General features: G+C 39.7%; 3 protein-coding genes, 1 non-coding gene and 1 pseudogene across 6 annotated transcripts; 2 read left to right on the top strand and 3 right to left on the bottom strand.

The window, feature by feature from the left end:
- The first annotated feature begins 42,325 nt into the window (after nucleotides 1-42,325).
- On the top strand, nucleotides 42,326-42,550 carry LOC122751258 (annotated as a pseudogene).
- Nucleotides 42,551-89,972: 47,422 nt separating this feature from the next.
- Nucleotides 89,973-362,597, top strand: USP22 (ubiquitin specific peptidase 22). Of its 2 annotated transcripts, XM_043966431.1 has the most exons (14): nucleotides 89,973-90,175; nucleotides 197,186-197,317; nucleotides 258,192-258,305; nucleotides 258,848-258,892; nucleotides 264,160-264,261; nucleotides 300,647-300,816; nucleotides 321,706-321,853; nucleotides 336,744-336,849; nucleotides 343,662-343,820; nucleotides 351,570-351,696; nucleotides 352,656-352,747; nucleotides 354,086-354,148; nucleotides 354,932-355,081; nucleotides 360,367-362,597. In XM_043966431.1, exons 1-14 carry the CDS (start codon nucleotides 90,055-90,057, stop codon nucleotides 360,407-360,409), a joined length of 1,572 nt encoding a protein of 523 aa, XP_043822366.1. In that variant the 5' UTR covers nucleotides 89,973-90,054; the 3' UTR covers nucleotides 360,410-362,597. The 2 variants fall into 2 exon arrangements, with proteins under 2 accessions (XP_043822366.1, XP_043822374.1); XM_043966439.1 differs by lacking the exon at nucleotides 258,848-258,892 and having other exon boundaries at nucleotides 89,974-90,174; nucleotides 197,185-197,317.
- Nucleotides 238,936-239,042, bottom strand: LOC122737475. The gene has a single exon (XR_006354308.1). It is a non-coding gene; the product is annotated as a U6 spliceosomal RNA (small nuclear RNA).
- Nucleotides 362,598-379,187: 16,590 nt separating the features above from the next.
- TNFRSF13B (TNF receptor superfamily member 13B) lies at nucleotides 379,188-416,833 on the bottom strand. Of its 2 annotated transcripts, XM_043979069.1 has the most exons (5): nucleotides 416,752-416,833; nucleotides 403,174-403,314; nucleotides 398,524-398,640; nucleotides 385,331-385,519; nucleotides 379,188-379,696 (listed from the first exon to the last, which is right to left on the bottom strand). In XM_043979069.1, the coding sequence occupies exons 2-5, from the start codon at nucleotides 403,280-403,282 to the stop codon at nucleotides 379,404-379,406; spliced, it is 708 nt and encodes a 235-aa protein (XP_043835004.1). In that variant the 5' UTR covers nucleotides 403,283-403,314; nucleotides 416,752-416,833; the 3' UTR covers nucleotides 379,188-379,403. The 2 variants fall into 2 exon arrangements, with proteins under 2 accessions (XP_043835004.1, XP_043835005.1); XM_043979070.1 differs by lacking the exon at nucleotides 403,174-403,314 and having other exon boundaries at nucleotides 416,752-416,806.
- Nucleotides 416,834-482,762: 65,929 nt separating this feature from the next.
- Nucleotides 482,763-511,054, bottom strand: LOC122751249 (zinc finger protein OZF-like). The gene is made up of 5 exons (XM_043998234.1): nucleotides 510,901-511,054; nucleotides 495,787-495,927; nucleotides 494,443-494,525; nucleotides 493,227-493,353; nucleotides 482,763-484,175 (listed from the first exon to the last, which is right to left on the bottom strand). Exons 1-5 carry the CDS (start codon nucleotides 511,052-511,054, stop codon nucleotides 482,947-482,949), a joined length of 1,734 nt encoding a protein of 577 aa, XP_043854169.1. The 3' UTR covers nucleotides 482,763-482,946.
- Between the last annotated feature and the right edge of the window lie 22,247 nt (nucleotides 511,055-533,301).

Raw genomic sequence — 533,301 nt, 5'->3', positions numbered from 1 at the left:
GCTGGGAAATTCTCCATCAAAGAAATGTTTGGGGACTGTGGAACTACTGTATGTCAACAATATGGGTGATATCATACGGGACATGAATGTACATTTTGGAGTTTCCCAACCTCTAAATTAGAGGTGGCTAACTATTCTGTGAAGGTGCTGATTTCTGGCATTAGAAGCTGGAGGTCAGTAGCCAAATCAGGAGTCAGTAACCAAAGAAGCTGAATGCAGAAAGGAGATCAAAGAAGCCTATGAGAGAAGCTTCTAATAGAAGCTGAGACCTCCAAAGCCTCTGGAGCTTTGTGGCTGACACAAGTTGAGATTAGCTAATGAGAGAGAAGCTGTGATGTTGATTCAGGGAGTTGATTGGAATGGAGGAAGGCTCTACCGTTTGAAAGAATTGTTTGGAGAAAAGGAAAAACCTCTGCTATGGGAGAAGAATTAGTTGGAGGAAAGGTCGTCTTATTCTCTAGCACCATATACAATTCATAAGAAGGAACCCCCTAAAAGACTTGCTGATGTTGTCTTTTACTTCCCTCTATCAATCAATAATTAATAAACATTTATTAAGTGCCTACTATGTTCCAGGCACTATGCTAAGCTCAAGAGGGGAAACCCTTTAAATCCTAGAAAGAAACAGATCCCCAAAACTTTGCAGAACCCAAGTTTTTTGTTTGTTTTGTGGGGCAATGAGGGTTAAGTGACTTGCCCAGGGTCACACAGCTAGTAAGTGTCAAGTGTCTGAGGCCAAATTTGAACTCAGGTCCTCCTGAATCCAGGGCTGGTGCCTTATCCACTGCACCACCTAGCTGCCCCCAGAACCCAAGATTAAAGGGGATTGCTGTTCACTGAAAGAATGTCATGCTACCTTAGCACCTAACCAAAAAAGCTAAGATGGGAAGGTCTGCAGACCCCAGTCTTAAAGCTGCTATTAGCTAACAGAGCTTAATACTATAGCATCAGTAGCCTAAGAGTAACCCCTCCCCCCCCTGCCCCAAATGGCTTTATCCAGCAGGATGTATTTAAAAGAAGCTTTTGAAGAAGAGCAAATGACTCTTGGTCCAGATTGTTCCTTAAGGAGACCACAGACATCTAATCCTGCAGTCCAGAGGTAAGAGTTACTTCAGGCATATGGCTTTTCTCTATTCATGTGCTTCACTGCCAGCTTTCTCTAAGTATATTCCAACTCTCCTCCTAGCTATGTGAAGTGGTGAGAGAGTGTGATCAAGATTTATAGGTAAACTGCTATTATGTTTTATTATTTCTACTTTTGCTTTCTATTGAGTAAATGTTATATTGTCATTATTCTTGCTTTTCCTTTCTTGGTTAGTAGTTGTTTCATATTTAATATTTAATGGTATTCAAAGGAAGAGGGGGAAGAGGAGAAAAAGAGAGGGAAGGGAAGAAAAACATTTTAAAAAGAGTTAATGGTATTGGGGGGCAGCTAGGAGGCACAGTGGATAAAGCACCAGCCCTGGAGTCAGGAGAGCCTGAGTTCAAATCCAGCCTCAGACACTTAACAATTACTAGCTGTGTGACCCTGGGCAAGTCACTTAACCCTCACTGCCCCGCCAAAAAAAAAGTTAATGGTATCATTATGACTTATTTACATAATTGGGAAACATACTTGTGGGGGTCCAGGAACCAGAATAATGAGTAAATTTATCCTACATTAGGTTTACTCCTAGGACCTGGAGAATAAATTATAAGTCTATGATTGCCTACGGTTCAACTACCCTCTGGGGAAATCCTCCAGACCTGCTATCTGTGTGCAGATTTTGGTGAATGGACCAGACCAGAGAGAAAGAGGAGGGGACCCATGTGACCATGCCTTCCAGACCTGATAGCTCCATCACCCCCCCTTTTTTTTTTTTTTTTTTTTTTTTTAGTGAGGCAATTGGGGTTAAGTGACTTGCCTAGGGTCACACAGCTATCAAGTATTAAGTGTCTGAGGCCGGATTTGAACTCAGGTACTCCTGACTCCAGGGCCGGTGCTCTATCCACTGTGCCATCTAGCTGCCCCCATCACCCCCTTTTGACTTGTGAAGTTTTTCAGTCAAACTTGATGAAATTAGAGGTTTCTAGCCACTGGCTGCCTGACGGATAGTTCCTACCCCCAGCAGACTTTTAAAAAGCAAGATATACTTTCTAGTGAGTGATTCAAGGTATGAAATAGCTCTGAGGAGTGTGATCTCTTGCAGTTGAGAGAAAAAACTAGCTATGAAAAAGGAACCTATTCTTGAGAAAGCCTTTTTCCTCCATCTTCCCCCCATCAACTATGATATCTTGAAAGGGAGTTGCTTGCCCAGTCAAACTTCCAACAGTGCCAATCAATCAAGACATGTGACTGAGTTAAGTAAGAATTTAAGTCAGGTGGGGGAGAAAGAAGATTCAGTTTCATTGATTTCATCATCATTATCACCATTACACTTCCATAAAGACAAACATGAAGTTAAAAATATCTTTGAAGTTAATAAATTTGTGTATAAAGCTTCAAATGCCAAGTTGTTTATATTTTCCACTGTCAGTGTGATTGCACTGTCAAGAAATGCAAGAAGTAAGTACCTTTTGGTGGAATTTCCCCTGTGATTTTTAACTGATATTAATAAATGAAGAATCGGAGCTAATAATATATTGCTAGGACTATTTGGAAAGTCTTCCAATGTTACTAGGTACTTATCTTCTCCACTATGATCTGCCCTCTACTCTCTCTCCCTCTGTACCTCTTTTCCTTATTTTGTTGACATATTTTCTTTTTTCTATTACCTTCATTTCTGATTATATCCCCCTCCTCTTTCTAGCAAGTCATCCCTTATAACAGAATAAAAATGAAAGGGGAGAAAAGCCAACATATCAACTGTGTCAAATAGTATAAACAATGCTCCACACCCATGGGCTCTTCTCACCTATGCAAAGAAGAAAGAGTTGTGTTTTCTTAAGTTTTCTCCAACGCCAGGTTTGGTCATTATAACTACACAATATTTAGTTTTGTTGTAGTGGGTTTTTTGTTTACATGGTGTAGTTATTTTGTAGATTGTTTTCCCTGGTTCTGCTTACTTCACTCTGCATTAATTTGTGTAAGTCTTTCAATGCATCTCTGAATTCTTCATATTCATTATTTTTTACAGTACAATAATATTCTGTTGCACTTTTGTAGAGGAGTGTGCTAGAGCTGGTTCAGATCTGAACCAGCTGATTGTGAATTTTTCAGTGTGAGTATTTACACCTTAGAAATTGGCAAATGCTACAGATCAAGACCTGATTTATTGCCTTGTTGACTGTCTAGACTTAAGAAAGTGATGACAGCTAGGTGACAGAGAGAGGTCTGAAGTCAGGAAGAACTAAGTTAAAATCTGGCCTTAGACACTAGCTGTATGACTTTGGGCAAGTCACTTAACCCAGTTTTCCTCAGTTTCCTCATCTGCAAAATGAGAAGGAAATAGAAAATCACTCTGATATCTTTGCCAAGAAAACCCCAAACAGGGTCATGAAGAATCAGATACAAATGAAACAACTTAATAGTTGTTTAGAATTGGCAGGGACTTTAGAGTCATCTAGTCCATACCCCTGGTGACACCTACTTTACATTCTTAATTACTGCACGTGATGTTAAATGTAGCCACTTAATGAATATTGGTTTTTAATAATAGTTATGAAGCCAAAGACGGTGTCTCATAACTATTTAGTCCAACCTTTGACTGGAAAAAAACCCTTTCTACATCATATGCAACAAGAAGATACCCATACTTCCAGTGAAAAGAAACTACTGTACCTCCAAAGAAAATACATTCATCTTTTAAACAGCCCTAATTATTGAGAAGTATTTTGCTACATCAAGGTCCTATACATTTAGGATGAAGTTCAATGAGAAAAAAAATCCATGTTGGTACTATTGAACACAAAAAGTCAATGGGACAAATGTAATGGGTACAAATAGAATGTAAGTTCCCTGAGGACGGAGACTAGCCACGTTGTTTTTTGTCTCTATTTTCAGAAGACATTTAGCCAATATTATTTTTTGACATTTTTATTGACAGATAAAAAACGTTGCTGCCATTTCCTGCTCCCCACCCCACACACAATTGAATCCTCTCTTGTAAGAAAGTACAGTCAAGCAAAACAAATTGACACACTGATAATATTTTAAAAACACAAGTATTATTCTATATCAGCACTATATAGCTTTTCTATCAAGAGACTGATCATTGTTATTGAAAAACTATATGAATTGAGAGAAGTAGAATAGAAGGTGGTAGTAAGCATCTAGGTGGTAGGGCGGATAGAGCTCTGGGCCTGAAGTCAGAGACAGCCTCAGACACTTACTAGCTGTGCAACTCAGGGCAAGTTACTTAACCTCTGTCTGCCTCAGTTTCTCCATGTGTGAAATGGGGATATTAATGGAACCTACCTTCCAGAGTTGTTGTGAGGATCAAATTCGATAATAATTATAAAGCACTTAGCCCAGTGCCTGGCATATAGTAAGCACTGTGTAAGTGTTAGCTATTATTGTTAGTAGTAATAGTAATATGGTACATAGAACTAGCCACAAAGCCAAGAAGACCTGGGTTCGGGCCTCACCTCTGACATATGCTGACCATAGGACTTTAGACAAGTATTTTTGCCTCTCAGTGTTCTAGGCCAGGGCTTCTTTTGGGGGGTTGGGGTGGGGTGGGGGCGGGGTGGGGCAATGAGGGTCGAGTGACTTGCCCAGTCACACAGCTAGTAAGTGTCAAGTGTCTGAGTCCGGATTTGAACTCAGGTCCTCCTGAATCCATGTCTGGTGCTTTATCCATTGTACCACACCTAGCTGCCCCCTGGGCCAGGGCTTCTTAAACTTTTTCTACTCATAACCCCTTTTTGTCCTAGAAATTTTACTTTAACCTGGGTAAACAGGCATATAAAATAGGCATACATAAATTTTTACTGCTGCCAATTTTTCCACAACCCCCTCATTCAGTTATATAACCCCATATGGGGTCATAAGCCACAGTTTAAGAATTTTTTTTTGGTAGGGCATCGAGGATTAAGTGACTTGCTCAGGGTCACACAGCTAGTAAGTATCAAGTGTCTGAGGTCACATTTGAACTCAGGTCCTCCTGAATCTAGGGCTGGTGCTCTATCCACTGCACCACCTAGATACCCCCTTAAGAATTTTTAAGCTATAATACTATAACTTGTGGAAAAGTTGTAAAAGCGCCAACCTGCAATGGAGTTTCCTCACCTGAGAGTTTCCAATAGCAATGGAATCAGATGTGCAGTCCCCATCTGTTGGTTAAGAAGTGGCCTCATAGATAACAACCAGGAAATAACCAGGTGACTTAGACATGTAATGAGAGGGAGGGCAGACAGATATACAGCCCAAGTCCTACACTTGTATCCAGGAAAAATATTAAACGGCCTAGAGGCAGGCCTCCAGCATCTTGGGCAGTTTCTCTACCCAGGATTTGTGGGAGAATATTGGCAAGGATTGCACAATAAGAAATAGATGGGCTGGGCAGGCACTTGGAGGGAGGGTGTTATTTTGATGAACTCACAATAGATCCTTTGAAGTATAGTCATGGGTATTTCTCAGATCTTCCTCTTCCACAAAGCCTTTCTTAATCCTACCTTCTCTCTTACTCTGCCAGCCAGAAATGATGGCATTTAAAGTTATAGAATGTGAGTGCTGGAAGGGACCTTAGAGATTCATCAAATCCAACTTCCTTGTTTGATAAATGAGGAAACTTAAGACCCAGAGAATTCAAGAGACTTGACACATGAATGGATGTCAGAGTGGGCAACCAAACCTGATCTTGGGGCACTCCCAAGTCCATCACTGTACTTCTTTCTATGTCATGCTTCTTCTTATCTCTCTCTTCTGTGGTCCCCTTGTATTTCATGGCATTTGTCATTTTTATTCATTTATTACCATTAATTATCTACCTAGAGAGGCATCCTGGTAGAGCAGACCAGTGCTGGGTTTCCAAGATGCCACATTCAGATCTGTTCAAGCTTTTTTTTTTTCTCTGTTTAGAATTTTATTTTCCAAATTACACGTAAAAACAAATTTTGACAACAATTTTTAAAAACTTTGTGTTCCAACTTCTCTTCCTCCCTCCCTCCCACCCCCCTACCCCCAAGAACTCAAGCAATTCAATATAAGTTGTACATGAGTAGTTATGGAAAACATCTCCACATTAGCTAGGTTGTGAGAGAAAACAGATAAAAACAAAACCTCAGATTAAGGAACTGTCAAAAAAATGCTTCAATCTGTTTTCAGATACCATCAGTTCTTTCTCTGTAGATGGATTGCAATTTTCACAAGTCCTTCAGAGTTATATTGTATCATTGCCTTGCTGAAAATAACTATGTGCTTCCCAGCAGATCATCTTACACTATTGCTGTTATTTTGTATACAGTACATCTCACTCTGCTTCAGTTCATGTAGGTCTTTCCAGGTTTTTCTGATAGCATCTTGTTCATCATAACTTTTATATAGTACCTTAAACTTGACATAGAATTTTCTTCACAATAGCCCAGCAAAGTAGGTACCATATGTTTTGCCATTATAATCAGTCATCATAACTATTTTCCTCCATCCTATTCTCTTCCCATGATATTTACAGAAGATCTATTTTTTTGTTTTTGTTTTTTTGCAGGTCAACGAGGGTTAAGTGAATTGCCCAGGGTCACACAGCTAGGAAGTATCAAGTGTCTGAGGCCAGATTTGAACTCAGGTCCTCCTGAATCCAGGGCCAGTGCTTTATCCACTGCTCCACCTAACTGGCCCCTCTGGTCAAGCTTCTTGACCATGCGCAAGTCAGTCACTCAACCTCTCTGATAGACTACTCTCTAAATGATATGATAAATTTGGGTGGGTAGAGAGAACCCTCACTTCAATGAAACCACAGGTCCTTGCTGTGTTGAGGTATGTGTGGATTTATCTTGCCACTTCTAGGCTATAGCTTACTGATTTTTATATTGTATATACCAGCTAGCACACAGTACATAGTAGGCAGTGAGTTAGTTAAATGAATAGAATTAGGCTTTTAAAAATTATAATATACAATTTTCCATCTATATGTGTTTACTTTCCCCTTATTATTTAGGTAGGGGTCAGAGAGGCATTGGGGGCACGTGGAGGCCCATATTTTACCTCTATAAAGAATTGTGACAGATAACATGACAAGCATCTGGGTTTTGATGATAATTCTGTCTCCAAAAAATCTTCATTTCTATTGTCCTGAGAATAATTAGCTCAAGAGCCAAATGTTACATTTCAAACATGGCAAGTCACTTGCTGCATTACATGCCTCCCACAAAAAAAAATTTAAAAATTGGAGGGGCCCATCCTGACCCTACAGAGAAATTGCCCAATGGGATCACAGTGTCACAGATTTAGAGGAAAAAGGGCAGTGGTTTGCTCGTAAATGTTTAACAATGATCTCATTTGAGAGAAAGTACCCATAACATACTCATAAGTTTAATTTGCATTATTAACATTTTCTCCATCAAATCTAGATGATCAATAAATCAAGTCCTGATTTAGAGCTTTTGATGATCGAGGTATAAATGCTCCCTTTAAAATTTAACAATTGACTTGCTTGAGCCAGAGGTCGAGCTGCCTGCAGCAAATGTCTGAGAAGGGACTTCAGAGTGCTTTAGTCCAACACCTCATTGTGCAGATAGGAAAGCAAAGGCCCAGGAATTAAAGTGGTTTTCCCTAAATCATACAGTTAGCAATTGGCAGACCCAGAACTCAAACTTGTCTCAGATGTTCTAGAGCTTCTGTGTGAAGTATGAGTCTAAAGTGGAACCTTGGGGGCAGCTAGGTGGTGCAGTGGATAAAGCACTGGCCCTGGATTCAGAAGGACCTGAGTTCAAATCCAGCCTCATTCACTTGACACTTCCTAGCTGTGTGACCCTGGGCAAGTCACTTAACCCTCATTGCCCCACCCCCCCAAAACCCCACAAACCAAACAAACAAATAAAGTGGAACCTTAAAGGCCATTGCATTTATCCCCTACATTTGACAAATGAGAACTGAGGCCCACGGAGATTGTGACTTGCCCAAGTAAGTGAAGTTGGGATTTGAGTCTGGTTCCTCCAACCCCAAATACAGCATTCACTCCACCAGCATGATGCTGCCTCAGTCAACTCTGACGTCTGTTTAGAGGGATGACTATGCGCCTAGTGGTTTTGGGGAGCATGTTCTGAGATTCTGTACAGAAAGATAGTATGGGACAGGGGTAAGAGCAGTGGGTTTAGAGATAGAAGAGCTTAGCTGCACAAATCACAAGGCATATTTGGAACTATGCCCAAAAGGCTATAAAACTGCATACCCTTTGATCCAGCAGTACTACTAGTAGGTCTACATCCCAAAGACACCCCCAAAATGGGAAAATGACCTATTTATACAAAAATGTTTATGGTAGTTCTTTTTGTGGTAACGAAGAATTTTAAACTGAGGGGATGCTCATCAGTTGGGGCATAGCTGAACAAGCTGTGGTATATGATTGTATTGGAATATTATTGAGCTATAAAAAATGACAAGCTGCAGTGGATAAAGCACCAGCCCTGGATTCAGGAGGACCTGAATTCAAATGTGGCCTCAGACACTTGATACTTACTAGCTGTGTGACCCTGGGCAAGTCACTTAACCCTCATTGCCCAGCAAAAAAAAAAAAATTAAAAAAAATATATATGGGGCAGCTAGGTGGCGCCGTGGATAAAGCATCGGCCCTGGATTCAGGAGGACCTGAGTTCAAATCCAGCCTCAGACTTGACATTTACCAGCTGTGTGACCCTGGGCAAGTCACTTAACCCTCATTTCCCCGCGCTCCCCCCCCCCAAAAAAAAATGACAAGCTGGATAATTTCAGAAAGGCCTGGAAAGACTTATATGAACTGATATATAGTGAAGTAAGCAAAACCAGAGGAACTTTGTGCTTAGTGACAGTAAAATTGTTCAATGAGGAACTGTGAATGACTTAGCTCTTCTCAGCAATACAAGGATCCAAGACAATCCCAAAGGAATAATGATGAAACATACTATCCAACTCCAGAGAAAGAACTGATATTGATTGAATGCAGACTGAAGCATGCTATTTTTCACTTTCTTTCATTTTTTCTTTTATTTGAGTCTTCTTGTACAAAATGATGAATATGCAAATGTTTTACATAATTACACATATATAACATATCTAATTGCTTACTGACTCAAGGGTGGGGGAAGGAAGAGAAGGAGGGAAGGATAGAATCTGGAACTCAAAACTTTAAATTAAAAATGTTTAAAAATTTTAAATTTAAAAAGAGATAGAAGCAATTCTAAAAATATAATATAAAAATATAAATAAAATAAAACATAAAAAATAATTTTGATTATTTGAAATGAAAAAAAAAACACTACAAGGCATTTTACATCATTGGGCTTCTGTTTCTTCATTAGTAAAACAAATGGGATTGGGCTAGATGACTTTGAGTCCCCTTCCATTTTCAAATCTATGATATCATGACCTGAGAACTATTACCATTTCAAACATTATTCACCTATTTTTATATCAATTTTTTTTTAGTGAGGCAATTGGGGTTAAGTGACTTGCCCAGGGTCACACAGCTAGTAAGTGTTTAGTGTCTGAGGCCGGATTTGAACTCAGGTATTCCTGACTCCAGGTCCAGTGCTCTATCCACTGTACCACTTAGCTGCCCCTTTTATATCAATTATTATTGATTCTTTTACTAGTAAATAACTAAGAAGAAATCAATAGGCAACTGCTATGTGTAGTAGATGGAAAGCTGGCCTAGGAACCAGAAAGACACAGATTCAAGACCTTCCTTTGGGTCACCATGGACAAGTCACTTAATCTCTCAGGACAACTCTCTGAAATCATATGTGGCAGAAAAAGTGTCGACCTGCTTTGGTATAGGGAATTTCATCATCTAGAAGTTACCTTTATCAAAGAAGTCACACGTCTAGGCCCTATCCTATATGACTGCTACTCAATCCTACTACATTGCCTTGAGCATTAATATTTCAAGGCCTCTCACTGACAGAAAGAGTGAAAGTTTAGGGCTAAGATGGGATGTGACCACAATTGACTCTCACGGCCAAACATGAGATGTTGAGATGGAATGGGGTGGTGGTGGGGAGGGTCCTGGACTATGAACTAGGAGACCTGAATTCTAACCCAACTCTGCCCCTAACTCAATATGTGATCTTGGGCAAATTGCTTGACCTCCCTGGGCCTCTTTATCCTCCTTTTAAAAATGATACTTATAGCTAGGATTTATATAGCATGTGCCATGTACCTGGTACTGTGCTAAGTGCTTTACAAATATCTCATTTGATCCTCACAACAACCCCAAGGAGGTAGGAGCTGATAAGATTCCCATTTTACAGTTGAGGAAACAGAGGCAGACAAAGGTTGCCAAAAGTCTCAAAGCTAGTTAAGAGTCTGAGGCTGGATTTTAACTCAGATCTTCCTGCCTCCAGACCCAGCACTCTATCCACTCCACCACAGAATAAGGGGGTTAGAATTAGATGATCTCTAAATTTGCTTCTAGCATTCTGTGTTTGCTATTGCTCTGACATGGAGAAACTTCTGGGAACTGATGGAGCTATTGCTCATAGGACTCACCACATTGAGAAGAAATTCTTTGCTCAAGCTCAAGCCTACTTGAACAACTTCCTTCCTTCCTTCCTTCCTTCCTTCCTTCCTTCCTTCCTTCCTTCCTTCCTTCCTTCCTTCCTTCCTTCCTTCCTTCCTTCCTTCCTTCCTTCCTTCCTTCCTTCCTTTCTTTTTTGCATATTTTTGCAGGGCAATGAGAGTTAAGTGACCTGCCCAGGGTCACACAGCTAGTAAGTGTCATATTTGAACTCAGGTCCTCCTGACTCCAGGGCAGGTGCTCTATCCACTGAGCCACCTAGCTGCCCATCAATTTCTTTTAAATCAAGCCCCATTTCACACTGTTTTCTGATTAGATCTCATCACCATTGTATTGCCAGTATAATCTTCTGGTCCTTTGTACCTCATGTCTCTTTTCTTTTATTTCATGCTCCCTATTCTAGTTAATTAACTCTTCTGCTCTATGTAGGAAGCAGTGCGGTATAATGGAAAGAATGCCTGCTTTGGACTCAAGTGACCTAGGTTCACATTCCACCTCTCATATTTACTGTGTCATCTTGGACAAGTCACAACCTATCTGTTAAAGTTGGACGAGGTTCCCCTTTCCCCTGGCTCCTGATCTCATACGATCCACTTCTACTTTCTGGTCCCTCATTATCCTACCATTTCAGATTTTCCCTGGCTTTTTTGCAATTGGAACTATACCAGTCCTTTCTCGCTAGGCTGAAGTCCAGAATTCACCATGCACCAGAAACCTCTTCCTCTTGGAAGATCACTTCAGCTTTGGAATATACCTCAGAAGTAAGTACCCTTTGCTCCTGTGGCCCTTCCCTCTGATTGGATGCCTCTTTCCAGAACCTCTATTTAAGGAGGGTGCCCAGGTCAGCCACCTCTTCATTTCTCACCAGGCTACACTCTGGACTTTTCTCTCATGCCCCTTTTCCTTCTCCCTCCCTATTCAGTTTTCTTTTATGTGTTGTCTTTCCCTTTTAGAATTTAAGCTTCTTGGGGCAGGAGTGGGGGCGTGGTGTACTGCCTTTTTGCTTCTCTTTTTAGTGCTTATCATAGTGCCTGGAACATAGTAAGTACTTAAAAATGCTTGTTGAAGAGGGGCAGCTAGGTGGCGCAGTGGATAAAGCACCAGCCCTGGATTCAGGAGGACCTGAGTTCAAATCCGGCCTCAGACACTTGACACTAGCTGTGTGACCCTGGGCAAGTCACTTAACCCTCATTGCCTGCAAAAGGAAAAAGAAAAGAAAAAAAATGCTTGTTGAATAACTGACCTGTGAGAAGGACACAGATGATTCCTGATCACATGCTCTGCTGATCTTGCCCCTGGCTCCAACTACAGGGCCTCCTATTGACTATGTGAATATTTTTCCTAAAAGTATAAAGCATCATCCAATTGTAAGTGATGTATGCGAGTCAGTGTAATGTAGTATAAGTCGCCTAGATTTATTTGACCATTCTTAGTCTACGTGACCTTGGCCACCTTGACCTGTTGCCTCTCTGACCCTTGGCTTCCTCTTCTGTACAGTGAGGCTGACCTGGATAACCTTTAAGGTGCCTTCCCTCATTAAACATATGGACCCATGTACTATATATCAGGGGCACTGAAAATACCCAAGAGAAGGGGTTCAGAAGTAATTTTCTTTTCTTTCTTCATCAGAAGAAGTGGGTTTTATTCTCAGATGATCTTTGTCACAAATTTTTCTTCAGTTACTGATCTGTACAATGAGAGGATTTCAAACTAGGTGACTGCTAAGGTGCCCAGAAGTCATTTTCAAGGAGTGGCTGTTGTTGTCCCTGTAATACAGATTCATGACACTTTTGGTGTTCTCTCTACCAAAGACGTGGAGCATTTCATGACCTGGAACATGAGATTTCCCCAGGGACATCAAACACAGGGGAATACTGAAGGACAGAAGGAAATCTGCTAGAGATCTCCCCCCCTCCCCCCTCCCTCCCCTTCCCCCCAACACACACACACACACACACACACACACACACACACACACACACATACTTGTTGCAACCCTTTTTCTAGATGTAACTACTGAAAAGTCCTGCTTGATTCTATTTCTTCCTCCTTCCAAGACAATGAGTCCAGCATTAGAAGTATAATGAATGCTAGCCCAGAGATTCGGGGCTTCTCTTGGTTTTATCTGCTGCCTCCAGGCAGGTTCAAAATGGGTCCGGTGCTAGTGAACTCCTCAGGGTTATTCAATTACTGTTTTCTACCTCCATAGTTCCCAGTCTTGGTTTCCTCAATGTGATCACTTAATTAATCCTACATACGTATATCTGATTACTACTGTTGGTATTCTACCAATAATACCAGGCATCAGTCATGTCAGTCATGTCAGCTGAAAGTGACTCGGTCTCCATGGTCTAGATCTGGAGAGGTTAAGCCTGTCAAGCTCCAAGGTGATAGAGACCAGGGCAGTTGGTTAGTGTACCAGGTCAAAGTCATGGGTTCAAATCCCAGTGGTGTCCATTATAAGCTTTGGTTTTGTCATATGGCGGGATTTTGTCCTGTGACTGGTTTTTGACCCACCACAACTTCACAGTCATAAGGAAAACTGGTGAGAATATGTATGGATCAATTCAAGCCCATGCTGACTACTAGTAAGCAACTCAGGATGCATGCCCAATTTATGGTGGATTGGCAATATCCTCTTTGGTTATTATGAACATTATGCAATGGAGAAACACTCACATATGTATTTATAAGATAATCCGTTATCTCGAGATGTTTTGCTAAAATTTGAGCTTATCTCCCCTCAAGGACCAGTTCAGGTACTACCTCCTCTGTGAAGCCTTCTCTGATTCTCCCCATCAACTACTATTTAGTGTTCTCTCCCTCCTCAATTTACCTTGTACTTGCTTAACAGTGGTATGTGTGTTATATCCTTCCAGCAGCATGTATCTCCTTGAAGGAAAGGATTGGTTTATTTTTGTCTTTATGTGCTGAGTAGCTGGCACAGTGCCTGGCACATAGTATACATTTAGCAAGTGTTTGTTGAATTTAATTGAATTATATGATGGACATAATGTTTTCTCTTTCAGCGATCCCCAAAGACCATTTTCTTTAATACCATTATTCACCCAGGGATTTTACATGACTGAATCTGGGATCATCAGTATGAACCAATCACCCAAGGGGCATTTTTATTAATTATCTACTATCATAGGAATATGTACTATACATGTAAACGCACATCTACATATAGTATATAGTGTGATATAGACAGGCAGTCCTCAATAGTCATGTGTTTAACTTTCATGACTTCAACATTCATGTGTTTTTATTAGTAACTTCATTTTCATTTTTGTATTGGTTACCACACACATTCCAAGCTATATGAAGCAGAGAAAATGAGAGGTGCAATGCACACAAGTTTGTGGAGCAACTAGTATTCTGCACTTCACTTCACTGGTCTTGTTCACTCTTCCTTTAGAGTAAAGAGCTCCCTGTGCATTTGCTGTATATTTTCTTTTTCTTTCTTTCTTTTTTGCTGTATATTTTCTTTTTATTTATTTATTTATTTGTTTGTTTGTTTGTTTGTTTATTGCTGGGCAATGAGGGTTAAGTGACTTGCCCGAGGTCACACAGCTAATAATTGTCAAGTGTCTGAGACCACATTTGAACTCAGGTCCTCCTGAATCCAGGGCTGGTGCTCTATCCACTGCACCACCTAGCTGCCCCCTTACTGTATTTTTTCATTGTTTGCCTTTAAAATTCAAGTTTTATGTTGTGATTATGCCTGCAAAGAGCAAGTCTATTGGGCTCTAAGCCCAAGCATCCAAAGTCAGTGATGTGGCTTAGTGAGAAGTTATTTCATGGTTACTGTGTTAGGAAAAGTGCATATTATCAGAATTAATGTTTTATTATAAAGAATTACATGCAGAAAGTGTATTTCATCAATTTCTGTGAAAGATTACAGGTTTGGGTGGCCATGGGAACTTAGCCATTTATTTATTTCCCATGGGTTTAATGTATTTGACATTTGCATTTTTGGCTTTCATGCCATTTTTTAAAAATCTTAAAAGTATTTTATTATTTTCCAGTTACATGTAAAGATAGTTTTCAATGTTTGTTTTCACAGGATTTTTAGTTCCAAATTTTTCTCCCTCCCTCCCTTCCTTCCCCCTCTCCAATACAGAAAACAGTCTGATATAGGTTATATATGTATAATCACATTAAACATATTTCTGCATTAGTCATTTCATGCCATTTTCTAGGAATGTTACCCCCATGAAAGTTGAGGATTGACTATATTCTATAGCGTAGCAGGTCACTGAGATATAATCTAGCAACATCTTTGGTCAGGAGTCAGAAAGAACTAGTCAAGTTCTCTCTCTGATACCTATTGCTGTGGGATCCTGGGCTAGTTACTTAACCCTCTTAGTGTTCTCAGGTAATTCTCTAAGACTAAATACAAGTGGCAGAGCAGGTGCTCTATTGTTAGAGGGAGTTCTTCATAGTGAGCCTACTAAGCCAATGAAATTATAGGTCTGGGACAAAACCTAGTATAGGGACTGTTCTAGGTGGGGATATGAACACAAAAATGAGATTATGCCTTCCCTTAAAGAGCTTTTATTCTATTGAGGAATGCAACATGTTCATAGATAAGTAAATACAAAATAAACACACAGGATTGGGGATACTGAGTGGGTATAGTGGCTGGGGAGATCAGGAAAGGCCTCTTGAGGAAGATGGCACTTGAGCTTGGCCTTGAAGAAAGCTGAAGGTTCTAAGAGATGGAACTGAGGATCAAGAGAATTCCAGGTCTGGGGGACTGTTTATGCAAAGAAACATAGGTCAGAGATGCAATGGCAGGGACTGGGGACAAGTACATCAGTTTGGCAAGAATGTGTATGTAGAGAGTGGGAGACGGAATAATGCTTAATCATCCTGGAAATATAGGCTGGAGCTAGATTGCAAAGGGTGTCAGAAGAATTAAGATGATAAATAATCCCAAAGACTATGGGATGGAGACATGTGGTAGGCATAAGAAGGCTCTCGCATGTTACCAACATTTTACAAGAAATAGGATGATGGGATATATATGATGGGAAAAGGAGATGGGCCAGTCATGAACTGAGAATGAGACAAGAGATGGATAGCCCAAATGGTACTAAAATTACAAGCCCACAAGAAGAAGGCTAGCACATCAGGTAGATTCTTTGCTGTGGAGAATTTGTGAGAAAATGAGAATAATAATTATGTAGGATGGGAAGGCAGAGAAAGTACATAGTCCCTCATATCTATGAAATCATTGCTCCTTTATAGTATCAAAGGGTATGTAGCTTCTCTATTCGAGCTAGGAATGACCCAAACTAATTACTCTTCAAGTCAACTCCTGAACCAAGTCCTGTACTCATTCTCAAGTGCTTATAATCCAATGGAGGCCAAGAAATATTTTGGAGGTTTGCATGGTGTACTGACTTATCTTCCTGAGTTCCAATTCAGTCATCCTGAATTCAGGGCATGTGCTCTATCCGCTGCACCACCTGGCTGCCTAAGGCAGGTGCTATTATTATTCCTATTTTACAGATGAGTCAACTGCTATAGACAGGTAAAGTGACTTGCTCAGGGTCACAAAACTAGTGCCTAAAGCAAGATTTGAATTCAGGTCGTCCAGATTCTAAGTCCTGTGCTCTGTCCACTAAGCCACCTAGCTGCTTCCCTCATTTTAAAAGTAACTATTAAGTACAGTAAAGCTTCATTTGTTTTAACTCTGGTAATTATAATTATTCAACCTGGGCTAGACTGAAATTTACTTTTGTCTAATGGATAATTTATAAGGATTCAGTCCTTTTGTTGGAATACTAATAGTGTTGCTAATCACAAAGGCCTTATCTATTAGTTAAAAGGAACTTTAGTGGGAACTCTAAGTTCTAGAAAACAATCAAAGAAAATTCTGTTTTTCCAAATTTTTATCAACCTTGATTGGTCTTTCCCCAAATTGAGGAGCTTTGTCTACATTATATTTCAGTGTTTTTTAGACAGAGCCAGATAAAATGAAACCAAATTAAAAACTATCACACACACACACACACACACACACACAACCCAACCAACTATCTCCCCAAGTTTCCAAGTAGGCTCATCAGTTGTCAACGAGGGCCTAAACTTGTAGATCTATCATGACTTGACTCTGCCTCCACAAGTCTATAGGGTCTGCCCTGCCAAAAAGGCCTTTTTGGTCAGTGAAAAGAGCCTATGGAAGGATGGAACTTGCCACAACTGGAATATTGACCAAAATGCTTTCATTCTGGTGATCTTAAAGCGTTTTGACCTATGGTAAGACAGGTATCAGTCAGTGGCTAGTCATGTTATTAGCATTTTTCAGGGGAAGAGGCAAAGGATTCAAAGACCTGATTTGTCTCAAGTCATGTAACAAAGCCATTTGAAGTCCAGGTAAGATCATTCTTGGCCTACTTCCTAAATTGAATCCTTTTGGTCCTATTCATATTACTCTCACCTCCAGACTTCACTTTTATTTTTCTAAAGGACTTGGGGCACCTGGAAACAGATGGGGACATGCCAAAGAGAAGTTTTATCAAAACATAAAGTCCACAAATAGTATATGAATGTAATGGAATATTGTTGCCCGAGTAAGAAACAACAAATTTGAGGAATCAGAGAAACATGGAAAGACTTATATGACTTGATGCAAAGTAAACAGAACAAAGAGAACTATATATTACAAAGAGGATGATGACTACAATAATGTAAACAAAAATAATTCTAATTGGCAGCCATTTTAATTATCATTGGTCATTGTAATGACCAACACCTATGCCCGATGAAAGGGAACTTCCCTCTTCTTGGCAGAGATGAGGGGGAACTAAGGGTACAGAATGTTGCATAAGCTATTAGGCTCACTTGGGTTTGCTTAATTGCTTTTCTTTGTTACAAGGAAGGGTTCAATATGGTAGGGGCATATTGGGAAATGATTGTGGCATAAAAACAAAGGACATCAATAAAACTTTACAAAATACAAATAAATAAGGGGCATGGAAACCTTTACAAAATGAAAATTAAATAAAATGAGTAAAATCACAGGGGACCTCCAGAGACTAATTTTTCTCCTTTCAAAATTTTCACTGAAAATTAAAAGTAAAGATTCATATTACCTCATCTAATGTCCATCCTCCATTCGGAAATCATTTTCAGAAAACAATGGCAGTCCATTGAGGGGAAGGGAGAGAAGCTAAACCAGCGTCTGTGATGTTTCCTAAGGGATCCCTTAGGCACCTCTCCCTGCTTTGCTGGTTTTTATATTGTTCCTAATAATGAGCTGTAATGAAAAATAGCTGACTGTTACTTCAAAAAGTAATTAATCTACATCAAATATAATTTTGGAGTCAGCTTTTTCTCTTTCCTAAAAAATGTCAACTCTTTTAACCCTTTTGGAAATGCTACTTTTTTCTGCTTTCCTTTCTCTTTCTTTGTGGTATATTCTCACATCCTTTGGGGCAGCTAGGTGACACAATAAATAAGAGTGCTGGGACTAGAGTCAGGAAGACCTGAGTTTAAATCTAGCCTCAGATACTTACTAGGTGTGTGACCCTGGGCAAGTCACTTAACCCTGTTTGCCTCAGTTTCCTCATCTGTAAAATGAGCAGGAAGAGAAAATGAGAAATCACTCCAGTATCTTTACCAAGAAAACCCCAAATGGGGTCATGAGGAGTTGGACACAACTCAACAATAACAACTAACTTCCTTTTGGGAGTTGGGAAGGGAAGTTTAGTTCTATGATTTCACCTTTGCAAGGAATTTCCAGTATGGGAAATCTGTAACTCCTCTGTAATCTATAGTTTTAGAGAGTTGCCTGGAGCACTGGTCAAATACAAGGTCTTCTTGACTCAAGATCAGCCCTCTAACCATTAGGCTAACCCACTTTTCTGTACTAACACTCCTAGCAGAGGTGTACCTGACACATTATATAGGAATAGGGATAGTGATGGGGATTAGAGCTGTGATTTCATTGGGAACTCCCATGTGAGGAAACTCCCTCTACCAATGTAAGTCAGCACCTTCTCTGAAACTAACAGTCTTAGAGAGTTGCCTAGAGCAGTGAGGGGACTGATTTGCCTCAGGTCGCACAGCCTGCATGTGTTAAAGATGAAACTTGAACCCAGGTTTTCCTGGTTTTGAGGAGCTTAATAAATGGTTGTTGATTGATTTTTCCTGGTAGAACATAAACTCCACAAGGCCAAGGACTGTCTCATTTTGGTATTTTTTTGAGCTCCAGTAGCTAGCATATAGAAGATGCTTAATCAATGCTAATTGGTTGATAGATTTCCGCACTGTATTTATTCCTTCATTTTGTTCAATTTCATTCTCTCTCTTCTTTGCAGTTTCCAGTGTAGAGCTCTGACTATTTAGGCCTCACTTAAAACCATGTATTCATAGAATTTTAATGCTGTTGGGACTTTAGAGAACTCGCTGCTGTCCATTTAAGATCACTATCGCCTCCAGAGGAGCGGGGTATGACTGGCAGTAAGAAAAGGTTTCACAACTGATGCAGAGATCACCAAGGAGATTCCCATGGTGCCTTAATTGGGTCAAACCAAAGTACAAAAACTTTAGCATAGGAAAAGTGAAACAAATTTTTTTAGCAATGGGCAGACCTGGTTGATAATATGATTTTTCATATAGGGCTAAAAGCACCTTGGGAAGTAATTTTTTTTCAATTCTCTTGCATCTAACCAAGACTCTAACTATCATTCCAGACAAAATGGACACAGTGCTAATTAAAGGCCTCTATTAAAAAACAACAATAGGGGCAGCTAGGTGGTACAGTGGATAGAGCACCGGCCCTGGAGTCAGGAGGACCTGAGTTCAAATCCAGCCTTAGACACTTGACACTTACCAGCTGTGTAACCCTGGGCAAGTCACTTAACCCCAACTGTCTCACCAAAACAAACAACCCCCCCCCCAAAAAACCACAATAACAACAATAACAAATCAAAACCAACAACAATAACTTCATTGTGCATTAAAGGTTCCTAGTAAATTTGTTTTTTGTTTTGTTTTGTTTTTGCAGGGCAGTGAGGGTTAAGTGACTTGCCCAGGGTCACACAGCTAGTAAGTGTCAAGTGTCTGAGGCCAGATTTGAACTCAGGTCCTCCTGAATCCAGGGCCAGTGCTTTATCCACTGTACCACCTAGCTGCCCCTCACTAGTAAATTTGTACCTCAAGGAGGTCAATGACAGCAAGAAAAGACCCATATATACAAATATATTCATAGTTGTACCTTTTGTAATAGCAAAAAGCCAGAGATGTTATGTCCAGAATGATCAGGGAATGACTGAACAAATTATGGTATGTGAATGTAATAGATTATCACTGCATAATAAAGGTTCTAAGCATATGAATATTTCAGAAAAATATGGGAAAATGTGTATGAAGTGATAATCAATCAGTCAACTATGTGCAGGGCACTGTGCTGAGCACTTGGGATGTAAAGCAAGATTAACAACAGTTTCACCAGTCCCTCTCTCTCGCCAATCCCTATTTCCTTATTTATGGTATTATGTTCAATTTATAATAGATTATCTTATATATACATGGTTATTTATATGTTGTCTCCTCTATTATAATATAAACTCCTTGAAAGTGGGTACCACATTTTTTGGGGGGGTGGGGCAATGAGGGTTAAGTGACTTGCCCAGGGTCACACAGCTAGTAAATGATAAGTGTCTGAGGCTGGATTTGAACTCAGGTCCTCCTGAATCCAGGGCCGGTGCTCTATCCACTGTGCCACCAAGCTGCCCCCATGGGTACCACAGTTTTTGTCTTTGTAACTCCAGTGCTTTGCATGTTGTCATATCTGACATATACTAAGTGCTTAATAAATGCTCGTTCACTGACTGACTGACTGACTTGATAGTCTGCTAAGAAAGAGCTCACATGCTAATTGTTACATTAAAAGGAGTGTGACTCCATTTTGTTTTTACTTTTACTTAGAAAATTTTTTTTGCAGGGCAATGAGGATTAAGTGACTTGCTCAGGGTCACACAGCTAGTAAGGGACAAGTGTCTGAGGTTGGATTTGAACTCAGGTCCTCCTGAATCCAGGGTCGGTGATTTATCCACTGTGCCACCTAGCCGCCCCCCATTTTGTTTTTTAACCAACATATTGTGAAGTTAAATTTCAACTCCGTGTAAGTCACCTGATTTTGGAGATTGTACAAGTTTACTTCCCCTCTCCTCTGTCACCCCACAACAAGAATACCCTTGTGCCCCTCACCTGGATATCTCTTATCCCCTGCACCAATAAGTAACCAGATGACTTAATCCTTACATCCTGTTTAAAACTTCCTCCAAATTGTATATTAACCATTAAGAAACTAGGGTTCTGGGCCTCCTGTGCCACTGAGATCTCAGGAACTGATTTGTTTTGTTTTGCACCAGCATGTCCTGTTGAATAAATTTGTTGTCTGGGTAAAATTCAGTTTCTTTATTTCATTGTAACAAATTGGGGAAACCACATGAAAATAACTAGATACATAAAAGATAGATAAAGAAGGGGCAGCTAGGTGGGGCAGTGGATAAAGCACTGGCCCTGATTTCAGGAGGACCTGAGTTCAAATCTGTCCTCAGACACTTGACACTTTCTAGCTGTGTAACCCTGGGCAAGTCACTTAACCCTCATTGCCCCACAAAAAGAAACAAAAACAGAAACAGAAAAAAAAAAACCCAAGATAAAGAGTAAATGGGAGGTAATCTCAGAGGGGAAGGCACCAGAAGTGTAAGATGGGGGTTAGAGGGAGTGGAAAAGAGACTGGCAAAGACTTCCTGCTGAAGGTGGGATTTGAGATATCCTGAAAGAAGCCTTGGGAAATGAAGAAGTGGAATTTGGGAGGGAGAGAATTCCAGGTTTGGTGGCCAGCCGTACAAAGGTAGGTAGAGTGAAGTTGGAGTCTCTAATGTGTTGACTGGGTTGAAAGGAGTAAAATGAAGAAGGTAGGAAGGACTTTCAATATCAAACATTATGTTTGATTCTGGGGATAATAGGGAGCCACAGGAGTTTATTAAGTGGGGCAGTGGAGGTGATATGGTCAGAACTGTGTTTTAGGAAAATCACTTAGGCGACTAAGTGAAGTATGGATTGGTATAGAAGAAAAACGAGGCAGGGAAGAGGAGCCAGAGAAATGTATACAATGGTAACAAAAACATAATTGAAGATAACATTAAATGCAACAAAATTTGAATGATATAGGATTGATAATAGTACCAAAAATATTAAATTAAATAAATTAAAATAAAAAAGTTAAAGTGACTACTTTCCATGCTGGGGGAGATTACTGGGGATGGGGAGTGGTTATAGTTCTCATGATGTGGAAACTCCCTCCATGGATGTAGATTGGTGAATCATTGATAATTTATGGTTATGTTGCCTGGGATACTGAGACTGACTTGACCATAGCCACTCAACTATTATGTGTTGGAGTCAGGATTTGAACCCAGGTTTTCCTAATTCTAAGGGCATTCCACTATGCCACATTTAACAAAATAATAATAATAATAAGGTAAGCTACCAAAAAATGGAAAATGACACATACAGCAGCTAGGTGTTGAAGTGGAAAGCATGCCAGGCCTGGAATCAGGAAGACCTGAGTTTCAAAACTGGCCTCAGACACTGTGTGACCCTGGGCAAGTCACTGAGCTCTGTTTGCCTCAGTTTCTTCATCTGTAAAATGAGCTGGAGAAGGAAATGCCAAACCACCTTGGTATCTTTGTTAAGAAACCCCCAAATGAGGTCACTAAAAGTCATACAAGACTGAACAATCACTCTTTTGCCTATTTTCAGGGGTTTTTCATGAGTTTGGGGCAGGGTTAATTAGGGTGAAGGGGAGTTGTGTATTTGTTGGAATATCCCTGCTGTGTGAAAACAAAATATTTAGATTTAAAAATATTTTAAATCTCATTCCAAAATTAAACTATTCTCCCTGCCAAAAAGTTGTAATGTTTCCTTATAGCTAATCGCTTTTTTTCAGGTGCCAATTTAAGATTGTTTCTTATTATCTGTCCCCAGAGTAATTATAGGACAGCTGTTCACCAGCCTCCAAATAGTAACTCTTTATTTCCCAAAGACTATTATTGTTGACCTCTCTCCCAGTGAATCAAAAGGTAGAACAAAGAAGACTTTAGCTCGAAGTGATATCTTCTTTTTAAGAAAATTATTTCTCTTCTGAACTGAACAAACAACAAATAAAATGGGCATTTCCAGATACATAGTGAAACAGAGAGGCTTGTACATGCAACTCTGAATCTCTATTATGTATCTTTGTTTTTCTTTAAAAATATATAATTAATAGTATAACTTTCAAAGCTTTTCTGCTTGCCTGTGATTCTTTCTGGCCTTCTTTTTTTTTTTTTTGCGGGGCAATGGGGGTTAAGTGACTTGCCCAGGGTCACACAGCTGGTAAGTGTCAAGTGTCTGAGGCCGGATTTGAACTCAGGTACTCCTGAATCCAGGGCTGGTGCTTTATCCACTGCGCCATCTAGCCGCCCCCTCTGGCCTTCTTTTGTCTTCTGTAAACTTTTTTTTTTTAAAGTGAGGCAATTGGGGTTAAGTGACTTGCCCAGGGTCACACAGCTAGTAAGTGTTGTGTCTGAGGCCGGATTTGAACTCAGGTACTCCTGACTCCAGGGCCGGTGCTCTATCCACTTCGCCACCTAGCTGCCCCTTCTGTAAACTTTTAAAAAGAGTGTTTCAGAAAAATGAAATATAATTTTAAAAAATTTAATGCTTCAGTGACCCTTTTCTGGCTTTTATTTTTTGGCTAACTCAACCCTAGCTCCCCTTCTTCCTCCTCCTCCACCCTCAAACTGAAAACAACAAGAAAGAAAGAAAAAGAAAACCTTTGTAACAAAATTCTCACATTGGCCATGTCTGAAGACATATCTCATGTTCTGCATCTTGAATCCATCACCTTCCTTTGAGGAGGTGGATACCATTTTTCATCATGAGTCCTCTGGAATTATGGTTTGTCATTATGTTGATGAGGGTTCTTTATTCTTTCAAAGTTCTTTTTTTCATGGTTGGTCACTGTTATTAATTAGAATTCTCAAGTCTTTCAAAGTTTTTTTCTTCTTTACAATGTTATTGTTATTATATAAATTGTATAAATTTCTGCTATTTTCACTTTGAATCAGTTCATCTAAATTTCCCCTGGATTCTCTAAAATTTTCCCTTTTATATTTCTTACAGCACAGTAGTATTCCATTACATTCATATGCCACAATTGTTTAGTCATTTCCCAATTGATAAGTAGACCTTTAATTTCCACTTCTTTATTATACAAAAAAGGTACTATAAATATTTCTGTAAATATGTATCCTTTTCTTCTTTCTTTAATCTCTTTGAGGTATAGGCCTGATAGTGGTATCAGTGATTGAAAAGGTTTGCATAATTTAGTAACTTTTGGGGTCATGCTTCTAAATTGCTTTCTAGAATGGCTGGACCACTTCACAGCTCAACCAACAATGTATTGGTGTTCCTGTTTTCCCAGAGCCTCTTCAAAAATTGTTATTTTCCTTTTTTATCAGTTTTGACAATCATTAGATAGAACTTCAGAGTTGCTTTTATTTTCATTTCTCTAATTAGTGACTTGGAGCATTTTTTCACATGGTATTTGATAGCTTAGATTTCTTCCTTTGAACACTGCCTGTTCATATCCTTTGATCATATATTTACTGGGGAATAGCTGTTGTTCTCATAAATTTGAATATATATATATGTATATGTATATGTATATGCGCACACACACAACTCTGTGTGTGTGTGTTTGGGATGTGAAATCTTCATTAGAGAAACTCACTGCAAAGATTTTCCCCCAGTGATCTATTCTATTTTTCTTCCAATTTTAACCGAACTGGTTTTGTTTGTGCAAAAACTCTTGAATATTTTATTTTATTTTTTAAAATTTATTTATTTACATTTTCAACCTTTGTTTAGATAAGATTTCAAATTTCAAATTTTTTTCTCCCTCCTTCCCCTCCCTGCCCCTTCCCCTAGACAGCAGGTAATCTGATATATAACATTAAACATATTTCTGCATTAGTCATGTTATACAAGAAGAATCAGAGCAAGAAGGAAAAACCTCAAAAAAGAAAAACAACAGCACCAAAAACAAAAGAGATAGTATGGTCCAATCAGCATCCATATTCCACAGTTTCTTTTTTTTTTCTGGATTTGGAGAGCCTTTTTCATCATGAGTCCTTTGGAACTTTCTTGTACCATTGGATTGGTGAGAAGAATCTAGTCTATCACAGTTGATCAACACACAATGTTGATGATACTGTGCACAATGTTACCCTGGTTCTGCTCATCTCACTCATCATCAGCCCATGCAAGACTCTCCAGGTTTCTCTGAACTCCTTCTGCTCAATGTTTCTTATAGCACAATAGTATTCCATTACATTCATATACCACAACTTGTCCAGCCATTCCCCAATTGATGGGCATCCCCTCAACTTCCAATTTTTGAATATTTTATAATAAAAATTGCCCATTTTCTCTTGTGTGAACTTCTCTCTATCTCTTGTTTGGTCATGAACTCTTTTATCCATAAGTAACAGGGATTTGGAGCATGGCAAGCAATCTAATATAATACACCCATACAGGAGATGCCAGGAACCTGTGACTATGAGACCAGAGAACTGGTACAAGGTGAACATTCTACATTATCCTGTCCCATGGATGGGAGCAGCTTAGTCAGAACTGTCTGTTATCTTTACCTGACCAAGGTATTTTCACTTCTCTTTCTGCAGCATCCAGGGGTAAAGAACTCATTTGCTCACAGCAGATACTCCACGGATACAATGTGGTAAGGGGAAAGGGATGTTCTCTCTTAGACCCTATGACCCTGAGGAACAGGCTTAGTGTTTTGACCTGTTTTCATTTGTCCTTTTAGTTCTAGGTGCAAGGAATGGAGTCCCCAAACTGGAACCTAGAGCCTTAGAGACCTTGGAGCTGTGGATTCCAGGCCAAATGTTGCAACCAGACTAATAGGGAAGCCCTGAGAAGCCAGGGTCCCAGAACAAAATGGGGAGGGGAGGGAACCTTTGGAATTTGGTGAGACCAATGCGATGTAGGAACTGAACAAAACTGTGAATCTAATCCCCCTCCTTTCCCCAGAGACAGAGATGGGTCTCTGTAGAAAGTCTTGGGGGCTGAAGAGAATATTTTACATTTGTCCTGGTTATATCTTTGAAGTAAACATTCCTTTGTAAAAATCACCATTTGATGTATAGTGAAGAGAGCAGAACCAAGAGAACATTGTGCACAGAGATAGCAAGAACTGTGAAAGACTTAACTATTTTCAACAATACAACTATCCAAGACAATCCCAAAAGACTATCAATGAAACATACTATACTATCCACCTCCAAAGAAAGAACTGATATTGATGGAACGCAGACTGAAGCATGTTATTTTTCACTTTCTTTCATTTTTTCTTTTGTTCAAGTTTTCATATACAAATGACTAATATGGTAATGTTTTACATAATTGTACATGTATAACATATCTGATTGCTCACCACCTCAGGGAGGGGGAGGGGAGGGAGGGAAGGAGGCATCCCAAATTATAAATAAAAATATTTATTACTTAAAAAAAACCAAAAAAAATTAAAATCACCGTTAAGTGGTTAAATAGAACTGGGATGTTTATTCCCATAAAAATAAAGAAACACAATTAATTAGTGGTGGTTTGAACCAATTGCAAGGATGAGAGATTCCTCTCCATGATCCCAGTTCTCTAAGGATATACAAGAGAACCCTGGGTGAAAAGTGAAATGCAACACACTTGGCTTTTAGGCAGTGGGGACCAGAGAATCACTTGCTGCATAGTTTCAAAAGATATTTTCTTCCTAGTTCCTCTAACTTGTTTATTGTATGGTATTTTATGTATAATTCTTATCCATTTGGATCTTATTTTGGTGTATCTTATGAGATGATGGTCTCTATATATTTTCTGCCAGTCTGCTTCCTAGTGTTTCTAGCAGTTTTTATTGAATAGAGAGTTCTTAACCTAATAGTATGTGTGTGTGTGGAGGGGGCGGGTCTTCAGGTTTATTGAACATTATGCTACTATGTTCATTTTCTTGTGTAAGTTTGTATACCTGATTCTTTCACTGATCAATCTCTGATTTTTTTTTTTAGCCAGTACCAAGTAAGTTTAGATGATTACTATTTTGTAATATGGTTTGAGAACTGGAACAGTGTCTTCTTAATTCTTTCCTAATTTAGCATACTGTTCAAGTGTAAACTGTATGAAATATCCACTTCTGGAAATGTGTGATGGTATGTGATGGAGGGCTCTTCCCTCTACTTCAGAGCATGCACAGATATTCCATCTCTGTTTCTTATGTGCTTACTATATAATGATAAAAAAAACTTTTAACTGGACAAAAAACTGGAACCATGAATGAATTTAAGTTCATTTTCACTGCAAAATTACAGAAATTCTATAAAATAGTGGCCTCCAATTTTTTCTTTTTACCATAACTCTCCCTGACCTCCCCCCCACCCCCTACATCAGTGAAAATTTTATGATCCTAAGACCTAACCAGGAAATAAATGATTGACCCAGACCATTCAGTCTTTCTTTGTTCCCACTGCCCACTTTTCCTGTGAAGTTCAGCCTGGAACCAAAGATGGCCATGGCTGACTCCTTTACAAAACTGGTGACTAGTTACATCTTTAAAGTATTATTCCTGATAAGAAGAGGTGTACTGCTGCTGATAGTGTTGATGCTGCTTATGTCTCAGGGAAGATCTTTCATACTGGCTATCTTTTTCCCTTCTAAAGAGTCCCTATTTCACCTGCATTGATTTCTGTTTGGCCTAGAGATTGGGAGAGCAAGTCTTTGACTGAGGATCTTTCACAATCTTGCTGTGATAGCTAGTACCTGTGTGTTCTGGGTTTGCAAGCTCCAGGTTTAATCAGTAATCATATTGTTTTTGGCTCGTATCCCCACATAAGGTTTCCATTGGAAATATCAAAATCTAACTCATTTTGAGGCCTCCAGGAAAAAATGAAAAAGGAATCTCAGTTGCAATGCTAGTACTCAGGATAACAATATGTTGAACAAGATATTTTTGTTTAATCCTACCAAAACCCCCCACCAAACCCCACAGAAGACTAGAACTCAAGTTTTTAGCTTTTTTCTTTAGCTCCCCAAGGAACATTATACTCCTTTAGGCATATAGTACTACCCTGGTTGGTCCCACCTTCAAGAAGAAATACTTAGGAGCTCCTAGAGAATCAAGCAACCCTGCCCTCTGGTGAGCCCCCTTTTCCTTTGGGATATCTAAAGTCTTCCTGTCTTATTCTGGATGAAATTCCCATGAAAGGGGCAAGAACTTAGGGCCTCAATCAAGTTGAACCCTTTCCTCCTGACTTGCACAGTCCAGATCAGTCACAGTATCAATAATGCACAAGGAATGGTATTGTCAGTACCAATAAAGGGTAAATTGTATGTGCGCGTGCCTTGTAGTTCCTGGGTTCTAGCTTTGGCAGCTTCTGGGTCAACCTGGATCCAGACGCTCCTTTGTTTCAGGAAATCCTACATTGTTCCTTCTGCCTCTCCTCTTCTGCAAGCTCACATTCTTACACAGCTTGACCCTACACCATTCTGTAAAGCCTCCCAGTAACTCTAATTTGGGTCACAAAGGGAAGTTGGGAGCCAATAATTTAAGACACCCTGGTAAGTCAGTGCTTATGTCATTCTTAGGCCTTTGCATTGAAGGTATAATGGGGAACTGGCCAATAGGAGCCCAGGCTTTTGAGTATGAATAATGAGCTTGTCCAGGCAGCAACCCATGTGGATGACTGGAATGCCTGCTTCTGGAAGTGTGTGATGGTGTGTAATAGAGGGCTCTTCCCTCCACCTCCCAGCAAGCACAGACATTCCTTCAGTCTCTGTTTCTTACTATGTAATGATGAAAAGAAAAGGCCTTTTAACTGACTAAAATCAAGCACTCATATGAAAGTCTCCAAGGGAGGAGCTTGAGTTCTGTTTTCCTCATTGGCTTTTTAATGAAGAACTGCTGTAACCCTCCAGGTGTGGGAATAGGCAGCAGCAGCAGCTGCCTTATTCCCCCATGCAGGCTGATACATGGCTATGAACACATGACACCCTTGACTTTATGTTTCTTCTGTCTCTTCTTTCCTGATCTTAGGTGCCTGAGTATCCAGAGATGGAACAGACTAGGTGCAACCTTGGAAGCTTTGTAAAATCAGAATCACCATCAGCAGTCCATCAATGGAGTCCATCACAAAAACTGTCCTTGCCCCAGCAGCCAGCGAGGGCAAGGAGCTAGCACAGGGGTGACCTAAGACCTGTGTGACCCAGCCGGTAGCGAATCATCTGAGCCCATGCAAGAAAGGGGATGACTCATCTATCATCTATGACACACTTGGAAATGACCTTGGTGTTATGGTCCCAGGCCACTCCAGATGTTCTCTGGAACCTTCTCCTTGAGAAACTAAACCAAAGGACAGACACACCTAAAGAGATAAGTGAAACCCGATCAGGACTGAGCTAGCTCCAGGACCACCACCCTTCATTCCAGTCTCCCTCACCCCTGGGGAGATAAGATTGGGTGTGGCTGCTGCCTTGGTGCTGGGAGGAAGAGAGAGAGATGGCTTGAGAGATCTGAAGCCACCCCTCGCCCAATTTCCCCAGCCACCACCAGTGGGGGATGGTCCTCCCGCAATAGTGGAACTTTCCACAGTCAGATGGATCACTTCATTGGACCACCATCGGACCTCTATAAAAGTGTCTGCCTATCTCCTGCTTGAGGAGATTGGTATCTCAGAGCCATGCTCTGTGCCATGCCTTTCTCCCCATGAGAAGTTCAAGGATTTCTCTCTTGGTTTCCCTTCCCCAGACCCTAAATAAACTATTATCTTATTCTATTGGTTTTGTGTGCAAGAGGTTGTAATTTTTTAAAGAGGAATTCCTAAGAACCCTGAACCCCAGTCTCCTATCCCAAACCCCCAACCCTATTTTCCCCATAACATTAGTAAGAGGAATGTTTATTCAAGCCATTTCAAGTGTGAGCCCATTTCCTCCGTGGACCTAGGTGGTAGAGGGGGAGAGGGTTCTCACTGTATCTTCTTGGATAAAAGTTTTTGTAAAAGTTAAGTGATGTTACCTAGTTGTGATATTGTTGAAGTCCTACTGGTTATTATACTTGTTAGTCCTACTGGTATTAAGGCAGTATCTTACCAAGTGATTGATACTGTGGAAAACATGCTGGATGGGAGCTTGGAACAATAGTATCAGTAGAAGAGTCTCCTCAACCCCTCAGGGTTACCCATAGAACCCATGTAGCTTACCTGAATTGAGATTCTGAGTGGAAGTGGGATAAGGACCACCACCATTACTACTCCACTTCACCCGCTGAGACTACATATGCTCTGCATTTCATAATGTTCTCTATCTCATCTTCATTCATAAATTCTTCCCCTCCCCATAGATCTGAGAAACTATTCCTTCCTTTTCTAATTTGCCTGTCATATCACCCTTTATGTCTAGATCATGTACCCATTTTGACTTTACTTTGGTGTATGGTGTAAGATGTTGGTGGCCCTTAGACTTTTGCTACAGAGCTGGCTGTCTTGCTGGGAGAAAGAGCAAGAGAGTCAGGTGGGATCTCTTCACAGCAAAGCTTCACAGAGCATAGTTCCTGAGCAGATTTCCCTGTTTGTTTTTGTGTCTCCTTGTGAGGGGTGTATTTCTGGGAAAAACTTGTGCATTGGGCTGTGCTGTAAGTTGCCCAAAGTCTTCAACACAAAGAGAATACCAAAAAGCTACTATAAATTACTACTGGCTTAATTGGTAGCTGACTGTGGAGGGTAGAAAAAGGCAAACGATGAAAAACTATAGACCTACTATAGGGACAGGAATGACTGGAAACAGTTTTGCATGAACTATCTTATTTCCTGCAACCACCACCCCAACCCCTGGAGGGCAATGAGGCATCTGTCTAGCAGCCCTGGGAGATCCTTTTATTTTCAGCCCTTTCCAGTAGATTGAGAAGCAGTAGTGATTTACTGTCCATTGGAGACACTGCCCAGTGACCCAGCAAAATGAGAATTTGTCCACCATGCTTTGTGAGTTTATTTAGACCTGTGTAAAATTTGAAGGGGGCAGCTAGGTGGTGCAGTGTATAGAGCACTGGCCTTGGAATCAAGAAGACATCTGCATGGGTTCAAATCCAGTCTCAGACTGTGTGACCCTAGGCAAGTCACTTAATTAATTTTCCTCTTTGTAAAATGAGCTGGAGAAGGAAATGGCAAACCAGTCCAGTCTCTTTGCAAAGAAAACCCCAAATGAGATTACAAAGAATTGGATATGACAAAAACAACTCAAAAACAACAAAAAATAATTTGGCATGGCCTAATCAGGTGATATAGAATATTTCAGAAAATATCATCCACTTCTTTTGAAACAGGAGAGTTTGGGGGAAAGTTTCATTTACACTATTCAAAGCCTTCCATGAGGTGACCTCAACCCACCTCTTCAGATACTTCTCTCAGTATTCTCCTTCCTGTACCCTTTACTCCAGTCTTGTTCCTCATACATACTCTGTAGCTTCCTACAGTGGAGTATTGGCAGGGATTTTTTCACTCTACTGACAATACCCTTTCCCTCTAGTTCTGTCTATATAAATTCTACCAGTTTTTCAAGGTCCAGTTAAAATAGCATCTCATCCCAAAGGACTTTCCTGATTCTTTCCTTCATGAAATAATCTCTTCCTTCTCAGGAAACCTAAAACATTTTGTACCTTTCTAATTGTACTTTTATATTATACCTTATGTAATAGTAATTACAATAGTTATTTGAGTACTAAACTTTCTCCTTTTAGACTATGAGCCCCATGAGGGCAAGGATTGTGCCTTTTTTTTTTATCTTTCCCTTTAGTGCCTAGCAAAGTCACCTGTCCATGTTAGGCACTCATAATTATCAACAACAACAATAATAATTTCTGCCATTTATGTAGCAACTTAAAGATTTCAAAAATGCATTAATCACAATTAATCTTCATGAAAGCCCTGTGAGGTAAGTAATACAGGTATTATTTTCCCTGCTTTATAGATCAGAAAAATGAGCCTGAGAGAGATTCAATGAGTTGCCCAGAAGCAGCTAGCTGTTGGAGTGTGAGGTGAAATGTGAGCCCTGATCTTCCTGGTTCAAATCTCATCACGTTATCCGCTAAGCCAAGCTGTAATCAAATAAACACGTAAGAAAGGGAGGCTATAGTACGTGGTGCCACTCAGATTGAATTTTGTATGTGCATGACACAGACTGTATCACAGATTCTCAAGTAAGAGCTTTGCTCACCATTTCCCAATCCTGCTTATTAGCATCAATAATCCTTCTTTTGGTTCCAGAGATGAATGATAAGATTTAGTTACTGATAATCTATAAGGGCAATGGGGAGAAGATGGTAGACCATGGATAGATAGGTAACTTCCAGTGTGGTAGAACAGGAGCTAGTCAGAAAGTGAATTTTCCTTCCCTGCTGTTAATGCAAAGAACAGCAATATATTTTGGGCAATTTCTGTCTTATTAGGAGGAGAGACAGAATGTTGGAACTAAAAATTTTCAACTCTTTCCACAGCACCTGGAATTAGACAATTAGAAGGGATCATGGGGAGGGAAGAGATCAGGAAATTTGGGAATGAAGAATGTCATTTAGGAAGAGCTGCTGAAAATGGAGTAACAGCTGGGAGGGAACTTTTGGAAGGACAAAATGGAAATGGAAATGGAAAATCCCAGTTGAATCAGAAGTTGATTAAAGCAAAGGGTACGAAGATGCTGCAATGCCAGAGTGGGACTTCCTAAAGGGGAAGGGACCTAAGAGGATGAGAAGGGATAAGAGGAAGAGGAATAAGATGCACTGGTGACAAAAGTCCATTCACATTTCATTTTCATCCCTTGAACTCTGTCTTGGCAGTAGTAGTGACTTACATCTACAGTGGTTGGTACCTGTGCCAAAATCCTGGGGCAAATGATACAACAGTATCCTCTAGGGCAAGAATATCCAAACTTTTTTTTTTTTAATAATCACACTCTCTTATAAGTAAAAAAAAGTGCAAATGTCTTCCAAATGTCTGTGTATCTACTTATTTATAAATTATATACATGTATTATGAGGCAACTAGGTGTACAGTGGATAGAGTCCTGGTCTTAGAGTCAGTGAGAACTCAGGTTAAATCTTGATTCAGACACTTACTAGCTGTGTGACCCCAGGCAAGTCACTTAGTTTCTGCCTCAGTTTCCTCATCTGTAAAATGAGGATAATAATAATATGTACATCTTTGGGTTTTTGTGAGAATCAAATGAAATAATATTTGTAAAGTGCTTTGTAAGCCTTGAAGCACTGAAAATTCTAGCTATTGGCTGTCATGTCCTACTGTGTTAATAATTATGTATATTATAAAATAAACAAAAATGGAAATTTTAAAAGGATGAGATACAGATGAACTAAAATATGATCTAGGGCCAACAAGGAACCATTTGAGCTTCCTGAGTTGGGAAGTGACGAGGTCAGAGATGCACTTTGGGAAAATCACTTTGGCAGTTGAGTGGAGAATGGATTGGATAGGGGAAAGGCTTGATGCAGGATGAGTCTAGGTAAGAGGTTAGAGGCAGGTAGGTAGTACAGGGTGACAGAGTAGTCAGGAAGACCTGAGTTCAAATCCAGTCTCAGATACTTACTAGCTGTGTGACCTTGGGCAAGTCACTTAACCTGTTTGCCTCAGTTTCCTCATATATAAAATGAACTGGAGAAGGAAATGGCAAACCTCACATTGTGGTGCTGGAGAAGACTTTTGAGAATTCCTTAGACAGTAAGGAGATCAAAAGAGTCAATACTTAAAGAAATTCATTCAGGCTACTCATGGAAGGTCAAATATTGAAGCAGAAGCTTTAATACTTTGGTCACATAATGGCCAACAATTTGTAAACAAGAATCTGTGGGATCTTCTTACCAAGTCTCTAATGTGACATATATATACATACACACATACACATATATGGGTAAACAATGGATTAAGGCAAACAGAGGTTAAGTGACTTGCTCAGGGTCCCACAGGTAGTAAGTGTCTGAGGCTATATTTGAACTTAGGTTTTCCTGACTCCAGGCCCAGTGCACTATCCACTGCACCACACAGCTGTCTCCAAGTAGGCTGATATTCTGGCCTCACATCCCACATTGTATAGTGGAGAAAAGTCCTGGATTGGGAGTCAGGTGATCCAGCTCTACCATTAGCTACCTATTTGACCCTGGGCAAATCACTTTACTTCTGGGCAGTTTTTCATCTGTAAGAACAAGGGCAACATTTACATTAGCATTTTTCATATTTCCAAAATACTTTATATGCACGATCTCATTGGACCCTTGAAACAATCCTATGAGACAAAAGATTTGTTGCAATTGCTGCTGCTGTTGTTTTTCCTGACTTGTTCATTTCATTGGTAAGGAACTTCCTCTTCCAATAGAGACTGGTAATTTTTTCTGCCATTTATAGTCTTATATAATTTAGAGAGTTGCCTGGGGGCCTGAGAGGTTAGTGACTTGACCAAGGTCACACAGTCAATATATGTCAGAGGTGGGCCTTGAGCCCAGGCCTTTCTGATTCTGAGGCTGGCAATCTATCCCTTATACCAGGAAGCCCTTTCTATGGTAGGCACTTCAGGTATTATTATTTTCAGAGGAGGGAAGTTAAAGGATTTGTTCAAGGTGACACAGTAAGTGCCAGAGGCTAGATTTGAACTCATGTCTTCCTGGTTCTAAATCCAACCTATCTACTATTCCACTTTGTTTCTCTGGATATACAATGAAGGAGATATGGTGGGTGCTCTCCAAAGTATCTTCCAACTCTGATATTCTATGATTTCTTCCTAAGCACAAAACTTTTTTTTTTTGCTGGGCAATTGGGGTTAAGTGACTTGCCCAGGGTCACACAGCTAGTAAGTGTTAAGTTTCTGAGGCCAGATTTGAACTCAGGTACTCTGAATCCAGGGCTGGTGCTCTATCCGCTGCGCCATTTAGCTGCCCCAGCACAAAACTTTTGCATCACTAACATTTTGGTTCTTAAGTCCAGGCAAAGGCTACAGGTCTAAGGTATGTTTTTTACAAGTGTCATGTTATTCCTTTCTTTTGCAGAGAGAGGGCTTTCGTGTTTTCCTTTGGTTAACAAACATTGATAAAATAGCACATTACCAACCAATCCCTTTGCTCCTTTTAAGTCACAAGACACTCCCAGCACTTGTATAACCCAAACAGGTCGTGGAATGTAACCACAGAGCCCTGGGTAGGCAAAGATTGGCCCCCTATGTCTCCCTCCCTAGCCCTCAGGGCTACACTCTTTGAATTTATGTTCTCCCTGGAGCCCACATTGCTCAGTGCTCAGTAGGAGGCAATGAACTCATTGCATTAGCTGTCCCTTAATAGGCTCACTCTGTGGAACCCAACATCCTTCATTAATCCAGAAAATGAGGGTTGTTTTCAGAGATTTGGAAAGCTAATTATTTCAATGATGGGAATTAAGACTCATCTGGTACCAGACACAGATTTTGTTTGGGCTCCCCAGGGAGGATGAGAACCTGGGCCTTGCACAGGTGTGCAACACAACACCCAGCCACTGTTCTTTTTACCGAGGGAAGCAGCTGTTACCCCTAGCAACTGGGGATAAACTTTCCCTGTTGCCTAATGTATATTGTCTCCCTCCTTGCCTATCAATGGGCAGAAATGTAGTATTCGAATTCTCCATTTAGAGCGGCCTTCTTGCTTTTTCCATGTTCATAGGAGAATAGCTTTAGAATTAGAAAGGAACCCAGAGCTCCTCTACTCTAACCCCCTCCTTTTACAAAGGAGGAAACTGAGGCCCAAGATTAAGTGACTTGTCCATTGTCATGTCAGTAGTAAATATTGGAGGTAGGATTTGAACCCAGGCCCACTGACTCTGTACTCTTTCCAATGGACCACGTGCTTATTTACTTTAAGCATCCCTAGCAATCTGTATAAGAAAATTCTCCCTTCACCTCACTGTTGGTTTTGAAGGTGATCACATAGTAAATAAATGGCAGAATAGCTACTTACATGCATTCATAGATATAGATATAATATAAATACATATACATATACACATACATATTATATATATATGTATATATATATATATATATATACACACACACACATATATGTGTATAGATAGTTGTTCAGTCCTTTCAGTCATGACAGACTCTTTATGAGGCAAAGATAACAGAAAATTAAGGTAATAGAAGTTAAGTGACTTGCCCAGGATCACACAGCTAGTGAGTGTCTGAGGCTAGATTTGAACTTAGGTCTTCCTCTCTCTAGGCCCATCACTCTATTCATTGAGCCACCTAGCATGTGCACATATTTTGGGGGTCTGGACCTGTTGAAGAAACCGCCTCTACCAATACAGATCAGTAACTGCTCTGAAACCTAGATTCTTACATTATGGATTCTTAACCTTTTTTGTATCATGGACCCTTTTGTTAGTCTCATGTGGTCCCCTTCTCAGAATGAGGGTTAAGTGATTTTCTCAGGGTCACATAGCTAGTAAATGTCAAGAGTCTGAGGCCAGATTTGAACTCAGGTCCTCCTGAATCCAGGACCAGTGCTTTATCCACTGTGCCACCTAGCTGCCCCTCAGAATGATTTTTAAAAATGTAATAATCATTTTTATTTATAGTTTGGGGTTCCAATTTTTATCCCTCCTTCCCTCCCTCCCCTCATGCCTCCCTGAGGTGGCAAGCAAATATGGGTTGTACGTATATGATTATGTAAAACATTACCATATTTGTCATTTTGCACAAGAAAACTTGATTAAAAGAAAAAACAATGAAAGAAGGTGAAAAATAGCATGCTTTAGTCTGTTCTATCAATATCAGTTCTTTCTTTGGAGGTGGATCATATGTTTCATCAATAGGCCTTTGGGATTATCTTGGATGATTGTATTGTTGAGAATAGTCATGTCATTCACAGTCAGAATGATGTTTTTAAATAAATAACATAAAACACATGAGGTTACAAAGGACACCAATTATATTGAAATAATTATCAAAACATTTTAAAAAGTAAATAAATTCACAGATTCCAGATTAAACATCCCTGTTAGAGCACTGAGGGGTTAAATGATTTGTCCCAAACCAAACAATCATATGTGTCAGAGGCTGAACTTGAACCCAGGACATCGGTGTCATCAGTCTATCCACTATGTCAGGCTCCCTTTCCAACAGGCTTTATGCTCTCTTGCCCATACTTAATCCCACCCAGCACTTTTATCTCACTCTGGCCTGAGGAGCCCAGAATTCAGACATAAGGGGGTTTAAAGGAAGACCAATGGAGCTTAGGATTTCGAATGGGCTTGACTGTTCCTAAATAAGGATAAGGAAATCCCATCAAGGCATTTCCTACTAATGCAGCAGCTAGATGGTGGGTATCTCTAGCTAGCTAGCATCTCTGCATAGCTTTGGCTTCCCCAAATAAACATTTTACGTGAGGTGAATCGGCCCCTCCTCTGTCACTTTCTGATGCAGGGAATGTAGTTTATCTTTCTTTTGTGCGCTCTGAACGCTAGCTCCTGCAATGCTGTCAGCCTATTCCAAGATCCCTGATAAGGGTCTCTCCATACCTTTTCTCTGCTAACCACAGACACAAACTAAAGATGCTGCCTGAGATTTCTGAGGCTATTTAAGTAGCTAAAATAAGGAGTTTGAAACCTGAACCCTGAGCAATTAAAATGACCAAATGTGACCTCAGAATTGAGATAAGAAAAGGCACCTCTGCCTCTTCTGCAGAGGTGGAAGACCATGGATGTGGAGTGTTGCATATACTCGCAGATCTGGCTTATGTATTGTTTAGTTTTGCTGAACTGCTTTCCCCCTCTTTTGCTTTTTCAGTGGTATCCAATTCTTTGTGACCCCCACCCCTGGACCACACTATCTTGACAGATACTGGAATAGTATGCTTTCCTTCTCCAGTGGATTAAGGAAAAGGTTAAGTGACTGCTCAGGGTCACACAGCTAATAAGTGTCTCAGGCCAGATTTAAACCTAGGTCTTCCTGACTCTAGACACCATGCTATATCCATGGAGCCATTTTGCTGTCTCTTTTTTCTTTTTTCTTTTTATTACAAGGGATAGCTCTCTGGGGAGAGGAGGAGGAAAGACTATATTCAGAAATGAAGGTGATATAAAATCAAAATATATGGGGTTTTTTATTTGTTTTGCTGGGCAATGAGGGTTAAGTGACTTGCCCAGGGTCACACAGCTAGTAAGTGTCAAGTATCTGAGGCTGTATTTGAACTCAGGTTCTCCTGAATCCAGGGCAGGTGCTTTATCCACTTTGACACCTAGCTGCCCTATATGTTTTGTTTTGTTTTGTTTTTATTTTTGTTTTTTTTGCAGGGCAATGGGGGTTAAGTGACTTGCCCAGGGTCACATAACTAGTAAGTGTCAAGTGTCTGAGGCTGGATTTGAACTCAGGTCCTCCTGAATCCAGGGCAGCTGCTTTATCCACTGTGCCACCTGACTGCCCCCTATGTTTGTTTTTAAATCAATAAACAGTTATTGAGTGTCTATTATGTGCCAGGCACAGAGTAGTAAGAAAAAGGATTTTGAAAGCGTAATGGCATATGAATGCTGGTTCCTCTGCTAGACTGAGCTGCATTCTTTCATGGGCTCCTCTTCTCCTTCCTTTGGCTTCAAGAAAATTGCAGTGTTTAAGTCACTGAACCTGGATTAAACCTCAGTCATTACAGGTAGATGAGGCATCCCTTTGTGCTGCTTCTGTGCCACATATAAACCTTTTCTGTGGTGGTAAACCCATCCCTGGTGGTCATCAGATGTTTCCACTAATAGACCTCAGTGCAAACAACAATAAAAAATTAATTAAGAGAAGAGGTTGCAGCTGGGATTAGAAGTGGAGGCTCATTTAACTCAATGGCAGGTGAGAATTGTGGTAAGCAGCTGTAAGTAACTCAAGGCAGCTGAGGTTGTTATAGATAGGACCCAGCTTCTAGCTCTGGAGGGGAAAACCCAAACCCAAACCTCAGTGGGCTCCCTGTACACAACTGTTTCCTTGGAGGTGATGAGCCTGCAACTATTTCCCAGGCTGAATCAATGAAGTCTATTTATTCTTGGCCATGTCTCAACTCAGAAAGGTGAAGTCCTTGAATGACAAGAAGAAAGAGCCATACCTGTAGTCAAAATAGCCTAGTGGCTTTGCCTGCAGAGATAGGAAGTTTTGTTTGCTCAGGGTAAGAAGTATGAACATTTTGTAATTGAATAGATAATGTTCTTTCTGGGAAACATTTTGGAATTGGGGAAGAAAAGTCACAAATTGTACCTCCCCTTTGACCCAGAACTGGCCCCAAGAAGGTAAACAACTGATAGAAAGGTAGGTGCCTTAAATACCAATACGTTCAAAGCAATAGTTTGATGGTAGCAAAAAAAAAATACTGGAAACAATGGTGCCCAATTGGGTAATGGATGAATACATTATGAATATAATGGAATATTATTGTGCCATAAGAAATGACGATGATGAGGAAGCCAGATGCAACACTCCTTTATCCAAGTTCAGTTGGAGATGGATGCTTTCAGGACAGGACAAAAATCCTCAGTGTAGCCTAATCAGAGAATTATAGATTCTGTAGCTGAGTAAGAAAAGACAGTGTCTTTCTTCTGTCACCCTAAAGGGGAGAGACAGAGACAGAGACAGAGACAGAGAGACACAGAGAGAGAGAGAGAGGCAGAGAGAGAGAGACAGAGAGAGAGAGAGAGAGAGAAAGAGGCAGAGAGAGACAGAGAGAGAGAAAGAGGCAGAGAGAGAGAGAGAGAGAGAGAGAGAGAGAGAGAGATAGAGGCAGAGAGAGACAGAGAGAGAGAGAGAGACAGAGAGAAAAGGCTGAAATCTTGCAAGAAGTGAGCAAGTGCTCTGAGGGAGGTCATAGGAGGACCGCCTCAGCAAATCCAAGAGAGGAGGAAAGGCCAGTTTTTATGGAAGGTTACCCAGGGCCTCGCTTCCATTGTTGCTACTACCCTAGGTGGCAGCTAGGTGCCAAGAAAAAAAACTATAGATGAACTATTTGGAAACCACACAGAACAGGTTCAGAAGGACCGGAGTTGGTGTTTAATCAAGGAAACAGGTGACTTTCTTATTTTCCTGTTTCATATCATTCTGGTTCTCATTCTGGGCCCATATCCCTAATTTCCATTTCTTTAAGAGTTTGTTCACATTTCATATTTTCCATGTGTTTCTAAGACATTGTTGATTGTTTGCATCCCTGGGGGCTTTTAAATGTAGATGAGGAGGGGCAGCTAGGTGGCACAGTGGATAAAGTACCAGTCCTGGATTCAGGAGGACCTGAGTTCAAATCCACCCTCAGACACTTGACATTTACTAGCTGTGTGACCCTGGGCAAGTCACTTAACCCTCATTGCCCTGCAAAAAAAAATAAAATAAAATGTAGATAAGGAGACCTGGTTAGGTGCTAGGAAAGAAATCTGGGTGCTTGAGCTGAATAAAAGGGATTTTATTGATACTTATTATTGCAACCTCCCCAAAGGAGAGAATAAGTTCGAACGCAGTTCTGTATACAGAAATTTTCTTGTGGGAAGAGGCTTGTAAGTGAATATGAGTCAGTCCTGAGACAGTGGTCACAGGCAATTTCTTTCCCAGGTTTAAATTAATCTTATCCCTCACTGAGGGGCAAAGGGAATGTGCCTTAGGAGTGGGAAAGTCAGAGGCACAGGGAATGGAGGCAGTGATGCTTGGGAAAGAGTGGCCCCATCTACCTGAGGGTAGGGGCCAGAGACAGGGAAGTAGCTACTTTTCCTCAGCTGAACTTTGTCTAGCCTCATCCACTGCTAGACAGAGAAACATGGGAAGATGTGTATGAACTGATTCAAAGAGATGTAAGCAGAACCAGGAAAACAATATGCACAATGACTACAATAATGTACATGAAAAGAACACATAGGTGTCCTATGGGGTTCTCTCCTTTTCTCTTTCTATACTATTTCACTTGGTAATCTTAGCAGCTCCCATGGATTCAGTTCTCATCTGATATCACTGATGATTCTCAAACCTTCTTATCCAGTCCTAACCACTCTGCTGACCTCCAGTCTTGAAGCTCTGACTGTCTATTGAACATTTCAAAATGGAGGTCTCATAGACATCCTAAACTCAGCGTGGTCAAAGCTGAATTTATTATCTTTCCTCCTGAACCTTTCCCTTGTCTTAACTTCCTATTTCTGTTTGAGGGCACCACCATTCTCCTAGTTACTCACGTGTAACCTAGGTGTTATCCTTGACTTTTCACTCTCTTTCCTATCCCCCAACCCCCACCACATTCAATCTGTTGCCATGATTTTACCTTTATGACATCTCTCCCATGCACCTCCTTCTCTCCTATGATACTGCCACCATTCTGGTGCAATCTATCAAGATGCTATCTCTCTGCTCTAGGTATTTTCTCTGGTTGCTCCCAGCCCCATACCCGGACTATTCTCCCCCCTCCTCTCCACCTCCTGGCTACCCTGGCTTCCTATAAGTCTCAGCTAAAATCCTACTGTCAACAGGAAGCTCTTCCCAATGCCCCTTAATTCCAGTGGCTTTCTTCTGTTATTCTGAATCTATCATGTTTTTAGCTTTTTTGTACATATTTGTATGTTGTCTCCCCAATTAGATTTCGAGGTCCTTGAGTACAAAGACCATTTTTTGCATTTCTTTGCATCCCAAGCTCTTAGCACTTCAGTTCTGGGCCATAGGCATGTAATAAATGTTTATTGACTGACTGACAAAGACTTGTGTCATTGTAATAGTTGATCTTGTTTGTGGAAGAGACAAAGGAATGCTTAGAAGGGTTTGCCTATACTCTAAAATGGAGGGCTTATGTAAGCTGTTTTTGCTTAATTGTTTTTCTTTATTATGAAGGAAGTCTCACTGTGATGGGTGAAGTAGGGTGAGGGCCTTAGGCAGGAAGTATATATAGAAAAGACTTTGACCCAGCATTAACACTACTAGGTCTATTTCCAAATATGATTAGGGGAAAAGGAAAAGAACCTAGATGTTTTAAAATATTGATAGTAGCTCTCTTTGCAGTGACAAAGAACTGGAAATTGCAGGGATGCCCATCAGTTGGGGAATGGCTGGACAAGTTGTGGCATATGATTGTGATGGAATACTACTGTGCTATAAAAAAAATGGTGAACTCAATGAAAAAACATGGATAGACTTACAGGAAAAAAATGAAGAGTGAAATGAGCAGAACCAAGAGAACATTGTATATAGTAACAGCAATATTGGTGGGGTTTTTTGGGGGAGAACAATGAGGGTTAAGTGACTTGCCCAGGGTCACACAGCTAGTAAGTGTCAAGTGTCTGAGGCCTGATTTGAGTAATATTGTTTTGTTGTTGTTGTTGTTGTTTTGGTTTTTTTTTTTTTTGTACAGGGTAATGAGGGTTAAGTGACTTGCCCAGGGTCACACAGCTAGTAAATGTCAAATGTCTGAAGCCGGATTTGAACTCAGGTCCTCCTGAATCCAGGGCCAGTGCTTTATCCACTGTGCCACCTAGCTGCCCTTAGCAAGCAATATTGTTTTAAGAACAACTTTGAGCTCTCCTCTCTCTCCTTCCTCTGTTGCTGCCTCCATCATGGACACAGGCTGTGTGTAGTCCATCAAGCTGGCTTGGGTCACCAAGGTTCTGGGCAGCACCAGTTCTCAGGGCTAGTGCACCCTGGTGCTCGGAGAGTTCATGGATGACACGAGCTGCTCCATCATCTGCAACGTGAAAGGCCCAGTGCAGGAGAGAGACGTGCTCACCCTGCTGGGGTCAGAAAGCAAGGTCCAGAGACTGCTGTCATGGAAGGACTGCTAAAGGATGTGTAAAATGAAGTTTTATCCAGAAAAAAAAAAAAAGAGGAAACAGCTAGGTGGTGCAGTGGATAAAGCACCAGCCCAGGATTCAGGAGGACCTGAGTTCAAATCCAGTCTCAGACACTTGACACTTACTAGCTATGTGACTCTGGGCAAGTCACTCAACCCCCATTGCCCCACAAAAAAAACCACACAAAAAACCCAAAAAAACAACTTTGATTGACTGAGACATTTTGACTATTATAAATACCCAAATTAACTACAAAGGACATATGAAGATACCATCTGCATCCAGAGAAAGAAATGATAAATAGGAGTATGTACAGAATGATTTTACATATATACATATTTGTGTCTAATGATAGACATCTTTCGGGCAGGAGAGGGACCAGAGAAGGAAGAAAAAAAATTACGTGGTAACATTTTTTGTTTTTGGTGGGGCAATGGGGGTTAAATGACTTGCCCAAGGTCACACAGCTAGTAAGTGTCAAGTGTCTGAGGCCGGATTTGAACTCAGGAACTCCTGAATTCAGGGCTGGTGCTTTATCCACTGCACCACCTAGCTGCCCCCACGTGGTAACTTTTTTATATATTTCAGAGCAATAGCAAGCTGTACACAATAGATGTGCAGGTTCATGTACAGTCATCATTTTTTTTTTTTTAAGTGAAGCAATTGGGGTTAAGTGACTTGCCCAGGGTCCCACAGCCAGTAAGTGTCAAGTGTCTGAGGCCAGACCTGAACTCAGGTACTCCTGACTTCAGGGCCGGTGCTCCATCCACTGTGCCACCTAGCTGCCCCACAGTCATCATTTTTTAAAATTCTGGGTTTTTTTTTTATTTGATGTCAAAATTTGCTTTTACATGTAATTTGGAAAATAAAAGTCTAAAATAAAAAGAAAAAATTATTTAAAAATAAATAAATAAAATTGAAAAGGAAGAACAGAAAAATTCTTAAATGCTTATTTTATTCTGTAAATTAACAATTAAATAAAATTTGAAAAAATACTATCATGTAGAAACAAAAGACACCAATAAAGTTTTTTTTAAAAAGCACTTTCTGATCTATAAGCAACCTCTCCCCATAGCCAAAGCACCTATCACAATCATCATCTCTGATGGAGTCATCTTTGCCCTTCCTGAGGGTTAGGTATTAATTCAGTGCTTAAGATGAAAATTCCCCTATAGTCAAAATTATCTTTGTAAGTCCCTTAAAGTGCCCCCCAAGTATAGTAATTATCCTTAAATAGCTACCGCCTAGAGGTGCTAGGGTCTCTTTAAAAGGAGACAGTGTGTCTCAGAGAGTGGATGGATCTGATAAAATTGAATATAAATTTTATTTTCCCAATACCTAGCTAAGCTGTTATCAGGAGAGAGGCAGGAAAGACCCTTTATTTTTACTTAAATAGAAGAAAAGAAAAACCAGTAAAGACTTGGCTGGCTACAAACCTGGTGATTAAGGGGAAGGGAGGGAGAACTGCTCTTGAAAGTGCTTCATCTAAGTGTAATGGTGATATCAGAGAATGATCACACCACCATGTAATCATTTCTTTGTCTTGCTTTCACCATGAGGCAAGAGAGGACACAAGGAAGTCAAAGGGAACATGACAGAGAGGCCTTCTGGCTGACCAAAAAGGTTAAGAAGGCCAAGTAAGGCTATCCCTTTCATTATCTCTATCAGCCTAAGCAGAATGAATAGACTGTGAGTATGATGAAGAGATTTTTGGAATCATACAAACATGAAGACGAGGCACAGAAGAACTGAGACTAACTAAGGGAATGACAGATTTACATATTTCTTGACCTGTTCATTGAGGTGAATAGCTGACAGGATTTTTTTTGGGGGGGTGGGGGGGTGGGGGTGGGGGTGGTAAGGGTGGGACCATGTAGACTTGAATTTGGGTTAGTGAGAATGCCCGTGTGACGTAATTTCATTACACCCCTTATTCTGTCCCTATAACCCACCAACACTCCAACTGAATTAATCAGAGTCCTTAAGTGAGTGATGTGTTCTTTTATTTCTTGTAGCTGTTTTATAAAGTATTTTGGTTCTGCTAAGTTTTTCTGCTAAAGTTCATGAGTCTTCCCCCATCTTCAGATTTCCCCAGGAACTCTGTTGAAGCTTCTCCTCTGTACTTATCACACTCTCTCCTGTCATTGTAGCTTTTGTCTATGCTTATATAGCTCTCAATTCACATATAATAAACTTCTTGAGAAGAGTCTGTGGAATATTGATCTTTTGATCCCATCACTGAAGACAGGCTTTGCATGGAGTAGGTGATGAATACACTTTCGCTGACTTGAAATAGTGAAATATCATATAAGCTTCTTTGGGGATTTAAATAAAAATATTGGGGGAAATTATGGTATGGTATCATGAAAAGAACACTGGTCTAGAAGTCAGAAATCTGAATTTTAATCCCAGTTGGGCTGCTGACTTGTTTTATCATCCTGAACAAGTTTTTCTTTTTCTCTAGGCTTCAGACTCTTCCTCATTAAAATGAGAAGTTGGAGGCAGCTAGGTGGTACAGTGGGTAGAGCACCAGTCCTGGATTCAGGAGGACCTTAGTTCAAATCTGGCCTCAGACACTTGACACTTACTAGCTAGGTGACCCTGGGCAAGTCACTTAACCCCAATTGCCTCACCAAAATAAAATAAAATAAAGAGTTGGACTAGATTGATGATTCTTCAACTTACTGGTTTCAGGACCCCTCAACACTTAAAAAAATATATTTTTATTTATTTTGTTAAATATTTCCCAATTACATTTAAAAAGATTTTTAACAGTTACCCCTTAACACTTAAGTGACTTGCTCAGGGTCACTCAGCTAGTAAGTGTCAAGTGTCTAAGGCCAGATTTGAACTCAGGTCTGCCTGAATCCAGGGCTGGTGCTTTTATCCACCTAGCTGCCCCCACCCCTTAACACTATTAAAAATGAAGGAGGACCTCAAAGAGCTTTTGCTTATTAGGGTCCTGTCTACTGATACTTACTGTATTAGAAAATAAAATTACTACATTTACAATATTTTATTTATTATTATTGTTATTTATTTATTTTGTTAATTCATTTTAAGATTACAGTGCATTAAGTTAAGATACAACAACACATTAAGATAACAATACCCATTACATGTTAACAATAAAAACATTTTTTATGACAAGCAACTATATTTTCTGACATGCAAAAAATTTAGTGAGAAGAGTGACATTGTTTTACATATATTTGCAAATCACTTGCTTTTTTGCAAATGTCTGGCTTAATAGAAGACAGATTCTTATATCTGCTTCTGCATTCAATCTGTTGTGATACACTGTTTTGGTTGAAGTGTATGAAGAAAATCTGGCTTCTCATAGATATGTAGCTGGAAAAGGAAGAGTATTGTGATAGGTAAATAAAGTTTTAATATTATTACCAAAAGATCCCTTCATATATCCCTTGAAAGGGCTTCGGGGATCCCCAGAGGGCCACAGACCACACTTTGAGAACCACTGAATTAGATAATTGCTCTAACATTTAGGATTTTGTGGCAGCATTGGCTATTTTCCCTTCTAATTTGATCAATCAGTCAAGTAGCTGATGAAAGATATACAAAGCTGTGAAAATTTAAATAAATTATTGTAAAATAGTAAATACATGTTGTGGGTATCGAATTTCAAACTCATTCATCAGACTGGGCATGAGATGACTCAAAGTTGAGGAACTCTCAATTTTGAAGAATAAGATTTTAAGTAGTTTGATCCCAGCATAGAATAGCATTGAAGAAATGCTCCTATTTCCTTCTTTCTCTTTTTCTCTGGGGAGTATCTTCATCCTGGTCACCCACATTGGCAACTTTGAAGTCATCCTCCACTCTTCACTCTTCCTCAACTCTTGTATCTAATCAACTGGCAAGTTCTGTCAATTCTTTGTTTTCAACATTTCTCACATCCATACCCTCCTCTCTTCTCAATGACCACAACTCTGCTTGTCCAAGCTCCTCATCACCTTTCACCATTGCCATAGCCTCCTAATTGGTTTCTTTCCATTCAGTCTCTCTACTTTCCCATCTATTCTTCACTGAACTGACCTTTCATCCTGGAACTTCCCTCAGAGCTTGAGGCCTTCTTCTCACCTTGCAGTATTGCTTCACTGTACCATGCTCCTTCTCACATTGATGAGTTCTTTTCGAGGCCTCTGTTTTGAGGAGGGGCCCAGGTTGGTCATGCTTCATTCCTTTCCCAGTTGTACTTCTGATTTACAGACTTTGACACCAAACATCCCCCTGCCCCCTCCCAGCTCTCTTTTAGAGTCTTCTCCTATAAGATTGTAAGGTCCCTGAGGGAAGGGACTGTGTTTTTTTGGAGGAGGGGGGAAGCTTATATTTATATCTCTAATACTTAGCACAGAGTAAGCCCATAATAAATGCTTATTGCCTTGCCTTTTTGTTTGCCACATTAATTTTCCTAAAGCACATGTCACAATGAGGGTAATTAGGGGAACCCCCTGATCTTTTGGCCTAAGGTACTTCCTGTGGAGCTGAGCATGCCCTGGAACATGGAACATGCATGGAGCTGAGCCTCTGCCCTGGGCCCTTCCACTGGATCCCATGATTCAGTTATTAAAGTGCTTTGACCTCTTGCTAAAGGGTGTGTGTGTGTGTGTGTGTGTGTGTGTGTGTGTGTGTGTGTGTGTGACCAGAGATTCCTAGTTGGTTCCTTGAAGCCTGTGAATGAGAATGGGAGTGATGTGCCAGAAAAATATTGGTTACTGAACCAAGAAGACCACACCATTCAGAAGGCTTAAAAGGAAAAACAGTTTCCACTCTCATCTTCTCTTCCCCTTTCATGCATGTAAGGACTCAGATATTCTATCTTTCCTTCCATCTGGGAGAAGAGAGTATTGCAGCCAATAAAATGTTGGGTCTGGTATTAGGAAGATCCATGTTCAATTCTGGTCTCAGACACATACTAGCTGAGTAAACCTGGGAAAGTCACTTAACCTCTGTCTGCCTCAGTTTCCTAAACTGTAAAACAGCACTACCTCCCAGCGTTATTATGAAGCTCAAATGAGATGATATTTATAAAGCACTTAGCACAATGCCTGGCAAGTACTAGGTACATAAGTCTTTCCCTTTTCCTTACCATCCTTTCCCTCCCTCCCTCCCTCCCTCCCTCCCTCCCTTCCTTCCTTCCTTCCTTCCTTCCTTCCTTCCTTCCTTCCTTCCTTCCTTCCTTCCTTCCTTCCTTCCTTCCTTCCTTCCTTCCTTCCTTCCTTCCTGTCTGCCTGCCTGCCTGCCTGCCTTCCTTTCCTTCCTTCCTCTCTCCCACTGGGAGCAATAGCATATTCTTGTCTTGACTTCGTCTCTAGCTGCTGCTTCTGTTTTGTGTTTCTTTCCCTAAACTGAACAGCAATCTTGAGATGGACGTTTCCAGTCTTGGCTTCCACCTTATGTGCCTGGGAGTCCTAGACACATTGAGAAGCCTGGGTGGTGTCTGGAGAAGGTACTTTCCACAACAGCACCTCTTCTTAGAGGAGAAGTAAACTACTACCAGGAGAATAAGCTATGATCCTGCGGATATTGATCCCCAGTAGCAATGAGCCTCACTGACCAGAGGGAGTTGCTACCCAAATTGTCTAGACCAAGATTAAAATGAAATACCTGGGGGCAGCTAGGTGGTGCAGTGGATAAAGCATTGGCCCTGGATTCAGGAGAACCTGAGTTCAAATCCAGCCTCAGACACTTGACACTTAATAGCTGTGTGACCCTGGGCAAGTCACTTAACCCCCATTGCCCTGCAAAAAAAAATGAAATACCTGTTCATCAGTCCAATAAAGTATTTTATGTTTTAAGTATCAAATTCTTGGGAGAGTATAATGGAGGCAACAAGCTTCTATGAATCCTTTGAGTGCCACATATGCTTTCTGTATCTGTATCTGTTTATGGGTTCCTAATCCACCTCCTCTAGTTGCTAGTGTTTTACTTCCCAAATCTCCTTGTATCTAGGGGACAATGTGTCTCCTTGCTGGTTCCTTCTTTGAAGGAAGGAACAATTTTTTTTGGTCTTTTAATTTCCAGTGCCCACCTGGGATAATGTCAGGCCCATAGTAGGTACTTGATAAATGTTTGTTTATTAATAGTTACTATTTCATAATTTAAGTACTTATTAATGGGCACTTGTTAGTCTTTTGAGTTATAAGCATTTCTCTGTGGTGGAGAAAATAAATAGCTGACCTTTATCTGCTAGCTGTTATTTTATACGTTGAGTAACTTTCTAAAAGGGCCCTGATTAATCTCCTTTGAGGAGACCCTAGGCACGAATCATTCCTAAGCTTTCTTTTAGAGATTTTTCTTGGAGTTATACAGTCTTTGTTTGGGGAGTGGGGTATAATGAAGCAGACAGTTCAAGAAAGATCAGACTCCCCTCTCTTTGAAGTTTCTTTGGAGAGGGTGTCTCCCTCTGGGTTGCACCGGTCTGATCTTGTCATTCCCAAGCTTAAGAAGTTTCCTCATTACCTCTAAGATAAAACACAAACTTCTCTTTCTGGCATTTAAAGCCCTTGACAATCTGGCTCCAGCCTACCTTTCTAAGCTAATTACATTTTATTTCCCCTCATGTGTTCTTTGGTGGTGTCAAACTGTTCTCTTTGCTGTTGTTCCCTGTACACAGTATCCCATCTTCTGACCTGCTACCTCTTGGGACCCCAAACATCCTGGCCTCAGATGTCACCTCTTTTAAAGGGCTTGTCTTCATTCTCCAAGCTGTTATTCTAGAAATGGGACTTTCTGGCTCATTCCAATGTGCATCTGCTGCTCTGCCTGGTTTCAATTCCAGAGAACAAGATGCCTTTGTGCTAGGTTGCCCCTGGTCTCCCCTCCCCTTTCCTGCCTCCTTTTTGAGTGTTGTTTCTCTTATTAGATTGTAAGCTCCTTCAGGGCAGGAACTATCCCTTTTATTAACTGTGGCCCCAGTGTTTATCACAGTGCCAGGCACATAGCAAGCACTTAATAAATTGGATTGTTTCAGAGAAACCTGGAAGGACTTACATGAACTGATGCTGAGTGAGATGAGCAGAACCAGGAGAACATTGTACACGGTAACAGCAACATTGTGTGTTGATCAACTGTGATAGACTTGGTTCTTCTCAGCAATACAATGGTCCAAGATAGTTCCAAAGGACTCATGATGGAAAATGCTCTCCAAATCCAGAAAAAAGAACTATGGAATCTAGATGCAGATTGAACCATACTATTTCTATTTTTTTGTTTGTTTTTCTTTTTTGAGGTTTTTCCCTTGTGCTCTGATTCTTCTTACACAGCATGACTAATGCAGAAATATGTTTATTGTGATTGTACATATATAACCTATAATAGATTGCTTGCTGTCTTGGGGAGGGGAGAGGGAGAGGAGGGAGAGAGAAAAATTTGAAACTAGAAATCTTATAAAAACAAATGTTGATGGGGGCAGCTAGGTAGCACGGCGGATAAAGCACCAGTCCTGGATTCAGGAGGACCTGAGTTCAAATCTGACCTCAGACACTTGACACTTACTAGCTGTGTGACCCTGGGCAAGTCACTTAACCCCCAATGCCCCACAAAAAAACAAAAACAAAAAACCAAAAACAAATGTTGAAAACTATCTCTACATGTAAGTGGAAAATAATAAAATCTTTTTATGAAAAAAAATTAGATTGAATTGAAGGTCAGGACTATCTCACTTTTGTTTGTATTCCCAGGGTTTAACATGGTCGTTGGCATGCAGAAGATCCTTAATAAATGCTTACTGATTGATTTATTGATTCTCAAGGTCATAGATTTAGAGCTAGAAGGAACCTTAACAATCACTTGGCCAATCCCTGCCCCCCTCATTTTTACATGGGGGAAATGGAGGCACAGAAACCTTAAATGATTTGCCCAGGGTTTCATAAGAAGTAGGTGTCAGAGTGGTGATTTGAACTTGGTTCCACTGACTCCAAAATCTGCAGTCTTTCTGTTGCATGACATTATTTGGCATGAAAGAGAAATTTCTCCAAAACTGGATAAATTTGTTAAATTACACAGAAAAATATTAAACTGGAGTGTCTGTGATGCTTGTTAACTATGCCTGAACTAGGAATTTTATCTTACCTAATTAGGGCCTAAGTACAACATGATTTACAATGAGGAAGAGTATTAAGGGAAGAGAGAATGACAGCAGAGATAACTCCAAGCATGAATAACCCAAAAGTCATTGGGATCTAGCTTCAGAAGGCACTATGACTTTTCTTAAAATTTTAAATGTGAAGGCAGCTAGGTAGTACAGTGGATAAAGTACTGGCCCTGGATTTGGGGGACCTGAGTTCAGATTTGACCTCAGACACTTGACACTTACTAGCTGTGTGACCCTGGGCAAGGCACTTAACCCTCATTGCCCACCAAAAAAAATTAAATTAAAAAAATAAAATATGCTTTCTTACTCATTAAAAATATAATTAACATTCTCTGAATCTATAGAATTTGGACTGTTAGGGGAGGTTTCCTGTAAATGCAAGTGGAGAAAAGAGAAAAGGAGGGGGAGTTAGCCAGCCTGAGGTTATAAGATTGCTTCACATGATCTACTTGTCAGTAATGGAAAATCAAAGTTTCAGGGAATGTTAGAAGTGACAGAGATCACCAATGTCCTCATTTTACTTGGCTATACTTAAAATAACTTAAATTTTTTTATCAATTACTTTTGTTTTTACATAATAATTATTTCTAGAAATCCCCTTTCCTCTTCTCCTCACACCCCCTTCCCCAATGAATTCTCTCTTATCTTCTTACATCTTACTCCCTAACACATACTCTTTGATCCAGTGAAACTAGCCTTCTGGCTGTTCCATGAACAAGATACTTCATGTCTTGGCTCCAGTTATTTTCTCTGGTTGTCCCCTATACCTGGAATGTTCTCTCTCCTTTTCTTTGACTACTGACATCCTTTAATTCCAAACTAAAATCTCACCTTCTATAGGCAGGTAGGTGGCCCAGTGGATAGAGTGCTAGACCTGGAGTCAGGAAAACCTGGCCTCAGATACTACCTAGCTGTATGACCCTGGGCAAGTCACTGTTTGCCTCAGTTTCCTCATCTATAAAATGAACTAGAAAAGGAAATGGCAAAGCGCTCCAGTATCTTTGCCAAGAAAACCCCAAATGGGGTCATGAAGAATCAGACACGACTGAACAACAACATGAAGCTTTCCCCAACTTTTCTTAATTCTAGTGCTTTCCTGGGGTCAGCTAGGTGATATAGTGGTAAAGCATGAGTCCTGGATTCAGGAGGACCTGAGTTCAAATCTGGACTCAGATACTTGACATTCACTAGCTGTGTGACCGTGGGCAAGTCACTTAACCCTCATTGCCCACCAAAAAAAAAAAGCCATACAATTCTAGTGCTTTCCTTCTGCTAATTATTTCCTGTCTATCCTGTATTTAGCTTACATTGTATATATTTGATTGTATGTTGTTTCTTTTTTTCTTTTTTGGTGAGGCATTTGGGGTTAAGTGACTTGCCCAGGGTCACACAGCTAGTAAGTGTCAAGTGTCTGAGGTCAGATTTGAACTCAGGTCCTCCTGAATCCAGGGCCAGTGTGCCACCTAGCTGCCTTGCATATTGTTTCCCTCATTAGACTGTAAGCTTCTGGAGGTACTGTCTTTTGCCTCTTTTTGTATCCCCAGTGCTTAGCACAGTGCCTGGAACATTGTAGGGGCTTAATAAATGTTGATTGATTGATTGATTGATCTTGTAACAAAGAAAAACAATAAGGCAAAACAACAACTGTTGTGAAACCCTCACCTGGGTGCCACATTCTGCTCCCATAATGCTCCACTTTAATGCTGGGAGGAGGGACCAGGTATGTTTTATTATCTGTTCACCAGGACCACTATTGGTAAAAAAAAAATTTTCAAAACCATTACAGGCAAATAGACTTATGACGTCGCTATAACTAGCCCAGTGAAAATCCCTTAGCAGAGCTATGAAGAGAAAGAATTCTACTAGATTAAAGGTTCCCAACTTTTTTGAGTGTTGACCCTTTTGAAAGTTAATCATAATAACTTATATTTCTCTAATATTCTAAGGTTTATGCTTTCCTCACAACCACCCTGTGAAGTAGATATGGTATTTTTTCCTTCATTTTAACCAGGAGGAAGCTGAAACTTAGAGGGGAAGATTATATGACATGACCATGATCATTCATCAAGGATTCAAACCTAAATCTTCTGACTTCTGGCCCAGCACTCATTCTGCTATGCTGTGTTGCCTCTCATCAAAATATTTCACAGAACCTTCCTGCTCCCACCCCTTATAAACCATTTGTACTGTTAGTAGCCTTTAGCTGAGAAAATACATAATGCTTATATCATGTCAACCTGAGACACACTGCCACATGTTGAAAAATAGTAATACATATATGTGAGACAGTTATTTAGTCTATGTGGATTCTTTGACTACTTGCAATAACTTGGCAGACCACTGAGTTCTGGGGCCCACATGTTGGAAACTACCATATTAGACCACTGAATATGTTGGAAAGTACCATACTAGACCACTGAATTCTGAATCATAGAAAGAATTAATGGTGTAAGAGAATGATTTTTTACTAGTTTCATATTTATTTTTTAAAAATTAATTTTAGGTGGGGCAGTTAGGTGGCACAGTGGATAAAGCACTGGCCCTGGATTCAGGAGGACCTGAGTTCAAATCCAGCCTCAGACACTTGACACTTACTAGCTGTATGACCCTGGGCAAGTCACTTAACCCTCATTGCCCTGCAAAAAAAAAATTAAAAGAAAATTTAAAAAAAATTAATTTTATGGATTATCTTCATTTTTATATTTCCTTCATTTCCCTTTCTCCCTCCTGGAGAGCTATGTCTTAGAACAAAGAATAAAAAAGGGGAAAAATTCAGCAAAACTCATATATCAAGAAAGTAGGGCATTATGTGTCGTGTTTTACAACTACAGTCCCTCGCCTGTGTAAAGACATGGTGTGGAGAAAGTGGTGTTTTCTTATCTCCTGTTCAGGGTCCAGCTTGGTTGTTATATTTTGAAGCCTTCAGTTGGTTTGTTGTTCTTTCTTTTTACATTATTGTAGTCATTGTGTATATTGTTTTCTTGCTTCTACTTAATTCATCTTGCATGAGCTCATATAACTCTTCTTATGTGCTTCTTTATTCATCATGTAGCAGTCCATCTGGAGTGCTCTGACAACTTGTAATTGTACAAGTGGTTGGGTGCCCAGATGATGGATACTACTCCCAAGTTCTAAGGCATAGCTGTGGGCTGTGCTTCTAACACTGCACCTCATAAGCCTCCACCTATGTGCTTCTCCCTAACAATCAGACAGTAAATATGAATTAGCAAAGGCATTTACTTTTTTTTGGCCATTTTTTATTTTTAAATTAAAAAAATTTTAATTATTTTTCCAATTATATGTAAAGATATTTTTTTGAGTTCCATATGTTTCTCCCACCCTCCTTTCTCTCCCCCTCCCAAGGACAGCAAGCAATTTGATATAGGTTACAATCATGTTAAATGTATTTCCATATTAGTCATGTTGTAAGAGAATCAGAACAAAATGTAAAAAAAAACCCAAAACACAAAAAAGAATAAACAAGAACAATAACAAAAAAGCAACAATAAAAATGAAAATAGTATGCTTCAATCTGCATTCAGACTCCATAGTTCTTTTGCTGAGTGTGGAGAGAATTTTCCACCATAAGTCTTTTGGCATTATCTTGGATCATTGTATGACTGAGAAGAGTTAAGTCTATCACAGTTGATCATCATACAATGTTATTGATGCTGTGTACAATGTTCTCTTGGTTCTGCTCATTTCACTCAGCATCAATTCATGTAAGTCTTTCCAGGTTTCCCTGAAATCCATCTGTTTATAATTTCTTTTTTTTCTTTTCTTTCCTTTCCTTTTCTTTTCTTTTTTCTTTTTTTTTTTGCAGGGCAATGAGGGTTAAGTGACTTGCCCAGGGTCACACAGCTTGTAAAGTGTCAAGTGTCTGAGACCGGATTTAAACTCAGGTCCTCCTAAATCCAAGGCCAGTACTTTATCCACTGTGCCACCTAGCTGCCCCCTGCTTATCATTTCTTACAGCACAATAGTATTCTATTACATTCATATACTACAACTTGTTTAGCCATTTCCCAATTGAGGGCATCCTCAATTTCCAATTCTTTGCCACCACAAAAAGAGCAGCTATAAATATTTTGTACATGTGATTCCTTTTCCCTTTTTTATGATCTAGCAAAAGCATTTACTGAGATGGCAGAATAAAAATATCAGCTACAAATTGTTTCCCCCATAAGCCTTTATTGCACTCATACAAATATACATAGTTGCATCCTTGGGAAGGGCAGGCTCATACTTTCAATACAATTGTACCAAATATGTAGGATACAAGTGTGGTCAAGTAACACTCCTAGAACTGCAGGACTCTTTTCATGTGGTAGTCCTCAAGCTGGGTTCATAGGTTCTGTTCCTCTCCCTAACCAGCTCTCTTTTCTGCATTCAGGAGTCCCATTTCTTCAAGATGCTTCTTCCCGGGGTGGCTAGGTGGTGCAGTGGATAAAGCACCGGCCCTGGATTCAGGAGTTCCTGAGTTCAAATCTGGCCTCAGATACTTGACACTTACTAGCTGTGTGACCTTGGGCAAGTCACTTAAGCCCCATTGCCTTGCCAAAAAAAAAAAAAAGATACTTCTTCCCAAGTGTCTGTCGGTCTGTCTGTCTCTACCTCTTCTCTCTCCTCCCTCCCTCCTTCTCTCTCTCTGTTTCTGTCTCTGTCTCTGTCTGTTTCTCGAGATTATGTCTTGGCTCCCTCAATTGTACCTCCAACTCTTTTAAACCTACAAATTTCAGAACTTCTGGATGGGAAGTCTCCCCTCTGAGTAAGTTGTAACTAGATGCTGTGACCTGTGGAGAAAAGGAAAAAAGAGAAATCCTTTTTTTCTCCTTTGTGGCGATCTCTTCCTCAAAGTGTTCCTGAGTCTTAATTCTCTCAGAACTCTTAAGAGCATAACTATTTAAAGGAGGTTAAAGCTCCTTTAACCATTTAAAGTAAACTTGTTTGCTCAGCCAATTGCAGTTTCCATTCGGGCTGAGAGAGGTGTTTATACTTTGTAAAATGGTTGTAAGAAAATTCCTTAACATATCCTTCACACCTTGTTGTGGGGTTGTAGGAAAATTCTAACATCTCATCCATACTCCCTCCCCACCCCCAGTTAAATATTTGCTGAGCTCAGCAAATCAACCAGAGGTGCTTTTTGACAAAGTCCATATTCCCAATTTCTAAATAGCTCTTTAGTGACTTAGGAAGTCCAGTGCTTCATCCTTTTGGTTACTTTCCCTAGTGCCTTATACTAAAAGAATCTCAGAAAAGTCCATGTGAAATGATTCCTTTTTTAAAAATCATAGTTTATTTATTTTAACATTCATTTTAAACTTTTTGAGTTCCAGATTTTCTCCTTCCCTCCAGCCCCCTCCCCATCCATTGAGAAGGCAAGCAATACATCAATTATACATGTGAAGTCGTGCAAAACATATTTCCATATTAGCCATGTTGAAAAAAAAAGGCAAGAAAAATAAAGTAAGATTAATAAACCATGCTTTAACCTGTATTCAGAGTTTATCAGCTTTCTCTCTAGAGGTAAATAGCATTTTTTCATCTTGAGTCCTTTAAAATTATCTTGAATCATTGTATTGGTGAGAATAGCTAAGTGATTCAGTTGATCATCATACAATATTGCTGTTATTGTGTACAATGGTTTTCTGCTTAATTCACTTTTCATCAGTTCATATAAGTCTTTCTAGGTTTTTCTGAAACTCTCTTCCATCAAAATTACATACCACAACTTGTTCAGCCATTTCTCAATTTATGGGCATTGTAGCAATTTTCAATTCTTTGCCATCACAAAAAGAGCTTCCATGTGTATGTGGGTATGTGTATATATGCATATACACATGTGTATATGTATATATGTGTATGTTTATATATATGCATATGTATACACACATATAAATATATAAATACATCTAGATCCTTTTCCTTTTATCTCTTGGGGATATAGATTTAATAGTGATGTTACTTGGTCTAAATGTATACACAGTTTTATAGCCCTTTGAGCATAGTTTCAAACTATTCTCCAGAATGGTTGTATCACTTCCATATGGCATGGTTCTTTTTTTTTTTTTTTTAGTAAGGCAATTGGGGTTAAGTGACACAGCTGGTAAGTGTTAAGTGTCTGAGGCCAGATTTGAACTCAGGTACTCCTGACTCCAGGGCCGGTGCTCTATCCACTGCGCCACCTAGCTGCCCCTGGCATGATTCTTAAACAATCTGGAAATAAGGGCAAGGACACAAGCCTGCCATAGGTGGTAGGCTTCAATATTACATTCATCACCAAAGTCATGTTAATAAGCAGACATTATTTTCTAAATTTTTATAAGTCGCCACATGTCTTGGTGCTTGCAAAGGACTCTCCCAATTCAAAAACAATAAAGAAAAGGGGAAAATAATTAACTATTTCCTCTCAGAGGGAAAACCTCATCCGTATAGAACTCTGAGAACACGTGGGACTCTCCACATAGGGATTAGGGATCTGGAGTTGACTGGAAGTCATACCCTCATTTTTTTTTGTCTTTTTTTTTTTATTTTGAAGGACAATGAGGGTTAAGTGACTTGCCCAGGGTCACACAGCTAGTATCAAGTGGCTGAGACCTGATTTGAACTCAGGTCCTCCTGAATCTAGGGCCGGTGCTTTATCCACTGTGCCACCTAGCTTCCCAACTGGAAGTCACCCTCATTTTCAAGTTAGAGACTAGTTTTCTTTGTCTTGTTGCATACATTCCACCATGTTCCTTTGAGTAGGGAGATGGATGGAGGCACTCTCCCCCTTCTGTCCTTTTCTCAGTAAAGAGCCTCCCTGCTCTGGGGTCAGTTGAACACAAAGTTCTATACCAAACTGATGCTAGCCTGAAAGAAAGGAAGATCATTTACCCTCTTTCTGCTCTTTCTCCTATGGGACCCCCTCTGCCACACATATAGCCTGGATTCAAACCTGGGGTTGTGTGCAAAAATTCCTTTGGGATCATGAAATACATAGGGTACCCATCATTTCACCAGGGAGTCATGCAAATGAAGAATTTAGGACAAATAGTCTAATTTAAAAAGAAAAACAAATGCAAAAAAGCTGCAAGGAGGTATGGGCCCCCCAAATGTATTTGGGTTTTATTGCTTAGGATTTCTAGGCTACTAGGCAAACCTTCTCTCATGTGCCTTAGACAATCTATCTCCTGGCAGAGGGGATAGAGCATGGGATTTAGTGTTAGGAAGATCTAAATTAAACTTTTTTTTTAGGCGGGGCAATGAGGATTAAGTGACTTGCCCAGGGTCACACAGTTATTAAATGTCAAGTGTCTGAGGCAGGATTTGAACTCATGTCCTCCTGAATCCAGGGCTGGTGCTTTATCCACTGTGCCACCTAGCTGCCCCTAAGTTAAACTCTTCCCTCAGATATCACTTGCTATATGACCCTGGGCAAGTCATTTAACTGCTCTGTCTCAGTTTTCTCATTTACAAAATGGGGATAATAGTTCCAGCTACTTCACAGGGTTATTATAGGGATTACACGAGTTAACATATATAAAGCAGCTATATAAAGGCTTGTTATTATTATTATGTCAAGGTAAAGCAAGCAAGCAAACAAGACACATTCAAAAGTGGAGAAATCCATGGATAAGCACATATAGTGCTGTCTCAAAGAAATGTTAGGCACAAGGATTCTAGGGATAAAAAATCCACTCTCATCATATTAGCTTCCATTCATGACTTGCGTTAGACATTTCCTAGCTGTGAGAACCTGGGCAAGTCATGAAACTTCTCTCTCTCTCTCTCTCTCTTTCTCTCCATTGGTATCCTGGACTGAAAAATGGAAATAATAAAAATAGCACATATCTCACAGGATTGTTGTAAGGATCAAATGAAATAACATATGAAACATGCTTTGTAAGCCTCAAGATGCTATTTAAATGTGATTATTAACTATTATTTTAAATACAGTAATATAATAGATATTACTATATAAATATCTATCCGTGTAGAAGTTATCTCCAAAAAAAACTAGTCTGAATTGTAGAGGAACATGCTGGAAAACTGATTGTCCAATTACAATAGAAAATAATAGAAAAAATGTTAATTTTTCTCTCATGGAATCCTACATAACTAGAGCATCCAAGATGGATAGTTCTGCATGGAGAATCTCTCTAGTAGATTTCTTCAAATGAGTAAAAGACTGACATATGTTTCAGAGAAAGCTCCAACTTGACACGGTTTTGAAGTTTGGGTCCTTGGGGTTCTCATTTTTTATAGCACAGTTATATTCCGTAAAATTAATACACACAGTTTATTTAGCCAATTGCCAATTTATGGTCAGTATCATAGAATGTTAGAGATAGAAGAAGTTTCAGGCCACACATTGTTCTAGCCTCGGCATGTTATAGATGTGGAACTGGAAGTCTAGAGAGGTAAATGATTTTTCCCAAGGCCACACAACAATTAAAGGCAGAGGCAAGACCTACTTAGGTCTCTTGATGCTCAGTCCCTATGGTCTCTCTATTGCATGGTGCTCTTCGCTTCATTTAAAAGGTTTAACATTTGAGGTTTATGTGAACTGTGGTGGAGGGCATGCTGGAGCCAGCTGAAACCAACTCCAAGAGCCAATTGTTAAATTTTCAGTTTGAGCATTTACCCCTTGAAAAATCAGCATATAATACAGATCAGGGCTTGACTTATTGTTTTTTTGATTGTCTAGACTTAAGAAAGTGATGAAAAAATGTTAATAATGCAGATTAAACTTTTTTTTTTGTTTTTTGTTTTGCGGGGCAATGAGGGTTAAGTGACTTGCCCAGGGTCACACAGCTAGTAGGTGTCAAGTGTCTGAGACCAGATTTGAACTCAGGTCCTCCTGAATCCAGGGCTGGTGTTTTATCTACTGTGCCACCTAGCTGCCCCCCAGATTAAACTTTAAAGTTTGTTCTTCAGAAAATGTTTTTTCCTGAAGAGTAGGTTATTAAACATTTACCAGCATACCTCTGGCTATGGTAGACTAAAATGACTTCTTGGTTGGAGTTTATGACTATATAGTCTCTGTGCTTCAGTTCTTTATCTGTAAAAGGATGTGGATAACCACTCCTAAATAAATGTAGAAAAGCTTTAATAAGATGAAAAAGTCACTGCCACTAGTTTTACTGGAGTGATAGATAGGGAATGCATCTTATTTCACCTTTCTATTACTCACATCTAATACTTTGTCTTGCAAACAGTAGCCATTTACTTAGGCCAAGATTTTTTTTTAGAGGGGGGGCGGTGTTAGTCAAGGACACTTATTTGGTTATTCACCTCTGGTGTCATAGGCTGATAGGTACCAAAAATGGAGGTTTCATGGGACATGGAAGCTTAGGAAGATTCCATAAAAGAGAGGAGGAACCAGGCAAAAAGGGAATTATAGGAGCATAGATAGAAGTGGAAGATTCCTTAGAGGCTATCTATTCTGACCCACCTTCTTTTACAGTTGAGGAAACAGATCGCAAAAATAGGCAATAAATGCCAGGGTTGGGATTTGAACCCAGGATGTTCCTGACTCCAAATCTAGCAGTCTACTATGCTATGCTGCTTCTCCCAAGGGGCAGGTCTAGAGCAGTCTGTCCCCAAGAAAAACTAGTCCCCCCAAAAAACCCAGAAGGTTTTTCAGATGATCACAACTAGCTAATCTGTGAGGTCTGGTTCAGTCATGAGATGACTAAGGCCTGAGTTATGGGAGTGGCAAAAGAAATGGAGAGGAAACACCTTTCACTTCCATGTTTCAGCAGATGTGTTAGCATCCATTGAGAGGGCTTCTTCTTAGTGTTATGAAAGGGTACTAGAGACTAGAAGTGAAAACAGGGTCTATGATGCTTAGTATCATGAGTCTTTATTTTAAAATAAGTTGTAGGCTAGACTCAAAAGATCATTAGTAAATAATGAGCTTAGACTTTCTATAGCACCAGTCTTCATACCTCACTCATGTTTGTACCTCTCCTGGGTCCTTATCACTCATTTTGCATTTAGTTATTTGCTAATAGTTATGAGTTATATCAGCTTTTATCGTTTTTCAGTCATTTTCAGTGATGCCTGACTCTTGGCGATCCCATTTGGGTTTTTTTTTTTTTTGGCAGAGATACTGGAGTGATTTGCCATTTCCTTCTGTAGCTCATTTTACAGATGAGAAAACTGAGGCAAACAGGGTTAAGTGACTTGCACAGGGTCACATAGCTAGTAAGTATCTGAGACCAGATTTGAACTCAAGAAGATGAGTCTTCTTGACTCTAAGTACAGCACTCTATCCACTGTCCCACCTAGCTGCAACTATATCAGCCAACTAGACTCTAGGTTCTTAGAGGGTAGAGATGGTGATTTATCTAGCTTTGCCCCTCTCCCATAGTGCTCTGGCTACAAGTAGAGCTTATGTCTGTTGAACTGAACTGAATTGAAGATAACATTCAGAATCACACAAAGTGTCTTCCATGGCCAGAGGTCAAAACTGAATAAAGGGATAAAGTACACCTTGACTTTACCCTCATCCCTTTGTCTCTCTCCCCTTCCCTCTTCAAACATTGTCAATGTAAAATATATTTAACAAAAACAATCAACCTTATTTTGGGGGGTCACTGCTGTTAAGCCTAATCTATTTTATGCATTTTCATAAAATATAGTATTTTGGCCATTTTTTCCCTTTGATATGTTATCCTGGCTTGTACCCATTTAGTTTCATTTAGTTTCATTTACAAATGAGTTTTCTAAAGGTGCCATAGAACCATCAGCAATGTAGATAGCACTTTGGAGGCAGATTTTGCAACTTCAATCTTAATTAGAAGATATTCCAATAGAATATAAACTCCCTGAGGGCAGGAACTAGGGTTTTTTTTTTTTTTTGGTTTGTTCCTTTTTTTTGGTTTGTTTTTGTATCCCCAGTGCCTAGCACAGCATCTCACACAGAGTAGATGTTTAATATTCTTTTTGTAGAATCAAATTGACTTGAATCATCTCCGCTTTAGAATATTCTTTCTCCCTCTTCACAACTTCTTTCTAGTCCTGCTTCAGCTGCTATTTCCTCTGTAAGGGCTTCTATGACCACCCAAACCTAGGCCTAGCACAGTACCCAGTTCATAGGAGGTGCTTAATCAATGTTTGTTGATTGATAGTCCATAAATCCTAGAGAGTTGCCTGGGGAACATAGTAGTTGAGTGATTTCCCCCTTAACAGGTGGAAAGCTTTTGATCCATTTCCCCACATTGCCTTCTACAGGTTCATAATGTATAGATTTCCACATATGTGGGTAAAGAGAGACCCATGCTAAAAGAGACAAGCAGCTGTCTTCCAAAAGAGACTGTGGTGTTTGTTCCCAAACATTTTTCTCTCCCTCCCTTTTGTTATGTTGAGGGTCTGTGTATAGATGAGGTTTAATAGAAACCTGAGCCACTGACAGATAGACTTTCTGTCTGGAATACTTTCCTTGGGGAGGCAGAAGAGTAGAAGCAACCCCTTTCTCACATTAAGACCAGGCTTTCCCAGACAGCCTTGCCAAAGCTTTTGTTCTCTGTCATGTAGATGCAGGCTTTGAGCATTCAAAGCCTTTTAATCTGTTGGAATACGGTTTGAATGGAAGAAAAAAAGGCTTAAATTTTCAATTGTGAAAAAAAGGAAAACAAGACTTTTAAAAAAAATATCAATGGGGAGAAAAAAGTGAAAACTATGAACTGGAAAAACACATTGGCTGGACTGAAATGAGATCTGGTCACGCCAGCCTCAGGTTAAGTACTCCTGGCCCATTTGGGGTGTCATGGCTTGGGGCCACAGGTCTTTCCCTTGAGTTGGAGGGATTGAACGACTTCCCAGCTGCTTTCTTAGCTGAGTTAACCAGGTAGCTCTCTGGGGGCCAATCTCATTGCACATGTTTGCAGTGTGTTCAGCTATTATCAGCACTTACACCAGAGTAATTCAGAGGCCAGAGCCAATTTACATCAATTTTAGGACTTTAACATTTACCATTCCTATGCAGAAGAGAATAGGATTGCTGTATTTCCATATTCTCATTGTCACGTCCTTTGTTTCACCATTTCAAAATTTAAATCACAGGCTATTAGAGTTGGAAGGAAACCACAGAAATTATCTAGTTCAAATCTCTCATTTAAAAAAAACGAAACCAAGGGCCCAAACAGGTTAAGTGATGTGTGTGTGTGTGTGTGTGTGTGTGTGTGTGTGTGTGTGTGTGTGTGTGAGAGAGAGAGAGAGAGAGAGAGAGAGAGAGAGAGAGAGAGAGAGAGAGAGAGAGAGAGATCACATGGCTGAGTAAGTGGAGGACTTGGCACTAAAATACAGGCTTTCTGACTTGAAATCCAATATTTTCTCCATTATCCCAGGTAAGTTGGATAATGTGCAGGCTTCATATTCAGAATCCCAGGGCTCAAATCCTGCCTTTGATGCTTACTAACTCTATGATATTGAACTATTCCTTTCCTCTCCATGTGCCTCAGGTGCCTCCTCTGTAAAATGAGGGAAATTCAAATTAGATGCCCCCTGAGGTACATCCCAGTCCCAAAGTTATGATTCTAGGATTTCCACCGTCTGGGAGGATACCTCTGATTTTTACACAAAAGTATAGATTTGTGGCCCAAATTCTTCCCTTCTCTGTTTCTGTTGAGTTTAAATGTTGTGGCCCATGGCCTTTAAGAGCATCATAATATTGGAAAAGGGAGCATTGAAGCACCCCAGCTTCCAAGGGCAGGCAATAACAAAGCAGAACATAGGTTTAACTAATTCCTATAGTCTAAGTCTAATCTAAACAACTCTTTTATTTGAATTCAGATGATAGGATCATAGATTTTAAGCTGGAAGGGATCTTGGAGATCATCTAAACCAGTCTCTTTATTTTATAGGACAGGAAACTGAAACTCAGAGACATTAAATGATTTGTCCAAGGTCACATTTCTTTTTTTTTTCAGGGCAATGAGGGTTAAGTGACTTGCCCAGGGTCATACAGCTAGTAAGTGTCAAGTGTCTGAGGTCAGATTTGAACTCAGTTCCTCCTGAATCCAGGGCTGGTGCTTTATCCACTGCACCACCTAGCTGCCCTGAGGTCAAAATTTTTTTTTGATTGTTAGAAAGTTTTTATTTTATTTATTTTTAATAAAAGTATTTTATTGTGTTCCAGTTACATGTAGAAATAGTTTTCAACATTTGTTTATATAAGATTTCCAATTTCATTTTTTTCTCCCTCCCTCCCTCCCCTCCCTCCCCCTCTCCCCTAGACAGCAGGCAATCTGATATAGGTTGTATATACATAATAACATTAAACATATTTCTGCATTAGTCATGTTATATGAGAAGGATCAGAGCACCAAGGAAAAACCTCAAATCAGAAAACCAGCAGCATCAAAAACAAAAGAAATAGTATGGTCCAATCAGCATCCATATTCCACAGTTCCTTTTTTTTTTTCCTGGATTTGGAGAGCCTTTTCCATCATGAGTCCTTTGGAACATTCTTGTTCTGTTGGATTGGTGAGAAGAATCTAGTCTATCACAGTTGATCAACACATAATGTTGATGATACTGTGTATAATGTTCTTCTGGTTCTGCTCATCTCACTCATCATCAGTTCATGCAAGTCCTTCCAGGTTTCTCTGAACTCCACCTGCTCATCGTTTCTTATAGCACAATAGAATTACATTACATTCATATACCACAACTTGTTCAGCCATTCCCTAATTGATGGACATCCCCTCAATTTCCAATTCCTTGCCACCACAAAAAGAGCAGCTATAAATATTTTTGTACATGTGGGTCCTTTTCCCTTTTTTTTATCTCTTTGGGAAAAAGACCCCAAAGTGGTATTGCTAGGCCAAAAGGTATGCACACCTTTATAGCCCTTTGGGCATAATTACAAATTTCTCTCCAGAATGGTTGGATCAGTTCACAGCTCCACCAACAATGCATTAGTATTCCAATTTCTCCGGAGCTTCTCCAACATTTATTATTTCCCTTTTTTGGTCATGTTAGCTAATTTGATAGGTGTCAGGTGGTACCTTAGAGTTGTTTTAATTTGCATCTCTCTAATCAATAGCGATTTAGAGCATTTTTTCATATGGGAATAGATATCTTTGGTTTCTTCATCAGAAAACTGCCTGTTCATATCCTTTGGCCATTTCTCAATTGGGGAATGACTTGGATTCATATAAATTTGATTTAGTTCCCTACATATTTCCTATGTGTTCTATGAACATGATTACCAAACACTTTTCACACAAATCAAATCAGATCTAAAAAATTGGAAAGATATCAATTGCTCATAGATAGGCTGAGCTAATATAATAAAAATGACAATTCTACCTAAATTAATGTTCTTATTCAGTGCCATACCAATCAGACTACCTAAAAATTATTTTATAGATCTAGAAAAAATAATAACAAAATTCACCTGAAAAAACAAAAAGTCAAGAATATCAAGGGAAATGATGAAAAAAAATACACAGGAAGGTGGGTTAGCTGTACCAAATCTGGAGCTCTACTCTAAAGCAGCAGTCATCAAAACTATCTGGTACTGGCTAAGAAATAGAGTGGTGGACCAATGGAATAGGCTAGGCACAGGAGACATAGTAGTAAATGGCATTAGTAATGTACTGTTTGATAAACCCAAAGACCCCAGCTTCTGGGATAGGAATTCAGTATTTGACAAAAATTGCTGGGAAAACTGGAAGATAGTATGGCAGAAATTAGGCATAGACCAACATCTGACACCTTATACTAAAATAAGGTCAAAATGGGTACATGATTTTGACATAAGAGGGGATACCATAGGTAAATTAGGAGAAAAAGGAATAGTCTACCTTTCAGATCTTTGGAAAGGAGAGCAGTTTATGACCAAACAAGAGATAGAGAATATTATGAAATGCAAAATGGATGACTGATTACATTAAATTAAAAAGGTTTTGTACAAACAGAAGCAATGCATCCAAAATTAGAAGGGATGCAGAAAACTGGGAAACAATTTTTATGGCCAGTACCTCTGATAAAGGCCTCATTTCTAAAATATAGAGGTCACAATTCTTGATGGCAAATCATTTTCTATAGAAAGTCATCAAGTTTTCACCCAAATATTATAAGGGGGCAATTTTGTTTTGGCGTAGAGAAATTTTCGGCAGTCTAGAATAGTGGTTAGAATGCTGAGCTTAGAGACAGGGAGTTCAAATCCTGGTTATGACACTTACTAGCCCTGTGACCTTAGACAAGTTACTCAACCTTTCTGTGCCTTAGACAACCAACGCACTAGGATTTACCTATTGGAAAAATAAGATTGAAACCACCCCATTCCATTTTAGCTTTGATACCTTAACTAGATAAGAATATGTCCCGGTAAATCATAGGCCTAAGACTAAGTACTTAGAGGCTTTCATACTGGAATTGATGTGCAAGAATCAGGTTTGGATAGGAAATTTGGTCACGGCCAAGGGATCATGAATAAATTATCAAGCCAATAGAGAAGGGATTGATTTACAGAAATTGGAGAGAACATTGCATTTCTAGCTGAATTGCCTGGAGAGGAAGGGGAGATCTTGGTTTTTCCTTGGCCAGATCTTATTCTCCTTCCCTCTTTGGCCTGTGAAGAATCTTGTGAGTTTCAAAAGGTCAGGGATATTTTTTGATTCCTATCTTCCTATTGGTGTCCAGCATGTGTCCCCAGATCTACAGGTAATATTGTCTGCATTTGAGGCCAAGGAAAGATGGATCCAGATCTACCACACTCAAGGAGAACTTTTTGAGCAACTCACAAATGGGGAGGAAAAGACTTCCAGCCACCAGATGCTATGAGTCACCTCTGTGTCACATGTCCTTTCTAAGCTGGAACCCACTTTCTCCTGGACTTTATATGTTGGTGAAAGAGTATATCTTCTTTTTTGCCAACTTAGTAATCACCCCTTTCTAAAAGCTGCTTTTAGGCTGGTTTGCCACATTGATTCACAATTGACAATTTTAAGTGGGGAAGCATACTGGTGGGCACTCAAACTGATGGCATTAGAGAATTGCTCTGATCCTTGAGAGAGAAATGTAACCAAGTTTTGGGGAGAAGGAATTGGGGTAAGGATTCTCCGAGTTTAAATGAGCTATACTGATAAATCATAGACAGGCTGGTGAAAGGAATTCCCACATTTGTAGTTCTCTAATCTGAGAATATCACTGGTTCTCTGGGGATCCCAATAAAGAAATGTGTCACTTTTTGACTGAGTTCAGCATCAAGCTTTTGTAAAATATTGGAATAAGGAAGATTATCTTAAAGAGTGCTAAATTCATGTGCATAGAAAAACAGGTAATAGATCAGGAGGGCTGAAGAATACATTAGAGACTCTCTGGTCCAACCCCTTTATTTTATACAAGAGGAAACTAAGGCCTAGATGACTTAAGTGACTCATCACCATTCAGCTAGTTGGTAGAAGATATGGAATGAGAAAACTTATTTCCTGTATCCTGGTCCAGTGGTTTTTTTTTTTTCCCCATTACATAGGTTTCAGTGACCCAATTGTCTATATTTAGTCTTGTTTAGACTGAAGCATTCAGCCCCAAAAACTCCCGGCAGGGGCAGCCACCTGGTTTCAGGAAAAGGAAGGTGGGAAAGTTTGTTTCCTCAGCACCTCCTTTTTTCAGCACCTCCTTTTTGCCCCAAGTGGGAAGCCAGGATCACAGATTTAGAAATAAATTTTAGAAGGCTATTGACTTCAACACTTCATTTCACAGATAAGGAAACTGAGGCCTAGAGAGGTGAAGTGACTTATAGTCATAAGATCATACAGGGAGTAGGTGGCAGAGCCAGCATGTGAAGAGAAGCCAATGTCTTCATCCTCTCAAAGACCAAGGTTCTGTTTAATTGATCCATCCTAAGGTATTAGTGTCTTTTTTTAAAGGTATTAGTGTCTTAATGTGATCTTTTTCCTCTCAGGAATATTTTCATTTTCAAAGAGGGTATGATATTTTCACCCTGAAGAATGTACACAGTTAAATATCTTTTATTTTTACATCACCTTCATTTCTAGGGAAGAATATATTCTTTCCTTCTCCCTGATCCATGGATTCATCCCTGTAACAACAACAACAAAACATAAACAAAAAATAAAGGGAAGGGATGAAAATGAGTCAGCAAAACTAACATATCAACTGAATGTCCGTATATATGGTGGTTCTCAATCTAGATTTCAAGCATTCATAATATTGGAATGGGGAAAAAATACATCTTCATATTCACTAACCTTTAAATTGAAATTTAGCGTTTCCTTTAATTTTTTTTTTTTGTGAGGCAGTTGGCATTAAGTGACTTGCCCAGGGTCACACAGCTAGTAAATGTTAAGTGTCTGAGGCCGGATTTGAACTCAGGTCCTCCTGAATCCAGGGTTGGTGCTCTATCCACTGCGCCACCTAGCTTCCCCCTTTAATTCTTTAAAAAATATTATACTGAGAAAGGGTCTTCACTGGATTTCCAAAAGGGTTAGAAAGCCCTGTTTCACAATCATAGTCTCTTACATCTCTAATGAAGTTGGGGGTGAAGGGGTATGTATTTTCTTCTTTTTTATTTAATATATTTTATTTCCCCCAATTATGTTAAAACAATTTTTACCAAGTTTTGACTTCTAAATTCTATCCCTCTTTCTCCCCCTCCCCTAACCCCTCCCTGAGATGCTAAGCAATCAGATATAAGTTATACATGTGCAATCATGTAAAATTAAAATATATTCTTAATAGTATTTTATTTTCCTTTTTCTAATTACACAAAAAGATAGTTTTCAACATTCATTTTATGTAAGATTTGAGTTCCTCAGTTTTCTCCCTTTTCTCTCCTCAAGAGAGCATGCAATATGATATAGGTTATACAGTACAATCATGTTAAACATATTTCCACATTAGTCATGTTGTAAAAGAATCAGAACAAAAGGGAAAAGCCACAAGAAAGAAGAAACAAACAAAAAACCCAACAACAAAAGTGAAAATAGTATGCTTTTATCTGCATTCTGATTCCATAGTTCTTTTTTTGGATATGGAGAACATTTTCCCTCATGAGCCTTTTGGAATTGTTTTGAATCATTGTATTGCTGAGAAGAGTTAATTCTATCACAGTTGATAGAACTCGGGCAATGTTGCTGTTACTGTGCACAATGTTCTCCTGGTTTTGCTCACTTCACTCAGCATCAATTTATGTAAGTCTTTCCAGGTTTCTCTGAAATTCATCTACTTATCATTTCTTATAGCACAATAGTATTCCATTACATTCATACACCACAACTTGTTAAGCCATTCCCCAACTGATGGGTATCCCCTCAATTTCCAATTCTTTACCACCACAAAAAGAATTGCTATAAATATTTTTGTTTATAAAGACCTATAGGTCAAAGGGTATGCATAATTTTATAGCCCTTTGGGCATAGTTCTGTAACAACTGGAGTGATGCCACCTGTTGGAGAGTTACTGTAGGAAAGCTCCTCCATGAGGAGAAGATGTCTGAGGGCAAGCCATGTGGCTTGGGAGGTCAGTTCCTTGGCATCAGGAAGTGATGTTTGCTCGTGGGTACTGTCTGTCAAAGCTATCAGCCAGTTAGCTTGGAGCTGTGTGTGTGGGGACAGGACGTTTCCAATTTTCACAGGAGGCTTGTGGGATGAAGAAGGGGTGGTTCTCTCTTTTTCATGAGGACTCTCCTGAAGCAGGGAGCTAGAAATGCTGGCTCCCTGAGATAGATTGATGTAGGCATCTAGGCTTCTTTTTCTCTCTTCACCAAATTCTTATTCTCCTTAATAAATGCTTAAAAGTCTAAACTCTTGCTAAAGCTTATAATTTATTGGTGACCACTCATTAGATATTTTAGACAGTATAGCTAGATAGCAACTTTATAGTTCCAAATTGATCTCCAGAATGGTTGGATCAGTTCACAACTTCAACAACAATTCATTTTTAAAAAAAGTTTTGAGTTCCAAATTCTATTTCTCCTCCCCTGCCCCAGATGGCAAACAATCAGACATAGGTCATATAAATGCAATCGTGTAAAATGAAAATATATTATTTTTTTGATAATAAACATTTTTATTTATCATTTTGGATTCAAATTTTTATCTCTCTTTCCCTCCCTCCCATCTTCCCTCCTTGAGGCGTCAAACAATCAGATATGGGTTATACATGTATGGTTATGTAAAACATTACCATATGTATAATTTTGTACAAGAAAACTTGATTAAAAGAAAAAAATGAAAGAAAGTGAAAAAATAGCATGCTTTAGTCTGTTCCATCAATATCAGTTCTTTCTTTGGAGGTGGATAATATGTTTCATCAATAGTCCTTTGGGATTGTCTTGGATCAGTATATTGTTGAGAATAGTCAAGTCATTTACAGTTAAAATGTATTCTTAATAAATTAGGATTATAGATTTATAGCTGGAATGGGCTATAGAGATAATTTAGTTGGACCTCTTCATTTCTTTTTTTTTTTTAAGTGTATTGCCTTTAATAAGGTAGTCACAAAATTATCTCAATCCTCTTCTGGATTTCTTTTTGTTTTCTTCTGTGTGTTTTTTTTATGTTTTATTGATACTTAAATTTTTTTTTTAATGTAACATTATCCCTGCCCACTTATTCCTTCTTTCTATCCATCTCTCCTCCCACCAAGCCCTTCCTTATAACAAATAAAAGTAGTCAAGCAAAACAAATCAGCATTTTGACTGTGTCTGAAAATACACTCTCATTCTGCAGAAGAGTTCCCAAACTTCCTTCTTTGGGGACAAGCTTCTACAACCGTCCCTTTATCCTGACATATACACAGCCTTCTTTCCTGGCAGGGTGAAAAGCAGGGTTTCTATTTCCTAGTCCTGTGCCCTGTTTTCCATATGCCATCCCTGTACGCTGCCTTTTTCCTGACTCTGGAATCTCAGAGCTGTAAGGACCCAGGTAAGGCTGTGTAGTCCAAGGGTGTATCCGAGCAGAATTCTACAACACACAGTGCACATTCATAAACTTCAAAACGGTTGGACCTTGTGTACTGACCAGCTATTCCAGGGACCCCAGTGATGGGACAGTGGGCCCCTAGAGGGGGAAAAAAAGACTGCACGGCCTTAGGAGGAGAGGATGGCTCTTCTATTTCTGGCTCACTGGAGATGGGTTGGGTTTTCAGTGCTTCCAAAACTCTAGAAAGAAAATTTCCAGCTCAAATCATTGCATTCTTCTATTTCAAATGCTTCTGACCTAAATGTGGCTGACTTGTATTTACTTCTCTGGGCAAGTTGTTCATAGCCCGCAGGAGCTGTCGCAGCTTGAGAAGCTGTGTGAGTTAGTCACCAGCTGCTGGGAAGCAGCAAGAGAATTTTTGCACATGTTTTCAAAGCCCCGTAGTAAGTTGGTAGGTGCTGGTTTGTGGCAGAAGAAAGCTGTCGTGCTTCCTTCCTCCTGATGAGATGTGGGGTACTACAGGGAAAGAATGTTGCATATGCTGTCAGTGGGGAAATAGTGCCTTTTAGATTTGCTTAAAATTTTTTTGGAGGGGGCATGTAAGGGAGGGACTAACCAATGAGGGCCCTATCCTTAAAGTATATGCAAATGACCTCTGTGACATTTAAAATCTGAATGTGTGGTCACCTTAAATTAGAAGGTTTAGCACCAGTCTTTGGGTATTAAGCATTTATTAAAGCATACCAGGTATTCACATGGAGTTCAGAAAGTTAAGAAAAGGCCTATCTAGCCTAGAGTTCCAGCCTGGTCAGGTTCTTCCTCAAATCCTCCACAGGAGCCTGCTTCGACCACAAACTGCTCTCAAACTGAGTGCAGAAGCTTTTTATAGGTCTGGAGCAGAGGCGGTCCTTATACACTGCTTCAAGCTAATTGGTAGACCTCATCCAAATCCATTGGTTCACTGGACTTGAAGGTGGTCTCGAGTTGAGTTCAAAGTCCTTAGCTTCTGAGAACAATAGTGCCTTAAGGGCCAGCCAGGTGTGGTTACAATCTAATTAACCTGAAGCGGGCTAATCGAGCGAAGTCAATCACTCTCACTTAATTCAATCAGTTTAGATTAATCTCCAGGTGGGCCTTTGAGTATCTGCCAAATCCCATTATTTTCTCATACCTCCATGTCTCCAGTCCACATGTGGAACATATATAATGGAGGTGTCCTTCTCCATTCAGAGCATGAGCAGATATTCTCTGTCTGTTTCCTCTCATCTTAATGCACGGTGATGAAAAGCCTTTTAACTGGCTCCCAAGTAGGTTTGAGCAGATGATAACTCCATCTCTTCCCTGGAAATAACTACCATAAACCCCACTTGGGGTGGGGAGAGGAGCAGCAGCTTTGGCCGCCTTATCGCTCCATATGTCATATGTGTGTGTGTATGTATGTATGTATGTATGTATGTATGTATGTATGTATGTATGTATGTATGTGCAAGTATATGTATATAGAGATAGATATAGATATAAATAAAATGCTTGGCTCCTGGGTTCATGTTGTGTTTCTTCTTTCCTTATCTTAAATTAATGAGTCTCTGGACTCCACTAGTGAAGTGGAAATATCCATCAAAGTCATCCAAGGTTCCCTGGTGATAACCCAAACTAGTGGTGGCATCGATAACTGAGGAAATTAGGCAGCAATCTTGAGGAATGATTTGCTTGATCTTTCTCAGCAAGGATCTGGACTAGTTGAGCAAGGGAGTGATTTCACGACTGGTTATGCTACACACAGAAATCAGTGAATTAGTTAATAAGGATTTGCTGAGGGGCAGTTGGTGGTGCAGTGGATAAAGCATGGGCCCTGGATTCAGGAGGACCTGAGTTCAAATCCAGCCTCAAACACTTGACACTTACTAGCTGTATAACCTTGGGCAAGTCACTTAACCCTCATTGCCCCACAAAAAATAAAAAATAAAATAAGGATTTGCTGTTTTTCAATCATTTTTTCAGCTGTGTCCAACTCTTGGTGACCCCATTTGGGGTTTTCTTGGCAAAGATACTGGAGTGGTTTCCCATTTCCTTCTCTAATTCATTCTACAGAAGAGGAAACTAAAGCAAACAAGCTCAGTGACTTGCCCAAGTTCACACAGCTAGTGAGTGTTTGAGGCTAGATATGAACTTGGGAAGATGCATTTCCTGACTTCAGGCCCAAGTACTCCATCCACTGTGTCACCTAGCTACCCAGGAAAGATAGGAGGGGGTCAGGTTTTAAAGGGCATTGCATGCCAAACAAAGGATTTCATATTTGATGCTGGAAGTAGTAGGGAGCCGCTGGAGTTTATTGAGTGGGGTAGGGTGGTGGTGACATGGTCAGATCTGCACTTTAGGAATATAAATTTGACAACTGAATGGAAGCCATACTGTAGTGGGAAGAGAGCTCAAGTAGGGAGATCAATCGGCAGGCTATCACAATAGTCCAGGTATGAAGTTATAAGAGCCTGCACCAGGGTAGTGACAGTGTCAGAGGAGAGAAGCCAAGAACAGGAAGTGCCCTCCCTTCATGGAGTTCCTACAGAGTTTACTTCTATGTGTAGCATGGCCAATGAATGATGTCACTGGGTTCCTTGCTCACCTTCACTAGCTCTTTGGTGAGCTGGATCAAGCACATCATTCCTCAGTGTTACTGTGGGATATCTTCACTAGATTTACCTGTCCAGATTGGGGGTTAAGGGAATGCTTTTATAGCTACCACATTAAGTTTGAATTTTCTCTTCCTAGGGACCAGGTGGATGGGTAGAGGAAAGGGTGCACCCCTGATTTTGGTGGGGAGTATGTTGTATTTCTGTCTTCATATATCTGAGAAAATGGACTTTTGTAAAAAAGCTATTGTTCAGTCTTGTCCAACTCTTTATGACACCATGGACCATAGAATGCCAATCAAAGCTATCTATAATCATATTGTCCATGTTTTTTGTTTGTTTGTTTTTTGGCAAAGATACTGGAGTGGTTTGCCATTTCCTTTTCCAGTGTGGCTCCATTTTACAGATGAAGAACTAAGGCAAATAGGAGTTAGGTGACTTGCCCAGAGTCACACTACTAGTAATGAAGCTGGATTTGAACTCAGATCTTCCAGACTCTAGGTCCAGTGTTCTACCCACTGCACTACCTACCTGCCTCATAAAGTGGCAAACAGAGCTCAAGTGACTTGCTTTTTTTCCTTTTCTTTGGGGAAGTGGGGGTTAAGTGACTTGCCCAGGGTCACACAGCTAGTAAGTATCAAGTGTCTGAGGCTGGATTTGAATTCAGGTCTTCCTGAATCCAGGTTTGGTGCTCTATCCATTGCACCACCTAGCTGCCCCCAAGTGACTTGCTCAGGGTAACATAGCTAGTAACTGTCTGAAACCTCCTTGGTAAAAACTAATTGATATTAATTTGTTAATTGAAAATGAGATGTTAATTTGTTAAGTAACCATGGGAGAAATACCCATTAATAGAAAAGGGTGGTAAAAGAGATATGGGGGAACCTCCACTTCAGCATTTTGGATAACTCTTTTTAGAATAAATCACCTTGTGGAACTAATGAAAAAAAAAACACACAGGAAGGTAGTCTGGCTGTACCAAATCTGGAGCTTTACTATAAAGTGGCTGTCATCAAAACTATCTGGTACTGGCTGAGAAATAGAGTGGTGGATCAATGGAATAGGTTAGGCACAGGAGATACAGGAGTAAATGACATTAGTAATGTAGTGTTTGATAAACCCAAAGACTCCAGCTTCTGGGATAGGAACTCAGTATTTGACAAAAACAGCTGGGAAAACTGGAAGATAGCATGGCAGAAACTAGGCATAGACCAATTATCTTATACCTAATACTAAAATAAGATCAAAATGGGTACATGATTTAGACATAAAAGGTGATACCATAGGTAAATTAGGAGAGGAAGGAATAGTTTACCTCTCAGATTTATGGAAAGGAGAATAGTTTATGACCAAACAAGAGATAGAGAATATTATGAAATGCAAAATGGATGATTTTGATTACATTAAATTAAAAAGTTTTGGGGCAGCTAGGTGGTGTAGTGGAGAAAGCACCAGCCTTGGATTCAGGAGGACCTGAGTTCAAATCCGACCTCAGACACTTGACCCTTACTAGCTGTGTGACCCCGGGCAAGTCACTTAACCCTCATTGCCTCACAAAAAATAAAAATTAAAAAAAAAGTTTTTGTACAAACAGAAGCAATGCATCCAAAATTAGAAGGGAGACAGAAAGCTGGGAAACAATTTTTATAGCCAATATTTCTGATGAAGGTCTCATTTATAAAATAGATTGGGAATGGGGCAGGGTTGGGGGGCAGCTAGGTGGTGCAGTGGATAAAGCATTGGCCCTGGAGTCAGGAGGACCTGAGTTCAAATCTGACCTCAGACACTTGACACTTACTAGCTTTGTGACCCTCGGCAAGTCACTTAACCCCCATTGCCCCACAAAAATAAAATAAAATATATTGGTAACTAAATCAAATTTATAAGAATCCAAGTCATTCCCCAATTGAGAAATGGTCAAAGGATATGAACAGGCAGTTTTCTGATGAAGAAATCAAAGCTATTTATTGCCACATAAAAAAATGCTCTAAATCACTATTGATTAGAGAAATGCAAATTAAAACAACTCTGAGGTACTACCTCACACCAATCAGATTGGCTAATATGACAAAAAGGGAAAATAATAAATGTTGGAGAAGCTGTCGAAAAATTGGAACACTAATAGATTGTTGGTGAGCTGTGAACTGATCCAACTATTCGGGAGAGCAATTGGGAACTATGCCCAAAGGGCTATAAAGCTGTGTGTACCCTCTGACCCAGCAATACCACTATTAGGCCTTTTTCCCCAAAAAGATCATAAAAAAGGGAAAAGGACGCACATGTCCAAAAATATTTATAGCTGCTCTTTTTGTGGTGGCAAGGAATTGGAAATTGAGGGGATGCCCATCAATTGGGGAATGGATGAACAAGTTGTGGTATGTGAATGTAATGGAATACTATTGTGCTGTAGAAATGATGAGCAGGCAGATTTCAGAGAAACCTGGAAGGACTTACATGAACTGATGCTGAGTGAGATGAGCAGAACCAGGAGAACATTGTACACAGTATCAACAACATTGTGTGTTGATCAACTGTGATAGACTTGACTCTTCTCAACAATACAATGGTCCAAGATACTTCCAAAGGACTCATGATGGAAAATGCTCTCCAAACCCAGAAAAAAAGAACTGTGGAATCTATATGCAGATTGAACCATACTAATTCTACTTTTTTTGTTTTTCTTTTTTAAGGTTTTTCTCTTTTGCTCTGATTCTTCTTTCACAGCATGACTAATGCAGAAATATATTTAATGTGATTGTGCATATATAACCTATATCAGATTGCTTACTGTCTTGGGGAAGGGGGAGGGAGAGGAGGGAGGGAGAAAAATTTGAAACTAGAAATATTAAAAAAATGTTGAAAACTATCTCTACGTGTAACTAGGAAATAATAAAATACTTTTATGATAGAGTAAATCACCTTGGGTGCCTTTGGGTCATTGTTGTTACTTAGCATCGTGGCCAAAACAAACACATTGAGCACCATTTCATTTGGTTTCCTAATTAACACTATAAGAAGTATATTTGATATTATATTGTCTTCTAGAAGCTTATGGTACTTGCAGCCCGTGAAAATTTTTTTAAGTCAATAGTTAACAGTTAAACATGTTTTAACTATTTAATCTGCTTAACTACTATTTAACTATTTAACCTACAATGTTCTAGGCACTGTTAAATCCCGGTGATACAAACAAAGGCATAAAACCTGCTCTCTTTGAGGATGGATGGGGTAAAAGAAAAGAGAGTAGGATAAATGGAGGAAATAGACAGTCAACATAACTGTGAAAAAAAAACGGTAGCAAGTGTCTCTGATAAAGACTCCACTTCTCAAATATATAGAGAAATGCCAATAAAATAATAACAACTAGCATTTCTATAGCTTTTTTTTTTTTTAGTGAGGCAATTGGGGTTAAGTGACTTGCCCAGGGTCACACAGCTAGTAAGTGTTAAGTGTCTGAGGCCGGATTTGAACTCAGGTGCTCTTGACTCTAGGGCCGGTGCTCTATCTACTGTGCCATCTAGCTGCCCATTTCTATGGCTTCTTAAGGTTTGCAAAGCACTTTGCAAATATAGTATCTCACAAAAAACAACCTGGAGGGGAAGAGGAGGTGCAATTATCATCCCTGTATTACAGATGAGGAAACTGACTCATACAGAAGTTGTATGATTTTCTCAGGGTCACACAGCTATCACGTGCCCAAGGCAGAATTTGAACTCAGGTCATCTTGACTCAAAGTCCCATGCTGTACCCACTGCACCACCTAGGTGCCTCTAAAATCAGAGAGCTTTCTCTTCAACAGTGATTAGTCAACTGGAATCAATTACAGAATGTTCATACATGTTCCACAGTGTTTCCAAGTAATTTCCCTTCCACATCATTATTACAATTCTCTCAAAATCCACCTCCTTAACAATCTTCCCATGGAGAGGTTATATCAGTTGAGTAATCTGATAATGTCTGCATGTACACAACACCCCCATTACGTTTCACTTTCTCTTTGACCCATCTTCCTGAGGGACTTTCAAAGCCCAAGTTTTCCATCTGGCCAACTAAGACATAGCTTAGTTTTCTTATTCTTTCTGACTGTAGTGCCCTTGTGGTCATATTCACCTTCTCCTCTGAGAAGTAAGCTGTAGAGAGTGCTTCCTGCTGAATTATAGGCACTAAGGGACAGTCATATATCCCTTAGCAAGGAGCTGGAACTCATACCCACATCTAAGCAATAACAGACCAGCTTCTTAGGAAGCCAAACTCCTATATTTACAATGCATGACAGTGAAAATACAGATCATAGATTTAGAGTTGGAAGGGAACTCAGAGGTCATCAAGCCCAGGCCCCTCATGTTGTGGGTGTGGAGACCAAGGCTTAGAAAATGGCGCTGGCTTGCCCAAGGCTATATGGATGGTATTAGCAGAGCTGAGATTTGAACCAATGCCTTATGATTCCAGATCGAGTCCTCTTTCCACTCCCCCACTCCATAGAGATTCTCAGAATGTAGAGAAATTAAGATGATTTCTTTGAAAAATTATAAACAAAGGATTGCACATTTGTTTCTTCTGATGTAAATAGTATGAAAATATTATCCCTTACATCCTCCCTCTTCCAGGACCTGACTTCCTCAGTTATTCTTCCTTTTTCATTCCTTTACTTTCTTACTTTTTGACTATAAGTATGTTTAAGGCTTACCTTAAAAAAAAAATCACTGGGGCAGCTAGGTGGTGCAGTGGATAAAGCACCGGCCTTGGATTCAGGAGTACCTCAGTTCAAATCTGGCCTCAGACACTTGACACTTACTAGCTGTGTGACCCTGGACAAGTCACTTCACCCTCACTGCTCTGCAAAAAAAAAAATCACTTGCCCTTTGATCAATCATCTTTTTTTTCTTCCACTTTTTTCTGGAACAAGCACTCTGCACTAACCACACCTTCTTCTATATCTCTTTGCAATTTGTCTTTTGCCCTCATCATTCTATCAAAACTGCTGAATGATCATCAAAGAATTTTGATTTGCCAGATCCAATAGATTTTTCTAAGTCCTTATTCTCTGTGCCCTTTGACAAATATTGATAACCTTCTCCTTGAAACTTTCTCCTTCTCAACTCTATTACTTTATCTTTTAGGTTTCCAAATATTAGGAAGGCTTTTAAAAAAATTCCATTATCAATTTAGGAAATAATATTTTATGCTTCCTGATTATATGTAAAGATAGTTTTCAGCATTATATTTTTTTCAGGTCAATGAAGGTTAAGTGACTTGCTCAGGGTCACACAGCTAGTAAGTGTCAAGTGTCTGAGGCCGGATTTGAATTCAGGTCCTCCTGAATCCAGAGTCGGTGCTTTATCCACTGCGCCACCTAGCTGCCCCCTGGCATTCATTTTTGGGGGCAGCTAGGTGGCGCAGTGGATAAAGCACCGACTCTGGATTCAGGAGGACCTGAGTTCAAATCCGGCCTCAGACACTTGACACTTACTAGCTGTGTGACTCTGGGCAAGTCACTTAACCCCAACTGCCTCACTAAAACAAAACAAAACAAAACATTCATTTTTAAATAATATTTTGAGTTCCAAATTTTTTTCCTTCCCTCCCTTCCTCCCTCCCCTCTCTCCCCCCCAAGATGACAAACAATGTGATAAAGACTATACATGTACAATCATATACATGTACAATACACTTCCCTCACTTCTTTGCAGAAGTAGGGAACATAGATATACTGTCAGATTCAGTTGATGTGTTGGCTAGTTTTGCCAGGGTTTTTCTTCTTCTTCTCTTTTTATGCTTTGTTACAAGTTATGGTTTGGTGGCCAAGGGAAGGAAAGGTATATTCAGAAATTAAAGTGATGTAAAAACAAAAGGTATCAATAAAAATAAAAACTAAAAACTAACAGTAAACATTTGTTGAAAACTTGCCAAGTGTCTGGTAATGACAGACTCAGAGATACTTTATTCTTGAGATATTTGTTATCTATTTGGGAAGTAGAGTGAAAACAAAGGTTGTGTGATGGGGCTGTGCTCCTAGGCACAGAAATTTAAGGGTGCACTGACAATAATTACACTCCAGCAGTATAAAAACATGTGAATTTAGTACCTGATTTGAAACAATAATTAGTTAAAATAAGAAGATACTCTTCTACTCCATCCCCTTATATCCCACGGGTGCAAATTTATATCATCCTGGCTCCTTTTGCTCTCCATCTGTCCACCCAACCCCCAAACTGTAGTCATCTTTTTTTTTCTTTCTTTTTAAAAAATTTTTTTTAAGTGAGGCAATTGGGGTTAAGTGACTTGCCCAGGGTCACACAGCTAGTAAGTGTTAAGTGTCTAAGGCCGGATTTGAACTCAGGTACCCCTGACTCCAGGGCCAGTGCTCTATCCCTGCACCACCTAGCTGCCTCTGTAGTCATCTTTAAAAAATTGATTCAAGGATTTGTTCCATATTACTTCTCTACTCTGCCATTTTGGCTCCACCTCCCTATAGAAAATTGCTTTAGATTAATTAATAATAGGACTTGCTTTACACATATTATCTCGTTGATCTTCACAACAACCATAGGAGGTAGGTGCTATCATTAGCCACATTTTATAGATGGGAATGCTGAAGCACAGGGAAATTAACTGACTTACCCGCAGTTACACAACTAGTAAGTGTCAGAGGCCAGATTTGAATTAAGATCTTCTTAACTCCAGGTCAGGAGTTCTTACACACTGGACCATCTATTTTCTCCTTTCAAACAACCCAACAATCCTAGGTAGGTAGGCGCTACAGGTATTAATATAATTATTTTACAGATGAGGAAACTGAGGCTCAGTTAAGTGACTTGCCTATGGTTATGCAATTAGCAAGAGTAGAAGAAAGGATTCAAACCCAAGTCTTCCTTTTATTACCACAACACACTCCTTTCCTGGAGAGACTACTCCAGCATTACTTTTGAAATAGTTGTGATGTTAAAACTGCAATTGAACTTTTAAAAGTCTTTGTCAGTTAGGGCATCTGAATTTAAAAGACTGAAGAGGGTTAGGTTTGATCATTTATAGCCTTCACTAAACAGATGGCATCTGAACATCACTGCCAATTTACTTAAATGAAATTTGGAGACTATATAATAAGTGGCCCCATGGCCAATTAATAAACTCATTTATGAGATCTTTATTTTCTGACAGGTTTTTTTTTTTTGATTCCCAGAAATCTGGTAAATTGAAAGATCAAAGCCAGACGATAACAGCTTTGATAGCTTATGATCGCTCTAAGATAGATTTTTATAAATGAGTGTATTCTGGATCTGCTATTTGTGAAGGTTGCTATGGATATATTGTGGATATGTTATAGCTACAGGGGCTGCTTGTTCAAGTAGCAAGGATGAAACAATCACCAAATTCATGGGAGCTCTCTTCAGAGTTCCTATGGTGATTGATAATCAAATACTAAGAACTTCATAAATGTATATTGAATGAAGATGAAAGAATGAATGAATGTGATGTTTTAAGTAAGATTCTGTGCTTTGATGATACCAGTATATAAGAATATTGACTGAACTTGGGTTCCTATTAGAATGTACAAGGTGTGTGAAATTCAGACATCTTTACAGAATTCCAATCAGTACTACTATTAATAATCAGGATGAAGGTAGAGTTTTTCCAAACAAACAAATGGCTATGGTTGTTAATAGAAATAAAAACAGGACTCTCTTTAATGAATCAAGTTGTTCTTTTTCAGGCAGGGGTTCTTAACCTTTTTTGAGTCACGGACCCTTTGGGTAGTCTGGCAAAGCCTATGGACCTCTTCTTGGAAGAATTTTTTTAAGTGAATAAAATAAAATATTTAGATAACAAAAGGTACTAATTACATATTAGAATATAGTTATTGAAACTTTACTCAGCTGTCATATCAGTTGTTCTAAAAGTCCAGGTATGATCATGTCATGCTCCTAGCCAATAAACTCTAGTGGTTTCTTATTACCTCCAGGATCAAACATAAAACCATCTATTTGGTTTTTAAAGTCTCTCATAATCTGGCCCCTCCCTATCTTTCCAGTCTTCTTAAACCTTATTCTCCTTCATGGACAGTATTTTGCAATCCAGTGACACTGAACTCCTTGCTATTCCTCTTTTTTCTTTTTCTTTCTTTCTTTCTTTCTTTCTTTCTTTCTTTCTTTCTTTCTTTCTTTCTTTCTTTCTTTCTTTCTTTCTTTCTTTCTTTCTTTCTTTCTTTCTTTCAGTGAGGCAATTGGGGTTAAGTGACTTGCCCAGGGTCACACAGCTAGTAATTGTCAAGTGTCTGACGCCAGATTTGAACTCAGGTACTCCTGCCTCCTGGGCCAGTGCTCTATACACCGTGCCACCTAGCTGCCCCTGGTATTCCTCTTGCAAGACATTCTGTTACCCACCTGATGCGTTTTCACTTCCTAGTGAAAATTCCCCATACCTAGAATTTTCTCCCTCATCTGTTTTTCCTCTCCTCCTTTGCTTCCTTGAAATCTCAGCAAAAGTTGCACCTTCAGCAAGAAGCCTTTCCCAGATCTCCTTAATCTTAGTGCTTTTCTGCTGAGACTACCCCCTCTCTTATTCCATATATGTCTTGTTTGTACATAGTTGTCTGCATTTTGTCTTTCCCAATAGATTATCAGCTACTTGTGAATAGGGTCTGTTCTTTGCTGTTCTTTGCATCCTCAGTAAATAGTGTTTGCTATTGAGTCAGAGCTTAATAAATACTAGTTGGTTGACAACAGGAAGTTCAAAGTAATGATGAGTATAAATGACATTTTAATATATCTGCGACAATTATGTTATATGAAACTATGATTTCTAATGGTGACAATGTCACAGGTATTGCTAATACTCCTGTGGTTTGTTGTTTATATTCATAATTGAAGGAAATGCTAAGTAACTCTTGTTGTCTAGTCATTTCAGTCATGTCCAACTCTTCATGACCCCATTTGGGGTTTTCTTGGCAAAGATAATGAAGTAGTTTGCCATTTCCTTCTCCAGATCATTTTATAGGTGAGGAAACTGATGCAAACAAGGTGAAGTGACTTGCCTAAGTTCACCCAGCTACTAAGTGTCTGAGACTGAATTTGAACTCAGGAAGTTACAGTTGGAGGTTAGTTAAAATAAAGTTGTAATTTTTTTCTCATCCAAGTTTGAAGACCCCCTGAAATCCATCCTAGGACCCCCTTGGGTACCCCTGTTGGCTTCAAGTTAAGAACTTCTGCTTTAATAGGAAGTTGTTGATAAGTAGCAATAAGTAGTTGTTAGTAGCAATTGTTTCTGTTCTAGCCAGATACTCTGAGGTTTTTCCCCTTCCAGACTGGTTCTTTTGTGAAGGCAAACTAGGGCATTTTTGCCTCAGTTATTACCTAGCCTTAAGATTTCTACACTTATGTTTAGTGATAAGAAAAATGTGGTGGTTTTGTAACTTTCTTTCCTTCTTTATTGCTCCATTTGGTAACCTCTTATATTTTCTTTACAGATAAAGGAGATAAAAACTTGGGCTAATTTGCACCAGGCTATCAAGGACCTGTTTTGATGCCTTTTCATGTGCTACAGATGATTTTGCTTTACTATAGGATGTGCTAGTGAAATGAAAGCTCTGGTGTGTCCAACCAAGCTGGAAAGTCTTGGAGTAAGGAACTGATGATGGACTCCATGTTTATCATCTTGGGGTGAGGGGGCATTATCAGTTGTCTTGATCTATGTCTTGACTCTGGATTCTGACGTCTCTGGAGGAGAGAGTGAGGCTGGTGACTCAGCCTCACTTAAATCTAATTCACTTGCAAATTAAGACATCACCCTGCTTATATCATTGGTCCTATTCTAGAAGAAAGGATGAACAATGTGTGAGTAGTAGTAGCTGCCCCCTGGGGACCCAACAAGCCAGTTCCCAGCTGGGCAATGCTACTATCTCCCCCTCCTCTTCTCCCTCTGTCCATGTGGTGAATCATACTCTTATAAGTGGGTGCTGGGGCAGCTAGGTGGTGCAGTGGATAGAGCGCTGGCTCTGGAGTCAGGAGGACCTGAGTTCAAATCTGGCCTCAGACACAACACTCACTAGCTGTGTGACTCTGGGCTAGTCACTTAACCCCAATTGCCTCACCAAAAAACAAACAAACAAAAAAACAAAAATAAGTGGGTGCTGTGTCCAAAGTAATATACATTTTGATTACTTATACTTTGCTAGGGATCTTGGGAGTCTGGGGGCTAGATTTTTTCTCCCCTATTTATTTATTCTATCATTTTTAAAAATTGGGACAATTAACTCCTCTGTCTTGTAGTTTTCATGTATTATTTCTTGAAATATAAATCTGAAAAACCAGGCTTTGATAAAAACCCATTATGATTCAAATAGACTTACTTGACTATTCCTTTAAATCCAACTCATTCTTTCATTGATTGTTCAATAATAAGTCTCAGTCCAAACCTCAGTTGTTTATTCTTTGGGTTTTTTTGTTTGTTTGTTTGTTTTTGGGGGGGGGGTGTGAGGCAATTGGGGTTAAATGACTTGCCCAGGATCACACAGCTAGTGTTAAGTGTCTGAGGCCGGATTTGAACACAGGTACTCCTGAATTCAGGGCTGGTGCTTTATCCACTGTGCCATCTAGCTGCCCCTATTCTTTGGGTTTTGATGATTCAGATTGAGTGTGAGTAGCAATTGTTTCTGTTCTAGCCAGATACTCTGAGGTTTTTCCCCTTCTAGATTGGTTCTTTTGTGAAGGCAAACTAGGGCATTTTTGCCTCAGTTATTACCTATCCTTTAATTACTGAATGTGCATTGCCTCAATGAGACCTGGGAAAGATCTTAGTTTAAAAAGGCCAAGGTCTGTCACTGTATCCATGGCCATTGATAGTTGTCTTGATCCATGTCCTGCCACTGAATTCTGATGACTCTGGAAGAATGAGTGAGGCTGATGACTTTATGCAGCTCTGCCTCACTAAATTCAATACATTCCCAAGGCAAGATATCACCCTGCTGATGTGGTTGGTCCTCTTTGAGAAGGAAGGATGAACAACAACAATAATAACCACCTGAGGACTTCCTGGCTAAGTTCCAAGGGGCTCATCACCATGTTTGTGGCAGGATGATGAATTTTTCAGTCAAGGCAGCTTCTGAAGAACACCTCCCAAATTATAAAGAAGCTGTGATATGCATTGCTTGAGGGAGTGACCATACTGAAGAAATTTCTCATCTTTGAAGAAATGAAGTATTAGAAAAAATGTTAATATATAAACAATTTATTGGTACCTTTTGTTCATCTTGACTTTTATGTGCAATCTTTTTTTGAAGACTGATTTGGAAAAAAATGTTTAGAAGTCTTACAATTATATCCTTCCTTTTTCTTAACTGTGCACCAATTGAAAAAAAGAATATACATCACAGTCTGTATCTCAATGGTTTCTTGTTATAAAATGAATATTGGCAATGCTCTGATTTGGTTCATGTATGTTAGGATGGTAGAGCTGAATGGGAGTTTTGGGGTCATCCAGTCCTATTCTTTACTTTACAGCTGAGGAAAGTGAGGCCCAGAGAGGTTATATTATTTACCCAAAGTTATACAAGTAGTAAGAATCAGAAATAGGACTTGAATCCTGGTTTCCTGAACCCAGATTTAGCACTTTTTCCTGAAGAAGAGGTAATTTGCAAAAGAAAATTAAGATTTCTTTTGGTCACTAGCATGGGACAGGATCAAAGGCATTCAGCTAGAAAGGACCTTTAGAGGTCAGCTTATCTCCTCCCCTCCACCCATTTTATAAATTAAATAACTTTTAGGGAAGTCAAGTGACTTGTCCAAAGTCACACAGGCAATGAGACAGAAGTGAGATTTGAACCTATATATTGTGTATTTTAAAATTCTAAATGCGGGTTCTAATCTGTCCCCCCAGTTTTGGGGGGAAACTGGCTAACATCACTGATAAATTCACTAAGAGTTTAGGCTTTTAAGGGGTTATTAAAAGATATAAGATAGTAGAGAGAAAGATTGAGATCAGATTCCTTATAGCATGGAAATCCTAGCCTTCTTAATCACCTACTTGAAGTCTTGCTACCAAGCCAGATGTCTGGAACCCAAGAGTAAGAAGTCCTCTGCCAGTGGCAACTTCCTCCTTCATGTCCTCCTCCCAGAAATGGGAGGTTCTTCAAGCTGATTGGCTAGCGTCATTCAAATCCATTGGTTCACTGGACTTGAAGGTGGTCTCAGGTTAAATTCAAAGTTTTTAGCTTCTAGTTAACTTGAAGTAGGCTAATCAGCAGTCAACCACTCTCACTTAATTCAATAAATTTAGATTAATCTCCAGGTGGGCCTTTGAGTATCTGCTAAATCCCCTTATCTACCACATTCCATTATCTTGAAACAATATTCTGATGCCAAATCCAGCAAAATTTACACCACATCATATTGACTTTTCAATTCTTAAATTTTATAATTAGAAATTTCATTTTTTATTCAGTCAATAAATTTGTATAGATTGCATACTATTTTGTTTTTGTTTTTTTGCAGGGCAATGAGGGTTAAGTGACTTGCCCAAGCGTCACACAGCTAGTGTCAAGTGTCTGAGACCAGATTTGAACTCAGGTCCTCCTGAATCCAGGGCCAGTGCTTTATCCACTGAGCCACCTAGCTGCCCCCTGATTGCATACTATTTGCAAGGTGTTTATAGAAAATATTATAGTAAAATGGTTTCTTTTTGGGGGGGGGAAGGATGGTGACCAAATTAAGGAAGAAATGCTCAGGTGCTTTAGGTTATCCAATTATTCTCATCCATTCTCATCTCCATCATCATCTTAATTTGGCATGACACTATGGAGACATAGCAGAGATTCAACATTAATCCCCCAAACCCAAGGTTACCTTGTTGGTGCTATATTCTACCTCTGAAATTTTTCATTGTCTTGCATTTTATTATTTCTAGGTTCCTCGGGAGTCTAGAAGTCTGATAAATTAATCTATCCTTTGTTGTTGTTGTTGTTGTTTGGGGCAATGAGGGTTAAGTGACTTGCCCAGGGTCACACAGCTAGTAAGTGTCAAGTGCCTGAGGCTGGATTTGAACTCAGGTCCTCCTGAATCCAGGACTGCTGCTTTTATCCACTGTACCACCTAGCTGCCCCCTAAATTAATCTATGCTAATGGCATAATCAGGGAGGATTAAAAGGCTACTCTCAGGTAACTTTTTTTTTTTTCGGGGCAATGGGGGTTAAGTGACTTGCCCAGGGTCACATTAGTAAGTGTCAAGTGTCGGAGGCTGGATTTGAACTCAGGAACTCCTGAATCCAGGGCCGGTGCTCTATCCACTGTTCCACCTAGCTGCCCTCAGGTAACTTTTCTGAAAACTTTTCTTGGTCACTTCATGGGCCAAGGTAACACAACAGATCTCTTTTGATTCTTAACATTTAATGAATAGTCAGAGTCACAGAATTCCAGAGTCAAAAGTGATCTCAGAGACTATCTAGTTCAACCCATATCTGAACAAGTGCCCTCTCTACAACATCTGAGAATTCAAAAATTTTTTTTCATTCATTCAATAAACATTTCATTTGCGTACTATGGGTAAGGTGTAATCAATTATTGTTTTTTTTTGGGGGGGGCAGGGCAATGAGGATTAAGTGATTTGCCCAGGGTCACACAGCCAATAAATGTCAAGTGTCTGAGGTTGGATTTGAACTCAGGTCCTCCTGAATCCAGGGCTGGTGCTTTATCCACTGCGCCACTTAGCTACTCCCAGGTGTAATCAGTTATTGATTGCTATAGTGGAGATTTTAAGTCATGAAAGATTTGTAGGGGCAATCTGTTGGGGCAAGGTGTCCTTTCTGTGTTTCATAAAGAACACTGTCATTTCACCCCTCTAAGCCTCAGTTTTCTCAGTTGTAAAAGAAGTATAATACTGGTTCTATTTATCTCATGGCATTTGTTATAAAGAAAATCCTCTCTAAGCCTTCAAGCACTATATATAAATTGTGAGATATTCCTACCTTGTAATCATGACAAATTATATTACACAACTCACAACCAGAACTTATCTTTTTCATAATGGAGTGATAATAATCATTCACCTATGTTTTTAAGGTTTGCAAAATGCTTTGCATATGTGATGTCATTTTCTGTGGAGGAATAGGAAATATAAATATTAGAACCAGACGTGACCTTAGAGATCCTCTAGAGCAACCCCTTCATTTTACAGACAAGGAAATGATAGGCCACACAGAAGGAAAGTGACTTGACCCTGGTGAGATATTTCACAAGTGCCAGTCAGGATTAGAACCCAGTTCTTCCTGATTACAAGGGCACTGTGTGTTTCCCCTGCACCACAAATGAATCATTTAGAAATATAGTATTATGTTAGAGGGTATGAGTGCTAAATTCTAAATGAATAAATTTTAACACTTTGGAAACTAAATCAGATACTTGTCACTAACAATACATATGTTTTCTACTTATAGTATATGATGCATATGGTAACCTCTCCCACTTTAAATGAAACTCCCAAGTTGAATTTTCTTTATTTCACTTCTTAGGAAACTGACTTTCATGTACCTGATTTAAATTTTGTAAGATCAGAGAGATCAGTTGTTTATGTTAGCCAGGGTTATCTTCATAGATAGATGTACTGAGACTCAAATAATTAGAGCTGGGTGTTATAGGGTATCTAATCCAACTCCCTTATTTTACGACTGAAGGAAACTTGGACCCAGGAATGTTGTGACTTGTCCAAGGTTATACAGTTAATAAGTTCCAGAGATGAGATTTGAACACAGATCCTAAAAACCCCAAAACCAAACAAAACCCTTCAGTCACCTTGACATTAATACATTAATTCAGGGCATGATACCTAGATAAAATTTCTAGGCCTTAGCCTTTCAGAAATAAAGAATTCAGACCACCAAAGCCATGCAACTTCATATTCCATGAGATTTCTTTAAAATTAAATTTTCTATTTCATATTGTGAAGACAGGTCCAAAGCTGAATACTAAATGTCTTCCGATCAATGTACTAAGCAGTCAAATCTTCAAGATACTGAAATAAACTTTTCACCAGATGCCTAGCTAACCAGCTAACGTGGTGCTACTTGCCCTGGTAAAGATCTACCTTGTGATTAAGACTAAAATCCCCTGGAGATGAGTGAGTACATTTCCCTTCCATAATTCTTCTACCAACAGTTGAAAGGGAAGTGGGGGACACTACTGAGTGTAATTCTCATTTTAGGGTGTAGCCCGGGAAATCTGGGATGCGGAAGGTACGGCCCAGTAAACGCAGCTCTACGTCCTCATGCATGTGTTTTTAAGGCAGGTCACAGGGCTGGGGAAAATTTCAGAATGGTAGGACATCGCCAGCACACGTTCATGCATTTATTCTCGCCTCCCACATGGTTTTCATCCAGGAAACCTAAAGGACTGTGCTGCTACGGGACAGGTGCGTGGTCCCAGGTAGACCTGGACTAGACCAAAATGGGTTCTACTGGGAGCAGGAGCAGGTTTCTAGCACTGAGAGAGACGGCAGTGATTTTAGCCTGAGACAAGCTGCACCTCCTCCGGCCCGAGCTTCCCCCAGCCCGTCCCTCTCTTGCAGGAAATCACTGGGGTAACTGAGAGAAGCTGAAGGCAGAAGCGGATATGACAGCAGCGCTGCTCCTACAACCCAGCCTGCAGCGGGCGGGCTCAGCTCCCAGATGGAAAGTCACTCCCAGCCAATCCCCAACCCGCACACGCCTCCTGCGGTGGGCGGGTGGGAGAGAGAGACTGGCGACTGCGCCCTGAGTTTGAAATGAAAAGAGGGAGGGACCCTAGCCAGACTGACGGCGGCACTCACCAATGGGTAGAGTGAGTGGCGCCCCCGGTGGGAGTGACGAGGGAAGCAGGCCCGTCGCAGCGTCACGGGGGCGGGACGCAGGGTGCCCCTTTTCCCTCCTTCTCTCCGTTCACTCCCTCCCTCCCCCCTCGGGCGTCTGGCGAGCTAGGTTGGTCGGGCTTGAGGGAGCGAGAAGGAGGAGGAGGAGGAGAAGAGAAGGGGGGGTGGGGAGTGGGGGGTGGTTGGGGGGGCGGCGGCGATCGGGAGCGGAGAGCGCGGCGGAGCGATTTAAAGAGACAGCGCGGGCGGGGGGGAGGACAAATAAACACCGGCCGCCCCCGACCCTCCCCATCCCCCTCCCCTCCCCTCCCCTCCCCCAGCCTCCCCTCCCGCCGGCCTCAATGAATTAGAGGAAGCGGGACCCGGGTGGCAGCAGCGGCAGTAGAAGCAGCAGCAGCAGCAGCAGCAGCCGCCGCAGCAGCAGCCCCAGCCGCAGCCGCCGCCGCCGCCGCAGCAGCGCCGCCGCCTCAGCCAGGCTCAGCCTCGGTGGCCGCCGCACCAGCCCGCGCCGGGGCAGCGAGCGAGGGAGCCGGGGAGGGAGCGAGCGGCCGGAGGAATCCCGGGGGCGTCGCCGCCGCCGCTTCGCCTGCTCCTCGGTTAAAGCCCCATCTTTGTCTGCCCCCTCCTCCTCCTCCGCCTCCTCCTCCGCCTCCTCCTCCTCCGCAGCCGCGGCCGCCGCGCTTTGTTCCGAGCCGCTTTCGCCTCAGGCCGGGAGGGAGCGGGGGACCCTCCCCCGGGTCTATGTGCCCCCCGCGCCGCCCCGCGCAGCAGCAGCCTGAGCCCCGGGAGGAGGCGCCGCCGGACCAGGAGGCGGCGGCGGCGGCGGCGGAGGCAGGGTCTGGGCCGCGGAGCTGAGCCCGAGCCTGAGGAGGAGGACCCGGCGCGGAGGAGCGGCGGCGGCGGCGGCGGCGTCCCACCCCCCGGCCCCGGCCCGAGCCGCCGGAGCCGTGCCCTCCCTGCTGCCGCCGCCGCCGCCCCTGGCCCCGGCCCCGGCCCCGGCGCGGCCCCGGCGGCGGGTGCCTGGATGTGGAGTTTGTCATGAGTCCGGCCGGCTGCTCGCATGTGAACAGCTTTAAGGTGGAGAACTGGCGGCAGAACCTGCGGGTCATCTACCAGTGCTTCGTGTGGAGTGGGACCCCCGAGACCAGGAAGCGCAAGGTGGGACCCCCGGGCTGCAGGGGAGCTGCCTTCCCACCCCGGGGCGGGGGGCGATGGCTGCACGGGCTTGCATCCCCTTCCTGGGCGGGGAAGGGGAAGAGGGTGTGGGGCGGTGGGGTGGGACGGACGGACGGACGGACTGACGGAGGGAGGGGAGAGGGGGGAAAGCACCTTAATCCCTTGCCACCCCCCCACTTCCCCGGGGCCCGGCCGGCCCAGAACTGGGTGGGGGGGTGTGGAGAGATGAAACGGATGGGGGTAAAGGAGGAGGGGGCGGTGGCTCCCCGCAATTCTCCTCCACCCCCCACCCCGGTCCTCCCTGGCTGCTTGGAGCTGGGAGTGGGAGGCCTGTGCGGGGGTGAGGAAGGAGTGTGTGAGTGTGTGTGTTTCAGTGGGCGTATCAGATCTGGGGAAGAGAACTGTTTTTCTTATTTTGGGGGGAGGTCCCCCCACTTCTCATGGTTTGTGATCCACTTGGATACAGGCAGCAGGGTAGAAAGGATCGCCCCTAGGCTGAGTTTTGGGTTGCTGCTGGAGAGATTCAGGATTTCCCAGCATAAGACAACTGCAAGAAAGCAGGGGAGGAGGAAGAGGAAGGAGGGGGGTGGGGTATTTAAAAAAGAAAAAAAAAAGAAAGAGGAAGGAGATTCTAGGACATGTCTGGTTGGGGGTCTGCAGTGGATCCAGCCCAGGGAGCCGGCCACCTTCCGGACTCAATAGGTAGCCCGTCAGGGTCCACTGTCATCAGTGATGGACTGTGGGGAGGTCACCTGGGACAAGGAAACTGAAAGAGAGAACTGGATCTGTAATTCACTGTGTCAACGACTGGTGAATTATTAAGATGTAGTTACAACTGAGGCACTTAAGCAAACCGTCTCCTAGTCCAGGGTTTTGGATAGGTTCAATTGCTGGGAGACTGCATCTGCCCTTCCTCTCCCACTTTTCCCCCTATCTTCCCCCCCCCCCATTTCATATATAAAACCAGGAGCAGAGTGTAAAGGGTGGGGTGTCTGCTAGAACAGTAGCAGATCATGCCTAAATAAAAAGTGTCTTAGAAAGGGCAGGAAGACACTGTGATTAGAAATTGCTCAGTTTATGCCTGACAAAGAGAAATAACATTTAATATCATCTTAGTAATAAAGTAGTCAGATTTTTTGGGGGGAGCCTATTTATAAACTCATATTCACAGATTAAATTCTTGTAAATACATCCCATTTGTTAATTTGAATTTTATTAACTGTTTTACAGCAAGATCAGAAAATATATGTTGATCGTTACCTGCCTCTGAATAAACTGTTCTTTTTTTATTTTACTCTTAAGTGATTTTGCAGATTTCAGTCTGACGTTGGTGACTGAGGTGAAGAATGCATCAGCAGTGCAGGTAGCAACATTGGCTATTCAGGACAGCAAGGGAGGAAATCTAATATTTTACTAATTGTGGAATTTTCATCTAGTCATTTATCAGTGTGACTTTTCAAATCTACTTAAAATGGTGGCTATAACAATGTGAAATGGAATATATTAAGTTGTTGCTTAAGTATATTCTGAATATAACTTTTAAGTAGGTTTTATCTTTTTAAAGTTTGTTTAAATAGCTGTAAGAATGGATGGGACATAAAAAAAGGTAACCAGGAAACTTTCTTTACCCCAGTCCTCCAAGTGAGGTCAATACAAACATATTAAATATAAATTGACAAGTTTAACTTAGAAAACCCCAAACTAACAAGTTTTCAGAGGCTTGAGGTTGGGAAAACACTCATTTTGGTATGTAAAAACCATTATAAGCCAAATCACATTTTAAAACTATGAAGTCCCTTGAAAGTTCAGGTAACATTTGCCACTACAATTCTTTATTAAAACATTCTAAGTTAATGTAAGGGGGGGGGAGGTCTGGTAACATTTTATTACCAGTTCTTTGCAACAGTTATCTGCCTTGATGGGTTGGGCTTGGGAAAAGGGTGGGGGTGGGGAGCAGGAACAATAGACAGCACACAAACCTGAATGGAAGGGAATATTGTAGTTTGGGGCAGGGTTTAAATGTTTGTTTATAGCAAAACAATAATGTAAGGAAGCTCCAAAGCAGAGTTCTTCACGGGATCCACTGAGGTGAAATAAACTTTGAGGGGTGGGCATGGTGGTGTAATTTCAGGAGACTGTTTAAAAATGACTCTTTAATGGATTGTGTGTACTTTTCTTAAAACATGTTTCACTGTGTGAAATGAGGCATGATGGAGACTGGTTTTCTTTAACCAGCTGAAAACTGACTGACCCTTTTAATTTGTCTTGTCTGCAAATGTTTCTCCATGTAATTGTTTGCCTGATTAGAGGTCTAAAGACTTATTTGCTATGTTGTAGGATATCATATTTTTCCTTTCTGTTTGAATCACCAGGGATTCCCTTCTCTTCCTGATCTCCATTGTGAGTTTTTATCAAAGTGAAAAAAAGAGGAAACTACTGGTAACGTCTAAAAATCTAAAGGAAAACAATTAATGTGATTTTTAAAAAATGAGACTGAAAATAGTGCTTCAGTGTTGATTCCAGTTGCTCATTCGATATATTAGGTCTCACATGGATTTAAATTACCAATAAGATTTTGGGTTATATCCATGAGAAAAGAGTAGGTAATAAATGTATCTTCTGGGAGTATGGCGCAAAACTGCTTTCTTGTAAGATGTTAACTATGATGCTTAATGTTCTTTTCTGATTTAATTTTCTTGGAATTTTGGATTTTCTTATCCATTTCCCTCCACTCTCTAAGGGTTGATTTTTTTCCGGCATTATCTTGTGGCTCAGACTATGAAAGACTTGATTTTTGGAAATATTTCTGGTAGAGGTTGAAAAGAAGACTTTAGTTTGACTGTGATGCTGATCAGTCCCATAGGCCTTATATATTTTTGAAACTAAAGATGTGAAGTTGCCCATCAAAATACATTTAAGTAAAATTACAGTCTTTGTAAACAGTCAAAGAACACAGTACTTTTGTGGTTGCTGACATCTCATGGTATGGAAGCATTATTTGACTGTGGAAACGACTTGCTGGATGAGCATGAGTTACGATTTTCGTTTTTTTTGGTCTTATGTAGAGGTGGATAAAAATAAATGAGTCTTAAGTTATTTGAGGATGTTGTAATTCTTGAACATAATGACAGCATTGGGACTTTGAATTTTTTATTGGTAGGTTATAAGAAGAATGCCATGAAATCCTGTAACTTTTACTGTCTTAAGAAATTTCCAATTATACAATAATTGGAGTGGTGCTTGAGTGTGTGTGTGTGTGTGTGTGTGTGTGTAGGATTGGTGAAAGTATAGATCCCCTAATTTGAATAGAGATTTCAACATTAGAAACTGATCACAATAGATTGTTCACCTCTTTTTCTCTCTCTGTTTCTCTGTGTGTGTGTGTCTCTCTCTCTCTCTCTCTCACACACACACACACACACAACCTCTTTTTTAGGGTTTATATTTAAAGATAATGTTGGGCAGTTGAAACTTCAGGGAACACAAACTGTAAGCTCTACCTCTGTTCATTTTTATTTGGTGTTGCATTGTATTTTGAAAGATGATTTTAATACAGTGTGTGTGTGTGTGTGTGTGTGTGTGTGTGTGTGTGTGTGTGTGTGTGTGTGTGTGTGTGTTTAAATTACTCATTCCCAGTCTCTTGGTATTGTATCTGTGGTTTTCAGATCTTACCCTAGTTCAACCTCCTAGGATTATAGTTGTTCTCTGTAGAAGTACCAGACACAGAGTGCTTTCACAAATATTTGAATACTTTTAAATAATTACACTTTCTTAGAAGTGAACATGACTCATAAAGCATACAAATATTCTGGTTTAATTCATGGGGTAATTTGGAGAATGAGAAGGTCTGCTCTGCTCTGAAGCATTCTAAAGTAGCTGCATTTTTAAGCCCCAAGTGTCCATTTGGTTAGAAGGTAGCTGAGAGAAGAGGATATCTTTGGAAACAATAGATTTGGGTACAAAGAGGTTTAAGACGCAGGCTTTATTATTCTAGTATTTTTACCATCTCCATTCACATGGTCATAATGTCTCCTCTCTTTAAGCAGATTGTAGAAGGGACACCCTGTTGGAAGAAAGTGGGATGATTCCATCCAACCTCCGAGGAGAGAATGGCAACCCTGAAAAACTGGGTGTGGAGGTTTGCAGTAACAGCCATTGATAAGGTTTTGCAAATTTGTCTTGCTTGAGGCCTCACTAGTCATCTTCTGAGTTCTTTTCAATAAATTTGTAAATGGAAGTGTCATGTAGTCACCAGATAGTAGGTTTTAGAGAAAGTGAGAATAAATAGTTCTCATATTTAGAGCCAGCATGTTTAAGGGGGTATACCTGGTAAAATTGGTTAGCTGATTCTATTTCACACTTTGAATAATGGACATGCTGCTATTTTTATACTTTAGGGTTTTCATAAGTCTTGAGAAAACCTTAAATAAATTTTTTATGGAGGCTTTTAAAAAAATTTGTGGGACCCAGATAAACCCTTGTTTGAGCTTAGAACTAGTAGGCAAGAAGGTGGTACACCCTGTATTGAAAAAATTTCAAGTGACTTGTATGTCTGTTTGCTTGGAGTTTTGACTATTTTTCATCATTAGCTGGAATGGTTATGCTCTTATTTAAAAAAAAATACTAGAGAGCTGTATACTAACCATTGAAGACCATCCCTGGATATTAACTCATAGTCAGTGGGTGACAGAACTGAGGTGACTCTGCCACTAGGCTGTGCAAAAGGGCTATTCATTATTGTTAAAATTGTATTTTGAAAAATACTTATTTGTCTCCAAATACAGAAAATAAAACTGCCCAGAAAACAAATGAGACAAAAGATTCTCTCATTCTCCAAACTGAGGGCAATGTCCTAAATCTACAATTAAGTGTAAAAACATTAAAGTTTACTTTTATAGAATTGGCTTACAGAACAAGAGAATTGAGTGAGTACTGACTTTTAGTTGAATCCCTACAAAGTGGCCACTTGCATATTTTAGTGATTTCACCTTGGTTTCAGATCTTTTGGTTTTATTGTGGAAGGTGAGCTCATGGAAGGGAAGGTGTACCTGCATGGTTGATTTGGAGTCTAAGGTATTCTTGAAGCAAGAAATAGTTGATGCCAGATTTCATGCCTGTGATTGACTATGTTCCTAATATTTTTGCAGTTCTGGAGCTTGAGTTGGTTGACACTCCCCCCCTTTCAAAGAGTTGATTATTATACTTTTCTTACATCCTCAGATCTTTTTGGAAGATCAAGCAGTTTGGAATATGTGAATCTTTCACCCAGTAGGAATCAGTAATGCTCTAGTTACGGTGGCACGCTGATATAGATGGAATGCCCAGAGAAACTTGAACACTATAGAGCCTGTTGGATGGAATGCCATGCCAAGGATCAGGAAGTCTGAGATTGACTGGTTCTCCACCATTGGTTGGGTAGTGAAACAGAATATGGAGAAGAGAACTTCTCTTTTTGTTAAGTATGCCATCCAGGTAAGGACTCAAACAAAGAGGCAAGACACAGGGAAGGATAACTAGTAAGAGTCCTTCGTTCTGAAGGACTGATGATTATCTACTTTGTGGGTTATCATATCACATCTTTTTCTCTCACTGCTTTTTGACCATTTTGTTCAGCTACCAGGAGGCAGGCATTAAAGAAGACTTTGAAGTCGGTCAGTTTTACTCCTTAGTGATTCTGGTAAAAGGTCTCATTGGGAGACAAGATTAAAATTGTAAATTAAATTAAGATGTGTAGATTACCTAGTTGTCCTGTTACCATGTTTAATTGAAAGTTGACTAAATGTTCTGAGAAGGGTGTGTGATGAGTCCTGCAGCCTAGATGTACGAGGGAAGGTTTACTTGAGTTCTGTGGCTTAGTTTACCAACCTTTGCCTCAGTTTTCCCATATAGAAAATGGAATGTTAGTTGCTACCTTCTCATTTTCCTCAGCTCTAATATCAAACAGTCAAGCATTTATTAAGTTCCTACTATGTACCAGGCATTCAAAATAATAGTATATGTAAATTGTTGTAGGTCCTTGGGAGAAATATGTGTTCATTGCCTATGATAATTTATAAATATTTTGAATCATAAATTATCATAACAACTTAAACATATCCACGTTGTACTGATTGTAGATATTAAGGTTTTTAATAGACTAGTAGCTAGTTAGTTCTTCAATGTTGTATGAAACACACATTAGCCAACAGGAGATGGTTATAAAGTTAGTTCAATAGATAGTTATGAAATGCTTACTATGTATGAAGCACGGTGTTAGGACCTGCAGATACAGTGACAAAAATGAAGCAGTCTCTGATCTTTAGTCTGGGTCTTAAGCTTACAGCGTGAACATCAAATTCGGTATTAGTTCTGTTAGCCCTTAAAATGGCTGGACTGATGTTGCTCCAGTTTTTTTTGTTTGGTTGAATACCAAAGGGTGTGGCTTCTTTTTTCTAGGGGGAAAGGAGATTAGGACACAAAAGGAGAAAATGTTTTTATACTGAAAGCAAATAAAATCATTGGGTGATTATGAAATTATTCTTGATAGCTAGCTAAAGTTCAGTGCTCTGTGTATTACATAGCATGTGTGCCTACAGAGCCTAGTTTTTAGAAATGTTGTGGCTTTCAACTCTATTATGCAGAATTTTAGAGAAAATTGTGCCAGAAATCAATAATGATTTTAGAAGGGTAATTTCACACCTGTTCCCTTTGTGAGTACTTAAAAATTCTTTTTCAACTAGATTCCTAGAGCCTCACAGTGTTGGGTGTTTTATTTCATTTCTGTAAGATATATTAGTTGATAATCTATTTACCCAAGTTGAATGTCATTTGAGATGTGGCTACTGTATAATTTGATTGTGAACTTTTGTACTGGTGTCTTCCTGTCCCCAATCCAACAAGCATTAATTAAACACTTCTTATAGGCAAGGCCCTGTTAGTTGCTGGGAGAAACAAAAAGAATGAAAAATAGTCTCTGCTCTCAAGGATCTTATATTCCATATTGCAATTTAAAAAAATCTATAGATGTTAAGATTGTTTTATCTTTGTTACCTAAGGTTAATGAGCATGGAAAGCAGGCTTGGGAGAGCAGTATGACATAGACAAAAAGAGCACTAGACTTTGAATTGGAAGACCTGGCTTCGAGACTCAAGTCTGTAGTTAACTAGCTGTTTAACCTTGGGCCAGTCCCCTAACCTTCTGGCCTTTTCTGTAAAATACTTGTTCGAGGTACCTCATAGAGTTGTTGTGAAGGAGACATAAACTATTGAGTTCTGTTCAGATGTTGGGTATTATTTACTAGCTCAAAAAAATGTTGTAATTTAGTGGTTTGTTCCCTTTAGAATTTTTTTCATTTTTTTAGAAGACTGGGTTTATCTTGCCCAAGCTATTCCCAGGCCTGATTCAACTATTAATTGGCACAGGAGCTTTGACCTGCACCATTTTGGATTGAGGCTGGTTTGCCCCTTAAGGCACCCTGCTTCTGGAAGTTCCCAATATTAATGCTGGATTTGCTGTGGATGCCCAATTGGCATAGCCCAGTTCTGCAGCTCAGAACTCTCATGCTCAAGAGATCTGTCAGTTTCAGCCTCCCTGGTAGCTGGGATTACCGGCATACACTATCATGCCTGACACCTTTTAGAATTTAGAAATGAATATCCACCATGGACAAGGCAAAACAAATGTGTACTGAATTTAGAGCACCTCCCAGTAAAGGAAGAATCCTGTTCCTCCAGACAGTTTTGTCCTGGTGCACAATCGGTTGGCGGCATAGATTATTTTAATGGACATATCACTCTAGTCTGAGCCTCCACCATCTGTTCAGCCCTCTCTAATTACAAATGCAAAAAGAACATAATTCACGATTGCATCATAAAAAAATAAGATAAGTGATTTAAATGTGTGTGTGTATATGCTCCCTTATTTGATGCAATGTGCTCATCTGTGAGGTTTCCTTATGTTTTATTCCCAAATTGAAAATGGTGAACTGAATTCTCCTGACATAATCAATTCACTGGAGAAAGAGTTCATGTTAGAAATGTATGGTTCATAGTAATGCCTCAAGACATTAGGATTTTATTTCAGAAAAGTTACCAAGCCAGCTTTTGAAATTCTGTGTCTTTCACCAGTGTTTTAAGGAAGACCTAATATGGTTAGAAATAGAAGGCTGTCATTGAGTATGTGGCCTTCTTGCTTCACTAGGATCTTGAGATTTATGGGAAATATTGAGGGAAGGCAAGGGCATGTATTTTTAAATCAAGGGGCATTGATTCTGTGACACTTTATTACAACTTCTCTTGTGATTGATGAAGATTATCTGAATTTTGGTGCAGCTGAGATGGTGGTTCATTTTACCACTGAGAGATTTATTTTATACATTTATTATGTGCTTTAAATAACAGTTAATGTTGCCATAATTTTTAATCGTGTATTTTTAAAAAATAAACTGGTTTTTGAAAGTTTAGTCAGCTTTTCAGGAACTGACTCATCATTGAACAGTTTTACCTGAGTTGGTTTGTTGCTACCTAATTCAGTGAAAAAGTAAAGGTAGTCAGAAACAAGAATAAAAGACTTTTCAGCCCATTTTGGTAAGTTTTTTTTTCCCCTTTAATTTTTATTTGCCATTATGTTGTCTCTGTGTGTGTGTGTGTGTTTTGGTGAGGCTATTGGGGTTAAGTGACTTGCCCAGGGTCACAGCTAGTAAGTGTTAAGTGTCTGAGGCCACATTTGAACTCAGGTCCTCCTGAATCCAGGGCCAGTGCTCTATCCACTGCGCCACCTAGCTGCCCCTTTACCATTATGTTTTAAGATAAAACTTCTTTGCCTACACAATTAAATTTCTTTTTTTAGGGGCAGATACAGGAGTAGGAAGAGAAAGGTAATCTTTTCTCTCTCTCCCTTCCCTTTTGAAGGTTAAGAATTCCTTAATCCCTACTAGCACTTAGTGGAGCCCCAAATTAAATATGATGGCTCATATTTACCTTTATTGTAGCATTTCTGATGGTGTTCTGTGATGATATTCTATGTATCTTCTTTTGAAGGTGGCTATATATGGTTCTAAACCTTTTGTATATTTCTGAACATATTTTACCTTTGACTGCTTTAGGGACTATTTGTGGGCCAGAATTCTCCTGTAAGTATGCTATCTTTTGGAATCCTCAAGAACTGATGTGTATTCCTTTGTTTAGGTTTTTTCCCTTTTTCTCCAAATTCTAATCATTTAATTAGTCAGCAAAAATGCAAGTTGTACTTTGTGTTCTCATCATGTCAAGTAGAAGAATACAGAAGTTTGACACTTGGCTCTAAACATAAGGAACTGTTAGGGGAGTTGGGGAGACCTTACGGATGCACAAAAAATGATAGTGAAATTCCATAGGAAGTCATTGGAAGTTCTTTAACTGGGAGTGCCACTTTCACTATGTATGGCACATTGGCATAAAGAGGAAATCAAAGAGGGCCTGAGTAAGGAAGGCCTATAAGAAGGAGGTGTTGGGTCTTAAAGGGTAGGTAACATTTGTTTAGAGGGAAGAGGTAATGAGAGGGGACGTTTCTGGTGAGAGGCTGAAATAAGTGACATGCCAGGATAGGGAAAAACACCATTCTGACTAGAATGGAGTGTGCTTGTTGGGGAGTAGTAGGGAACATAGATAGGTAGAAGGCAAGTGATGGGCTGCTTTAGAAACCAAGTAAAGGAAGTTAGATTCGATGTACTTGGAAAAAGATATAATAAAGTTTTTTCAATTAGAGTAGGAACATGAGGGAGGAGTTAAAGGCAAGTGATTCATATGGTATACAAGATGGATTGGAAAATCAAGACTGAAGTTAGGGAAGCCACACTTGGAAAATGGTTGTAGTAATTTCTGTATGAGTAATCGGGACCTAGACTATGATTGGGGGGGGGGGGTAACAACACACAGAACTAGCTACTTTTTAGTTTTTTGTGGATGTCCAGAGGTGGGGTTTTTTTTCTATAAAGATCTAAGTACTTATGAATGAAAAAACAAATAAGTCCTATTGATATTACAAAATGGATAACTGAGGAAGGTCAAAGATTGTCCTTCTTAATTATTAGCAAAGCTTATAAGTAGAAATGTTAGCTGTGCCTTTTAAAAACTTATAATGTGTGCTTTGATTTGGGTAGACACAACTATACACTAATCAGTTGTTACTGCATTGAATAAAGCAGCTAGGTGGCATACTAGAGCACAGGATTGGAGTTAAAAAGACCTGAGTTCAAATCCCATGTCATTAGCTGCATGACCCTCTGCAGTTTTCCTCATCTGTAAAATGAAGGGGTTGGACTAGATGTTGACATTTTTTTCTAGCTCCTCTGTGTTTGATCTTATGACTTTTAATCTATTTGAAATTTTGTAAACATTGGAAAAAAATGTTTCAGGGCTGAAGTACCTGTTTTCCATAGTTTTAATTTCTTTTCTATTGGTTAACCTCTTCTTTTGTTTCCTGTTTATTTCCTTGAGACATGGAAGCTCTTTTTGACTTAGCCAGTTAAATATACTGGTAGTCAGATTTTTAAAATGCTGTAAGGAAAGTCTTAACACCAAAGAGTTTAAGTTTAGATGGCTATAGGAAAACTCTGATATCCAGGGAACTCTTTCCTGCACTCAGCAGCTAGGAGAACTCTTGATAGACCAGAAATACTTGTTTTATTACAAACTCTTATACATAAATTCATTTATCTAGAAAACTTAAAAGCTTTTGCATTGTTTTGCTGGGGGTGGGGTGGAGAGGGGTGGCTTGGGATTTATGGAAGTAATTCTTTTTAAGCTCTTAGTTAGTACTTTATGCCACCAAAAATATTTATGATGCTTTCGGAGATCTTTAGCATTTCTATATGCCTTAAAAGCCCAAATTTCCATGAGGGCTCCTACTGTTTCTTCAATTAACCTGGAATTCTAAAGGGATAAATGGACATCTGGCATCTTTTTTGACTCTCCCTCCTTCCTAATGTTCAGTTTGCTAGTTTGTGGAGTTGAACAATGGAAGTGGAATGAGGATACAGAGAGGAGAGTGATGAAAAGCTGGTTTTAATAGGAGATTTGAAAATGGGTCTTGGATTCTGGAGGCATTCCCAGCACTTAGTATAGAGAAGCACTTTTATAAATATGAAAAGCTTCTCCCTCCAGCTAAGCAGGATATGCTTTCATAAAGATATCCAGGAGATTTCTGGCCTCTTTGGACTTAATGAGGAATATTTACAGTGAATATTGTCCTTGTAGCCTTTTAGGAAATAAATTACATAGAGTTCATTAGGACTTGTCCTCAGATGGTAGGAGTTTCTGACCTTTTGTGGCAAAGGAGCTACTTATTTTTTGGAGGTCTCAAGGCTGATAGAGTCAGTAAAATAGCAAGGTAGGCAAGTGTTGAGCTGTTTTCAAAGTGTAGAGGGAGGAGGGGAGGAGGGTGGATGGGGGCAACATCTTCATCAATTTCTATATTTATCTTATATGAATTAAATTCTATGATGTTGTTTGGTTGTCTTTGACCCAAAACCCACATATACAATTTAGATAGGTAGGAAGTAAAATCACTGAGCCAAAACAAGAACTCTGTCTGGGCAATTGAGTTTATGTTGCCAGTAGCTGCCTCCCTATTCTCTATGCCCTTCTTTTTTGCCCCCTACTTCCTGGCCACTTCTTAATTATGTCATCTCACAACAACAAACCTAAACTCATTTGTATACAAGACTGTGTGTGTGTGTGTGTGTGTGTGTGTGTGTGTGTGTGTGTGTGTGTGTGTGTATGTATGTGTGTGTGTGCTCAGACAAGAGGAGGGGGAGGTGGTGTTGGTACTCAGGATGCAAATGGTAACCTACCTGAACATTCTTATTCTCTCTAGAGCTAGTGTGTTGATTTGGGGTTTTTAATAGGTCCTTTCTCAAGAGGCCCTCCCAGCAGATTGTGTTTTTCCTAGGAGACGGTTCTGTGGCATCATTCAGGTGAGGTCCAAGTGCATGTAGTTGCATTGAATTGTGGATTATCAGTTTTCAGCATCGAGTCTTTATCCTAATAGTTCACAGTATTTCCTGTTTTTGTTAGTAAATGAAATTGATGAGACTGATGGAGGTGGGGTGGAGAGTGACATGGAAAATCATTGAATTTGAGCAACAAAGAACCTTCAGGATCTTCTTCAGGGCTTGGAAAATGCTGAGTGGTCACTGTGGGGGCTAGCACTTTGTGTTTCCCCTGCTTACGAGTTTGTGCTTTCCTCTGTGAGGCAGCACTCTTTTGGGGGAGCACTGGGAACCTGCCTGCAGCTCAGTGGGATGACCATCTAGCTGCTTTCCGTGGTGTGTCATGGTGTCAAACTCAGATAGAAATGGGGACCACTAACATACACAAGGATCCTTGCAGGCCTCATATTGGCTTAGAAAAAAATCTGTTAACATTATTTCTGTTATGTTCTATTTTTATTTATTTTAGTAAATATTTTCCAGTGATGTTTTGATTTGGTTCAGCCACACTTGAGAGTGTAACGGCCAGCCAGTCACTTGTTTGGCAGCTTGGTGTAGTGGATAGAGTAGTACTGGGCATGGAGATAGACCTTTGTTCAAATGATTATGGGCTTGTCACTTGCCCATTCTACTGATGAGGAAAATGGTGATTATTCTTGTACTACCAACAGAAACATACTTTGCAACCCTTTAAGTGCTATATAAATGTAAGTTATTATTCACTCATTTGATTTTTGTGTGTGTAGCTTGTTAGTTCTATCTCTTTTGGAATTAGATGTAATCACCACCATACCATCTGCAAACAGGCCTGTTGAGAACTTTATCAATAATTGGGAATTTGCATTGTGCAGTATGACCTCGATGATGGTGGTAGACTGTTTTCTTTTCTGTAAAGCAGTGCAATTTGGCTGGCTCCCACATTTTTGAACTGGCTTTTAGATAGAAAGCAAACTTATCTATTTATCCAATCTACTGCCTCCATTTTACAGTTGAGAAAGCTGAATTGGTCTTAAATGGGAATCTTTAGTTTATTGATTCTGATAAAAGGCATTCTGCTAAGTTTTTTAAATGAGAAGATGAGTGGGTGGGTGGATTAGGCATATTTTTAGTTTTGAACTGTAAAATATATTTTTGGAACACCCTTTTCTCATTTCTAAGATGCTACTGAATCACTGTGTGACCTTGGGCAGGTCCCTTCCCTTGTTTAGGCATTATTTAGAGAGGTCACTTGGAATGACTTGAGTCCAGATGTCCCATATGGTACAGTGGAAACTGCACTGGATTTGGAGTCAGAGGATCTATGTTTTAATTCCAGCTCTGCCCCTTATTACTTATGTGACCTTGGACAAGTCACTTAAACTCTGGACTTTGCCTTACTCGTCTATAAAATGAGGCTGTTGGATGGGATAATCTTTAAAGTCCCTTCTAGTTTTAAACTTAGGATTATTATTATTGCTATTAGACAACTTTATAGGAAAAGAATCGTAGGATCAAGGTGCTTGAAAGACATCCTATAGAAGACAGGAGAGATGTTGCAAAAATTATTTAAGTGAAGGTAATGATTAATTATATTTATATGAAATCTTGAGTACTAGGAATTAAATTTTTTTCTTACATAGCAAATACTAATGATGTGCATAGATTAAAAGGCAGATAGGACACAAGCAGTTGGAATATATCCATTTCAGTTTTTTTTTTTCCTTTTTTTTTTTTTTTTTTTTGCGGGGCAATGGGGGTTAAGTGACTTGCCCGGGGTCACACAGCTAGTTCCATTTCAGTTTTAAAGAAGGTTTCCTTAGGAAACTGCTCAGTGTTTTTATTCTCCTTATTCCAACATTCCCCCCCCCCAAAACCCCAAAACTATTTAGAGTAAATATCTGTTCTGGTTTAAAGTTCAAACATTGGTGGCATAGTAAACTGCATTAACTGCAGTTGCAATTCCTTCTTCCCCAAATACTAATCTTATAACATTTTTTCTGAAATCTTATTTTCAACCTCTAGAAAGTCAAGAGTTTGTATTCGAAGGGCACTGCTATTATCTTCATCAGTTGGGGGAGTATTAGGTTTCAGATGAAAATGGTATTAGAATCTTAGAATGTTCCATAGACTTAGAGCTTATTTAATTCATAGTACACGTTAAAACTGGAAAGTATCTTAGTTTCCTCTTGTTTTTTTTTGTTTGTTTGCTTTTTAGTGAGGCAATTGGGGTTAAGTGACTTGCCCAGGGTCACACAGCTAGTAAGTGTCAAGTGTCTGAGGCCAGATTTGAACTCAGGTCCTCCTGACTCCAGGGCCGGTGCTCTATCCACTGCGCCACCTAGCTGCCCCTTAGTTTCCTCTTAATGGAAAAGGAAACTGAGTCCCAGAAGGTCTAGGAAACTTAAACCAGATCAACATAGCAAACTAGTGGCAGAATTCAGTTCATTAGTGTAATATCTTAATAGGCTCACAAAGATATGTGTTTCAAAACAGTCTCTGATACTGGTAGAATCTTTCAAATATTTTGGAATGTGACTGCTTTCATAGTTTAATTTTATTAATATTAGCTATGCTAAGAAAAATTGTTACCATTTTTAGTAACCTTGCAAAGTATGACAGCCATTGATGGATTAGTTTTTAAAGCAACTAATGTGATTAAACTGTCACTGATGGATTTGTTAGGAAGAAAAAAGCTATAAAAGTGCTATTGTTTCACTTTTTTAAAAAGTGATAATGGAGCAATAGAGACTACTAGTTGGATTGCTTTATTAAACCATACCTTCTGTTACCTTTATAGCAATTAAAGCATTTTTGTTATTAAAAAAAAAAAGCTTGTCAAGTTATTGTCTGAGATTTATTCTTTGGATTAAGGTATACATCATGCCTTTGGGACCAAAGCAAAATTATTTGTCTTGACTCAGGGAGAAAGAGGGACTAGATACTATCTGCATTGCCAATTGAAAAAAGGCAATTGGGGTTAAGTGACTTGCCCAGGGTCACACAGCTAGTAAGTGTCAAGTGTCTGAGAATGGATTTGAACTCCAGGACTGGTGCTCTATCCACTGTGCCACCTAGCTGCCCCTGCAGTGACATTTTTTAAGAAGTAATTTACTTAAAAGCAGTGTAGTACCAATTTTCCTTTCTGACAAAGCAGAGTCTACATTATAAATATGAAAATGATGTTATATTTATTCATTTCCCTTCCCTGTATTCTTGTGGGGTTTTTTTTGTTTGTTTTTAGTGAGGCAATTGGGGTTAAGTGATTTGCCCAGGGCCACACAGCTAGTAAGTGTTAAGTGTCTGAGGCCGGATTTGAACTCAGGTACTCCTGACTCCAGGGCTGGTGCTCTATCCACTGCGCCACCTAGCCGGGGGCCGCCCCCCCCTATTCTTTTAATCATAGCTTCATGAGTTTCTTTCCTTAATGCCCAAGATGGCATTAGAAGGGACCCAAAAGAGAAGGCATCTTTTTCTCTTGAGCTTTCATAAGTATTGTCTAAATGTGTGAATTGTTTGTCTATACAAGTCTTAAAATATGCCATGGAAGGTACATGGTGAATCATAAAATCGTTGTTTGCTGTCCAGATAATTGTGAATTATTAAATGCAGCAGCATCACCCTCAAGCACATCTTTAAAACTTAAAGAATTGTGGTCTAGTTGTACATTCAAGGACTGAGTTCCTAGAGCAACAGTAACTATTTCATTTTATATAAGAGAGCACTTTCAATATTATGCTAATGCTTATATATCCTGTATCTGATTACTTTGAGGACTCTCATTTTGGACTGCTCGATTTTATGAAAATCTTACTGTATTTTTCTTGAATGTGGTTTTAAAAAACAGTCGGTCTGGAGGACAATGAAGGGTAGCTCTGGTTGGGTGACAGTGAAAACAATTAATTGCTGGACTGCTTCAGATCTTGCTTTCTGCTGCTTTGGTTTTTAGCTATCTTTTCTGTACGCAAATCTCCTCCTAGTGCTGTTATCTACTTATATATTTAACTTCCAAAGAGCATGTAGGTGGTACAGATGTCCTTGGGCAGAAGTGTGCAATATAGGGGTAAAAATAGTGTTCTGTTTCACCATCCTTTACCTCAATAAAGAGTCAATAAGCATTTATTAAGCACCTTCTATGTGCCTGGCTTTGTGCTATTAAATAGTACAGGGGATCCAAATCTCCAAAAAAGACCCTTTCCTCAGGGAGCTTACAATCTAATGGGAAGGAGAAAACGCAAAAAGAAGTTGAAAAATAGGGAGTGGAAGGGAGAAGAGGTGAAGGTACCCAGTTTGGACATGGTGCGGAGGTCAGTCAGAGAAATCACCAAGTAGTATAGCCAGGTAAGATAAGAACTCTCTGAGCTGCGCTTACTCCTAAAAAGGAGTTTCTCTGAGTTCATGGCCCCACCTTCCAATCAGAAGCAGAGGGTAGTGAAGAGGTCGAGTCTCAAGGCTTATGATATATTTCAGGATGGTGAGGTTATTTCAATTGTGATTTTCTTGGGGCATGTCAGTCAGAAAAGTCCCAGAGCTGTGCAGCCAGGTGAGAAGTGAGGAGTCCTGTTGTTCTTCTGACCTTTCCTATTCTGTCTCTCTAGTTATATTCAGATGAATTAGCATTGATTTACCATAGGTAAGGGCATAGGTAGTCCTTAGGATCTATTTCTGAATACGGAGAGGCAATAACAAAGATCATTAAACACGTCTTTAAGTATTTGGCCAAAGTATAATGCTGGGTTGAAATTTAAAGCTTCTCAGCAGATTTCTCTTCTTTTCCCTTCCTCCCCATTCCTCCTATATAGCTTGTCAACTTTTTTGAAAACCGAGGTAACCTCTCCTTAGTAGTATTGTTTTGTTCAGTCTTTTTCCCCCTTTTTTTACTGAAGGCTAAAAAACGGTAGTAGGAGAATCTGGTATGAAAGCACATCTCTGAAAAAGAGGAAGGAACTTCTTTTACTTCTCAGCTTAGAAGAATGAACTCTTGGATTAGAATACAGCTCTTTATTTAAACCCTAGAAAAATACTTTTTTAAGTTTAAGAAAATTAAAACCCAGCAAAATTCACCTAGAATTCAATAACAGGTAGAATTTGTCCTTGCTACACTAAGGAATCCCCAGTTGATTCTCCCAAGTATCCATTTTTCAGATGTAGCTGGGATGAGAAAATAGAAGATCTGAAGTTTGGGCATGCCATAGGATTTGAAAAGGCAGAGAGAATGCATGGCTTTCTCAAATGAAGTGCTTTATTGTCCTTTTTAGAGCTTTGATCTACTTCCTTTTAGAGAGAGAAAAACATACGGAAAAAATTACCCTAAATTTTTCTTTTTTGGGGTGGTGGTTGGCTTTTACATGTCTAAATATACCAAATGTGCTGGCTTTTAGAATGATCTGATCTATGCATAATGTTCTTATCTAATGCTTGCAAAGCAACTCTGAAATATGTAAAGGCTGCTAAAAAAGACTTCTGTTTCACTTTTCATCAAGATTTCTGCCCCATCTTACCCCCTACCTCCCAAAGAAACACCATCCCAAACTCTCCCTTTTTTTTCCTCTTTGGCATCAACATTTTTGGAAATTTTACATCTTTAGGTCCATTAGATCATCTATGTAGTTTAAGCTTTTCTTTTCATTTCTTCTGCAAATACTTTAGTTTCTTTTATGGCAAATCATTTTATTCCTGTCAGAGCATTATAGAATACTTTACAAGTTGTGAATAATAAACCTGAGGGTACTCAGTTTAATATAACAGACTGATTTTTTTTTTAATGTCTTGTTGCACTGAATTTGAAATAACCATTTGGAAGTTGTGGGTTTAGTTTTTATTCTATATTCATTTTTCCTTAGCTAAGAGGTGCATATGGCTTGGAGGTTGAATTTACCATGAATCTTTTATTGGCTAGAAGTAAAGTCTTATGCCAGGTGTGACTGTAAAATTAGACTTTCCTGTGTGTGCGGGAAATCGGTCTCATTACTTTTAGTTTGTTCCTCATATGTGAGGGATTCTAGTTCTTTTGGCTATAGCATAAGAAAAACATAAGGCAAAAAGGGAGCCTTGTATCCCTTCCTGGCAGGAACAGGAAAACATTAGGATGATGCAAACGACTTGAAAGCAAACGGCTCTGAATTCTGTATGGTACTTGGTGTCGTACCAGGTTGCTGCTTGATTGATTAATAGCAAGTGAAGAGGGTAATGGTTGAACTTTGTTGACACTGTCTACAAAATAGGTTTGCTTTGCATCAGTCAAAACATAATTTTAGTGCAGTTGAACATATGAAGTCCCTATCTTCAAAACACTTATACTTTCAAAATATATACTATGGAGAGGAAGAAATCAGGTCCCTGGAAAAAGTTGTTCTTCTGTTTCCTGCTTCTCGGGGAGAAAGAGGCTTAGAGGGGTCTCTGTAGGTTGGTCTAAGGCAAATGCAGCATTCACTTCAGAATCTGTTTATAGAGCTGAACTCTTAATTGTGGAAATAGGCAATATTTTTTCATGGAATCACAGATTTATCTGAGCCGGAAGGGATGCCACAATTCTAAGCCCCTCATTTTACAGTGGTAATTGGTGGTACCAGTGACTTAAAGAGTTATGAAGGGAAGCTTGTTGTGTTGCCCTGAATGGGATACAGAATTCGATTTTGGAATGCCAGGGAGAGGCCCAAAGGAACTTGTGACTTGCCCACAACTAATTAGTGGCTTGTCTGGGATTAGAACCTAGGCCTCCCAGTTTCCTAGCTTATTTTTCCTCCCCATTAAAATCTGGTCCTTTGGAATATTAAATCAACTGATGGGAACTTGGGGCTAGGGGAATAAGGTAGGAACACATTTATGGTGGCACTTAGGTCATAGCAGAATTAGCAGTGAGATTGATTTGATAAGCTGGTAGACTACTGACCTCAGCTCTGTATGGTATCTGGAGTGGGGCTTACCTTGTACCTGGTGATTAAAAGACCAAATCTTCAGGGGTTAAGCAGGGAACTAAGATCATTGCATGGGGGAAAAGCTCAGTTGGGGAAATCCCCAGTGACTTTTGTGGTTGATATTCAAGGAGAGCAGGGGGATTGGGAGGGAGGAGTAAAGATCTCCAAGGTCCCTTCTGGCTCTAAATCTTACAGTCATCCAAAAGGGAGTAGACTGGCATATATTTGCATGGATTGTGAACCTAATTGATTTGGGCTCCATTAATTTCGAGTTTGTGCTAACTGAACAGTTTAAATGAACCTTTGTGTTACCTAGAAAGCAGAGGTTACTTATCAAATTGGTGGAGTCAACAGATTTTAAGGTGAATGTTTCTTTTGAGAACAAATACCTTTCAGGACTTTTTACTGTAGCCTCTGGTTATTGTGCCGATTACAAAGATGAACAAGGGTAGAGGGATGAAAGTCGTTTTGGACTTGGAATCAGGAAACAACCCAAGTTCGTGTTATAAGCCTGGCATTTGGTAGTTGCATGACCACTGGCAAATCTGAATCTTCTCTATTATAGGGGTTCTTTACCTTTTTTTGTGTTGTGGAGCCTTCTGGCAGTTTGGTCAAGCCTATGGACCTCTTCTCAGAATTTTTTGTGTGTTTTTTTTTTTTTTTTGGCAAGGCAATTGGGGTTAAGTGACTTGCTCAGGGTCACACAGCTATTAAGTGTCAAGTGTCTGAGACTGAATTTGAACTCAGGTCCTCTTGACTCTATCCACTGTACCACCTAGTTGCCCCGATATGTTTTTTTTTTTTAAACATAAAATAACATACATAGGATTACCAGGGAAACCAGTTATAGTGAAACTTATGAAATAAAATATGTAGTATTATCAAAGAAGTCAGTGATCTTAAAATATAGTTATCAAAATATTGAAAACAAAAACCGAAAAACCAAATTCATGGACCTCTTGACAGATCCCAAGTTCAGAACTTTTCCTTTGTTGCTATCTATTGGGGACAATAATACTTGGACTCCTTACTTTACCAGTGTTTGTGAGGGAAGCATCTTTTGAAATATAAAGCACAATACAAATATGAGTTGTGTATTTGTGAAAAAACACAGGAGAACCTCTGCTTATCAAATCTTCATAAGTAGCTACATAATGGCAAAAATATTCTTAAATATCATGGTCATTTTTTATTACCCCCTCACTTATTTTGAATGAACACTTTAAATTCAGTACTAGGTGCAATAGAATGATCAGCAAATGTTTATCAGGGTTGCTTGTAAGGCTCCAGGTTGGTTTTTAAAATTTACTTAAAAATTTTTTTTTTTAATTTTCCAGGTTGGTTTTTGTATTGAATCAAATGGTATTTTATTCTTCCCCCCAACCCGTTTTTTCCTTTTAGATGAAATCATAAATGGAAAGGGATAAAAAGAAATATAGGGGGCAGCTAGGTGGTGCAGTGGATAGAGCACTGGCCCTGGATTCAGGAGGACCTGAGTTCAAATCTGGCCTCAGACACTTAATACTGACTAGCTCTGTGACTCTGGGCAAGTCACAACCCCAATTGCCTCACCAAAAAAAAAAAAAAATAATAATAAGATTAAAAAAAAGAAATATAGGATCTTTACTATGGCTGCAAGGGACTTACCTTCTGTTAAGGAAAATCATACTGACAAGAAACAATTAAAAAAATTTGTGAATAATTAAATGCTGAATTAAATGATTGTGCCCATCCATTTATTTATTTATCCATCCATCCATCCATCCATCCATCCATCCATTCATTCATTCATTTATTTTTCAGGGTAATGAGGGTGTTAAGTGACTTGCCTAGGGTCACACAGCTAGTAAGTGTCAAGTGTTTGAGGCCGGATTTGAAAGGACCCATCTATTTATGTGTTAGTTTTGAGTCAGTAAACACTTAACTTTATGCTGGGCACTGTGCGAAGTTCTGGGAATACAAAGGAAGGCAAAACCAGTCCCTTGTTCTTAAGGTGCTCACATTTGAATGGGGTAGATGTGGGTAGGAATGTATTAAGATAAATCTGTAGCACATGTAAAGTGGTCACAGAGTGGAAGCCATTAGCAGTTGGGGAACCAGGAAAAACCTCTTGCAGAAGGTAGAATTTGAGCTGAGTCTTGCAGGAAGCCAGAGAATCTGAGAGCTGGAGGGGATGGAGAAGAGTATTCCAGTGGAGGGGGACTAGAGGCTTGTGTTGGAGAAAGGGCGAGCGGGCAAGGTGGCTGCATGTTAGAGTGGGTGGAGGGAGCCATGTGTTAGAAGACTGGAAAGGTAGGGGGATCTGGGTTATAAAGAGCTCTGGGTGTCAAACAGATCCAGGAGTCAGTAGAGAGCCACTTAAGACCTAGGCTTGAGGAGAATCACAAGAGCTGCCAAGTAGAGAATGAATTGGTGGGGGAGAAAGACTTAGGGGAGAGGAGTAATGAGGGACCTAATCTGGGATGTGGCTGTGAATGGGGAGAGAACAGTATGTTGGAAATCAACGTGAGATGCTCATTTGGTAATGGATTTGATGTGTGGGGTGAGTGAGAGTGAGTAGCCAAGAATGACACTGAGGTTGTGGACTTTGGTGACTGGGAGGTTGGTAGTCATAGGGAAGTATAGAAAGTGGGGAGAGGGCAGTCTGGGAAAGGCTTTGAGGAAGAGGCAGGACTGTCTTTAGCAGGTACTCAAGTTATACATACAGGCCATTTAGGATGGGGTTTTGAAGGCCTTTGAATATCAGGCCCAGTTATTTATAGACTTTATGTGGTAGACAAGAGGGATTAAGTTCTTGAGCAGGGGCAAAGCATGAAGGCTGTGACTTCAAAAGATAAGTCAGATTGGCGGGATAAAAGGGCCAAGGCCAATTAGGAGACCCTTAAAGTCATTTCTATTTGAAGTGACAAAGGCAGCCTCTAGGATGAGGGTTGTGAGAATGGCAAAGTAATGATGAATCTGAAGTTTATTGTGAAGGAAGAGTTGGCAGATTTTGGTGACTGACTAGATGAAGGGAACAAAAAGATGACTCCAAAAATTCGAGCTTGAGAGAGAGGGGGGTTTGAAGGGGAGCAGAATTGGGGTGGTCAGGAAGACTGACTTTGGTTTTGGACATATTGAGTGGGAGATAATAGAAATACATCTGAGTGGAGATATCCTATATTAAGCAGTTAGAACTATGTAGTTGGGTCTGCATTGGAAGCCATTGGCATAGCCATGATAATTGAAACAAGGGAGTTGGGACTTTGTTGAAGGAATAAAAGGGAGCAGATGGCTGAATACTAAACTTTGGATCTGTACACATTGACACCTTAATGGGTAGTCCTTATGCTTCCAGGACACAAATAGTTCATTATTCCTATAATTGGATTTCTAGAACTTGATCTGTGCCTTGAATTTTTAAGATTTTATTTTCCAACCTAGTTCTAGTAGTTAGAACATATGGACGAGTATAAAAACACTTAGGAGTTTATCTGTAGAACAGTGACTGTCGTGTTGTAGGTACTTAATAAATGCTTACTGATAGAGTTAGCTTTGGATATAAGCCGTTAAGCATTATATGCTTTCTTCCTTGTAAATAGCATTTTGGGACAACTTCCACTTCGAGTAATGTTGTTTTGAACAAAACTCTACATTTCCTGGTATATAGCCCCATTGTTTTTCAGATAGATAGTTTATTGAAAACAGCACCAGCATTAAATACATAAAATATGTCTGTTAGTGGTTATGGAATATTTACCTGTTTTGTGACACGTCATAACCAGAGGGAAATCCCAAATATGTGCATTGCTTGGTCCCAAGGATATTCTGTTGTAATGCAGTCTCAGTTTCAGTCCTGTGAACCTTTTGGTCCCATCCATCAGAGGACTGCAGTTTCAAACTGCACTAGCTCATATGGCTGGTTTGTTTGTCTTTTTGATAAGTTATTTTGACTTTTGGCTTGAAATTACCAAGTGAGGCTTGCACAGTTTAAAAGTTTGGTTCTAAGTTTTAACATGCAAAAAAAATGTAGCTTTTTAAAAGATTGCCTACATAAGAATCTAGGAGAGAGATTGTAGAGTTGTAATAGAAAGGGGCTGAGAAATGTTTTAACAGTAAATAAAAATACACGATCTCATGTTTTCTCCAGCTTAAGGGTGTTAGGTATATCTGTTTTTGTGAGGAAAGAGATGGGAGAAACTTAATTGTCCAGGCAAAATATTAATTGAACTGATTCTTTATGTATTTTTTTCCTTTTTTGTTTTTAGCTCACAGACTACCCCACAGTTATACAGCTAGCTGTCAGCTCTGGAATGGAGATTGTGCCATAAGGCATTATTGTATTCTCCCAAGTTTCCCATTTGAGGGTAAAATCTATTTAAAAAAAATACTTTATAAGATATTTTCGAATTAAATTTCATTTATTTGCTGACTTTTCCCCCCTCCTTTTCTTTGAGATGAGAGGCAGGTTTATTCATGCCCTAATGAAGTAAAAAAAAAAAAATCACTTAAGTACAGTGATGCTAAGACTTAGCAGTGATGCTAAGTATTTGTTACTTTTTTGTAGGATCAGTTTGAGGAATATAGAAACTATTTTCTTGGTTGACACATGGTATATTGTATCTATTTAGAGGGAGGATAGATATTTGGAATTTGTTTTAGGACGTTATTTTGATGCTTTGGAATAAATAATTTGTTGTTACTTTGGGGGCATAGGAGTTAAAAACACTTAGCAACTGGAGATTGAAGAGACCTGTTGTCACATTTTCATGCTCTTTTTAAAAGATTATTTTCTATTTTAGTTGGTAAATTTAGTAACAGAAAAACATATGTGGATAATGTCTAGCTGGCTCAATTTTAGTTCTTAACAAGACTTAGGAAACAGCATTCCAGTAGGAAGTAGGGAAATCTCTTCATTCATTCAGCAAATATTTGATTACCTGCTATGTATACTACATTGCTAGGTGTTGTGGGAGATACAAAGAAATAGAAAATCTCTTAGGGATTGAGGATGTGAATGATGCAGAATTAAAAGCCTGCAGACAAGTCACCAAATTTTATTAATTCATACAGATTTACTACCCCATTATTCCCTTTCAGACTATATTGTCTATCTTGTTAGTTTAAAACAAAACAATGTAGAAAAAAGAATCCTAAACACTTACCTAAAGCTTTTTAAAAAAAATTCTGATTTACTGTGAATTAATTTTTGTCTTTACACATAAGACAACACTAACTTAGTAAAAATGGTTTAACAGTGTAATTTTCCCAGAAGGTCACAGAGAATTGTCTTTCAAACCTGGATTCTTAACCTGAGTAACTGAAAGTGCCTCCTTATCAAAAAATTCACTCTCTTCTTGGAAACAAAAGCTTGGTCATTGTGATCACCACACAGATATATTTATTTTTTTACTAGCATTTCTCCTACTGTTTCCCCCCTCCCTACCTAAGAACAGTAAAAAAAAAATAAAACCCTTATAGTAAATGTCTAGTCCAGCAAAATAAATTCCCACATTGGCTGTGTCCCCAAATGTCTCGTTTTGCATTTTAAGTCTATCACCTCCTTGGTATGAGGTGGGTGATGTGTTTTGTATTGATTCTTATTGATAATTTCCAGACACAACTACAGCTGGGGTTGGTATAGAGGACAACGTGATTTATCCTATGAATTTTGCTAGTAGGGGAAGAACAAAAGACTTGACGATATCAAATGGATGAATACTAGTTAAATTTACAACAGAAATTGCTGATCAAATAGTGTCCAGTTCATTCACAAGATTAACTGCCAGTCAAGTACCGTGTCCAGTTCAGGTTTGGGGCCTTTGTTTTTTAAGACCTAGAATGTGAAGAGACAAAGAAATTGGGCAAGACATTAGACTGTCAATATTCTCATTTATAATAGAGTGGATTGAAATTGAGATCTCAAGGTCTTTTTCTTGCTCTAAAACCTATGATCCTAAATTCTCTACACTTAACCTTTTCTGTACTATCGAGGAAGACTTTCTTGGTTAAAGATTCTGAAATTCTGAATTTGTTGAGTCGATCTATATCAAACAGTTTTGGAGAGCAGGGATGATATGTTGTTTTTGTATCTGTGGCACTTAGTCCTATGCCTCAGAAATAAGTAGCCTTACTGATTATGGATAATGTATATGAATAAATACATATCCATGCATGTATATACACAAATGTGTTCAATATAATGGTAAATATTTATAATGTATATATATACACATATACACACTTATTAATTAATTAATGCTTTGAATTGGATTGAAATTGTGTTTAGTTCTAATGTTGCTCTTTGTGCTTTGGGAGGTTGTCACAGGTGAGACTGATTATAATCAACTACCCTGTATTTATGGAACGGCCATTATGTATCAGCATTGTGCTAGGTTCTTGGAGTCTTCCTTCTATTTTACTTCCAATAATATACTCCCTTGGTAGAATCCAGAATGGACCCATCTTGTACTAAATGCTCTGTTCTACCAGGTCGAGCTGTAGGGAGGCTTCAGTGCTATTTACAAACACTCTGCTGCACATAGAAGCTTTAAACCAGCCTGGCCTTTACCAAAGTCAATGCTATATCTATCTTTTTTTTTTTTTTTTTAGTGAGGCAATTGGGGTTAAGTGACTTGCCTAGGGTCACACAGCTAGTAAGTGTTAAGTGTCTGAGGCCTGATTTGAACTCAGGTACTCCTGACTCCAGGGCTGGTGCTCTATCCACTGTGCCATCTAGCTGCCCCTATATCTATCTTTATACATAATACACACATATATGTATGTGTGCATACACACATTTATTAAAATCTTGTCATGATATATCTATTTGGTATTTAAGTATTTATAAATGTCAATATTCATCATATACAAACACAATACACAAACACATTATATTAAATACATATGTGTGTAATGTATACATACGCGCATATGTACACATGTATCTAATATAATTATAAATAAATATGTACAGGCACATACATCTACACAATACACAATTAAACATTATAATACCTTTACTTAACATTTAAATATAAATATTTAGAAATATTCATATAAATATATTTAGTGAAAATATAAATAAATACCTTTTTAAAGCTTAATGTCAGTAACTATTTCAAGAGAACACACAGCAATTAAGAACTAAGTTCACTTGAATATGATTGGTATCAGCTCATCTATAGTTTAGATCGCTGAGCTGTGTAGGTTCCTGTTTATTTAACACACAGTATTAGGATATTTAGAAGGACATTTAAGGGGCACACACCTAGAAGTCCTTTTTCCTATCTGAAGGAAGTGGGTGCAGTGTCTCGTTTCATCTCCAGAACCGAAATTAGTTATCAATAATTTATTAATCACCTATGGTGTGTCAGGTACTAAGTTTCCAAAGACAAAAATAAAACAGTTCCTGCTCTCAGGGAGCTAACATTCTCTTGGGCCAATTTGTCCTGCTTGTACACGTAAAATTAACTCCAAAGTCGTTTTTTGAGCAAGTTGGCCACCAGCACCTGAGAGAGAAGCCTTAAATATAGGAGGTGGCCGTTGGTCTGAAGGACCGTAGGGATTTGGCTTGAGTAGTAGAAATGAGGAAGGGAGTACTGTCCAGGTTTGGGGACTTGCTAATGCAGACTTGTAGAGATAGAATTGGAATGCTGAGTATCAGGAAGTAGACTGCTCTGGCTAGAACACAGTGCATGGAGGAGAGTAATGATAATAAGCATTTCCTGTGTGCCTGGAACGGAGGATACAAAGGAAGGTACGAGAACCGTATTGTAAAATATTTAAAAATGCTAGATAGAGAGGCTTATGTTTTATATTCAGAGTCAGGGGCGTGTTCTTTGAGCAGGGTAGTGCCCCGGTCAGATCTGTGCTCTTGCATATCCCTTTGGCAGCTGTGTGGAAGATGAATTAGGGAGGGGAGATCATGGAGCCAGGGAGACCAGTTAGCAGTCCATTGCTGTAGTCCAGGTGAGAGGCAATGAGCGCCTGAAATAGGATGGCATCTGTGTGAGTGAAGAGGGGATAGCTGCTTAACTGGATTGTAGGGGTAGGAGTGGAAAGACTAGAGATGGATAGAATAGATCTGAAGTTATTTGTGTATGATGGGAACTGATGAGGTCACTGATAGTGTAGAAAGAGAAGGAGCCCAGGAGAGGCTCCTTGGGGGCGCCCCTGTAGTTAAGAGCTTGAAATGGATGATGATCTAGCAAAGTAGCTTGAGGAAGGTTATTCAGACAGGTAAGAGGAAGTCTGAGAGGAACTGTCACAAAATCCTCGAGAGGCGAGAAATCTCTGCCTCAGAAGTCTAGAAGGATAAGGGTTGAGAAAAGGCCATTGGATTTGGCAGTTAAGAGATAATTGGTAGCATTGGAGAAAACCGTTTCAATTGAATCAGTTACTTAACATTTACTAAGTACCTACTATGTGTTAGGCAGATTGCAGGGGGCTGAGAAGTGAGTGACAGGAGAAGAAGCAGACCCAAAGTGTGTGGACAGCATTTTCTAGGAGTTTGGCTATTAAAGGAAGAGTATAGGATGACAGCTTGAGGAGATCATGGAGTCAGTTGAAACTTTCTAAAGGTTGGAGGCCCTTTCGCATGTTTGTAGGGAGTAGGGAAGAAGCCAATAGAAAGGGAGAAAAACTGAAGATGAGGGAAATTGATTGATCATGGGTACAGGCTGTTGGAAGGTGGAAGGAAGAGGCTTAAGGTTACAAGGAGGGAAGGAAGGGCCTCTTCATGAGTGAATTACATTGGGGGGCGGGGGAGGTCATTACAGTTATACAGTACCATCAGATTTCATTTTTGTGTTCTTTTTCAAAGAACCTCTTGGTTGGTAATTAATCAGTTTCTTTAGTTTAGGGTGGCATTGTGATCTGTGCTGGTTAGCTAAATTAGGTTATTGGTTTTGATTTCTCTATTATTAGTGTTTTGAAATATGAAATGAGATTTTTCTTTTACCTCCCCCTCTCCCGCCCCCCCCCACTATCCCCCAGTCCCCCTTGCAAGATGCTAACAGATTTCAAAGGACTAAATTTTTAAAAAGCAAGTGAACACCATGTTGATGTTATTCTCATATCCTGTACCCTTCCTTCCTACCCTTTTCCATATCACATCTGGAGAGACATTTGAGTAGCTGTCTTTATTCGTGCTCATAAATGTGAAACCCTGGTGTTGGATAATAATACAGTTATCAATGCCTTGTTTGATATTTCTTTAAATCTGAGTTTACTTATTTAGCTCATGGCTTCTCAGTTCTTTGAATTGTTTAAAAAAGGGGAAACCCTGCCCCCCCCCCAACCTCTTTACTTCTGCCACACTCTGGTCTTGAATAAAATCATCAAGGATACATAAAGTAGTTCTCCCTAAAATACCATTCTACTTCTTTGGTGAATTATTTTGTCTTATCTTCTTAAGTGCTCTGTCCATATGAATTGGTCTAATGTACATTTAATGTACATTAAAGGAATACTTAATGGTTGTTCTGCCTGGAAAACAATATAGAGTAATCCATAACCAGCTCAAGGTAGGTCTTTGTCTCTCTCTCTCTCTCTCTCTCTCTCTCTCTTGTAAAATTTTTTACCTGACTGTAATCATCAGTATCTTTGCAGTAAATTAGCATATAGTTATTGAGTATCAGAAGTGAGATGATACTGTCCTACGGAAAAGACCTGGTTGGTTCTTGCTTTCCAGGAGTTGATTTACAACCTAGTAGGGCAGATACAGAATGATATGTTAATTACAACATGGGTTGCATAAACAAAGTGCTAAATGAGATGAGAAGGGGGTAATTGTTCACATTGGAGTGATTAGTGTTGGAGTGCTAGGTTGGGACTCAGGATGCTGACTTGGGTTCAATTCTCTGACTTTTACTAGCAGTTGACCATGGACAATGGCTTACCCTCTCTGAACCTCAGTTTTCATGTCTTTAAAATAGAGCTAATGCTTGGAGTAGCAAGCAACAAAGGAGATCATTTCTATAATGTGCTTTGTGGTACAAAGTGATAAATGTGCACCTGTTATCAGAAAGCACTTTGTGAAGGTGGCATTTGAGCTACACTGAAAGATAGGCAGTATAAGTGAAAATGGGAAATGGCCCAGAATAAAAAAAGAGACCAAGTATACTAGTTCAGATTTGTGTAAGGAGTGTTGAGACTTAATGAAGTTTAGAGCTTGAATTCCAGTTTGTACTACTCTATTCTATAGGAATTGGGGAAGCAAGATACACCCACAAGTTGATACCAGATAATAAGCATTTGCCTTCGAAAGGCTCCAGTTTTTTTCAAGGTCATTCTTGCTTGATATCTAGTGCTTTGTTTTCCTAGTTGCCTCATGCAGCCAGTCAGTTTTGTTTTCATTGCATAACATAATAAGAGAGGAGTGTGGTTTAATGCAAAGCTTCTTAAACCTTGGGTTGAGACCCTGTATGAGGTTGTGAAAAATTTGGCAGTAAATGTTTGATCTGTCTACCTATCATATATCTATATACCCAGGGTTGGGGTAAAATTTCTTGGGCGAAAAGGAGTTGCCAGTGGGAAAAGTTTATGAAGCCCTGGTTTAGTGGATAGAAATGCAGCGTTAGAGTCATGAAGATTAGTTTCAAATACAGCCTCTGACACATCCTACCTGCAAGATATATATAACCTCCCATGTAATTCTCTAAGACTAAAAGCTCTTGCCTTTACTAATTGATGAAGGGAGTTTCAGCACAGTGGGGTATGTGAGGGGACAAAGGGAGAATTTCTTATATCTAATGGTTTCCAGAAGTAGGGTGTGAGGAGAAAATATTAGAACTTCTGTTTATATTTTTTAAAAAGAAAGAAGTTAAGGTTTACTAATATTTAATATATGAATTAACATTGGTGTCTTCATTTGGTCTGAGGTGGTCACATATTCTGTATAGTCAGATATCCTGAACAGAAGTTGGACAACATGGAAAGGTAGACAGGGGCACTATCACTTGGTTTTTTGCTTTCAGTCTGGCTAAGTGGATTTGTCAGTCACATTATCTAATTTTAAGTAAATTAATCCTTATAGAATGGAAAAGTGGCTTAAAAAGAGTCCTTCTGAGATCCTAATAATTTGAGCACAAGTGAATAAGAGGAACATGGCTGAGTAAAACTTCCATTATTCTTAGTAAGAGATCTTTGTCAGCCATGTTGTGAGGTAAAAACAGTAACAGATCTGATAAGAAGTTGGCCATAAAAATTATCAAGATTATTTGAAATATGAATCAGCTATCTTTAACAGTGCCTTCCCCTGGGTTGGAGGTTCTTAACCTTTTTGTGTGTCATGGACCCCTTTAGTGTACTGAAGCCAGAATAATGGTTTGTTTTTTGTTTTTTTGGTGGGCAGTGGGGGGGGGGGTGTCACACAGCTAGTGTCAAGTGTCTGAGGTCGGATTTGAACTCTGGTTCTCCTGAATCCAGGGCTGGTGCTTTATCAACTGTGCCACCTAGCTGCCCCTGGGAATAATGGTGTTTTTTTTTTGTTTTGTTTGTTTTTTGGGGGGTTTTTTGGTGGGGCAGTGAGGGTTAAGTGACTTGCCCAGGGTCACACAGCTAGTAAGTGTCAAGTATCTGAAGCTGAATTTGAATTCAGGTCCTCCTGAATCCAGGGCTGGTGCTTTAGCCACTGTGCCACGTAGCTGCCCCGGGGAATAATGTTTTTAATGCATAAAATAAAACACATAGGATTATAGAGGAAACCATAATAAAATTAAGATATATTTTTCTCCCTGATCTAGACTTGTTAATTTCTGAAATTTGTCCTGAGATTAAGGAATTTGTCCTGAGATTAAGGAATTTCTGCCCCAAATATATGTTGTTCCTGGATATGGTAACTAACTAAGTAAGATGAAGCCATTCTATTTTTTTTGTTTTTTTTTGCGGGGCAATGGGGGTTAAGTGACTTGCCCAGGGTCACACAGCTAGTAAGTGTCAAGTGTCTGAGGCCAGATTTGAACTCAGGTACTCCTGAATCCAGGGCTGGTGCTTTATCCACTGTGCCACCTAGCTGCCCCCAGATGAAGCCATTCTGAAAATAATGTGTGCCCCTATTAAAATTAATATATTTAAAAAAACCAAAACCTTGGAACAAAATTTTCTAACCTGTTTAAAAATCTTTCAAATAAAGATTTTTTTTAAACCTTTTTGTTAAAAGTCTCAAAATGAATCATCTTCAGTTAGTTTGTAGAACAATTGATTTCACTTAAGGGATTATTTACCTTTTAATTTACTACTTGAATTTGAAAAATTTTTGAATGATCAGTAAATGGGATTGAGGAATGAGCATCATGATTGATAAGTGCAAACAGCTTGTTCCATTTCTGTAAGATGCAATTCAGACCGATGACTGAAGTAAATTGAGCTTGAATTGATGTAACTCAGAGTGTTAAATGAAGGTTTAAAGAAAGAAGACAACATTTAGTCATCTTGCTCTTGCTATAATGTTATTAATAAATTTATTTTAAATATTATTTGCTTCATCTTTGCCTAATCTTTTAAAAATGTGTTTATGACATAATATACCAATATAAAAGTACTTCTAAATATACATATATTAGAGTTGACTGCTCAGAAATTTTTACTTGCAGCTAAATAATAAAAAAAAGTTTGGAAGCCACGCAATACTATTGAAATCATAATCTGGGGCAGATTTTTTTTTCTATATTTAAGATAGAATATGATAATTTCTTCTTAGTGATAATATTTCTAGTTTCTATTTTAATTCTAGAATGATTGACTATCATTGGTGATTGTCTAATAAGCATTCCTGGTAAGCTATTGGTACTCTTCAAATGACTAGTTTTCACTATGATACTAGTTTTTATTGCTCACCAAGTTTTTTCAAAATTTAAATGTTGACTGCAATTTTAGGTATTGTAGGTTTCAACAGTTGTATATGCTTTTTAGGTTTAGCACCTGAATGTGCTACTTCTATGTTAAATGTCCATAGACAAATGTATTTTCTTCTCATTCTTTTTTAATCTTGCCTCATCATTATTATTTGGAGGGTCTGTGTGTCCTGTTGTACCCCCCCCCCCCCAATGTCTGATCATATTTTACCTCATCCCAAGATTGTAAGTGTTGTAGTTTTGGTAATCAAGATGATAATTCATGCTGTATAAAACCCCAACATATGGCATAAACTGCCTCTCACCAGACTTGTTGGCTATAGAACAATGAAGACAATTATTTCGTGAGTGTTGTAACATAGCCAAATGTCTAAATTGTAAAACTAGTGATGTGAAAATCCTTTTGTGCAGATAGTAGGAAAAGTTTGAATCTTATAAAGAATTGGAAGTGTAGGCAAAAACACACTGCATCTATATTGTGACAAAATAGTTTTTGGTTAGGTTTAAATTATTAAATTAATTAATAATTAAATCAAAAGGGTTTTTCAGAAATCTGGTGTTCTATGTTTTCCTTCCAAATAGTACAATTATTTGCTGTTACGAAAGGAAAGTATGTTCCAATTGATGTGGTTTGGAAATTATTATATTATATAGTTACTATATAGCAAACTTGATATTTATTTATTTATCAATCAATCATTTTATATATCTATCATTTTTTTTGGTGGGACAGTGAGGTTTAAGTGACTTGCCTAGGATCACACAGCTAGTAAGTGTCAAGTGTCTGAGACTAGATTTGAACTCAGGTCCTTCTGAATCCAGGGCCAGTGCTTAATCCACTGTGCCACCTAACATGGTATCTAAATGGAAAAATGGGGTTTTGTAGTGCTTTGTCAAATCTTCGGATAACATTCAGAAAATCTGATTTGGATTCCATTTAGTTTAATAAGTGGTATTTTTTTTTAAAGCATCTTGATGGATAAGGGATCTGGCCCTAAGCCATAACAATTTGCTAACTGCCCTATGTTCCAGTTCCTCTTTTTGTAAAATAGTAATATGCAATTTATGTAAACATGAGAGGAACTCTTCAACTTCAATGTTAATTCCTATTCATTTTTCACAGAAGGATGCTGAGACACCAAATAAGAATGACTTTTGTGAATGTTTGAATTCTTGGAAAGAAAGGAACCATTATATATGGCATTTGGTTGTCTGTACATCTAGCTTATCTATTATTGGTGAATATGAGATTTGTTTTTGACTGTGCTGGTCATATCATACTTAAAGGATTAATGTGGTTTTTTTGGTAGATGTACTACTACCAACATAGATCATGGTTCTTTTAAATCTTAGATGATCTTTCTAAGTTGTAGTTACTGAAAAAAACCCATCATTACCCAGAGGTTAACCTTCTGACTCACCTTTTCAGCCTTTTCAGACTCACCTAGGCTCTTCCAACAACAAACATGTCATGACATGGGACTTAGGATAAACCAGAAGAAGTTTCTCCTGTGAGAAGCAAAACCAAAGATGACCAGATAACAGGACCAACTTATGGAGGAATCAAGGGACTATTAAAGTAGATTGACCAGCTAGATATCAGGACACACCTATGAAGTAAGGGGAGATAAAATTCTATAGCAGGAAAGTCAGTTAGGTGTGGCTACTACCTGACCAGTTCTAGGAGATAAAGATAACCCCAGAGGTCAGGACCATCATTTTGAAAAATCCCCCTTGACTCTCAAGAATATGAGAGAAATCCAACCTTTCCCCACCTCACCCCACCCAAAAGGGAACTTTCCAGTTTTGAAGTGGACACCCCATCTATCCTCTATAAAAGCTTTTGAATTCTCTCTGTTTTGGGAGAAGGACATTTCTAAACCAACTTCTCCTAGGGGTGAAGTCTTTGACTTTCCACTTGGTCACTTTCTCTAGTGTCAAATAAAAGACCATTTTAATTCCAATTGAAGTGTTGTTTTTTGGTGAGGCAGTTGGGGTTAAGTGACTTGCCCAGGGCCACACAGCTGGTAAGTGTTAAGTGTCTGAGGTCAAATTTGAACTCAGGTACTCCTGACTCCAGGGCCGGTGCTTTATCCACTGCGCCACCTAGCTGTCCCGAGAGTGTAATTCTTTACTGAGGAATACCTGTGACCCCCACCTTCTCCCCATGACATGCAATCTATAGCCAGAGCTCTGCTTGAAGCCTTTCTAACTTGCTAGGACATGTCAGGGATTATACTTAGCTGATGGAGCCTTTATAAATCAGTCACCTTCATACCACAGTGAGTTCTGGGAGTGTTTGACTCAAGTGGAGGTATCTATTTCATAGTTAAATTTTGTAGGTGCATCATTAAACAATATTAAGGCATTAACTTAAATATATTTTTATTGATAACTTTTATTTTTATATTACCTACATCATTTCTCTTTCTATTCCTCCTTTCTCTTAGAGCCATCTCTTTTGGAGGGGGGGGGCAATGAGGGTTAAGTGACTTGCCCAGGGTCACACAGCTAGTAAGTGTCAAGTGTCTGAGGCTGGATTTGAACTCAGGTCCTCCTGAATCCAGGGCCGCTGTTTTATCCACACTGCGCCACCTAGCTGCCCCAGAGCCATCTCTTACAACAAAGACTGTACCTTCTATCTCTTCTCTGAGGGCAAACTTCAGTATCATAATTTCACAGCATTGGGTTTCAGGGTTTTTTGTTTATTTGTATGGCTCTTTTTGTATTATTATTTTTGTTTGTATTTGCATTACTGTGGTCATTGAGTGCATTGTTTTATTGGTTTTGCTTGCTTTTGCATCAGTTATTGTCTTCTGTGCTTCTTGGTGTTCATCATGTTCTCTACTTCTTACAATGTAACAATAGTCCGTTACATTTATGTACTACAACTTGTTTAGTCTTTATTCAATATATGGGCTGTCTACTTTGTTTCCAGTTATTTGCTACTACAAAAGTACTACTATGTATCTATATCACCTCTCTAGGGTATATGAGTCAAAGGGTTAAAATCACTTTCTTTGGATAGAGCACCAGCCCTGGAATCAGGAGGACCTGAGTTCAAATCCAACCTCAGACACTTAACACTTACTAGCTGTGTGACCCAGGGCAAGTCACTTAACCCCAATTGCCTCACTTAAAAAAAATAAAATAAAATCACTTTCTTTGCTTAATTCCAGATTGCTTTGGGGAATAGTTGGACCAGTTCATAGCTCTGCCATTAGTGCATTATCAGCTTAACTATTCACATCTTTGCTAGTTTGCTGGATATGTGGTAAAATCTCAGCATTGTTTTGTCGTACATTTATTAGTGATTTAGAGTATCATTATGTTGGCTAATAGTTTGTTATTCTTTTAAGCGTTGTTCATATCAAAGTGGACTACATTGTATAATAATGTAAACATGTGTATACATACACACATATAAATGTTTGTCCTTGTAATGTTAGTTCTAGGTTTTATCCTAGCCTAATATGCTAAACCCAGTTTCTCAACAGAAAAGATGATTACGACAATTCCTAAATGCTTAGAGACTCATTTCTCAACTGAAAAGTCCAGATGCCACGAGAGGAAGTCATTCTATTGACCAATGATTGATGAAACTGTATATATTTTGCTTTGCTTTGCTTTGCTTCATTATGGTACTAGTGATTTCAGAAATTTTGGTGTGATAAGAACAAAAATAAAGCCCTTGGTCCAATACATGGTATCTGGCATAATGGCAACATTTGTTAGTCTTCTCATAAGAAACATTTGTTAGGTCCTGAGTCCTTAAACAAACAGTGGGGGTAAGAGACCATATAACATTGGTTAAGTCATTTAGAGCTTCAAATGATGAGGTTGTACTTCCAGGTCTATTTAGTGATCCCTTGTGCCATCTCCAGTGGAGTGTGCAAGTGAATTCCTCACACATTAACCTTTTTTGAAAATTTTGTCCTTGTAGTCTTCTTAAACTTGTAAAGATCTTAATAGTTAATCTGGAAATAAGTCAATAAAAATTTGCCATTAGATTCCAAAATATATAAGTCTCTCGCATTTAACCAGTCTTACACACCTACGCATTACTAATAACATCTTTTTCCTTTTGTAAAAGTTTACCTGTAGAATTCACTTAAGTTAATAATAGTTTGAGTTTTGTATGACTAGCAGCTACCTAAGCAGTTTCAGTGTGGTTGGGAAACCATGAAAGATGAGCTGCTTCCAAGATACAATGATGAGGGTTTTTCGGAGGCCTGTAGATTAGAGGGAAACACCACTTTTGACTGTCTTGTTGAAACACTCAAGATTTTGGAGCTTTACCATTAGTGGTAGATCTAAGAGGAAAAGGGACACAAGTTATATTGCTCTGAAGTCTTTAGATACAATGTCTGTAAAAAGCATAGCCCTCAAAGTGAAGGGTTTGGAAACCAAAAGGAGCTATTGTAGCAATGGGGAAAATTTGTCTGCAGAGGAAAAATCTTAATTTTAATGAACAACATAGCTGTCTAGAAATTAAATGTATTTCATAAGGTCCAGATGGTGAGTGAGGTTCAGTAGGTGGAAGTTATAGGGTGGCAATTGTGTCTTCATGTAAAGAACAACTTGGAGATCATGTGGTCTAACATACACCTTTTCACAGATCAGTAAACTGTGCTTCAGAGAAGGTAAAAGACTTGTCTGAGATCAGGCAGAGCTAGTAGCAGAGCTAGACTATAATAAACCTCTTCTGTTTACTGCTTGCTCAGTGCTCTGTCTTTATCACTTATGGTAGTGCTTTCCAAACTTTAATTAGTGATTCCTCCCTTCCAAAAATTTTGTCACCACTACTCCTTTTCATAAAATCTATATAGCTAGTTTTTTTGTGTGTTTTATCCAAATAAAATTAAGAATTTATTATAATTTTATAACAAACCTTAAAATACAATAAAGTAGTATCTGACAATTATTTATTTAAAATCCTTTACAATTCTCATTTATAACTTTAAAAATGAAATTGATATCAGTGTAGTTGGCAGGTTCATTTTTCACCGCAGAATTTCTCAAAATATCGCGTACTCGGGGCAGCTAGGTGGCGCAGTGGATAGAGCACCAGCCCTGGATTCAGGAGGACCTGAGTTCAAATCCAGCCTCAGACACTTAACACTTACTAGCTGTGTGACCCTGGGCAAGTCACTTAACCCCAATTGCCTCACCAAAATATATATATATAGCATACTTTATATTGCTACTCTTCTTTCTTAACTGATAATTGAGATAGTTATTTTGTCTTTAACAGCAGAGAAACCCATTTCACACAAGTAAAATAAGCATTTAAAAATATTTTCCCTTTTATTTTTTACAGTAATACATATAGAATAAAACAAGCAGTTCTATAACAGTACAATAAAAAAGGTTGTACATGAAACCGCAAATCTAAACACAACTTGCTCTTTTAAATATACAATTATCCTGTAAGTTTCTTTTTTTCTTTTTTTCCCCTCCCCTCCCCTGCACCCTGCCCTATAGCTACTATTAGTCACACACACACACACACACACACACACACACACACACACATTATAAGTAAAATTATTCTATACATTCTTCTGTTTATACGTTTTTTTCTCTGAATGCAGATAGTCTTTCATCCTATGTCCTTTATATTTAAGTTGGCTATTTATAATAGTCAAAATAACTTATTCACTTAATTCACTCAAAGATGTTCATAAAACATTATTACTGTTACTGTATACAATGTTCTCTTGCTTTTGCTCATTTTGTTCTTCATTATTTCATGCCAGTCTTCCATGTTAAAATAAGTATTAGTAAAATTTGTATTACTTTGTGTGTGTGTGGCAATTGGGGTTAAGTGACTTGCTCAGGGTCACACAGCTACTAAGTGTTAAGTGTCTGAGGCCGGATTTGAACTCAAGTATTCCTGAATCCAGGGCCGGTGCTCTATCCACTGTGCCACCAAGCTGCCCTTTTCTTCTGCTTTTTAAAAAAATTTGTATTACTTTGATAAAACTGAACTCTTTATTCACCTTCTTGACAAAACCCTTAGGTTTTTAGGTTCAGATACTTGTTTCAGTGTACTATCCCCATACAGATCTATGAGTTGATCTTGTTCAGATGTCATGACACCAACTATTATATCTGTCCGTGGCAAATGGGACCTTATCTTTTACATCTTTAAGATGAGAATTATTTCCATAGACTGGTTAAGTGATTAGTAAGCAGGGCATAATTTAAAAAAAATTGTTAATATAAAATTGTTAATATAAAATTTTGCCATGGTTCTGGCTTTTAAAAAGGATGCAATCATATCTCTGGGAAATGGGGTTTGAAGAAATTAGAGTGCTCTTTCAAAAATACTCATTCATTTTGTAATTTTTAGGGAGGAAAGTTTTATTACAAATAAATTTACATCACCTTTATTGGCACTAAGAGAAATGTTAATTTCTTCTTTTTAGCTTAAACATGCTTTGTGAAGTATTTTTAACACAAGAATGCCATTATATTTGACAGCGCCCTATGTTCTGTTCCCAAATCTTCCCACCATTTTGTAAAGAACCTTCCTTAGTGTGCTGTTTTTTTTTTAAGTTGATTACAATAACTTGTAACTAGTTGAAGAGAGTTGTAGCTATTCACTCTTTTCTTACTACAAGTGATCATCTATGAAACACGAAATGTGTCCAGATTAGATGAGGCTTTTTTTGCCTGCTTTTCATTAAAAAATGATTTTTATAATTTTTATTTTAAAGACAGCTTTTTTTTTTTTTTTTGAGGCAATTGTGGTTAAGTGACTTGCTCAGAGTTACACAGCTAATAAGTGTTAAGTGTCTGAGGCCTGATTTCAACTCGGGTCCTCCTGAATCCAGGGCCAGTGCTCTATCCACTGAGTCACCTAGCTGCCCCTTATAATTTTTATTTTAAAATGTCAATTAAAAATTTTTTTTAGTGTGGCATTGCCACCAGTACCTTTGAAAAATAACACATCTCTATCAATTTCAACTAAGTAAATGAACTTTTTGGGCTCCATTTGTTGCTTTATCTACTTGTAGTACAAAATGGGAAGATTATCGTTTTTTTCAATTAGTCGATGACAGAAGTCTTCAACCATCTGGAATGATTCTTCCCATTGTTGTGGCAAATGGACCTATTAGAAGTTTGAATATAATTTGCCAACAACTATTTCAACCAGATAGGGGGAGCATGGTATAGAGCATGGTGCCGAACCTCAAGTCAAGAAGATTTGGATTTGAACTCTACCTCCCAACACTTAAGTCTTTGGTTCTAGACAATACCTTTCTGAGCCCCAGTTTTCTTTTGTAAATTGGACATAATAATACCTATCATATCTCACAGGTGTGTTAGCTAAATGTTTGTGAAGTGCCCTCCAAACTTTAAAGTGTTAAGTTGCTATCTGAGCTATACTGTCTAAAATACCTAATGAGTGGTCGCCAATAAATTATAAGCGTTAGCAAGAGTTTACACTTTTAAGCATTTATTAAGGAGAATAAGAATTTGGTGAAGCGAGAGAGAAAGAGGCCTAGATTCAGCTGTCTATCTAAGGGAGCCAGTGTCTCCTGTTCCACTCCCCCTGAAGTCCTCGCGGAAGAGAGAGCAGGAGAGCAAACCTTGCCCCTTCTTTGTCCCACAAGCCTCCTGTGAAACTGGGAACATCCCATCCACACACACACAGCTCCAAGCTAATTGGCTGGTAGCTTTGATAGACAGTACCCATGAGCAAATGTCACTTCCTGATGCCAAGGAACTGACCTCCCAAGCCACATGGCTTGCCTTCAGACGCCTTCTCCTCATGGCGGAGCTTTCCTACAGTAACTCTCCAGCAGGTGGCGTCACTCCAATTGTTATAAAAGTGTTAGATGTTAGGTGAGATTTCTGAGGTTTTAGTATCATAGAAGGTAATAATGCTGGACTTGGAGTCAGGAATACTTGAGTTTAAATTCTGCCTCAAATACTTAGGAATTATGATGGATAAGTCATTGAACCTCTCTGAAACTCAGTTTTCCCCTCTGTAACATCATCATAATAATAACAATGCCTTAATAAAAGTAGATAATAATGGTACCTATCTTGAAGTAGTGTAAAGATCAAATGAAATATGTGTAAAAACACTTTTGTTGTTCAGTCGTGTCTGATTCTTGGTTTCCCCATTTGGGTTTTGGGGTTTTTTTTGACAGATACTAGAGTCGTTCACCATTTTCTTCTCCAGCTGGTATCGAGATGAGGAAAGTGAGGCCTAGGGTCACACAGCTAGCCAGGTGTCTGAGGCCAAATTGGAACTTAGGAAGATAAGTTCCTGATTCTAAGTCCAGCACTCTATCCACTGTGTGTGTCACCTAGCTGCCTGCAAAAGCACTTAGCAGACCATCAAAGTTAAGCAAAGGGTTAAATGCTAGGTATTATGTTTAATAGCTGTGCAGACAATACCAATATTTCTACTGAATGAGGCTTTGTGTGGTTAGCAATTCTGTAAACATTCCTTTATGAAGCCAGCAATTCTTTAAAGTCACAGACTTAGTTTTTGAAAAGTATTGATTTTGCGATTTAAAAGCACTCTGAAAATATTTTTGCAAAGAGTACCTTAAAGATCTTTTCATTTATTTAGTTTCATGTTCTCTGAACCTAGAGGAGCTGGTGTTTTTTCTTCACTAGTAATAAATAGTATTTGTGAATCTCAGTGATGCTTATAGTGGATTGTATTTTCTAGTTTTGGGGTATTTTATTTTGTGTTTCTATATTTCTCCTAAATAAACTATATATTAGTTTCAGCTATGCCAATGGAGTTTTCTCTCCAAATTAGTTTTGTATATGTCCATCATTCTTCGTAGAAAAAAATGGATGTATTTTGGGGGAGAATTATACTAAAAAATGTCCAGTGATTTTTGACCAATGTTTTGTCTTTTTCTCTTGCGTCATGTTTTTGGGGAGTACACTCTACAGTTTTGAAAACTTTTGCTTGAGGTAATGCTTTTCCTATATTTTAAGAGTTTTCAGATATAGAAGCCAAAAAGAGCTGCATTTCATTTCTGAGGTTACAGAAAGTACTGCTGCATTCTTGTTAATCTTCCATTTATGCATTCTTATTTTGACTCTTGTTCCACCTGTGATGTTATTGCAGTGTTGTACTCATCCGTTGACAATCATTTCTTCTATTTGGGTAGGGACTTCATCCCAGCTGGCATCAGACTCTACACCAGTAGTGTCATGCCCCCACATAAGAAGGGGGCAAACTTAGCTCATATAAGGATTCCTGCAGGGCATATCGACTTCAAAAACCATGTATTAACATTCCCTATATTCGGTTATATTTTTATCTGTTAAATATTTCCTAATTACCTTTGAAACTGATTCCCAACGCTCCAGAAAGTGTTGTCCTGGGGAGTTTTGTTGGACATGTTTGAAACCTCTCTCTACTCTACATCATCCTGGTGGATTTACTCTTACTCTGCCTGGTTTCTGACTAATTTTCTAGCTTATCAATTCACATTTAGTTTTTCCAAATACCTGATAATGCGTCAAGAGGGTGATAGTTATGACGTCTAATAGGACAAGTTTTCTATCTCCTGTTTCACAAGTCTTTTGATGACAGTTTATGCAGCACTAAACCTGAGCCTTACCCTGACCATGCCACACTTACGTCTACCACCCAGCTGACATTGAATCACTGATAACTACCTTGTGTGTACAGTCTTTAAACAAATAGTGCAGTAGGGCATGGTATAGATTTAAAGGCCTAGCCTGACTCAGTATAAATTCTATTTACTGCTTTCTGCTCATTTAACAGTGGTAAGTGTCATAGAACAAAGTTCACCTGATGAGACTGGTTCCAAAAAGAATTAGTTCATTGATGAGTAAATGGGACTTAAAATTGCATATAGCAAGTTTTTCCCCTTCTTGTAATTTTATAAGGCAAACTAGTGGGAAAACTGGAAAAGCTGAATTCAGCTATAGAATTTCACTTTGCAGACACCTTTTTAGGGGTTTATTTTGTTGTGGTTTGCTGGTACTTTTCCACAGAATTCTTACACTTATGCACCAGCAATTTCTAGTCTTCTTCCTTTCTTACTTTTTAAGCATAAGCACAGCATTACCCTTAAGACATTTCATAAGTCTTCCCATAGTTTTTCAGCACCAGAATCAGGTTGACTTTGGCCTCTTTTGTACTCTCTGGTACAGGTCATGAAGAAGAATGGATATGAGTAAACCTGGTTTGAGTAATTTTTCATACATTTTCCCTTTCTTCATGGTTCTTCATTGCATTATTTTTGCATAGCCCCTCTCCTACCTTATCTATTGCTGTACAGGGCAATTCCATTACCCTCAGGCTTACAATCTAGCAGTTGTCCTGGATTCTTCACTATCTCTCACCTTCTATATCCAAATCTGTTGCCTAGGCCTGTTCATTACACCTTTGTAACTTCTCTTAAATATGCCCTCTTCTCTCTTCTGACACTGCCACCACTAGTGCAGGCCTTCATCATCCTATGCAGGTGGGTCTGCCTGCCTCAAGTCTCTCCCTGCTCCAATGTATCTTCCATTCATCCACTAGAATGATTTTCCTAAAGCACAGGTCTATTCATGTCATCCCCCTATTCAGTAAACCCCAGTGGGCTATCACTTCTAGGATCAAATACAAAATTTTAGCTTGGTGTTCAAAGCCCTTCATAATCTAGCCCTTCTCCTATCTTTCCAGGCTCCTCACACCTTACTTCCTGCCATATACTCTTTGATCCAGTGACACCGGTCCCCTGACTACCCCATGAAAAAAGCATTCCAGGAGCAGCTAGGTGGCGCAGTGGATAGAACACTGGCCCTGGATTCAGGAGTACCTGAGTTAAAATCTGGCCTCAGACACTTGACACTTACTAGCTGTGTGACCCTAGGCAAGTCACTTAATCCCAATTTCCTCACCAAAAAAACAAACAAAAAAACCCCAAAACCATTCCATCTCTTGACTTGGGGAATTTTCTCAAGCTGTCCTCCATGCCTAGAGTACTCTTCCTCCTTATCTCTGCCTCCTGGTTTCCCTGGTTTTTAAATCCCATCTTTTACATGAAGCCTTTCCCAAACCCTCTAAATTCTAGTGCCTTCTCTCTGTTAATTATTTCCTATTTATCCTCTGTATAGCTTGTTAGTATGTATATGTTGTCTTCCCTATTAGATTGTGAACTCCTTGAAGCTAGAGCCTGTCTTTATCCTCTTTTTCTATCCCCAGCCCTTGGCATAGTGGTGGCATATCTGGGTACTTAATAAATGTTGATTGATTGCTAGCCTGTTCTGGTTATCAAAGGACAGTTGATTTGTTTGGAAAGGCTTTAAAAAAAAAAAAGTTGGGTTGGGAGGGGGCAGACACTTGGATATTTCAGGCCTTTTTGGTGCCTTCTCTACTGTTTAAGAAAACACTCATTTCCTGTATTCTTAAAAAAAACACAACAAACCCCAAACCTTCACTACATCTGTCTCCTAATACTGTATCTTTTCATTGTTTTGGCCAAACTCTTAGTAAAAGTTGTTTACACTCATTTTCTCCTTTTCCTAATAGTTCTCAGTTCTTAGCATTTTAGCTTCTGAATCTCATCACTTGACTAAAACTTCTTTCTCAAATTGCCATTGCTTTCTTAACTGACAAAATTAATGCTCATTCTCAGTCCCCATCTGTTTTGACCTTTCTGTTGCATTTGAGACTCTCACTTCCTATATATTCTTTCTTCTCATTTCTGCTGTCACACTTGGTTCTTTCCCACCTGTCTGTCTCCTACCTCATTCATATCATGCCCCTTAACTTTGAATGTTAGCCTTTCTCCTGAGCCCTCTTTTCTTCTCTCTCCACTCTTTGTGACTCATCTACTCCTAAAGATTTAATCCTCTCTAAGCATATGACACCTAGTTGTATATATCCAGTCTTAGGTCCTATCCCGAGCTTCAATCCTGCATAACTAACTGCCCACTAGAAATTTAGAACTTGATGTCCTCTAGATATGTCCAAAACAGAATTCGTTTTCTTAACTCCCCAAACCCACTCCTTTTTCAAACTTCTTGATTAATATTGGAGATAATACTGTCCTTCAAATCACTCAGCTTTGCAACCTTGTTGTTATCATCCGTAATTCCTTATTTTTAAATGTATACAGTTAGTTGTTGCATCTTAATTGTCCTACCGCTATAACATCTCTCTCATCTGCCTGCCCTCTTTCCTCTACTTACACACAGCCAAAGTTTGAACCAAGGGAAGGATTCTGAGACATGGGGATTATATTATGTGGAAATTTATTTTGATTTGGTGACCCTACGTTTTGGGCTGAGATTAGAAAGCCATAGGCCCTCAGGGTCTCTTCTGTGTGGCAGGTGCTGGTGCCCCTCCCCCTCTTCTTCAGCTGAGCCAAAAAGCCCTGTGGGCTGTACAAGACCCCAGGTCAGACAGTTGGGGAAAAAAAAGCCCCCAGCTCCCTCCGACCTGAGCGGAGCTACGCAAAAGATCCCAGATAGCCTGTGCTGAGGCACGGGATTCTTGAGTGCACCCTTCCACCCCCCACCAGCCGCAGCCCTGGCTAGCGGATCAGCTTGGTGTGTGGGTGCAAGAAGCCCTGAGATTCGAGAAGAAAAGGTATATCTAGACCTGGGGGTTAGCCAGCAAAGGGTTCGGGCAGACGAGAGACGGAGGACTGAGGAGAGGACTGGAGGCTGCTGACAAGATTAGAAAGGTTGGAGCGCGACAGACTAGAGATGGGGCTCCAAGGACAGGGGACGAGACGAACAGTAACGCAGGACTAGGAGCAAGAAGGAAAGGCCGGAGGACGAGAAGACGAGAAGGGGCGGCTGACGAGATCGCAAAGGTTGGAGAAGACAGACAGGGGGCTACAAGGATGCGGGAGAAGACAAGAAGGACTAGGAGCAGAGAAAAGAGAGGCCAAAGGGCAGACTGACGGAATAGACAGACAGAAGGTCGGTGAGAGAGTAACATGGGTTCAGCGGTGGCAGTAAGGAGAGGAAAGTTAGAAGCAGGGGCATTTACAAAGTGAAGAGTTAGAAGAAAGTAGCTGAGCAGGGAAAAAGTGTAACATACCCTGAGGTGGCTAAGGACCTTATTGTATTAAAGAAGTTCCAAGAGCAGCAGGTGGGAAAGAGACGCAGTGGAAAGAGACATACCGCAATGAAGTCAGGTTGTACATTTTATTTCCCTGTATTCTTAATTTGAAATAGTATCTCATAAATAAACTCTGCTTTGATTATTTAGCTAAGAGGCTTCTTAATATTTTGCTTATCAATTTGGGAGTGGAGCAGTGTGGTGGAACTTTATAAACGGCGCACATTAAATTAATAGACAGATAGCCAAACAGTCTAAAGTGCCAAGATTAGTCATCCACAGTTTAGTCCCCCCAAAATTAGTCCCCCAAATTAGCCCTAGTCAATCCAAAATATTTCTACATTTGAATGGCGACTGCGGCAGGACTTATGGCCCAATTATAATTTTCCTAAGTTTATAATTTTTCATATAATCATAATTTTTCCAGATTAGATTAGCTAAGCTAATATTTTTTTTTACAATTACCTGGAAAATTGTAATAGACTTCTTTTTTGGGGGCGGGGGGAGGTCAATGAGGGTTAACTGACTTTTGCCCAGGGTCACACAGCTAGTGTCAAGGGTCTGAGGTCAGATTTGAACTTGGGTCCTCCTTAATCTAGGGCCGGTGCTTTATCCACTGCACCACCTAGCTGCCCCATGTCTTCTGATTGCTCTCCCTACTTAAGATTTTTCCTTTTCCAGGATTTCCATACTGCTAAAAAAAGATTTTTCTGTAGAGTAGGCTTCCATGTTATTGGGTAGGGCATAACCCTATTTCCTTATTATCAAATGAGATAATATTTGTAAAAAGCTCTTATCACAGTATCTGGGAACACAGTAGGTGCTACATAAATGCTTATTCCCTTTCCCTTCCTCCTTTTACCTTTTGGAGCCTTTCAGGCTCTTCACACAGTGGCCTCAGCTTATCTTTCCAGCTGTATTGCCCACTGCTCTCCTTCATGTACTCTAGTTGAGCCATACTGACTATTATTCCTTATACAGGACATGCCATCTTCAGCTGGCACCTTTGCCCTGGCTGTCTAGAATTACAGGAATGCCCTCCCTCCTTGCTTCCATTGCTTAGAATCCATCATTTGCTCCAAGCTTAGCTCAATCACTACTTTCCATACAATGCCTTTCCTGATCCCTCCTCAGCTGGTCCATGCTGGTGCATACCCCCCATCATGTTCCCACTGGAGAATGGTCCTGCTTGAGGACAGAAATGGCTTAGCTTTTGTGTAGGTATCCCCATTGCTCGATACATTAGTAAGTGCTTAATAAATGCTTGTCGATTGTCCCCATTGGATAGTCTGTAAATAATAGCGGAGTGATATAACTGGGATGCAGTGCAAGTCAGGAAGGACGGACCTAAGCAAAAGTCTTCCTTTAGAGACAGATTAACTGTTTGACTCATGGCAATTATTTGTTTTCTGTATACCTCAGTTTCCTCATCTATGAAATGAAGGTTAGACTTGATGGGTCTCTAAGGTGTCTTCTAGCCTTAAATCTAAGATTTTTGTGATGGATGATTGATTGCAGGGACACAGCATGTTGTAGTGGAAAGATCATTGGATTTGGAGTTAGAGGGCCTGGGTTAGAATGTGTTCTCTCTTATTTACTACATGTTTGATCGCCCGGAAGTCACATCACCTTCATGAGCTTCAGTTTTTCTTATTATAAAATAGTGCTGGCAAACCCTGCCTGACTTAAATATCATGAGTAAAGTACCTCACAGATTGTGTGCTATTCGGAAGAGGTTGCTGGGATGATAGAGAGGAGACATAAGGAGGGTCAGAACTAGAATGGTGGCTGATAGGAAAGCAAGGATACTATGACATTAATAAATAAATAAAGGAGACATTAATAGGACTTGGGATGCTAGATGTGAATGATGAGGGAGAGAGAAATCCAAGATGACTGTGCATTTTATGGAAAGCTGATGGAATACCTTGGAGCCGAGACTACCCTCCCTCATTAGCGCAAGTAATTTTTTAATTGTCTCTGATGTCAAGGGTGGGGTCTGAGGACAAAAACTCGCCAGGTTCCTTCTTTTGTCCTTATATTGCCTCTTTTACTCCTTCTTGGTCTTATAAAATCTAATGTGCTTAACCCTTAAAGATCCCATTACTTCAGTAAATGAAGTCTGCTGCCCAGGGGCTTCAGAGTCTCTTTTATCCCCTGAGAAGAGATGAGAAAAGGGTAAATAAAGATTTCTGGTGTTAAGGAAAAGAATTAGTCACCAGTGCTAGACAGACTCCAATGTTTGCAGAGAGCCAAGAGTGCATTAGGGGGTAGTGCAAAGGTGGCCAATTACAGCAATGAGGATTGGTTTAGTAGCCAGGAGGATTCCTGCCTGAATGGTTTCTCCCCAGGGATTTGTTAATGATGCCATAGCTGTGTAGAGACCAGGACATAATTATCTTCTTAACCTGCTCAGAGCAAAACAGAACCCCAAATTTGGATGTGCTTTGCATCTTCTTCAGCATGTTCTATTTATTATAATGATAATAAATTGAAGGTCACTTCAACCAGGGATATCTGAATAACATATTGTACAACATGTTATACATTTTAGAAGCATTGAATGTTATTTTGTTTTCAGCAGTTGGCATCTATGAAATAAGAGTACAGATTTTTTTTGTTATTGATTTTTAAAAGCTCTTTAAAATGCCAATTGATTCCTTTGTACAAAAAGTATACTTTCTGTAGGACAGAGAGAGAGCTGGTCTCTTGGTTGATGAGCTTTGGCATTCTCCATTATGGTAGCTGTCATATCTTTGAAAAATTGCATGAAGGTTGAACTATTCCTGCTGGAAAACTTGTATTTCTGAAAAGCTTGAAAGCAATGAGTTTTGGAAAGGATTTTTTGGGTGAGTTTCTGATAACTGTTAATAAAGCTGTCTATTTTTTCCTTAACCTTTCTGAAGAAAATATGTACACAAGTGAGCTCTCCTATAAAAAAAAATAAAAACAAAGAAAAGCAATCTTGGGTGCACTCATGTAAAATACAAATTTGAGGGACTCCCCCCATCTCTCTCTCTTTCTTTTTTTTTTTTTTTTTTTAGTGAGGCAATTGGGGTTAAGTGACTTGCCCAGGGTCACACAGCTAGTAAGTGTTAAGTGTCTGAGGTCAGATTTGAACTCAGGTACTCCTGACTCCAGGGCCGGTGCTCTATCCACTGCGCCATCTAGCTGCTCCCCCCCATCTCTTTTAAAATAGCATTTTGAACAAGAAATGTCTTGTCCTGGATAGAAAATAAAAGGCCATGATATATTATACTTGTGTCATTTCAGTATATTGTTTGAACCTAAGTGTGCTTTATATTTCTACTTGGTAACTTGTGCAAAAATTGTCTACACTTCATTAAATGCGATTGCTGCTAAACAGAACCATTTCCAGATGTATACTTTGGTTCTTCTTGCCCATGACTGTTAGTTCACAAAACATGGCTACCTTTTCACATCTTCAGAGAAGGTCATCTCTTTATATGTGGAAAGAGGAGTCATATTGTATAGCCATACTGCTTCAATAATATCACAATCAGTTACTCCCTGGAACAGCAGTAACAGAAAAGTATTCTTCCTGTGCCTTTTCTGCAGGTATTAATGTTGATATAAAGGGATTTAGCTGATAGTGATCTAGGAACTCTCACTGGAGTCCGCAATCTGTCTCCTTTATGCTTCTATTCTAATTTGGGTTCAGACTGGCCTATTGCTTGCTCCTTTGTAGTATGTGTTCCTGTGTGTTTCTCTTAGACCAGTGGTTCCCAATGGTTGTTTTTTTTTCTTTCAAGATTCCTTTTTAAGAAAAAAAGTTGTAAGCACACCAGGGAAATTTCATATACGACTGGTAATTTTCATTTAAATTGATTCATTAAGTGCTTATAATACCTATAATGATGACTTTTGCCCCTAGAACTTCCAAATTAAAATTTACATTATATAGCTGTAATTATAAATATAAAATTTTATTCTACCTATAATTATGACACTCTAAACATAAAATTATAAGGCTCTAATTATATCACAATTACAGATATTTTATGTGAGACATAAATATGAATCTATATGAATAAATAGTGCAAATCAAGCAAGACTTCAAATATTTTTCCTATCACTAGCACGACCTTCCATTAAAGTTCTTTCTTTTACAATTTTACTAACAAATAATATTGTTAATGAAATATGTTACAGCTTGGAAGATGTTTAACATAACAATAATTATATAAATTTGATTTTGATGTTGGACTTTTTATTTGGACACAGGTTTGCAATAATTGGGCTCAACACCTGTTTAATTTTTAAATTTTTATTTAAATCCAAAAGAAAAAGAAAATGCTTACACAAATATATTGTAGATAATGGTAGAATTTTATAAGCTCTCTTGCTGAGAGATAGAAATTCATTTATTTTTAGCTACTGAATTGAAAATGAATAGTCATATAAAATATTTATTTTTCTGCTGACAAGTGCTGTTTAACTGATAAATGTGCTTAAACCTGAATTGCAGTATATTCCTTTGCTTTTTATCAGTGTTTCTATGTAAACTAACCTTTGTATGCAGAGCCTGATTTTCTTCCCATCTTCCACTGGCCACACTTAAACAGATGCTCTATTAAATAACTTTGCTTTCTATAGCCTATTGGGTCATCTAGTTTCTCCTTAATTTTTCCCCATATTTTGGAACTCAGTGGTTTATAGGTAACTGTAGCTATTACCCCTGTTACACGCAAGCTAGTGTGGCTGAAGCAGCAAGTCACTCTGAGGGAGAGACAAGAAAAGGCATGTGCCAGACAAGCCAGACTGCTGGTACCATTTTGACGATTATATCTCCTAAAGCCCTATTGCCCACAAGCTCAAGAGGCTTAGAAATAGCAGTGCCCTCAAGACCTCACAGAATCAGCTTTAGGCTCTATAGATTTGTCACCACAGGAGAGCAGTCACTGTGAAGAAAGGGCCTCCCTTTCTTGCCACATTCAGGAACCACTGCTGACCAACTTCCACCCCCAAGCAGATGACCTTGAGAGCCTGGGGTATGGCAGACTCACTAGACCACCTGTCTGGCTTCCTCAGATGCATCAGCTCTTGTCTCCTCAGCAGCCACAGTTATTAAAGAATCACAAATTTCTTGACATCCAAATCCTTGGCACTGTCAAATGGTTCAACATCATAAATTAATATGATTTTATTTGTATAGATTAAGTGGAAGAAAATCCATTGCCACCTGCTTTGCCTCTGTACTAAGGACCATGGCACTTTGCTTCTGAATTGCAGCTGAAACATATCTATTGTTTCCCCCATTAGAAAGTGAGAACAGTGACTCTCTTGCTTTTCCATTTTTATCGACGGTAGTTAGAACAGTGTTTTGTACATAGTACATACTTAATAAATGGCTTTTGCATTCATTCATTCACTCACTCACTTATAGTGTGAACTGAAATTTGCTACCCTGTAACTTCTAATACCCATTGATCCTAGTGGTTCTATTCCATGTGATAGCTTTTCAAATGTTTGAAGACCACTGTCCTGTCCCTTTCAACCTTTCCTTGTATGATATGGTTTCTAGACTTGTCATTATCCTGGATACCCTTCTCTGGTGCACTCTTTTTTTTGTCAGTGTCCCTCTTAAAAATGTCTCTGTCAGAACTTGAATGCAGTATTCCAGATGTTGTCTAACTACTTCCCTGGAAATATTTTCATGATCTGGACACTAACCTTGCAGCCTGTTAGGTTTTTTTTTGTTTTTGTTTTTTTTTTTTAAAGCAGGGCAATGAGGGTTAAGTGACTTGCCCAGAGTCACTCAGCTAGTAAGTGTCAAGTGTCTGAGGTCAGATTTGAACTCTGGTCCTCCTGACTCCAGGGCTGGTGCTCTATCCACTGCGCCACCTAGCTGCCCCTGCAGTTAATAATCTGTATCTTACCATTAGCATTTGGAAAAAATAAAAGGAGCATGACAGAATAGATTTTTTTTCTAGAAACATTGGAATATTTGCTACTGTACATGTTTATTTACATTTGCCATTAAACGCTAAAATGATACACATATGCCACTTTGATCACAGCAGTGTGTTAGAAGTCCCTTCTACCCATGATGTAGGATTTCCTGTGTGCATCATTTGTTTATTTTTGTTAAGTTCTATTGATTGATGCCTTTTGTTTTTATACACATTTGTTTCTGAAACCCCTTCATCCCTCAGTAAACCTTCTCCAAATTTCTATTACCAAATTATTCTATTGACGAGAGATGAATGTATGTAGGCATGCATGTACATACATACATATGTAAGTATGTACAAAGAGCAATCCCTGAGATCTGAGGAATAGGAGAGATAATGAGAAGCTAATCTGAAATTAGTATCCCTGAGGATTCCAGTAGAAGACCTGGTTCTTAATAATTCCCCTTCTTTGATACATTGAATCCTCTGCTCTACTTGATTTGCGTCATATGAAAACCTACAGAAACTTTTTTGCCAGTGACTTGGAACTGGTGGGAAATCACATTCCTCTTGAACTATGGGAGATGAAGGTCTTCAGTCCTTTGAAGGGTAAAGAGTTATGGGTGTGGAGGGAGGGTGGCATTAGGAGAGGTATGTTGTGAGTTAAATAGGTTTTACTGTATTGGCCTGGGACCCTCAATAATAATAGCTAACATTCATAAGAGGATTTAAGGTTTAAAAGGCACTGTACAAACTTACGTTATTTCATTTGATCCTCTTCACTGTGAGGTATGTCCTATAGATATTTATAACCTTGCACTATGGAAACATGCATTCTGAGTTACAAACAATCAACTTAGAAATGAATTTTTGGAATGTAACCTTTTAAACTTGGAGGCTGCTTAAATTTATTTGGTGGATATGAAATGGATTCTTTACTTTTCGAGATGATTTCTTTAAATAACTGACTTAGTTTTTATTTTTTTCATGAACTTTTTTGAGTTGAGGTAGTCTTTTCTTTGTGTTTACCCAGATTGTTATCACAGAAAGATAATTGAAAGCTAAAGTATAAGTTTTTATTTGTGGTTAGGAATGGTTATCCTTTTAATAGAAGTACAAATAAGACCCCAATTACTGAATTTTCTAATAGGTCATAACCTCATTTGGGAAGTCCTATGTTCCATATTTACACTTATTGTTCAGCTCCTAGTTATTCACTCTGGACTATTCATAGTTCATTTAAAATCCCAGAGTAGTTTCTTTCTTTTGCCTAGTCTATGTTCTAAATTCTTCTCCTTCATGTTAGTGTGTGCCCAGGAAACGTGAGCTGATTTAAATAATAACCAAAGGAAAAGTAAGAAGTTAAATCTGCACTTCTGCTATTGACCCTCCCCATCACGTATGTACCATAGTATATTACAGAGCCAAAGAAGAAAACATTTTGAAGTATTTTTTGTGACCCTATTTATTTAGAACACCTTTTCTCAATTAACATGGCTAATTGAATTTGTTACATGTAAATTTTTTTTCTATTTTTAAATATAAATGAGATTTGAAGCAGTTTACCTTGTTTATATTTTTTCAAATTGGAGTAGACATTTTCCTATCTTTGTGGCCAAGTGATGTTTTCTTTCAATTCTCATTCAATATTTAGGTTTCTATCTGTTCATTAGTGTACTTGTTCTTTTTTTTTTTTTTTTGGTGAGGCAATTGGGGTTGAGTGACTTGCCCAGGGTCACACAGCCAGTAAGTGATAAGTGTCTGAGGTCAGATTTGAACTCAGGTCCTCCTGACTCCAGGGCTGGTACTTTATCCACTGCACCACCTAGCTGCCCCTATAGTGTACTTGTTCTTGCTCTCCCTTTCTCTGCTCTTCTGTTTGGAGGCAGTTGGGGTTAAATGGCTTGCCCAGGGTCATACAGCTGGTCTGAGGCCAAATTTGAACTCAGGTCCTCCTGACTCCCTGGCTGGTGCTCTACCCACTACACCACCCAGCTGCCCCCTAGTTTACCTGTTTAAGATAGCCTGTGGCTTTGGGGATGCATGTTGATTCATACAGACATCACAATTTGTTTTTTTACAAGATAATTCCAAATTGTTTCCATTCATGTGCTTTCCATTTCAGCCAGATCAGCCTACTTGTTGTGTACTCTATACAACATTCCTTTTTTGTGTGTCTTGTGTAGAATGCTTTCGCTCCTCATTTCCATCTCATGGATTCTCATTTCTTTCTTCAAGGCTCAGTTCAAAAGCCACATCCTTTAGTAGGCTATTACGAATTCCTCTGGTTGTTAGTGTGATTCTCCCCCTACCTGCACCTTACACTTAAAAAAAAAACATGTATTTTATTTATTCATTCATTTATTTATTTATTTATTGCGGGGCAATGAGGGTTGAGTGACTTGCCCAGGGTCACACAGCTATTGTCAAGTGTCTGAGGTCAAATTTGAACTCAGGTCCTCCTGAATCCAGGGCCAGTGCTTTATCCACTGCGCCACCTAGCTGCCCCCACATTACACTTTGCATTAATCTTGTGTGTTTCCTGTTCTGTGAACGTGGTGAATCCAGTTCTCTGCACTGAATGCTGTATTGTTCTGTGAACATGTTGTATCGCGTAAGAATATAAACTTCTTGAGGATAGGCACTGGGTTACTTTTACATTTTTTTATTCCTAGTTTATAGTACTATACTTTTTATCCCTAGTTTATCCCTTGTTTATAGTAGGTACATAATAATAAATGTTTATAGATTGATCCAAAGATATCCAGGCTAACAAGGTAAGCTTCTCAAACAGATATAACATATTTGTAGCCATAGAATTTCAAATTAAATTAAATTACATTTTATTTTCCGTTTCAAATTCTTTCCTTCCCACCCAATCAGAAGGCAAGAAATACCAAACCCATAATATATGAAATCACCTGGACAAATTTCCACATTAGTCAGGAAGTCAGAATTTCATTTGGAGATCTAGTCCAGAGCATTCCCTTTAAAGGGGAGAAAACAGGCATAGATAATTGGAATGAATTGATCCTTGATAGGCCATAGAGTGAGGGAGGGGCAGACCTGGATCCAGAACTCTTTTCCTGACTCTAAAATAAAATAATTTTATTATTAAATGACGGCATTGGATATTCGGTGCTCAGTGCCTCCGTTTAGTTTTGCTGAAATGTGTGCCTTTTCAATTTAAAAAAATGGAGAAGTTTTGAGTTCATCGGTAAACTTTGATACGGCTCCTCAATACGGATATCATATTTGTAAGAATGTGGAATTTGGAAATTTTACATTACATTATATTGGACCTTTGATTTTTAAAATAAAATTGTAATGGTTAATTTCCTTTTCCTATGAAATCATTGATCTTTTTAGTGACGCAGATTTTAATGGGATTCTAAAAATCCTTTAAATCCCTGTTTTGCCTCAATTTGATGTACAAAGATTTAGAATCTTTCTGTTCCTTGTAGAGGTCTGTTGAATTTGTTTAATTTGTTCCTCCCTTTTATACCTTCCTTCTCAGTTCCTGGAATGGAGTACATTTAGGTGGGAGGTGGCCGTGGGTTTGGATTTTAGGGCTGTACAGCTCTTAGGCAGAGCGGCTAGAATTCTTAAGCTAGGCATTAAGCAGCATAAGGATCATGTGAAATCTAATTATCCAGTTGAAGCCTAATGTGATCTAGGCATAACCTAGCATCCTTGAGGTCTTCATAAAGCTCTTAGCTTGGTGTAGAAGAAAAGACCAAGGCTTTTAGACTAAGTGCAAATTTTGCTGCTTTTACTTTTACTTCTCCTGTGAGCATATAGGCTAAGTGTAGCTTTTCAGAGATGCAAAGTGTTTCTTAACTTATGTTGAATTTTTTTTTTGCTTATTTTTTTCCAAGCCTATTTCTTCACTTTGGGGGGTGGGGGTGGGGCAATGAGGGTTAAGTGACTTGCCCAGGGTCACACAGCTAGCAAGTGTCAAGTGTCAGAGGCTGGATTTGAACTCAGGTCCTCCTGAATCCAGGGCCAATGTTTTATCCACTGTGCCACCTAGCTGCCCCAACTTATGTTGAATTTTAAGCAATTGGCAGCAAAACGCAGAAAATGCTAGACCCAGTTATTACCAAGCGGTGAGAAGACTGGAGCTCAAGTTTATTGCCGTTTCTTTCCTAAGGAGGAGACCCTTTTTCTGGGGACTAATTGTTTCATCATCCCAGTTTTGCTGAGAAGTTCTGCTCAGGCTCTTTTGTTTTTTAGAATGGAAAGGTGTCCCCTTACATGAATATTGATCAGCCAAGAAAATATCTGAGCCTCCAAGTTCAGCTGGCTGTTGCAGAAGCTGCTTTGTTTTTGTTTTAACTCATTTTATACCCTCATTTTAAATTGAGCGACATTGGCATTAAAATGGCAATCTCAGCTCAGTGTCCATGAATGAGACCAAACACTATAATCTTCTAATTTTTGTTTTCAGTGTGGTATTGTGCAACCAGGGAGCACAGGACAAAAGATGTGAAATTTGGCTTCCGGAGCAGGCACAGTCTGGAATCTGAGGCCTTTAAAGTAGTGATCTTTGTGTTTAAGTAAGGATCTGGGGGTTTATTTCATTTGCTCAGTTTAACTTCTATTTCCCTATTTATGGAAGACTAAGTAGAAAAGTAATTGTTCAGAGTTAAAATCTTGGATTTCTTGGAGATGCAATTTTACTGCTACTTTTGCTCTGTATTTGGTACATTTTTGTTAATCTGTTGAATCAGGGAGATTTTTCCTTCCCTGTATTATGGATTAGTTTGTTGTTGTTTAAATGTTTCAGATGGAGCTGTTCAATTCCTCAGAATATCTTTATTAAGATTTACCTTTTTCTTTGTATTAAATAAAGAAAAACTTGCTATTAGGATTTAGGTGCTTAAGTCAGTGGCCTCAGTGCACCTTGTGGTTAGATTCATATTGAGAACTTGAATTTGAATCCATAATAGTTTCCTACATAATTATGTACAGCTTGCTTTTCCTTTTAATATACATTGAATTCAACATGTAACTTTGTGTCTTGGTCTGAATATTTAGCTCTATACCTATCAGAGGAGAGGTAGGTTTCCTCTCATGATTGATTATTGCATTGATCAGAGTTCTTAGAAGTCTTTCAAAGTTTTTTTTAAGACAATATTTTTTGTAATATGTAATTATTTGTTTTGGTCACTCTAAATCAAAAATCTAAGTTTCTCTGAAATGACCCTTTTCATCATTTCTTATGGCACAATAATATTCCTTTACATTCACAGACCAAACTTTGTTTCATCATTTCCCACTCTTAGTTTCCAGTTCTTTCTAATAACAAAAAAGTCTCTATAAATATTTAGGACTGATTCCTCTTTTTTTCATCTCTTTGGCATATAGACCCAGTACTGGTATCATTGGGTCAAAGGGTATGCACAGTTCAGTGACTTTAGAATTAGTTTTAAATTGCTTTCCACAACAATTAAACCAATTCACAGCCCTACCAACAGTGCATTAATGCACCTTTCTTCCCACAGCCCATTTAGTATTTGTCATTTTCCTTTTTTTTTTTTTGACAACTTTATCAGTCTCACATGTGTGAGGTAGAACCTGAGTGGCTTTAATTTGCTTTTCTCTGGTTGTTACTAAGTATGTTATGCATAGTATTTGAGAGCTTTGATGTTTTCTCTGGAAATCTTCTTTTTTATGTCTTTTGACCATTTTAATCTTGGAAACAAGACCTTTATCAGAGAAATTTATAGTAAAGATTTGTTTTTCCAATGATCAGTTTCCCCTTCTAATTTAAATTCCAGTGTTTTTAACAGAAACAGGTCTTGAGATATTATCACAAATCTTTTCAGACTGTTTATATAACCATGTGGCTATTACAGGTATACCTAGTTTTATTGTGATTCACAGATACTGTTGGTTTTTTAAACAAATTGAAGGTTTTGTGACAACCTTGAGTCCTCCCATTTTTCCAACAGCATATGCTTACATTGTGTTTCTGTCACATTTAAATAATTATAATATTTCAAACATTTTCCATTATATCTGTTATGGTGTTCCATAATCAGTGACCTTTTACGTTACTATTATAATTGTTTTGGGGTGCTGCAAGCTGTGCCTGTATAAAGTGAACTTAATCAATAAAAAGTTGTGTGTTTTCTGACTGCCCCACCGACCAGCCATTTTCCATCTCTCTTCCTCTCTTGGGGCCTCCCTATTCCCTGAGACAGAAAAATATTGAAATTAGGCCAGTTAATAACCCTGTACTAGTCTCTAAGTGTTCAAGTGAAAGGAAGAGCCAATCAATGCAGCAAATTTCATTGTTGTCTTATTTTAAGAAATTGCCACAGGCACCCCAACTTTCACCCTAATCATTTAGGGACCATCAACGTTAAGGCAAGACCCTCCACTAACAAAAAGATGATTACTCACTAAAGTCTCAGGTGATGACTAGGATTTTTTTTTTTTTTTTAGCAATTGAGTATTTTAAAATAAAGGTACATAAGTTTTTAAAGACATAATGCTATTGAATACTTAATAGACTACAGTATGGTGTAAACAAAACTTTTATATGAACCGGAAAATTAAAAAAAAATTCATTGAACTCATTTTATTGCAGTGGTCTGGAACCGAATGTACAATATTACCTAGATAGCCTGTATTTGCTATTAGTATGATTTATTACATTTATAGTCTTCCTTTATATTTAACTAGACCTGCATTCTTTGTATAAATCCAACCAGATTATGGTCTTTTTGATTTGTTGTTGTAACCTCTTTGCTAAACATTTTATTTAAAAATTTTACATCGTTATTCATTAGAGATATTGATCTGCAGTTTTCTTTCTCTATTTTGACTCTTTGTTTTAAGTATCAGGACCAATATTTATATCATAGAAGTAATTTAGTAGAATCCCATTTTTTCTAATTTTTGGGAATACTTATGCAATATTGTAATTAATTGTACTTTAAATGTTTGATAGTGTTCACTTGTAACTCCATCCAACCTGGAGGATTTTTTGGGGGAGGACGGTTAATTTATAACTTGGTTCATTCCATTTTCTAAAATGAGTCATTTAAATAATCCATTTCTTTTGTTAATTTGGGTATTGCACATTTTAAATATGTATCCATTTCCTCTAAGTTGTGAGTTTTGTTATTGTATCATAGTTTTCTGATATTTTTCTTTTTTTCTCTCTTTGTGAATTCTACTTTTTCATTTTTAATATAGTTTGTTTTTCTCTGTTTAACTCAGATTAGCTCACTTAATTTTTTATTTTCAAAACCTCATTCTAGTTTTATTTACTGTTTTTGGGTGAGGGGATGCTTTAAATGTATTAATTTTCAGAATTGCTATTTTGTTGTTTGGTTGAGGGGTTTTGATTTGTTCTAGTGTTTTTCTGATTCTGTGCCCAATTTATTGATTTGTTTTCTCTTTCTGTTAGTAAAAAATTTTTAGAGATTGCAAGATTTTCTTCTGCTTTAGCTTTAGGACTGCTTTAGCTACATCCCATGAATTTTAGTATGTTGTCTCATTATTGTTCTTTAATGAATTTGCATAATATGTTCTTTGACCCATCGTCTTTAAAGGATTATTACTTTTCAGTTTTTGATTCTTTCTTCAAAGGCCCTTTGTTAAGTATAATTTTTATTGCATTATGATCAATAAATTACATGTTTAGTATTCTTTTCTGCATTTTTTGGTGAGGTCTTTATGCTCAATCAATACCTGGTCAGTTTGTGCAAAGGTACCATGCTTAGCTGAGAAGTATGTAAACTCTCTTTTTATTTGGAATTCATCAGAGATCTTTTGTCTCTAATTTTTCTAAGGGTCTGTTCAGGTTCTTAGTGTCTTTCTAATTTATCTTATGGTTAGGTTTTTCTAGGTTTTAAAGGGGTAAATTGAATTTCCCCGCTTTTATATTTTTACTGTCAATTTTTTTCCTATAAGTTAATTAACTTTTTAAAAAGTATTTAGATGCTATATGCTATTTGGTACATCCATATTGTGTTGATATTAATTATCAGTAGTGCTTTTAGACAAAATGTTTTTCTCTTTATCATGTCTATATTTATTATGGCCTCAGCTGAAATCAGGAGTACCCCTGCTTTTTTGAGCTATATCTGGTTTTGTTTTTTTTCATTTTACCTTATGTTATATAGGTTCTTTTCATGGTTCTATATATTTAGCATCTGTCTTTTTTTTGGGGGGGGCAGGGCAATGAGGGTTAAGTGACTTGACCAGGGTCACATAGCTACTAAGTGTCAAGTGTCTGGGGCTGGATTTGAACTCAGGTCCTCCTGAATTCAAGGCCAGTGCTTTATCCACTAGCATCTGGTTGTTTTTTTGGGGGGGGCAGTTGGGGTTAAGTGACTTGCCCAGGGTCACACAGCTACTAAGTGTCAAGTGTCTGAGGCCGGATTTGAACTCAGGTCCTCCTGAATCCAGGGTTGGTGCTTTATCCACTGTGCCACCTAGCTGCCCCAACATCTGTCATTTTTAATGACAGTGTGGTACTGCATTGCTATATCTGTCTCACCTATTCCCCAACCAGTGGCATTTTTAGGTTGTTTCTAGTTTTTTGCCATTTCATAAAACACAGCTATAAAAATTTTTACGTAAATAGTTTTGTTTTTGTTAATTATTTTTTTGGTAATACATTTCCTGTAACTAGGTTACAGATTCAAATGTCAGATCATTTTTATGAATGTTACCCTGTTGTGATTTTGCCCATATTTGGTCTTGATGACTGTTGACTACTTTCAGGTGAAGAAAATTAAGACATTTGTGTTTGTTTTTCTAGAAATCTGAACCATTGATTTAAGTTTCTCACTATATTTAACCTGTGGCTTAAAACATTTTCTGCTTTCCCCCCATCTTGGCAAATAGGGCTTGAGAGAAATTGGCAATTAAGGGCATATAAAATATTTGCTCTGTGTTTATTTATTTTTGGTGCAAACAGTGGCTTTCTGTGAGAAGTCATGTGTGATTGGCATAGTAAAACCAGAGAATTTGTATTCCTTTTGAGCCTGCAGTTGAATACATTTAAAATATTCATTTTGACAATTGTTCCTGGAGATAGAGGTACTGTTATCTTTTCTTAGGTTGGGTGTGTGTGAGTGTAAATCTCATGTGGTTGTTGATAAAGATTTATTTATTTGTTCCTTAGTAACACAAAGGGTTGAATTCCATTCACTGGGCCTTTATTTCCCATGACCTGTGTTTTATTTATATGAAATCTTGCTTCACTATGTTTATAGCCATAGAAGGAGTAACTATAGTTTTACATAAATGTCATTGGACATATTTGGGGCCTGAATGCCAGGTTAATTTACTTTAAAATGAATGAATTGCATATACAACTATGTGGTTTGATCAGTAATAGAGCACACTGCCTCACAAAATTGCTATTTCAGGGATGGTCTTGAGCCTTTTAGCACATTTTTGTAGGCCTCAAAATGTGCATTTTAAAGCACTTAGGAGTGCCTTGGAAAAAGGGGGAACACTAAGTATTATTCTCCAGTAGGGTAGCTTGTGCTGCTTTTTTGAGTTTTTTTAGATGAGAGCTATAGGTGGAGTTTATGGAAGAACCAGTAAATGCCCCAGGATGGAGGGCCAGACACATCCCTGCAAGTCATCTGGGCAAGCAGGTTTTTCAACCTCATTCTCCTTTGGAAAAATAAAAAAAGGCAGCAGGCAGCCTATTTTGATGTCCTGTGGTTACTGAAAGAAGAAATAAGCAATTGAATGCACTTATTCTGACTGTGTAGGCTCTAAGTGTAATCTGGCTAATTGGGGAGTAGGAGTCAGTTGGGATTTTTACTCTCAGCATTTATCTGCATTTATACTGTTGTATGATAAACAGTTTGTATTACATTTATATTTGAAGATAGGACTTACTGATATGGATAATCGGAGCACTTTATCAAAATAATGAAGCCAACCAAATTATGAAAATTTGGCTTAGGAAGGCTTTCATCTTTATCTTCCCCCCTTTTCAATTCCATTTCTTTTTGTTTCCTCCTCACTCTGTCCTGGCAATGGATTGAATCACATTTTCATCTTAGGAGAGCTTCTTTCCATAGGGATAATGTTAGTTTGATTCTGGGTTTAAATTCCTGTTTAGGTAAGACAATTGTTTTTAGATAATCAGTCAGCAAGTGTTAAGTACTTACTATGTGTCAGGCATGGTGGGCAGCCCTTGGGATACATATACAACCTAAAAACTTCCAGGGGCAACTAGGTGGTGCAGTGGATAAAGCACCGGCCCTGGATTCAGTAGGTCCTGAGTTCAAATTCGCACTCAGACACTTGACACTTACTAGCTGTGTGACCCTGGGCAAGTTACTTAACCCTCATTGCCCCGCAAAACAAAACAGAGCTGAACTAAAAACTTCCCCCATGTTCCTGTCCTCAAGGAGTTCCCTTTCTAATGGGAGAGACAACATGTAAATAACTAGATACTACAAGATATCAACATAGCTATAAATATATAGGACTAGATAGATCTATATTATATTTGTAATATAATATAGTTATATCCATATAATATTTTATTTGGAATGAAAATAAACTATAGATCATAAAAGTATCAAAGGGATTTAAATAAGTTGGTAGTAATAGTATCTAGATGTAGAATAATATTAACTAGGAATAATTATAGAGTGGGTAATATTTTTCTGGAAGACAGTGTTGACTGAATAATGAATTAGATTTCCGTTATCCTACTGAAAAAGGAATTGTACCTATTTGCCTTATAAAAAGTTACTTCAAAATGCTTCAGTGTGTCAGGTCCTGCATCAAAACCCTTAACACTGTTGACTTATTTTTATATCCCTTGAATAGGCTAGTCTCAATTGAGTGGTTTGGCTGAAGGAACTAACTAGTACTCAGAATCTAAAAGGAAATTATTATTTCCAGGTTTAAGGATACTTTGGGAAATGGGGTATGAGGCAGCACTATTTTTCTGTCCCCTCACCCCAAAATCACTTACGTATCACAATAACTATTTGTTGAATTTGATTGAATAGATTTTTAAACTTGACTTGAGGACATATTTGGAGAGGACTTTTTTTGGCAGATGGTGTTTTTTATTTTAGTTTTAAATAAGGTATTTGTTGATAAGCCATATGTGATGATTACTCCTTACTCTGTTGGTTTGGTGAGTTAATGGTGTGAAAACTTGAGGTTATGGCCTTGCTCAGTATATTATACTTAAGACCATTTCTTTTCTTTTCTTTTTTTTGCAGAGCAATGAAGGTTAAGTGACTTGCCCAGAGTCACACAGCTAGTAAGTTTCAAGTGTCTGAAGCTGGATTTGAACTCAGGTCCTCCTGAATCCAGGGCCAGTGCTTTATCCACTGCACCACCTAGCTGCCCCCAAGACCATTTCTTTTCTAAGAATATTTTCACATTTGTATAAGTATATAGTTGATTCTTCAAAAGGAAATTAGTTGCATTGCTTTCTTCCAATACTTTAAATTGGATTCTAATAGTACCAAAAATTTGAATCTGGTGTCTTTCTTTTTCTTTTCTTTTTTTCCCCCAGGGCAATGGGGGTTAAGTGACTTGCCCAGGGTCACACAGCAAGTAAGTGTTAGGTGTCTGAGGCCGGATTTGAACTCGGGTACTCCTGAATCCAGGGCCGGTGCTTTATCTACTGCGCCACCTAGCTGCCCCTGAATCTGGTGTCTTTCTAAAGGAGAGCCAACATAATTTTTGTTACTTGCATGTTTTGTCACCATTATCACTGGTGTCCTTTGTCAAAATGACTTAAGGATTGAGTGAATTAATTTTTCCTTGGTTGTAAAAATGCTAGCATAATAAACACATTGATAAACTTAATTGTTGAGGCATTTGAGCTCCTTAGGAATAAGATTCATGAAGAGAACATCTATAAGGTTAAAAGTAAGGAAGAACCTTAGAGTCAGTAAATGATGGGTAACTTTGTGATTTGCAGACATTGATATTGCAGTATTGTGAGTTTTTTCAAAGGAAATTTTTATCATCTTGATTTACCTTTATCTTGGCAGAGGAATCTAATAGGGAGAGGGCATTGGATTGAGAGTCAGGAGACTTATATTCTGTACCTAGATCTGTCACTAACCTTACTGTATAACTTTTGATAAGTTAGTTTTTCTCTCTCTAAGCCTCAGTTTCTTTAATTGTAAAATGAGGGGCACTGGATTAAATGATATTTAAGGTCCCTTCCAGTGCTGACAGTTTATTAGTTAAAAACATGGTTCCTACTTTAGAGAGAACAGACTCACTGTTTGTTCTTTTCCCTTACTCTCCTATCATATCCCCTTATCTCAAGATCATACGCCTTAATTCAGTACATGTGTATATACATACATACCTATAGATGACCTCTAAAACCTTGCAGCTCTAAATCTATATATAATTATTTCTATGTATGTTCCTATCATCCTAAACTCATACTTTCCACAGTCAGCTTTGAATACTAATAGAAAATGAATCAGAAATATCTGTGCTTGTCTGATCGGATTTACTGATGCTTTAATGTGAATGTCCTCCAGTTCTCATCTCTAAAATGATACTACTTGGAGTATTTACATGGCTTGGAAGAAACCTAGAAAGCAAACATTTTCCTGCAAAGAATCAAATTCTTTGTATATAAGGTATCCTTGTAATGTGGAGGGACAGTGAACAGTAAATTCTGCATAGTGACAGGTAAATATCTGTCTTCTTAGCTTGCATTACTTCTCAAGTCATGTGTCTAAAGATTAAATCAATACATTACCTAATAGGATATTAAAAAACATTTTCACGATTTGCTGACACAAGGGAATGAGGACGTTAAAGTAATAGATTTTATACTAGATTTTATAGAGAAAGGACACACTGCTGCAATATTGGCAGTCATCTTGTTCTCATGTGAAATTGGCCACTGCAGTGGTGCATTGCAGGATATAGATAAAATGAACACACATATGCACACACGTATGTTCATGTATATGTGTGTGTATAGCTAAAACATACACATATATATATATATATATATATATATATATATATATATATATATATATATAGAGAGAGAGAGAGAGAGAGAGAGAGGTATTAATCTATTTTTTATAGTCTTTTTCCATAAGGAAGAAGCTTGCTATAGTCAACATGCTGTCTGTCTCATTTTGCTCAGGATCATAGATTTCTTTTTTTTCTCTTCTCGTTTAAATAGTTCCCTTTGAGAGGTAACTGTTATATAAATCCCTGTTTATAAACTATTGAGAATGTTAGCTTATTCTGCACCAAGTAGCAGGTTACTGTGGTTCATGAATAATAGGTATATAGTATATGTCCCTGGTGAGCCTGAGATAGTGTCTGCTGATGGTCTTAATTATGAAATGTGATATGATTCCATCAGACTAAGACTTCTGGTTATGATCACAGACTTTAGTTGAAGGTTAAATATTCATGTAGATCGTTGTGATAAATTTTTTAGAGATTTTCCTTCATTGTGCTCGAAGATTTAAAGTCTTCTGTCGTATGTAATAGCTGTACTCTTTTGTCCAGGTGATTCTTGTGGTGCAAATGTGTTTCTTAAAGCCTTTTCCTTAAAGTCAGGCTTCTCTTCTTGGTTCTTTAACCGAAGGGACTGGGGCAGCATATTTACACATAATTTTTAGAGGATATTTTGGCTTTCTTTTTATTGCCATTAGTCTTACAAGCAGCAGTAGCTTTGTTAAAGATAGATCCTTAGTTAATATGATGAAAGTCATCATACACTCAAAGATTACTAGTTTTAAATTTTTTTCCCTCCCTCCCCCCTTCCCCAAGACAGCAAGTGTTCTAAGTTAGATTTATATGAATCTTAATGTTTGAGTTAACTTTTTAAAAGCCAGTGTGAATTTGGTTCTCTTGAAGTAAGTCTAAGAACCAATTCTCTCTTTTTTCTTTCCATTTTTGGTGAGAATAGTGTTTGTCCTCAAATACATTGATAGCAAGGCAAGGCAAATTTCTCTCTCCTATAGTGTGATAAACTTATTAAATGATTTCTCTGTTCTTATAGGACTGAATTCCACTGAACAAAGCTATGGAATAGAACTGGTTGCAGGCCACTATGCCTACATATTGATTGTTAGTCAGTATAGTGAGTAAAATTTAGGACTTAGACTGAGAAAGAGCTATGTTCAAATCCTATCTTGTGTGACTGTGTAAATCACTTAACCTGTGTCTCAATTTCCTCACATCTGATATATATAAGGATAATAGTAGCACCTACTTCATAGGGTTGTTGTGGGGCTCAAATGACTAATATATGTGAAGTGCTTTGTAAACTTTAAAGTGCCATTTAAATACTAGCTGCCACCACTACTATTACTATTATTATCTGTTGTTTAACTTCATTTGGGCTCTGCCTTTTAGCAATCTTATTCTAGTCTTGTTGGCTCCCTTATCTCATTCATCAGTCACTGTTCCAAACCTTTTCTTCCCTCTTGGTGTTTCCAGTCACAATCTGTTTGCTTAAAATATGAGCTGTGTAGGTTTCATTATCTACAATAATTTGCTTTCTTTCTACCATGATTTTTATTAAGTTCTTTGTCTAGAATGGGTTAATATCTTGTTTCCCTAAATTTGGATATTCACTCAACATTAATTCAGCAAAAAATGTATTAAATTCCTACTACAGGTAAGCATTAGGGCAAATGTAATGTTCAGATAAAAGACAGATTGTTAGCATTCTCTTTCTCCTCTGGTTTTCATAGATCATATTGTTAGATTTCTTCCTTACCCAATTCATTCCCTACCTATAATGTGTATGTATATACACTGGTATGTGTGTGTGTGCATGTGTGTGCCAATTTGTATATATTGTATTTCCTCATAGATAGCAGTTTTTTTGAGGGCTAGAGCTGCTTTATTTTTGTCTTTGTGTCTCCAGATTCTAGAATTCCTTTTACATTTGTAAGTGCTTAATAAGTTTTGAATTAAATTTGATAAAGAAATGGATATGAAATATGATTTGGAGGTGTCATTAGCAGGACTTTGTACAGATGAGGTGAGAGAGAAAGAAGAGTTAAAGATGACTCACTCCATGGTCATCAACATAAGTACTGGACAATGGTGCTATAGAAAGAAAAGGTGAAATGAGAAGATAAGCAGTTCAAGGGGAAAGTTAATAACAATGATTTTGGGCATAATAAGTTTTAGGTGCCAGCGACACATTCAGATAGGAGACTCCTGTAGATAGTGAGAATCTCAGAAGAGACATCTGGTTTAGAGATGAAGATTTTGAGGAGTCATTTGCAATAAAGGTGGTAGTTGGAATTATGTGAGTAAATGAAATTATCAAGGACAGAGAGTGCAGAGAGACAAAGTAGCACAAAGACAGACCCTTACAATATCTACCATAAAATGTAAGGAAGAAGATGAGAAGCCAGTGCTGGAGCAGCTAAAAGAGGTAGGAGGTCCAGGAGAATTCTCTATTTTTGATACCAACGGAGGAGAGACTCTTCATGCAAGTCTTTAGAATCCTGATCAGTGCAATGATAATCTATGAGTTCAAAAAGAATAAAGACTGAAACACTCCACTCACTTCAAAGATTCTTTTCTCTGCAATGTCATTGTTCTCCTAGTGCTTCTCACTTAGCTCTGCATCATTTCATAAAGATCTTCCTAGTCCCCTCCATTTCATCATTTCTTATGGCAAGATAATATTCCATTCTGTTTACATGTGTCAATATTTGTTTAGCCATTCCCCAACAGAGGAACAGTTTCCAATTTATAATGGCCACAGAAGGAGCTACTATGATTATTTTGTATTTTTCCCCTCTGTATTTTCTTTCCTTTGCTCCACAAAAAGCTGCCTTAAGTTTTTTTGTGTGTGTGTGAATCTATACAGGCTCTTTTCCTTCTTCCACTTCTTTGGGGTATAGACCTAGTAGTGGATTTGCTGGGTCAAAGGATGTGGACAGTCTGATAACCTTCTCAGCATAGTTCTTTTTTTTTTTTTAAATTACTAAGTTATTTTATAGAATTGTCTTGGATCATTATATTGTTGAAAAAGTTGTCATTCACAGTTCTTCATCAAACAATATTGCTGTCTCTGTGCACAATTTTTTCTTGGTTCTGCTCACTTCACCATAAATCACTTCATATAAGTCTATCCAGGCCTTTCTGAAATCCTTCTGCTTGTCATTTCTTATAGCACAATAATATTCCACCACCATAATATATACCAAAGCTTGTTTAGTCATTCCCCAATTGAAGGGCATTCCTTTGATTTCCAATTCTTAGCCACCACAAAAAAGAGCTGCTATAAATATTTTTGTCCAAATAGGTCTTTTTCTCTTTTTGGAGATGTCTTTGGGATATAAACCTAGCAGTGGTATTGCTGGATCAAAGGGTATGCACAGTTCTATAGCCCTTTGGGCATAGTTCCAAATTGCTTTCCAGAATAGTTGGATCTTTTCACAACTCCACCAACAGTGGATTAGTGTCCCAGCTTTCCCACATCCCTTCCAACATCCAATATTTTCCATTTTTGTTATAGTTGCCACTCTGATAGGTGTGAGGTGATACCTCAGAGTTGTTTTAATTTGCATTTCTCTGATCAGTAGTGATTCTAGGTAGCTTTGATTTCTTTGTCTGAAAATTCCCTGTGACCATTTTCCAATTGGGGAATGACTTGTATTTTTATAAATTTTTCTCAGGTTCTCTATATATTTTAGATGAGACTTTTATCAGAGATATTTGTTTTAAAAATTCTTTCCCAGTTTTATGCTTCCCTTGTAATCTTGGTTACATTAGTTTGTGCAAAACCTTTTTAATTATATAATCAAAATGATCTTTTTTTTACATTTTATTTTACTTTCTATATTTTCTTTGCTCCTAAATTCTTCCTCTGCCCTATATAAATCTGACAAGCGATTCCATACTCTCTCTGTTTTATTTTATTTTATTTTATTTTTGGTGAGGCAATTGGGGGTTAAGTGACTTGCCCAGGGTCACACAGCTAGTAAGTGTTAAGTGTCTGAGGCCAGATTTGAACTCAGGTCCTCCTGAGTCCAGGGCCAATGCTTTATCCACTGGGCCACCTAGCTGCCCCTACTTTTTCTTTTTTTCTCCAAAATCTCTTAATTTGCTTATGGTATCATCCTTTATGTGTAAATCACGTGCCCATTTTGACCTTATTTTAGTATACAGTGTGAGATGTTGGTCTGTACCCAGTTTCTGCCATACTGTTTTTTTCAGTTCTCAGCATAGTTATCACTTGTTTTATAGAATGGTTGGACCAATTTACAGTTCCAGTAACACTCATTTTCTTGCAGCCTCTCCAACCTTTGTTATTTTTCTCTTTTATCATTTTGCTAGACTGGTAGGTGTGAGTTGGAGCCTCAACATCGCTTTAACTTACCTTTCTTTAATTATTAGCGACTTAGCGCATTTTCTCATGACTTTTGATAGCTTTGATTTCCTCCTTTGAAAAATCTTTTGATTTCTTACCTATTGGGCCAGTGGCTCTTAGTCTTATAAATATGGATCTGTTCCTTATATACTGTAGAAATGAGACTTATCAAAGAAACTTGTTTTAAAGGTTTTTTTCCTTTTAATTTTTACTACTTTAAATTTGTGCAAAAACTTTTACATCTCATATTTAAAATTGTTAATTTTAACCTTGTATTATCTTCTCTATCCATTATATAGTCATGAATTCTTCCCCATCCATAGATCCCTAAAGGTAATTTCTCTTTTGTTCCTTTAATTTATTTACAATGTGATTTTCTGTGTCCAAGATGCATATGAATTTGGAACTTATCCTGGTATGTGACGTGAGTGATGATTTAAATCTGATTTCTGCCAGATTGCTGTCCAGTTTTCCCAACAGTTTGTGTCAGCTTCCCACAGTTACTGGAATCTTTGACTTTATTTTATCAAACACTGTGCTACTGTATTTGTTGCCTCTGTATGTTGTGTACTTAATTTGTTCCACTGATCCACCTCTCTTATTTTTAACAGTATGAAATCATCTTAATGATTACTGCTTTGTCATACTCATAGCCCTCTCCCTTTTTTTTTCCATTATTGCCCTTGAGATTCCTTACCTTTTGTTCCTCCATATGAATACTCTGAAAAAATTTGAAACTCTGTAAAATAATCTATGAGTTTTTTAGAGTTTTTAATAGAAATGAGGGTTGGATTTTTTGTCAAGTATCTATTGATATAATCATTGTTTTATTTAGGTCATTAACTTGGTTTGTTATATTTAGTCTACATTATGTTAAATCAACTGTATTCACAGTATAATCCCAACCACATTGGTTATAGTGTATAATCTTTCTAATATTTGTTTTGTTTTGTTTTGGTGGGGCAATTGGGGTTAAGTGACTTGCCCAGGGTCACACAGCTAGTAAGTGTTAAGTGTCTGAGGCTGGATTTGAACTCAGGTCTTCCTGACTCCAGGGCCGGTGCTCTATCCACTGTGCCACCTAGCTGCCCCCCTAATATGTTTTTATGGCCTATTGTTAGCTCATATTTTATTTAAAAATTTTCATATCAGTGTTCATTAGGGATATTGGTCTGTAGCTGTCTTTTTCTTTTGTTTTTTGCAGGACAGTGGGGGTTAAGTGACTTGCCCAGGGTCACACAACTAGTAAGTGTCAAGTGTCTGAGACCAGATTTGAACTCAGGCCCTTCTGAATACAGGACCAGTTCTATATCCACTGAGCCACCTAGCTGCCCCCTGTAGCTTTCTTTTTCTGTTTTGCTCATTCCCTGGTGTTTATATTATAAAAAGAGATTTGGGGGGGGGGCAGCTAGGTGGTACAGTGGATAGAGCACTGGCCCTGGATTTAGGAGGACCTGAGTTCAAATCTGGCCTCAGACACTTGATACTAGCTGTGTGACCCTGGGCAAGTAACTTAACCCCAGTTGTCTCACCAAAAAAAAAAAAAGATAGTCAAAGTGCCTTCTTTTTATATTGCAGACAATTTACATAGTATTGGAATTAATTGTTATTTGAATGTTTGGTAGAATTCACTTGGGAATCCATCTGGTACTAGACTTTTTTCCTTTGGGAGTTAATTTATGATTTGTTCAATTTTTCTGATATTGGGTTAGTCTATTCTTTTCTTAGTATAGGTATTTTATATTTTTGCATATTCTGTTTCCTTTAAGTTCTCAGTTTTGTTAGCATATGATTGGGCAGAATAGTTTCTGATAACTTCCTTTATTTCCTCTCCAATTGTTATAAATTCTTCTTTTAAAATTTTTAATATGAAAAAAATCAGGTTAGCCGAATTAGTTTTTTTTTCTCTTGAAAAACCAGGATCTTTTTGCTGTTCATTTTATCATTCGTTTTGTAATATTCAGAATTTCTACTTATTATTTAGTTGAACATTTTAAAATATTTTGTTCATTGGGTGGGGAGTTTCCCAAGGGCATCTGTACTGTTGCTGCTATGGGTGCCAAGGTAGCAGTTAGATTTTAACTGCCTTGAGGGGCAGTTAACCCTGGCTCAGGAAAGGAGATTAGGAGATTATACAGTGTAGATAGGGGGTAGGTATAGTTGTGTTGGAGGCAAGTACCGGTGGCTGGAATGATGAGATGTGACCTGTCTTTCTCACACCTGGTGGTTAACCACATGCTTCCGAACTCTCACTTTGAATATAATAGGTCTTGTTAGGTAATAGAAATTTTCCTTGTTTTTAAGAAAGTTTTAATATTTTAATAGGATTGATAGAATTTCCATGTCCTACAATGTTCTGTTTCACCTTTAGTGCTTACCACTGTGCTATGGAAATAGTATTAGTTGTTCAGTAAATATTTGTTGATTGTATGTATTCAGTTAAATTCTATAAACAATTTTTAAAGATAAATTTTTTCCATTTCTTACATTTCCTGGTGTGTCTGAGAGAGGTAGTCCTTAGAACAAAATAAAAACAAGGAGGAAAAAACCCCAACATGAGAAAAAACCAAAAACTAACCAAATTTATAGATGCTTGACATTAGATACAGTGTATCATACAAACCTGCAAAGAAAGTGGTGAATAGGACACACCTTCTCTTATCTGTTTTGTGAGGCTAAGCACAGTAACTATCATTTCACAACATTGTTTCAATTATTTTGTTGTTGTTCTTTTTATTTATATTATTATTATTTTTATTTTTTGCAGGGCAATGAGGGTTATGTGACTTGCCCAGCTAGTTAAGTGACAGCTAGTAAGTGTCAAGTGTCTGAGGCTGGATTTGAACTCAGGTCCTCTTGACTCCAGGGCTGGTGCTCTATCCACTGCGCCACCTAGCTGCCCCCTTATTTATATTATTGTAGTCATTGTGTATATTTTCCTGGTTCTACATATTTTGCTTGGTAGTGGCTCATGTAAGTTTTCTCCTACTTACTCATTATTATTACCATTTTTGTCCTTACAGTGTAGTAACATTCTGTTAAATTTGTATACAACAGCTTGCTTAGCCATTTTCCAGTCAGTTGGCATCTACTTTGTTTCTAGTTTTTTGCTACTAGAAATAGAACTGCTGTAAATGGTTTCGTATTTGTAGAGCCTTTTACTCATTCATTCATTCATTCATTATTATTTTTTAAAATCAGTGACCTACCTCCTTGTGATATACGGTGGTGGGATCTGTGGGCCAAAAGGTGTATTTTAATCACTTTGCTACCAAGAAGTCTCCTAATTTCAAAAGTTGTCCAACCACAGACACCTTTGAAACACCATTTTTTTCCTCTAAGAAATATAGCAAACTACAGTATTTTAAAAAATGAGTGTCTTTCCTGTTGCCAATTTTTTTTAGAAATATTAATTATTGTGAATGGATCTCACATTGCTACAAGCTGTAAAATCATTCACAGCTTTTAGTTCTTGACATTACAAGCATCTGTTCTCTCATTTTTTTTTCCTCCTCAGGTATGAAAGTCACTTTATTTTGAATGAAAAGCCTATTTCCTGGTTACTGATTTGACAAAATCTGATGACCATAAAATTAGTCATTTTTTCCTCTAGGATGAGAAAGAAAAGAATATTTTGTGGTTTCTGACTTTTGTTCATGCCTTGAATTTTAAAAAAAATTAGGAGAAACTTGAAAATAACTTAAGTAGAAATACTTTTCAAACTATTCAGTTAATCCTTTTGCATTATCATACCAACAGATAGTTAAAACTATTTGAAATTCTTTTAAGTACCAAGATTTTTTGAAGCAAGTAATATTAGAAGTACATGTATGATGACAAATTTCTGCATATCGAGGGTAAAGTATACATTTCCTCCTAAGAGCTAAAGCCAATTATCAAATAAACAGAACGACTCCTGCAAGGTATAAACCATGATTAAAGTGGAGAGATGATGGATAATTTGAGTGACATTCTATCTCTATAAACAATTTTATATTTGCTACAACATGTTAACTTTTGTGACCTTTCATTTATTATGTAGCGGAAAGAGCTCTGGGTCTGAAGGTAGAAAGCTTGTATTAAGAGTCCTGGCTCTGTTATCTCTTGTGCCTTGGACCTTGTACAAACCTCTTATAACCTTCCTCATCTCTAAAGTGGAGATGATGATGATTCTTTTGGATGACCTATCTGAGGAACAACTGAAATAATGGAAAACATTTTGTGACCTTAAATTTTGTTGTAAATGTGAATTATTACTTATTGTGTTAATGTTGAGAGAGAAAATGAATTTCTTTTTGGACTAACTTTCTGATTTCATTGGCATAATTCATATGATGCAATAAACTAAAAATGGATATGTGATATAAATATTAAAAATCATACCATAAAAATTATAAAGAGACCAGGTACTTTTCATCTATAAGCTTAGGGTAAGTTCTTAACCAAACAATGGTAAAAGATAAAATTTTTTAAAGATAATTTTTTTTTCATGAAATTGAATAGCTTTTGCAAGAACAAATTTAATGTATGTAGGATAAGAAGGGAAGTAGTTGGCTGGGGGAGGGGGGAATCTATATATTAAATAAACCTGATAAGGGTATGCTATCCAAGGTACATCTACAAATAATAGAAACATAAAACCAAAAGCTTTATTTATTTGTTTATTTATTTTTTGGCTAAAAAAGCCATTCATTCACAACCAAAAATCCATTGAGTGTAATTTTTTTTTTTTGGTGAGGCAATTGGGATTAAGTGACTTGCCCAGGGTCACACAGCTAATAAGTGTTAAGTGTTATTGCGTGTAATCTTAATTTAGATTAAAGGATCATTTTTGAACACTTTAATCAATTCATTTTGCCTAAGAATTTCCATATTTCATTCTTTAGTGGGTAAGATATCCAATAAAGAGTCTGGCTTTTCCAGTGACAGATGTTTTTATTTAAAATTTTATTTTCCCCAAATTACATATAAATACAAATTTTGACATCAAATTAAAAAAAAACCAAACAAACTTTGTGTTCCAAATTATCTTTCCAAGAACTCAAGCAATTCAATATAAGCTATGTATGATCAGTCATGCAAAACATTTCCACATTAGCCAGGTTGTAAAAGAAAATAGACAAAAACAAAACTTAAGATAAAAGAACCAACAAAAAAAATTGTTTGTCTGTATTCAGACATTATCAGTTCTCTCTCTGTAGATGGACTGCATTTTTCATAAGGCCTTCAGAGTTGTCTTGGATCATTGCATTCCTGAAAATAACCAAGTCATTCACAGCAGATCATCTTGCAGTATTGCTGTTATTTTGTATATAGTACATTTCATGTTGCCTCAGCTCATCCAGGTCTTTCCAAGTTTTTCTGATAGCATCCTGTTATTCATTTAACTGAAAGCTATTTTCAGTAGTTGTTTAGTTGATTAGTCGTGTCTGACCCCATTTATGGTTTTCATGGCAAAGATACTGGAGTGCTTTGCCATTTCCTTCTCTAGCTCATTTTATAGATCAGGAAATTAGGCAGACAGAGTTCAATATCTTGCTCAAGGTCACAAAGCCAGTAAATGTCTGAAGCCAGATTTGAACTCAGAAAGAGGAATCTTTTTGATTGTAGGCCCAGCACTGTATCCACTCTGCCACCTAGGTTGTCTATTTTTTGGTGTGGGGGGGGGGCGTGGCAGTGAGGGTTAAATGACTTGCCCAGGGTCATGCAGCTAGTGTCAAGTGTCTGAGACCAGATCTGAACTCAGGTCCTCCTGAATTCCAGGGCTGGTGCTTAATCTACTGCACCACCTAGCTGCCCCCCAGCTTGTCTATTTTTAAGACAAGTGTCCAAAGGATATGAATAAATGGTTCTCAAAAGAAGAACTGAAAGTTGTTAACAGCCATATGAAGGAATTCTCCAAAAACTATCCTGAGGTTTTTACAACTATCCAGCAAATTGGCAGAGAAGATTAGGAAAAGTTATTGAGGAAGGGATTGTGACTGGTAGAGCAAAAAATGAGTTTAAAAAAAATATTCTGGAAAGCAGACTAAAAATGTCCATACCCTTTGACCCAGAGATTGCAGTGCTGTGAATATACTTCTAGGATCAGTAAATAAAATGCCTTATATACACCAAAATATTTATAGCAGCATGTTTTGTGTTAGTAAAGAATTGGAACTAAGTAGGTATCCATTGATTGGAGAATGGTTAACCAAACTGTAGTATTTTAGTGTAATGGAATATTATTGTATTTTAAGAAAAGGAAGACCTGATAAATGCAGATTAGCATGGAATGACTTCAGAATGGGAGAAGAGTGAAGTAAGCAGAACTTAGACAATAATGACTAGAGTGACTACAACAATGCCAAGGGAAAGGTCAAGAAACCATTAGCATAACATTATTGAAATATAATGACCAGGACAGAGGTAGGGGCCCACTAGCATGCAACATTGCACATTATGTGCCCAAAAGTTTGCTGAACTTTTTTCCTTCCTCTTTTCTTTTTATTAAACCCTTGTTATAAAGAATGACTTTGGGAAAGCAGATCTTTTAGAGTAGTGAGTTTATCAAAGTTTATTGCTGTATAAAGTAGCACTTAATTTTTTTTCCTGAAAATTCTACCTTCAAGTTTCAAGTTTAGTCTAGATATGGTGAGGATAGATTCATAGTGGGTTATTAGAAATAACTCTGAGATAGACGACATTGAATGGAGGCAAGTTATTGTTTATGGCACCCAGGTACTGCTGCAGTATAGCATTCTAAAATTTCTCATCAAGAATACTCTCAACCTAACCTAATAGGTTAAATAGAGATTAAGGAGGAAGACGAAATAGAACTAAAGGGCACCTAACAGGAAGATAAACTTTTATTTTATTTTTGCAGTTAACAAGTATTTATTTTCTCTTCCACTTTCTCCCCAACTCCATTTTAAAAAAAAGAAAAGAATAAAACCCTCGTAACAAATATGCATAGTCAAGGAAAACAAATTCCCACACCTGGCTGTGTCCACAATTTTTTGTTTCATCCATCATTGGTTCTTTGAAATTGTAGTTGGTCATTGCATTAATCGGGGTTCTAAAGCTGTCTTTGCAGTGTTGTTATTATTATATAATTTGTTCTCATGGTTCTGCTTACTTCACTCTAGTTCATACGAATATTCCCAGGTTTCTCTGAAACTTCCTCTTCATCTTTACTTATGCCACAATAATATTCCTATCCCTCATACACTCTAATTCAGCCATTCTCCAAAATGATAGAGCTTATCCACAGCTCTACCAATAGTGTATGAATGTCCCACTTCTCCTGCAGCCTCTCCTAGCATTTTATAGGAAGATTTCTTTCTTTTCTTTTCTTTTCTTTTTTTTTTTTTGTGTGTGTGAGGCAATTGGGGTTAAGTGACTTGCCCAGGGTCACACAGCTAGTAAGTGTCAAGTGTCTGAAGCTGGATTTGAACTCAGGTACTCCTGAATCTAGGGCCTGTGCTCTATTCACTGCGCCACCTAGCTGCCCCTATAGGAAGACTTTTCAAGGCATCTAAAGAAGAATTTCCTCCTATCTAGAGTTGGAAGGGACCCAAGAGGCTCTCTAGGCCATACTTTGTTTTAGAGATGAGCACCCAGGGACATTAAATGACTTGCTCAAATTCAGTAGCTAACTAGAAGTTGGAGTCCAAGCCCTGTGATTCTAAATCCAGCCAAAAAGAAAGATATTTTTACAATAAATAGGTTTTGTTTTGTTTTATTTTGTTTTGGAGTGAGGAATGCAGAAAAGGAGTAGTCTTAGGTAGATGAGAAAGTTATATTTAGAATATTTCAGAATTCAAATGGAATCCAGTGAGGATTTAAATATGCATATAGGCTGTTAACATTTATATTACCTATAGGATCAGTTTTCCATTTAAAAAATACTAATTTTTCTATTCAGGACTTTAAAAATGGAATAATGTTTCATTTGAGGATTGTGTAGGTCTCATTTTGAAGCTAACAAGAGAGACTAACGAGATGGACTACCAAGTTCCCTTCTAAAGATATGATCCCATGATGGTTCTTTTTTCTTCTTTTTCACTTCCATCCCAACTTTCTACTCCCCCCCCCCCCACAATATTTGATTGAAGAGCTTTTCCCCTTATGGTTTTCATCATTTAGAATTGACTTTTAATGTTCCTGGGTACATTTCAATAATATCTCTGCAAGTTTTTTTTTTTTTTAAGATTCTATTTAGCAGTCACTCTTTACAGCTCTCCTAACTGCATTAAATGGGCTCATTTTATGAGTGACATTATATGCAATTGGTAATGTTTGGTTTTCTTTTTCTATTTATTGTGAAAATAGTGTTGGTTTAGATAGCCGTATCTCAGTTAAAAACAAGTCCCATGCTAGATAAGAAATGGGAAATCACTTATGAGGTTCTTGGGCCCTCTTATCCATGTATATCCACTAACAGTATTTTTTAAACTAATTGACTTTTTCATAATGATTTTGGCTACATTTCCTTTAGTTTCGTTTATTTAGAAGCTTCTACTATATTTAGTTCAACAAGGACTAAATACCTTATTGTATGGAATTGGGTTCATTATTTTTCCCCAAAATTATATACCATGTATGTAAAGCAGAAATGAAACAAAACTATTCAAAAACTATTCATCTTTCTCTCAATAATTGAATGAAAAGCTTCCAGTCAGCCTTTAAAAGAGATTAATACAACTGCTTTCCAGTATAACTTTCTACTCTCTAGTGATTGACATAATTTCTTATTTTTGCACACTCCACTAGTAAAGTTTCTCCTAGTGAAGTAAACAAAATTTGTTATCTAGGCAAAATACTTATTTCCATCCAAAATTTTCTATATTTTTCAGACCAAACAGGTCTGTATTTTAAAGAAATTTATTACCTAGACTTTTGCTGTTTTGGCAAAATTATCATTGTAGATGTGTGCTAAAAACTAAGATGCAGATCTTAATAATAAAGGTTCAAACATACAGTTCTTAAATGTTATGCTTAGCCTAGTATAAAGTCAAGAACAAGCTGAGAACAATTTATCCTTTCTTCCCACTACTCCCTGACCTTTTGACATCAGTTAATTTTGGAGGGCTGACAAAGATAAGGATACTTTAGGTGGTGGTATCGTGTAGTGAAAAGGACCTGAATTTAGTGACAGAAGAATACTTAAGTTTAGATTCCATCTCTGAAGTTTACTAGCTTTTTGGTCTTGTATAAGTCACAATTAAGCCTCCTCAGTGTATCCATCTATAAAATGGTGAAAATAACCTGTCCTGTCTCACAGGGTTGTGAGGAAAGCAAATTGTAGTCTTTAAAGGTTATATGTATGTGTGTAACTGTGCATGACATATATGTGTGTGTATATATATATATATATACACACATATACATATATGTGTATATGTTGTAGTAGGATAATACAATAAATATCAAGTACCAGCAGTGCAGAAATACTTACTGTGTTTCCCATTGAGGGATATGTTGAGGTTATCTTGCCCCTTTACCCATATATTTATTCTAAAGCAAACATGTATTGTTTTGATCATCATATTTGTTATAGGAATTTTATTCCTTTTTTCTGTAGGCCTAATCCCTTGAAAACATTGTTTTGGTTTCCTAAGTTAGGAGTCATTCCTTTTTTTTTTTTTGGTGAGGCAGTTGGGGTTAAGTGACTTGCCCAGGGTCACACAACTAGTAAGTGTTCAGTGTCTGAGGTCAGATTTGAACTCAGGTACTCCTGACTCCAGGGCCAGTACTCCATCCACTGCGCCACCTAGCTGCCCCGAGTCATTACTTTTGTGAAAGAAATTCTTTCCTCTGCATTGGAGATTATGCATATCATTGGTAGTGCAAAATAAAAGAATTTTAAGATGTTGACTTATTGTTGGATATTAAAATAATTGCATCTTTAACTAGAGGAAAATCCAGGAATTCTAGTCCTGTTTTTTTATTCATTTTAAGTAATTTTCCATAATTTATGGAGTATGACTACAAAGTAATGTGATTTCGTGATAGAAAATGACTCAATTATATATGACTTGGCCTTCCTAACTATTATTGCGAATTCTGACAATTCTTTAAGATGATATGGACTGTGTCTGATTGTGTATTGACTGGAGGGAATTTATTGATATTTTTATGTGTTGGACCAAAGGTCAAAATGTTAGATTTGGTTATAAATTATACAGTATTTGATTTTCTACTTACTAAGCCACCCCTGTCTTAATTTATCTCCTATGTGAATATTTAAGATGAGTGTCTTCAGAACATTTCTGGTGTTTTCCTGGTCTATAAACTTTACTAGGCCTATATTGGAATAACAGTACATTTTGTGTTCAGCGAGGATTCTATCACTGGCAATCTTGTTAACTAGTTTGGATTTCTTGTGCTTTATTTACTGCTTAGACATGAGTACTGTCTGAATTTCATGCTAGACACTTGGTTCTCACTTATCTTACTTAGATGGATCTTATGTTGGATGATAATTGTGCATCTTTTTGACCAAACAGGTTTTTATAAGAATACTAAACCACAAATATGGCCAAAAGAAAGACTTTGTATATGTGGGTTCAAGATCATCTTTTTTAACTCCATGATCATAATGATTGGTTTCAAATCTAGGTATTGTTATTCATATGATTAGCCTAGTCTTGTAATATGATCCTCACAGTAAAGAAAATTAGGAAAAGGTTCATATATAAGCCCTGTTAGGACATGATTCAAACTTTCTTGTTAGAGGTATTTATCCTTCTGATAAATACTGATAAGTACTGATAGTAGTAGTACTACTAATAATTTTTTTTAATTTTTAAATTTTATTTTAGTGAGGCAATTGGGGTTAAGTGACTTGCCCAGGGTCACACAGCTAGTAAGTGTTAAGTGTCTGAGGCCGGATTTGAACTCGGGTATTCCTGACTCCAGGGCCGGTGCTCTATCCACTGCGCCACCTAGCTGCCCGAGTACTACTAATAAAAACAATAATAGTTGATATTTGTATACATCTTCTCATCATAGTGACGTGAACTACCTAGTAGGAAGCTGAAAACATAATTATATTTGTATAGAATAGTGTACCCCAAGATTTTGCCCTCTTCCTTTTTTGTCTATGCTCTCTCATTTGGTGACTTCATCACCACCCATGAGTTCAGTTATCTCCATGAAGATGATTTCTAGATCTTTAAAACCAGCCTGAAACTTTCTTCTAAGCTCTAGATATCCTATAGGTGCGCCAATACACTACAGTCATGTTAAACATTTCCATATTAGACATGTTGTGAGAGAAGAATAAGAACAAAAGGGAAGAACCACAAAAAAGAAACAAAACAAAAAACAACAACAAAAGTGAGAATAGTATGCTTTGATCTGCATTCAGACTCCATAGTTCTTTTTTTTGATGTGGAGAACATTTTCCATCATGAGTTGTTTGAAATCATTATTTTGCTGAGTCTATCATGGTTGATCATCACACAGTGTTACTGTTACTGTGTATAATGTTCTCTTGGTTCTGTTCACTTGACTTGGTATCAGTTCATGTAATTCTTTCCAGGTTTTTCTGAAATCTGCCTCCCACGAAAACGAAAATAGCCTGTCCACACACACACAGCTTCAAGCTAATTGACTGGTAGCTTTGATCGACAGTACCCACGAGCAAATGTCATTTCCTGATGCCAAGGAACTGACTTTCCAAACCACATGGCTTGTCCTCAGACACCTTCTCCTCATGGCAGAGCTTTCACAGTATCTCTCTAGCAGGGGGCGTCACTCCAATTATCAAAATTTAAAGTTTTGAGTTCCAAATTCTATCCCTCTCTCATTCCCTCCCTCCTCATGCTCTCCCCTACCAGAGGTGGTAAACAATCGGATGTAGGCTATACATGTGCAATTATGCAAAACATTACCATATTAATCATAAAAAAAGTTTTCACCATTTGTTTTTATAAGATTTTGAGTTCCAAATTTTTCTCCCTCTTTCCCTTCCCTCCCCCCTCCCCAACACAGAAAGTAATCTGATATAGGTTATATATGTACAGTCACATTAAATGTATTTCTGTGATAGTCATGTTGTGAAAGAAGAATCAGAACAAAAGGGGAAAACCCCCAAAAAGAAAAAAAAAAGTAGAAAAGTATGGTTCAAACAGCATTCAGATTCCACAGTTCTTTTTTCTGGATGTGGAGAGCGTTTTTCACCATGAGTCCTTTGGACTGCTGAGAAGAACTAAGTCTGAGAAGAAGATAATAACAAAGTCAAAGCTCCAACATCCAAAACTTCCAAGAAAAATACGAATTGGTCTCAGGCCACGGAAGTGCTCAAAAGGGACTTTGAAGACAACGTAGGAGAGATAGAAGGAAGATTTAGAGAGATGGAGGAAAGAATGGAAAGAGAAATGAGAGCAATGCAGGAGAGTCATGAGAAAAAAGTCAACAGCTTGAAAAGCCAAATGGAAAAGGAGATACAAAAGCTCTCTGAAGAAAATAATTGCCTAAGAATTAGGATTGAACAAATGGAAACTAGTGACTTTATGAAAAACCAAGATATGTTAAGCTAATCCAAATGAATGAAAAAATAGAGGGCAATGTAAAATATCTCCTTGGAAAAATAGCCGACCTGGAAAATAGAACTAGTAGAGACAATTAGAAAATCATTGGACTACCTGAAAACCATGACCAAAATAAGAGTTTAGACATCATCTTCCAGGAAATTGTCGGGGAAAATTGCTCGGATATTCAAATAGAAATTGAAAGAATCCACCGATTTCCTGAAAGAGATCCCAAAAGGAAAACTTCCAGGAATGTTATAGCCAAATTCTAGAGATCCCAGGTCAAGGAGAAAATATTGCAAGTATCTAGAAACAAAGAATTCAAATACTGTGGAGCTACAGTAAGGAGAACACAAGATATAGCAGTATCTATATTAAAGAACCAGAGGGCATGGAATATGATATTCCAGAGAGCAAAGAAACTGAGACTACAGCCAAGAATCACCTACCCAGCAAAACTGTATAATCTTTCAGGGGAAAAAATGGGACTTCAGTAAAAAAGAGGACTTTCAGACATTTGTGATGAAAAGACCTGAACTGAATAGAAAATTTGACCTTCAAATACAAGACCCTACAGAAGCATAAAAAGGTAAATAGGAAAAAGAACTCATGAGGGATATTCAAAGATTAAACTGTTTACATTCCTACATGGGAAGACAGTACTTAGAACTCTTAAGAACTTTCTCAGTATTAGGGCAGCTAAAAGGAATATGCTTAGACAGAGGGCACAGGTGTGAATTGAATATGATGGGATAATATCTGTAAAGCATTTATTTTTTGTTTATGCTTGTTTTTTTGTGGGGTAGACAAGGTGGGGTGTCTTATGTCTGGGGCCAGATTTGGGCTTGGGGCCTCCTGGGTCCAGGGCTGGTGTTTTGTCCACTGACAAAGCTGACCCATGATATCTTTAAAATAGGGTTGAGGGGTAAGAGGAATGCACTGGAAGAAAGGTAAACGGACAGGTGGACTGGGGCAAAGAAGCTCTCATAAAAGAAACAAGAAAAAGCTTATGGAGTGGAGGGAAATATGGGGAAGGAGCAGGGGAGTGAGTGAACCCTACTCTCATCAGAATTGGCTCAAAGAGGTAATAACATACACACTCAAGTGGGTGTAGTAATATATTTTGCCTTGAGGGAAAGTGCGAGGGGAAGGCGATAAGGTGGGGGGAGGTGAAGGAAGGAATGGCAGATAGGTTGAGGGGGCAGTAAAAAGAAAAGCACTTTGAGGAGGGGTAGAGTTGTAGGAAGATAGAAAATAGGGTAAATATCAAGGGGAGGGAATAAGATGGAGGGTAATACAGTTAGCAGTAGTAATTGTGAAAGAAATGATGAGCAGGATGATGTCAGGAGGATGTATGAAAAATGTAAAACCATCAACAAAGGAATAACTGCTATAAAAAAAAAGAGCTAAGTGTCACATTTGGTCATCGCACCATGTTGCTGTTACTGTGTACAGTGTTCTCCTGGTTCTGCTCACTTTACTCGGCATCAACCCACTTAAGTCTTTCCAGGTTTTTCTGATCTCTGCCTGCTCATCATTCTTACAGCACAATAGTGCTATTACATTCGTATACCACAACTTGTTCAGCTATTCCCCAATTGATGGGCATCTTCTCAACTTCCAATTCTTTGCCACCACAAAAAGAGGAACCATAAATCTTTTTGTACATGTGGGACCTTTTCCTACTAGAAATATTAGCTATAGCAATAAGAGAAGAAAAAGGAATTAAAGCAATTAGAATATGCAAGGAGGAAACAAAACTATCACTTTTTGCAGCTGATATTATGGTATACTTAGAGAATCCTAAGGAAGCAAGTAAAAAACTATTTGAAACAATTAATAACTTTAACAAAGTTGTAGGATATAAAATGAACCCATAAAAATCATCAGCATTTCTATATATGACCAACAAAGCCCAGCAGCAACAGATAGAAAGATAAATTTAATTTAAAGTAACTGTAGATGATATAAAATATTTGAGAGTTTACTTGCCAAAGCAAACCTAGGAACTATATAAACACAATTGCAAAACTTCACACAAATCAAGTCAGATTTGAACAAGTGGAAAAATACCAATTGCTCATGAGTAGGCCAAGCTAATATAATAAAAATGGTAATTCTCCCTAAGTTAATTTACTTACTCAGTTCCATACCAATCAGACTACTAAAAATTGTTTTACAGAGTTAGAAAAAATAATAACAAAATTCATCTGAAAGAACAAAAGGTCAAGAATATCAAGGTAATTAATGGGGGGAAAAAAAAAAGCAAAGGAAGGGGGCCTGGCCGTACCAGATCTAAAACTATCTTATAAAGTGACAACCATCAAAACTATTTGGTACTGGCTAAGAAATAGAGTGGTGGATCAGTGGAAGAGGTTAGGCACAGAACACACAATAGTAAACGAATATAGCAATCTACTCTTTGATAAACCCAAATACTGCAGCTTCTAGGATAAGAATTTACTGTTTGGCAAAAACTTCTGGGAAAACTGGAGAATAGTATGACAGAAACTAGGCATAAACAAGCATCTTACACTGTATACCAAAGTAGAGTCAAAATGGGTATATTATCTAGACATAAAGGGTGATACCATAGGCAAATTAGAAGAGGAAAGAATAGTTTACCTGTCAGACCTATGGAGAGGTGAAGAACTCATGACCAAAAATGAGGCAGAAAACATTATGATATAATTATATTAAATTAAAAGGCTTTTGCACAAACAAAACCAATGCAACCAAGATTAGAAAGAAAGGATAAAGCTAGAAAACAATTTTTACAGCTAGTGTTTCTGATAAAGGCCTTGTTTCTCAAATATATAAAGAACTGAATCAAATTTATAAGAACACAAGTTATTCCCCATTTGAGAAATGGTCAAAGAATATGAATAGGCAGTTTCCAGATGAAGAAATTAAAGCTATCTACAGTCATGTGAAAAAGTGTTCTCAGTCACTACTGATTAGAGAAATGCAAATTAACACTACTATGGGGTACCACTTCACAGCTATCATCAGGTTACCTAATATGACCAAAAAATGAAGGAAAATGATAAATGTTGGAGAAGGTTTGGTAAAAGTGGGACACTATTGTTGGTGTAGTTGTGAACTGATCCAACCATTCTGGAGAGCAGTTTGGAACTATGCCCAAAGGACTATAAGACTGCATACACTTTGACCCAGCAATACCACCACTAGGTCTTTATCCCAAAGAGATTATAAAAAAAATGGAAAAGGACCTTCATTGTTTCTTTCTTTCCTTCTTTCTTTCTTTCTTTTCTTTTCTTTTTTTTTTTTTTGCAGGGCAATGAGGGTTAAGTGACTTGCCCAGGGTCACACAGTTTGTGAGTGTCAAGTGTCTGAGGCTGGATTTGAACTCAGGTCTTCCTGAATCCAGGGTCGGTGCTTTATCTACTGTGCCACCTAGCTGCCCCATCTTCCTGAGGTTATTGTCATGGTCTTCTATTTCATTTCCCTGTCTAAAGTTTCTCCTTGCTCTAATACAGCAGTTCATTAATTCAGTTCATCCAGTCAGCTGCCAAGGTGAACTTACTAAAACATTGATATGACCATATTCCCCACCTGCATCCACTACAGTGATGCCCAATATCTTCTTATGTCTGGGGTCAAAGGCAAACTCCTTTGTTTATAAAAGCTTTTCACAATTTGGCCTCCTACCTTTCCACTCTTTTGTGTAGTCGTAGGCCACGATCCAACTACCCTGGCCTGCTTTCTATTTTTCATACATAACACTCTTCCGTCTTGGTGCCTTGGAACTGAATTAGGTAAAACAGTTATGTATCTTTATATATTTGTGCTGGCTATCCCCCAAACTTGATATGCTTTCCCTCCTCACCTGCAGATCTCAGCTTCTCTGGCTTCCTTCAAGACTCAGCTTAAATTCCCAGTTCTGCAGGTCTTTATCAGTGCCCCTTGTGCAGTCACCATCTACTCTGTAATTATATAGACCTGTTTTTTACATAGTCTCACCTATTTGACTGTGAGCTGTCTGATGGACAGGACTGTTTTTGCCTTTCTTTGCATCCCCAGTGCTTGGCACAATGCCTAGCACGTAGGTAGGAGAAGCACTTTCCTTTTTTACTACCTGGTCCTTTCTTATCTTTCTATTCTTATTACATTACATTCACTACATACCCTAATCCAGCCATACTGCCCTTTTGGCTGCATCTTTCACATGATACTTCCTGTGGTCTACACTCCTCAGAGCTTAACATATTTTTCCCAGACTTAGTGTAGACACCCATCTGGCTCTAACCCCACTGTAGCTTAGAACTCTTGAATGCCTGAATTACAGGGATCACCCAGGAGCAGGGAGGGATCAGAGCTGTGTTCCACTGCTACTGGATTTGCCATCACTCTCAGCTCTATTGTGATCTTGCACTTTCCTATACACTCATAAGGGGGTATGCTGTCTTTCATGTTAGAATGTAGGAACTAGTATTTTCTGCTTTTGTTCTATGTACTATGTGCGATTAGGTGTCTGGGAATACTTCTTGATTGATTCTAGATAGAATTTTCTTCCCTCCAAATCTCTAAACATCTCTTTCATCCCATTAACCTCTGAGATGGTGACATGCTTGTGCCATATCATTCTTATTAAGGTATTCTGAGTAGTTTGGTACCAAGGGTTAAGTTGCTTTCTGTTGCTCTGATTTCAATTTTATTTCCATTTTAAAAATTCCCCAACTATATTTGTATGTAGTTAATTGTGATTTGTACGTCTGTATCAGATTTGTTTTTAGAAAATAAGCTCTTGGGAAGCAAGAGATGCTTTTAATATTGTATGTTGTAGCACTATGTTTGAGAAGGCACTTAACTAGCTTGTAAGACTACATATGAAAAATATGCACAAATATGGTACTCTACAATTTACCTGGAAAATCTAGTATATATTCAGTTGTTAAGAAATCTGATGCTGTGAGGTTCATTTCATCCTGAGCTATTGTTAATGGGAAATGCTCATTTTTCTTTTACACGATAAAAGATGGTTGCAAGTCCTAAATGGAAGACAGAGAAGAGTAGACGTGTTTGGAACATCTTGATATTGTACCTTGCTTGAATAAAACAAACTGATACTATTTTTCTACTATTTTAAATGAATATGCATATTATTTACAGTAGATACAATCCAGTGTCCAAGGCAGGTAAAAATAAAGTTTGATTGTTTTGTTTATACCTTTGTTACTAAAGACAATATTTGGTGACTTGATTAAATATCCATAGCAAATTGTAACTATTGCTTTTTCTTAAGTGTTTTGAATTTCACAAGTTTGTTTGTTTTTCCGGGGCAATGAGGGTTAAGTGACTTGCCCAGGGTCCCACAGCTAGTGTTGAGTGTTAAATACAAGTTAGGGCATACTTTAGTTACATAGATGAGAATAGAATTTCATAAAGTTGTTTTATGTAATGTTGTAGTCATTTCTACCTCTTCCTCTTTGTGGAAGCTTTTAGTCGTGGTTGCCCTAAAAATCAGTTGGGTGAGGGTTTTTAAAAAAATCTATACTTAAAAAGGATAATGAAATTATAATATAAAGGACTGACTCAGTTTTCCATTCTGCCCCCTACTTAGTCATTCAGCAAATCTTTATGGAACACCTTCCAAGTACAGAGCACATTGTTAAGAATGTGCTCAGTCATCTGGGGGAAAAACATCTCAATGCAAAGGTAGGTTCTTTTCTCTTGGTTGTCTTGGTCTACATCCAGGGCAAGTTTAGCTTTTGTTGGACTATAATAAACAGATTCCAAATACATCCCTTCAGCAGAGTTGATAATGCTCACATAAATTTAAGAGGAAGACTATTTTCATAATATAAAACATGGAAAGTTGTAGGCTAATGGAGAGATGACTCTTTATATACATGGCACAAAGTGGAATTTTTGCTTACTGATGGTGTAAGGACTTGTACTAATAAGTAGAAATTCATAGCTAGGATTTATCCCTGAAAAGAATAAGTAGTTTGCATTTATAGAACACTTTGTTTGATTCTTTTGGAGAAAAAATAAAACCTGTGTTGAGTAACAGATGGTCATTCTTTCCTGTAGGAAATATATTCACCTTGAGATGTAAGTATAATGAAAGAAACTGTTTTGACAGTCCCTCTGAAGTGAATGCAAGGAACATGTGACTCAGAACATTGTATTTGATCCTTTTTTTTAGCATGCTAAGCACCATTTTCAATTTCCCTATTTCAGTTTTCACTATAAGCAGAAGCATCAGGTCATTGACCCCAGAAATTGGACTTTGCCCCAAAGCAGATGAAATTGAACTCAACAGAACAGGCCATGCTGTAAAGGTGATTGTAACAGTAGATTTTCATTACATACTTAAACTGAAGAGGAGTATTACTTGATTTAATAAGGCAGAATGGAGGGAAAAAAATTTAATTATAAATTTAAACAAGTAATTTTATCTTCTAGTTTTTGTTAAATGTAACTGGTGCCAGATGAATAATTTTGAAGGTGTCTGCATCTCTCTCTCTCTTTTTAATTTTCCCTATTCCAGTTTCTCTCTGCCTGTCTTGGGAAAGAAATACCATAGAGGTTAAAAATGGCATATTTGTCATATCAAAAGACAATATTCTATCACAGAAATGTACAGTGGATCTTTTTGTTCATAAAACAGGGAGAAAGGAGCTAGAATTTTATGAGTTCTACCTTTGTAATATAGTAAATACAGACACAGGCCTTTTTTTAAAAGGGGAGGAAAAACTCAAAGCTAAAATTTTTATTGTGTGATTTCATGGTGAATAAAGGGAAAAATACATTAAAATAGACATAATGGTACGTGGGTAGGAGTGGGGTTTTTTAAATGATAAAAATAAAATTATAAAATAAAAAAAATTAGATAAAATCAAAAATTATTTCTGAAGAGTATTGGAGAGAGCCTAGAATTGTGCTCAGCATTTGTTAAGATTTTCTTTATTGTTCCACACATTCTGAAATATTTTTAAAAATTGCATAAATCCTTTCAAGCTAAACCTTAAATTTAAGATCCTCCCATCTTACCCATTTAGAGGGTATGAGACTTTTCAACAGTCATATAAATGTAAGCACTCACGCTCTCTCGCTCTCTCGCTCTCTCTCTCTCTCTCTCTCTCTCTCTCTCTCTCTCTCTCTCTCTCTCTCTCTTTCTCTCTCTATGTCTCTTCCTCCTTCCCCCCTCCCTCTCCCCTATAGCCTGTCTCTGCTGAGGTATTTTATTATTCAGGACCCTGTAAAAGAAGCAGCACACCGAATTTCTTCAGTTATCCCTGTCTTAGAATTTCTGGCACCAGATATGGAATTCATTGACATAGAGTTTTTCCCTAGGCAGAATCTCATAAAACATCTTCTAGAAAACATTCTTAGTTTCTTTCTCTGATAACTCCCAAGCAAGCTTTTGTGCTAAAAATCAGTCCTGGAAATCAAAACATGATTTCCCTAGCACATCAGGTATGGCACAGCAGCCCCTGATGGGAATATATCAGATTATCTGTGCAGCCATCTTCATAAAAGTGCTTTCAAAGGAATGGCATGTAGAGAAACATACTGAAAAATGTAAGGCATGTGTCAAGAAAAGTTAATACCTTCATGCTGTAGTGTTTTCAGCAGAGAGCCTGGGAATCCCCAAAGTAGAAACTAATTTCAAATTGTTTGCTCAGTTTTACAGTGAAATTTGATACAAGTTGAACCGTAGAACTTTTTTCTTCATGAAGTTTTGGAAATTACTTACCGCTATTGCATCAGAAAAGTGTGATGATCCTTTTCTGTTGCCCACATATATTTTCCTGAAGAAATAATGGTGTTGGACTATTTGACTTTTTCATTCTCTAAGAATAATTCATTTTTAAATATTTCGGCCTCATGGGTATTGACACATACCTCTTGTAAAAACTTCTAGTTTACAAGTAAAAACATATTTTACTGTTCCATATCAAGGAAAAATGATAGAGGGGTGTGTGTGTGTCTAATATGACTTAGCAAATAGAAAGATGCAGAGGTATACTCTACTCTTACACTTTCCCCCAATTTTAGGACAAAATAACTTTACTAAATTAAATGTTATATGAACTGCTTCTGTGTTATAGCTAACTTATTGCTATCTTTGTTAAATAAGGGAGTGATGTAGAAAAACCTGGTAACAGTGGAAAGCATGAAAACAGTGGAAAAGAGAACTAATTGTGCCTGGAGTCTGTGGGCTTGGGTTCAGCACCCCCTATAGTCCTCTCTGGTTGACCTTGGGCAAGTTCATTAACTTCTCTGGATCTCACTTTCCTCATCTGTAAAAAAAATGGAGACTAGATTGGATGCAGATTGACCTTGCTGGTCTTATGGTCTATTTTGCCCAGCTTTCTTGGGATGTGGGGAGGAATAGAGGAGATCTTTGATATTCATTTAGGTGATCTGGACCCTCTCATGTTTCTTCTTGACAATGCTGTGATTAAGAGTTCACCCACAAGAAATTACGTGTATATTTATCAGTCATTACGGTGAGCAGTTGTTTCAAGGCAGGCAAAAAATAGATAATGGGGCAAGTTGTACATCTATAGCATAGTGATTTTAAAAATATGAAATATGTCCAATATACTGAGAATATTTTTAACCTTTAAAGAAAATATTTTAGCCTCCTTCCCTTTTTACATTTAGTATAGTTTGGTGGTAAGTTCTCAATCTAATTCCATTAAAAATTATCACTGGGGGCAGCTAGTGGATAAAGCCCTGGCCCTGGATTCAGGAGAACCTGAGTTCAAATCAGGCCACAGACACTGGACTTACTAGCTATGTGACCTTGGGCAAGTCACTTAACTGGCATTGCTTCCCCCCCCCCCCAAAACAAACAAACAAAAAAACAAAAAAGATTATAAAAAATAATCATTGGCTGCTCTTCCCTTTAATCTCTAGATATAGTTCTTATATTAAAGCAGAAAGGGTATGCTTATTGTCTCATTGTCCCGTAAGAATAATTTAACATTTAAAACTTTTAAAAATCAGCATAATTTTTGTATTGGAGTGTTCAGAAGTGTTTGTCAGTGGAATATAACTTTTGCCCTCTTCCGTTTTTTTTCTTTTTGACAGTTCCTTTCTGTTTTCTAAAGCTAGAAGATTCTAGATTTCACATCTTTCTCCCCACCCCCTTTTATGTTAGTTTCAAAGAGATGGGGTGTTGCTAACATGGAAAGATCAGGGGTAGAAAATTCATGTCATGTGTAGATGAAAGACACCTGGTTCATATCCCAAGGACCAATCTTATACATTGAAAGCTGTATGTGTGCCAAGTGAAGGATTAGCCCAATAAGCAAGAGCTCTTATGTTTCTTCTCTCTCTCTCTCTCTCTCTCTCTCTCTCTCTCTCTCTCTCTCTCTCTCTCTCTCTCTCTCTTTCTCTCTACGCTGCTTTTACTTTTGTCTCTCAGACTCTGACTTTTTTTCTGTCTAGTAATATCATAGGATATGCACAGTTCCTTTCCTGTATGTTATCCTGAAATGTAGAATAACATTTTAGAACTGGGGTGAGGTGGGGCAAACCTTTGACATATAGCATTTAATAGTAGAAAGTATTAGATTAGGAGATGAGACCCAGGTTCCAGTTCTAACTTGGCCACTTTCTACCTGTGTGACTTTGGGCCAGTCATTTAACCCCTCTACAAATGAAAAAGCATAAGACTCAGTGGAAATAGCTTTTTATGTGCTTTTCTGTTTACTGTGGTCCCTACCATCATCACCTTCTCCGTGCCACCTGATTTAATGCAGACTGTAAATTTATTGGTTCTGTTTTCTCATCAAAGTCTTATCTTTTTGATAATTGAGGTAGCATGACATTCATAAAAATGAATTTAACTCTTTTGGAGTTTCTAAATCTTTCAGCCTTCAAAGTAATTTTGTTTGTTTTTTGTTTGGATATGACTGGATTTTTTTCTTCTTGCAATTAGCTTTTAAAGGTAACTTTGCTAAATAATGCTCTTTTAGTTTTCCTAAGATAATAGAATATCAGCAGTCTTCAAAGTGAAATTTCTTTGTTTACTAATTATGTGATGATTCTTGGAAGCATTTTCTTCTTTCTTTTAATTATAGATGAAGGCTTTGTGGGCAACTAGTTTGTGTGGCACAGCAGATGATGTGTGAAAGGGAATGGAAATGTTTTTTCTTTTTTTCTTTTCTCCTCCCCCCAGTTATCTCATCCTTGGCCACATCTAAACCATCTAAATTTTGGTCCCATTTTTCTTATGTCTTTAGTACTTAGTATTTTCTTCCTTCTGCTTGCCTTTTAATCTGTTTGCCACTTTTTCTCCTTGGAAAAAGAAACAAAATTATCTGACTGGCTAGATTTTATCTGGCAGTGGAAATGGGACCAGCCAGTATAGAATGGATAGAGTGATGAATTTAGGAGACTTGGATCTAATCTCTTTTCCCATATACTTAGTAAAAATGATCATGGGCAAATCACTTAATGCTCTTGTTTTGTTTTGTTTTTTTCATCTGAAAAAATGGGAACAATACAACCTTGCCTACCTGCCTCATGGTGTGTGTGTGTGTGTGTGTGTGTGTGTGTGTGTGTGTGTGTGTGTGTGTGAGAGAGAGAGAGAGAGAGAGAGAGAGAGCACTTTGTTAAATTTCAAGGCACTATATAACTAGGAGGAGCTATTAAGATAGGTAGCAGAGGGGGCAGCTAGATGGCACAGTGGATAGAGCACTGGCCTTGGAGTCAGGAGTACCTGAGTTCAAATCTGGCCTCAGACACTTAACACTTACTAGCTGTGTGACCCTGGGCAAGTCACTTAACCCCAACTGCCTCACTTAAAAAAAAAAAAAGATAGGTAGCAGAGGGGCAGCTAGGTGGCACAGTGGATAGAGCACTGGCCTTGGAGTCAGGAGCACCTGAGTTCAAATCTGGCCTCAGACACTTAACACTTACTAGCTGTGTGACCCTGGGCAAGTCACTTAACCCCAATTGCCTCACTAAAAAAAAAAAACAACAAAAAAAACCCCCAACAACAAGATAGGTAGCAAAGTGTCATTTCTTTGTGAGAGTAGTGAATTGATGCATGTATCAGTGAAAGCCACCTAGTAAATAGCTTGAGGACCAATCTGATATATTAGCTGTGTATGATGTATGAGGGACTAGCCCCCCAAATAAGAACTGCTTATTAGAACATTTTCCATTCTTTTTTTTTTTTGCGGGGCAGTGGGGGTTATGTGACTTGCCCAGGGTCACACAACTAGTGAGTGTCAAGTGTCTGAGGCCGGATTTGAACTCAGGTACTCCTGAATCCAGGGCCGGTGCTTTATCCACTGCGCCACCTAGCTGCCCCAGAATGTTTCCCATTCTAATACTGTGCTTTTACTGAATTTTCTCTGACTTCTGCTGATTTCTTTCTAGTGATGCCATGGATTTTATGAACTTGGAGTCAGAAAGACTTTGATTTGAATCCTGATTCAGAAACTTACTAGCTATGTGACCATTTTCTTCTCTGTAAACTGGGGGTATAAATAGCACCTTCTTTTCAGGGTTGCTGTGTAAATCAAATTACATAATTTAAAAAAATGATTTGCAAATCTGAAAGTATATAAATATCAGCTGCCAGCAGCAGCAGTATTTTTCCAGTGTTGGTTTTCCCTTCAGTGATGAAGACCGCAACACATCTATGCCTACCTGTCTTTTGGCTCTTGTCCATGCCCTTCCTTGAATCACTTCAAGGGGGTACCCTTCACCCCACCCCACCCCCAAGTATTAGGAGCCTTCCTTGAATTGTCCTGACATATAGATAGTACTACTGGATCACCAGGGCTGTTTGTTCTCATGATGTGGCGAGTCCATCTGATTTTTCAGTCCCACCCTTGTATGACGATATCCTTTACACTATTCTTTCTTACCTCTTTATTTGTTATATGTTCCCATCATTTGCCTTTCCATTGCCCTTTGGTTGATACTCATTTTCCAGAAGACTATCTTGTTCAATGGCTCATTGCCATACAACTTCATGGGGAGAACATTTGTATTAAAAAGATGGACCCTTTTCTCAGTGATTAGAAACAAAGCTTGTGAGTCATTTAAAGAACTTTGCTATATTCCATACATAGTCATCCCAATCTTCTGCTCAATTCGTGAACTAATTCATTACCTACATTATCTATCCAAGATAACACTCACACACTGGTGTATGAACTCTATAGGTTTATTCAGTTGTGCATCATTATGGAAAATAAGTCTTTTTTATCTCTTAGTTTTTTCCTCCCTGGGTAGTTAGGCCAAAATTTTTTTTCGATTATTATGAATCTCATTTAGGAGACTAATATTCTGGGACTTGACGCAGTGAGCACAATATTATTTGCAAACAGGAGCATTTGGAGGGATCTCTTTTTAACTTGGACCCTTCCCTGGATCCCTTCCATAACTGGCAAACACCTCTGGCAAGCAGATATTATTTTTTTTAAATTGCTTTTCTTGATATTAATAATCAGCACTTTAGAACATTGTTTTCTATTATATCTTTCAAGGAATTTTGTAAGATCTTGACATATGCATGTGAAACACTTTAGAAGAAACTTGAAGCTTTAATTTGCTCTATTGAATCAAATTTTCTATAGTCCAGAAACAAGCACAGTGGGTTCTTTTATTGTCTTTAAATTTCAGTGAATTGTATGATGGTAAAGATGTAGAATATCACTTGAGAGAGCCTACTGTTTGTTCCCTTCTAATAACCCTCATCAAAGAAGTCCTTGAAGCATGTGAAGATTATTCTAGTTAAAATGTTATATAAAGTGGGAAGTAGGCATATGTGTTATTCATTATTTTTGTTCTTTTGGTTCCCTTTTTTGGTTATAATAAAAATTACAAGATTTTTCCCTGCCTTTGGTATCTTTTCTTCCTTGAGGATATACCTTGGAAATTGGTCCCTCAATGCCCTCAAAATGCATCATGGACTCCCTCCGCCCCCCACCCCAATCCGTCCATCTATCCACTTTAGTTTAGCAATTTTTGATACTGTTTTGTTATGTGCTGTTTTACTTCCTCAAGAGGTACACCAGGTAGTAAATTTCAAGTGCAAATGTGTTTGCTCCTCAGACCTTGATGGTAAAAAATTTGTTCAAGTCATAGTACTTCGCTCCCATTTTTCATCTATCTGTTTTCAGTTTGATGCTTAAATGCCTTTCATACCTAAATATGTTTTGCTTTGCTTAGTTTCTTTCCAAGCTTTTTTTAAAGCTGTTTTTAAAAAATTCCAGTGCTTTTCACTGTTGTATGAGGATATATAGCTCATAATCTTCCACCATCCTTCTATGTAAAATTTTATCAATGATGTTGCCCTTTGTTGTCATCTTTCCTCATAGCAAGTAGGTCAGATGTTTGCTGACTAAGACAGTTTTAGGCTTTTTTTGATCTCCTTTTTATGGAAATTGATTTACATTGGTGTTGATGTCCTTTTCTCCATTCATTTCCCAGTCTTCAGTTTTAATTACTTGTTTAAATGGGTCAGGTTGAAGTTATTTTAATTGCACTCCATATATTTTTCTCATTTTTATTCTTTTAGCTTTGAAATACTTTTTTATCTGATTATTTAGAGACTTGATTCAGGAATGACTCCCACATCAGTACTTGTTTTACATAGCACCTTTGGATTACTTTCTCTAAGTATTCATTCATTCCTTCTCTTCCTCTAAGATGCAGATCTAGCTCCATCTTTTTCATGAAATTTTTTTCATTCTCCCAACTACTAGTGCACTCCCTTCCAAACAACTTCATTACTTGTTAACTTTATAGTTATGTTGTAGGTATGTATGTGTGTATGTATATACTTGTTGCCATTTCCCATTAAAATGTAAGCTCCCTCAAAGTAGGGGTTATTTTATTCTTGTACTTGTATACTTTATTCTTTATTTTTGCACTTGTACTTGGGCTTAGTATAGTACCAGGGATGTAGGAGATGCTTAGTTAATACTTGTTGATTGATCGATTCGTCATGTAGCCTATAACTTTTTGGCTTCTCATTCCTTATTCCTGAACCATATTTTCCCTTTTTTGGAGGGGAGGAGGTCTCTAATTCCCATTTAATTTATGAAATCTTACTCAGTTCTTTGTACAATTTCTCTTCCACTTTTCTGCAGTAGATGCTAGCTAGCTGTAGTTTTTACATATACTTCTCATAAACACTGTAATATGAAATAATCGAAGTAAGCCTTCAGAAATAATATTACTTGGTTTTTTGGATGTGTGATGTAACTAACTTCCTTTATTTACCTCTTTAAAAAGGAACTCTGTTATTGTTACCATATATGTAGAATTATAATTAGAGCTTTGAAAAGAACTACAGAGATATAGCTTAGTGTATTGGAAAGAGTGCTAGGCTAAGAATCAGGAAAGCTGGGTTCTGTTCCAGTTTCTGCCACTTACTAGTCAAGTCACTTCAGTGTCTTGGTTTCCTCTTCCATAAGTGGGATAATAATGCTTGCCTCTGCCTACCTCACCAAGTTGATATGATGTGCAAATGACCATGAGATCTCTTGGAGAACTCTAAAGAAATTAAGGTGATAATGTTACCTAATCCAGGAGTTACCAAATTAATTTAGTCTGTAGATCACTTTGGGGCTTGGAGTATTGATAAAAATTTAAAAATGAAAAGTGTTGATTTTAGTTAGCAATGTGGTATATTCCCCAGACAAAAATAAGGTCAAGAAAAATTTTAAATGTAAGGGAAATTTGCTCCATTTTCATCCCAAAAATTACTATTCGTAATAAGAATTTTTGTTAGTAGATATTTATCAGGTGCCATTTATATGAAAACCCTTCGCTAGATGCTGAGAATGCAAAAACAAGTACAACATACATCCTGCTCTCAGGTAGTTTACAATCAGCTAGATGATGGGGGAAACACAAATAGACAAAAATTGAAGGAAAAATTGGAGGAAAAGTATATTTGAGAGGTGTGGAAAGGCAGCACAAACAGAGAGTTAAGAATGAGAATTAGGGAGTGGCCAGTTGACTAAAACAGTTCTTAAAAAGGATTTGTATGAATAAAAACTGAAAAGGTAAGCTGGAGCCAAGTTGTAGAAGGTGTTCTGTATCAGGATCAAGCATTTATGTATTATTAATGGAGGTAGACTGAAGGTGATTGATGAGAGAAATGACTATAAGAATGAGGAGTTAGAATGATTGCTTTGGTAGCCGCATGAAGAATGGTTTGTAGGTTGAAAACATTGGTGGTTAAAGATTAGTTAGGAGGCTACTAAAATAGTCAAAGCCAAAGAAATGAAGACTTAAACCAGTGGTTTTAGTGAGAGTCAAGGAGGCTATATATGTGGGAGATGATGACAGGACTTTACAATTGATTAGAACAAGAGAAGGAAAAATCAAAGATGAATCTAGGATTATGAACTCAATAATGAAAAAGATGGTATTGCCACCTATAGAAATAGAGGAATTAGGAGGAGGTGCAAATTTTGGAAGTGAAAATAATATGGAGGTTACATGAAATAGTTTGGTGGAAATTGATGTAGTCCTATTCCTTTATTTTATGTGTAAGGAAACTAGGGCCTAGAAATATGACGTGACTTGCTGAAGGTCATATAGCTGTAATCTTGGCAAAACCGAGAAATACAAGCATTTTGACCCAGAGACCTGCGTTATTTGACATGCCACACCATACAAACACAGTGAACCATTTCAGAGTGAATGGGCAGGCAAAAATGTGCACCTGGCCTTATTTAGTTTCCACATCATTACTTAACAGTGGTTGACAAGAATAAAACTGCAGAACATAGCTGCATACTGTAGTCATGTCTTAATCTGTCGTCATCATCAGCTAGTGATAGTTGAAAGGTTGGAATGACAGTGTATGTGTTTATTAAAAGACAACCACCACCACCCCCAGGGGGAAAAAAAAGCACACACCTCCTCTCCATTAAAATCAAATGCAAAAAGAAATAATGGATTCTTTTATAATTTGAACCACTAATGGATGAAAAAGGGTAGTTTATTTCTTATTTCCGTTCTTTAACATTTAAAAAAAATTCTAAAGGAAAAACAACCCTAGAAGTTATGAAAGATTTTATAATCTTGTGCTATCATTTTGAGAGCTAGATTCTTTTGTCCCTGTGGTAGGTTTAAATGATCCTGTAACTTTTTCACTTGTGTTGAGCATTGCCCACTTGAGGTTGTGGGTGTAGCTAGGTAAGATCAACAGAAAGAGTCAAGGGATGTAGATAACATTGCTAAAGGTAAGAGATACTAAGATGCTTTTATGACTGACTTCTCAGGACATGAAATGCTTTTGTGCACAGTAGCTGCAGTGCTGGTATCTGAAAGACGAAAGCTTGACTGTGACCCTTCTCATCTCTCATTTCCTTCCTCCCTCCTCCCTAACCTATCCTAAGCCTCCCATGACTACCAGATGCTTATGGGAAGTAGTCTGTTCCTATTCTGTTTTTGCCCCTCTCGACTTCCCCCACTGTGGTGATCATTCAGTGACACATCCCTGCTCTGCCAGGTTACCCACCACCTCATGTTTCAGATTTTCTCCTGCTTTAATCCCTCCAACTCCCAGGATTTTTCTGGTCAACAACAGCTGCGCATGGTTTTCATGGACCCTACTAGGTAGGAAGGGACTGTGGTTGATAGTGATTGTGATTGAATGGTAAGGGAGGGGTACATGAGATCGAAGAAAAAACTGTTAATCGTCAAGAACTAATTATGAGAAGAGAAAAAAAAATTTGGTTTGTTAATAATAGTAATTTTAGCCATCCATGCTTAATGATGATGATGTATTGTCAATACTTGGGTCATTTTAACTTATAACTGTTATAAGTTTTTGATTATTTGAGCTTAACAGGTCCATTTAGGGGTACAACCTCATGGGTATTGTTGATCTCAAGATAGGGCCTGTTTACCCTCTACTTAGTGTTTTAAGTTCTCTTTTATTTTAGGTAAAGGATTCTTAACTTTTTTGTGTTATGGACCCCTTTGGCAGTTTGGTGAAGCCCATGGACTCCTTAGCGTAATGTTTTTAAATGCATTAAATATGTAAGATTACGATGAAATCGATTCTATCAAAATACAGTTATCTCTTTTATATCGTGGGGTCAGCATAAGAAATTAAATAGGAATTTTTTGGGAGTTTTGCAGAAGCCACAGATGACACATGAAGGCCAACAGACAACACAGGAAAAGAGTTTAGAAACTCAGTAATGCATAAAATATATGTATAGTATTGTATAATATCAACATTTTGTGTTTTAATAGCATAATAATTCAGACTGCTGTGGGATGAAAGGAGGGCCAAAATTTTTTATGTGGATTTTCCAGTTTGCAGGGAATGTTGCTTCCTAACCCCTGCAATGTGGAAGGGATAACTGTACAGTTATCAGGATATTTAACAAAAACCAAAAACCCAAACACATTCACAGACTCCAGGTTAAGAACCTCAGGAGGGTTACGGTGAATAAAGACTGGTAGACAGATGTTGAAATTGGTAGTTAAGGGCCTTGAACTTGATTGCAACACAGGCAGCTATCTAGGCTCTCTAGGGAATTCTGGCAAATATACCATGTAAGAATACGTGAATAGTACTTTTCATCTCAAAATATTTATGTCATATAGAAGAGATTTTAGCGTACAGATTTAGCCATTCTGAAGTGTCCTCCAACATAAGTAGCAGTACTGAAGTGGGCAAATATTGTGTTAAAATCTCTCTTTTGTAAATGCTGAATCGGGATAGAATGATTTAATGATTTAAACCTTGTGTCAAATTAGAATTTAGATCTAATTTGGTGCTTTTGCTATCATCTTTTTAAATTGTATTTTAGATGATAGGGAACTGAGACTGAACCTCTCGATATAAGAATACCCATTATATGGTAAGAAGATAACTTTGTACAGCACAGTTGCTTAGATTGGTTTGGTTCTAAATAAATAATTTTTAGACCAGACTTTTCTAGGCAGGCATCATGGGAAGAAGGATGTCAAAATAATGCTGCATTTAGGACTTAATGTAAATCTTTACCTGCCAAAATTGATCTAACAAGTCATCTGTACGATGCCTTATTTATAGTTACCCTGGACCAAAGTCTTGCTTGGGATTGTTAGACTTGAGTACTCGTAAAAACTTGGCTTGCTTTCTCTTACATGGGTTATACAGTTCTTGAAAACATAAAGGTGTAAGACATCTTATGCCTTCTATACTCAGTGTTTGAAAGTAGATTGGTTCAGATTAGTTATAATCTGCTGTTGGCAGGAAGGCTTCATTTTGTGGCCTTCGGTCTCATGGTTTCATTTCACGACCTGTTATGTATGCTATGGCTGGGACATCTTTTGCTGTAGACTATGATGGTCTTATTAGCACTGAATTCGCTTAAATTCAATAAATATTTACTAACCATACTATATCTAGTCAAGGTATTAAATAGTGTGCTTTCAAAAAAAGTTTAAAGATGATAGTCATTCCTGCCCATAAAGAGCTGACATTATTATTCTGGGGTATAGGGTGGGGTGTGCAGCATGGAATGTCCCAGAATATGATACATACACAGATAACAAGAAATCAAAGTGGAGAATGACTGGGGAAGAGGCAGTGGAAGATCCAGAAAAATGTTCTTGGAAAATTTGGGGAAAGATAGTACATTTTAGCTGGTTCAATTAGTATGAACTTCACAGAAGACATGGCCCTGGCACCTTTGATGAGCCTTGAGGGAAGGGAAGAATTCTAAAAGGCAGAGCTGAAGAGAGGGTACATTCCAGGATAGGAGACAAGCTTTGTGTGAGTGCATGCAGGTTGGAGATGCTGTTATGTTAGGGAACATTTGCTACTTCATAGAGAAGTAATAATGATAATTGTGGGGGCAGGGGTAGGCACAATGCTAAATAAACACTTTACAATTATGATGTCATTCAATCCTCACAACAACCCCGGGAGGTAGGGGCTATTTTCCCTATTTAGGAGCTGTGAGAGAAATAAATAGTTAAAAATGAGATGGATATTTAGGTTCCTGGATAACTGGAAATGTGTTGATTATTGAAAGAAGGAAGATGGGAGGAATGGTGAGGTCAGGAGTGGGGCTCAATCATGGGTTCAGTTTTGGACATGCTAAATCAAGTGATAATAGAATGTCAAGGTTGAGATGAACACCTACCCTTATATACCTTAACCACCTTATATAATTGCCATTGTAGAACAGAAACATGATCCTGTCTCTTGTGGTGGGGGAGGAATGTAGATAATACCACCATGATGTTTTTGGTTTGTTTCTACAATCTTCTAGCTTAGCTTCTCTTCTCAACTTTCAGTTGTTATGCTCTAAGTTACATTGTAAGAACCTAAATTAATCTACATTCATTTTTATGGATGTATGAAAGAAAAAATGTTGCTGTGTTAACATTAAATCCTTTTATAATTTTCTTCCTAATCTTTGGTAAGAGGAAATACCTGAATTTGATTTTCCACTAAGACCCATTAATAAATTTTTCTTCTCCTTAATTTCTTCCTGTTTCCTGTTTTACTTCCTGTTTTTAGAGAATGGAGGATAGTTTTAGAACATTGCTATATGTATATTCTAATAGCTTTCTTGAATCTTTCAAATTATCTACCCAAATGAATGTAAATTTCAACTTACACATACACCTAGATGAAAATGATTGATTCCCAAATTAGCTGCATGCATATGACTCAAACTGCCTTTTACGGTTGCCTTTATATTATCAGAAATTCAGGTAACTTTATTTTGAAACAGTTAGTAGATCTCTAGAGCATGTTGACATTTCATTTGATGTTGACTGACCTTTCATCTCATTGTCCATTTGGGGCAGGGTTCATATGATGATTTACAAAGAATTGTACTGGGGCTTCGTGCAACAGCTGGCAAGAAATGCTGTCTCTTCCAGTCTCCTGTGTGGAAGGAAAAGTCTACACACAGGTACCGTGAAGCTAGTGAGGAAATTCTGCACAGACCTGGATAGTCTGACTTCAACCATAGCTATCTACCTTTCAAGAGTACAGTGCTCTATAGTTTCTCTTGAAATTGGGGAGAAGACAGGATTCCTCACTGAAACATTATAGATTAGATTGAAATATGCTCATTGAACTCTCCTTGGGCATAATTTTATGGCCCTTCCCACCTGCTTTTCCCAATTCATTTCCTTCATGTGCTGAGTAGTCCAAGTTTTTCTGGAACCAGTAGCATTACCTAGTAGTTTGATAGTGCGGTAGTCTTCATAGTTAAATTTTAGTGCTGTCAGTCACCTAGTTCATTCTCATCTCAATATGATGATATGGCGTTATCAACATTGTCTTCCATTGTTGGTCTGTACCTGCCCTCCGTAAATAGTGTAGGAGGCTAATGAACTGAGACTTTGGGGAAAGGAAAAGGTGACACCCTTTGAAACTGACCCCAGCAGGTTGGCCCTACTTGAATTGTGACCTTTTTTGTTTCATGGATCCCTTTGACAGTCTGGTGAAACCTATGGATACTTTCTTAGAATAATATTTTTAAAAGTATAAAATTAAATGCATGTTAAATACACAATACATAGGATTGCAAAGGAAGCTGATCATTGAAATGTAGTTGTCAAAATATTAAATAAACAGATCTACAGATCCCTAGTTAAGAACTAGAGGAAATATTGTTGAATAAGTTTGAAAGAGGAGGCAGATGAAAGAGCCTGGAATGCAGGCACAGGCACTGCTTGTATACAGTGAGTGAGGTAAGAGGAGCTTGAGTGACCTATAAAAAGACCTTTTTATTGCTAGAGAAAGTGACTGCTGTGCATATGTAACTCATTTCTCAAAATGTAAAAGTTGTAATGGGGAAGTGTAATGTTTCAGTGATCAGAAGGCCTATGTTCAAATCCTGGACTGCCACTTTATTTTATTTTTTTCTTATAGATAGTATTTTATTTTTTCTGATTACATGTAAATATAGTTTTCATCATTCTTTTTTTTAACATTCATTTTTTATAAGATTCTGAGTTTCAAATTTTTTCTCTCTCCTGAAGACTACGAGCAATGTGATGATAGGTTATACATGTGCAATCATGTAAACATATTTCCGCATTAGTCATATTGTGATAGAAGAAACACAACAATAGGGAAAAGCTGCAAAAAAACCAAACAAACCAAAAAAGTGAAAATAGTATGCTTCGATCAGCATTCAGACTCCATAGTTCTTTCTCTGGATGTGGAGAGCATTTTCCATCATGATTCTTAGAATTGTCTTACATCGTATTACTGTAGACTGCCACTTTAACTAGCTGTATGTATGATTTGTTCAAGTCATTGACATATCTGGGCTTCAGTTTCTTCACCTGTTTATGATCAATAAGGTCCCTTCTAGCTCTAAAACACTATGACTTGGGGCTTCAGTACTGTGTGCCTGAATTTTTGCTTATGGACTGTATGCTGTGGTTATATATCTGAGCCGAGAGGCCAGAGATGAAGTTTTTTTCCCCCCGCAAAGAGGAAATCATAAAGGAATCTGTATATAGAATCTCAGGACTTAGTTTCTCTTTTTTTGTGAACTCGGGGAGGAAGAGTGACCCTAACCCTATTAATTTACTACTAGGTAACTACATACAGCATGAATTTTGTGAGCATGTATACTGAATGTTAAATTAGCTATGTCTAGTAGCTACATTTAAAAGAAAGATGAATTAAATGTATGAAATAATATCAAAGACACACTCTACAGCCCTCCATTTTAGAAGATGATTTCACGTAACTATTTCAATGAACACAGAATATGGAAACGGTTAATTTTTTAAAAGCTGAGATACTTATAGGTGCAGTTCTCTTCCCTGTTGAGTCACTGAGAGGTTGTCATGTTGCTTTTGGACTCTGCTGTATCCTTGAATGAAATGACTCAGCATTGCTTTGTATTTAATAGCTTTATTGAGCTTAGAGATTGAATGACTCAGACTATAGGTCCCTTTACTTTCACCTTCCCACTTGGCCTGTACTAATAGGAATCAGAAAGATCTGGCTTTGGATATGTTTGGTTTTAAAACATGATTAGTACTTGAATCATATCTTTAGGTATTTTGTAAACCTCTGACCTCCAGTAGAATGACTACTGGAAGTGGATAGAGCACCGGCCCTGGAGTCAGGAGTACCTGAGTTCAAATCTGGCCTCAGACACTTAACACTTACTAGCTGTGTGACCTTGGGCAAGTCACTTAACCCCAATTGCCTCACTAAAAATTAAAAAAAAAAAAGAATGACTACTGGACCAGAGAGTTAACTTAGGTACTAATCGTAGATTTACCTTTGGAATATGTGACTTTTGCAACTTTCCAAGAAAATAATCCTTTACAAGATTATTGGAGTCATAAAGTTAGTTTCCAAAAGGGCCCTGACTTACTCTCAGGGATTAATTTATCTATTAGTTGGATCCAGACCAGTATATTGTAAAAGACTCTCACATCTCCAAGGGAATGGCCGAATGGCTGTGTGTCCAGTTACATAGAGGCTTATTGATCATTTAGGTTCTAAATCATGGGTCGGGGATTTTGATGAAACCTTAGAGGTCATTAAGTCTGACTTCCCTCATTTTACAGATAAGGAAACTGACCGACGTCAGAGATGGTCAAGTAACTTAAGGTCATAGCCAAGTAGTAGAGCCCAGCATTCTGACTATATCCTTTAGTAATACATTCTTAGTGTATCCATATTTGATAATTACAAGGCTTCTTGTTCTTTTTGCCATTTGGTCATTATCATGCTTTTTGAAGATGTACGATTAGATGTTCAACTTTGGATCCGTGAAATCTATGCTCTCAACAACGTGAGTACTCCCTTTAAGTGATCCCTTTGTTGTCCCTGACTTTCCATAAATTTTCCATAGAGGATACACCTGTTATGCTGGAGGCTTTCTTCTGGTTCAGTTAATATTTTACAGAAAGCAGTGTGACACTTGGGCTTCCTGTCTCTTATCTATTGCTCTCCTGATATGCCTGAACTGCCTTTTCCCATCACTCCTGCCCTTGAGGATTTCTTTTATCCCTCTTCTTTCTTCCAGTTTCTCACTTGCAAATACCGATCTTAATAACCCTAAAGATGAACATTGGGTAAGGAACCTTTCTCAGATCTCAGGTGCTGTAGATTTACCAGGTTAACTTTTTAAAGTAACTGGCATTTCTATAGCTACTGAAGTTTTTTGCATATTGTTGCAAATATTCTTATTTGACTCACAACAAATCTGTGACATAGGTATGAGATGTATTTTGGGGGGGGCAATGAGGGTTAAGTAACTTGCTTGGGGTCGCACAGATATTAAGTGTCAAGTGTCTGAGACTGGATTTGAACTCAGGTCTTCCTGAATCCAGGGCCGGTGCTCTATCCACTGCGTCACCTAGCCGCCCCACGTTTATTAGTTTTGATGTTCACAAATATTGTGAAATGACTTTCTGTTTGTGGGTACATATTATCTTTGTTTTGGGGATTTTGTGTAATATGACAATAGCTTAATGAAGTTTCTGAGAACCTAATGTTATTATTTTATTATGAATTTTAATAGCTGTAAGAAATGATATCATGTATAAAATCCCCAGCATTTAATCAGTTGTAACTAAAGGAATTAACAAATAAAAAAATTCAATTGATTCTTTCCAAGTCCTTCTGAAATTCTGATGAAGCGCCTTTATTATTAATTGTTGACTGTTTTTTAAAATTATATGAGGTAGAATTGGCTTGCCTCATACAGTGCTTCTTTTCCCATTAAACTGGCCATACGACAGCTAAGTGGCACAGCAGATAGTATTGTGCCCAGAGTAAGGAAGACATGAGTTCAAATCCAGCTTCAGATACTTGTTAGGTGTGTGATCCTATGCAAGTTAGTTAACCTTTGTTTGCCTCAGTTTCCTTAATTGTAAAATGAGGATAATAAAAGCACCTACCTCCCAGGTTGTTGTAAGGATCAAATGAGATATTTATCAAGTGCTTATCAGAGTACCTTGCATGTAGTAGGTGCTTAATAAATGCTTATCTCCCTCACCCCAGGACCGGTACCTCCACCTGAAGTTTCATTAGCTTTGTGCATAGTTTAAGGTAATACAGCTGAGAATTTGAAGGTGATAATACATTGAATTGTGTAATTGAATTTTTAAAATATAACTGGATTGTTAAAAAAGCTGGTAAAAAAGGCAGACCCAATAGTTGGTGAAGTTGTTTTGGGGGTTATAGTTTTTCCTTTCTTATCCTTGGTGACGGTCTTCCCTCCTGGAAACATTTCCTTCTCCCTAGCAAAACTGAAACCTGTTGCTGATTGCTTCTGGCTGATTGCCTGGTTGGCTTTTAGCAGGAATGAGTCTCTTGCCTAGCACTGATATTATTTTAACAAAGAACATTATTTTTTTTTTTGACAATAAAATGTGTAGTTGAGACACGTAATTGTTAATATAAGTGTTGTTATATATAGAAAAAAGGCACTTCCTGGAGCTTTCAGTTAAAGGAAAAGCCACTATGTAAATATTTTGTATGGTCTTTATAAAGTCATGTATATCTAAGTTGTAGGTATAATATCATTAGCATGTAAACAGTATTTAAATAAAAGCAAATTTGCTAAAGTTTGGGGAAAACAGTTGTGTAGAAGGCGTTCTTTCACATTTTGCAACAGATTAAGGTAACTGGCTTATAAGAAGGCTTGAAGCCCCATATCCACCATAAAACAGAAGTTCAATTTGCCTTTTAAATACCATTTACTATTTCTATCATAGATAAATATAACTTAGGCTTTGCTGTTTGCAAGTATGAAAACTGCACAAAGTTTTTAGAACACAAGCAACATGAATATATATGTCTGTGCATAGATAGATACGTATACACAGAAGAGATAAGTTAGCATGTTACATTGACTAATGTTTAAATGATTTAAGTGATACAAGGGGCAGAATTTGGCAAAATGAAGGAAGGCTGTTGTTTTCTGCCTAGAAGATTACTCTATTTTAAACCACCTACTTATCAACTGAAAAGTTTTATTTAGTTTAGTTTGGTTTTGTAATGAATTCAAAGCTTATTTGAAGTAACTTCTGAGTGGAAGCACACTGAGTCTAGTCCTATTCGGCCAGAAGCAAATATGAGAAAATTTGAGTTCAAGAATATATCTTGAAAGTGGAAAAAGCTTAATGAGATGTATTTATGGAGATACTGAACCAAAAGACAGCGTAAATGTATTCCTAGTTATCTCCTGGTGGCTGTTTGGGAAGGATCATGTGACTCTTAAATGAAAACCATGATGCAGGTTGTAGCTCTTCTCATCAAAGTGAGCCACTTAAGATTGTTCTCTTCACAATAGTCATGTACAAGTTGGGAAGCAATGTTTCTGAATAGGAATGTCTGAAAACGTTCACATTTAATAGGAAATACTTCATTAATCAGGGATCTAAATTTAGGGAATAAACTTATTGATTCAACTGAATTTTCCAGATAATCTAAACTTCAATTGATCTCATCGATGTGGGTATTCCCCACAGTAATATATATTACAACCAAAGCCAAGCTCTTTAAAATGTGTCAGAACGTTTTAGAAAAATAGGTCTGGGGCAGCTAGGTGGCGCAGTGGATAGAGCACTGGCCCTGGATTCAGGAGGACCTGAGTTCAAATCCAGCCTCAGACACTTAACAATTACTAGCTTTGTGACCCTGGGCAAATCACTTAACCCCAATTGCCTCACTTAAAAAAAAAAGTTATGAAAAATAGGTCCATCTACTATGGTTAAAATAAAATTTAAAAAATCAAAACGTGTTTCCCTCACTTCCTAAAATAAGGGATATTGAAGATAATTTATCTTTGTCTCAACAGGGTCATCATTATGAAAACCATTAAAAAGACTGTAGGCTTTTTAGATGTGGGGTTACCCCTGATGGCTTTCTGTGCTTTGCCATTTTAAGTCTGTACTACAAAGACCTGGAGGACCTGGCTTTAAATTCTGGATATGATGCTTTTTTGTTGTAGGACCCAGGGCAAGTCACTTTGACCTCGGTTTCTCATCTGTTAAATAAGCAAATAATACTTTGGATTGCTTATGTCACCAAATTGTGAGGAAAATATTACATTAACCTGGAAAGCACTATAGAAATGTGAACTATGACTTAGTCCTTTTAAGTTTGTTTCTTTGTTCTTGATTGTCACTTCATGTTAAATTGGTTCCTATTAAGAGACTTAGAACTTGTCCTGTGAATAAAATGTATGATCTATAGTGTGTAGATATTTAACTTGATTACTAGATACTTGACTATGTGTAAATACGTGAGATTGTGGGGTAAATGTGATTAATGTGTGCCTGTTTTTGAGGAATTGAAAAGCATTTTAGAAATCATAGTTCTATTTTGATAAAATTTTCCTTTTGTTCATTGTCTTTATTGAGATTGAGCCCTAGTTAATAACAGCCTCTCCTTCCAGATCTGTTGGCCTTCACCGTTTGTCTGATAATTTATATTTGGATTCTTCTTGCTTCTTATTGATTTTGATTTTTTTTCTATTCTGTTTTCCAGGCAAAGTCGTGCATCTGTCATATGTGTGGCGCCCACTTAAATAGACTCCACTCTTGCCTCTACTGTGTCTTCTTTGGCTGTTTTACAAAGAAACATATTCATGAGCACGCAAAGACAAAGCGACATAACTTGGGTAAGTTGCCTTCTTGAAATTTTTTTTCTTTTCTTTTTTTGCTGGGCAACGGGGGTTAAGTGATTTGCCCAGGGTCACACAGCTAGTAAGTGTCAAGTGTCTGAGGCCGGATTTGAACTCAGGTCTTCCTGAATCCAGGATCGGTGCTTTATCCACTTTGCTACCTAGCTGCGCGGGCCCCCCCCCCCCCCCCCCCGCCCCTTTGAAATTTCTAAATAAAGACTTGTCTATTTTTCTTTTCCTTTGAACTGTAGTATAAAATTGACATTTTCCTCTTCTACAATTCTACCATTCCTCACCTCCCCACTCCCCCAACAAGTAACTTTCTACATTGGATCATTATTTCTCCTTATTTCTTAATAATGTTGTGCCCTTTGCATGGAAATTTCATGAATGTTTACTGAAATAAATGAAGTGGAGGGAATGGTCATAAATTTACCTCATTTCTTTTTCATTATTTAATTGTACATTTTCTACAGCTTTGGGTAATTTGTAAATTGGGTTCAACCTTGCCCTTATTAAACTAATTTTTAAAAATCATCTTAAATTAATTTTTAATATCTTCAGTCCTTTTTTTTTTTAACAAATGAAATGTCAAAGCTTGATGTTTGCTTTTGGAGTTCATAAATTGAAAGCTACTGTAGGCAAAGTCAGTAAAATCAATCTTTAAGCTCAGCCAGTGTCCATTTTGAGTTGCAAATATTTAAAAATATCTTTCTTGCCTTTAGTTATATAGATTCATTAAGGAACACACTGCCTTCGTATAGCATCAAGAAAAACAGCAAATTTCACTTTATATTTCTGTTGGCAGTAATAATACATTCTTTCATATTCTTGCACCTTCATTTTCAGCTTCTATAGTGTGTTAAAATGCAGAAACTTGGAAAAAATCTTTGTTTTTAGCTTGGAGATTTATATTGATTTCATATAGGATGCCAGTGTACAAATCTTGAATTTGTTCTCTGACTATAGCTACTTAGAATTTTCTCTCTTCCTTTGTAGGCTCTTAAACATTGGCAGAAGAGGCACATTCTTAAGAGGTCCAATTTGACGCATTTAATTTATTTTTTAACTTGGCATGATAGAAAGAAAACCTTTAGAAAGATAGGTAGCTGAGGATGAAGTCTTACCTAGTATAATGAAAAGTGTTTTTAGCCTTCTTTGAGAACATTGTGGTCTAAAATCAGGGAGTCAAGTCATATCCGTGAAAACAGTCCTACTACACAGAATAAAAAAACAACATATTGCGAGTGAGCCTTTAAGTGAGGTTTTATGAAACCCAGTGACTTGGGTTTTTGTTATTGTTTTGTTTCTGAAAGTCCTTAAAACAATTTTAGGCAAATAGATTATCTGCCATGTTTGACTTGTATCCATAAGCTATTTAGTTTAAATCTATTTTTTGTGTATCTGAAGTTAATATCTGATAGCCTTTTAATATTTGTATAATTAAATGCAATTCCTTAAATGTAAGGAAATCATAGTTGTAACAAAAAAATTTTATTTTGGTGGACTTAGTGCTTAATAATTGAGATCAAGGAAAGGTACCTAATTGAAATGAACAGATTATCCTCAAACCTTACCTCATATGACCATTAAGAAAAATCTTTAAATCCAATCATTTCCATTGTGGCATTTTTATATTTGTCTGAATGGCCTAGCTCAGGCCTTTTTTTTTTTTTTTTTAAGTGAGGCAATTAGGGTTAAGTGACTTGCCCAGGGTCACACAGCTAGTAAGTGTTAAGTGTCTGAGGTCAGATTTGAACTCAGGTACTCCTGACTTCAGGGCTGGTGCTCTATTCACTGGGCCACCTAGCTGCCCCCAGGCCATTTTAAATATAATATTATTTTGATAATTAGAGGATATGTGATTTTTGTTGGTTTGAGTACTAGAACCATTGACAAAGGTCAAATATATCACAGTCCTCTATTTTATGGCCTTGTGAGTTTCTGTGGCTGAAAAATTAATCATCTGAGTTAGTGTTGAACCTCTCTGGTTTGTATAGTCCATTATTAGGCCAGTATTTGAAGCTTTTCCAGCTTGGTGTAGGATTTGTTAGTGCTTTTTGCTCTGCTGGTATAGCCTTTGAAAGCCTAGGGTCAAAAAAAAAAAAAAAGCCTAGGGTCACTTGCAGATCACAGTATCAAAGAAGAACTTTTGAAGAGCTTGTGATAAATTTTCTTGGAGCACTCTTTAGGCAACTTACTTTGAGTGATACTCTTTTGTGCGAAATAGTACAGTAAAGGGAAATAGGTTGAAAAGAGATTGTTGTGTTATATAAAAGGTTACACCAACAGAAATGTGAGTATGTGTAGGAATTTGTGTTTATAGTATCAAAATGAAAATAATGTTTAATAAGAAAATACTCAAAGTCTCAAATATTGAAGGTAGTGAACTGTCCAGATCAAAGGGGAATTCTCTCCCTAATTTTACGGTCTTACACTTCTTCTGTGAAGAAGATGCTAACTCAAGAGAAGCTACATGTTTGGGAGATAGTTAATGTAATTTGATGGATAATTGGAAACAGAACCTGGCAAAAGATATTGCATTATGAGATAATGAAATGAGTCATTTATTTACTTTGCTTTCTTCCCAGATTAATCAACAAATATTTATTGAATGTCTGTTTTGTGGCCAATACTGATGAAAATAAGGTCCTGCTTTCAGAAAACTTCCAGGCTAATTGAGTAGCAAAGCACAAAAGTTAAAAGAACAGATATATCATTAATTTTGTGAAGACAGTTTTGTGAAAGGAAGCACTAACATCTGGAGGAGTAGGGATTAGGAAAGGCCTGATATAGGAGATGGCACTTGAGTTCAACTTCAATTTTTTTGTAGTCAGTAACACTGTAGAAAACCAGATTTATGCCCTTGACAGGTAGTAATAACATATAATATAAGGCAAATGTTTTAAATCCCTCTTGTATTCCAAGCTGAATATCATAATTTGCTTGCCCAGTGTTCACAGATTTGTGGAATTTAAGTTGGAAGGACTCTGAGCTGCTGTCTTGTTCAGCCTCTCATAAAACACAGTTGAGGAGCAGCTAGGTGGTACAGTGGGTAGAGCACCAGCCCTGGAGTCAGGAGGACTTGAGTTCAAATCTGGCCCCAGACACTTGACACTGCTGTGTGACCCTGGGCAAGTCACTTAACCCCAATTGCGCCCCCCCCCCCCCCAAATGTCAGGGGAAAAAACAACACAGTTGACATTTGGTCATCTAACCTTCAAAAATCTCAAAGGATTGTGAACCTACTACTTCTGCAGGCTTCTCATTCTGCTTTTGGACAGCTTTAATTGTTGGGAAGTTCTTGACATCACGAAAAACTAGATTATAGTTTATATAAGAAATATGCCAAAACAATAATCCAATATAACTCTGAAGAATTTATGAAAAGTGCAGTACACCTACAGAGAAAGAACTGATGGTATCTGAAAATGGACTGAAACACATTTCTTTTTTGACAATTTCTTCATCTGCAGTTTTGTTTTTATCTGTATTACTCTTACAACCTAGCTAATGTAGAGTTGTTTTCCATGACTACTCATGTATAATTAAAAAAAAAAAAAAGAAATATGCCAAAAGAATCCAATTTAGCCAGTCAAGCAACTTCTTAGATGCCAGTGCTAACCTAGGTGATATGGAAAGAAGTCAGTCCGTGTCCTCAAGAATGTAGCTGGGAGGGGCAGCTAGATGGCACAGTGGTAAAGCACCAGCCCTGGATTCAGGAGTACCTGAGTTCAAGTCCAGCCTCAGACACTTGACACTTACTAGCTGTGTGACCCTGGGCAAGTCACTTAACCCTCATTGCCCTGCCCAAAAAAAAAAAAAAGAATGTAGCTGGGAGGGGGAAAATATATATATATATATATATATACATATATATATATATACATACATATATGTAGCATGTGATAATATATATTTGCAATATGAAATAATATAGGCAACTTTTGGAAAGGAGTTCAACGTTGAAAGAAGCTAGCAATTCTAAGAGGTGGGCATTAAGAAAGTATGCTTGGGCGGCAGCTAGGTGGTGCAATGGAAAGAGCACTGGTCCTGGATTCAGAAGGACCTGAGTTCAAATCCAATCTCAGACACTTGACACTAGCTGTGTGACCCTGGGCAAGTCACTTAACCCCCATTGCCTCACCAAAAAAAAAAAAAAAAGAAAGTATGCTTGGGGCAGGTAAGTGGCACAGTGGATAAAGCACTGGCCCTGGATTCAGGAGGACCTGAGTTCAAATGTAACCTCAGACACTTGACACTTACTAGATGTGTGACCTTGGGCAAGTCACTTAACCCTCATTGCTCCGTTTAAAAAAAAAAAAAAGGAAAGAATAAAAAAGTATGCTCTGTACTTGGCTAGACAGCTGTGCAAAGGCATGGAGGTGGGGATTGGCATGTTTGCTTAAGGAACAGCAAGAAGGCCCATTTGGTTGGATCATGGAGTAAATGCAGGGTTAATATTGTGTTATAAACCTGGTTGTGAGGGACTTGAAATGTCAAAAAAGTGAGTCTCTTTTTGATCTTAAAGCTAACAAGTTGCTACTAGAACAGGGGAATGACATGGTCAGACCTATTTTTCAGGAAGACTACTTTGACAGTTTCAAGGACTGGAGAAGAGAAAGACTTCTGGCAAGGAAATCAATGAGGAGGCTGTTGATAAGATCATTGAAAACCTGACTCATACAGGTGCCTATGTGAGCAGAGGGCAGGAAATGGATACCAGAGATGTAGAAGTAGAATCAACAAGACTTGGCAGCTGATTGGATATGTGGAGTAAGGGAGTGAGGAAGAATCTAAGGTTGCAAACCTGGGTTTTTAAACTCTGTCAATCAACAAGCATTTATTAGGTGACTTCTGTGTGTTAGGCACTATGCTAGGTACTGGGGAAATAAGTTGAATAAATGAAACAGTCCCTACCTGCAAAGAGATTATGTTCTAATAAAGGAGACAACAAGGATATCTATAAAGTATACAGAACAAATACAAATAAATGCAAAACAGTTAAATACAAGGTAGTTGGATTGTGGGGCCACTAGCAGTTATGGGGATCAGGGAATCGGGATCATAGAAGGTGGTGTTTGAGTTGCCTCTTGAAGGAAGAAGAATATTCTATGACGTGGAGGAGATGGGAGATGGGAGATGGAATGCCAAGTGTGACAAATGTTTGAACCCATGGGCGCTATTGAAGTCATTGAGAATATGTAGAGAAAAAAGAAGGGGACCCAGGATAGATCCTTGTGGATAACCTACAGTTGGAGGAAGAATATAAATCATGATCTAGCAAAGGAGACTGTTCATACTGGAGACTGGTCAGATAGGAGGGAAGGAAAACGGGAAGAATGTGGGCAGTAATGCTTCAGAGACGTTAAGAAACATGATGATTGAGAGAGAAAAAAAATCACTGGATTTGGTGATTAGAGATTGTTGATAATTTTGGAGAGAGAAGTTTCAGTTATGTGATAAGGTTGAAAAGTAAAGCCAAATTTCAAGGGGTTAAGAAGTAAGTGAAAGGAGAGGAAATGGAGGCAATGAGGAGTATAGACAGATTTTCAAGGAGTTTGAAGTTGAAAGGGAGATACAGGGCAGTAACTTAAAGTAGGGTAGGGCCACATGAGGATTGTAGGGTTTATGTCCTCCCTCATCTGAACAATTGCAGTGTAATGGGGAAGCTTTTGTGGACTTTTGGGTCAGACAGTATATTTTCTCAACATTGGTTTTGTTCTAAGTACTTTTTTTTCTTTGCATACACATTGCTATAAGCGCTGGGTACATACTATTATTTCTAAAAATGTACTGCTTTGAGTCAATAAGAGTCTATTAATTCAGACCTCAGTGTCCATCCTATAGGCCTTTGTTACAGAAACTTAGTAATGAGGTCTTTCAGAGGTGGAGGGTGGGAGGAGGAGGGTCGTGTACTTATAGACATAATGGCACATGGGACTCAAGATGCATCTGAACTTCAGATTCAGAGCTGTCTATCAAAGGTTGTTCTATTATGTGGTACCAGGACCCTTCATTTGGATACATATGTTATATGCCAGATTTATTTTTGTTTCTATAGGCCTGAGGATATCTAAGTGAAGTTTAAAATATGCAGGTAATATAGTTAAAGAATTTTTAAACAGCTCACTTATCTGCCCACGTGGATGACTGAGATAAGAAATGCTGAATTTAAATTTAGAAAATTTTTAGTGCGTTTCTTCTCTCATTCATTGTTGATTGGTTTAAGAATGCAAAGGGGGGCAGCTAGGTGGTGCAGTGGATAGAGCACGGGCCCTGGAGTCAGGAGTACCTGAGTTCAAATCCGGCCTCAGACACTTAACACTTACTAGCTGTGTGACCCTGGGCAAGTCACTTAACCCCAATTGCCTCACTAAAAAAAAAAAAAAAAAAGAATGCAAAGGGAAATAACTGACTTCTAAAGTTGATTTCTGAAATCTAAAACTGATTTTTCCCTTCTGAATCAGGTTGCTTATGATGATCTCAACTTTTCTATTCTTTGCACATTCATCATATTGGCACACATTGTGGGAGGGAGAAGAAAATTCCCATCCTCACCAGCAAAATGGATTGATGGGATAGGCCTTTGAATGTAAGATGTTTGAATGGGATGAGGAAAAAGAAGATGCTACAGAAATAGAATAGGAATTGACCAGGGGTCTTCTGTGGGGCAGTAACCAGAATCAGAGGTAGGAGGATGGAAGCATACTCTTGACCATACCTCAATTTGTCCCAGTGCACTTTTTTGAGAAGCACATTGTGAATGAAAAACTCCTTTCATTAGCAGCCTCCCTAACAAAGGGAGTCCATAAATTATACCTCCAAGCAGCTTAGTTCTTCTTGAGGTGTTTTTGTTTTTTAAATAGGACTTGTAACTTTGATGTTCCAAAGTTAAAGGAGAAATCTTTATCCTACAGCCTTGCCCATAGACATATTTGATCTCTGGCTTCTGGCCACACTGCAGAGTCTCTATTTGGAGGACAGTCTTTTGAATTCCTGTCCATTTTCTAGTCCTCCTTGCTAGTCATGTGTTGTCTCTTAGGATTCAGTCCCTTTTACTGTTATGGAAAGAGAAGCTGCCTCAACTGAAGGAGTCATTCCAGACTAGGTTAAAGGGCAGTACAAAAAGGATGAGGCAACAGTATGAGGAATTCAACTACATCATGCTTAGAACCTTAAAGCCATTTCATCAGATTGCATTGAAATTTAATATGAAATGTGAAGGCCTGGTTTTAATTTGAAAACATTCATGAAGGAAATTTTCAACAAAGAAACCTGTGACTTGTTAAAAAAAAAAAAAAAGAAGAATCAAATATAACTGAAACCCTATAGCAGCTCAGTTCTAGCTTGTCATTGCTTCTACTGATGTTTCTACAAGAAAGGATGTAGTTCTTTGAAAAATCACTATATATTTTTAAATTGTGACTTTTAAAAATCACCCACTTTCTGCTGGTCTGATGTTAGTCGCCATGGTAACTACAGCAGAAACTGCAGTCTGAAGGTGGCTTTTAAGAATTCTTTATTTCAGCTGCTACTGCCATCCAAGTACTGAAGATGATCGTTTTTTTTCAAACACCTACTAGCTTTTGGGAAGTACCAGAATTTCTTATTCTTTTTTTTTTCTGCTACCTCATCATCTAGGGTTTTTTCCTCCTCCAAAGTTGTTATGACCTAATATTTTTTTTTCTTTCCTAGATTTTTTTTACTTTAAAATTATATGACCTACTTTGCATACAAGGTCTGCCAAGTGAATATCCTCATTCATTTATCAATTGTGATGGGATACCAAATACTTTGGATTTTAATATGTAACCCCCTCTAAATAAAAATGAATCCAGTGTATTTATATAAAATAACTACTTTAGAAATCAACCATATCGCTTGTGAGAATCATGGAAGCATTTTTAATTAAAGCTGGACCTGATGATGATGACTGTAGAAGTGAAAAGACAAGGCAATTAAATATAAACCTCATATAGCACACTCTTTGATTCTGCATCACATGAGAAATAAACACTTTCCCACTAGAGGGCATGTTTCTCATGTGATATGACAATTATAGTTCAGTTTGCCTTTATGTAAGCTATCTAAAAGGATGTGTCCTTCCATTTATTTTATTCTTAACTTAGTAACTGTCAACAAAAGCATTCAGGTGAACAAAATGAACACTAAGGAGTGCCTAATAAATGGTCATCCATCAAATTCCGTGCATTTTGTTTTTGTAATCTGTTAATCTTGACAAAAATAATGACCAAAATGATCCTGATTATTTCTTTGTTACCTCTTGTTCTTTCTTCTGTGCATTTTTGCATGATTTCTTTTTATGTTTTTGCTACTTTTTTTACAAATTTGGAGTTACTGTGTATACTCTGATTTCCCCCCTTTTTTGCATTACTTTATACATTTTCCAGATTTATTTATAGTCTTCATATTTGTCATTCTTGAAGAGTGGTAATTTTTCATTATGTTCAGATACAATTTGTTCAGCCATTTGTCAGTTGTTAAAACATGTATTTTTAAAGTTTTATTATAAATAAAGTTCCTATAAAGATTTTTGTATGGATAAGTTTACATTTCTTTACATTTTTTTCCCTACAATCTTAGGATGTAGTGGTTTGACTTGACTGAAATGAACAGTTTTCTAGCTTGAGGTTCTAAATTTTAAATTGATTCTCTAAAAGTGTTGTGTTCCCTCTCCTTTTAGTTTATAGCAGAGATGAAACTATTTACTATTTCTTTAATTATGAGTGACTTTTTTAGGTCTTTGGGTTTTTTTCTGAGAACATCAAGGATAACTCCTGAGAGGGATATCTTGGAAATGGAGCTTTGAAAAAAATCTAAAGTACCAACCTAATTGGGAATTATTTGTTGCTGATGAAAATGTCTGTAGCATTTTTCCATGTTAAACATTGACAATATGATAAGCAGTTTTACACATCTTTAGAGATCCTTAGTTCCTCTGTGTTGGCATAGTATTGGGCAGGGAGGTCTTAGATTTTCTTTCTTAGCTTTCATTAATTTATGTGAGACAGTGGAGCCAGGGATGATACAGATAATTGAAATCTACCATTAAGCCCTATTTTAATCACTAATCTCATTTAGCTCTAGACATAGAGCTGGGAAGATGATGGTTAAAGTCCCAGCTCCAGTGTTTATTCCTTGTGGCCCAGAGGAAGTCACTTACCTCTTTTGAACAGCATTGTCCTATCTACTAAATTTCACAGCTGTGAGGAAGCCATTTTGTAAAATTAAAAAGCAAAAAGTATGAGGTGATGGGTGATGATGATTGCTATTCCATAGCCTTTCTAGTAAATTTTGGCTGTTATTAAAAATGATGGATTTGCATTTCATCTTTCTCCCTGGCTCACTGACTAAAAAGAGATCTATGTGAACAATTCAATTGACTATAAAGTGTGTAGAGGAATTAGTGTGTGGATAATTAATAATCTAGTTACCTGTGAGTGATATCTCTCTCTGTTACATGGGAAATGATAAATCCGTAGTCAGAAAGTTAATGGTTTTTAATCAACAAACGCAACAAAATATGTTCTCTCTAAGACTGGTAGGCAGATGTAATACTTGCTGAAAGGCTATTTAAATTATATTATATCCTCCACACAGCTGCCAAATTGATATCCCTAAAACAGAGCTCTACCTATGCCACTCTTCTAAGCTCAGAGCTTTGCAGTAGTTCCCTATTACTGCCTCTTGGATAAAATAAAAAATCCTTACCTTGAAATGTCAAAATCTCTATATTAGGTTCCCACCCACTTTTCCAGTCTCACTTCATATTGTTCTCCTTTACACCTTCTTCATTCTAGTCAAAATGGCATTTTGCTTGTTCCTGGTACCTCACAATCCATGTCCTGTCCTAACCCCTTTTCAAAGATAGTATCCCATGTATGGAATGCACTCTGTTCTCACCTTTGCTTCCCTCAAAGCATACTTGAGGGGCCACCTCCTTTAATGAGGCCTTTTTGATTCCTCTAGTTAGTAATCTCTCCTGCGTGAAATTATTTTGTATAATAACTTTGTGATTATGTTGCATTCTCCCTTTTGAATAAAGGCTTCTTGAGAGTGGAAACTATTTTCTTTCTTTTTTTCTTTTTTACTTTGTAAGCACCTAACACAGTAGTGCCTTTATGTGGTTAAAGTACATAATAAATGTTCATTGTGTTGATTTGAATTGTAAACTTGGTACATACAAGCCTGTGAAGTGAATGATTGTTAATGATATCAAATTAATGTGAAGCGGCTAGAACTTTAGAAGATAGGATAATGAGTAAAGAAAATTTTGACACTGTTGGAGTATTCACATCTTTGGTGTTAAAGTCACATAAAGCTTCTTTTCCCCCCCTCAAAGTAAAAAACGAAGGGACTATTGAAACTAAATGCATTTCATAGCATCAGAGAATTTGAGTTCAAGAAGACCCCCACATTTTGCATACATCTTAACCAAAGTCTCAAGAAAATATTGTCTTGCTAAGATCACATAGCCAATTAACAGAAGAACTGAGACTAGAATACAGGTCTTTTAACTCTCAATTTAGTATTTCCAACATTACATTCTATCATTGTATTGTCAAGTTTTGTTGAAAAGCATTCTCTCTCCCTTCCCCCCCCCCTTCTCTCTGTGTTGATGCTTTAAAAGTTAGGTGATTTTTTTTTTCATTTAAAAAGGTGATTCTTTATGTTCCATTTTCACTATATATTTTTTTTCATGTAATGTCCTGATGCTTGAAAATAAAAGTGAAAAATTTGTATTCAGGTATCATTGTTTCATGCAATACAGGATTCCATAAGGGAAATTTAATGTTGACATTTTCCCATCAGAATGTCAAATATCAAATTATATATCATCATCGGTAATCAGTTATTACATACTTTCTTTGTACTGGGTTCTGTGATATCAGCTGGGGATAGAGGCAAAGACATGGTCCTGCCTTTAGAGAGCTTAGATCCCAATGGAGGGAGACAAAGCACATACAACTTAGTATATGCAATTTACATTGTAAATAGGAGGGTAATCTTAAAGGGCAGTTGCTAACTAGAAGGGTTGAAAGAGACCAGGAAATGCCTTGTGCTTTGATCTGAATCTTGAAGGGGAAGGTAGGAGAGAGGCAAGGAGGAAGAGAACATTCTAGGCATGGAGACAACCAGGGGAAAAGCATAGAATTGGAAGGTGAGTTCTCTTGGGTCACTGGATTATAGAGTATGTAAAGGGAAGTAAAGTGTGAAAATAATGGGAAGGGACCAAAGTTTAAGGAGTTTTAATCCAAACAGGATTTTTTATTTGATCTTGGAGGTAATAGGGAGCCACTGACTTACTGATTAAGGGGAAGTGACATAGTCAGACCTGTGCTTTAGGAAGATCACTTTGGCAGGCATAGGGAGGGTAGGCTGGAGCTTTGAGGCAGAGAAACACACTGTCAGGCTATTGGTGTAAGGTAATGAAAGCATGCACTAGAATGGTGGCTGTGTGAGTTCAGGACTGACAGACTGACATACATACATACATACATACATACATACACACACACACACACATGCATACGTGTGTGTGTGTGAGAGAGAGAGAGGGAGGGAGGGAGGGAGGGAGGCAGAGGCAGGCATTGTGAAGGTGGAATATAGCTTTGTGACAGATTGGATATGTGGAGTAAGAGTGAGTGAGGAGTCTAGGATAATGCTAAGGTTGTAAACCTGAATAGCTGGTGACCTCTGTGGTAATAGGGAATTTAGGAAGAAGGAAGGGTTTGGGAATAGAATGATTTCAGTTTCTGGACATGTTGAGTTTGAGATGTCTGGTTCAGAATGTCTAATAAGCAGTTAGTATTATAAATACTTCGGAGGCAGCTAGGTGGCTTGGTGGATGGAATGCTGGGCCTGGAGTCAGGAAAATCTGAATTCAAATTTGGCTTCAGACACTCACTAGCTGTGTGACCCTGGGCAAGTCACTTAACCTCTGTTTGCCTTAATCCACTGGAGAAGGAAATGGCAAACCACTCCAGCATCTTTGCCAAGAAAACCCCCATATGTGGTCACAAAGAGTTGAACAAAACTGAATGACAACATCATAAATACTTGTGTAGCAATTTTCCAATGGGAAAACAGACTAATTAGATCCCATTTTACTCCAAGACTTTACTAACCTCTCCTTCCCATCACAGTGGTCATTCCTTTCTTTTCCTCCTTTCCCCAGAATGACATTTATGAGTTCTATTCATGTTTCATGCCTCCAAATGTTAATCTACAAAATATGCTTTGTTTTGTTTTTTCAAGGCTGGGTCTTGGCTGTAAGTGCAGCAGCTACTCACCAGCCCAGTCCCCAAAACGATTATCCTGAAAGCTTTCATGACAGTTTTTCTGATGTCCCTGTGTTTCCATGTGGGCTCACCATATTTGTGTCAGACTTAGTGTAGGTATCAATCAACTTTTAGCCCTATTGCACCTCAGAACTCCTTACTTTGAGCTATTCACCCAAGCTACAGCAGTCCCAGCTTATCCTTCCCCAATTGGCAGGAACTAGGGGCATGGTGGCAGGATATTATCTTAGTGCACTCTCACCTTCCTCCACCAGTAATCAGGGAAAAGTCTTATCCTCAATTCTCCTTACAGAATTTATTTTCTCGAGTTACAGGATTAAAAAACTGGAAAAAGAGATCCAGGGAAGCTCTTGAAATTGTAGAATCCTGTCATTGTAGTTGAGGTAGAACTAGGATATTGTGGAATAAAATAATGTAAAATGAGTTTATAATAAGTTTATGCTATAGTGTGAAGATATACCACCATGGTGTGTTTGGGGCTTAAATGTGGGAGACAGCCTATTATGATATGAAAATGGGCCATGGACTTTATTTTTCAAAAAGTTCTCTATCTTTGAGACATGAAATTACAGTCAATTAGGAATTGCTAAGACTTTTTTTTTTCCTACCTGAGATGGTAGGAAAAAAAATCTTCTGGGAAGATGTCATAATGAGACATTTTAAGGGAGTCTATTCTCATAAGAAAATTAGAATTCTACGAAAAAGATAGCAAATAGAGGAGGTCTGATAGAATGAAGGTTTATGGCATGAAAGAAGCAAAAGGGAAAATACCTGAAGAAAAGATATGCTGAACCATTATCAAAAGTAGTATTTAAAAACCAGTGCAAGAAAACCTGAAAATTAAATGGATTTATCCAAGTTAATAAAGGAGGAAATGAAATTGCCTAAGAAATAAAAATTACAAGAGAAATTAAAGAAAGCATTTCATGCAGCTGAGAAATCTGGGAAGATTATAAAATTCAGTAGAATTGACATAATATAGAGAATTTGGGAATATAGAATCATAGTACTTAAAAATGGAAAGGACTTGAGGGAACCTTTAGTGCAGACCCTTTATTTTACAGTTGAAACCCAGAGCCAGGTTTGGGAAGTAATTTGTCCAAGGTTCTATGGGTTATAATATATTTATATGTTGTGTGTAACACAACACAGGGTCTTACTGCAAAAGTCTTAATGCATTTTTAGGACAACCTTCTTACACACATATATATCTTATTTAAGCCTCTCATTTATGTATATTGTTGTCCCCAATACAATTGACAAAACTAGGTCTCTGTGATGTTAAGTGATTTGTTCATGATTTGTATCACAGATAAGATTTAAACCTGTGTCTTCCTCACTCATATGCAGCATTTTCTCCACTTTATCGTGTTGCCTTCCAGGTAACAAGTACAAGATTCTAAACCAAATTCCCCAATTCTTAATTTAATGTTCTTTCCAATGCTCCAGTACATGACTAAAAATGTGATCAATGCAATAGAAAACAGGATGGCAGATAATATACTTGAGAATTAAATTGGAGAAACATTGGTGGACAGTGTAGATAAAAGGGACTGCTTTTAGGATGGTGCATAAGTTGTGTAAAACAATTAATTAAGCAAAACAATTGATATAGTAACCCTGCCTGAAAGTGTGTGCTACAATTTGAACCTTGTTCCGCCTAGTAGAGGGACCTGTATCTCAGTATCTGTTCTCCAGGACCTGGGTGGGTCATTACAATGACTTCCAGCTTTCCTTTTGGTGTTTTTACTGTCATAGGTATGTGTATTTTGTTTTCTTGACTCTGCTTATTTCACTCTGAATCAGTTCATGTTTTTCTCCCCATATTTCTTTGAATCTCCTCATATTTGCTATTTCCTGTTACATGATAATGATTCATTATATTCATATATCACAGTTGAGTCACCTATTGTCAGGTAGTTTGGCATCTACTAAAAGGCTCTTGGGCCATTATAATACATAGAGGAGACTTTCTGTTGACCTCCAGGGGGTAGATGCCTAATGATACCAGGAGACACAGTGTTATGACAAGTTTAGTACAGGGCTTAATCTTTTTTGTCTTGGACCCCTTGGGAAGTACAGTGAAGCCTGCAAATCCCTTCTCAGAGTAACATTTTTAAAGGCATAAAACAAAATACATAGGGTTTACAAAGAAAAGCAATAAACGTCTAGATAATAATTTTACCAAAAGAAGCTGACAAAATACATGATGACAGAAAGTCTGCCCTGTTTTTTTAGAAATGCTATTAAATTTCTATTTTATGTATTTTATCAGCACCTACATAATTTGATAAATAGCAATATGTGACACATTATTTGTTTAGTCTGCAGATTGTCTACATACATGTATTGTCATTATTACCTCTCATTTAATAAGTTAGCTATTTGTATTTTTTCAACTTTCAGAGACTGGATGTCTGATTAAAGGGATGAACATTTTGGCCTTAGATCTGTTTTGCAATCTAAATTGTTTGGGCCTTTAAATCTCAGTGCAGCAAGTAAGGATGGCTTCAATGTCTTCTCTAATGATTCCTTTTTATTCTTTTCTGCAGTCTGTGGCCCCATGTTTGGAAACCACTACATTACACCATGCTGTCTTTCAGTATTGACAAAGGTTCCTTTTTAGGCAGAAATCTAGAGAACAAATGAGGCGGGTGATTGGAAATGGAAGGGAGATAACAAAAGCCAATCTTTTATATAAATTTCTGAGAGTGTTTCCATCGTGTTACCAAATTAAAGCGATCTATGCAAAGAAACTTTTCTTTTAGTCTTAACACTGTTCTTAAGTGGTTGGTTAGTGGATATTTCAGCTTCTGGTGCATTAGTGTTCACATTATTGAATTCTTAAGAGACTTTACGAAGTCTAATGCTTGTTTTCTTTGGAGGCCACACTTCAAAAAATGTCTAATTGTTTAATGGCATTCTTTGAAGTGTCTTGAGCTGTATGGCTTTTTATTTGTATAAGTTACAACTGGCCGTTTATGGGAGGAAGATTGCTACTGCCAATAGCTTAAACTAGTTTTAGTCTTCTAGGTAAGTGAGTGTTTTAAATTGATCAAGTCTCAGGAAATCAAAAGGCTCAATTTAAAACTAATTTAGGTACATAATTGGAAGAACCCCTCTACTCCTCGCTCATTTTATTGCTACTTCATCACCTTATGTAAGGTTTTTTATTTTTTCAGTTTAGTTTCTCTAGCATGTAAAATAAGGTGTGGTTCAAAAGCTATAGTTCAGGCCCTTTTGGGGAATTTCTGGCTTCGCTCAGAACTGGTATTGAATTGCATTCACTTATGAGTTGACCTCATGGTGGCTCAGTTACTGCCTCTACAAAATCAAAATACGGTAATTATAATCCTCCAGCAGTTGTGGAGTTTAAGAACTGGTTTAAAACTTTATTCCATCATTTTCTTTTTTTAATGAGTATTTTCATAACATTGTAAGGGTAGTATGAGTATCCTGCTGAGTTCTGGATAATGTGTGATATTTTTAGTTAACTGTGACTTGACTGTTTAGAAAAGTACGTTTTGCCTTATCAAAGGATTACAGGTTTTGAAACTAAAGGATATCTTAGAATCATTATAGAAGATGATGTCTAGTGAAACTGTACTTCAGATTTTTCCAGCTTCATTTGTTGGTTGAGTGCTTTGTGTGTTATTTTGTTCTCAGAATATCTGAAGCCTTTGGAAAAATATCACATCTCAGTGTATCAATCAATCAGTTTATTATTTTTAAGTAGTTCTTGTTAACAAGAACAACATACTATATGCCAGACACTGTGTTAAGTTCTGGGGATACAAAGAAAAAGCAAAAATTGATGTGAAACAATTATTTTTCATTAAGCTCATCTTATGGTCTCCAGTAACCATCCCTTGATTGCCATTCTCACTATTGTAGCCTCAACACCTTATTTCTAGATTAACTGCACTTCTGACTGGCCATGGGTCTTCTTGCTGCCAGTCTTCCATTTCATTCTATATACTGTTACCAGATTAATGTTTCCACCATTTCACATGTCAGTTTCCTATTTAAAAACATTACTGACTATTACCTGCAAGATAAAAGTTAGCTTCTTGGCAGTCAGTACCTTCCTAAACTTGGCTAGTCCCTTTCTACCTTTCCATTCTTCCCCTACATGAACCTGTAGTTTCTGCTAAAAGAAAAATGTTAACAAGGCCAGGTGAAAGTTCTTAACCTATTCTATCTGGTGTCTTGTCTTTGCCAACTTAAATTAAATCCCACCTTCTCCAAAGGACATGTTACGTCTCCAACTGCTTATTGGACAACTTTGACTTTTGTCATTCTCCTTATTCTCTTTGATATTTTCTCTCTAGGTTTTTGAAACACTTCTCTCTTGGTTCTCTTCCTACCTGACTACTACTTCTCAGTCTCCTTTGATGGGTCTTTATCCAGGTTCAGCCTGTTAACCATTGGTTTCCTACGAGGCTAGTTAATGGGCCATCTTCTATATATAATTTTGCTTGGTGATCTCATCAACTCCCATGGATTCAGTGATCATCTCTAGATAAATGATTCTCAGATCTATTTCTCCAACCCTAACTTTTTTCCTGACTCCTAGTCTCACATCATTATCTTTCTCTTTCTTATCTCAAACTTAGCATGACAAAAACTGAACTAATTATCTTTCCCCCCAACCCTATTAATGTTGAAAATACTACTATCCTTCCTGTCACCCAGGCTTGCAACCTAGTATCATTCCTGACTCCTTACTCTCACCCCCTCCCCAATCAAATGCCAAGTATACAATCACAATTCTCTCATTCCCCTTTTCTTCTCTGACACTTTTACCCCCTTAATATAGCCCCGTCTCACCCTGTATGGAGGCTATTCCAATAGGCTTCTGGTTGGTTTCCCTCCCTGACCAAGTCAGTCTTTGTCTGTCTGTCTGTCTCTCTTGTCCAGTAACTCCTTATTGCCTCCAGCTTCAAATATAAGATCTGCATGGCTTTTTTTTTTTTTTTAAAGTAAGGCAATTGGGGTTAAGTGACTTGCCCAGGGTCACACAGCTAGTAAGTGTTAAGTGTCTGAGGCTGGATTTGAACTCAGGTACTCCTGACTCCAGGGCCGGTGCTCTATCCACTGCACCACCTAGCTGCCCCTAAAAGAGATCTGTTTTTTGGTTTTTGTTTTTGTTTTTTTGGTGAGGCAATTGGGGTTAAGTGACTTGCCCAGGGTCATACAGCTAGTAAGTGTCAAATGTCTGAGGCCTGATTTGAACTCAGGTGCTCCTGAATTCAGGGCTGGTGCTCTATCCACTTTGCCACCTAGCTGCCCCCTGCATGACTTTTAAAGCCCTTCATAACCTAATCCCTTGCTCCCTTCCAGTCACTTCCCACCACATATCCCACTATCTAGTGATACCGGCCTCCTCCCTGTTTCTCACACTAGAAACTCCATCTCCCAACTCTGTATTTTCAGTGGCTCTCCCTCATGCCTGGAATTCTTTTCCTTCCTTTTTTTTTTTTTTTTTTTTTTTTAGTGAGGCAATTGGGGTTAAGTGACTTGCCCAGGGTCACACAGCTAGTAAGTGTTAAGTGCCTGAGGCCAGATTTGAACTCAGGTGCTCTTGACTCCAGGGCCTGTGCTCCACCCACAATTCTTTTCTTTCTTACCTCAAACTTCTGGCTTCCTTTAAGACTGATCTCAAATCCCACCTGCTGGAAGAGTATTTTCCCAGTTCTCCTAGTCTTTCCCCCAGCATTGCTAATGCTTTCCTTCTGAAATTACCTCCAATTTAACCTGTATATATGTTTGTGCAGTTGGGAAGCACGTGGTTATTTTCAGCAAGGCAATGATCCAATATAACTGAAGGATTTAGGTAAATTGCAATCCATCTACAGAGAAAGAACTGATGGTATCTGAAAACAGATTAAAACCATGTGCTTCCCAGCAGATATCATCTTGCACTATTGCTGTTATTTTGTATACAGTACATTTCTCTCTGCTTCAGTTCTTGTAGGTCTTTCCAAGTTTTTCTGATAGCATCCAGTTCATCATAACTTTTATATAGTACCTTAACCCCCTCCCCCACCTGGGCCTCCTGCCGCTCAGGATTTCCTCCTGGTTACCTGCTGGGGTGGGACAGCCAAATTCCTCCTTAGGCCCCACAGACACCCCTGTATTCTTCCCTCCGCCCCGTGTCTCCTCTCCCCCTCCCCCCCCTTCCCGCCAGCCCGACGTTCAGCCCTCTCACTTGACAGCAAGCTTAGTTCCAGAAGATGCAAGTGCTGCAGCTGATTCAGAGGCTCAGGGGTAAGTTCCTCTGGTGCAGTGTGCATGTGCCTGGGGTCTGTGTCAGTGCAATTGCAGGGTTGGACTCTTCTTGCAACCCAGTACAGCCCCCTTTATTCTGTCTTTGACTAGAAAATAATCTCAGCTCCTCTTTTTGTGGGTTTTTCTGCTCCAATGGTTCTTTTGTTGCTGCTTTTGGGGTAATTTTATCAGGAGATCTGTGCGTTTACTATCTTTCCTCTGCCATCTTGGCTCCGCCCACTTTTCTCACTAAAGCTTCTTATTAAACTGTGGGTCGTAACCCCACATGGTGTCATGTAATAGGATGTAGGGGTCATGAAAAAGTTGCCAACAGTAAAAGGCTATGCATACGTATTTTATATACCTATATACCCAAAGTTGCTTAAAAATTTCTTGGGCAAAAAGGGGTCACTTGTGGGAAAAGTTTAAGAAGTCCTGGATTGGACTATAGGACTTCTGAGGTCCCTACAGGTTCAGTTCTCCAAGCTCAGGGTCACTTTCTTGGTTTGTGTACACAGCATTCATAAATATCCCAATGGCTTTACACCTTTGTATTAACCCACAGTGGTGATGTAAAATTACTTAACGTGTTTAGAGGTGGGTAATGATAAAGAGGAGTGTTGGAATAAGCTAGGGCAGAAACTCCCAAAAGTAGACTTTCTCTTATTTTTAATTTAATGAATTGTTAATTCTTGAAGGAAAATTGAGGAAGATGAAAGAGACCTAAGTCTTTTGATAGTTTTTTATAGTGGTAGAAATGTGGAAAGGAACCGAAGTTGAAAAAAAAAATAAACCACTGCAGCTTTTCTTTGCTTTGACTAGCAAATTCATGAGGCGCAAGAGTTGTTTCTTCTTAATATAGCTAAGTGACATTCTAAATTAAAGGACCTGTCTTTTCTAAAAGTATAAAATAATTTAGATGCTATTCTTGCTTCACCTTCTCTCAGATAAATTTGAGCCTTACAGAGTGTCTTAGATTTCCTTACTTTTGTGAGATTTTTTTGGGGGGGTGGGGAATGCTATTTTCTAATTGGTTTTACTTTTGGTCTCCAAAAGATGAGGGGTCCAAGCCTTATTATGTCCCCCTTCCCATATTAGGTCTTCCCAGTCCTACCCCAAATAAAACATTGATTAGAGGAAGGACATCTCCAAGTGGTTGTTCTTTATTTATGTATAGTCTGCCAACTTAGTGAAGAGACTCATCCTCCTGTGCCTGAGTTCATCTGCAGCACAGTCTGGGGCTGTTGGAGGAGGAGTCCTCCAGAAGTCCGCAGCATTGCATCAGCCATGAAGGGGAAAATAGCCTAACTTTCTGCTCTCCCTGCTTTCCTTTTTTCCTTTTCCATTTCCCTTCCCTCTTTTCTTTCCCCATCTTTTTCTACTTCCAAATAAGTGAAAGGAAATTAAGGAAGATAATGTTGAATATATTTATTTCTGAATTTGTAGTGTGAATAATTTACTTGAATCTTCTGCAACACTCATGGTTAATTTCTATAGACTAGAGTAAACATATCCTATATCAGATTTGACTTAAGTTATATTAAATCAATTTGTGTGTGTGTGTGTGTGTGTGTGTGTGTGTGTGTGTGTGTGTGTGTGTGTACAGATGCATACACTCAGCAAACCTTTCCTATGACTTTGAGGTGCAAAAGGTTTTCAGAATGTTATTCTGAACATGTTTTTTTTTTTTTTTCCAGAATATTATTCTGGCTAAAATAAGACCCTGTTCTCTTATTTAACTTCTTTTTCCAGTTGTTAATATCTCTTTCCTTTGAATATTTAATAAAATATTTTCCTTTGGGAAATCTTAGTAAATGAAATGTCATTTCTAAAAGTTTACTGTGTTACGATTGGAATGAGGCTGCCACCCTCTGCCCAGAGGAAAACCTTGGCATTGGCATTCAGTTTACCTTTAGTTGCCTACAGAAATTAAATTCTTGGGCTGTAACTTCAAATTTATACCCCCAGAGAAAATCTAGAGTGAATGAAGCCTTTTAGGAGTTATCTGGCTTATTATCTCTTTGGACAGTGCCAGAGTAGACAGATATAACCTTAGGCCAGATGCTGAATCAGGACTGGGAAGTATTCAGTTTTCTTGAACTAATAATTACTGTGCTAGGTAGGAAAATAGAGCAACTTGCAGGCCATTTACCAAAAGCTGGAACTAGAAACACAAATGTAGGAATGCTGGCTTTAAAGGCTTTCCAAAGATTCAGCCATTCTACATATGGAATCTAGATTTTTCTTTTTTGTTGTTGTTAAAAACCTTTGAGAAGACTGGAAGTCAAGAGAGCCCCAGTAAACATTCTGCCATGAGAAATAGAATGCTGTGTCTAGCATTGAATTCAGTAACTAGCTTTTAAAAGTTAAGTTGAGGCCTTACATGGAATTAGATTGCTCTCTTTTGACTGCTTTTCAAGGAGGGAAAGGAGAAAAACACTTATAAAGAACTTACTGGAAAAAGTTAATGAAAAAAATGTGGATGGCCACCCTTTTATACAGGCCCAGCCTAATTGGCAGCCTGGATTTTTATTGAATTGTCTAAAGTCTTTTAATGTGGATTCAAAGCTCTGACTTAGTTTAAACTACATCATTTAGGTGCACTAGGGATTTAAATATCCTTTTAATGTATGCTAGCCCGATCATTTCATATTACAAAGTAAAGGCCATCAGATTTGAATACTTTTTCTAGGTCTTTATCTTGTATTTGTGACAAAAATAGAATCGAGGTTTTCCCCACAAGCCTTAGGGTTGGCTGGCTAACTTTATCTAGGAATATATAGGTTGTTGCTGCATGTGAGCCTTTGTGTATTATATGATTTATGATCCATTTATGTAATTCATTCCTTTTTTTGGAGGAAAAGCTTAAGAATCTATTTCTTTTCTCTTCTTCATAGCATCTAATATTAACCATTGTCCTCCTTGAAATGTTCTTGGTCTATTTTGATTCAAAAGTAACCACTTAGATCACTTCTTGGCTGGGTAATATTCTACATAGCTCCTAAGTTGTGATTGTTTTCCAAGGTTCTGATTCTTAGACCCCTGCTTTTCCCGATATATATTCTTTCCCTTAGAGAAAACGTGTTTAATGACTTTAGATAGGACCAACATTTCTAACTCCAGCCCTTCCCTGTTTCTTGATTTCTATCCCTCTGTCACTTCTGAAATCAATTACTAAATCTTGATGATTCATCCTTGACACCTCTTGAATATCTCCTATCTTCTCCATTCTCACTATTTCTACTCTAGTCCAGGATAATGCCTGTTTTATTGCAATATTTTCCTAACTGTACAACAATTTCTTTTTTCCTGGTTCTAGTTATTCACAATATTGTGAGATTAATCTTTATATACTACTTTGATTCTGTAGTTTACCTGTTCAAATTCCTCTGAGGGCTTCTCACTGCTTCTGGAATAAAATACAAATCTCTAAGCCTGGCCTGCCAATTCTCTTATATTTCCCATAATGTCTTACCTAGTACTAAACCTGTAGCTTCATTCCAAGTCTGTGTCTTTGACTGTGGAGGCAACGGGAGGACAGGTATTTTATCCTGGGCATATAGATAGATAGATAGATATGAATTGCTTTAGAAATTTATCTGGTATTTGATCAACCATGTTAATAAAATAGCCCTCTCCTCATGTTGGTATGAGTTTTCTTGTTGTGTTTTTGGTTTAAAAAAAAAATTCTTTCATTAATATAGAACAAAGGTCCAACTGTTCTAATGCTATAACTGGGTAGCACACAATTTGGCAGAAGTCAATCTGAGAGCACATGGGTTTATTCAAGGTTACATGTTCATGCTCTAACAAAGCAAGAAATGAAGTATTTCATTAACCATGATGTGAAATATAAACATGGTGTGAGGGTTTACTCATTTCTCCATTTTTAAAAAACGCCTCTTATTGAAATCTTATATTTACAATGAATCACAGATTCCCCCAACTCTTAAATATCCTTTGTATTGTAGAACATTTGTCTAAATAGATCTATGAACAGAATCCTATTTTTTTCTATTCTAAAACCAGGGAGCAATAGCCATAGAAAAACCATTGTACAGAGACTGAATAGGAAAATTTTAGGTGATGAGATTTACATGGTAGCCAGGCCCTTAGCGTACTTAGTTGAATTGAAATTATCTTGAGTAATTTTTTTTTTTTTGTGGGGCAGTGGGGGTTAAGTGACTTGCCCAGGGTCACACAGCTAGTAAGTGTCAAGTGTCTGAGGACGGATTTGAACTCAGGTATTCCTGAATCCAGGGCTGGTGCTTTATCCACTGCACCACCTAGCCGCCCCCCTATCCTGAGTAATTCTACCGCAGTTTAAGAACTTTGCAGCACTTGTCTGCCTCCAGTATTTCTCCTCTTCTATCACAGTTCCATCCTTTACCAGATTACAAAATTATCACCACTCACAGAATTTAGCTTACTTGAGCACCTGCCATAGCCAGCCCACCAGTCCTCCTGAAGCCTTTTGTCATAGTGGCTTCTTGTCATAGTGGCTAGTCTCAGAATAATTTAGAGCTAATCTGGATTTATCTAAGGACTTTATTGAACCTACATACCTCCAACTATGGGAACGGGCCTGTTGTGCATTTGTAAGTTAATTCTCCCTTAGCATCTGAATGTCGAACATTTCACTCTGCTCCCATCCCCATGTTGTTTGCAAGCATTATTCCTCCTAGACTGTCCGTCAATTATCTCTCCTCTATGTTCTGCCTCAATTTTTTTTTTCACTTTCATTAACTTCATACATGCCAAGTCTGAGTACAAATTCTTGTCTTGGTGTAACACATATACTGTGCCCATTTATTGTTCCTTCATTTGTTCTTAGTTCATACTGAATTCATCTTATCTTGTGTTCCATTTGAATGAATGAATGAATTCTAAAATAGATTTTTCTTGTCCTAATTTCCCCTTTCAAGGTACATTTTTTGTGAAGAAATGCATAAATCCCTAGGGGATAGAGTTATTTTTTCCCTTAATTTCTCCATAAACCCCTACCTCCCTCTTCTTTGCTTATAAAAACATACATTCTTTTTTCATAGTTCATCAGAAATGTTTTAATACTTGAGCAACAGCACCATTCATCAGAAACTACAACTGCACGATTGTGCCTATTAAGCACTGACACACAAGTGGGCTGTTGCTATAGCAATGTTATATGTAAGAGTTTCTGAATATCCCTAAAAATGTCTATAATACCCCCTAAGGAGCTGATTTGAAAATGGAGACTTTGGTAAGGTGTTGGCAGAAAGATTAGTCTAAATCTTAATGTTGCCATTCTAAAGCCTATTGGTAAATTTAAGTAGCTGTTATTAAATAGATATGGTTTCTTTTTCTTCCCTGGTAATTTTTGTTAATGAGCTTTAGCATGCTGCATGTTGTTGTTTTTTTAATTATAATTTTAATGTTGTCATTTTTTCCAGTAGCAGCCTGGGAGCAGTATTGAGCCTTCAAATTAGAAAAAGAATTCTTAAACAGAGCTCAGTTGTTGCTACTTCTTATTCCTGTAGATTGTGTGGAATCTCTCTTCTTCTAACCCTTCGTTTATTGACCTCTTCTACTAGTTTTTTCGTCCCATTTTTATTCTTCTCCTGAATGTGTCAAGAAACTGACCTCTAGAGGGTTTTTTTTTTTTTTTTGGCGCGGGGCAATGGGGATTAAGTGACTTGTCCAGGTCCACACAGCTAGTAAGTGTCAAGTGTCTGAGGTCTGATTTGAACTCAGGTCCTCCTGAGTCCAGGGCCGGTGCTTTATCCACTGCGCCACCTAGCTGCCCTAGAGGGATTTCTAAGATAGCTGGATAGATATCAGCAATACTAGGACTTGTTATTCCTGTATGTTAATATTTAGTTTTAGATTTAACAGTGAGTGATTTCACAGTGACTACCATCTGACATTAGAATTTCATATCCCAGAATGAGAAACAAAGCTTGGTGTAATGGTTCTTAAGCACCAGGTTTTGAAACAGCCTATTTTAAAAACGAAAATTACCATGACAGTTGTACCATACCTAGAAATGGGGGTATGTATGTACAACTCATAAAAGAAGCATGAACTTATAGAATGAGAATGCCACATTAAAATGGTTGCCACTAAGTGTAGTGTTATTTCTTACTATGATAAAAGCCCCACTTACGTGTTTTTGCTAAGAAAATAACATCGACATTTCATTAATTTTTGCATTTTCAATATAATAATGGACTAGTAAGAGCTAGTCATCTTATAAAAATATAGAATTTGAAGGCTCGGAGTTGGACCTCAGAGGTCATCTAATCCCTACCTGAAGTATGAATCTTCTCTCTATATCGCCTCTAGCAATTGGTCTTTCAGCTTGTTTAAAGGCTTTCCCATTACAGAAAATTCACTATCCACAACTAGGTAATCTAACATATTTTTCTTTTGTTTTCTTTTAAAATAATTTGATATTGATATAATATGGTTTTCTATTCACCAAAATTTTTCTCAGTATAATTCTTCCTCCCAGAGAACCATGCAGTGTAATAATTTTAAAGGAAAAGTACTGAAAGAAAAAGAGGGGGAAAAACAATAAAACCACCCAATACATTGAAAAAATAGGAAACTATATTGAATGTCCCATTCCTGTAGACCTTCCACCTCTTCAGTTGTGAGTGGGGTGTGGTTGTCTTTTATCTCTTCTTTGGGATCACACTTCTGCACTATTCACCCCCCCCCCTTTTTTTTTTTGCAAGGCAGTGAGGGTTAAGTGACTTGCCCAGGGTCACACAGCTAGTAAGTGTTAAGTGTCTGAGGCTGGATATGAACTCAGGTCCTCCTGAATCCAGTGCTAGTGCTTTATCCATTCCGCCACCTAGCTGTCTCTGCACTATTCACTTTTGATTGTTTTGTGATTTTATCAGTTTGTGAAGTCTTTCCATGTTTCTTTTTATTCGTCATTTATTTGTCATCTCATATAGCACAGTAATGGTTGATTTACATTTGTGTGCCATGATTTTTAGTCATTTCCCAATTGATAGGCTTATTCTTTGTTTCCAGTTTTTTGATATTACAAAAAGTGCTGCTATAAAAATTTTGGTGTATGTGAGAGCTTTCTTATTGATTAAATTCTTGGGGTATGTGCCTAATCATGAAACATCTGGATCAAGGAGCACGGTAATTTTGCTCACTTTATTTGCATACTTCCAAATTGCTTCCCAATGCTGATTCTCAGGAAGGAAAAAGGAAGTAAGCTTTTATTAAGTGCCTGCTGTACTGTACAAATATAATTGTATTTCATCTTCACAACAACCCCGGAAAGTTATCCCCATGTTACAGTTGGGGAAACAGGGACAGAGGTTAAGTGAATTGCCCAGTCACACAGCTACTAATTGTGTATGGCTGGATTGGAGTTCAGGTTCTTTCCTGACTCCAGGCTGAGTGCTATATCCTTAACATCACCAACTGCCTCACAGTTCCATCAACAATGCCTTAGGAAGCCTCTCTTGCAACAATTCCTCCAACACTAACTATTTCTATTGTTGTCATCTTTGCCAATTTGCTGGGTATAAGGCAAAACCTTGGAATCTGGATTTGCATTTCTTTTACTTTTAGTGATTTGGAGCATTGTCATTAATAGTTTATAATCTTTTGAGAATTTTCTATCATTCTCTCTCTCTCTCTCTCTCTGTGTATATATATATATACACACACACACACACACATATATATATAAAAATTTGTTCGTGCATGCACGCCAGGTGTGTGTGTGTATGTGTGTGTGTGTGTGTGTGTGTGTGTGTGTGTGGTAGCCATTGGTCATTTATCCTCTCTACATGCACCTACGTTATTATATACATGCATAGATTTTGAATACCAAGTTCTTCAGTACATTTTTAATGATTTTGTTAGGAAGTTCCTCATCTATATGAAGTTGAAATTTGCCTCCCGGTAACTCCCTATTGGTCCTACTGTTGTCAACCAGTCACCAAACAGAATAAATTGATTTCTTTTTTTACATGACAGTTCTCTAGATATCTTGAAGCCATTGATCATGTCCCTCTAATCCTATCCATGTCTCCTCTTCTTCAGGCAAAGCATCTCTATTTCCTTCAACTGAACCCATGATCTTCATTCTTTTTAATATATTCCAGCTTATTAACCTTCCCAGGTCAGAGTATAAGGTGCTTGATATGGATAGTATACTCTTTGTTTTGTGGGGCAACAGGGTTAAGTGACTTGCCCAAGGTCACACAGCTAGTAAGTGTCAAATGTCTGAGGCCGGATTTGAACTCAGGTACTCCTGAATCCAGGGCTGGTGCTTTATCCACTGTGCCACCTAGCTGCCCCCAATAGTATACTCTTATTAGAGCATTTGGACATTGCAGAAGGACATCAACCTTCTTGGCTTCTACATCTTAGTAGTAGTAATAAATATGCTACAAGTTGACTACTAATAGATATACTCTAGATTTCTCTTTTTTCTACATACACTGCTTTTAGGGTATTTTTTAGACAGTATTTTATAATTTCCAATTATATGTAAAGACAATTTTTAACATTGATTTTTAAAAAAATTGAGTTCCAAATTTTTCCTCCCTGAGACAGCAAGCAATTTAATATAGGTTATATACATGAAATCATGTAAAACATCTCTATATTAGTCATATTGTGAAAGAAGAGACAGAACCAAAAAAAAACAACAAAAAAAGGTGAAGATAGTTTTCTTCAATCTTTATTCATTCTCAGGAAGTGAATAGCATCTTTTTAAAATCATGAGTCCTTTGGAATTGTCTTGGAACATTGTCTTGCTAAGAAAAGCTAAGTCATTCAGAGTTGATCATCATATAATGTTGCCGTTACTGTGTACAATGTGTTCTCTTGCTTCTGCTCATTTCACTTTGCATCAGTTCATGTAAACTTTTCCAGGTTTTAAAAAAATCTGCCTGTTCATTCTTTCTTATAGTACAATAATATTACTGTAACGATTGGAATAATGCCACCTGCTGGATACTTACTGTAGAAGAGTTCTGCCCATGAAGGGAAGGTCTTTGAGGGCAAGACCAGGAGTCAGGAAGTGACGCGGGAAAAAGCGCGAGACTGAGCGCCAGTCTCTTCCTTCCTCCTCCCACTAGCCCGCGTCACTTCCTGACTCCTGGTCTTGCCCTCAAAGACCTTCCCTTCATGGGCAGAACTCTTCTACAGTAAGTATCCAGCAGGTGGCGTCATTCCAATCGTTACAGTCCCCCCTGTTGTTCCTCAAGAAACAAAATGTTTCCTTGACGGAACAGTAAAAACAATATAATAACTATTGCTAACTAATAATATGTGAACAACAATATAGAAAAGGAAGAGAGGAAAGTTTTGTCCAGAGGGGCGGTTTTTTTTTCTTTCCTCATGAACCGACGCTTTGACATTAGTCTTGCAAAGGGAGAGCCTCTGCAGAGAGTACATGTTACAGATAGTATATAACAGAAAGGAGATAGTAAAAGCTAATAAAGCAAAACAGTTCATATAAAGTCTCTGAGTTCTCTTGTCTTCTTGAAGTGGTAAGATGTCATCAGGAGGAAACTGGATTCTGGTCTGGAAAACTGGATTCTGGACTCTGGTCTGGATTCTGGACTCTGGACTCTGGTCTGGAAAGCTGGATTTCTTCTTTAACTGTTTGAATTGCTGTATTTTTTTTTTACTAAACCTTAGCATAGCATTTTGCAATCAGTAACACTTTTTACCACCATGTGTCTGGATCAAAGTCAAATTTAGTATGTGTTCATGACACCTGAAAATGTTATGGAAAGGTTATCATACCATATCTCATGGTTCCGAGACAGCCAGTGATTGTGCTAGGCCACAGGTGAATTCAACTGAGTGAGATAAAAAGATAAGTAAGTTCAGTTAAATTAGGAGAGAGAGAGAGAGAGAGAGAGAGAGAGAGAGAGAGAGAGAGAGAGAGAGAGAGAGAGAGAGAGAGAGAGAGAGAGAGAGAGAGAGAGGGGCAAAAGATGGAAGGGAAGATTGGGGGAGGGGACAGACAGAAGCAAATCCCTTCGTGGTCACCATCTGTTAAGGGCTAAAATTCTAGCTAAACTGTCTAAAATATCTAATGAGTGGTCGCCAATAAATTATAAGCTTTAGCAAGAGTTAGACTTTTAAGCATTTATTAAGGAGAATAAGAATTTGGTAAAGAGAGAGAAAGGCCTAGATTCCTATCTATTAAAGGGAGAGCACATTTCTAGCTCCCTTCTCCGCCAGCGTCCTCAGGAAAAAGCGCGAGACTGAGCGCCAGTCTCTTCCTTCCTCCTCCCGCTAGCCCACGTCACTTCCTGACTCCTGGTCTTGCCCTCAAAGACCTTCCCTTCATGGGCAGAACTCTTCTACAGTAAGTATCCAGCAGGTGGCGTTATTCCAATCGTTACATTACATTACATTCATATATCCCAACTTGTTCAGCTTGGGTTTAACAAATACCCCTCCTAGTTGGGTATTTGTTCAGCCCAAGCATATGCCATGGCATTGATCCCTATAATGTTTCATGTTGTTAGATGTGGTTTATTAGCCTAGTCTGTTGGAATCTTTTTGTATCCTAATTATGTCATCCAGTATATTAAGTATTCAATTCAACAATATTTATTAACTCCCTAGTTTATGCAAAGCACTATTCTGCATGCTGAGGCTACAAAAATAAACAATTTGTGTTCTCCAGGAGATTTTATTCTACTGAGGGATTTGACGTAAACAGAGCCAAACAAACCTTGAAAAAAGGTTTGGGTTCTAAGATGTGGAGGTAGGGGGGCCGTGTGTTCCAGACACATAGGTGGAGGGGGATGAAATACCAAATTTGGAGCATAACAAATGGAAAAAATTTGACTGGAATATAGAGTATGTAAGGGAGTAATGTATCATGAAAGTTAGGGTAAAGCCATATTATGAAAGACTGTAAATGCCAAGCTGAGGAGTTGATGTTTTAGCTTGGTGACAGTAAGGAGCCACTAAAGAATTTTGAGCAAAGCAGCAAAAGCCACACTTGTTCTCTAGGAATATGATTCGGAAGCTTTATGGAGAATTAATTAAGAGGGGAGAGACTACAAGGAGGAAGAAGAATTAGGAAGTTATCAAAATGATCTAGACAAAAATGGACTAGAAAATTACTTCTACTTTAGATATGTTGAGTTCAAGATATTGTTAAGATATCTAGGCAAAGAGATGTCCAGTAGGCTTTTGGTCATGTGAACTGGAGATCAGGAGAGAGTTGAAGTCTACATAATGTTGATATGAGAATTGTATGCATAGAGAGAGCTTAACCCATGGGAGCTGATGAGAACTCTGAGAGGTAGTAGATGATAATCCATCAAAAGAGCATGGTGGGGCAGCTAGGTGGCACAGTGGATAGAGCACCGACCCTGGTGTCGGGAGTACCTGAGTTCAAATTCGGCCTCAGACACTTAACACTTACTAGCTGTGTGACCCTGGGCAAGTCACTTAACCCCAATTGCCTCACCAAAAAAAAAAAAAAAGGCATGAGGACTGTTTGGGCAGGTGGAAGAGAAAGAGAAATCATTGCCATAGAAACTAAGGGAGGAGAAAAGGGGCATAGAGGTTTTGAAGTCATTCTCTTCTTCTGGGTTTGTGTCCTGAGCTTCCCTGTCACCATAATAGCTCATTATGACAGGTTTCTTTTAACTTGCTCACCCTTTCAGCTTCCTTTCTGGCTTCAGACTCAAAGTTAGGCCTGGACTCTGCAGCACTTCTAGAGGGAAGATCTGAGCTGGTCCCTGTTACTTTCTTGGTGTTTTGGTTGGTTGTGTTATTCTAGGATCTTAGGGACAGACTGGGGACCTGAAAACTTTCAAGCTTCCACAGTGTCTGATCTAGGGCAAAGTACTATCCTTCTGGTCTGAGTTCTACAACTCGCTGACCTGTGTTTAGACCTAAATAAGAATAGATTGCAGCTGTGTACTTAGCCCCTGTCAGCCAAGTGGAAAGCTCTGTTGTTTCAGGATGGCAAAATTGTAGTCTCCCTTTTGGCATAGGATTCCTGCCCTCATTATTACTCTGTAAGCTGTGCTATAGGCTGGTAATGAGATTCTTCTCTGTGCTTGGGATCTGCTGTGGTCTTCTGAACTTAATCTTTTCTTCATAAAAGCCCAGAGCCTCCCTATCTGAGTGTTAAGGGTTAAAATTCTAGCTAAACTGTCTAAAATATCTAATGAGTGGTCGCCAATCAATTACAAGCTTTAGCAAGAGTTAGACTTTTAAGCATTTATTAAGGAGAATAAGAATTTGGTAAAGAGAGAGAGAAAGGCCTAGATTCCTATCTATTAAAGGGAGAGCACATTTCTAGCTCCCTTCTCCGCCAGCGTCCTCAGGAAAGAGCCCTAGAGTCAGCGCCAGTCTCTTCCTTCCTCCTCCCACTAGTCTGTGTCACTTCCTCCCCGCCAAAGAAAAGACTCCTGGTCTTGCCCTCAAAGACCTTCGCTTCATGGGCAGAACTCTTCTACAGTAAGTATCCAGCAGGTGGCGTCATTCCAATCGTTACAGTCCCCCCTGTTGTTCCTCAAGAAACAAAATGTTTCCTTGACGGAACAGTAAAAACAATATAATAACTATTGCTAACTAATAATATGTGAACAACAATATAGAAAAGGAAGAGAGGAAAGTTTTGTCCAGAGGGGCGATTTTTTTTTTTGTCCTCATGAACCGACGCTTTGACATTGGTCTTGCAAAGGGAGGGCCTCTGCAGAGAATACATGTTACAGATGGTGTATATTATAACAGAAAGAGAAAAAAAAAAAACAACAAAAACAACAAATCAAAACTGTTCATTTAAAGTCTCTGAAAGTCTTTTCTCAGATGTCCTCTAGGTGTAGTCGTGGAATGGAAGTCTTTTCAGGGGTTGAGGTGTAGATGCTGGTAATCAGCCAGGAAAATTTCCTACAAAATTGAGCTTAACACAACTTTAAAATAGCTTTGTCAATAATCAAATCAAACAATGAAAGTTCTCAAAAACATGTCTAAGGGAATTCATAATCTTAGTTGTTACACATGAAACATATAATAAAAAAAAATTGAACCATTCTTTAAAATTATAATATTACTATAGTCCCCCCTTATGGAGGGTAATTGAGAAGACAATTACTGCGATATTAATTATTAAAAATAATTTTTGTCTTTGTTTCATCACTTTTTGCATCATCTGCCTAATTATCCTCATGCCATTATGAGAAATTTTAAAATCTTATATAATTGGTAACAGATGTCAAGGCCAAATTCAACAGTGTATTTATCATGACACCTGAGATAATTATGGGGGTTACCATAAAAGAACAGAGAAATGATTGGATATGAGCATTCCTACACTTGAGCAATATATACTGCCCATGCAGTATGCCAGGCTTAAAATAGGTGGATGGAATATATGTCCATGCCACCGAACATATTGGAGGAAACTGAGTCAGACTTAATCAGATGCATGGGATTGAAATGGTCCATGGCATCAGGCATATAGGAGGGAACATAGAAGCCAGGTGTAGAAGTGAGATGGGTGGGATCAATACTTCCAGCCATCTGTACAATATTGTGGGGAAAAAGAGAATAAAATATTAAACCAAGAGAATCCAACCTCAACATTTGTCAAAAGCCGTTCCCTCGGCCATACCTTGACTTCATGTATGTCTCCCCTCATGTGACAGTTCAGTGTCTGCTCTTGCATGTATTCCTCTTGTGATTGGATGGCATCTTGGCCAACTGGCATCTGATAACTCAGAATAAAGGCAATTAATGTCTTAAATGATAAGTTCCCATAATCCAAGTCTCATATGGATTTAAAAATTGAGGATAATAAATGATTGCAAAAAATGTGAATACATCTTGACTCAGAACACAATATATAATTATGCAACAATTTCAAATAATACCCCTTTTTTTAACTTAGTATACAATTACTTTTTTGAAAAATCTGAACATATTTAAATACAAGTTAAAGCACAACACAATCTCAAAGACAACTTTTACAAATGTTCCCCTCTTTTTTTTTTTTTTTGGAATATGCTTATCAAAAATAATACTTCTAGAATCAATTTACACTTGCCATGGCAAACAATTTGCTAGGGAAATGCTTTAAAGAGTTTGATAAAATAATCAGTTGAGAAAAAATAACAAAAACAAATAACTCAGAATATGGGAGCACAATACTCCTAGAATTAACATTGTATAATAAAATCAAAACCATCTTGCAATGTTTCAAAATTAGATAGACAAATGAATAGAAGAAAATACACATGGAACAATAAAATACAGTGAAATTCAAACTAAGGAAATCTAAATGAATATGAACTTAATATCAATAAGAGTATTATAAAATATAAACTTGATCACATGACTATAAAAAGCTTTTACAAATATTCTCCTTGTTTTAGAAACTAAGTATAAGACACAATCTCAAAAGCATTAAAATCTCTATGAAAATAAACCCATACCATTAATTTCAAAATGTATATGTAATAGCATAGAAATCCTATGTAACCTCTGAACTGATACTATTAATAATCTGAGTGAATTTAGAACACTTTTGATTCCGATATCTAAAATCCCCAATACTCATATCAATACCTTGCTGCTTACTTCTACATTTCTGTAAAATATATACCCTTCCATGGCAAAAGAAGAGGAGTCTTGAACTATGTTGATGATTGTCATTCTTATTCGGCTTAAGTTTTTCTTCTTTAACCCCTCTATATTGTCTGTCAGTCTTTTCACCATACAAATGCTTTATAAGATTACTAATTAAAAACAAAAGCAGGTTAGCAAAATTATGAACAAATCGAGCATATCTGGAATTTAAAGGGTTTTCTAAGGTTGTCTCAGAAGCACAGCCAGGCCGGGGAAGGGCTGAGCCTGAAGCTGCAAATGCAGGTAGAAAAAGTTGAGCATGCGTACCAGATCTCTGGACTTCCCAGGCAGGGGAAGCTATGGGCTTGGCCATAGGAGGAGTAGAGGGTGGGGTCTGGAGAGGAGGGGAGGGACCAGAGCAATTTGAATCAGACTTGATTTTGAACTCAGGCCTGGATTCCTCTTCCCCCACTTTGCCTCCAGGTGCTAGGGGATTAAAAGCTTCTAGAGGGTGGGTCATTGCCTCCAGGCATGCAAAATTAAAGCAACAATTACTGTTAGAACTGGGAAAAGCTGCGGGAATCTCTTCAGGTTTCTCTGAAAAAGCATGGTTAGGAGAGGGAGAGATATTTCCTTGTGTGAGTAAGTTGCTGGCTCTTTTAACAAAAAGAAAAAGAAAAATAGAAAATCCACAAAAACAAAGCATTAACATGATCTTATCTCCCATTTGTCTGGTTAAACAGACTAAAATCAAAACTAGGATAATTAGGGAGTTTAAAAGGTCCATTTGAAAAAATTTAAAGGAAAACACAGCCAGTACGCCAGTACTTAGCAGTTAAAGGGAGAGGGTAGAGAAAATTTCTTACCCAACCAGAAGATCAGAAGAAGACTGAGGTTTAGCTTTCCTCTTCGTGGTCAGCCATCTGTTAAGGGTTAAAATTCTAGCTAAACTGTCTAAAATATCTAATGAGTGGTCGCCAATCAATTACAAGCTTTAGCAAGAGTTAGACTTTTAAGCATTTATTAAGGAGAATAAGAATTTGGTAAAGAGAGAGAGAAAGGCCTAGATTCCTATCTATTAAAGGGAGAGCACATTTCTAGCTCCCTTCTCCGCCAGCGTCCTCAGGAAAGAGCCCTAGAGTCAGTGCCAGTCTCTTCCTTCCTCCTCCCACTAGTCTGTGTCACTTCCTCCCCGCCAAAGAAAAGACTCCTGGTCTTGCCCTCAAAGACCTTCGCTTCATGGGCAGAACTCTTCTACAGTAAGTATCCAGCAGGTGGCGTCATTCCAATCGTTACATGAGCAAGTCCTCTTCTCAGTCCACTCTGGATCCATGACCTAGAACTGAGTAGCAGGCAAGAAAGCTACCAGTTCACACTTGTACCCTTGGCAGTGCCTCAGTGTAGGTCTGGTAGTTCTCTGATATGGGTCCTTGACCTCTTGTCCTCTGTCTGCTGAGAGTTCTCAAGTAGTATGCTTCTGGCCTACCCTCTCCCTATTTCCATAGACTGTATATCTCTCACTGCCAAGCTAGGCTAGATAAATGATTTACTGTGATTCCTCCCCCCCCCCCCCCCATTTCCCCAATAGGATTTAGTCTTTCCTAGATCTGTTTGGAAGGGAACTTGCTACAACTGCTTCTTATCTATGCTATCTTGGCTCTGCCTCTATTTGCTTGTATTTATAGCCACAGTGCCTGGCACATATTAAGTTCTTAATAAATGCTTTCTCTATCTAATTTTGGTAGGGAAAGCTATAATCTATGATGCTTAGAATGGATGATCTTTATTTTCTCAGCAGAGCAGGAGTGAGGTTCTCTGCTTTGTAGAGGACTTCAGAAGAGAGTAAGCATTGAATAGAATGTAATTAAACAGGGAAGAATAAAATGATTATAGTATAGTGCAGAGGGCCCAGGTTAAATTAGGTAACATGTTTGTAGTAGACATAATGGACCCAAACTTGTGACTTCCTCATAGGCATTCAGAAGACCTTGAGGGATCATGGAAATGGCAGTTGATGAGGGAACCCAAGGTTGTGTTTTGGCAAGGGTATGAGCTGTAATAGTACAAAGGGGGAACGGATTCAGGGGAAGGGAGCAATTATATACTTGTACTAATTGAATCAAAATGCCACTGAGGGAGGAAACTGAGGCCAGAATAGTAGTAGATGAGGTCAAGGAATAGATTTAGAGAAGGTTGAGGCAAAGGGGGAGAGAGAGAAGGATAAGAGGTTATGATCAGAAAGAATTTCTGATTTGGGGGCAGTGGGGCTAAGTGACTTGCCCAGGGTCACACAGCTAGTAAGTGTCAAGTGTCTGAGGCCTGATTTGAACTCAGGTCCTCCTGAATCCAGGGCCAGTGCTTTATCTACTTCGTCACCTAGCTGCCCCCAGGAGTTATTTATATTGAAGCTAGAACACTTGAGGGTGAGATCAATGATTTCACCATCATTGTGTATGACTTAGGCAGAGTGAGGCATATAGTAGCTGAGGAGCTCAAGGAATTTGAAAGCTAATGTGTCTGTTGATTACATCAAACAAAGTCTTGAGTATAAGTATAGAAATTGTGGTAAAGCAGAGAAATATTGTGTCAGATACAGGATCTCTCTAAAATGAATGGGGAATGGCCTTTGGGACTAGTAAATAACAGAAATAAAATTCTGGGTGGGTTTCCTTTTTTTTTTTTTTTTTAGAATAAGATGGTAGTTTATTCAGGGGCAAGGGAAGGGAAGGGGGAGGGAAGGGAAACCATGAAAGAAATCCTTGGACTTCTCATGGGGAGATAGGTATGGAACAAAGCACATGGCTCTGAGGTACCAATCTCCTCGAACTGGAGACCAGCAGGTACTTCTATAGAGGACTGATGGGGGTGTGACCATCTGCCTGTGCAAAGTTCCTTTAGTGAGGGAGGACCATCCCCCACTGGTGGTGGCTAGAGGAATTGGATGAGGGGTGGCTGCTGATCTCTCAAGCCATCTCCTCTGAACACAAAGGCCGCAGTCACACCCAGAGTTATCTCCCATGGGTAAGGGAGATCAGAATGAAGGGTGGAGGTCCAGAAGTTAGCTCAATCGAATCTGGTTCTGCTTATCTCTCTAGGCTCTGGTTTAGTTTCTCAAGGAGAAGATTCCTCAATGTGCCTCAGAGAACTTCTGGGGTGTTCTGATCCCTCAACATTCCCCACTTCTCTATATATAAGGAAAGGGGACAAAGATTCTTCTGAAACTGCTTCATGCTGAGCGGGGGTCGAAGAAATCATGGCACAAGGGAGGGGGAGGGGAGAAGTGGAGAAGGCCTGGTCCCCAGTTGTGAGGAACTGTGAGGCCCAGAGCGGGGGAGGAGGCACATAGGCACAATGGGTATCTGCCATGAATCCTTGAGCCTAGATGGAACAAACTTAAACAAAAAAATTAAAACTGACCAGAGCAAAAATGAAAAGGGACTTTATCAAATCAGGAGTAAAAGTGTGACTGCTCTTTTTCCAGTGGAAGCAGGAAAGGCTGAATGCAGGACAGAGTGTGGCCTGCTTTACCGGAGTTAAGTAATCAGATCAAAGCCACACTGGGGGAATGAGTGTAGGCGACTGCAGATTAGGTAAAGCAGATGGGAGTGGCTGCTGAATGGAAAGAAATAGGAGAATAGAATACCTATTGGGGCTCCCCCAGATTGTGACAGGGGTTGTGGAGACCACTGTTGGGTAGGGCAAATAGAGGAATAGTGAAATTCACTCCCATTGTGGCCGGAGCTCAGCTGTGGAGGCCACAGGGGATTGGTTCTGAGATCAGCTGGTGGACAAAGAGGAGTCTCAGTCACAGAACGCTGGCAAGGGGTAGACACACAAGCACAAAAGTTCTTACCCAGAAATATAAGGTCCGACCGTGGTTCGGACATCTAGCTGAGCTTTTGGCAAGGGAGGGAGACCCAGGCTGCCCCTCTGCAGTAGCGTGCAAAAGCCAATCACCTCTCTCTCTCTCTGTGACTCAAACGGGAGGTTGAGTCTGGTGGGAGAGGGAGAAAAGAAAACAAGAAGGGAGGGTCCTACCTCCAGGTTTTGTGTGCCAAGAGGAAAAAGGGAATTTCCTTGTTCCCCGTACGGGCCACCAAAATGTTATGGGGGAAATGGGGTATGGGTTGGGTTAGGGGTTGGGGTTCTTAGGAATTCCTCTTTAAAGAATTACACCCTCTTGCACACAAAAGCAGTTAGAATAAGATGGTAGTTTATTTAGGGGCAAGGGAAGGGAAGTGGGGGAGGGAAGGGAAGGGAAACCAAGAGAAATCCTTGGACTTCTCTTGGGGAGAAAGGCACAAAGCACGTGGCTCGGAGGTACCAATCTCCTGGATGGGTTTCTATAAATGAATAGAATGAACCTCAAAGGAAAAGAGATTCCTGAGTGACTTCTTGAGGAAGGGTCTGGAAGGAGTTGCAAGAATTAGGCTTATTCATCCTGGTCCAGTGTGTTCAGAAGCATGAAGGAAGTTACACCTATTACTAATGAGGATAATAAGGAATTGCACTATCTTCTGGTTGTAAGGGCCAAATTTAGTATGGGGAGAGTTAATTGGGTGGCTCTCCATAATATTGAGGTTCAGAAAAAAATGAGGGACCTCTAGATCTAAAGTTGCCTCTCTTCCAAACTGCCTTTTTCAGTTATTTCTCCCAGGCTAATAAGAAAGGAGATTAACAGCCTCTTTTCCACCAACAAACCAGGTTTTATTAATGGGGATAAAATATACAACAAAGGTAAAGTTAATAAAGGCAGGGACAAGGGAATAGGGGAAGAGAAAAAATGGATAAGCTCCCTGGCTCTAGCAAAGATTGACTCAATCCCTAAACTTGCTTCCAGCTCAGCTAATTCAAAGAGCTGGCCTTTTTCTATTAACTCACCACTTGGGGTCCATAGTTTCTATGGGAGTCACCTGTGCAGCCCCTCTCTAATCCGCTCTTGGAAGCTCATCAGCAGGAAAGAGAGCTCCTCTCAGCAAGTGTTCCCTTCTACTTTTTCTCTCCCTCCCCCAAAAGGGAGGTCTTTCAAGTTGCATGGCTGAGAGTGGTCCCCTAGTGACTTCAGTAGAACACTAACATGTCACTCAGGGCAGGCCAGCTGTGGCCTATATCTAATCATCCCCAAGTAGGTACTTAGTGGGTTTCTCATTCTCACCCAATTAGAACAATACTAAATCAATCAGGTGGGACCCCTGGGCATCTGCCGAATTCCATTTTATCACATGGTAGAGCCAGGTTTCCATCAGTGCAAGAAGTTATAAAGGTAGGAAAAGAAAAAATCTGAGAAAGGATGGGGAAGATGAGATCAAAGGGCATGATGAAAAGTCAGTCACTAAACCTTTATTAAGTACCTGCTATGTGCTAGGCACTATGCTGAATGCAGTGATTGTTGTTTGTTCAGTGGCAAGATAGATACCAGGACAACTGGAGATGGCTCTGGATGTTTAAGGCAATTGGGGTTAAGTGACCCCAGGGTCACACAGCTAGTAAGTGTCTGAGGTGAGATTTGAACTCGAGCCCTCCCAACTTCATGTCTAGTGTTCTATTCGCTGTCCATGAATGCAGGGATACAATACAAAACAAGGTAAAGGATAGTCTATCTTTGAGGAACTCTCAGTTTAATGGAGAATAAAACAAGCAAACATATATGTACAAATAAGCTGTGTATAGGATAAATAAGAATAATTAACGAGAAGGCACTAGAATTAAGAGGGATTAGGAAAGGTTTATTGTGGTAGATGGGATGTTTGTTAGGACTTGTAGGACTTGAGGAAAGGCAAGAAGCCAGTAGGCAGAGATGGAGAGAGGGAGGTGGGGGAGGCAGGGAGAGAGAGGGCACCAGTGGGCCAAGAGAACATCTTGTTAATGGGCAGCAAGACCAGTGTCACTGAATCCAACAGGACCTAGGGTACTCTTTAATAGGGTGGGGGGTGGTAAGATAAAAGGATAAGATAAGGATTTTGTATGTGAATCTAGAGGTAATTAGGAAGCCACTAGAGTTTAAGTATAGTGGTGACATGGTTGGACCTGCACTTTAAAGAAATATAAAGAATACAGACTTGGGAGAAAGAAAAAAGCTGAGATGAGGGGGCAGCTAGGTGGCATAGTGGATAAAGCACTGTCCCTGGATTCAGGAGTACATGAGTTCAAATCTAGCCACAGACACTTGACACTAGCTGTGTGACCCTGGGCAAGTCACTTAACCCCTGTTGGCCCACAAAAAAAAAAAAAAGCTGAGATGGATGTAAATTAGGATGAGTAAAGAGGTAGCATTTTTCCTTGGCAAATGGTGACTCTAAATCATAGGTTTTAGGGAAGTAATGAGGAGAGGTGAGTTTCTAATCTCTAGAGGAAAGAAACATCACTTGACTGAACTCCTCAAAAGGTCCTGTGCTGAGGAAGAATTTAGAACCAAAGAAGCTATAGAAAGCAGTACAAATGTAAAATAGATCATTTCAATTTTATAAAATTAAAAAGCTTTTGCACAAACAAAAGTAATGTAACCACAATTATAAAGGAAAGCAGAAAACCTGGGTAAGACTTTTTGAAACAAGTATCTCTGATAAAGGCCTCATTTATCAGATATATAGAGAACTGAGTCAAATTGATAAAAATACAGGTCATTCCCCAGTTGATGAATGGTCAAAGGATATGAATAGGCAGTTTTCAGACAAATCAAAGCTATCTATAGTCATATGAAAAGATGCTCTAAATCACTATTGATCAGAGAAATGCAAATTAAAACAACTCTGAAGTACTACCTATCAGAGTGGCAAATATAACAAAAACAGGAAAATTTTGAATATTGGAGGATATGTGGAAAATGGAGACACTACTCCACTATTGGTGAAGTTATGAAAAGATCCAACCATTCTGGAGAGCAATTTGCCCAAAGGCCTATAGAACTGTGCATACCCTTTGATCCAGCAATAACCACTTCTAGGTTTATAGCCTAAAGACATCCCCAAAAAGATAAAAAGACCTATTTGTACAAAAAATATTTATAACCACTCTTTGTGGTAGCTAAGAATTGGAAATCAAAGGAATGCCTATCAGTTGGGCAATGGTTAAATAAACTGTGGTATATGAATGATTTCTGAAAGGCCTGGAAAGACTTATATGCACTGATGTATGATGAAGTGAGCAGAACCAGGAGAATGTGTGCACAGTAACAGCAATATTGCTTGATGAAGAACTGTGAATTACTTGACTATTCTCAACAAAACAATGATCCATGACAATTCCAAAGGACTAATGCTAAAGCATAACCATCCACTTCCAAAGAAAGAACTGATATGAATTGAACACAGACTGAAGCATGCTGGGTTCCAATTTTTATCCCTCTTTCCCTCCCTGCCCTCCTTCCTTCCTAAGGAGGCAAGCAATCAGATGTGGGTTATACATGCATGATTATGTAAAACATTACCATATTTATCATTTTGTACAAGAAAAAAATGAAAGCAAGTGAAAAATAGGATGCTTCGGTCTGTTCCATCAATATCAGTTCTTTCTTTGGAGGTGGATAGTATGTTTCATCAGCTGTCCTTTGGGATTGTCTCGGATCATTGTTTTGTTGAGAATAGACAAGTCATTCACAGTTCTTCATCAAACAATATTGCTGTCTCTGTGTACAATGTTCTCTTGGTTCTGCCCACTTCACAATACATCATTTCATACATGTTTTCCCAGGCCTTTCTGAAGTCATCTTGCATGTCACAATATAGCACAATAATATTCCTTCACCATCATATACCACAGTTTGTTTAGCCATTGCCCAATTGATGGGTATTCCTTTGATTTCCAATTCTTAGCCACCACAAAAATTATTTTTCAATTTCTTTCATTTTTTTCTTTTATTCGAGTCTTCTTATACAAATTGATAATATGGTAATATTTTGCGTATTTGCACATGCATAACCTATGTCTGATTGCTTACTGCCTCAGGGAGGGAAGAAGGGATAGAATTTGGAACTCAGAACTTTTTTTTTTTTAATTAAAAAAATTTTTTTTGGTTTTTTTGTGGGGCAATGAGGGTTAAGTGACTTGCCCAGGGTCACACAGCTGGTAAGTGTCAAGTGTCTGAGGCTGGATTTGAACTCAGGTCCTCCTGAATCCAGGGCTGGTGCTTTATCCACTGTGCCACCTAGCTGCCCCTGACCTGACAATTCTTTCAGGTGTCCCTCCCAGCTTAACATTACTTATAAATGTGTTTTTTCTTGTAATTTTCTTCCTTATCCAAGTTATTTTTTTTAATAAAAAGTATTTGATTATTTTCCAGTTACATGTAGAGATAGTTTTCAACATTTGTTTTTATAAGATTTCCAATTTCAAATTTTTCTCCCTCCCCCCCCCCAGACAGCAGGTAATCTGATATAGGTTATATATATATAATAACATTAAACATTTCTGCATTAGTCATGTTATAAAAGAAGAATCAGAGCAAAAAGGAAAAAAAATATGGAACGCTTCATGAATTTGCATGTCATTCTTGCACAGGGGCCATGCTAATCTTCTCTGTATCATTCCAATTTTAGTATATGTGCTGCCAAAGCAAGCACGTGAGTTATTTAAAAAAAAAAATACTGTACAAAAGCAGGACCAGGATAGATGCTTACAGAACTTCCCTAGAGATTTCCCTCTCTGTTAGCATTTATTAATCCATTAGTCACCAGTCTCTGGGTCCTATTGTTCAGTCTGTTTCAGATACTTAACTATATTATCATCTAATCTGTATTTCTCTTGGCCATAAGATTATCATTAAAGACTTTGTCAAAGGGTATGTTGAAGTCCGGGTATCCTATTACATTTTTCTGTAGCATTTTCCTTACCTGACAGTGTTGTAACTCATTAAAAAATAAAGATGAGGTTATTCTGGCATGATTTCTTCCTAATTTTGCTGGTACTGCATTATGATCATTGCTTATATGTCTAAGCGCTGACAAACTATGTCTTTAATAGATTTTGCCTCCTAGAATTTTGCCAAGAATTAGCATTAACTACACTGGCCTATGGTGTCTATTATAGAAATTTGTAGGATTGAATTGGATTTGTTGCATTTATGGACTCAGACCATTCTTTGAACAGTCAGGTCTGCAACATCTAGACCATTCATGGCAGTTTCCTAAATATTCCTGTCATTTACTCAGTTATCATATTGCAAGTTATTTGGATATTCTGGGATAGAAATTCATTTGGGCCAGTTGATTTGAGTTTAAGTAGAGCAGTGAGGGCTGTCTGATCATTTTATAACTTATCTTGAGTTTTCATTCTCTGTCTACCATTTTTGTTTTCATCTGAAGATTATTTTTTTCAATAGAGAAAACATGACCACAAAAGGAATTAAGTCTTCCAGCTTGCTTTCTGTTGGCCTTTATCAACCAAAGTAGTATATACCTCTTCTTATCCCCAACATAGTTTAAAAAATTCTTCAGGTTAACATTTTTTAATAAGCTTCAATTTCTTCTGAAGAATCTGACTTGATCCTTCTTTTGACATTTTCTAAAATTTATTTTTTTTAAATCAGCAATTTTTCCTCTTTCCCTCCTCCTTCCAATTGAGAAAGAAAAAAAATCACAAACGTTTATAATTTAAGCAAAAGAAATTTCCATATTGGCTGTCTTAAAAAGAAATCTCCTTTTGTACTAAGTCTCCCCATCTGGAGGTAGCATGTTTCATTAGCTTCTATTTGGTCCATTCAGATCTTCAGAGAGTTTGTTGCTTGGACAAGGTTTTGCATTTCTTATGTAAACTGTTTATCACCTTTCTGATTCTTTCTTCTTTTGCTCTTGTTTATTTTCAGTTTTTTTTCTCTAGCACTCTTATTTCATTTATAAAAACATTGTTAATCTCTTTTTAAAAATACTTTTTCTTTATATCATCCATGAATTCTTTTTTTTCAATCTTAATAGTATTTTTTCAGTTACATGTAAAAGATAGTTTTCATCATTCATTTCTACAAGATTTTGAGTTCCAAATTTTTCTCCCTCCTTCCCTTCCCTACCCCCTCCCCAATACAGCAAGCAATCTGACAGAGGTTATATATGTACCATCACATTAAACATTTCCACATTAGTCATCTTGTGAAAGAAGAATCAGAACAAAAGGGGAAAACCTCAAGAAAGAATTTTTTAAAAAAATACAAAAAACTAAAAATAGTATGCTTCAGTCTGCATTCAGCCTCCACCGTTCTTTTTCTGGATGTGTATAGAATTTTCCATCATGAGTCCTTTGACATTGTATTAGATCATTGTATTGCTGAGAAGAGCCAAGTCTATCACAGCAAAACATCACACAATGTTGCTGTTATGGTATACAATGTTCTTCTCATCCATGAATTCTTGCTGAGTTTGTACCTAAGCTGTGTTTTTCTCTGAGGCTTTGCTGTTGCATATTTTAGAGTTATTCTCTTCTAGGTTTGCATCTTGAACTTCCCTGCCATCATCTACTTTATGGTAGAGTTTGTTCATTCTTTCAGCCTTCTTCCTGACTTGGATGTGAAGGTAGGGCTAGGCTCTCCAGCACTTCTGGAGGGAAAATCTGGGGTGGTCCTGTTACTCCTTTTTTGGGATGTCGAATGTGTTATTTCAGCATCTCAGCAACAGACATGGAACCTGCAGACTTTTGAGTACTCAGTACTCAAAGTGGTCTCATCCAGGGCCAAGTCTGATCGCCGTGCCCTGGTTTGATCCCTACAAAGTTATGGGGCTTGTCTCCTTTAAGTTTCAGTAGACCAGTGCTATACTCAGCCACTATCAGCCTGTTGGGCAGCTCTGCCATTTCACAGTGACAAGACTGTAAGTCTGGGATTCCTACCCTGTTTAGTCCTCTGCAGGCTTCAGACTGGGCTGGGAGTTGAAATTGTGACCCTGCTCTGTTCTTGGGCTCTGAGCCATACAGCTGCTGCTTGATTCTGAATTTGTTCCAGTATTCTGCTTAGGCTCTGGAGCCATCTTATATTCCAGAATGTCAGTCTGACCTAGATTTGTGACTCAGAACTGGATAATAAATTACAAAGCTACCAGTTGGCACCTGTTCCACAGAGTGCCATGAGGTTGTGCCCTCATCTTTCTTAGGGCCTGAGTGCTATTAATGCTTTGGGAGGCTCCAAGCTCCTGACCAGATCTCATCCTCAGTATCTGGAGACCTCTCTCTGTCTCCCTGTGCTGACCTGGGCCACAAAATGATTCAGTGACTTTTTCTTGGCTTTCCAAATTGGGATTCAGTCAGGTGCATCTTCTGTTTTGCTTCACTTTGCCATTTGTTACTAAGGTTTTGTTTTTCTTTTTGAGTTGTAAACCAAAGCAAGGCTCTTTAAATGCAATTTAGATCTCTCCTTCCTCAAATGGGAAGACCAGGGAAGGAAACCAGAGAAAGACAATTCCCCAACTGATAGGTGATCAAAAGACATGAAGTTTTCAGATGAAATAATCAAAGCCATCTATATGAAAAAATGCTCTCACTATTGATTAGAGAGATTTGGGTCAAAACAATTCTGGGTATCACCTCACAACCATTGGATTGGATAATAGGACAGCAGAGGAAAATGAAAAATCGTTGTGGGGGATATGGGGGAAATGAGACATTAATACACTCTTGGTAAAGTTGTAAACTGATAAGGTGGCTAGGTGGCGCAGTGGATAAAGCACCGGCCCTGGAGTCAGGAGTACCTGAGTTCAAATCTGGCCTCAGACACTTAACACTTACTAGCTGTGTGACCCTGGGCAAGTCACTTAACCCCAATTGCCTCACTTAAAAAAAAAACAAAAACCCAAAGTTGTAAACTGATTCAAACATTCTGTAGAGCAATTTGCAACTATGGCCAGAGGACTATAAAACCATACATACTCTTAGACCTAGCGATACTACTACTAGATTGGTACTCCGAAAGAGATTTTAAAAAGAAAGAAAGACAAGGCCTGTAAAAATTAAAAGGTTTTATTAAGCAGGCAAGAAAATCTAACATGATCATCAGTGCCATCCAGCCTATTTTCCAGATAGCACACAATATATTGCAAGAGTTCATATAAAGTTTAAACAAAGACAGGTAAGGAATTTAGAGGAAAGGTGGGCTTAGAAAGGCTTGGGGGGATGTAGGGGGTGGATTGAGGTGGGGGAGGTAATGGGGGGAGGGCCTGGGGGGATGTAGGGGGTGGATTGAGGTGGGGGAGGTAATGGGGGGAGGGCCTTTGATACACAGATCCGCAGGCATTCTTGGTGATAAGCAAAAAGAAAAAGGATTGTTTGAAAGTTTGGGAATAGGGAGCAACTAGGTGGATAAAACACAGGCCCTGGATCCAGGAGGACCTGAGTTCAAATCCAGCCTTAGACACTTGACACTAGCTGTGTGACCCTGGACAAGTCACTTAACCCTCATGGCCCTGCAAAAAAGAAAAAAAGGAGGGGGGAAAGTTTGGGAATAGCTGAAGATAAGGTCAATATCCGTATGCATATCCTGCAGATAAGTCTTTGATTGGCTTCTAGCTTCAGGGTTACTGATTCCCTGCAAGTCCATCTGGGTTTACTCTTGGTCATGCAAAGGATTGTTGGTGTGTTAGCCAATAAAGACAGTTGTTCTGATAGCAAATACAGATATCCATTTTCACAGAGGTGAGGAAAGGAGGTAGGAGAGAAAATATGCTTGTTAATGGATAATTTTTCTTTTAAAACAAAAAACTCATAAGCAAATTTTCCTGTCAACTGAAGTTTACCCTTGAAGAACTTTGCCTTTTAATTATTAGCATTAAATAGAAAACTTTCTAATATTTACCTCTTCCCTGTCTTCCTAAATAGAATATACTGATCATAGTTGAGTTATTTAGTTTGATTTGTACAGTTTTTTTTAAATCTTTTTTTTTTTATTAATTGTTATTAAATATTACTGTCGTGTATCTGGCTTTAAAATAACACTTCTGTTTTTCTGATTCTAATCTCTTGTGAGCTGGGGAAACCAGATAATGAATCTCATTAGGAATTCTAGATAAATTATTAGTAGCATATGATGTTTTACAGAGAACTTTTTTTTCACAGCAGCCCACTGAGTTAGGGAGGGAAATGGGTCATAGTCAAACTTGCCATCTCATTTTATATGAGAAGTTCAATTGCAGGGACTCAGTGGTCTGAACCTACATGTGGTAAAAGGTCACTCCACTCAGATCTATTGCTTTTTCCATTTTGCCGTGTTGCTGGAGATCACCTCAATTAGTAAAGCACATGAATTTTACTGCATGGATTTTGGCCTGCTTAAAGACCTCTTTTGCTTCCTTCATCATGCTCAGCTCTGTTCTGTGTAGCTATGGTACAGGATAGATGAATGATTTCAAGTTGTGAGCTTAGCTTTTTTTCAGGAAAGGGAAAGCATAATTCTTTATTTGATAAATTTCGACTAACAGGCAAAGGGAGAGTATTTGCTAGGGAAGCCGTGTTTTTTGGCCAGGTAAAACAGTAATCAATCCTTAAGGCTTGTCTACCAGAAACTCCTCCCCTTCCATTGTTACTGATTTGTATGCATTAAGTTATTTGACCACATTTGAATCACAAACACATGTAAATCTTATGCTCCACCCGTGGCCTTCATAGTTACTAGACTATGGAATTTCTAAGTGGATGACTTAGAAACACTGAGTTTGTATTCAGAGAGTGAGGCAGTTAAACTAAAGTTAAAAGTGAATAATCCACTTTTGTCCTGCAGGCAATTATTCTCTAAATTTTAACATTAATTCCCTTGGAGCCTCTGTCCACATAGGGAATCATATCCTTACTTGTGGGTGTTCTACCCAAAGGAATATAAGTTTTGGTCACTAAAACCTTGTAAGATATCTTGGGGTTCACGTGCTAGATTTATTTTTTTCTCTTCCCTACATATTTTTTTTTTCAGTTTAAAAAAATTGACGCAATTTTAACTCTCTTGCCCATTTAGTTTTTATTTATGACTTCTTGAAATACAGCATCAGGAAACCAGGCTTTGATAAAATCTGCTGGGATTCAAATGGAATTACTAAACCTTGCATTAATCCACATCACTCTGGTTTTCTTTGGCCAGGAAGAGGTTCTGGCCCAAGTCTCACTTGGTCATTGCTTAGGTTCTGATGGCTCAGAAAGAGTGTGAATAGCAATTGTTTGTTTTGGAAGGGAAACCCTGAGGGTCTTTCCCTCTTAGATTGATTTGGGTGGGGGTAGGTAAAAGAGGCTCTTTTTTTTTTTTTTTTTTTTTTTGCCTCATTTCTTTCCTAGCCTTAATCTTAGAATGGGCATTGTCTTAGACTGACTGAGACCTGGGAAGGACCTTAGCTTAAAGAGGCCAAGGTCTCCCACTGCTTCTGGAGTCATCTTTAGTCCTCCTGGTCTGTATCTTGCCACTGGACCCAGATGGCTTCTGAGCAGAGAGTGAGGCTGGTGACTGCACAGCCCTGCTTGCATTTGCAAGTCCAGATGTCATCTTTCTGATGTCTGTAGTCCCCTTGGAGAAAGGACAAACAACAACAAACAATTCCCTTGGAAATATATTACCTATGCTTATATATTTAGATTCTTCCTTGTCTCCCCCTTTCCATACTACTACAAATTCAAATAGTTATGGCCTTTTTGTTATAACGTCACGATATTTGCCTTATGTCTTACTATTGATATTGATTGTTTCATTAATTTCTAGGTTAACACTATTTTGAAAGACCTAGCCTGTGGTCCTCTAGGAGAGTCTACACAAAATATAGTCTCATTGGTTGACAAAGCCAGACCTTAACAAACCTATCTTGACCTTTCAGGAGGTCCTACCAAGCAGATGAGCAGGCTCATGGAATTGGGCTGGTACACGGGTGTCAAAACATCTACATGGGCCAGCATGGTACATGATAGAAGGATAGGCCACAGTCCCGCAACTAGGATCACTTATTGACCAAGTACTCATGGTCATCTCCTCATGTTGGGCAATAGAGGGTTGACAACAAAAATAGCCGGGAGGCTTTCCATATAATTGTCACCTCAGCCGCATTACACTTGGTCACTGTAACAAGGAAGAAAAATGGTGGAGGTCCTCTAATTAGCTTCCTTTGATTAAGAAAGTGAACTTAGGGGCAGCTAGGTGGTACAGTGGGTAGAGCACTGGCCCTGGAGTCAGGAGGACCTGAGTTCAAATTCGGCCTCAGACACTTGACATTTACTAGCTGTGTGACCCTGGACAAGTCACTTAACCCCAAATGCCTCACCAAAAAAAAAAGTATCAGAATTTACAGACAGCACCCCTATGGAATCACATCAAATTGATTGGAATAGAGTAGGGATCCAATTAATCATCCGTCATAATAGAGACGAAGTAATGTCCTCCTAAACACTGAGGATGTCAGAGAAACAATTTTTTTCCCCATAGTAACTATATTTCCCTCCATCCCATTTTTGTGATATACTCTTTTACGCCATCATAGAAGCACCATACCTCGATTATAAAATCACAGTCCCAGATGTTGTTGTTCTTGTTTGTCCTTCGTTCTTGAAGAGGACCATGCCATTGAGGTGATGTCATGACATGCAGTGAATTGGATTTAAGGGAGGGAGGGCTGTGCAAAGTCACCAACCTCACTTTCTCCTCCACAGCCACCTGGGTCCAGTGGCAAGATAGACAACAGGAGGCCTGGAGATGGCTCCAGATGTTTAAGGCAATTGGGGTTAAATGACTTGCCCAGGGTCACACAGCTAGTAAGTATCTGGGGTAAGATTTGAATTCAAGTCCTCCTGGCTTCAGGGCCAGGGCACAGTGCCACCTAGCCGCCCCATACCCAGATATTCTTATAGAGGAGATAGATATCACACTAAAAAGAGCAAAGATGGGAAAAGGATCTGGATTAAACCAATTTTATACATAGGAAAGATATAAGTGTGAGTGTTGAGGAAACAAATCACATTGTGGCTGAAAGAGGATATGATGATAGGCATCAAAAAAGTCTTAGACATCATTAATACCAAAAACAGGTGATGGAGAACATTTAACTACTGAACTATGTATCTATTTTTCCATTTATATAAAGTTTACATTATGATAGGATTAAGATATATATATATATATATATATATATATATTATAAATAAGTCACTTAACCCCAATTGCCTCACTAAAAAACCCACCACCACCACAACAAAAAACTATAATAAGTAAGATGATGTTGTTTAAAGATCTAAAAGTGACAGAAGAGCCTTGGAAATGTTACTGATCAAAGATAACCAGATGCATGCATGCATGCATGCATACATACATACATACACTAGAAGCAGAAGGTAAAATAGAAATTGAAAGAATCCACTGATAACCTCCAGAAAGAAATCCCAAAATGAAAACTCCCAGAAATATTAGAGCCAAATTTCATAACTCCTGAGTCAAGGAGAAAATATTGCAAGCAGCCAGAAAGAAACAATTCAAGTACCATGGAACCACAGTCAGGATAGCACAAGATCTATCAGCTTCTACATTAAAGGATCAGAGGGCGTGGACTCTGATATTCCAGAGGGCAAAGGAATTGGGATTACAACCAAAAATCACCTACCCAGCAAAATTGAATATAATCTTACAGAGGGAAAAATGGGACTTTAATGAAAAAGAGGACTTTCAGGTATTTGTGATGAAAAGACCTGAACTGAATAGAAAATTTGACTTTCAAATACAGGACCCTAGAGAAGCATACATGTATACAGCTACTGTCAGTTTCATTCCACTGGCCAGTCTTAGTTTTAGAGAAGAGATAGTGAAACACACTTTCCTTCCTTGGTAGAGAGGTTGGAGCCTACAGTTGCAGAATGTGTTGCATGTTTGCAGACATAGATGGTCAGATTTTTCGTATCTGTGTTTCTGTGTTAGAAGAGAGAATTAGGTGCTGAATAGAAAGGGGATATCGAGAAATGACTTGTCAGCTTCTCCTGAATTGAGGAATACTGAGTCACCAATTCTTTGGTTTGAATGAGTTTATCCCTCTTCAGGGATAGAAAAAAGAGAAGGCTAAAAGTGAATGCAAAGGAACAACTTCTTCCAGATTCATTCCCTAGAACAGCATTATAATTTGTCATTATTTCTGTTGGCTTTTTGAAAAATGAATCATCTTTGGGGCAGCTAGGTGGCACAATGGATAAAGCACTAGATTCAGGAGGATCTGAGTTCAAATCTGGTCTCCGACACCTGACACTTAATTAGCTGTGTGACCCTGGGCAAGCCACTTAACCCCCATTACCCCGCAAAAAAAGAAGAAGAAGAAGAATCTTTGGAGATTTAAAAAGTATACTTTGAGCTAGAAACTTAGCTTTCTCACAGGGAACACCTAAATCACAATAGATCCTTGATATCCTCTTGGCCAAATTCTTCTGGGTTCCAGGTAATGTTCAGTGATTTCAGCAGATCTGAGTAAGACCATTAAAAAAAATTAGGTGTTTGCTGTTCCTAATTCTTCACTAGTGAAGCATGAGAGGCCTAAATTGAGGCTTGCCTGATGATTATGGAATTACACTGTGAAAACATGTGAACGTGTTTATAAATAGCACATAATTAGCTACTAGAGTATTTATGGAGGCCATCTGAGGGACTTGAACAGCACAGTATGAGGTAGGAATGGCTTGATGATACCTTCGCTTTTGGTACTTGAGGCCTGGCCAGACCTCTATTCTTATCAAACTCAAACTGGAGTTCTGTGTCTCCCAAGCAACTTCTAGCTTACATTTAATGTTAACTGTGAAAATTTAGTGATTAAATGCTTGTTGATTGACAGACTGAAATAAAAGATGAAATTCCTCTATAAAGTAAAGCAAAGATATTTTGTTTATGGTTTTTGATGTGCCAAACAGAATAAAAATAATGCTAGTGTTAATGTATTCTTAGAGAAATATCTTCCTTTAACCAATCCTTTTAAGGAATCACTCCCTCTCAGGATTCCCTTTTCAATCTGGTGAAAGGTGAATAATTATTTTTGATCTATTGCAGTTAGATAGAATAGAACCCTTTTAATAGGACTTTTTAATAATACTGGCATAAAAAAACCAATGACCCTGCTTTTTAAAAAGGATGATTATTGGAAGTTTTTTCTCAACTTTTAAGTATTTATATCTTCATTTATAATTCTTGCCACACCCATTGCCCTAGATCAAAGTAAGCACTTAATAAATGCTTGATGATATTTGAAGCAGTACAAAGCAGTTTCCCTTCTTAAAGACCTGATTATTTCCCTGATAAAGATAATAGAGAACATTTATCCAATTGAATATTTAAGTTCTCTCAAGTTAACTTTTATTTTTTATTTTTGTGGGGCAGTTGGGTTAAGTGACTTGTCCAGAGTCACACAGCTAGAGTGAAGTGTCTGAGGTCGGATTTGAACTCGGGTCCTCCTGAATCCAGGGTTGGTGCTTTATCCACTGCGAAGTTAACTTTTATTTAAAACAAAACCAAATACTCACCTATTCAAGAACAGAACCTAATGAACATAACCACCCACACCCAGGGAGAGAAAAAAAAGACCTACCCCACTGTTAAAACAAAAATTTTCCCCCTTAATCAAGTAGCTGGCTTGTTTTAGAATTGTTAGTCCTATTTTTTCCTTTCTCTGTAACAATCAAGTCTTTCTACTTAGTCTAGTTCTTTGAGTGTTCTAATGCTTTGTCCCAAAGAACTGTTCTCAATAATGATGTATTCTAGAATATATAGTGGAGTTGGTATTTAATCAAATGTTAGAACAATTCATGAAATCCATTCAAATTGGATTGGAGTATCTACTGCCTGCCTATTATTTACTCCATTAAGTTCTTTTTCATTCTTGCTTGAATAAGCTGATCACCCTTAAGACTTTTCTGCTGTAAGGAATTGTTTTCCTCTTTTACCTTAATGTCCAGCCCATTCTTCATGAACATAAAATACCCATGAAGCCCTGTTATTTCCATGCATCAACTAAGACACCATCTGGTGTTTTAGAAAACCTAATTTGATTCGTATCATTAGAGGCTTCCAATAATTCCATTTGAAGGAAGTCCAAGTTCTTTATACTGTACCATTTATTAAGCACTTACCATGTGCCAATTAACTGCCCCAAGTGCTGGGGATACAAAGGCAGGCAAAAAACAGTCCCTCCTCAGTGAGCTCACAGTCTAATAGGGGAAAACAACCTGCCAAAAAAGAACTCGGGGAGAGGGAGAGAAGAGAGGGTACAAGGGTGTGCAGCCTGCTGAGAAATGAAGACGTGGCTGGTGTGGAAACCCTTGGGCCTCTGTGTCTGCTCTTTCTTCACCTGTCTTTTTCAGGTCAGTGATGTGGTCAGAAACTAGACTTAGAGATGGATGATAATAGGGAGAGATGAATCAAGTGAAGGCTTTTTTGAGAATGGGGGAGACACGGTCATATTTATAGACAGAAACATTCAATAGACAGAAGAAGATAAAGATCAGCGGGAGTGAAGTGAACATCCTTAAAGTTTGTTTTGCTTAGGATTAGTTCTTTCATCTACCCTTCTTCTAAATCCCCTTCCCCCTTCCCTTTTCCCTCCTATTTCCCTATTAAATAAAATGTATTTCTGTCCCTGACTGTGTATGTGTGTCTGTATTCATTCTTCCCTTAACCAGTTCAGATGAGAGTGGGATTGAAGTGTCAGCTGCTCTCCAAAACCTCACTGTCACCATCTCCTCTTTACTTGGATAGATATCTACTTGCCCTAACCTTCCTTTTCTTCCCCTTTCTTTCCATTCTTCTCATAAGATCATCAAGATTTAACAGACCCACTCCCACACCTTGTCTATTAGATTTCCTTTCTAACCCCTAAAATGATGATAAGGTTCTCAGGGGACACATTTGTCATCTCATATTTGAATGTAAACAGTTTATACTTTTTAGCCTCTTCTTTTTGCCTTTTTATGTATTCTCTTCACTCCTGCATTTGAACTAAAGAGTTTCTTCACAACTCTCATCTTTTTATCAGGAATATTTGGAAGTCTTCACTTAATTAAAGGTTCATTTTTTTCCCCCCTTATAGCATTATACTCAAGTTTTGCTATTCTTGGCTGTAAGCTCATATCCTTTGCCTTCTGGAATATCACATTTCAAATTCTCTGCTCCTTTTTAAAGGCTAAATCATGTGTGATCCTGCCTGTGATTCCTTGGTATTTGAATTGTTTCTTTTTGGCTGCTTGAAAAAAAAAAATTTTTGTCATTGAATGATGTTCCTGGGAGTTTTTATTTGGGAATTTTTTTCAGGAGATGATTTAAGAATTCTTTGTATTTCTACTGTCTTTTGGCTCTAAATTATCTGAGCAATTTTCTTTACAGATTTTTTGAAATGGAATGTTAAGGCTCTTGGTGTTCAGATAGTTCAGTGATTCTTAAATTTTTTTCTCCTTGGTCTGTTTTCTGGGTCAGTTGTTTTTGTTATTACTTTCTTTTCCTTTTTTTTTTCAGTCTTTTGACTTTGTTTTAATATCTTATTGTTTTATGGAGTCATTAGCTTCAATTTGATCCATTCTAATTTTCTGAGTTTGTTGCTTGGGCAAAGTTTTGTATCTCTTGTGCCAATCTGTTAATTCTCTTTCCATTTCTTTCTTCCATAGCTCTCATTTATTTTCCAATTTTCTTCTCCATTTCATTTACTTTTTAAAAAACTCTTGCTTCCATCTCTTCTCAGAATTCTAGTTGTTTGTATCCAAGCTGCATTTTTCTTCGAAGCTTTGCTTGTAGATATTTTGAAGTTATTTTCTTCTGGGTTTGTGTCTTGAGCTTTTCTGCTGCCCTAATATCTCTTTGTGATGGGAATCTTTTTTTTGTTTGTTCATCCTTTTAGCTTACTTCCTAACTTTGGATTTGATTTTAGGACTGAGCTCTGCAGCACTTCTGTAGGGAAGGTCAGGGCTGGGCCTGTTGCCACTTTTTTAGGATATTGAATTTTGTGTTATTTTAGGGACAGACTGAAAATGTGAAAGCTTTCAGTGCTTCCAAAATGATCTGATCCAGGACAAAAAGACCACTAGGTGGTGCCAGTGGATAAAGCATTGAGCCTGTAGTCTAGAAAACCCAAGTTCAAATGTAGCCTCTAAAATTTATTAGCTCTGTGACCCTGGGAAAGTCATTTAATCTCTAATAATGACCTTAGTTTCCACAATTGTAAAATGGGGTTAAGAATAACACCTATCTCCCAGGAGAGTATTAAGGATTAAATAAATAAATATTTGAAAGGCACTTAGTCCAGTGCCTGGCACATCATAAGTGCTTTAAATCTGCTTGTTTCCATTCTTCCTTCCAGAGTCTCATTGCTCCCTTCAGAGTCTAACCTCTGGAAGTGCCTGACCTAGTAATAGACTGCTGCTGGATTCAGCCCCTATTAGTCAAATGGAAAGTTTCATTGGTTCCTAGTGATAGAATTGTAGGCTGCCCTTCAGACTGGGATTCCTGCCCAGGGTATTGCTCTGCAGGCTTCAGACTGGCCAGGAGGCTAGAATTTAGACCCTGATCTTCCCCTGGGGTCTAAGACTCACCCTAGATGCTTGCTTCTGAACTTCCTCCTTTCTAGGTACTAAGCCCAGGGCTTCTATACCCTGGAATTTCATCCCTTGTAAACAACGTTCCCTTCTCAGTCCACCCTGGATCTGTGATCCTGAACTGGATAGTGGGCAGCCAGGCTATTACTTGTCACTTGTCCCGAATCACAATGTACCGACTTAGAAACTTACTAGCTCTGTGATCCTTGGCAAGTCATTTAATACCCATGTCTCGGTTTCCTTATCTGTAAAATAGAGGTATTAACACCTGTCTTATGAAATTGCTGTGACAATCAATGAGTTAATATCTGTAAAGCACTTTGCAAGGTTATATAAATGCTAGCTGTTATTATTCAAGTTCAGCTAAACTGCTTGCTATCTCTATACAAGCTACATCCTTTATCAATCTTTCCCTTTGCTCATATATTCCCTATACCAGGAATACCCTCTTCTCCTTCCCCTGTCTCCGGTCGTTGATTTCCTACCTATCTTGAAAAGCCCAAATCAGGTATTACCTCTTCCATGAAGCCTTTTTCAGACCCTTCAGTATTGATCTGCTCTTCCCAGGCAGCACTTTGTTTACACTGGTCCTCTACATTTGTCCTTTGCACTCTATCCTGGTCATTATTTGATTTTAAAATGTTTATTTTATTAACAAAGATCTCTTTTCCCCAACTTCCTCTAGCTTTGGGGAAAGAAAACTGCTTTTTAAAAAACCATGCATGGTTAAGCAAAACAAATTCCCACATTGAACATGTACCAAAAAAGGTTTCATTCAGTGTTCTGAGTCCATCACCTTTCTACTAGGAGGTGAATAACATCCTTATTCTTTAGTCCCTGGAATCATGGTTGATCATTGTACTGCTCACAATTCTTAAGTATTTCAGAGCTATCTCTATAGTATCCCTGATTGTTTTCTTGGTACTGCCCACTTCACTCAGCGTCAGTTCATAAAATTTTCCCAGATTTCTCAGAAACCATCCCATTTTCATTTCTTCATCATTCCATTCATTCAGTATTTCATTACCTTCACATATTATAATGCAGTCATTCCACAATCAGTGGACAAGTCCATACTTTCCTGTTATTTGCTACCACAAAAAGAGCTGCTCTCAGTGTTTTTGTACTTTTAAGTCCCTTTGCTCTCTCTCTCTTGAATCTCTTTGGGGTATAGGCATAGTAATAGTATTGCCGGATCAAATGGTATATGCACAATTTAATTTTGGGCAAATTGCTTTCCAGAATGGCCAAACTGTTCACAGCTCTACCAACAGTACATTAATGTTTTCCCAGTGTCCCTCCAGCATTCTTCATTTTCCTTTGTCAACTTTGCCAACCCTGATAGGTGTGAGTTGCTTTAATTTGCATTTCTAATTATTAGTGACTTGGAGTATTGTTTCATATGGCTATTGATATCTTGGATTTCTTACCATTTATCCATTAGGTATTTATATTATTTTGTACTATAATTATTTCTGTCATATGCCTCTCCTAAAAGGCAAGCTCTTTGAAGGTAGGGTAGCTAGTTGGTTTAGAGGATAGAGTATTTCACTTGGAGTCAAAAATACCTTGTGAATTGTGCCACAGACACTTAATAGCTGTGAGACCCTGGATAAGCCACTTAACCTCTCCTCTGTTTCCTCATCTATAAATAGGTAATAAAAAATATAATAAAATATAAATATAATAAATATATAGTAATAATACTATACTGAGTTGTTGTGAGGCTCAAATAAGAGAATGTATTTAAAGAATTTGCAACTTTCAAGCACTATGTTAGCTAATATTATTAGAATCCTGGCCTAAAGACTGTTTTTTTCCTAAACTTTTTTTTTTTAATTTTTATTTTTTAGTGAGGCAATTGGGGTTAAGTGACTTGCCCAGGGTCACACAGCTAGTAAGTGTTAAGTGTCTGAGGTCGGATTTGAACTCAGGTACTCCTGACTCCAGGGCCAGTGCTCTATCCACTGTGCCACCTACCTGCCCCCTTTCCTAAACTTTTTATTGGTCCAGATGACTAGCACAGTGCTCTGCATTTAGTGGATGCTTAATTATTTTTAAAAATTGCTCTTGAACACAATAGATGCTTTAAAGTTTATTACAGAAAACTAGTAATTGAATTGGGTGGGTCAGGTATAAATCAAAAGAACTCGCCATTTGGGGATTTGATTTAGAGTCCCTGGCTCACCTTTTCTGACTCTTAACCACGTAGGATAGCAATTACTAATTACTGCTTGGGGAAAAGGGGAGTAGGGAAAAAAACCACGTGCCTGGGGTAACTCAATACTGCACTAAAGGCCCGTGGTTTCTTTTGGAGAAACAATCTGTGTGCCACGTATCGCCTGCTCCTTTTCCGAGTCTCTCCCATCTCTAATTAGACAAAACCACTTCTTGGCTAATCTCATGCTGAGAGAACAGTATTATGCTCTTTGAGTAGAGAGCAGCATTACATTCTTACATTGAAACAGTAGCCCTAAACCAAGGTTATTCTGGTTTCCAGGCTTGCCCCTCTTGGCTGGGTGGGGAAACAGTATTGACACAGTTTCCTGACAAGCACTTCCCTTAAACTGGGAAACTGCAAAATTCTTCAGATTTGCCCTCAGGGCTCTGAGGAGCTTCCTTCTTCTGAAACCACAAAGGGCAAAGCACTTGAGACTGTCAGAGGTTTCCTGACTCAGGAGCTGTAGATCCTAGTAAAGAGTAATACAGGTAGGCTCAGCCAACTCTTCACACAAGATTCTCCTTTTTTTTTCTAGTCATCTCCTAGCTGCAACGTAGCCCTACCAGATCAACTTTAGGGATTGCCAATCCTCACCTCTCAATCTGTGGATAGTATTAAAGAGCAATACAGAGAAACCCCCAGATAGCTTTTCCCACAGCAGGATTCTCGTGGTTCCAATGAACTTTTTGCAGCTCCAGACTCTATGCATTACTTCAGTCAGCTCTTTTATCTTATTCAGTTTGATTCTCCTCTGTTCTGCTTCTCTGTCTCAGTCACCTGCTTCCTTCTTCACCTGGGTATTGTGTCTTCTCATTCTTTCCATCTCTGGCTTCTTATCTGCCTTAGTAACTCAGGCACTCTCTAACTGATGTAGAAATCCTAGATCCACAGTCTGTCTGTATGACACATACAGATTACGTATCATCATTATCCCCATCTCTTCCCTCGGTGGAACCTTGGAACCTTGGTCTCTGTTCCCGGAACTTTGGCTTCTGGTAGGTGAGCTTTCACCTTATTTTGCCTGGAACCATAAGTCCCTACCCTTTGCATTGCATTGCATTCAATTTTATACCATTCCATATTGCTAACTCCTCCCCCCCCCCCCCTTCTATGTGTTATCTTCTATTAGAATGTAAGCTTCTTGAGGGCTGGGATTGTCTTGTTTGCATCTCTAGCGATTTGCCTGCCACAGAATAAACTCTTAACAGCTAGATGGCGCAGTGGATAAAGCATCAGCCCGGGATTCAGGAGGACTTGAGTTCAAATTCAGCCTCAGACACTTGACACTTAGTAGCTGTGTGACCCTGGGCAAGTCACTTAACCCTCATTGCAGGGCGGGGGGGGGCTCCCCCCAAAGAATAAACTCTTAACAGATAATTTCATCTATGTACAAAGTCCCCAGATAATTCTTTGATTTACGTTTTTCAGCTACAGCCTTCAAAAGCCCAGAAAACATTCATATATAAATATAGGTGGACAGTAATTCGATCCAGCCATCCCCATATTTTTATCAATTCTTTGGCCTCTGAGCTTCATTTTCAAAGATCCTCCCGACATGTTTGTTTGAGGGACTGTTTCCTCTCAATTCCTTAGAAGCATCTCAAGGTGCTTTTCTCAGTGTCATTTTTAGTCTCTTTCGGTATGAACATGCCCCTATGTGAAAGTGACAGCACTTTACTTTGAAGCAAGAACAGCTGGAAAAAAGTTAGAAAAAGTATGTCAGAATATTAGTGTATGCTTCAAACCAGATGCTGCTGCTCTTCCTCCTCTGCAACAAATTCACTTTGACATCTCTGTGATAAAGTGACAAATGTACAAAATCTTTAGTTAGGTGTAATCATTGTTTTTAATCCATATGCTTCATAAGATGAACATCTCCACTTTCTCCTTTTTTAAAGAATTAACAAACATTTAGGAAGCACCCCACAGAGCTTTCAGAAGTGAAAAGGTTGCCTTAGGTGATGAGCTCTTTTCATTGGAAGTATTCAGTTGGAGGCAAGATGATCATTGTTGGAGAGATGGTAGGAAGGTCTGGATGGGTAGAGATGACCTCTGGAATTCCCTTCCATCTCTAAGATTACTGTCTCTGATACAGAGAGAAGTGTTGGGGAGGGGGCATCCCTTTCTTGAAGGTACAGACAACACCTGCCTACAGATTAGAGAACCATCCAAGACGTTGTACAATTAAGCATGAAATTATGTGGTGCTACAGGAATTCAGTGCAATGGATACCCATTCATTTTCATAATAGCAATAATACCAATTTAGGGAAATAATGATGTTTGCCTTTATATAAAATATAGTCTTTTGCCTTGATTCTAACATGATTATTTTTTCTAATTTTTTAATGTTTTTGTTTTTAGACAATGAATGTTTGACAAGAATATTTTTGTCTAATTGCTTAAACCTTTATTGTTGTTATTTTTTGGTTGGGTCTGTGATTTCATTAAACAAAGAACCTCAGTACACTCTTATGGAATTGCCTGGGGCATTTGAGACTTGTAACTTAACCAGGGTCACCCAGCCAGCGTATGTTAAAAGTGGGACTGGGGGCAGCTAGATGGCGCAGTGGATAGAGCACCAGCCCTGGAGTCAGGAGTACCTGAGTTCAAATCCAGCCTCAGACACTTAACACTTACTAGCTGTGTGACCCTGGGCAAGTCAATTAACCCCAATTGCCTCACTTAAAAAAAAATTTTTTTTTTAAAGTGGGACTGGACCCCACTTGACTCTGAGGCCCTTGTTCTATCTACTCTTCCTCTCTGTTTGAAACTTAACATATCCTAATTGTAAGAAGTTTTTCTTTTGAAGAAAATAAAATGGTATTTTAAAGATCTGGAAATTTTGTGTTTGTTGTCAGTCTAAAGGAAGTCAATTTAAACTATTAAAAATATTAGAAAAGTTGGCGCAGTGGATGGAGTACTGGCCCTGGATTCAGGAGGACCTGAGTTCAAATCCACCCTCAGACTCTTAATACTTACTAGCTATGTAACCCTGGGCAAGTCACTTAACCCCAATTGCCTCACCAATATATATATATATATGGGAAAATTTTAAAAATAAACTAAACATAGTATGCATCAAATGAAGACCAAATGAGGAATCTCAAAGGCCAATTCACTAACGCCTTACTGTTAACATTATTTTGTGCTCAAAACAGTTTATGTCATTTATCTTTTTAATGTTCCCTATAAGGTAAATTTATCCCTTCTAGAGGAAGCCAACACAGAACAATCTCAGCACTGATCCCAAAGGTCATCTGGTCAGTAATAAAGCCATACTAGAAACCAAATTTGATTTTCCAAAACCAGCTAGATGGCTTCAATTCAAAATATTCTTCTTTTATTGGAGTCAGAGTAAATAGACATTATATTCTTTATATTCTTGGGCTGTTCTATAGTGGTGAGAGTCCCAAGAAAATATGAATGGATTCATTACAGATCACTTAGCCATAAGTATCTATTTTCACTATTGCTGTTAATGATAGATTTGCTCATGTGTTACATACCATTTTCATGTTAAAGTAAAAAGTACCAGACTATTCTCAAGAATTTGGTTATTTGTAAGATTGGCTTCTCCTCTGTCGTACCAGAATTGGCAAGAAGCCAGGAAATGACAGAAATAAATTGCCTCCTGCAATGCATGGGTACCTGCATTGAAATGGAAGAAAAAATACTCTAGTGGGAGGTTTCCATGACAAGGTTTTAGGCAAGACTGAAAATAAATGTCAGGGCCAGCTAGGTGGTGCAGTGGATAAAGCACCGGCCCTGAGTTCAAATTCGGTCTCAGGCACTTGACACTTACTAGCTGTGTGACCTTGGGCAGGTGACTTAACCCTCATTGCCATGAATGAATGAATGAATGAATGAATGAATGAATGAATGAATGAATGAATGTCGAACATAGGAACCTTCAGACCTGAAAAGCTAAAGAACATGTTATCTTTTAATTCCTAATTTCATTTTGTGTCTCTCTCCTCCCCCTCCCCTTCCCTCTCTTCTCATTGCAGCCATAGACCTTTTGTATGGGGGTATATACTGCTTTATGTGTCAGGATTACATATACGACAAAGACATGGAACAAATTGCCAAAGAAGAACAACGGAAAGCTTGGAAATTACAAGGTTTGGTTTTCCTTAAGTATCTGCCTGATTTGTTACTGAATCATTCTAGTCCCTCCCATGTCATTGGCGAAAACCAGTAAGGGGAAGAGAGAGATCTCTGGAGCCGGCAGTGAAGGTTGGGGGATGGGTAGCATTGCTTTCTAGGAAGTTAGGCTGTTTGCTTAAAATATGCACTGCTCAAAATGGGAGCAAAAATGGCTTTAAAAAAATGAGAAGAGTCTCGAGCTAAAATGATGTCACCAAAATGAAATTTTTATCAGGTAGAGAATGTAATGATCTGCCTAGTACCTGGGTTAGAACTAAGCTTTAGGTAATGAGTCTGTTCCCCTCACGTGAAATGCCTTCTCTATATGTGTCTGATTTTTATCTATTGTGCCTACACACACATACACAGAGATTACTCACTTGCTGTCACTCTCCTTTTCCTTATACACAAACCATGTCTAAATTATGTATTTGTAGAGTTATATTTACACACGAAAATATCTATGCACACATTTGTTTTATTATTCAGTTTGCTTTCCCTAATTTTTCTTTTTTAGCCTTCACCCCAACAGTGGTTTCTCACTACCAGTGTACAATGACAGGTAAGAGGCACGGGCTGATGACACACTTGACTAATGAGCGTCCCTTTGGGGAATTATCCTGCCATTTTTAGGCAAAAATGATGGTTAAGAAATCAGCTTTAGAGTAGCGGCTCATTGTCTTTGCAAAAAGAGATTTTTGGAATACATACAAAAATAATCATATGACAAATCCTTGTCATGATTGAGCTGCTCCAAAACAGTCCTTTTTAGGGAATATAAGATTGAAAACTGGTGCTATCACTGATGTTAAAGTATGTGTGGTTGTTTTTTTTTAATGTTCTGCAAAATTCATTGTGAGATTTCAGTGATTGATTTCTTTTTTTTCCCCTTAAAAAATTGAATAACCAGCTTTTGGTCTGTATTCAGTGCTTCAGTAGACGAGATATTTTCTGATAATTCACAAAGTAGAAAATCTGAATAATTTTTGACTGGTGAATTACCATTTTGTCCAGTTCTTTAGTAAAGTTGAATTAGTTACTGCTTTATGTAATTAAATGATATGGTTGGCAATACCAGTACTATTGCTAATTGTGACAACGTTGGCCATTTATGATCAGGACTGATCATCTAAAAATGAATGGCCATGTTTTCTGTCTTTCTTGAGTGTTAGACTTTTGGGGGTTGGGTGCAGAATGAGAGTCCCTAATAGGATCCTCTTCTGAGACTTTTCTTTTTTTAATATAGAGCTTTAAAGTAGCATGGTACTCTGGGAATAGATCCAAAGATGTAAGATTCTTATCATTCCAAATAGACTTCCAAGTTTGAGGTGGTAGCAAAATATCCTCATTGAAGAACAGTTGTTCCTAAGAACTTGAATCTTTTTTATTGTGTCTTCCTGGAGTCTGTGAGGTATTGAGGATCACTTTTTATAGGTGGTAAAAAATCCTTTGGAGCTAAGAATTTTCTCAGCAGTCTTGGAGGTGGAACGGAGAGATTAGGTCAGTCCTCTGTCCACCAAGCTACGCTGCTTCTCCTCTTGCTGAGTGTCAGTGACAACAAACACCTTTACACAGTACTTGTTTTCTTTAAATGTAGTCTAAATGACCTGCAGAAAAGACTGATTCTCATTTATGCCCTGTCACTATCCAGTGTCACTTTTCATTTTTTAATATGATTAGCACAGAAATACTCACCAAATATTAGAAAACTCATGATGGATTGAGGAAATCTGGGCTAACTTGATTCTCTAATAAAGTCTCCAAGCTATGTCTACTATTAAAAAAACAAACACCTGTTTACTCTTATATCCCTTTGGGTAGTTTTTAGAGGAGTTCAATCTGTAGCCTGAGTGAGATGATGCCAGATTTTTGAACATGGAAATGTTAGGATAACATTCTTTTCCTCCTCAAAGTGCTTTTCTGCATTTGTCTAAGACACAGCTTCATGCCTTTCATTTAGTCTCTGCTCATTTTGTATAAATTCTCCTGTTTTAAAAGTCATGGGCCTAGGAGTTCGCTACAGCAATAAAACAATTGCTCAGAATTAGTTGCGATGACACACGATTGACTTTCATGTCCCCTTTACCAAGGAAAACTTGGTGTGAAAAAAACAAACCGCAAACATATAATGAATCTGAAATGCTGTACTAGTTAATCATCCAACTGTCCTCCTCAGCAAATTTGGACTGAAGAGCCTCTACAGAAGGCATTTTAATTATTTGCTTTGTTTTCATGGGCAAGGCAGAAATCAGCCACCATTTTCAAGGGAACTACTGTGTTGAAGAACCTCTTTCAGTTCAGGTTGATTGTCTAATGGATAATCAACTGAGAATAGGCTGCCTTTCTTGACTCTTAGCAAATGCTATCAATCACATACCCCAAAACCATAGTCACATCTTTGCTTTACAGCAGGGATTCTTAACTGGGGTCCCTGAACGTTTATTTCAATATGAACATAAACTATTTCAATATAATTGGTTTCCTTTGTAATCTTACATGTTTTATTTTATGCATTTAAAAACATTATTTTGATAAGGCGTTCATAAGTTTCCCTATTCTGCCAAAGGGGTCCATGGCGTACAAAAGGGTTAAAAATCCTTGCTTTAGAGAAATGGCATATGAGACTCCTTAAAAGCTATTGATATGTGTAGGCTATTTTTAGTCCTTCTTTGGTATAGTATGTTTAGTGTCAAAGCAAAAAAAATGTTTGGGTGGGGGGTGGCAGTGGGAGCCAGGACGTTAACTTTTAGTCACAGTATGTTCTATTACTTTACATATAAAAAGATTTCCATAAATAAATTTCTTATTCTCGTTTCCATATGCTCATGTATCTGTGCTCATCTGCGTTACTTGTGCCACATCACAAGTAACAAATAGAATGTAACTATTAAAATTTGACTAACATTAAGCCACAGAATAACCACTCAATAAAATTACAAGTTAAATTCCATTAGATGCTCTAAAATTTAAAGTGTTAAATTAAAAGCATTAGAAAGCTATGAAAGGCCCTCACCTTTCAGAGGGCATCAAGGAAGATGAGTCAAACAAATATTTTAAACTCTTCACACAAATTAGAATTGGTTAATTCAGATAACTAGCCTGTCATTCTCATTAAACCCTTACTATATCAAATTCATAGGGAAATGGGATAAAATTAAGGAAGAAAAGATATAAACTTATAGTGTAACATGTATTTGTATTCTAAATAAAATGTAAATCATGTTTTGGTGCAGGTATACTTACTCATCAAGTTGGTCAAGGGGTCTTTTCATCTTGTCTCACTTAAAACTGCTTGACTCTCATTAAAAATGTGTAGTTGGGTACTCGTGTACTATGCTTGCATGAATATTTTTTAGGCAAGTTTTTAACTTTTCATTTAAAAGACTCCCTTGCCTTAGTGCTAGTCTATGTTTGCAAGAGGTTGTTAGAGAAATTATTTTAGTCCTTATTTTATTTCTGGGTGCATTTTTTTTATCACATTTGCTGTTTTTATCTCTGGGAAAATGTTCAATGTGACTGGTGCAAATTATTACTCATGTGTTGGGGTGGGTTTTTTTTTTGTGATGAGGGGAGAAAAAATAAAATTCTTCTGTCTTAGAACCATGGAAGAATTAAAAAAAAAATTTTTTTGGACATAGTGTTTTTTCTACCCCAAGGGCTTCTCTACTGTTCTAAGTTTCAAATTGATTTTTAAAAGTTGATTGGCTTTAAGTAATGAAAAAGAACCTTGAAAGAAACTTTAAACATTGTGTCTGTGTCACTTCTGGGTGTTTATCTTGCTCTTTGTTTATTTTGGCATTAATACAATGAATTTTTAGTTACTTATGAAGCAAAATTCAACATCTTCTTTCATGATGCACAGAACAGTTGTGTATTTTACTCTGGTTTATATTTTACATAAGGATTCAGATATTTACATCCATAACAATATGGTTCTTTTGGTTATTCTTGTAAAATACATCAATATATTTAAGTTTGGGGATATATTTTTATTTTGTACTAAATGACCTTAGTTAACCGGTGTGTTGTGGTTTAACAAAAAAAAACTAAAGGCACTCCTATATAAACTCAGGTTTAGCAACTGGTTCTTCTGACTCACCTCTCTAACATGGAATAGTCAAGTATCTTGTTGAGAAAACTTTTAAAAAGCAAATTTGTATTGCTTTCTGCAGGGACTCTGACTCTTCCCCTTTAGTCATACTCATTTCACATTACTTTATGCATGTAGAAACTAGTATAGGCACAAATGAATTGGGTGTTTTGTGGAAGATAGTTGGGCAGGTGGGAGTGAAGAAAGTTAGGACAGATAGTGAATTTTCATTATCTCATGCTTGGTATCAAAATACACTCAATAAAAATAAAATAAAGCCCAAAGAGAAGCACATCTTTGCAAGCATATACCTTGGCAGATTATAAATATGAATAAATCTCATGCGTCTGCGCAAAACTTTTTCAGGGAATGGTGACAAGGTTGGGGGGAAGCAAGGTGGGCATGGCTCAGATTTTGGTTGGATTAATTTGCTATCAGTCATGGCTGTTTCTGAAAATGAAGATCAAAGACTTCTCCAAAATTAAGTTGTCCCATGCAGAACGTCTGTAAGCCTTCAGCAATATTTTCTGCACCTTTTCTTTTCTTCTTGTGTGATTTATAATTTATTTCCTGCACCACAGTTTCAGCGATATGCATTCTGCATAGAATATACTGAACTCTAATTGACTTTAATCCTTAATTTTGAAATAAATTGCCTGTCTTTTAATGGCAACTTGCTTTTGTGACTCACTATCACTGGTGTTGCATAGCAGGTTTTTTTCCTGCATACAATACTGCAGCAGTACTTTAGTTGGTCAGCTCTCAGGTCTTTATTGTTGCTATGGTTTTTCTGTTTCAAATTATAGTGGAAGCACAAATTCTGTACCCATTAACCTATCACATTTGCTGTTTGCTCTCTTGGTTTTTGTTCCTTCTGAATTCAACAACTTCCTATTTTTCCTTTCCTCAGTAAAATGTCTATAATATAATTGCAACTAAATAAGAATATATTGTTTTTTGTAAAAAAATAAATAAAAATTTTAAACTCAGTGATTCTACAAAATGCATATCCTCAGAAAACACACTTTTTATTCTATTCTAATGCATTCATCTGCTGATGTGGTGCCAATCCTGTAGTTGGATCATGTTGAAATTTTCGGCAGCCTCCTACATATAAACTTTTTACATATACACTTAATTCGCTGTTGTTTGCTTTCTAATTATTAGCTTTGCCTTGAATCTTATATGGGATTCAGCTGTCCAATAAATTGGATTAATTTAAACTTTTTTAAAAGTATACCTTTTATTTGTCAGTTTTAATCCCTTAATGAAGAAGTATTTATTCCAAACTCACTTATATTTCTAACATGTGTGGATGATCTTGCGAAATCTGTGTTGGTGCCATGATTTTTCTGAATCCCCCAAAAGTTTTGGTGATTCTTGACAAACAAACAGGATCAGAATAGCATTGGTACTCCAGTATATTTAATTTAGAACTTTTTTTCCTCCTCTGTATATATGTGTAGCCATGTTTTAGGAACTATAGGAAATCCATTTAAAAAACAAAACAAAGCAAAACCATTATTCCTTTTAGTTAATGTCAAAGTCTATTGTTACCTTTCCTGAATATTTATATTTAAAAAACAGGAGGGTGAAGTGAGACAAAAGACAGAGAGACTAGAAATTATAGGGCTACATATGTTAAATTCATCTTACTAGACACTGTATCATATCCTTTTTGAAAGCATCCTTATTGAAGCTTACCTAATGGCTCCTGAAACTCTCTATTATCTTTTCAGGCATTGGAGAGAAGTATTCAACTTGGGAGCCAACCAAACGGGAGCTAGAACTGCTTCGACATAATCCGAAGCGGAGAAAAATAACCACAAATTGTACCATAGGTAAGTGAAAGAAAAGGTCTCCAATTATTTCTTTGTTGTAATAGTAACAACATCAGTAATAAAAGTAGCTAACGTATATAATGCTTTAAGATTTGCAAAACACTATCTATACAAATATTCTCATTTTGTCCTCCAAACAATCCTGGGAAGTAGGTGTTACTATTATTATTGTTATTATAACACATTTTATAGATGAGGAAACTTAAGTAAATTGCCTGGTGTCACATATCTAGTAAATGTTGGAGGGCAGAGTTGAACTCAGGTCTTCCGTACTCCACACCCTGTACGCTATCCTCTTTACTACCTTGTGACCTAGTTGTGAAGTTAGGCTGAATATCTTTATCTTTTTAAGTTAGAGCTTAAAATGTATTTGCCAGGTTTCAGTCAGCTACTGTAAACATTGGGAAATGTCTCCCCTAACTCATTTATTAGTATACTTCTCTTTTCCTCCCTTGGATGGGGGGAGGGTGGGTATGTCTGTGTGTATGTGTATTTATTAGCAGACTCTTTGCTGCCCTAGGATAGGAATCTCACCCTGTGTTAACCTGGTATTTGTGTACCTGTATTTGGAGGCTTTCAGAATAAATAAACCACTTTCCCAACTAACTTTTTTTTTTGGTGGGGCAATGCAGGTTAAGTGACTTGCCCAGGGTCACACAGCTAGTAAGTGTCAAGTGTCTGAGACTGGATTTGAACTCAGATCCTCCTGAATTCAGGGCTAGTGCTTAATCCACTGTGCCACCTCGCTTCCCCCCAACTAATTTTTAAAATACATCCACCAAGTCGGGGAGAGTTTTTATTTACTGATTTGTTAGTAATGTTATGCTTTGAAAATGAAATTGTTTTCATTTATGAATCCCTCCTATAATACTTTAGGAGTCGTTATCTGTATTACCAGCTGGGTTCATTGCTAGTACACTAAAACATAAAGAATACAAAAGATTTTATATGTGAAATTTGGGGTTAAGAAACCCATAGTATTGTCAGCTAGGTAGCGCAGTGGATAAAGCACCAGCCCTGGATTCAGGAGTACCTGAGTTCAAATATGGCCTCAGACACTTGACACTTACTAGCTATGTGACCCTGGGCAAGTCACTTAACCCCCATTGCCCCACAAAAAACAAAACAAAAAAAAAGAAGTATTTTAGGGGGCAGCTAGGTGGCACAGTGGATAGGACACTGGCCCTGGATTCAGAAGGACCTGGGTTCAGATCCGGCCTCACACACTTGACACTTAACTAGCTGTGTGACCCTGGGCAAGTCACTTAACCCCCATAGCCCTGCAAAAAAAAAGAAAGAAAGAAAGAAACCCATAGTTTTGAGGAGGAAGCCGAAAATAATAATAATGCCTGTTAAGAAGATTTCCTAGTAGTTAGGGAGAGTTGGCTAACATGGTGGAAACAGAAAGAGGTCCTTAATAGCATGGTCTACTTATTGTTTAAGAAGGTATGTTTTGTGCACAAGTCTAAATTTGGGGGGGGGGGTGCGGAGCAGTGAGGGTTAAGTGACTTGCCCAGGGTCACACAGCTAGTAAGTGTCAAGTGTCTGAGGTTGGATTTGAACTCAGGTCGTCCTGAATCCAGGGCTGGTGCTTTAACCATTGAGCTGCCCCGCACAAGTCTAATTTTGATAATTTGGTGAATCTAATGTTTCATCAATGAAGGTATTCCCTCCACTGGTTCAGATTTTAACCTCTCATCCTGCAAAATGCTTATCCAGATCTTTCTATGTATCTTCCACAAAGCATTCAACCAGTGTCCTGAGAACCTTTCTCTTATTCTTTTAGAATTGGGGGAATAGGATACCAGTATGGCAGTAAAGCCTCCCATCTATTAATTTCATTATTGATATGCAGCTAGCTCACTTTCTTTCCTTATAAAACTATACTTACTAGTATTTTATTTTTTTAGCTTGTCATGATTGATCTCTTACAATCTGCTTACTCCCAGCATGTTTATTTCCATTGCTTCTTAGGTTATTTGTAATTTCTGTTTTTCTGAGATTATGGTATTCCCTAATATCTGGTGACATAGCATTTCTGGGAGAATATTGCCATTAAGGATTGGTCTTTTGTGTTGATTTGGGATCATCAAAAAGCACTGTATGACTTTTCCATCTGCAATACAACCCAATCCTCCTACTCCAACAGTGCAGAGGATAATTTTCAGCTTTATGCATAATTACTCAGCAGAGGCAGGGAATATCATTGCCCCCAAATTCAGAGAGAGATATATAACATGCTGTTTCTGAATAAGGAGTTGTTTTATTTCATTGTTCTTCTCTTTTACCTTTACCATATGAAGGGATTATGATTAGATTCTTGAGATTTTTAAAAAATTCATACTGTTAAAAGAGATAGCTCAAGTTTATGAAACTTTATTATGCACTACAAAAGAGGAAAAATACTCACCCAGCACAGGAAATCAGGAAAGTGACTGATTTTTTTTCATGGGCAGACATGCTTTAATAATTTCTCCTACTGAGCCCTTCAGCTGTCTATATGCCTGACTTTAAAAGGAGGTAGAAAGAAATCAAAGCACACAAGAGATTTAATGTACTTTCAGCTATAGTTAAAGGAAAGAGATTTGCTTTCTTATATACACACTCACTGGATAAGACCAAGAAGAAAATACTTTTGTCCTTGAATCTTTTCTTTCATCCCCCAGATACTGCTAAATATGTACCTACTTAAGAATCTTCCTATCATAAACCTAATACCGATTTATCTGCTTTGATTTTTGAATCTGCAAACACGTTATGTGCTGAATAAACATCAGACTGTATTTTAATGCTGCAGCCTAAATTGACCAACAATAAACTGTACATTAGCAGATCTATTTATTCATCTTAGGAGATAAATTATTCAGAGGACTATTGTAGTCATAATTTCTACTGGTTTACTTAGATATCCCTTAGCCTGAAATTTCTGCCAATAATTGACATATGTCTCAGTATCATATTGCCTATTACTCCTAAAAATCTTAGTCTGATAAATCTGCCTTTTTTTAAAAAAGGCCAATAAAGATCAGCTATACTAATCCCCCCCCCCTTTTTTTTTAGAGATAAGATAAAATGGCATTCGACCTTTCCTTCTTACCATCAACTTTAATTTTATTTCCTATGTTTGGAGGCTTTCAGAATGAATAATTCACCTTCCCAATTAACTTTTTTTTTTTTTTAGTGAGGCAATTGGGGTTAAGTGACTTGCCCAGGGTCACACAGCTAGTAAGTGTTAAGTGTCTGAGGCCGGATTTGAACTCAGGTATTCCTGACTCCAGGGCCGGTGCTCTATCCACTGTTCCACCTAACTGCCCCCCAATTAACTTTTAAAATAGGTCCACCAAGTAGGGGGAAAAAAATCTTCAAATATATAGAGAAGAGAGTTTTTATTTGCCGATTTGTTAGCAATGCTATGCTTTCAAAATGAGATTGTTTTCATTTGTGAATCCCTCCTATATGGAGTCATTCTTTACATTACCAGCATGGTTCATTGTTAGTACACTAAAATTGCTAGTACACTAGAATATAAGTGTATGTGGATCACTAGAGGACTACTTCTTGGTTTCAGATTGGCACTGCCAGTGGTGCTGCTAGTAGCCTGGGGGATCAGGAAACTCTTTTGCTTAGGGAGCTGTACTTGAGTTCAACCTTGATGGCAGCTTATGGACTACAAAAGTGGTGGAGAAGAGACAAAACATTCCATTCATGGGAACAAACCTGTGCAAAGGGCACCATGGGAGAAGAATGGGACGTCTTCTAGAGGGCATAGATAGATAGACAGGAGCCATGACTGGCTGCAGTTTGGTCCAGGGTCTCCTGATTCAGTTTCTATTTTCTGCTCCCTCCTAGAATCCCTTTCTTCCTTCAAGACTCAGCTCAAGTATTACCTTTCTTTATTCTTCTCCCCAGCTGCTAATGCCCTGTATTTATTTTGCATACATTTTCTGTATACCTCTATATGTACATGTTACTTTGCCTGGGGAACAGGAACTGTTTTTCACTTTTATCTCTTGTATGAAGCATAGTACCTGGAGATGTCAATTTTTACGATTGAATCCTAAAGAATTGATGAATCAAAGAAAAAATCCTAGAAAAGATAATTTTGTAACAAGGTAATGAAAACAATGTGAGAACATACCAAAATTTGAGGGATACAGCCAAAACATTCCTCATGGGAAAATTTAAGAACATTTCCATCAACAAAAGGGAGAAAGAATAAGATTAGTGAATTAAGCACTCAATAAAAATACTAGAACATTCACAAGTTAAAGAAATCCAGTAAATGCCAGTAGAGAAAGTAAAAAAAAATCAAAAAAGAAATTAACAAAATTGAAAGTAAAACTTTAGGTGATTGAATTAATAAATAAAACAAGGAGATGGTTTTTTTTAACAATAATATGGACAAATATATCCTTTTTTAAAAATAAAAGCAGAAAACCAAATTACAGTGATCAAAAATGATCTTTTGTCCAACACCTGATCCCTTAAATCTCAGAAGAAGAAATAGAACTAGATATTTTAATGAACTTCCAAAGGAAAAAACCCTGGGATCAGTTATGTGTATATAAGCTGATTCTATCAAACATTCAAAAATAATTCCAAAGTTATATGGACTGTTCACAAAAATAGGAAAAGATAGGATCCTACCCAATTCTCTCTGCAATACAAATATGGCTTTTACATTTTTAATAATTATTTGTTTGTCCCCTTTTAGTAGTATTTTATTTCATTTTTTTCCAATTACATGTAAAGATAATTTTCAGCATTCATTATTTTAAGATTTTGAGTTCCAAATTTTTCTCCCTCCCCTGTCCCTAAGCCAGCAAGCAATCTGATATGGGTTATATATTACAATCATGTTAAACATATTTCCACATTAGTCATGTTGTGAGAAAAGAATGAGAACGAGAGTAAAAAAAGAAAACAAGAAAGAAGAAACAACAATATAGAAAATAGTATGCTTCAATCTGCAGTCAGACTTCATAGTTCTTTTTTTGGATGTGGAGAGCATTTTCTATCATGAGCATTTTGGAATTGTCTTGAATCATTGTATTGCTAAGAAGAGCTAATTCTATCACAGTTAATCATCACACAATGTTGCTGTTATTGTGCACAATGTTCTCCTGGTTCTGCTCACTTCACTCAGCATCAACTCATGTAAATTTTTTAATGTTTTTCTGAAATCCTCAAATAATGGCTTTTATACTTAAAACAGGGAGAGTCTAAAAGAAAAGAAAATTGCAGACCGATATCCCTAATGAATATGCAGGGACAATTTTGAAATACAACATTAGCAAAGAAGCAGTAACAACACATCCAAAAAGATTCTTCATCATGACTAGGTTGGATTTATGCCAGAAATGTAAGGTTGGCACAATATAAAGGTATACAAGAAATAGACCATTTCAGTAAAATGATAATTTAAATCATATGATTATATCACTAGATGCAGGAAAAGCTTTGACAAAATACAACACCCATTTTTGTCATAAAGATACTAAAAAAATATAGTCATAAATGGCCCTTTACTTATTGGTAAATAGTATCCATCTAAAATGAAGAGTAAGCATTATGTAAAGTGGGGTAAACAAGAGGCCTTTTCATTAAACAAGGATGAACATTAACACCAGTGGTTTTTGGCATTGTGCTAGAAGTGCTAGCTATAGACATAAGAAAAGAAAAAGATATTGAGGGAAGAGACATAGGCAAAGAGGAAACAAAATTAATGTCTTTTGCAGATAATATATTTGTTTACTTAGTGAACCCTGGAGAGTCCACTAAAAAATTCATGAAACAATTAAATGCTCCAGAAAAGTTCCAGGATAGGAAATAAATCCCTATAAATCATTAGCATTTCTTTTTATTACCAACAGAACCTGACAAGAAGAAATAGAAAAATTCCATTCAAAAAAACTAGAGTGTATAGAAAATATTTGGGGTAATAACTACCTGCCGTGTCACACATAGTAACTATATGAATATGACTGCAAAACACTCTTTAAAGAAATAAAGGCAAACCTAAATAATTTGAGAAATATTAATTGCTCATGAGTGGGCCAAGCTAACATAATAATGACAGTATTATATAAATTAGGATACTTGGTCAGTGCAATACCAGTCAGTCCATCAAAGGAAAACTTCATAGAACTAGAAGAAATAATAATGAAATTTACTTGAAGGAACAAAAGGTGAGAAATCTCAAGAGAAATAATCAAAAGAAGTAGGAATTAAGGGGACTTAATAGTATCCGGTTTGTATCCTACAAAGTGGTTATCATCAATACAATTTGATTCTAGTTTAAAACAAAAATAGGTCAGTCATTGGAACACATTACTTATGTAACATACCTAAGCAAATGAATCTAGTGGCACAGCCAGTAAAGACCCCGATTACTGGAATAAGGACTGACTATTCTACAAAAACTTCTGGGAAACTGGACAGCAGTCAAATCAAAATTAAGTTGAGACCAGATAAGCCAAATGAATGATATGAAAAACCATATAATATACAAATTAGAAGGGCAAAGAAGAAATTACCTTTCAAATTTGTGACAGAGGAAGAATTCATGACCAAACAAAGGATAGAGAGAATCGCAGAAGTAAACAATTTTGACTGCTCCAAATGTGACAGCTTTAAACAAAACCAAAGCAGCTAAAATTATAAGAGAAACTATTAACTGGAGGGGAAATATCTTTGCAGAACGTTTCTCTAATAAAGGTTTAATTTCCAAGATATGTAAGGAAATCATTCAGATTTAAGAGAATAAGAGCTTTTCAGGGGGCAGCTAGGTGATGCAATGGATAAAGCACTGGTCTTGGATTCAGGAGGACCTGAGTTCAAATGTGGTATCAGACACTCGACACTTGCTAGCTGTGTGACTGGGCAAGTCACTTAATCCTCATTGCCCTGCAAAAAAGGAAAAAAAAAAGGAGCTTTTCCCTGTTTGATAAGTGGTCAAAAGATATTAACAGACAGTTCTCAAAAAGGAAGAAATGCAGTCTATCAATAGCCATATGAAAAAAAATGCTCCAGGTTAATAATAAATAGACAAGTACAAATTAAGCAATTCAGAGGTTCTATCTCATACCCATCAAAAGGGCAAGGTTGTCAAAAGGGAAAAATGACAAAATATTGAAGGAACTGCAGAAAAACAGGAATGTACATTAATGACTATTGTTGGAACTATGCCCAAAAGGCACTAAACTGTGTGTACATTGGAAATTGTATGACCTAGCCATGCTACTACTAGGTCTGTGCCCCAAAAGGATCAAAGGACCCCAATATATGAAAATACTTAAAACAGCTTTTTTTGATAAGGAAAAAAAACCCTAGAAACTAAGAGCATGTTTATTATGGCTGAACAAATTAGGTTATGAATGTAAATGGAATGCTGTTGTGCTGAAAGAAATAACCAAAAATGGTGGTTCAGAGAAAGACATTATATATAAATTAATAGAGTGAATTGATCAAGACTAGGGGAAAATTTTACATGCTAGTAACAATATTGTAAAGATAATGACTTTGAGAGAACTCTGCACTGACCAATCAAGTTTTCAAAAGATTGATGATGACACATTCTGGTAACCTTCTGACAGCAAAATTTAGACGGAATAAGACATCATTTTTAGCCAGGGTGGGGGATTTGTTTTATTTAGCTTTGTGTGCTTGTTATAAGGGTTTTGTTTTTCTTTTCTTAGGGACACGAAACACGTTTTTTCTTAATTGAAAATATTAAATCAAAATATTGGAAACATAGTTCAGGAATAAAACATAAAAGAATAGGCTTTTATATTATCCAGAAATTGCATAGTGTCAGCAATATATCTTTAAAAATAGAGTTGGGATGTGGCTGGGCACAACAGGCACCAATGACTTTGCAAAAGAAATAAAATTGGTCATGTTTTAACAGACAAATTTTTTTATTGAGTGGGAGTCATTTCTCAAATCTCCTATCTACGAACAATCAGCTTTATGATAGTTCTTTTTCCCCCTCCTTGGAAAAAGCAAAAAACAAAACCTGAACCCTCGAAGATTAAGTGACTTTCGTTTTTCTGATCATGATCTGAGAATATTGGGGCTCAGCTTTTTGAGGAAAAGACATTACTTCAGCCTCTTCAACTGATAGTAATGGTTCAGTATCTAAGAAAGGAACATAGGCCATCGAAGACAAGGATTTGTGAGTGTGAATTTGAGAGTCTGTTTTCTTAGCCCTGCTTCTTCGGGTGAAGCAATCAGTACCCCCAAGAAGATCAGTGCCAGCTTCAGCCTCTTAAGGGAAATTAACTAGGGAATCTGACTGTCTCTAATTAGCATTTGAAGTGATTTTTGTGCCTAAACACTCCTCCTGCTTACCCAGCTTGAATAAGAGGAAGAATTATGCTCAAAAGCATTGAGATAATTAGATAGAACCACCCAGATTCTCTCGACTTCAGTGCTTATACTAAAAGCAGAGGACTGAACCTTTTGGAGAAAACCCACCCCTTAGTATCTTCCCAGCAGTGGCAGGTAGGTTTCAGAGTTCTATACTACCATACTGTAAGTGAGGAAAAAGAAAAATAGAAGGAGAATAAATGCAACAGTAAGACTCCTAGGAACAGGTTGCAAAGGGCAGATGGCCTTTTCTTTACTCTTCATAGCTTTCATGCCTAGTCAGAGGTGATTGGACAGTGTAGTTCCCAGCAATGATACCTAAAAGGCATTGATGATGGCAGACTTTTCAGTGTTGTTTTTCTTAGACTTTTATATTGCTGGTTGAAAGTAATTGGTTAAACTGTGAATTTAAAAATTAGTAGGCAAAACACTGGCATTTATTATAGGAGTTATTTAAACTGGACTGTAAGAACTTGTTTTTTAAAAAATATTTTGAGGGGCAGCTAGGTGGCATAGTGGATAAAGTACCAGTCCTGAATTCAGGAGGACCTGAATTCAAATCCAGCCTCAGACACTTGACACTTACTAGCTGTGTGGCCCTGGACAAGTCACTTAACCCTCATTGCCCTGAAAAAAAATTTTTGATAACCATATTAATATAATTGATTTCTTTTGCATTTAAAAACATTATTCTGAGAAAGGGTCCATGACACACACAAACAAATGTAAGAACCCCTGGCTTATCGAATAAAGGTTTATGGTGTACAGAAAAATGTTTTTAGGAAAGCAATAAAGATAAATGTTAATCTGGTTCAGATAAGATTCAGAAGATATAGGCAGAGTCCAAATTATTGAAATATTATGCGGTAAGGAAAATATGGATGGAATTTCTTCTAAGCCAGCAGGAATATTCAAAATGCTTTAATAGGTTTAGAATTAAAGTAATATAGTAACTTAGAAGGAAACAGGAAATAACTAGTTGATTAGAAAGAGAAAACCGCGCCATTCTGTTATCAGCAGTTTGCTCTTATGTTTTGTTAGCTTGATTCACCTGATGTTTGGAACTGGTTAACATTTAAAAAAAAAATAGGAGCATCTAGATGGCGCAGTGGATAAAGCACCGGCCCTGAATTCAGGAGTACCTGAGTTCAAATCCAGCCTCAGACACTTGACACTTACTAGCTGTGTGACCCTGGGCAAGTCACTTAACCCCCATTGCCCCACAAAAACAAAAAACAAAACAAAATATTAAAAAAAAAAATTTATAGGGGGCAGCTAGGTGGTGCAGTGGATAAAGCACCGGCCCTGGATTCAGGAGGACCTGAGTTCAAATGCGGCCTCAGACACTTGACACTTACTAGCTGTGTGACCCTGGGTAAGTCACTTAATCCTCATTGCCCCCCCCCCATCCCCAATTTTTTTCTTTTCTTTATAAAAGTGACTACTTTAAACCTCATCTTTTTGTTGTTGTTGGCCTACCCTAAATGATTTTTTGGCCTTTTCTAATAAATGCTGGTTGATTGGCTGGCTCACTACTAGGAGTGATTTAAATTGATTTGGGGCGTATTGACTTGAGACATTTTAGTATCATTATGTGCCAGGCAGCCACTTTGGTATGTGCTGAGGATACAAAAGCAAAAATAAGAAATGTGTCAGAAATGAAGGAAAGAAATCTAGCTATAGACCACTTTGTCTAAGAGTTCAAGCAGTTAAAATAGAAAGAACTGCAGCTAGGAGAAAAGATGCAATCAAGGGAAAGTTTTTTAAGTTATGGGGTCATTCCAGGCTCTTGGGGGGGGGGCGCAGGGCAGTGAGGGTTAAGTGACTTGCCCAGGGTCACACAGCTAGTAAGTGTCAAGTGTCTGAGGCTGGATTTGAACTCAGGTCCTCCTGAATCCAGTATCAAATCTTTTATTTATAAATATGTGGTTTCAGTGACTTAGTAAAATGTTTCTTGAGGAACACAATATGATAATTTAGTGATTTGGTTGACTAAATGTTGACTACTCAAAAGAAAATCTATGGCCATTGGGGCTGTCACACAGAAATCCAAGGTCATTCAGAGGCCAAATCTTTAAGCAAATATGTCCTCTGATTCGTCCACATGGAATAGGTCCATAGTACCTAGAATCTGTAGAATTGTGGAGACTATCCCCCTGCAGAGGCATTAGGGTTCGCAAAAAAGGTATGCCCTCTTTCTCTGAGACTAGAACAAAGGAGATCAAGAGAAATGATTATAAGTTGATTTGCATGGAAATTTGGGTAGAGAGAGATTTTGGTGATCAGTCTCACTTTTCTCTTTTCGTTCATTCTTTTTTTTTTTTTTTTGGTGGGGCAATGAGGGTTAAGTGACTTGCCCAGGGTCACACAGCTAGTAAGTGTCAAGTGTCTGAGGTCGGATTTGAACTCAGGTCCTCCTGAATCCAGGGTCAGTACTCTATCCACTGCACCACCTAGCTGCCCCCAGTCTCACTTTTCTCAATGAATTATTTGGTAAAACACTCTGCTGAGGGTGGGGAGATGGGATGGTGTACTATATGTTGGTACAAAAACTTAGGAAGGATGAAGTAGCCAGGAGAAAAGGGATATTGACGGGTGCAGAGAAGTCAAGAAGGATGAGGATTGGAAAGAAAAAGCTATTAGACTTGTAATTAAGAAATTATTGGTAACTTAGGAGAATAGTTTCTCTCAAATGAAGAGGTTGGAAGCCAGACTGTAAAGAGTTGAAGAAATAGAAACACCTATTTTATATGGCCTTAGCTACAAAAGGGAGGAGATTGACATGGGAGAATATCTTCCTCCTGTTTAATTCTGAATCCAGCTAATCATTGCTCATTCATAGTGTCTCTCCAACATCTATGAGCTGATGGACAAACTCAGTCATCTTTCTCCAACTGAATATCATAGGCTGAACAATAGGTGTTCTTCATCCACTTAGTTTTCTTATGTAAATATTTAGATCAAGCTTTCCATTGGTTTTGGAGGCTTTCAAAACCCCTACAATATTTTAGGGCTTGATACAGTCAGTCAGAACAATGTCATTTGTAAACAGCAGTATCTGGTTAATTTCTCCATCTACTAGGAATCCCTCCTTGACTTAGATTCTGAACTGGTTCTCCTTCACAACAGTGTCACAAATCTTTTTCAGATACACACCTCACTGTTTTATGTCTGACTATTAATCATGGGCTTGTTAGAGCATTGGCCCTGGAGTCAAGAGGACCTGAGTTCAAATCTCACCTCAGACACTTGCTTTGTGACAGTAGGCAAGTCACTTAACTCCAGTTACCTTAAACACCTGGGCCTTCTCCAGGCCTCCTGATGTATATCTTGGCACTAGACCCAGATGATTCTGGAGGAGTGAGGTTGGTGACCTTGCACAGCCTTGCCTTGCTTAGATTCAATTCACTGCAAGTCTTGACATCACCCCAATGTTATGGTCCTCTTCAAGAATGAAGGACAGGGGCAGCTAGGTGGCACAGTGGACAAAGCACCAGCCCTAGATTCAGGAGGACCTGAGTTCAAATCTGGCCTCAGACACTTGACACTTACCAGCTGTGTGACCCTGGGCAAGTCGCTTAACCCTCATTGCCCAGCAAAACAACAACAACAACAACAACAAAAAGAATGAAGGACAAACAACAAAAACAACAACGGGCTTGTTGAGCAAGGCTATCTCTTTTACATTTTTCAAGGAACTTTGTATAATTTTAATATGTAGAGGAGGCACCTTATTGAAGGAGAGTCTTGGGGGGGGGCAAGTGAGGGTTAAGTGACTTGCCCAGGGTCACAAAGCTAGTAAGTGTCAAGTGTCTGAGGCTGGGTTTAAACTCAGGTACTCCTGAATCCAGGACTGGTGCTTTATCCACTGTGCCACCTAGCTGCCCTAAGAAGAATCTTTAAAACAAAATTTTGCTCTAAAGAACAAAATGTTTTTTAAAAAAATACTCAACAAATAGGAAGCACAGTGAGATCTTCTATTCTCTACATCTGTTTGTTGTCCTTCCATTTTCATACTTAAATGCCTTCGAGATGACCTTACTTGTATCTTTAATCAGGCTTTCTTGATATTTTTTCTTTTCATTTCTTCTTGTTTTATGAGGCAGTACTGCTCATAATTTTCCATTACTTTTTTTCTGTAAAATTTTTCAAATGAATTTATATTCTAACTCAGTATTGTCCTTGGCTGTCACATTCCACTTGGCAAGAAATTGATGTTTGCTGACTAAGATGGTTTTCTGCTTCTTTGTCTCTTCTTTATGGTAATTGATTTACATTGATTAAACTAATATATAAATGTACATTTAAATTACGTAGGTGTATTTTTCATTGGAATAGCACCTTCTCACTTTGCTATTAACACTGAATAAGTTACCTGTTTGCAGAATGAGAAAGGGAAATTAAAATCAACATGGCTTAAAAAAAATTTTTTTTAAATCAATATGGCTTTAGAAGAGTCCATTTAAAGTCGTTACTGAAAGTTACATAACTAGCTGCTGCTGCTTCTTTTTTCTTCTTCTTTCTTTTTCTTTTTCTTCTTCTCTTGTATATTAAAACAAAAGACAACAGCAATGTCTCTCTATCCCATCAAGCACCTCCAGTGTCCAGCACTGGTCACTGAGCCAGTGAAGAAACGTAAGCACTATTAAAAATGGTGATGTCCTGTTTCAGAGGGAGAAGAGGATTACCAAGTACAGAAATTTCACTGTACAAAAAATATTTAGTTTAAGTGTTCCAGAAATTCTACTTTGAACAGAATGTATTGTATCTGGTTTTGAATTACATGGCCCATTTTTTTCCTGTAGCTTTTGTCTTCCATTTAGTCAAGTCAGCAAGCATTTATTAAGTTCTTACTTTATGCAAGGCACTGTGGTAAATGTTAGGGATGAAAAGAAGAGCAAAACCAATGCTCATCCTCCAGGAGCTCACTCCTCCTCACCCCCACATACACACCCCAAATCCATGTAAAAACAATTTTTAACATTTGTTGGTTGTTGAAGTTTTTAAAATTTTCAGTTCCAAATTCTATCCCTCCTTCCCTCCTCCCTGAAGCGATAAGCAATCTGATATAGGTTATACATGTGCAGTTATACAAAACATTTCCATATTAGCCATTTTGTGTAAGAAGACTTGATGGGAAGGAAGGATGATTCAGTCTGTATTCATACAACATCAACTCTTTAAATGAGTAGCATTTTTCATTGTAAGTCTGTGGGATTGTTTTGGATTATTGTATTACTGTCAATAGCTAAGTTGTTCACAGTTCTTCATCATACAATATTGTTGTTATTGTGTACATTGTTCTCCTGGTTCTATTCACTTCACTTTGTATCAGTTTATATAAGTCTTTCCAGGTTTTTCAGAAATCATCCTGCTTGTTATTTCTAGGAGTTCACTTTCTAATGGGAGAGACAATATGAAAATAACTTTGTATACACAAAATGTGTGTGTGTGTGTGTGTGTATGTACACACACACACACACACACACACACGGTAGATGGAAGGATCTTCAAGGAAAGACATTAAGGCTGACTAGAAAAGGCTTTCTGTAGAAGGTGAGATTTGAAGGAAACAAGGAAGTAGAGGCAAGGGAGAGTAAGGAGGCAAGATATTTCAAACATGGAGGGTACCAGTGAAAAGACATGGCAGTGGAAGATAGAATTTCTTGGGTGAGGAATAATAGCAAGATTGGTATCACTGGACCATAGAATATGTGGTAGGCAGTAAAGTATAGGAAAACTATAAAGGACCTATTATGAAGGTCTTAAAAGCCAGAGCATTTTATGTTTGATTCTGGAGGTAAATAAGGAGCCACTGAAATTTATTGAGAGGAGAAATGACATGTTCTTACCTGCTCTGGAGGATGGGCTAGAGTGGGAAAAGATTAAGTAAGGAGTCCAACCAGCAGACACTTGTCATAATCCAGTCGTGAGGTGATGGTTATGCCATAGGACAGAAGGGGACTTATATGAGATATTTTGCCAAGGTAGAATTGACAGGATTTAGCAACAGATTGAATATGAAAGGTGAAAATAAGTGAGGAGTCAAGAATAACACTTAGGTTATGAATCTGTATGACTGGGAGGATGGTGGTACCTTTGAATAGTAATAGGGAAGTTTGCAAGAAGGGAAAGTTTTTTGGGAAAGATAATGAGTTCAGGTATTTTTGGTTATGTTGAATCTCGATGCCTCCTGAACATTTAGTTCAAGATGTCCAAAAGGCAGTTGGATATGTGAAACTAGACATTAGGAAAGAGGTTAAGGCTGATTAAATCTGAGAATCATGTGCATTCAGATGATAATTGAGCACATGATAACTGTTGAGATCATCAGGTGAAAGAGTACAGAGTTAGGAGGAGTTCTTTCTTTCTTAAATGTTGAATTGAATTGGATCACATGTGGATAACATTCTATGTGGACTTATAACTCCTGGAAACCATTCAGAGTTCTGTAAATCCATCTATCCTTTGACCTGTTGTGTGAGTGTATGGCTTAGCATACAAATGACCCTGAGGTGCAAAGTTGTAAAATATCCCAGGATTTAACTATGATCTTCTTCCATCTGCTTATCTTTGGACAGTAGCATTTTGTACCTGGCTCAGCTGCTCCAGGAAATAGAGCTTGCTGGACCTTGGTAGTTCCAAATTCAATGAATCCTTTATCTTTCGTGTTTGAGGCCTAAATTTTGAAATCATGTATGTACATTCATCAAAACTATTGAGCAGTGAGTTCCTTCTCTGCTGAGTTCAGAGAAATGTAACTAATTTCTTTCCATCAGGCCTTTTCTTTTATTCTATCTCCTGCTATATCATAGTGACTTTTTCTCAATATCATTGAAAAAACAGCAAATGTTTATTAACATTAGTCATTTAATGAAAAGTTTCAAATAGAACTTGTTTTCTTATTTAAAAAGAAAACAAATATAAGTTCACCAGCACTGAATATAGCAGATTGTTGAATTTCTAGATACAGCTTGTTCTTTGAATTTGTACAGGCTGAATTGTGGTCTTTTAAATAAGGAACCATTACTTTTTGAAGAACAGCACGTCTGTAAATTATAGGAAATTTGGGGGAGAAAGTTGGCTTGTCTTCCATTGGGCAAATACAAAAACTGGGAAATGATTTCTTCTATTTTTATTCTTAATGATTTGACAGCTCATTTATCTAAGTTTTATAACTGGCTTCCATAGGAAGTCTGTGTCTCACTTTAATTATTAATCTGTTATAATCTGGATTAAATAGTTTTATGGTCTCAACTGATCATGTTGGTGGTGGGTATTTATGACGGAATAGAAATTTTAAAAGAATCATCTTTCTTTGTGAATAAACATGCTTGGGTATAAACTGTTATAATTCACCTAGTAAAAGCTTCATTTTTACTCTCTTGCCTATGAGGAATAGTTGCTTTATAATGGAGAAAATTTTCAACTCTTCTAAAAGCTTGAGAAAAAAGAAAATATCCACTAATAAAACTGTACATCCTAAGAAATGTACAAGAAGAAGCAGATTTAATCAGGATCATCTCACCTCTTCATTGTGGTGAATAACAGCAATAACAATTGGGTTAAGAAAATGGAGAGTTATCTGGACCTTTGTAAAGGATGGTAATTGAAGGGGAAAAAATTTTTTTTAATTTAAAAATCAGGAATACAGAGAAAGTTCTATCCCTTAAGGTGTTGTTTTTTTTTTTCTTAAGGTTTTGATACCACATTTAAAAGTATCAACTAAGGCTTATAAACGTTTGACAGTAGGGGGCAGCTGGGTGGCGCAGTGGATAGAGCACTAGCCCTGGAGTCAGGAGTACCTGAGTTCAAATCCAGCCTCAGACACTTAACACTAGCTGTGTGACCCTGGGCAAGTCACTTAACCCCAATTGTTTCACTAAAAAAACAAAACCAAAAAGTTTGACAGTTAAATGGGAAGTAAGGGAACTTGCAATTTGATTAAAAAATTGATGCTTGCTACCTGTTGCTTTTTTTCTTTGCAAGACAACTTGTATAATATACAGTGATAAATATTATATTACCATTTTCCCTTTTTCTAACTAATCTACCATCTTATCGGTTTAGACCTTAGACAATAGGTTTGTAAAGGAAAGGGATGAGAATCTCAAGAAAGAAGGGTGGGGCAGCTAGGTGGCACAATGGATAGAGCACTGGCCTTGGAGTCAGGAGGACCTGAGTTCAAGTCCAGCCTCAGGCACTTAACACTTACTAGCTGTGTGATCCTGGGCAAGTCACTTAACCCCAATTGCCTCACCAAAAAAAAGAAAGAAGGTTAAGCAGTTTGAGTTGTTTAATAAAATTGTTCTTCTAGTGATTATCAACACAGCTAAAGTAGGATTCTTTTATGATATTTATGATAAGCTTTAGACGTTTAGTAACAGAAAAAGACTAAAACAGATTTCACCCTTGAGATTTTGATTTGTCTTCATTTTATCACTTGGTATATTTTTGAGCTGATAGGGGGAAAATTAGTAATCTCTGTTTAATTGTACTTTGTTAAAAAAAAAAATAACCTTATTGGGGCAGCTAGGTGGCACAGTGGATAGAGCACCAGCCTTGGAGTCAGGAGGACCTGGGTTCAAATCCGGCCTCAGACACTTAACACTTACTAGCTGTGTGACCCTGGGCAAGTCACTTAACCCCAATTGCCTCACCAAAAAACAAAACAAATTAAAAAAATAACCTTTCTCCATTGCTCTCCTTCCCCTTCTCTTAGACCTCAAGGACACCCCCCCCCCCCAGATTACATAGCCAAAACACTGACAAAAAAAACAGGCAACACATCTAACTTCATTAGGGTCCATAGAGGCTTTCCAGGGAATGATTGACCACTCTAACCTTTGACAATACTAACTGAACATTAAAGACGACCAACAAGGGGACAGCTGCTTAATACAGATTCATTGTTTTTGCATTTAAGAGCCTTTGCTATCAACTCTTAAGTGATCCTGCCTAATGTAAGTATTTGTAATGGGGACCCCAGCTAGTAATGTCTTTATAATATCATTGTATCTTAGAATCCTATAAGATCTTAGGATCAAAGACTTAGAACTAGAAGAGACCTTAGAAGCCACTGAGCTTTCTGCCCCATCTCCCTCATTTTGCAAATGAAGAAACTGAAGGACGGAGAGGTTAAATTACTTGCCCAGGGTCACACAGCTAGGCTAAAGTATGGCGCTTCTTATTGAACATTATAATAAATATTTCCTCTTAAGTTTCTTTTTTAAAAAATATCATTACTTCAGAATCCACTTATACCCACACCTTCTGTGTGTACTCATATCTATCTGCCTTACTAAAGATACAGTTCTCAAGAGTTACAAGTATCTTCTTCCCATGTAGGGATGCAAACATTTTAACTTTGTTGAATAACAAGAGGTCCCCCCCCTTTTTTTTTAACCTTTTCATGTCTCTCTTGAATCTTGTATTTGTAGATTGAATTTTCTGTGCAGTTCTGGACATTAGGAAAGTTTTAAAGTCGCCTGTTTGATGAATGACCATCTTTTCCCCGGATAGATTATGCTTAATTTTGCTGGGTGGTACATTCTTGGTTGTAATCCCAGTTTCTTTGCCTTCTAGAATATCATATTCCAAACATTCTGATTCTTTAATGTTGAAGCTGCCAGGTCCTGTGTAATTCTTATTGTTGCTCCTTGATATTTAAATTGTTTCTTTCAGGTTGCTTGCAGTATTTTCTCCTTTAATTGATAGTTGTGTAATTTAGCTATGATATTCCTTGGCGTTTTCTTTTTGGGGTCTCTTTCAGGAGGTGATTGCTGGATTCTTTCAATGACTTATTTTTCCTCTGATTGTAAGACATTGGGGCAGTTCTCCTTAATAATGTCCTGAAATATGCTGTCTAGGCTCTTTTTTTTTTTTTTTTACCATGGTCCTCAGATAGTCTGATTATTTTTATATTATCCCTCCTGGATCTATTTTCCAGATCTGTTATTTTTCTGAAGAGGTATTTTACATTTTCTTCTACTTTTATATTATTTTGATTTTGTTTTATTTCTTCCTGTTGTCTCATTGAGTCATTAGCTTCCATCTGCTCAATTACGATTCTTAGGAAATTATTCTCCTTTTCCCATTTTCCAGTTGTATTTTTTATTTGTTTGGTTGGTTGGGTTTTTTTCGGGGCAATGAGGGTTAAGTGATTTGCCCGGGGTCACACAGCTAGTAATTGTCAAGTGTCCAAGGTTGGACTTGAATTCAGGTCCTCCTGAATCCAGGGCTGGTGCTTTACCCACTGTGCCACCTAGCTGTCCCTCCAGTTGTATTTTTAAGGCATTATTTTCTTTTTCAAAGCTATTGACTTTCTCTTGTACAACTTTCATGTCTTTTCCCAGTTTTTCTTCTACCTCTCTTATTTGGTTTATAAAATCCTTTTTGAGCTCTTCCAGGAGGGCTTTTTGGTCTTGAGACCAATTCTTTTTCCCCTTTAAGGCTTCACAAATAGGAGTTTTATCGTTGTCTTCCTCTGAGTTTTTGTTTGATCCTCCCTGTCACCATAGTAACTGTCAATTGTGAGAGTTCTTTTTTGTTTCTTATTCATATTTTTATTTTTATTTTAGCCTCTTATGTGCCTTTTAAGGTTGAATTCTGCTCCTGGGGTCCTGGATGCACTGTCCAAAGCTTCTTTTGATGGGGTTGGGGGCCGAGTCACCAGCTTTCTGCTCTGAGTCATCAGCAGCTTGCAGCTTCTCATTGCACTGGAGTGGCGCAGCTTAGTTAGGCTTGTTGGGTAGCCAATACCCCAGCTTGCAGATTGCCTTCTGCATTGAGGATGGAGGCCTTGTAACTGGCCTGCTGTGCCACTAGCTTGCTGTGCTAGGACCAGGGGTCCTCAGCTACTGATCTATGCTCCCATTTTGATAAATATTGAGGAGGAATTTAGAAATGGATAACTTCTTATGTAGAATCCCATTAAATGTCAGGTGATCTCTCTTCCTCTTTTGAAAACATTTCCTGACATTTCTATAGGTACCTCTAGTGGATTGCTACTGAGCTCCATCCTTGGCCTGAAAACAAGGCAACTGTGCTCTACAGCCACTTTCAGATTCCTGATTTACCCATTACAGTAGTAATAGAGAAACAGTCCTCACCTTGAAGACCCCAGTATTGTCTGAGCTCTGACGTGAGTTTTAGGACTACAAGTGAATAATACTTTATTACCCTTATAAAGTCTTATTACCATCAGTCACTTTAGGAAGGGGGGAGAAGATATCATGGACGAGTTGATGGGCTTGTTTCTGTCACCTGTCTAATCAGCACGAACTTGTGGATTTGGAAAATGATTTCTGTGAGAAGTTATGAGTGCCCCCCTCATATTGTGAGTACCTTGAGATCAAGAACTATGTTTGTTTTTCTTTATGTCCTCAGAACTTACGTGTGGCACAAAATGGGCATTCAATAAAAGCTTGTTGTTTTGACTGAGTTCCCATCAAGAAAAATAAGAAAATACACTTCAGTAAAAAGATTTATTTTATCTTTGGGGATAGCACCATTTCACTAGAAATACTTTTTCATTTGGGGGTTCCTAACATAAGTGACTGGATTACCCCTTAGTCTGATTAATACGTTTGTGTATGAATTAGAACTTTTTCTTTAAGAGGTTTAAGAAGGATTGATCTCTAAGCAATACATCAATATGATCACATCATATTTCCCTTCCTTCTCTGCTAGTTTCAGATCACTTATTCTAGCTTATTCTACTAACCAAAAAGAGTATGTATGTGGGATCACTGGGCATGGAGTCTGAAGACCTGAGTTCCAATGTGACCTCAGACACTCCCTAGCTATGTGACCCTGAGCAAGTAAGTCACTTAACCTCTATTTGCTGTAATCTACTGGAGAAGGAAATGGCAAACCACTCCAGTATCTTTTCCAAGAAAACCCTATGGTCACTACTGGCATGCCTATGGTCCACGGGGTTGTGAACAGTCAGATGTGACTGAAACAACAACAATGTGGGATCAGGGATCAGTGAAAGAAATCCTGCAAGATCCTTTCAGCACTCTGCCTGTAAAGCATAGAATTCTCATTTTGTTTCTACATAAAGTCAGTAAGAATTACACAGAAGAAATCATTGACTACAAAGAGAGTGAGCATATGGCCTGGTGTGTCTGCTGAGTATTTTGATTAAATACTGTCTACAGTAACTTCCAGGGATAATTGCGGTTTGACTGAGCTCTGAATTTGCTCTTGGCCGTCCTTCATATTCCCTCCTACAGTCTTATTTTCCCTTGACCTTTCTTTGCCTCTTCCATTTTCTTGTTAATGTCAGTTTCATCATGCTATATGTTGCATGTTTGTAGTTCTTTGTATAAAGTCTTGAGCTCTTTGGATGAAAGAATCTATATAAACCTAAGAAAAATAACTCTTCTGGTTTATAAGCCTTCATGGGAACAATATTCTGAAATTCAATGGATTTGCTGAATTTAAAGAGAATATGATTTGGTCCAGCTGCAAGTTCCTGCACAGTTGGCTTCTTAAGGCAGTACACTTTAGAGGGTGAGTACTGGGAAAGCAGTGGCAGTGGGATGCCATGTTACCTTTCCTGCTTCTCAGCGATAGCCCCACTCCCAATTCCCTGAAACCTTACCAATTCACTATGAGTAGGACAAATATTTTGAAGTTATTTTCTATTAGTAGGGATGAGTTTTTCCTCGATTACTAACTCATTTTCCTAATTTTCTCTCATAACCAGCAGCCACATCTGCAAACTAACTAACTCATCCAAAGGAAGGAAAGGCATTTATTAAGCATTACTTATGTACTTAATAGTAGCTAGAGTGCCTTACTTGGAGTCAGGAAGACCTGAGTTCAAATCTTCCCTCAGACACACTAGTAGTGTAACGTTAGGCAAATTATTTAACCTCTTAGCTTTAGTTTCCTTTTCTGTAAAATGGGACTTAAAAATAGCACTTACCTCACTAACCCTCTTTGAGGATCAGAGGAAATACTAAGTAAAATGCTTTGCTAGCCTTAAAAGATTGTCAAAGAACTTACATTCTAATAGGAATAAGAAATATATTTAGGGAAGTGGTAGGTCTGAAAGGAGGTTTTATTATCTGAATTCACAACTTATGAGTGGAGTCTTTGGGGAGCTTTCATCTGGATATGCTCTTTCCAGAAGTAATGGTATAATTGATTGATTTGATTATAGTTCTTGGAGTATTAGAGGCAGAAAGTAGGGGAGGATGGCAAGAAGTTGGCCTGGGTGGCCAGCTAGCTGGGTTGTTAGGCAAGACCTAAGAATATAATCTGAAGCCTTGACTTCAGTAGTATCATGCTTTAACTAACACACCACCAATACCTTTCTGAATATTTGTAAAATCTGTGTTGTGGGGAAAGACCAAAAGCTATACTGCCTGTAGAAGCCCAGTGCTTCAGATTAGTCTTGGTGTGGAGAATTTGAAGGTAATTTTAAAATTCAAGTTACCAATTTTATTTCCACAGGTTTAGTAGTAGTATAGGATCAGAGCAAGACAGTTTCAGTCAACTTTTTAAAAAGTAATTACAATAAAGTAATAATAGCTAATGTTTATATAGTGCTTTATGTTTGCAAAGCATTTTACAGGGGGCAGCTCGGTGGCGCAGTAGATAAAGCACCAGCCCTGGATTCAGGAGTACCTGAGTTCAATTCTGGCCTCAGACACTTGACACTTACTAGCTTTGTAACCCTGGGCAAGTCACTTAACCCCTATTGCCCTGCCAAAAGAAAAGGAAAAAAAGCATTTTACAAATATTATCTTATTTGATCCGCAGAGCTACCCTGGGAGGTAGATGCTGTTACATTCCTTTTGCAGATCAGGAAACAAACTAAGGCAGATAGTGGTTAAGTGACTTGCCCATGTACACAGGTTTTCCTGATTCCAAGTCTAACACTTTATCTATTTCCACCTTGAGTGTAACAAATATTTAATTTTGTCTTTATAACCATAATCTGCTGGAAAAGACAGAAGGGAATGGGATCAGGTCTACATGTTGAGGGACTGGCCTTGGCAAGGGGCTACTGCATTTTCAGAAACTTAGAAGAGAAAAGGAGTAGAGTATGGTATCAGAGGGTTTGAGGTAAAGGCAGGAGCCTCAGTTTCCTTGGTAAAGTAAGAGGTAAAGCTGAGAGACAAAGGAGGGATAAGGGACACTTTGGCAGGGGAGGGGGGGATTTGATATGAAATCAGCTCCAGAAAAAAAGATGCCTACTATTGCTTTTTTTTTTTTTTAAGTGAGGCAATTGGGGTTAAGTGACTTGCCCAGGGTCACACAGCTAGTTAAGTGTTAAGTGTCTGAGGCCGGATTTGAACTCAGGTACTCCTGACTCCAGGGCCGGTGCTCTATCCACTGCGCCACCTAGCTGCCCCTCTACTATTGCTTTTTAAAAAATCAATTGGTAAGCCTTTAGTAAAGGTGCTTCTCTAGCTTACAAATGAAACTGACATCGTTATGACAATCTTTCCACCCCCACTTTGAAACATTTATTTCACTATCAATTCTATACTTAAAGGATCCAACTAGAACTTGTCAGAAAGTCTCTGTTGTAAATGGGGAATGAGGAAGTGTTAGAACTATGATGTATCTCACATGCATTTTCATTAAATTCATCTCATGCCAGACTTTAAAGCAGGTTTCTTTTTAGATTGTCTAGATCAGAAATGTTGCTCAGCACCTTTTTGTAGTAAGCTTTCTAATTATTTCCACACTGAGGTAAAGTCACTCACCTATTCTCCTTAAATTACCCATAAAAAAAAAGACTGATTTTTGTTTAACTCTGCCTTTCATGGCATTAGGTACAGTGTCTATGGTGCTACAGTAGGCAGTGGATATTTTGGTCAACCCTCTCTTCTGTTTGCTTCTCTTTAAAATCTAAGCTACCTTTTCTCACTATCTGAGACAAAAGCGGTCAGGTTTTTATGTTTTTAGTCAATGAAACAAACTCCAAATGTCTTCATCACTTGCTGTTTCAATTTTGTCTTTGTAAAGTCAGTGCCTGGCATATTATTTTAAGCATATTTAGGTACTTAATGCTTGTTGACTTACTGCTTTTAGTTTATCATTGGAAAGCTATAAATGAAAATAGTTTGGGGTACTTTGGAACCAACAGGTTTCATCTCTTATTTTGCAGTTACAGAATTAGATTTCAAGCTTTCTTTTAAACACTCATGACATTCAAGAAAGACCCTCCTTTTCAGGAATCTTTCCTTTGGTAGATACTTAAAACCTTAGTACAAACAAGTTTGTAATAATACACAAATTGGAGACCTATTTGGAGTATCCTCTCCCTTTTTTAGGTACTAAGAAACATTTAGGTATTCAGTCAAGGTAATCTTGTAGAACCTTGGCGATGGATGGTTGGATGGATGGATGCATACATGCATACAGAGATACTATATGTATGCATATATGGATATTATATGTGTATACATATATGGACATATGTATAGTGTATGTATTGTGATTGGCAACATAGTGATAAATGGTTTATAATAAAAGGTCATTATTATAAAGAATGTATCCCCCAGTTACACAACTATCATGGGTACTATTAAACTTCCTTAGCATTGATTTTAATTGAAGTCACAGCTTAATTCAGGATCCTTGTAGAGCTCTTTCTTTCTTTCTTTCTTTTTTAAATAAAAGTATTTTATTATTTTCCAGTTACATGTAGAGATAGTTTTCAGCATTTGTTTATATAAGATTTCCAATTTCCAATTTTTCTCCCCCCCACCCCCCAGATAACTGGCAATCCGATATAGGTTATATATCTGTGTGTGTGTGTTTGTATACACATACATACACACACACACACACACACACATATATATATATATATATATATATATATATATAATATACATAACAACATTAGACATATTTGTGTATCAGTCATGCTATAAGAGAAGAATCAGAGCAATAAGGAAAAACCTCAAAAAAGAAAAACAACAGCACCAAAAACAAAAGAAATAGTATGGTTCAATCAGCATCCATATTCCATAGTTCTTTTTTTTCTGGATTTGGAGAGCCTTTTCCATCATGAGTCCCCTGGAACTTTCTTGTACCATTGTATTGGTGAGAAGAATCCAGTCTATCACAGTTGATCAACACATAATGTTGATGATACTGTGTATAATGTTCTTCTGGTTCTGCTTATCTCACTCATCATCAGTTCATTCAAGTCCTTCCAGGTTTCTCTGAACTCCTTCTGCTCATTGTTTCTTACAGCACAATAGAATTCCATTACATTCATACCCCACAACTTGTTCTGCCATTCCCCAACTGATGGGCAACCCCTCAATTTCCAATTCCTTGCCACCACAAAAAGAGCAGCTATAAATATTTTTGCACATGTGGGTCCTTTTCCCTTTTCTACAATCTCCTTGGGCAAAAGACCCAAAAGTGGTATTGCTGGGTCAAAGGGTAAGCACAGCTTTATAGCCCTTTGGGCATAATTCCCAATTGAGAGCTCTTTCTTTTATGATTGATTTACAATATGAAGAAGAGTGCAAGTTTAGATATGTTCTGTAAGTTGACATATAATAATTCAAAGATCCAAATCAGGCACTGAAGCTGGTTTGGATAGAGTGAGTTAGCCTTTCATCTTTGTTTTTGCCAGAATCGTTCCTTGGTCCATTTGATATGTTACTAGAAGTAGGTGTGTTCACAGATATAAAATTTTACATTGTACTATATCTGGACTTGAAAATGAACTCAAAGAATTGGATAACTCTTAATGTATAACTCTACCTACCTGAAGCTTTCATTCTGTGGGACTCACTGGTTTCCTTTAATTCTGAACTAAAAATCCCATCTTTTATTGGAACCTATCTTAATTAGAATTAAGATTACCTTCCCTATGTTAATTGTTGGCTATTTGTCCTGTGTATATCTTTATATATTTGTTTATACGTTGTCTTGCCCATTAGATTATAAGCCCCTTGAGGGTAGAGGCTGTCTTTGCATCTTTTTTGTATCCTCAGGGCTTAGTACAGTGCCTGATACATAGTAGGGGGTTAATAACTGCTTATTGATTGGTTGGTTGAGCTGGCTCACTGCACATTGCTCTAATGAGCTTGTTGCTTCTACTACTTTATTGGTGATTTCCCCCTACTCTGTTATGAGTATATTTCTTCAAGGGTATATTTTTGTTGGTTTGAGTAATTCCACCATCATTGAAAATTGTAAATTCTCCTATGTGAGACCTATAAGACCGTCTTCAAGACTTGTTATAACAGGAAATTCCTCAACTTGTGGTCAACCTGGTGATGACTCATCTTGGACAAAAGATATCCTTGCATAAAAGTTATGCAGTCCATCACCACGTCCATACATAGTCTCTTCTGAGCATTTTCAGGTTAGTTAGCCAGAGCTATCTAAACTCAGCCAGTGCTTGTACTGTGTTCACATAACCTTTCAGAACCTAGGGCTACCATTCACAGTCAGTCACAATCAAAGAATTCTGGTCTTGGCACTTTCTTTACTTTTCTGAGCAGCCTCCTTCAGCACCCACTGAGCTCATCCATCAGTCTGAATTCCCTTCTGAGAAGCCATACAGTGTCTCTCTGTCTGATCACACCTCTATCCTCCATATTTGCAGGGTTCTTCCTCGAACTTAACTGTGATGATGCGAGTGGCAAGGGCTATTGCTCATCCCGGCCTGCCAAGACTCTGCCAAGTGTTGTGGGAACAGCTATAAAACCAGTACCCCTTTAGTTCAAGCTCAACATTGAGACAACTCACAAGTCACTGAATATTTAACAGATGAGGAGTTTTTACTTTGCTCTAACAGTGTGTTACAAGGATATAGTAGTACTTAGTTTCTCTCTGTGTGCTTCTCCTCATCTCCATCTGAAAATGCATCTGGTCATTTGATCATCAAGATATGGTAACACAGGGGACAGCTAGATGGCGCAGTGGATAAAGCACCTGCCCTGGATTCAGGAGTGCCTGAGTTCAAATCCAGCCTCAGATACTTGACACTTACTAGCTGTGTGACTCTGGGCAAGTCACTTAACCCTCATTGCCCTGCAAAAAACCAAAACAAAACAAGATGAGGTAACACGTGGTCTCAGGCTCCCATGTAGCTGGGACTTTTTACAGCCCCAGAGCAAGGAGCTGCATCAAGGAAGCTGGGGCCACTCAGGTTGTATGGAGGGAAGAAGCTATGTCAGGGTCAGAGAAGTAGCATCAGGAAACTGCTAGCTCTGCCACAATCCCCTGTGGAGTATAAGGAGGGATTGGAATAGGATCTTCGTAGAGAGGAGCTTGCTTCAATTTCAGATGCTTTACCCTGGGCAAGTCACTTAACCCCGATTGCCTCACCAAAGAAAATTTTAAAACATTAAAAATAAAAATAAATTTCAGATGCTTTGGAAATGTGGAGAGTGCAGATAGTAACCCAGTCACACCATCTCATCTCTTGTGACTCTGGGCCATGTCCTCCCACAGGTCATCCATCCATAGAGGATCGACCCAATATGCTCTCTTTTTATATTGTTGTAATACTTCTTGTTTTGTGCATTTTTGCATTCTCTTTCCTCTTTTTTTTCCCCAGGATATATCTTGCTTTCCTAAGGTTTCCCAGATGTCTAAGCTCCTTAACTTTTCTTTCATTTTTTTTTTAATTAGGCCCATTTTTTCTTGGATTCTAGTTTTAGTTATCTCAGAATTACTTTTTCCTGCTAGAGCTTTAACTCAAGTCTCTTATTCTACCAAATATCTCCTTCATATTAGGAGTTTTCCATTCTTTGCTGAGTATTTGCTCAGATTCTCTGCTGAATTTTTCCCCCTCATAGTAGCTTGACCCATAAACTTATCACACTTGAATAGTGGAAGACTGTGGTTGAATGATTGTTGATTAATGTTTTGTAAAGGCTTTCACTTATTGTCCATCCCATCTGCTGCTCCAGCCTTCTTTGAACCCTTTTATGAATCTTGGACCAGAAAAATGAAGTCTGTAAGTGCACAGATTGTATTTTCCTCACTTTTGCTGATTGAAAGCAAGGGATGGAGGAAAGAAAAATTAATTTGGAGAGTGAACAGCTGTCTGAGAATGGAATTTGGCTTTCTGAATCACAGGTTGCACCGTAGGGTTGACAGGTTCCTGTCCAGAGATCATGTTTCTTAAGAAAGGCTGGTAAGAATGTATTTTCCAACTGTCCTGCAAATCTAATTTTAAAATCTTTTAAAAAGACGGAGGGAGAAGACTACATATACATGTGTGCATGTATATATGTATTCTCCCAAGGTGAGATTCTTATCCTGGCATCCATGGACTTTTAGTTTTTAGTTTTTTAGTTTTTGATGATCACATTTCACTATAACTTATTTGCTTTCTAATATATTTTATTTTATACATTTAAAAACAATATTCTAGGTGCAGCTAGGTGGCGCAGTGGATAGAGCACCGGCCCTGGAGTCAGGAGTACCTGGGTTCAAATCCGGCCTCAGACACTTAATACTTACTAGCTGTGTGACCCTGGGCAAGTCACTTAACCCCAATTGCCTCACTAAAAAAAAAAAAAAACAACAAAAAAAAAACCCAAACAAACAATATTCTAAGGAGTTTTTAGGCTTAACCAGACTGTTTAACCATGATACCAAAAAATTTACTCTATAGAGCATAGCCACAAGAAAGAAAAATAGCATTGGGAATATTTATTGGAGATAGAATCCAAGAAAGGTGCCAGTAAAGCACTGGCCTATGGCCTTGTGTCTGTACAAGAACCCAAAAGATTAGATGACAAACAAGGGCTAAAAGTCTTGGGACACATTTGACTGCATAGGTGTCCCTGAGGGTTGGTAAGATGAAACTCTTGATTAGATTATATTTCTGGATAGAAATTTTTATTAAATAAAAACAGTCAGTAAACATTTATTAAGTGCCTCCCATGTGTCAGGCACTGTGCTAAGTGCTGGAAATACAAAGAAAGGTAAAAGTTAATCCCTGTTCTTAAGGAACTTGCCATCTGATCGGGGAGAGAACTTGTAAACAACGATGTACAGATAAACTATGCACAGGATAAATGGGAAATCATCAACAAGAGGAAGATACTAGAATTGAGAGGAATCAAGTTAGGCTTCCTGTAGAAAGTGGGCTTTTAGCGAAGTGGGGGGGGTGGCAGTGAGGAGGGAGAATATTTTAGGCATAGGCCCATGAAAATGCCCAGAGTCAGTGTCCTGTGTAAGGAAAAAAATAGTTAAAAGGGTGGAGAGAGAGTAGGAAACACTAGGGTCAGGAGGTCTACTCACAAGGAAATCTAGGATCCAGAGGAGGGCTACATGACAAAAGGTATTTGGTTGGAGGTCAAAAGAGAGAAACAGAAGATTTTATCAATGGAATATATTACAGACAAACTCAAGGGTTGATAGTCAGTAAACATTTATTGAGCACCTGTTATGTGCCAGGCACTAGGCTTAACTCTAGAGATATAAAGAAAAATATAGGCAGAGCCAAGATGACAGAGGAGCTCCTGATACAATCACTCCAAAATACTCCAAATCATGCCATAAGACAATTCCTGGAGCAGCAGAACCCACAAAAGGATGGGCTGAGATAATTTTCCAGCCAAAGACAGCTTAGAAGGTCAGCAGGAGAGGGCTGCAGTGCCAGGATGGGAATGAAGCCCAACCCCACAGTTGCGCCCCAGGCTGGCCTCCCAGACCCGGGTCATGCCGACACAGATCCAGACCCAGGTAGGCTGCACCAGAGAAATTTACCCCTGGAGCCTCTGAATCAGCTGCAGCACAAGCATCTTTCTGGCACTAAGCTCACAGTCTGGTGAAAGGGTTGAGCGGTTGGCCGGGGGAAGAGTACAGGGGTCTCTGCTGGAGCTGGGGCGGAATTCAGTTATTCTACCCCAGTTAAGAACCAGGAAGAAAGGTATAAGACAGCTCCTGCCTTGAAGAAGTTCACAATCTAATGGAAGAAGATAACTAAATTGAAAGGATTCTTAAGGAGGTGGGAAGGATGAAGGATATGAAATGATAGGGAGAAGTGTGAGTTTTTGAGCTGATTTCACCTTGAAAAATGATGAGTTTATGCTGGTTAGGAAATAAGGTGAATTCCCAGTGGGCTCTCTTTAAATGGTAAAGGGTCTGAGCGAAGTTCCCAAACCACAGGGATGACCCCAAGGGCAAGATATACCAGTTTCAGAGTTGATTTCCTCCTACAGAACGATAAATTTCTGAAGATCATGAAATCCAGGAGGCCAGCTAGGTGGGAAATGAAGGCAGAAACTGGAAATACATAAGGTGTTTGGGAAACATCACAGGTCTGACACAGAGGCAGGATATAGTAGGGGATGGAAGACTTCCATTAACCAGGCAGTGAGGTGGTAGAGCACTGGGTCTGGAGCAGGAAGACCTGAGTTCAAAACCAACCTTAGATACTTACTAGCTGTGTTACCCTGGGTAGATCACTTAGCCACTATCTACCTCTGTTTCCTTAACTATGTAATGGGAGTAATAACATCGTCTACCTCACAAGGGTCATCGAGGCTTATTGTTGGGAGGATCAAATGGAAAAAATATTTGTAAAGGACTTAGCACAGTTCCTAGCACATAGTAGGCACTTAAATGCTTATTCCTTTCCCCTTCCCATCCATACTTATGTTTGAGTTCTCTCTCCCTGCCAAACTTCCTTAGTGATAATTTCATCCTTCAAAAGACTGTGGAACCAATAAAGATAAATTATTCTGGATCTGATTTGCACTAATACTAGCTGGAAAGCCTCTGTGTGTGATAGCAGCTTCACACTGGGCCTGCTGCCCAAGTATTAGCTTAGCTAATTATAAGGAGGCCAGCATGTTAGCTGCTAGGTGATGGATTTGTTGGTCAGTATGAAACAGTAAGCAGATTTTTTTTTTTAATTTTCTTTCTTTTTTTTTTTTTTGTGGGGCAATGAGGGTTAAGTGACTTGCCCAGGGTCACACAGCTAGTAAGTGTCAAGTGTCTGAGGCCGGATCTCAACTCAGGTCCTCCTGACTCCAGGGCCAGTGCTCCATCCACTGCACCACCTAGCTGCCCCCAAGCAGATTCTTTTTTAAAAATTTTACATGTCAGAATGACATGTAAAGGATGAATTGTGGCACAGACAGTGAAAAAGAAGAAAAACCTTCCTGGTTCCTACTGTGGGGGGAGGATGATAGTCAGTAGCTGCATTTTCATTTCTTTCAATTTTTCCTATGAGAACAATGTGTGTTATTTTCCGTTTATGAAACCTAGGCTTTGAGCATGTTAAGATTAGCTTTACTGTCAGGTTGGATAAGAAGGTGTTGATTTGTCAGAGCATATTTTGAAGTTATTTTTAGTAGGTTTTAACATTTTTCTGTTTGGGGAAACAATTGTCACCCTGCTGTGATTTACCTGCCACCTACAGGACCTTTTTTTTTTTGCAGTGTTATAGTCTACAAATTGGTTTGCAAATGTGAAAAACAGACGTCTTCAGCTATTCCATGTGTAAATCCCTTGTTTTATTTTTTAAGATTGTATAAATAGCCCTTTAATGGATATATTTTCCATAATGAAATTGGTTCCTTTATCATTATCTCATAATGACTTCATCAAAATATAAATGATCAAATATGGAAAGTGGGAGAAAGGTGATTCTATTCTGTTTTCCCTCTAAGACTAGCAAAATAAAAATTGGCCTAGAAATTTTTTGTTTGTTTTGTTAAAGAAATGATGTGAAAATTAAGCTGTTTGGCATAAAAGTTACAAAAAGTATTCCTAAAATCTGCATATGAGAGCATTGCTGAAGGTCTGTTTGTGTGTGTGTGTCTCTCAACTAATTATCTTGGTGGGGGGAGGGGTGAGGCAATTGGGATTAAGTGACTTGCCCAGGGTCACACAGCTAGTAAGTGTCAAGTGTCTAAGGTCAGATTTGAATTCAGGTCCTCCTGACTCCAGAACTGGTGCTCTATCCACTGCGCCACCTAGCTGCCCCTCTCACTTAATTATCTTAAGCATGTTTGTTTTTTTAATTTTGAATTCTAATTCTAAAAATTCTCTCGCCCTTGAGCTCCTCCACTAACCAATGAGAAGGCAAGTTATGTTATCAATTCCACATGTAAAATTATGGGAAACATTTCCATATTAGTCATGTTGCCAAAAGAAAGTGAGAACATTATATTTAAGTTTGCACTTAGTTGATTCTCTCTCTGGAGGTGGATAGCATTTTTCATTATGAGCCTTTCAGGATTGTCTTGGATCATTGTATTGTTCAGAGTCTAAGTCTTTCACAGTTGATTATCTTTACATTATTGCTGTTACTATGTACAGTTATCTGGTTTTGCTCACTGTTTTGCTTCAGTTCATATAAGTTGAAGGACACATTCTCTTGAGGATCCATTTTCTCTTTGTTTTATAATGGACTTTTCAGAAGTGAACTACAGTGAGAAGTAGCCTCTTTGCTGTTGCAAGGTTCTTTTCAGAACGGAGATTCTTAACCTGGCTTCCACAGACACCCCCCTACAACAATGCGATCTATTATAGATTCCAAGGGATCCATGGTATAAAAATGATGTCTTTATGTTCACTTACCTCTCAATGAAATTTAGCATTTTCTTCAATTGTTTAAAAACAATCTGAGAAAGGATCTGTAGTCTTCATCAGATTGCCAAAAGGGTTCATGACACACACACAAAAAAGGTTAACCCCTTTTTAAGGAAGAGATGCTATTATTGTATTATAATCGATTGACTGAGATCTTGGAAGCTATGAGAAAGTAAGGATGAGCCACATTTAAAGCAACCTTGGATCCCTTGCCTTTCAGCCTCAGTCTACGTGTGTCTATTTTTGTCTCTGCCGATCTTCTCCCCTCTGTTTTCCTTTCCCATTGTGGAAACCTATCATTCAATTCTTGTGCCTTTTACCTTCTGTAAACAAGTAAACTGACCAGCTTGAAACATTTCGAAATGAAAGTTATATAAACATTAGCAGAATCCTGAAGGACTTAAACTAGAGATATCCAGCACCTGAGCCTTTTCTTGGTTAGGCCACTTTAATTGAGGAGCAAGTAGAAGCTTCAAAACAGGCAGATTCAAAGAAATTAGAACGAAAGTATAAGAAGCAAGAGGAACAATGAGAGAATTCTTTAGCAAGAATTCTTCTTGTTTTTTGGCAGCGCAATGAGGGTTAAGTGACTTGCCCAGGGTCACACAGCTAGTAAGTGTCATGTGTCTGAAACTGGATTTGAACTCAGGTCCTCCTGAATCCAGGGCCAGTGCTCTATCCACTGCACCACCTAGCTGCTCCTTCCCTTCCCCCCTTCTTATGAGTTGATCTTGAACTGACTTTATAAACAGTTTAATTCTTTTTCTTAATATTCCTAAGCTATTGTTGATGACTTATTTTTCTTTTCTTTTTTTTTCCTTTTTTTTTTTTTTTAGTGAGGTAATTGGGGTTAAGTGACTTGCCCAGGGTCACACAGCTAGTAAGTGTTAAGTGTCTGAGGCCGGATTTGAACTCAGGTCCTCCTGACTCCAGGGCTGGTGCTCTATCCACTGCGCCACCTAGCTGCCCCTCCTATGACTTATTTTTGAATATATAAAAAAAAATTCTAACTTGTAACTCCTGAAAAAAACCATCAGTGGATGGAATCCCCTCAATCTTTTGAAGAGAGTGCGTGTATGTGTATGTATGCACATCTAAGTTATCATATTATCAGAGAGATAGTATAATGTAATTGATAGGTAGCTAGACTTGGCATTAGGAAGACCTAAGTTCAAACTCCAAGCAGATTTCATAACCTTTCAGTGCCTTCTAAGGTGCAGAGGGCATGGATCTGCATGGCTAGTTTCCTCACCAGAAACTCCCTGTCCTAATGAAATCACAGGTCCAGTCCAAACAGAGATCTGCCTCTCTTCTCTCTACCTACTTCTCCACACCCCCATCCACCTCTTCCTTCCCAGCCTGTCCCCACAACAATCTTCCAGATGCGACCAAGGGCACATTCAGTCTTCAGGCTTGGATATTGAATAAGAATAATGGTTGATATACTTTTCTTCAGGCCTTCAAAGAATCTGTGCTTTCTTTGGTGTTAATACTCCTTCTGCAGATAGAGTTCTTTGCCCCTAACACATTTCATAGCTCTGCTTCTGCAGCCAGTCATATTTGTACTATCTTCCTCATAGAGCTGTTATGAACAAAGTTCTTTGTAAACCTGAATTATTAATCTAGCTTGATAGGGACTATCAGGGATCATGCCCTGCCATTGTAGATTTTAAGAATCCTCTGGGACAGCTAGGTGGTGCAGTGGATAAAGCACCAGCCCTGGAGTCAGGAGGACCTGAGTTCTCAAATCCAACTTCACACACTTGACACTTACTAGCTGTGTGACCCTGGGCAAGTCATTTAACCCTCATTGCCCCACAAAAAAGAAAAAAGGGAAAAAAAGAAGACGAAGAATCCTACACTGCCAACCAGTTATTAGAATAAGACTTCACCTGGGAACTTCTGGGTGTCGATATCATGGATTAGTATTAAGGACACTATTTTAAGAGCTGCTATTAACCATGACAAGTTTTGGCAGCGACCTCACTTGGAGAAAATAACCATTTTTCACCTTTTGCCACAATTTGTTTGCATTTGAGTAACTGAGATTTGGTTGGTTTGTTCTCCTTTGTGAATACATATATGGACACTTTTATGTAGAGTGGAGAGTATTGACCATAGGACCTGTAGTGAGCCTGTGTGGTTTAGTAGTAAGGGCATTGGTTTGGTGTCAGACAATGGGGTTTGAGTCATCACTCTGACACAGTAGCCGTGTGACTTTGGACAAATCAAGTCCATTGTCTAGGCCTTAGTTTCCCCAACTGTAAAATGAGGAGGTATTTCCTCACTGTTCAAAACCAAGCAGTTGGTGCTTTGTTATTCTAAGTGCATCTCAGTACCCAGCAGGCCCTAGGTTAAGTGGCCAGGTAAAAGTCTGTCTCTACATTTCAGTTTGCTTCCTCCTCCCACCTGGACACCCAGTGGCTATGTTCTGGTTACCTAAAACCATCTCTGTGGTACCTGATATGAGCCTGTTCACCCTAAGCCTGGTCCTACGTTCTCTAGACTTCCTGTACCTCTTGCCCTATTCCTAGGACCATAGATTTAGAGGTGGACGGGACCCTAGAAGGATCTACACTAGTCCTTTCATTTTACAAATGCATAAACTGAGGACCAGGTAGGTTGAGTGACTTCCCTAAGGTCACTAGGTAATAATTGTCCCAGCAAGATTTAAAACAGGATCCTCTGAGTCCAGATTCCACATTTGTTCCACTATACCATATGGTCTCTCAAGTACGGTTTTCTGCTAAATTACTTAGTACAAATCTGATAAATGAATCCATGCTAAAGGGGCCTTCTGGGAGGAATTTTTAGTACCATGAAGAGGAGAAAGGTTGGAGTTGGGGAGGGCACTTGAACACAGGTAGACTGACACTCAAATCATACATCCACCTAAAGGGAAGGCCTGTTTTGAAGTACTTCTTTCATAGATACTTCCTTCCTGCCCCCATTATATATTTTTTTCCCAAGGAAATGGCTTTTTTAAAAAACATGAGGGGGGGGCAGCTAGATGGCACAGTGGATAGAGCAGCGGCCCTGGATTCAGGAGTACCTGAGTTCAAATCCGGCCTCAGACACTTAACACTTACTAGCTGTGTGACCCTGGGCAAGTCACTTAACCCCAATTGCCCCTCAAAAAAAAAAAAAAAAACATGAGGGGGGGAAGCTAGGTGGCGCAGTGGATAAAGCACCGGCCCTGGATTCAGGGGGACCTGAGTTCAAATCCAGCCTCAGACACTTGACACTTACTAGCTATGTGACTCTGGGTGAGTCACTTAACCCTCATTGCCCTGCCAAACAAACAAAAAACAAAACTATGAGAACTAATATCCCCTTTGTCTCTTTATTGACACCCTATCCATGTCAGCTCCTCCAGTACCTAAGTCAAGGCATAATATATGGGGGTGCTTACTAAATGTTTGAATGGCGGAAGGGGAGAACAAGAGACCATCTTCCCTACTTGACTCATTTAGATGAGAATTTAATGACATTATATATGTTGGGTTGACGCATCTTTTTTTTGTTTTTAGTTCTTCAACCATTGACCCATAGAAATCAGTGGAATGTAAAAAGACACATGGTTTAGCATTTTGAGAAAGGAAATACAAAATGTGTTTCACCCCCTTTAGAGCAAGGAATACATGCTATTAAATATATCTCCTCTGCTTTAATCAGGCTTGATACGTATAATGCAGTTTCTTAAGTTTTAGGAATCCACCTTGGGAAGGTAGACTACACCTGAAAGTCCCTTTAATATTAAAACATAGGTTGCCTATTGTAATAGGCAAATATGGGTTCCCTTTGTCTTCTACTTAAGATTATAAAATCATCAATATAGAGCTGAAGAGACCTCACAGACCGTTTCATCTGGTCCCATCATTTTATAGATAAGCAAACTGAGACCCTGGAAAGTTTAACAAACAAGGCAGTAAGCATCACAAGCAGAATTTGAGCCTGGTTGTTCTGCCTCTAGAGCCATTGATCTTTCCATTGCAAGCTATATAAGCATTGTTCTGAACTTCCCTTTTCCCAAATGAAGTCAGATTTTAAAAATTCTCATTGATTCCTATAGAAACAATATATGCTGCAAACCAAGGGGAAAACCTCAAGGAATAAAAGGGTTTAATAAGTGTTCTGTGCCCTTCCATTTTTAAAGAAATTTCAGTGGTTTCACTCATTCTGGCATAGTCCCTCTGGAGAAATCCTACCTGTGTGTCGCACTTGAGCCATATTTGCCTACATAGGCTCTGTCCCAAGGGGTGAAAGATTTCTACCCTGACCCTTATAGAGAAGGAGTATGAAAAAGAGGAATGCTTTCTGCCTTTGTGAAGTATTAACTATTCCAAAACTTTGTGTTATCTAATGTGATATATCACAAAAGACTCTGGATTTGAAGCACCAGTGACTAAAACTTGACATGTGTTCATTCTAATGATACTTCCTTTGTTCTTTCTAGGTCTACGAGGGCTGATCAATCTTGGGAACACGTGTTTTATGAACTGTATTGTCCAAGCACTTACCCACACTCCACTACTGCGAGATTTCTTCCTTTCTGACAGGCACAAATGTGAAATGCAAAGTCCCAGCTCGTGTCTGGTTTGTGAAATGTCTACGCTTTTTCAGGAGGTGAGTGCAGTTTTACTTCCAGCAATATTCCAACATAATGCTCTCTTTGTATAAAGAAGAAAAAGATACCTGGATGAGGAATGTCATTAATGATTTCACCTCAGTTCCGTAAAAACATGTATAACAATTGAATAGTATAGATAGGTATCCAGTATAGATGATGCACCCCTTTTTAAAAATGACTTTTTAGACTTTTTGTGTATACTTCTCAGGTTACATATGAGGAATTTGTTACAGACTTTGGCAGTGGGGATATGAACTCTGGAGAGCTTACTGCAAAAGACTGACTTTGTAGTATAGGCCACTAGGTTACCTGAGAGATTCTGTAAAAACTGCAAGGAATTCGTTATTCTGTTCATTGTCATCCTTATTCATGGCAAAAGCATCCTAATAGGAGAAAATAGGATACGGTAGAGCAGTTTATTGATTGTGGACATCGTGCAGTGTTCCACTTGGCTCCTTTTCAATGAGAACAGATCTTGCCTCCGCATTTTTTCTACCCACCTTCCCTCACCCCCAACCCCCCCTCAGTGTGTTTAATCTTTACCTTGCAGATAGATACCAAAAGCTGCTTCTTTTGTGATTCATTGCACTGAAGGAACAATTTTAGGGCAGACTGGATCTGTGTCACCTGATTAGATTATGGGCAGCTTCCATTTTAGACTTTATCCAGCTCTCTTTACCAGCCTCCCTGTTGTTGTTTTTCCCTGTTGTGTCAATAGAACTCTCTACAGAGCAAAAAAGATCAATTCTCAGTTGTCTGTATGTCCTTAGTTTAAATGCATAATTTATGTTTTTGTAGAACATCTGTATGTTTCTTTTCAAATAGCCTCCTGTTGGTATTCATACTTTGTTTTCCAGGACATTCATAGGGCTTGTGAGAACACTTAATGACTTTGCCTTTACATACTATTCTTCATTGCCACATAAAAGCAGTCCAAGTATATAAAAGTCCTCGTTCCTTCCTGTTGCTTTTGAGATTAATAACCTCCAAAGTTGCTCTTGGAGGGTTAGAAAGAGGGACAGGAAAATCCAGCAGGTAAACAGCACAGTTATTTTTCCTAGGTTCACTGCTCCTAAGTCAGACAAGCTTTCTAGAATTAAAAAAGACATGCCATTAGCCATTAAGAATACACCCTGAAATGACCAATGTGGAAGTCAGATCTTCTCATCCTACCAGCAACTTGGCTTTCAGAGTCCCCATTCCTGTTATCTGAGGGGTGGAAAGAGTGTTCCCTGTTTTCTTCCTCTGAGATTCCACCAGAGAAAAACATTATCACTTACATAGCATTTTTTGTACCAGACTTGTGATATCATTGGTACAAAGTTCCCACTGAGGACTTTGTACCAGTGCAGACCACCCCTGCTCTCTGTCTCCTGTGCTCTGCTTCCTCTCTCATCTATAACACTTTGTTCACAATAATCCTGTGAGAAAAATCATTCTTCCCATTTTGCAGATGATGAAACTGTGACTGAGGTTAAATGATTTGCCTAAGGCCACCTAGACTCAGACATTGTGACCATTACTAGGAAAACAATGCTCTTTCGGGCATTTGCTCAGGAGCATCATTGTTGTGGCACAGTGGATAAAGCACTGACCCTGGAGTCCGGAGGACCCAAGTTCACCTCTGTGACCTTGGGCAAGTCACTTAACCCCAATTCCCTTAAACATCCAAGGCCATCTCCAGTCATCCTGATGTATACCTTGCCATGACCCAGATGACTCTGGAGGAGAGAGTGAGTTTGGTGACCTTGCACAGCCCTCCCTCACTTAAATCCAATTCAGTGCAAGTCATGACATCTGTCATGGTCCTCTTTGAGAATGAAGGACAAGGTGGCTCAGTGGATAGAGCACTGGCCCTGGAGTCAGGATGACCTGAGTTCAAATCCAGCCTCAGACACTTGACCCTTACTGGCTATGTGACCTGGGCAAGTCATTTAACCCTCATTGCCTTGTCAAAAAAATAAAAGAGGGGAAAAAAAGAACGAAGGACAAGCAACAACTATGGTCCTAGAACTAAAGGCTGGAAAGGGAAAAGACCTCAACCAAGAGAGGCCAAGAATCCCCTGTAAGGGAAAATTGGTCAAAAGCCTTCCAGTGAAGGGCCCACACCTTGCCAAAGCAACCTGTCTCACTCTGGGGTGGCTTGGTTAGTGGGAAGCTTTTTCCTTATATCAACTAATGCTGTCCCTAGGCAACTTCCATTCATTTCTCCTAATTTAGCCTCCTGGGACCAAGAAAAGTAAACCTGGTTCCCCTTCAGCTGAGAGCCCTTTAAGTCTCTTCAGATTAACCATCCCTGGTGCCTTCAGCTGGTCTTTGGGCCTCACGTCATGTTCTTTCCTCCTCTCACCATCCCACTTTCCCTCTTTTGGACACACTCCAGCTTGGCCGTGTCCTTTTTAAAATGTACCTATGACTAAATAACATAATCCAGAAGTGGTTTGGCCAAGGAGGAATATAATAAAATTATTTTCTGCATCATTCTGAACTATTCCTCTCATAACACGGTGAAGGATATAGGTACTTGCAAAGAATTTGTGATTTTGTCACTAATGGGAATTTTTCTCGTGGTGATTCACTTGCCCAACTTCGATCATGCTCTGTCTGTGACTTACTTAAATTCTAGGAAAGGTCTAGAACACACAGAGGTGAAGTGATTGACCCACAGTAACCCAGCTTGTCTTGTGGATTAGAATTCAGGTCTTCCTGACTCCAGATCTCAGCCCTTTGTCTCTCCTACACTATGCTGCTTCAGATGCCATTAGCTCTCCTTCTCCCTCTTCCCCTTCCCCCTCCCCCTCCAACAAAGTTTTCCAAAGTTGGAAATGTAACTAGTAGCTGGGCCATTTCCTCAGTGACTCCCCTTTGTCCATACACTCTCTGCATGGCCTTTCTTTAGGAATATTCCATGGGATTTTCTATTCCTTCTTTTTTTAACTTAAATGTTTTTGCATATATCATACATAACTAAGGACTACAGGATAATAATTTACAGCAAACCTTTGGGTTTTGTTGTCTTGCCTCTTAACTGTATTTGAATTTTTAAAGAGTGAACAGGGAAAAAAAAGAAAAAAGAGATTATAGACTATAAAGTCCACATTAGTCTCTTTCTTTAATTTGTAGCCTCTAAATCTGTATGCTTAGTCAGAGATGCAGTGGGAAGAATTACGTTTATGTTCTGTGAGCTGTCTTTCTCAGCCTGAAACAGTTCCAAGCTAGGCCAGGATAATGTGCTCTGTTGTGTTGAATCATAATATCCTTTGAAATCTCAGATTTAGCTGCCTTTTTTATGTCTTTGGCCTGTTTCTGGCGAGACTTCCTCTCCTAAATGCTCTTAAAATGCTCAAGGGGCCAAATAAACCATCCTTAACCAGCAGACCACTGTGTATATTTGGTCAGCAATGTGGAGAAATCTGCTGGGGGCTGTTTTCTTCCCCACTTCCAGGCCCTGACTTAGATCTCAGCTTGAAAAGACCATTTGATGTGATGGCTGGAGGCAGAGGCTTGGTGACCCCATTCCAGCTTCTTAAAAGGCAAAGCTTTCCCATAGTTGGGAAATTTCAGTGGTTGATCTCTTTATCACAAAAAGGGAAAGAAAATCTGTAATTATGACCCCCACATCTCATGATGGCAAGAAAGTAGAAAGCAGTCCTTGGTTTTATCTGTTTCATGGTTCAAGATCAGAATATTTGTATTCAAAGAAAGGTTAGGGCTTCTTTGGTCCAACCTGTGCCTGAATAGATTGCACAACTCCAGTAATGAAGAATTAATTTCCTTTCCAGTCATGTTCTAATTGTTAAGAAATATTAGGAGATTGTTACAAAATGCTTCCTTACATCCAACTAAATTTTTTTCTCTGCAACTTTTATCTCTTGTTCCTAGTTCTGCCAAATCAGGCCATGCAGAACAAAATGTGATCTGTTTTCTATGTGAAGAAAATTATTTTGTCTCTTCCAAGTATGTTTAGTTTGATCACACTTCCCCAAACACCTTTCCACACAAGATCACTTCTGTCCCTAACACAGCTCTTCTTTTTACCATTCTTCTTATTTGAGGATTTTGCCATGGTTCCCTCCCAAATCCCCTTTTTAAAACGTTTGGCTCTATGCATAGTATGCAATCCATGACCTCATGAAGGTATGCTTAAAAAGTATGAAACTGAAGTGCTCTTGTGATTCCAGGGTTCTTGCCATTCGCTTCATGACGTTTCAGGGTAATTCTACCCCTCTGAGCATTTTTTTTCTTTAGTGTTGCCATTGAGCTTTCAGAATGTAGCATAACTCTCAATCTTGAGGTCTGGTCATTCTTTCAATAAGAAAATCATAACCAGAAACCAGTCCTGAAATTAAATATTGTCATTTTTCTCCTGCTGAATAGAGGCCCAGTGTAACTTAGGCTTCCAAAGTCATTCAACAATATTTTATACAAAAACTTAGAGCGTAATAGAGAAAAACAGCATTGAAGGATTTGAACAGCTATGATCTGTGTAATCAGCTATGATTCCAGATGAGCAGTGAAGGGTTGAATAGGCATTTATTAAGTAAAACAAGTGTGCAAGCTCTGGAAACATAAATAGGAAACGTGACAGTTTGTTTTAAAAGAAAGTCTGTGGTATGTGATGGTGATGGAATATTATTGTGCTATAAGAAATGACAAGCAGGATGATTTCAGAAAGGCCTGAAAAGACTTGTATGAACTGATGTATAGTGAAATGAGCAGAACCGGGAGAATGTTGTACACAGAGACAGCAGTATTGATCGATGAAGAACCGTGAACGACTTGACTATTCTTAACAATACAGTGATCCAAGACAGTCCCAAAAGACTAACAATGAAGTATACTATTCACCTACAGAGGGAAAAAAAAACATATCGAACACAGACTGAAGCATGCTATTTTTCACTTTCTTTCATTCTTTTATTCAAGTTTCCTTGTTCAAAATGACTCATATGGTAATATTTTACATAAAAATTAAAAAGTGCCTACCCTCAATGAGGCTTATATTCTAATAAGGGGGGACAGAACACATGGAAGATCTCAGCTGCTAGGAAAGCAGATAATGATGCTTGGGGAGGTGGGGCAATGAGGGGTAAGTGACTTGCCCAGTGTCACACAGCTAGTAAGTGTCAAATCTCTGAGGTCGGATTTGAACTCAGGTCCTCCTGAATCCAAGGCCAGTGCTTTATCCACTGTGCCACCTAGCTGCCACCTAATGATGCCTTTTTATTAATGTCATTTCTATTAACAAAACCATATGGGTTTCTAATAGTGAACCATTTAACAGTGTCAAGAACTTTGGTGGCAAGAATTTTGTTTTTGAGGTCTTTGGTAGGTGTGGTTGCTGAGGAGACAGGGGCTGCAAGCACCTGCAGAAGTTGCCATGTTAGTGTTCTCAAAGGTGACTTCCCTTTTCTTGTGGCCACAAGGCCCAGCCTGGAAGAAAAGCTTTTGATCTAGAGGTGCTACTTTTGCAAGAGCTTTTGTGCTGACCTGCCCATCAGTGGTAGTTGAGGAGTTGATATAAGTAATGGCAGGCATGGTAACCTCCTTCTCCTCAAGGGGTACTCCCCCAATTAAGGCTGCAACAGCCAAATTGAAGCAGGGCCAGTTACAAGTTGATCCCTGCTATTCTCTGGGTTCTGGGTTGTCACCACCAGAGTATAAGGGGAGGTAAGGTGGTGTGATGTTTAAAATCTAATGTGTGGTTGCCTTATTCCTATCCCAAGTATAGGGAAAACTAGCTAGGGTTTACTTATAAATTTCGTGTCTTTCTTTATTTCATGGTTTGCTGTGACCTGCTGAATGGTGCTGAGTTAGAACGTGCTTTAGCAAAGCCTCTGCAAAAGAAGTATTCTTATAGTTTGTTTCTAGGATTATGCACAAAGTCTTTCTTCTAAGGTGGAAACTACCCCCAGAGTTTTCATTCTGTTGGCATAACCTTCAGTAATCCAAGTTTTTGCATTAAGCATGTATTAGTGAAAAAGAGTGGGTTAGCATTAGGGTTAGGGTTAGGGTTAGGGTTAGGGATCGCATTAGGGTTAGGGTTAGGGTTAGGGATCGCATTAGGGTTAGGGTTAGGGTTAGGGATCGCATTAGGGTTAGGGTTAGGGTTAGGGTTAGGGTTAGGTGTAGCCTAGTGTCCTCAGTTCCTCCACCACCAGCCTGTTCAGTCAGTGAACTGCCGGTCCCAGCTTCCTCTGAATCCCCAGGAGAGGTGGTCCATACACACTACTTCAAGCTAATTGGTTAGCATCATTGGCTCACTGGACTTGGGCGTGGTCCTGTGTTGATGTCAGAGTCCACAGTTCCTGAGAACACACCCTCTCTTCAGTCAGGCAGGTGTGGTTTCAATTGAATTAACTTTAAGTACATTAATCAGCAAAGTCAGTCAATCTCAGTCAATCCAATCAATCTGGGGCCTTTGGGCGTTGGCAAAGCTCATTATTTTCTTACAGTGTTCTGACCTGCTTTGCACATTGCCCTGTGGGTGATCTAAAACTTGGGTTTTTTTTCAGAGAGTGAATGTATTTCAAAACAGTCAAACAATGTTACTAAAAGTTTGGGGGGGGGCAGCTAGGTGGCACAGTGGGTAAAGCACCAGCCCTGGATTCAGGAGGACCTGAGTTCAAATCTGGCCTCAGACACTTGACACTTACTAGCTGTGTGACCCTGGGCAAGTCACTTAACCCCCATTGCCCTGCAAAAAAACCCCAAAAGTTTGGGGGGCAGGAGGTTGGAAGAGATCACAACCTGTGATTTCATTACTTTAGAGGGCTCCCCCTAATGCAGATCAGAAACTCATCTCTAATCCTGAGAGGCTACAGAGCTAGTATGTATCAGAAACAAGATTTAGGAGTTAGGTTAGGGAGACCTGGGTTCAAGACAACCCAGTAAGTATCAAGTGTCTGAGGTCGGATTTGAATTCAGGTCCTTCTGAATCCAGGGCCGGTGCTCTATCCACTGAGCCACCTAGCTGCCCCTGCATCCTTTCTTAAGAAAAAAATATATGTATTCATTGTCCTCCTAGTTTCATCCTTAAATGCTTTCAAGTTGAACTAGCTAAATTTTCTCAACATCTTTCTGTTTCTGTTCCTCGTTACAAGACTGTGTTCAAAATTGTCCATCCATCTCCTCTGTAAGAGTTTACAAACCAGTCTATACTCTAAATTAGTGTTGCCCTTGGGTACTATATCTTTCCTATTGCCAGGGAGGTTAAATGTTGACTGGCTGGGGCTTTTCAGTCTGCTTGTTTGACAGTTGATTTATATCAGTTACACTTTTTTAGGAAATGGTGATGGCCCATGTTGATACATGATCTGTTTCCTATATTTCACTGTCAACAGCCATTTTAGATAGGTCAGATTGGAAATACCTGAATTACATGCCACATCTTCTCCTTTTTATTATTTCTTTTCATCTTTTAATGATTTTTATCTTTGTTTTAATGTCAAATGGTTCAACTATACAGTTAATCCAGAAATAACTTACATGTTGGCATCCAGTCATTTGCTATCTGTTTGAATGTTTCCCTTTTGTAATGTTATTTTGTGTTGCAGTCTTTAGTGGCTTGATTTTCTCGTCTCAGAGAGTGCATTCATGATAAATAGATGTAAAGCTTCTATATGATCCGTAAACCTTTGGCTTCTGCCTCTTACTTTTGAATCATTTTTCAATACTTTTTATAGTCCTTTGCTCACCTTTGCATTTGCATGACCAAGATTTAAAGTATATTTTTGCTTAATTTAGAGGATCTCTTCAACTTCATGCTCTGTAATGGCTACTAGTGCGTAAGCTGTTGTTTTCATCCTTGTGTTTTTTGAGATGCTTGTAATTCCTTTTTTTTTTCAGTGATAACCTTCAAACCATCCTTCCATTTAGCTGCAACTTATTTTTATCTAATGGCTTCTTTTATAGAGAGACTATATCAGGATTGATATTTAATTTCTCCTGTATCTTCCAGTATCTACTCATTCACTAGACAAGGATCTCATCTTTGGAGTACCAAAAGTTAATTTAATGTGTATGGATGGTCTATAAACTATTTAATTCCTAATAACCATCTGCCCCCTTTTACACAGCTCTGAATTGAAAGGAAGCCACACAGCACTGACGGTCATTTCGTGTCTTTCTTTATTTCATGGTTTGCTGTGACCTGCTGAATGGTGCTGAGTTAGAACGTGCTTTAGCAAAGCCTCTGCAAAAGAAGTATTCTTATAGTTTGTTTCTAGGATTATGCACAAAGTCTTTCTTCTAAGGTAGAAACTACCCCCAGAGTTTTCATTCTGTTGGCATAACCTTCAGTAATCCAGTAACTTCTTCTCTGTGCATCATAAGATCAGGACTTTGTTATTCATTAGGCTCCAACTGAATAATTTGGCTTGGAGTTTTCTTTGTCAGCTTGAGTGGAGTCTATAGTGGAGTGCCTTAGGGATCTGTCCCTGCCTGTACTTTAGTGAACATTCTTACCAGTCACTGTCAATTTCACCTCTGCAGTGTCTCTCCTCTACACTCCTTTTTTTTCTCTGACATTGCCACCACCCTGGTACAGCCCTCATCATCTCACATTTGGACTATTGCAATAGCCTGCTGAAAGTTATGCCTATATCAGGTCTTCCCCTAATCTAGTCTGTTTTCCACTCAGCTATGTTGGGGAGGTAAGGTATAAGAAGACTAGAAAGGTAGAAGAGAGCTAGGTTATTAAGGGTTTTGAATGCCAAACAGAGCATTTTATATTTGATCCTAAGGCTATAGGGAGCCACAAGAGTTTGTTGAAGGCTCAAATCAGGTGCCTTTCCTAATTCTCTGACTTATTAATGTTCTCCCCCACTCCCCAAGAATTTATTTTGCATTTATTTCTGTACATCTCCCCATCCCTCGAAATGTAAGGTTCTTGAAGACAGGTACGAGTTTGTTTGGTATTGTTTTTATCTCCAGAGCTTAGCCCATGCTCACCGTAGATGCTTTTCAAACAAATTGAGTTTAAGGCAGTATGGTATCATGGAAAAAATACTGGCATGGAGAGGGGGAAGGGAGGGGCACAAAGGACCAGGCCACTTCACAATTCTGGGCATCAGTTTCCTCATCTTTTAAATGTAGAGTTTGCTTTTGGTGACCTCCAGGTTTCCATACAGCCTTGAATCCAAGCTAACTCACCCACTGATTCCTATTGGTGCAAGCTATCCCTACAGTAATGGTAATGTTCTCCCTATTCAAGTCCTTTTCTTCTTTCAAGGCCACCCTAGAGTATGCCTTTTGAATAAAGCCTCTCCTGATTTCTTCCCCTTCTCCTTCCCTGTCTCCTACCTCACCCTAGCTAAATAAATCTCTTCTCCCTCCAAATTTTTTAAATGTCTATGATATTATAGCCTTATTACATTCTGACATGCAGCGTACTTATTTAAGGTACATGTTGTATTATTCATATAATATTCTAAGTTCTTTGAGGGAAGTGATTCTTGTTTTTTATTTTTTCATTTTGTAGCTCTATCACTAATTCTATCAGAGGTGCTGCTTAAAAAGGACTTTTTCCATTTCAAACTATTAAATCTGTTTTTCAAAATAGGCATCTTCAGAAAAGATGAAATATTTTCTAGACTTTGTAGAGATTTATAATTGCTCTGCCCATCCTTTTAGAGTCCCTTAATGAAACTGAGGGTCTTGTCAAAAATGCCATTTTTAGTATTCTACCTTATTTCCTAGCTGACTGTACCTTGGGTATAGGAACAGAAGAAATCCTGGACTTGTTTTGTGCAGACTATTAAGGGAGGAAGTGGAAAATTAGGGGCAGCTAGGTGGTGCAGTGGATAGAGCACCGGTCCTGGATTCAGGAGGACCTGAGTTCAAATCCGGCCTCAGACACTTAACACTTACTAGCTGTGTGACCCTGGGCAAGTCACTTAACCCCAACTGCCTCACCCCCCCAAAAAAAAAAAGGAAGTGGAAAATTAGAGTGAGTATTTATAATCTCCATATCAAATTATTTCATTTAATAATAAATTCTGTTTGGAGGGCAGCTAGGTGGTGCAGTGGATAAAGCACCAGCCCTGGATTCAGGAGGACCTGGGTTCAAATATGGCCTCAGACACTTAACACTTACTAGCTGTGTGACCCTGGGCAAGTCACTTAACCCCAATTGCCCTGCCCCCCCCCAAAGATGTTTTCCTCCAACTGCAAGTCTTGCTTCGTTTCAAGCAACTATGTTGTCACATTATTTTATCACTTACTGATATCTCCCAATTTTTAACATTTTGAACTGATATTTCAGTCTTGAGGTACTAATAATAAAAACCCCTCTACTTATTTGGTTGTTGACAACATTCATTGTTATTCCTCAAATAATAATCCCCTTTTCCCAAGAAAATGCAGTTCCTGTTTTGGAGGGGGGGAAAGAGTTGGTAATATTTAGGTTGCAAGAACTTTGAATCAGAAAAATGGGTTAGTTCCATTCAGTCAGTGTATAATAAATGTAAAGTAAAATAATAAAATGCATTCAACTGAAAAAGGAGACTGGGTATAAAATGGGATTCAGTATACAGCCATGTGCCACATGTAAGTGATGTAATGTCTCATAATAACAGCACTGACATGTTTATCATTTCCTACCTAACGTCACTGAAACTTCATTGTAATATTTTCTGGTTAATAATTCATTTTTAACATTATTTCTATGGACCTAGATGTCCCTACTAGCATTGGGTTGTTTTACCAAAAATATTTTTAAAGAATCAATTGACATTATGAGGTAGTTGTTTTGTTTTTGTTGTTTTGTTTTGTGGGGCAGTGAGGGTTATGTGACTTGCCCAGGGTCACATGGCTAGTAAGTGTCAAGTTTCTAAGGCTGGATTTGAACTCAGGTCTGCCTGAATCCAGGGCCAGTGCTTTATCCACTGCTCCACCTAGCTGCCACCAAGGTAGGTGTTTTAAACACTTTGAACGTGGGTAGTTCTAATAGGTTGAATATCAGAATAAATTTTGACCAGTGGAAAGTTCAGTGTGATTGGGCATTTGTATCTTCCTTAAGACTGTAGTTCATCATATTTTATTGTTTTGAAAACTAGTCATCATCTTTAGCTTTCTGAACCAGTAAAGTAGAGCTAATGAAATATAGCAAATGACTAGAAAAGTTTTGATTTTGTTTGAATTACCAGCTCTGTGGCCTTGAGCAATATGGCTTAATCTCTCTGGACCTCAATTTCCTTACTTATAAACTGATATAATTTAGCTAAATTATCTCTAATGGTATAGAGGTTCAGCTCCATCTCTAGCACTAAAATCGGCTTGAATTTCTTTGTTTTAAAAAATGAGTTATGGATATCTTTTGTCTTTGCATTACAGTCTTTTCCATACTTCCCCCTCCGTATTGAGTCCTCCCTAATGACAAAAGAAAAACAAACAAAACATCTGATGTAATAACTGCATCTGTACAAATATCTTGTACTAGTAACCCTCTGCTTCCTAGCTCTGAGGGAGGAGGTGTGTTTCGTGATCTGTCCCCCAGGGCCTTCATTGCATTTTAATAGTTAATCAAAAGTTCACCTTCCTTCTGGTGATCATTATATTTACATTGTATTAGTCATTGTATAACATTCTCTTGATTCTGTTTATTTCCTCTGCATCATTTCATAGAAACCTTTGCATATTTCTCCAGATTCCTTGTTTGTCATTTTTATTGCACATTAATATTCCCTTCTATTCCTATGCAATAGTTTTTTTTCAACTGTTCCCCAGATGATGGGGACCCACTTTGTTTCCAGTTCTTTGCTACTACAAAAATTGTATCTGTGAACATTTTGATACGTATTAGACCTTTGGAGTAAGTATATATCCAATAGTTGGGCCTTTGAGTCCAGAGGTATGGACAGTATAGTTACTTTTCTTTCCTAACTTCAAATTAATATCTAAAATGATAGGACCACTTCACAGCTATACTTACATCAGTGTGCCTCTCATCAAAGCCTTTCTGACTTTGACTATCAGTCAGTAAACATTTATTAAACACCTCTTTTGTGCCAGACTCTATTCTAAGCCCCGGGGTTACAGATACAACACACACACACACACACACACACACACACACACACACACACACACCCACACACCAGTCCATGCCCTCAAAGAACTTAAAATCAAAAAGGGAAGAGTTTATACTTTAACTGAAGTAAGCCAGCCTTCTTTTCTCTTACTTAATTCTGGTTGGAGAAGTCCCACAGTAGTATAGTCAAGTGAGAAATGAGAAGGTAGCTGAACTGGGCTCTCTCCCCAAACGGAGGTTTGGAGTTCATGTGCCCCCTGTCCAATCAGAGAGCCAGGGAGTGATGAGGCAGGATCCCAAGGTGATGAAAGCTTATCCCATTGAGAGAGTTGACATCTTGGCCAGGTTGCATGGTGTGAAGTGAAACCTCAGAAGTGTTTTAATCATATTTCTCTTGCTCTTACTGATTTAGGGCATGTTTTATGTGGTCATTTGTTGAAGTCAGAGTCAAGTCAAGACCAGACTCTTCTAAACTCTTGCTTCCCTTAAGAAGCAACATCGATGAGCTGAAGCACAGGAACATAATTGGCCCCACTCGATTTGTGCTTGGGTGTAGAACTTAGAACCATGGAATATAACTCTTAAAATAAAGAATCTGACCCTGTGAAAGTTAAGAACTATCCAGTCTACCTGCCACACTACCCATACATCATCTCTTTTTCTTATCGGTTTTTGATCTTTGTGAAGAACTATGTAGTGATCCTTTACAAAAAGAGATCTCATGTCATCATCATCTGCACAGTCATCTCCAGGACCGTTGTGGCAAGTAAACTGGAGAATGGTTCTGTTCCATATACTTACTTCTCAATGGGGCATCAGGGAGGAGGAGCTAGAGTGTGGGGCAAAACTGGTTTCAAACAACCTCCCTGCACTCCCCTTCGCCATGGACAAGTCAAATGACCTCTCTGAACCTCACATTCCTTATCTGTCAAATGGGAATCTTTATGAGGTATTTTTACCTCAGAGGGTTATTGTGAGGCTTAAATGCCGTAACATTATGTAAAATCACTTGTAAGGTTTTTTAGGTGTTATGTTAATGTCACATGATTGTTGCATATTGCTCAATAAATATAAAATATTTTAAAAGTTCCATCCTAAGCAACCAATATGATATTGACCATCTTTTTATGTATAATAATTTCAGGTAACTCAGAGCATAGTTTTACAATATCCTACAAGTGTATTTTGGGGCTGCAATTTAACTGTTCAAATTTAAGTAAAATTGTTCCAAGGTCAAGGTGGGAAAAGTGATGGGTAAGGAACATCAGTTAGCAAGCAGTCAGGTTTTTAAGCTAATGATATTGTCATTTGTAGCAGGGCAGCTATTTAGGCATAGAAATTTTCTCTTTAAGAATTTTTAAAAATTCTCCCACAGAGAACCGCTCCAACCTCTCTCCATCCCAGTGAAATTTCAGTAGATAAAGCTAGGAGGTTTGGTTTTTGTTGGGTTTTTTTTCTTTTTCTGAGCACCACATATGTTATGCTTTTAGAATAAGTAATTGCAGCAATTAACATTTTAGCTTCTGCTGCTTTAACAGTTCCCTCTCATTTGAAATATAATGGAGTAAAGGCTTACACGCTTCCAGTAGAGAGCAAATAGGGGAAAGATCACAACTCTCCTTAAATTGCAGAACTATAACGTGCTGGTTTAGTGAGCTACGGACATGTGGGATTTATTGCTCTTGCATTTTTGCCACCACTGACTTGTGACCTAAATTAGGATATGAATGTGATTAAATCTAGCCAATCATGGAGGCCCCAGAGGAAGCTTATCAATGTTCTCTATTTCCTCCTGCCACCCACGCTTTTCTACAGCTTAACAGGATTGGCAAGGATATCATCAGCTCTCCTCCCAAACACTGGATTGAGAGGAAGTTGGAAATATAGATGCAGTGAATGTAGCAGTAGCCTGCACTGGGTCTGTTGACAGATTCCTTCAACTAAAATATCTAACTCTCACACTAAACCAACCCCCAGCGTTTAGTCAAGGAGTTTTTTTTGTTTGTTTTTGAACTATATACTAGGAGAAGCATTGGTATAGGAAACTAAGAGAAATTGTCCTCTAAATCCTGCACCTGTCTTCCATAAATGGAAGCAAAAATGATGTCACATTTCCCCACAGATTCCTGTACCATTTGCAAACTTTTTTGGGAGGGGGCAAGTCCAGTTCAGTATTTTGGGTTTTTTTGTTTTTGTTTTTTTAGTGAGGCAGTTGGGGTCAAGTGACTTGCCCAGGGTCACACAGTAAGTGTTAAGTGTCTGAGGCTGGATTTGAACTCAGGTACTCCTGACTCCAGGGCCCGTGCTCTATCCACTGCGCCATCTAGCTACCTCCGGTATTTTGTTTTTAATACTGTTTCCCCTCTCTTGAGAGACAACATGATAGCAAATGGAGTCTGGACCAGATGTTAGACCAGAGTTTAAGTCCTTTATCTTATACTTACTGGGGGGTCATAAGAAAGTCACTTAACCTCCCTGAACCTCAGCTTTTTTATCTGTAAAATAAGAACAGTCTGACCTGTAGAGCCCACCTCACAAGGTTGTAGGTGAGACTCTAATAAGGTGGTCCATACAAAGTCCTTTACATAGAAAGTCCTTCGCAAATCTTAAACTCATATTCTCAAATGAATCCATAATTTCAGTGTTCACTCCAGGGATATATAGATCCTAACCCGTCCATGCCTACCTGGGTGAGTCTTGTCTTTGTCCTCCCATAAGCTCGTAGGGGATAGGGGATCACCACATATGCTTGCAGCTTTGTTCGATTTCTCCTGAGGGTCCCATTGGAGTACATAATATAGGCCATCCATTAGCTATCCCTCACTCTCATGATGTGACTGGTCATTTTCAGGCACACAATCCTTTGTTGTTTGGATTTTTCTTTGTAGTTTCTTATTGGTTATGTGTTACAGCTCAGACCAACATGGACCTCTCCATTGCCCCCCTCTGAGGAAAAACTCCCATTTTATTTTGTTTTTTTGGGTTTTTTTGTTTTGTGGGACAATGAGGGTTAAGTGACTTGCCCAGGGTCACACAGCTAGTAAGTGTCAAGTGTGTGAGGCTGGATTTGAACTCAGGTCCTCCTGAATCCAAGGTTAGTGCTTTATCCACTGCGCCACCTAGCTACCCCAAAAACTCCCATTTTAATTCTTTGGAGATGGCAGCATGGTTATCACTCATAGCCACAGCACAACAGATGAAGACTGGTATAAAAAAGATGAGCCTTTGTTTTGGGGAGAAGTTTGAGATCTTTAAAAGAGTTTGTAATTTTCCTGAAGTAACCCAATCTTCTTTTCTCTTACTTAATTCTAGGCCCACAATATAATAAAATCCTGAATCAGGGGGTCAGAATATAGGAGTACAGTAGGAATTCATAGGAGAAGGGAGGGAGTTCAGAGAGTTGCTAGAGTAGTTATGCAAGATTTTCACTGATGAAGACTGAACTTGATTAGGGCCTTTATTGATAATAACAACTTCTATTTATGTCACCCCTTACAGTTTACAGAATGCTTTCCCAAGATAGTTCTCTGAAGCAGTAGATGGTATCCCCACTTTTCAAATGGGGAAACTGAAGGTTATATGACTTGTCCTTGGTCGCACAGCTACAAATGCACTTGAGCTAGGGTCTTCTAAATCCAAAGTCCAAACTTCTTTCCACTAGACCAGGGAATCCTTGAAAAATACATAAAATATAGATGAAAGGAGGCATTCCAGGTGAGGAAAATAGGAGCAAAAACATAGAATTGGAAAAGATGTGCTATGTCTGTTATATTTTTATACTTCCACCTTTTAAAAAATTTGAGGTTACAGGCAAGGATTCATAAAGTCTTTTTACTGCATAATCTACTTACTTCAAAGTCTCTTTACTAGGTTAACTAAACTTATTTGCTTTTTAGTGTTTTGCCCTGCCATTTAGGTTGCGTGGTATTTGTAGTCATAGGCCTCAATAAAATTACTGAAGGAATGTGTAACTAAGATTTAGAGATTCCAAACAAAATGCTTATTCATATTAGTTTTGGTTTTGGTTTTTTTGGGGTGAGGCAGTTGGGGTTAAGTGACTTGCCCAGGGTCACACAGCTAGTAAGTGTTAAGTGTCTGAGGCTGAATTTGAACTCAGTTCCTCCTGACTCCAGGGTCAGTGCTCTATCCACTGTGCCACCTAGCTGCCCCCACATTAGTTTTTTAAAAATATTTTAAAATTAAACTAATAGATTATCATTAAAAGTAGTAGCACTAACTCCGCTTATAATGCTTAGACATTTACAACGAACTTTCTTCCTCACAATAGTCTATGGATAGGTACTGAAAGTGGTATTAGACCCATGTACAGAGAAACTGAGACTTCAAATGTAAGCTCCTTGAGAAGGGAAGGGGACCTGGAGTATCTAAGCTTTCCGTTTTGCCCTGGGCCTGGCTTAGTGCACTGCTCAGTATTGACATTCATTTCTCAACCCTCTGTACTCTGGCTTCTGACTTCATCACTCTCTCCAAAGTGACCAGTGGTCTCTTAATTACCAGCTTGAGCTCTCTGCAGTGTTTGTCACTGTTGATCACCCTTTCCTCCTTGATACTCTAACGTTTTTGTGACCCTGTTCTCTTGGTTCTCCTACTTTCCCTCCTTTGCTGAATCATCCTACACTTCTCACCTCCTAACTGGTAAATGTCCCAGTGTTCTTTCATGGGGCCCTTTCTCTCTCTCTTTCTTTCTCACTGGTAACTTTACCAGCTCCCATAGGTTCAGTCATCCTCTCTGTGCAGATTAATCCCAGCTTTCTTCTCTTCGTCAGCAGCTACCTCAGACTAGATGTCCTGTGGACATCTCAAAGTAGTCATGTTCAAAACCGAACTCAATTTCCCCTCAGACTCAGTAGTCGTGTTTGTTTCTGCTGAGGGTATCCCCATCCTTCCAGGCACTTGGATTCACAACCTTGACGTTGTCCGTTGCTGTGGACTCTCCTCACACAACCATCCCAGAGCTAATCAGTTGCCAAATCTTGTTTTCTCCTCCACAGTGTCATTTATATCTGTTCCCTTCTCTTGACTCACATGGCCACCACCCCAGTTCAGCAACTGAGCCTCTTGCTTGGACTATTGCAGTAGCTTCCTAATTGTTTTTCTTGCCTCCCCTGCCCCACCCCTCCGCCCCATAAACTTCCCATTATTGCCTCTAGTATCTCCTTCACAGTCTGGCCCCTTTTCCCTTCCTAGCCTTCACTTATACTCTTCTTCCCTCCTCACCTTCCCCCCTCCAAAAAAACAGCTGTACTTATGTAATACCTTCTACTCAAAGCCTCTCCTGATCAGTACCAAGCCATTGCCCTCCCTCCCCAGCCCCAAAATTACTATAGATCTGGCATGTAATAAATATTTGTTGGTTGGTTTGTAAATGTTGATGTTGATATATCAAACTGATTTTCCTAGGTAGTTAAAGGTCTTTATCTTTGCCACTCGTAGTCTTTATCATTTGACATTTTAAAGCCTGAAGTTTAAATATTAGACTTCTTTGTATTTTAAGCTTGGGGTTTCTCTTTGGTAATGGTTTGTGAATTTTATCAATCTTTACTTAACCCTGAGCTTTCAATACTTCTGGCCAACTTTCACAATATTTTCCTGTATTATGATTTTCAAGCTTTTTAGATCATTATTTTTCAGCGAGACCTATGATGCTTAAGTTATCTCTGCACAACCTGTCTTCACAGCCACTCACTTAGGCTTATATAGAATTCATATTTCTTCAAATGTTGATAGGTTTGTTTCTGTTCTATTAAATTTTCTTCAAGATCTTTGAGTTTTTGCTATTCTCTCCCCATACACCCCCATTTCTTTTCTTTTTTTATAAGACAAAAGTAAAAAGAACAGATTTGAAACTAAAACTCATTGACTTGTTTTGGAGACAAGTGGTCTCAGTTGTCTATGCTCCCATTTATCTTACTGATTTTCTTCGTTGAGAGCCTCGATTTCTGTCTTAGTTTCATTTTTTATGTCATCTATTTTTATTTCCTATTTGAACCATTCTTTGGTTTCTCTTGTTTTATTGTTTTTGTGATCCTGTATAATTCATCTGCTTTCTTTTTCATTTGGAGTTTAGGGGACTACCCTTTGTCACTGCATAATTTTTCTTTTTTCAGTCTATCTTATTTTTTTCTAGATTATCTATTCACTTTCCCTTCTTTTTTTTAAACCTCCTTGCTAGTTTATCTGTTGAGAGTTTCTTTGACAGCTGTCCCTTGATTCTGATCAGTTACTTCTGTACTTTGTTTCCTCCCCTTCCTCTGCTGCATTGCATCACTGGCCACGCTCCTGAGACTAACCAGTATCTAAGGCCTGCTTGGCTGATGGGGATGGTTTGTAGTTTACAAACTCCATGGGGAAGGGCCACAGTTAGATCAGTATGTCCTTATTCCACACTGCGGAAGTCCCGTACCCTCCAACTAGATCTGACCTTCAGAGTCCCTCCTCCATTTCATAAACCTTCAACTTTATTTTTTATTTTGGGGCTGGATGAGTTCAGTACTCTGCCTGGTATTAGGAGGGATGTGGTAGGGTTCAGACCTGAGTACTGCCAGAGAGGAGCAGGATAGAAGCTAAACCTTGAAAAACAAGCCTATTGAATTGCTCACTGTAGGAGGTTAAGGTGAATGGGAACGTGTTGCAGCTCATCTTGCCACTTCTATTTCAGAAAGCTTTTCCCTGTGTGGCAGAATCCCATTCTTTTCTTCCTGCTGCAATTATAATTACTTTCATTTGGTGTAGTGTTTTTTGTTTGGTTGGTTTTTTTGAAGTTTTGCAGTGAGAAAGTTACACAGGGTGTCCAAAAAAATCTTAGTGCAGTTTAAAACTATTAAAGCTTGAAACTGAACTTAGACTTTTGGGACTTGTTATAAAATAGCAAAGCCTAATTATTTTGAGATCAGGTATTGAGCATACTTACTTACACTTAGATATTATTTCTAATACTGTTTTAAACTTGTTTTATTTTCTGAATATTTACAGAATTCATTTAGCCTTAAGTATGTAGCTACAGATTACATTTAAATAAATTACACTTGAATGAGGGCAAATCTAAACCTGTTACAGGTTTCCAATTTTCTATTCCACCTCATTCTGCCTCTTGTAGGTTAAGACCCATTAATGAGATGCTAGTACTTTGAGTTCCTGAGCACTTTAGATGAAAGGAATAAAGTACATTTAATGATGGCTAATCATGCTTCTTTACTCATGCCTCCATTTCCATCGTTATTATTCTTCAATAGAAATTGCTTCTTTAAAAAATAATAATTCTACATGTTTAAAAGACAAGCATTGTCTTTCCCTTATAAATGAAGACACATCTGTAATAATAGTAGAGATAGTCCGAGCAGACTGCTAACCTTTTAATGGTGTTCTGATGGGATGGGTTTCCTCTCTCCATAACTGAACAGCCAATTATTTGACAGAGTGCTTAATAGATTTCTTTCATCATAATGAAGCCTCATCTCTGTAAAGTAAAATCTGCTGCTAGGTCTGATGTCTGCAGTGGAGTCCTTAGAGAGTGCTATTGGTTAAAATGACCAGTGTGCTCCGAGACTAATTGAACAGAGCTATGCCACAGACAGGTTTTATTGCTGCAGTTCCTTGAATTATGTTGAATAGCAGCAGCAGCAGCAGATTTCACTTTCTACTCAAGTACCCTAGCACCACTGTCATTTTTGCTGGCATCTTTTCTCTATTGATCTTTTTTTATAAAGAGAAGGCATTTTTTGCATTGTCTGGTTATAGAAGTGCTGTTTCCCATTGAACAAAAAGTAGTTCATTGGAAGAAATCTTCTCTGGGAGAGGCAAGTGAGAAGTAGTCAGGGGTCATCATAAAAATGGTGAATTTTTCTTGTTTCTGATTTTCTTCCTACTGTATGCCTTTAGAGTAAAACATTTTCTTTCATGTGCCTTTCTCTTTGAATAATAAGTAAAAGAGATGGGGAAAGATTTTGTTGTTGTTGTTGTTGTTGTTGGTCTAGTCAAATCCTGAAATAATTGTCTTCTCTACCCACAATAATAACATGGGCTTTGGGGCTGGTGCATATTTCATTTTACATCTTGAAGAGTATTTTGTTGAATTCCAGCACACGATCTTGGTAGTGATAGTAGTTCTGTAGCTTTCTCTGTTTGATATTCATTTTTCAAATGTTATAAGGAAAACATCACTTGAACTTGTGGCATTGCCCCCATTTGAACAGATAGATTTTTTTGCCAGCATTATCCCCAGTGGCAAGAAACAAATATTATAATCTGTGTTAATTGTTTTAAATTTAGTCGAGTCTAACATTCTCTTTGAAGTGTAACTACTTAACTCTTTTGTTTATGCAATGTTTGTATTGGTGCATTTATTTCCAGCTTTTCTTTACTCAGGGCCTGAGGTCTTTAAACAGCAGAAATTTTACAATAAGTGAGTAATGCTGTAAAGATTCCTCTCTACCTTAGATACCTGTGTGGGTTCATTTGGCTAATGATTGCATTAATATGCTGTTAGTAAGTAAATGTCGGGGAAGAGTTGACAACTTCACTTGTACTTGGTCTGCTATCACTGTGTCACAATTCATCACCCAGGCTTATCTGCTTCAAAAACAGGAAATCAGAGGTGGGAGGGGAAAGCTATATAAATCATGCTTAAAATGTCCAGTATTTTCCATTCTTGCAAGCTGTGTCTTCATTTTGATTTAATGTTTAAAGGAAATTGAACCATTTTCATCAGCAAACTAACTTCCTTAAAAACTCAGGAGTATAGTAGATTTTTTTTCTTTTCTTTTTTTCTTTTTGGTGTATTTTGAGTGTAAAGTATAATATTTATTCACAATAAGTTTTTCTTTTCTTTGAGCAGTTTTACTCTGGGCACCGATCTCCTCACATTCCATATAGGTTATTGCACCTGGTATGGACGCATGCACGACATTTAGCAGGGTACGAGCAACAGGATGCACACGAGTTCCTCATTGCTGCATTAGATGTGCTGCACAGACACTGCAAAGGTAAGGACCTGGCTGGCAATTCATTCCATCTCATTCATTGCTTCTGCTAGCAGTTCAAAGAAGGGAATTTTCCTCCAGGTGGAGGAAAGGAGGAGGAGGAGAGAAAGTTTGGGTGAAGGATGTGACTGATGAGGAATTTGTATGTAAAGAATATTTCCTTCTTTGCATTTATAGACCATGGAATTGGTTGAAGCGATTTATACCTTATATCCAAGAAAAGTATCTAACCACCTAGGGGAGGATGTCCCCTTTCCAGAAGAAAAAAAAGAAGGGAGAGAGAAACCTGTAGAAGTCTCAGTCAAATGGAATAATCTTCATAACATTCTGTACTTGATATTTTGAAATTTCCTACTTAAATATGAATGACTTTTCTCTTTTTGAAAATAGTCAAGCTGCTCCTTCCTGCATATGCATATAAAACCAGTACATTGGTTTTACAATACCAATTTGCCCTTTCCACGTTGGTTCTAAATCAGTTTGACTCAGAAAGTTAGATTAGCTGTACTTTTTATGCTTTATGAATTGTTTTGATTGGGGTGCCGGCATCGGTACACTACTCAAAGTAGAGAATACAGGGGTTCTGGCTCTTCTCAGGGGCAGCTTTGTCTGGGTATCGTGACTTGACATGGTGGGCTTCTTCCTGACTCGCCAAGTAAAGCAGCTCTGGTTCAGAATCAGCTTCATATTTATACAATTTATAGTTTAGACATGATTTGGTTTAGCCATTTTCTGGAGTTTAACTCAGTAAGGATAAAACTTAATTTTTTTTGAAATGTTCTCTTTGTTCCACTGAGAGGCTTCCAACCCATCAGCCTTTCAGAACAACAGAACCAGTCAGTCATCGAGCCCTTACTAAAGATATCCTACTTACAGATTAGGATCAAATGCTTTGGGCCTGCAAACCCAGGAGTTTTGAGTTCCACTGAAAAACATCAGAACAGTATCAGGAATTAAGCTGCCAGCGTGGATGATGCTGGTGTCAGTGATGCCGTCAGCTGCAAAGGTAGCAGCCAGGATCAGGAACTTAGGCAGTAGAAAGCTTTTCAGTTCATTTTCACACACGGACAGAATGTATTTAGTGTTAATACAGTGTCAAAAGATGGAAATTGCTTGTATCTCCTGATGCATAGTATGAAGCTATTGTACCATGGAGCATAATAGCACTAAGGACAGAACCCATTGATGGCAGGAGTTCCGTGAAGGCTTGCTACTTGGGGGCAGCTCTTTCTCTACTACGGGAAATCACTAAATGTGGGTGCTATGCATAACTGCAGTAAGAATAAGTCATTCCAGTGACAGCGTCATTTGTCTTATTAAGACAAAGACACAAAGCACTTAAAATTTGCATTCTGCATTCTGCAGTCAAGCCATGCTGAAGAGGCAGGCAGCATTCTGTATGAGGCTGACAATGGTCAAGTCTCAAGCCAAATACCATCCTCCTTTGTTCCAGAGTCTCTGTTGCTGGGCAACATTATACTTCTGCTACCCATTAAGGTTAAAGAACCTTATATCATAGGAGTTTAATCTTTTGCTCTTTCATGAAGCATTTCAAAAATTTCAAAAATCTTTCACATAAAACCTGCACAACTACTTAATACGATAGAACTAAGAAACATTCCTTTCTCTTCTGCAGCAAGGTGTAGATTATTTCTTTGTCTCTCTGGAAAGGCAAAGACTACATAGAAGCATAGAGATAAACCAGTTGGCCTTTGGGGAATCTTTCAAGCTTCTGTTTCTCACTCTGTAATTATTACATAATGTTGAACAACAACTAAAAAGACACCCCCCTCCTCCCAAAGCATTGAGGAACACCCAAGGAAAATGGCTGATAAACCATTTTAAAACATAAGATATAAGTCATTAACCTTTAAGAATAAAGTCTTTTTTTTGTTGTTTTTGTTGAAGAATAAAGTCTTTATGCCAAATACTTCAAGAGTTAACTAAAGTAGAGGTAATCTATAGCTAAATTAAAGCTTCTGTGATAGCAGCAAAATATGCTGTCATCCGGATGTGAACATTAGCCCCTGACTGGAATGTTTATAATAGTAAACTCGTCAAAGGAGGTTCTGCAGATACAATAAGCATTTCTGAAGGTATATACAAATGTAAGGCATAATGATTACTACTGAGAGCACGCTCTTAAGACAGATACTCCTGTGGAAAGGACAGCTAAAGAGGGGTTTGCACGTGATACACCTTTGATTGGAAGGAAGTGTGGTCTAGAAAGAGCCTTATACTTGGAGTCAGAGGATCTGAATTCAGGTTTTGGTTCTGCTGCTTAATTACTGTGCACCTTGGACATATGTTTATAATTGGAAAGGACCTTAGAGGACACCTGATCTAACACCCTTTTTTTATAGATGAGACTTGGGGAATATGTTCGGCCAGGTAGTGTCTGAGGCAGTGTGCTCTGATTCCGTGCCCAGGATTCCCGTTCCCCGAACCACTGGCGAGTTAAAAGGAGACCTCATGGTGTAATAGGAGGAGACATGCTTTTGGAGCCAGAAGATCTGTATTCAAATGCTGACAGACTCACTGTGTGTAATTTAACCTTTTGGCAACATTGGAATAACAGTAATAATAGTAATGATGCTTGAACTGTTCCTGAAAAGAATGAAAGTGGGACTTCTGGGAATGGGGGCGGGGGGGATCTGAAGTGGCAGAAAGGAAGTGTCAGAACACTGGAATTTGGAGGAAGGGAAGGAAAAGAATGAAAGAACGTCCGGACCTAAAACTACATTTGTAGTTCTTCCTGAAGCTGGATGATCTGAGGAGCAGCAGCTGCTTATCTTCCAAGGAATGATAAAATAAAAACACAGAAACTCTCAGGTGAGGGATTATCCAGTAAGGATCAGAGAAAGAAGAGAAGGGCGATGATGCTCAGTAACTGCCTGCTCAGCAGTACCAAGCCAGCTACTGGCCCAGTGGGACAATAGAAAGAGGCCTTTTGTGCTTTCAGGAAGTGTGTTCAAAAAATAACAGAGGGGGGCAGCTAGGTGGCGCAGTGGATAGAGCAGCGGCCCTGAATTCAGGAGTACCTGAGTTCAAATCCGGCCTCAGACACTTGACACTTACTAGCTGTGTGACCCTGGGCAAGTCATTTAACCCCCATTGCCCTGCAAAAAAACCCAAAAAACCAACCAAACAAAAAAAAAAAAAAACCCGAACAAAACAAACAAAAAAAAAAACAGAGGACCTCCCAACACTTACCAAAAATGATAACTACTACTCTCTTCAGATAGGCACAAATGATACTGCCAAGAGGAGTCTTAAATTATTGCCAAAACCCTAAGCAAGACCATAGATGCCTTGGTTTGTGTTTTCCTCACTCTTCCCCACTGATGACCAGAGACACAGAAGAGAAAAATTGATTAGGAAGATAGAGTCTCATAGTAGATCCATGCCTTAAAACAGAGTTAACAGGCTTCTCACCAGGGATCTAGTACGCCTAACTAATGCCTTGCTAATCTAATCAAGTGCTCCTATATGAAGTATTGTGTTTAATTTGGGGCAATATAATTTAAGAAGGACATTGATAAATTGAAAATATCCAGCCAAGGCAACCAGGGTAGGCCTGGGATCCATGTCTTGTTATTGAAAGGAACTAAGTACGTTTATGCTGGAGAAGAAAAGACTTAGAAACATCTGAAAGGCCCCTCATGTGAAAAAGGGATTGGATTAGTTTAGTCCGGCCCTAGACAGCAAAAGTAGGAGCAATAAGTGGAAGTTACAGAGAGGCCAGTTTTAGGTTTGGTGTCATGAAAAACCTCCTAAAAACTAGAGCCATCCCAGAGTGCAGTGGGTTTCCCCTGAGAATTGTGGCTTTATTCTCATTGGAGGACCTGGAAAGGAGAGACTGGGCAACTACTTGTCAGTTAGGTTATGGTGGGCATGAATTAGACTACCAGCTCCAAAATTAGACTAAAAACTCTAAAATATGTGAAGTACTTTATAAACTACAAAGGAATATATAAATCTCAACTAGTATTTTTCTTTTGGGGGAAACTATATAATTCAAAATCACTGGATCATACAGAAAGGAGAGGTGTTTTAGAAAAAGATCTAATTGAGGGCCCTAGGGCAAGGGTCATGGGATTTAGAACTGGGAAAAACTATAAAGATTAATACACTAACAGGGCAGCTAGGTGGCACAGGGGATAGAGCACCGGCCCTAGAGTCAGGAGGACCTGAGTTCAAATCCGGCCTCAGACACTTAACACTTACTAGCTGTGTGACTCTGGGCAAGTCACTTAACCCCAATTGTCTCACTAAAAAAAAAAAAAAAACCACTAACAAGGAACTATTGTAGGAACTGAGTTTGTTTATCCGTGTGAAGAAAAGACTCATAAGGATCTGTGGAAGCAAAACTTTGTCCCCTGCATCTTAAGCACAACTCTTCCAGAGACAAATTTATGAACATTAAATAATTCTAAGAATCTCAGCTAAGAGAATGAATCCAAAGTGACACAAGCTTATCCTGCCTTTGAAAAATCTCATTCTTGTGCACAATTTATAGTATTCCACAAACAAAAAGCAAAATCCCATACTAAAATAAAACATACTTACAGAGTTCAGGTAATAAATAGTTTGATTCCTCAAAAAGAGCAATCTGTACATTATGGAGAATCATTTTCTTAAGACTTTTAATCCCTCTTTCACCCACTCCCACTAAAGATTCTCCCCAGGTCAAAGATGAAATCAAGACACTTCTCTTATTTGAATTAATCAGAGCAGATCTTAGTCTGAACAGTTTCAGGTAGGATTCCTTCATGTACTTATTATTCAGCCTCTTTCTTTAGAAACTGGCTAGGCTTTCAATAAGAATGAATCAAATAAGACTTTAGACCAGAACGATATTCTCTTTGACATTAATTTGTCTATTCAGGAGGAAAGCTAATTAGAACTTTCATTAGGGTGACACCAAGTACTTCAGGCTAAAATACTGTTAAAATATTCTCTATTCCAAAAGAGGGAGGAGAGGAAGCTTAGTATCCTTCCACATGTCATAGACTTGTAGCTGGGAAGGCAATATAGTCCAACTCCCTCATTTTACATATGAGCGATTAAGTGACTTGAGATTTGAACTCAGGTGTGTATGTTCATAACTTTTTTCAGTGTACCACAGATGACCTCATCCAACACTCCCCACCCCCCTTTTACAAGTAAGAAAACTGAGGCCTAGACAGCTTTAGGGTCAAGTTCATGCAAGTAATACCTAGGACTGCGATTCAAATGTGAATCTTTTGACATTATATCTAATACTCTTTCCATTATACTACACAGCCATCTAATAAATTCTTTAAATTGAATTACTTCTCAGACACAATGATTTTGATCACGACCAGTGGATTTTCTTTTCATACCTCATGTGAACTTCACTTCTGCTTACTCTTGTCCTGTTCATCTTTATCACATGCATCTCAAGATCTGAAATAAGATGAAGATTATCATGGAATGTACTTGTTAATTTTTGCTCTTAAATGTTTGCAAATAAGTTGTTGGTGTGACAGAAACTGTAAAAGAAATAAGATGGAAGTATGTGGATATGTAGCACTACAGGTAATTAAAAGGGGGGAAAGCATATTGTTTGATATATTTTTTAATGGTATAAACAGCTATGAGATTCCAGGGGAGTAGAGGAAGCAGAAGTATGTGGCTGGTCAGTAAACTTTTGGGGGGCAATTCAACCATTAGCATGTGTTTAATAAACATGTGACTACATGTGTAACCAGTTCATCAGTTTTTACCTGAGATACTGTAAGTTAGAATATCATTAATTGGTGGATCCTTCTTGTGCCTCTGTGATCTGGTGACTGATTTACCTCATTTACCACTGCTAGTTGATAAAATGGGCTGATCCTAATTCTCCCTACAATTATAGTCCTGCCTACCTAAACCTGAATTTGTAGAGATCCCAGGCTGGCTAACAGTGTTACTATGCTCTTTGGGGTTTATCTATACTTTATGAGTCTTTATGCATGAAATACTTAGCAAAATAGGTGTTTGGTCTCTTCTCCCATTGTTGGGATATAGTTGACAAAGTTTTCCTCATTTAAAATGTCTGTTTCTGGGCTGTTGCCTGGGTTAGGCAGACTTTAATGGTTAATAAACTTTAGTCAAGATTCAGATATTATAAATGAATGAGGACACAAGTGAGAATGCAGCATAGTCTTTCAATCTGCCAAACCGTGAAGCAACTTGATGGATTTTTAGCTGGCATACAGAAGTGCCAAGGAGTTTGTACAGGCTGTAGAGGTAGGTGAGCTAATCGAAAAAGATTCTACAAAGGATGAAAATCTCCAGCTTTGAAAAAGGCAGCAGGTATAATGAAGCTGATAATATGAATGCCTAGAGTCTAATTCACTAAAACCAACAGAGCTTACCAATTTGGTGGCTTCATGCAAATTGAGGAATGAATTCCAGAATGAAAATTAACACTGCAGCTGCTTTAATGAAATAACTGTGTTCAAGTGACGGAAATTTCAGTAAATAAAATGACAATATCAACAATATGGGCTGACAAGGTCTGTGCTTCAGGCTGGAAGTTAAACCTATTTCAAATACCATTTCCTGATTTTTAAAATTTCCTGATGTTTTTTCTTCCATTTAGTCACAAGTGTTGCAATCAAAATGCACTGGCAACCTCACTAACCAGCCTATAATTTGGGGCTTGGGGTCACGAGACTAGAGGACACAAAACATTTACTTTGTGGATCTGTTTGATGTTTCCATAGATGATTTGTTTTGTTTTGTTTTGTTTTTTGGGGGGGGGTTTGCAGGGCAATGAGGGTTAAGTGACTTGCCCAGGGTCACACAGCTAGTAAGTGTCAAGTGTCTGAGGCCGGATTTGAACTCAGGTCCTCCTGAATCCAGGGCCGGTGCTCTATCCACTGCGCTACCTAGCTGCCCCCCATAGATGATGTTTTAACATTTCCAAGACATATTTGAAATGAACAGATATCTGAATATAGTCACATTTCCCTGGTCCTCAGTTTCCTCCTCTGTAAAATGGTGGGATTAGATGACCTTTACGTTCCCTTTCAGACCTAAATTTATGATCCCATGATCCTTGCCAATCACTTGCTTTTGAGAAAAAAATAAAAGGAATTTTGACCTAGGTATGTTATCTGTTACTTTAAAATACTTATTAAATTAAATCGTTAAACTAACTTAATCTTGGTAAAGTTTAAATTTTACATTGGCATTTTCACATTGCATAATTTGTATCCTATACATAATACTGACCATAATAATTGAGGTTATTCTAGATGTATATATATTTGCAAGGTATGTATTGATGAAATAAGTGTAGGTCTGTAATTATCATTACAAACCCTCACACGCTTTTTCCAGTTGCAAATATCAATCAACAGTAAACTTTGTCCAACAAGAATTACCTCTCCAGCTTAGTCTTAGTGTGGGGCCTTTAACCCCAGCTGTTAAAATGTTAGCTATCTGATGGGTGTGGCTCTTTCCCTTCTAGTTTAATAAACTGATTTGTTCTTGTTGTTCCCATTCAAACTAAGTAACCCCACCCAAGAAAGCCTTCTGGCCATTTTCCTGTACTGTTTAACTTGAGAGAATTTGATAAAATAAGATAGAAATACTGAATATGGTGAAACTTAACCTAGGAGGTTGGCTTTCTTTTGAAGACTACCTTCCAAAAATTTATCCTGAATTTTCCTACCCTATATAGATTCTGAACTGTTGTCAAGGATCCATGTTGAGATACCGCCTCTTGGAAGAGAGCATCCTTAACAGGAAATAAAAGCTTGATTCACTGTACAACAGAATCGTTTATGTAATTTATACTTTTCAGAAAGATTATACCATCTATCTTCCTACTTGGGTGTCTGTTATATATTAATAGGTGTGAATAGATGGTAGAATGCTTTTTATACTGCTTCCTCCTTCCTGCCAGATGCTGAGGGGAGGGATTAATGTGGGTGGGGAATGCCCTTCTGTTTAACTATGAACAAGCTTGTAGCATATTCTTTTGAGACCCTCCTCATAACTGAGCCTAATTGACTTATGTAATTGAAAAGGGAATGGTTTTATTCTCCCATGGAAATAAATGGCAGTCTATTAAAGGAATCCAGCAGGGACCTGTCGAAGGCCCGGGAAATCTGCAAAAACATTTTTCTCTGTGTTGGCCATTCTGTGCAGAAATGAGTGTGGTGATTAAGTTAGAGTGCAGGCATGAGGAGTGGAAATCAATGTCAAATGTAGGAAGGGTTGTTATTTATCTGTTGGCTACCCTTTCATCAAAGATGAAGCATAATAGAATTTTAGAATCCTTTTGAAATCATTGCTTCTTTTGTTTGTTTTTTGTTTTTTAGTGAGGCAATTAGGGTTAAGTTACTTGCCCAGGGTCACATAGCTACTAAGTGTTACCTGTCTGAGTCCGGATTTGAACTCAGGTCCTCCTGACTCTAGGGCCGGTGCTCTATCCACTGTGCCACCTAGCTGCTTCTCATACTGCTTCTTTATCACAAGTTGTCATTTTAAAGGTAAACTGAGTGATTTGGTGTTAAGGTTAGAGTTCATGTCAGAGATTGGACATCACATTCTTTTCACCATGGTGTGAAACATCTATGAACCTCACAGGCTTTCATTTTAGAGCTGAATGGAAGCCCTTCCAGGTCAGAAGCCCATGTACTTCTGGCAAAACAGTTTCTTCATTCAAGGTGGAAAAGGGGAAGTCAGACTAAAATTTTAATGCCCCCTTCTTGAAAATCAACTTTTGATTACATGGAAATAAGTACACTTGATTTCCTTCAGTTTATTAATAAACAAAGAATCAAAACACCCCCAAAATTGTCTTGCTTTTGTCTTTATAGCCCCGATTTTTCTTGTAAAATTTCCTTCCAGGAGAGTTGCCCAGTGCCAAGTGCATAGCCCTTAAATGCTCATTGATTGATTGAGGAAAATACTTGGCAAAATTTTTTTATATATATAATTTCTAGTAGTATCAAATTTATCCACTGCCTGTTAGTTTTTCACCTGGAAAAGTTCTTTAATCTCAATATCTTTTAAAATACTCTAGGGAATTTCTTATCTATTTTAGGTGTTATGGGCACTGGCTCTAATGAGAAATCTCCTAATTAGGTTAATTATTATATAAATTTTTAAAATGGGGACTCCATTTTCTAAAAAATGTTTTTTAATTTTTAAGGGTTTTTTTTATCCTTTACAAAAGTTACTAAACTTTGTGTACACACTGATCTGACTATACCATTATTAGACCCTATATACCCCAATGAGATCCAAGAAAGAGGGAAAATGACCTATATGTACAAGAATATTTATAGCAGCTTTTTTTTAATAGTAGCCTAAAATGGGAAATTTCCTGTCAAGTTGTGTTTGAATGTAATGGAATATTACTGTGCCATGACAAATGACAGGGGGGCAGCTAGGTGGCTCAGTGGATAGAGCACCGGCCCTGGAGTCAGGAGTACCTGAGTTCAAATCTGGCCTCAGACACTTAACACTTACTAGCTGTGTGACCCTGGGCAAGTCACTTAACCCCAATTGCCTCACTAAAACAAAACAAATGACAAAATGGACTGTTGGGGAGGAAGCTAGGAGGAATGACTTGTGATCTGATGCAGAATGAAAATTAGAAGAACAATTTACAACATTCTAGAGAAAAACAACTTTGAAAGACTTTAGATTAATGCAGTGATAAACCATGGCATACCAGAGACTGACCAGGAATCCTCACCCACCTCCTGTCAGAGAGATGGTGGACTTAAAATCAGACTGCCTGTTTGGATCTAGCCTATGCAAAAATTTGTTTTGATGGACTACATATGCTTTTTGTGAGGGTTATTTTATTTTATTGAGAGGGAGGAAGGTAAGGAGAGGTGATAAATGTTTATAAAAATAAAATTATTTCCTTTTTTAAAAAATTGTGAAAGAGGGGAGCAGCTAGGTGGTGGAGTGGATAGAGCACTGGTCCTGAATTCAGGAAGACCTGAGTTCAAATCCAGCCTCAGAGACTTGACACTTACTAGCTGTGTGACCCTGGACAAGTAACTTAACCCTCATTGCCCTGCAAAAACAAAACAAAACAAAAAATTGTAAAAGAGAATTCCCTTCCTTATCACCTTGAGCTAGAACATTTTTAACAGTTGTGTGCTGTCTTCTACTTCAGTTAAGCCTTTACCCCCTTCTCTAAGTGACAAGCTTTCAGATACTTGAGGGTAGTTATTGTGTGTTTTGTTTTGGCCCTTTCTTCTCCAGGCAAAACTTAAAAATCAGAATCTTGGGGCAGCTAGGTGGCGCAGTGGATAGAGCACCAGCCCTGGAGTCAGGAGGACCTGAGTTCAAATCCAGCCTCAGACACTTAACACTTACTAGCTGTGTGACCCTGGGCAAGTCACTTAACCCCAATTGCCTCACTTAAAAAAAAAAATCAGAATCTTAAGGCCTGGGAAGAGGAATCTTGGAGATCTTCTAGTTCGATCCATTCATTTCACAGATGAGAAAAGAAGTGAGACCCAGAAATGAAAAACAACTTGCCTGACTAGCATACCCAGGAGTAGAACCCAAGTCTCCTGATACCCAGTGTGGTGGAGGCAATGCTGCTTCCACCTTTCCTTATTGGAATTTTATATACCTTTTACCTTCTTTTTTCAATCTCTTCTAAAAGCACTCTAGTTTGCCAGATCTCTTGTAAAACTTGGTTCCCCAAATTAAGCATATTCCTCCAAATGGAGTCTGATAGGACAGGGCAGCCAAGTGGCACAGTGCATAGGGTGCCAGGTCTGGAGTCAGGAAGACTCATGTTCATGAGTTCAAATCTGGCCTCAGGCACTTACTAGCTGTGTGACCCTGGGCCAGTCACTTTACCTTGTTGGCCTCAGTTTCCTCATCTGTAAAATGAGTTGGAGAAGGCAGTAGCAAACCACTCTGGTGTCTTTGCCAAGAAAACCCCAAATGGGGTCACAAAGAGTCGGCCATGACTGATATAACAGGACTGTCATTGTAGACACTGCTATTGTAAGATTTTTTCGGTTTTTAAAAAAGTTATATTGGCCTGCTTTATTAAAGCTTAAATCCAGCTGAAATTATTTTAGACATGGAGAAGATGAATGTTCATTAAAATGTTTCACTTCACTGAGTCAACATGTTGAGTTACTCTCGCACCCGATCCAATATATGTCAAGTTTTATTCAAGTGTATACCTTTCTCTACTATACAGGTTAATTCTAAATACTGTTTATATGGCATTTCCCCCCACAACCACTTAGAAGTAAGTTACAATGACAGAGAATGAGAATTGTAACTATTACTTGTTTCCTATTGATATTTTTCCTTAATCCTTTTTACTTTTGTGTCAAGTGATGGAAACAAAAAGTAAAATAATTTGAGATGTACTTTTTAGAGGGTGGGAGGTACAACTTTCATAACCAATTATATCAGGCTTTGAAATCTGATAAAAATTATTATATTCTGGGAGCAAAGCCAGTAGTATTGGTGACTGATGATCATTAAAATTATTTATCAAAATGTATTGTGTCTGCTAAATGTTATATGCTGTGTTGGGCGTGTGTATATAAAGATAAAAAAATGAAATAACCTCCTGCCCTCAAGGAGTTTACCTTATACCCAGGGGTATTATAATAATGTATCATCTATTGGATATCTGCAGAGACCTTGCTTTAGCAACCTGTGATACATTTGACATTGTAGTCTGGCCTTTAAGAGTTAGTAATCTTGATCCATCTGAGAGGTTGTGAGCTGTGAAAGACTTGAATACATTTGAATGTGTACCAAGCAAAGTACCAACAGCCTGACTTGGCTTGTTATGTTAGGTGGTTGCTTTCTTGAGGTCACCAGAAAAGACGATAATGGAAGACTACGTATACTCAGGAACCCCCTTTTAAAATACCCTTCACTATAGAATAGTATTTGGAATAAAGCAAATCTTTTTTACCTCATTCAAGGGAATTTAGTTATGAAATACCCGGAAGATTGGGTTACTATACCAATATGCTGGTTCTACCATAGGGGGTAGCTATATCATGAGTCATCCATGTGTTTAAAGTAACCTAATTATGTGAGCGTGGGTAGTTTAAAAGTTTAGCTTAATTAAGAAATTTAAGGAAATGTTCAAGTTCCAAGTACTGTGAACAAATCTTGATATTTTTTTTCTTTTCTTGGATCTGTTTTGTGGGACCTGAGATGAAATATCTTAAGATCTGCGTAAGTGTATTGAATGGCAGGGAATAAGATAGTTTTCTTTGCCAGCCCCCTTTATTAACTCATTCCCCATGAAAATGGTTATTTTTGAAGTACCGTGTCGTGTTTCAAGTCAGTCTTTTTATGTTTATGACTGAGTCACTTGTTTTTATATAGCCGGGGCGGGGGGGGGGGGGCAATGAGGGTTAAGTGACTTGCCCAGGGTCACACAGCTTGTGTCAAGTGTCTGAGGCCGGATTTGAACTCAGGTCCTCCTGAATCCAGGGCCGGTGCTTTATCCACTGTACCACCTAGCTGCCCCCAGCCTATAGTCTTGATATGCATAGATCTTTGGACTAACATTAGAGTTCAAAGCAATTAATAATCACTTGAGCTACCCATATTTGATATTAGATTGCATCTGCCATAAATTCTTGAATGGGGGGATTGTTTTAATTTGTATATTAAAAAGGAAATTTCTGTAATGAAAGCTTATAAGTTGGTCCTTTAAACATCTGCACCAGAAATTGAACTAAAAGGAAATCAGTTATGCAGTGTTCAGTTTCTTACTGTGAGCATAAAACATATGTCTGGAGGTGGATAAAGTTATCACTTTGTGAAAATGTGTCAATTTGTAAAGTGCTTTGGGGTCCTTTTAAATGGAAGTGTTATTATTTTTTAATTACTATTCCCAGCACTTAATGAGAATGGTGGTGAAAACTTATTGCCTGTAACCAGCAAAAATGTATTCCAAAATCAATTTCTCAAAAGTGCATTTCTAGGAAAATGGAAGCATTGCAAGAAGTGAGGAAACCATTGTTAGCACATCCCTGAGTTAGTTGTAGAAATAAATGTGAGATCCCACCATTTAGAAAATGGTTGTCCACACCCTAACTAGTAATGGGAGAAAGGTCACTTTGCTAGCACCAAAGCTTTACTTAAGCATGTAATATTTTTGTTTAGTGTTTAGTGTTGAAATTTTTCCCAATATTCTTCTGCCTCTTTTTCATTAAATTTCTGCTTGTGAAGCATCTTTTCCCTCAAGCTCAGTTAAATGTATAGCATACAGTCAGTTCTACTGTATAATTCAACTTAATTTGTTTGCATTAACATGGTTAGAGGCACAACACTCAAAAACTTCATTGGTAACACATTAAAAAAAGATAGGAGCCTAATAAAAACAGCACAGTTTGATGCACATTAAATGGTTCACAAATACATAACTACAATAAGTAGTGGCCCCCAGAGGCCACGGGGGCGGGGAGAGAGCACACTTTACTGTGGCAGAGCCCTCAAGTTTGCTTGTAGATGTGGGCCTCAGAATGGTTGCAGCTTGTTAGTTATGAAGTGAAGCCATTTTCTACATTATCGAAGAAGAAATTGCATAGGAGCAAATTCAAAATTTGTGTTATGCTCAAAATGGAACACATTTGTGTTTTTTGAAGCAGATATTATAGAAGAACTTACTGTATTATAAAGACTTGTTAGAATTTTCCTCCAGTGTTAAAATCAATTTGGGAAAATTCTGCCTAGGATCCAAATGTTAGCCTCTATAACTTAGTGGGCAAGCAATCAACAAGCATTATTAAGCCATTGCTATGTTTTAGGCACTGTAGATTTACCTGTAGAGATATGTGTCTGTCTTTCTCAAACTTGTGTTCAGTGTAGAGAAACTGAAAAGGCATATTTGGTACCATTCTGGTTAGGGGGTGTGAGACCTTGCATGACAGTGTGACATAATGGATAGACAGTTGGCCTTGGAGCCAAGAAGATCTGAGTTCCAAGTCCCACCGTTGACATATACTGTAGACATACCGACTGTGTAACCCTGGGCAGATCACTTAACTTCTCAACACTCTAGGCTATCAATGGCAGACTTACATTGGTAGAGGAAGTTTCCTTGAGTCCTCTTTATCGATGAAATCACAAGGTTAGTCCCTATCCCTGTTTACAGGTGTCTGAAGGATCTCAGAATTGTGAACTGATTTGGGATAACAGCCTGATTGAAACCTGTCCTGAAATAATTAAGACTATTTTTCTTGAGTCCTATGAATTCCAGTCTTAGTTTAAATGCCCCAGGCTAGGCAAGCTGGCTCTTCAGCAATAAATAATACTTAACTTTTCCATTCTTGAAAAGGAACTTTGAAGGCTCATCCCAAAAATATAACTGCATCTTCCCAAATTTCTTAGCATTTATGTTAAGAAAAGAGAAGTCCTAGTGGTATAAGAAGAAGCTAACTAAACACTGGACTTGATGCTTCCTTGTGAAATTTTTTAAAATCATCTTTCATTTACTTTTTCCTAATCATTAAAATAGAAAATACTTTATAAATGTCTTTCCAAAAGTGTTTGTGTTGCCAGCTTTATTTCCTCTTAGGTGTCTTTTCATCTGAGATTTGCAGTTCTTAGCTATAAAATGCATTTATGTATTTGTTTGTTTGTTTTGGGGTTTTTTTGGTGAGGCAATTGGGGTTAAGTGACTTGCCCAGGGTCACACAGCTAGTAAGTGTCAAGTGTCTGAGGCCGGATTTGAACTCGGGTACTCCTGACTCCAGGGCCAGTGCTCTATCCACTGCGCCACCTAGCTGCCCCGCATTTATGTATTTGAAATGATGTGGAAAATGGTATAAAGGTCCCCAAACCAGAACTGTTGATTCTTTAATCCCTTTGAACTCACAAACTCATTTGTTTTACTTCTGTTTAGGTGATGATAATGGGAAGAAGGCCAACAACCCCAACCACTGTAACTGCATCATCGACCAAATCTTCACAGGCGGGCTGCAGTCAGACGTCACCTGTCAAGTCTGCCAGTAAGTGACGTGTTCTTAGTTACTTACTGGGATTGAAGGCAGCTCATCTTCCAGCACTCCAGTCTAAGGCAGGCCTGAGCAAGTATTTAATTCTTTGTCATTCAAATGAGAATGATTTCAAGGTCAGTGTTGTTTATTGCATAACCTTGTATTGTCCAACCATTGAAAGCCTCTTAAAAAGATTAGTATTGGAGATGGAAGCTGTAACATCCTACCTAAATTTTGCTTATCTTAGTAATTTATAAACAGAAGGCTAAATGACTCTGAGCATGAAACATCTGCAGCAGCTACCAGATTGGAAACAGTAGAAGCTTTATTTAAACAGCCGCATGTTTGAAATTTTTTTTAAGCTTTATAAAACAAACTAATGGAAAAGGTACAAAAAAGTTTTAAATTCTGATCTGTTAAATAGTTCCCGGGGCAGCTAGGTGGCGCAGTAGATAGAGCACCGGCCCTGGAGTCAGGAGTACCTGAGTTCAAATCTGGCCTCAGACACTTAACACTTACTAGCTGTGTGATCCTGGGCAAGTCACTTAACCCCAATTGCCTTACTTTAAAAAAAAAAAAATAGTTCCCACTTTATTTTTTGTAATTAATAAATATTATTGATAAACTCAATACATATCTTCAACTGTTAATAGAAAGTTATGAACATGTACCTTTGTTAAATATCCCCAATTCATTTTTTATATACAAATTAGTTTACAAATCATTTATTTACAGCTTTATACTTACATAATTATAGAACACATTTGGAGCATACACAGGATATTAGTATATCCAGATAAGTAGACTGTCTCCAAAAAGTCAAATGCTTTGCCTAAAGTAATTCTTCCAATAGACAGAGCTGGGACTTGAACCCACAATTCTTAGTCTTCAGGAAGAATCTCATCTCTACCTTAGTTTTGGTTCCAAGTAATGGATGTCTGTTGACTTCTTCCTATTAGCCAGCAGTGTTTTCTCATTATATATCTAGAACAGTGTATGGAGCAGGCCAGGCCTCTATTCTACTGGGACTATGACCCTTAGAAAGGTTCCGAGATAGAACTTCACTCAAACATGGAAAAATCATGAACCAATAATGATCATTGGAATTGTATTCTCCTTTCCTTTTAGGGGAGAGAGAGAAAACTGGGATTGTAGAGGCTCAGCAAAGGAAGAATTTGTCTGAGACATTGTAAAATGAAATGGTTCCAGCATCACAATCTAGAAAGGTCCCCACTGTACAGGTAGAGAAAGGGACATGATATTGCAGGTAGGAGGGAGTGGTTCTCAGAGTGTAAATATCTCTATGTGGAAGACTTGAAAGCAGAAATGCATCCCTGGGGGAAAAAAGGCTTTCTTTCCTGTTCAGGGACTCCTTACATACACTGACTAGCCCCCTCATACCAGATGTGAATAGTTGAGCCCCCAAAATATTACTAACTTTAAATCGGTGGGCATTGCTGGTAGTCTCCATGTGTGACCGTCCTTAGATCCTAAGACATGATGAGATATGAACAGGCACTTTCAGGATCCAGAGTCATATCTGCTTTGAAGTTATTCAGCATTTCCCATATCCCAGTGATTGGAGTCATAGTTACTTGAGGGACAGCAGTTCTTGGGTGATGACACAACAGCGATTCTCTCCTTTCCAATGTATCACCAACTACCTGAAGAAGCTGGAGATAGTTGCTGGCAATTTTGTTCAATGTCTGTGATCACTTCTTGTAAGCTCTGAAGGTATTGAAGGCTGGCCCTTCATTCTTCCTCATCTGTTCTCTGAAGATGTAGCTCCTCCTCCTCTTCTTCCTTTAGGATCTTATATAAGCTTCTGTGCTGAGCTGTAACACTCTCCCCAAGCTTGTTCATTACGAGTTTCCAAATTGTTTCTCTCATCCGCCAACTCTGTTCTAAATTGACTTCACTTCTTCCCAGAGAAGTGCCACTTTGTCCTGCAGCTTGTCCCCGGAATCCTTTACAGCCACTTCTGTGGGGCGTTAGGCCTGCTGTGCTCCTAGGTTTGGGCACAAGACATACAGAGGAGAGCTTGTTCTTCTTCACAGAAGATCTTTTCTTTTTGCTGCCTCTCACATGTGATGCTTTCCTCCTTAAGCATCTGCAAATAGGTTCTGAAGCTCCTGGTTATGCTGACCAGCTTCTCTAGATGATGCTTGGCCTCTAGGTCTCTCATTTAGAAGGCTATTAGCTACTCAGGACAAGGACAAGACTGGTCAGCTTCCCCCCAGCTCGTGAGGGAGGCACAGGTGGCAAAAGCTGTGGCCACAGCCTAAGGTCACTGGGTGACTGAAGTAGCCCATGAACACAGGGCAGGTCAGATCTTCCTTGAGATGTTCAGCTAGGTGGCAAAGTAGATAAAGCACCAGCCCTGGATTCAGGAGGACCTGAGTTCAAATTCAGCCTCAAACACTTGACACTTACTAGGTGTGTGAGCCTGGGCAAGTCACTTAACCCTCATTGCCCTGCCAAAAGAGGGAGAACAAGAGTGAGAGAAATTCAGCTAATCCTGCCCTAGCCATGTTCTTTGGTTTATGCTTTTGCCTCTGACTTCTGTTATTTTGGCTCTAAAGCTCACAGGAGTGGGAATCTCTGAAGTGTGACTTGACCTTGTCCTTGTATTTGGTTTTGTGTTCTTGACAGTTCTTGAGTCACTAATCTGAAGACTATCTCTCTGTACTCAGGTCTGTATGGTTTTCTTTCTATTCTGAAGCTCTAGATGTGATCTCCCAAGTTTGAGGCTCTGACCCTTCATCTCGTTGGCCTGTTCCTTTTGTACACCTCTGAGCCCTTTCTGGTTCACATTTAGAAGGTGGTGACTTTCCTGGTTTACACTTTGGTTCTTTGGGGGTTCTTCCAGAGCAGAATTTACAGCTGGGATACATGAATCTGCACAAAAGCTTTACACTTGGGGCAGTTAGGTGGTGCAGTGGATAGAGCACCGGCCCTGGATTCAGGAGGACCTGAGTTCAAATCCAGCCTCAGACACTTGACACTTACTAGCTGTGTGACCCTGGGCAAGTCACTTAACCTTCATTGCCCTGCAGGAAGGAAGGTAGGTGGGTAGGTCAGAGCTTAAGTGAATTAGCTAACTGGCAGGACACCACTCTTTGTTCTGAAGAGTTTACCATCTTGGGATTGCTCATCTGCCACCCCAGACTTAAGAGGTCTTATGAGCCAAGTTCCTTTGGTTTAAGATGTTTCTTTGAAAATCTGTATCTCTAGGGGGCAGCTAGGTGGCAAAGTGAATAAAGCACTGGCCCTGGATTCAGGAGGACCTGAGTTCAAATCTGGCCTCAGACACTTGACACTTACTAGCTGTGTGACCCTGGGCAAATCACTTAACCCTCATTGCCCCACCAAAAAGAAAGAAAGAAAATCTGCACCTCTAGATCTTCAGTATTCAGTTGTAGAACTGTAGCCAGTTTACCTGGGACTTGGTCCTTCCCTCTGGCTCTTCGTGCTCCTCCCTCTTGTCCTCCTGCCTGCTTTGCTTTACAAAATGCGATTTCCATCCTAGTCATCTCTTTGAACTTTACAAACCAAAATTCCTCTGCCTGAGCACCATTTCCCCCTGGCTATCTGGCCTGGAACCTGACATACTGATTGGTCATTGCCTTAGTCCTCTACTAGAAAAGAGATTGGCTTTAGTTTACTCCCCACCTTCTCATCCTCTCCCCCAGTATCTCTTCTCCCTAAGATGGAATCTCATTCCCTTCTTATAAGTAATCAAGTTTTCCTTTGAATGGACTAATATGGGTCTTTGGTGTCACTGTGGGAGCTAGACAGTTCATGTTGTTATAGCTGCTTGCTTTCTGAAGCTAGATTTAATATTTTTCCATTTTCTTCAGTTGTGTGTATTTGTGTGCGCATGTAGACACGCAAGGCTACTAGAGCATGACTACCTAAGTAAAGTAGGCAAAACATAAAGGCGGGGGCAGCTAGGTGGCGCAGTGGATAAAGCACTGGCCTTGGATTCAGGAGGACCTGAGTTCAAGTCCAGCCTCAGACACTTGTCACTTAACTAGCTATGTGACCCTGGGCAAGTCACTTAACCCTCATTGCCCTGCAAAAAAAAAAAAAAACCACAAAAAAACATAAAGGCATCCCTTGGGGGACTGGACCACAAGAGGTGGGTTTTCAGAATAAAGCACACAAAGTTTATTTGTATTTGAAATATGAGTAGGCCTGGAATTTGGTCATCTCAGCTGCTTTATGGTGCCAGATTCTAATAGAATCTCTAGTAATGGAAAGCTGAGATTAGGAAATTGTTAGGACCTAAATTCTGTGAATGAGATACTTAAGCTTGGAATATCTTATATAATGAGGCAAATAGATTGTATTAATTTGTAGAAAATTATTTTGATCTTTTTGAAATGGAATAGAATCTTCTAGCAAGTCCTTAAGTATTACCTTGCTTGGCATGAAGGGATTTTCAAATTTGCACAGACAAACGTGGAGAGAACTTCAACATAACCCCACTCTTTCACCCAAGATTCCCCTGTTTAGTTTACGTTCCCCTTTTAACCCTTTGATCTGTATGTCTTGACTGTATTTAGTGTGTTACATTAGAACACATATGTGAGGAAGTATTTTGTCAGTTTTTAAAATGCAGAGCAAACAATTCATGATGCCTCATACAGGCCCATGGTTATAGTCAGTCTTCATTGTTTACTAGCAAATGATAAAATTCCTGAAGGACTTGAACATTTGAAGCACATTCAGTGTTCAGGTTAGTTTTTGATCTCAAGTAGAAATAAGAGTTTCATTAATTTATGATTTGACCTGGAATCTCTTCAGTCTCTTTGGCCTAACCATGATTGTGGAAGTGGCCGCGTTACTAAATTCAGGGGGTATAAACATTCCCACAAAGCCTTTAAAGCTGCAGACCAGGATACTCTTCCCTCAATAGGAAGAAGTCATGTCTCACAGAGCCACTCTCTGCTACATTTAAATGATAAATAATTCAAGTTTAGAGCTTAAAGTATATATTGAATGAGTATTTGGAAGACAGTAAGTACTTCATTATATTCACATTGATAAGGATGGTTTGGTTTGTGAGAGTTTCCCAGTTGTGGTATATCCCTGTCAGGAGGGACAGGGAAGTTCCTAGAGGTGAGTAGTCGAGGACAACATGAGTACCATGTACAAAAGGGAGACGGTCTGTTTTAAGTGGTTTCAGTTCAGATCTAAGAGTGACCTGAAGAGAAAGTTAAAATCCTACAGAAAGAGAGCCCATCCTGCAGGCTTCCTAGACTGCTATAAATTCTAGGCCTTGTTAACTTTAATTAGTCACAGGCTCAGAGTAAAGTCCCCCGAGATTGCTTTAGAGGCTGTCTATTCCAGCCTCCTCATTTTACACATAAGGAAACTGAGGCCTAAAGAAGCTCATTGACTTGCTCAAGGTCACAAAGATATAGTGACAAAGATGATATTTGAATCCAGATCCTCTTGACTGTAAATACATCACATGTTACTTTGTTTTAACTTTGTTGCAAAACATTCCAGGTATAACAATTTATTAACCTCAAGGTTCTTTGGACCATTCATTTTGGCCATTAATCATCCTAAAATCTTAGACTGAAGAATTAATTAGGAAGCAATGTCCATCTAACATAGTCCTATCCTCCTCAGGCCCAGCAAAAGCTTCCAATTGGGCACGGATGGTGGATCCCTTTTAGGGACCGAGGCCCACAGGGATGATAGAAAAGAACTAAAGCATTAAACACTTGGATCTGTTATTTAGGGCCCCATGCTAGACAAGGAGACTCCCTCTTCATTCTTCCTTTAAGGTGGAACATTAGACTTTCATGTGTTTGGTCATTCCTTATGCTCCACTTTTAGTGACGGGCATTTGATCTCAAACCTTCACATTAAAGATCTCAAAACCTATCTTAAGGGGAAATGTTAGGGGAAAATTAATGTCTTTTAACATTCCATTAAACTCTATTGCTGAGTCTGTTGGTAAACTTCCATTTGTTTTGTTTGCGAGGCAATGAGGGTTAAGTGACTTGCCCAGGGTCACACAGCTAGTGAGTGTCAAGTGACTGAGGCTGGATTTGAACTCAGGTCCTCCTGACTCCAGGGCTGGTGCTTTATCCACTGTGCCACCTAGCTGTCCCTTGTTTTGTATATATGTATTGTTTTTAGAGCATGTCTGTGAAGAGTGCTGCACTAGGATTTAGGAAGCCTAGCTTCTAGTCCCAGCTGTACCATTAAATGATCTATGTGACCTTGAGCAAATCACTTGTATCTTTGGGGTTCAGATTCCATTCTTTGATTCTGCGGTATTTAGCAAAAAATAGCATTTCCTTTTACTGCTGCAATTCACTTTTCTGTTCAATAGAAATGCCTTATTCCAGGTAACCTCAATGTCTTGCAGAGGTCATTGTTTTTACCAGTTACCTGTACAGGCGCATAATTATATGAACAGGTGTCTGCCTGTGTCAACCTCAACCATAACTAGAGTCCACATTTTGGAACAACTCCCCAGTGGGTCCTAAACCACTGAATTCCATTACACTTAGACTGTACCAGATTTACATCCTGTGTTCAATACCTGCAATAAATTTCTCTAAATTTCTGGCTTTCCTTTTTACAAATTTTAAAATAAACCTCGAGTGGAAATTGGCTGCATAAATAAGGTATTGAGCCCAGCTGTCTAGTACTAGATGCTTTGTGTAATAAGGGCCCCCTCTAGAGGTGAAGCCTAACTACAGTCTCCTCAGATCATAAGTTTCTTGTCTTTCCTAAGTGCTAGACTAAAATACTCAGTGTCCTTGTGTTTGTCACCTTCTCTCCCATTTGCCTTGCAGTGGTGTTTCTACGACGATAGACCCGTTCTGGGACATCAGTTTAGACTTGCCTGGTTCTTCAACTCCATTCTGGCCACTTAGTCCAGGGAGTGACGGCAGCGTGGTAAATGGGGAAAGCCATGTGTCCGGAACCACCACACTCACAGACTGCTTGCGAAGGTAGGAACCTGGGTCTTTGCCCCTAGAAACACCCCCTTAAAACAAGTTTCCTTTTTCTCAAATGTCAAACGAAGGGGCGGGTCACACCAAGACTTACTTGTGGTCTTCTCTTTCCCTGGCCAGTCCTGGCCCAGCAGGAAAGGAATGGTTGGATGTTTGCTCACAGGGACTGAGGTTGATTGTCAATATCTGCTTATGCAGATGTTCCAAAGGAAGGGGGCGGTATTCTCTCCATACCCCAGCAGTGTAGCGTTGCTTTATCATAGAATCCACTGCCCTCTCGACTTTTGACCAGCCTTTCCTGGCCACCTATAAAGGGAGCTAGAGACTAAAAACACATTCTTCTTTCATTGTCATTCAGCTTAGACCCATCAAGGGGGTTCTAATACTGCCCACCCTCCACCTTAATATTACCCAGCCTTTTTGCAGATAAGTGGAAAATGTCTAGTCTTTTCTAGGACTTGCGGTTTATGGATTCACAGTGAGATTCACTTTAAAATGTAGGATTGGCAATGAGACAAATGGACAAATTGAAGTTACAGGAAGGGTTTGAAAGATTTATTCTGTTCTTACTTAATTATATGGTATACTAAATGCTACATCTCAGCAATCACTGTACTGTGTATCATATCATCTATAAGTCAAGCCAGCAAGCAGTTAGTAAGCACTTACTATGTGCCAGGTGCTGCACTGAGCTCTAAGAATAGAAAGACAGACAGAAATACCCCCGTTCTCTAGAAGCTCACAGTGTAATGGAGGAGACGACTGGCGAGCAACTACATACAAAAAAAGACATATGCAAAATAAATTGGAGATGATCTTTGGAAACACTAGCTTTAAGAGGGATCAGGAAAGGTTTTTTGCAGAAGGTGAGATTTTAGCTGCTACCTGATGAAACACAAGAGAGGGAGATGAGGAAGGAGAGAATTCCAGGCATGGAGGACAGAAAACGAATGAAAATGCAAAGTAGGGAGATGGAATGTCTCATACAAGAAACAGAAAAGCCAGTGTCATTGGATCTCCCCCAGTGTGGGGGGGGTAAGACAGGTATAAGAAGACTGGAAAAGGAGGAGGGGCCAGGTTATGTATGAAAGGTTTTAGGAGCCAAAAAAAAGATTTTATATTGGATCCTGAAAGTGATAGCAAGCCACTGGAGTTTATTGGATAGGGGTTCGACAATTGTCCTATAACATTGGTACAATGAGGAAGGACCAAAAAAAAAAAATAACCATCTAAATTTGCCTTTCAGTTGATTCAAGTTAGAGTCTTACTAGAGATCTTTCTTCCTGTTTATAGGGATAGTAGCTATCCATCCCAACGTCTACCTATATGTGAAATGCATTATATACCATAAAGTCTTTATTGTTAATCTTGCTTCATTGTCAACAGAGCCAATAATTTACTTTTGAAACGAAAATGCATCAATCTCAAATTTGTTAAAGCTACATATAAAATATGTGTAAGAGAGCCTTTTTCCATATAAATATGTTATTATTTTCGTTATATTTAGAGATAATTTTTAACATTTGTTTTTATGAGATTTCTAGTTTCAAATTGTTCTCCCTCCCCCATGACAGCAAGTAATCTGATATAGATTATATATGTACAATCACATTAAACATATTTCTGCATTAGTCATGTTATGAGAGAAGAATCAAAGCAAAAAGAAAAACCTCAAAAAAGAAAAACAACAAAAAACAATAGAAATAGTATGGTTCGATCTGCATCCAGATTCAACAGTTTGTTGTTTTGTGTTTTTTTCTGGATTTGGAGAGCATTTTCTATCATGAGTCCTTAGGAATTATCTTGGACCATGGTATTGCTGAGAAGAATCAAGTCTATCACAGTTGATCAACACACAATGTTGTTTATACTGTGTACAATGTTCTCCTGCTTCTGCTCATCTCATCATCAGTTCATGCAAATCCTTCCAGGTTTCTCTGAAATCTGCCTGCTCATCATTTCTTACAGCACAATAGTATTCCATTACATTCATATACCATTTGTTCAGCCATTCCCCAATTGATAGGAAGCCCCTCAATTTCCAGTTCCTTGCCACCACAAAAAGAACAGCTATAAATGTTTTTATATATGTGGGTCCTTTTCCCTTTTTTATGATCTCTTTGGGTAAAAGACCTAATAGTGGTATTGCTGGGTCAAAGCTTTATAGCCCGAGAGCTATATTATCTTTTTTTTTTTTTTTGCAGGGCAGTGGGGGTTAAGTGACTTGCCCAAGGTCACACAGCTAGTAAGTGTCAAGTGTCTGAGGCCAGATTTGAACTCAGGAACTCCTGAATCGAGGGCCGGTGCTTTATCCACTGCGCCACCTAGCCGCCCGAGCTATATTATCTTAATGGAGAAAATTGGGATCTTTGAGTTAATGCTCAGCCCCATGGGCTATGAAAAAGTATTAATTTATTTAAGTAAGTCTTGATAAAGTAATCAGGGCAGCTAGATGGCGCTATGGATAGAGCACCAGCCCTGGAATCAGGAGTACCAGAGTTCAAATCTGGCCTCAGACACTTGACACTTACTAGCTGTGTGACCCTGGGCAAGTCACTTGACCCCAATTGCCTCACACACAAAAAAAAAGAGAGAGAGAAAGTAATCAAAGGGCTTCATTATCTTTCACAAGTATTATCTAGTTGTACTGGATGCTGTCCTAAGTACTATTTAAGAAAAACTAAATTACAATAAGCCACACCTGTTTCAAGATAGATACATGGCACCTAGGGTGCTGAGCAGAACTCCATGCTGTTGTGTTTGTGTTTTGGAGGCCGGGAGAGGGAATAGGTTGGGAGGGATTGGAGGGGAGATTGGAAGACCGTAAAGTGTGTGGATAAAGTGACCACGAGTGAGAAAAACCACCTCTCAAGTGAAAATCAGTAGGAAGGGTTGTGTTGCCTTAATGAAGAACAGTGTGAATATGCATTCATGTTCCAGAGTAGTCATGGGGTACCCTACCATATAAGGCACTTCTAAGCAAACAGAGCTTTTCAAGTCACTGTAGAACTATCAAAGAAACTAATGGAGATGATGAAGAAAGCGCTCTATGGGACAGTGTAGCCCTAGTGTTTCTGAGCCTTCCCATGACGAGCGTGAGACCAGCAGGGTGTGACAGTGTGCTGTACATCTTCCCAACACACACTCCCCACACCAGGTAGAGCAATCCCTATGTCATGCCTCACACTGCTGTGTTCTTTTCCTCCATCATATTTCTGCACATGCTGTTTCTCTCTCCACTTAAAAAACTCTTTCCATGTCCACATTGCAGGAAGCAAGTGGAATTTAAGGCGAACCTTGAAATATGGCCTATACCCATCCTGAATAGCTATAGCACTTCTGTGTATATCACTCAAGTTGGCACTTATATTGTATTTACTACTTTATATACTATCATAACGTTGTTTAACTTTTTCGTGTCTGTAAATCTTATCTGGATTTTGTTCCCCTTAGCGGCAGAGACCTCAGCTTCTTGCTGAATCTTCCCATAAGGCCTAGCATAGTAGTAGTAGGTGGATAGTAGGCCCAATAAATACATGTTGAGTTAAATGGATAAGGGATAAGAAATAAAGTAGAAAGTGCTCCAAAGGTGCTGTGGTCAGGTTCAGTTTTTATTCCATGGCTCTCTTATCCATTGTGAAGCTTGAGAAATCAGGCAGCTTTTGTTAGAGTTGGGGCAAAGTCATATTGGTAAATAAGTTGGTGGAGTTGCAAACTGGTCCAGCCATTTTGTAAAATAATTTGGATTTATGTGAGAAAAGCCACCAAACTATTCATATCCTTTGACTCAGTGACCCTACTGGTGGACATATACCCCAAAAGGGAACTTTGAGACAAAAAAAAACAACCTGGAAATAATTGAGGAATCAGTGACTGAACCAGTCATGGCATATGAATGAAATGGAATGGAATATCATTGTGTTATAAGAAACAAGTATTGAGAATCCAGAGAAACATGGGAATACTTGTATGAACTAATTTGAAGTAAGCAAAATCATGAAAACAATAAACAAATACTACAACAACTAAAAAAAACTAAGCTTACAGGGTAGTTAAACTCTGATTAACTATAATGATCTAGAAATTCCAGAAGAAGCAATTGAAACACGTCTCTCAATTCTCAATAAAGAGGTAGGGAGCTAGACATGGAATACAGTATGAGCTTTCAGACATGGCCCATGCCCAAGTCTCTTGGTTTTGCTTAAATATTTTTTCTTTATTGGAAGAAGGGGAATCAAGGGAAATGATTGGTTATAGCAAAAGGTAGTGACATTTTTAATCACCCATGGGGTTTTGGTTCATGGGAGTTTATGATAAGCTTTTAGGTAAAGCCAGAAATGATTCTCTAAGCAAAGAGGGCAAAATGAGTTCTCAAAGAAACGAGGTGTTGACTTAAGGCACTTTCAAAGTGGATAGGAAGAAGATTGGTATGAGAAAGCTGATAAGATTAAAGACTCCACATTTAAAGACTAATAAGTCTTTTGGCCCCTGAATAATGTGTACTACATTGATATAAATTACTAAATTATGGTTTTATGTAATCATGAGAAGGTTAAATGATTGATCAAGGAAGATGGCTAGTAGAGTAGGTATAATGGAAATGTGGCACGCATCTAAGTTTGGGGTTAATTTGAAGCCCATCCTCTCAGCCTGACTTGTTCAGTCACCAAGTAGTATTTTCAGAAATCCAGAACTTATATGTAGAAGGGCTTCTGGCCCTTGAAAGCTTCTTCATGATTTTGGTTTTTTTTCTTTGTGGTTCAGGAAACAGGAAGATAGTATTCCATGAAGTAGGTGTTCAGTTTATAGTGCACTCATTTCAAGGGTTTTCTCTTCCTTTACAATCTATCCTCTTTTAAACCTTCTTATAAAATATATCTCCTTGATAGAAGGTGAAGGTTGAGCCCACTTTGTACCCCAAGTTTTCTATTCCAAAAGCTTTTTCTTTAAGAAAAAAATTTTTATTCTAAATTTAATGGGAAGAAAAATTCAAAGGTACCATCATAACATGAAACCACAGATTGCAGTGACTTACTATTTATACATATCAGTGTTATATAAGTATATATTAACTTTAATTAAATAGCAACAAATGACATGTTTGTTTCCATGTCCCCTCCGGAACTTTTTCTTCTGTGTATTTTCCCCAGTTTTTTTGTTGTTGTTATCTATAGTTACAGTCAATATTTATTATTCTGATTCTGCTTTATTTACCCTATCTCATTGAGTCCTTTTTCCCTCAATGAAAGCTTAGTTTAGAAGATGACACTGCCTCAGTATAAGTCTATGTATTCCTGGTGCACCAGCTCTCTTAGAGCCCATAGCTATGGGCAAGGCCCCATGTAGGTGCTAGAGATAAAAGGATGAAAAATGACAAGTTGCTGGCCTCAAAGAGCTTATGAATTACCAGACATATAAGGCACGCTCTCACAGACACACACACACACACACACACACACAACAATTATGCCAGGCAAAGGAAACATACAAATCAAACACTACAAGAAAATGTGAGGAGAGTGGACTGGTGAAAGTTTCATAGAAGAGATGGCCCCTTAGCTCTGCCATGAAGCAAGACAAAGGTTTAAGAGTAAGAAGGAATGTATTCTAAGCACGGAGGCAGGAGAAAGCCAGGTGGGTTTGGGAAATGGCTCACAAGTAGTATTGTTTATCTAAAATATAGGATGTGTGAAAAGATGCACAGAGAAAAAAGGCAGGGGTAGAAATGAAAGTGGGACTCAGAGTGGAGAAGGCCTGAAGGATTTTGAGCTGATTTAGTAGTAAGGAATCCCTAAAGGTCTTTGAGTAAGGCCTTGGCATAATCAGAAGTTTGCATTAGGAATATTATTTTGGCAGCCGAGGGAAGGATTGGAGAAGGCCAAACATAGAATCTGTAAGGACTCTCGGCTGAAATCCTGCCTTCAACAGGAAGCCTTGCCCAGTGTTCCCATGTAAGTCCAGTGCCTTCCTCCTTGTGTTTTATAGAGCTGGTTTGTACAAGGTCTGGCTCCCCCATTAGATTATGAGCTCTTTGAGGGAAAGCACTGTCTTTTGCCTCATTTTGTGTCTCCGACACTTAGAGTAGTTCCTGGCACATAATCAATAAACATTTATTAAGCATTTATTGATTGATAGGGAAGCTGGTTGGGAAGGCCACAGCTTTGATGAACAATAATGAGGGCCTGAACTAGATTAGTGGAAGTGTCCGGCATTAAGCAGCAGGTTCATTCTTCAGATGAATTAGAGCAGCCATTAACCCACTGGCAAATTGCCTAAGGTGCAGGAAAATCTTGTTTTTAGTTTTTTGGGTGTTTTGTTTTGTTTTGTTTTTTGTTTTGTTTTTTTGCAGGGCAATGGGGGTTAAGTGACTTGCCCAGGGTCACACAGCTAGTAAGTGTCAAGTGTCTGAGGCCGGATTTGAACTCGGGTCCTCCTGAGTCCAGGGCCGGTGCTTTATCCACTGCGCCACCTAGCCGCCCCCTTGTTTTTAGTTTTAAACTGAGATGGTAGAATGGGGTTTAATACCCCCCTGAAGAGCCTACACAAGAAGACTTCCATATTCCTAACTTGACACTTCTGGGGCAGGTAGGTGGATAGAGCACTGGCCCTGAACTTGGGAGGACCTGAGTTCAAATCTCACTTCAGATACTTACTAGTTGTGTGACCCTGGGCAAGTCACTTAACCCCAATTACCTTAAACATCCAGGGTCATCTCCAGCTATCTTGATGTATATCTTGCTACTGTACCCAGATGACTCTGGACTGGAGAGTTGGTGACTTTGCACAGCCCTCAATCACCTCCCAATGTCATGATCCTCTTCGAGAACGAAGGACAAACAACAACTTGACTCTTCCATCACTGCTAATACACTGTTTTGACTGCGTTATACTGTACTATATTTTTAAAATCACAATGTGTTTTATCATTCCCTAGATGCATTGCATTTTTTTAAGGTTTATTGATGCCACAGTCATTTTCCCATATACCATGCCCCACTGAATCCTCTCTTGTGACAAAGGCACATAATCAATAAACAAACCAATGGACAAAATGATTGCCTCAAACAGTGTTTGCACCATTCTGCACCCATGGCTCCCCACCATTCAGCCTTGAAGAAGGGAAACATATCATCGTCTGTTCTGTGAACCCCCTCGTACTTTAAGGAAAAGGAATAGAGAACAATGAAAGAAGAAAATAAATCTATCTTTCCTGTAGAATATACTGAATCAGTTCAATAAACATTTATGGAGTGCCCGCCATGTGTAAGGAACTATACTGGGTATTACAGGGTACAAAGATAAAACAAGACATGATTTCAAGCCCTCAAAAAGCTTTAGATCTAATAGGAGAGATGAAATGTGCAAATAACTATCTTGGCCTGTGTCCTTAATTGCCTGCCATTATGTTCCATAGACAAACAGTGTTAAGTGAGATATTGGCTAGTTGACTTCATTATTTAGCCATTGAATGGTGTCACCATGAGGTTTGGTTAGAACACGTTAACAAAGTGAATATAGAATGATCTTCATAGCAGCTTTATGGGAGGTGGGGCTGGGTCTACTTGTTATATAAGGCAGAGTGTGATGAGTGTTTTATGAGAGGTACCAATAAAATGCAGAGAAGACAATCATATTATCTCCAGCTAAGGAGATCGGGGAAACCTTCACTGGAGAAGGTGACATTTGGGTTGTTCCTTGAAAAGCAGGAGCAAATAACTTGCTTTGTCCCCACCCCCAATCTTCCAGGTTTACAAGGCCAGAGCACTTAGGAAGCAGTGCCAAAATCAAATGTAGTGGTTGCCATAGCTACCAGGAATCCACCAAACAACTCACTATGAAGAAATTACCCATTGTGGCCTGTTTTCATCTCAAAGTAAGTTTGCCAAACACCTTGACCAGACCCATTTTTGCTGTGGGCTGAATTTCCCCTTTTCTCCTAGGATCCATTACTGAGAGCATAGTTTAATAATGAATGAACATGTGACACTTGTGGGTTGCTATAGAAACTAAAGGTGATAACTTATATTCATGACTTTCATGTCTTTTGCTGAGAGAATTTTTATGACAGTGCAAACAAAGAATAATTAACCAGGCATGTGACTGGAACATAAACTTCGCGAGTTCCTCTTTAAATAGAAGCTCTGCTTAAGAGAACATTTGTCTTCTGCTTAGCCTTCATTTGTTAGGATATAGGCTGAGCCTCCAGTTCTCCATTTATATATTCATAATTCATCTGTGTGAAATCCTTGTTTTCCTTCTTTTGTCCGTAAAATCAAGTCATCGGAATTTCCTGCCTTGGTTATCAAAAGAAGTAACACGTCCATTTCTCCTTGCTAGAGATTTGTCTCCTGTGGCATCCCATCTGCTTGCTTGTTTGAAGTTTCCCAGTTTTATTGTTAGGCCGTGTCTGCCTAGTCACCTAGATTTCTCTTGCCATGAAACTATCATTCTGAGTCATAGATAGCAGTGGAAGAAAGAAGGGGTCTCTTAGTAATAAATAAGCAGTCTCCTAATCTGACCGACAAACATTTACAAGAATGGGAAAAAACACACTCCTACAATAAGTCATATGGGGAGAGAGTTCATATTTACATTCCAGTTCCAGTGCACTTCCCCCCACCAAAACCTTATTAGGCAAATAATAAAGTAATGTTAGCCACATTTTACAGATTGGGAAATTGAGGCTCGGTGATTTTAAGTGACTGATCCACAATGCTATCATCTAATGTTGTTATTATTAATATTAATTATTACTATTATTATTAGTCCTTTTGGAGTTCACTTGTAGACTATCTGAAAAAGTCTTTGTCCCTCCCCCCTTTGTTCTTGTAGCGGTTTGAACACTCAGCCAAACTGAGGCGAAAGATCACTACGTACGTCTCCTTCCCCTTGGAGCTGGACATGACACCGTTTATGGCCTCCAGGTATGGCAGCATTTAGAAACCTTAGGCTCTCCATAGGCCACAGCACTGTTCTGAATGTAAATCTAATTAGTGGGGACGGCTATGACACAGAGCAGGATGGCCTTGAGAAGCAATGATAGGCTTTGAGATTCTATTTTAAAAGAGGGGAAAATGTGTTGTTATATTGTTTTCAGCTGCTTGGTATTTACTTCTCTAAATAACACTAACTTGATACTTTTTAAAAAGCTCTTATTTCATTGATTGGGATGGGGGGGGGAGGGTTGAGGTTCTCCACATTGAGATCACAGCCCCATCTTTAGTGCATAGAGTCTCTTCCCTGGTAGCTGACCATCAACGCTCGTGCTGTCATAGCCCTCAACAAACCAGAGGCACCACTGTGCCATGATTAGACCTTTGTATGGGGCTTGAGTGGCAGAAATAAAACTCAGCCAGGTATGATAAGGCTAATGTGTAAGTTTGAGGGTTTTCTGACACTTGTTTCTCCAGTAATGTACTGTAATGTGAAAGCCCTTCATAACAATCCTTGATTGATAGGTAAAGAACAAATACTTGAGTAGTGTTCTTAGGTCATTTAGAAGACTCTGGAAGTCCAAAACATAGTTTATATTGCAGCTTCAGTTTTCCTTTTTTTTCACATCATTTGCCAAAGGCCATTTGAGATTTGTTCTCCAGAAGATGCTGACCACCAGCATAGTGTGTCCTATGAGTTAGGAATAGTGGTTTGTGTCTGACTTTTTGAAGTTCTCAGCATCTGATGGTCCATTCTGTCTGGCTACTGAATACGAAGACCTTCCATGAAACAATCAACATTATCTTCCTGCTTCAAAGCAGAAGAATCCGTGACTGGAAAAATGGATCAATTGAACCATTAATTCATTTTTCTGGGAGGGCTGTAGTTACTGTTTTCAGGTATCTTAATTTTGTTAGCATTTCACAGCAGTGAACTATATGCCCATTCAAGCTTTAAATCCCAGATTGCCTGACTGTCCCCCAGGAGGTATGTTGGTGGTAAAATAAATAAGATTGACATTCTTTCCTCAACATGAATCTTGGCTGTATTTGGAGTGGCTCTATGCAAGACTTACTGGTTAATACCATTCAAGTTTGACAGTTGCTCTTGTTCCAGGAGGTTCTGCTTGTGGGGACAGAAGCATGATAATAATATATATGGTGCTGTTATAAACACAGAGAGCAGCATTTACTTGTCCCAGGTCTGGGGCAAGCTCCCACCCAGAAAACTCTGCCTCTACCAGCTAATACCTAACTTGTGACAGTATGTGTACAGTGCAGGAAGCTGTTACCTTAAGTAAAACTGAACTTCTGTATATTGTGTTACAGTAAAGAGAGCAGAATGAATGGACAGTACCAGCAGCCAACGGATAGTCTAAACAATGATAATAAGTAAGTGATGGGATCTCCTGCTTTTATTAGAGAGAGGAGGGTGGTGTGGGTGCCCTCGACTCTGCTGGGCTGAATTCCTGGCTGTAGTGTGGTAGTACCCGTCCTTCTCTGAGTTTCTCTTCACTGTGGCTTTTGGCCACTAACCCATTGACTTGCTAATAATCACGAACAACGTGTATTGTTTGAAGCTATTAGTAGAGATGCGACTTCCCACTTGGCCACTCTTTAAATGCCATACCTAACTCTAAAATTCAGTGTCTTGCATCTCTCCTTGTAGTTTGATGGGAGTAGAAGGCAAGAGCAGGTGAATGAAAAATGCAAGACCCAACTTCCCTTTTCAGCTCTGACCTGACTAGAATTCTAATTCCTTGAGGTTTCACTGTTTTCATTCACCCTTTTCCTCCTGTAGGTATTGTGAAAATGAATGAGGGAGCATTCTGAATCCCTTGAATAAAAAGAGGTTATACCATTACCACTGTTAATTTTTATTTCATGTGTGGCAGGTAAAGCCACCTGTTTTAATGTGGGTGCAAAATATGGCTAAAACAGCTAGCCTGTGGCACCAGGCATGGATCTACTTTTCTTTGGGTTGCTTTACCATGGCTTTCTGCCTTCCACTTGTAATTCATGTGGCTTTAAATATTTATAGACCATACGAAATAATATTTATGTGCAGGTTTCTTTACAAACACAGGCCTATAATTGCCCCCCTGCCCTCCAAATCGTAGGGTTTCTATTGATACTGGAACTGAGTTCATTCGTTTTGTTTTTTCCCCCCACCAGGTATTCCTTGTTTGCAGTAGTTAATCACCAAGGAACCTTGGAGAGCGGGCACTATACCAGCTTCATTCGGCAACACAAGGACCAGTGGTTCAAATGTGATGATGCCATCATCACCAAGGCTAGCATTAAGGACGTTCTAGACAGTGAAGGGTATGTCTAGGGTGCAAGGGTTGGGGGGATATGGCAAAATGGACACGATAATTGCTTTTTTCCCTTGCATCCTTCTGCATCTAAAACAACTGCACGTTTTATCCAAATCATAGAATGTCGTTTACCTTTTGGTTCCTAAAGTAACAAAGTCTGGCCTGGAGAGGATGCCCCTTGAGAGATCTCTGGTGACAGGAGAAGAACTATCTCGTATAACGTGATGCCAGGAAATAACTGAAATCCCAGACAAATGGATTGCCTCAGTCATGGTAACATACAGTGTGGGCAGAAGTCACCATCTAGCTGGACTTTAAGCAGTTTTCTCAGATGAGAGATCTCCTTTAAAAAATACACACACACAAAGTAAACCCTGAGATGTACTCGTGGCCAGAATCTGTTTTTATTTCTTCAAATGAGAATGCATTTGGTGGCACAGGGTTTGGTCTGTTACCTGATTCACCTCTGGGGATACAGTGGTTTCTTGTAAGAAGAGCTCTATGTTAATGGTGACCTCAGCAAAGCTTTTGACCTCCCTGGGTCTGAGTTTCCTCAGCCCTAAATGTATGGCAGTGGATTGGACAGTCTGGGGTTCTAATATTCTGTGAATCTGTGCAGAGTATCCTGACTTTTTCATGTTTGCTTATAGTCCTAAGACTCACTCCACCTACCTACAGCAAACCAGTTTGAAAGCAAAACTCCTGTCAAGCTGACCCTTGTGGTCAGTGACCCAGCATCTGCTGCCCTATTCCTGAAACTAGGTAAAAGTGCTCACTAACTCAAATAACTCAAACAATCCTACTTTAACTCGATAATAAACTGGGCTCAGATGATTATCAAGAGCTGGTTGTCAATGCCATACCGGATGTGGGCTCCATATTACCGCTTGGAGCAGATGTTCATACTCCATTTGCTTTGTGTGACATCCCTGGCAGGTTCCTACAGAGTTTGCTACATTAGTCCCCAAATCCTTTTACTCTTCCTCCTGAAGGTGGTGAGGATATTTTAAGCACGGGCCCAGGCACTGATGCAGAAGGGCCCTGAGCTGGTGCAGTAGGTTTTGTTTCTGCACATTTATCTCCCCAGTGATTTTTCAAATTCTTGTTCTTGACATGGAGAGACTGAGCATGTCCTTTAAATTTAAGACCAAAAATGTTCTCGTTTCAGTCTCAGAAGTCTCTGTTCATGGAACAAAGATGTACTTTAAAGAGGAAAGGAAGATGGGCAGGCAGCATCTCTTAACCACCCACTGCATGCTGGGTATTCTCTCAGAATCCTAGAACATCCAGACTTGGACAGTCCCTTAAAGGCCATCCACTCAAACCCACATCTGAGCAGGAATTCCCCTGCCATGTTCATAACACATTGTCAGCGGCTTCTGCTCAAAAAACCAACTCTTCCATCCACAGTGATGGATACCTTGGTGCCTCTTGTCAGCCCCTTCCAGTTTTGCCCTTCGCCTGTAGGGCCAAACAAAAGAGATCCACATCCCTCCTCCCTTTCTTTGCTAGATTGTGGCTGAGGAGAGCCCTCCTCCCCCAGCCCCCAGGCTGTTCTTCTTCCCGCTAAAGTACCAGTTTCTTTACCTGGCCCTCCTGTGGCCTGGGTCTTTGAGTCTCCTTATCTTTATCAGATGTTCTTCCTAAAATGTGGCTCTCAGAAATGAGCCCAGTGTCCCAGGTGTGTCTAGCCTGGGAAGAGGACGATATGGCGTCTAATTCTGGATGCCATGCTGCTGCTAGCGCCTCCTGAGGTCCCATTATCCATCGTGCTTGGTGTTGTTTGCTTACTGAATCACATTGTTAATACACATTGAGCCTGGGGCAGCTAGGTGGCGCAGTAGATAGAGCACCGGCCTTGGAGTCAGGAGTGCCTAGGTTCAAATCCGGCCTTGGAGACTTAACACTTACCAGCTGTGTGACCCTGGGCAAGTCACTTAACCCCCATTGCCCAGCCAAAAAAAAAAATTTAAAAATACACGTTAAGCCTGGAAGACAACGAAACCCCCACATCTTTTTCCCATGAACTGCTGTAGAGCCTGTACCCTGTGCTTGAAGGGTTTGTTGGTTTTTTACCCAAGTATAAGTATTTATATTTATCTTTTACATTTCATTTTATTAGATGAAACTAAATACTCTAGAGATTGAGAAGGCAGATCAAAAAGAAAGGAGCATGGTCTTGCTTATACAAGCCAGTTGAAGATAAAACAGACAGACAGACCTGGAAAAAGATGAAAGCAGATTAAGTAGGGTTAGGGAAAAGGAAGGGGCCTGTGATTTCATTTAGTTTGTTTGGGTTTTTTGTGGGGCATTGAGGGTTAAGTGACTTGCCGAAGGTCACACAGTGAATGTCAAGTGTCTGAGGCTGGATTTGAACTCAGGTCCTCCTGAATCCAGGGCCGATGCTCCATCTAGCTGCCCCTCTGTGATTTCATTTAGTATTGAGTACTTCTAGCTGAAGACATTCCCTCCACAATGCAGGGCAGCACTTTCTCTGTGACTTAGTCTTAGAGAGTTCCCAAGGTCACTAAAAGGCTGAGTGACTTGGGTCACTCCATGCCTGTATGGGAGGGGTGGGCTTTGAACCCACGTCTTCCTGGTTTTGAGGGTGGCTCTCTACTCACTGCACTGTGCTGCCTCCTGTGGAGTCCAGAAACATAATTCCTGAGTACTTCTGTAGCAAAAGGACCCTCGAGGGTACAAGACCAATAGGAGGCTTCCATGGTGAAGTAAGCTTTAAGGAAACTTGGTTTTAAAGGAGGGAAAAAAGAAAGGTTAGTGGAAAGAATGCAAAGAGTTTCCAAGTGAGATGAACGACCAGCAGATGAATGTGCAAGTCATGAAAATTGGTTCTTAAGCAGATTTGCTGGACTGGAATAGAGTCTGCGTTGCAGAAGAATAATTCAGAATAATAAGTTTGTTAGCATAGAGAGCAGTAAATAAGTTGGTAGAAGACTTTGAAGACCAGCAGAGACGGTATCTGAATTCATTATAGATTCTTGAGTCAGAGGAGTAAGGTGATAAAAAAGAGTATTTGAGGAGGATTTTGTAGAGATCTTCGTTATCATTTAAGGACAGAGTAACACGTGGTCCTTGAATAGAGGCATGTCAAAGGAGGAAAAGGGCCCTGTGCAGCCGAATTGTTGAGGAGCAATAAAAATGTAGTCATGGAATGGGGGAGGCAAAGGAAAATGCAGAAAAATAATTCAAGGTCATGAGAAAATTGGGAAAAATCTGGTGCCACTCATTGAAAGGGATAGGAAAATTGGTGAGAAGTTATGATGCTATTTGGATCTTGACATGTTGCAGGTTTTGGCAGGACAGTCAGAGACAGAGACAGAGAGAGAATACATCTAGAGATAATGACAGTCTGGCCAGAGTGGGTGCTCTGGGTAGAGCTGGTACTGGCTCTGGAAGTCAGAAGGTAGAGATGTAGTCCTGGGAAATATCTTTATTCTGGCAATAATTGGAACTGCATGAGCAGAAGAGCTAAGACTGTGCTTTCTGTCCCAGTCAGAAGCAGGAAGGTTATGATATTTCTCGCCATTGTTGCCATGAGGAAGGCATTTGGGTATTAGGACACCATCTCTACTCCAGTGTTTGATTATAGAATTAAGAGATGTCTCGAGAAATGTGTTCTATCCACTGTGACAACAATGTCAGAGTGAACGTGAGTCAGAAAACATCAGCTTTCCAACAGGCATCTGGGGAGGACTTTTCTCCTCACCTTAAGACAGTTACCCCTTTGCCATGCCTCCTGGTGACCTCGCATGCCTGACCTTCCAGGGGTAAGGTTCTCAGTGGGACAGAACAGAGGACTGAACACAGAGTCTAGAAGACCTCGATTCAAATCTCACTTCATTATTTTTGTGACCCTGGGCATGTTGATTACCCCATTTGTGGAAATGATAGGAAAATCAAGGATCAAACAAACTTTTCAATATATTTTTATGTGATTTCAAGAATATCATTAACTTTTTTCCCCTAATAAAAGAATTATCTAAAACCACCTCTAATCTTACCTTTTTCTGATTAATGCTGGGGAAGAATTATTTTTTTTAGCATAGAATAATCACGCAAAAGTTGGTGCATTTGCATGCATAAAGGTACTTTGTCTTTTAAACTGATTTTTCTCATTTCCCCTTTTTATGGGTAACATGAGTTTATTTTTTGTTGTTGTTTTGTTGTTGTTGTTAACTTGAGTTTAAAGAAAACAGTACATTTCTCCCACCCAAATGTCTATTGTTACTAACATTCCAAGGAGATTCAGTATATGGGTGAAAAAAAATTAGCATCCTTACATCTTTTCTTCTTCCATCCACCTAGTTCAATTGTTTTTTTTGTTTTTGTTTTTTTGGGGGGGGCAGTGGGGGTTAAGTGACTTGCCCAGGGTCACACAGCTAGTAAGTGTCAAGTGTCTGAGGCTGGATTTGAACTCAGGTCCTCCTGAATCCAAGGCTGGTGCTTTATCCACTGCACCACCTAACTGCCCCTACCTAGTTCGGTTGTAAAGAAACTGGTTTGCGGATATTTACAGGTATATGAGAAAAAACTTAGGGCCATCCAACTGCTGTACAGGACATTGAAAACTAAATCTTTGATATTGTATTGCTTGCCTTCTCAGTGTAGAGGAACGGTGGGAAGAAGGGAGAGAATTTGGAACTCAAAAATGTTTTTAAATGAATATTAAAAATCAGTAATTTTTTTGAAAGACTAAGTCTGAGACAAAGGGACACAAGGAGGGGGCTAGAACTCTGGCAGGGGCTCTGTCTGTAGGAAGCACCAGAACAAATAACTTTTTTGTACCAGATTGTCTCAGGGTCAGCAGAAGCCACCTCTTGAATCAGGGCTCCTTTTTTTTTTTTTAATTTAATTTTTATTCTTTTCAAGTGTCCAAATTTTTCTCCCTTCCCTCCCCCTCCAATGGAAGCCAGCAAGCAATCCGATGTAGGTTATACATTAATCATGTACTAAAAGAAGAATCAGAACAAAAGGGAAAAAAAATGTAAGAAAGAATAAACAACAAAAAAGCAACAACAAAAGTGAAATAGTGTTCTTCAATCTGCATTCTGATTCCATAGTTCTTTTTCTGAAACGTGGAGAGCATTTTCCATCATAAGTCTTTTGGCATTGTCTTGGATCATTGTATTGCTGAGAAGAGTTAAGTCTGTCATGGTTGATCATCATCGGGGCTCCTTCTCAGGAAGAACGCGGGGATTTTTGAAAGTGGTTTGTGGTTGTTGGTTTTTAAAGAACCAGTAGATAAAACTGACTCTTTTTCTCCCTCCCCAGGTACTTACTGTTCTATCACAAACAATTCCTGGAGTATGAGTAGCCTTATCCAACAGCTCTCCAGAAAAGCAAAAGGAATTAAGCAAGCCTTCTGAAATGACACACAGACCTACCTGAAATGAAAAAAAATAAGCCCATACGATAACAACAAGCACTGAGCTGTATGCTAGGACCTACTTGATTACGGCACACGGGCCTGTCGGAGGAAGAGATGAACAATGTCCGACATCCACATGGTCTTGAATGGACAGAAAGGGGGGGAGGGGGAAGAGGCTAAAGTCAGTCTCATAAAAGAGGAAAACAAAATAAAAGGAATGTTCTGGGTGGGGGAAATGGGAGCAGAGGAGTCCTGACACTGGTACATCTCCGATGTTCCTTCTAAAAAAAAAAAAAAGGTGGGAAGGCGGGGATATACCCTCATCTCCATAAAGCATCTTCTCCATTGGTGCTTCAGCTCCAACTGACCAATCATATAACAGTTATAAGTTTAAAAAAAAAGGTTTAAAAAAATCCAAGCCCATTTTTTTTTTATGCATATGGGTCTGAAAGCAGTAAAGTGGAGGAGACAGAGATGACACAACAAAAAAAGGACTTTGCAAGTATCTTTTTATTTGTGAATTTTAGTTATTAAATAAATACAGTATGAAACTATTAGGCTCTGTTTTTTCAACAACCATAAAGGAGAGGCCAGCTTGTGGATCAGAGGCCTCCAAAGTGTGTCTGCCCCCCAGGCAGCCTGGCCTGGGACTGTTCGCCAAAGCATCAGCACAGATCCTTCTCTGAGCCCTCTTTTTGGTTTTGTTTTCTAATGGTGTTTCCTTGTTGTTTTCTGTTTACTCTCTTTTTTTTTTCATGGCGATGAATTTCACAAATGCTATTGTCAGCAAGATGAAAAGATTGGCATGCTTGTGCTTATAAAAGTGGTCTTGATTCCTTTTCCTTTTTAAACTTGTGACCAAGTCTTGATCTGTAAGAGTTGCTGTTTCTGTTGCTTCCCCTCTTCTTCCACGCCTTCTTTCCCTTCCTTGAAAATAGGCAGTATTTTAGAAACCCCGGACTCAGAGGCTATGACAAATGCCTGTTGGCAATGCCTGGTGGGTGCAGTACAGACAAATAGCTCTTGCCTCTCTTGAACTTCCCGCATCACCAGGCTGTAAACCAGGCATTTTCCTTGTCTGTGCTGTGTCTGATTGGCCTCTTTCCTCCTGTTCGTCTCGAGCCCCACCCTGTCACTGCTTAGCAGGTGGTGAGCCAGTTCAATTCTGTTTTGTCACAAATGTATTTCTTATCTTCACCCTTTCACTCTTAAGAGTGGCTCATTTGCCTGTCTAGACACTGGCCATAACTCTACATGCTGTGTGCTTGTTTCCCAGGAGGCAGTGCCACAGATCTAACTGCAGTCAGTGAGGCACAAAGATATTATTCACCTTGTGCCTCTTTAGAGTAGAGAGCAAAGAACCAATTTAGCTTTGCCCTTTTCCCCCACTGAATATTTACAAAATCTGTTCTGTCATATCGTATAAGCCAGAGTATCTGAATCTGGACTGCATCTAATAGGTTATGTGCCTCTACTTACATAGTTTCCCTTATGTTGGAAAACTATGGCTTTCAGGGAGAGTGGAAGGTTGGGAAAGAAGGTAGTTTGGCAGTAAAGCTAAACAAGGAAAGCTTCGTTTCTTGTGATCCGGGTAGCTTGCATGTACCTACCTGTTCAAGCCCAGGCCTGGAATGTGTTGGCCTATGTTTGTGAAACTCCTACGTTTACATCCTAGCGATTGGGGGAGGGGGCGGTTGTCTTAAATGTTCAGTTTCTAAAACGGACATTCCCCTCAAGCTGCATTCAATACTGGGAATCCTAGTCTACCTCCAAACAGTCAGGCTTGCAACCCCGGAGCTGAATAGAACCATTCGCTGCTTTAAGGGGGAGTTTCATAATAACTGCGGCTGAAGGTCCAAGAAGCTGGAAGACACTTGACGCAACAGTTATCCACTAATACAAATGGCAGCCGCACTGTGAGGCCGACTGGCAAAACTTCCTTAGTGATCGGCAGCAGATTCCTAATACTGACCCAGCTCATTTTCTCTTGCCTCCTGTGGGGATCCTACCTGCCTGCCTGCCATGGATGATCACAGATTCTAACTAGTCCCCATCAGACTGAGCTTCAAAGATTTGTGATATTATGCCTTCAAGGATATCGCCCCCTTTTTTTTCCTCTCCCCCCCTCCCCCGCCCCAAATTGCTGCCTTTTAATTAATGCAACAGGTTTGCAGTGAAGGATTGGCTTTGCTCATTCCCCAGCCCGGGCTGAGGAATGCAGCTCTGATCCACCTATGGGTTTGCTGGAAAGAGCGCCCCCTTGTGGCTAGTACTGAACCCTCTGCATGCAAGACAAAGCAAATTCATTTATTTGCTGTTTACTTTTCTAGCTTTGGTGGGGGTGGGATTTATTGTTTTTTATTTTTTGTTTTTTAAGCTGGGCAAGTTGATTCTTACCCCAACCCAGTATCATGCTTGTGCTGCTCAATAATTGCAACTCCCAAGTAGCCAGAGCATGTAGAAAAGGTGGCCAGTCCTCTTGAGTCTCTCCCTCCTTTGCCGTGCCCAAATTTGCCACCCTTTGTTTCATCTACCTTCCTCGCTGCCCTGTTCCTTCTTTCCTCTTTTCCGTGTGTTCAGGCAGAAGGAACATCAGCTGCACTAAAAACTTAAGGAAGAGTTGATGAGAGCCAATGGATCTGCACTGATTTTTTTTTAAGACGATTTAAAAAAAAATTTTTTTTAATCCGGATTAATATTACTTGTTTGATTGTCACCTGCTCTTGCCACTGGTCTTACAAGCACTTTGATAGATGGATTGAAAAGTTTTCAGTTTTTGCTGAAGCATCCGTAACTACCTACCTCTATATCTGCTGCTGCTGAAAATCCCTCTTCTGTAACCTTTGTGACATTAGGCAGTGGGATATGTCATATATGATATATGACAGTGCACTGGCAAAACTGCCTTCCTGGTCCTGACAAGAGTGGAAGAAGGCTGAGACCTCCAAACTCTGGCTGCAGCTGTCAACACCTTTGCCCGTGCTCTGGCGGTGGAGCCTGTCTTTATTGTGCTGACTTGAATTCACCTCTAAAAGGATAAACTAAACCGAAATTAGATATGCCGACTGCAGTGTTGGGAGCTTCCTCCTCTTAGTCCCCCAATCCAGCTGTCAAAAGTGGAAGGACTGTTTCCCTACCTCCTGATAACTGCACCCCTCTGTATGTGTTCAGACTTCTGTAAAGTGCACTACATCACCAGGGATCTGATCGTCCCTGACACCCTGATGCGTTGGGAAAAAGAGATTGTCAAGACGTGTGTTTCTGGAACTATTCTTGCCATCATTTCAACCACTCAATGAAAAAAAAAAAGCGGTGGGTTTTTTTTTTCCCTTCGAATGTCTGAACTGTGCGCTTTGAGGCAGCTGTGGTAAGGGGATGGGAGAAAGAAAAATCGGGCAATTGACCCAACTGCATAAAATTGTTAACTTGTCCCAGGCCGGTTGGGTTTCCATAGGGCAGAAGATTGGTAATTTAGCAAGTTTCAGTGGCTGGTCTGAGATTGGTCTCTTCCCTCTGGTTGGCTCTAGGAGAGCTGTCATTGGCTCATCCCTTGCAGCAGCAACGATGGCAAGGGGTACTGGTGTATATCGATGCACTTGCTCAATCTTTCCTGAGTGCTATTGTGTTGAAATTTGGTGTGTGTGGGTGGGTGGGTGTGCTCTTTTCACTGTACAAAGACTGTTCTTTTGAAAAATCAGGTAACGGTTTTGTTCACTTTCTTTGAAAGAAAACTGTTTGAATGAAATTCCCATGGGTAGGGGAGGTGGGAATTTTATTACCAAGATGTTTACACCTTCCATTGCCTATCATTTCATTTGAGGAGATTCTCCAGTCCTGCCCCAATGGCTTGTAGTCCTTCAGATTCCCATAATAAAGCCTACATTCTATTCTGGGACATGGCTGCTTTCTCCCCTTGTTGAGCACCTAAGTGCCAGAAAGAGGCTGGCTGTGGAGAATGGACAATGGCCAGGGATGTGTGTCTGGATGTTTGCTGGTGCATAGCTATTCTTCTCTTGTTACCTGGCAACCAGAGCAGAGCCTGCTAGAGGGCAAATAGTCCATGAATGAATGAATGAATGAATAAGTGAATGAATGAGAATTTCAGCGTTATCTTGGTGGGGACTGGTTCTTCCCCCTACTGAGTCATGGCAAAAGGCATGTTTTTCCTGTTTGTCCCTGTCTGGGAGATGTCTCTTTGGGCTAAAGAGCACATCAGTCAGAGCTTTGTCTTTTCACTTCTAGGTTATCTGTGGGACCTTTTTTTTTTTTTTAACTTACCCTTTAGAATAGTGAACAGGCAAAGGTGTAGCTTCCTTACCTCTTTTTCCTCCTCTGTATGAGGAGGGAGCTTCTGTTGTGTCCATAGAAATTCCCAGACCTTCTGATACCATCCTACTGAACAACCAGAGGACAGTCTGGCGCTATTTATGCTCCCAACTAAGTCTTCAGGTAGGTGCTAATGAGAAATTTTGACTACAAGTATATTCTTTAGAGGTTTATGTTTTGGAAAAACAACCAGACCAAGATTTAGGAGATCTGAATTCACCACTAATTAGCCTAATGACCTTGGGCAAGTCAACTCTTGTTGTGAGGATCAGATGAGGGATGTACAAAAGCACCCCAAAACATTAGAGGGATTATAAATGGAAGGGAATTCCTCTTGAAGGGGAGAAGAGTTGAATAGATTCTTAACCTTCCTCTCAATAGCTTTGTGACTTGGAACAACTCAGTTCATTTCTCTGGGCCTCAGTTTCTATTTCTACAAAATGACTGGGTAGATCTAACATTCTGTGACCTCCTTCAATTAAAGACCTACAGAGAAGGAGTTCCTGATGCCTTCAGAAGATGAGACATGACAAGGTGAGGAGAGATCCACATTAGATTAGAGCACTGGGTGGGGGAGGGGGAGCGGTGGTTTCCAGGGGTCCAATTTCTGCAAAGGGGGTGGGTGGCATCTTTATTTTCACTAACTTTAAACTGAAACAGCATTTCCTTCGATTATTTGAAAGATTATGTGGAGTCCACCAAAGGATCTGTGACAACACGAAAAGGTTAAAAACTCCTGCTCTACAGAAAGGGCACATCCCCATAGGAGCCCAGTCAGTCTTTTCCTTTTGAGCCATCTTTAGCCAATCAAAATCATGGTTAACTTGACTCCAGTGGTCCACGCTGATTCCTGAAGATGGCCTCAACATGTGGATGATCTGTGCTATGGTTGGCTTTATGAACAAATCCTTTGCCTTGCTTCTTCCCACCAATAAAATCAACAGACATTTTCTGGTGCTATGGGGTCAGGAATGATGATTACAGTTGCAACTTTAAGGAGGAGGAAAAGGCTGCTAAACTTTGATAAGCTAAACTCACATACTCGGTGTAGAACAAGCAGATGAGTTAGAACTGAGTTCTGGTTCAAGCTCTGATATCAAATGCCCTGTTCTATGCCTTCCTTACAATTTTATAAGGATCAAAGGGGTGATTGTGAAAGCTGTCAACTAAAACAGGCGCATTTCAGAGGTGATTTTTAAAAACTGGGGTGAAATTGTCCTATTACTGATTTTTTTTCCTGTTGAATGTTTTTTTTTGTTTTTGTTTATGTTTTTGTTTTTTTAGTGAGGCAATTGGGGTTAAGTGACTTGCCCAGGGTCACACAGCTAGTTAAGTATTAAGTGTCTGAGGCCGGATTTGAACTCAGGTACTCCTGACTCCAGGGCCGTGCTCTGTCCACTGCGCCATCTAGCTGCCCCCCTGTTGAATGTTAAGATGTAGGTTGGAGGCATGCTTGCACAGTTATCTCCAGGCTTTATAGTATCCCTTCTCTAATAAGTGCATGGCTCCTTCTCAAGCAGGTGGTAATGTGCCAATGTCATGGAACTTTTTAAAGTCTCTGTCCGTAGCCCCAGTCTATTCAATGACATAAATTACTTGGATGCAAATGTTGATCATATACTTAACAGATACGGGGATGAGAACAATGAGAAGGTTAGACCATGCAACAGACAATGTTCAGGATTCAAACTGAAAAACAACTGAACATCCAGGATAACCAAAGAGAAGACCTGGAGAGAAAATAGATATGCCTTCAAAAATGTGACAAGGTTGTTATATTGAAGAGAGAAGAGACCTGTTCTCTGCCTTCCCAAATGGCAAAAATAAGACAAGTAATTAGGAAGAACAGATACAAGATAGAAAGGGAGGGTGTGAACGGGGGGGGGCAGGAATCGAAAAAGACTCCATTTCAACTGCATCCAGAAGAAAGGGGAGATTCTGTGAAGCTGAGGTGAAGAGAGGGAATTGAGAGATAGAGGGCCTTATGAAAGCAAAGAGAAGGCCAGTTTGGCTAAATGACAAAATATAAAAGTAATATGCAATGAGTCTGGAAAGACAGATTGAGATCAAGGTCTGAAGGATTTTAAAGCTTGAGTAGCAGATTATATTTGATACTAGAGGTAATATGGAAACCACTAGAGTATTCAGTAGGGGAGTGTCCTGGTTAGATATGTGCTTTGGGAGAATCATTTTAGCAACTGTGGGAGGATGGAGTGAGGTAGGAAGAGACCAGGCAGGAAAACCAGTTATGTTATTGCAAAGTGATGGTGGCCCTGCACAGAGGCATTGGCTGTGTAAGTAAAGAGAAGCATCAGATACGAGAAATTTTGTGGAGGTTAAAACTCCAAGATTTGGCAATTGCTTAGGTAAGGAGTCCAGAATAAAAATTAGGTTATGAACCTGGAAGAATGGCGGTACCTTTGGTAGGAATGAATAGGAAAATGTAGAAGAGGGATGGTTTTGAAAAAAGAAGAATAGAGTTTTGGAGATTGAATTGGAAATGTCTTTGGGACATCCAGTCTGAAATAACCAGTAGGTAGCTGGACATAAGCCCATAGGAACAGGGGAGATTGCTGAGAATAAGAAGGTAAAGAGAAAATAAGATGGCCCTAGATGGAGGGAGCATGATGGTGAGCCCAGGGAAAGAAACTGAGCAGTCAAACCAGTAGCAGGCAAACAAGGAAAGCACAATGTTACATAAACCAAAAAAGTGTATCTGGCAGGCAGGTGTGGTCAACAGTGTCATGTAGCAGAAGTCAAGAAAAATAGCTAGAAAAGACCATCAGATTGGGCAATGAAGACATCTTTGTTTACTTTGGAGCCAGTTCAGTTGAGTGGTGAGGTCGGAAGCCAGATTGTAAAGGATTTCGAAGGAGGAAACAACAAAATTAAAGAATGATACTTTTCACTTCAAAATATTAACTTATTAATGAGCTAATATTTGATGTAGTGGAATAAGTGGTGGATTTGGAGGCTGAAAATGTCAAGTCCCTGCTCTGCTTACCTACATTTGCCACTCTCTCTGGGCCTCAGTTCACTCCTGTGGAAGGACTAGCCAACTAACAGAACAGACTTCCTAGAGTGAGTAGGCAAGAATAGGTTAAAATGGTCCCCTTTCTCATACTAAACATAGCCAAGCCTAAGAGAGATGGTTTTCCCAGATTTTTGTATCTGGCTGCTCAGTTCTCTAGAGCTACTTTGCATATGTAAGTGCAAGATAACAGCTTGCAAGTTGATGGTTTGTTACTTTAGGATCTCAGATCAAGAGCTAGGAGTGACCTTTGAGGTCATCAAGTCCAACCTCACTTTATAGAGGAAAGAGGTTTAGAAAGATTAAGTGATTTGTCCAACATCACACAATTGGTAAGTGTGATGAACCCAGGATTTGAACCCAGGTCTTCCTGACACTCAAATTCAGCACTATCCACTACACCACGTATTATTTTGATGTTTATGAGATACTCACGGCATTGCTGTGTTTCACTGCCACAAACTGTTTCCCTAACTGGCCCACTGTGCCCAAATGTATCCCTTGGGTCATTTGGGAGATCAGATGGAGCTGTGTAAATCCCATAAAGAACCCAGTGGGGAGTTAGGGAAAGGGAACTGCACTACAGAAGAGTCAGGATCCATGATCCCGGCTCTTTCACTGGCTTGCTGAGGCAGCTTGGTCTTTTCCTATTAATTTATAACCTCTTTAGGACTCAGTATCTTCATCTGTTAAATGGGGGAAATGCTTGCCCTGCTTACTTCAGTGTTGTTAAAGAACGAATGACTGTATATGTGAGAGTGCCCAGGGGTTATGTCGAGAGCCTGCCCTTCTCATGAGTCCATTGCTCAATCTGATATGAAGAACAGCAGTTTTAATCTATAACCTCAGTTCAAAATAGAATTAACATTCTTTACCTTTCACCCGGTAGAAATGTTTGTGTTTAGGTTTGGTTTATGTTTAGCTTTCAGCCACTGGACAATGGTTATTTATAAGGGTGCTGAGTAAAGCAGCTCCCTCCCCACCCCAGCACACGAACGCAAGTGTGCTCGTACCCCCCCCCCCCACACACACACACCACCTTCAGCTGACTCATGCAGTTCCATAGAAGTAGCCGGTTTGGCAGGATGCCATTTCAAGGTAAATGCTTCAAAAGCAAAAAGTAGATTTGAGATGAAATCCCATAGATGGGATCAAAAAGATGAGCCTCGGAGGCAAGAGGCAAGGTTTGCTTTTTAGAGTCATCATTTGAATCTGCAAAGGGAATTGGCTGCGGTGCATTTAGAATTCTATCGCTTTAGAACTTGCAAATCCCTATCAAAATCTCACGTGTCCATGTCCACTGGGGACTAGGAGACTCTAAATTCTCACTGCAACAACTGGAAGCTGCGTTTCCTAAATAGACTATACACATGCAGGTAGATCCATGAGAACACCCAATTTTCCTAGGGCTACAGATTTCATCTATGTCTGTCATCTAAGAACCAATCTCACCTTGGCAGAGAGGATTCCACTACTGCAATTCAATTCAAATAAATGAGCATTTATTAAACACCTACTATTTTTGCAAGGCACTTGGGGATCCAAAGAGAAAAAAGGTAAACCCCTTATGTTCTGTTGCAAGATATTCGTGAACATTTGTGAGTTGTACTGTGTGTAGACCCACACAAATGAAATCATGGATCTTTAAAAGTATAATTTCAATCAGCTTCTAAAAACTTTTGCTGTTTAAGTCCCAGAGGGAGCATGTCTTCAAAATTAAGAGGGGGTTTTTAAGTTTATTGATAACTTTTGTTTTTATATCACTTATTTCCAGATACATTCTCTTCCCCTTTAATGAAGAATAAAAAAAGGAGAGGGCAGTGCCCTCTACTGTGGGATGTTCCATTTACATTGTTACAATTTTACATGTTATTTTCTTGGTCTGATTACCTCACTTTACATCAATTCATAAAGGTCTTTCCATGCCTCTATTCACATTCAGCATTTCTTGTGGCACAGTAATATTATAATAATAATATTGTTGTGTTCATACACAACAATTTCCTTAGCCATTTCCCAATCGGTGGGCACCTAGTTTGTTTCTGGTTCTTTGCTATTATAGAGAGTGCTGCTATAAATGTTTTGGTGTATACGAAGCCTTTCTACCTTTGATTCCTTGGGATATAGTCTTTGTTTTCTATTTCCGACCCCTCAAATCAACCTGGCCCTGTTTTAGAGCCATTGCAATGCTATTGGAATAGGCATTCTTTGAGCCCAATTGGGTTCTTGTGGAAGCTGTAATCTACCAACCCATGATACTCTGAGATAGTGACAGGGACATGAAGGGAGAGAAAAATTTCACCAGAAGTCAGACTACCCCCAAAGGATTGAAGGGTTGGATGATTTGAACTGAAATTGAGGCCTTTTAAAAATAGGTCTTGGGGGCCTTTTGAGTCTTTAGGGGAAGCAGCTTGGATTTTTTTCTGGTTTCAAGTTGCAAAGCAGGACGGAAACTGTTCAATGATGAAAACAACATGGGGTAGCATCAAAATGTAGCACATAAGTGAACATCCCCTTGGGCATCTGTGACCCCAGAGAACTGCCACCAATTAATAGCTACTCATTTAGGTCTGTTGGCAGCTTCACTTCTGTAATTCATGAGCTAGGATCCCTTTGGACTGCAAATGGCTTGGCTCATGGTGTTCTAAGAATTGAGCACATGTACAGGAATGTGTCTGTTCTTCTCTTGCATGCTTTTCATCTGAAAATCCTCTGCTTCTTCCTACTCCACAGCTTGGTTCTACAAAGCCAGAGTTCATGGTGTCAACCTGAAATACAGGCTGCAAGGTAATTTTAACTTAGGGTTCCATCTTAGATGCACTAGAGGAACGCCTTGTTCAAATGATTGTCACTGGCAGCAGTAGAGGTGGGTAGGACAGAATGTTCACGGGGGCCCAATTAGACCTAATAGAACTTTACAAGCATGATTATTAATGAGAGTAATAATAGCACGTACAGTGTCAGGTACCCAGCATACCTGAAAACCACCAGTGCCCAATCTTTTGTGGTGGGAGAGCTCTCTTTTGTGGTGGGAGAGCTCGGGCTCAGAGATACAGCTGGGGGTTGAGCAGTGTGTCATAGCGGACAGAATGCTGTTCTTGGATCCGGGAAAATCTGAGTTCGGATCCCTGCTCTAAAATTGGCCGAGTCATTTAATCCCCGGTGTTCCTTCAGGAGACTTTTTAGGACTTGTCTATTGAATCCAAAATTGGTAGAAGGAGATTTCATGCCAGGTGTTTTCTGTGCTGAAAGAACTGGTGGCACAGGTTTAATTGATCACACTAGATGAAAACAAAGCACCCAAGGATTTCATCACTGGAAGTGCCACCCAGTATTCTCATTCTGTATTCCTTTCCTCCACCTAGTGCCCAGTGCCTTCAAGGTCTTTTGGGCTAAGAGAATCTGCTTTGGTAAAAGGTGTGAACTCATTCTCACTAGGGTATAAATGACTACTAACAGTGTAGTGTCACCAGCCACCCAGCCACAGCTACCCAGGAATATTTGCTATTTGTAGCTCAGAAGGAAATTTCTTATATCCACAACTTTTCCCTACTGCCCTCTCCTCATTGCAGGTGCTAAAGGAGAAGTTACTTGGTCTCTAAAAATCATACCACAACTAATTATTTAGAATGAGACACATTTTTATTTTTGTTTTTTTGCGGGGCAATGGGGGTTAAGTAACTTGCCCAGGGTCACATAGCCAGTAAGCGTCAAGTGTCTGAGGCTGGATTTGAACTCAGGAACTCCTGAATCCAGGGCCAGTGCTTTATCCACTGCACCACCTAGCCGCCCCCACACATTTTTGAATATAGCCAACATGTGGCTTTGTTTTGCTTAATGATAGATTATGGATAACTAAATATGTATATCTAAATAGGTATGTCTTTATAGATAGGTCTATATTTATCTATCTATATATCTGTATATGTGTGTGTGTATATATATATATATATATATATATATATATATATATATAAAATTTGTTGCAGGGGTTTTCTTTTTTCCCAAGGGGAGGGTAGGAAGGAGAGAAAAAAATTAAAAGTTCACAAAATGTCCAGCTTAGGGGCATTATCAGATAAAGCCAGACTAGCTAGTCTAGCAAGGTAAATGGTAGAGTATGCCTTTCAGGGGAGAGGGTCAGCTGGTGATGTTTTTTAAAGAAATAACAAAGATAAGGAAATTATTGGCTGGTACCTCTTGCTGACTGCGCATTTAGAAGCCTATTTTGCAGCTATCAGACCCCGACCATCTGTGTGATAGTAATCTGTGATTCCCTTTCTCCCTTCCAAATGCTTTTATATCTATACTTTACGTCATCCTAATCTCACAAGGAGTTTGTGAAGAAAATAAGACAAAGTATTTTTCTTCCTCTTTTGCACTGAGGGGGAGTAGGGAAGAAGGGAAGCACTGTGGTGAAATGATTGGCTAAAGATCACACAGATAATTAGGATGTCCATGCAGTAAACACCTTCTAAACACCTACTCTAAGCCAGGCAATATGGTAGAGAAGTCCATCTAGAAGAGGTAGTAACTAAACTGGGCCTTGAACAAAGTGGAGATTCAGCAGATAAGGGTGGAGTTGAAGGTAGGAAAATATATTCCAAGTATGGAAATAAGCAAAGAATAAGGGATGGTAGGGGCAGCTAGGTGGTGCAGTGGATAAAGTACTGCCCCTGGATTCAGGAGGACCTGAGTTCAAATCCAGCCTCAGACATTTGACACTTACTAGCTGTATGACTCTGGGCAAGTCACTTAACCCCCATTGCCCTGCAGAAAAAAGAAGAAGAAGAAGGGATGGTTAATATAATTTCGCCAGAATATCAGATCCATGAAAGGGTAGTCTTGGGTTGATTACTATTTTCAGAACTGGAGTAGGGTAGGAAGGGAAGGGCCTGGCAGAAGGATGTGTACTCTTAGCATGGCATACAGATGGTGTGGGTTCAAGGTGCATACAGTGAATGATCACCAGCAGAAGTGCCAGCTTGGAGGAAGAGGCTAGATCACAGGAGCTTGGAAGTATGAATATAGCCAGGGACAATTAACTTTGCCAAACACCCATCCAAGCTCTATAGAGTTGATTGTTGTTTAGTCATTTTCAGTTGTGCCAGACTCTCAGTGACCCCATTTGGGGTTTTCTTGGCAGAGATACTTGGAGTGGGGGCAGCTAGGTGGCGCAGTGGATAAAGCACTGGCCTTGGATTCAGGAGCACCGAGTTCAAATCTGGCCTCAGACACTTGACACTTACTAGCTGTTTGACCCTGGGCAAGTCACTTAACCCCAATTGCCCCGCAAAAATAAATAAATAGATAAATAAATAAATAAATAAATAAATGAGTGAATGAATAAATAAATAAGATACTTGGAGTGATTTGTCATTTCCTCCTCCAGCTCATTTTACAGATGAGGAAATGGAGGCAAACAGGATTGAGTGACTTGCCTAGGGTCACACAGCTAGTGTTTGAAGCCAGATTTGAACTCAGGAAAGATAAGTCTTCCTCACTCCAGGCCCAGCACTGTGCCACTTAGCTGCCATTATAGAGTTGATACTCCTACATAAAGGGGGGGGGCAGTTCTAGGATTCTACTCATATTGACCTAAGTCTTGTCCCTGAAGAGTCATATGTGATCATAGATGGTTTCAACATAGGCATAGAAAGTAAGAAAGATAATTCAGATCTCTTAATCTCTAGGCCAATTTTCCTCCTACCAGGCTGGACTTTTTTTTTTTTTCTTTTGATGAGGCAATTGGGGTTAAGTGACTTGCCTAGGGTCACACAGCTAGTAAGTGTCAAGGGTCTGAGGTGGCTCAGGTACTCCTGAATCCAGGGCCGGTGCTCTATCCACTGCACCACCTAGCTGCCCCAGACTTTTTTTTTTTTTAAGTGAGGCAATTGGGGTTAAGTGACTTGCCCAGGGTCACACAGCTAGTAAGTGTTAAGTGTCTGAGGCCAGATTTGAACTCAGGAACTCCTGAATCCAGGGCCAGTGCTTTATCCACTGTGCCACCTAGCTGCCCCCAGACTTTTTTTTTTAATAAACATTTTTATTTAAAGTTTTGAGTTCCAAATTCTATCCCTCCCTCCCTCTCTTCCTTCATCCCCTAAGCAATCAGACATAGGTTATACATGTGCAATTATGTGAACATTACCATATTAGTCATTTTGTATAAGAAGACAAATAAAAGAAAAAGAATGAAAGTGAAAAATAGCCTGCTTCAGTCTGTATTCAAACAAAATCAGTTCTTTCTCTGGAAGTGGATGGTATGCTTCATCATTAGTCCTTTGGAATTATCTGGGACTCTGGTATTCCTGAGAATCGCTAAGTCATTCACGGTTCTTCATGGAACAATATTGCTGTCTCTGTGCACAACATTCTGCTTGTTCTGCTCACTTCACTATACATCAGTTCATACAAGTCTTTCTAAGCCTTTCTGAAATTGTCCTGCTTGTTATTTCTTATAGCACAATAATGTTCCATCACCATCATATACTAATGGCTGGTTTAGCCATTCCCCAATTGATGGGCATCCCTTTGATTTCCAGTTCTTATAGGCTGGGCTGTTGATCTTCCCCTTTGTGACTGAAGAGTAAGGAGCCTGGTCTTTTCTAAGTAGTCATACCTCACATACAGAGTGTGATGCTCAGATTGCTGGAATCTGCCTGTATTTTGTCTCCCAACTCCCCAGACTAATGCATTAGAGCAAAAGTGACATGTAAGTGGCTGTTGGTGACAGATGTGCCCCAGACAGAACAAATTGCATCCCTGTGTCCATGGTAGTACACTGACATTCAGCTGCTCTTGGGTTTCCATTACCCAATTCTCCAGGGGAAAGAGATGTAATGTGTTTACTCTGGGGATTCTGAAGGAGAACTGTGGGCTCTCCTTCAGAGAGCTTGCTCTGCTTGGCATCTTGAGTAAAGAATAAGAGAGAAGATCAGGGCATCAGCTCATGGCAAAGGGCTTGTTCTTTCAGTCCAAAAAAAAATCAATCTAGAAGTTCATATTTACATGTATCTGATCCCTACTCAAAGGCTATAATGAGAAACAGAGGTTCTGGAGGAGTTCACCTCTGCTGCCCCTCTAACAGAGGTCAGTGCCCCAGTTCTACTACTCTGAAATTAGAGGAATTAGATTTAATTCTCTCTTTGATGCTTACTACTTGTGTGACCTTAGGTAAGTCCCTTAATTTCCCTGTGACTCAGTTTCCTCCTCTGTAAAATGAGGGGTAGATTTTTAATGAATACAATTGAGCTTGAAATGTCCTTGTCTCAGTTTGGTTGTGATTCTTATTTTATTTTAATTTTTTAGTAAGAAAAGTCAAGGGGTATTTGGGGTTAGATTCTCAATCCCTGAATCAAGAAGGGACTTTGTGGGGGCAGCTAGATGGTGCAGTGGTTAAAGTGCTGGCCCTGAATTCAGGAGTACCTGAGTTCAAATCTGGCCTCAGACACTTGACACTTACTAGTTGTGTGACCCTGGGCAAGTCACTTAACCCCCATTGCCTACAAAAAACAACAACAACAAAAAAAAGAAGGGACTTTGTGGATAAGGGATTAGCATTATTCTGCTTGGCCCCAGAGAACAGGACTGGGAGCAGTGCGTGGAACTTGAATTTAATTATGTTAAAATTTATATGAATATAATACTAACATTCATATAATGTTATATTAATTAGACTGATGAGGCATATCCAAAGTGGAATGAACTGCCTTGAACTTGAGCCTCCAAATTGGACTCACCCTCAGTGAGTATCTTAGCCAAAGGTGGGTCACCACATATTGAGTAGAATATAGAGTAGAAGTGTCGAACCCGTTGCCTGTAGCCACTTGTAGGCCACAACAATCCCATGTGCTGCCTGAACCAGATTAAAATGTCATTGGAAAATATTCAAGAAAATAACTAAAAATACCAATAAGACAGATGTTAATAAGTGGGTTTTTAAGTCAATATGCGACCTGCAGAGATCCTTGGGTGTTTTATATATAGATATATAAATACACACGTGTGTGTGTGTGTGTGTGTGTGTGTGTGTCCTTGTTTCTATTTTATTTTGACAGTACTTCTGTGGAGGGGATCCTCGTCTGGATAAGGGATGCACTAGATGCCCATATCCCTTTCCAATCAGAAAATCTGTGATGTGTCCATGGAACTGTGGAATGTCTCCATCTTAAGTTCTGTGCTGATGCCCCATCTCGATGTGGAAGGGACTCTGGGTTCTTGAGACCTGAATATTTTCTGACAGTGTCCTATAGGCCTGGTGGCACATTCTATCTGTTGTCCAAGGACCAACTTAACCAAGTCTGGAGAGGCTCACCACCAGGTGGGCAGTAGAGTGATTGATGCTTTAGCTAAAGAAACTCAGTCCGCCTTCCAAATCAGAGAGGCTAATTCAGTTCAATAGGCATGTATTTAGCACTTATGTCCCAGGCTACATACTAGAATCCAGGGATACAAAGATGGAAGAAAAAAAACCACTCCCTGCCTTCAAGAAGCTTATTCTGCTGCTGGGTAGAACAACATGTATGCAGATAAGTAAAAACAAAGTTTACACAAGATGGTAGGGTGGATAAGGTGCTGGCCCTAGAGTCAGGAAGACGTGAGTATAAATCTGGCCTCAGACACTTACTAGCTGTGTGACCCTGGACAAGTCATTTAACCTTTGTTTGCCTTAATCTAATAGAGAAGGAAATAGCAAACCACTCCACTATCCTAGCCAAGAAAACTCCATGTACAGTAGGGTCCATGGGATCACAAAGAGTTGGATGCAACTGAATGACTGAACAACAACAAATATACAAGATAAATACTATTGTAGTACCCCAGAAGACTACCGCTCCCTCAATTGGCTATGATTGTACTGTCCTGGAGTAGTGGTTCTTAATACAAAAAGGTGGGTCATGGGTCCCTTTGGCAGGTGGATGAAATCTATGGACTCCTCAGAACAATGTTTTTAATGCATAAGGTAAAGTATATAAGATTAAAAAAGGAAGCTGATTATATTGAAATAGTTGAGAAAATATCTATTTTTAAGAGGTTAAGAACCCCTGACCTAGAAAATGTTCAAGGTATTCCCTGGATCTACACTCTTTAACCCATAGCTTTCAAGCCCCCACTAGTGGTTTTATTTTTCAGTAATCAGCAAAAAGACACAATTACTAAAATGTCATAATAAGTAAAGGAATAACAAAACATCTCTCCCATAAACCCCGGGCACAGTCTTCTACAAATATACCCAGCATCAGCTGACAGAGAAGACACTCCTAGTGGTCCCACATTTGAGAACATTGTGGGACTGAGTCATGGGTAAGAAGGAGTAAATGATAGTGTTGTTGCTACAGGGTCACTGATGTACAGTGCCTGGAGTGGAGGGGGAGTATTCATGCTGCAATGGTAGACCCTTGAAGAACTGAAGTACAGAACATGAAAGCTATCAGGGACCAGAGAAAACATCTAGTCCAACCCTCTCGTTTTACAGACAAAGCCTGGAGAAGTTAAGTGGTTTTTCCAAAGTTACATAGCATGTTAGTGGAAGAGTTGGGAATGGAACCCGGGTCTCCTGTCTGAAAGTCGAGTCCTTAAATTCCTCTCCCCCATGCTGCTTGGAGATGCTCACCCCATCTGTTCCAAAATTTGTTCCAGCCTTTGAGGCTAAATAGAGATGGGGCAATGACATTCGGCTATCACTTCTGACATCAGACAGGGTACCTTCCCATCCAGCCAGTGGGAAAACTCTGCCAAGAGCCAGTTTCTCAGGACTGTGTAAAAAATGATTTCTCCCTCGGCTGTCAGAAGCTTATCGTCCTGTGATGAAATGGGTTTTTCAGACTCTCTTATGCATGAAATTGCTGTCTTCGCTTTTCCTGCTTTATCTTAACTGATGTATATCCAAACCCTGGGACTCTTTGGGGGCTGCTGACTCCTTCCGTTCTGATCCACAAAGGGAGAATAGGAAATGGATTCTTTAAATTTTGCGGGACCCATTTTAGTTTCCTTTCCCATCAAAAAGGAGAGGAAGGTGTCAGTAGACGAAGCCGGGAGTCGAAATGAAGATGGGTTTAAACAGATCTCAGCCCTGATAGAAACAGAGCTTGGCAGCCTGGGATTGAACGAATCAAGGTCGCACCAGCTAACCCTCCCCCCCCACCCCCCCGCCCAGTAGCTTGAGCAAGAAAGAAGAGGTGGTGGAAAATTAGCTTGTCGCTTAAGGGGCCATGACGTCGCTTTGCTAGGTACAGCAGTCCTAAGGGTTTAACCAAATGTCTGCTTAAGATTCAGAGTGTACCATGTGATTGCAAAGGAGGAGGATTTCTGGCACGTTTCCATCCTTTCCCACTAAATATAACCTTCCCATAATATAGAGTTCTCCTTTAGGTCTGACCCGAATGCCAACCTTTGCCATTTGTTAAGCTACAATGACTGTGAACCACAGCAGGCACATGTCCCTCCCCAAGATCTATACCTAGAATGCACCTTAAAGACCACCTCCCCTCCTCGTGCTAGAGAGAAAACGGAGGTCTAGAGAGGGGAGGGGGCGTACCCACCATTATGCAGCTGCTGAATAAAGGAGCAAAGGCAGAACCAGGTCCTCAGACTCCAAATGCAATGTTCTTTCCATTACACTGAGTTGTGCTGGACCAGGTTGTGTAGGTAAAAACCTGCCTGGGCTAAACAGCTTGGGTGGAAACAAGCAAATGGAAAAGAGAGCAAAGCCTCACCTACCCGGGCTGGGGAGACTAGGCTAAGGATCAAGAAACCTTAGGCTGTGTATTGTCTTCCTCTTTCCCCTCCTTCTCTCTCTTCCCTCTCCCCTCTCTCTTTTCCCTCTGTTTCTTCTCTCTCTCTCTCTCTCTTCCTCTCTCTCTCTCTCTTCCTCTCTCTCTCTCTTTTCCCTCTGTTTCTTCTCTCTCTCTCCCCTCTCTCTTTTCCCTCTGTTTCTTCTCTCTCTCTCTCTCCCTCTCCCCTCTTTCTTCTCTCCCTCTCTCCGTTCCCTCTCTTTCCCTTTCCCTCCCTTTCTTCTTCCTTCTCTTTTTCCCCCTCTTTTTCCCTCCCGCTCACTTTCTCTCCCTCTCATTTTCCCTCCTCTCCTCTCTTTCCTATTCTCTCTCTCCCCTTCCCCTACCTCTCCTCTTTCCCCTCCCTTTCTTTCTTCCCTCTCTTTCCCTTCCCTTTCTTTCATCTTCCCTCTCTTGTTCCATCTCTCTTCACCCCCCCCCCCTGTCCACTGCCCCTTAATTGAAAGACATAAATATAAACCATCGTCATTCTCAATGCATTGTATTCAGTTACTTCGGCGCCAAAGTAAACTAAAGACTGATTCCAGCGCTGATGCAATCACTAATGCCAAAGAAAAAGGAAATGGAACTGGGAAGATTTTTGTTCAATTTCTGCCATATTAGGAGGGCAGGAGAGGCAGGGAATGATCTCCGGGAGAATAACCAAGTAGGGAAGGGGAGGGGAGCGCTACAGAAATGAGATTTGATTTCCATAGCAGAAGGAAATCAGTGTTTCGTGAAGATGTTTGTTCGGGGAAAGAACAGACAGCAGTCACTCCAGCTCCTTCGCGTGGTGCGTCCTTTGTCCATTTTATGGGGAGGGCGTTTTCTCCTGGGAGGGTGAGCAGATGATCTTGAGGCAACCTTCCTTGCAGCCCGAGGTAGGCCCTAAGGATGCCGTCCCAACCAGGTTAACCCATGCCCGGGTGGCGGCTACATTTTCCTGCTGAGGTGGGACCTCGGGACATGAGACCTCCGTAGGGGCTGTGCTCTCTTCCGTGGGGGGAGTCTGTTCCGGGAAGCAAAAACTACATGTTTCTACAGGCTCCGGTATCTTGAGATCCTTGGATCCATTTCCAGCACTTCCTGCTTCCATTAAATGATCTGTGAAAGGTGGGTGGGAGCAGAGTGAGTTCTCTAGAACAACCTTTCCATTGAGGGGACACAGTTTCACCTTGGTGTCTTTCTCACCAGAGGCATTTCCACCTCACACCAGAGTACCTCTTTGAACCTCAGTCTCTTTGTCTGACAATCACACCTGCCCCCAAACCCTCCTGATTGCTGTGATATAAATAGATACAATGGATATAAAAATCACTCTGGAAAGGATAAAATACAGTAGTTTGGCATAATTAAAAGAACACTGGGCCTAGCTGGGTTCCAGGTCTGACCTTGCTATTTACTAGTCTTGTGACCTTGGCTCAGCCAAGTACTTTCTTTGAGCAGCAGCATTATAACATAGGAAAAGGGCACTAGATTTAGAGTCAGAGAACCTGGGTTCAAATCTTACCTCCTCTTTACTACCCATGTGACCCTGAACAAGTCACCTCCATTCTTTGACCTTTAGCCTCCTCATTTATAAAATTAGGATCCAGGATTAGATGATCTACAAGGTCACTTTCAATTCTTAAGTGCTCTAGTCTATGAAGTTGGGAGTGATAATTACTTGTTCTATTTGCCTTATAGGGGGCTTATGAGCATCAAAACAAATGGATGGGAGCAGCTAGGTGGCCCAGTGGAGAGAGCACTGGCCCTGGATTTAGGAGGACCTGAGTTCAAATCCAGCCTCAGACACTTGATACTTATTAGCTGTGTGACCCTGGGCAAGTCACAACCCCTATTGCCTCACCCCCCTCCCCCAAAAAATCAAAACAAAACCAAAAAAACCTGTTAAATTGGCAGGACAAAAATTAAAAAACAAAAAACCAAATGGATGTTTTGAACAGACCCAATGCTGGTGGTGAAGCCAAGCAGGGTTCAACCCTCACCTCTCTGATGCAGACTGGCCAAGTGACCCTGAGTAAGACCCTTAATTTCCTAGTCGTTGCCTACCTGCATCAGTTGAGGGAGTTTCCTAATGGAGAACTCAATGAAACCATCATTGTGATGTCAATGGAATTATCTTTTTTTTTAATTAATTAATTTATTTTAGTGAGGCAATTGGGGTTAAGTGACTTGCCCAGGGTCACACAGCTAGTAAGTGTCTGAGGCCAGATTTGAATTCAGGTACTCCTGACTCCAGGGCCGGTGCTCTATCCACTGTGCCACCTAGCTGCCCTTATCACTGGGATTTCTTTCTTTCTTTTTTCTTTTTCTTTTTTTTTAGTGAGGCAATTGGGGTTAAGTGACTGGCCCAGGGTCACACAGCTAGTAAATGTGTGTTAAGTGTCTGAGGCCAGATTTGAACTCAGGTACTCCTGACTCCAGGGCCGGTGCTCTATCCACTGTACCATCTAGCTGTCCCTGTCAATGGAATTATCAATGAAATCACAGGTCCAGACCAAAAAACCAAGAACAACTTAGTAAATTGTAGAGCCTCTACCAAAGTGTTAGTACCACAGCTTGCAGCTGGGGAGATTTACTGTTTACATCTTTCTCAAGCAGAGCTATCTCAGAACAGCGATCTCCCCTCTTCGCTCCTTCAGAGACTATAGAAATAGCCTCCAGCCCCAGAAGCTTTGGGCTGGCCAGTGGTGACACAAACCTCATCAAGGTCACTCTGGTTTCCTTAAGCATCCTTGGGAAACCACTGAATTGAAACATCCTCCGTCTGTGAGCTAGGTGTCTCTGACCTTCTTGCTTCCTTCCAGGTGGGAAGGATCTGAGTAAGGAAAGGATCCCCCTCCCCGGGAATAGATGCTGAGGATTACACAGTGAATCCTGGCCTTGTTTGGTTGGTACAAACAAGCAGCCACGGTGACCTGCTCTTAGGTGATGTACTTGGGCCCTGGGTCAATAAAGCCTTAACTTAAATGCTTTGTTATTCTCTCTGTCAGTCAGGGCCTTTGGGAATAGTCCAGGGGTTCTTAAACATTTTGGGGTGTTGTGGGCCCCTTTAACAGTCTGATGGAGCCTACGCACTCCTCAGAATATGGGGTTGGGTTTTTTGTTTGTTTGGGGTTTTTTTGGTGGCAAGATCTGGGTTCAAATCTACCAAATATATGACCCTAGGCAAGTCAACCTCATTAATCTTTAGTCTCCTTATCTGTAAAATGGGGCTAATAATTTACCTCACAGGGTTGCTGTGAAGGTCAAAAGAAACAGTGTAAGAAAAATACTGTACAAACCTTAAAGTGTTAAATAAATGTGAGCTATTATTTAAAATGCACGGGGGGGGGGGGCAGCTAGGTGGCACAGTGGATAGAGCACTGGCCCTGGATTCAGGAGTACCTGAGTTCAAATCCGGCCTCAGACACTTGACACTTACTAGCTGTGTGACCCTGGGGAAGTCACTAAACCCCCATTTCCCTGCAAAAAAACCCCAAAAAGAAAAGAAACAGAAAAAGCACATAAAACCTCATCCCTCCTCCCCTTTTCAATTATTGCAGGGCACTCCTCCAATGGAGAAAGCATATTTTATAGACTCATATAATGTTATCCTTGGAAGGGACCTAGAGCTCATCAGGACAACCTCTTCATTTTATAGAGAAGTAAACAGAAGCGCAAGGTTATTGAGCTGCAGAGTAACAGAGTTGGGCTGTCTCCCCGGTCCTAGAGAAGGGCTCTTTCTACACTGCCTCTCTTATAGTTGTATACTAAACACAAATGTTTGCCTTTTGGTCCTTGCTTTTGTTAAATAACCCAGTGCCCAGGCTGGGTGCCCTCAGGAGCCTCACTAGCCCTAGGTCAGTCAGTCTGTCAGTTAATAAACATTCATTAAGTGTCCATTAGTTCCAAGCATCTTCCCAAGTTCAAATCTGGCCTCAGGCACTTACTAGCTGTGTGACCCTGGGCAAGTCACTTCACCCTTATTGCCTTAGTTTCCTCATCTGTAAAATAATCTGGAGAAGGAAACGGCAAACCACTCTAGTATGGTTGCCAAGAAAACCCCAAATGGAGTCTTAGAGAGTTGGGCATGACTGAAACAAGTGAATATGTGCCAGGCACTGTGCCTTTAACCACTGAGTGTACAAACAAAGGTGAAAGAATCTCCTGCCTTCAAGGAGCTCACAATCTAATGGGGAAGACAACATGCGAACAAATATATACAAACAAGCTATAAATAGAAAATAATCAATCAACAAGCCCTAGAATTAAGTGGGATGTTTGCTGGGACTTTAGGGAAGTTGAGCAAGTCCGGAGTAGTCCCTGCCAAAGCAGTCCTTGCCAGGCTTACTGTGGATAAAGGAACTAACTGGGAGGTCGGATTGTCCTCAGCCAGGTCCAGGATTTGGGAGAGGAAGAAGGAGCAAAGGTGAGATAGGAGCATAGATTTAGAGGTGTTAGGGACCCCAGAGATGATCTAATCCAACTCCTTTGATTTACAGATGAGGAAACTGAGGCTCAAAGACTTTAAGTGACTTTCCCAAGGTCACAAAGCTAATAAGCTAATAAGTGATAGAGCCCAGATTTGACTTCTAGTGCTGGTCCTATGGGAACAGAGGAGAGGACTTAGCTTTAGCAGAACCCTCTTGTGTAAACTCATGATAACCCCATGTGGCAGTGGAGTACTTCTAGAGGTTTCTGAAGAGAAGTTCTGGGGCAGAGTGGACTTGTAATGATAATTACTGTAACAATAATTATTTTTGTTTGTTTTTCTGTGGGGCAATGAGGGTTAAGTGACTTGCCCAGGGTCACACAGGCTAGTATCAAGTGTCTGAGGCTGGATTTGAACTCAGGTCCTCCTGACTCCAGAGCCAGTGCTCTATCCACTGCGCTACCTAGCTGCCCCCAATAATTATTATTTTACTTTACTTTAAGGCTTACAAAGGTTATACATAATCTAGATAGATGTATATATGGCATATATACACACATATATATACACATATGTATGTGTGTGTGTACATATATATATGTATTTGTATTCCCGTTGACTAGCACTGCATATGGCACATAAAAGGTGATTGATAAATGCTTGTTAACTGAAACACACATATATACATGTGTACATATAATACATATGCATGTGCACACACACATATGCAGCTAGGTGGTGCAGTGGATACAGCACTAAGCCTGGAATCAAGAAGGCCTAAGTTCAAATTCCTCCTTGGATACTTACTAGCTGTGTGACCCTGGGCAAGTCACTTAACCCCAATTGCCTCACAACCCCCCTCCCCAACCAAAAAGCAAACCAAAGAAGTAAATGAGATAATAAAGGTTTTAGCATGGTACCTGGCACATAGTAGGCACTCATAATTCTAGCTATTATAATTTATTCGTACTAATTATTCACACAATGTATAGAGACCAGTCCTGGAGTCAGGAAAACTGCTCTTTCTGAGTTCAAATCTAGCCTTAGATGCTTACTAGCTGTGTGATCCTGGGCAAGTTATTTAACCCTGTTTACCTCAGTTTTCTCATCTGTAAAATGAGCTGGAGGAGGAAATGGCAAAACATTCTGGTATCTTTGCCAAGGAAACTCCAAAGGGAGTCATGAGGAGTCTGAAACAACTGAATAACAATAATTATTTTTATTATTTCATTACTGTGGATGACTCTCTACTTGAAGACTTCCCTCAACCAACGCAGATGGACAGCTTGTGTTAGAGAGCTGCCTGCAGTGCCGAGAAATTAAGTGACATGGGGCAGCTAGGTGGCCCAGTGTATAAAGCACTGGCCCTGGATTCAGGAGGACCTAAATTCAAATCTGGCCTCAGATACTTGACACTTACTAGCAGTGTGACCTTGGGCAAGTCACTTACCCCTCATTGCCCTGAAAACAAAACAAAACAAAAAAAACAAACCGAAAAAAGAAATTAAGTGACACAATACAATTAATATGTATGGGAGGCTCAAGACTTGAATCCAAGTCTCTGACTACAAGGCCAGCTCTCTAGACTCTCTGGTTATGTCTTCACTGTCCCCATTTACCTTGGTGGTTTTTCTAAACACACCCATCCCAGGAGAGGGGAGTGATACCATGCTGCAGAAATCACAATTTCAGAATTGGAAGGGAAAGCCCCTTCCCCTGTCACACACCCTCTCCTCCAGCTGTTTAAGTCTGATGTGAATATTCACTTTAACCTTTGTTCACCTGAATGAACAAGTAACCTGAGGACCTTCCGCTTCCCCCCAATACCCAAGGCCCTTGGGAGCTGCAGAAATGCAGAAATAATTCAAGATCCCCCTGGGGTTGCGAATTGTGGGGTGGCTATCATCATTGCGCTCACACACACACACACACACACACACACACACACACACACACACACGCTGTTTTGCTCAGAAGTCAACCTTGAATCGTATCTTCTGGGGCAGCTAGGCGGCTCAGTAGATAAAGCACTGGCCCTGGATTCAGGAGGATGTGAGTTCAAATCCAACCTCAGACACTTGACACTAGCTGTGTGACCCTAGGCAAGTCATTTAACTCTCATTGCGAACAAAATAAATAAAATAAGTTGTACCTTCATAGTTTCCTGACAGAATGATGTAATGAGGGGCCAGCTTGAAGCAGAGGTTCTTTGCAAGCCTTGTGGAAAGGAGGGCTGGGGTGAACAGCTTGGGGAAGGGGGCAGGTAAGGCCAAGGATACAAGCTTAGAGAGGGGGGACCCCACTCATGCCTGGTTACATACCCTCAATGGAAGTCTGCTCCCTCTTTGGCCCAGGCTGGTTCCCCTTCCTAATGAGGAAGCACGCCATCTTGATAAAAAAGCAGCAAAAAATAGCACACACGCACAGCCCCAGGACGGTGTAGACCAGAGCCGATGGTGCTGGGTCTTCACTCTGCTGCTTCTCCAGGTGTGGCAGGGGGCCTACTGTGGCTAAAACAGAGACATGGGCACAAGTCATGCACACAGGTGTGCTCAGGAGATTCAGGCTGGGAAAGAGGTACCTGCTGATTCCAGGTAAAACCTTGGGCCACCTTGTCCCTTGTGCTGTGTGTATCCATGGGGTCAAAGCCCATGTTTGTGCAGAGTTGGTGGGGAGGCCGTGGAGCCAGGAGGGCCTTTACTTCAGTTTTTGGCCTTGAGACCCTACATCTCTTATTCTCTTCCATTTCTGTTTCTGGATACTAAGTAATTAGCAGATCACAGTGTGTGAAAATACTGAAGGGTGAATAATTCTTCATACAAATTGTTCCTATGATAACATATAGCTTTATATACAAAGGGGCTGCTAGGTGGCACAATGGATAGAATAATCCACTTTTCAAATCCAGCCTTGGGCACTTGACACTTACTAGCTGTATGACCCTGGGCAAGTCACTTAACCCTGACTGCCTCAAGTATCCGGGGCCATCTCCAGTCGTCCTGACATATATCTTGCCACTGCACCCAGATGGCTCTGGAGGAGAGAGTGAGACTGGTGACTGCAAAGCCCTGCCTCACTTAAATCCAATTCACTGCAAGTCCTGACATCACCTCCAGATGTCACAGTCCTCTTTGGGAACGAAGGACCACCACCAACAACATACGTAGTCTCATTGAATCTTCACAACATTAAGTTAGGTGTTATCATCATCCCAAATTTACAGATGAGGAAACTGAAGCTGAGGGAGTTAAGTGACTGATTTAGGACTGTTTTCATGAAGGAAACGTACTGTTTCTTGAGGAAACAAAGCGGGGAACTGTAACGATTGGAATGACGCCACCTGCTGGAGACTTACTGTAGAAGAGTTCCGCCCATGAAGCGAAGGTCTTTGAGGGCAAAACCAGGAGTCTTTTCTTTGGCATCAGGAAGTGACGTTGGGTAGTGGGAGGAAGAAGGAAGAGACTAGCGCTCTGTCTCAGGCTCTTTTCCTTTGGACCCTGGTGGAGAGTGGAACTACAAATGTGCTCTCCCTTTAATAGATAAGAATCTAGGCCTTTCTCTCTCTCTTTACCAAATTCTTATTCTCTTTAATAAACGCTTAAAAGTCTAACTCTTGCTAAAGCTTATAATTTATTGGCGACCACTCATTGGATATTTTAGACAGACTAGCTAGAATTTTAGCCCTTAACAGGATAATATACCCAGTAAATGTCAGAGGTAGGATTCTATCCACTGCCTACCTGGCTTGCCTCTCTGCATGCAATAGACTTTCTGGAGACTGGTCAAAAGACAGACTTGGATGGGGCAACTAGGTGGTGCAGTGGATAAGAGCACTGGCCCTGGAGTCAGGAGGACCTGAGTTCAAATCCAGCCTCAGACACTTGACACTTACTAACTGTATGATCCTGGGCAAGTCACTTAACCCTCATTGCCTCACCAAAAAAAAAAAAGACTCAGAGCAAGGGGAGATAGGTGAGACCAGCAAATAGCAGCAGAAGTACCTCTCCCCTCATTTCCTAAACTCTGATGGAATTTCAGACTTTGGCTGAGGTCAAACTATCCCAGAGTGCCTCTAAACCTGACCTTGGCGAAGGGAAGATTATGAGCAGGAGAGGCAGATGTGCCAAGACCAAGAAGGAGGGCACGGGAGCCATGAAGAAGGTGGACAGGAGGTCATGCACAGCTGAGGGGATTCCTGAGCCAGTCGAGCACAATAGAAGCATGGGAGAAGGCTGACTCTCTCCCTCCTTCCCTTTCCCTCTCTCTGGACAGGGAAGGTAGTTTAATGGATAATTTATTCATTTTCCCATCCCACCTTTCCTCTTGGTTTGCGAGACATTTGCCTTTGTTTTAAAGGGTTACTTTGTTTCTTCTTTTCTTTGCAGGGCAATGAGGGTTAAGTGACTTGGCCAGGGTAACAGCTAGTAAACATCAAGTGTCTGAGGTCAGATTTGAACACAGGTCCTCCTGAATCCAGGGCCAGTGCTTTATCCAGAAGATGGCACAGGCCACCTTGCTGCCCCCTGATTACTTTGTTTCTTAAGCTGGTAGATGTGATATACTTCTTACCAAGAGAAGAAAAAAAAGAGCCTTCCTTTATCCTAGAGCAGAAAGTACCAGGCATATTGCTCTCAGGCAGTGTTGCTTCCCAACACTAGTACAAAACTAGATTAGAATGGAATTGGGGGGCAGCTAGGTGGCACACTGGATAAAGCACCAGCCCTGGATTCAGGAGGACCTGAGTTCAAATCCAGCCTCAGACCCTTCACACTTACTAGCTGTGTGACCCTGGCCAAGTCAATTTAACCCTCATGGCCCTGCCCCCAAAATAATAATAATGTAATTGGGAAATATTTCATGAAATAAAGTTACAATAGAACATAGATACTGTTACCATGTAGTTTTCTAAGTAAATATGGCACCTGCAGTGATCCTTAGGTACAGAGTTAGACACCTCCATTCCAGAGGGGGAAAATGTTTGGTTTGGACTAAACCTGAGGGCTCAGAGGCTAATTTCTTTGTTTTGTTTTGGTGCAGGCAATGAGGGTTAAATGACTTGCACAGGGTCACACAGCTAGTAAGTTGTCAAGTGTCCGAGGTCAGATCTGAACTCAGGTCCTCCTGAATCCAGGGCCGGTGCTTTAATCCACTGAGCCACATAGCTGCCCCGTTAGAGGCTAATTTCAAACCATTAGACAAAGTGAAAGATCAGTAATGAACTGTTATGTCTAGCCAAAAATTGGGGGTTCATATATCTCTAGAGATAAAATCATGAATTGATAATAAGCAATCATTGAAGGGAACAAAAGCTTGGTCATTTTCGTTTAACTTAACTAGTGCTGGCTACTTGTCCTATCGGGTTTGGAGGAAGGGCTGGGGGAGTAAATTACTCAGAAGGGGAAAACTAAGTCTTTGAAGGTGGTGGAGGTAGGGAAACTCCACCCACAGAAAAGGAGGATGGGGAAGGCGTTGTGTGGAGCATGCTCAGGAGGTCCACTGACTCAGGATATAGATATGCAGCCTAGTCATGTACTCCAAAAGCCCCTCCAGGCTCAAGGCTTCCTCTCTAAGTAATCTGGGCTCTCTTCCTAATGCTATACTGCACCTTCCCCACCTAGAGCTAGATCTACAAGGCCCCTAAGAGACCATCTGAATCCAATCACCTCATCTTACAGATGAGGACATTGACACCCAAGAAAGTTAAACAACTTGCCCCAAATTATGGAGATAATAATTGTTAGAGGCAGAATTTGAACCCAGGTCTTCTCTTCCAGAAGCAAAGCTTTCTACTGTACCACACTGCTTCTTCTTAATCAGGTAGTTCTTTTTTTTTTGGTGAGGCAATTGGGGTTAAGTGACTTGCCCAGGGTCACACAGCTAGTAAGTGTTAAGTGTCTGAGGCTGGATTTGAACTCAGGTACTCCTGAATCCAGGGCCAGTGCTCTATCCACTGTGCCACCTAGCTGACCCCAGGTAGTTCTTTAAACATCCAGTATTAACTGAGTTAATTCTTGATTTCTTTTTGCCACTCACCTCCATTTCACTCTTGTCAGTCACATATCTCTGTTTCCTGACCCCTCTTCCATCAACACACATGCACACCTAGTTTCCCCTGGCTCTCAACTGGTATTCTCCCTCTTGCTGACATTGATAGATATCCTTCAGCAAGAAGGGCATATACACTGATGAGATGAGGGAACTCAATATAGTGCTGGGCAGCTAGGTGACAATATGGATAAAGACTTCAGTTCAAATCCTGACATACTTACTAGCTCTGTGACCCTGGACCTAACCCAGGTCTACCTCAGTTTTCTCATGTGTAAAATGTGAATGATAACAAAAGCCCTACCTCCAAGAGTTATTGGTCAAATGAGAGAAAATTTATAAAGCATTTCACAAACCTTAAAGTGCTATATGTTGGGGGCAGCTAGATGGTGCAGTGGATAAAGCACCGGCCCTGGATTCAGGAGGACCTGAGTTCAAATGCCAGTCCAGACACTTGACACTACTGTGTGACCCTGGGCAAGTCACTTAACCCTCATTGCCTCACCAAAAAAAAAAAAAAAGTGCTATATGTTGTTCAATAATGTCTGACTCTTCATGACCCCATTTGGGGTAAAGATACTGGAATCATTCACCCATTTCCTTCTCCAGCCCATTTTACAGATGAGGAAATTGAGCAAACAGGATGAAGTGACTTGCCCAGGGTCACACAGCTAGTAAGTGTCTGAGACTGGATTTTTTTTTTAAGTGAGGCAATTGGGGTTAAGTGACTTGCCCAGGGTCACACAGCTAGTAAGTGTTAAGTGTCTGAGGCTTCATCTGAACTCAGGTCCTCCTGACTCCAGAGCCGGTGCTCTATCCACTGCGCCACCTAGCTGCCCCGGCAATCATTTTTTATTATATTATGTTATGGAAATGCTTGTTTTATTCCAGAAGTTAAAAATTATATATACATATGAGATGGCTAGACCAAATGGCCATTGATCTAAATATAAATACATTTGAAAGGAAAAAAAGGAAAAATTTCCTATTCTTAAAAGGGGATAGGAGTGGGTTGGGAGGGGCGGCTAGGTGGCGCAGTGGATAAAGCACCAGCCCTGGATTCAGGAGTACCTGAGTTCAAATCCGGCCTCAGACATTTGACACTTAGTAGCTGTGTGACCCTGGGCAAGTCACTTAACCCCCATTGCCCCGCAAAAAAAGGAAAAAAAAAAAGAAGAGGAGTGGGTTGGGAGACATTGTAAGGATGCTATCTAAAGTCCCTTCCCAGGTAGGAACACCATTTTTCCCCCAGTAAGTGCAATTCCAAGACAGCCACCACAAGAGGGCAGTAGCTCCCAGCTTTTGATAGCCTTCAACTGCTATGGGGGAGCAAGAGATAATGCTGCTTCTGAAGAACATAAACTGTTATTTCCTTTAAGTTCTGCTGCCTGTTAAAAAACCAGTCTAAAGTTAGATCTTCCATTTTCCTTTTTGCAGCTGGCCCTCACCTCCCTTCCACTTCCACTTAGCTTCAGTTTTTTGAGAAACAAACAGAAATACTAAAAAGAAATGATGCCCACCATGCTTGATGGGATCAGGCCCTAGCATCATAGCTAGAAGAGGTCCCTCAATCCCTTGGAAACCTGGCCCAGGCACACTGTAGCTGTGTAACCTTGCAGATCAACTTCTCAAACCTCAGTTTCTTATTTTTTTGGTTTTTTTTTTGGTTTTTTTTTTGCCCAGGGTCACACAGTCAATAAGTGTCAAGTGTCTGAAGCTGGATTTGAACTCAGGTCATCCTGAATCCAAGGCCAGTGCTCTATCCACTGTGCCACCTAGCTGCCCCCTCTTATTTTTTTTTAAATTCTTTTTTATTTATTTCCCCATTCATTCATTTGTTTGCTTGTTTATTTGTTTATTTATTTACTTTTTTGGTAATAGACGTTTTTATTTATAGTTTTGGGTTCCAATTTTTTCCCTTTCCCTCTCTCCACTCCCTCCTCCCCAAGGCAGTAAGCAATCAGATACACAAACCTCAGTTTCTTCTTCTATAAAATGGAGAGGCAGCATAGAGATATGGATGAAAAATTGGACTCAGATTTGGGAAGACCTGGCTGAACCTCTCAGTGTCCCAGGCAACTCTCGAGACTATAAATTGCCAAGCAGGTAAAGTTCTGCATTGGTAGGGGTAGTTTCCTCACCAAAGAGTACCCTATGCCAAAAGAAATCAACGGTCCAGTCTAAAAAATACACCACCTTGCCCTTGAATCTTGCCTCCACTACTTATTACCTATATAGCCTTGGGCAAGTCACTTCCTTCTCTGGGCCTCAGTGTCCTCATATGTAAAATAAGAGGGTTGGACAAGAACAGGAGTTCTTTTTTTTTTTTTCCCTCTTGTGGGGCAATGAGGGCCAGCAACTTACTCAGGGTCACACAGCTAGTAAGTGTCAATTGTCTGAAGCTGGATTTGAACTCAGGTCCTCCTGAATCCAGGGCTGATACTTTATCCACTGTGCCACCTAGCTGCCCCCAGATGCTATTATTCTTTAGTGTTTATTAGTACCCTACCTGGCACATAGCAAGTAGGTGCTTAATAAATATTTTTGAATGATTTCCCCATTTTACAGTCAAGGAAACTGAAGGAAAATGACTTGCCCAAGGTCACACAGTTATCAAGTGTCTGAGATTTGAACCTGTGTCTTTCTGACTTCAGCCCCAGAACTCTATCCACTGCACCACCTCACTGCTTTTACTTTATCCTTGAACTTATCCTCATTCAACATTGGAGGTAGGTGCCATTATTCCCATTTTACAGATGAAGAAGGCAGGCAGTGGTTAAGTAACTTGCCCAGGGCCACACAGCTGAGTCTGAATTTCAATTCAGATCTTCCTGAGTCCAGGTACACCACTCTATTCACTACACCACTTGCCTACCTATAAGTTAAAAGTTATAATCAAGGACAGAGGGTTATGCAACAAGTGTATATCAGGCTCAGGACACATTTTTACTTGCTGGCCACCTTCCTGCATCAGTACCTAGTGTAGAATGGAAAGCAATCATGCTGGTTACTTATGTGTGTCAGCATCCTCGGCATGGTTTGGGGTATCCATTCATTGCCTACCTTGGGACATAGGGCAAGGGAACTTTCCCTCTCCAAATGGGACTGAAAATAGTCATCATGGCCCTCAAGAGCAGAGGAATTATGGGACTGTGGCCAAGGCAGGGCAGAATTGTTGAGAAATTAACTCGGTAGTCAGGAAGAGATGCAATTTCTAAACCTTTTTCTAAAAGGCAGATTTTTCTGTGTCTACCACATGATAGAATCTTACCCCTGGAACATTCAGACAACACCTCGTCCTTCCCTGCCTTCAAACAGGACCACACCTAAGCCAGAGGGGTGCCTGGTAGCCCCTAGACTTCCTGTTTACAACCCCAACTGGCTCCTCTGCAAGAGGCCTATTCTCTAAAGCTTCACAAGAAAAAGAATGAAATGGAGAGAGAGCAGTTTGTTCAAACTAAGGCTTTGAACCCATCAAAAAAAAAACAAACAAACAAGGTCTGGGGAGGGAAAGGCAGTATTGAAAAAAGAAAAGAGATGGAATCAGGGGAAAGCAGCAGATTGGTGTTAAAATCCATATGCACCCAAAGATCAGAGATTTAGAGGTGGAAAAGACTTTTGAAGCCATGGAGTCGAACCCATTTTGCAGATGAGAAAACTGAGCACCAGCAAAGGAGTTGAGATCTGCCCAAGGTCAACCAGGTAATAAATGACAGAGCAGAGATTCAAACTCAGGTCTTCAGTCTCTCACTCCAATACTTTTTCCATTTTATCATGTTAGCTATACAACCTTTGCCACACAACTCTGTTGTTTAGTCATTTCCAACTCAAGACTCCATTTGGGGTTTTCCTGGCAAAGATACTGGAGTAGTTTGCCTTTTCCTTCTCCAGCTCATTTTACAGATGGAGAAACTGAGGCAAACTGGGTTCAGTGGTTTGCCCAGGGTCACACACCTAGTAAGTGTCTAAGGCTGGATTTGAACTCAGGTCTTCAGACTCCAGGTCTGGTGCTCCACCAACTGTGCCACCTAGCAGCTCTACAACTTTGGTCTTATATGACTAATCTCTTGACTAGATATCTCCCCTGTATGTACTACCAACATCACACTCAATGTGTCTGAAAAGGAACTCTTTATAATCACTCTCTTACTCCTAAATCCACTCTTCTTCTAAACTTCCCTGTTTTTGTTGAGGGGACCACCATCCTTCCCCTCACTCAGGTTCATGACCTTCAAGTCATCCTTGATTCTTCCTTCTCCGTTGCTCCACTCCTCCCATAGAGGTAGTATTTCTAAAACTACTTAAGGTTTGAAAAACACTTGACAAATATTTTCTCTTTTGATCCTCACAACAACCCTGGAAGGTAAGTGCTATTGTTACCCCCATTTTACAGATGAAGAAACTGAGGCACACAGCAATTAAATAACTTGCCCAGGGCTTCACAGCTGGTGTCTGAGGCAGGATTTGAACTAGGGTCTTCCTGACCCCAGACCCAGTGCTCTATCCACTACATCACCTAGCTGGATCTAATAAATATTCAATCAGTGGCCAAATCATATGGATTCTATCTCAACAATATCTCTTACATCCATCCCTTTCTCTCCATTTACACAGTCTTTTATCATATCTTGCCTATACTTGTACAAGAGTTTCTTTCTCTATTTTTTAGCAATAGTTTCTTAGTTGGGCTCCCTGCTTCTAGTCTCTCCCTTCTCTAATGCATCCTCCATAAAGCTGCCAAAATAATATTACTAAAATACACATTTAACTGTATCACTCCCATATTCCAAAGTCTTCGATGGCTCCCTATTGCCTCAAAATAAAATACAAACCATTCAGCCTGATATTAAAAGTTTCCCACAGTGTGGCTCCCATCTACCTTTCCAAACTTATTTCACATTATTCCCCTTCCTATGCTCTACATCCTAGCCAAGCTGACCTATGTGCTTCTCCCCAACCTCGGCATTCCATCTCTGGCCTGGAATGCACTTCCTTCTCAACGCCAGCTCTTGGAAACCCTAGAGTCCTTCAGGGCTCAGCACAAGGTCCATGTCCCATAAGAGGCCTTTCCTGATAGCTCCAGGATTTAAATATTCTCTCACTGCTCAAATTTCTTTGTATTTGCTCATCTGTGTCTCTATTATTCCTATCCATGTCCATGTCATTTCTCCGTCCCCCAAGAATGTAAGCTCCTCAAGGACGGAGTTAATTTTTTGTCTTTTTTGTTTCCTTTCTTTCTTTTTTTTTTTTTTTTTGCGGGGTCACACACTTGCCCAGGGTCACACAGCTAGTGTCAGGTGACTGAGGCCAGATTTGAACTCAGGTCCTCCTGAATCCAGGGCTGGTGCTTTATCCACTGTGCCACCATCTGCCCCCGAAGTTCGTTTTTCTTTCTTGGTTTTCAACCAGCCCCTAGCCCAGTGCCTGCCTTCTACATAACAGGAGCTTGTATTTATTATTTGATTTATTATTATAAGCAATTATTTGCTTATTGAACCGAGTTAACCTTCTACAACAGCTATTGATGTAGAGGATGAGAAAACGATTATTTTCTTATTCTATTAAAAACCAATTTTAGGGGCAGCTAGGTGGCGCAGTGGTTAGAGCACCGGCCCTGGAGTCGGGAATACCTGAGTTCAAATCCGACCTCAGACACTTAACACTTACTAGCTGTGTGACCCTGGGCAAGTCACTTAACCCCAATTGCCTCATTAAGGGGGGGGAAAAAAAAAAAACAATTTTAGGGGCAGCTAGGTGGCGCAGTGGTTAGAGCACCGGCCCTGGAGTCAGGAGGACCTGAGTTCAAATCCGGCCTCAGACGCTTAACAATTACTAGCTGTGTGACCCTAGGCAAGTCACTTAACCCTCATTGCCCTGCAAAAAACAAAAACAAAAACAAACAAAAAACCCCCCACAAAAAACACAAACCAATTTTTTATGCAAGACCCACTTCCCCTCATTCAAAGTCCAGTCTCCCAAGGACATTTCTGACCTTGCCCAAAGAATTCACCCCACCCAGAACATCTAATTTAGGTGAATTCTGGCCCACTGTGTTCTACTGGGGCAGGACTGGAGTGGAGAATAGAACCTTTGTAAGAGTTGCCCTAGGTGGGAGTGGTCTAGGTAGAGATGGGTCTCATTGTCCAAGAGGGACAAGATCAGAGTCATGTCTCCCAGCCCCTCATTAGAATAAGCCCACCTCTCATTATAATAGTCATTCTTTCATTAATTGTTTTTTTGGTTTTTTTGGTTTTTTGTGGGGCAATGTGACTTGCCTAGGGTCACACAGCTAATAAGTGTCAAGTGTCTGAGGCTGGATTTGAACTCAGGTACTCCCGAATCAAGGGCTGATGCTTTGCCACTGCGCCATCTAACTGCCCCTCTTTCATTAATTGTTAACCAATCTGAGTCCATTTCTCCTCACCAGGGACAACCTCTTTTCCAAACATATTTAACCATTCATGTAGCCTCTAAGGGTTGTATTTGGTTGCCAAGAGGACCCACTGACCTCAACTTATTGATTATTTGCTAGCCATAATTGATAAATTGATTATTTATTAGCCAGAAACTGTCTCTCAGAATTTTCATTCATCTCAAGAGGATGGAAAGAAGTGAGAGGGAGAACTGTTGCTTTGATATCTATTCCCTCCCCTCTTCTCATCCATTGTTCTTTGATGCCGTAGGCAGGCTTGTTTGGTTTAAGCTGACAACACTCATCTATTTACACAACCCTTATACATGTTTGTTTCACTTCACGAAGAGTCTTGAACTCTTTGTGACAAAGGCGAACTTAGGGGGCTGTCCTAAATCCCTAGCATGAAAGGAGGTTTCCAACCTTTCAGAAATTGTGTACCAGGGGTCAGTCCCTTGTCATCCCTGGCTAGAGTTTGGGAGGGAAGTGGGAAAGACAGTGCTTGTTATAGAGTGAATATTTATTGATTGGGAATGAGTATGTTAGGAATTCTAGCCCCCTCACCATATATTCTCTCTTGGCTCCAGGAATTTTCTCTGGCTGTCCCTCATTCCTGGAACATTCTCCCTTCTCCACTCTGACCACTGACCTCCTTGGCTTCCTTTAAGCCTTCCCCAACCTCTCTTCACTCCAGTACCTTCTTTCTGTTAATTATTTCCTTTTTATCCTGTATATAGCTTGCCTTGTGTATATTTATTTGTCTGTCATCTCCCCCATTAGATCATAAGCTCCTTAAAGACAGGGACTGGGTTGGGGGGCAGAGCAGCTAGGTGGCGCAGTGGATAAAGCACCAGCCCTGGATTCAGAAGGACCTGCGTTCAAATCCAGCCTCAGAAATTTGACACTAGCCATGTGACTGTGGGCAAGTCACTAACCCTCATTGCTCTGCAAAAAAAAAAAAAAATCATAACCAATCTCTTAGAAAAAGTCATCTGGGGCAGCTAGGTTGTAGCAAAGAACTGGAAACAAAGGAAGTGTCCATCAATTGGGGAATGGCTAACAAATTGTAATGGAATATTTTTTTGCGCCATTAGACAGGAAGAAATGGATAGTTTCAGAGGAAACTAGAAGGCCTTCTATGAAATCATGCAAAGGGAAGTAAGCCAAACTAGGAAGATGTTTATACAATGACCAAAAAATCATTTTTTTTTCTGTTCTTACTGCCCAATTTGGCTATAGCAAGGAAAAGTTTTTATATATCTCTGGAAATGTCTCTCCACTGGGAAGGAAATATAATTATCTTTTTCTTTTTCTTTTTAAACCATCAGCAAGTATTATTTGTTTTTCATTTATTTATTTAGCTGTCTATTTATGTCTATTTGTTTGTTTTGTGGGGCAATGAGGGTTAAGTTACTTGCCCAGGGTCACACAGCTAGTAAGTGTCAAGTGTTTGAAGTCTGATTTGAACTCAGGTCCTCCTGAATCCAGGGCTGGTGCTTTATCCACTGCACCACCTAGCTGCCCCCAAAATAGAATTATCTTAATCGAAAGCAAAGAACCAAAACTTAATTCCACAATAAGAATTGACTTTATTTAAAAAAAAAATGCTACCAAATGGGAGTTTAAGGTCAAGTTCTAGAAATTAAATCCAGGGCAATGTAAAAGCAATTACATCCATAATTTAGAAGGGACAAAATATGCTTTTGTTTTACTTCCACAAAAAATTTATATGGAGGTCAACTTAATGTCATCCAAACTACTGGATAATGCTCAATTACCCAGTTGTTAAGATAGTATTATGCAGCAAGGATATTTTTGCTTCTTTGCAGTAGAGTTACAATCTCATATACCTCCATTTGACCTTTTGGCCGAATACAGAAGTGGGGAGAAAGGGAGGGAGTTAATGACTAGTGCAGAACCCCTTTCCCCCTTTCCCTCCATACATACTTCCCATTTGATGGTGGATTTTTAAAAAATTTATTTAGCATACAATGACACAAATTTATAAAGAAAAAAGATTTGGAAAGGCTTTAGAGCACTGATCAATGCAACGATCAGCCATGCCTCCAGAGGATCGATGATGAAGCATGAAACCCAGCTCCTGATGGAAAGGTGATGGACACAATGTCCAGAAAGAGAAAAATTTGGATGTGGTCAGTGTAGGAATTTATTCTGCTTTGGATATAAATATTTGTTACGAAGGGCTTTTTTGTTTGGTGTTGGTTTGGGTTTTTTTTGGGGGGGGGGCAATGAGGGTTAAGTGACTTGCCCAGGGTCACACAGCTAGTAAGTGTCAAGTGGCTGGGGCCGGATTTGAACTCAGGTCCTCCTGACTCCAGGGCAAGTGCTTTATCCACTGCGCCACCTAGCTGCCCCCACCAAGGGCTTTTTAAAAAATATATATCTATATTTTGTTCAATTGGAGGAGTGATAGGGAAAGCATTTGATTGCTTGTTGACTGAAAAAATAATAATGAAATTAAATTTGAGGATAGAAAACATGCCTCAGAGAGACTAAATGCTTTGCTGTGAGTCAGACAAATTGGGATTCGAACCAAGGGCTCTCGACCTCAAATTCAGTGCTCTTCTCCCTATACCACGTTGCTTTGCAAACTGTTGTTTGCTCAGCTGTATCACTATTTGGGGGATTTTAAATTTTTCCCAATTTTTCAATATTTTAAATAATGTTGCTATAAATGGGGCTAACTGGTAAAATTACTTGGGTTTTGCTTGTTTTGCCCCCTACCTGTTGCCATATTTGTTTCTCTGGACTTGGACTCTCCCTCTTTCCTCTGCTTTTGGGGGTTTGTGTCCACCAAGTTCTGTTCTATCTACCTATCCTCTGACCCAGTGATTATTCAGCCCCTTGCCCTCTGTGAATGTCTTGATTCCAACTTGCTTTCCTGTCTCTGATTCTATATTCCTCCATCCTCCCTCCCCACCCCCTGCCCCGCCTCCAAGCCTGGCATCCACTTCTCTGATTTGTCTCCCAGAGTCTACACTCCAGGGCTGCCCACGTTCTGAAGTGACATGGGCTCCACTGGCCCCCGAATCTTACCTTGGCAGATGTGTGCACATTGCTTCGGGTGCTGTCCACAGATGGAGTAGCAGCTGATGCACTCTTGCACAAGGTGGTCATAGTAGCTACCTTTTTCCTTGCTGCACATCAGAGACTCTAGGAAATGGAGATTGGCAAACAGTAAATGCTTCCATTCTTCAAGAACCAAACAGAAAGGGTCATCCCATCCCAGGACGTAGACCACAACTCCTTCATATATTACTAAATTTGTTCATGAGTCTCTAAACCATGCTCCAGATTTGAAGAGCCTGTGACCCTCTGGTCTCAGGTTAAGTCATTTAACATTCTGGACCTCAGTTTCCTTATCTGTAAAATGAGGGTATAGCACTAGATGACCTCTTTAGCTCCTGCCAGCTCTAAATCTATAATACTATGACGTATAAAAGGCGAGTTCTTGCATTTAAATTTTTCTTTCTTTTCTTTTCTTTCTTTCTTTCTTCCTTTTTTTTTTTTTGCAGGGGGTTGGGGGGAGATACAGAAATATGATTCACATACAATGTGCCTAGAACACCTGATCCGGACTCGGAAGACCTGGATCTGAATCCTGGTTTTCAATCCTACCTGCTGTCTGTATGCTCTTGAAGGTACCACCTGATTCTTCCCTAGTACCCTCTTCTATAAAACAGAGCGGTTGGTGGAACTATGCCCAAAGGGCTATGAGATTGTGCATACCCGTTGACCCAGTAATACCACTACTAGGTCTGTATCCCAAAGAGATCATAGAAAAGGGAAAATGAACCACATGTACAAAAATATTTATAGCAGCTCTCTTTGTGGTGGCAAAGAATTAGAAATTGAGGGAATGCCCATCAATGGCTGAACAAGCTGCAGTATATAAATGTAATGGAATAGTATTGTGCTGTAAGAAATGATGAGCAGGCAGATTTCAGAAAAACCTGGAAAGACTTAAGTGGATTGAGGCTGATTGAAGTGAGCAGAACCAGGAGAACATTGTACACAGTAACAGCAACATTGTATGTATGATGATCAACTGTGATACACTTAGCCCTTCTCAGCAGTGCAATGATCCAAGACAATTCCAAAGAACTCATGATGGAAAATGTTCTCCAAATTCAGAAAAAAGAACTGTGGATTCTGAATGCAGACTGAACCACATCGTTTCTACTTTTTGGCTGTTTTTTTTCTTTTTTGAGGTTTTTCCCTTGTGTTCTGATTCTTCTTTCACTATATGACTAATGCAGAAATATGTTTAATGCGATTGTATATATATGTGTATATATATAATTGCTTTCTGTCTTGGGGAGGGGGAGGGAAGGGAGAAACATTTGGAACTAAAAATCTTATGGAAACGAATGTTGAAAACTATCATTACATGTAACTGGAAAATAATGAAATACTTTTATGATAAAAAAAGAAAGAAAATAAAGAAGTTTGGAAGATGAAAAAAAAGAGGGGTTAGACCAAAAGATTTTTAAGGTACCTTCCAGCTCCAATCTTAGAACCCTTTAGTGTAAAGTGAGGCACAACTCTCTATAAAGCAAATACCTCTGTGCTTGGAGCAGCTTCCTCTATATTCCAGGACATCTCAGGGAGCTCAGGTTTTTCCCATACTTTAAACCAGAAGATGATCTTTTTAGGAACAGCATCAGGGAGGGAGAGAGGAAATAAGCATCTGGATGGAGCTTACCATGTTCCAGGCACTGTGCTAAACATGATCTCATTTTTGTCCTCATAACAACCCATTGTCCTCATTTTACATTTGACAAAACTGAGGCAAACAAAGGTTAAGTGACTTGCCCAGGGTCACATAGCTAGGATGTGTCTGAGACCAGATTTGAAGGTGTTCCTAACTTCAGGCCCAGTGCTCTATCTACTATACCACCTGCCAAGAGATTTTTATCCTATAGATAAATTCTTAAAATGGATTTTGCCAGTGGAGTACGTTTTGACTAATTTCTTTTTTTAAATTTTATTTTTGTTTCTTTCGTTGGGTTTTTGTTGTTGTTATTTTGTGTGGGGCAATGAGGGTTAGGTAACTTGTCCAGGGTCACACAGCTAGGAAGTGTCAAGTGTCTAAGGTCAGATTTGAACTCAGGTCCTCTTGAATCCAGGGCTGGTGCTTTATCCACTGTGCCACCTAGCCGCCCCTTATTTTTATTTTTAATTTATGGAATAAAACAAGCATTTGCATAACAGTACAATAAAAAAGATAATTACACATAAAACTGCAAATCTACTGTGCACAATTTGCTATTCCTTTCAAATATACAACAAAAGTATCATGTAAATTGATCTAATTTTTATAATGGTGTGACCAAAATATACAAAATATTGATACCACTTTGAGATATCTTATCATTCAGGTCAGAACCCATGACAAACAAACTGGAAGAGGTTCTGACTTTATTGTATCGATTCTTGGCTGAATGTGTTTCCATTGGTGGGAACTTGACCATCTTCTCATTATAAAGAATTTTTCATTGTAATATCTGCTGCAAAGTGAGCTCATCTGCAACTCCTTTAATTCCAAAATCTTTCCTCATTTGTTGTGTTATTTAATTTCCACAATTGAGAGGCAGCTAGGTAGTGCAGTGCATAAAGCATTGGTCCTGGATTCAGGAGGACCTGAGTTCAAATCCAGCCTCAGACACTTGACACTTATTAGCTGTGTGACCCTGGGCAAATCACTTAACCCTCATTGCCCTGCAAGAAACAAACAAACAATAATTTTCACAATCACCCTGTGGAATAAGTAGGTAAGTAGGGAATGAGTAGGGAAACTGAGACACAGAGAAACAGTGACCAGACTAAGGGCATATAAGTGAGCAGCAGGATCATGATAAAAATCCAAAGCTCTTAATTCACTTCCTCCTTTGCCTCCAACCCCAGACCAAATTACACTAAATGATGCCACAGCCTCTGCTAGCTCTCCAAGGTGGTGATGTATATAATTGTCTTTTGTCTTTATTATTTCATCACTATGTCATCTTGAAGCAGAGAATAAAGTGTAAGAAAGTAAGCCCCTGTACTAAGTCATTTCCCTCTTCCTGGGCCTCTCTTCATTCATGCAAAAAGGCATTTATTTATGTGCCAAGCGCTGTGCTAGGCTCTGGAGATACAGAAACAAAGATGAAACAGAGCTTGCCCTCAAGGAGTTTATTTTCTGTTAGGTGGAGGGGAAGAGAGACATGCACACATCTAAGGATTTTTTTTTTTAACTACAAAGAAATTTCCAGGAATATTAAACTGGCTCCTTGGGAACAGAGGGGGATCAAGAAAGGCCAAGGAGGAAGTGACACTACTCTGATCTATGACTGAGGATACAAAGATGCTGCATGGGAGAGAGCACTGGGCCTACAGCCAGGAAGTACCAATTTCAAATCCTGTCTTGGACATTCACTAGCTGTGGGACCCTGGGAACATCACTTAATCTCTCTCAGTCTCAGTTTCCTCATCCATAAAATGGAGATAATAATCACACCTACTTCATAGGGTTATTGTGAAAACCAACGATAATATATGTAAAATGTTTTAAAACCTTAGAGCATTATAGAAATGCTAGTTAATATTATTGTTGTTGTTTACCATTATGTACTCCATAGTGCCTAGCATAGCATATTGTATACAGTAGGCCCTGAATTAATGTTTATTGAATACTGAACATTGAAAGATGTCGCCTTCCAATTTAGGTGAATGGATATTAACCAACAAGCATTTATTGAATGCCTACTATACAAAAAAAAACAAAACCAAAACCAAAACCATGCTAGACACTGAATGATCACTGGCTACATAGTCTTATTTTTTTTTTTTAAGTGAGGCAATTGGGGTTAAGTGACTTGCCCAGGGTCACATAGCTAGTAAGTGTTAAGTGTCTGAAGCCAGATTTGAACTCAGGTACTCCTGATTCCAGGGCCGGTGCTCTATCCACTGCGCCGCCTAGCTGCCCCAAGGCTACATAGTCTTTAAAATTGCTTTTAGATCTGAACTCAGTACCCCCATCCCTGCCCCAATTTATGGCTGGCACATAGTATGTTTTCTGATTGGTTTGGTTTTTAAACCTTCTGTCAGTTCCCCCAGATCCAAGTTATGACAGAGCTGTAAGGACTTTTAGAGATCACTTCATCTAACCTTTCCATTTCACCAAGGGGGAAACTGAGGCCTGGAGAAGTTAAGGGAATTAGCCAAGGTCACCTAGCTAGCTAGCTTTCAGGAAGGGGCTAGTATGGAGGTCTCCTGGTTCCCAATCATAAGTTTAGTGTGTCCAAGCAGAGGCTGCTCAGGTCTAGAAAGGGTTCTGCTAGGGCTTAGTCTGATCCTCAATTCCCACAGGGCCAGCCCACCAGAGTCCAAATCCCAGCTCTGCCATTTACTAATTGTGTAGCTTTGGATAAGTCACTTATATTCTCTGAGCCTCAGTTTCCTCATCCAGAAAATGGACTAGGTGGCTTCCAAGGTCCCTCCCAGCTCTCAATCCGTGTTCCTGTGACCTATTTTTTTTTAAGTGAGGCAATTGGGGTTAAGTGACTTGCCCAGGGTCACACAGCTAGTTAAGTGTTAAGTTTCTGAGGCAGGATTTGAACTCAGGTACTCCTGACTCCAGGGCCGGTGCTCTATCCACTGTGCCACCTAGCTGCCCCCTCCTGTGACCTATTCTCCAAGACTTACTGCAAAACATGTCACAGCTCTTGTGTTGGGGTCCAGTGCATCGTACTGTGCAGGGGACACAGATGTGCAACAGCCAATCCCAATACTGCTCCTCCAGGCAGCGTTTCATGGTCCTAAACCATAGGTGAAGCCGGTTGATAGCTGCAAGACAGAAAAGGGATAAGGGAGGCCTGGCTGGGCCCCAGCCTGATAGTTTGGTTCAATATTCACCTAAGGGAGCCTTCAAGGGGCTCAGCTGCACAGAGCCTGGGATCAGGTGGTGTGCATCCCAAACTCTTGAAATGAGTGGATCTGATCCAACAGGCATTTATTTATTAAGCATTTGTGCTGTGCATTGAGATAGGGAGTAGAGATAACAAAAATCAAACAAACAAACAAAAAGGTTCCTGCTCTCAGGAAGTTTACATTCAACTGGAGGGATAGACATGCATACATACAGTGTAGTTTTAGGAAGGGGAAGAGAATGAACAGCAAGTAGAATCAGGAAAGGCTCCCTGAAGGAGGCTGCATATTCATTCTAAGCATTTATTTTTATTTATTTATTTATTTACCTTTTTTTTTTTTTAATGGGGCAATGGGGGTTAAGTGACTTGCCCAGGGTCACACAGCTAGTAAGTGTCAAGTGTCTGAGGCCGGATTTGAACTCAGGTACTCCTGAATCCAGGGCCGGTGCTTTATCCACTGCGCCACCTAGCTGCCCCATTCTAAGCATTTATTAAGAGCCTACTCTGTTCCAGGTACTGTGTGGGAAAAAGAAAAGTAAAAAACAATTGTTGCCTTCAGGAAGCTTACATTCCAATGAGAAGGAACGACACGGACACTAAGTTCATGTAAAATATATACAGAGTTGGGACAGCTAGGTGGCGCAGTGGATAGAGCACCAGCCCTGGATTCAGGAGTACCTGAGTTCAAATCTGATCTCAGACACAATTAACATTACTAGCTGTGTGACCCTAGGCAAGTCACTTAACCCCAATTGCCTCTCTCTCTCTTTCTCTCTCTCTCTCTCTCTCTCACACACACACACACACACACACACACACACACACACATATATATATATATATATATACACAAAGTTATTTTGACGTAGTGGTTAGTACTAACCATGGGGGAGAGGATTGGGAAAAGCCTCCCATAAGGCATGGTGCTTGAGTTGAAAGGCAGAGGTAAGAAGGAAGAGTAGTCCAGGCACAGGGCATACCCTGTGGAAAGTCATAGGGGTGAGAGATGGAACATCTTGTTGGAAACCCAGGAAGTAGGCACTTAGGCTGGAGCATTGAATGTGAGAGGAAATCATATTAAATCAGGCTCGATTTCAAAGGCTAGGTTGGAGCCAGACTGTGAAGAGAATCAAATGCCAAACTGAGGAATCTGTATTTTATCCTAGGAGCAATGGGGAACCATGGTAGGGTCTTGAGCAAGGAAGTGACAAAATCAGATTTGAGTTTTAGGAACACCAACTTGGCAGCTCTGTGGAAAGGGAAGAAACCGTAGGCGAGGAGACCAACTAAGGGGCTATTGCAATAGTCCAAGCAAGAGGGGATGAAGACCTGAACTGACATGGCTGTGGTATAAATAGGACAGGAATATTGTTAATATCAAATGTAATATTCCCTTCTCCATCAAAAGGTCCTACTGACAGTAAGAAAGCTCCTCCCTCTCAACAGTCCCAGGAATATTGTTGCATCCCTGCCCTTGAAGTAGTTATTCTCTCCTCCTAAACAGCTTAGGCTGGACACAGCTACCCAATGTTCTTGCCTCTTTCATTAAGACTTCTGATAAGTTAGATCATGAAGCATAAGACAGCCAGAATAAGATGGATCTTCTTGCTTGGATCTCCAAGAGACCTTGATCCTCATGGGATACCCCCGCCTCTCCTTTTTCCTCCTGAAAGTATAAAACCCTTTCTGTAACTTTTCTTGGTGGACATCCATGTACTCATATATATGGGTGACCCAGGGTCAGGTTTGTGACCCTTCTTATCTCCATTAAAGTCGCCTTTTTCCTCCATTTATGAGTTTGATTTATTTCAGGTCTAGATTGGTTGGTTGTTGTCCTTCATTCTCAAAGAGGACCAAAATGGCAGCACTGTGTTGGAGTCAAAATACATTGTGCCCTATCATAGCTGGTATTTCAGGACTAACAGAGAAAGAAAAGGAGTCAAGAAATGTCAAAGCCTTGGAACTGATCTTGTTTCCATTCTCCAATCCATACTGCACACATGTGCCTAAGTGATATTCCTAAAGTGCAGGTCTATCTGTGTCCCTCCCCTGCTCAAAAAGCCCTTGGGGATCTCTATTATCTCTAATACATGATCAGTTCTCCAGAGGTCTATCCTATTTAATTTTTCTAAAATTCTTTTCACCTCTTTAACTTCTTTCTTATTAATTTTGTGGCTAGATTTATCTAGCTCTAAGAGGTGGAGGTTGAGGTCCTCCACTAATATAGTTTTGCTATCTATTTCTTCTCTAAGTATCTAGATGCTGTACCACTTGGTACATGCATGTTTAATATTGATATTATTTCTGTAATAAAATATGAAACCCCTCTTTTCGGCATTCAGAGCCCTTCACAATCTGGATCCTGCCTTTCTTTCCAGGCTTGTTACACATTAGTCCCTTACAGTCATGCAGTCTTTAACTTGCAGTCAAGCAGACCTTCTTGTCATTTCTTATATACACCATTCCATCTCTCATCTCCACACCTGCACCTCCCCCACCCCACACCATGCCTGGAATGCACTCTCTCATCACCACCTCCACTTTTAGAATCCCTAACTTCCTCGAAACTCAGCTCCTGTGCTGCCTCCAACATGAGGCGTTTCTTGAGTCACCCAGTCGCTAACATCAACCCTTCCCCAGTCCAGTACCTTAAATTGACTTGGAATATATTTTTCATTGACTTCTATGGGTTCGTAGTATTTCCCTAGCAACTAGTACAGTGACTATCCCATAGTAGGTGTGGAACAAATACTTGTTGAGTGATTGATTTGGCAACTAATTGGATATGGGGGGAAGGTGATGAGAAAGACAGAACAGTCAAAGATGAATCTGAGGTTGCAAATCTGCATAATTGGAAAGGCAGTAGTGACCTCAAAATAGAAGACAGAAATAGGGAAATGAGAAAATGCATGGTTTTCAGGGGAGGGGAAAGAGAATAACATTTTGGATGTGTCAAATTTGAGTCGCCTATAGGGCATCCAGTTCGAAATGTGAAGCAAGCTGTTGATAATGATGGATTGGAAGTCAGGAAAGAGGTGAGGGCCAGATATGATGCTTTAGGAGTCATCTGTGAACGGGTAGGGAGAGGAAGGGAGAGAGAAAAGGGAAGGAGTGGGGAGGGAGGAGAGAAAGGGAGAGGGAGACAGACAGACAAAGACAGAGAGATAGAAGGAGGGAGAAAGAGACAGAGAGAGAGAAACAGGGAGGGAAGGTGGGAGAGACAGAGACAGAAAGACAGAGAAATGGGGGGGGAGAGGAAAGGAGGGAGGCTCAGAAAAGCAGAAAGCAGGGGTATATCCACACACAGGGCACAGAACATGGAGAATGACCCAGTAAGAAGACCCCAAAATAGTTCTTCTCTCTCCTACAGTGTCCAGTGGCAAGACAGATAGATGGTAGGGTTAATTTAGGTTTGGAAAGGGATGAACAGCAATACCATAAGGGGACAACAGCTCCAGGGCTGAGGATAAAGTTGAATTTTTATTGTTCAGTCATTTTTCAGTCTCATCTGATTCTTTGTGACCCCATTTAGCGTTTTCTTGGCAAAGATACTGGAATGGTTTGTCACCTCCTTCTCTAGCTCATTTTACAGATGAGGAAACAGGTAAACAGGGTGAAGTGACTTGCCCATGGTCACACAGCTAGTAAGTGTCTGAGGCTGGATTTGAATTCAGGATGATGTCTTTCTGACTCCAGGCCCAACACTGTCCATTTTACCACCTGGCTGAATTTGTTTGCTACAATGTCAAGGTTTCAAAGGGAAGATACTGAAATTAGAATGGGGGTGAAGGACTAAGAAATCACAGAGATTATGTGAGAAGCCAATGACATCATGGGCTAAAGTGGTGCCGAGGACAATCCTGGGTACAAAGCTGTTCTGTTCTGAAACATCTTCCATACTGCAATCCCAATTTGTACAGACCTGAGATTTCATCAGTGTGGGATACTCCCCTGATATAGCTCAGTAACTCATAGACTTAGTTGCCTAGGGCAACTGAGAAGTTTTGACCCACATATGATCACTTAGTGTTAGTGGCAGAATTTGAACTCAGGAGTTCCCTGATTCCAAGACCAGATCTTTAGACACTACTCTATGTTGTTTCTCTCAATCCTATAACTCCTCTCAATCAGAAAAGACACACCCTAATGTATCAGGATGTTCCCTATCAGAAAAGTTTTCCTGATCTCCTTGGAGGCTGCTAAGCCTGGAGTCACCAAAACGTAAATTCAAATCCCACCGTAGACATTTACTAGATGTATGACCCCAGATAAGTCACTTAAGCTATGTTTGCCTCAGTTTTCTCAACTATAAAATGATGGTAAAAACACCTACCTCCCATGATTATTGTGAGGATCAAATGAGATAATATTTGTAAAACACATAGCAAAATGCCTGGTATATTGCACATAGTAAGTGCTTAATGAATGCTTAGCCATTCCACTATTCAATTCAACAAGCATTTATTAAGCTTCCCTATGCTAGGTATATACTATATCTAACCTAAATCCCTCTCATGGTAGCCCATTTGCTCTCTTGATCTCAGGGGGGATAGAATGCAGCTTACCACCTTCCACATCTGTGAGCACAGGACATTTAGTAATTGGGAGATATAGATTTTAATTAAATGAGGCCTTCTTATGTTCAGGGATTTTTTTTCAGTTTCCAAGATAAACAAACAAACAAAAAATTCAGAATTGACCAAAAGGTTTTTGTTCCCCCAGTGGAAAGTTCTGCCTGAAAGATCAGCTGGTTTTAATTATGAAACAACTTCACACACTTTTGAGGGGAGTATCATCTACCAAAAATTTATTTTTCTTCATACCTTTTTAAAAAAAGTCCACAGAGGCATCTAGGTGGTGCAGTGGATAGAGCACCAACCCTGGAGTCAGGAGGACCTGAGTTCAAATCCGGCCTCAAACTTGACACTTATTAGCTGTGTGATCCTGGGCAAGTCACAACCCCAATTGTCTCACCCCCCCCAAAAGAAATTCCACAGTTATTTCCTAAGAGAAAGTAAGGAAAGCCCCCACCATGACTCATGGACCCCTTGTGGTGTAATTATAGGAGGTCATGGACAAAAGTCCCACACGCTGGCCAGACAAGGATGGGTTACAATTTCTATCATTCGAGGGAATACCCAGATTAATGAGATCACAAATCCCTTTGAGAATTTGAGTCATATCCCAATATCTCTCCCCTCCCCATACCCACTCCATTGTACTATCCTTTATAAGAAAGAAAAAATAGTTAACCAAAACCAACAGACACAGTGAAACATTCTGCACTGGGAGGGCCTCTCCCCCCCCCCCGCCCCCCCCCCCTCATGCAAGAGCCATTCCTTTGTTGTTCAGTCTTGTTCAACTCTTCATGACCCCATTTGGGGTTTTCTTGGCAATGATATTGGAGCGGTTTACCATTTCCTTCTCCAGCTCATTTTACAGATGAGGAAACTGAAACAGAGTTGAGTGACTTGCTCAGGGTCACACAGCTAGTAACTGTCTGAGTTCAAATTTGAACTCAGGTCTTCCTGACTCCAGGCCCAGCACTCTATCCACTGTGCCACTGAGCTACCCTGCAAGAACACTATCTACCCTTAAAAGCACATTTCACTTCTATTATACTATATCTGAAAATGGTTTAGGTCAATCCTATCTCTTTATTTCCCTATGAGACTAGCTTTAAACACAGTAGGCATCTTGTGAATATTTGACTAAGCAAACAAGCTCTGGGGAGAAAAGATCAACCCTGGGCCCAAGAGTTAAATGCTCTAAAAACAGAGAAATTCAACCACAATCCATAGAACCAGCTTAATATACAACGTTTGGCAACCTTACATAAAAGGTATTTGGACAGCGTTCTCTTGCCTCCATACTTCAAAAGATCAATGATTTGTTTGCTGTAGGCATGTCTTCCACCAATGAAGAGCTGGACCCTGCCACAACCATAGGTGGTGTCCTGAGCTCCAGGACCAAAAAAAAAAAGCTTCCCACCTAGTGACCAAGAGTCTAGTGATAAGTTGTTCCCCATTTAGCTGGGCTGAATCTTGGATGCCAGCAGCAGCAGCAGCCATAAGCATTTATTAGAGCCTACTATGTACCACACAATTTACCTCTTCCTGGGCATACAAAGGAAAATAAAAACCCAAGCCTTGGCCTCCAGGATCTCACATTCTAGACCAGACACACAGTCCATGGCCCGGCACACTCCCTGATGCCCTTCCAGACCGGTAGAATCTGCAGTGATGATCATACCTGGACCCAGAGTTCAGATGGGTTATTTTTTTTTTAAAATAGAGCTTCTTTATTCATTCAAACATATGCCAGAATCCTTGCAATATGAAATGGCAGATAGAAAATGGACTCTGTAGTCAGGGGCTTTTTATAATAATATCATCATCATCATCACAGCTCGTGTTTATATAGCACCTACTATGCGCCAGACAGAGTACTAAGTGCCTTATAAATATTATCCTATTTGATCCTCACAACAACCCTGTGAGATAGGTGTTATTATAATCCCCATTTTACAATTGAGGAAACTGAAGCAGAGGTTAAGTGACATAGCCAGGGTGACACAGCTAATAAGAGTCTGAGGCCAGACTTAAAACTCCCTGAGTCAATATTTCCTCGAAAGAATTCAATCAGGGGCAGCTAGGTGGTGAGGTGGATAGAGCACCGGCTCTGTACTCAGAAGGACCTGAGTTCAAATCTGGCCTCAGACACTTGACACTAGCTGTGTGACCCTGGGCAAGTCACTTAATCCCAATTGCCTCAAAGAAAGAAAGAAAGAAAAAAGAAAGAAATTGAATCAGCTTCTGAAGTCCCTTCCATCTCTAAATCTCTGATCCAATAAGAGAGGCAAGTCATTTAACCTCTTGAGGCCTCAGTTTCCTCATCTGTAAAAGGAGAGGGCTCGGTAAAGTTGTCTCCAAGGTACCTTGTAGTTTTTGATTCGTGATCCTTTGACTTACAAAATGCTGGCCCTGGGGAAGATGAAGAGATCAAATCCAATCCTTGCCCTCAGAAACTTTCAAATACATTTTGAAGTTGGTCAAATACACTTTTAAGGCCATACAAAGAGGAGTTCCCTCCTCTTGTGGGGGCGGGGGGATAGAGGGGTTGAGTTCAGAATGTTGCAGGCTGAGAGATGAGGTCGCTGGGGAAGTTGGTTTTGTTTAATGCTTTATCTTTGCTTCAAGGGACAATTCATATTGGAGTGTGGCAAGGGTGGGGGGCTCAGGGGAAGTGGATGCTGGGAAATGACTCAAACACTCTAATGGATCTATGAGCTTATTTATATAGGAATTCCCTGTAGTGATGAAGACCCCAGCCTGTCCATGCCAACACATCCTGTGAGACTCTCATCTATGGTCTCCCTGAGTTCACCACGGTGTGGGTGGGGGAAGGGGGGGGCATGCAACATTCCCAGGATCTTTTGCTGCATTTTTTCTTAGGAAATGGCTATATACAAAAATAATATAAACTATATGATATTTATATGTAAATATGTAATATTTATTTATGTGCACAGATAAATATAAATACAAAAAACAAAAGGTACCAAGAAAACTCCACTGACATAGCCATCAAGAACCTAAAGTTACCTCCTCCCCATAATTAGGCATGAGAGGAGGATTGAGGAGGCATCATGAAATAGTGGGAAAAGTATGGACCCTGGTGCAGTGGATAGAGCTCTGGGCTTGGAGTCAGGAAGACTCATCTTTGTAAGTTCAAATATGGCTTCAGACACTTCCTAGCTGTGTGACCTTGGGTAAGGCACTTCACCCATTTGCCTCGATTTCCTCATCTATAAAATGAGCTAGAGAAAGACATGGCAAAGCACTTCAGTATGTTTGCCAAGAAAACTCCAAAAGGGATCATGAAGAGTCAGACACAACTGAAACAACTGAACAACAAGGGATCCTGGAATCTGAGGACCTGTGTCCTCAGTGTATGACCTCAGGCAGCTCATCTGCAAAGTGGACTAGATGACCTCTGAGGTCCTTTCCAACTCTAGAATGATATTGCTATGAAGTAAAGTGTTCTATTCACTGTTGCTAATCCTTCCCTTTTTTTTCATTTTGAAAATAAGTACATGGATACTAGCCATGTGACCCTGGGCAAGTCACTTAACCCCCATTGCCCTGCAAAAAAAAAGAAAGAAAGAAAGAAAGAAAGAAAGAAAGAAAGAAAGAAAGAAAGAAAGAAAGAAAGAAAGATAGATAGATAAGTACATGGGAATTAAAAGATTTTTCTACTGGCCAGGAAAATACTTAACTAGACATTGTGGAATAGTAAATACAGTGTCAGGATTGGAGTCAGGAGATTTGGATTTGAATCCTGCCTCTGACATTTACTAGCTCTGTGACTGTGGGCAAGCCTGTTTACCCATCTGTCAAATGGGGATGGTCCTATTTGTCCTACCTGCCTCCCAATGTTGTTATGAGGAAAGTGCTAGCACAAATCTTATCCATGCTATATACATATTTGAATTATTAATATTTAAAGTTTAAAATTACTGTCAGTAGGGAGTGGCTAGGTGGTGCAGTGGATAAAGTACCGGCCCTGGATTCAGGAGTACCTGAGTTCAAATGCAGCCTCAGACACTTGACACTTACTAGCTGTGTGACCCTGGGCAAGTCACTTAACCCCCATTGCCCCACAAACAAAACAACAACAACAAAACCAAATAAAATGACTGTCAGTGGCTTTCTAGCTTATTCCAAAGCATGAGAAAGTACCACAGCATCAGAAAGGATTTTGGATCTAGTCCAAAATCCTTAAAGGAAGAATCCCCTTGATAGCACCCCAACAAGGGGTCATCCAGTATCCATCTGAAGACCTTCAATGATAGAGAACTCACTGTTTCCTGAAACAGTCCATTTCACTTTGGGAAATTCTCATTTCGGTGAGATATTCTCCCTAGAAATCAGCCTTTCATTTCTACCTATTAATCTTTGGTCTTCCCTCTGGGGCTAAGCACATCGAATACTTGAGAACATCTCTCAAGTCTTCTCTTTCCTAGTGTGGAAATTTATTTTGATTTGGGGACCCTGCCTTTGGGCTGAGATTAAAAGCCTTAGGCCCTCAGGGTTTTTTTCTGTGTAAGAGGGACTAGTGCCCCTCCCCCTCTGCTTCAGCTGAGCCAAAAAGCCCTGTGGGCTTTACTGGACGCCAAGTCAGGTGGCTGGAGGGAAAAGTCCCAGCTCCTTCCGCCCTGAGAGGATCTATCTTAGAGACCCCGGACTCATCCAGGCCAGCCTCTAGCATAGCCTGTGTGGAGGTCCCAGGCACACAGCAGGGGGCACAGGCCCCTAGAGCCCTGGGTGTGGTACACACGGGACACTTGAGCATTGGCAACAGCTGTAGCATGGCCAGCGGATTAGCTTGGCATGTGCAAGGGTGCAGGGAGCCCAAGGTTTGAGGGGAGAGAAGGAACATATATACAGGGGAGAAGACAGTGAAAGGGAGGCCAGAAGATTAAGAGAAAAGGGGAGACGGTACAGGAGGTTGGAGAAAGCGAGGTTGGAGAAGGAGGACTAACGGAGCGGACAGACAAAGAATGGTATGGAGAAAGGGTTTTTTTTTTCAGTGAGTTAGAAGGGGAGCTGCTACAAGGACACTAAGGAGACTGAGGCTATGTAAAGAGAGGGACTGACAGAGACGGAAAAAAAGTTAAGAGCAAAGTGCAGGGGAGCAGGAATGAAGGAGAAAGAGGGAAAGTTGGAGAAAGCTGGAGCATACCCTAAGGCAAGAGGCAGCAAAGGCCCTTATTAAAAGCAGACAGGTAGTATAATTTGCATTTCTTTACCCTTATTGTTTACATTGATTTTATAAATAAATTCTGCTTTGGTTATTTAATTAAGAGGCTTCTTAATCATTTGCTTATCAATTTGGGAGCAGCGTGGAGAAATTTTTAAACAGCCCATACTAAATTAATAGCAGTCAGATAGCCAGCCAGTCAAAAGTCCCCAGATTAGTCCTCCAGTCAGATTAGTCCCCCTAATTAGGCCTAGTCAGTTAAAATATTTCCACATTTGAATGGTGACCACAGCAGGACTTACGGCCCAATTATAATTTTTCTAAAGTTATAATTTTTCATATCAGTACAGTTATTAACTTTTCAGATTAGATATAGTTAATTTTTTTTACACTAGGCTAAATAGCCTTATTTCTTTCAATAAGATTATTAATCTAGAGCTGGATGGAACTTTACAGGCCAGGTAGTCTAGTCCCCCCATTTTACAGATGAAGAAGACTGAGACTCAGAGAACTTAAATGATTTGTCCAAGGTCACACCATTGGTGTCAAAGGTGGGATTTGTCTCCAAAGGCAATGCTCCTACCACTGCTCCCTAATCACGTGGTCTCCACTCCTCTCAGCTTATCCCCTATCCAAATGGAAGCTACTTGAGTGTATGAATTATTTCATTCTTTCTAACTGTATCCCCTCAAACCTAGCACAATGCCTGGCCAAAGGTACAGAAGGCCTAATATTCCCTTTTCTCTAGACACAATGTTTCTGTTAAGACAATCTGAGAAGGCAACAACACTTTTGTCTATCTGGTACCACTGACTCACACCGGGCATTACAGCCCCACTGCAAGCCCAAATCTTCTTTATAGGAACTTGTATTTAAGCAGTTGTTTTGTTTAAACCCAGTTCAGGTATGTGGTTGGCTGGAGGTAACACCTAACGAAATCCTATCTTCATATTCAGCCCATAGAAATCTCTCTGAACTTAAAGCTCTTAGTGTCTGCACCACTCATTTAAAACATAATCTCTCTCTCTCTCTCTCTCTCTCTCTTTCTCTCTCTCTCTCTCTGTGTCACGCTGTCTCTGTCTCCCTCTTTCCACCCAAATACATACCCACACACACATTTGCCAAATACAGAATTGTAACCAGAGCAAGGCAACCAGGTTTTTTTTCCAAGGAGCCAACATCTTATGGAGTGGGTACTTCCTCCCAGTAGTAGTCCTTGGGACCACCAAACCAGCCCTCAAGGTCTTAGCACTCATCTTGTACCGTTACCAAACCCCTCTGCCTCCTCCTAGGGTCTGAGGACTGTTGGGTATGCTCCTGAGGCATGAGCCATCATTTCTGGGAAACAAGCTATATCCTCCTGTGATACAACTGCACTTGGAGTGCACCATCTTCTGTAGCAATCCCACTAACTGAATTTGCCCTGGGTACAAGAGAAATAGGTCTGCCTGAATGAAAAAAAAAATGGTAAAGCTCTGTTATGTTAAAAATACCCAACACCTGGGGCAGCTAGGTGGCGCAGTGGATAGAACACTGGCCCTGGATTCAGGAGGACCTGAATTCAAATCCAGCCTCAGACCCTTGACACTTACTAGCTGTGTGACCCTGGGCAAGTCATTTAACCCCAATCGCCTCACAAAAACAAAAACAAAACCACAAAAAATACCCAACACCCCAAAACAGAGGCAGAAAAATACAGAGTTGGGAACTCTTGAGTCTATCTTATAATCTCAATTATCTAGCTTATCTACCCCCCCCATATATATCTGTATTTTTTATGTATGTATGTCTAATCTAGATATAATGTGTGTATTGATCAGAGAAATGCAAATTAAAACAACTCTGAGGTATCACCTTACACCTATCAGAGTGGTAAATATAACCAAAAAGGGAAATATTGGGAAAAATAAATTTAATGTATGTATGAATATACATATATATAATATATTGGTGTGTGTATCATGAGTCACTATAAGTTATTCAGAGTAGACTTATGGTCTATGTCCAAGTCCATTCAGATTCATGTCCAAGTGAGGACAGGATCATTTTTTTCTATACCATCATTTATCTTCATGACTGTCTATCTCCCTCAGTGATAAATATTTGAGTCCATGCTGTGTGCCTGTTAGTTTTTCAGGTTATGAGCTACAGGAATTCTATAAGGGAAAAATAGACATATTTCCTGAGACACAGCCTAGTAGATTGGAGCAACCTTTTGGCTGAGTCTGGGCAGACCCCGTAGACTTAGTGAAGACTCTGCTGTGAACTTGTTATAGGATGTAAAGCAAGTCCCTTCCTTTCTCTGGGCCTGTTTCCTGAAAGGGGGGGGGGGTGGGTCTAAGCAGATGACCTCTAAGGCCCATTCCAGCTCTGTCATTCTAGAATTCTTTTTCTTTTTTTTTTTTTGTGAGGCAATTGGGGTTAAGTGACTTGCCCAGGGTCACACAGCTAGTAAGTGTCAAGTGTCTGAGGCCAGATTTGAACTCAGGTTCTCCTGAATCCAGGGCTAGTGCTCTATCCACTGTGCCACCTAGCCACCCCAATGTCACTCTAGAATTCTAACCAAAGTGAGCCAGGGGTAGACAACGTGGTTCTGTAGAAAGCCTACTTAACCCTTGGGTTCCAATTCCACCTTTGATGCCACTACCTACGTAATCTTGGACGAGTTCCTTAACCCTCCTTATTGTCTCATTGGTGAAATAAAGGGGCAAGACTAGATGGCATTCCGTTCATTTCTAGGTCGCGTGTTTGACATGCTAGCACCATGCTGATGACTAATTCTGCCTAACCTTCTGAAAGTTGAAGAAGTTTGTTGACGTTTTCCATTTCTCATAAGCTTCTTTTTCCCCTGCTTTCTTACCCTAATAGTTTGTGGTCTACTGGGCCCCTGTCTTTTCCAAAGATTCAGAAAGAAGGAAGATGGGGCTCCCTCAATGGCACCGCTGAGATCTGGCCTTCAAGACAAGAATCAAGAACCACATCACTCCCCTCTCCTTCTTTCATGAGTCCGAGGAGGGAAAGGAAGGAATTTGGTTGCCCTGCCCTCCTCAGGCTCCAATAATAGACTTCGTGTTTATAGAGCACTTCTAGCTTTTGAAAGCAATTTTCCCAGTCATTATCTAGTATGGTGTAATTAAAAAATTTGGATTCTGAGACAGAGGACCTTGGGTCTCATCTCAGCCTCACAGTACTTGCTACCAATGTGGCTTTGGGCTAGTGCCTTCACCTCCCTCAGCCTCAATTCCCTCAATCTATAAAATGAAGTAATTGGGCCAGATGGACTTCCGTCCTTCCTTCCTAAATTTCTGATCCTCCCATCTCTTTTATGGTGCTAAGTTATAATTAGAACTCTCCAGTCTGGCATCTGCCTTGAACGACATCAGCTCAGCTTTGTGGGAACTTCACTGTTCCCCACTGAACATCTAGGCAATCTTGCAGACCTAAAACACTCTCTGAGCCTCTCACAGCACCTAAGACAATGCCATTTCCATCAGGTTAGCTCTACTTCCCTCACCCCAACTCCCATTCTCACTCCCATGTGGCCACTTCCCCATTCCCTGATTTCCCATAAAGTGTCTAGGAAGATACTCACGTCCCCTCTTCCGCAAAAGGTTGTTCTCTCACCTCTTTCTACTTCTGCTCCCTCACAAGGAACTAGCATCCCAGGCCTTACCCATTACTCAGTAGGTTTATTATTAGAATTAGATTTGATTAGTGTCTGTGCTGTTCGTTTCCTGGGTTTTTCCCCCAAACTTTTAATATGTAAATCAACCACAGGCCTGCCCATGCATACACATGTATGCACACGTAATCTCTAGGGCACATCGGAGCTGGGCACTTAGCCATGTCCAATGAATCTGACCCAAGTCCATCATATATGTATTTTTTTGTTTTTTAAGTCCATCATATATTTATGGAATGCATACTGAACTGGGGACATTATTGGGGCAGCTTAGGTGGCAAGCAGATGGAGTGCCAGGCCTGGAGTCAGGAAGACTCCTCTTCATGAGTTCAAATCTGGCCTCACTTACTAACTGTGTGACTCTAGGCAAGCCACTTATTCCTGTTCACCTCAGTTTCCTCATCTGCAAAATGAGCTGGAGAAGAAAATGGCAAACCACTCTAGTATCTTTGCTGAGAAAACCCCAGATGGGGTCACGACTTGCACATGCCATCCTGTCTCTCCCAAATGAATAGAATCTCAACAGAAGGGAGTATTTACATTTTTGTCTTTGTATCGCCAGAGCCAGACACACAGTAGGTCCTCAGTAAAAGGTTGTTAAATTGACTTTATTTCGATCAAACCAGGTCAGTGATTTTAAACTCAAATAGAAACAGAGCCAATAAGCTGTATATAAGGATCTCGGTGGGCCACATATTGACTTAGAAAACTATACATGTTTATATAGTTCTCTTTTTTATTGATTCATGAACACATTAAAATAGAATAGGAACTATATTTTATTCTGGTTCAGGCTGCACTTGGGGGTATCATGGGCCACATGTAGCCCACAGGCTATGTGTTCAACACCTCTGGTCTATATGATCTCAGAAGGTCCCTTCCAATCCTGTTATTTTATTTCCCTTTTCTCACATTCGTTTATTATCTCCCCAAGGGAATATGTCATTTGCTTCTTACTAGATTGTAAGTCCCTTGAGGACAGGCACTATATTATTTTTTTGTCTTTCTATCCTGGCTGCTGAGAAGAGAATATTGCATATGCTTGGCATTCGAAGACTATTGATTGAATAAATGAATAAACAGTGATGTGGTAGTCAACTCAGTCTTCTCTGGAGGGCTGCCCCCACTATCATCCCCAAGCTTTCTCATTTGGTGACATAAAATACTTAATTTTTGGTTGGCCAAGTAGCCAACCAGCACACAAATGGAACAATGAGGTCATTTAGGCCAGTGCTGAAGAGGGGTGTCTGTGGCCTGCAAGCGAGACATATCCTCAGATAAGAAAATGAGCTCAGTATTCCACTTATCCTACCTAGCAAATGGGGTGAATAGGTCTATTTTCTGGGCCCATAAGTGGATTGGGATGATCAGATGATACTAGGAAAGCACTGAGTTCTTCAGAATTAATTAACTGGCTTTTATCTTAAAATTTTTCCTTTCTTTTTCTTTCTGTTTTTTAGTGCTGACTGAGACCTGGCTCCTGGGCAGCTAGTGGGCACAGTGGAGAGAGTGCTGGCCTTGGAGTCAGAAAGACTCATCTTTCTGAGTTCAAATCCAGCCTCAGAAATTTACTATCTGTGTGACCCTGGGCAAGTCACTTAACACTGTTGCCTCAGTTTTCTCATCTGTAAAATGAGCTGGAGACGGAAGTGGCAAATTGCTCCAGTATCTCTACCAAGAAAACCCTAGATGGGGTCACAGAGAGTCAGAACAAAATCTGGCTTCCTCCTGGTGACAACATCCTGCTGGTTAAATTTTCCACAGGTGGGGCAGCTAGGTGGCACAGTGGATAAAGCACCGGCCCTGGATTCAGGAGTACCTGAGTTCAAATCCGGCCTCAGACACTTGACACTTACTAGCTGTGTGACCCCGGGCAAGTCACTTAACCCCCATTGCCCTGAAAAAAAAAATTTTCCACAGGGGAGTCAGCATATTCCTTACTCTGCTTTACCATTTATAAATTGTCCCTCTACCACCATCACCACATCAACAACCTCTCTTTTCATGTCTTCTACTTGTTGTTTCTTTCTTTTTTTTTTTGGTGAGGCAATTGGGGTTGTGACTTGCCCAGGGTCACACAGCTAGTAAATGTCAAGTGTCTGAGGTCAGATTTGAACTCAGGTCCTCCTGAATCCAGGGCCGGTGCTCTATCCACTGGGCCATGTAGTTCCCCTGCCCCTTTGCATAATAAATGATTGACAAGGCACAGAAATCAGGAGAACCACTGGGGAAAGCATAGGTCTTACAGCTACAAGAGCTGGGCTAAAGTACTTAGTGAGATCACTAAGCATTAGTGGATTAGAATTAGATTAGAATTAGTCAGAATTAGGATTAAGTTCTTCAGAGCCTTGATTTGTTCATTTTACCTTAAGGTAAAATTGTTAGAGTGGGTTGAAATAACTAAGAAGTGTATGGAGGGGGCAGAGCCAAGAAGGTGGAGGACAGGCAGTGACTTGCCTGAGCTCTCCCCAAGACCCCTTCAAATGCCTTCAAATAATGCTATAAGACAATTCTTAGAGCAGCAGAAAAGGACAGGGTGAAATCATTTTCCAGCCAAAGACAACTTAGAAGGTCAGCAGGAAAGGTCTGTCCCACCTGGGTGTGGAACACAGTACAATGCAGGCCATGACAGCTCAGTAGATCCAGCCCCAGCAAACCAGGAGCAGGCCTTAGGAGCCACTGAATCAGCAGCAACAGCAGTTCCTTCTGGAACTCAGCCCACAAAGAGTAAGGGGGTTGAACAATTGGGCAGAAGGAAATTTCAGGCATCTTTTTGCATCACCAAGGCAGGACTCTGTTGTTTTGCCCATATTCAGATCCAGGTCACAGTCTTGGGTGACTGTCCTAGGCCAGGGAGGAACACCAGGGCTTATAGCCATGGTGGAGCTGAACACTCCTCATAGTTCCAGGTCAGAAAAGTAGGCTTGTGGTTACTTGAAAACCAGAGCACAGGCCAGGAGAGTGGTAAACATACCTCTTCTTAAATCATACCACCTTGGAAGAACTGAAAACTTACAAATACCTAGAAATATCTCTGAAAACAGTTGCACAAGTCTCCTGAAGATTAGGACAGTACACCCTCCACACTGGAAGTAGTGCCCCACTTTTACAAAGAGTTAAAAGTCAAGAAATAGGCTGGGGAAATGAGTAAACAGAAAAAAAATTTGACCATAGAAAGTTTCTATGGTGACAAGGAAGATCAAACTATACCCTCAAAAGAAGATAACAAGTCAAAGCTCCTACATTCAAAGCTTCCAAGAAAAATATGAATTGGTCTCAAGCCATAGAAGAGCTCAAAAAGGACTTTGAAAATAAAGTAAGAGGGGTAGAGGAGAAAATGGAAAGAGAAGTGAGAGGAATGCAAGAAAATCATGGAAAAAGTCAACAGCTTGGTAATGGAGACACAAAAAATGCTGAAGAAAATAACACCTTAAAAAACAGACTAGGCCAGATGGTAAAAGAGACACAAAAAGCCAATGAGGAAAAGAATGCCTTGAAAAGCTAAATTGGCCAAGTGGAAAGGTGTGTGGGGGGTGGGGGGGAACAAAAGCTCACTGAAGAAAATAACTCCTTAACAATTAGGATTGAGTAAATGGAAGCTAATGACTTTACAAGAAATCAAGAAATAATAAAACTAAACCAAAAGAATGAAAAATAGAAGGCAATGTTAAATATCTCATTGGAAAAACAACTGACCTGGAGAATAGATCCAGGAGAGATAATTTGAAAATTATTGTACTACCTGAAAGCCATGATAAAAAAAAAAAGCCTTCCAAGACATTGTCAGGGAAAACTGCCCTGATATTCTGGAACCAGAGGGTAAAATAGAGATTGGAAGAATCCTGAAGGAGGTCCCAAAATGAAAACTCCCAGGAATATTATTGCCAAGTTCCAGGGCACCCAGGTCAAGGAGAAAATATGTCAAGCAGCCAGAAAGAAACAATTCAAGTTTGGTGGAGCCACAGTCAGAATAACACAGGATTTAGCAGCTTTTACATTCAAGAATCAGAGGTTGTGGAATCTGATATTCCAGAGGGCAAAGGAACTGGGATTATGGCCAAGAATTACCTAGCCAGTAAAACTGAGTATAACCTTTCAGGGGGAAAGGTGGACATTCAGTGAAAGAGAGGACTTTCAGGCATTCTTGATGAAAAGACCTGAGCTGAATAGAAAATTTGACTTTCAAATACAGGATTCAAGAGAAGCATAAAAAGGTAAACAGAAAAGAGAAATTATAAGGGATATTAAAAGGTTAAACTGTTTACATTCCTACAAAGAAAGATGTTACTTATAACTCATAAGAATTTTCTCATTAATAAGGCAGCTGGATGGAGTATATTTAGACAGAGGGTACAGGTGTTAGTTGAATATGAAGGGATGATATCTTTAAAAAAATAAAATTAAGGGGTGAGAGAGGAATATACTGGGGAAAAGGGAAAGGGAGAGGTGGAATGGAGTAAATTATCTCAAATAAAAGAAGCAAAGAAAAAGCTTATACAATGGAGGGGAAGATGAGGGAGGTGCAGGGGAGTAAGTGAACCTTACTCTCATCAGAATTAGCTCAAAGAGGGAATAACATACACACTCATTTGGGTATAGAAATCTATCTTACCCTTCACAAAAATAGGAGGGGAGAGAGATGGGGGGGGGGTGACAGAAGGGAGAGCAGATTGAGGGAGGGAGCAGTCAGAAGCAAAACACTTTTGAGGTGGGACAGGGTGAAAGGAGATGGAAAATAGAGTAAATGGTGAGGGGAGAGAATAGGATTGAGGGAAATATAGTTAGCAATAGTAAGCGTAAAAAAATTTTGAAGCAAGTTTGTCTGATAAAGACCTCATTTCTCAAACATATAGAGAACTGAGTCAAATTTATTAAAATAAGAGCCATTCACCAATTCATAAATGATCAAAAGATATGAAGTTTTCTGATTAAATAATCAAAGATATCTATAAGCATATTCTCAAAATACTCTTGATTAAAAAGCTGCAAGTCAAAATATTTCCAGGGTACTACCTCATACCTATTAGATTGGATAATAGGATAGCAAAGGAAAATGATAAATGTTATAGGGGATATAGGGAAAATGAGACATTAATGCATTTTGGTAGAGTTGTAAACTAATTCAACCATTCTGTGGAACTATGGTCAAAGGGCTATAAAACCATGCTTACTCTTTGACCTGGTAATACCACTACTAGGTTGGTATCTAAAAAGATATTTAAAAAATTATATGTGTATATATATATATGTACAAAAATATTTATAGCAACTCTTTTCTGGTGGCAAAGAATTTGAAATTGAGGGGATGTCCATTAGTTTGGGAATGGCTGAACAAATTGTGGTATGTGATTATGATAGAACACTATTGTGCCATAAGAAATGATGAGCAAGATGCTCTCAGAAAAACCTGGACTTACATGAGCTGATACAAAGTAAAATGTATTGCATACAAAGTAATGGCAATATTGTAAGATGATCAGCTGTAAATGACTTGGCTATTCTCAGCAACACAATGATCCAAGACAACTCTGAAGGACTTTAGATGAAAAATGCTATCTATCCCCAGAAAAGAATTTATGATGTCTGAATAGAGCATTTTTTAAACTTTATTTTTCTTGAGGTTTTTTTGTCTGTTTTCTTTCACAACCTAATATGGAAATGTTTTGCATGTATAACTTATATTGAATTGCTTACCTTCTTGGGGGGGGTGGGAAGAAGGAAGAGAATTTGTAGCACAAAGTGAATTTTTTCCTCACAATTAACATTTTAATTGAATTGAGTTTAGTTTTTTCTTATTGAATTATACTATCCATCATCTCCACTAAAAAAAAAAAGCACTCAACAAACCCACGCTATACTGATAGACTTTAAAAGGGTATTTTAACAATATTCGGTATGTTGGAATTCAATTTTAAAAACATAAAAGATCATTTTCAGAATTGTCACTAAAATGAATTCTGAATTACTTAGTGTTTCATCATTTGCCATACACTATCTCCAAGTTTATAAAGCTAGCTATCTTTTTTTTAAATCATAAAAGTATTTTATTATTTTCCAGTTACATGTAAAGATAGTTTTCAACATTTGTTTTTATAAGATTTTGAGTTCCATTTTTTTCTCCATCCCTTCTTCCCCCCTCCCAAGATAGCAAGCAATATGATATATGTATGATCACAGTAAACATATTTCTGCATTAGTCATGTTGTGAAAGAAGAATCAGAACAAAAGGGAAAAACCTCAAAAAAAATTTTTTTAAGTAAAAACAGTATGGTTCAATCTATATTTAGAATCCACGGTTCTTTTTTTCTGGATGTAGAGGGCATTTCCATCATGAGTTCTTTGGAATTGTCTTGGATCATTGTATTGCTGAGAAGAGCTAAGTCTATCACAGTTGATCATTGTACAATGTTGCTGTTATTAGGTACAATGTTCTCCTGGTTCTACTCACTTCACTCTTAAGTCTTTCCAGGTTTTTCTGAACTCTGACTGCTCATCATTTCTTATAGCACAATAGTTTTCCATTACATTCATATACCACAACTTGTTCAGTCATTCCCCAATTGATGGGCATCCCCTCGATTTCCAATTCTTTGCCACCACAAAGAGAGCTGCTATAAATATTTTTGTACATGTGGGTCCTTTCCCCTTGTTTATGATTTCTTTGGAATACAGACCTACTACTGGTATTTCTGGATCAAAGGGTATACCCAGCCCCATAGCCCTTTGGGCATATGGAACACAAAGTTTTAAAAATTGATGTTAAAAATTGTTTTTACATATAATTGGGGGAAAATTAAATTCTAAATAAAAAAAATTTTTTTAACAAAACAAAATAAAAAAAGAAGCGTATGGAGGTTGTATCATCCTCTATCCAATTTTCCAAGAGAGTTTTTTGGCTACAGAATCATTATATTCCAGCCAAACCATCTCCATTCTATCCATGCCTTAAATAGGCTCCCACCGCACTCTCCCCACCCCAATCCACTTTTGGAAATCTTTCGTTCCCCCTCTAACTGAAAATTACTTCTCCCTCCTGAAATTTCTCGTAGAAGGTTACCTGAATTTCTCCTTTTCACTTAAATTTTTTTTCTTTTCCATCAAAGTGTGTCTGTATACATATGGCATCCCCCTTGAGGTCAGGATCTGTGCCTCTCTTCAGTACTTGGTGCTGTGCTTTAGACATACTAGACCTTCATAGTATCTGAGGAATTGAAATTTAATTGAAAAAACTGAAAACTACAACTCTATTTAATTATAATGACCCAAGCTTGGCCCCAGGAATGAGACAAGAAAATGTTCCTTCATCTCTTCTTTGCAGAAGTGGGGGACTATGAGTGTCGTCCCTCTCAGCTGATCATGGGATCATAGATTTAGAGCTTGGAGGAACTTCAGAGGCCAAGGAAACCGAGGCCTAGAATGATTACATTGTTGGTAGGAAGTCACAGATGGAATTTCGACTCCTGGAAGGGGGAGGGGGGTGGGAAGAAAAAAGACCAGTCATACCACTAGGTCAGTCAGTCAATAAACATTTATTAAGTACCTACTGTATGCCAGGCATTGTGCTAAGTACTGGGGATACAAAGAAAGGCAAAAGACCATTCCTACCCTCAGGGAGTTCACCATCTAACAATCCACATCTAGGTCCCTATTCCCATGTATTTGGATTCAAAGTTTTAATTATATAAAATAAGGTAACTGGTTCTGTCTACCAGACAGAAAATATATAGTGTGAATTTGTACAAAGAGACCACTTCCTGGGGTACTGTGTGTTATTTATTTGTACTCCTGGGACCTAGCTGTACCAGGATGTGTTGCTTAGTTTTGCCTCTTTCTTTTTTATCCTTTGTTACAGGGAATGGCTCTCTAGGGAAGGGGGCAGGTCATATTTGGAAATAAAAGTGATATGGGTCTGGGCTAACTCAGGTTTTCTCCTGGAGAAGCTAAACTGAAGGACTGATACACCTAAGAAGTAAGGGAAGATAAACAGCTCAGGGACAAAGGTAGCTCCAGAAGTCAGGACCACCACCCCTCATTCAAGCCTTTCCCATCCAACTGGGAGATAAACCCACTGGGTGTGGTTGCTACTTGAGCTTCGCTGGGGGACAGAGATACCACCACCCCTCATTCAAGCTTTCCCCACCCCCAAAAGGAACTTTTCATCGTCAGGTGGTCACCCCATTTATCTGCTATAAAAGCTTTTGCCTTTCTTCCATTTGAGTAGAAAGATGTCTCTAAGCCATTTCTTCCCCTGAAGGGAAGTCTTTAACTTCCCTCTTGGTCACTTTCTCTAATGCCCAAATAAAAGACTATCTTATGGGGGCAGCTAGGTGGCGCAGTGGATAGAGCACCGGCCCTGGATTCAGGAGGACCTGAGTTCAAATCCGGCCTCAAACACTTAACACTTACTAGCTGTGTGACTCTGGGCAAGTCACTTAACCCCAATTGCCTCACTAAAAAAAAAAAAAAAAAAGACTATTTTATTCTACTTGGACTTTGTGCTAGAGTGTAATTCTTTACAGAGAAATACCTAAGAACCCCACCACCTCTTTCCCCTGTGACCAAAGTGACATCAAAATAAAAGGTATCAATACAAATTTAAAAGAAAGAAGCAGAACTATGGGATGAAATGAACTGATATGTTCCCATCATACTATTCAAATCAAGTGACCAATGGAACACACCTTGCCCTCCACACCAATCTCTCTCTCTCTCTCTCTCTCTCTCTCTCTCTCTCTCTCTCTCTCTCTCTCTCTCTCTTTCTCTCTTCTGTGCAGGTGCTGAAGGTTTCCTTTCAGTCATTCTGAAACCTTCCTCTTCTAGGTTCACTCCCTTGGGGAAACACTATTCTAATTATAAGCTCCCACGGTCAAGGTGACCAAATAATTTTGGGATCCAGAGCAAAATGTCCTTTCATATCTCGAGTCCTCCCAGACCATCATGTTTCTTTACAAGATGTGGTCTAAAAAGGTCTAGGTCAATGGAACATTTCTCTTCTCTGGGGAATTCCATTTTAGGTGAGGAGAGCTGATCTTTGGATGGCCCATTGTAGTTTGCTTTCAGATTTCCCCAGAGTTCCCCCACTTTGGCTCTCCTCTCCCTCTGGGCCAACCCAGTCTATTGATATTACTATGCCTCGGATCAGGGAAATGAGTAAGCTGAAAACAAAAAAATTCAAATGAAGATGGTCAGACCACTTGCAAGTCCAGCAAAATCCCTTGTGTTCATTATTGCTATTTGTGGTTTCCTACAATTTATAGATTTCATCCCCACCCAGATCCATTAAACTTTCTACTCTCCCAATTTGCATTCTTTTCTCAGAAATGATAGATCCATTTTATTTGACAAAATTGACCTTAAAGAATAAGTAGGGGTTTTTAAAATTGTTTTGATGTTGTTTAAGGGAGTGTGGCTTACCATTTCCATAGGATTAAATTCTTTTCAATCATAAAAGCATTTTATTATTTCCAGTTACATGTAAAAATAGTTTTCAACATTTGTTTTCATAAGATTTTTAGTTCCAAATTTTTCTCCCACCCTCCCTTCCCGCCTCCCTCCCCAACAGAAAGCAGTCTGATATATATTATTATGAAAAATGGCTTTAAAGATTTTCTGAGACACCGCTGGGATGTTAAAAAAGAAAAAAAACTTTATTTACATTCTCCCGAGAATGGGCCCCTTTCCCTAGTGGAAATGGCGCAAAATGGCGGCTCGTGAGCCCCTTTTATTCCGTAATTGGCCCCTCCCTTCTTCCCCAGTTACAATCTGTGTGCCAAGACACTGGCGCTAAAAACTAGCCAATCAGAACGCAGTGAAGCCAATGGGGGGAAGGCGACACAGAGACAGCCCTTCAGCCCTTTAAATCCCCCCTCCCTCCCCGCCCCAATCTACTGCGCAGGGAATGGTTAGTCAACCAAAGCAGGGTCCCCACCCTTCTGTGTCTGATTTTCTCATGGGAACTTCCCATGGGAAGCTCTTTGAAAAGTCCTATATTTTAATTAACCCCCATTTGTGGATATCAGTATTTGAGTATCTCTTTCTATTCTGAATTCATTTCCCAGGCACTTAGACACATTAAACACATTTCATTAGTCATGTTTTGAAAGAAGAATCAGAACAAAAGGGAAAAAACTTCAAAAAAGAGGGGAAAAAACAACAAAAAAGTAGAAACAGTATGATTCAATATGCATTCACAATCAACAATTCTTTTTTTTTTTTCTGAATGTGGAGAACATTTTCTATCATGAGTTCTTTGAAATTGTTTTGGATCATTGCACTGCTGAGAAGAGCCAAGTCTATCACAGTTGATCATCATACAATGTTGCTGTTACTGTGTAAAATGTTCTCCTGCTTCTGCTCACTTCATTCAGCATCAGTCCACTTAAGTCAGATGAAATTATTTTTTAAAATTTCTCTTAAGCCTTCAAATCACCCTGGGATAATCATAGAGTCATAGCTTCAGAATTGATAGCCTAAGAAAAATGAGTCCCAAAGAAAGTAACTTGCTAAGTTGACCACAGATTGATACGATATTAACAATTAATTATTCATTTTAATAATGAATTTAAATATATTTATTAGGGACTTATGGCCAGGCAGGTCGCTAAGCACTTAAGAATGGAATTACAAGCAAATGATCTCAAGCTGGTCTTAGCTTTCAAGGAGTTTACACTCTATTGGGGATGATAACCCCTTCAAAGAGCTGGAAAGGGTGTGGTGGCATGGTTGGGATGGCCAGGAAGTGAAGACAGCCTAACGAGCAAGACATACTGAAAATTCACCTAGCAGAGCCCCAGGTCCCAAGGGCCAGGACCTGAGTTCCTGTGGGAGGGGGATGAGGAGAGGAAGAAGGCCAAAGGGCAGGCAGCAAGGTTTGGAAAGGACTGCTTATTCAGTGACCCCAAAAATGGCAAGGGGTTGCTTGAGGGGAATTAGTTAATGACTCCTATTTTGCAACTGGATGATGAGTGCTTACTACCTTTTTTTTTTTTTTTTTTTTTTTGCGGGGCAATGGGGGTTAAGTGACTTGCCCAGGGTCACACAGCTAGTAAGTGTCAAGTGTCTCAGGCCGAACTTGAACTCAGGTCTTCCTGAACCCAGGGCCAGTGCTTTATCCACTGTGCCACCTAACTGCCCCCACTTACTACCTTTTTTTTTTTTTTGCAGGGCAATGGGGGTTAAGTGACCTGCCCAGGGTCACACAGCTAGTAAGTGTCAAGTGTCTGAGGCTGGACTTGAACTCAGGTACTCCTGAATCCAGGGCCAGTGCTTTATCCATTGCACCACCTGTTTAGTAGGGTTTTTTTTAGTAGTTTTTCAGTTGTGTCCCATTTGGGATTTTCTTGACAGAGATACTGGAGTGGTTTTGTCATTTCCTTCTCCAGCTCATTTTACAGATGAGGAAACTGAGGCAAACAGGGTGAAGTGACTTGCTCAGTCACACAGGTAGGTAGTAAATGTTTGAGGACACATTTGAACTAATCTTCATGAGTCTTCCTGATTCCGGGCCTGGCATACTGTGCACTATGGCACCACCTAGCTGCCCAACATTTATTACATGCTTACTCTGTGACAGGCACTGTGCTAAAAACTGGAGATTAAAAAAAAAAAGGCAAAAATGTGATCCCTGCCCTCAAGAAGCTCACATTCTAATCCGGGAGACAACATGTAAATAACTTGGTCCATACAAGTCACTTCACCCTGTTTCCCTCAGTTTCCTCATCCTTAAGATGAGCTGGAGGAGGAAATGGCCAGCCACTCCAGTATCTCTGCCAAGAGAACCCCACATTCAATCACGAAGGGTCAGATGTGGCTGAAAAACAAATGAATGTCAACAATAAATGGCGACTGACTGACTCTTTAACTCTTTCTGGGGTTACTTGGTAATAATGCATTGTACATAATAAAACTATTCGATTTAGATAGATTTACAGCTGGAAGAGATCTCCTAGATCATCTAATCTAATCCCTTCATTTTAGAGATGGAGAGATTAAAGCTAGACATGTGAAGTGATTTAGCTAAGGTCACAGAGGTAGTTAAGAGGCAGTCAGAATTTGAACCAGAAGTCAGGACTACAACCTAGAAAGCTTTGGATATTAATTTGAAGAGCCTAATTTTTCTAAAGTCCTGATTCCTCCATCTTTGGAGAATAAATGAATGAATCATTCAGAAAGGATGATAATCAGTTGAACTCAGAAGCCTTAATTCAAATCACAAACTACCACTGAGAAAAACAGTGACATTTTATAAAGTTATAGGGAGTTATGGAGAAATCTTGTTAAATTTTGAGTAATAGCATGAGGATATTATTTGTGATTCTTTTTCCCCTTGTAATATCCTATTCTAAGAAGAATGCAAAGCTAAAATGACCAGACTCAAAGGACTTGTGATTTCATCAACCTAGTATAAACTTCCTCCACTAACACAAACGCGGATATCAAGTCCTCTATGATTTTTAAAATCTTTTTTTAAAGTAATAAGCATTTTTATTTACAGTTTGGGGTTCCAATTTTTTCCCCTTCTTCCCTCTCTTCCCTTCCCCCTTCTTGAAGTGGTAAGCAATTGGATATGGGTTACACATGTACGATTATGTAAAATATTACCCTATTAGTCATTTTGTAGAGGAAAACTTGAATAAAAGAAAAAAATGAAAGAAAGTAAAAAATAGCACGCTTCAGTCTGTGTTCAATCAATATCTGTTCTTTCTTTGGAGGTGGATAGTATGTTTCATCAATAGTCCTTTGGGATTGTCTTGGATCATTGTATTGTTGAGAATAGTCAAGTTATTCACAGTTCTTCATCAAACATTATTGCTGTCTCTGTGCAGGGTTCTCTTGGTTCTGTTCACCTCACTTTACATCAGTTCATACAAGTCTTTCCAGGCCTTTCTGAAATCATCCTGCTTGTCATTTCTTGTAGCACAATAATATTCCATCACCATCATATACCACAGTTTATTTAGCCATTCCCCAATTGATGGGCATTCCTTTGATTTCCAATTCTTAGCCACCACAAAAAGAGGTGCTAGAAATAGTTTTGTACAAACAGGTCTTTTTCTCTTTTGGAGGATGTTTTTGGTATATAAACCTTGCAGTGGTATTCTTGGATCAAAGGGTATGCACAGTTCTATAGCCCTTTGGGTATAGTTCCAAATTGCTCTCCAGAATGGTTGGATCTTTTCACAACTCCACCAAAAGTGGATTAGCATCCCAGCTTTCCCACATCCCCTCTAACATCCGATATTTTCCTTTTGTCTTGGGGTGCAGAGCATCCCAGAAGTTCTCTGGAGTACATCTAGGAATCTTCTCCTTGAGAAACTAAACCAGAGGACAGATAATGCCTAGAGAGATAAGCTGAACCAAATCGGACTGAGTTAGCTTCGGATTCCCACCCTTCATTCTGGCCTCCCTTACCCTGGGGAGATAAATTTAGGTGTGGCTGCGGCCTTTGTGTCCAGAAGAGGGATCCGTAGCCACCCCTCACTCAATTCCTCTAGTCACTACCAGTGGGGGATGGTCCTCCACTCCTCACCCAATTCCCCCAGCTACCACCAGTGGGGGATGGTCCTCCCTCACTAAAGGAACTTTCCACTGTCAAATGGTCACCCCCCCCCCATCAGTCCTCTACAAAAGTACCTGCCAGCCTCCTGTTCGGGGAGATTGGTACCTCTGAGCCACATGCTTTGTGCCTATCTTCCCATGAGAAGTCCAAGGATTTCTGTCATGGTTTCCCTTCCCTCCCCCCTTCCCTTCCCTTGGCCCTAAATAAACTACCACCTTATTCTAACTACTTTTGTGTGCAAGAGGGTGTAATTCTTTAAAGAGGAATTCCTAAGAACCCCAACCCCTAACCCAAACCCATACCCCATTTCCCCCATTACATTTTGGCGCCCAACGTGGGGCATTTCTTTTAAATCATAAAAGTATTTTATTATTTTCCAGTTACATGTAAAGATAGTTTTCAACAGACTTTTAGTTCCAAATTTTTCTCCCTCTCTCCCTTCCCTCCCCCCTCCCAAAGACAGAAAACAATCTGATATAGGTTATATATGTACAATCACATTAAACATTTCTGCATTAGTCATGTTGTAAAAGAAGAATCAGAGCACAAGGGAAAAACCTCAAAAAGAAAAAAAAAAACAGCCAAAAAGTAGAAACAGTATGGTTCAGTCTGCATTCAGAATCCACAGTTCTTTTTTCTGGATGTGGAGAACATTTTCCATCATGAGCTCTTTGGAATGTCTTAGATCATTGCACTGCTGAGAAGAGCCAAGTCTATCACAGTTGATTATCACACAATGTTGCTGTCAGTGTGGACAGTGTTCTCCTGGTTCTGCTCACTTCACTCAGCATCAGTCCACTTAAATCTTTCTGGGTTTTTCTGAAATCTGCCTGGTCATTGTTTCTTACAGAACAATAGTATTCCATTACATTCATATACCACAACTTGTTCAGCCATTCCCCAATTGATGGGCATTCCCTCAATTTCCAATTCTTTGCCACCACAAAGAAAGCAGCTATAAATATTTTTGTACATGTAGTTCTTTTCCCTTCTCTATGATCTCTTTGGGATACAGACCTAGTAGTGGTATTACTGGGTCAATAGGTATGCACAGTCCCATAGCCTTTTGGGCATAGTTCCAAATTGCTCTCCAGAATGGTTGGATCAGTTCACAACTCCACCAACAATGCATTAGTGTTCCAATTTTCCCAGAGCTTCTTCAACATTTATTATTTTCATTTTTTGTCATCTTAGCCAATCTGATAGGTGTAAAGTGGTACCTCAGAGTTCTTTTAATTTGTATTTCTCTAATCAATAGTGATTTAGAGCATTTTTTTCTTATGGAAATAGATAGCTTTGATTTCTTCATCTGAAAACTGCCTGTTCATATCCTTTGACCATTTCTCAATTGGGAAATGGCTTCCCCTCAAGTATTTTAACCAGTTGTTCTGTGTCACCATCCCTGAAGCAGCTTTCTTGATCATAAGTCTTTAAACAGTATACTTAGGGCTACCCTAAAGACCATAAATAAACACTTGTCTTGGGTTTCCCTCCGTGCCCTACTGAGAAGATGATAAATGAAATCCACCTGGTACTGGTGATGACTTCGGGGAAGGTAAATTAATAGGTTAGGTCCCTTGTGAGATGAAGAAGCTGGGGTGCTTAGTGGAAAGCAGTCAGTGACTTAGCAAGCATTTGCATAATTCAGTGAATCAGAGTCTAAGGGTAAAAAGAAGAGGAGGAAGAGGGAAAAGGGAAAGAGGAAGAAGAGAAGAAGAATGAGGAAGAGAAGGAAAAGAAAAGGGAGGAGGAACAAAAATATTTAGCTAATGATAGCAAAAGTCTCTCACGCCTTTCTTGGGGAAAAGATGGATAAATGTGAGCAAGGTGATAATACATTGTACAGATAGTAGATAGCACACTGGACTTGGGAGTCAGGAAGTCCTGAGTTCAAGTCCAGGCTCAGACATTTACCAGCTGTAGTCACTTAAGCTCTCTCAGCCTCAGTTTCCTTATCTATACAAAATGGGATAGCTATTATTATTATTATATAGCAATAGGACAGCTGGGTGGTGCTGGGGACAGAGTGCCAAAATTGAAGTTAGGAAGACTTGTCTTCCTGAGTTCAAGTCTGACCTCATACACTTATTAGCTGTGTGACATGGGGCAAGTCACTTCACCCTGTTTGCCTCAGTTTCCTCATCTGTAAAATGAGCTGGAGAAGGAAATGGCAAACCACTCCGAGTATCTTTGCCAAGAAAATCCCAAATGGGGTCACAAATAGTTGGACAAGACTGAAACGACTGAATGATTCAGTAATTAATATTTTAATAATTGCTAGTTTAATAACTAATAATTGTTTAATAGTACCTACTTCCCAGGGTTGTTGTGAGGATAAAGTGAGATAATATTTGTAAAACATTTTGCAAACCTTAGAGTGCTATACAAATGCTACATATAAATGCTAGTTTTTTCCAGTAGCAATGTATGGCTGTGAGAGTTAGACTATAAGGAAAGCTGAGCACCATAGAATCAATGCTTGTGGCATTGGAGAAGGCTCTTGAGAGTCCCTTGGACAGCAAAAAGATCAAGTCAGTCAATACTTAAAGAAATTAATTCAGGTTATTCACTGGAAGGTCAAATCCTGAAGCTGAAGCTTAAATACTTTGGCCAGATAATGAAAACATGGGACTTACTGGAAAAGACCCTGATGTTGGAAAATAGTGAAGGCAAAAGGAAAAGGGGATGGCAGAGAATGAGAAGGATAGATAGTGTCATGGAAGCCATGAACATAAGCTTGGACAGACTTTGGGAGATAGTGGAAGGTAGAAGGGCCTGGGGTTCTAGGGTCCATGGGGGTCACAAAGAGTCTGAAATGACTGAACAAAAACAAAATCTATTGCTAGTGGTTTGCAAAATAAAGGGGCTAGACCAGTTGGCCCTTTTAGATCAACATCTCTGATCCTATGAGGTCAAGTCAAAAGAAAAGCATTCTTTTTTTTTTTTTTTAGAAAGCATTCTTTAGGAATCTGTGCTTGTACCTGTACTATTTAACCTTTAAGTTCATGGAATCTTTTTTTTTTTTTTTTTTAGTGAGGCAATTGGGGTTAAGTGACTTGCCCAGGGTCACACAGCTAGTAAGTGTTAAGTGTCTGAGGCCAGATTCAAACTCAGGTACTCCTGACTCTAGGACTAGTGCTCTATCCACTGCGCCACCTAGCTGCCCCCTATTTAACCTTTAAACACAGGTAATATATTCATCCAAATCACAGATGACACAAAGCTAAATAAGAGTCAAGATGAGAACTGATCTCAACAGGCCAGAATCTAAGAAGATGAAATGTAACCAGGACAAAATGTAAACTTTTCAGTTGGGCTCCAAAAAATCAATTTCACAAGGATGAAGTGAGGGAGCTGGGAATAAATAGCCAACGGTCCAGTTGTTAGACCTGGGGGCTTTCAGTGAATTGCCAAGTCTGTATGGGCCGACAGTGTGTTATGTCATGTTGATCATCATGAAAAGAGGTGTGGTATCCAGGATAAGAAAGGTGATGTGACTTCCCCCGTTTTCTGGCCTGGTCAAACTTCATCAGAAACACCACCTTCAGTTCTAGACACCACATTTTAGGAAGGACATTGATAAAGTGGAGGACCTCCAGAGGGGATCAACCAGGATATCAGGGGGCCTTGCCCTGTGAAGCTGGACATGACAGGAGTCTTCAAGTATCTGAAAGGTTATCTCAAATGAAGAGCTGAGGATGAGGCTTCTTCTACTTGGTCCCATGGGACAAAACTAGCAGAAAGAGGCAGCAGTTGCAGAGTGGCAAATTTAGACTTAAAGCCAGGAACAACTTCCTAAAATCAGTGCCCCACCCAAGCTGCCTCAAGACGTGGGGGGTTCCCCCTAATATTAGTTCTGCAAGTAGAGATTTCAGGACCATAGATCATGCCATAGTAGGTTAGGCAGTACAGGAGATAGAGCACTGGGTCTGGAGTCAGGAAGCTGAATTCAAATTCAGCCTCAGACACTTACTAGCAGCGTGACCCTGGGCAAGTCACTTAACCTCTGTCTGCCTCAGCTTCCCCATACATAAAATGGGAGTAATAGCTGTGTGACCCTGGGCAAGTCACTTAACCCCCATTGCTCCACAAAAATAAATAAATAAAATAAAAATAAAATGGGAGTTATAATAGCACCTATCACTCAGGGGTGTTGTGAGGATCAAATGAGATAAATGTAAAATTCTTAGCTTGGCACATAGAAGGCACTGTATGCATGCTCCTTTCCTTCCTTTTACTTTCTTATTCAGTAACAGGTAGGACAAGATGCCCTCTGAGGTCCTTACCTGCTCTGAGCTTCTGAGATTCTGCAACCCTGTTTATTGTCCCTCCACATTCATTATGTGGTTCCTGCAAGTCCCCTTTTTCTTCTCTAGCTATCTCTGAACTTTATATTCAATTCTGGGGACCGCTGGCCTTCCTAGCCCCTCACAGTAGCTAGAGTACTGGGGATGGTCAGAGTGTGTAGCACAGTCTTCCCATTCAAGATACCATTGTACAAGGCAGCTAGGTGGCGCAGTGGATAGAGCACCAGCCCTGGATTCAGGAGGACCTGAGTTCAAATCCGGCCTCAGACACTTTACACACTTACTAGCTGTGTGACCCTGGGCAAGTCACTTAACCCCAATTACCTCACACACACACACACAAAAAAGAAGATACCATTGTACAAAGGGCACTAGGAATATCTACTCCGAGTTTTTGATCAAAATGGGATGTTAGGCATGTACACAAAGAATTAGAATCCGAGCTGTCCCCCTCCTTGCCCCCTTCCCTTATTGCCCCCTCAGACTCTTCATCCTTCCTTCCTCTCCCTCTCCTCTTCCATCCCCTTTTCTCTCTCTCTCTCTCTCTCTCTCTCTCTCTCGGCAATGAGGGTTAAGTGACTTGCCCCGGGTCACACAGCTGGTAAGTGTCTGAGGTCAGATTTGAACTCAGGTCCTCCTGAATCCAGGACCAGTGCTTTATCCACTGTGCCACCTAACTGCCCCCCCCCCCCGTTCTCTTCTTTTCCCTCTTTTCCCTTCCCTCCTCTCTCTGTTTTCTATTCCATTCCCAACTTTCTCTCCATCCTTCCCTCCCTCCTTCCTTCTTCCCTTCCCCAGCCTAGACGATGCAATGGGGGAGATGGCGGAGGAATCCACAAAGCCCACTGAGGCAGACATCACCGGGTTCTGCCACAATGTATTCTCCAAAATGACCTGATAGGTGAGCTGACAGCCACCAGTGAAAACTATAGATTTTTGGAAAATATGGCCAAACTGACTAGCTTGAAGTATCTAGAAATGAAAGATGTTGCAGTAAACAAAAGAAGTTGTAAAGGACTTCTTAGAAACAGGCAGCACTTCAGCCTTATCTGAATCAGATCACTTTAATTGAGAAGCTGTTGTTTGTCCTTCCTTCTAGCAGAGGATCACGCCATCGGGAGGTGGTGTCAAGACTTGCAGTGAGTTGGATTTAAGTGAGGTAGGGCTGTGCAAGGTCACCAACCTTACTTTCCTGCAGAGCCATCTGGCTCCTGTGGCAAGATAGACGTCAGGATGACTGGAAATGGCCCTGGATGTTTGAGGCAATTGGGGTTAAGTGACTTGCCCAGGATCACACAACTGGTGTCAAGTGTCTGAGGCCAGATTTAAACTCAAGAGCTCCTGACTCCAGGGCCAGTGCTCTACCCACTGTGCCACCCAGCTGCCTCAATTCCCCAACTGAGGACTAAGTAGCAGCTCTTGAGCAGGCAGCCTACAAGTTAGATGAATATTCAAAGAATTAGAAGCAAAATACAAGCAGTTTGTCCAGGAAAGAATTCTTTAGCACAAAGTGTTTAACTACAAGAATGTTTCATAAGAGCTGAAATGTGTAGGGTAGAACTTATCAAATTAATATGCTTCGATCCTATACAAGGGAGGGGTGCTGTTGATCCAAGGAGAATCTCAGCCCCCACCTTTGGGTGGATGTGTAGCTTTGGCCTCCCCTTGATGTCTGCCAAAAACTGTACCCCCTGGAACTTCATCTTACGGTGTGTCTCATTGGGTGCCCTGGACCAAGGCTCAGAAATCAGGATTAACCTCGTGTGGAGCAGACACAGATGAGAGGCTCTGGTCTCCCTGTCTCCTCCCTCCTCCCCCTTCCTCCATTTTGACTGTTCTGAATGTTCCAACTACCCCCCCCCCCAGCCTGTTCTGAATCTATTTATTTATTTATTTATTTATTTACTTACTTACTTACTTATTTATTTTAATGAGGCAATTGGGGTTAAGTGACTTGCCCAGGGTCACACAGCTAGTAAGTATGTGTTAAGTGTCTGAGGCCGGATTTGAACTCAGGTACTCCTGACTTCAGGGCCGGTGCTCTATCTACTGTGCCACCTAGCTGCCCCCAATTTTTTTTTTAATTTTTGTTGAGGCAATTGGGGTTAAGTGACTTGCTCAGGGTCACACAGCTAGTAAGTAGTGTCTGCAGCTGGATTTGAACTCAGGTCCTCCTGAATCCAGGGCTGGTGCTCTATCCACTGTACCACCTAGCTGCCCCTCTGTTCTGAATTTAAATAATAAATGCTGGTGTTTTTTCTTTAATTTGAATCCAAGGTAGAATGAAGTGAGTGTCACAAGAGGAGTATGTACAATAAATACTATTGTTTAGACAGGGCAGAAATGATTTCAATGCAGGGTCATCCAGGAAGGCTTCATGATGGAGGTCAGCATTGAGCTAGAGTACTGAAGATAGATAGAATCAGGTGTGCTGGTAAATGTTTAACAATCAGCTCTCTGCAGAGAAAATGGGTATAGAAACCACTTTTAAGTTTAATCTTTGTTATTAACTTTTTCCTCTATCGTTTTTAAAAGTCTAGACAAAATTAATGCAGAAATAGGATTAATGTTATTATGTGTATATATATATGTGTGTGTGTGTATATATATATATCTATATGTATATGTATAGAGATATATAGATATAACCTATATCAGATTACCTGCTGTCTAGGGGAGGGGGGGAGGGAGGGGAGGGAGGGAGAAAAATCTGAAATTGTAAAGCATGTATAAACAAAAGTTGAGAACTATCTTTACATGTAACGGAAAAAATAAAATACCTCATACAATTAAAAAAAAAAGTCTAGACAATTAAAAAAATCACTCTGATGTGTAGCCTTTGCTGATTTTTGAGGTATAAATGAGTACTCTGAAATTTTGATAATCAACTTTCCCAAACCAGTCCAGATGATTCTAGTATACCCCTGGGTAGAACGTAGGTAAAAATCATGACAGGAGGGGCAGCTAGGTGTTGAAGTGGATAAAACACCAGCCCTGGATTCAGGAGGACCTGAGTTCAAATACGGCCTCAGACACTTGACATTTACTAACTGTGTGACCCTGGGCAAATCACTTAACCCTCATTGTTTCCACCCACCCACCCAAAAAAAAAATAATGACAGGAACAAGGCAATGGAAGGTGATACCTGATTCTAAAGGAACAGAATCTATGAAGTCATATATTTAAACACATGACTTCAAAATATAAGGTATGTTCATGTGAGGAAATTTAGAAACTTGAGTGGGGAAGTATGATGGAGAGAAGGATCATCTAGAGTCAGAAAGTACTTCAGAAGCGATTTTATCTGATCTCCTCATTTTACATATGAAAGTGAGGCTCAGGTCTTGAGGTAACTTGTCCAAAGTTGTTGTTGTTGTTGAGTTGTGTCTTATTCTTTGTGATCCCATTTGGGGTATTCTCAGCAGAGATGCTGGAATGGTTTGCCATTTCCTTCTCCAGGTCATTTTACAGATGAGGAAACTGAGGCAAAAGGGTGAAGTGACTTGCCCAGAGTCACACAGCTGGTAAGTGTCTGAGGCCAGATTTGAACTCAGGAAGATGTCTTGACTCTAGGCCCAGACTCTATCTACCTGGTCACCTAGCTGCCTGCCCAAGGCCCAGACTCTATCTACCTGGTCACCTAGCTGCCTGCCCAAAGTTACAAAGGTATTAAATGGCTAAATCAAGATTTAAAACCAGGTCCTTTCACTCCAAATCCAGATCTTTTCCTTCTGTACCATGAAACCTCCCAATTGAAACTCAGGTCCTCTGATGCTAGAGTCATTTTCCAGCTGTTCCTTTCTGAATATTTGGCATTTTTGCAGCACAGTGGACTTAGAGGTCTTGAGTCTGTCAACTCTGGCCCAGATATTCACTAGCTGTGGGAGGCTGGGCATGTCGCTTAACCCCTCTCAGCCTCAGTTTCCTCATCTGTAAATGGGCATAATCACACTCCTTATGTCCCAGGCTGTTGCGAGGTTAAAAATGAGATATTTCTAAAGTGTTTTGTAAATCTTAAAGCATTATATACCTGCTCGTCATCATCATCAGAGGGGGAAACAGATGCTATTGCTGGGAGAATACACTCTTGACCACCTGAACTGAAGTAGGAAACAGTCAAGGAATTTGAGAATGATATCACAAACATGGCAGGGAGTCATGATATAACAATGACAGGGAGCTACAACGATTCCAGACATCTATCTGCCTTAATGATCATTTAATTCTTCAAAAGGCAGAGGAAGCAATAAGGGGAACTTCTATTCTAGACTTTATTCTGACCAGCAAAGAGAAGTTGGTTGCTGAACTAGCAATGATGGGGACTGGGAGGGGTGAGGGGGAGGTGGCAGGAAGTGGCTCCTTCATCTTAGAATTCATGGTAGTAGGGGCGGCTAGGTGGCGCAGTGGATAGAGCACCGGCCCTGGAGTCAGGAGGACCTGAGTTCAAATCTGGCCTCAGACACTTAACACTTACTAGCTGTGTGACCCTGGGCAAGTCACTTAACCCCAATTGCCTTACTAATTTAAAAAAAAAAAAAGAATTCATGGTAATGTACCTAAGGGACCATGACACAAACAGCCAGGTGCCCTGATGTGGAACAGGGGTTTATAAATAGACCAGGAATGCCTTACTCTTGGGGAGTTGGAGTTCCACCTCTATGAGGATTAAGAGGATGGATGCAGTGATCATTCCTTGGCTCTCCTATCTTCAAGGGTCCATGGGGTTTTGAATTATATCCCAAATCACACATTAGATGTTTTCAGTCTAGGGTACAATTCTTTTCTGGGCGTTCAAGATAAAAGTCACTTTCCATAGTCACTGGACAGGGTGGGGGCAGGTGTGGGGAGAGAGGAAGTAGTTCCACAAGAGATCTAGGGGTTAACAGCTTAATCTCAGCAGGTTTTGCTTTCCGTCCCCACCATAATGCTTATTATACAAAAGACCATCACGGGCATTCAATAAACATACTTGTCAAGGCAAAGAATAAAACAGTAATGGGGAAAGCAATATAGATCAATCAATCAATCAATAAACATTTATTAAGCCCTTACTATGTGTCAGGCACTGTGCTAAGCTTGGGGATACAAAAAGAGGCAAAAGACAGTCCTTGACCTCAAGGAGCTTACAATCTAATGGGAGAGACAACATGCAAACAAATAGATACAAAGCAAATTTATATAGCTTATGTTATGTTATGTTTTGTTGTGTTGTGTTGTATTATATTGCTTATACAGCTACAGGATAAGTAGGAAGTAATTAACAAAGGAAAGGCACTGGAATTAAGAGAGGTTGGGGAAGGTTTCCTGTAGAAGGTGGGATTTTAGTTGGGACTTAAAGGAAGTCAGGAAGGTCAGTAGTAAAAGGGAAGGAAAGAGAGTATTCCAGGTTTGGAGGAGAGTCAGAGAGAATGCTCAGAGCTGAGAGACAGAGTGTCTTGTTCATGGAATACTCCAGAGGTCAGTGTCACTCATGTGGGGAGTAAAGAGTAAGAATATTGGAAAGGGGGGCAGCTACATGGTGCAGTGGATGAAGCACTGGCCCTGGATTCAGGAGGACCTGAGTTCAAATCCAGCCTCAGACACTTGAAACTTACTAGCTATGTGACCCTGGGCACAAGAGTGAATTAACCCTTGTTAAGGCCACTGCTTGGAGGAGATGAGATAATGATAGTGGATTATGGTGGAAAAGCAGAACAATTTAGTTCTTTTTTGCTCCTGTTGTTTCTGGCAAAGAAAATGATTTTTGAACTGGGAAGAACAGAACGAAAATGATAAGTAGGGAATTGAAGTAAGAAAGGCAAGATGTAGTAAGACAAAACTGAGCTTCTTGTGATAAATGTGAATCCCTAGGCTCAGATGAATTATAGGGAACTGGAACTTAACCTCCCTTGAACATCTCCCCACTGTAGTCCATCCCTATGGTAATCTTAGGAATTTTTCTTAGCATAGATCTAACCCTCTGCTTAATAAACTCCAATGGCTCCCAATTGCCTCTAAATCAAATATAATCTGCTATTGAGACTTTAAAACCCTTTACAACTTAGCCCTGTCCTATCTTCCCATTTTCAGTGAATATTACTCCCCTTCCCACGTTCTGAGATCCAACCAAACTGGCCTTCTCTCTTATACTTTACTTCTCCACTGTCCCTCATGCTGGGACAGCTAGGTGACGTCATAACGCACAGAGTGCCAGGCTTGGCATCAGTAAGACTTATCTTCCTGAGTTCAAATCTTTCCTCAGACGCTTACTAGCTGCATGACCCTGGGTAAGTCACTTCACCCTATAAAATGAGGGGGTTGGGCTAGATGTGCTGTAAGGTTCCTTCCAGTTCTAAATCTGTGATCCAATATAACCTTTCACTCCCAACCCCACTGTATATGCTCTTTGGAGACATTTCTTAAGTATATGACCTCTGACTTTGTCCTGTCTGCTTCTGTGATTTAAATAATTTCAGTTGTAGTGGCAGGAGATCTATTGAGTCTATAGAAAAGGTTGGATGGGCCCAGGTTATGAAGGGCTTGAAAAGTCAAACAGAAGATTGTATATTTGATTTGGGGGTGTGGTAATAGGGAGGTTACATGGTCAGGCCTATGCTTTAGAAAGATTACTTTGGTAACCGAATGGACTGGAATGGGGAGAGACTTGAGGCAGGGACGCCAACCAGTAGACTATTGCAGTAGTTCAGGTGCCAGGATTGTGGCAGTGTTGGAGGAAAGAAGGGAGCAAATTCAAGAGATGTTTTGAAGGGAGAATGGACAGGACTTGCAAAAAATTGGATATGAGGAGTAAGAGACAGCTAAGAGGTGAGGATGATGCCTGAGTTGTAAGTGTGGATAACTGGGAGCAGCTAGGTAGCACAGTGGATAGAACACTGACCCTGGATTCAGGAGGACCTGAGTTCAAATGTGGCCTCAGACACTTGACATTTACTAGCTGTGTGACCCTGGGCAAGTCACTTAACCCCCACTGCCTCACCAAACAAAACAAAACAAAAGTGTGGATAACTGGAAGCACAGTGGTGCCCTTAATAATAATAGAGAAGTTAAGGAGTTGGAAGTTTTTTGGGGAAAGATTATGAGTTCCATTTTGGACATGTTGAATTTAAGATGCTTATGGAACATCAAGCTTGAGATTTCCAATAGACAGTTGGAGATGCAAGACTGGAGTTAAGGGGGGCAGCTAGATGGCTCAGTGGATAGAGCACCGGCCCTGGAGTCAGGAGGACCTGAGTTCAAATCCGGCCTCAGACACTTAACACTTACTAGCTGTGTGACCCTGGGCAAGTCACTTAACCCCAATTGCCTCACTAAAATAAAAAAAAAAAGACTGGAGTTTAGGAGAGAGCCTGGTACCAAATAAATATAAAGATAATCAAAACAAATAAATGTAGAGTAGTTCAATACAAGGCAGAGGGAGAACACTAGTAGTTGGGAGGCTCAAGAAAGACTCCTTGTAGAAGGTAGTACATGAGCTAGGTCTTGAAAGAAGACTAGGATTCTATGAAGAGGGTCTGTTGACTCCAAATCTAGCACACTTAGAGTAGATGGAGTAGTGTCTTCCACACCTGCTAATGGGAAAATACCCGTAGTGGTGGTGGGTCAATAAGGTCATCTTTACACATTAACGTCTTACAGAGCAGTCTCCTAGGCGCTTCCCCTTGAGCTCTCCATGGTACAGATGAATGGTTAACAAATGCTTTGGGCTGCGGTGTTGATGGACCCAAGGAAGATCAGAACAAATCAAGGTTGACCTTTAAGGTTGAGCAAGTCTTTGTCATGGAGACCCTGACCCTCACAACACTAAGAGTGAGCATCAAAAAGTTTCAGAATCTGCCTCAGACTTCTGTGTCTTATCCTAGTCACTGGGTGTTTCTGAGTCCTTGAGGGTAGATTTCTGGCCCTCCTTTATCAGCTCCTATTTTTCAGCTTCAGAAAAGAAATGGTATCTGGCTGAGGCCGGGAAGAAGAGAGAGGTAAGGGTTAGCATTAGAGAATGTTCATTTACTATATGATTCATTAAGTACACACTCCTCTACAAGGTAGATGACAGGGTTGGTGTAGATTAATTGCAAAGATCCCTTCTGGGGTCCTAACGTTCCAGGATCTTAGGTTCCCAGAACCCTTTTCCTATGATCTTTATGGTGTTAGGAATATTTAGTTCACTGAAAGAAATCTCCCCAGGCACCTAAGTATTCTTTCCTCCCCTAATTCCCAACACCAGCCACAGCAACCCCAATTTGAAGGCCATCATGAACCTCCTGACTGCTCTGAGTTGGCTGTTGGTGGAAGGGGAGTGTCTGAGGTCTTTACAGATGTAATCTGGGATCGGACCCACCCTCTGCACTTACCGGTTCACTTTCTCAGAAAGCATTCTTTGACTCATTGCTCCCATCTAGGTTTTCTCCCAAGAATATACAAATATTTCTTATGTTTATGTCTCCTAGATGTAGGTAAAATGGTCCTCAACTCCTAGGTGAGCATTCAAACTAACAATATATATCAGATATAGGAAAGCTTTTACTTCATCCTACAGAAAGAATACCAAATAAATAAATAAATGGACAAACAAACAAACAAATAAAAATAAAGGACTCACAGGAAAGCATAAATATTAGAAATTCTTCCTTCCTTCCCATGAGTTCTTCCTCTCTTTACAAGAAGAGGATACAGTTTATTAGTCTTTGTTAAGACCTATTCTTGGCGGGGGTGGGGGGGTGGGAGGGGCGGGCAGCAGCTAGGTGGAGAAGTGGATAAAGCACCAGCCCTGGATTCAGGAGTACCTGAGTTCAAATCCAGCCTCACTTGACACTTGACACTTACTAGCTGTGTAACCCTGGGCAAGTCATTTAACCCCCATTGCCCTGAAAAAAAAAAGAGACTGATTCCCAATGAAAAAAAAGTAGACTGATTCTCAGGTGGCTCAGAACTCCTACTTTTTAAAAAATGTATTTATTTAAAACAATTTTTTAAATCATAAAAGTATTTTGTTAAGGACTTTTAAAGGCAGTCCCTGAATTCAAGAGGAATTCCCTTGGCATCTAGAATATTTGAGAATATTCTGTCTTTCATATATAAAGATATTACTTCCCAATAAAAACAAACAAAAAATATTACTTCCAACCTACTTTTTTTTTTCTAATGGTGAGGATGGACTTGCCCTGTTCCATCTACAACCCCCTTTAACCAGTGTTACCCAACTGTAAGACTCCTGGGAGCAATTTGTGGTCACACAACAGGATAAAGCTAACTGACTTACCAGGGGGATGGAATCTTTAGCACAGTGTTGCCTTTGCATAACCAGTCACTAGCTTATACATATCCTTGTAGTGGTAGGAGACTTATGGAGTTCATTTGAATTCCATCCCAAACATAATGATTTGGATATATTGAAAACATATTATTTAGACTCAAGTTATTTAAATTACACAAACAGGGAGGACAAGGTTAAGGACATTAGGCCCTTAGGTGACATCCCCAAGGACAAAGGACATGACTCCCACATCTCCCAATGAAAAGTCTCCATTCCATAATCACTGGTTCAATCTATTATTAAGCAGAGTAAATTCCTGCAGGCAGTCATGTCCTGGGGAGACCAGCAATTCATGGTGCCTTGTTTTCCCCTGATTATTGAGCTAGCTACCTCTGAGGCAAGCCTCATGTCATTATAATACAGTATAATAACAATACCAATAATAAATAATATTCTCATTAAAAAGACAGGAACAGTAATAATACTTTATATTTGGATAATGTTTCCCAGTTTTCAAAGCAGTGTTACATTCATTTTCTCATTTGGTCTTGACAGGGAAATTACCCTTCATATTGTTAACATTTGGGCAGCTAGGTGGTGCAGTGGATAAAGCACTGGCCCTGGATTCAGGAGGAACTGAGTTCAAATCCAGCCTCAGACACTTGACACTTACTTACTAGCTGTGTGACACTGAGCAAGTTACTTAACCTTCACTGCCCCACAAAAAAAAAAAGAAAAGTTCTCATATTGTTAACATTCAATGTAATATTACCTGCCCCTCCCCCTAAATAATACTAGCAATGTCCTTGCATTCCTACTCTTGAGGCATTTACTTACTCTCAGTTAAGTTGAGCTGAGTCTCACCTGAGTGACCTTACCTGTAAATACATCCAGCTAAGGCTAGGCCCAGCTAAGGAATGTCCTTGCCTCTTTCATTAAGATTCATGACAAATGAAATCCTGAAGGGTAAAACAACCAGAACAAGGTAGGTTTTCTTGCTCAGATTGCTCGGGGTGCCTCATAACCAAGCCTTGCTCCTCATATGCCACCTCCCTCCCCTCCAGCCTATCTCCCTCTAAAGTATCAAAACCTTTTTCTTCAAGTTTTCTTCTTGGACATCCATGTACTCAGATATGGGTAACCCAGGGTTGAAGATCCCTTGATTCTTCTTTTCTAGATTAAAGATGCCTTTTTCTTCCACTTATGAGTTTGATTTATTTCAGGACTAACAGTCTTCCCAACAACTCTTTGAGGTAGGCATTATCCCCATTTTATACATAAAGAAAGCAAGGCCCAAAGACAGGAAATGACTTGCCTAAGATCTCATAGCTAGTATGTGCAAAGCCAGAACCAGACCCCAGGGCTTCTGACCACTTATCCAGGATGCTTTCAAGGATACCACACTCTTGGGGAGTAGAAGGGTAGCTAAGGGTATCTCTAGGCTTCGTATACAGGACCCACAAAAAACCATAGCCTCATTTTATCTTGGCAAAAGTGAAATCTGGTTTGATTCAAGATGACAATTCCTCTAGTCCTTTGGGGGGGGGGCAATGAGGGTTAAGTGACTTGCCCAGGGTCACACAGCTTGTGTCAAGTGTCTGAGGTCAGATTTGAACTCAGGTCTTCCTGAATCCAGGGCCAGTGCTTTATCCACTGCGCCACCTAGCCACCCCACCTCCAGTACTTGTGCTTGGCCATGAAAATGAAACACACACACGCACACACACAGAGAAATCATTCCCTGGCCTCAGGAAGCTTCCATTCTACTGGAAGAAGAAATTACAGACCCCAAGAAGTGAAAATGAAAGAAAAAGCCCTTCCGGCTCTAGATCCAGGCTCTATGATCCAGGCAAGAGGTGATGAGGACCTACCTAGGGTAGAGAGGGGATGAGAGGAGAGAAGGGGGACAAATGCCAGAGATGCTTCCAGAAATAGACTTGGCAACTGTTGTATGTGGGGTTGGAGTTTAAAATGGATTATTGGGGGCAGCTAGGTGACGCAGTAGATAAAGCATCGGCTCTGGATTCAGGAGGACCTGAATTCAAATCTTGCCTCAGATATTTGACACTTACTAGCTGTGTGACCCTGGGCAAGTCACTTTAGCCTTCATTGCCTAGCCTCAAAATTAAAAAAAAAAAAAAGGGTTGTCAAGGGCGGACTGAGGAGTAAGCATGAGAAATGGGTTAGAATCTCATTCCCTTGGCTAAAAAACATTCTTATTGTATAAATGTGAGTGATTAGGAGAAAGAGGAAGACAAAGTTATGGGTTAATTGTACAGATAGGAACCTCCAAACCTCAGGTCTGTTTGTTTTTGTCTGTCTGTCTGTCTGTCTAAGCACTAGATGTCAGGCATTTCCTACTCAGCCCCTCACCAGCACCCTCCCTGAACTGCTGCCCAGCTATAAGCAGCTGGGCCCAGTTGGCAGCAGGCTCAGACGTCACAGGCAAATGTATTAGGGTTCCCCTTCCATCACAGTCTGTCTGAGGTTTTACAGATGCGGTGACAGGCCTCTCCCTTCCCCCTCCAATACCTCCTCCCTTCTAACACCTCCTTCCCTCCCCTCCAAAAAAAGAGGGGGGAGAAAAGGGATCTTAAAAACACAGACCCATTAAAATGGAGTCATTTCTACCCCTCAGCTCGTTTCATTTATAAAATGTATCATCTGCACCTGTCCATGTGTCCTTCAGTGAGAAAAAAAAAGTGTTTTCTCTCCTCCCTTTCTTCACCTTGGAATCATTCTGAACCCCTCCCCCAGGGGCTGGGGTTTCACACAGTAAAAGCCTGTACCCTTAAATAGCATCCAGCTATTGAAGCTCCCACCCTCAAAAAGGAAGTGAGAAGCCCTTCAGGCAGCTTGAGGACTGATACCCAAACTGCCTCCTTCCTTCTTCATCCCCCATCATTCATCCATAACTCAATCAATAAGCATTTATTAAGTGCCTACTTAGGCACATGCCAGGCACTGCTCATGGTGCCGAGTATTAGCAAAGTGCCTGGCTCATACTTGGTGCTTAATAAATGTTTATTGGATTGAATTGGATTGGTTCGGAGGATAGATGATAGATAGGCAGGCTCTGTTCTAGAAAGGTCCTTATCAAATACACTTTGGCCAATGGAATCAGAGTTTAAAGGATGGAAAGATGAGTACCACTTATGGGATCGTCTCAGCAGCCCTTTTGTCAGTAAAACAATCAAACCCTGATTTGTTTTGTTGATCAGGGTTTTCCTCAGGTCTCCCTCAGACAGGATTGGAGATATTGTATTAACTGGACCCAAAAGGGCATCAGATCTGCGTGGATAATGTGACACACATTAAGCACCAGTAGGTGCTTACTCTATGCAAAGAGCCAAAAATGTTGGTTTGTGAAAATTCCTGACTTAAAAAAAAAAAACAAAACAACAGACCAAAAACTTTATGTCAGAAGAGGCTTGATATTCTCCAAACTGAAAATTTCTGGTTTCTGAAAATCCTCTTGTTCTCATCTCAGGCTTTTTTGTGTGTGATGGTGACAAGCTTCAATGCTGAGTACCTGTGGGTTCTTTGGAAATTCACTTAACTATCCTCTCCCTCATTTTCCTCATCTGTAAAATGAAGGGGTTAGATTAGATCACCTCCAAGGTCTCTTTCTTTCCTAGATTTATGATTCTTTGAATCCCACCCCTTAATTCATCATCATTGTAACTGATAGAGAGACAATGCTTTTCAAAGCACTTTTTAAGGACTATGAAAATTGAAGTTGTTAAAACTTAAAACTACACAAAGACTTTTGGGACACCCTCTATATATTCTCTCATCTGAGTCTCACAACAGCTTGGCATAGTGGACTTGGAGTCAGAAACACCCGGGTTCAAATCCCACCTCTGACATTTATTAGTTGTGTGACCTTGGGCTAGGTGTCTCTCCAAGATTCAGTTCCCTCATCTAGAAAATGAAACTAATTGGTGGTAAAGTGGACAGAGCACTGGGAAGAGTTCAAATCTAGCCTCAGATATTTACTAGCTGTGTGACCTTGGATAAGTCACTTAACTCTCCTGTTTGCCTTAGTTCCTCATTTGTAAAATGAGCTGCAGCAGAAAATGGCAAACCACTTCAGTATCCTTGCCAAGAAAACCCCAAATGGGGTCATAAAGAGTTGGACAAGACTGAAATGTCTCAACAAACACACTCTCTTGAGGTCAAGGACTGTCTTTTGCTTCTTTTTGTATTCCCAGCACTTGGCACAATGCCTAGAGCACAGTAAGTACTTAATAAATGTTTGTTGACTAGTGACTAGTGAGGGTAAAGTGAATTACTACGTCTAAAGAGCTTTCCTGACCTTAAAATGTTCTATAATATTATTAATTAACATTAATTAATAATTTATTGATATTATTAGAAGATTGACATTATTATTCCCATTTTACAGAGGAAAATTGAGACTGGGAGGTAAAGCAATATCCATCCTCACACAATTAGTAAATATTAGAGGCAGAATCAGAAACAGGTCTTCCCGATTCCAAATCCAGAGGCCTATCTTCTGTACCACACACACTGCTTCTCAAAGACCCTTCTGACTCATATGTGGGTTTTCCGCCCTACCTCCCACCCCCAACCCATTCAAAACTTGTCAGGTCTGACAAGTACTGGTATTTATTAATGAGAGAGCTCCAAGGACCATCTTCTGGCCTAAAGAGGTGTGCAAACTGCTTGAAGTGTCTTTGTTCTGAGCACAGAAAGAGCTGGGAAGAGAATTGTTCCCTGTTCAGGTTGATATTACACCTCTGAGATATTCTTAGTCCCCGGTTAGGGTCAAGCTGTTGGGCGCTCACAGAGGAGCACAGCTGCCACTAACTGTTTGTTTTAACTCTGCTCTTTTCCTTTTGTCTGGGGAGACCAGATGACAAATTGACCAGGCAGAAGAATAACATGGCCAGTAGACAGAAAATCTTTCATTACAACAGGAAAATGGGAGGAGCTGCTCTTGCCCACTACTAACTCAGGATGAAAATTGACCCAGCCTGACACATAGGGCTAAGGACAGGGACTGGACCTTTCATTGGCATTTATCCCCTCCAATCCAATCTACATTGGCATTAGGGACTACCTAGTGAGGAAACTCTTTACCAATGCAGGTGGGCACCTTCCCTGCAATTTATAGCCCAGAGTACTGGGGCTTTACTGCGGCAGATAGGTAGTGCAGTTGGTAGAGCCCTAGGCCTAGAGTCAGGAAGACCTGAGTTCCAATCCAGCCTCAGATACTTACTAGCTGTGTGACCCTGGACAAGTCACTTAACCTCTGTTTGCATAAATCCACTGAAGAAGGAAATGGCAAACTGCTCCAGTATCTTTGCCAAGAAAAACCCACAGACAATTTGGTCCACAGGGTCTCAAAGAGTCAGACACAACTAAACAACAGTAAATATATACATACAACTACAAAGGAACACTATAGCTATTTTTCATCACATTCACTAGTGATTGCCCTCCATAATTTCTGCCCACCTATTTGGAGAGCCAAGAGTGGCAGCATAGTGTAGTGGGTAGTGTTCAGCTTAGATTCAGGAAGACTTGGATTTGAATCCTGCCTCAGACACATTCTAGCAACATGAACTTGGGCAAGTCACTTGCCCAGTCTCTGACATTGAGACTACATTGTCAGGGCACCTAGGTGGCACAGCAGATATAGCACCATCCCTGGATTCAGGAGGACCTGAGTTCAAATCTGACCTCAGACACTTGACACTTACTAGCTGTGTGATCCTGGGCAAATCACTTAACCCTCATTGCCCTGCAAAAAATTTAAAAAGAGACTACATTCTCAATCATTTCCCATCTTTCAAATTCAGTTTCTTTATTTATGAAATAGGGAAAATAATAACACCTACCTCACAGGGTTATTCTAAGGATCACATGATATAATGTATGTAAAATACTTTTGCAAAATTTTAAATGCCATATAAGTATAAACTATTATTATTATTATTATGTAAGTATCTACAAGATATTTACAAAGGGACACTATACTTCACATTTACATCATTTTCACTGGTCACCACCCCTACAATATTTTCCTTCACCTGTAGAAGGAACTAAGAACAAAAATATAATATAATAGAGTTAGGAAGACCTGGGTTCAAATCCTGTCTTCGACACTTATTACCTGTGTCATAAGGGGCAGGTAGCATAGCTTCCCCTCCCTGAACTCTCTAAGATTTCTGTCATAAACCAGTTGTAATCTGTGTGGGTGAAGGGAGTTCCCACACCTACAAAGTCACAAGTCCTTGACATATTAACTAGGTCAAGGCCATATTTAACTCCAGTATCTCTGCCAAGAAACTAATAGAAAGCTGTTTAGTCAAGTAACAGCCAAGGGACTGTGGAGTCAAATTCCACAAGTGGCTATACCTTAAGGTGCCTGGATTTCCCTAGGGAAAGGTGCCGGTGTAGACTTGGTCCAATATAGTGTGTAGAGGGAGTCGGCCCTAAGTCAAATTCATTTCAACAGTTCAGTTGCACAGGGGCAGCTAGGTGGTGCAGTAGATAAAGCACTGGCCCTGGATTCAAGAGGACCTGAGTTCAAATTCAGCCTCAGACACTTGATACTTACTACCTGTGGGACCCTGGGCAAGTCACTTAACCCTCATTGCCCTGAAAAAAAAATTCAGTTGCACACCTACTCAATCAATGAATGAGGAATGTTAACAGGCATCTATTAAACAACTATGAACCAAGGGCCATGCTGGGCACTAGAGATACAAAGAGAAATGAAACAGAGCCTGTCGGCAAGAAACTTGCATTCTGGGGCAGCTAGGCGGCGCAGTGGATAAAGCAACAGCCCTGTATTCAGGAGGACCTGAGTTCAAATCCAGCCTAAGACACTTGACACTTACTAGTTGTGTGACCCTGGGCAAGTCACTTAACCCTCATTGCCCTGCAAAAGAAAGAAAGAAAGAAAGGAAGGAAGGAAGGAAGAGAGAGAGAGAGAGAGAGAGAGAGAGAGAGAGAGAGAGAGAGAGAGAGAAAGAAAGAAAGAAAGAAAGAAAGACAGAAAGAAAGAAAGAAAGAAAGAAAGAAAGAAAGAAAGAAAATAAGAAAGAAACTTGCATTCTACCGGGAAGACAACAGAGGCACAGATAAGATTAGCCAAAGTATATACCAAAAAATACAGGGTAATTTGGGAGGAGGGAGGGAGGAAGGACAGGAGCAGCTAGAGGGATCTGGAAAGGTTTCACAGAAGAGGTTCCACTTAAGGTGACACCTATGCTCAACAGGGGAGGAGATTCAAAACTTTGGTAATTGATAATTATGATCATGACCTAAAGAGAAGCAACATGACATAATGGATCGAGAACTGGCCTTGGAATCTCAAGAGGACTTATGTTCACATCCTGCCTCTGATCCTTACTGGTTCATGTGACCTTGGGCAATTCACTTAACATATGAACCTCAGTTTCCTCTTCAAGAGAGTGAGGATGTCATTCATTTCACTGAACATCAGAATGAGATAAAGCCTAAAAAATGTTTTGCAAACCTTCAATAGCGATTTGTTTCTAGTTTTTTTGTTCTGTTTATTTGTGATTTTCAAAGCACTTACTTTCATTCCTCAAGGCAAACCATGTGGGAATTATCATCCCCATTTTACATATGGAGAAACTAAGGAAATTAAGACACTAAGAGGTTAAGTGAATCACCTGTACTAGGTCATACAACCTAGTAAGTGGCACGACTGAAGTTTGGACTCAGGTCTTTTTATCTCCAAGGCCAGTGTTCCACTCTTTGTGATGGTCCCAAACATCAGGAACTAATAGCTGTCTAGGGCACGGCTTTAACTAGGACAGGGCAATAGGAGCTTTGCTCTAGGGTGATGGATTTAGAAGGTTCTGATAGCACTTGAAGTCTGAGGGATCAAAGATTTGTAGCTGGAAGGGACCTTAGGGGTCATCTGATCTAATAGTCCCTTTTCACAAATGAAGAAAACGAGGCTCTTTCTAATGCAATCTCTACCTCTCCTGACTTACTTTGGTTAGAAGCAGCTGGAAGGAAACTTCAAGTTCATTTAGCTCAACCCTGTTTTTCTGTCTCTAATTCTAGCCCTCTTTCCACTGACCAAGAAATCGTGAAGCTGAGTAGGAACAACAGAGCTCAGTACCTCATTAACAAGAACAGTTTGTTAAAACAGGAAACCTGTAGAATTGAAGTGACTTCCTCCCCTGCTTCACCAGCCCTAACCGGGCTGGCTTTCAAGGTCTCATAATTTAAGGCATACTTCAGGAATAAGTAAATGATTGGATGACTGAATAAACATTTACTAAATTCTTACTGTGTACCAAGCAGGTTTAAAATACAAATATAAAAGCAAAACAGCCCCTACCCTCAGGATGCTTACATTCTTTAAAAAATAAAAATAAGAAAGTAGGGGCCAGGGAAGTTTGTTTTGATTTAATCATCAGTCACAGGCATGGGGAATGGAAAGCCATCTGCCCCAATTACATGGTGCAGTACCAAAATTTGAGCAAAAATCCCCAGTGATGATGGGGGCAGCTAGGTGGCACAGTGGATAAAACACTGGCCCTGGATTCAGCAGGACCTGAATTCAAATGCAGCCTCGGACACTTGACACTTACTAACTGTGTGACCCTGGGCAAGTCACTTGATCCTCATTGCCCCACCCCCCCAAAAAAAAACCCACAAACCCCAGTGATGACTCAGTGTAAGGGAATTTGAAACATACGAATAATTAAAATGCACACTAATACATGATAAATGCATGCAGAAGGGTGTAAACCAAGTTCTGGATGAGCTATGATGGGGAGAAAGTCCATTACCCTGCAAAAAAGCAAAGGGAGGCCTTCTTGCCTTTTTGCTCTCTGATTAGTGAGTGTTCTAAGACAAGTAGGGCAACCACTGACTCACCCCAGCAAAGCTGCAGGACTTAGCAAACAGTCATCCTGGGGAATTCACCAGTTAGTCAAATAATTGGGGGGTGGGGATTGAACTGCCTGAATCAGATTGGGAGATTTGAGAAGGATATCAGTGCATGAGTAACTCTTTTTAAGCTTTCTGGGGACAAGCGTACATAGCTGCCCCTTGAACATCCACATCCATAATGCAAATTATTTACATCATACTAGCTAGCATTTATATAGTACTTTAAATTTTGTATAGTAATTCATACATATTATTCCATTAATTACAATATAATTAATAATAATAATAATATTTTATAGCACTTACACTTAAAATTTTTTATCTCATTTGATCCTCACAACAACCCTGGGAAGTACGTGCTATTGTTATCCTTATTTCACAGATGAGGAAACTGAGGCAAACAGAGGTTAAGTGATTTGCCCTGAGTTATACAGCAGACCAAATCTGAACTCAGGTCCTCCTGACTCCAGCCCTATCCACTGCCTTGCCTTGGGTATATATTAATTATATACATTAAAAAACCACACATGTAAGTTGTACAAAGCAGTCAACAACTATTTATTGAACATATACCATGGGGGCAGCTATGTGGTGCAGTGGATAAAGCACAAGCCCTGGATTCAGGAGGACCTGAGTTCAAATTCGGCATCAGACACTTGACACTTACTAGCTGTGTGACCCTGGGCAAGTCACTTAACCCTCATTGCCCCACTAAGAAAAAAAAAAGAGAGAGAGAGGCAGTCCCTACACACCACTCCAAGCAAATTGGCCAGCATCCCCCAAATCCATTGGTTCACTGGATTTGAGGGCAGTCCATGAGTAGAATGTGCTGAGGTCAGAGTTCAGATCCTCTGGCGGGAACAAGGCTTTCAGGTAGGCGTGGTTTTGAGTGAAGTAACTTCCTGACTCTGGACTGACCTTAAGAAAGGTCAGGCCCGGCTCTATTATTAATAATTTTCTCACACAAGGTTGTGGGTTTAAGTCCTAATTCTGCCACTTTACCTACCCCTCTCAGCCATAGTGAAAGTAAATTTTTCCAGTAAGATAATAGGAATAACTTTGTTAATTTAGTATAACTGATAATGTGGTAAAAATAGGTTCTATTACCTTAATAAGTAGTATGTTAATTTAGTATAACTGATAATACTGTGAGAATAAGTTCTGTCATCTTAATGAGAAAGTTTGTCAATTTAGCATAAATGATAATATAGTGAGAATAGGTTTTATTACCTAAATAAGATAATTTATCCCCTTAACATAACTGATTCCATTTTGTTTTAAGCCCATTTTGTGATTGTGCTGTGGTGCATTAAATTGCTTTTTTCTATTAGTTGTTTTTCAGTAATAAAATAAGCACCTGTGTGGTAGGAAGTAGTAAAAATGTTCTTAAAAACAACTGACAAAGGACAGCTAGGTGGCACAGTGGATAGAGCACCGGCCCTGGATTCAGAAAGACCTGAGTTAAAATCCAGCCTCAGACACTTGACACTTGCTAGCTGTGTGACCCTAGGCAAGTCACTTAACCCCCATTGCCCTGCAACAAAAACAAACTCCAAAAAAACAACTGACAAACCTTCTGATAAAACAGACCACCAATGTGAAAATTTTATAAGCAACTTTATCAGTAATGTTGAAATGAATTACCAATCAAATTGCAAAGTGAACAACTATAGCCAAAAAGAGGCTAAATACCTCGGGTCTCCTTGCCCAAGGTCACACTGGTGGTAAGTAGGAGCCATGATTTGAATCTACTTCCCCTGGCTACCCTACTCCTCTTGTCTCAGCAAGGTCTAAGGTTCTTTCAGGTTCTGCTCTCTGCCATGTCCTGAATCTGCCTTCTTTCATTTGAGAGAGGAACAAACTTTCTGTCCAATTGCACATCTGTTATGACCAAGGAAGGAAAAAACAACAACTTATAAAAACTGGCCCATCATCAACCCTGGGTAAAATCATAAAGTAGAAGACATTCGTCTCAGATTCCCCTTTCTAAACCCTTTTTATCTCCTTTGCTTCTTCTCCCTTCTCACCACTCAAACCCCTCTTTCCCCATTTTTGTTGTTCAGTCACGTCAGACTCTTTGGAACTCCAGGGTTTTCTTGTAAAAGATACTGAAGTGGTTTGCCATTTCCTTCTCCAGCTCATTTTATAGATGAGGAACTAAGGCAAACGGGGTTAAGTGACTTGCCCAGGGTCACATAGCTGATAAGTGCCTGAGGCTGGATTTGAACTCAGAAAAATGAGTCTTCCTGTGTTCTATCCACTGCACCACCTAACTGCCCTCTTCCCCCTCTAGAACCTGGTTTTGGGAAGGGTCTTTGTGTAAAGCTATCTTTATTTGGATTCTTTTAAATTCATTTTAAATGAAATCCTAGTGTATATATATATATATATATGCATATATTTTTTTCCCCCACAGTTTAATTTTTATTACAAATGTCATTTTCTAGAGGGCAGCTAGGTGGTGCAGTGCACAAAGCGCCAGTCCTGGATTCAGGAGGACCTGAGTTCAAATTCGGCCTCAGATACTTGACACTTACTAGCTATATGACCCTGGGCAAGTCACTTAACCCTCATTGCCCTAAAAAACAACAACAACAACAACAACAACCAAACAAACAAAAACAAAAAAAACCCAAATGTCATTTTCTATATCAACAAAAATAATAGAACATTACATTTATTTGTTTGGGGTTTTTTGGTGAGGCAATTGGGGTTAAGTGACTTGCCTAGGGTCACACAGCTAGTAAGTGTTAAGTGTCTGAGGCCGGATTTGAACTCAGGTACTCCTGACTCCAGGGCCAGTGTGCCACATAGCTGCCCCAAAGGAGTGGACTTTTCTAAGCCCACCTTTCCTACAAATTTCTTGCCTGTCTTTGTTTAAAATGTATATAAACCTATGCAATCTATTGCATGGTGTCCTATTCAGCAATAGGTTGGAGAGCAACCATGATCATGCTAGAGTTTCTTACTGCTTAATAAAACTTAATTTTTACAGGCATTGTCTTTCTATGGTTCTCTTTCCCTTTTAGGAAGAATGGAATTTAAATCTCAAGAACTGGCCTTAGCATTATTCTCCAGTCTTTCCTTTTGGGGAGAGATCTAAATTCCATTTAAGAGAATGTTTGCCTTGGTTTACATTTTGGCGCCCAAACGTGGGGTTTTGATTGTGGGCCTAGGGGACCAACAGCCTATCACAGAGGAGAGCATGGAACCTGCTGAAGCTAACTTGAACCCAACTCTACCATAGCCTTGGCAAGGTGGTTAGCTCCTTCAAACCCCTTCCCCAACCCTGAAATAACTAATTAAATTTTTTTTTTTTTGCGGGGCAATGGGGGTTAAGAGACTTGCCCAGGGTCACACAGCTAGTAAGTGTCAAGTGTCTGAGGCCGAATTTGAACTCAGGTACTCCTGAATCCAGGGCCAGTGCTTTATCCACTGTACCACCTAGCTGCCCTCTAATTTAAATTTTTAAACCTAGAAAAGAAGGTAATTTTCTTTGGGGGCTGTGCAAATAACAAGGGAAGTTTTGTGTTATCAGGAAATCTCTAAAAAGGTCTATAAGGTTCCTACCTGGGAAAACTGGCCACACCTTGCCAGAAAACTCCATAGAGCTACCTGCCTGGGAAGTCAGTCATCCGGAATCTTGATGTAAGAAAATTCCAAGGGCAGTAACTCGTAACACCTAGCCCAGCATACTCTAAGATGATAACAGGAATGATTTCAACTGTTTTGCAAAACTTTATATGTTCTTCTAACTAGATGTAATACTTAGGGCTGCCCCTTATTTGGAAAGTCTAAAGAACAGGTACAGGAATAAGAGGATTGAGAATTGATCTAGCTCTTTAAGGAAGTAGAAAAACAAGGTTATAGAGAGCTGTGAATTGTCACCACATGTCTTTTAGAGAAAGAAAATTAAGGAACTATATTAATTTATGGTTAATTATTTTTGAAATGCTAAGAGTATTAAGCCTTAGAAATTAAAATGTTACAATTAGCTATTATAAATCTGGGGCAGCTAGGTGGTGCAGTGGATAGAGCACCGGCCCTGGAGTCAGGAGTTCCTGAGTTCAAATCCGACCTCAGACACTTGACACTTACTAGCTGTGTGACCCTGGGCAAGTCACTTAACTCCAATTGCCCCACCAAAAAAAATTGATGTATTATAAATCTGGATTGATTTGATTTCTACCAAAATCTCTCCTGAGGGGACTAAGAATGGGCTCTGAGAGTTCTCTCCTCATCAGTATTATGGTAAATTAGGGAGCATGAAAAGATAATTATTATTTGGCATTAAGAAATTTACTAGCGGGGCAGCTAGGTGGCACAGTGGATAAAGCACCGGCCCTGGAGTCAGGAGTACCTGAGTTCAGATCCAGTCTCAGACACTTAACACTTACTAGCTGTGTGATCCTGGGCAAGTCACTTAACCCCAATTGCCTCACAAAAAAAAGAAAGAAAGAAAGAAATTTACTTACCTCAATTTACAGTTCTGTAAAGGGGGTAATAATGAAACCCACCTCCCAGGGTTGTTGTAAGTAGTATATAAATGTTACAAAAGTTTTCTGTGTGGTGAAATGGGAGTGAAATTTTCAAGTCTACTTATAAGGAAGAGTAAATTTCATCTAAGGTTATTTGTCTATCATTTCTGGAGGTCATATACATCTTTTTTGGGGGGGGTGGGGCAATGAAGGTTAAGTGACTTGCCCAAGGTCATACAGCTAGTAAATGTCAAGTGTCTGAATCCAGATTTGAACTCAGGTCCTCCTGAATCCAGGGCCGGTGCTTTATCCACTGCACCACTTAGCTGCCTGTAGGTCATATACATCTTGAAGCAACTTAATATTAACAAACTCCTCCACTCTTAAAGAATTAATTTTGCTTTAAGGGGTAAATCTGAAATAGTTTTAAAGAGGGATATATGTTAATCATTTCTTTGGGGTTTAAATAAATTGGCACATATTTACCAACACAGGAGAAATGGGTGGTGGGGGTCCTTAGGTATTCCTCTTTAAAGAGTTATACCCTCTCACACACAAATCCAATCAGAATAAAATAATCTTTTATTTGGGTGCTAGAAAAAGGAATTGAGAGAAGTCAAACTTCTCTCAAGAGGAGATACCACAGAGATATGATTCTCTGAGATACCTATCTCCTTGAACAGGAGAAAGGCCATGGCTTTTATAGATGGTAGATGGAGTGATCACCTGAGCCCTTATTAGGGTTGGTTGGGAGAAGTTGGGTGAGGGGTGGTTGTTCTGATTTCTGGAGCTATCTCTGTCCCCTTGGCACATATCAGGCAGCAGCCACACCTAATAGGTTTATCTTCCTTACTCCTAAAGGTGTGTCTGTCCTTGAGTTTAGCTAGCCAGTTTAAACTTTTATTTATTTATTTATTTATTTTAGTGAGGCGATTGGGGTTAAGTGACTTGCCCAGGGTCACACAGCTAGTTAAGTCTTAAGTGTCTGAGGCCGGATTTGAACTCAGGTACTCCTGACTCCAGGGCTGGTGCTCTATCCACTGCACCATCTAGCTGCCCCCAGTTGAAACTTTAATAGTCCCAAATTCCCAACCCCATAACATTTACTATCTATGTGGGATTCCAGAATTTAATTAGTTTTCTTGATTTTTCATGATATAATTACAGACAAGAGGAAAGGAAAAGATACTGAGCAATTTTTTAAAGGCTAGTTTAATTGGTTTAGAAGTAACTGAATTTCCTCTCCCTTGCAAACACCTTTTGATGACAGGGGGATGGTAACTAAGAACTTATTTTGTTATAATATTTTTAGGATCTATTTAGGTTAAAGATAATTTACACCAACTTAATCTTGACAAATTCCAATTTTACAGATTTATTATTGCTTTCAGGGTGAATAAGAGCTATCTGTCATTCTAGTTTCTAACTAATTTACCTCATGAAAATTTACTAGTTATTCCTTTTAATATCAGGATAGATTGTAAGCTGTTATTAACAAGGGAATATGCCTTTAGGAAGAAGTATTTATGTTAAAAAATTTTTAAACAAAACCTTTGTGTGTATGTTTAAGTAAAAGAATCTTTTGTGTGATTTTGGAAGGCATATTAATTTTATTTGTAGGCTAATGTATTGCAATAATTTGATGCTGATGACAATTATTATCCAAACCTATTGTGATTTGATTTTATTAACTGAGGGGAAAGCTTTTATGAGACCCTGAAAATTCTTTTTTGAGTTCTGTTCTTAGGTTTGTGGTGTCCTGGGACCATCCTTAAAAGAGAATCATTAGCAGTCTAAAATCTAATGAGTGGTCACCTTGAATTAGAAGCTTTAGCAAGAATTTAGCCTTTAAAAAGTATTTATTAAAGTACATTAGAAGTTAGTGAAGAGAGAGAGAGAGAGAGAGAGAGAGAGAGAGAGAGAGGTAAAAAGCAAACTTCATCTAACTATCTAAGAGAGCCCAGCATCTGTCCTCCTGCCAAGCCAAGGTCCTGAAACTAAAAGGCTGCTCCTCAGCTGCTTCTCCCAGAAGCCTCCTGTGAAACAGGAAACTCTGCTTTCCACATGCACAGCTCCAAGCTAATTGACTGGTAACACTGATTGACAGGACCCACAGGCAACAGACATCACTTCCAGTTGCCAAAGTCACATGGTTTCTTTTCAGGCCTGAACTCACAATGTCCCTCCCAGTAAGGGGTGTCATTCCAATTCTCACAAAACATTGTGTAATCTGTTCTCTGTATACAATTTGGGATTATTGTACATACTATACCAAATATTTTTGTTTATTATTACATATTTTAAAGCAAAATCATTTGGGTAATATTGAATTTAGAGATGCAAAAGCATCCTCTTAGCATAAGTACTAGTTATATCAAGATAAGATGTAATTTTTCTATAATGAATTTCTTACTTTTACCAGTGTGAGATTATAGTCAATACTTATCTAGGATATGTGATGTTTGAGAGGTGAATCCACCTGAAACACTGATTATTAGAACTTGTCATTTAAGACCTTATGGGATTGTTAACTTATATCATTCTGAGTTTGACTCCAGGTATAATCATCAAGGAATACTGATGAGTCAACAATCCATGATGCCAGCAACCATCTATGGTTTTAAACTGCTGGTGAAGCTCTCATAGGAAAGACTAGGAGAACAACTTTTGCCAAGGGCTAAGATAGGATTCTCCTGACTTGATTTCCTCAGTATGACCCATGGAATGGAAACTATCTCACTTGGCTGATTTTAAATTTGGCCCAATGCAATTGGCTATTTATATAACTTTTGCCTGGATTTGACATGGAGTTAAGGGGAGCATTATTCCCAGAGAGTTTTTGTCCCTTTCTTTTATGGTAAAATTCTATAATCATGTCATTTGACCAATATGACTATAGTGAGATGCAGGTATAATATTTAAGCTATTTAATCCAGAAATTCTAGTCCTTTCTATATTCTAAACAACCAAAGTGGATAAGTATCTGACTTTGCCATCTGTCTATTACTAGTTACATATTTTTGTGTATAAAATAAGGTCCTCAATTTTTTAAAAATGATGTAAGAATAATTGAGTAATTAATGCTATCATTTATGGGACAAAACTATTATTTTATTAATTATTAAAACTGAATCAGGGGCAGCTAGATAGCACAGTGGATAGAGCACTGGCCCTGGATTCAGGAGTACCTGAGTTCAAATCCGACCTCAGACACTTAACACTTACTAGCTGTGTGACCCTGGGCAAATCACTTAACCCCAATTGCCTCACCAAAAAAAAAAAAAAAACTGAATCAGAAACTTCTACAGTTTTGTTTTAAAGAAAATTACTGCACTCAGTTTTTTTTATGGAATACATCTATTGTTTATTATGTAATGTGGAAATAACACCTGTCTGTAAAAAAACGTCCTGTAGTAAAAAAAAAAAAAAAGGTTTTATTATAAGCAACTTATTTGATCTGTACTATTTTGAAACTGATTACTTGTCACCCTAAGTTCTTTATTGCACTTGAAGTTAACTTGGTAACTTTTATGTAAATTTGTTTGTGATCATCTTCTTAAATTCTGTAATTTTATCTGTTTCTGCTCCTCCTGAGGAGGGCATTGATTAATTAAATTAAATTGGAATTAATTTAAGTTAAAGGGTATTTAGTTTAGAGTTCTAAAATGCTTAATAATTAAATCAAAATCTGTAAAGTATACAATTGAGTAAAATTTTGAGAACACTAAGGTCAAATTAATATATATGTAATTTGGAAAGGCTTAAGAATTTGGCTTTCTCTGGTATTTTGAAATATTTAGCTTATATTTGAATGTTTCACATGTATCAAGGCATCAGTAACCATTTGGTTTGTTGAAAACAATGTTTATGTCAGGTATAGTGTTTAGATAATATTGTAAACAGCACGGGGCGTTTATGACCTAGAATTCTCTAAAGTTTCAGGTGAACTATAAGCCCTTCATTTTGATGTCTCCCTTACAGCTTTATTGTTACTAAGGTCAGAACTACATAGCTTGAGTTGGTTTTCACAAGATGAATTAGTTATTAGAGAAGTAAAATTTATGACTGGTATTGAACTCTATTGAGATCTCTTTTAGGAATTTTAGCAGGAATATCTGAGGAGTCCCTACAAGTTCCCTGAAACCAGAGAACCTAAAGACATATTTTCCAAACTGTCCAAGAAAAGATGTTTCCAGGGACCAGACAATGGCATGGGACACCTAGAACTCAAATTGAAATGCACATTGACTGTACCTGGGTTTCATTGTTATTTGATTATTATTGTATTACTTTGGTCTTTTGTTTCATGGTATTTGTTTATTGAGTTTCTTGGTAACTTTGTTGCATATCTCCCTTTGTTTATGCTTGTCCTTGTCCTTAGAGCCTGTAAAAATATTTTAACTGGGCCTAAATCTGTGAACTTCTGGCTGGCTATCTGACTGCTTTTAATTTAATATGGGAAGGGGCAGCTAGGTGGCACAGTGGATAAAGCACTGGCCCTGGATTCAGGAGGACCTGAGTTCAAATCTGGCCTCAGACACTTGACTCTTACTAGCTATGTGACCCTGGGCAAATCACTTAACCCTCATTGCTCCACAAAAAAACACAAACAACAAAATAATAATAATTTAATATGGGAAGAGCCTATTGGGGGGCTCCCCCTCCTCCACTGCCTCTCCCAGCCCGATTAGAAACAAGATTAGGAAGCCTCTTTCAAATAAAGCAAATACAGGGTTTATTGATAAGGAACAAAATTAGAAATAAAAGCAAGAAATATACAACCTGACTGCATTTTAACTTTCTCTCCCGCCACCTGTGCGTCTCTCACCTGAGGGTATGCTGGCCGCTGCCGCTGCTGCCCCCCTCTCCCTGCTTGCCGCTTGTGCTTTTGTCTCCTCCTCACCATCAGCTATGCCCCACTCTTCTTCACTACTCTCTTTCACTACCCCCACTAGCTCTTTCACTTTCACTGTCAGCTGCCTCCTCTGCTTCACTACATCTCGTCTCTCCCACTAACTGAAAGCTGCCAGTCCCCTCTCACTACCCGCCCCTCAGGCTATATAACCCTTCTTTGTCCTCCTGAAACTCGGGCTGACAGAGCCCACACATGCCAAGCTAATTCATTGGCACCCCCAGGGCAGGCAGAGCCCCGTGCCACGCGTGTTGGGAGCTGGGGGCTGGGTAGAGGAAGCTCTGGCGTCCCTGAGACCCTTTGTGCACCTCACTGCTGAGCAGAGCCTGTGCTGGGCGTGGCACGCGAGGCTTACATGCCTGGGGCGGTTTGGGGGAGACCAGTTGTGCTGGGGGCAGGGCGGCTGCTCAGGGTGCCTGAAGCCAACTTCAGCCACTCACAAGTCACTGAACTTTTTGTTGTGTCACTTTCCTCTGGCAAACATGGTTAATTCTTATTGGCCTTCAGAGGTTCTAGCACCCCCCACCCCTTGGCCAAGAAGACAGAATGTGAAAATGGACACCTCGATTTGCTTGAGCCCCGCAATTATCCAGGTAACAAGAACAACTATATGAGGACTGGCTTCAGTCAAAGACTTATCTGATTGCAGAGGACCTTATCTTCAGCTATTCTCTAACTTTGGAACAATCCTTTTCTTTTGGAAGAAATCTGCAAAATTAGGCCTTGAATTGAACTGCCCATCTCCAAACTGATTGATCAAAGGCCACATCCTCCACCCCAGTAATTCCTCACCACATACACACACACACACACACACACACACACGCACCCTCCCTCCCTCCCTTTGGGAGTGGACCTTTCTAAACCCACATTTCCTCCAGATTTCTTGCCCATACAATTTATCTTATGGTGTCCTATTCAGAAATAGACTGAATAGCACCCATGATCATACTAGTTTTTCTTCCCTGCTTAATAAACCTTTCTTCCATGTTCAAAATCTTGGTATTTGACTCTGCCCTTTTCCTTATCTTTCTTACATATCCAAGCAACCAGGTCCCATCAGACTCACAGCTGAAACTCTTTTCCTTCTAACTATGGAAGGGTGAAAGTTGAAATAACTGAGGAAACACAGGTTTGAGCTTCTGACTTTATTAAACAATGCATACCAATTGCATAACAAATCAGGGCCAGGCCTCCTCAGATTGGGTTTTTTAAAAAAATCTATCTTTTAACTTGTTTTGATCTTTTCCTCAGCAATATTTCCTCAGACCTGTCTTCTGTTTGGTTTGGGTTGAGAAAATTCCTTTCAAATCCTGTCATTTCAGGACCGTGCAAATAACCTTGGAGCTTCCCTTAGCAAGACTAGAGAGATGTTAAGGGCTAAAATTCTAGCTAAACTGTCTAAAATATCTAATGAGTGGTTGCCAATAAATCATAAGCTTTAGCAAGAGTTAGAAGAGAGAAAGGCCTAGATTCCTATCTATTAAAGGGAGAGCACATTTCTAGCTCCGCTCTCCACCAGAGTCCAGAGGAAAAAAAGAGTGAGAGCGAGCGCCAGTCTCTTCCTTCCTCCTCCCACTAGTCCGCGTCACTTCCTGACGCCAAAGAAAAGACTCCTGGTCTTGCCCTCAAAGACCTTCGCTTCATGGGTGGAACTCTTCTACAGTAAGTCTCCAGCAGGTGGCATCATTCCAATCGTTACAGGGATGAGGTAGAGTTGGAAACTTTGGCCCTTTATTCCTATAACACCAAAATCACTGTTCTCCCTACACATAGAATTAGCCATGTTGCTCTGCTCAAAAGTCTTGGCTACCCATTAAAATTCAAATTCCTCTTCCTAGCATCCAAGGCTCTCCAAAGCATGGCTCTCTCTTACCTTTTCAGTCTTATCTCATTTTACTCCTTTCTATATACTCTAGATTCCATTCAAAATAGATTTACTCTTTGCCCCCCACAAACATGCACAATCTATTCAATGCCTCCATATGTTTGCTTAAATTATCCCTGTCACAGGGGAAGTATGTGTATGTGTGTGGCGGGGGGAGTCCTTAGGTACACCTCTTTAAAGAAGTATACCCTCTTGCACACAAATCCAATTAGAATAAAATAGTCTTTTATTTAGGCACTAGAGAAAACACTGAGGGAGAAGCCAAGACTTCTCTCAAGGGGAGATGATGGTTCAGAGAGATGTTCTTGGAGATACCCATCTCCTCAAACAGGAGAAAGGCAAAAGCTTTTATAGATGGTAGAAGGAGTGATCACCTGAGCCCTTATTGGGGGTGGATTGGGAGAAGTCAGGTGAGGGGTGGTTGTTCTAATTTCTGGAGTTATCTCTGTTCCCTGGCGCTGACCAGGCAGCTATGCCTAATGAGCTTACCTCCCTTACTTCTCAAGGTGTGTCTGTCCTTGAGTTTAGCTGGCCAGTTTATGTCCCAACCCCATAACAGTCCTCAATGTTTGAAATGGCCTCTCTTCCCCCCTCTTAGGATTCCTACCTATCCTTTTGTTTTGTTTTGTTTTTTGCGGGGCAATGAGGATTGAGTGGCTTGCCCAGGGTCACACAGCTAGTGAGTGTTAAGTGTCTGAGGCCAGATTTGAACTCAGGTCCTCCTGAATCCAGGGCTAGTGCTTTATCCACTGCGCCACCTAGCTGCCCACCCCCTCCATCTATCCTTTAAACCCAAACTCAAAAACCATCTCTTCCTCGAAGTCTTCTCTGATTCCCCATACCAGTAAGGATCTCCCTCTTCAGAAATTGCACAGCATTTTGTTTTGTAACTAACACACTTAGGTAACATTCTATATCATAGTTATGTATTTGTGAAGATACTACCAGACTACAAGCTTCATGAAGACTGGGACTATGTTTTATCCGAACCTTGTATCTCTTCCAGATCCTAACAGTGCTCAGAACACAGTAGGCATTTAATGAATATTTGCTGTTGAGTTAGATTGGATCACGAGTTTCTTGAATGATGACAGTAGGTGGCAGGCTTGATTTATCCAACTTTCTTCTTAATGCAGTATTTTGTCTTATGTGTTTCTTCCCTTTTAGGTTTCTCTCTTCGGAGGATGGGTGTGAGTCAAAGTTCTCAGCTGTTTCCTCTCTATGCCTCTAAATCAGATCCCAAAATAGACCAAGTAGACTATTGTTCTAGAATTTAGAATGAGGGGAGCAACAGACAAACAAAGCAAGGACAAAGGATGCAGGATGTTTCTCTCTAGCTCCAAAGAAAAGGGATTAACCTCTGCAGTTGTAGCTCTTAGGTACCTGCCTACAACATTGCCACAGGGCAGGAATTCTGTCACCTTCCCAGAAAAAGAGGAGCCTATGGTATAGACAACACACAATGTCAGAGATGAACAGGGCCTTAGAACAGAGTGTAAGCATCAGAAGGGGTTTTAGAATCCATCTAGTTCAGCCTGCAGGAAAAGCATTAGTTTAGGAGCCAGAAGACGAATTCTACTCATTTTTGTCTCTGACTGGTTACTATACCTGGGACAAATCACTTTATTTCTTTCCGACTTCAGTTTCCTTTTCTGTTCAATAAGTGAGTTGGACTAAGTCTCAAGCAGCCAAGTGATAGCTTTGTGGAGTATAAATTGGAGTGGGGAGAGACCTTAGGCAGGGAGATAAGTTCAGAGGTTATTGTAATAGTACAGAGTAGATGTGGCTATGTGAGTGGAAAGAAAGGGACAGATATAAGACATGTTGTGGTAATAAAAAGGATAAGATATAGCAAAGAAACATGGGATGAGTGAGCATGAGAGGCTGAAGATGACACCAAAGTTGTAAGCCTGGGTGAATGAGATTATGGTAGCACCCTGGACAGAAACAGGAAATTTAGAGGATTCAGATTGTGAAGATACCCTAGGGTCATTTAAACAACGATTTCTGGAATTCATGCCATTTTGTCTGGTTGGTGGTTTCTGTGATGCTTATAATGTATATAGGTATAGGGGCAGCTAGGTGGCACAGTGGATAAAGCACCAGCCCTGGATTCAGGAGGACCTGAATTCAAATTCAGCCTCAGACACTTGACACTTACTAGCTGTGTGACCCTGGGCAAGTCACTTAACCCCAATTGCCTCACCAAAAAAATTTTTTTTAATTTTTAAATGTATATAGGTATAAGGAATTAGTGTTCCAACACTCCCCACCACATTTAATCAGTGTAAGAACACATGAAATGTTAAATGTATAAACAAAATATTTATGCCCTGTTATCTCTTTATGAAATATGAATCTATTTGATTGGGTCAAGATACTGTTATCTTTTGTTTTTGAAGAGAACCAATGACATCATGGGGTGATGTTTTGACTCATGCGTGATTGGATTTAAGTGAAGCAGAATTGAACAAAGTCATCGGCCTCATTCTCTCTGCAGAGTCACCGAGGTCCAGTGGCAGGTAAAAAAAGTCAAGATGACTAGTGATGGCCCTGGATGCCGTGAAAGACCTTGGCATCTTCAATGTCTGATCAAGCTCCGCAAAGCCATCTTTTTGGCCATTGGAACAAATTGTTCTCGTCTGTCCATTCTGTTGGAGGGAGGTCTTCACATGCTTTGGGTAAATACTCCCCCAACTCACCAATGGGCTTGGGGCCCATTGGTTACCATCAAGCTGGTGATATGGGGAGAAAGCACATAGGTCCTTAGGATTCCTCTATAAAGAATTACACTCTCCTGCAAGTCCTATTTAGGAATAAAAGAACGGGTTTATTGGGGTACAAGAGAAACTGGCCGGGAGGAAGGTTTTGGAGAAGCAAAATGCTTTCCTCCTCAACGAGCTTGGGGAGAGCCCTTTTATAGGGCTCAGATGGCATGGGTAAGAATGTCCCTTATTGGGCGATGGGCTGGGGGTCCTCTGGTGGTGGGCTGGGGTAGGTGATGATCGGTGGTGAGCAATCTGGTGATGGGCGTTAACTCCATCCTGGTGGGGGTCCAAACAGTCTGCTGGTGGACAGTTCCTGGGTCCTCTCCTGGTGTAGTTCTGCCCAACAGGATTACCTCATCCAGGTGGGCCAGGAGGGCTAGAATGCGGGGTGGTGGTCCTGGAGCAAGCTCAGTTCGATATGGTGCCGCTTATCTCTTTTGGGTGTGTCTGTCCTTGATTGAGATCAAGGAGAGGCCTACTCGATTTCAAGGCAAAACTCCTGAGGTTTCAAGGAAAAAGTTCCTTGACCTCTCGAGACAACTTTTGGGGTAACCAGGGCCCATAATCCTCCCAAAACACCCCACAAAAAAAGAATTACACTCTCTCACACAGTCCAGTTAAAATTAAAATGGTCTTTTATTGGGTGCTAAAGAAAGTGACCCAATGGGAAGTCAAAGATTTACCCTCAAGGGGAGGAGATGGCTTAGAAACCTCTTCCTCCCAGAATAGAAGGAAGGCCAAAGCTTTTATAGAGGATAGGTGGGGTGACCACCTGACAATGGAAAGTTCCTTTTAGGGGTGGGGTGGGGAAAGATTCCTGAGAGAAGGAGATAGTCTCTAGAGTCATCTCTATCTTCTAGCTCAGGTAGTAGCCACACCTAACTGACTTTCCTGCTATAGAATTTTATCTTCCTGCGAGGGCCAAAATTAGATATACTGAACATTATTTGGGTGACTCACCTTAATATTGGGGTCCCGGAAATATGAGGGACCTTTTTTTAGGTTTAATCTCCCCTCTGAACTATTCTTTTTAGATATTTCTCCCAGGCCAATAAGAAAGGCACCTCTAAGCTTTAGTTCACAAAAGGATCAGATTTTATTACTTGGGAAATGATTAAACAACAAAGGTGAAACTAATAAAAATCAAAGATAAGGAAATGGGAAAATAGAAATACAGATAGATCTCTTAACTCTAAACTTAGCCTAAGTTGGTTCAAAGGAATTTAGGGTTTTCTGTAAGTAACTCACCCAAGCCTGAGCAGCCCGCCAGACTGAGAACTAGCATGCCGCCACCCCAACCTCAGTCAACCACCCAAGAGAGCGTGTCCAGCCTCCCGGAAGTCCCCGAGAGCTTCACCTACCAAAAGCGCCTCACCTTCCTTCAGGTTGCATTCCATCTTTCCTCCCCGAAAAGGGGAAGTCCTTCAAAAGCTGCTCATGGAGAGTTCTCCTTCTGACCTCAGTAGCATATGTAATTTCAGGGTGGACCAGGTGTGGCCCCTCCCAAATGATTCAGCTAAAACTTGTGATAATAATCTTTACCACAAATCCCCTTACTTCTTTTTTTTTTATTTTTTTTTTTGGGGGGGGAGGCAATTGGGGTTAAGTGACTTGCCCAGGGTCACACAGCTAGTAAGTGTCAAGTGCCTGAGGCCTGATTTGAACTCAGGTCCTCCTGACTCCAGGGCCAGTGCTCTAACCACTGTGACACTTAGCTGCCCCATTCTCCCCTTACTTCTTAGGTGTATCTGATATCTAGTTGGCCAAGGTAAACTTTAATAGCCCCTTAATTCCTTGATATATCTGTCCTGTTATCTGGTCACCTTTGGTTTTGCTTCTCAAAAGAGAAACTTCTGACTTATCCTAATGTCCTAATATATCCTAATATCATAATTTAGCCCCATGTCAACACCTTGAGCAACTAAGGGGATCAGGGAAGGCTTCATGAAGGTGGCAGAACCCCAGCTGAGTCTTGAAAGAAGTTATGGATTCTTTTGAGAGGTAAATATGAGGAGAGAGTGCATTCTAGGCATGGAGAAGGGAAGAGAAGGGAAGAGTCTGGATAAAGGCAAAAAGAAAGGAAATGAGATGTTGAGGTGGGGGAAGAAATGGAAGGGAAAGGAACAAGCATTGATTAAATGCCTACAGTGTGCTCAGCACTTTACAAATATGATCTTATTTGATCATCATGACAACGCTGTGATGTAGGTGCTATCATTATCTCCATTTTACAGTTGAGGAAACTGAAGCAGACAGAGGTTAAGTAACTAGCTAGTAAGTATCTGAGGCTGGTTGAACTCTTCCTGACACCAAGTCTAATGTTCTATCATATCATCTAGTGCCCTAGCTATGAAAGAGCAAAAAATAGCTAAGAAGTTTAGTTGAAGCCAGATTTTTTTTTTAGGTGAGGCAGTTGGGGTTAAGTGACTTGCCCAGGTTCACACAGCTAGTAAGTGTTAAGTGTCTGAGGCCGGATTTGAACTCAGGTACTCCTGACTCCAGGGCCGGTGCTCTATCCACTGCACCACCTAGCTGCCCTGAAGCCAGATTTGAAAGGACTTGAAATGCTAAGCTGTGGAGGTGATGCTTTATCCTAGAAGAAATACAAAGACATTGAAGTTTCTTGTATAGGGATGTCATGATCATAGTTGTGCATTCGAAAGATTATTTAGAAAGCAGCATGGAGGATGAATTAGAGACAGGAAAGAGTAGGATCAGGAAAAACAAATGGGAAGTCGATACAATAGTTCAGGAAATGTTGTGGGAGGAACTTCCAACCTGGTTTGGAAGGGCTAACTCACCCAAAGAATTGGAATCTCACAGCAAATCTTGTAAAATAGAGAGATTTATTAGGAGAGAGGAATACATGGCTGGGAGGCAGAGTCAAGAAGTAGACTGCCTCCCCAAGTAGAAAATGAGTTGACCTTAAATATGTTTACAAACAAAGAAAGCCACATGCGAAGTAGATTGCAAAATGACTGGGGAAGGGGTTCCTGAAGTTTGAATAATGGGCTATCAGTAAGATATGCAGGACTCGTCCTGCTGACTTACAAGGGTCCCATATTGGGGCAGCTAGGTGGCGCAGTGGATAGAGCACTGGCCATGGATTCAGGAGGACCTGAGTTCAAATCTGGTCTCAGACACTTAACACTTACTAGCTGTGTGACCCTGGGAAAGTCACTTAACTCCAATTGCCTCACAAAAAAACAAAACAAAACAAAAAAACAACAAGAAGGGTCCCATATCTCAAATGATTGAAAGTTAGGGGGCATCTAGGTGGCACAGTGGATAGAGCACTGGCCCTGGATTCAGGAGGACCAGAGTTCAAATCTGGAATTGGACACTTGATACTTACTAGCTGTGTGATCCTGGGCAAGTCACTTAACCCTCATTGCCCCACAAAAGAATTTTTTTTAATGTATGGAAGTTGCATATTGTCTTTGTTCCTTGCAGAACTTGGTATGCTTCTCAGTGAACCAGGGTTTTCATGCTCCAGCCACACCACATTCTTGAGGTAGGAAAAATATTTTTCCCTTCTGGATTCTTTGGTTTTAATGTCTAAAGTTTAAGGATTTCTTAGGGGTTGGGGTGTTGGAGTCTCTTAGGGTCCTGCATCCCACTACAGTGTGAGGGCCAAAACTTGATATACAGAGTGTTATTTGGGTGACTCACCTTAATATTGGGGTCCCGGAAATATGAGGGACTCTTTTAGGTTTAATCTCCCCTTTGAACTTTCCTTTTTTTATATTCCTCCCAGGCCAATAAGAAAAGGAGCCTCTGAGCTTTATTCATAAAGGATCGGGTTTTATTACTTGGGAATTAATTAAACCACGAAGGTGAAACCAATTAAGGAAATAAGGAAGTAGAAATACAGATAGATAGTCTTAACTCTAAGCTTGGCCTATGCAATCCCAGAGTGTTCCCAATTAAGCTCGTTCAAAGGAATTAGGGTTAAACTCACCAACCCCGGTCAGTCTACAATTACTCGTTAGAAACGCAGTGGCCTGAAACAGAGCAAAACATGTACCTCGGCCAGGTCCAGGACACCACCAGAATGATCCACCAGGCTGCAAAAGCAAGCAGTCTTGAATACCCCCTGCCCACCAGAAGTTGCCTCCCTTCTGGTGGCATTCAGTTTTTTCCTCCCCCAAAAGGGGAGGTCCTTCTCAGTAGCATACGTAATCTCAGGGTGGGCCAGGTGTGGCCCCTCCCAAATGATTCAGCTAAAACTTTCGATATTAATCTTTACCACAAATAATTTTTACCACAACAGAAAGAGGTGAAAGGCGTTGAACTAGAAAAGGGCTTTTATGAATTAGCCAGTCAATAATTTTTTTCAAACCCTTTGCAGAAAATTTTATTTTGGGGGGCACTTTTAGAAAACCCACAAAAATTCATCCCAAACACTTGTTTGGCCAGATTACAAGCATTTTATGTATCATTTCATAGGTATGATATATATAAAAGCATAAGGATCGCATAAGGAATACAGGATATGCCCAAGAACACCTTAATGTCATGAAAAATTTTTAATGTTTTGGATTTCTCAATATTTATTAAGCATCTACTATGTGCCAGGAAATGTGCTAAGCACTGTAAATACAAATAAGAGAAAGAAAAACAGTCCCTGCCCTCAAGGAGCTTACAATCTAATGAAAATACTATATGTAAAAGGAAGATGAAAAGGAGTAGGGGCAGTATCAGAAGGTCCCTAGCTCAGGGGCATGATGTTAATGGAGTCAAAATCAAGCAGAGAAGCTCATGGGAAATGAAGAGTTAGCTGGAAAGTTCTATTGTTGTTGTTTAGTCTTTTCAGTCATGTCCAGCTCTTTGTGACCCTGTGGACCTCTGTCTAGGGAGTTTTCTTGGCAAAGATACTGAAGTGGTTTGCTACTTCTCTCTCTAGTGGCAAATAGAGGTTAAGTGACTTGCCCAAGGTCACATAGCCAGGAAGTTTCTGAGACTGAATTTGAACTCAAATCTTCTTGACTCCAAGCCCAGCACTCTACACCGTGCCACCTAGCTTCCACAGGAAACTTCTGAGCCCTCTATAATGGGAGGCAGAGGAGAAAGGCAACTGAGGATGCAGAGGAGGTATTGAATATCAAAGCTGAATCAATCTTCATGATGATGTGATTTTAAGTGATGACCTTATTCTAAAGAAAGCATGATGTTTATAAGTAGAGGGAAGAAAACAGATGCAAGAGATGTGTATGTAACAACAACATAGTTTGGCACTTGGTTGGATACATGAGTTAAGGCAAAGGAAACAGTCAAGGCTATGAACCTAGGTGACTAGAAGGATAGTTGTACCTCAACAGAAATAGGAATAATAGTATGAGAGGCAGTTTTAGGGAGTTCCATTTTGAACATATTGAGTTGTAGATACCAACTGGAGATCTAGGTGGTACTGTCCAATGGATAGTTTGGAAAGAGTTTGGGAAAGAGATGAACAGTGCTTAGCATAATGCCTGGCACATAGCTAATAAATGCTTATTTACTGACTGCATAGATAGATAGATAGATAGATAGATAGATAGATAGATAGACAGACAGACAGACAGATAGATAAACAAATTCTTTAAATAAAAACAAAAAGTGCTAAAGAATGGGGTGAGAAAGAAGAAAGCAACACTACTATGTGACTTCTATAAAAGCCTTGTTAGATGAAACATGTTTAATCCAGACAGATTTTAAAAGAGGTAAACTGAAAGATTCATTATGCTATTTACCTTTAATTAACAAAAAGCAAAAGGGGCACTGACATCGGTCAAATTTTAATCAGAAAGCTTTAAGACAAAAAAAACAGTTATTGTAAGCTTATTAATTTAAAAAATCTATGCATCTAATAAATTTACAATAAAATCTGTAAAGGAAAAATGTATAATTTTGCAGAAGAAAAATGGATTAAAACAATTTATAGTAGGAAATTTTAACATCACACTATCAGAACAGGATAAATCCAATAAAAAGAAAAATACAAGGAAAATTACAGAGCTTAATCAAGTAGTAAGCAATTTTAATCTAATATATACACATACATGCATATGTACATAAAGAATTCAATGGGAAAGGCACAGAATATTTTTCCAGTAAACTGGGAAATTAAAAAAAAAACAAGCATGTGCTAGGTCACAAAATAAATATAAATTCAGAAAAACCAAAATTTCATATTAGTATATTAGTATATTACTTGTGGATAATAATGCTAGAAGTAAATAATTATACCTGTGTAAAGGGTAAACATAGAACCACATATTTCTATACGTAGAAATAAATATGATTTGTTAAATAATACCTGAGTGAAAGAGGAAATTATAAAAATAAAGTTAAAATATGTAAATAAAGGTAATGTAGATACTACACATGACAACTTATAAAATATAGTCAAATGAATAGAGATAGATTTATAGTGGTATATGAGTATGTCAAGCAGAAAGAGAGAACTTTAGTGAGTTGAGTCTATACTTTAAAAATTAGGAAAAGGAATAAAGCAATACAATAACAAAAAATAGAAATAACTCAGACATGAACAGAGATTAATAAAATTGAACATGAAAATTGAAATAATAAAGAAAACCAAGAGCAGGTTTGTTTTAAAATACCATCAAAGTTGACAAATGGGGCAGTTACGTGGCGCAGTGGATAGAGCACAGGCCCTGGAGTCAGGAGGACCTGAGTTCAAATTTGGCCTCAGACACTTGACACTTACTAGCTGTGTGACCCTGGGCAAGTTGCTTAACCCCAATTGCCTCACCCCCCCCCCAAAAAAATTGACAAATCAATCAAACATCTATTATGGTACCATCTGCTAGGGATACAAAACCAAAAATGAAATAGTCCCTGCCCCCAAGCAGATTATAAAATCTAATCTGTTATGATGAATGTATGGACCACCTGGATTTACTAAAGCTGCCTTATTATCCAAAAGGATTTTATGAAACCCTAGATCAATAAGATCAAAATTCCCTCCAACTGAACTCCAGACTGAACTCAGGGAGCTAGCACAGAAGTCCCTATCTATTGACTTCCTTCCTCAGGACAGTAAGTATCTATCTTGTAAAAACATTTGGGCATCCTTGTCCATGCCAAACCCCTTTCTTTTGGAATCATGTAATTCTTATCATAGTGTTTCCTTTAAGTCAAACTATCAAACTAATTGGCATTTCATACATTCTTGTTATAGCTGAAATTGTTACGCTGATTTGTATTGCATACATTCTTGTCTTAGTGTTTGCTTTTAAGTTTATTTGTATCATGCTGATGAAACTGATAACACCTTCTTTTTACACCTTCACAAAAAAGGGCATTTTTGAACTCTTCTTTGGAAGGAGTCACCACATGATTCATGCCTGCTTGTTCTTGGACAAATAAACTGGTACTATGTTTTCCTGTCTGTCTCTAATCTGGTTTTTCCCATAAAAGCTGTTATGAAAATAATAATTTCTCTTATCTGCTTTCTGTAGGAGAAAGGCATAAAAACAAAAATTTAATTACACAAATCAAAGAAAGAAAGGAAAAAAATCTAAATTATCCACATTAGAAATGAAAAAGTAGAGACCATAGTAAAAACAAAACAATTAACAGAGACAACATGCAGCTTTATGATAATAAATTTGAAAATTTTAAAGAAATAGACAAACATTTGCAAAAATGTCATTTTCTTTATGTTGTGGGGAAAATGGGGAAGGGGGTTTGGGAAGGCGTAGGGGTTTGGGATCCTTAGGAATTCCTCTTTAAAGAATTACACCCTCTTGCACACAAAAGCAATAGAATAAGATAGTAATTTATTTAGGGGTAGGGGAAGGGAAGGGAAGGAAACCAAGAGAGAAATCATTGGACTTCTCATGGAGAGAAAAGCATGGCACAGAGCGGGGCTCTGAGATACCAATCTCCTCGAGCAGGAGACAGGCAGATACTTTTATAGAAGTCCAATGGTGGTCTGATGAGGTGATTGTCTGACTGTGGAAAGTTCCCCTAATGACCATATAAATGGTAGCTGTTACTTTCACTACAACAATGCTAATTCCAGCTCTTATCAATTAAAAAAATTTTTTTTTAATTTCATTTTTTTTGCTTTGAATAGAATTCATTTTCCAAAGTATATGTAAAAAACAAATTTTAACATGAATTTTTTAAAACTTTGTGTTCCAACTTCTCCTCCTCCCTCCATTCCCACCCCCCACCCACAAGAACTCAAGCAATTCAAAATAAGTTATACATGAGTAGTCATGGAAAAATTCCCACATTAGCTAATTGTGAGAGAAAACAGTCAAAAAACCCCCAAACTTCAGATTAAGGAATTGTCAAAGAGGAAAAGAAAAAAAGAATTTTGATCCAATATAATCCTGAAGGTCTTATCAATGTTTTACCTACATTTCAGAGTTCCATTGTATTTGACCAAAAGAAAAATCTGTTATCTAGTCAATCCTCCTCACACATCGGCACAAATGTATGTGTTTAATATACAATACTACATGTATTGGGACAATTAATAAATCCATTCATTAACAAACACCTACTAAGTCTCTACTATATATGTGCCACTGGGTCATGGAGGAAATGTAAAAATGAATGACTTGGTCCTGGCCTACATATGGCACATAATTGGGGGACAGGGGGAGAGAAAACATGAATAAGTATGGATAATAATATTAATAAATCATATTAACATAGGGCTATACAGTTTACAAAGCACTTCCCTCAATCAGCTTCATGAGGTAAGTAGTGTATGTATTATTATTCCCAATTTCACATAAGAGGACACCAAGGCTGAGAATAATTACATAACTTGTCATACTTCTTGTTACTGGCATCTAGGTTTTCTGACCAACGTCCTTACCACAGTTTCCACACCACAAAAAGCAGAATGTGGAAAGTTCCATCCAAGTACTATTGTGGTACCTGAAAGAAAAACTCCAAGATACAGTTGCTAATCAACCAGTTTTTTTACTTGCGATAAAAGGGAGACACATGGATAGCTTTGAATACAAACTCAAGATGATTTTTCTATAGAGATTCTTTACATACAAATCTTGCTCTTCCCTCCCCATCCAAGCAAAATAAAAGGAAATGCTTACTTTGTTCTGATTGGCTACACTGACAAGGTCCTGTGACATGTTATTAACAAGATACAGAGGGGCAGCTAGATGGTGCAGTGGTTAAAGCACTGGCCCTAGATTCAGGAGTACCTGAGTTCAAATCCAGCCTCAGACATTTTACACTAGCTGTGTGACCCTGGGCAAGTCACTAAACCCCCATTGTCTGCAAATAAATAAAAAATAAAAACAAGATACAGAGAATGGGAAGGGAGCAAGCATTTATTAATCAACTGCTATGTGATGGGCACTGTGCTAAGTGCTATTATTGTCTGGAAGTAAAAACATTATCATCATTAAGAAACTAATGTTTTATAATTTGAAATTATGCAAATAAAGTGACTAAAATGTCCATACTCTTTGACCAACAGATTCTATTATTGGACTTATACCTCAAGGAGGTCATTGACAAGAAGATATCAAAATATTTATGGCCGCACTTTTGTGTGTGCATGTGTGATAGCAAGAATTGGAAACAAAGCAGATTGGAGAATGGCTAAACAAATTGTGGTATATGAACGTAATGGGATATTACTGTGCTGGAGGAAATGATGAATGTGGTGAATACAGAGAAACAAGGAAAAATCTAGATGAATGATGCAGAGGAAAGTAAACAGAGCCAAAAAAAAGATACACAATGACCACAATGATATAAATGGAAAGAACAACTACATACAAAAAATAAAAATAAAAAGTGAATGCAGAAAAAGTATAAAGAACAAGAATGGTTCAGAAAAGGTTTGAGAACAGACTCCTTCCTTACAATTTTGCTGAGGTGGGGAGCTTTACAAGAGTGGTACATTACACATATTTTCAGACTTTTAAATACTTAGATCAGTTATGGTGGTTTTTTCCTTTTTAAAAAAGACATCAATAAAAACTTATTTAAAAAACAAAGAAACCTGCTTTAATCAGTCATATGTGACAGGTCTGGTTCAGACTGTTGAAGCAGGATACAGGTGATTAATTATAGTTAAGAAACATCTGTTGGAATGGAATATAAGTTCTTCCCAAATAAGGATTGTTATAGCTTTTGCTTTTCCAGAATATTACAGCAATCTTGTTTTCATTTAACGCCAAGATGGAGTTACTTGGGTCCAAAATTAAACTCCATTTCAGTATTAACAAGTATCATGGGGGTATGGAACAGTTCCAGGTAGGAGGAAGGAGGAAAGTCTTTTTGACAGAGACAGCTTAGTACATAGTGCTAGCATAGCACAGTGCCTGGCACATAGTAGGCGCTTAATAAATGTTTAGTGAATTGAAATAGGCCTTGAAAGATGAATAGAATGCCTACAGGTGAAGCTAAAGCGATAGAGAGGAAGGCATTGCAGGAATGGGGAGCAGTATGAGCCCAGGTAGAGGAAAAGCCCGGGGTGCCTTGGGGCAGGCAGGTGAAGAGGACTGTGATGAGAAAGCTAGGGTAACGCTTCCCAACCTCCCCTTCCCACGCACCCCTGAGGGCAGGAAGGAGCTTTGGAGGGGCTCTGGTCTATCTACCTCACCTACCGATTTCTCAGAGTAGAACAAAGAGGACACAACTCCCTCCAGGTCACACACTAAAAGGGTGGGAAAGCCCAGCCCAGCTAACGCTTACCTCACGCTGGCTCCTCCCACCCTCTTAGCCAAGCCACAGGCTAGTTATGCGCTCCCAGTCCCAGCTCAGGGCGTAGCCCCGGCCTTCCAAGGGGCGGGGCTTAAATCCTCATGCGCTGCGCTGATTGGGCCTCAAACCTAACCACACGTGAATGGGAGCGGAGACTGGGCGTCTGCCGCGGCAAAAGCCAGGAGAGAAGCCAAGAACTGGAGACTCCCGAGCAACAGGGGAAGCGAGGCTTGGAGGTCGCTGTCCTATTGGGTCCCTTCCAAAGGGGACGTAATGAGGGGGCGGGGCGCAGCAGCCCTAAACGGGGTAGCCGAGTTTGAGGTAGGTTACAGGGATGAGAGCTATGGTTGAGGATTTGTCCGACCACGAATGCTAAATTCCCTGGCCCCAGACCTATCCTCGGTTGTTCCACCCGTCCCTTGGAGAAAATAATACTCACTAGTCCTGGCTGTGCATCCCTGCTCCAAGGTGGTGGGGACTTCCCAATCCTTGTACTGGGGGCTTTGGAAAAAGCCGTTTATTATTATTATTATTATTATTATTAGCCATTATTATCATGCAGCACCCACCTCTCTGATTGGCCTTTTGTGTCCAAAAAGTGCTCGGCTCCGTGCCAACCACTGGGGGAGAGGCATCGGCAGCATCAGGAGTTTGCCAAGTCTATTTGCCTGATAGGCAAGGAAGGACTTTGGGGTTTACCTGGTGACCTTCAGCCAGGCCGCCTATGTGGCCTTGGTCTCTCTAGAGGTCCCATCTGTTTTTGAATCAACGAGTACTCCTTAAGAGCTGTCTTTCTCTGTGCCAGGCAATAGGTCAGGCCCAGGTGACCAAGCTACCAATGCATGAGAGTCCCTGAAGGTGACTCCAAAATTTATACATCAAGCCCTAATATCTCTCCTTAGCTCTCAAGTTCCACATAATCAACTGTCTATTGGACATTTCCAATTAGGCAGGTCAAATTAAACTCGTCCAAAACAGAAATCTGTATCCATTCCCCCAAATTCACACTGATTCCAAACTTCTCTGTTTCTCTAAAGGCTATAGCCATTCTTCCCAGTCATACAAGTTTTGCAATCTTAGAATCACCCTTTGCTCCTCATCTCCTTTCATCCTTCATCTATTCAATCAGCTGGCCAAGTCTTGTTGAGTTCTACTCCACAACATCATCTGCATCAATTCACGTAGCTACCACCCTAGTTTGGGCCCACTTCATCTTTCCTTGAAAATCAAGTCTCCTAATTGGCCTCTCACCTCGGGTCTCTTTCTTCCTTCTAATCTATTTTCCACTTATCTGCCTATGTCATTTCCCTGCTCAATAACCTCCAATGGCTCCCTGTCATCTCAAGGTTCAAATACAAATTTCTCTACCTGGCATTTAAAGGCTCCAATCTATTCTTCCAGCCCTGCTATGTACATTACTCCCCTTCATGCACTCTAGGTAGCCAAACTGGCCTGTTCTTCCTCATACATTCCACTCTAATCCCATCTCCATATTTGTTTGTACTGGCTGTCCTCCCTGCATTTCCTCCTTCCTTACTTCATACTCTTAGAATTCTTGGCTTCCTTAAAAGTTCAGCCTGTGTCACCTTCTACAAGCTTTTCCTAGCACACCACCCCCAATTTAGTTCCTTCCCTCCAAAAAAATACCTGGTATTTATCAATTTATGTAACAGTGGTCATCCCATGAAGCCTATATGGCAATAGGCTACAGAGCCTGACCTCTCTTTGGGGGGGGCCAGACTCCCCTAGGACTGAACTCTTGATGTATAAGTCCAAGGCTAGAAGCCCTTTAATGGAAGTAAGAGGATGTGTCATAGTCCTTAGTTTATATGTGTACGCGCACACACGTGTATATGTATGCATATATACATATTTATACATATACACACATGCATAGTCTCTCTCAATAGGGTGAAAGCTTCTTGAGATATGGTCTTTTTCATATTTTTGTCTTCGTACTCCTAGTGCCTTTTAGGGTTTTAAAAATTTTTTTTTATTTTTTAGTGAGGCAACTGGGGTTAAGTGACCTGCCCAGGGTCACACAGCTAGTTAAGTGTCTGAGGCCGGATTTGAACTCAGGTACTCCTGACTCCAGGGTTAGTGCTCTATCCACTGCACCACCTAGCTGCCCCCCTAGTGCCTTTAAAAAACAACAACACAACTCTAATAGAGTCATTTGACACTATCTGTGTGACCCTGGGCAAGTCACTTAACCCTCGTTGCCCTGCCCCCCCCCAAATTTCTAATGTCTATGGCACTTAGTAGACACGTTGATCAATTGTTTTATGCTTCACTTGATATTATTAGGAAAGTTGGCTGGAAGATAGCTGGGATGAATCTGGACATCCAATATCTTAATATTTTTTTGTGGCTTTGGGGAAAGAAAACCCACTGTCATCCTGTGGTCCATCACTCAGTCCTCCTGATTAACACTTGGCAAGATATTTGCATCTGCCATCCTGATTTACTATAGGAATTTCCTTTTTTTTTTTTTTTTTTGGCAGGGCAGTGAGGGTTTAAGTGACTTGCCCAGGGTCACACAGCTAGTAAGTATCAAGTATCTGAGGTCGGATTTGAACTTAGGTCCTCCTGAATCCAGGGCCAGTGCTTTAGCCACTGTGCCACCTAGCTGCCCCTCAGAATTATTTCCTAATAAGCATATTTGTTTGACACGTAATGCAGGACCCTTTAGCTATACCCTAACAAAGCCCAAAGAGAATAGGTACCCAAGCTAATAAGTGATGGAGCCTAATCTTCTGAGTCTAGTTCAGTACTCTGTACCTGACTGCCTTTCCTTAAATCTTAAAAGAAAAGAGATCAAAGTAGACTAACTTATTCTTCCCTGGTAAGTAACTGCTGGGACTTAAGCTTAATGCTAATGTAAAGGTGATAAAGTATCCTCAGTTTAGGAGAAGTCAATTTTAGTCTAATAAAAATCTTTCAGTGGGTTGAAATGATACTAATTATTAAATGTACTATTCTCTTTTAGGTCTCTGAACCCAAATAAATATGACCGCAATTTTAGTAATGAAATTCCATTAACTGTTATTTCTAAATCAGCCTCCAATTAAGTCTATGTACCAAAGTAGAAGTCATTTCACAGGTAGAACCAAAAGGTATTGTGGGAAGATACTTGTTCCTAAATTCAAAGATCTACTTTCTCTGGAGAATCAATTTTGTTCAATTTGTTGAGGTACCCTTTTCTCTGTCTAAACTAACCATCCCAAGGCTTATATCTTATATTAGTCTCTTTTTTGGGGGCGGAGGAAGTGAGGCAGTTGGGGTTAAGTGACTTGCCCAAGGTCACACAGCCAGTAAGTGTCAAGTGTGTGAGGCTGGATTTGAACTCAGATCCTCCTACCTCCAGAGCTAGTACTCTATCCACCTAGCTGCCCCATATTAGTCTTTAAAAAAAAAAATTCTCCAGATAGCAAGTTTCCTGAGGTCATGGACATTCCTTGTTTCCCTCACAATTCCCCAAACTTCAGGATGCAGAGTAAAGTATGAAGGCCATTTTTTCCAAATATTAAGGAAATACACATTAATTTTTCTGATCCTGAGTTTCTGAGGATAGACAAATGAGCCTAGGAACCCCAGCTGCTGAATAGAATGTAGGCAGGTGGAACTAGAAATTGTAGCCTCATAGACTGAAGCCAGAGGGAACTAGTTAGCAGAGAAACAAAACCCAGTATATTCCAGCAGCCGCAGTGAAATGTCCTAATTTCTTAACCTAGAAAGACATTTCTAGAAGAGTGCACAGGGACCCACCCATGGTGCTATTGTGTTCAATATACTCATCAATGGGGGCAGCTAGGTGGTACAGTAGAGCACTAGCCCTGAAGTTGGGAGGACCTGAGTTCAAATCTCATCTCAGACACTTACTAGCTGTGATGAGAATGGGAAAAGCTGGTCCTCAAATTTAATTTTCATTTTGCTTGCCTAATCTCTATCAGTTCACCCCTTATATGGTCTTTGCTGAGAAACACCCGGACTATATCCTCATATACTATATGAACATTGGAATTATGCTTCAATTTTTCTTTCTTCTTATTCATAATCATATCTTAAAGCTGAAAGGGGCCAGGTACCTCAATCATCCTGTTTGACCTCATTTTGTTCAGTTGTTTTTCAGAAATATGTTGTTCAGTTGTTTCAGTTATAACTGATTCTTCATGACCCCTGTTATGATGAATATGTGGACCACCTGGATTTGATGGAGCTGCCTTATTATCCAAAAGGATTTTATGAGACCTTGGATTAATAAGATCAAAATGCCCTCCAACTGAACCCAGCTAGCTAGCAGATAAGTCCCAATCTACTGACTTCTTTCCCCAGGATAGTAAGTTCCTATCTTGTAAAAACATCCCAATATCCTTGTCCTTTTGGAATCATATAATCTTATCACAGTGTTTCCTTTAAGTAAAACTATCAAACTGATTGGCATTTCATACATTCTTCTTGTTATAGTTGAAATTGTTAAAAATTATTTATATTTCATACATTCTTGTCATAGTGTTTGCTTTTAAGTTGATTTGTATCATGCTGATGAAACTGATAACACCCCTGTTTTTATACCATCACAAAAAAGGTGCCTTCAAACTCCTTCTTTGGAAGGGAATTCAGTATGATTCATGCCTGCTTGTTCTTGGGACAAATAAATCGGTGCTATGTTTTTCCTGTCTGTGTCTGATCTGGTTTTTCCCATAGGAGATGCTATGAAAATAATAATTTCTCTGATCTATTTTCTGTAGGAGACAGGCATAAAAACAAAATTTTGAACACCCTATTTGGGGTTTTCTTGGCAAAGATACTGTAGTGATTTGTCATTTCCTTCTTCAGTTCATTTTATAGATTAGAAACTGAGGCAAACAGGGTTAAGTAACTTGCCGAGGATCACACAGCTGGTAAGTGTCTGAGGCCAGGCCTGGACCCCTATTCACTTTACTACCTAGTTGCCTCAACCTCATTTAACAAATGAAAAATCAAAGCCCAAGGAGTTTGGATAACTTGCTTAAAGCCACACAGCTAGTTAAGTGGTTACATTTTTATATGCCTCTATACCCAGGGTCACATAAAAATTTCTTGAGTGAAAAGGGGTCAAGAGTAGAAAAAGTTTAAGAAGTTCTGACCTAGATCAATCACTAATATAAAAGGTCTTTATTAAAGAGCCAATCTGCAAGTAGCACTAGACTTGATGCTATATAAAATGAGTTACAAAGACATGATTCTATTTCCAGAAATTCATAAATCTCCAAAGCCTAGTCCCATTATGATATATCAAGATAGAACAGTCACAAGCCTGCTAAAAGTTCTCCCACATTAATTATATTCATAGCATTTTTATATGATGCTCAGTAAATACTGGGTTCCAGCTAAAATCTTTTCTATATTCATTACATAATAAACATTTCTCTCCATTATGAATTCTCTGATGATGAATAAGGCCTGAGCTTTGGGTAAAGGTTTTTCCACACTGATCACATGCATAATACTTTTCTCCTCTATGAATTCTCTGATGTTGAATAAGGTCTGATCTCCTCTTGAAAGCTTTCCTACATTCATTACATTCAAAAGGTTTCTCTCCTGTATGAATTCTCTGATGTTCAATAAGAACTGAGGTTCGGCTAAAGGCTTTTCCGCATACATTACATTTATAAGGTTTCTCTCCTGTATGAATTCTTTGATGAACAATAAGGTCTGATTTCCTGGTGAAGGCTCTCCCACATTCATTGCATTCATATGGTTTCTCCCCACTATGAATTCTCTGGTGTTGAATAAGGACTGCTGTCTGACTGAAGGCTTTTCCACATTCACTGCATTCATAGGGTTTCACTCCAGTATGGATTCCCTGATGCTTAATAAGGCTTGAGTTCCTCATGAAGGCTTTCCCACATTCATTACATTCATAAGGTTTCTCTCCACTATGAATTCTCTGATGTTTAATAAGGTCTGATGTACTCCTAAAGGCTTTCCCACATTCTTTACATTCACAGGGTTTTAGTCCACTATGAATTTCCTGGTGTTTAGTTAGGTCTGAGTTGCACCTAAAGGCTTTTCCACATTCACTACATTCATAAGGTTTTATCCCACCATGAATTCTCTGATGCTGACTAAGGCCTGAACTCTGCCTGAAGGTTTTCCCACAAATGTTGCACTCATATGGTTTCTCTTCACTATGAATTCTCTGATGTTGACTAAGACCTGAGCTCTGTCTAAAGGCTTTGCCACATTCACTGCATTCATAGGGTTTTTCTTCACTATGAGTTCTCTGATGACGAATAAGGTCTGAACTCCTCATGAAAGCTTTCCCACAATCATTACATTCATAGGGTTTTTCTTCCCTGTGAATTGGCTCATGTTGAATAAGGTGTGAGCCCCACCGGAAGGCAGTCCTACACTTCTCATATGTATAGAGTTCGCTGTCAAGTGCTTCTCCAAAATCAGGTTCTTGGGGAAGAGCTATTGGGAATTCAGATGATAACTTCTCTTCTGATTCAACATCTTCAGAAGTTTCCAGGTTTGAAAAAGACTCCATGTTTTCAGTCTCAGACCCATCATCTGAAACAATAAAGAGAAAACAAAAATTTTACTCATACCGTGGGGGAAAAAAACTCAATTCAACAAAAAGTTGCTAAGTAACTTCAAGGTGTAAAATGGGCCTAAGTGATGGACTACATAAGCAATAATGAAAGTCACTGTTCTTAAGGAGCTTACTTTCCATTACAGGAATATATTTGCACAGATAAGCATTTTCGCCCAGGAAAATGCTTTCATAATTTGGTTCCAACAGCTTTCTCACCCTAAAAGATCTCTTTGCCCAAGTAGCCCCCTCCTTTGAGTGGTCAGTTCCTCCCCAAACCTCCATTTTAAGGAAGACCCCAGGTTAACCACAAATACTCCAATCCCCTCAGGCCTCAGATCAGGACCCCCCCCCCAGACTACCTTCTCCACCATGCCCCCAGCCACCTTCTCCCACTTCCCCAGCTTCCTTTGAAAAGACAACTTCCACCACCAGAATAGGAGCTCCTTGAAGGCAGGATCTGTCTTTCTTTTTTGCCATTGTTTGTACTCATAACGCTTGGCACAGTGCCAGGAAGTAGTAAGCTCTAAAATGTTTGCTGATGACTAGATAAATAAATACAAGATAATTTTTTTTTAAGTTTTTTTTTTTTTTTTTTAGTGAGGCAATTGGGGTTAAGTGACTTGCCCAGGGTCACACAGCTAGTAAGTGTTAAGTGTCTGAGGTCGGATTTGAACTCAGGTACTCCTGACTCCAGGGCCAGTGCTCTATCCACTGCGCCACCTAGCTGCCCCAATACAAGATAATTTTAAGAGGGGAAAGTGCATTATGAAGAGCATTAACTTCTTTTTTTTTTTTTTTGGTAGGGCAATTGGGGTTAAGTGACTTGCCCAGGGTCACACAGCTAGTAAGTGTTAAGTGTCTGAGGCCGGATTTGAACTCAGGTACTCCTGAATCCAGGGCCGGTGCTCTATCCACTGCTCCATCTAGCTGCCCCTAAGCATTAACTTCTTAAAGTAGGTAGCAATTGACCTGAATATTGAAGAAACAGGCCAGAGGTGAGGAGGAAGTGCAGTCCTTCTTTAGGAGATGAGGTACCAACTTATCTGAAACCATACAACAGGATTATCTGGATAAAATTATGCTTACTGGACATGTATGTGGCTTTGATAATTCTTTAAAATGTCCTCCCAACTACAGAAAATATGAGAAAAGGATAAAAGTCGGGGATGGTAGAAAATAGGCTATTAGAGAAAAAAATATAATAGCCAGAAATTACTGCATATGAAAGGATATGAATGGGCAGTTTTCTGATTAAAAAAATCAAAGCTATCTACAGTCATATGAAAAAAAGTTCTAAATCATTACTGATTAGAGAAATGCAAATTAAAACAACTTGAGGTACCATTTCATACCTATCAATTGGTTAATATGACAGAAAAGGAAAATGATAAATATTGGAGGGGATGTGGAAAAATTGGGACATGAATGCATTGGTTTTGTTTGTTTGCTTATTTGGTGTTTTTTTAAGGGGCAATGGGGGTTAAGTGACTTGCCCAAGGTCGCACAGGTAGTAAGTGTCAAGTGCCTGAGGCCGGATTTGAACTCAGGTACTCCTGAATCCAGGGCTGGTGCTTAATCCACTGTGCTACCTAGCCGCCCCCATGAATGCATTGTTGATGGAGTTGTGAACTGGTCCAAACATTATGGAGAGTAATTTTGAACTATGGACAAAGGTCTATAAAATTGTGCATACCCTTTAATCCAGTAATATCACTACTAGGTTTGTAAACCAGAGATTTTTTAAAAAGGGGCTGGGGAGGAAGGAACCTATTTGTATAAAAATATTTGAAGCAGCTCTTTTTTTGGTGGCAAAGAAGTGGAAATTAAGGGGATGCCCATCATTAGGCGAATGGCTGAACAAGTTGTGGTATATGATTATGATTGAATTCTATTGTGCTATAAGAAATGATGAACAGGATGATTTCAGAAAAACCTGGACTTACATGAACTGATGCAAAGTGAAGAGAACAGAACCATGAGAAAACTGTACACAGTTATAGTAATACTATATATGCTAAAAAAAAAAAAAAAAAAGAAAAAAAAGAAAGAAAAAGAAAAGGGGCAGCTAGGTGGCGCAGTGGATGAGCACCGGCCCTGGAGTCAGGAGTACCTGCGGTTCAAATCCGGCCTCAGACACTTAACAGTTACTAGCTGTGAACCTGGGCAAGTCACTTAACCCAATTGCCTCACTAAAAAAAAAACAAACAAAACTATATAATGACCAACTGTGAATTATTTAGATATTCTCAGTGTCACAAGGTGGTGAGGGGGGAAGAATTACACTCTTAGTCGAACTGGTTTTCTCTTTTCTTTTTTTAAAATAAAACATACACACACACAAAGAATTCACTCTCAAACACAGTGCAACCAGAAGTAAAGTGGTCTTTTAACTGGCGCTACAGAAAGTAACCAAGTGGGGAAATCAAAGACTTCACCCCTGGGAGAAGGTAAATTAGAAACATCCTCCTCCCAGAACAAAAAGAAGGCAAAATCTTTTATAGAAGATAGATGGGTGTCCACCTGAAAATGGATAGTTCCTTTTTGGGTGGTGTGGGGAAAAGCCTGGATGCTTGTCATATTCCCGAGAGTTGAGGGGATTTTTTTTGAAATGATGGTTCCTAACCTCAGGGGTCAGGTAGTAGCCACACCTAAGTGACTTTCTGCTATTAGAATTTTATCTCCCCTTACTTCTTAGGTATGTCCTGTCCTCATATAGAGTTGGCAGATCTAAACTTTAATAGTACTTGATTCCTCCATAAGTCTGTCCCTGTTATCTGGTCATCTTTTGTTTTGCTTCTCATAGGAGAAACTTCTGAGTTATCGTAAGCTCCTTGTCACTCAGCAAATACACTAATTCAAGACATTTCCAAAGGACTCATGATGAAAAATGCTAGCCACATCCAGAGAAAGAACTGATTATTTTTCACTTTGTGTGTGTGTGTGTGTTGTTGTTGTTGGGTTTGGTTTTGGGGATTTGGGGTCTGTGTCTTCTTTCAAAACTTAGGGAAATATGTTTTCCATGATTGCACATATATAACACATCAAACTGCCTACTGTCTAATGGGAGGGGAGAATGGGGAAGAGGGAGAGAATTTGAAACTCTAAATTTTAAAAAATGAATGTTAGGGGCAGCTAGGCAGCACAGTGGATAGGGCACTGGCCTGGATCAGGAGGACCTGAGTTCAAATCGCCTCAGACACCTGACACTTACTAGCTGTGTGACCCAAGGTAAGTCACTTAACCCCAACTGCCCTGCCTGCCCCTCCCAAAAAAAGAATGTTAATAATTGTCTTTACATATAATTGAGGGAAATTTTTTTTAAAATTAAAATAAAGCAATCTTAAAAAGCAGGAATAAGGGGGACAGCTAGGTGGCACCAGTAAATAAAGCACCGGCCTGGATTCAGGAGTACCTGAGTTCAAATCTGGCCTCAGACACTTGACACTTACTAACTGTGTGACCGCTGGGCAAGTCACTTAACCCCCATTGCCCCAAAATAAATAAATAAATAAAGAGAGAGAGAATAAGTCTGTAGAAGCACAGAGAAGGGCTGAGCATCAGAGATGGCGATGGAAGAACAGCCAATCTTGGGATTTTATCAACAATCTCTTAATTGCTAAATCCAATAGTCTATTTTGTACTTACTCACCCGAGAGTTATCTGAAGCTTTTAATACTGTTGCTGCCTTCTTTTCTTGGACATCCTCTCTCCCTGTGTATTCATGTTACTGACCTCTCCTGGTTTTCTACCTATTTGTGTGACTATTCCTTCTTAGTCACCTTTGTTGGAACACCATCTTTTAGCTAACCCCTCACTCAATCAAACTGTAGAGGCTGTGGACTTGAACAATATTCCTCTCCTTGAATGTTTCCCTAGGCCCTTATGGCTGAAAACTTCATAGAAAAGCATTGATGGTCAGTCTCTACTAATTCCAAGACATGCACATTGTGTGCTGGTTACCACATCCTCTCTTCAAGCTAAATCCCTGCTAGTCTACTAGATACTGGTAGCAGACCCATTGTTTTGGTAAACTGAGGATATCTTTGAATATATGCTCTTCCCAAGTAACCATAAATAACAGTGGTAAACAAGAATTCAGGGAAATACTTCAGAGATGAGAAGCATCTCTCAAAACTAAGGACCAGTGAAAGACAAGGGGTTATGAAGTAAGGAGAATAATCCTAGCCAGGAAGCCATAAGATTTACCACCTGAGTGAGTGAGGAGCCTATAGGTGTGTCCCCTTTCTCCAGTTTTCAGGAAGGTCTGATAGGGTGAAGGTTACAAGAAGACAGTTAGACCTGGTTCCTTAAGAGCAAGGGCTTCTTAGGGATATAATGCCAGTGGGGCCCCTGTTTTTATGCTACTTTGGATATTCATAGAGTACAATAAAAGTCAGTTCGGGGGACCTCCAATTCCCCCAAATAGTCAATGACTATAGGAACTAAAGTGCAAGGAAAATATGAGAGCTGAAGTCAGAGTTCATACAAAAGAGTATGTTTTACTGAGTGGATGAGTGGGCTGAGTTATTATAACAAGTTTTATACAGTAAAAAATGAGGTAGTGGGGCAGCTAGGTGGCGCAGTGGATAGAGCACCGGCCCTGGAGTCAGGAGGACCTGAGTTCAAATCTGGCCTCAGACACTTAACACTTACTAGCTGTGTGACCCTGGGCAAGTCACTTAACCCCAACTGCCTCGCCCAAAAAAAAAAAAAAAAGAAAAAAAAGAAAATGAGGTAGCTCAGTGAATCTTGTGATAAGAATATAGCACCACAGATACTGTTGCAGGGGTCAGTTTGACCCTTATATCTGGTCATCCAATTAAGGGTTACATATTGTGGAAAGGGGAAACTTTATGTGAAAGATAATGAATTGAGAAGTCTAAAAATGTGATATAAATGAGGGGTCCCAACTGGAAGTAATGTAAAAAGGGAAGTGAGAAAATTAATTTCCCTGGCAGCCTCTGCTTCAGGGGGAGACCCAACACAAACACATGAGTCTTCTTGGTCAGGGTATCTCCTTGGAAGATGAAGGCAGGACTGTGACAAAATCATGCATCACTGCCACGGAGGGATGGAGGGACAGAGGGAAATGGCAGAGGTTGCAATAAGTTTACAGGCTGTCCCATTGGGTTCCTTGGCTGAAGCATTAACTCAAGAGACTGAGCATGTCATAGTTATGGCCATCAAAAGTCTTAAGCAACCACATTTTGACCAGGCTGTAATGATTGGAATGACGCCACCTACTGGAGACTTACTATAGGAAAGCTCTGCCATGAGGAGAATGCCTCAGAGGGCAAGGCCATGCGGCTTTCCCTTGGCGTCAGGAAGTGATGTTTGCTCATAGGTACTGTCTATCAAGGCTACCAGCCAATCAACTTAAGGAGCCTCCTATTTTTTGGGAGGGGACAGGAAGGAGGAAGGAGGGCCTGAGCAGAGAGCTCTGGGTCTTTCGGGTTCCTGACTTGGTGGTGACGACAGAAAAGACGAGAGGAGCTGAGGAAAGATAGGATTGTGAGGTTGTAAAATTCTGTTCTCAGTCTTTCTCTTTCTATATTTCAATAAAACCCTAAAAATCTAAACCGTTTTATCAGCGATTTTAGTCACTGGAACAGATTAGAACCCACATTTAGAATTTTAAATTACACATTGTGTGCTGTGATGGCCTATAGCTAGACTATCATAGCAGAGAGAAGGCTCTGCTCATCAATCCTCATCAAAAGAAAGCTATACACACAAGCAGTAGCACAGGAACTCATAAGAGACCAAACTTCTCTTGAGTGTCAGCACCATGCCAGCATGGAAAAAAGACAGCTAGGCCTGAGTTTAGGTACCCCTTTTACCTCCACCTGGAAGATTGGTTTGTGTAAGTCTTACTGAGTAGCTAAAAAGTTGATCATCTGTAGGAGAGACCTCGAGGGAATTGATGACAGACATCCAAATTCAGTATTTCACAACAAAGAATCAACAACATCCTGTAGATCAACATAGGTCATGGTTGAAACTACTAAAAACAGACTAGCAAGGGCCTGACATTGACTCAACTGCTCTAGCACCTGAGAGTGAATCAGGCTTCCCTGTTCCATGTGGACAATGAGTTGGGATGCTCTATGCCCTCAAGATCACGCCTCTACCTCAAATGCAGCTCTGATTGAGAGTAGTTCCTGCTTCCAAACCTTAGAGCTTTTTCTTGTTGGAGAAGCCCAGGAGGCTCAGGCAGTAAGAGAGGCTTGGAGCAAACACAACAGATTGGACTGGACCTGAGAGCAAACAAGTGTATCACTGAGGACTTCCATTCTCTGAGCCAGCCATTTGTGAAATGCCATATTCATCAATCTCTGAAAAACTACAGGGATGTTGTACAAACTAAATGACATCACCTGACATTCATACACTGCCCTTCTCTATAATTTCTCAGGGTCTTGTTATTTTTTCTAAGGCACAAAGACCGAGAACTCAATGCAAAATGATGCCAGGGAGACAAACCGTCTTGGTACAGGACCCAAACAACTATAGATAGCTGTCTGAAACATCTAAAATGAAACCCAATGGGCTCTTCCATCCTCCCACCTAACTTCCGAGATCCCATCTGGTGTCAGAGGTTCTAAAGCAAGGACTGCCCGGTGCTTTCTCTCCCAATCCTCCTGCCAATGCCCTCTTCCCTTCCCCCTCTCCTGGTCACACAGTGACCACCCCAACCCCCCAAAAAAACTCCAAACACAGCCAGAAAACAACTCCTGGAGCAGCAAAACCCACAAAAAGATGGCTGAGATTATTTTCCAGCTAAAGACACCTTGGAAGTTTGGCAGAAGGGGGAGCTGGACTGGAAGTGGAGTCCAGCCCTGCAATTGTGTCAACACAGATACAGCCCCAGGCAGGCTGCGCCAGAGAAACTTATCCCTGAGCCTCTGAATCAGCTGCAGTGCCAGCATCCTCTGGAACTAAGATCATGGTCTGGTGAGAGGGCTGAATGGCTGGCTGGGGGAGAGTCTACAGGAGTGCATGCAGGAACTAAGGAAGGATTTGGATGTCCTACCCCAGCAGGGAATCAGGAAGAAACCTTGAGCACTGGTGGCCAGATTGAGGAGGGGTGCAGGCTTGTCAGAGCTAGCAACCATGGCACATAAAGTTTTGCTGTCTGGTTGATTGACAAGTTGGCCTGGGATTATCTATGAACCAGAGAAAGGGCCAGGTGAATGAATAAACTGCCCCTCATTAAATCATAACACCTGGGACCCCCTGAAGCTTGGGACAGTATATCCTGGAAGCAAGACCCCACACCAAGAAGGAGTTAAAAGTAAGTGAAAGATCAGCATGATGAGCAGGCAGAGAAAGTCGCGAACCATAGAAAGCTTCTTTAGTGACAAGAAGATCAAGGTGCACCCTCAGAAGAGGATAGCAACAGCAGGGCCCCTACATCTAAAGCTTCCAAGAAAAATATGAATTGGTCTCAAGCCATAGAGGCTCTCAAAAAGAACTTTGAAGATAAAATCAGAGAGGTGGAGGAAAAAATGGAAAGAGAAATGAGGGTGATGCAGGAAAGACATGAGAAGAAAGTCAACAGCCTGAAAAACCAAATAGAAAAGCTCTCTGATGAAAATAATTGGGCAGCTAGGTAGCGCAGTGGATAGAGCACTGGCCCTGGAGTCAGGAGTACCTGAGTTCAAATCCAGCCTCAGACACTTAACACTTACTAGCTGTGTGACCCTGGGCAAGTCACTTAACCCCAATTGCCTCACCAAAAAATAAATAAATAAAAAAATAAATAAAAAATAATTGCCTAAGAATTAGTATTGAACAAATGGAAGCTAGTGACCTTATAAGAAAACAAGACACAATAAAGCAAATCCAAATGAATAAAAAAAACAAAGAGGGCAATGTGAAGTATCTTCTTAGAAAAACTGCTGACCTGAAAAATAGATCCAGGAGAAATAATTTGAAAATTATTGGACTGCCTGAAAACCACAATCAAGGAAAAAGTTTAGACATCATCTTCCAGGAAATTGTCAGGGAAAATTGACTTGATATTCTAGAAGCAGAAGGTAAAATAGAAATTGAAAGAATCCACCAATCACCTCCTGAAAGAGATCCCATAAGGAAAACTCCCAGGAATATTATAGCCAAATTCCAGAGCTCCCAGGTCAAGGAGAAATTTTTTTTTTTTTTTGGTGAGGCAATTGGGGTTAAGTGACTTGCCCAGGGTCATACAGCTAGTAAGTGTCAAGGGTCTGAGGCCGGATTTGAACTCAGGTCCTCCTGAATCCAGGGCCGGTGCCTTATCCACTGCGTCACCTAGCTGCCCCTCAAGGAGAAAATATTGCAAGCTGCCAAAAAGAAAGAATTTAAATACTGTGGAGCTAGAGTCAGGATAGCGCAAGATCTAGCAGCTTCTACATTAAAGTATCAGAGGGCATGGAATATGATATTCCAGAGGCAAAGGAATTGGGATTACAACCAAGAATCACCTATCCAGCAAAACTGTGTATAATCTTTCAGAGGAAAAAATGAGACTTCAATGAAAAAGAGGACTTTTAGGTATTTGTGATAAAAAGACCTGAACTGAATGGAAAAATTGACTTTCAAATACAAGACCCTAAAGAACCAGATCCTGACACCCCACCCCAAACATTTCAGAAGGGATTCTCTGCTCCCCTTGAGCCCCTCAAACCCCCCTGACCCCCCCATCCCCTCAGTGGTTAGAAGCGTGTTATCTCTCCCAAACAGATTTCAGATATTGTCTCACTTTGGTGTTTGTATCCATAGCACTTAATAAGTGCTTATTACTTTTTCACTCACTCACTCATCGAAAGGAACATGTTTGAGAAACATCCCCTAGCCCTGAGATGTTCACTTCATAGAGAATTAACTATCACAAAGAACTGCTGGTCCCACAGAATGTCCAGAGAATGAATATCCATTTAATGGACTCCTGGTCTGATGAAACACTGAATTTCTCATTTTCATGAACAAATAGGGAAAAGAAGAAATAGGGTTAAAAACTGGGGAGCAAAACTGGGGAGAATCCTTACCCAATAAGACGTCATTCCTGCAGTTCTCCAGCATCATATCCCTGTAGAGGGCTCTCTGAGTAGGGACGGGTTGCCCCCACTCCTCTGGTGTGAGATACATGGCCATATCCTCAAACATCACCGACTCCTAAAACAACAGGGTCCTGCTGCCCTGGGGATAATTCCACCAGGCTGCCCCAGGATGATGGGCAGAGTTGGCAGCAACAGAAAGATGGGGAAGGGCATCTGCAGGAATCAAGGGTTTTAAGGTTGTGTGGAGTATCTATTAGATGGTTGAAAGGTTTGACCCCAAACCAAAATAGTCCAAAGGAAGGAATACCTAACTAAAAGTTAGGAGACTTGGGTTCTAATACTATCTTGCTAATCTGTTAAAGGATGTCAAACAGATCAGTATCTTGCTTGGACATCAGTTTCCCATCCAGAATCATATAATTTCAGAATTATACAAAGCTTTGGCCACATGGTGGGGTGAATAGAGAGTCAGCCTCAGAGTCAAGAAAACGCAGGTTCAGGTCCCACCTCAGATACATACTGGCCATGTGACTCTGATCAAACAATATAAATGGGAGTACCCCTAGGCAATTTTCTAAAACTCTAAGTGGGCTGATCTGCCGCTGGTAGAGTTTCCTCACCAGGAGTTACAAATACCAAAGAAATCAGAGATTATATTTAAAAACTAAAAAGAACGTGTGTATATGGGGAGGGGGGGAAGGGGGAGGGTTCCTTAGACATCATCCAGCCACAGGCTTAGCAATCAGAGCTAGAAACAACTTCAGAGATCATCTAATCTAAACAAGTCATTTTATAAGTGAAGAAAATGATACCCAGAAAGGTTATGGCATACAGGCATTAAGTGGCAAGATTCAACCCTAGGTCTTCTGACTTCAGAGCCAGTGTTCTTTCCACCACAATATATTGGCTCCAACTTTCCCATTTTACAGAGGAGGGAAATGGGGAAAAACGACTTCCTTAAGGCCATGCAGTTAATCAGTAAGTCAGCATTAGAACCCAGGCCTCCTAATGTAGTCCACTGCTTTTACCATGTCTATAAAATGGGATAATACTACTAGTCTGTAACCATCACCAAAGAATGGGTTTGGCCTCCTTTGGAAGGAGCTGGAACTCAGGTCCCCGAAGAGAACACTGCTAGACAGAGATGCTGAGGGACAGAGTAAAGGCCACACTAAGGCAACAGGGAAGAAGGAACACAACTTACCTGAGTCAAGGGTGCTGCTGCCATCACCTGTTCTCCTGAATTCCCCTTCAGGAGAAGTGTGGGAACCTTGGGAGCAGATGGAGCTAAGGGGTGAGAAAGGATAATAAGGATAGTAAGAATATACTCCCAATAAGGAGACCCAGGATCCCCATCGATTGAATATCCTCCTCCCCCTCCCTCAAGTATAAAATAATCACCCAATAATTAATTAAGAATCCACTCTAGGTATGTCATTCCTCTAGGTATTTTAAGAATAAAAGAGTAGGTGTATTCTACAGTCCATCTCATCCACAAGTATAAAGAAGAAGCAGGCTTTCTTAATTGGGGGATTAGATTACCAAAGAAGCCAATGGTGAGACATAATAAGTTGGAGTCTGAGGGCAAAAGCTCAGGAATTGTAAGGGGTAAGTCCCCTTTTCTCTGTTGCTGGTTGTTGTTCAGTCCATCTCACTGTTCTGTCTGATTCTCTGTAACCCCATTTGAGATTTTCTTGGCAAAAGTACTGGATGGTTTTTCCTTTTCCTTCTCCAGCTCATTTTATAGATAATGACCTGAGACAAACAGGGCTAAGTGACTTGCCCAGGATCACACAGCTAGTAAGTATCTGAGGCCAGATCTGAATTCTGAAAGATGAATCTTCCAGACTTCCAGGCTCATCCCTCTAACCACTGCGTCACCTAGTTGTCCTCTTGCTACCCCACTGCCAACTCCACAGATAGGTATTCTCTAAGGCCCATTTCTTAGCCCCCTCTTTTTCTGTGTATATTATTTTCCTTGGTGATCCTGTCCCAAGTCTTCAACTAGTAAGGCTATGCTTTCTTTTCTTTCTTTTTTTTTTTTTTTTGCAGGCAACAGGGGTTAAGTGACTTGCCCAGGGTCACACAGCTAGTAAGTGTCAAGTGTCTGAGGCCAGATTTGAACTCAGGTACTCCTGAATCCAGGGCCGGTGCTTAACCACTGCGCCATCTAGCTGCCCCCTTATGCTTTATTTTCAATAAAGCACCAGAAAGGTATTTCAGAATGCCTGCAGGACATAGCTATTTGTTTGTCTACAATCACTTCAAACTCAATCCAAAGGGAACTTCCCCTACCATCTCTCCTAATTCAATCAGTGGCATCACCATTTATCCCTGTAACACAGGCTTAAAACCTCAGCATTGTCTTTACTACTTCAACGTCAGTCCTTTAAAATATGCCCAGCCAGACTATAAATCCCTGGTAGGCAGAAACTCTTATACTTCCTTAAATCTCTCTTGGTGCCCACCACAGTGCTACATTTAACAATCCTATATGTCAGGAACTCAATAAAAACTTGCTGAACAAATAAATGAATAAATGAAGTACTGGATTGTGATTCATGGAAGCCGTGGAGCACCGTTCTGTCAACATGTTGTGTCTCAAGTGATGAACAGCTGAGAGAAGCTGAGCCAGGAAGGGACTCTGCTGCTTGGAGGGCTGCCATTTCTTCATTGTAGCATGAACCTACTGAGAAATCAGGGTGGGAAAATAAGCTACATTCTTTAAAAACATAAAACATTTGGAGTTAAAATGGTGAAAATATTTGGTTTGAATGATTTTTTAAAAAAAACACTTAAATATATTTATAATTTAACACATTAAAGAGCAAAGCTATAATCTGGGAATTAAATTCAGTTCAATCTAAAAATTGCCTAGTGAGCATTTATAAAATTCAAGGAATTGTATTGGATGGTAGGGGAGATCCAAAAATATATAAACAACAGTCTCTATGCTCATGGAGTTTTAATCCACCAGGGGAGAGAAGAGGTATACAGGGCAAACTAATACAAATTACAAGGGCATAAGACAGGTACAGAGTTCTGAGGGTTCAGGAAAAAAAGAAAGATCATTTACAGAAGTCTTAGAAAAACAGGGAAGGGGGGCAGCTAGGTGGCACAGTGGATAGAGCACCGGCCCTGGAGTCAGGAGTACCTGAGTTCAAATCCAGCCTCAGACATTTAACACTTACTAGCTGTGTGACCCTGGGCAAGTCACTTAACCCCAATTGCCTCACTAAAAAAAAACACAAAACAAAACAAAAAAACAAGGAAGGCTTCATGGGGGAAGCACATGACATGTCAGCAGAGCCTTGAAAGAGCTTAGGTTTTTGACAGGTGGGCTGAATATGGTGGGTTGGGGAGGAAGAGGAAGGAAAGGTATACTGAGCACAGAATATAATATGAGCAAAGGCAGAGAAATGAACACACACAGAACACGTTTGATAGTGTTTGGCTGGAATGCAGAATAAATAAAAGTGTAATATGAAGAAGGGCAGCAAAAGTAGTTTACAGGCAGACCGTGGAAGCTTAGGCTAAGAGATTTTATTTAGTAGAGAATGGAAAAAGATTGGAGAAAAGGAAATTAGGCAGGAGGCTATCTCGAAAGTCCATATCAGCAAAGTTGGGTACATGTCTGGCTCTCGTAGTTCCAATGAACCTCCTCACTGGGGAAGTAAGGATCATCCACACAGCCACAACTACCAACAAAGTTCATCAGTAGGACTTAACAGGATTGTGCAAGGCCATAAAAGCCAGAAGATACCTCACATCCACTGCTAAGAGGAGCCAGTGGAGGGGGAAAGACAGAAGATGAAAGGGAGATTTATGGAAAGCCTGGAGAGAGGCAACCCTTGGCAAGGAATGACAGGATGGGGAATGTAGATAAGGACCTAGAAAGGTTTTAAGATATGGACAAGAGGAGGTACTTAAAGGCTTGTTGAAGTGAGTCTAATTGAGCTGAGGCAACAGTATCAGACCAAGTGAGAATATGGGCAGTGGTGGGCAGCCGGGATTGGTGGGAAGAAGGGAGAGGTCTGACATAGCTTCTCTGGGAAATATGATCAGGAGTAAATAGAAAATGAATAATAAGACTGCTATACAGAAAGAAGGGTCCAGCTAAAGTGAGACAGCATCAATTTGTAGTCACCAGCTACTTCTTAAAGACCTCTTTTGCAAATAAAATCCTGAGAGACAAAGTTTCCAGGTAATATTAATCAATTTATTAATTGGGCTAGCCAATAATCAATAAATTGATGGTCAGTGGTTTCTCTCGGTAACCAAAGACACCAAGGAAGACTCTGAAACACCTTAAATCAGGTGTGTTCCTTCTGACAGGGAACTCTCCTGACAAGTGAAACTCGACTCTGATTGGTGGACATTTAATGGGGAAGTGGACTAAAAGCCTCCAGCTCCTCCTGCTCAGAACTTAGCTAGATCATGAGACTCAGCAGCCTCAAGGCATCTGGGCAAGGGAAAGCCATTTCCATCTGGACCTCTCTGGCTAGTTTTCTCCTTCAAGAGCTGGGCTGCCCTAAACTCTAATGGAGGGGATCAAGGACAAGGAGACTTGTCATCTAGCAGAGGCTGGCTTTTGTTTACAAAGTAAACAAAAAGTTAGGGTCCCTGACCGGACATTTGTTTATCCTATAAACAAAAGTAAGAGTCCCTGTCCCTACTTTTATTTATCATACAAACAAAAGTAAGGGTCTCTTGCACAGGTAGATGGGTTGGTGGGGTTGGCTGGGCCAGCTGGGAGATGATTACCTTACCGAATTATACCCTTCTAAGATTGACCTTTTCAGGAGTGGGGTCTTAACAAAAATAGGAGGGAAAGGATGAATCACAAATTAATAATTAGTGATTAATATAGTAGCATAATATTAATTTCTCTCATCTCCAAAAGTAATTCATTCCACTTTGGAACTATTTTGTTAGTAAGTTGTTCCTTGGGGAAGCTGGGTGGTGAAGTGGTTAGAGTGCTGGGCCTGGGGTCAGGAAGACTCACCTTCCCAGTTTAAATCTGGCCTCAGACACTAGCTGTGTGACCCTAGGCAAGTCATTTAATCCTGTTTGCCTCAGTTTTCTCACCTGTAAAACGAGTTGGAGAAGGAAATGGAGAAGCAATGTAGTATCTTTGCCAAGAAAATCCCAAATGGGGTCACAAAGAGTCAGACAGACTGAAACAACTGAACAACAGGTTTTTCCTTATATATGATCGAAAATATATGTCTCTGCAACTTCTACCTATTGTCTTCTGGGATTAACCAAAACAAATCTAGTCCCTTTTGCCTTATGACAATCCTTCAAATTCTTAAGGATACAACCCTCCCCCTTCCTCAGTGACATCCCCTCTAAGCTTTCTCTGCTCCAGGCTCAAGACTCATAGTCCTTTTAACCAATCCTTATATAGTAATGATTCCTCTTGCCCTGGTTACTACCATTATGTTTATCACGTGGTACCAGAACTAAACCCAATACTCCAAACGTTTGCCTGCCCTAAGAGTATGAAAAGATGAAGTTTTACTGGAAGGGAATAGGCATTGGAGTCATCACAGAAGACTTGAGTAATATCCGACACCATGCAAAAGAACACCAGCCCTGATTTAAGAGACCTAAGTTCTAGTCCTGACCCTAATACAAACCATCTGATTTGGAACACATCACATGACCTCTCTGAGAGTCAGTTTCTCTTCAGTGTGAGTTGCCTGCAAGACATCCATGTGGTTGGTGATGCAAGACTGGGGCATGGAGAAAGAATAGCCAGATATATAGACTTAGGAGTAATCTGCACAGAGATAATATTTGAACCCATGAGAGCTGACGAGATCACCAAAAGAGTATGGGGGTGGGGGGCAGCTAGGTGGCACGGTGGATAAAGCACCGGCCCTGGATTCAGGAGGACCTGAGTTCAAATCCTGTCTCAGACACTTGACACTTACTAGCTGTGTGACCCTGGGCAAGTCACTTAACCCTCATTGCCCCAAAAAACAAACAAACAAAAAAAACCACAAAAGAGTATAGAGGGAAAAAAGGAATTAGATTAGATCAGATCCACTTTTCTGACAACACAGATAATGACCCAGCAAAAAAACAGGAAGTTAGACAGTTAGGAGAAAACCCAAGAAGGACTGGTGTCATGAAAACCAAGGAAGAAGAGAGTCTCTGGGAGGAAGGAGTGGTCAACAGTGTTGAAACTGCAGGAGGGTCAAGAATAAGGAGGCCTAAGAAAAGACAATCAGATTTAGCCATTTAAGAGATCATTAGTAACCATGAAGAAAGCAGTTGCAGTCCAGTGGTGGCATCAGAAGTCAAATTTCAAGAATTGGGAAGCAAGTAGAATCAAAATGTAGATAAGTGCACTAACCAACCTTGACTCCTGGGAACTGAGCTTGAAACACAGCCACCTCCTCTTGGTGGGGAGGTGATAAACTCCAAGTGTGAAATCCTGTATATGCTGTCATACATGGTCACTGTGTTTTGCTTAACTCTACTTCTTTCTTCTAGTGGGGGAGGGGATAATTGGGAAACAGTCTAAAAAAACATTAATACAACATTAATTTTTTTAAAGAGAAGTGAATAGCAGGAAAGGAAGTAAAAGTAATGAGCCTATAAGTCTTTTTCTTATTTGAAGATGAAAAGAGGAGAAATGTGTTAATATTTTGAGGGAGTGAGAAAGTCAAATGAAGAGAATGGAGAAGACCTGAGCCTATCTGTAAACAGCAGGGAAGGTAACAGATAAGGAGAAACTGAAGATGAAGATATTAAGTGCCTACCATCTGTAGGGATAGACGGGGAAACAAAGGCCCCTGCCCTTCACATACAATTGGAGAATACCACACATACAAAGATAAGAAAATGCAGGGTAATTTGAGGAAGAAGGCACTTACGAGGGAGGGGGAAAAGAACAGGTGGGAAACCAAGGAAGGCTTTATGGAGAACACCCATGCTGAGTCTTGAAGGCAGAAAAGGCTCCTGGGAAGTAAGGATGAGGAGTCTTCATGTTCCAGACAAGAGGAATGGCTTGCAAAGTGCAGAGAAGCATCTCAAGGTCCTAGGGAACAGTGAAAAGACTAGTTTATAGGAAATGTAGAATGTATGAAGAGGAGCAATATGAGAAAAAGCTGGAAAGGCAGGCTGAAACCAGATTTCCGAAAGACTTGAATGCCAGGCTGAAGAGTTGCTGTTTTATTGGAAAGGCATCTCTGGAGGGTTTTTTTGGAAGGGAAGTAAAATAGCCAGTGAATACTAAGGAAGCAAATGAAGTTTAGTCTTCCTAATGTTTAACAGTGAGAGGGATGGGAGAGAAAGGACAACAGAGAGAACTGGAAGGAACCAGAAGGGAAACAGAATATGCAGGAAAATACAGATAAAGAAGGTGCTACATGGAGCAAGGTCCTAATGGAAATTGAAAAAGGTAAAATCAAGGGGCAGCTAGGTGGCACAGTGGATAAAGCACCAGCCCTGGATTCAGGAGGACCTGAGTTCAAATTCGGCCTCAGACACTTGACACTTACTAGCTGTGTGACCCTGGGCAAGTCACTTAACCCTCATTGCCCAGCCCCCCAAAAATGCTATGTAGAAAAGTCAGCTTATGTTATAAAAAGAAAAAGAAAAAGATAGAATCAGGGGCAAGATGGAGGGGTTACCAATGAGACGAAATGCATTCAGTCCTCTATCCCAGGACCATATGTACCCCTGACCTGCATCACTGTCAACAGGATAAAGGTCTTGTCCCATCTTGTTCTTTCCCTACCCATCAAAAGCTGGGCTCTCAGATATTAGAGATGGCTCCAACAGAACAGGTTTAGGTGAGAGATAGGAGACTGTGGAAGGCTGGTTCCTGGTTTAAACACTCAAAAATTTCTTAGCACAGGCTTACTCCCTAATATACTCTTTCTTTTCTTTTAAAGGTCCCAAAGATTGATCTACTTTCTCAACTTTCCAGTACTACCGTCTGTGGCTTCAGACCAGGGTTTCTATTCTTTCCTAGTACACTGTGGAAACAATGCAGTCTCACAGCTTTTCTCTTAACCTTCTATTACTGAAGTAAACATAGGGCTCATTTGACGTTTCCTAAGGATTTTTGCAGGCAGCAATAAACACTCTTGTGCTTACACCTTCTTTCTTTTTTTAAACTTAGAAGGGAAGTAGAAAATGGCAAAATGAAAAACAGATGATAATGGAGGTTCTTTGTTCCTGTAAGGGCAATCATACTCATACGTGGGACACATTTAAACTGGGCTCTGCTAAATACAAAGAAAATATTTATGGCAATACCCCAGAAGCCCACAAGATGGGGATGTTCCCCACTTGAAAATAATGACTGTGGCCTTTAAAATGAGAACTTGGTTTCAGGACACCATCTCAGCCTGGTTTTCATCTTTCCTCTCTGATTATTCCTTGACTGCCTTCCCCTTCTCTCTTTTTTTTTTTGGGGGGGGGGGTAGTGGTGGTGTGAGGCAATTGGGGTTAAGTGACTTGCCCAGGGTCACACAGCTAGTAAGTGTCAAATGTTTGAGGTCCCATTTGAACTCAGGTCCTCCTGAATCTAAGGCTGGTGCTTTATCTACTGCACCACCTAGCTGCCCTTCTTCTTTTGTTTTTGTTTTTGTTTTTTTGTCTTTTGGTGAGGCAATTGGGGTTAAGTGACTTGCCCAGGGTCACACAGCTAGTAAGTGTCAAGTGTCTGAGGCCAGATTTAAACTCAGGTCCTCCTGAATCCAGGGCTGGTGCTCTATCCACTATGCCACCTAGCTGCCCCTCCCCTTCTCCTCTTACCCCCTAAATGTGAACCCACTCTAAGGTTCAATTCTTCAGCTCTCCTTTTTTCTTTCTCCATACTGTAGTCCATGGAGATGTCATCCATTTCCATAGCATCAAAATGGTAACTGCCAAATATCCATCCCAAGCCCCAGTAATCAAGTCTACAAGCATTTATTAAGTATGTACCAGGACACTGTGCTAGGTAGCAAAGATCCAAAGACAAAATACAAAGTCCATGACCTCAGGGAACTTACATTCTACTGGGAGGCATAACATAAACAGATAAAATACATGGTAATTTGTGGAGAGAAAGATTAACTAGGACACACTAGGTGCTAGGGATAGATACAAAGACAAAAAACAAAATAGCTAGGGAGATCAGGAAATGTGTCCCTAGAGGTTTATCCAAGTTTATCCTTGAAGGAAGTCAAGGATTCCGAGGGGCAAAGGGAAAAAGGGAAAGCAGCCTGTAGGTACACAGAGGCAAGAGATGGGATGCCCAGCTCTGGGGACAGCAAAGCAAGTAGGCTAATCTGGCTGACACACAGAATGTAATGAAGAGTAATGTGAAATAAATATGGAAGATAAGTTAGAGCCAAATTGTGAAGGGCTTTAAATGCCATGCTGAGGAGTGTAAGCCAAGCTCTACAGTAGGGCACAGAGGGGAAAAGCAAGGAGGTAGGACTGAACAGCAGGGGCTAGAGGCTTTGCAGAGAAAATTGCCTGGGCTGAGCTGCCACTAAGCTGGCTGACTTTCCCAGAACGTGCATCCAGGGATGCTACTGCCAACACCCAAACTCAGGGAAGACTGCTGATTTTAGGGGTCCAGCCTGATTTCCATAACTTCCCATGACACCTTAGGTACCACCCGAGCTGCCCCTCCTCTGGAAACAGCATCAGAGGAGTTGTGATCCTTGTGCATCTGAGGTGGTGTGTATGTTACCATGCCTGTGATGCCTGGGAGTCATTCACCCAGAGGGAGGGGCTAAGATGACAAAACCTGGCCCAAATCTGAAAATGCTACAACCCAGAGAACCCTTACTGAGGCAGCCCCTCGTCCACCCTAAGGAGCAGCATATTCACTGGAAGTAGGACCCCAGAAGTATACCAGAGAAGTTCAGCATCACAAGGACCAAGCCCTGAATATGACAACTACCTGGGAATGGTTTCCCTTTTTCTCTAATATCTGATCTTCTTTCTAGACCAACTGGTCTAGGCTGTAATATTTATCAAAATGAACTTAAAAATTCTATTCAGGGGGCAGCTAGGTTCTTATGAATTGATTAAAAAGGTCAAAACAGGGGGCAGCTAGGTGGTGCAGTGGATAAAGCACTGGCCCTGGATTCAGGAGGACCTGAGTTCAAATCTGGCCTCAGACACTTGATACTTACTGGCTGTGTGACCCTGGGCAAGTCACTTAACCCTCATTGCCCCCCCCCACACACAAAAAAAATTAAAAATAATAAAAATAATTCTATCCAATCTTAGCAGCAAACCATAGGGTGCTGTTCAAAAACAGCCACCTGGACCAAATGGAGGCATTTAGAATTCATAGTCTGTACCTCCCTTCAGGTTCTGAATCCTCTAGCAGTCTTCCAGAAGTTAACACATCCGGGCTTTCAAGACTTACTGGGCTGCAAGGTGGAGGTCTACCTCAGTGACATCCCAGTGTATTCCTGGGATGCCAAGAAGTACATGCAGTTAAGTCTGAACAATTCTTGATCTTGATCACCTATACCAAGAGTTTTTGTCCCAAGCCTTAGAAGAGCCAGCTGGAATGAGAGTAGATAGATTCTGGGGCATATCATAGGGAGTCAGGAAGTAAGGATAAACTCACACAAGGTACAGAACAGCAGGCAAAGACCCACAATGCCCCAGGACCTTTTGGGTACTCATTTGTTTTTAGATTTTCCACACTGATGGTGCCTTTGCCAACATTCTCAGTCTCCCGTGGTGGAGTGACAATGTAGAAAACTGATAAAGTAGTTCCCAGACTCCCAACCTCCTTTTATCATAGAGATCAATGCCTCAAATGTCACAACGGCACAGTCTTCTCAAAGGACAATTCATTCTCTGACCTACCTATTTTTATCAAAAGTTAGCACTAGCGAAAAAGAGCTATGCCATCACTATCAGGGTTCTTAAGGTTGGGTTCACAAACTTTTTTTTTTTAACATTTTGAGAACTGTAATCCGATATATTGTTTCCTTTTGAATCCTACATATTTTATTTTATACATTTAAAACATTATTCTGAAGTGTCTATAGGCTTCCCCAGACTGCCAAAGGAATTCATTGCACAAAAAATGTCAAGAAGAAGGGCAGCTAGGTGGTACAGTAGATAAAGCACCAACCTTAGATTCAGGAGGACCTGAGTTCAAATCTGACCTCAAACGCTTGACACTTACTAGCTGTGTGACCCTGGGCAAGTCACTTAACCCTCACTGGCCCACAAAAAAAAAAAAAATGTTAAGAAGCCCTGATGGAGGTGAAGGGGCACCTCATGGGCCAAAACCAAAATAAAGGCATGCAGACATCATTTGAAGAGTCTAGCATCCACCCCATCATTATGCAAATTGACTATAAAAAATATGGAACACCTACACACTACCCATAAGATCCATACGCAATCTTCTCCTGTCAGATTAATTTTTCTGTTTTCTATCTCCCAGTGCATAGCAACCAACACACAAACAAAACCAAATGCGGGTACACCACTAACAGCATTATGCCTGCTTCTGGAGGTGGGGAACATCACACCAACCCAAATTTGGCCCAGCATGTTGAAGTGAATGTTAATAACAAGTTCAAGCCATTTAAACCCAGTCACAGCTGTCGAAGCTCTGAACTGACTCAGCTTCCCTATCATAAGAATATCACTGCCCACAAAGGCTTCACAAGCCTATAGAGGAGATAAAGACATTTACAAATGACTATAAAAGACAGTATGTGATAAAGGCCACAAAAGAGATACAAAATCAAAGAAGAGTTCAAGAGAGCAAGATCACTTCTAGCAGGAATAAAGTGGTATTTGAGCTATGCCTTAAAGGATAAGTGGAATTTCAAGATGTAAAGGTGAAGGGGGAGGGGGGGGCCCAGCGGCAGCTAGGTGGCACAGTGGATAAAGCACTGGCCCTGGAGTCAGGAGGACCTGAGTTCAAATCAGACCTCAGACACTTGACACTTACTAGCTGTGTGACCCTGGGCAAGTCACTTAACCCCAATTGCCTCACCAAAAAAAACCAAAAAAACAAACAAAAACAAAAAACAAAGGTGAACCAGTAGGGGTGTTCCAGGTGGAGAGAACAGTATAGGCAAAATGAAGATGGGAAAGTTCAGGCATATTCAGAGAAGGCTAAGCAATCTAGTTTAGCTTGAGGATAGGATTCCTCTAAGAGTGCTAGTAAATAAACAGAAAGGAAGCCTGAAGCCAGCTCCAGAGCCAGATCAGGGAGTCTGGACTTGACTCAGTAAGCAATGGAGAGCCAATGAAAAATGTATAGCAATAGTGTAGAGAATGGACTAGAAGGTGGGTTGAGACGAGAGGCAGGAACCTCAGTGATGAAAATATCACAACAATCTAGGCATGAGGATCTGTGAAATGGCACCAAGGAAGACCAGGTGCCAAAGAGTGTAAAAAAATAAGAGAATTTGGTGACTTAGTGGATACGAGGGGAAGGGAAAGGATGGGCTCAAAGCTGTTGATGATATTCTGAGCCACAGTGAAAGGTAGTGCCATTAACAGACACAGGATGTCAAGAGGGCACTCCCATCTTACCACTATCACTCTCTGCACCGAGTCAGTTTCAGATACTGGAGGCAAAGGCAGGTCTTTAAAGTGCTTCCTTCCAAGTGTCAAATCTGAGCTTTGCTGTGTGGGGCAGGAGCCAACTTTGTCAGACAGATTTGTTCCCAGAGGACCTGGTTCCTGAAGATATATTATAGACAGGCATAGAAGCATGGAAATTTAGCACCAGAAGGGATATAGATAGCAGTTGTTATTTGTTTCAGGAAGGCAAAGCAAAAATGCTCCCAACCTTTACTTTTATGCCCTCTCCCCCTCCTTCCTTTTCCTCTCTTTCCTCATTTCCCTTTTTCTTCCCCTCTCTTTTTAGTGTCTCAGTTAAGCATATACATTTTCACAGCAAACACCTCGCCTCCCCCTATTCCGTTGTGTCACTCAAAATGTAGAATATAAACGTTCCCCATATGATAACAAAATATGCAAAATTTAAACTTACCAAATAAATAAACTGGGAGATAATTCTTTTTGCTTAAAAAGGATCCACATTTGGGTTCTCTAAGTGTGGAACTTTGCCCACTGAACTTAAAAGTTTCTGAAAAACAAAACTGAATTTCGCCTTGAAACTGAATTTTCACTTTCCTGTAACATATTTATTATGTGGTCTAATGACTTACACTTGCAAGACTGCTTGTTTTGTGAATTAATAATTCATATACTGAGAAAGGGACACCAAGATTTTAAATATCTCACCCAGAACACAAGCCAAATCTTTTTTTGTTTTATTTTTTTTAGTGAGGCAATTGGGGTTAAGTGACTTGCCCAGGGTCACACGGCTAGTAAGTGGTAAGTGTCTGAGGCCAGATTTGAACTCAGGTCCTCCTGAATCCAGGGCCAGTGCTCTATCCACTGCGCCACCTAGCTGCCCCACAGGCTAAATCTTAAACTTGCTTTGGTGGTCAAGAAGGGTAGAAGAGTTGGTATAGTAGAGTGGGAAGAGTATTGGACTTGGCATCAGGAAAAATCTGATTCAAATCCCCATGGCCTTCACTTATTATCACTGTCCACATGACCATAAGCAAGTCACTTAACTTTATCTCACAAACTGTTAAGGAAATCAAATGTGACAAAGAAGGGAAAGCTCTACAGAAACATAAGCTGTTACTAATACTACTGCTGTTGAAAGAGTCATAATAAGTTAAGAGAGGAGGGAAGTCAAATCTAGGAAAGGTGGTTAGAGCCAGAAATTATTATAGAAAGTCACAGAACTTTCTTAAATCTGTAAGGACTTAAAGACCTTCTAGTGTGACCCTCTTATCACATTGGTACTTCCAACCTAGGAGTCCTTTCTACACTGAACAAGAGTTCCCACCTCCATGGACTACAGCCCCACCTAGGACAGTCAAAATACACAGGAGAAAGTTTAAGAAAAAGCAATTGTGGTCCAAATGTTTAACTTGAGGCAAGACACTTAAACTGTCTGGGTCTCATTTGGAAAATAATGAGATTAGGTGATACAACAAACTCTGGGCAGCTCCCTTCTGTGATCCTGTTGTATTCACTACACTACAATAACTTTATTGACCAAAAAGATACATTCTGATATAGTAGGAAGAGCATGGACTGGGAGTCAAGGAGTTAAGTTACTAGGTCTGCCACTAATTCTGTGTGCCTTTGGACAAGTCTTTTGACCTCTCTAAGCCTGTTTTCCTATGTGTAAAGCAAAAGAGTTGGCCTAAATAATTTCTAAGGTCTCTTGTATACTACAGCTCAGCTTTCAAGTCTCAGTTCCTCTGAGAAGTCTATCCTTATTTGAACCATAGACACTTAGAGTGAAAAGAGACGTTAATGATTATTCTAAATCTTTTTCTTTTTTCTTTTTTTTTGCAGGGCAATGGGGGTTAAGTGACTTGCCCAGGGTCACACAGCTAGTAAGCGTCAAGTGTCTGAGGCTGGATTTGAACTCAGGTCCTCCTGAATCCAGGGCCTGTGCTTTATCCACTGCACCACCTAGCCGCCCCCGATCATTCTAAATCAATCCTCATTTTATAAACAGAAAAACTGAAAAGGAGAGATAGAAAGTAACTTGCCTAAGGTCAGGCCAAACAGACCTCTTCACGGAAAGGCCTACAAAATGGAAACACTAAGGCTTTTTTTTTTTTGGGGGGGGGGCCGGGGGATGAGACATAGAGGATAGGGAAAGGAACATCTCGGAAAATTAGCTGTAATGCTCAATAAATGTTTGATGGTAATGAAATAGGGAGAGGGGGTTTCTCCACTGGAAAAAGGAATGTGGCTGCTGGCTGGTTTTCCCTCTGCCTCGCCTTCAGGAAGAAAAGGCTTGAGAAGAATAAAGGAAAAGCAAAGATCTGAATCCTTGGTTAGGCAAAGAGAAACTCCAGGAAAGAAGTTCACAGGTTCTGTGTTCCTGAGGTTCTTGCTCTCTTCCCCTCTCCCCCAAAGCCAGTAGACTAGAAGCAGCATGACTATGTGACTTCTATTAATGACTAGAACCTAGCTCATTCTTGCACGGGGAATGAGGGCTGTGTCCCAAAATTCATTCATTATGGTTTCTGGCCTGTCCAAGACTACAGCAGAATTGACTCTGAAGAGGACTACCATTAATTAGGAGGCCAAGGGAAGCCCATTGCTAGCTTCTTCAGACCTGAAGGTACAATTGTACTGCTACTGCATTCTGTGACCATCCCCTCTCAGTGTGAATGGGCTCTGATGCAGGCTGTAACAGTTATAGGGCCAGTGATCCAAGTCATCCATTTGATGCTTCTCCCAAGCTTCAAAGAGCACTTTGTTTAGCATCTCCTCTGATGCACTTTTTTTTTTTTGCAGGGCAGTTGGGGTTAAGTGACTTGACCAGGGTCACGCAGCTAGTAAGTGATAAGTGTCTCAAGTCATATTTGAACTCAGGTCCTCCTGAATCCAGGGCCAGTGCTCTATCCACTGCGCCACCTAGCTGCCCCTCAGATGCACTTCTCATGTATTAGTTTGTCTTATCTGTCATTATTCATCATATTTATGTATGTCATATCCCCCCAGTTCAATTAAGCAATCATTAAACATGTACTAGGTGCAAGAAACTATGTCAGGTGGAAATAACGATGATTAAAAAAAGACAGAGTACCTACTCTGAAGGAGATTTCAACCTACTGGGGGTTAGGGGAAAACAACACATACACAAATAATGTATATTATAAGGTATAACAAAGGAGAGGTCCTGACCAAGTGCTCCAAGAAAATCTGAGGAGAAATCACTGGGGTAGATGAGCAAAGACCCTAAGAACAGGGGCTGCGTCTCAACTAAACTTTTTTGCTCCCCAGCACAGTGCTCTGTATACATACAGGGTTTAATTTTTTTTTTTAATTTGCTGAATTTAGTTTTTAGACTTGCAGTTCTCTCATGTGGACAAGTCATTTTGACCTCTCCAGGTCTCTATCTCCTATCTGTAAGAGGGGGATTGGATGAGATGGTGTCTAAGGTCCTTCCCACAACTGACATTCTAGAATCTAGAAATTGAACAAAATTGTGCTGAAAGTCACTAGGAGAGAAGAGAGTAAATGAATGAATGTAAATCACTCATAAGGTCAGGTTAAGAGACTGAGACGGGGCGGCTAGGTGGCGCAGTGGATAGAGCATTGGCCCTGGATTCAGGAGGACCTGAGTTCAAATCTGACCTCAGACACTTGACACTTATTAGCTGTGTGATCCTGGGCAAGTCACTTAACCCCAACTGACTCACTAAAAAAAAAGAAAAAATTTAAAAAAAAAAAAAGAGAGACTGAGACAGAGAGAGACAGAGACACAGACAGACAGACAGAGATGTTAAAAACCCAAAGGAACATTTAAAGATAAGGAGAATAAAGCGAATCTTTAAAAATAACACGTTGAGGGGCAGCTAGGTGGCACAGTGGATAGAGCACCGGCCCTGGAGTCAGGAGTATCTGAGTTCAAATCCGCCCACAGACACTTAATACCTACTAGCTGTGTGACCCTGGGCAAGTCACTTAACCCCAATTGCCTCACTAAAAAAAAAATAATAATAATAGCACGTTAATATGGGGGGGAGGGGCGGGATTCAAAATGTCAGAGCAAGAAAATACTATACAGGCCATCTTGTTCTGTAAGGCAGGAGTAGCCAGGCAATGTAGGTTATAGAATGCTGGGCTTGGAGGGGGTCAGGAAGACTTGATATCAAATCCTGCTTCAGATACTTAATAGCTGTGTGACCTTGGGCAAGTCCCTTAAACTTTGATCACTTTCGTCACTAGGAAAATGAGGGATAATAGCATCTATGCACAACAGGGTTGTTATGAGAAATAATATGTAAATATGAATATACTATACATCAATGCTAGCTTTTATTATCTCATCAAACGTCACCATTTTACAAAGGAGGAAGCACTAAGACCACGGGGGAGGAAAAGATTTACTCAAGGAAAGGACCCCAGTTCTGGATAGGGTCAGGGCTTACAACCCTGTCTCTTTCCACCAGTCTTGGGCACTGAAAGGAGTAATAAACAACTGTCAAAGTGAAAGGGTTGGACTGAGAGACTGAGAGATAGGTGGTTGCTGTTGGGGTTTTTTTTTTTGCATTGCAAAAATATTTCCAAATTTGGAACTCAATTTTTAAAAAAATGTTAAAAATAGTAAACTTTAATTTTTTTAAAAGAGTGCTACAAGGATAAAAATATATGGTTTTCCACTGACTTGCCAATGGTTGGCGGGGGGGGGGGGGGGGGCAGGGCTAACTTTACTTTTAAACGTTAATACTGCTCCCAATCCAAACCAATAACAACATTAGACACTATTTTCAATTAAAATTAAATGAACAGAAGCAATTTTCCCAACCCCCAGTCCTGTGGGCCTAGGTCCTGAAGCCGGTACAGTGGCCGGAGGGGAGGAAATCCTGGGTTCTAATCCGGGCCTCAGTTTCCCCCTCTGTACAGTGGGCAGCGTTGACAGTCGGTGCGTCCGGGTCAGTTCGGTGCAAAAGTGAGATGAAAAAGAAGCCATCAGACCGGACTCCCTGAGAGAGAGGGGCCCGTCGAGTGGAGGGCGGGGAGCCAGGACACCTGGGTCCTGGTCCCAGGCGGCCCCGCCCCGCCCCCGCCTTCCCTCCCGGCCGCCTCACTTCACACTCACCCGAGCCCGGAGAGGACCATGGCACTGCCCGCCGCCGGAAGTGAGGCCCAGGAGCCCCGGCCGAGAGCAGGCGAGGTGTGCGTGCGTGCTTCGCTCCCTCCCTGCAGGGAGCACCTTCCCCTGCCTCTCTAGGACGCTGCGGAGGTCTCCCCATCTCGGTAGTACTCTGCTTCCCCAGTGCTCTTTAGGGTTAGAAAAGAGAGCCTGAGGGTGGGAACCGGTGGAAGGAGGAAGATGGGAAGGGGGAGGGAGGGGGTGCAGATCGCTTGTAGACTTAGAGTTGGAAGGGACTTTAGAGGCCATCTTCATGGAGCCCCTTCATTGTATAGGTTAGAAATTTGAGACTTAGAGATTAAGGGGCATGTCTAAGTAAAAGCTTTCTGTTTATCTCTTTGAAGGCTAGCACTGCTGGGATCTTGTCTTTGTATTGATAGCACAGTCAATAGCAATCCCTTAGCAAATGCTTTTGCAATTTTATTTTGAGAATGAGAGAACTAGGAAGGTGGAAAAAGAGAAAATAGGAGAAAGAGAAGGTGTGAGAGGAATGAGATGGAAAAGAAAGTTTGAAAATGAGTCCAGTAACAAAAAGCCCTGACTGAGTTCAGAATATTGCATCAGAGTTCATAAAAAAGAAATTTTCAGTCTTTCTAGGGACACTCCTCCTACCTCACTTGCAGGAGCCAGTTAATAGTAATAGCTAGTGTTATGGGCCTGGGTACTTCATTTGAATGGCCCTGGGTATCCCAGAAGTTTTGGGGGGTAAATCAAAAGAACCTTCTGGGGGCAGCTAGGTGGCGCAGTGGATAAGAGCACTGGCCCTGGAGTCAGGAGTACCTGAATTCAAATCCGGCCTCAGACACTTAACACTTACTAGCTGTGTGACCCTGGGCAAGTCACTTAACCCCAATTGCCTCACTAAAAAAAAAAAGAAAAAAAAAAAAGAACCTTCTCCTTGAGAAACTAAACCAAAAGACAGACACACCTAACCAGTCTCCCCAACCCCTGGGTAAGAAAAGATTACGTGTGGTGCTGCCTTTGTGTCATGAGGAGGAGAGAGATGGCTTGAGAAATCCAGAGCCATCCCTCACCCAACTTCCCTGAACCACCACCAGTGGGGGATGATCCTCCCCCAATAAGGGAACTTTACACAGTCGGATGATCACCCCATCGGACCACCACCATCTGTCTTCTATAAAAGTATTTGCCTGTCTTCTGCTCGAGAAGAGAGTTATCTCAGAGCCACACTCTGTACCATGCCTTCTCCCCATGAGAAGTGTTCCTTCCCTAGCACCCTAAATAAACTATTATTTTATTCTAAGTGGATTTGTGTGCAAGAGGGTGTAATTCTTTAAAGAAGAATTCCTAAGACCCCACCCCCACCCCTATCAACCCCCCACTCAATTTCCCCATAAAACTAGCATTTATTTGTCACTTTAAGGTGACAAAGCAGAATTCTATCTCGTCTCATTTGTTCTTCACAACAATCCTGTGAGGGGAGGTTCTATTATTATCCCCACTTTATAGATAAACTGAGGTTTAAGTGACTTTCCCAGGGTCTCACAAGCTAGTAAGGATCTGAAGTAGAATTCAAACTCAGGTCTGTGACTCCAGAAGCAGTATTCTATTCACTGAGACAACTAGTTCCTTCTCCTTGGTCAGAATTAGTGGAGGCAATATGGTATGGTGACCTAGGATTCAAGATATGTAAGCTCTGATTTGGCTGAAACTAATTAGTTATGTGACACTGAATAAGTCTTTGAGGCTCAGTTTCAACCTCTGTAAAATGAAAGGGTTATAGTTAATGTTACCTAGGATTGGGCAGCTATGTGTTGCAGTATATAGAGTGCTGGGCCAGGAGTCAAGAAGACTTAAGTTCAAATGTGACCTCAAACACTTACTGGCTGTGTGACACACCTAGCTGCACAAGTCACTTAACCTTCTTCAGTTGCCTCATCTGTAAAATGAGCTAGAGAAGGAAATGACCAACCACTGTGGTATCTTTGCCAAGAAAACTCCAAACAGGGTCACTAAGAGTGCTTAGGTTTACTTCTCCCTCTCTCTCTCTCTCTCTCTCTCTCTCTCTCACACACACACACACACACACACACACACACACACACACACACACACGATCGAGCGCGCACACACATGCGCACACACATGCACATGCATTCACTCCAAAGGAGCTACTATAGGTTCAAGTACTCTCTGGGTTCCAATTATACAAAGTCAGAACTTTAAAAAAAAAAAAGGATTTTCCTACATCTAAGGAAAATTAATAGTTGTGAGGGAAAATCAATCCTCTTCTCAATAATTCTCAGGAACTCAACAGAGATTTGGCAAAGGTTCTTTATTTCCTTCTCATGAGAAGGAGGTACACTAGTGTGCAGCTAGTGGGTGCCGAGAAAGGGGGCTCGAAGGCCTTGTTTTATACCCTAACATGAATGGACCCTCCCCTTTTTCATCATTGGTCCGATTACTCAAGGGTTACAATCTATGGACAAAAACTAGCTAATCAGAATGCAGTATTCCCACCCCTCTTCCTTATATGGGCATAACTCAGGAATGGACCTTATACTTCCTTATATGGACACAACTCTGGAGTGGACCTTATTCAGACCAGGGCTCCTTGAACCATGTGACCTTGCTAGCCTGAAGGTGAGGAGGGATCTGAGACCTTTGTCCTACAAACAGGTCAGGGGAGTATGACTGACTATTATATCCACATTGAGAGGAGACAACTACCCATTTTCTCACAATAGTGCTAGATAAATCCATCTAAGTATTTACTTTTACTTTTTACCCAGAGGATACAAATTAATTAAAGCAAAGGGGTTTATGAAATGTCATAGAGAAAAAGTAACAATAAAACATGTACCTCCTAACCTGGGGCACTGCTCTCACACCATCAATTGGAAGAGTGGTCACACCTAGGACACACTCATGGAAAGGGAGGGGCACATGTAAGGAAAAAGTATCGTCAAGCTATATGCCTGGAATGGCCTTCCATGCCTCCTACACTGGATCATTTGCTCACATCATCACAAGGCTTCTACTAGGGATGCTTTCCACTCACTTGGCACAAAGAGTCTCACAGGCATATAGTCTCTGATGGGTGGGTGGCCGTGGTCTTGCTCTTTACTAGTCTCATGTGGCCACTAATGGTGCAAATTCATCACTCTTTTCATTATGCCATGCTGTCTCCCTTGGCTGGTATGATGGAGTAGTCCAGGGAGTTAGAAATGAAGCAGGGAGAAAAATATATTGAACATCAGAAGAATGCTATAGACAGATATGCACAATAAACCTGGATTTCAGAAAGGTCTTTCATGGATGTATGAGATGATTACGGATTTGAGTCAGATTAAACTCTGGGAATGGGGTCTGGAAGATACCCAGCCCCACCCCAGTATAGTTAGTTTAAAAGTTTATTGCTTGTCAAATTCTCACTGTCTCCTTTAAGTTTTATTCCCAATTAACAGTATTTTTACTTCTGCTCAGTCTTCCCACTTGGCAGCTGCATATTAGTTTTTTTTCTGGAATCCATCATGTGTCAGAACCCCAGTCCTTGTTGAGTGGGTTGGGGAGTTTGCCCACCAATTCAATACTCGGGACTCAAGAAGAAAGGACGGGGCTTGGCACAGGATGCAGCAATTGAGTTGAGACCAGATGTTAAGTGACGTGTCTCTTTTTCTCAGAGCAGAATCCCCTTGATCCTAGGGTCCCAACAATGGATTATTCTTTTATTCTTTATTCTATTTCTTTGATTTCCCAACATAGCCGAAGATAAATTCTAACCCTGTCATCCTTCTAAAATTAACATGACTACAAAACAATGCTGAAACACCTGAGTGACTCTTCCTGTTATTCAAGTTGAATATCTTTAGAGATGGGGGCCGGGAGAGGGGAGTCAGTGGGAACTGTGAGATCTGAAACATCTGACTGTCACTCCCCCGTTCCCTCTTCCTTCGGTTTGACCTTGTTCCCCCTCCCCTTTTCCCCCTTGTTCCTGGAACACGTATGCATGTCTCCATACATTGATCACAAGCTAAACACGCACCCTGGGTGAGACAGGATTGGATGTTAGATTGTGAGCATGCCCTAGTGTGCGTGGGGACTTCCCCTCTGACCAACAGGCATGTATTAGCTATCACGGCTCAGGCATTGAGTTTGCCCATTCTTGCAGGAATGTAATAAATCTGTCTCTGCTTGACTTGGTGGTCTCCTCGAGTGATTTGGGTAAACTGAGGCAGTTTGCCCCAAACATGGAGCACCCACCAGCTATACTGACAGCCCATATAGGTATTATATCCCAAGAGAATTTTACTTCACCATCTTTGCCTTTTAAACCTCCTGTGGACCAGGAAATTCAAAAGGGAAACAAGGAGGAACAGGTTCTGGAATCTTTCAACAAAAAGGGACAACCCTGGGATCACTTTAATCCCCCAAATCAAAGGACACTAAAAAAAAGAAAAAAAGTCTATAATTTACTTACAGACTCTTTTGGGTTAAGAGTTGGAAACCAAATTACAAGAGATGGAGAAGTGAATAGACTTGAATTAATGGAGGCAACAACTATAAATGATGCTTTTTTGTGAAAGATAGAAGAGATACAGAATAATATCTTAAAATAATAGGATCAAGTGAAAGCTTTTAAAATGTTATGGGGAAGGAAATTAGTGGGAGTTTGGGAAAGGAGTGGGGGTTCTTAGGAATTCCTCTTTAAAGAATTACACGGGGGCAGGCAGCTAGATGGCGCAGTGGATAGAGCACCGGCCCTGGAGTCAGGAGTACCTGAGTTCAAATTCGGCCTCAGACACTTAACACTTACTAGCTGTGTGACCCTGGGCAAGTCACTTAACCCCAATTGCCTCACTAAAAAAAAAAACAAAACCAAGAATTACACCCGGGGCAGCTAGGTGGCACAGTGGATAGAGCACTGGCCCTGGATTCAGGAGGACCTGAGTTCAAATCCGGCATCAGACACTTGACACTTACTAGCTGTGTGACCCTAGGCAAATCATTTAATCCTAATTGCCTCACACACACAAAAATTACACCCTCTTGCACACAAATCCCATTAGAATAAAATGATAGTTCATTTAGGGTGCTAGGGAAAGGAAACCAAGAGAGAAATCCTTGGACTTCTTCTCATGGGGAGAAGGCATGGCACAGAGGTGTGGCTCTGAGATACCTATCTCCTTGAGCAGGAGACAGGCAGATACTTTTATAGAGGACTGATGGGGGGTGATCATCTGACTGTGGACCATCCCCCACTGGTGGTGGCTGGGGGAAGTTGGGCAAGGGGTGGCTGAGGATCTCTCAAGCCATCTCTCTCTCCCCCTCGAGCCACAAAGGCAGCAGCCACACCTAATCTTATCTCCCCGAGGGCTGGGGCAGACTGGAATGAAGGATGGTGGTCCTGGAGCTAGCTCAGTCCCGATCTGGTGCTGCTTATCTCTTTAGGGGTGTCTGTCCTTTGGTTTAGTTTCTCAAGGAGAAGGTTCTTTTGATTTACCCCACAAAACTTCTGGGGTACCCAGGGCCATTAAAATGATGTACCCAGGCCCATAACCTAAGGATGAGGGAGACCTTATTATGTTTGTTGGAAAAAGAGCCAATAGATAAGAGACTAAAGATGAGAGGAGAATGGGATGGAGAACATAAGTAAAGGGGTTAATGTCAAAAAGGCCTGCCTCAGGGGCAGCTAGGTGGCACAGCAGATAGAGCACCAGCCCAGGAGTCAGGAGGACCCGAGTTCAAATCCGACCTCAGACACTTAACACTTACTAGCTGTGTGACCCTGGGCAAGTCACTTAACCCCAATTGCCTCCCCCTCCCCCGCAAAAGAAGGCCTGCCTCTTCATAAGAAACTAGAGCAAAGGAGAAGACTATAAAGGTTGTTGATGTCAAAAGAATTTGAGGTAGAACATTTAGAGTGAAATGGGGAGTTCCTGATGGATAGCTTCAGTTTTCTTTGTATGTTGATAGAGTAGTCTCACAAATCACATGACTTTTGAGGTATAGCTACACACAGTCAAGAAGCAGTTCATCTGGAAAAGATGAGGAATTTTAGTGTAGTACAAGTTGAACATGTGAAAACGGTATCACATATCAGCCAAGAAAATGAATACAACCTGGGGGACAAAGCACCTGCCCTGGATTCAGGAGGACCTAAGTTCAAATCTGGCTTCAGACACTTGACTAGCTTGTGACCTTGGGCAAGTCACTTAACCCTCATTGCTCCATGGGGGGGGGGGAAGAATTTTTTTAAAAAGAGAGAAGAAAATGAATGCAACCTGAGGCTATGTTAAGGGAGGTCAGGGGTTGTCCCTGGTTATTATTCGTCCTGCTATTCTGTCCTATTTTTAAATTCTGCTATTTGGTTTATGTTTCCTGGTCTGTTGGTAGATAATGCACAGGATGGACACTCGAAGAGAATCTGCCTTAATCATGATTTTATATACTACCTCCCAACAAGCCTGCCATATTGAAAGGTTGACATAACATAACATAACATGTAGGAGGTTTCTCAATCAGCTAATACATGTTTATTTGAGTTGTCTTAGGAAGATTCTGAAGATTACCTGGAAAGATGAGATGCTTTCTTGAGTGGAACCACCAAGCATTCAAACTCTACTGCAGAGAGCACAACTCTGATAGGCTGATCGTGTTGTTCAAATGCCAAATGTACATTTGCCTAAAAAATTATTTTATTGTGAACTCACACAAGGCAAGTGTTTGCAAAGCAGCAAACACCATATTGATCATTCCTCAGCCCTTTCTGAAGACACACTGACTCTTGGGTAGATGACCATCTTCCAGGTAAAGGATCAGCCTATGAAGGACTCTGGCAAGAGTCAGAAAAAACTGAGAGAGAGCCTTTTATGATTGTCACAGGACAATCTATTTCCTTTACCTTTATAGAGATGGACAATGGAGACATCCTTGACCTCCTGGGAGATAACCTACTCTTGTCATATAATCCAGAAGATTTCAGTCAGCTTTTGTATGAGCAGTGGACCCTGTGCCTTATAAATCTCAGCATTTCCAGCTAGAATCAGCACCAGGTGCTTTGCCACATGAGAGGAACCTAATGGCATTCAAAACATCTTCTTCACTTGGAAGTTCAGCTGGAGAGGTATTGACTTCACCTCAAGGTATATAGGCAATAGTTTTTTGTTGGGTTTTTTTTGTTGGGTTTTTTTTGGGTTTTTTGGTGGGGCAATGAGGGTTAAGTGACTTGCCCAGGGTCACACAGTTAGTGTCAAGTGTCTGAGACTGGATTTGAACTCAGGTCCTCCTGAATCCAGGGCCAATGCTTTATCCACTGCATCACCTAGCTGCCCCTAGGCAATGGTTTCAGCATTGGTTGCTAACAATCTGTTGGGAACACTATGGAAGCGTTCAGCCCATCTTTCCAGGATCATGTCCTTATCACAAATCATTGTGGCTCCATCAACCACATAGTTGAGATGCACCATAGGTCTATGGTCCAGAGCCAAAAATCCTTTGGTCTAGGGCCTTCAAGGCATCATAAGAATAGTTTGAATTGTTAATATCAGTGCAAAACTGAATTTCATCTGCCTTCTTACTCAGCCAATAATCTTGCATCTCTCTAAGCTTCACTTGTACTTTACTTTACTTTTTTTTTTTTTGCAGGGCAATAGGGGTTAAGTGACTTGCCCAGGGTCACACAGCTAGTAAGTGTCAAGTGTCTGAGGCCGAATCTGAACTCAGGTACTCCTGAATCCAGGGCCTGTGTTTTATCCACTGAGCCACCTAGCCACCCTCTGTACTTTACTTTTAATGGAGTTAAACACTGCCTTGTTAGAGATAGATGAACTATCCTGTTGATAAACCCTTTGGAGTTCCCATTTTTCATTTAGCAACTTTTGAATTTTCCCATAATTTTCATCAAACCTATCTTGATGTTTGTGAGTGTTCTACCTAGATGAGTAAATGCAGTGCTATACACCAAATCCCTGAAAGTTGCCCACTCCTTTTCTGCTCCATTGTTTCCAACTGTGTGCTGACTCAGCTTTCCCTCCAAGTTAGCAACAAACTGTTCACACTCAAAGAAGAGCTCTAATTTGCTGACATTATTAAGTCTTCTGGTCATTGTCTTGCCTTGGGACTGCCTCTTTTTCTGAATGTGAATGTTAAGCTTGGAGAGGAGAAGTCTGTGATAGGTCTAGCATTCTGCACCACCCATCACCTTCCTCATCCCCAAACCCTGTCTCTTTTCCTTATAATGACATAGTCTATTAAATGCCAATGTTTGCTCCAAGAGGGCATCCATGAAGTTTTATTGCATTTAGGTAAATGGAAGACAGTGTTGGTATGATCATGAGTTGCACACGTCTTCAGTAGTAAGTGACCATTGTTACTACTATTTCTGACTCCATTCCTCTCAAGGACTCCTTGACATGTCTGATAGTCTGTGCCTACTTTGGTGTTAAAATCACCCAGAATTATCAGCTTGTCATCTTTTTTGTTTGTTTGTTTTTGTTTTTTGGGGTTTTTTTTGCAGGGCAATGAGGGTTAAGTGACTTGCCCAGGGTCACACAGCTAGTAAGTGTCAAGTGTCTGAGGTCGGATTTGAATTCAGGTCCTCCTGACTCCAGGGCGGGTGCTTTATCCACTGTGCCACCTAACTGCCCCAGCTTGTCATTTTTAAGCACATTGATAATGAGGGTTTCCAGGTCTTCATAAAATTTTTCCTTGACCTCATCAAGGTTTAACATGGTAGGATTATATACACAGATGATGGTGGCATGACATTTTCCTGCAAGTAACAATCACATTGCCTGTCATTCACTCCTTTTGGGAAGCATACAAACTTATTGACTAGATTAGTTTTGATGGTAAAACCTATGCTGGCTTCACAATGTTCCTCATATCACCAACCATTCCAGAAAAGACCTATATTCAGCTCCAACTTTGGTAAGATGGCCTTCATTTGCCAACCCTGTTTCACTGAGGGCTGCTATTTGGAAGTGATACCTGCTGAGTCCTCTCACAACAGAAGCTGTCTGTCTTTCAGGTCTACCAGATTTCATGTTGTCCATAAGAGTGTGCACATTCCATGTATGATCATAAATAAATCATCTTTGCAAAAGTTTGTACATTTTTTATGTTTTGACCACAGGATTCCCAACTACCACAGTAAGCAGGCCTGGGTTAGATCAGGTGAAGCAATTTTCAGGGTACCTTTTTTAGCCCCTTCCTCATGCCAGGAAGCAAGCAGTGTGCAGTGTGGTCCTTAAAAAAAACTGCTCAGACACCCAAGAGGCTGCCACATCCCACTGCTGCTTCAGTACAATGAGAAGATAGCCCTATGTCTTAGGCTGCCTGTGAGCTGGGTTGTGCCTACAGTTCCCAGTATATCAGTTCATCACTGCAGTTTCATCACTTGCCTGTTGCCACAGGCCTTTGAGGTAGGTAAAAATTGTAAAATTGTGTAGGGGATGTCTTTTTTTGTTTGTTTGTTTGTTTTTTATATTTGGCGGGGCAATGAGGGTTAAGTGACTCGCCCAGGGTCACACAGCTAATAAGTGTCAAGTGTCTGAGGCTGGATTTGAACTCAGGTCCTCCTGAATCCAAGACCAGTGCTCTATCTACTGTGCCACCTAGCTGCCCCTGGGGATGTCTTTTGACTTGCAAATAAATTGGATTTAAGTGAGGCAGAGTTTCACAAAGTGAGCAACGCTCTTCCAGAGTCATGAAAGTGGCAAGACAAAAGTCAAGATGATTGGTTTTAGGCTGCAGTGCCTGCTTCAGCTACCTTCAAGGCCCATTGCAACAAATTGTTAACATCCACTTACTGCACCCAGGAATTCTTCACATGCTTGGGGTAAACACCCCTCTAAGTCACCAATGGGTTTGAGACCCCTAGATTACCCTCAACTTGGTTTAGCCTGTCTGCTAAAACAGTTTATGAGGTGTGGCTGCTATGCATGCTACAGCTTCTTGGGGTGAGAGTTGGGTGGCAGGTGGATACCAAAGGTAGATGAGCAGCCCTGAAAAGGACTTGGCAAGCCCTCACACCAGAGGGACTAGTCTTCCCTGAATACCCTGGGCTTCCACCAATAGCCCTGAGTGGTTCCCTGATGAGAAGGGACTTGAGTACTAATTGCTTTGGGCAGGGAGGAGCTGGACCTGTAGATGGGCAGGACCTTAGAGGAATGGAATCTGGAACTCCAGCAGGATATAAGAGAACGAGAAAAGAATTTGAAGACCCAAACATAAAGCCCTCATTTTAGATGGGAAATCTAGGCTTTCATTTAAGTTTTTTTTTGTCTTATCTTGTATAGACATCAATTTTTATCATTTTTTCATGTTGGTAATAAAACTACATTTTTATAGATGTTAGAAATTTATTGACCTAATATTTGTAAATGATCTGTTCGTGTGAGTAAAACTATGTAATGCAATGTTTCAAAAAGAGAGAAAATCTATATATTTTTTTCATGTATAACATCCCTAAAGTTTTGGCATTGTACCTTGTGTTGCTGAATTCCCAAAGTGTACCCCCAATTTTTTTATTGTACTTCAAATAAATAGAAAAACCAGCTATAAAAAAGAGAAAAGACCCTCCACCACTAATAGTGTTCCTTTGAAAGAGAGCTACTTAACCAGCAAAAGACATTGCATTCAGTGGAGAGTAGAGTCACACATTCCAAGCATACATGGATACATAGAGGTGGTCACTTAGGGAAAGAAGCAGCTTCTAGGAGTGGGACATCTGGCAGCAGAGAAGAGAGCTAGCTGTGGACTCAAGAGAGAGTCAGCCCTAGCAATATGGAGTCAAGTTGTGGAGGGAAGAGCAGGCCTAGGGATCCCAGCTGAGCAGTACAGACGTGGAACCCAGGGGAGAGCAGCATGAAGACTCTACAAAGAAAGGAAGTTGGAACCCTGCATTTCCATAGTTGTGTCTTGGCCACATGTTTCCTACATGTGTGCCTTGTTACCATCATGCGCTAAACCCAGTGCCCACTCTTTTCATGGATATTGTACATCCATGGGGCAACAGGTCCCAGTTTATAGGGGAATGTTTTATAGCTATTGTTCTTATTATGTCATTGTTTATACTTTGTTCTTATTCTTTTTTTCTTTTCTTTTTTTTTTTCAGAGCAATGAGGGTTAAGTGACTTGCCCAGGGTCACATAGCTACTAAGTGTCAAGTGTCTGAGGGCGGATTTGAACTCAGGTCCTCCTGACTCCAGGGCTAGTGCTCTATCCACTGCCACCTAGCTGTCCCCCTTTGTTCTTATTCCTTTTTTGTTTGTTTGTTTGGTTGGTTGGGGGTTTTTTTTCTTTGTTCTTATTCTTAAAGAAAACCAATGACATCAGGAGAGTGATATCTTTTGGGGGGGGTGAAGGCAATTGGGGTTAAGTGACTTGCTCAGGGTCACACAGCTAGTAAGTGTCAAGTATCAGAGGCCAGATTTGAACTCAGGTCCTCCTGACTCCAGAGCCAGTACTCTATCCATTGTACCACCTAGCTGCCCTCAACAGTGATGTCTTGACTTGTGAGTAAATTGAATTTAAGTGAGGTAGACCCGTGCAAAGCCTCACTTTCTCCTTCAGGGTCATTGAAGTCCAGTGGCAAGACAAAGGTGAAGATGACTGTCAACGGCCCTGAATGAAGTGAAACTCAGTTTGTCTGAAGCCACATCCACTCAATGACAAAGGGCTAGGTAAGAGTTGAGGCAAAACACCTGTCTATTGGCTGATTGTTAATGGGAAACACATGGGCAGGAGTTCATGCAGTATAGCTCTGGGAGTGTGTATCCACAGATAACCCACCCTAGACCCCAAGAGTAGTAACTACCCTTTAGGGACCTAACCTTGAATTCCTGTGCAAGTTGGAGGAATATCCCAAAGGGGGTTGCTACACTATAAAATATATAAATTCAGAACAATACAACAGGACAACATAGAAATAAATTGACCCAGTCTCAGACTGGGTGGCATCAAGGTTTTCCAACGTTTTGTTTGGGTCTGCATCTGTGATTCAATTTGGTGAGTTTGCCTGAGGGGACTAAGAAGTTAAATGGTTTGCCCATGATGGTCTCACAGCTATTATTTGGTTTGGGAGTTGTTTGTTGGTTTGCACTTTATTGAAGGTGTCATTATGAATCATCAACAAACTAAAACGTTCAAACATACAAAGAACAAAAAAAGACGATTATGCACAAAGCTATACATTTTCTGTTGTTAGTTTTCAAAAGTGTGTCAATTTTTGGACCCAGCCAATTAGGAAAACTTGTTTTACTGATTAGGCATGTTTGTTACATGGATTTTGTTTTTCTTTCTTTCCATGGGGGAGGTGGGAGAGGAAGGTTTTTGATACTGAAAAAAAATTAAGATATATATTAAATTTAAGAAGATAGTAACAAAAAAATGCCCTTCCTTGTCTGTGTCCCTTTCTGAATATCTTTTTGTTTTCTTCCATGTATTTTATATTTTGATGCCCTTTCCAGCTAGTATTTGTCAAAAGTAGAACTTGAACCTACCTCTTCCTGACTCCAAGCTTGGCCTTTAATCACTGCACTACTTCTCCTTTCAAATCTCATCCTTTAACTTTCACTGGGTAGAGCCTGGCCCATCCTGACCAGCTGGAGGATCCATAACTTTAACCACTTCATGGCCCCTGAAAAATAATGGCGTCTGGGCCTTCAGAACTTCACTTGAATAGCATCTTCTCCATTCACCATGGCCAAGGAGATGCTCAGGTAAGGAGTCAAGAATGAAAACAGGGATCCCATTCTCAAAGTTGAAGGGGGCAGGGCAAGATAGTTCAAGATCAAAAAGCATATATTGGGAAGCAGCTAGGGGGCGCAGTGGATAAAGCATTGGCCCTGGATTCAGGAAGACCTGAGTTCAAATCTGACCTCAGACACTTAACACTTACTAGCTGTGTGACCCTGGGCAAGTCACTTAACCCTACTGCCCCGCCAAAAAAAAAAAAAAGCACATATTGGGACAGCTAGGTGGTGCAGTGGATAAAGCACTGGCCCTGGATTCAGGAGGACCTGAATTCAAATTTAGCCTCAGACACTTGACACTTACTAGCTGTGTGACCCAGGGCAAGTCACTTAACCCTCATTGCCGCGCCATAAATAAATGAATGAATTTTTTAAAAGTATATATCACTTAATAAACTACTGAAAGCCTATTGGGAATGACAGGGTTTGTCCATGAGGCAGATCAGAATCCAATTTGACGACTAATCAATAAATGAAACAAATACATCTGAAATGCAGGATGAAGTGATTGGTTCCAGAAGTAGACATGAGGCTTAACTAAAAAAATTTTTAAAAACCAAAATACCTGCTACATACTCCAGAAATGAGCTCTAGAAGTATTGTTTTAATATATTAAAATATTATTTTAGGGGCAGCTAGGTGGCGCAGTGGATAGAGCACTGGCCTTGGATTCAGGAGGACCTGAGTTCAAATCCAGCCTCAGACACTTAACACTTACTAGCTGTGTGACCCTGGGCAAGTCACTTAACCTCAACTGCCACACACACACACACACACACACACACACACACACACACACACAAATATGATTTTATATGATGATTTAAAAAAAAAAAAGCTTTTGTTTATCCATTTCCAGCTTGATGTCCAGAGTTCATTGTTTCCATTCCATGTTCATCAAGCCCTAGCAGATCACAACCAAAGGAAACCCTTAGAACTCTTCCTGTCTACTCCAAACTGAGATCATAGAATATCAAAGTTTGAAGAGAACCTGGAAATTATTTGATCCAACCACCTTCTATTATAAATGAGGAAACTAAGGAACAGAAAAAACTTAGCCTTCAGGGAAACTGTTAAGATCCTTGGGAGGGTGGGGCTGGGAGGGCAGATCAATAGTCCTACCTAAACTGCTCCTGCAGCTTTCCTAGTGGTTAGCTTGCTCCTCCTTGCAGGGACTTGAAAGTTGAAACAGAGTATGGAGCTGGCCTGAAGGGTAAAATCTACCTGGGTCTGGGGCAGCTAGGTGGTGCAGTGGATAGAGTACTGTCCCTGGATTCACGAGGACCTGAGTTCAAATCCAGCCTCAGACACTTGACACTTAACTAGCTGTGTGGCCCTGGGCAAGTCACTTAACCCCAATTGCCTCACCAAAAAAAAAAAAAAAAATTAAGTAGTCCCTGCCCTCAAGGAACTTATATTCTATTGGAGGAGACATGTAAATGGACAAGTGTAAGGGGATGTGTAATATATTTTGTTGCCCATGAAAGTTATGTATGTCAATATAGATATGTCTAGATATGGTTAGCAGAGCAGCATGGATAGATCCCTAAAGTCTCCTCCACCTACTTTTTTCTCCAAGGGAGACTTTCATACCTCCCGGGAGAGGAGGCAGGAGGCCAGAGGCTAGCCACTTTGCTCTCTTCAGTGAAAGAGCAGTACTAGGTTAGAATTATATCTATCTGCCCCCTAAATATTGATAATGCAGGGAAGATAATTTTTAAATTCAAGCTGAGCTTCTGTTTGCTTTGTTCCCCTTGACAGGGAAGGAATATATATTTTAGCATATTACTTGACTAGATTAACAGTTCTTGATGGCTCTAAGCTATTTTAAAACATAATATATTCACCAGGACCTAATTTATGCAAATATGGTAGAAATAATTTACTTTTAACTGTAATATGTAGGTGTCATTCATTTTTTAAGTCAGTACAGCTGATAAAATTACGAACTGTTTTAGGAGGTCATAGTAAAGTAGATATTCTGTTTTATATGTTTTGCTATGTTCATACCCACCCGTGGTTTCCTTTTCTTGAATTAGGAAATTTAAGTGCGATCTTCAAACGGAAGTGTCAAGTGCAATTTTATGAAACATTTTGTATATGAAACTAAATCGATACTGTGAATTAAACTTTTTTAAAAAATCCTTTCAAAATGAATTAAGTTTTACTACAGAGCTGCTATGTCTTAGATAATATTCCTCCCCACCCTCCCCCCAAAAAAACAGGGAAGGAATGCCCCAAGCTATATAAAGGCTTGACCCCCTTCTCATCAAATGTCCGTTTCACAGTGAACACAGATAGCAAATAGAAAATAAGCCTATTTATCCAAGCCAATAGCAAACAAAAATCCTAGAAGGTATATAGATGAAGATATATATATATGTGTGTATGTATATGTATACATATATGTGAATATGTGTATCTGTCTCTCTCTGTCTCTGTCTCTTGTCTGTCTCTCTCCTCCAGACAATACACAGAATAAATGAACTCTCCCATCAGGAACAAGATATCTCAGCTCAACCCAGAGAAATAGGGAATAAGGACATGACTGATGTGCCAGTTCCTCTTTATGTCTGAATTTTCTCCCTTCAGAGGGAGCTATCTTCTTTCTTGGAACTAGGATCCAGAAGACCCTGCAGGTATCTCCTCTCTCAAGCCCTCAACTCTGTTCCTCAATCTCCACCAATAAGGAGTGTCTCATGCAAATGGCCTTTGAGCTCCAGTTTGCACAAATATATATAAAACATGGGGCAGTTTCTGAAAGACAGGTTCCGACAATTGGGTAATTAGGAAAAGACACATGCAGGCTTGAGTAGAATATAAAAGGTAGAGGGTGAGGTGGCACACAGAATTCACAAGTTTTTCCTAACCTGTTTCCAACCAACCATATGTTCCAGCTCATTGATCAGCCCTCAGGGCATAATGAAGAAATCCTCTTAGTACCTACCTTGCAGCAAGAATTAATGATTAAGTGAACATTTAAAAAAGAAGTGAGGGGGGCAGCTAGGTGGCACAGTGGATAGAGCACCGGCCCTGGATTCAGGAGGATCTGAGTTCAAATACAGCCTCAGACACTTTACACTTACTAGCTGTGTGATCCTAGGCAAGTCACTTAACCCCAATTGCCTCACCAAAAAAGAAGAAGAAGAAGAAGAAGAAGAAGAAGAAGAAGAAGAAGAAGAAGAAGAAGAAGAAGAAGAAGAAGAAGAAGTGAGTGTATCACTGGCTCTCTTCCTTGGACTTGCCAGGTGGCATGATGTAATTCTGAGACTTCCTTAGGTAGTTGGGTGGGGTAGTGTAAGGCAGCTCACTTTTTTCCCCACCCTGCATACTATACAGCCATGAATAATTGACAATTAAACCCACATCCTGCCTAGACAAGCTTGGCACTAGATCTCAAAGCCCTCGTGTTTTATGTTTCTTTTGGTTGGTTGTTTCTTTCCTGAGTATACATGAGAGAACATCAGCCTTGAAACAGCCATGCCCAGGCTTGAAGACAACACTGTGAATCTGAGAGGCCTAGAGATCTTGCTTCCCTTGGCTAGAGCTGACTTGTGGCACAGGGGGACTTTGTGCATTAGGGAAGACAGCCACCAACAAGAGGAATAGCCCCAACGTGGCCTAGATGTCCAGAAGACACAAATTTTGAGAAGACAGTGCAGAGCTGAGGTGAAATGAAACAATGCCTATTCAGCACTTCTTCAAACTGCGCAGTGGTTAAAGCACCGGCCCTGGATTCAGGAGTACCTGAGTTCAAATCCGGCCTCCGACACTTGACACTTACTAGCTGTGTGACCCTGGGCAAGTCACTTAACCCCCTATTGCCTGCAAAAAAAAAAAAAAAGATTTAAGCCTCAACAACCTGGGAGAATATAACAGTATTCAGTTACACAGTTACAGTTACAGAGTCTCATTTGTGACTCCAGCACCTTTCTGTGAAATCATGACTTTGAGTGTTTTTGTGTTTAGCATTTCTTTTGTGTGTTATCCATATAAGTACCTGTCCCATATCTGATTTATATTTCACTTTGAGAATCTTTCTTCTTTTCACTTTGGGGAAACACTAGATATGACCCAAAACTTAATCCTTAAGCAATTCTTCCCAGGGTAGCAGGTTGAGGGTTTAATGAGCTAAACAGTACCAGGGGTTAAAAAAAAAAAAGAGTCTAATTCCATTTAGGTATTAAGGCTTCTTGCTCTGGGTCCAGAGCAGGTAGGCCCCTTAATGGAGGAAAGGATGTAGCACCCCAGCCCCTTGTGCCTAGCAAAAGTTACTGATTGTTAGAACAATTACTAATTTGGGGCAGCTAGGTGCCGCAGTGGATAGAGCACCGGCCCTGGAGTCAGGAGTACCTGAGTTCAAGTCCGGCCTTAGACACCTAACACTTACTAGCTGTGTGACCCTGGGTAAGTCACTTAACCCCAATTGCCTCACTTAAAAAACAAAAACAAAAACAGAACAATTACTAATTAGAAGGAAGATAAGAGATTCTAAAAAATGGATGTGAGGAAGGCAGGCCTTCTAGGTATGAGGAATCTGTGCAGAGTTAGGAAATGGAAGGGCACATGTGAAAAAACAAGAGGAAAGCCAGTTTGGCTGAGCTATGTCTGGTACATAAAGCACAAAAGTGTACAGTAAGGCTCCAAACATAGATTGGAACCAGGTTTTAAATGCCAAACAGAAGACTTTATCCTGGATCTGAGAGGCACTAATGTTTGATGAGCAGAAAAGGGATTGGGACAGATCTGGTTTTTAGAAATATCGCTTTGGCAGCTATATGGAGAATAGAATGGAGAGCAGAGTTGAGAAACAGACTTCCCAGTCCTATGCGGAGAGCCTCATAGAGAATGAAATCCACCAGTAAGGAAGGAGGCCCTGGTGGCTCAGCCCCAGCTCCTAACCCAGGGAACATGAAAATGCTAATAATTTATTATATATAAATCCTGTTCCTTCACTGACTCTACTTTAATTAAGGTATTTCAACCTTGGGGGGATTATCCACTGCCTCCTTCCTTGGAGGCCAGCTTCTCCCTTGAAAGCCACCCTCCCCTGCCCAATGAAGAGAATCACCCTGAGCTGGCCCAGTGGCAGAGTGGAGGGGGAGAGCAAAGGGGTGGTTCCCCCCCAAACCAGGTGCTCTCCCCCCTTACCCAGAGCTATGGCCAGAATGGGGTTAATAGGAGCCATAAGGGGCCACTGACTGGAGCTCTGGTGGGATGGGGGGTGGGAGGGACTGTCAGGGTAGACAATGGGACCTACACCCCTTTGGTTCCCAATCCCCCATCGGGCTTTTATGCTTTGGGGTCACTTCTATCCTTACCTGACCCATTTGGAGGTTGCATGAAAGGAGAGGGAAGCCAAGTAGGAAGAAGAGCCTATCTGTCCTCCAGGTTGTGGGGAAGGAGTCTGGGAGGGGTGGGGGGTGACAGTGGAAAATGGGGTTTTGCACTTTTTTTCTCCATTAAAATAAAAATGAAAAAGGGGGGGAAAGAGGCTATCTATCCCAAGAGTCTGTGCAAGAAATGACAAGGACCCTAACCAGGATCTATGTGAACAGGGAGAAGAAGACAGACTGGTGATACTGATGTAACTGTCCCTGCACCAGTATAGACCACTGTGCAGCTCTCGTCCACATCAATCCTCTATGGGGCTTTTACACAAAATGCTTCGGACCTTCGGTCAGACTCCTTGACATTGGATGGATGCAAATGGAGCACACAGGCCATCTGCCAGTTTTCACTTTCTCTCAGTCACTGGATAACCAGTTCACCCCCTTTCCCAGTAATATATCTCCCCAATAACATCCTTAGAATATTTCTCCTGTGAGATTTTTCATTGCAAATATGGTGCGGTCTGCTCACCACCTACCACATGCCTCTCTTCATGGTCCTCTGAACGACCTTTCAACTTTAGTTCTTGGAGGTTTGTGGTATTCCATGATTACTAGGCCACAGCATCCCTGGAAGAATATTGATGCTCAACAAAACAAAACAAAATAAAACAAGATGGGCCTTCTTTTCAAATAAGAAGAAAATCGTGTACACAGTATCATCAACATTGAGTGTTGACCTACTGTGATGGAATATATTCTTCTCACCAATGCAATGGTACAGAAGAGTTCCAGGGAACTCATGATAGAAGAGGATCTCCAAATCCAGGGGAAAAAAAAAGAACTGTGGAGTATAGATGCTGATTGAACCATACTATTTCTTTTGTTTTGGGTGCTGTTTTTTTTTTCTATTTTGAGGTTTTGCATTACTGCTCTGATTTTTTCTCTTATAACAGGATTAATGCAGAAATAGGATTAATGTTATTACGGGTATATATATGTGTGTATATATATATATATATACATCTATATGTATATGTATATAGATATATAGATATAACCTATATCAGATTACCTGCTGTCTAAGGGAGGGGGGAGGGAGGGGAGGGAGGGAGAAAAATCTGAAATTGTAAAGCTTGTATAAACAAAAGTTGAGAACTATCTTTACATGTAACAGAAAAAAGAAAATACCTTATATGTAAAAAAAAAAAAGAAAAAAAAGAAAAACAAATCCCATTTCAAAGATGAAATCGAGCAAAACAAATTTTCACATTGGTCTTATTCATAAGGGGAAGAAAAAGAAAAAGAAAGTGAGAAAAAAAAAAGAAGAAAATCAGGAAAGGTTCCCCTCTCCCCCAACCCAATTCAGTTTTTTATGCAAAAAAAATTTACTTTTAGTAACTGAATACTTTTCTCAATGAGACTTTCATCTTTTTTTTTTTTTAGTTTTTCCTTCTCTGCATCTCAAACTATAGAGCTGAATTTTGAGCTTCTTAAGTTCTTCCACTGGCTAGTAATAGCTCACATTTCTATAGCACTTTAACATTTACAAATTGGTTATGTGGCTCACCTCACAACAACACTCTAGGGTTGGTAGTGTGAGTACAAATATCCCCATTTTACAGATAAAGAAATTGAGGCAGAGGCAGCTAGGTGGCACAGTGGATAAATCACCAGCCCTGGATTCAGGAGGACCTGAGTTCAAATCCAGATTCAGACACTTAACACTTAGTAGCTGTGTGACCCCGGCAAGTAACTTAACCCTTGTTGCCCTGCCCCCCAATTTAAAAAAATTAAAAAAGAAATTGAGGCTCAGAGAGACAAAGTAATTTGCCAATGGTTACACAGTAAGGGTCAGAGATAGGATTTGAACCTGGATCTTCCAAGTCTCTTCAGATATCTTAGTCCTCCACACCAAGCTCTCTCCATTCTGAACTCTTGAAGGTGGTCCTCACACCTACTAGCAAATACACCATCTAGGGATACCTTAGGAGTTGAAAGCCCACACAGCAACTAAGGTTTGACTCCAATATACCAAGATCTGAGGGAATGCAATTCCTCCTTCCGGTGGTGCCCCTCCCACGCTACTTTCTTTCCAGTACCATGTCCCAGAAAGCCCAGGAAGCCATCTGCTCCCTACCCCCACAGTCCTAAGGTTCCTCTCAGAGTGCCTTCCCACTGGTGCAGCTGACTGTGTTCCCCCAGCATGCCAGGGCTCAGCACTGGATCAGTTTAGGGAGTTAACTTTGAGAGTCCCAACTCCATGCTGGCCCCACCTGAAGCAGCTTCCCCCGCCCTACTCCATCCTCCATAATGAACTCAGCCATAGGTCTCTCCCAATGATCATGCTCCCTTAATATTCCTTTCCATTTTGCCCTCTGTATAGTGGAACTATCAATGGACTTACAGCTTAAGGAACTGAATCCAAATCCTAGTTCTGACACTTACTAGTAGTGGGTCCTTGGACAAACCAACCTGTCTAGGTCTTGGTTTCCTTTTCTTTAAAATGAAGTGCTTTGGGGCAGCTAGGTGGTACAGTGGATAGAGCACTGGCCCTGGCATCAGGAGGATCTGAATTCAAATCCAGCATCAGACACTTACAAGTTGTGTGACCCTGGACAAGTCACTTAAGCCCCATTGCCTCAAAAAAAAAAAAAGGTGGTTGAACTTGATGACCTCTAAATTCTCTTCCAACTCTAAATCAGGTCCTTTCATCTTTGGGGGCTCACTGAAACAGCTTTCTCCTGAAGATACTTTATCTCTTGTTTTTTTGTTTTTGTGGGGCAATGAGGGTTAAGTGACTTGCCCAGGATCACACAGCTAATAAGTGTCAAGTGTCTGAGGTCAGATTTGAACTCAGGTCCTCCTGAATCCAGGGCCAGTGCTTTATCCACTGCACCACCTAGCTGCCCCAATACTATATCTCTTGAGACCATCTCCAAGATTGGTGTCTCTTCTCACACCCAAGGACAGGACCAGAAATTGGCTTACTCTTTCCTTCCCCCTTAGATTTCTTTATGTGACTTAGTGCATAGAGTTAGGAAGTCCTGAATTCAAATATGACCTCAAATACTTCCTAGCTGTGTGACCCTGGGCAAGTCACCTAACCCCATTTGCCTCAGTTTCCTCATCTGTAAAATGAGCTGGAGAAGGAAATGGCAAACCATTCTAGTATCTCTGCCAAAAAAAAAAAAAAACACCAAATGGGGTCACGAAGGGTCAAACACAACTGAAACAACTCAACTCCTTAACTCTATCCAATCTGGCCTGGTTCCCCAGCACTTCCTGAAAAACAGCTGTCTCCAAAATCACTAATGACCTCCTAGTGACTAAATACAATGATCTTTGTTCTGTTCTCTCTATATTCCTTGACTTCTCTTCATCAAGTACCCTTGTAAACCACTACATGCACATCCTCCATGATACTCTCTCCTCCCTTGATTTGTATGAAATGCTGTTCTGATGGTTCTTCTCCTACCTCTCTGACCAAATCTTCTCTCCTCTTTTGCTGACTATACACACATATATGTGCATGTATATCTATAACTGTATTGAGAAGAGGTAGATGAAAGATATATACATATATATGTATGTATAAATATATATACCTGTCTCTTCTCAATACAGATAGTTCCTGCTTCATATGAGTGGACCTTTCAGTAGCTCTCTACTTAAAGTTTTACATACTATGAATTTGCTTGCATATATAGGGGAGGAAGGGGAGAAGAAAGCCAGAAAGGAGGCTGCCCCCATGGAGGGAGGCGGCACCTGGTTCAATCTAAGTGGGGGAAGAGAAAAGGGAGAACAAGAGCTATACATGGGCTGAGGCCCCCTGAGTGGGGGGCCTGACCAGAACCAAGAGGAAGAATAGGGGGGATATGTGGTACCCAAGCTCAGAAAGATGGAAGACAGTCACACTTCCAGATAAGTGGAGTAGGTGAGTAGAATGAGGTAAAAGTCTCCTCTCTTGGTGCTAGAGGTTTCAAGCCAAACCTCTGATTCTAAGGTGGCAGCATCAGAGGCAGCAGCAAAGGTCTCTCTGCACTTCCCTTCTTTGACTTTCACTTGGAGGAGGGGTTTTTTTTCAGGTTTTTTTGGGGGGGTGGGGGGTGGCACAGAGCACCAAGACAAGGAACAGAAGCAGAGAGAGCATAGTATGGTAGTGTTTAGCTAACATATGCGTTGATTTGGAATACTGATTTCTTTCAGGATTCCTTAGGTAAAATAAAATTTGCTTAATGTGAATTTACAGGGGGCAGCTAGGTGGCACAGTGGATAAAGCACCGGCCCTGGATTCA

This window comes from Dromiciops gliroides, chromosome 1 (genome assembly GCF_019393635.1).
Source record: "Dromiciops gliroides isolate mDroGli1 chromosome 1, mDroGli1.pri, whole genome shotgun sequence".
NCBI lineage: Eukaryota > Metazoa > Chordata > Mammalia > Microbiotheria > Microbiotheriidae > Dromiciops > Dromiciops gliroides.
This window is presented reverse-complemented; position numbering and strand designations above follow the sequence as displayed.

Bases quoted from the DNA above. Each gene is read 5' to 3' on its own strand.
- USP22 (XM_043966431.1), top strand. From the start codon at position 90,055: ATGAGTCCGGCCGGCTGCTCGCATGTGAACAGCTTTAAGGTGGAGAAC. The intron at 300,817-321,705 runs GTGAGTGCAGTT...TTCTTTGAGCAG, and splicing joins TGTCTACGCTTTTTCAGGAG to TTTTACTCTGGGCACCGATC. The intron at 336,850-343,661 runs GTAAGTGACGTG...TTTGCCTTGCAG, and splicing joins GTCACCTGTCAAGTCTGCCA to TGGTGTTTCTACGACGATAG.
- TNFRSF13B (XM_043979069.1), bottom strand. From the start codon at position 403,282: ATGAAACGCTGCCTGGAGGAGCAGTATTGGGATTGGCTGTTGCACATC. The intron at 385,520-398,523 runs GTAAGATTCGGG...TCTCTGTTTTAG, and splicing joins ATGTGCACACATCTGCCAAG to CCACAGTAGGCCCCCTGCCA. The intron at 379,697-385,330 runs GTATGTAACCAG...CACCTTTCACAG, and splicing joins GGAGCAGACTTCCATTGAGG to ATCATTTAATGGAAGCAGGA.
- LOC122751249 (XM_043998234.1), bottom strand. From the start codon at position 511,054: ATGGGGAGACCTCCGCAGCGTCCTAGAGAGGCAGGGGAAGGTGCTCCC. The intron at 495,928-510,900 runs GTGAGTGTGAAG...CTGATTTCTCAG, and splicing joins ATGGTCCTCTCCGGGCTCGG to TAGGTTCATGCTACAATGAA. The intron at 484,176-493,226 runs GTAAGGATTCTC...TTATTGTTTCAG, and splicing joins CAGGAATGACGTCTTATTGG to ATGATGGGTCTGAGACTGAA.